This window comes from Oreochromis aureus, linkage group 1, assembly GCF_013358895.1.
Source record: "Oreochromis aureus strain Israel breed Guangdong linkage group 1, ZZ_aureus, whole genome shotgun sequence".
Taxonomy (NCBI): Eukaryota; Metazoa; Chordata; class Actinopteri; order Cichliformes; family Cichlidae; genus Oreochromis; species Oreochromis aureus.
This window is the reverse complement of record NC_052942.1, coordinates 3909337-4414352: the sequence shown is the minus strand read 5'-3', so window position 1 is coordinate 4414352 and position 505016 is coordinate 3909337. Positions and strand designations below refer to the sequence as shown.

General features: G+C 40.6%; 11 protein-coding genes and 1 pseudogene across 21 annotated transcripts; 5 read left to right on the top strand and 7 right to left on the bottom strand.

Annotated features, from left to right (window-relative positions):
- The first annotated feature begins 21183 nt into the window (after window positions 1-21183).
- Window positions 21184-57705, top strand: abhd17c (abhydrolase domain containing 17C, depalmitoylase). The gene is made up of 3 exons (XM_031755963.2): window positions 21184-22019; window positions 39658-39837; window positions 54201-57705. Exons 1-3 carry the CDS (start codon window positions 21535-21537, stop codon window positions 54418-54420), a joined length of 885 nt encoding a protein of 294 aa, XP_031611823.1. The 5' UTR covers window positions 21184-21534; the 3' UTR covers window positions 54421-57705.
- A 28895-nt stretch (window positions 57706-86600) lies between these two features.
- Window positions 86601-282001, top strand: LOC116323724 (cell migration inducing hyaluronidase 1). Of its 4 annotated transcripts, none has more exons than XM_039622636.1 (29): window positions 86601-86722; window positions 156868-157057; window positions 163970-164107; window positions 165655-165793; window positions 167610-167846; window positions 170953-171132; window positions 183096-183166; window positions 183303-183398; window positions 187264-187385; window positions 199088-199235; window positions 204352-204543; window positions 212670-212839; window positions 219413-219622; window positions 220784-220989; window positions 235249-235318; window positions 235804-235932; window positions 243256-243341; window positions 253660-253791; window positions 254121-254156; window positions 256462-256617; window positions 260514-260694; window positions 261057-261272; window positions 263412-263623; window positions 269881-270066; window positions 270498-270702; window positions 271343-271429; window positions 276052-276209; window positions 276430-276530; window positions 278609-282001. In XM_039622636.1, the coding sequence occupies exons 2-29, from the start codon at window positions 157003-157005 to the stop codon at window positions 278734-278736; spliced, it is 4047 nt and encodes a 1348-aa protein (XP_039478570.1). In that variant the 5' UTR covers window positions 86601-86722; window positions 156868-157002; the 3' UTR covers window positions 278737-282001. The 4 variants fall into 4 exon arrangements, with proteins under 4 accessions (XP_039478570.1, XP_039478513.1, XP_039478656.1 ...); XM_039622579.1 differs by having other exon boundaries at window positions 86629-86718; XM_039622679.1 differs by lacking the exon at window positions 86601-86722 and adding an exon at window positions 87298-87411.
- LOC120443647 (uncharacterized protein KIAA0754-like) lies at window positions 150635-152642 on the bottom strand. 2 transcript variants are annotated; one of them, XR_005615572.1, is made up of 2 exons: window positions 152511-152642; window positions 150635-150743 (listed from the first exon to the last, which is right to left on the bottom strand). XR_005615572.1 is itself a non-coding variant. In XM_039622803.1 (2 exons), exon 1 carries the CDS (start codon window positions 151932-151934, stop codon window positions 151188-151190), a length of 747 nt encoding a protein of 248 aa, XP_039478737.1. In that variant the 5' UTR covers window positions 151935-152130; the 3' UTR covers window positions 150635-150743; window positions 151097-151187. The 2 variants fall into 2 exon arrangements, 1 of the variants encoding a protein (XP_039478737.1); XM_039622803.1 differs by lacking the exon at window positions 152511-152642 and adding an exon at window positions 151097-152130.
- Window positions 282002-282586: 585 nt separating the features above from the next.
- mesd (mesoderm development LRP chaperone) lies at window positions 282587-286761 on the bottom strand. Its single transcript, XM_031744137.2, has 3 exons — window positions 286573-286761; window positions 285186-285418; window positions 282587-283321 (listed from the first exon to the last, which is right to left on the bottom strand). Exons 1-3 carry the CDS (start codon window positions 286726-286728, stop codon window positions 283054-283056), a joined length of 657 nt encoding a protein of 218 aa, XP_031599997.1. The 5' UTR covers window positions 286729-286761; the 3' UTR covers window positions 282587-283053.
- Window positions 286762-288998: 2237 nt separating this feature from the next.
- Window positions 288999-295352, bottom strand: znf414 (zinc finger protein 414). 3 transcript variants are annotated; one of them, XM_039622429.1, is made up of 6 exons: window positions 295174-295352; window positions 294386-294443; window positions 291256-291366; window positions 290255-290360; window positions 289643-290166; window positions 288999-289382 (listed from the first exon to the last, which is right to left on the bottom strand). In XM_039622429.1, exons 1-6 carry the CDS (start codon window positions 295204-295206, stop codon window positions 289213-289215), a joined length of 1002 nt encoding a protein of 333 aa, XP_039478363.1. In that variant the 5' UTR covers window positions 295207-295352; the 3' UTR covers window positions 288999-289212. The 3 variants fall into 3 exon arrangements, with proteins under 3 accessions (XP_039478363.1, XP_039478331.1, XP_031599999.1); XM_039622397.1 differs by lacking the exon at window positions 295174-295352 and adding an exon at window positions 292944-293061 and having other exon boundaries at window positions 294386-294648; XM_031744139.2 differs by lacking the exons at window positions 294386-294443; window positions 295174-295352 and adding an exon at window positions 292944-293195.
- Window positions 295353-296344: 992 nt separating this feature from the next.
- plekho2 (pleckstrin homology domain containing, family O member 2) lies at window positions 296345-313249 on the top strand. Its single transcript, XM_031744134.2, has 7 exons — window positions 296345-296560; window positions 302024-302170; window positions 302401-302523; window positions 305166-305270; window positions 305373-305471; window positions 308460-308732; window positions 308839-313249. Exons 1-7 carry the CDS (start codon window positions 296552-296554, stop codon window positions 310138-310140), a joined length of 2058 nt encoding a protein of 685 aa, XP_031599994.1. The 5' UTR covers window positions 296345-296551; the 3' UTR covers window positions 310141-313249.
- Window positions 313250-314899: 1650 nt separating this feature from the next.
- On the top strand, window positions 314900-344248 carry ankdd1a (ankyrin repeat and death domain containing 1A). 4 transcript variants are annotated; one of them, XM_039622207.1, is made up of 16 exons: window positions 314944-315041; window positions 315216-315264; window positions 321748-321851; window positions 324118-324216; window positions 325697-325795; window positions 325922-326026; window positions 327986-328084; window positions 331473-331571; window positions 339101-339199; window positions 339284-339382; window positions 339568-339666; window positions 339766-339864; window positions 341393-341488; window positions 341904-342096; window positions 343744-343875; window positions 344071-344248. In XM_039622207.1, coding segments are annotated over exons 2-16 (1485 nt in total). In that variant the 5' UTR covers window positions 314944-315041; window positions 315216-315263; the 3' UTR covers window positions 344133-344248. The 4 variants fall into 4 exon arrangements, with proteins under 4 accessions (XP_031599998.1, XP_039478141.1, XP_039478211.1 ...); XM_031744138.2 differs by lacking the exon at window positions 315216-315264 and having other exon boundaries at window positions 314900-315041; XM_039622243.1 differs by lacking the exons at window positions 314944-315041; window positions 315216-315264 and adding an exon at window positions 324323-324470 and having other exon boundaries at window positions 321830-321851.
- Window positions 344249-346246: 1998 nt separating this feature from the next.
- On the bottom strand, window positions 346247-348636 carry LOC116323723 (annotated as a pseudogene).
- A 1989-nt stretch (window positions 348637-350625) lies between these two features.
- LOC116323722 (low choriolytic enzyme-like) lies at window positions 350626-364716 on the bottom strand. Of its 2 annotated transcripts, none has more exons than XM_031744135.2 (10): window positions 364578-364716; window positions 364289-364319; window positions 364025-364090; window positions 363716-363868; window positions 357855-357972; window positions 357538-357716; window positions 356106-356187; window positions 355218-355342; window positions 351171-351223; window positions 350626-350848 (listed from the first exon to the last, which is right to left on the bottom strand). In XM_031744135.2, the coding sequence occupies exons 1-9, from the start codon at window positions 364638-364640 to the stop codon at window positions 351180-351182; spliced, it is 861 nt and encodes a 286-aa protein (XP_031599995.1). In that variant the 5' UTR covers window positions 364641-364716; the 3' UTR covers window positions 350626-350848; window positions 351171-351179. The 2 variants fall into 2 exon arrangements, with proteins under 2 accessions (XP_031599995.1, XP_039478028.1); XM_039622094.1 differs by having other exon boundaries at window positions 351175-351223.
- A 62862-nt stretch (window positions 364717-427578) lies between these two features.
- On the top strand, window positions 427579-442430 carry il16 (interleukin 16). The gene is made up of 8 exons (XM_031757704.2): window positions 427579-427678; window positions 433224-434351; window positions 435772-435917; window positions 436153-436318; window positions 439162-439263; window positions 440375-440606; window positions 440943-441071; window positions 441227-442430. Exons 2-8 carry the CDS (start codon window positions 433422-433424, stop codon window positions 441391-441393), a joined length of 1872 nt encoding a protein of 623 aa, XP_031613564.1. The 5' UTR covers window positions 427579-427678; window positions 433224-433421; the 3' UTR covers window positions 441394-442430.
- A 492-nt stretch (window positions 442431-442922) lies between these two features.
- stard5 (StAR-related lipid transfer (START) domain containing 5) lies at window positions 442923-459602 on the bottom strand. The gene is made up of 6 exons (XM_031757717.2): window positions 459145-459602; window positions 455978-456027; window positions 454117-454249; window positions 450691-450808; window positions 446706-446799; window positions 442923-446592 (listed from the first exon to the last, which is right to left on the bottom strand). The coding sequence occupies exons 1-6, from the start codon at window positions 459232-459234 to the stop codon at window positions 446442-446444; spliced, it is 636 nt and encodes a 211-aa protein (XP_031613577.1). The 5' UTR covers window positions 459235-459602; the 3' UTR covers window positions 442923-446441.
- A 412-nt stretch (window positions 459603-460014) lies between these two features.
- Window positions 460015-494069, bottom strand: LOC116334299 (transmembrane channel-like protein 3). The gene is made up of 22 exons (XM_039612223.1): window positions 493859-494069; window positions 491252-491398; window positions 487593-487668; window positions 486697-486778; window positions 485033-485139; window positions 481823-481921; window positions 481542-481684; window positions 480960-481107; window positions 480810-480853; window positions 479379-479526; window positions 478110-478219; window positions 477235-477313; window positions 473184-473438; window positions 472470-472598; window positions 470153-470220; window positions 469682-469810; window positions 467809-467919; window positions 466540-466665; window positions 466287-466365; window positions 464167-464209; window positions 462780-463053; window positions 460015-461207 (listed from the first exon to the last, which is right to left on the bottom strand). The coding sequence occupies exons 1-22, from the start codon at window positions 493978-493980 to the stop codon at window positions 460205-460207; spliced, it is 3522 nt and encodes a 1173-aa protein (XP_039468157.1). The 5' UTR covers window positions 493981-494069; the 3' UTR covers window positions 460015-460204.
- Between the last annotated feature and the right edge of the window lie 10947 nt (window positions 494070-505016).

Genomic DNA, 505016 nt, shown 5'->3' with positions numbered 1-505016 from the left:
TGCCTGTTGCAACTTCAATCATGAAACTGATCAATGATCGGCTTTTCGCTCTTGTTTGTTTATCGCGCTAAACAACAGCAGCACGTTTAAGCTTGATCAGCTGTTGTTAGAATTCATTTGATTTTAATTTCTAGTATCAGCTGATGTTTGCTGGAGCCACAGCTGTAGAAGCGGCTGGTCGAAACCAGGAGATGACCTTACTGAATCATCAGAGCTGAACTGGTGATGGAGAAACAGGTTTAGCTTTTTTTTAGGTGACATGAATGAGTTGAAGGGAAGTTATAAACTGTTTCTGAGAGAAATAAACACCAAGCTCCTTTTTTTTATTTAGCTGACAGCTGGTAACTGTGCAGGAGCGGATCTAGCAAAGCTTTTGCCAGGGGGCCAGGTAGGGCATCTTACAACCAAAGTTTGTATAATAATACACAAGATTGGCTGTAGACCATTGTTAATCATTCAGAACACTGTGTAAAAATAACAAAAACAAAAAGTGAATGCAAAAGTGCATAAATATTTATTTTACGTGATTGATGTGTGTGGCGGGCGTGGTCTGCAGTGCTGCTGCAGGGGAGGTGGACCCACCTGAGCGGCATCTGCAATCACGCCTCTCTGGCGTAGTCTGTGCTCTCTCGGCTGTTTTTGGGTGTGTGTCGGGCTGTGAGTTGAAAAGCTACAGCCGGCTGTGTGGGTACACCAACCATGTGTGAAAAGTGGTCCATAACATAATGCTTCAAAGCGTGTTCATGCAAACATTGTCGGGTCTGCCGTGGTACAATGGGACTTCTGCTCATGAACCTGTGTGCACAGCGTCTGCAAATCGGGGCTGTACAAAGTCACTTCATCTTTACCCAAAACTGTAAGCTGTCATCTGTGAGGCGCGAGCGGTGTTTGTTTTTACCATAGTTCATGGTGGAGAATGGCTGCTCTGCTGAGTTTTGCTCTCTGTAGCTGTATGAATGGCAAACTACACTGATTACCAGCGGCATAGGCACACATAAAATTTCTTCTGAAATTTTCGCTTTCTAGTATATTTATATCATGCTAACATAGCTGTGTAGCTAGCCACCACGTAGCACACCATTATATGGAAGCTAGCCCAACTTCAGTAACCCTACAAACGTCACTGCTGTTTCGTTTTCTGTCTTCATTTATGTTGGAAGTGATAGCAGAGCTGTACGTTTGAATTTTTTCAGAAATCCCTCACTCAGAACATGGTATTCCATCTTTAGATGGAAACTAGCGAGCTAACATCCTGCTAACTTCTAATGCTGTCAAATTTCATAAATTCTGTTTTCATGGATACCTGGATGTTAAACTTAATTGTTACACCTGACAGAGCAGCCACACTGATTGTTTTATTAAAGATGAAAGAATTTAGAGAGTTTGTAACTCTCAGTGATGCCACATTGTTCGTTTGACATTGGGACCTCAAGCTGAGTTTACACCAACACACATTCTGACCAGTGTTGCCAACTCCTCAATAAGGAAAATCGCTATTGGCTGTCCTAAAAGTCGCTAGAAGTCGCTAAATGATGTCATCGCCTAATTTGTATAATTGGTCATTCTAATGTAATTGCAACCTAAAAAGTTGTAGGAGAGAAAAATAACATTGTGGAAGAGACATAAAGTGAGTAAAAAACGTCCTAAATGCATTTAGAATTTATTTAGAACTACAAATTAAATTTCTTTTAGCAATTATTGTTTTTTAAAATGTCACAATTCCAACCCTGCTCCTTTATCCGGGCTTGGACCGGCAAAAGTGGCCCGAAATAGGCACTCTAGTGGAGTTACTTTGTCTGTGTGCGTTTATAAGTAGTTTTAAACCTTGTGATCCACAAAACAACATAACAGTAAAAGAAGAACTGACTGCGTTACGGTCAGTGCGGGTATGGCTTGCCATACTTTCACATCAAACAGTCGTCATAAATAAGTCTCTAATAACACCAGAAAAAGTCGCCAGATTTGTCACTAGTTGCTTTTTAGAAAAAAAGTCACTAAGGGGGTCTGAAAGCTCACTAAATATAGCGACAAAGTTGCTAAGTTGGCAACACTGATTCTGACAGCGTGGTGTTCTATGCTAGCTGCAAATAGTGCTTAGCTAGCTGATATCAGTATCCCAAGAATACAGTTAAACATAAATCATCTAAGCATCCCTAGTTGGTTTAACCTGTTTTACATTATATCTCTTTTTAATTTGACTTTTTTTTTTTTACCTTTATTTATACATTTACATTTGACTTGACATTAACATTTCACGTTTGACCAAGACTGTTTTACTTTACACTGAACTAACAGTCCATCTATCACTGGTACTGAGGAAATGGTACATACAAAATTGTAGTGTGGTTGGTACTCTACACAAGCAGTGCATGATAGTGCAAATATTGACATAAATAAAAAAATGCACGTCCTAAAGTCCTAAACATACTGTGGCTAATATATTTTAAATGCCTGTAGTGTGCTCCCACTTAGCATTTCAGCTCAACATAAGCAAAGAAAATTTTATCTGTCAGGTACGTATGGAATGCCAAAGCTTAGATGTGTTTTTCTAAACACAAAGTAGCATCTCTTGGCACCTCTCTTTCCTGGCACTTCAACACTTTTTTCTGTCTGTTCTCTTCAACTGGAAGGTGATTTGAAGAGAAATACTTTCTCACATTCCTTTCTGACACAGCATGTACTCCGATTAGCTTCTTAGATTACTATGCTCTGCAGCATTTGTGATGGACTGACAGGGCAGAGGTAGGGAGACAAATTTAATCTCAAGATGTCTTCATTTTGCATGTACATGCTGCCGTCACCTGGCACCATTCCATCAGCTCCACTGTCATTAGCTGATAACAGGTGAGATGGCGTTTATTTAAAAAAAGTCCCAACTCAAGTGTTGTCAATAGCATTTGCATGGCATCTGGCTTCTTTATACTGCCTCGCCTTGGGCGCTGAAATCATTACTGAGACACTCTGCTGTGCTGCATGCATCCAAGTGTGTGTGTTTGAGATAGTGTTCAATTTGCATAAGCCACTGAAATGTTATGCAGCAAGTGGTTGTGTGTGTGCACTGTGGTTGGTGGAGCGTAGCTGCATTCTTGTCTGCAGTCAGTATGTCTCCATGCTGACAGGTCTATCTTAAATCACCCTGCTGTGAATCTCATCCAAATATACTGACAACAATATTCGCACTACAGTGAAATAGAGAGATAGAAATCCACTTTGCCCACCAACACTGCATCGTATTTACCTGGTGTCTCCATTTTCCACCTACCCGCATCCTCCCTTTGTATTATCCTCATATTAGAATTATCAAGTGGACTATCAAAGCTCAGTGGAACCTGACCAGAGGGTCTCTGTGAACAGAGATACATCATTTTGCCAAAAGTATTTGCTCGTCTGCCTTCGCACACATATGAACTTGAGTGACATGTGATTCTTAATCCTAAAGGTTTAATATGATTTCAGTCCACCCTTTGCCGCTATAGCAGCTTTAACCCTTCTGGGAAGCCTTTCCAAAAGATTTAGGAGTGTATTTATGGGATATTTTTTTGACCATGCTTCCATAAGCACATATGTGAGGTCAGACACTTGGATGAGAAAGCCTGGCTCACAGTCTCTCCTCCTCAGTCATCCCAAAGGTATTCTATTGGGTGGAGGTCAGGACTCTGTGCTGGCCAGTCATGTTCTTCCACACCAAAGTTGCTTGTCTTTATGGACCTTGCTTTGTGCACTGGTGCCCAGTCATGATGTCTTGGTGTGCTAAAGCACTATGAGTTCTTTTAACTAGAACTAAGGTGCAGAACCCAACTCTAGAAAATATGATATATTTGCATTCTGCTTGTTAATTTAATCCTTGGATGCAGCTGCTCCAAGCATGAAGCTCTCTTTGCACTGTTTATAGGCTAATCTGAAGTCCACATGAAGTTTGGAGGTCTGTGGTGACTGACTCTGCAGAAAGCTGAAAATCTCTGTACACCATGTGCCTCGGCATCTGTGCCCTATCACTTCATGAATCAATTGCTGTCATTCCTAATTGCTTTCACTTTGTTATAATACCACTAACAGTTGAATTTGTAATACTTAGTAGCAGGGAAACTGCTCACAACTAGACTTGTTGTTCAGGTAGAATCCTATCACAGCACCATCATAAATGTTTGTAGAAACAGTCTACATGACTAGGTACTTGTTTTTGTGCACCTGAATACTTTAGGCAACAGCGTGTACTCCAGATTAGTTAACACATGGCAGAACAGTCCTAGTGTACTAAATCATCCTACTACCAGCCAATTACCTGGCTCAACATGGAGACTGTTCTCATGCATCATATCAACTAACCTTTAGATGAAGTAAAGGTTAAGACCAGGCAGACCAACCAAGATTGACAACAAGAATGCCTATGACTCAGTGCCCCACACATGGATACTGGAGTGCTTGGCACCCTGTTACTGGGCATCCTACAGTCATATTTTATCAATTATTCACATCTAATATATTAAGTAAAATAATGTGAACAATAAAAAAGTATTAACAACTGCAAACACAAATTGAATTAAAAAAAAGAAGAAGAAACGTTTCACAGGAAAACAATTGAGAATAAAACTGTCATTTTGTTCATATATTTATGTATTCTTTTTCCATCTGCTTCCTGTATTTCTTCTTTCTGCAATTCACTGCTTGTTATAGCTCTGGTCTTATGTGTCTATTGTGTCTGAACTTCTTTTGTATCTGAGAGTCTCTGGAGGTCCCTCTCCTCATTGGTTGAGCTACTAAAGCTGGGCATACACTGTGTGATTTTTTCAGTCGCATTTTTCAGCTTCTGCTCAAACTATACGACTGAATCGCAGGGGTTAGAAATTCATAGGTTTGATTTTCTTGTGACCATACGATTGCTGATCGGGAGCTGGTCATGAGGTGTTAATCATTTCTCATTACCCCATGTATACTACACGATGCACGACACACGATTAAGGCGAAACTCAGGTCCATCCCCAAAATGGTCACAATTAAGAATCGTCCCAAAATGGGCCAAAAATCACACCATGTATGCCCAGCTTTAGGCTGGTCTTGATGTGCCAACTGCTGATTGGTCCTTCTCATCAAGTCGCCATTTCAGAAATGCTGGCTCCAATTGTTGCATACATGATTATTTCGTTATACTTTGTAAGAGACTTTATGAGATCCTGTGTCAAAAATAATTAGAACACTTCATAACATAACTTAACTTTATAACAGCCTTTTAACCGGAACCTCCAACAGCAATATACTGAGGGAGCCAGTCTGACTTGCCCCCCCACACACACAAAAAAAGAAAAGAAAAAAAGAAAAAGACATAGCAATAAAAAAGGACTTACAAATGAGACACGGACAAAAACACCAACTATGGTAGAGCGAAGACTAAATTTAATGGCTTGCGGTATAGAATATAAACGCATGGGCAATAAAAAGAGGGGAGTGGTGAAATGCTACATGCATTAAGGGAAGTACCCCAACAGACTGAATCTATAGCAGCATAACTCAAGGATGGCTCAGGGTCACGTGATCCAGCCCTAATTATAATTAGTGAAATTAAATCTTTACAATTATTAAAACCTTAATAAACTCAAAAGAAAGTGCTACAGCTGCTGTTTCCAAAAGGTTGATTCTGTTCATCTGTACATAGCGTGGGAGAAATGTTTCGTTACTCACTTTCGAAACGTTTCTCCCATTGAAAACGCCACGTCCAGACGAACAGAATCTGGATAATTGAGCATGCATCATCTGACCTTTTGTCAGACCCTCTCTTACAGAGAGGCCTGTGTGGCCCTCCAACAACTTAAGCATGTAAACTGTGTGTTTTACTTTTGGATTTTTAACTGGTAGGCAGTCAGTATCAGAATGGATTTGAACTTGATGCCTCATGACTTCGGTCTTAGTTTCAGGGTGTTGGTCACTGTTCCTCCTCATAGGCTCTTGTTAAACTTACAAATCTGTATATGACCCAAGCTATGTACAAAAATGTATTCATACTAACATTAATTTATAGGAAGGGGGATAGTTTGATATTATTTTGAATATCAGTAACCAGCTTTCTTACATAGAGTTTCTGCAATCTGTACTAACCGAATATGAAATGCGATTTGCTTATAGAAGGAATTACATTTGGAAGTTTTGGGTTCTTTGACATACTCCCCAGGTCTTCCTATGAACTATTTAGTATTTCTTTTACCTTCAGCAGCAATTAGACTTCGGTGATAGCTGTGATTAACCATGAAAAGCCTGTGATCCCTGTGTGACAGCACATGGAAGGCTGGACATGCCTCGACTTACTGATCGCAATTATGCTATTACAAAGTGTAGCTGATGTCATGAAGCAGCCTGCAGACTGGGGCCTTTTCATAACACCATCAGTTTTTTGTTTTGCTCTGCGTCCTTGAAGCTTTAAGAGCTAATTGACTCTGATTAACAGGCCTCCTGTCAGCAGACTGATAGTTTTGGGGGGAAAAGTCAACAAAGGCTGGTCTTGCTCACTTTGTTCTGATGCCTGCTTTTAAGCTCTATGACTCTTTTGTTAAGATGACTGCTCCTCAGGCATCCAATTATACCCAGTGTTACTGACTCCAGTCATTATGTTCATTATACCGTTGGTGGCTTCTAGAACATAAAAGTTGTCTGTCATAAGAAAATTGTTAAGCCTTTGACTTTGCTGTGACATTGGTCACTGTCACACAAGGGATCAGAAAAATTCTGATTAACTTGTTCTGTATTTCCGGTCTCGACAGGTGATGCATCAGCTTTGACACAAGCAAGAGGCAACTTGGGTCTGGCCAGTCAGACTGCCTGGCAACAGGTGTGCCTGGGTTATAGCCCAGTCTCTTTGGTGAACCGTCATGAAGGCACAAAAACATTTTATGTAGGTATTGTCTGTTTCTTTTAATATAAGTCAAACTCTAGTTTTCTAGTTTATTTCAGCATAATTTACACTGATGAGTAATGGATTTTGTTCTGAATTATACAGACCAAAAAAGGCAACATTATAGAAGGATAAAGCTGGACATACAGTCAGGGAAAGATGATTTGAACCCCAGCTGATTTTGTAAGTTTGCCCACTAACAAGGAAATTATTTGAACAGTGAGAGACAGAACAATCACCAAAAAATAAAAATCTGAAAAAATGCATTTCAAAAATATAAATTAATTTGCACTTTCATGAATGAAGTAAGTATTCGATCTCCTATCAGTCAACAAGATTTCTGGCTCCCAGGTGTATTGTCTACAGGTAACAAGCTGATATTGGGCGCCTTCTGTATAAAAGACAGCTGTCCATGGAGGCAATCAGTCTATCCAGATTCCAAACTCTGCACCATGGCCAAGACCAAAGACCTTTCCAAGGATGTCAGGGACAAGATTCTAGACCTTCACAAGGCTGGAATGGGCTGCAAGGCCACCACCAAGCAGCTGGGTGAGAACGTGAAAACAGTAAGATTATTTGCAAATGGAAGAACCATAAAATAACGACTAATCTCCCTTGGTCTGCAGCTCCATGCAAGATCTCACATCATGGAGTTTCAATCATAATGAAACCAGCCCAGAACTACTCAGGAGGAACTTGTCAGTGATTTCAAGGCAGCTGGGACCATAGTCACCAAGAAAACAGTTGGTAACACACTACGCTATGAAGGATTGAAATCCTGTAAGTGCCTGCAAGCCCCCCCTGCTCAAGAAAGCACATGTACAGACCCATCTGAAGTTTGCCACTGAGCATCTCAATGATTCAGAGGAGGACTGGGTGAAAGTGTTGTGGGCAGATGAGACCAAAATCGAGCTATTTGGCATCATCTTAACTCGCCGAGTTTGGAGGAGGAAGAATGCTGCTGCCTATGACTCCAAGAACACAGTTCCCACTGTCAAACATAGAGGCAGAAACATTACGCTTTGGTGGGGTTTTTCTGCCAAGGGGACAGGACAACTGCACCGCGTCAAAGGGAGGATGGATGGGGTCATGTACCATCAAATCTTGGGTGAGATCCTCCTTCCCTCAGCCAAGGTATTGAAAATGGGTTGTGGGTGGGTATGCCAGTATGACAATGATCCAAAACACACGGCATAGTCAACAAAGGATTGGCTCAAGAAGAAGCATATTAAGGTCTCAGGGTGGCCTAGTCAGTCTCCACATCTGCCCTACCTCCTCACCAGGAGGCCCACAATCAAGAGACAGAGACACAGGCTCATAGCAATGTCAGACAGAAATGCTTCTTCAACTTGAGGTACCAGCCAGTGACCTATGATGTCAGTAACCTTGATGATCCAATGTACAGTCTTATTTCACCACAAACTTCCCACCCGTGTTAATGGGCCCCCTCTGGACAACATAGAAGCTCAGGATGGTCACCCATATTTACTTATTTATTTATTCATGTTTTTTAAATACCCTGTCCTGTCACGCAGTTTTACCAAGCAAAATTATGGTCCAAAGCCAAAGGGCAGGAGTGCCAGAGAATCACAGGCAGCAGGTAGCTGACCCCGGGAGAGACAAGCAACCCTCGCACAAGCTGAGGAGTACAAGCAAGACTTTTAAAATAAATTTTTTTTATATATAAATATGAAGAATTTCCTTTAATACTCAGACTCAAATGCACAAATGTCAGGTTTACAAGTGTCACAGTTCAGGCCTGCAACTTTTCTATTGTCTGTGCTGTGACATACCAATACCCTGTGCTATAGTGTTACCATTGCCTGAATGCACTGGATCATTAGGGTAGGAAACAGACTCCAGAGTGAGAAAATAATGGAATATAATTCGTCTACTGAAACCTTCGCTTGTTAGAAAGTGTAAGATGAATGTCAAATAGGTTATGTCATGAAGATCAGCATTAATTTCATTGCGGAACTATTTTTTTTAAAAAGATAAGACATTGAGTGTCAGCCTATTCTGACTCTAGTCTTAGAGAAATACTGCTTTAGTTGGGAGGAAATCCCTCCATTGGGCCTCTTTGGATGTAAACACTGCCACAATTAACAATGAAAAAACAAAGTAATTGCGCAACACCTGGTGACAGTTTTCTCAGGCTTTTAGGCATCAAGGTAAGCACAAACACATGCAGGATGGGCCATCCAGCTGACACACTCCTTCCCCCTGACAGTAATCCACCTGTCACAACCTATAATATAACACAAACATCATGAATGTCCAATGAGTTTACATTAGCTGAAATAAAGTCACTACTACTGTATGTGCTTTCTGCCAGTAACTCAGAGAAAAAGATTTCTTATTTATCAGCCTCCAAAGTTAGGTGATTACTCTCACACCCTTCATTCTTCCTTTAATTTGCTTTGAAAGGACAAGGTAATTCAGTGACCTATTAATTAACCAATCAACAGAAAACTTCAGCTTACACATTTGAAAACATGTGCTGACTTTATATGAATGAATGGTATTATTGTTTTAAGGTAAGAGTCACACTGACAGTCATATTGACTTACCTTAACCTTCAGTCTGGATGTTGATCGTGGTGGATCAGCCCAAAACTACATGAGGGAGGGAAATCTAAAGGAAATCTAAAGGAAATCTTGCAGCGCCTGCAAGGTTCCCTGCTCAAGAAGGCACATGTACAGGCCCGTCTTCACTTTGCCAGTGAGCATCTGAATGATTCAGAGAAGGCTTGGGAGAATTAAACTCCTTGGCATCAACTTGATCTGTTGTGTTTAGAGGAGGAGAAATGCTGAGTGTGACTCAAAGAATACTTTAACGACATTCAAGACTGAGGTGGAAACATTATTCTTTGGGGTTGTTTTTCCGCTGAGATTACAGGAGGACTACACTAAGGGGCCAATGAATGGGGCAATGTACCATAAACTCTTGAACAAGAGCCTTCTTCTTTCAGCCAGAACACTGAAGATGAGTTTTGGATGGGTCCTCCAGCTCGGCAATGGTGTAAAAATTACCACCAAAGCAACAAAGGAGAACTACATTAAGGCTACGTCCACACTAATGCGTTTTCGTTTGAAAACACATCGTTTTCTCTCCGTTTTGGCCTCCCATCCACACTGAGATGACGTTTTCGCTGAAGGAATATGCAGCGTTTTGAAAACACTCTCGAAAACGCATACATTTGAAAACGGTGCTTTTGCATCACAGTGTGGACAGCAAAAACAGAGACTTTTTGAAAACGATGACACATTTTAGTCATGTGATGCGGTCAAGTGATCAATTAAATTAAGGTAGCGGAGTGCATTATACAGCAGTTGTTTTGTTTGCTCTCAATTTTGACAGCCCTAGTAAAGATTAATATCAGTTTGTACATGCTTCGGATAGCTTTTCTTCAAATTCTTTAATTCTGACTCGCTTTTGCAACTTTGTACTTTTGTGTTACTCGCAGCAACAACTCCACCTCATTGTTAGTCCATTTAAAAAACTCGGTGCTTTTCCTCCACATTTTGCCGCGGCGTTTCAAAGAGCTGGAAAGTAAATAAGCGGGAGACAGAAATGAGGCAGGTCGAATCGTCTTGCGTTTCACGCATGTGCAGTACTGGAATGTAAGTGTTTTCGGCCGTTTCAATGTGGACGCACAACTCTGTGAAAAATGCCTGAAAACGCTTGTGTGGACGCGGAGCGTTTTCACACGAAAACGCCGTTTTTAAATCTATCTGGGGTAGTGTGGACGTAGTCTAAGGTCATGGAGTGACCTAGCCAGTCTCCAGACCTCAATACTATGGGAAATTTGTGGAGGGAGCTGACTTGCCAAGTGGCAGCCAAGAAACCTAAATGATTTGGGGAGTTCCTGTTAAGAGGAGTGGGCCAAAATGCATCCTGAGATGTCTATAAACCTGGTGACCAACTACAAGAAATGTCTTACCGCTGTACTTACTAACAAGGGTTTCTCCACCAAGTGCTAAGTCATGTTGGGGATCAAATACGTTTTTAAGTTATGTGCAATGCAGTGTAATGAGTTTTTCTCTGGATTTTTGGTTGATATTCTGTTTTGCTCCATTAAAATGAAACTATGATAAATATTAGAGACTGTTAATTTCTTTGTAAGTGCAAGGGAAACTCAGCAAAGGACTCAAATCATGGACCCTGTTGTAAGCAGTGCATGGAGAACAGGCCCGAGGAGGCATGCAATATCATCATCACCACACTCACACGCTGTGAGTTCATGCTGTGAATTCTTCAGACACTTATCTTCTCTGTTCAAACAAGGGCTCAGTCCAACTTGTAGTGTCTTGTAGTTCTGTGTGGGCAGGGTAAAGTGCATATGGTAGTGAGTTGTGATTTTGAGCTGTATTAGGTGGAAGTGATTGGCACAGCTGCTGCACTTCACCTAATCAGTTTCTCTCTTGCTTAAGTTGGCTCTCTTAGGTTGGCTGACATATGCACACTTTGATCACACCAGTGGCCACTAACATACCAGCTGGTAATTTCAAAGTTGTTCTTGTGTGCCTACAAATAAGAAAACTGCTTGCTGTGCTACACTAATCTGAGGTTACATTTGTGCTAGGGAGAACCCACAGTAACCCACACCTGATTCAGATATTTGTTTTTCCACGTGCTCCTCAAGGAAATCCCAAGTAAATTTCAGGGCTGTAGTAAACTAGTGAACACTTAGGTTGACAGTTTGGTTGCAGGTGTTCTTATTTCACCTCTACTGAAGTTTTAGTTCTTAATTTAGTTGCTCTAACTTGATTATTTTATCTAAGATAAAAAAACAATACATTTTAAAGTGTCACTGTAAGATGAGTTTTGCTGCTCGACATCCATATATCCAAATCTGCAGCTCTTGTCTGGTGGTCATGGTATGCAGTGGTCATTATCTGTCAAAAGTGGTCCAAGGAACCGTGGTCAACCAGCAACAGGGTCATGGATGGCCAAGGCTCACTGATGCATGTGGGCAGTGAAGACTGGCCCTTGTGGCCTAACCCAACAGATGAGCTACTATAGCGCATTCTAGTTCTGACAGAAAGGTGTCAGAATACACAGTGTATCACAGTCTGTTGCACACAGGACTGCAGAGCTGCAGACCAGTCAGGGTGCCCATGTTGACCTCTGCCCACCACTGAAAGACAATATGAAAGACAATAATATATATATATGTAAGACAATGATATATATCCAGGGCCAGCTTATCAAACAGTGACCTCAGCATCCTGCTCCCTGTGAGTCCTCCTGGAAAAAATCCCCAAGCAAATCTAATCTCTAAAAAGTTCTTTTAAGATATTTTCCCCTCAGGCACTGCCTGTCTCAGTGTAAGCAAAACATCCCAAAAAAGACATTAAACAGGCCTGAGATCTGTCAGGGGATTGATATAATAAGCCAAAGTTAACACAGTCATAACCTCTTCTGCTGCAAGTGGAGCAGTCAGCATGGTTCAGCAGCAAATCGCTCTCCCACACGCCACCCAGCTGTTGGACACAGTTTCATAAATACATTCTTATGTAACACACTGGAAGCAACAAACTGTTTTTATAAATTAATTTTATGAAGAAATGCATTTGCACAATGATTCTGTCATTGGGTAAGACAGATTGTGTTACTTGAGCTGACATCAATGAGCTATATTTATTTTCAGACATTCATCCTTTGTGTAATTTAATATGTTATTCATGTTTTAATATTTACACTGGTTCCTCTAATGTGAAAATGGAGCAGTCTCCATCTCCCTTTTCAATTTACTTCTTGAACTGAATATAAATGTAAAAAAAAACCTTCAGCAGCACAGCATACAAAATGTAGAAGCAGAACATTGAAATGAAACTTTGAAATGACAGTTATTCATTTGTCAGATTTATGACTACAACTACACTCAATTTCTCAATATAACTAGAATTTTTTTTTCACAACGTGACATTTCAAGTCATGTTCCTGATGGCCTGTCAGAATCATTAATAACAGCTCAGTTAAACACTGCACTGATAAGGTGTACAGGCATATATGCTATTACTACTTTGTTACTACCATAACATAAAGTCATGTGGTGTAAAGTTGGTAAAGTTAGGAAGCACTAAGTCCTGCCTCATCTTACCTATGGTGGGGTTTTTAAATGTAAAATGAGTGCTTAACACACCTCTGTGCACCAAGATAGAAGTTAAATGTAGAGCTGCCACGATTCATCGACTAGTGGCAATTATGTCGACTATCAAAATCGTCAACGACTAATTTAATAGTCATTGCGTCGTTTGAAGCTTTGTAAGATCCCGAAAGATGCAGGAATAAGTAGTAGGATTTAAGAGTGTAATAACGGACTGAAATAGAAGATGGCATGTACAAGGATGCCAGCTGCCGTTAAACCCCAAAGAAGAAGAAGCAGTCTCCGGTACTGTAGCTGTGTCCAAATTCAGGGGCCGCATCCTTCAGAGGCTGCATTTGTAGGCCGATTACATTACAGTGACGGGACGAAGGCTGTCCAAATTCGAAGACTCCTCCTACAAATGTGGCCGACAAATGCGGCCTTAATTTCCCCAGATTTGAAAGATGGGTTGGGTGTATCCTCGTTGCCCAACCAATCCCAGAATTCATAGCCCAGCCAATTCCGGTTTCCAACAATGCTACTTAGTTTTAATATTACTTTTAAATATCTGCTTGGTTTATCAAGACATCACATTTTTGCAAAAGTTCTCCGATTTTTGCAGAGACGTCTGTTATCCACCAGCTCGATCGCTAGCCCGTGGTTCAAGCCTCACTAGAGCCGGCGAGAACACAGATGTGAAGACTGACACATCGCTCGGTCACATCGTTTTCAGATCCCCGCGGTCTTTGGCTACTGACATAAACGGTAGTAACCACACCGAAAAGCAGCGCACATTTCGGTGCTTTTTTTTCCTGAGATGTCATACACTTTGGATTCTAGCCAATCATTTTACCTTTGCAAGCATAGTAGGCGGGCCCAGGTACGTACATTCTTTTAGAGCAGAGCTACAGATTAAAAACGCCCAAGGCGAAGCGGTCAAAGTCTGGCTGTACTTCACAGCAAAAGATGCAAACTCAGCAGTCTGCAACAAGTGCTTTAAGGTGATACTGTGCAAAAGAGGTAACTCCTCGAATCTGATGAAACACCTGGCGACGTATAGCATTTTGTTAAAAGCCGAGAAATGCGCCGTATTTGATAGCTTGCTGCGAGACCTCACACCGAGCACATCTACTGCGGGTGGGTTGCCTGTTATCGGACCCGGAGTTAGCAACATCCCCCAAAAACCCGAAGAGTAGAGTCCTGGCCCCTAGCCCTGCCAGTGTAGCAGAAATGATGACGGATAATGATGGCAGCAGCAGCCGTTCTCCTCTGCGTGAGTAGCTTAATGTTGTCCGTGTGTAATTTACATTGAGTACGCTAACCACGTTATTAAATTAATGCATGTAAGGTGAACTAGCAAACACCGTCGTAGTTACATGCGGCTGTCTTCTTGTTTGATGGCAGATACTCCTTCACCCTGGCCAAAAAGGCTAAAATGACCAAAGAAAAAGTGGGAAACAGCTAAACATGAGAGGTTTTTGGACAAAGTTTGTGTTTTTTCCATTGATTAAGCACTGCTTCCAGCCAAGAGTGATGCCATAAATCCCCTATAGCTGCAGAAAAGGCTAACATTATTATCTTTTTACAAAAAAACAGCTGAACATGAGAGGTTTTTGGACCAATTTTGTGTTCTCCATTCTTTAAGCACTGGTTCGAGCACCGTTTAAGCACCGGCACTGTTTCAAAAGTACCGGTTTGGTACTGGTATCAGATAAAACCTAAACGATACCCATCCCTAAGCACAACACAAGAAAATAACAAAAAAATAAAAAAGGGGAAGAATGCCCACACTCCCTGCTCCCAAGGAAAAAAACAATAACACTGCCACGGCTTTACAACAACCAGTTATTTTATTAAAAGGGTAGCGAATGTCAGGGTGGGCACACCAAAACAACAAACAAAACACTCTAGAAATGAAACAGAACTGAAAATACAGGCCTCTTACCGGTCTCCCTAACCAAAACAGGAGAAAAAGGTACTAAAAGAAAATGGCTTCCCATCCCCACAGCTACCAGATCAAAAAAGGAGGCGTATTTACACTGTTTACAATATTTACAATGTGGCAATGCTCTTTTCATCACAGTAACACGTTCACACACAGGGATAAATGCACAGCTCATTGGAAGCAGGAAGTAGGCGGGGAGTCGGGCTCATTCAGTCTTCCGCCAATGGTCAGCCTCCCCCTGGAAACACAAGCAAAAACAGTGCAGAGAAGAAACAACGCCACCCTCAGGTGTGGTGAGCAACAACAACACACAAAACCCAAGACCTGGGTCATAACACTCGGCCACATTAAAACTTTCTACTACCTTAGGCCAAAAGTGAGGATGCTGTAAATACACACTGCTATGACTCTTCTTGACCAGAGGCAAACATATATATGGGTGCTGTTGTCACGGTTCTGGGTCATTTTGACCCAGCATTTTGAGTTTCTTATGTTTTGGTTTGATTTTGTATTTTTGGTTATTTTCCTTGATCTCTTGTCAGGCTTTGATGATTATTATTATTATTAAGTTGAGGCACACAACGATGTGTGCTGCTGGTAAAGTTTCTGGGCTGCTTTTCCTCATAACAGCCATCCCTCAAGATTTTCTCCATTAAAAGCAATGCAATGTTAGGGATTGTAACATCTAGTCCTTTACTGAATCATTATTATTTAGTATGTTTCAGTTATTCTTGGTGAGGGATTAGTTCTTAGGTTTTGTGTCTTGTGCCCTCGTATTTAGTGTGGGTTTAGTTCTGTGTCAAGTCTGCGTCTTTGTGAATTGTTTCCTGTTTTATTTGGAAGGTTTATGTCTTATGTCAATGTTTCTAGTTTCGCTTCCTCTGTCTTGTTAGGTCTCATTTCTCCCAGCTGTATTCTCCTTCTGTCTCTAATTCCTTGATGACTTCCTCAATGTATTTAAGCCCCGTGTTTCTTTGTGCCAGTGTTGCGTCGTACCCTCAGATTTTGCCTGTGTGTTCCAGTTAGTGTTTCATGGTTTGGTTTTCTGTTTTGTTCATGGCCAGCAATAAAGCTGTGGTTTTTTAGTTGCAATTCAGTTTCCACGAGTCCTGCATTTGGACCCTCACCTCCTGATGTTCCTTCAGAGCCAGGAGTTGTTAAGACTGTTTCATCTGGGACTGTTTATTCTGGGGCTATGTTTTTTCAGTCAGCTGCCCCACAGCCATCAGCTCAATCAGTTGCCCTGCAGCCATCAGCTCAATCAGCTGCCCCGCAGCCATCAGCTCAGCCTTCCACTCCACCACCTGCTTTACAACCATCATTACTGCTTTCAGCTAAGCCGCCCGGCCTGTAGCCCAGTCAGCCGCCCCGCTACCTGTAGCCCAGTCAGCCGCAGTTAGCTGGGGGTTCAGGAGAACCCAGCCAGCATCAAGCTACGTCAGCTGGGGGTTCTGGTGAGCCCGTCCAGCATCACGCCTCGTCAGCTGGAGGGTCCAGTGAAACCGGCCAGCATCTCGCCTTGTTAGCTGGGGGTCCTGGAGGACCCAGCCAGCGCATCCTCGTGTCCTCTGACGGCTCTGGGGAGTCTGTTCAGCCACCACCTGCTCCACCACCTGCAACTTCCACACCGTCGCCTGCAGCGTCATCACTTGCAACTTCCACCCCGTCGCCTGCAGCGTCATCACTTGCAACTTCCACCCCGTCGTCTGCAGCGTTACCACTTGCAACTTCCAAACGGTCGCCTGCTGCATCACCATCTGCAGCTGCCACGCTGCCGTCTGGTTCCGCAGCTGCCACGCTGCCGTCTGGTCCCGCCTCGTCTGGTTCCGCCTTGTCTGGTTCCGCCTTGTCTGGTTCCGCCTTGTCTGGTCCCGTGGTTGCTACACCGTCGTCGGATCTAGCTCGACCTGTACCACCTCGCCTTCGCCTGCCGCTCTCCAGGCCCCTAGCTGGACATCATCACCGTCGGGCGCGGCCTCCTGAACGAGTTCGTCGCCGCCGTTGGTTTCGCAGCCAACCTTGTCGCTGCCACTGCCTTCCGTGTGGTCAACCCCCGGATTGGTTTCGCCTGTGTAGCGGCCACCACTGCTGTCCACATGGTCGGCGGTCCACGCCGCTGCTGCTTTCGCACAGTCGGCCTGGAACTGGATTTTGATTTTTTGGACTGTTTTCCTGGACTCCAGTGTTTTTTGTTGTGAACTGTTCTTGTATTTCTGAACTCATGCTTGTCTTTTGTCATTACTTTTTGTCATGCTTTTTAAAACTACATGAATGTAGCAATCACATCCTACAAATTCTTGTTTGCTTTTCTCTACCAATTGGCTGTTAAGCTCAAATCTCCCTGAATAGACAGCATATTTACTGTAGAGGAGCAAAGACTTATGTTAACATAAGTTGACATAAGATGTTAACATAAGAAAAGATGTTAGCTTGGTGGTGAGTAGGCTTCATTAACAGTAATAAATCACACAGCAATAAGACATCGAAGTTATTGAAGTGGCACATAAGGGTTGAGTCTTTTGACACTGAGAGCAGCTTGGTTGCCGGCAAACAGAGGTTGCATTGCACGGTCTGATTTGACCCATGCCTTTCTTAATTAAATGTGAAGTGGTGTCGGAATTTCCAAGTAAGAAATGCATTCCTGCCCGTGCATTGCAGGCTCTGTTGTGCTGGTCCATTGTGTAACTGACGCCACCAACATTAACGGGACACTTACATTAGAACCTTTTATTGCATGTTTTGTTTGGGTTTCCGGCAATGTGTGGAATTACCAAAATTAGAGAGAGGATAGAGGGGGGATAGCCTAACCTATGAAACAGGAAAAGACCACCGTGTAACCCATTTATTTTAACGAAGTAACTGTATTCTAATGATCACCTTTTTAAATGGTAACTGTAACAGAATACAGTTACTCATATTTTGAATGGTAAATACACGCTATGTAGAAAAGCGCTATGTAAGAACCAGTCCATTTACTATTTACACCTGCTTAAGCTTGACTTTGAGCACAAGAGGACCACAAGGCAGTGTGCTTAGCCCCACCTTCTACGCCACCCACATAGCAAAATTGGTATGGCCCGGATCTGGCCCACACAATGTGCTTACACATTGCCCACATACCGCAAAGAATGACGGCCCTTTGGTGGCCCAGATCTGGTTTGCCAGAGGTGGCCCACACATGGGCCAACACAAGGCCAGTTGCAGACACACTGGTGGTCCTGTGCTGGCCCAGAACAGTTTCAGCTCTGGCCCCAGATGTCAGCCTAATGTGTACCATAATCAAGCCATGTAATAACAACATGTGCCGTATTTAGCACAGATTAAAAATGTCTCAACAAAGGTATTGCAGCAAATATATTTTGAATGGAATAATTTATATACTTTATAATTAATAATATATCAAATAATACTGCTGCTGGAACATAATAGTGCAAAAGTAACATGACAAAACTCTGTTCAGACAGTGAATGGACGGATTCTTATATTGCGCTCTTCTACTCTCCCAGAGTACTCAAAGCGCTCTATACAACATTCACACACTTTCTCTAAACTGAGTGCTTTCTAACTACATTCATACACATTGCATTGGAGAGCAACTTGGGTTAGTATCTTGCCCAAGGATACTTGGCATACAGACTGGAGGAGCCAGGGATCGAACCACTAACCTTCCGATCAGTAGCTGACCTGCTCTACCTCCTGAGCTACAGCCACCCAGAAGTAAACATGAGTAAACCCTCACTTGGTTTTGGATAAAGTGTACACTCACAAACCTGTCAAACCTGCTTTTGAAACATTGGCTACCATAGCAGTATAGTATTGCAACATGGCATTTGGGTCTTCTAACTAAACTAGGAAAATAGGAACATAAATAGTGCTATCATTGCCAGACCTGGCCCACATCTGGTTGACATACACCCTGCCATGACACCAGTTAGTCAAAAGCAACAGCTTGATGCCAGATCTGGGGCAGACCCATTTTCTATGAGCCTGGGCCACATAAACCAAACCACAATCGAGCCAGATGTGGCATGCCATCACATAAACAGTGCCATCTATGCCAGGCCTGGCCCATATCTAGATGACATAACACTTACCATGCCAGAAGTCAGCCAGTAGTGCTGGCTTGACACCAGACCTGTGTGCTATGTGGGCATCTGCACTTACGACTCTACACCTATGCAGCCACTGTCATAAAATTTGCAGATGACACAACTATTGCAGGACTCATCGCTGATGACTGAATGATGAGCCTGGCTATAGAGAGATCTACAGGTTAACAGAGTGGTATGCAGCCAACAATCTCTCACTAGATATTAAAAAACAAAAGAATTACTAATGAGAGCATCCCTATTTTTAGATTTCTCTGCACTAACATCACTACTGCCATGAAAAAAAAGCCCATCAGAGACTGTACTTCTGTTAGTCATTCTATGAGTGTTTTAATATATGTATTACAGCATGGTGTGGGAACTGTTTGACAGCAGACAAGGCTGCTCATTAGAGGCTTGTCAATACAGCACAAACAATCATAGGTGCCCCCAGGAACATACCAGGACGCCCCGACCCCAAAATAAAAACAAACAAACAAATAAACATAATAGAATACATTCGGTTTTCTTTTTGTACATGTATTCATCTTATTTATTTAAATGGTTAGAACCTGGTACCAAAATGTACATAACATTCATAATAAAATTAATCAAGTTTACTCAGAAAGTATACCATGTTCTTGTCACTCTGAAAGCCTATTTTAATATTAAATAGCTCTATATAGCAACATTTTGACCTTCATTTCGATTTATTGACATTGACGGAGAGGTAAGAGATCAACTGTGACAAGGTATTTTTATTATTATAAATATTTTTACAGGGCTTTCTATATGTTGACAATACCCAACACAGTAATAAGAATCACATTTTCTACATGATAAGGTTTTTTTTTGTTAATTTTTGACCAATATATAATTGAAATGATTTTGAGGACCCTGGTTGATTAAGTCAAATTTTAATGGATTGTTAACATAACCTCACTCTTCATTCTTAAAAAGTTTATCAGAATTAATTCTAAACTTAGAGCTGTTGTATTTACAGACAGACAGGATGACATATGTGTAAACACTACCAAAAACATAACCTCTGTGGCAGAGGCAATAACTTGTTAATGATATTGGTAGTCGTTAGCCATTTCTGAGTCCGTGGCAGTCTCTGGATTGTGAGTCTTACCCTACAGCTGTGGGAATTATTCAGCAGTCTTAGAGCAGGGTTCCTATTTGGAAAAGGGTGATGTGGGTACTATGGGTCCAGAACAAATGGAGAACTTTAAGTGTAGTATTTAGTATTAGTGACTGACTGATTTTAGTCTTCAACTTCTGTGGGCATCTGACTAGGATCCAGGCCCCACTGCAGACCGAGGACACATTAGAGAGATTATATCTGTCGACTGGTCTGAGAACGCTTCAGTGTCTCCCCCACATGAACTGGAGGAGGTGGCTAGGAAGAGGAAGGTGCATGTCAAAGTATAAACCCAGTCACAGTGTTGACAGAACTGCCAGTAGACCCATGAGAAGGGAGTTGTTTTGTTTTGTTTTTTTTAATAAAAAGAATCTTGTTTCTGGTTTTGACAGATTCTCTTTTTTTTTCTGGGCACCATCACAGCTCAGATCACGGGTCAGGTGGAGTGTTTGTTTAAGTTTGTACCTAAACAAGGTTTTACAGTATTAATAAATACCATACTATACGCATCTATTTTGAAGATATTTAATTAAATTCCATTTTATTTTATTTATATAGCGCCAAATCACAAGAAAAATCAAACGGGTATATATTCTACAATAATAAAGCAAAATATAAAGGTAACAACAGTGATTTTAGTGATGGACAGAAAAACACAACTTTATCAGTCACCATGCAGAGCCCGAACCTAAACATTACAGTGTGGGATCAGCCCAAGTCTTTAAAAAACTAGATCTTTGGAATTGAACAGACTGTTTTACCTTAAAGCCCAAAATGTGTGAATGTGTGTGTGAATGGGTGGATGACTGAATGTGGTGTAAAGCGCTTTGGGGTCCTTAGGGACTAAATACAATATACAGGCCATTTACCATTTAAAGCGCAAAATATAAATAAATGAAGGGCGGCTGAGGATTTTTGGATGTGTGTGTGTGAATATTTTTTTTCAATGAAGAAAAGAATGAAGTTTGTTTTTTTCTTAAAATATCTTACGGCTTTTTGTTTTTGTTAAGGCAGGATATCCGGTTGTACCGGAAAACCGGCTTGCCACCATTCAAGAGAAATGGCTGCTTTCTTTATTACAATATATTAGCAACAAAGCTACAGCAAGTAATGTTTTCAAAGGGTAGAACTGTGGTATTGAGACCAGTAGTGGCACAGTTTAGTGGTGTAAAGTAATATAAACCTAAATGTTGTGTCGCAATTTCCGTGAGTTTTGCTGTGAGCCACCTGTATGCCGGCTAGCGAGTAGCTGCAAAGCCGAGACGTCGCTGAGCCCATCTTCCAGCGCTGCTACGGTCTGTTAATGGTACACCGAATCTCGAAACAGATACGAACCGTGTGTTTTGTTTTAGCTGAAGTTAGTAAATCAGGTAACCCAGGGCCTAAATGCCAGAACAAGGCCCCAGGATGAATGGGTTTTCTATTGGTGAGCTGTGCTGGCTGTTCTGCTGTCCACCCTGTCCGAGTCGCATCGCGGCCAAACTAGCTTTCCTTCCACCGGAGCCCACGTATTCCTTGCACACCGACGCTAACGGGGTGACTAGCTTACATTTAACCGAACGGGCGGACTGGCAGTACTCTCAGCGAGAGCTCGATGCAGTGGAAGTGTTCACCACTAGAAGCAGCCGGGGTAACCGGGTAGCATGCATGTTTGTGCGCTGCGCTCCGAACAGTCGCTACACGCTGCTGTTTTCCCACGGTAACGCTGTGGACCTGGGACAGATGTGCAGTTTTTACATCGGCCTGGGCTCCAGGATAAACTGCAACGTGTTCTCCTACGACTATTCAGGCTACGGAGTCAGCACCGGCAAGCCTTCCGAGAAGAACCTGTATGCGGACATCGAGGCGGCCTGGCAGATGCTGAGGAACAAGTGAGTATAATACATGAGTGTTGTGGATCAGACAATGCCTACAAGTGTGTGCTGAGATTGCGCCCACCAGACAAATACTTTGGGCTCAAATTGTGGTCATAAATATTTTGTACTTGTAAATCAGACTGCATAGTTGTGGACTGAGTTTTGTAACCTTGTAAACCAAAATATCTGAAAATGTTATGTGTGCATGTTATGTGTTATCGGTGCATCCACAGATGAGAATTTATGTGTGTGTAAAAAAGATTTACACAAGTTACAGTTTTTTTTGTTTATTTGTTAAGGTCTGCTTACAGATGCAAAGCAAAAAAACATGTGTAAAACTCTGCGCTCAAGTTCCCTGGCTGTGTGTGACTTTCAACTTGCAAGTACGAATTTTCTTCCTTTCCTTTCCTTTATCCTTTCAACAGCTACTGAAAGTTAAGGGACCTAGCTTGTGTAAGTGTTCTGGGATATTTATATAGAGATCCACCAGCTTCAAACTGTATTACCATTCCAGGACCTGAAGCTCAGTAAAGCGCCCTCTGCCAGCCAAACCCATCTGTTCTCTGATTGGATAATTAAATTTGTGATGGACATGACACTGACCAATCAGCTGAAAGGAAGAAAAATCGGGTCAAAAATCGTACTTGCAAGTTGAAACTCACACACAGCTAAAGAACTTGAGCGCAGTTTTACATGTAGGTTTTTACTTTGTATCTGTAACCTGACCTGAACAAAAAAGATTTCTAACTTGTTTAATTATATTTTTTTCAAACACAAATCTTTTTAACACACAAAAATTCTCATCTATAGATGTGCAAACATAAAATTTTCAGATATTTTGGTTTACAAGGTTACAAAACTCAGTTCACAACTACGTAGTCTGATTTACAAGTACAAAATATTTATGACCACAATTTGAGCCCATAAAATGTGGCTAAAGTGAAACAGAGAAGTTGCTGGAAGATTAGATGGCACAAAATTAGTCTTTGCTATAAAGTGACTTGTTGCAGAATCTCAGCATTTTGCTTTTTAGCCAGTGGCTGTTAAAAACGTCATTTCCTACGCTGTTTAGGTGCTAATAAAGCTGCCTGCCCCCAGTACATGCTCAGGGCTAAAGAAAGGTTTGGCAGGTTGAACCACTGGAAATGTGACTCACCTGTTTTCTGCTTTGTAATCAACTGATCTTCCTCCGGTTTCCTGCTCATCGTGGTTTCTATAAATACAGTACAGTATGTTACATGCAGAGGTTTACTTTCATGGATAATTCTAACACCCAAACATGATACATACAGAAGGAAAATCACAAAGAGCTTCTGCGCCCTACTTTAGAAGCAGATACATTTAAAAATCACTGACATTAAAAAGGATCCAAGTTGAATTTTATTTAAATATTGTTCAGTGTGATGTGGACTTTATGTATGAAGGTACAGTAAACAATTTTTTGAATTATTCAGGATTCACGGTCATGCACATTATCACAGAAATGTAGCCAACATGCTCATTTAGTTGATGCTTCAAAAATCAGTTTGTGTGTTTGGTGAAATTTCTTGAGTTCAATTTGAAATAAGCCGACACTGTAAAGCGACTTTGTTCATGCTTGCTCAGTTTGTGTGTTAATAGTTACTTTATCTCAGGGGCGGTCATTTTTATGTAGAGCTCTCCTATCATGCACCACCATCCTGAGTTATTTGGTCCAGCTTTGCTTATCCAGCCCATTGCTGGACAAGCAACTTCACGATCAACCATTTCAGAGGGTCAAAGTCCCTCTCTGCACACACTGACAGCGGTAGCTAAAAGGTTCATTTTATTCTGTCTCTGGATGAAAGTGATGCTGGTCGCTATGCTGTGTTGGAAGACGTTTGCCCAGTGATGCTGCTGCTTCTTCTCGGTCTGCATGAGTCTGCAGACCGAGCTGGTAGCTCAAACATTTTCCTTATAACTAGGGCTGGTTGATTATGGCAAAAATGATAATCACGATTATTTTCACTGAAATTGAGATCTCGATTATTTGACGATATTTATTTAACAATAACAATGTATTGAATAATGCCTTTAAAGATTGTCAAAAAATAATATAAAATAGTGTGCAAATAATGATTACAGTGGAAATGTTTGCAATATAAAAAATAAATGACAAATGTAAACATCTATGTTTAGTGAACTTCAAAATACTGCACAATATTTGATCCACGTCTGACTCCACGAACCCATAATGTTTCCACACCACTGAAGTCGTTTTATCTCTCTTTTCAACCAACGGCATTCTTTCTTCAGCAGCCATTATCCTCTCCTCTACAAATAACTTCTGCTTAGCTTTCCGAGCTTCCCTCGGGTCCTCTTAATTGTTTTTTTTTTTGTTTTTGTTTTTTTTGTCTGTCCCATTTGGTTCTTAAGCCGTCAGAATTGTTGTCTGAAGACCAACAAGGATACCAAATGGATTTATTTTGCCAAATGGATCATCATGGCATTGCCGCATTGGTCCATTTGATCAAACTTTGTTGTTATTATTTATTTTATTTTCAGTTGTTACAGATGGGACAGACATGACGGGGGGATAGGAAAGGGAGAAAGAAAGAGAGGAAGGAAAAGAAAAACAGAAGGGAAAAGGGACAGTGAGAAAGGGCACTTACAAAGACAAAGAGAAAGAAAAAATCAAAAATCAAAAATCTCCTGGATCACCTGTTGAGAGAAAAAGAAGAAAAGACAAGCAAAAAAAACCAAACAAAAACAAAGCAACATACTAAACACAACACCATCACGTTAATCTAGCTGAGTGTGAACAGCAGTAAATACTAAATATTGAAAGTTGTTGTGCAGCACGCAGGACAGACAGCGCACAATGTGCTTTGAAGTAGCAGCTAAGAAAGGTGTAGTTTATGTCTACGAACAGTGAACACCCGTGTGCACACCTGTATGGATCAACGCGCTTGTATACAAAAGGTTTCCCCATGTAACGGTCTGCTAGAGGGTGTGGAGGCCCATAGCCCCGTCCCCCAGGGCATGAAGCAGGCATGGAGGAGATCCAGGCTCCAGACATCCAGAGGCCCCAGAGTGCGAGAGCCCAAGGAGTACCACCGGAGGGGCATCCGTGCCACCTTCCTGGGAAGGGCTGAGGGGATCCCCAGACGAGGGGGTCACCCAGTAGCCACGGAGCAGAAGCCAGAGGGGGCTGCACCGGCGTGCCCGCCGGCTCTGCCAGCGGCCAGCTGGGTCCTCTTAATTGTTGTGAGGCGTGTTCAAAACGCAGAGAGGTGCGCTCGATTTGCCACACGGAGCAGTGTGAGAGTAAAGCACGAGGGAGGTGCTAATAATCGGCTCAGTCATTTTTAATGATCATTGAAAACCCAGACCGTAATCGAGATTAAAATTCGATTAATTGAGCAGCCCTACTTTGAAACCATCTCCAATGAACAGATTTTATTTTTATTTTTATTTTTTTTTTAACTCTCCAGCTCCTCATCGATAGCTTGCCTCATGCCTATGTCCATCTATATGCTGTCTCTGCCTGCAGGACTTGACTAATAATTGAGTTCTTTACTTTTTAACAGTAAAAATAACTGATAGAAGATATTAGATAACTTAATTGTGGTAGGAGAGTGCTGATTGATGTTGGTCAAAGTTACACTGTTTTGTGTGTGTGTGTGTGTGTGTGTGTGTGTGTGCACGCGCGGCGCATTCTGACAGTACACATAATGTGCTTGGTGTGTTGCATGTGCTTCATTTATAATACTTGTGTGTACATATGAGACTTTCTCATCTTGTAAACTCTACCTTGTACCATGCTGGTTATGTTTGCAGGCATGTGCAAAATTATGCTATGTAAAACAGACAGAGAAAGGTATTTGTCATTTTATGTAGTTAATTTAATGAATTACTGCCTTGACATAAAAAAAATAACGTACAATCTGCAATTCAAAGCATGTGCCTGAGCACTTGAGCTTGGAGCTGGGTCGTGTTTTTCACATTCTTGCTGCTCTGACTAAATGATGGGGTGTGTCTGCTGTACAATCCATTGGTGCTTAAAAGCTGCATCAATTCATAAATCATAAGTTATGCTCACTGTTTTTCATTTCAGAAAGTAGTGCACACATAGCAAATGAAATCTGTGAAATTACATTTTGTTTGTCAATTCAAACTATTTAACAGATCAGATTGCTTAGTTATTAACAGTTACTTTTTCATATTAAAATCTTTTAAAAAGTTTAAAAAAAGGTGCCCAACCTTTGTTTTTGCACACACAGCTTGGTGAATATGTGAGTGCTTTACGATTGTTGAGCTCAAAGTGGAAAACTGGGAAGTTCTGACCCATTACCCAACTCTGTATCCAAGTTGCCACTCTCCACTGTGTTATACAATAAACGATCTGTGAGGCATGTTGAACTCATATACAGCAAGAGGTAATATACATTTTACATTAACCTAAAGTACTTATAACTTTCCAGTGTTATTATGAGAGTTCAGTGGATTAAGTATTTAATTGTGCGAAAACTGCCAATCACAATCTTCCAACACGTTTTTGTTTTAATTTTATATTGAAATGAACAGTGATTTGTCCCATTTCTGATGATGAAACAAGAGAATCATAAACCACTTACATTAATTAATTATCACAAAAATTAGGCAGCTAATCCATTTATCAACATCCAATTCCGGACTAAAGTTTTTGCATTTTGTGTCTCTTCATATTTAATGCTCACACTTGTTTCATATACTTAATCAGCACATAAGTGAAAATTACTGTATGTCAAGAAACAGCAGATTTCAACAAACATCAGTGCTTTCATGACTTGCAGTGCAACATTGACATCAAAGAATACAGTTCCTGAATTTATTGTGAACTACTGAATAACATTAGGATTAAAATGACTAAAAACTAAAAAAAGTAAATCAGCAAAATTATTTGCTCTTCTCTTATTTTCGCTCAGTCTGAAGCTGGTGTTATAGTGGACTGGAGAGAGCATGTTCGTTCCCTGCTCCAGGGACTACCCGTCTGCCTGCAGTGAGCTCAGCTGTCAGATGGAGACGGTATACAAGAGTAAGAGTGTATGTGTTGCAGCCACTCTTGCTTGTGCTGTTGATCACAACAGAGCATGCCATTACAACATACAAAGAGCTGAAGTGAAACAGAGTGTGAAAAGTGTCATTGGAACAACTATGTGCTTTTCATTCTTTATTTCATGGTCTTTGAAGTTTTTTTTCACAGTCCTCCGGTTCCTGGTAAACTGCGCTATCCCTCCTGACTCTATTCCCACCTGCCCACCTGTAAACCAATCAGCATTCGGCAGTTGCATATGCCGTATGCCGTGCGCTTCCCATTTGCAGTCAGGATCTCGGAGCCCTGCACAGTAGCGCATCTCACGTGGGTGAAAATCCTTCTCCCCTCTGTCCGACTGAAGAGTGTATGCGGATGGACACATTTGCAGGGCTACAAATCCTGCGTAAGAGTCCTTACTGATGTGTAGTGTAACACAGAACAACATATAATTGGAATGAGCAGATTGGCCCAGTAAGGATCAGAAAATATTTTATTCAAATATCAGATCAGCTTAACAATAGAAAGTCAGTTCAATGTCTGTCTCCTTCATGTTGAATTATATCATAGGCTTGAGGGGGATCATTACGTAAATAAACAAATCAATAATGAACACGTCTGAGGTTAATGTGCCATTTGACACATAGTATTAATGCCACTTAATGGAAACTGAGAGCATCTAATCACATCTAGCATTTAAATGAAACATTTTATCATTCCCCAACACTTTCGGGAGTAGCCTGCATGAGCATAAAACTGGATTAATCATCAGACTGCCTTAGGGAACCTAAGCACCTGAGGAGCAGCTGTATGTTTATTCAATATCTTTTTAATCATATTTTGAGGAAAATCATTACGTGTATGGGCCTTAACACTGGAATTTGATTAAAGTGTCCTTTTACTTGGCCTCTAGGGACTTGGGTTGTTTTGTGCAGCAGTAAGATTTTGAAGATAACGATTTGCTTTAACAAAGATCGGTTGCCTTGGCATTCTGATAATTACTAAATGGTGTTATTGTTCTTTTTCTTTGATGTTACATGTCCATTCACTAGACTTTAAAAATTCAGTTCCTTGTGTTAAATAAACAGCAGCATGTCCCAACAACTCTTGCTTTTTACTTATGTTGACTTGAAATAATTTAAGAAATAACAGAGTAGCTCTTAAAATTAGGCTTGATGGTCACATTAATCATCATGTTCACATCATGTGGATTGTAGTTTAGGGATGGGTATTGATAAGATTTTCACGATTCCGATTCCATTTTCGATTCTGTTTAACCATTCGATTCTTTATCGATTCTCTTATCGATTCTTATTTTTAAAAAAGGAGAACACTAAGGTCGATTAGCTTAGAACTTTGTTTTATATCTTCTCTTTGAACAAGATAGAAATTTAGGAGTAACATGGCCTTACAAACCCAACAGTGAGATCTTAAGAGATCCACAGCCTACGGCTCTTCAATGGGGTGTCACAGGGTCCCCAGGAAAAAAAATTGTAAATGTAAAATAAATATTCTTAACATAACATAAATTTTTCTGTAGCAATTACACAAGAATATCCAGTAATGTCCCTGCCTACAATTAAACACATTCACTTACCGAAAATCGGGGCATCTGCTGTGGCAAATGGGTGCAAGCCTTTGACCACAAACTTAGTCACTGCTCGGTGACATTCGTCTATCCTGGCCTGAAAGGAGACGCTAACGGTAGACTGCAGCGAGAACTGCCAGCATCTGAGCCAGCCAGACTCTGTCTGTCTCATCATGGTCACCTAAATGCACAGTAATGGCAGGTTTTGTAATAAGGCCGATCGCGCTAACATAATATGCACTGTTAGCTGATTATTTACCTGCCGTATTAACGGGAGAGGACGTGCAAACGTTACCGCTGCTGCTGGGTTGAGATTCACGAGTCCAGAGCAGAATTAAAAACACGACATTCATTTAAGTTCATCGCGTGTTTTGTGAGCAAATGCTTTTGCATATTCGTAGTGTTTCCTCCTTTAAATGAAATATCTACTTTGCAAGTATTGCAAGTTGCCCTGTTGTCATCCGTTCTCGTAAAGTATAACCAAACTTTTGAGCGTTGGAGCCGCTTAGGCGCCCTGCCAGGTAAATGCCGCTCCGCAACGTGGTGACATCATTCGGGGCGACTGGAATCGATAAGGGAATCGTTTGCAAAAATGGTAAACAATTCCAAGGAATTGAAACAGTGGGAACCGGTTCTCAACAAGAACCGGGTTTCGATACCCATCCCTATTGTAGTTGATAACATGCTAGCCAATATTCATTGCCAGACTCTTGCACTGTACTAGAAGTAGGAGTGTTCTTCTGTAAGCACCCCATTGTTTATGAAACTAGCTTTTGGCCTATAGTTACATAATGATCTTTAACAGTTGTAGATGTAAAATCTCCTTTAGATAAAGCAGAACCTGGTCACTCTGGTAACTCAGAAAATCAACGATCTAACGAACCGGCAGCTTCTGAGGCCAACGTGGAAAAACTCCTCTAATTTATCTAATGTTGCAAGTGGAAATGTTTTAAGTCGTTCTTTAATCTAGTTCCAAAAGCAAGTCAGTCACCAAATAGAGATGATAATTGATAAGAATTTAGTGATTTTGATTCCATTATTAATATCACTTATTGATTGGATTCCTTATTGATACTCTTATCGATTCTTATTGGGTTTTCACCTGCTCTGCTTTGAGAGTCACCATCATTGCTACGTACATTTGTAAAAGGCCCATAACTGATATTTATTTGAGATTATTAATTTATGGTGTTACAGACTTGCATGTTTCACCCATTCAGAGCCTTTCTATATATAGACATTTTACATGTTCTTCCTGGTGCTCCAGTTTTTCGCCTCATCAGAAAACATGCTGGAGTAAAGTTGGCCATGAGCAGGGCCGTGCAGAGATGATGCTGAAAGTTAAATAGGGGCACATAAAACCAGGCTGAATAACAACAACCCACATTCATCAAGATTCTAATATGAAATTGCATCATACTATATCACTGTCATCTGGCAGGGACGATGCAAAGCAAACGTAGCCTATGTTTTACCTGATGGGTACAATGTTGCTGTTGAGGGGTTGCTGCTGCTCCTGCTGCTGATAGTGCTGGAGGGCAGGGCTGTGTTGATCTGAGACTGTAGACATTAAAAAGTCCATAGGAGATATGGTAGCTGATTAAGCAATTGTTATGAGATAATAATAAAATGCAAAGATCGGTGACAGCGCTTGGAACCGTAAGGCAGCTAAACTGTCAGAGATAAACTAGGCTCTGCCTGTGACTCACTCTTTGCCTCTCTTCCTCCTTCCATCTCCTCATCTAAACTATCACTCTCCACTTGCTGTCCATCTGAGAACAAGGCACAGTCTGCTATTGCATTAATCTATTTTTAATTATCCACACTTAAAAACTCATGCACCATTAATCCATAATAAAGTAATAATAGAAAAATGTTATAGAACCAAAACATTGTGCTTATTATTATTTTTATACTTGAATACCTCTGCAATGCAACAACTGGTACATGTGTCATTGTTACCGGTGCTCTTTGTAATCCAGCTGGTGAGAGATCCACTGCCTCACACAGCTCCTTTTGTCACCGTTTCCTCCTCATGTTCTTACAAGGCATGTGTGGACAATGTTATGTCATGATTAATTTTTTTTTTTTTTTAATCTATACATATAAAATACACACATGGACATACAGTGATATTTTATACCTTCTCCAGAATACTGTATATACTATGGCCACAAGTTTACATCATGGTGCTGATCCAGAATCCTTCCCTTATTATTTATTCCCAGTGCTATAATAATAAAGTAATGGGGATAAAAAAATTAAGTAATAAATATAAAATAATGTAATTATGAGGATTCAGTTTGTTTGACTATCCAGTTTGTGCTGGCAGAAAGCCTATTAAATGTTTAAACTGTAGAGCTACAATAATTTTGCTGCTGTAAAATCAGCAGTTGGTCATATTTGAAATATAAATCTAATATATTCTATTAATGTATTTCTTTAAAATAGTGTTTTTTCATAATATCGTAATTATAATAATCCATAATTATGTGCATATGCATATTAGATTTTAGTGAAGTATAAGTCGTGCAGAAAGGCAGGGAAAAGCCCTGTAACTTACTTTAAAACTAAATATGTTCCCTAAAACAGTGGTCAGAGCTACAGAGCCATGACACCCTTACCCAGTTAGCTAGCAGCTAATGACCAGCACTACTTGTGTATTTAATAAAAGGAAAGGTAATGCTTTGTCATGCTGTTGCACACACAGGACGCTCATTTGTTTCAAATCGTCAGTTGTCACAAAACAGTTTGCCAATTGTACATAATAGGCTAAAACTCCTGTGTTACAGACTACAGTGTATGCTGTACACCCTACGTACTGGTTTTTGTTGCAAGGGGGGAGCATTGGTCAATGGTAGTCATGTGACTGATGCAAGCCAGATCTTTTTATTTAGCAAAACTGTGATTAATAGTTAAATATCATTGTTGAGGGGCACAGGCAGGACTCCACACTAGCACACAAATTAACAAAATAAATAAAAATTTGCTTCAAGAAAAGGGCACTTGGGGCACCCATTAGGAAAGAGGCATGTACTCTAGGGCTGCCACAAACGATTATTTTGATAGTCGACTAGTCACCGATTATTTTTGCGATTAGTCGACTAATCAGATCATGCATCCATTGGACGTAAAATGTACAGCTTATTGCACCAGCATGCATCTGCTCTTATATAACTATCATTAGCTTACAGCTTTAAGTGTTTAAGGTATGTGCTAACTAAAAATAAAGACAAGATGATAGTTTATTACACTTTTAATGAAATTTGCAGATTGTTTCAGTGAAGTTTAATAAACTCAGCTGTCTGCTCCTTGCTATCTAAAATATAACGGGACACCGGAGTATATTCTCGAGCATCTCACACTTCTGATAATCAGTTGTCTGCTTGACGTTTATTCATCTGTGCAAAAACTATAACTTTATTTCTCAGCCAAACTAATTTACTCAGGAACAAATAAAATACTAAAAAAAAAGCCAAACAATAACATTTTTAAGTTATCTAAGTGACTTATATTACATGTTTAACCTGAGTAGCGAAAAGACGGCGGGGTTTGAAAACGATTTGCCGGGAGTCCGTGTTCTCACAGGCTCTAGTGAGCCTTGCCCCGGCTCGCTATCGAGCTAGTGGGTAACAGACGTCTCCAAAAACGTCGGAGCGCTTTTTGAAAATATGTGGTGTCTTGATAAACTGAGCAGATATTTGAGGTTTACACAGCTACATTCTCACCTGAAAATATGTTAAACGTTTATTTTGTGACCCAGAAAGAATAATAAGAGTAATATTAAAACTAACTAGCTTCCGCCATTGTTGACAACTGCGCTGGGCAGCGCTATGAATTCTGGGACACAGTTTCTTCTTCTTCGGGTTTAACGGCAGCTGGCATCCTTGTACATGCAGTGCTGCCATCTTCTGTTTCAGTCCGTTATTACACTCTTAAATACTACTACTTATTCCTGCGTCTTTTGAGATCTTACAAAGCTTCAAACGACGCGTCGACTATTAAATTAGTCATCGACGATTGTAATAGTCGACGTAATCATGACTAGTCGACTAATCGTGGCAGCCCTAATGTACTCAAGGACATATGTCAGTATATCGGCCGCATCGCCAGTAACATCAAATCCTCTGCTAAAAACTTTGGTATCACTTTTGATCAGCACCAGAATTTTGAAACTCATATCTCAAAGATTACCCCGTCTTGTTTCCTTCATCTGAGAAATATTACGAAAATCAAAACTTTACTGTCAGTCAATCATTTTGAGCTTTTAGTAGACACTTTAATTTTCTTCCACTCTGATTATTGCATTTCACTTTTGACAAGTGTCTCTTAGTCCTCCATAGCTCCTCTACAATTAGTTCAGAACCCACCAGCAAGGCTGCTAACAAAAACTAGCCAGCGGTCACATATTATAGTTGTCCTTGCATCCCTTCACTGACTTCCAGTGAAATTCAGAATCCACTTTAAAATTAAGTTACTGATAAAGGCTCTACATTCACAGGCCCCTGCTTATTTAGCTGAGATTTCTAGGACCTTATCAATGCAGCCCGCCTCTCCGATCGTCTAAACACGGCTTCGCTCTGATTTTGAAACCAGAGATGATCATGCTTTTGAGGTTGTACTGCCCAAACAGCCTTCTTCAGTCAGTCAGGTTGACTGTTATTTGTTTTAAATGAATGCTAAAAAACATATTTTTATAGGTTGGCGTTTCCTTAATCCGTTCCCCTTCATTCGTTGCCATAGTTTGAAAACACGCGTGCATGGTGTGTGTATGTTGGAATGAATGTATGTCAGTATGGCTGATTATGTGTGTGTTTGTGTCTGTGTGTATACTTCTTCTCTTCAATTGTGTGTGTGTGGATCGAAATTGAGAAGAATTTTGCGATTTGATTCCATTGTTTTTATCACTTATTGAGTCTCATTCGCTCCATTTTTAGAGTCACCACTGTCTCAAAGTAATTATCTTGCATTCATGCAAGACAGTTACATGCTGAATAACCAGAGTTCAGGCATACCAGGTGAGGGTAGCTCTAAAGAGTGTAAAAAGTCAGTTATTGTGTGTTTGGTAGTCTTTGCTTGCTGGGAATAAAGGGATCTGCAGGTGTCAGTGAGTAGTATTTTCTGCTTATTTTTGCCTTAATCTCCAATCTTGGTCCAAGCCCCACAGAGGACTCTCGTTGACTGCTTATTGGAAGAAGCGGACCATCAAGGAGTGGGGAGGTGCGCCCAGAGGTGGCTTTAGTACATGGGCACGTTGCACTTGCTCTATTCCCAGGTCACACTCTTGGTTTAGTCCCGTATTTTCAGCCAGCTCTGACTTTATCAGGTTTTCTATAAAATTTACAGCAGAGTTGCCTTCTACATCTGTTAGAATACCATAAATTCTGATATTAAGATGGGAGAGCTGTCAGGCACTTTTTTTCTCCAGTGCCCTTTGGCTTCTATGTAGCTGTGAAAGAGTGTCCTTTACGCCAGTTCACAGTAGTTCAGTTCCTTGGAATTGTTAGTCTGCCACTTATTGGTTCCACTGCACTGGAGTCTGCGCTACGGTCACTTGATTTCAGTTTGTGTACCGGTGGATGAAATTTGTGGCGCAGTCTATAGTCTACAGCGTTGATATGGAGAATATTTTTATGTTTATTGGCCAAAAGGACAAGGTTGAAAAGTGGAAACTGCATTCAGGACAGAAACAACTGCATTATGCTGCTTCCACAACTTTGGCTCTTTGCAAGCGCCTGCACAGACGCTGAGTAAATGCTGACCCGCAGCCCAGCATTTGGACCCTGAATATCCACGGCGCCAAAAGGAGTGATGAGCAGTCAGCTGGAGCCTCCGTTTTTACCTTTTCATGTTTCTACAGTAGACTCACTGTAATGATCACTTTGAAGTCAACTTGTGCTGGTTTTCATCTTTGATTTGTGCTGATGGCTTTTTTTCATACCTAAAATACTAAGAGAAATATCATATATCTGTGCTCTTTTAGGATAGGGATTTGTGTTGGTGTGTGGGACTGTATATGCCTATAGGTTTATATTGTAAAATGGTAATTATGATTTCATTTTTTACAGAGAAATTTAAAAGTAATGTGTAGAGGTAGTGTAACAAGTTACCTTCTCCTTGGAGTATTTAAGTAACGCAGTGGATTTGTGTAATATGTGTAGTACATGTAGAGCTGCCACGATTAGTCGACTAGTCACGATTACGTCGACTATCAAAATCGTCGACGACTGATTTAATAGTCGACGCGTCGTTTGAAGCTTTGTAAGATCACAAAAGACGCAGGAATAAGTAGTAGGATTTAAAAGTGTAATAACGGACTGAAACAGAAGATGGCAGCAGTGCATGTAAAGGATGCCAGCTGCCGTTAAACCCCGAAGAAGAAGAAGCTGTGTCCCAGAATTCATAGTGCGGCCCAGCGCAGTTGTCAACAATGGCGGCAGCTAGTTAGTTTTAATATTACTCTTATTATTCTTTCTGGGTCACAAAATAAACGTTTAACATATTTTCAAGCTGTAAGTTTTACGTCCAATCGATGCATGATCTGATTAGTCGACTAATCGCAAAAATAATCGGTGACTAGTCGACTATCAAAATAATCGTTTGTGGCAGCCCTAAGTACATGACTCGTTTTTTAATAATCACCCCAAGTATAATCACAACAAAGAGGGGAAATGCCTCCAACACGCACAAATATTTGACCACATATCAGGCAATTAATTTGCACAAATATAATGTCTTTGATATTCTGCTCAACGATGGTGGTAGCTCTCAAAGCAGAGCCAATGACAAACAATGAGACTCAATAATGGAACTGGTAAGGAGTCAAATTGATAGAGATAATGGAATTGGGATCACTAAATTCTTATCAGTTTGCAATATAATGTTCCACTGTTCTGTACTGCGTCCCTCTGTTTCTCCAAATTGTTTTTTAATTCCTTCAATATGAAGCAGTTTCTTGTATTTTTCAGTTGTTCTGCTGTCAGGTTTTCCTATTTGTTTTCTTAAACTAACTGCAGAATTGAACTAGGTGTTTTTAAATTCAGAACACACGATGCCACGGCTTCCTTTAGTCTCTCTCGAATTATTTAGTAGGTTGTCAATTTCTTTACAATTGCCATGTTGGGCCTCCATGGACCACCTTGAAAGTAGAGGCGCTGTACAAGGCATTGTCCCTATGGTGACAAATGTTGCCTTAAAACTTGTATTTTGTTGACAAATGTGCAAGTTTCAAATGACATGCACACTAATGACTCAATCTTGGTCATTGTTGAACTGGACTCCACGGCAGCCGTCGTGGTCCTGCACATAATTGCATCGATCACAGTGTTGAAGAACAGAGGGGATACCGCATCACCTTTGCTGAAGCTGGGTCTGCATTATCTTCTCCAGAGATTATGGCTCTTAAGCATTCCACCACTGTTTTTCAGTGTTGACTGACTCCTGATATTTCACCCTGACAAACAGGTAATATCCGTAAATTTCTCTATTTTCAAGATGTTCCACTGGGTGTTTTAAAATGTATCTGTAACTTTTGGCCATTTTTTAAAAACACATTTATAGATTTTGATGGTCTGTTTTGGGCTCATGAAAGTCACTTGATAATGTCCAGGTCCTTGGTCTTCTTCTTCTTTTTTTTTTTTTTCTCATTTTTTAGTAGCCATGATATACAGTTGCATTCATTCTCAACAATGAGTCTCTTTTCCTTACAATGTGCTGTCTGGTGCTCCAAAGTCCAGTGATTTGTGAGTCAGATGGCACCCAGTGGGGACTTTGTCCATCCATGTGTCAGGTCATAATCAGCTGTCAAGATGACTGCGCAGTTCAGTAGCTGCTTATCAGAGGAAGTACTTGTCTAGGCTAAAAGATTAGTCACACCCAAGCTGTTATCTGAAGAGCTGTTACAATGACATCTCTTCATAGGGGACGTACAACACAGCACCTCTACTCCAAATCCTTTGTAAAGCTGGATTTGGAAACAGAAAGGTTTTTAAAAAAAAAACTTCTTTGTGTGTTTGCTGTGGTATAGTTTCTGTTTTCTGTTTCCCAGCACTGTAAGGGAATGGGAGGGTTTGTTTTAAGCTTCCTTTCCAGATTGTGAGTGAAGGCAAGAGAACACGCCATCCAGAATCTCCTCTGCTTGATAGACTAACTGGCCTGTTTTCTGTCAGAACTGCAGTACTTTAGAAGAGAAGCTGGGAAACGCTATGCCAGTTTCCAGGTCACGTCTAATGGTTGTCTACTCTTTACCACCCAGTGTGTGTTGACACTGGGCAATCCCTCGACTTGTAGAATGTTTCTTCAGAAGCACTCTTGGTTCTGCATGTTGATCCACTGTCATACTGTTACTGAAAGAATTTGTCACTAATTAAATTATAGGGCCACAACAATTCATCAATTAATTCAAATAATTTGATAATAAAAAAATCCTTCACACAAATTCTTTGCTTCGATGCTTCTTTTAATACTCTGCTCAAGTGTTTCACACACATTTGCGACTAAAGATAGACCTGCAATACAAACGTACTTAGGAGCAACATATGAATAAAAGGTTTGACCACATTAAGCCCACTCAACTGAGATGGTGAGCTCAGGTTCAGTGAAAGAAAACATGTTTCTAGCGTTGAGAACAGCAGAAACTACAGCAAGGCAGGTTCAGTTTGTTATGAATCTCATAATTATTTTAATACACCAGTAGGGTGATAACATAAAGATCAATTTCATTGTCATCTAGATTTATACTAGATGATAAAAGCAGTGCAGCTCCAATAACACAAGAAATGAGTTTATGCTTGAGAAAAAGAATTGTTGGTACTCACAAAGCAGGAGATGAATATAAAAAGTTACTATAGTGTTATGAAATGCCAAGAAATGGAGTGGGAATCAAGAAATTCAAAGAGAGCCACAGAGTACAGAACGGGCCTGGCAGAGGCAGGAAGCAAAAGATTCCAAAGACACTGGGAACAAACTAGCAAGAATTGTCTTCCAAGACAGAAGTTGAATGACTTGGCCAACTTGGGAATTCTAGTCTCAAAGAAGACAACCACTAGAACACTGAATAAGAATGGACAGCGAGGTCGTAGACCAAGAAAATCACCACTTCTGCAGGCGAGACACCTTCAAGACAGAGGACAATGTGGACAAAGATTATGCATACTGGAACTGCATCCTTTTGTTTGATGAAACTAGAGCTCTTTGGACATAGAGACGCTGCTTATTTTTGGAGAAAGAGGGGAGAGGCGTGCATCCCAAAGAAACATTCTTCAAGTATATCTGGAACCAGGAATCCAATCAAATTCAAAGGAATCATGAATCCCTTTCAACATCTGTGGGGTGAACTGAAGGTCCAGAGAGACTCACTCTTTCACAAAAACACTTATTTCTATGCTTAAGTGCTTTTTATCTAATATTCACTCTAATATCATTAAATATCTTGCACAAGGGTATTTGGCATGAAGACCCAGGCAGCACCCAGGGATCGAAATGCCAACCTTATGATTAGTAGATGACTGTTGGCACCAGGGTCTATCAGGTCTAATAATTTTGAACGTGGTAAAGTCTTTCTTTTTCTATGTGCAAAGTAGGTATTTTAAAATTAACTATTCAATTTAGAAAACTGCTGAACGTTAAACTGAATGTTAAATGTACAAACATAGGCTAAACTCAAATGACAATAATATAATATAAATATTTTGATGACTAGGTTGAAAAAAAAAAATATTATACTCAAAAAAAAAAGAGAACACAAACATAAGACATCCCAGATCTGAATGAATGAAATATTCGTATTAAATACTTTGTTCTTTACACAGTTGCACTAGAGTGTAACACAAAGATGACCTCCGTGGTCCCTGCTGCCAAGGATGGACCAATGCTAGAGCAGGGCTTGTAGCTTCAGCACAGAATAGTTTATTTTCCTGCTGAGGTAGAATCGTCAAGGTGGGCACAACCAAAACAAAACAAAGCATTCTGTAAAGGAAACACAACTAATTTACCTAACTTACCTGCCCCCACCCCCACTGCCCCACAGCCCCACAGCTACCAGGTCTATTCTTTTTAATAGTAATTATTTAAAATATTTACAGTATGTACAAAAATAATATAGTTTTTCATTTTTTATAGAAAATTGATTACACTGATACACAACTAAACACGCACACAGCCTTGTTGGAAGCAGGAAGTAGGTGGGGTGCAGCCAGTCTTGACAGGTCCTAAGTTATACTTATTTATAAGATGATCAGCTTCAACCTGGAACTTACAAAAGCGAAAACACAGCAGAGAATACGAACGCCGAGGTGTGGAGGAGCAATAAACACGTATTAAAATTAAATTAACTTTTATAAATACATTATATAATTTCATTACAGATTGTAAAATTAAAATACACATCCATGTATTTTTCCCACAGAAAAATGAATGGATCTCAGGATTCCTGACTGTTTGGATGTTCTTGGGAACAGAGACTATTTTATTGCATAAAATATCACTGATCACATTTTGCAGACATGAGCTGATTGCACTGCTTGGTACGTCCGACTGGATGAGGAAAAAATCACCTGACTCAAAGTGATTCTCCACCAAACAGTCCTCATTCATAAAGTGCTCTACAAACTTGAACGTTACAGCTAACAGCTGGACTTCCCTGTTTCACTTTGGTCTCTTGTTGTCGGCTGGCTAGAGTACAGAAAAACCTTCATCTTATTTATTTTTTAGCAAAAACCCATTGTTGCAGCCAGGGGCAGCACAAATGTGACCCTTTCAGACTGCTTTTTAGTTTTAGTATTCTTGTAATGTAAGTCTCTTAGCAGCAACCAGCTAACCAGCCTAGTGACATCAGGCTTTGTACTGGCAGCAGGCGCTGCTAAACATGTTCTAAAACTTCTAATTTAAGCACTTAGTACTTAAACCCGGCTTCACAGATGGTTTAAATTAGCCTGTAGTCGTGCATGTAGTTTTTCATGTGTGAAGTTTCCTTATGTATGCTAAGTAACATCATAGTATAAATTAATGTGGCTTTTCTGTGTGTCTTTGTAAAGGTATGGTGTAACTCCTGAGAATATCATCTTGTATGGTCAGAGCATCGGCACGGTGCCCACCATTGATCTGGCTGCTCGCTATGAATGTGCTGCCGTCATCCTACACTCACCACTAATGTCGGGTTTACGGGTGGCCTTCCCTGACACACGCAAGACTTACTGCTTCGATGCCTTTCCCAGGTATGTGTTAAAGACACAATCACACACACATACATGTCACAACATTTTACAGTTTTATTGTAACACTGATGCGTTAAAGCTCTCTGATACAAAGGTAAAAATGTAACTTTCTGTCAGGCAACTGTTTCACGGTTAGTAGGAGGGAAAAGAGTAAAATTAATAGAAGAAGAAAAAACTCTGAGCTCAAGTACTTTCTGTTTCTGGAACTGAAAAGTCTCTTTGTCATATTTGTGTAAGCACTTTTTGATGTATGTATGTATAAAAAACCAAACAAACTTAGAAACTTAAAAATCTTAGTTTTTATTGCACCCATAATATAAGGAAATAGCGGATGCATTTATTCATTACCAAAAGTAAATTTCATATATGCTCATATATTTGAAGGAGCAAAAGTCAACATGAAGACAAAACATAAAACACAACAATAAAAGGAAGCACAGAGATATTTGCTCTGGAGTCGTGCAGCAACAGATGTGGCCGCAAGGTCACATGTGGTTGCCTCTGAAGCAGAGGTTGGAACCAATGTTCCCTCTAAGCTGCGCACGTGCGCACTTGCGCACTGCTGGCACGGTCTCTGCGCACAGAAAATCTGCGTTGCGCACAAAAAAAATTAACCTGACTTGAAATTAAAAGTAATACTTTAACAATTCTGTTTTGCAGTGTTAGTCAGTGAGTGACTGGCTGCTCCTGTGTGGGATTAGAACGATGCCACTTTATCCTATAGTCCAGCCAATAATGCGATTCACATTCGTATATACGCAGCCAATCAACGTCGCTGACAGGCTATGACAGCGTCCTTATGTGCCGACACCGGTGTTTTAGCTAGCAAAGCGGTGTGGCTGATGTGGAGTGAAGCCACATTAATGACAACGTGTCCAACCATTGGAGATGTGAGCAGGACAGACGGAACAACTGACGGAAAAAGTGTGGACTTTATACCAGTTTTTAAATTGTGTTGATAGGCCACGTAAAACCAGAGTTGTGATTAAAAAAAAAATATATGCAGTGTTTGGTTTTCTTCCTGAATACTATCGTTGTTTATATTTACTGCGGGAAGAAACGGTAAAAACGGCGTTTTATAAGAAAAAAGGCTCGAAAGCCTGTGAGCAAAAACAAACTCCGCCACCCTCTCCCTTTGCTATTCGTCCAAAAAAGTACCGTGTCGACCAATCAAAAAATGATATGGCAACGTGGCATCTAGTTGTTAAGAAACGGGGGGAAGTTTTAGGAGTGACGGCGGTGTTCTGAGATGTGAGAGATTTGCGACGTTTAGCGCAAATCTTGTGTAGTTAGTGTGTAGTTAGTGTGTAGTGTAGTTTTGCTGTGTGTGTCAGAACAATGAGGCGGCTGCTGAATGTTACAGGTGTTACAGCAGTGATACAGCTCCTGTTGTCAGGCCTGCAGGTATCAGGCTGTTGTTCTCCTTTATCTCATAGTGGACAGAAATGATTTTTTGGAGTGGCACAAATAATTTGTGTGGCATCAGATTTGATGCAGAACAGCTGATTGTTCTGTAAATAGTTTGAAATGTTTATTTAAAAATGCCTTGTCTGCATTTAAAAAAAAAAATAGCTGCAAAAAACTTTGTTGTTTGCCAAACTGAGTTACTTTTTTGAAGAAGTAACTATATAATTAATTGCCCAACATTGGTCATTATATGCTGTATTTTGCAGACAGAGTTACAGACTCTCTCCCAGACCACAGACTCATAATACAAGTCAGAGCTTTTTTTAAAAAAAGAAAGAAAGTTGTGTTTTCAAAATTGGAGTTCAAGTTATTTTTACTTCCAATAGTGTTAACATACTACACAGGTCAATGACTAGATTCTTTTTACATTTTCATTGTAAGTGGGCTAAAGCAGTTAATTAAAAGTAGTCTAACATAAATGTAAATGCTGTAATTTGATTATTTTAATAAACCATGTAACTTGGATGGATTAGATGCTGGCGTGACCACAGTGCACACGTCTGATGTCGCTCACAGTGGTCCAAGTGTCCGCTCAGGGAGTTTGTGTGTTCGCTCAGACACATGAAATATTAGAGGGAACATTGGTTGGAACGTAAACAAAATTCAAGTTGGCATGTAAAAACTTGGTGTTGGTCTATGGGAAATGGCATTTGTAAAAAGTGGCAGCAACAAATTAAATATTCATTATGTTTTTGGGTTTTTTTTTTTTGCTTGTCCTGTCTGGACTGTAGCAATGAGAATGATTGTCTGAAGCCCACGAAAGATGCCCAACAGATTGACTTTCCCAAGTGGATCGTTACAGCGTTTACCATACTGGTCCACTTGATTGTTGTGGTTTGTTCGATGTTTATTATTTATTTATTTTTACTTTTAAGTAGTGCTGTCAATAGATTAAAAAAAAAAATTAACTAATTAATCTCACAGTTTTCTGTAATTAATTGCGATTAATCGCAATTACTTGATCAACAGCCTGGCTGCAATTACACTTTTTCAACTTTATATTTAAGCTTGTAACAGACATTTATGCAATATAATGAAGTAAATGCAGAATAAACACAAAGAATGTTAAATGCTTAAATTCAAAGCGAATTTGAATAGTTTTCTTCAGTCTTTTAACACAGGGTCTCTCCTGTGATATACAACTTTTTTAAAAAAAATACCTATATACTAATAGGTAAGTATACACTAATATATAATATATATTAGTGCTCTCAAACAATTACAATGTTTAATCAGATTCATCACAGGGTTACTGTGGATTAATTTTGATTAATCACGATTAAATATCATTCATTTTTATTCTATATTAATCGCATTTCATTTTGCATGAGCAAACAGACTCGAGAAAAAAGGGAAAATATATGCACTTAACATGTTTATTGGACACCTTGAACATTCATGTTAACAAAAAACTCTGTAAACATTTATCCTCACTCTCTCTGTCACTCTTGGGGAGGCTTCAAGTCCTTGAAACGAGGAACCAAAGCGATGTAAAGCGCCTGTTCTCAACGATATTAACAGGTCTGCAGTTTGTTGCAATCCACTTGGCAACTGTGTAGATCAGTATGTCTGAGGTAGACGTACTGAGCCCCCGATGCTCCGTGAGTGGTTTGTCGCAAGCTGGGTGACACGTTAGCCAAAGTGCTAGCAGCATCCCCGACTACCGTATGCTTTGCTTCAATGTGATATTTTAAGCTGGAAGTGCTTTGGTGAAAATAAAATTCCTTCTTGCACAATGTGCATAATACTTTATGTCGGTCGACTGTTCCGTCTTGTTATTTTTTTAATACTCAAATTTCCCATCAAGAGGGCAAATGTGCGTTTATCATCTTCCATATTGAGTTGATTGGTTCAGCTGCCCGTCACTACCAGATCAACTGCACATTGGCGCATGTGTGACGGTAACTCTACTTGGACAAACTGCCCGAAATCCATTAACAGAAACGTTTCAGGGATTTTGAGTCATTCTGCACTCCAGATGCGTTAATAGCGTTACATTTTTTGTATCGCGTTAATCGTGATGACGGCGTAATCTGCGTTAACACGTTAATTTTAACAGCACTACTTTTAAGTTATTAGATTCATACTAAAGGACTAAAAGGACTAGGGATAGGAAAGAGAAAGACAAGGAAAAGAGAAGTTGGGAAGAGAAACAGAAAGACAGAGGAGAAGAGAGACGGAGAGAAAAGACACTAAAAATGCATTTGATCACCTGCTGGGAAACCCCCCCCCCCCAAAAAAAACAAGCACAAGGAAAACAACACAGTAGGGAAACCACAGCAACAACCAACATAAGCATAAATAGCAGTAAATAATAAATATTGAACGTTACTGAGCAGCAACACAAGACCGACAACCCACGATATGTTTAGAAGCAGCAGCCAACCAAGATGGTGTGTGTCTGTGAACCCCAGTTAGTACTCAGGTGTGTGAGGAATCAAAACAGTGCAGACTGCAAAGTGTGTCAAAAGCATGTTGCCACAAAGGCAACTAACATTATCTGAAGCAGTGCCATCCCTGCACAGCTGACTGTTAACCTGCACAGTGCAAGACTTTACACTCCTGCCTTACGCCAAAAGAGACAGTAATATCACAAGCACAACAGGCTGCTTTACTGTAAAAACCATGCCAGCAACCACAGTCATAAATGTCAGAGTTCCGTGGCTGATTAAAGTAATTGGCCCTCATTGGCTGTAGGGTAGGGGTGGCTGTAGCTCAGGAGGTAGAGCAGGTCACCTACTGATCAGAAGGTTGGTGGTTCGATCCCTGGCTCCTCCAGTCTGCATGTCAAGTATCCTTGGGCAAGATACTAACCCCAACTTGCTCTCCGATGCGTCCATCGGAGTATGAATGTGTGTGAATGTACTTAGTAAGCACTACGTGTAGATAAAGTGCTTGTGAGAATGGGTGTGATTGGGTGAATGCGATATGTTGTATAGAGCGCTTTGAGTACTCTGTGAGAGTAGAAAAGCGCTATATAAGAATCAGTCCATTTACCATTTACCATTTACCATTACTAATTCTTTAGCCGTGAACATTTCTGTAAGCTAGCACAAAGATTATAGACCAGGGATGTCAAGTTTAGGGCTCAGAATCATCCAGGCAAAGAAGCTAATCTGCTGGACTGCAGTGGACAAAGGTCATAAATTTGGGGCATTTAACTGTTTCACAAGTTTTACAGCTTTTCCTGCGGGTAAAGACCTCTCCCGTGGCAGTTCATACTACACTACAGTAGTTAAGTAATAAATAAACAGTTAAATGACAAAGAACACAATAAAAAATAAAAATATAGCATTTTTTGTTAAGTTTTAAAGTTTAAGTTTTATAATTAAAGAACAGTTTGAGCAACGAGTTTAACTTTTCTGTAGTTTGATACATTTATTTCTTCCGATTTAAGGCCGTTAATCGTGTTGCCAATGTAGAAAAATGACAGACTGTTGCTGCTGCACTTCTTTTTGTATTTTTGGACATTATAATATCTCCTGGATTAAAAGTGCAGTTAAACGTCGATACACTTACAGGAAGAGGAGTTTCCCTGATCTGGCCCACTTGGGATTAAAGTGGGCTGTATGTGGACCACCATGTAAAATGAGTTTGAACCACAACTTTGTCATACTTTACAATGACATTAGATGTGTGCATAACTGCCCACATGTACTATAGAAATAAGTGCTTAAATTTTTTCGAGCATGTTTAGTGATACCTTGTGTCAGTATAGAACATGACATCAGTGGTTTGGTTTATGCTAATAGATTTACATTAGTTTATGTTAGCTAACTAATAACAGAACCAATAACTTTTGTGCTGCCCCAGGCTCCAACACAAAGATACTGTCCATTTTCACTGTCTGGCTCCTAAGCAGTCAGTGGTTTTACTTTGTTTGGCTGGCTGACATGAGAAAATCCAGATTTTAGCTATAATGTTTAGGTTTGTTAAGCGAGAACAGTGTGAAGGAGCTTATTCAAGCTTATTTTTAGTCATTTGATTTATGATATATACTGGTTATATTGGTTGTATATTGGTGGATAGTTGTTGAAAGATTTTCTCCTGCCATTGGCTGCCCCAGCAAACTTCGTTCCTTGCAGCACAGTCTAGTGGATATATATCAGGTTGAGATGATAAAGCCTCTGTGTAGTAGATTAGTGTGCTTATTCCTAATGTTTAGAAATGTTATTCATCCATTCATCTATTTTAATCATTTATTCATTTGTAACTTGTCAATGGTTTGCAGGCTAAGCGGGGAAGTATATATATGTTATATGTATGTTCTTCTACTCAAAACCTAGTTCCTCTGAGGGACTCTCACGGCACTCCTTGGCCAGATGGAATATGTAATGCCATCATTTGGGAGGCGTCCTTGTCAAATACTTGAACCAGTAGAATTGACTCTTTCTGACATGTGAAAGGAACATTTATTCTGCTTTGCTTTTCACCCTGTCTTTAAGGGTGAGCCCAGACACACCCTGCCAGAGAAACTCATTCTTGTATTCTCTAGAGTGTGCTGTGATTGGACTGGTAAACTGAAAACTGTAGATTTGTTCAAAACACGCTTGAAGGTTTCTTTTTCTCTGATGTTAATGGTGACATGGAAAGTCTTTTCCTGCTTACTGATCCCATCTTAAAATAGATGGTATCAGTAACATCCACTATATAGACAAAAGTATATATAACCAACCACCTAGCCTTGCAGTCTGCCTTTACAAACATTTGCAAATGAATGCGTCATCCTAAAGAGGTCACTAAATTCAAATGTAGTGCTGCAAAGGGATACCGACACAGCAACTGCAATTGACGTAATGAAATTTCTTTCCTCCTAGGTGTTCCATTATAAACTGTAAGTTAGATTAAATCAAAGTGGAAGAATTTAGGAATGGCAAGTGGCAGAACATGTAGCGTTACAGAGCCGGGTTGCTGAGTTGCCACCGCTATGCCGACTCGATGACTGCAGGCTTTCAAACCTCCTTTGGCAGTGGTTCTCACACTGTGGTACACGTGAAGACAGAAAACTAAACATCAGTGGGTTACTGAAGTTGGACTAGCTGGTATATAATGATGTGCTACGTGGTGGCTAGCTACACAGGTGTGGTTAGCATGATATAAACACATTAGCACAATGAAGCTGGAGGATAAACATTAACTTTTTTTCCACTCAATAAAAGTTAACGTGAGGGTTCCTGATGGTTAGGGACAAATGCAGTTGCATGGCAGGATGCTGTAAACGGACCAAACTTCAGTCAGGAGAACAACTGAGATAATCCATCCACAATATGAGGTTAGTCATTAATATACTGCTGCATGGGCTGGGCTGGAGTTACATCGGAAGGTTTTAAAAACGGAGCTTTAAAATGATTAGCGGTAATAAAAACTGAGAGAGGCCGACAGTGATCACTGACTGTTTTTAGGGGCTTGTTCAGATTAAACAGAACAAGATACAAAGCATTAAAACATGTTAAAAACGCAGAGTAGTTTTTAACCCGGAAGCAGGGTTCATACGTCATCACAAGACCGGATCCCACCTGCTGTGAATGTTTTAATACAGTACAGTTGTTATTATCATCACTCGTCACATCCTGTTTATGTTAAAATAAATAACATTCAGGCCTATACTACTGTACTTTAATGTTGGTCATAAGGGTGGCACTTTAAGAGCCATATATTTTATGAGGTGGTACTCACTGTGAAAAGTTTGAGAACCACTGTCCTATGGCATTACCATCTGCACAAAAATAGGAACTGGGACACACATGCATACTAAATGCAGTCACTACATTTTGTGAAATGGTTCATAAAAGAAACAAAATGATCAAAACACCTTTACCTGTTTTGAGTTTGTCTCATCCTGTTTAAGATCTTCAAGTACATCCAGTTAGCTTCCAGCAAACTAGCTGAACCTAGTATGTTTGTTTGTTTGTTTCCTGGAAGTCTGGGATTTAACACAGACCACGAAACCAAAAAGATATCAGCCATCCACTTCTGTTGCATGCGAAGGATCATTGCTGGTGTTGAGTTGAGTCTCTGGCTGTGACTGAACAGCTTAGAGTGGTTTTCAGCCCTAAAGCAGTCAGGTCAGGAGGAGGAAGATGGGTACAAGTACAACTGGACACAACAGGACTTTTCACACGGTCAAATGATCCATTTGTAAATTATTATTAGGTTGGTGGGGTTTTTTTTTTTTTAAAAATCTTTTTTTGTCCATTTAAGCATGAGCGATTTTAGCAAGTGAAGATGAACCATCTGTCAAAGTATTACTAATATAAATGACTAAAGCCTTCAACAAAGTACAAGAGTACATGGAAATGTTTAATGGCTTAGTTTAGATTGCATATTGATCTTATTTTATTTGACTTTGACTCTACTTGAGAGTATTTATATATTTTTACTACAGATGGTTTGTTTTGGGGGTTTTTGTTGACAAATGAAACAAAAAGTGTTGCAATTTCTAAAATGGAAACCAATGAGCAGTTAATTTTAAAGACCTGTATTTTTTCTCTTTTGAACATTTATTATTGGTCGATTGCTTGATTAGTCGATGGAATAATCTATAGATTGATTGTCTGGTGCAGCTCTAGTTCAAACTTTAAAAAACGTTTCCATACTGCCATATTTTGTGATACTACTTAAAGGAAATGTGTTCCACCAACTTGATTACAACCTTCTGTAGGACCCTGCATATTGGGAGTAGTCAGGCATTCATTAAGAGAGATTTTGGAAGTGCTTCATGGCCATTGGCTGTAAAAGTGAGTTATTTTTGTTACTGACTTTGTACGAGATACAGAAAAGACCTCACATTGTGTCAGCAAAAAACATTTTCCCACGCCAGTAAAATACTAAAAACTGCTGCTTAACAGTCTTCCTTCTCAGCCAACAATTTATTTAGGCATACATCAGTCGTCATTTGTTATCATTGTTAAAATTTCTTGAAATGTTAGTATAAAAGCCCTCAAAAATGGTTTTGGAACGGTTTGCAGCCGTGTGTGAAGTGGTGGGAATGAGAATCAGCACCTCCAAATCTGAGGCCATGGTCCTCAGCCGGAAAAGGGTGGAGTGCCCACTCCGGCTCAGGGACGAGTTCCTGTCCCGAGTGGAGGAATTTAAGTATCTCAGGGTCTTGTTCACGAGTGACGGGAGAAGGGAGCATGAGATCGACAGACGGACTGGTGCTGCGGCTGCAATGATGCGGATGCTGTACTGGTCTGTTGTTGTGAAGAGAGAGCTAAGTGTAAAAGCCAGGTTCTCAATTTACCGTTTGATCTACGTCCCTACCCTCACCCATGGTCATGAGCTGTGGGTAGTGACCGAAAGGACGACATCGCGAATACAAGCAGCGGAAATGGGCTTCCTCCAAAGGGTAGCTGGCGTCTCCCTTTCCATTCGGGAGGAGCTCAGAGTAGAGCCGCTGTTCCTCCACATCGAAAGGAGCCAGTTGAGGTGGTTCGGGTATCTGACAAGGATGCCTCCTGGGCGCCTCCTGGGTGAGTGTTCTGGTCATGTCCCACCGGAAGGAGGCACTGGGGCAGACCCAGGAAACGCTGGAGAGATTATATCTCTCGGCTGGCCGGCAAACGCCTGGGTGTTCCCTGGACAAGCTGGAGGAGGTGGCTGGGGAAGAGGGAGGATTGGAGCTTCTCTGTTTCTCTGCCCCGTGACCCGGCCCTGAGTAAGCGGACGAAGATGGATGGATGTTAATCTAAAATTTAAAGAGTTAAATTTAGCAAAAGTATTTTTTTTTTCTTTGAGCGAGATAGGGAGAGATAAATACATCACTGCAAAACACAGCAAAGAAGTTAGTTATTTTGAGATTCAATTCTCTTCTCTTCTATTTTTTTTGTGTTTTAACTAATCACAGGAAAATGTTTCACAACAGTTGTTCACTTCTGACCAAAATGTGAAAGAGTCTATGCCACAGCCAGGGACAGGCATTATTATTGGTTCCTTTTTAAAATATCGAACAGCCTCACAAGATTCATAATTTAGAATAACAAGAGATACTTATCTGACCAAATTATAAAAAGCCAGACAATATTTAAATGTAGCAGTCTGCTGTGTCCGTAGATTTATGATGTGCAGTGCGGAACTGTGAGCAATATTAAGTGTAACTTTCAAGGAAGTGTTGCATAACTGGATATGTTTGAATATGTGTGTTCTACGTGTGTAATCTCAGGCATTCCTCACATCCTTAAAGAGTAGAGAGTGTGGTGATGACTCTCAAATATTTAAATTGTCATCAAGTTGTCAAAAAAGTATTCTTATAACAGCAGTTTCTTGTCTCCCCATTTTGTTTTGCTTATCAAAAGTCATGTGATGCTGGCAATGGGCTAAACAGACATATGTTTTTCCAGTTTCCTCTTTAAAAAGGTTTGTGCAAATATAAATTCTAAATTTTAAAAACCTATACACAAGTGTTGCAAACAACAAAGTTAAATGCAGCTATTTACCTAAAAATGCACCCAAGGAATTTTTTAAAATAACCACTTCAAGCTATTTACAGAACAATCAGGTGTTCTGCATCAAATAAGATGCCACTGAAATTATTTGTGCCACTCCAAAAAATAATTTCTGTCCACTATAAAATGAAGGAGATCATCACAAGCGTGATACCTGCAGGCCTGACAGCAGGAGGTGTATCACTCCTCCTGTTTTCCACGTGGAGACACTATTTACACTGTAATCTGCCTTTGGTGGCTTTTTGGCAGCAACTGTGACATTCAGCAGTCGCCTCATTGTTCTGACACACAACACAAAACATTTTGCTACACTACACAGTAACTACACAAGACAACACACTAACTACACACTCCAAACACGCTAAACGTCACAAATCTCTCACGTCTCAAAACTCACTCCCCCCCTCTTCCTCTTTTGCTCACTCGCCGCCATCACTCCTAAAACCTCCCCCTCTTCCTAAACAACCAAATGCCATCTTCCCAGTAATTTTTAGATTGGTCGACATGGTACATCCAGGTCAGGAAAGGGGGTTTTTTTGTTTTTGATTTTGGTCGCAAGCGGAGACTGCTTTCGAGCGCTTTCCTTTTTTATTGTTTCTTCCCACAGTAAACATCACAATGTATTCAGAAAAAAAACATTGAGTATAGTTTTTATCATGACTCTGGTTTTTACTGGCCTATTAACACAATTTAAAAAGTGGTATATGGTTTGAAGTCGCCACTTTGAACACAACAATTGAGAGGTAGGGTTCTTGGGCTGATATAAAGTCTTAAATTGGTCATGTGATTGGTTTACCACGACTACTTTAGCTCCCAGTAAGCTGACAGCCGACAGTTTCAATTGTCTGTGTGTTTAAAAAAAAGAAAAAAAAGTAACGGGTCCGCACTGCATTTTCTTGTTAGTAACGGTAACAATGTTGTAACAATAGAAATGGTAATTAGTTCGATTACTCTTTACTGAAAACTCTGTTATTCCAATCACTGTTCCTGAACAACTACATCCCCCAGTGTGCTTTCTTTGCTTGTTTACATATAAATACATTACATGCCAGTCTACATATGTGTACAGTGTCGTTGCTGCTTTTTTGTTTTTCTATGCATGTTAATTTGCTTGAATCTGCATGGCACCCAGAAAATCTCTTTCTATCATTTTAGTGTCAGTGAGATTTACAGGAAAATACAAAAACAATTTGAACTTTTTTAAAAAGGAGCGACTGGTCAGTTGATCTGAGAGACCTCTGTGGAGCCAGGCCATTTAAAACTTTAAGAGCAAACAATAACATTTTAAAATTAATTCTAAAATGGATAGGAAACCAGTGTAAAGAGGCAAGAATAGGGGTAATGTGCTCACGTTTGCGTGTCCCTGTTAGCAGGTGAGCAGCAGCATTCTGGACCATTTGTAAGCGTGATCATGAGGGCTGATCAATACAATACTTAAAGTGCATTACAATCATCAAGGTGGTCACAAATGCATGTAAAACACTCTCCAAGTCACAAAAAGAGAAAAAAGGTTAGATATTTTTTCAGCTAAAGTCAGTTTCTCCCTACTGTATTTATCTGTCACATATGTTAATTGCATATGAGAAACTAATAACCTGTTTACTCCCATGAATCAGTGTTGCCAGTTGAGTTCATGTTACACATATCATGCAGTTTCAATGCAGTCTTGACCTTGTGTGGTACTTTTACCATCACTTTTTGAATTGAACTTGTTTCCTTGGAATGAAGAAGAACTAAAGTAAGTTCTTCTTCATTCTAAGGAAACAAAGTAAGTTCTTCCACCTTGAGATTTGAGCACCTTTTACGACATGTTTACAAAAGGCTTTACTGTTTAAAATAGACTGAGGCAGGCTTTACTTCAGCTTTTATACAGTATAATACAGAGTAAAGTAATTTTAAAGACTTGGGCTTGTTTTTGTTAATGAGAGAATTGCTATGTTATGTTATTTGCTTGGCATTCAGTGGTTCATACTTCTTCTTATTTCTCTATATGTACTAGATTATTTACATTTTTCCTTGAGTTAACCTGACAGATTTAGAGGAGAGGATGCCAGACATCGCTGTACTTGGCTCTATTTTTGTTAGAATTGTGGTTTGGTCCTTTGGATCCCCCATTACTCTATAAGTACGGTGATTTCACTGGAATATTCTGGAGCCATGACTCAAAAATGTCTATTTTTATAGATAATTCTATTGTATTGAGTCTACAGTCTTTTAGTACGCACTCCTCTGAGGTCTGACATTTGAAAAAGAAATAACAGTAGCACCAATAAATGTCATTTTTTTAAAAGTAATGTGTTTAAATATGTGACCTTGATCCTATTTCCAAGAGGATGAAAGGTTTGCCTGTGCAAATATATTGAAAAGCCTCCAAATTTCCGTGGCAATTTGCATGGCGTGCTAAAGCAGCTCAGTAGTGATCTGTCTGGAAATCAAATGTTTGCTAGTGTTACAGAGGTAATATATTTCCACCAGGGTTTGCTCTGTGTAGCTGTGCACTTACAGTCATATAAATGTTGGCAAAACTCATTTTTAAAAGCCATGTCTGCCATAATTCAGTTTTTATACCTCAGCTGTGAAGTGAACATGATAATAGTTTTATTCTATCAGGAATGAAATTAGTTCCCAGTAATTCCCCGGCATTAATATTCTGACTAACTGCACAAGCTGAGGCCCTACCCCTAGTTATCGTGATGATTAGAGCGGAATTTGTATTCATAGCAGTTCCGTCCAATGAACAAGACAGAGTTGATCACCATTCACCTAAGCTGCTGTCAGTGTGACACACACACACACACACACACACACACACACACACACACGGCATTCACCAGTTTTTCTATGCATTTTAAATTTGTGACAAAAAGCATCTTAACACAACCCGTTCTCCACTGATGCGTTGCTGCTTCAGAGCCAGTTTTTCCTGGATATCTCATGAAAACCAAACTTTATGTATCAAAAAATTAAGTAATTTATGTAGCAAGAAAAACATAGCAGAAAAAAACTGAAGGCTAACTTGGCAGATAGAACTAGAACTTTGAGACATTTGTGTTGCTACCCTGTGGCACCAGCCCTGTTGTAATGTTATACTGAATGAGTAGCTAACATTTTTATTTCTTAACATCCTTGTAGCTTTACACTTTCTGCATCTCGTGTGTGTCTCGGTTGTGTTATCATCACTCTGCAGACTCACACAGTAACGAGCTCCTGAAAGCCATGGCTGACACTGAGAAGAATCATGGCGATCACGTCTCAAGTTGGCCTAGTTTAAATTTATTTTGAGGTCTCCTGATAGCCAATTACGACAAATTTTATAGTGCTTGTGGTTGTAAATATTTTCAACTGCAACAAGGTTACCACAGCACTTAGGGCTGCACGATTTTGCATAAAATGAGAATCACGATTTTTTTGCTTAGAATTGAGATTACGATTCTCTCACGATTTTCTTTAACAGTATAAATATTTATTGCACTTATTAACTGCACATCAACTTCGTAGCAGTTGAGACTGAACCTAAAAACAATAAATGAACATAAAAACAATAAATGTCTCACATTTTGTCGTTGCCGCAAAATGTTGTACTGCTTGTAATTCCGTCTCCACCGTTGCTCGACACTGCGTGTATAGAGCAGGTAGTGCAACATTTGAAAAATAGTTGCGGGACGGCACTGTGTAGCGTTTGTCTAGGGTGTTGATTATTTTCCTAAATCCCTCGTTTCACAGTGTTGATGGGAGCCATATCTTTAGCCAGGTGATAAGTGATAGCCTCCGTAATTTCTTTGTACCTGCGGGAGTTCGACGGGTATGGGGAAGCGCTGTATAAGGTTCCCATTATTGATGTTTGGGTGGTTGACCGGGATGGATTTTCTCCTGTCACTTTCTTGGCCTTTACAGCTTCGTCATCTCTCACGTGCGCTCCGTTGTTTTATCCCTGCCAATTTTAGCAACCAGCTGGCTTCTGTATCACGTGGTATAAGGCTCCGCCCTTGTCATTTGTTGCGCAGGAAGAGTGAGCGCTTGTTTTCATGCAGATTATGTCCCGGATCAAAATGCGGTACAATCGTCATCTTTTTTTTTTTTTTCTTTTTTTTTTAAAATCGTTGTCATTTGGAAATGAGATCGCACATAAGTATGAATTGAGATCGCGATTTTCTAACGATTAATTGTGCAACCCTAACAGCACTTGACCTTGGGGTATTTTTATTGAACACCTGTTTAGTATCGAGTTAAGGTGAAAACCATTTTGGCTATTTTGCCAGAGCCTTGAGATCTGTGAGTGGTACCTCTTAATTTAACGTGTTTTTCAACACACTGGCTCCAGTCAAGATTTTATGCCAGTTTTCACTATCAGGTGTTTGCCACTGTTTGCAAAGATTTCATCAGTTTGACCCACTCTGTTCTTTACTGTCTGTCATTTCCTCATACTGTTAATGTCTTTTTCTTTCTCCGCAGTATCGACAAGGTGTCCAAGGTGGCGTCCCCGGTGCTTGTAATCCATGGCACAGAGGACGAGGTCATTGACTTCTCCCATGGCTTGGCGATGTATGAGCGCTGTCCCCGTGCAGTTGAGCCTCTTTGGGTGGAGGGAGCTGGCCACAATGACATTGAGCTATATGCTCAGTACCTGGAGAGGCTCAAACAGTTCATCTCTTTCGAGCTTTCCACTTCTTGAGGACCTTGGAATTCGGGTCCGGGTTCATTTCAAGACACTCAAGAATTATCCTCATCATTTCCTCTGGAGGGACACAACAGGAGTAAAATGATGACACCATCAATGGTTAGCCCAAATATGGAGTTCTTGAAGACCTGGCTGGTGCTCCTACAAGACACAAGAACCTGCTTTGCTAATGAGCCCGGGCCTTGACAGTGTTTCTAACTGCTGCTCAGTCTTGATTCATTATCCACTCCAAATCTCTGCTTCCTTCCCACTCTCTACTTAATCTGTCTCCCCTATGTCATGTATGTCAGTCTTTCACTGTGAACTTCTGTTGCTCACACTTTCATATCCTTCATTCTGTTTGGTCCACAATTCCCCTTTTTTCTTTTGACTGAGTATTTGCAATGTTGAGTTTTGTATTCTTTTATACAAGGTAAAGAAGTATCAGTTTTGCCTTGCACCTCAAGATACTGTGGATGAAGATTTTCCTTTTTCATTTCTTTAACTTTACGTTACCATTCAGGGTTGATTACAGGGTTGCACTGTAATGTTGCATTTTGTTAGCTGACATTCCATTATGTTTTTGTTTTTATTTGAAGTAAAACTGTGATATTTTTTTTATTTTTTATTTTTTGCTGGCCAGACTGCATCCCAGCTTGTTTAGGCTCTGTACTCTCTGTAGTGTTGATGCACGCTGCTCTCTCATGTAGGGAGATGATGATGGCAAACTTCAACTGGCACATTACACATCTACAGCACTTTTGCTCCTTTAGATGTTGTACAAATTTCAAGCAGAGAGGTTTGAACCATAACTGCTGGAAATATATTGTGGTGAGAGGATCATGTACACCAGCTGGCCTCACCAGTTAATCATTGATCATCTCATCACAATGCAGTGTTTTACTGGGAAACCTTTGGTCCTGCAATACATATTTTACCTTGAGACATGGCAAAAGCTCACCATGGCAGTGGCACTCCCCGATCACTACAGCCTCCGGTTACACAGAAAAGTGTGTGTGTTATTTGTAAAATGGAACTGGTTATAATGACTTGGTCAGTCACAGTCAGCTGGTCTCCGTGGATATTACATAAGGATTGTGGGCAGCAAATTAAAGATGTGGCATCATTTTGTTAGGCTCTTTGATAACTCATAGAAGGTTGCAACCAAACATGGCTTAATTTTTGAAATCCATTTGTAGCCTAACCATAGCATTTAGCCTCAACCTTAAATATCGATAGTCTTCCTGCTGTTTGTTGCAACACATTCAACATTTGCTAGTGTTTTTAACAGCTGTCTTAGTATGTGTGTGCACTTACAAAATTCACATTTGTAAATTTTGTAATCACAGTTGTTTCCCTGTAATCTTACACACTCCTAATTTTACTTGTGACATTCTATGTTTCTCAGGAAACTGAATAATCTTTTGAGTCTTTTTTGAAACACAAAATCCAGAATATATAACACTTAGGTCACTAATGGTTTGATGTAAAAACAACTCATTGACTAGGAAAATGTTTGGTCAGGAACATCCCTAATGATAACTGTTTAAGCACAGTCTAATATTCGGGGTGATTTCATTTATGTATAAGGAGTACATGAGTGCTCCTGCTGCTTAAAATTATCCAAATTTCATGTTGAGGATCAACACTGAGTTTTCTCACCCAAACAGAGACACTCAGGGTCAAGTTCTACTTGTTCTAGCCGTCCAGCGGTGAAGATTCAGTGCAAGCCAACAGGACAGTGCATTTTGCTTCTCACACCACACAGGAAACACAAACATCTATTTTGGCCCAAACAGTCCTACTTGCCAGATTTGGCCTGGAACATGAAAGTCAGATGGTCAGAGTAAGACTATCGGGGAGCAATCTAAGTACTAGGAGCTCCAGGAGGTTTGCTGCACAAAGAAAAGAGAACTGTCAGAAATTTTGATTGCACCTGGTACGTATCGAAAATTCTCATTGTCATCTCATATGCAGCACTCTCACACCATGTGTGCACCTTGGCCTTTAAGCAACACAAAAGGGAAACATCCCAAATAGGAAAACCTACCTCTGTGGAAGAGAGAGCAGCGGGTATCAGAGCTGTGTTAACTGTAGATTGGCTGGTAAGACAGCTGATTCACATGAAAACAAGTCTTGCAAGCTGCCAGGCAGCATAGTGGGTTTGCTTGCCGTCTGAAGACACTGAATTCTGATGTGTTTAGGTTATTCAAAGTGAACATACATTTACTGGTTTGGGGGTTGGGCTTAATTATCTGTGATTCCTCACTAAGAACAAAGCCTTATGTTTGTATTTCAGTCAGACATTCCTGTGAACTGCAAGAAACTTGTGGTCTTCAGGGGGACTGACTGCTGCTATTTATCGCAGGAATCAATCACTGTGAAAGCCAGACAGTTTGGGGAATACTGAAATGAGAGCAAGGTACAAAAATCAACTTCAGCCCGACTAGTAATCCTCTGACTCGTGTTCCTGCCTGTAGAATGATAGAAATCGGCCTACAAAGCAGGTGTCTGCTGAAGCCTTTGATAATTTTAACTTTGAAAGACATGACAAAACCACAAAGGGGAAATGGAATGCTGTGAAAATGACCGACGCATGCATATGATCACTCCTGGTTTTGGATGTTGCATCAGTTGTGTTTGAATAATTTATTTTTTGTTGCCTGCAAGTGGACAAAAAAAATGAAGCTATATGACACTAAGATCAGATTTAAAAACAAAACAAAAAAACAACCTAACACTTTGAAGTAAATACTAAATCTTTTCAGGATTGTGTTTGGGGAATATTTGCATAGCAACTTGTAATGATGATTTGGTGCACTGCTGTAATTTGTCAGTTGGGTATTCGTGTTTTCTGATCATAGCTAATGTTGGACTTTTGAGTAAAAAGTCCTCAATCATCTCCAGTATATTTCCTTTAGTTTCTCTTCTAAAAGTAAATGAAGATCCTCTTAGGACCCGATTCTTCTTTTGATACTGACATTTTTACACATTTGTCCAATCTAAATGTTGAAAGATTTACACCGTTTCTGAAAATGGTTTGTACAATAATCCTCTGTAATGGTATACTTCAGTACTCAGTACATATTAGGCCTTTCATAAGGCTGGCTAGTTTTTATTGATTTTAATATGCAAATGAAAGACAGCTAGTAGAATCGTATATTGATCATGGTGTGTAAAACAATGAAATAAGCCTTAAATATGCTGTGAAATGGATACATCATACATGTAGTGGTTGCAAGAAGCAGCACAATGGATGTTTCATTGGTTATAGTGGAATAAAGGACACGTGGAATTGTATTTCTGATCTTTTCTTTGTCTCACCACCATGTTAGAGTGATGAAATACCAATATTGTAGTAATACAACCATATTTTGATCCCATGCCATGACTTCCACTCCACAATCTGCAGTGAACATAACAGCCATTCAGTAGTGGTTTTCTCTTTTCTACAGAAATTTGTCAAAAGTAAGTATCATTGATAAAATCTCCTAATATTTTGCTTTTCTATTGATAAACTGTATTCATACATTTCAGCTGTATCCCTAGTTAAACTTTTCCTCATCTACAAGAGAGACCTCCCAGTCATTGCGTAATTCTTTTTGTTTGGTTGGTACTTTATTTTTTTCTTGGCATCACACAACAATTTCAGCCTTAAATTTCAATATGTCTAATTAACTGTATGCTTTAAATGAGCTATTAATTTTATATTGTTCTAACTTTTTCAATTTGGATTGTAGTCTGTGTCTGTATGTGACAATACATAAACCAGTAAAACAAAATCTTGTATTGACTTTTGAGTTCATCAGTTTCCGCCGACACCATGTCTCTCTATTTTTTGAGTCACTTTTCTACTTTTACTTTTCTGAAGGCTTTTAATATATTTAATTTGTGCGACTCTACCTGTACTTGATAATAGTTTTGTAGAGGGACTGGTCCCTTCTTGGGATCTTTTGGGATAGGCGCTGCCTGGCCTTCCATTAGCCATTCTGGGTATTGATTCACAGGTGCTGCCAGACACTCATGCAGTGCAGTTAGCTTCTTTAGTCAGTAGATGTGAATCATGTCTGGGCCTGGTGCTGTCCAATTCTTCGTGCTTGAGACCCTTTCTCAGTGGATGTCTGCCACTGTGGTGGTTACTGGATCCTATTCAGGGAGGTTGCTGTGGTCTCCTCTTAGATCGACTTGCCACTGAGCATTATTGTCATGGGTTGTGTCCATGTCCCATACGCTCTTCCAATATTGCTTCATCTCCAGCCTTGGTTGGGCTGTTCTCATGTTGTTCTGCTGCCACTGAGAGTACACCTTGGATGGTTCATTGAAATATAGCTTGTTTATTCTCCTGCCCTCTATCTCTCTGGTGTAACTCTTTAAGTGGCTGGCAAAAAGCTTTGAGTCTTTGCCTGGCAGTTTCCGAGGCCTCATATATAGACAGCAAAGACATACTGATGGCATTGGTTACAAAAGAACGTAAACTTTTTTTTTCAATCCTTTCTGTCTGGATAATTCTTTATTATCAGGATGTCCTAAAAACTCCCTGAAAAGTCTTCAGCTAATCCAAAATGCTGCAGCAAGAGTACTGACAGGGACTAGGAAGAGAGAACATATTTCTCCTGTTTTGGCTTCCCTTCATTGGCTTCCTGTTAAATCCAGAATTGAATTCAAAATCCTGCTCCTCACATACAAGGTCTTAAATAATCAGGCCCCATCTTATCTTAATGACCTTGTGGTACCATATCACCCTATTAGAGCACTTCGCTCTCGCTCTGCAGGCCTACTTGTTGTTCCTAGAGTATTTAAAAGTAGAATGGGAGGGAGAGCCTTCAGTTTTCAGGCCCCTCTTCTGTGGAACCAGCTTCCAGTTTGGATTCAGGAGACAGACACTATCTCTACTTTCAAGATTAGGCTTCAAACTTTCCTTTTGCTAAAGCATATAGTTAGGGCTGGACCAGGTGACCCTGAATCCTCCCTTAGTTATGCTGCAATAGACGTGGCTGCCGGGATTCCCATGATGCATTGAGTTTTTCCTTTCCAGCCACTCACTATGTGTTAATAGACCTCTCTGCATCGAATCATATCTGTTATTAATCTCTGTCTCTCTTCCACAGCATGTCTTTCATCCTGTTTTCCTTCTTCACCCCAACCGGTCGCAGCAGATGGCCGCCCCTCCTGAGCCTGGTTCTGCCGGAGGTTTCTTCCTGTTAAAGGGAGTTTTTCCTTCCCACTGTCACCAAAGTGCTTGCTCATAGGGGTCATATGATATGATTGTTGGGGTTTTCTCTGTATTTATTATTGTGCGATCTATCGTACAATATAAAGCGCCTTGAGGCGACTTTTGTTGTGATTTGGCGCTATATAAATAAAATTGAATTGAAATTGAATTGAATTGGCAGCTTTTGCCATTAGAATTATTATCTGAATGGACTGTTGTGCCAAACACATTTTTCTTTTCCAAAATCGGCTCTAAGGAAGGTGGGAGAAAATAACAGAAAATATAACAAGGAAGAGCTCCTAGTCAAACCAGACCACCAAGGAAGGGTGTCAACAACCACACCAGAACATCCAGCTCCATTCCAAGGAGGGGCAGCAGGGAGAGGTAGAGAGAGGAAACCCCTCCCTCCACGACAATGTCCCATGGGAGCCAAGGCTGTGTTAAACTTACAACAGTTTAACAATATTTAGACAAGCCTGTGAAATACCAGGAGAATATAGTCAGGTCAGGTAGGACGAAACTTGAACTCCAAACCATAATACACACCATGTTTGGAGGTTCAAACTTCACTGTTAGTGTCGTGTTGTCTTAGGTTGTTACACAGTGCTTTTTGAGTTGGAAATATCAAGTTGTGGGCCTGTTCTTGATACATTCTTGATAAAAATCTGCTGCTGTCAACCAAAATAATGAAGGTGGTGGACAAACGAGGGTAGACATTCAGGAAGACCATGATTCCAAACACAAGCCAAGAAAACTCAAAAAAGAAAAGAAAGCTACTAGAATCGCCAAGCCAATCACCTGAACTGAATCTAATTGAAAATCTGTGGTAAGAAGTAAAGCTGATAGACGTTTGAGTTCATAGAAGGGGCCCACAAAACCTTCAGAATTTGAACTGTTTTTGTGGAAGAATGGGCCACACCCGAGTAATGCATGATTCTAGGTTCTCCATACAGGAGGTGTCTTGAAGCTGTCATCACCAACAAAGTCTGTTGTAATTAATATGCAAACTGTCATGACCATTGATCAACAACCATTGATCATAGACCACTGATCAATGGCCATAAATACCATTCACAGAGAGTTGGGGAATGGCTGCAATCACAGCATTGTAAGATGGCGAAAGATGTACCCTGAGGCCACCTCCTTGATTCAGAGATGGTCTTTCCCTTTTTACGTAAATGGCCTCCTTGACTCCGTGCTCAAACCAGCGTTCCTCCCTGTCCAGGATGTGTACATCCTCATCATTGAAAGAGTGTCCACTGGCCTGTAGGTGTAAATAGACTGCAGAGTCCTGGCCTGACGAGGTAGCTCTTCTGTGTTGTGCCATCCTCTTCGCCAGAGGTTGTTTGGTTTCCCCGATGTATAAATCCTGGCAATCCTCCTGGCACTTAACAGTGTACACTATACACTTCTGTTTGTGTCGGGGGACCCGATCCTTGGGGTGGAGCAATTTTTGGTGCAGCATGTTTTGGGGTTTAAAAGCCACAGAGACTCGGTGTTTAGAGAAAATGCGTCTCAACTGTTCCAATACTCCTGACACATACAGGATCACTAAAGGTTTTCGCTTAGGCAGCGGTTGTCCTTTTCTCCTGGATCAGCTGGAGCTGTCTTTTGGCGTCTTCCCAGCTTTGACAAATGTCCGGCTGGGATAACCACACTTACTCAGGGCCTTCTTGATGTGATGTTTTTCTGCTTCCGTGGCCCCTGTGTCTGTGGGGATGGTGTTCGCTCAATGTTATAGTGTCCTGATGAAGCTCAGTTTGTGGTCTAGTGGATGATGAGAGTCAAACCTTAAATACTGACCCGTATGCGTAGGTTTCCGGTAAGTAAGTAAGTAAGTAAGTAAAATTTTATTTATATAGCACATTTCTAGATAGAAATCACAAAGTGCTTTACAAGATATAACAGATTAAAAAGACAAAATACAAACAAAGTTAGCAAAAGCAATTTTAAAAGATGTGTTTTCAGCTGTTTTTAAAAGTAATCAATGAATCAGCGGATCGTAAGTCCTGAGGAAGGGAATTCCAGAGTCTGGCGGCCACAGTAGCAAAAGCTCTATCACCCCTAGTTTTCAGTCTCGTATACGGAGTGACAAGTAGGCCCTGACTACTCGACCTCAGAGACCTACTAGGGCATAGGGCTGTAAAAGCTCAATAATATAAGGTGGTGCTTGTTGTTGAAGAGCCTTAAAAGTTAAAACCAAAATCTTAAAATGGACTCTAAATTCGACGGGAAGCCAATGTAACTGCATAAGCAACGGTGTTATATGTGAATATTTTGAAGCTTTCGTCAAAAGTCTTGCTGCAGCATTCTGAACGATCTGCAGGCGCTCCAAAGAACCTTTGTTTAGACAAGTAAACAGGGAATTGCAATAGTCCAGTCGTGAAGAGATAAAAGCATGAATAACAATCTCCAGTTCGGTATAGGATATTATAGAGCTCAATTTAGAAATATTTCTTAAATGATAAAAGCAAGACCGAACAAGAGATACACATCAGCTTTTAGATGTCCCCCATCACTGATAGAAATCCCACAGTCTAAGAAGATGAACCTGCCACTTTTCATATCCTCCCTGGTGAATTTGATGTGTTGGTCCGCCGAGTTAATGTGATCTGTGAATTGTGGTACGTCCTGAGATTTGATTTTCACCCAGGTGTCATCCACATACCTGAACCAATGACTTGGTGGTCTTTAAGGGGAGGATAACAGAGCCACAAAACAGGGCCAAAATGGGTGAAACTGGGGAACCCATGGAGTACCCATGTTTCTGTCTGTAGAACTGACCCTTGTATTTGAAATAGGTCGAATTAAAACACAGTTCCAAAAGCAAACACACTTGGTCGGTGCTGAGAGTGGTCCTGCTGCTGAGGTTGGGGTAATCTCTTATGAACTACCTCCAACGCTTCAGTGACTGGAACACAAGTGAAAAGAGATGTAACATCATACAAGACCATCTAAATGTTTTACACAATTTATCACTCTCTTCCTGTAACCACTTCCTGGGCTCGTTTCAGAGGCTCATAAGTATTTTTGTCACTGAGCAGTGACAAAACAGTGTGACCAGCAAACCACCCCCACATGGTGGGAACCATGCATGTACAGACCATTCATTTACCTTTTCTGCATTGCACAAAGACACGATGGGTGGAACCAAAGATCTCAAATTTGGACTCATCAGACCAAAGCACAGATTTCCACTGGTCTAATGTCCATTCCTCGTGTTTCTTGGCTCAAACAAATCTCCTCTGCTTGTTGCTTGTCCTTATTTGTGTTTTCTTAGCAGTTACTTGTGCATAAAGGCCTGATTCACGCAGTCTCTTCTGAACAGTTGATGTAGAGATGTGAATGCTACTGGAACTCTGTGTGGCATTTATCTATGCTCTAATCTGTAAACTTTCATTTTCTGAGCCTGGTGACTCAGATTAATTTATTCTCAGCAGCAGAGGTGACTCTTGGTCTTCCTTTCCTGAGGCGGTCCTCATGTGAGCCAGTTTCATCTTAGAGCTTGATGGTTTTTGCGACTCCACTTGGGGACACACTCAAAGTTTTAGATATTGTCCGGACTGACTGACCTTCACTTCTTAAAGTAATCATGAACTGTCATTTCTCTTTACTTAGCTGGTTGGTTCTTGCCATAATATGAATTCTAACAGTTGTCAAATAGAGCTGTCAGCTGTGTACAAACCTGACTTCTGCACAACACATGTGATGGTTCCAACTCCATTAATAAGGCAAGAAATTCCACCAATGAACCCTGACAAGGCACACCTGCGAAGTGAAACCATTTCATGCGACTCCATCATGAAGCTCAATGAGAGACCGCCAAGGGTTTGCAGCACTGTCAACAAAACAAAGGGAGGCTACTTTGAGGAGTGTCACAAACAGTTTATGTCTATGGCAATCTTCCTTGCCCATCTCAGGGTCCTAGAGGTAAGGCAGAGTGTAGCCAATCATCTTTTCTGCAGAGCCAATGACATGATATAGATATATATATATATATATATATATATATATAGGTGCAACGGATCAAAAGACTCACGGTTCAGATCAGATCACGGTTTTAAGTAACGGATCGGATCAATTTTCGGATCAGCAAAAAAAGAAAAAAGACAAGAAAAATCTAACTCGCCATTTAAGTATTTTTTTTCCCATTAAAAAACATTCAATTCAGACTCATTCCACGCAATTATATAAAAACAAATCAAGGTGCAGTATAGGGCAGTACACGGCTTTGTATCTACCACTCTGCTGTGATATAATGAGCGGTCACGGTCACGTAGCTTTTCGTTGTCCTGGAGGTCCTCCCTACTGTAGTTAGGGCAACAGAAGATGCCTGGGATAGTTCAGCCATAACTTTAGACCTTTCCTGCTCATACATGCTTGGAGCGATCTTGTCACCGAAGTGGACGTGCAACGGGATGTCATAGCGTGGTTCAAGCACATCCATTTTATGTTTAAACCCCTTGTATTGCACAACGGAATATGGCCTCATGTCTGCAGCTAAACACCTCAATAACGTTTGTAATAGCTTTAGCCCAGTTGGATTGGGCAGCAAAGGGCTGCTTAAATGCCACGAACTCCTCTGCTCCTCCACTTGGACCGCTAGCGCTGGCCATGACTATTGCTTGACAGACTCACCATGTGCACCATACACACACTTTTTTTTTCTTTTTCGAATCTTTGGATCACGTGCGTGCCACACCGTGGAGTGGGATCAGTTTGGATCATGGATCAACAGTGATCCGTTGCACCACTATGATATAGTTTGCCTTAGTCCTTGGAAATAGCAGCAGCATACCAGAGGATGAAGGAGGAGCTGAGACTCGAGTAAGGAGTAAAACTGCACTATCATTGACTTCAGCAGGTTCTCCTTTTACAGGTGGAGGTACATACTCTGCTGTGCTATCTTGATGATGGAGCTGATATTTTGCTCCTACCTTGGGTCCTGGAAGGTGACTGTTTCCAGAAAGTGGAAGGACTTTGTTGCCTCCACTGGCCAGGCATGGAGGAAAGTGGGATCTAGAGGGGCTAGTTTCAGCCTGAAGTCCACTATCATATTTTTTTTTTTAACTTTTTATTTATTTTCAAAAACTGTTTTACACAAACATATACAGTCGTCCATCCTTGCCCCGTTTCACTTTAAACAGCTTTATTAGCTTTTTTACCCCTTACGATCATCCATTATAATCATTAGTCTTGGTAGTTAAATGGTATGTGGTCGTACCTTTTAATTGTCAATCCGGTGTTCTGGAAACTACCAATAAACATAATAAGAAAACAGAGCGAACAGCTACACTTCCCCAAAATAAACCATAACCTTATGATGTAAAAAATAATATTGAAATAACTACACACATAAACAATGAAACAAAAAACAATTACTATAAAAATAATGACTGAGATGGGTGCCGGTTTAGGGATGAGCGGTCCTTTGCTGCATGTCTTCCCCTTTCTCTCCCTCTGCTTTCCTGTCACTCTTTACGGCTCTGTCCAATAAAGCCGAAAAGGCCAAAAATAAAATATACAAAATGACTAAGATAAACACAGGGGAAATGTAATAAATCTTTTTTATACATATAATACATAGAGGTGTCATAAATTTTACTATTGGTTCCCATGTTGCTTTTGCCATAATGTAGACCTTTTTAATTCTATCTCATCATTGCGTGATACTGAGAGAATCTGATGCAGATGTAATACATTCCTTCACAATCACAAGCAGAACTCTCAGTACATATTTACAGTCTTTGTCCACTACATCCCTGGGGACTATTCCCAAAATGTACATGGATGGGTCCAGGTATAAATCAATCCCTAGAATACTTTTTATATCTATTTGCACATATGTCCAAAACTCAACAATTCTAGGTCAATCCCAAAATATATGAATAAAGTCACCTAACTCTCTACAATTCCTCCAACAACACTGAGATGTCTTACCAAATTTTGGTGTGATGAATGGAGTGTTAAAACTCTGTGAATAGCCGCACACAGAGCCAAAGTTTTAGCACCACGCTCACAGCTTTGAGGTATGTGAGGTATTTGTGTAGATATTTGTGAATGAGTGAGTGTATGACCTGTGTGTGTGTGTGTGTAAATGTCTTTGTCAAGAAACATACTTTATAATGAGGGTGAGAAGCCACAACAACGCCCTCCCCCAGGAGCCAGAGGCAGAAAGACAGAGCTGTGCAGTCCACAGCCACCCAAGAGTACTGAAGACCTGAGGCTATGCACCTCGATGATGACTGACTGCCTGCCCCAGCAGATGAAGGAAAGAACTAGAACTGAACTCTTTCAGCCAAAGGGCAAGAGCCCCAAAGAAATGGAGGACTGGGCAGCCTACCCCGCCGGCTAGGCAAGCCAAGCCAACTTTACCGATAAAGCGCTTTAACCCTTTCAGGCTCAAATTAAGCTTTTTGTTGCTAATGCACAACCAAGTCCTGCAGTGGTACTTCTGAGTAAAAAAACCTCATAAAATATGTATGTGGGGTAATCAGGTTGTTAGTTTTTAACTGTTGCAAATCGGCAACGCCTGCCTCGAGAGGGTTAAAACAACAAGTGCTCATCAAAGTGATTAACATTAACAGAATAAAACAAAAAAACCCAAATTTCAAATTCAAATTCAAATTCAAATTTTTATTTGTCACATACATAGTCATACACAGTACGATATGCAGTGAAATGCTTACACAACTGCTCGTGACCTAAAGAAAAAACAGAAAAGGCTATGAATAAGATAGGAAATAAATATGAAAATTAAAAAGGGGTAAATTTAACTAGGAAGGAATAAAATAAAATATATATATGAATTTGTTGAAAAATAAAATAACTGTACAACACAAATTAGAATGAAGGTTAAATTTAGCTGGGAAGGAATAAGATAAAATATATATGAATTGAAGTTTAAAATAAAATAACTGAAATAACTGTACAGCAAAATACACAATACAATACAAATTAGAATGAAGGGTAAATTTAACTGGGAAAGAATAAGATAACTATATATGAATTAAAGTTGAAAATAAAGTAGCTGTACAACAAAATACACAATACACAGTATAGAAATATATAAGAATGTATGAAGAAATATAAATATACATACAATAACAGCAGCATTTTACAAGTATTAAATGGAGATGGAGAAATATAATGTCCATTGTTGTGCAAACCACATTGTAGGTGTCTTGTGCAGTGTAAATATGCTTAAAGTGATTAAGTGTAAACAAAGTCCAGACTGACCAGTATGTGTGTGTAAGAATCATATGTGTGGGTCCGTTCTATGTGGTGGTGTGATGATTGAGAGACCGTATCGCCTGCGGGAAGAAGCTCCTCCTCAGTCTCTCTCAAATAAATAAATAAAAACAACAACAATAATAATAAGCGGGCCAGGATATAAAATGATATTCAACAGGGTTAACCTCAGGAAAGCATTTCAACCTGGCGATGTTCCCGGAAACTTGCTCAGGACCTGCGCTCTCCAGCTGTCGCAGATTTTACCAGAAATTTTAACCTCTCCCAGACAGGCTTTCACCCCAACCTGCCTGACGTCAATCCATTGACTCAGCTAAAGCCTCATCGGAGGGCCCAAAAGCCATCACCATCTAATCTGTGCTGAGCCACCTGGAACACTGGGAGAGCTACATTAGAATGCTCTTCACTGACTACAGCTCAGTCCTTAACATCCTGGTCAGGAAACTGGGACTCTCCTCACTCACTTACTCCTGGATCCTCAACTTCCTTACTGCCCACAGACTGTTAAATTTAGTCCCCACCTTTCCTCCATTTGAACACTGAGGACTGGGTCCCCACAGGGGTGTGTTGAGCCCACTGCTCTACAGCTACACCCCAGTGATCCCACAGTGTGGAGCTGATTACAAGGGGAGATGAATCTGCCTACAGCAATGAGGTGCTGAATCTGTCTGTGTGGTGTTCAGTAAACCATCTGGCTCTGAACAGCACCAAGACAAAGTAGATGATCCTGGACTTCAGGAGGCATTGAGTAAACTCTCCTCCTCTCTACATAAATCGTGACATGTGGAAAGAGTTCATGATTTCACATTCTTAGGCACCGTGATCTCTGCTTACCTCTCCTGGACTGCAAACACCTCCACCATCATCAGGAAGTCACAGCAGCATCTGCACTACCTCAGAGGGCTCAGAAGGAATAACATCCATTAGATACCTCTGGTTACCCTCTACTGCTCAGCCATTGTGAGCATCCTCACATACTGCATCACAGTGCACTTCACACACTGCACCTAGGCTGAGCACAAGAGGTTTCAGAGAGGGATCAAGAGTGGTGGTCAACCCTGCAGATCCTCGGCTGCCCCCTCCCCTCTGTTGCAGTAATCTGCACAGAGTTGCAGATAGCAGCGAAGGGGTGAGTGGGCCCACTTTAGCAGTCCCACCCACCAATCGCTAGGTAATACACCTGCCCACCAAGGCCCTATGTGTATAGTGATGGGTCACTACAGACCCAACATGTATGAGTAATGTGTTGTTTTAGGGCACAGGTGTCAAACTCCAGGCCTCAAGGACCGGTGTCCTGCAGGTTTTAGATGTGTCCTTGATCCAACACAGCTGATTTAAATGGCTAAATTACCTCCTCAACATATCTTGAAGTTCTCCAGAGGCCTGGTAATGAATTAATTATTTGATTCAGGTGTGTTAACCCAGGGTGAGATCTAAAACCTGGCAGGACACCGGCCCTCGAGGCCTGGAGTTCGACACCCCTGTTTTAGGGTATGGGGAGGTCAGAATACATAAGACCTGCAATGACAATGCCTTGGAGACTCACAGACATGGAAAGTATACACTTGCTTAGACTGCTGCCCCATCAACCTAGACCCATGCCATATACTTAGACTAGCATAGTAGGCTTGATTTTGAAAAATGAACAAATGATACTGTTGGTAGCATATCAATCAGACAGAAGCAACTAGACAAAAAGAAGCTAGTTCATGGACATCTGATCAGTGCCTTATCATATCTTTTGACAACATAATTACTGTCCAAGTCACAGTATGTATGACCCTATTGAATGAATGACAGTGTGTGTAGTGATGTGTTTTTGTAGGAAGTTGATCTGTGGAACAACAAACCCCTCCAGGAGTGTGTGGGAGCTGAGTGGAGCACAGTGTGAGTACACAGCCACTCTCAGAGTTTGTCTCCTTCTACACTTACAGCTGATGCTGCTGCTCTAAGCTGCTTTCTGAGCCTTGCTAGAGGTTACATACTGTTTCAAATTCCATGGCCAGTATAATAACCATCTGAATGCACTTGGCCACATGAATGGTAAACTGCATTCATAGAGAGAATCATCATAATCCAGTAAAGGTAATCAAATAAATAAAGTACAAATCTAGTATCTATCTAGTGTGGGATTAAAGAAATCATTTTACTGCTACAATATAATCTACAGCATTGATATTACATTAAGATGGTTATTAAACATGCTGGCCTCACATTAACCTTTATTACAGATGCAGTTATAACCATTTTATACACACATTGCAGTTCTGTGCTTATTAAGAGTTGAAGCTCAGCCAAATTAATTAAAGGTCAGAAGCTTTGCGATGTCCAGGCAATCTATTGTGTAAGGGCTTTGAGCTGGAAAAGGTAAAATTGCAGTACATGCTTACAAAACACACATATAACATATATAACCTAGAAACAGGCCTGAATGTATTCAGCAACATGTTGCACTAGAGTTTACTTGACAACAGGTGACAGAAGAAGAGGACAAGTCCATGGGGACCTCAATGGCCTGAGACCATCGCCTTATCTGGAAGAAGATGCCAGAAAGGGGAACTTCTGTGTCTGCATTTAGCTCTTAAAATTGCTCATGTCTGTAAAAGAGGCAAATAATGTTCTCAAGATGCAAATTATGTGCTTGTAAACGCAAGAGGGGGCATTATAATACCCTGATGATATAAAAGCAATCTGAAGTGTATTTCTGATGGAGATCCATGCTGATTGTGTGCAGTAATTATCTCCCCGCGCATGTGTTCAAATAAAATCATTGTTTTGACCCAACCCTTCTGGACTTGTATTGTTTTGTACTCTTCCTCAATATTTGAACCCGTAACATTTTGGGGGCTCGTCCGGTTATTGAGGGAAGATTGTCGGAGGTTTTGGACGGAGAAATCCATCCGCGGGGGGTCAGACGGACAGACACGATCCGGTGATCGAAGTGAGTGGACAAAGGGCAGCCCATCTAAAAAGGTAAGGCACTACCTGTTGAATTATTTCCAAAGTGTGCCAAATTGGACATTGAAATTAAAAATCTACTCATTAGATTACTGGCAAATGTTTGTGTTGTGATTTTAATAGATTCTGAAAAGTGTTGAAAGTAATGAGAATGAAGCGTTGAGAATAATATTACTGTGTTAAAGACATGAAGAAATGAAAGAAAGAGATGTTTAAGAGAATATAAGATAATAGGTAATTGGTCATTTGTTTGTGAGACTGAGGTGTCAATTGAACATAAAGCCGGGCTTGGACACCAACATAATTGCTTGTGTGATTTTATGGGGTGTTTCCAAATTAATTAAATTTTTGTAGAACGGGACTCTGGGAGTTCTGAGAAGTGCATTGTTCGGAGGTGACGCTCCAAATCTCCTGGGGACGCTCAGGATTTTCCTTTGGAAGGGATAGTCCGATTTGGCAACCGTGGACAACTGGGGACGGTCCAAAATATGCTACTGATTGGATCAGTTTACCGTTTGGAACGGTATTTGCACTTTTGGGTATTTTGGGTAGCAAAGGTTGGACCTTGGGCCTTGGAGGCTTTTAAATTGAGTTAGGGATTTTAGAGATCCGGCCAGAGACAGTTTGGAACTGATACTGGTTAATTGATCGCAAAAAACTTGGAGTTTATCCCTTGGAGGGTTAATTTAAATTTGTCGAAATTGTATAGGTGTTAATAGGCCTGATAATCTCTGCAGTTGTAATTATAAGACGTCTTTGTAATATAAAGTAAGAGGTTTGGTGTGAAAGGAGTCTGACCCAGCACTGAGTTGAAGTGTGGATGCTATTTTTAGACTGTGTGTGTGTGTAAATGCAAATGAGGAAGCTGTGAACTGATTAAACTACAGTTGGTTTCACAAATACTGCTGCGAACATGGTGGGATGCGTGTATTTAAGATGCTGTTTATGTTTATTAGAGGGCTATAAATAAAGTGTTGAGTTGTTGCAGTTGATGTATAGTCATTGACTGAGTTTTGATATACAGGGAGTGCAGAATTATTAGGCAAGTTGTATTTTTGAGGAATAATTTTATTATTGAACAACAACCATGTTCTCAATGAACCCAAAAACTCATTAATATCAAAGCTGAATGTTTTTGGAAGTAGTTTTTAGTTTGTTTTAGTTTTAGCTATTTTAGGGGGATATCTGTGTGTGCAGGTGACTATTACTGTGCATAATTATTAGGGAACTTAACAAAAACAAATATATACCCATTTCAATTATTTATTTTACCAGTGAAACCAATATAACATCTCCACATTCACAAATATACATTTCTGACATTCAAAAACAAAACAAAAACAAATCAGCGACCAATATAGCCACCTTTCTTTGCAAGGACACTCAAAAGCCTGCCATCCATGGATTCTGTCAGTGTTTTGATCTGTTCACCATCAACATTGCGTGCAGCAGCAACCACAGCCTCCCAGACACTGTTCAGAGAGGTGTACTGTTTTCCCTCCTTGTAAATCTCACATTTGATGATGGACCACAGGTTCTCAATGGGGTTCAGATCAGGTGAACAAGGAGGCCATGTCATTAGTTTTTCTTCTTTTATACCCTTTCTTGCCAGCCACGCTGTGTGAGTACTTGGACGTGTGTGATGGAGCATTGTCCTGCATGAAAATCATGTTTTTCTTGAAGGATGCAGACTTCTTCCTGTACCACTGCTTGAAGAAGGTGTCTTCCAGAAACTGGCAGTAGGACTGGGAGTTGAGCTTGACTCCATCCTCAACCCGAAAAGGCCCCACAAGCTCATCTTTGATGATACCAGCCCAAACCAGTACTCCACCTCCACCTTGCTGGCGTCTGAGTCGGACTGGAGCTCTCTGCCCTTTACCAATCCAGCCACGGGCCCATCCATCTGGCCCATCAAGACTCACTCTCATTTCATCAGTCCATAAAACCTTGGAAAAATCAGTCTTGAGATATTTCTTGGCCCAGTCTTGACGTTTCAGCTTGTGTGTCTTGTTCAGTGGTGGTCGTCTTTCTACCTTTCTTACCTTGGCCATGTCTCTGAGTATTGCACACCTTGTGCTTTTGGGCACTCCAGTGATGTTGCAGCTCTGAATATGGCCAAACTGGTGGCAAGTGGCATCTTGGCAGCTGCACGCTTGACCTTTCTCAGTTCATGGGCAGTTATTTTGCGCCTTGGTTTTTCCACACGCTTCTTGCGACCCTGTTGACTATTTTGAATGAAACGCTTGATTGTTCGATGATCACGCTTCAGAAGCTTTGCAGTTTTAAGACTGCTGCATCCCTCTGCAAGATATCTCACTATTTTTGACTTTTCTGAGCCTGTCAAGTCCTTCTTTTGACCCATTTTGCCAAAGGAAAGGAAGTTGCCTAATAATTATGCACACCTGATATAGGGTGTTGATGTCATTAGACCACACCCCTTCTCATTACAGAGATGCACATCACCTAATATGCTTAATTGGTAGTAGGCTTTCGAGCCTATACAGCTTGGAGTAAGACAACATGCATGAAGAGGATGATGTGGACAAAATACTCATTTGCCTAATAATTCTGCACTCCCTGTATATATATTGAGTGCATTGTATATACCTAAGACTAACATATTACTTTCGGTAGGAATCTCTCTTCAGCACTAAATGCTGGTGTGTTTTATTTTTTCCATTTTATGTGTGTGGTGTGAGAATTAGTAGAGGTGTCAATTGTTTTTCTTTGACTTGCTCTTTCTGATTATGAAAGGCATGTCTGATAAAATACTCTCAGGAAAGCGTATTTTGAGTGATTCTGTGCGAGTTGTATTAAATAATAAATAACTAATAATCACACTACACGGGTTCATAGGAGAGTGCGTGAACAGAGGAAGTCTGAGAGAAAAGTGTGTGCGTGGAATAAGGGTGTATTGTTTTTAGATCAAGACTCAGTAGACCTAAAGTGGGTTTGTAGACTGTAAATACAAAGAAACAAGAGCTTGATTAGCCTGTAAAAACAGGAAAGATAGAAACAGAAAATATGGCTCTGAGTAGCTGTGTGTGTGACAGGAAGTGGTGTGTGTGTGACAGGAACTTTACATGCCCATAAAAGGAACTGACTGTGTCAAGGGAGCACCCAGAGAGAAAAACAGAGGAGTTAAACTCTAGGCATATGAAGCAAATGGAGGTTTTAAGAAAAGAAATGAAAAGGATATTAATTACATGTTTTAGTGTGTTAATACTAGAGATGGCACGATACCACTTTTTTATGTCCGATACCGATACCGATATCATAAATTTGGATATCTCCCGATACCGATATGAATCCAATATAGTGTGTTTTTTAATCAATAAAACTGTTTTTTTAATATCTTGCTGCATTTTGTATAAGTTCATACTCAAGTTTAAATAAACAATAACACTAAAGCTATTCTGTTATACCTGTATGTAAAAAATACACTGCACCCAAAATATTTTATAGTTCAGCAACACTGATCAATCTAATAAACTTAAACCTACTCCAGCCTCCCTATTCTGGTATTTTTAAAGAGTACTTAGCAGAAATATTAAGCAACCTAACTAATAGGGTTGCAAACTCCCAACAAAAAAAAAATAGGGAACCACCCCCACCCTCCACCTCATGATGCTTAATCGATGTAATCAACTTTAATTTGATGCAGGGTGAAAAAAAATGCACAGAATTAAATTATTTTTCAAGAATAATTAAATAGATTCAACATCTTTCTTCAACAGAATTGCAGACTGCACAGATGGTATCTTCCCAAAGGAAAAAGTACTATAGCTTACTAGGGTATATTAGACTTAACAGTTACTATATACAGTAATGGACTTCTATACATTTTACATCAGATTAAAACTTTAGGTGTAAGATTCAGATAATTATTTATTAAAAGCTAGACATTTTAAATGAGAATAAGAAAGAAAAGTATGTCTTTGTGCCCCTTTTCCTGTTAATGCCCTATCGGCCCCCCTGGCTAAACTTTGCTAGATCCGCCCCTGCACAGTTACCAGCAGTCAGCTACAGAAAAGGATCCTGGTGTAGAAAGTAATATTAAATACATTCTAACAACAGCTTATCAAGCTTAAACGTGCTGCTGTTGTTCCGCCGCTGGTTTCCTCTTTCTGGTGCAAAGTGGGCCAAAAACAAAGAAGAGAGACGGACTCACGACAGAAAAGCCGATCAGCTGATCATTAAGCAGTTTCACGATTGAAGTAGCTGCAGGAAGGTGAGGGAGAGAGAGAGAGAGAGGCAGTCGCTCCATATATCGGTTGTTAAGCTTAACATGGGAACGCTTCACAAACACTCAGAGATGAACTTACACACTTGCTTTACTTCTCTCTGGGATAACTTCCTTGGAGATGAAATGCTGGTTTGGTAGCAAGGCTCTATCACGTGAGCACACTGCTCCGACGTGCTACGGTTATGAGCCGAGTTACACCATGTCGCAAGTTTTGTGAGGTGTTTTTTTTTATATTTAATGTATCGGATTACATTTTTAATTTCTCACCGATATCCGATCCAGTAATTTACGTCAGTATCGGACCGATACCGATACGTAATATCGGATCGGTCCATCTCTAGTTAACCCTAGAACACTATCGCCGGGTGATTTATACCCGAGAAAATACATTTACATGATTTCTCCCTCCTCCAGCTGTAAACGTGTGGAGGAGCATGTGCCTTCACCATGGAAGTCTCAAATGTCCCAGGAATGGGTGGACCAAAGACCAGCTTTCCAGAGTCATTATTTTGTTTTAGGAGGTTTATTTTTCAGTTTGTTAGACATGGCACAGTTGAAAGTAAAAGAAGACCACTCTAATTTGTCATGTGTTGTCATATTTTGATATATTTGATTACTTTTCATTGGTTATATTATATCGGGTAAAAATCACCCGGCACTAGTGATCGTGTTACTATTTATAGCGATAGTGTTCTAGGGTTAATACAGGTGGACTTCCCTCAACCTGAAAACTTGAGTACAGCGGCAAAAGGATAGATTAACAGAATTGGGAGAAAAACAGGCCAGGTTTTGGCTTAAATTTTACAGCTTGACCTCTCACTTGGTCCCCAGCCTGAGAAGAAGCTTAAAGGACAGTTAATCTCCTGATGAAGACAGACAGAACATCGTGGACTTGAAGAGTTAACAGCAGGCAAAAGACAGTGCAACTGACCTATAACACTGAAGGGTCAAGCAGCAGCATGTATGAACACCACTGATTCAATTCAATTCAATTTTATTTATATAGCGCCAAATCACAACAAAAGTCGCCTCAAGGCGCTTTATATTGTACAGTAGATAGCACAATAATAAATACAGAGAAAAACCCAACAATCATATGACCCCTATGAGCAAGCACTTTGGCGACAGTGGGAAGGAAAACTCCCTTTAACAGGAAGAAACCTCCGGCAGAACCAGGCTCAGGGAGGGGCGGGGCCATCTGCTGCGACCGGTTGGGGTGAAAGAAGGAAAACAGGATGAAAGACATGCTGTGGAAGAGAGACAGAGATTAATAACAGATATGATTCGATGCAGAGAGGTGATGGAACATGAGCGTTGAATCTCAAGCTGGAAACCTGACAAGTGACATGACTGGTTGAAGGCACTGGATGTGATATTTGCCATGCTGGGAGTAACCTAAAAGAAAAGACTGAAAAGATCAACGGAGAAGAAAAAGAGAAGAAGAAACTGTGTTTGGTGGAGATTTCAAGACAACACAGGACACTGTGAGAAGAGCGGGACAGGGACCAGTCAGAGGTCAAGCCCGGACGAGTTCGAGTGCAAGAGTACAGGATATAATTGGATTGAAATTGAAGGCTGAACTCATGGAGGTTTAGGGATGTCCACCACATCACAACAAAGAGGTAAAGAAAAAGAAGGTAAACTAAAGAGAGAAAATAACTAACACTTACATTAATGAGTAGAAAACACACATACACAAATTGTTACATGTGAAATTATTTTTGGAGAGAATCAGAAGTGAGAGAGTTTGAATCCAGAGCTCAGTGAAAAGATGCATGAATTACACCTGATTATAAAATACATATGCAATGAAGAAGCATGCTTACACTCAATTAACATGACGACACAACATGAACGCAAGGAAGAAGACGCTTACATTTATCAAGGTGCATACATGAAATAAATTGGTATGTTTGACGGGAAAGAGAGGGAAGTGGGTCGTTTAAGCACTGATGATAATAATGAAAATGTCTCAGTTGTGTTATTTTCAGGGGCAAAGCAGACCTGGATCAATTTTCCACATGCAGCGGTCGGAAGAAAGTTATAGGGTAACATTACTGGGCGATGTGTCCCTGAACATCAAAAGGAAGCTCTGACTCCTGGCTGAGGACAAGGAATGGTGTTATTTAAGGTGGGAAATTAAACTTTGGGTTAGCAAATCGGGGAAAGAGAAAACTGACTGTTTAAGTGGAGAATTGTGAAGGGGTCTGAAACACTGCAAAAAGAAACATATACAAGATTACACACAAACAGAAAATGCATTAACCCTACAAAGACAAGAGAGCTCATGAAGATTAATGCATAGACATTGATTAAACCTGGCTAAGAACACAAACATAGGCAATGAAAATCAGCTTGCTAATTTTATGAGTGATAGAATGGTGTGAATGTTTAATAAAATACACTTAAAGTTTGAAGTTGAGGAATAACTCAGGGAGTGATTTATGTGAAAAGGGAAAAAGCGATTAAAGTAGTTTTAAAAGAGTGAATTAGAAGTGCTCTTGTACAGATTGATCAAAACAAGTGATTAGTATAGAAAGAAAATGAAAATAATTCAATAAGGTGGTAATGTTTAACCCTAGAACACTATCGCTATAAATAGTAACACGATCACTAGTGCCGGGTGATTTTTACCCGATATAATATAACCAATGAAAAGTAATCAAATATATCAAAATATGACAACACATGACAAATTAGAGTGGTCTTCTTTTACTTTCAACTGTGCCATGTCTAACAAACTGAAAAATAAACCTCCTAAAACAAAATAATGACTCTGGAAAGCTGGTCTTTGGTCCACCCATTCCTGGGACATTTGAGACTTCCATGGTGAAGGCACATGCTCCTCCACACGTTTACAGCTGGAGGAGGGAGAAATCATGTAAATGTATTTTCTCGGGTATAAATCACCCGGCGATAGTGTTCTAGGGTTAAACATGCATTTCTCTTGTCACGGTAACTTGTTGAGATATGACTCAGTATGCAAATTAGCTGAAATGAGTGGTGACGAAGAAGTTTCCTGTGTGTTTGTGTGACTGAGGCTTTCAATTGAGGAAACAGAGCAGTGACTGAGGAGGATTACTTGGTGAAATATATAATGGTAAAGTAACAGGATAATTAAATCTAGTGGTCAGGTTTGTTCAGAGGGGCAGATTTGGACAAGAAATTTATAATTTAGTGATGACACATTGTTATAATGGGTTTATATCTTATGCTAAATATAAGTATGTTAAAGTGCTTAAAGGGGAACATTATTGTGTGCAAAACTGTGCAGCTTTTGACGAGATTTTCGGTGTATTGAACGGGTCAGTGGACCTGGGAGTGTCAGGACCCTGAAGAACTTGTGGCAAAACTTTTATGTGTTTAAGATTTTTGGGGTTGTTGTTTTAGGGATGGGTTGATATTGTCAGTTAGGTTTGGGTTGTTTTCTTATTTTAATAGAGGGAGTTTTATTAAACATGGACATGTATTAGAGGGGCCCATTATTTGGTGACAGTGCACTTAGAGAAAACCTGTCAGGTGATTTTGTTTTGTGCTTTGATGAGCTAATAACCAGCTCTCTTTTTCTCATTTTTGTTCTAAGCAGGCCTGGAAGAGAGTGAATTAACAGCGCTGTAAAATTTCCGGGAGAACAAATATAAGGTGACTTTTCCAGATTACAATGGGCGGAGGAGAAGGCTACCTCAATCCAGTCGAAGAGAATAAAGAACTGTTTACAAAAAACAAATCGAAATAAAACAAATGAATGAGCTCACGTTGCTGAGGGTGGAGAATCTGATTATTTGCGCGGGAGTCTCCACTATCAGCAATATCTGGTGTGAATGTGTGTGAGTGAATGTGTGTGATTGGACTGTGACTGGACCAAGGTTAGGATGAATAAATGTGGACAAACAATTTACCATGCCAGGAAGAGAAAGGGGATGCTTTGCTTTGCTTTGCTTTGCTTTTGGCCGGAGCAGGAGGTGGAGAGAGAACAGAGGGGAGACTGAAGGTTTACATAAGAGTGTGGAGCTGAAGAGTTAATGTTTTGGCTGCTAATTTTGGGTTGCTGATGTTTGCTTTAAAGAGAAAATTTCTGTTTTATTGACTGGGGTTAGATTATGGTATTACACTATATTGTTGGGAAAATGCCAAATGCTAAAGGGGACACATTTTTGATATAACTCATGTTACTATTAACTGAAGAAACACATGACTGATAACTGTTCTGTTTTAAGTTTTCTTTCCTATAACACGGATTGGATCATAAGTGGGGAAAACTGAGTATGAAATGTGAAGTTCAGGTTACACACAGGTTTTGTTTCTAGGAAGTTCCAAGGATGCAGGCTCTGGACGGAGCCACGAGTTTGAAAAGATTGGACATGATGATTAAATTGATTTCATTCCTTAAACACAGGTTTGCAGGGCCGGAGCAGATATACCTGAGAGGAAGATTGCTGAGGTCTTTTGAGAAATGATATGACTAACCTTTTTCTTTTAATTTCCTAAGCTTGGGTGAAGCATTTTGAGTTTGACACATAAGATATGTCAAAAAGGGGGGATTTAAGGTTTAATTGGGGATTTAAGGTTTAATTTGAAATAACGGGTTTAGGATCATTTTCTGACTTGTTAGGTGTCTGATAATTTAAGTACGGTAAAACTTATGCATAAGTGATTGGTTATATGCTTAAGCTTAACTGATTGAAAATCTCTGATTTGGGTTGGATGTGTTTTAGTAGAATAAGCGTTTATAATTATTTCATACACACATTGCCTTGTGCTCATAAAGAGCTGTTAAGCACTCAGCCTTAAGAAGGTCTTAAGCTTCGTTCAGCGTGACTGTCTGAACTGGTATATTGCAGGGATGGCGTGGAGTGTAATGAAGGAATGCACAACATGCTTACATACACAAACATCACATAGATTTATTTTCTAGGGTAAAGGTGGAAGACATCTTGCTTTATTTCTGCTTAGCAACTAGTGATGCAGAATGTGTTAAAGATAAGTATGCAATAAGTGAACAGGAAACGTGTGGGGGTGAGACGGGTGAAACAAAAATGTTGTAGATAATGGAAACTTGTCTAACTGTCATTAACGGTAACTTTTGCATGTTATGCTTGAAGCAAAAAGAGGCGTAAATCCTGATAGAAAATCTTGGAGTGTGCTTTCTAGCGGAGATTTAGGCTGACATGGGGATGGTGTATATCTTACCCTGGGTGTGTTTAATAGAACTAAAAGTGTTGCACACACACATAAAGAGCATTGACATTAAGTAAATTAAGATTAAGTAAAGTTAATATAAAGGATAGAGCCCAGAACATGATATTGTGAACCAACTTTGAATGATTAAAGGACCTTAGATGAACACAGTAGATTAGTGAGGTGTAGCAGAGAGAGGCGTTTTGTTTTCTATCCTTTACAGGGGAAGATTTCCACGAGAGAGGGACCCAGAAGAGGAGCACAGACTACTTAAGCATGAAGTGTTCTCAAGTGGGAGCTGGCGTTTTATTACTTGATTACCTAGAAGACATGAGGTTGTTGTCTCACTCGCTGAGCCAGAGGACGGCGAGAGAGGGTCAGAGCGAGGGCAGGGGACCTGGGAACGGTGTTGCGGTGCCTATGATGCCATTAATGGGGTTAGAGGCGGCTGAATGGACTAAGGAGTGACACAACAAACGGTGGGGTGACGTATCTGGAAGAGACGTCAAGAGAGGGAATTGTGGGATTAAAGAAATCATTTTACTGCTACAATATAATCTACAGCATTGATATTGTGTTAAGATGGTTATTAAACATGCTGGCCTCAGATTAACCTTTATTACAGATGCAGTTATAACCATTTTATACACACATTGCAGTTCTGTGCTCATTAAAAGAGTTGAAGCTCAGCCAAATTAATTAAAGGTCAGAAGCTTTGCGTGGCGCAACGTCCAGGCAATCTATTGTGTAAGGGCTTTGAGCTGGAAAAGGTAAAATTGCAATACATGCTTACAAAACACACATATAACATATATAACCTAGAAACAGGCCTGAATGTATTCAGCAACATGTTGCACTAGAGTTTACTTGACAACAGGTGACAGAAGAAGAGGACAAGTCCATGGGGACCTCAATGGCCTGAGACCATCGCCTTATTTGGAAGAAGATGCCAGAAAGGGGAACTTCTGTGTCTGCATTTAGCTCTTAAAATTGCTCATGTCTGTAAAAGAGGCAAATAATGTTCTCAAGATGCAAATTATGTGCTTGTAAACGCAAGAGGGGGCATTATAATACCCTGATGATATAAAAGCAATCTGAAGTGTATTTCTGATGGAGATCCATGCTGATTGTGTGCAGTAATTATCTCCCCGCGCGTGTGTTCAAATAAAATCATTGTTTTGTATTGTTTTGTACTCTTCCTCAATATTTGAACCCGTAACACTAGTTTCATTTCATTAAGAGAGACATTTGCAGCAACAGTACTGAAGCCATACTGGGTTCTCTGCATTGGCTCCCTGTTAAATCCAGAATCTAATTTCAAAGCCTGCTCCTCACTTACTGTACAAGGTCCTGAATAATCAAGCCCCATCTTATCTTAATGACCTTATAGTACTGTATTACCCCAATAGAGCACTGCCTCCCATTCTAGTACTAGTACCCTAGGAACCACAAGTAAGCCCGCAGTCTGAGAGCAAAGAGCCTTTAGTTTTCAGGTCCATTTTCTGTAGAAGCAGCTCTAACTTTGGATTCAGGAGACAGACATTTTCTGTACTTTTAAGATTAGGCTTAAACTTTCCTTATTCATTAGGCATATTGTTAGGGATGGATCAGTTGAACCTGACTCCTTCCTTGGATGTACTGCAATACGCCTAGGCTGCTGGGGGCTTCCCATCATTCACTGAGCATTTCTCCTTCATTCACCTCTTTTAACTCTGTGTTTGTTTATACACCATTTTGCATTTAACTATTAGTTATTATTAATCTCTGGCTCTCTTATAGTGTGTATTTTATACTGTCAACCTCTGCTCTCAGCTGTTGTGGAAGATGTACCAACTTAAATGCACTGACTGAGTCCATGACAAATTAAATAGCTGATGCTATCGGATGGCTGACCACTGCATCCACTGGGATTGTTCTTTCCATTCATCCACCTTTTTAAACACTTGGGTTCCAGGGGGGCTGGAGCCTCTCCCAGTTGTCAGGTACATTCTGTACAGGGTAGACTCTGTACAGGTTGCCAGTCCATCACAGAGCAACAGATAACAACAGATGATCACCAATTAGCCTAACATGCATGCCTTTGTCCATGGGAGGAAATGGGAGAGAACCCACACAATCACAAGAAGAAAAATGCAAAGTCCACACAGAAAGGTCCTTGCCCTGCCCTGATTTCACATCCTTTGGCCCAGGGAAGAAATGACAGTGTAACATCATCAAAAGACTGTGGGACCACTGTTTCCTCTAAGCTGTGCGCGTGCTGACGTGATCTCTGAACACAGAAAATCTGCACTGCGCACAAAAAAAAATCCAGGCTGAAAAATAAAAAAACACATAACAATTCATTCTGTGCCATTTTGTTAGTCAGTGAGTGAGTGGTGACTGGCTGCTCTGGCCAGTAATGCAATTCACATACATATTTTCGCAGCTAATCAAAGCCATTAACCGGCGTTAGCAAGCAAAACAGTGTGGCCGATGTGGAGTGAAGACGATGTGTACAACCATTGGAGATGTGAGAAGGACAGACAGAAAAAATAAGGTGAAATTTAAGTTCTCAATCAGCTTTGTGCTTTTTCTAGTGTAATTTATTAGGAATGTTCATCTATAATAGTTAATAATTATTAAATGCTATTACTATGAGTAGTAGAAATGCTAATAAAAACAGTGTAATTATATATTTTACAGCGTTAAGGGAATTTTCACATTATCACATGCTTGTGCTACAGCACACATGTAATTATGCAAAATGTGAAAGTTTTAATGAGAACAAAATGTTATCTCTAATAGGGGTACATGTCTCAAGTCTTCCAGAACAGGAGCCCCACCCTGACCCCGGAAGGAGGACCTTCACACCCAATGTGAAAGAAGCAGAGGGGGTTCAGCTGGGACAAAGTGTGCAACACAGGAAAAATAAGATGAAATTTAAGTTCTCAATTAGAATTCTGCTCATCTCATGTCATTTATTTACAATTTTTATCTATGGATATTTATCATTAAATGCTGTCACTAGTTTATGAGTAGTAGAAATGCATATAATCATATATATACTGTATTTTGCAGACAAAGAGTTACAGGACTCTCTCCCAGACAACAGTAGGACAGTCTCACCCAGTGCATAGCAGGAGCTTCAGACTCTGGCTCATACTCATAATACAAGTCAGAGCTTTATAATAAAAATCCTAAGTATGTTTTCAATATTGGAGTTTATAGTCAGCTTGGTTTGGTTAGCAGTTTATGTTTTGCCATAGCTAAAAATAAATATGTATACATCCAAATATGTGAACATACTACACAGGCCATGAACAAGACTTTTGTCATTTTCATTGTAAGTGGGCTAAAGCCTTTAATTAAAAGCATTCTAACAGGAATGTAAATGCTGTAATTTGATTCTTTTAATAAACCATGTAACTTGGATGGATGCGTTGCTGGCATGACCACAGTGCAACGTCTGATGTTGCTCACAGTGGTCCAAGGGACCACTCAGGCAGTTAGCGTGCTTGCACAGTTTGCACCATATACTTTTTTGGAGTCCCTAATAATAACTGGAGGGAATTGCCACATATTGCAGAGTAGTTGCTCCCTAGCACAAGAAGCTCTGAATGGTATCCATGTGTGCATTGTTTGGTCTGGAAGTAAGCATGTGTACATTTCTGCATATGGTCCTGGATCTTTGACCCAGTGTTTTGAGTTTTGAACCGGTAAGTTTAGTTAATGCTTAATTGCATTGATCTTGATTCTTTACTTGTTTGCTGTTTAGTTTTTCTCCTTTGATTGTTTCTTTTGTAATTATCTGGTTGAAGTTGTTGTTTACTTTTTGTCATCTCTCCAGAGTATTTTGAGTTCTTGGTTTCTGCTTTTACCTTGTCCTTAGCTGAGGTTGTGTTTCCTTTGTATAGTGTTTTGAATTTTGTTTAAATTTTTTTTTTTTTTTTTAGATCTCCTTGGTTTTACACTCAGATCAGTCAGTAGAGTTTTGACTGTATTTTCAACTTCCCTAATGTTTTTTGTATCTTCTTTCTTTGCTAAATTGCTGCCGGTGTTATTTGATTGTCGTGTTTACTGATTTACTTTACCTGTGAGTTTTTTCCCCAGTTGTGTTCAGTCTTTCTAATTACCCTTTTTTAAGCCCTCAGTTTTCCTGTCTTTTATTGTGTCCCAGCCTGAGTTTTTCCTGAATAGATTGGTGGTTTTGCCAGTAAAATTGAACAGATTGCCCATTTCAGAGAAAGAAAGTCCAAATGATGCACTGGACAGTTTAGCTGAGAGTGTCAGAAGGTCCTGCTGGCAAATGCCACTGGTCTGGCAATCTTTCCATCAGGCGGAAACTGTAGGAGGACGGCTCCAAGGCCATCAAAAGAAACAAGAGCTGCAAGGATGAAGCCCATCTGCATTAAAATGGGCTAATGTGACACTACGGACAAGTTCTTGTTTCAAAGCCCTGAATGCTTGTCTCCACTGCACATGAGAAAACCATCTGTTGATGCTCAAGTTCTACCTGTTCAAATGACGTATAGACCATAAGGTTGTCCAGGTAGCATAATACACTTAGATCATCCTGTTGTACTCATTAAGGCCAAATGGGGAGGAGAATGCTTGTGTTTTCTTTTATCATCCTCATGGAGTTTGACATTGTACAACCCTGTGAGGTCCATTGTACAGAAGGCATTTCCACCGAGTGCAGCAAAGTGCATCCGACTCATGAGGCAATGCATGTGTGTCTTTAACTGTTCTTACATTCAACCATCTGAAGTCATTAGAAATGTGTAGGTAACCATTCAGCTTGACAACCAAGACAAGCGGGGATGAGGATTCACTTTGAGACTTTTGGATCCCTGACTCCTCTATTTCAGTCAGAGCAGCATTCCAGTATTATTGCTGTAGATCCTACTGGTGTGGATCAGTAAATGAATGTCTTGTTCACTCCTGGCAGATGTCATCTGTGTGGATAAGGTGGCTCTGTAGTTGATATCTGTGACCAGTTTTGTTGATGATCTGGCTGAGAGGATTCAGGCTTATGCAGAACAGCAGTGGGGACAGACCATCTCCTTTGTAATGCCCACACTTGATGACATGTGGACTCTAGTGTTTTCACCACATCCCCATCAAATTAAAGATGATGGCTCTTTAGGGTCCTGTTGATCTAGTTCCAGGCATTCTAGGATCCATGTGTGAGGCAAATGTGGGGGCCAATCAGTGGTATCAATTCCTTCATCCTTCAGTAACTGCCTGCATATGCTTGCCACACAAGGCTGGATGTTGTTGTTCACCAGGAGGAACCCAGGACCCACTGCACAAGCGTAGGGTCTGACAATGGGTCCAAGGTTTTCATCCCAAAACCTAATGGCAGTCAGGGTGCTGTTGCCTAACCCGTAGAGGTTTGATTGTCCCTCCATTGATATGCCTCCACAAACCATCACTGATCTACCACCAAACTGGTCATGCTGAAAAATATTACAGGCAACATAACAGCGGTAAGAAGGACCCAAGGCACCCAGCGTTGAAGGTACGTGGATGCTTTATTTACAATACTCTCTTTGATTGTGCAGCTTTCCAGCTATCTTCTAAGTGACACTGCGGAACCTATTGAAGTAGTGAGGCATGAACAGCTGATGGAGAATAGCTGTGTGGGCCAACCTCCCCTGTCACCAGACCCTGAACCCTCTGCTCCACCCCTCCCCTGCAGCTGAGCCACAAACCACACCCCACCACAGTAACATTGTCTTGAGTTGCATGTGCACAGTGTGAACCTGTTCTCATCTGTGAAAACCACAGGATGACAGTGGTAGACCTACCAATTCTGGTATTCTGTGGCAAATGCCAGTTGGGCTCCATGGTGCTGAACAGTGAGCACAGGGCCCACTAGAGGATGTTAGGCCCTCAGACCACCCTTGGGAAGTCTGTTTCTGATTGTTTGGTCAGAGATATTTACACTGGGAGCCTGCTGGAGGTCGTTTTGTATGCTCATCTTGTTCCTCCTTGCACAACGGAGCATCACCTCATGCGGCCAGCTGCGACACTGACCCTAGCAAAATGCAAAATGCAAAAACAAAAAATGGTGGGGAAAAAAACTAGTGGAAAAAACCAGCAACAACAACATCAGAACAAATGTCAGTGGCCTCCACCAGTAAACTTTCCGTTCACAAGCCAATGCATGCATCAGGTGCAATCAGCATGCAGTTTGAGGGAGTCAGTCATCAAACCACTGCCCCTTTGATTAGTGTGCAACCTGCTCTACCTTCAGCACACAGCCCACTAGCTAACCTTGTGACCTTGCACCTCTGAGTATTTCCAAGAAAAGACTTGAAGAAATTCTTCACTGATGTTCTGTGTGTCATGTTCATGATAATAGGACAGATGGAAAGATCAGCAAGTCCAGACCTGTTTGCAATAGCTTCTTTCACTTAATAACTAAAACTTGCCTTAAATTATGTGAAATACCAAATAGAACTTTTTAAAAGGCGAATTCTAAAGTAAAAAAAAAAAAAAAAATTATTATGAAAATGAATGGTGATATTAAACCAGTCAGCAACAAACATAAACCCACCTTTCCATCTTGTGCCAGTTAATCCTTTTGGTCCTGTTGGTTGCGGGGTGGGGTCTCTGTGCCTCAGCTTGTTCCCGTGCATCATACAGATGCGCAGATAGACTAGGATATGGGAAGTTTGGTCAGGTCATCGCCTTGGGCTCTTTGTTGTTTTCTTTTGACTGTTCCTCAGCAGTTTTACAAATGTGGATGGGTGAATTCAGTGCTTATATTATATATCATATTATTATATTATATTATGACTTTTATTTTGATACTATGTGAAGTTATTTCAGTCAGCTGATTTATTTTCTCATTTTTATTAATATTTAAAGATCTTTACACAGCTTTTCTTGGACGTGTTTTCTCAATAACTTGGAGGAAGTGTTCTGAAGTTTGTAGATAGACCTAATCATGCAAGTCCTCTCTGTGGTGTCGTGAAGCACAGTTATGAACATTTTATTACTTTTTACTGCGGTCTTAAAACCACCTAAACGGACAGACAGTATCTCCCGATGATGATTTCTGGCAGTACGGAGAAGGCTTTCAAACAAATTGACATCTTACAACAAATAAATTTACGAGTTCGTGGCCTGTGCGTTTTATTATACATGTTTTCATTTATTTATAGACTTATTTGTTTTTCCTAATACTTTTTTTTCCACATCAGTTTAAAAATCCTGGCAACACCCATGCACAGCACTTCCAAACAGCCAAAAAATGTAAACATGGTTCCAAATTTCTTTCTCTCTCTCTCTCTCTCTCTCTCTCTGTCACCCACCCACACGCACAGTGGGCGTGTCGTTCTTCCAGCTGGAGTAAATAGAGGCGGCGCTGCAGCATGCGCTCGGACAGGGACACCGGCTGACACATGAGCGCTCCCTTCATCACTGCTCTGCTCCGCCCTGCGCCTTTGCGGACTCTGGGACGAGACACGGATTGTATGAGGTCGGTAGGTGTCTGCGGATTCTAACACCTCTCTCTCTGGGCGTGGGCGAGCTGTACATGGTGAGGTTGTGGTGAGGGGTTATGTGTTTGTTGGTCACGGCGATCTACAGGTGTGCAGGGAAAAGATGCGTGTGAATGTGTTTTAAGTGCGCTTATCGCGTGTTACTGAGGAGATCGCAGTTCACCAGGTGGACTCAGCAGCGGGTCCGGGCAGGTTTGCTGAACGCACGTCGCCCGTCCTGCCACGACTTGCGGGCAAAGCTAAGCGCTCCCGAACACTTGGTGCTGATTGGACCGTGCAGCATTCGGCACACGCCTGATAACTTGCCCACCAAACAGCCCGCATCAGCTGCGTGCAGCTGCAAACCGCAGGCTGAAACTGTGAGAGTACAAATGTGGCGAGTACCTTTCTGAACGCAGCCGGGCTTAGAGCGGTCCTCTGTGGCGGCTGCGCCTTCAGATGCTGCCAGGGGCAGCTTTTCATTTGTGGGCAGCATCTATAAAATATAACCTGAGCTCAAGAGTGTGACAGTACATCTCTCTGAGGATGTTACAAGCTCAGCCACAAATAGAGCAAAAAGCAACAACAACAACAACAACAACAACAAAAACCTTGAGCAACGTTTTATTCCCGCGCTGCTGTTCACCACCAGAGGAAGCAAGTGGAGTCTGCTCTCCACTCTGCTCCAACAGGTTAGTGACCATCATCCTACATAATCTCCGGGCGGTAGCTGAGTAGTAGTTCAAAGTTTAAAATTCTCAAACACACCACCCCAAGCTTCTGTCTATGCATCCGACTCAACAACTGTTTGTAACATTCTCTGTCAGACCACATTAATGGGTGAGACAAAAGAATGTGAGACAAATTGATGGGATGGTTGGATGCAATATTCCGCTACCACCTGCAGGTGGTGGTCATGCACATTTGCTAGCCATCATTGAGAAAACAAAACAAAACAAAAAAAGGGAGAAAAAAATTAGAGAAAAAATGTACTACCATCGACCAAACTGATGTGTAACACTAAGATTTTCTGCTGCTGGATTAGCAGGAGAAACGTGCAAAAGCCTTTCATGTGTGGAACTCCACAGCCAGCGCCAGCTGTAGTATAACTATAGTGAGTATAGCTAACCAGTTCTGAGTATTAAATTGAGTTTTTGTTTAACATAGAATGTATTGCATTAAGAAGTTAGATGACTTGGGTAAGTGTTTGATGTTATGGATATACACAAACGGCTTACAGAGATGGTGCACAGGTCAACACAAATTTGAGACAAATGGAGTCATCTAAGCCAGGTGGTGCATAATTTCAGAGTAAGCTCAGATCTCAAAACCTAATGCAAATATCAATATGTAACTTTGTTTTTTAGTTGTTCCTAGTTAGCTCACAGTTGTTTAAAGCCTGTAACAAAATGAGATTAAACTAATTTCAGTTTAATACCATGTTAATGACACCACACTATTGCACTGTCTTCATGTCAGCATTTTGACATACAGATAATTATTACTTGAGCATGTGTCTGTACTGCCTTCTTTAAATCTTGATAAATGTTTCTGCTACAAAATGTGCAAGTCATTTGGAACCTGTGCTTGGCCTGATGGAGTGATGATGCTGCAGAGATGTCTGTGGCTCACTGCTGTCTTATCGTGGTGCTGTTCAACTTGCCATCATCATGGCATCCTCTCTGGACAACAATGAATTTGATATGGGACCACAATACATATACAAAACCACAGTTTACGTTCATATGTACAATGTGTAGCATTCTTGTCAAAATTATTTGGTTCTGAGTGGCCTGCTCTTACAAAAATGGTTATGCAACTAACTCAGACTGACTAAAGTGCTAGCAAGAAGAGACTCAGCCTGGGGAGGTTGTCAGAATATCAGCAAGGCGTGTAGAAAATCTTGAACATAAATGAGCTGAGTGGGAGAGATGAGTGCTGGGCTGTGCAGCTGGAGTTAGGAGTAAGGGTTACATGAGTGAAGGTGTAAGCCAGTGGAATTTCCTTTCATCTATAGCTGACTTGCAAATGTACAAGCTGTTGCAAGATCTGGTGTTTGTGTGTGTGTGTGTGTGTGTGTCAGTAAGAAGCTGTCAGAGAGCTCTTCTTATTATAGACTTGCATCACTTCTGAATCGGCAGCTGCTCTGATGTGTCTGATCCTCAGGGACTGGTCTGGGATCAGCTGCTGTGGCTTGGTCTATCAAAGACTAATATGTCATTGCATTGACGTTCTGTTGGGAATGAGGAAGAAGTAATTTGGTTTAATCCACTGTTTTGTTTATTCCCACCACCAACTCACTTCTAACAGATACTTTGTGGTTTTGTACTATCTGACCAGCTTCTTTACTTTTGTTGTGATTATTGTGTTAAACTAGAGGTGTTTGTCACTTACATCAAAATGTAATTTAAGCCTCAAAGAACTGATACAGTTGTTCTTTGTTCAAGAAATGCTACTGCTTCTAGTCAAGGGGACACAGTGTGTGATGTATTGAACTTAGGAGCATTGTCTGATAACTGTAGTGTTGCGTTGTTGGTACACTGTCATGGGTTAAAAAAAAAAGGTTTTCTAAAGGGTCGTATTTACCCCAAACCACAGGTGAAAACATCTATAGGGTGAATCAAAAAGAATCATCTGTTTTCTTAAAGTAATGTACATGGAAACCTGTGGTAAATTTTAAAATACAAAACTTGAAATGTTTACAAGTGCTCAGTGTCTTCCCCTCTGGACACTATTTGTTCCATACTGTGAGCATGTCTCGAGCCAGTGCTGTTGTTATGCTACCTGCTGCCAGCCACGTGAAACTTGCAAATCTCCCTCTCTAACAATACATGTTTTGATCATTACCAGTGAATGGCAGTAAATAACACATTGAAATCAATTTATTCTTTTTCATACACCCTGAATTTTTTTTGTTTTTTATTTTTGTTGTTCTTTTTCAGTATCACATCATTGTTATGTTGGAAAAACGAAGCCACTGCCAATCAGACACACGGTGGACTGAAACCTGACAGTACTTTTTCTGCCATCGATTCTGACAAGACCCCCCACACTGTGTAAAATGTAGCACCAGCTGTGACTGACCATTCTTTACAGATTGCTGTTGACACTCACTGTACCTCTTTCCTGACCTCCTCTATACATACTGACAAAGATTTGAGCCAAGAATCTTAAGATTGGATTTGTCACTCCATCAAACATTTTGCATTTTCCGCTGGCACCATTTCTGTTGTGGCGTCGGCAAACAGTTGATGGATCAACTCAGTCAGGTGTTGTGTCAGGTATTTGCTGCATTGTTTTTCCTGCCCTGTTTCTTAAGAAGATGAATTTTGAATACTGTTCATTTGCTGTAGATCCTTGCCAACACGTGCCAAGTTTGTAGGTAGTAGTTCTTTGGGAATCACCTTCTTAGTGCAACAGTACAATTTTAATGGCTGTCAAACTGCATTACTTTGGCATTTTTTCATAGATTCAGCTGAAGAATTTTAAACAAATTGTGTTTTTTGTGACAGGCTGCTAGCGACAAAGTGCTTAAAAATACAATTTAAAATTGGTTCTTTGCTAAATTGTTATGTGCCTTTTGTATTCTTCAGAGGTCAGTAATAAGTAGCAAAGGAACAACAAAAGACATTCCTCTGAAAATGTTTATGTACAAGGACTGGACTAAATATGAGTGAAGAGGCAGATTATGTTTAGAAAGACCTTCTGAAAGCCTACAGAACTTTTGTTAAAGATGACACTTAAAAAAGTACAAGACATTCAGGCTGAAATGAGGGGTAGCTCAAGTTCCTTTCCTAAACTACCATTAGTTTGTCAGTATTACCTGTATACAGCACACTGCTACAGTCGACATACTCAAATGTCAAATTTGGCTTTGTCAGCTCACAATTCATCCACCAAAAATATTCTTTCCTACTTTCATTCTCTTCTGCTTTTCTGAGAAAAACAATCTTGTCTTTGAAAAAGTTTGCTTTTCTCTCTTAGTTCATGGCTATTCCTGACTAAACTCTTGTTTGTGTTCAGAGGAAATTGCAAGCTTGGTGGTATAACCTGTACTTGACTTATAATGTATATAATGTAATGTTAAAGCATGTTTTCACCTTGCTCATGACGACACTTGTAGAAATGCAAATCCCACAGTGAGTTACAGATGTAGAGCTTAGGGACCTTTAAAAATGTTCATAGAGTTGTACTTGAACTAGTCTTAAGATCTCAGAATCTCATTTCTCATAGCAAGTGAGTAAGAAAACTTTAAATACACACACACACATAATATGTCTGAAATCTCTGGCTTTTCTTGTATTATGTCTACTGTAAGCATTCCATTCCCAAAGTGAGGAACACAACTGTTGGCAGAGGAAAAAAAACATTTACTTTCCACACACACAGTCAACGACGTATAGTCAGTGGGAAGAACTGGCAAAGCGCTACTGCCGTGCATGACTGGGCCGGCAGCCAAAGGCCACAGTTTACTTGAGGAAACCATCAGCTTTTTAGCCTCAAGTGAAAGAGGAAAATTTTTCTCCCTTCCAGTCAGGCCTGTCAGCTGTACTTCTCTCTGCTTTCTCCTCTGGTATATTTTTAAGAAGAACGTTGTATTCATAAATGAAATGGCCAAGACAAAAGCTTTTGATGCTTTTTGTCTTTCTTTTTTTACCCTTGACCCTTCCATCATTTCTTAATTTGATGTGAAATTGTTTGGATTGGCTGCTTTCTTGTCTGGACTTTGTAGTCTGCAACAGAAGCTGGGTCAACCTGACTTAAAGCACCTCCACCCAGTCCATGTTCTTAATGATATGCAATGAGAAGCTTGCATGAACAACTGGGTATAAATTGATTCCAGGCATTGCCCTGGCATTGAAACAGACAGCTATTTTGGCTTTGTGTGCAAGCCTGTTATTTTTGTGGATGATGTGATCGAGACAGACAGAATACAGAGAGAGATCCACCTCAGCCTGCATGTGCATGCGCCTCTGCTGCTTAAAACGCACATACAGCAGCTACTTAAAAGCTCATGCTGAAATTACACAACACACACACACGTATGCCACACCCTTTTTGTTTGGATCCCAGGAGCCCAATTTAGATCAAAGTACTGAGAAAAGGGTGTAGTGTAGCATACACCCAATGAAATTTTTGTTTATCCACTTTTTGAGTTGCAATATTCAATTTACCTTTGTTGACTACGAAAGGACTTCCAGGAGTTTCCAGAATATATCGGATACATATTGCCAGCATGTTGATAAAAGGCTGACAAGCAGATTATGTTGAACAACAAAGACTGTCCTGCTACAAACTAACACCTGCTCACCAGATGTGCACAGAACTATTATTTTAGCCATGAATTTATTAATGGCCCATTCAAGCTCTTTGCTATCCTTGGTGCTTTGCTATCTTGTGGAAATTAAATTTTGCGTTGTAATTAACACCAATTTATTCTGTTGCTCTCATGTAGTTATTGTGATTTTTCATTTACAGTCTAAATTCACTGAACTGAACGAGCTGCAACAGAACAAGGTGAAACATGCAGCGAGTGAGAGAGAAAGAAATGTACTGCCTGCTAGATCAATAATTTATGCTCCCTCACACTGAAGCTTTAAAGATGGTCATTAAAGCTTCAATGATAAAACCTTCAAATCCATCCGTGTATAAAAAAGAAAGGTCTCCCTCCACCCTGGGTGGTGGTTTGTTTGCCTTCCTCAGACTTTTGCCTTAGGGCTCTGTGCAGATTCTTAGCAATATCTGTGCATTCCTCCTAAAAGAGACCTGGGATGTTGAGCATAGAATCTGCTGGGGTGGGGTGGGATGGGTGTGGGGGTTACAGCTCCTGTTACCAGTGGGAGCACTTTGAACTTAACCATCCATCTGATTCAGGTGTTCCTTCAACCCTTGGTACTTGTCAGTTTTTCTTGTGTCCCTTCGTTCTGATATATCTGTCAGCTGTGATTTTCACATGTATAACAACTGTAGTCTTTTGTTCCTTGTCAGCCGACACTGGGTTTGATTGGTTAACCAGCAGGTACTTGTCAGTCTTCCTGATGGCTGCTCACTCACTCACTAACTCTCACCTTCCTTCTTTCCATTGCTCTCAGAGTTTTGCGTGGAACTGCCTGTGTTGTGATGATTATGGTTTGGATTGGGTTTTTCTCTGTATTTATTATTGTGCTATCTACTGTACAATATAAAGCGCCTTGAGGCGACTTTTGTTGTGATTTGGCGCTATATAAATAAAATTGAATTGAATTGAATTGAATTGATTTTATTTCTGACTTCAAGCGCATGTCTTTTCTTCTTCTGATTTTTCACTGTGGTTGACGTCCTACCATCCTTGTCACGATTCCCCTTAGAGTGTATATAAAAATAAAACGCCTCACTAGACATAAAACTTAGTGGAAAATCGTGATTATGATTATTCTGCAGAAAAATGTTCTTCATCTGTGTCAAATTGATTAATATAACTGCTGCGTGAGATGAGAGTCATTTTAAATACTTTATATTTCATTCAATGTTCAGCATCATGTTAATAAATCATGTTTGCAGTGGCTTTCCTGTGAGGACTACATGTCTCTAAAAAATCTGCTTATGAGCTCAGAAGTATAGTATGAAAGTTTATATTAAAATATATTAACAAAAAATCAGCTAATTTAAAAGGCTTGAGGAAAGTGTGATACGGTTCTGTCAGTTTCTTCGGATGGGTTTAAAATATGAATGAAATTTGAAGGTGGCGTGTTGGTAAAACGGCTGGTTAAAAGTGCTGCATTCAGACATTCTCTTACATGCTAACTTAAACGTACCGCTGAGCCTGAACTTGGTCAACTTGCCTATTTTATGGACGTGGTCAGAAGTGCCATCCCCTTTCAGAGCGTTCCTTGTTAGTGTACTAAAGGAGTTATTAACATGTGTAGAGAAGCAAGATGAAACTAATCTGTTATGATGCTAAATCTCTGAAGTTTTTGTACTTGCTAATTACTTGACGTGTATGAAGCACAGGCCATAACTTTGAACAAGCTGCTGGCCTCTCAGCTTGCCCATCTTCAGTCATTGTTAATTGGAGACAGACACACCCGTATAATAGAGAGAGCTACAGTCTTCAATGAGCACAAAATAAGCTGAGCTTTCAGTGACAATAGACAATTGTAGCCACAAAATAGCTATAATGTAAAGGATGAATTCAAACGGGCGAGGAGCTTCATGACAGTGCCTGTCTGAGATTAAAGGAAAGAGAGATTGCTTTACTTTAGTACGTTTTAATTTATTCCTATTTTTAGATTCCTCCCAACGGCTCACCACTGCCAGATTCACGGATGCATTATGATCTCTTACATCTTTTGATGTACTTACTCTATCTAAAACAGCTTTGACATAGACCTGAGAGACTCCCGCATTTTCATATTAGAGGATGCCTCCCTGCACCTGATGATGTGATTGTTTATCATAAAAGAATATCACCTTCACATCATCACCACCACATAAACGCTAATCCTGTTTGTCTTTTCCAGCTGGTCCAGGCTTTAATTAATTAACTTTAATCTCCTCATATTCACCAGCAGCACCAACAGATTTAACTTCCTATGCTTTGTATTGCAAGAATTGATTAAAAATCTTTGTCTCATTTGTTGGTAGATTGTCATGTTGAAGGGACAGTAGGAATGTTTCACCCCAACCGGTCGCAGCAGATGGCCCCGCCCCTCCCTGAGCCTGGTTCTGCCGGAGGTTTCTTCCTGTTAAAAGGGAGTTTTTCCTTCCCACTGTCGCCAAAGTGCTTGCTCATAGGGGGTCATATGATTGTTGGGTTTTTCTCTGTACCTATGAAGCGCCTTGAGGCGACTTTTGTTGTGATTTGGCGCTATATAAATAAAATTGAATTGAATGTTTGCAGTATATTTGTGGAAGATTTTGTTGCAACCAATCCATTATTAAAACTTTAGCCAATAAACAAAAACAGGTTTATTCAGCTCTCCATCTTTGCCATGACCCAAAGCTGGCTAATCTACATGCGTATGTGTGCATGGCAGTGGACTAGTATGATTGAGGCAGTTGATTTTCACTCAACAACCTTTGTGATATTAAAAAAAATGTAATAATTAGTTATTATTAATCTCTGCCTTTTGCCCAGTGGCAGCTGGGATAGGCTCCTGCAAACCTGATTTGGATGGAGAGATGGTTGGATCCATCTGTACCAAATATAAGCATGCAGTAGTTAATTAGCTACCCTATATCTTACACATTATTAACATCTTATGGACAGTGACAGTGTTGTCTTTTCATAGCTATTAGTAATTCATATTCCCTTATTGACCAAGCAAGGTCTCCGATCTCAAACTTGTGGTAGAGTGAGGACAATATTTACAGCCATTTGTTTGGACATTTGTTTGTGGCTGCTAGTGGAGCTGGCTAGCTTGCGTTTATTGATGATGTGACTGCTGGCAGAAGTAATAAGATGAGTTCTAAAGTGTACAGGGCTATGTTTTCTGCTCACATTCAGAAAATTGGGCAGTTGGGAGCCACTTCATATACTTTTCTATCTCACAAAGACCCACACACAAGAAGAAACTGAATGTATGGGCAGTAAAAGCTTGAGAGTATTTAATGGGAGAAAATGCAGCATTTATAATGTAATGAATTCCAGACTTCAGCTAGTCATTGACTGCAAAAGATTTTTATCCAAGTATTAACAATATTCTTTACAATTTAAATTATGCTAGTTTGTCCATTTAATGTTGAGGCTTTGAAAATGGAGGTCTATTTGTAAAACTTGCTGTATTGCAAAACAGGTAATTCAGTACTTAAACTTCCTAAACTAAAGCTGAAAGTTTTGTGGTGCATAGAGGCTAAATTACAAAATTACACATAAAATGATAATTTGAGGAATGATACAGAGTTTAAAAATCTAATTTTAAATGAACAATCCAGATTGAAAGGAATGTTTTCCAAATATTATTAGATTTTATTGGCAATGTAGATCTGAATTACTCAACTCAGCTACAAGTCCTAATATGGGTCAGATATCAGGTGAGTTGTGCTTTGACCCATATGGAACCTGGCTCATGATTTTTGAGCTGTGCCCAGCCCACACAATATTCTAGTGCTGCAACTGTGTTACAGCAATGTTAATTAAATTTTTTTGTACTAATGTGATTTTATCAAATTTTATCAAGAAATATATGGGACTATTAAAGGTAATTTGTTCTCTACATTTTTGTGTTTTAAACACAGAAATGTCGATTCTGCAGTTTCAGGAAAAAGGAGATGTTGAGAAACAGACGCTTCCCACATTGTATCTCAAAAACTGGGCAAATAGATGCTCAGCGAGCAGCGAGGCATAGTAGAGATATTTCTGAGGGTACTGAGAGAATCTATTTTCTTTACTGTTGTGTGAATTGTTAGTTCAAACATGCTCTTAGTCACAGCAGTAGTATTTTGTATTCATAAGACCCACCAGATGTTGGAAGACGAACTGAAAATCTTCCTCTGTCTACAGGTCGTCCACACAGTGTGTGTCTGTGTGTGTATGATTTCCCTCCTAGGGTGAAGGGAATGACAGGGACAGATTTTTTTTTTTTTTAGATTGCGGCACAAAAAGTGCAGCATGTATCTACCTCTGCAATTTCCTGTCAAAGTACCAGTATTACAGTTGGAACATGCTGAAGTTTAGCCCAGAAATACATACTGGTAGATCTAAATAACAAATATGTGAAAAGGGCATCAGGGTTTGTCGATACCAGGAATATAATGGTGTCATTGTTTAATTCCACTGCAGATGGGAGGTAAAAAGCATATTATTTTCTTTTCACGTCTTTCTGTGGTAGATTTTAATTACCTTCTATTTTTCTGATGAAAGCATCTGCTTATTTAAAAGCCAATAGACGACCAGAAGATAATGCCTGGCTAATGACAACCTGCCACGTACAGATTTTCATCAATAATCTGATGCAGTTAAATGGAAACCTGTACGTTTCAAGCTCATAATTCACTGTGATGTCAAATCGATGGCTCTAATGTATGCAGTCTGACATGGGTGGTTATGTGTGAAATTGAAAGTGTCTATCTGTCTTGAAAAGAATTCAGGGATTGGCTATAATACTGCTATGTGTGAAAGCAGCGGCAACACCTCATGTCATCATAGCCCCAACTCAGGGCTCAAAAAGGAAGGAGGATAGATGGATGGATGTGTGATTGCAGTTATAACTGCAATCACACATCCATCCATCTATCTTCTTCTGGGGCCGGATTGTGGGTTGCTTAGGCATTAGTCTGGGCTGGTCTGGGCCTCTCTGCTCAGACTGCTGCATAAGCAGAGAGGCCCAGACCTCCCTCTCCCCGACCACCTCCTCCACCTTATCCAGGGGAAAACCAAGCGCTACCAGGCCAGCCAAGAGATATAATCTCTTGAGCGTGTCCTGGGTCTGCCCCGGGGACTCATCCCGGTGGGACATGGCTATTTTTGATGTGGAGGAGAAGCAGCTCAACTTGGAGCCCCACATCCAATTACTGAATGTTACATCTCCTCGAGATCCCGGACGAGCCCCCACTTGTATTACATCTCCTCGAGGGCAGGAGGGGATAACACAACAACTTTGGAAACCCAGTACAGGTGTTATAAAAAAGTTTAATGGCAGCATTCTCACAAAATAAATAACCCAAATTCAAACGACAAATGTGGGGGAGAAACACTGAACTCCTCACCATATCTCTGAAAGGCCAGCCACCCTACGGAGAAAGCTTATTTCCACTGCTTGTATCCACGATCTCGTTCTTTCAGACACTACCCAAAGATCATGACCATAGGTGAGGGTGTGGACGTAGATCAGCTGGTAAATTGGGAGCTCCATTTTTTTCTCAGCTCTCTTTTCACCAAGATGGACCGGTACAGTGTCCAGATCACAGTATATGCAGCACCAACCCGCTGTCGATCTTCACGCAACATTGTAGAGGTGTGTCATCCAAGACAGCCCTATAACATCTAAAGCCTTCAGGAATTCAGGGTAAACCTCATCCACCCCAATGTCCCTGCCATAAAGGAGTATTTGTTTAACTGCCTCGTTTACCTCAACCCCGGTGATTGACGAGTCGTCCCCTCATGCCCAGACTCTGCTTTCTCTATGAAAGACGTGTCAGTGGGATTAGGAAGGTTCTCAAAGTTTTCCTTCCACCACTAAACAATATCTGCGCTCAAAGTCACAGTGGAGGTAGAGCACCACTTTCTCCCCCAAGTCCCCTGACGGTTTACCAGAATCTCTTCGAGGCAGTCTTCAAGTCTTTTCCATGGCCTCTCCGAGCTCCTCCCATACTGAGTTTTTGCTTCAGCCACTGCCCGAGCCACTTCCGCTTGGCCTGTCAGTACCTATCAGCTGCTTCCGAAGTCCCACAACCTAACCAAGGCTTCTAGGACTCCTTCTTTAGCCTGATGGTTCCCTTTACCTCCGGTGTCCACCATCTGGTTCGGGGATACCAACACAACAGGCACCAACCACCTTGCAGTCGCAGCCCAGTGCAGCAGCGTCAGCATTGGAAGTGCTGAACATGGTCCATTCAAACTCAGTGTCCTCAATCTCCCTCGGAATGCTGTTGAAGCTCTGTCCAAGGTGGGAGTTGAAGATCTCGTGCACTTTTATTTCCAGTGCTCATATACTTTTAGGCGCCCCAAGTCGTCCAGCATTCTCCCTCACCAACTTATCCAATTCACCACCAGGTGGTGATCAGTTGGGAAATGGTAAATGGACTGATAATAATAATAGATTGCATTTATATAGCGCTTTTCAAGGCACCCAAAGCGCTTTACAATTCCACTATTCATTCACTCTCACATTCACACACTGGTGTAGGCAAGCTACAGTCGTAACCACAGCTGCCCTGGGGCAGACTGACAGAAGCGAGGCTGCCATATCGCGCCATCGGCCCCTCTGGCCAACACCAGTAGGCGGTAGGGTAAAGTGTCTTGCCCAGGGATACAACGACCAGGACAGAGAGCCCAGGGATCGAACCGGCGACCTTCCAGTTACAGATGCGCTTCCCAACTCCCTGAGCGACTGATAGCACCTTTCTACTCTCCCGGCATACAACATGCCACATTCACCAAATCCCACCTGTTCTCACAAGTACTTTCTCTAAACTGTGTGCTTTCTAACTACATTCACACACATTCACACTCTGATGGATGCATCAGAGAGCAACTTGGGGTTAGTACTTTGCCCAAGGATACTTGACATGCAGACTGGAGGAGCCAGGGATCGAACCACCAACCCTCCGATCAGTAGGTGAGCTACAGCGACCCCCAACTGATCAGCACCTTTCTTCACCCGAGTGTCCAGAACATACAGCTGCAGATCTGATGATACGATTACAAAATCGATCAGGGTGTCCTGGCGCCACGTGGACTTTTGGACACAATAGGCTGAAGATGGCTCTTCAACATCCAGTGAATTTAGAAAGGGGACCTGCCACCAAGGACTTGTTTAACTACATTAGTGAGCTCACTCAATAGATGCACGAGTCAATTTCCCTTGTCTCCAGAGTCTGCTTCTTCTACAGAAGAGTTGAGAAAGGGAGTGAGGAGATCCTCAAAGTAGTCCTTCCATCCCCTGGCTATATCTTCGGTTAAAGTACGCAGCACCCTGACACTATACACCATGTGAGTAAAGCACCCCCTTCCCCTCCTGAGTTGGCTGATGGTTTGCCTTTAAGCCGTTTGCTTAAAGGACAACCAGAAAGTCTTCCATGTTCCATGGCTACATCAAACTTCTCCCACACCCGAGGTTTTGTTTCGCTACTGCCAGAGCTACACTCTGCTTGATCTGCCGTTGCATGTCAGCTGCTACGGAGTCTCACAAGCTAATCAACCCCGACAGGACTCAGCTTGATGGCTTCCTTTACCTCCAGTGTCCATCATCTGATTTAGGTATTACCAACTCGGGTGTCCTGTTACCATGTGTACATATGAACACGCTTATGTTCAAATATAAGTTTGTTATGGACAGACTGTGATTAGCATAGAAGTCTAATAACAGAACACTACTTGGGTTCAGACCGGGCACTCCATTCCTCCCAATTGTTTTTTACTATTTTTACTAATTTTTAGTATCAGGCTAGGGGTAGCAGTATTTTGATATACTATCACATTCAAAGAAAATTAAACATGTATTGGCATTCATTACCAACCCGTGATTACCACAAATATGCAAGATTTCCGTAAAATTAAAAAGAGAAATACTGAGAAAGAGGAAGGTGCTGGAAGTGTTGGCAACATAATGTATAGGCGCTGTACTACTGTGCTGTGATGCTGCATGTGAATTCACTAATACTTTCTACTGCCTATGATAGCACTGGTGAACACTGTACAGTAAAGCAAATCAGAAATGGGGGGTGCAGCTATCAATGATTTTAGTAATCGAGTGATCTATCAAAGGGCAGCATGGTGGCATGGTGCTTAGCACTGTTGCTTCACAGCAAGAAGGTCCTGAATTCAATTCCACCTTTCTGTATGGAGTTTGCATGTTCTCTCATTGTTTGGGTGGGTCCTCTCCAGGTGCTCTGGCTTCCTCCCACAGTGCAAAGACATGCAGTTAGTGGGGATAGGTTAATTGAAAACTCTGGTTGTCTGTGTTAATGTGTTAGCAGTGAGGCAGACTGGCGATCTGTCCAGGGTGTACCCTGCCTCTCGCCCTAAGACAGCTGGGATAGGCTCCAGCCCACCCGCGGCCCTGAAAAAGGATAAGCGGAAGTGGATGGAGTAATCTATCAATTATGCCACTGATTAATCAAGTAATTAGATAAGAAATATTTTTGTCTTATTAATGAGCAATAATAAATATTCAAAACAGAAAAAACTTTCCTGTCTTTGAGAATGAACTGCTAATTGGTTTCCATTTTAGAAATTGCAATTTTTAAAATTTGAACTGCATACTGTGTCTGTCAGAAAAACCAAGTAATCCCTTTGATTTTATGCATATGGCATATTGAAATGTACATTTTTAAAGGAATCATTTTCTTAAATGCAAAAACATATACATAATGTCAAGTACAGTCAAAGTCAAATAAAATAAGATATATATACAATCTAAAGTGAGGCATAAAAAAATTACCTTTACTGTTCTTCATTTAGTCTTCTTGGAAGGACTTCTGACATTATAGGAGGCAAATTTCTGTGCTGTTTTAAAAGAACTTATGATGGTGTAGATGTTACTTAATATTAATAATAATTCAATGTCCAACCTAACAATCCTTAGGTCAGTGGCTTTAATGGCCCATTTATATTTTTACTGGCTTGTGAAAAAAGTAGTGCTGTCAGTGTTAACGCATTAACGCCCGTGTTAACTCGTTAAAACGGGCTAATCAATCCATGTAATGGGGTTACTGTGCGTTAATGCGGCTTAACCGCGTTAACGACTAACGCGGTTAACAATTTTCCCATTGGGAGCACAGACTGACTCAAAATCCCTGAAATGTTTCTGTCAGCGCATTTTGGGCAGTTTGTCCAAAGTTTGTCCATTCTGCGCTCCAGATGGGTTGAGTGCGTTAAAAATTTTAATTGCGTTAATCGTGATGGCTGCATTAATGCGTTTAAGCTGCTTTAATGCCGCATTAACGTGTTAATGCTGACAGTCCTAGAAAAAAGCTTTTATTTTTTATAGTTTTTAAGTATTAATGAAATTTAATTGAGACAGTATTTTATATTATTTCCCTTTCAATCTGAAAAATGTTACGAAAGCCTTGAAATATGGTCTAACATGGTCTAATACACTTAGTTTACAGCAGTTATGCATGTAAAATAGGATGGCTGCCGTCAACTTTAACACAGTATCTGAGTAAGTTAACAGTTCATCTGCCTTTGTTTGAACGTTCTCAGTCATCCAATCTAAGGAGCTTGAAAATATGCATTCATCTGCATATTTTACAATTTCTGAAGACTTACTGCAGATTTCACTGTGTCAAACAAACAGCTGTAGATGGAGCAGCTATAAAGTTTGGTTTTCTTCACGCCTGAGTTTGTTGATCTGGTGGTTTGATGAAGGACACCCACTCGCTTTTTCCCAACATAGGATTTAACGGTGATTACAGGAACATTGCTGTTGTTTGGACACTAGAAACATGTTTTCTTTCACTCAGCCTGGTCTCTCGGTAACCACTTCACCTCTTTGCTCTTCGCAATGTATAAAAGAGTCTGGCTCTGCGTTAAACTGTGCCAGCATCATCATTCCTGCTACTGTTATCAGTGTTTTAATGTAAAAACATAGGGGCTGTGTGGCCTTAATGTTGTCAGACCTTTTATTGATATCTTGCTCCTAAATATGTTTGTATTGCAGGTTGCCTTTTAGTCACAAAAGTGGGTGTGGGTGTTTACATCATTTAACACTTGGTCGTGCTACAGATCGTGCATTGAATGAAGTATTGAAGAGAAGAATCTGTGACAAAAATTTTGTATAATCAAATTATTTAAATGACTTGATGAACCGTTGCAGCCCTACAGCTCTTATCTCTATGGACAAAGGACTCTGACATGTCCCAAGTCCCATACTAATGGTTATTATCAACACTTTACATCAGGTGTTGATAGCTCGGTTCTTGTTCTTACCATTCAGTTGACTCCTCAGGACTTGCCTGACCCTCTGCAGGTACTTGGTGGTTGCAGCTTTCCTAGTGGCCTCTTTGTGGTTCTCATTTGCCTGTGGGATTCCCAGGTACTTTTCTGTCCTTGATGTCTGCAGTGTTGCCTTGTGGTAATTTGATCTCCTCAGTTCTGGCTACCATACCTCTCCTCCAATCTGAATGACATACCAGTGTCATTGCTGTATATCCTGGTGGAGTGGGTCAGTGAATCGATGTCTCGTTGGCTCTTAGCATACAGTTTGATGTCATCCATGTAAAAGGGGGTGGCTGACGATTGCTGTGTTCCATTGTCATTCTTGTCAATGATCTCACTGAGGGTGTTCAACCTATGCAGAAAAGCAGTGGAGACAGAGCATCTGCTTGGTAGATCCTGCACTTGATGGTAACCAGTGCTATGGGCTTGAAGCTGACCTGTGATGTTGGCCGCCACATCCCCATTGAGTTCTGGATGAAGGGTCCTGTTAATCTTCTACAGTTCTAGGCATTTCACGATCTAGGGATCGAGTCATAGTCATTTTTATAATCAATCAAGGCAGTGCACAGGTTGGTCAGCCTAGTCTTGCAGTGTTTCGCTCTTCTGGTATTCTTTCCAATTCCTTTCTGTGCACCCCTCATGTATTGAGTCATGTGCCTGTTGCTCTTAGCCACTGATATGATGTCTGACAGGAATTTCCATGTGGTATTGAAACAGGTTATTGAGGCTGGTAGTTGGATTCTGGGGGTCCTTGGGGATCAGGATTTTCTGGCCTTCAGTTAGCCATTCTGGGTGTCTCTCATTGACTAGCAGCTGGTTCATTTGTACTGCCAGGCGCTCGTGGAGTACAGTCGGCTTCTTCAGCCAGTAGGCATGAACCATGTCGGGGCCTGGTGCTGTCCAACTCTTCATATTGGAGACCCTTTCTTGGATGTCTGCCACTGTGATGGTTACTGGACCCTGTTCAGGGAGGTTGCTGAGGTTGCTGTGGAGGTTGCTACCCTGATCTTGGCCTCTAGTCTCCTTCTTCATGGAGGGTACTGCATCTCAGTGATCACTGCTGCCGTAGTGTGGATCAGCTTGTTAGTCTCGGTAATGGTCGCAGTAGGTATTGTCCTCTGCATTCTCATCATCTAGTAGATCCTCAGAGATCCAGGTTTCAAGCTCACCGTGATCTTTCAGGTCTGTTCCTCTCGCACTTAATGATCCTTCTTAAATCAGTAATGATGGTATCTCCCCCCTGACCTGTCGTTCTGGCTCCCCCTTGCTGTGGCATTTGTGTTGCACCTCCTCAATCTCTAGCTGTGAGAGCAGTTCCATCTTCCGAATGTTAGAACACTGAGTTACTAGTTGTTTCGCAGTCAATCTGGATGTTTGGTATCAAAGATTCCATCCATCCTATTAATGTAACCAATTTCGCTGGGGTTACTGCGTAGTAGCATTTCAGCAGCACCCTATTTTCATCTCTTACTCACTTATACCGCCTTGTTTGTCAGTGTGTCCTGGTTCCTCAACACCTGACGTGGACCTTGTTAATCTGGGCGACATCCTATCCGGTATGGCTTATTTTTATGTCTCTCACTCATGTCCAAGGGGCTTGTTAGCATGTGGGGTCTAGCCTAGCAGCCCTTAAGAGTCAAACCCATGTTCAAACAACCCATGAAATAGCTTAGTAACAAATCCATCTCTCTCCCTCTGTCAGACCTGATGGATTTGGCATGGAGTACTAGGACTGCAGGAATATGCAGCTTGCAGCCTTTATATCAGTAACTGAAAGTGAATTTCTTCAATTGTGATGATTCACATTAGGTGATTGGATGAAACAGCACTTCGTGCCTCTGTTTTTGTCTTGCTCTCTTTTGGATACTTTTTTAAATTCATCATCTGTACTTTCACTTCCAATGTAGCTACTTTGTTAATCTGGCATCTTAACAAAGATAAATATGAGGCTGAGTTTAAAAAAAAAATGCATTGATTCCACCACAGAAGAGTAATAATTAAATAAACCAGATTAGGTATTTGCTAATATTTGCTACACTTTCTGGTGCATTAAGCAAGATTTGTGTTCTATACACTTATAACCTTTAGGTTTATATGAGTGTATGTGAGAAGCGGGTGAAATCACTCAAGTTCTTTATACATCCATAGATTTTAATCCCATCTGTTTTGATTGTAATAATCTTAGATTTTGGAAATCTTGCTACTGGGTAAATTGATAAGTAATTGGGTGATTGGGAAAACCACTTGGGGATCCCAAAGCAAAAAATAACTCTACAGCTCCTTTTGACTCAAGAGCAAATGTGTGTATTTCTTCACACTGACCTTCACATGATTTTTCTCTCTTATTCAGCCTGGTTGCTCTCAGATCTTACATGTTTTTGATGCAGCACAGCTGCAGCTGTCTGCCTTAACTATCTCACAGACTTCAGTCTATTACTCCCTGTTATAAAATAGCCAGGTTACAGCTTTATTCTTATTGTAAAACTTGCCTTGCTATTTGTCATGGATGTTTTTTGACTTACTTTGTCCTTCTGGGCTAATTTGGATTTAATTTCTTATAATAAGAATACTCGTCGAATAACATATTCAGTGTCATATTTACTTAGCCTTTCAGAGTAATCTGTCACAGTACTTGAGGTAGTTGAACCATGGTTCTGTTGCACTCTTGTCTTTCTGTCTCTCACAGATAATTTCTTTCTCTGCTGTCACCTAAGAGTGCAGGGGATTACCAAACCAGACAGTCGATATTTGTAGGTGTGCACAGCTGCACCTCTGTGTGTGCGTGTGTGTGTGTGTGTGTGTGTGTTTGTGTGGGTACAATTGCATAACAGTAACCACACAAGTGTCCAGACACTAAATCTCAGGGTGGCTGTAGCTCAGGAGGTAGAGCAGGTCATCCACTGATTAGAAGGTTGGCGGTGATCCCTCGCTGCTCCAGCATGACAAAGTATCCTTGGGCAAGATAATGATCCTCAAATTGCTCTCTAATGCAGCCATTAAATGTGTATAAATGTTATATAGAAAGCACTGTTAACACTTCGATCTGTGACAGTTATAATGGGCTCTGATGTCATTCTTTTTGGTCATCAGCACTGCTCTGCCTTTTTGTCCAGTGTTTGTAATGCCATATAAAAATGCAGAGCAAGCTACCAAGTCTCAACAAGTTGCGGGTGTGTCCATCTCCCATTAACAGTGACTGGGCAAGCTGACAGGCCAGCAGCTTTTTTTCTGGTGATTTGCACATGTGCATTGTAGAAAACTGCTGGTTTTGACAGTAAACTGATGGGAGATGAGTGTATGAGGTAAGCACTGGCTCTACCTTCACTGTTTTGAGATCAGTTATCACCTGTGTTTTGAATGGAAGCTCAGCTAGTATTTGCAAGTAAACGAGCTTCAGTGACTTATCAGGTAACAGATGAGATTCAATTTGCTAACTATCTTGCCCAACTTGTGATGTAGAGAAGATGGAATCTGAAAATGTTCATACCTCCTTTAGTATGTTAACAATAAAAGCTCTGATGGTGATGGGAACCACCTAGGAACCAGTTCTCTAGAAGAACCATCCCTAGTGGTCAGGTATTTTATTGGTTCTTTCCTTAAAGGAAAGGTTTCAAAAATTCCTCCACTTCTTGTTAGTGTTGGCTAATAAATCACTTTTGGTAAGATATTAGATATTTAACTATAGAATTAAGAATACTTTACAATTCTTAAGGCAGGAAGTACAGAAAGGTGAAGTATTGGGTTCAGACAGACGGTACAAACGGTTTGTTGTAATCTGATGCAGTTTATCTGGTTAAATGGTGGAGGAAGATTTTTTAGTTTGTCCATAAGGGGATGGGGGATTGTCTCTGCTTGCCAAGAGTCACCGCACGGCACTGAGTTCTAGTAAATGTGTAATGATTATTAAGGCCTTAAAACTGTACACAAATGATGATGAATTGTGGTTTCCCTCTCTGACCTGTTTTACACAAACATGCTGACGATGGCTGTGGGAACAGAGGCTGATCTTCACACTGACTGGAATAACTGCACCTGTGATTTGTTCTTGGCCTGGGGAGAAATGCTTCACTTTGAGGACTGCCTGTTATGCGCTCACACATTTATCTTCTGCCTATTGTTTGCTGTATGCTGTCTGTTGTTTGCTCTCTGAATTGTGGCAGGATGCCAGAATACATCCCAGAGGATGCTGAGTTGTTGCTTCTAGCAGCTAAAACCAAGAATCTGTCAGCTGCTTTGCTATAAAAGGAAACTGGTCTGCCATTACTGTGTCATGTGTGGATCTGTCCTAGTTGTTGTTATTTTTGTGATTTTTTTGCATCCATTTAAGTTTTGCAACATGTTTTGTACTGAAACAACCAAATGCTGGATTGGGGAATGTGCTGCGTATTTCACTCAGTCTTAAGCAGGGATTATACTTTCCACATCGGCAAGTCTACTCGGGTCCCCGTGATGTAAATGGTGTCAACTGAAGGTTAGCGCAAGGGTCCACGTGGATGTCCGGAATCCTGCCTGTTTTTTGTGACTGCACAGACTCATTATAAAGAATTTACAATGCACCAACCACACTTGCTCCTCATGCAGCAGATGTCAAAGCAATATAACAGGATTGACTATCTGGCTGTTTGGTCTCCAGGTGTGCGTGTCTGTGTTCACAACAGAGTATAATGTAGGCTTTACTGATAGTCACATAATTAAAAACACCAAGAGGTCAGTATTAATCACATTGATCATCTTGTAACTTGTCAAGGGAATGGATATATTAGGCACCAAAGTGGGACTGCGTGAAGTCATAGGTCTTCTTGGATGTTTTTGATAGGCTGTGGTTGGTACAACCAAAAGAGTTCAAAGGAAGGAAAACCAGTGAACAAACAAAAGGATAATGGGATCAAAGACCTGGCTCCTCGTGGTGAACCTTCAGAAGAGCTATCATCTATGATACACACACAGTACATCATAGTTTTTTGAATATAGTGATACTTAGCCTCCTATTAAATAAATCAGATTGTTGTACTTTTATGGATCCATAATCTGTATGGGTGCAGCACAGGTAAGTTGTTCTTAGTAACGGACTAATATGTCACTCACCAGAAGAAACTTCTTGGATGGTCAGTGCCACACACAAACCATAATATTAGATAATCCATTACAAATGCTAAAGGCCCTAACAGCACACAAACAGTAAATAGATCACTTTTAATGACTTAAAGTAGTAGATGAGGTTAGCAAATGCTTATTGGCTACAGATGCCTGTGTTAGGGTACCTGTCAGTTAATGCAGCCATGCACCTAACTTAATTATCCTTAATGTATCATTTGAAACACTGGATTCCCAATATGTGTTCTTTTTATAATGTACACAGACGGCTGCAGGTCTTTTCAAGAGTGCAGTTTTTTGGTGATAGTGCACTGGTGTCTTTCCTTCAGAGTTCACAGTCTGATCATGGTGGGGCCTTGTCTTCATTTACGAAATTGGGTGGTGATAAACTAAACTGGGGTGGCTAAAATTAAAGTAATTAAAGTAAATTAAATTACTTAGTGACTAATTTCTGGTAATACAAAAGTCATTATAACACACAATGAAAAATTGATAGGCTTAGTATGGGGGTTGCTGTAGCTCAGGAGGTCGTCTACTGATCGGAAGGTTGGTGGATTCGAACTGAATCGGAGTATGAATGTGTGTGAATATTAGCTAGAAAGCTCTTAAAGCATAGAAGAAAGTGCTTGTGTGAATGTGGCATGTTGTTTAAAGTGCTTTGAGTGCTCTGGCAGAGTAGAAAAGCGCTATATAAGAATCAGTCCATTTAATTTATGGGAACTGTTTTTGAGTCAATGAGTGGTTAAACAAGGACAACGAAGAATTTACTTGTTGCACAAGTGAAACTATTTCAGTGTTTCTAAAAATATATACATTTTTAAATTTCTTTTGTTCAAAGCTCTTCAACATTTTCTTTCATATGCTGGTTTAGTGCATTGTCTGAAGGATAAAAACAGTCCTAACAGCAGGTTAAAAGACCTTTTTATTGCTTGTCAACCTGAACATGTTCTCTCAAGTGAATTTATTTCATTGCCCTCGGGTCATGTTACCATGCACCCTTTAGAAAAACAAAACACTACTAAATGCTTTCACACCTTCATCTATTAAGGTGTTAAATGTCAGTAGTAGTACTTTGTTCTTATTTTCATTGTGGACTGTCAAATTAAATTGCCTATTGTGGCATAAATAGTTATCTCAATCTAAATAAGTGCTCTGTTGTGGATTTGCTGCTCTCTAAACTTTAAACTTTAATCCCTTCTTGTTAGGGATTCATATATTTAAGCACAAAAATTGTACCTAGTTTTTTCTTTAGTTTAGAATGAAGCGGTTTCAGGTATTTGTAAAGTCCACCCACCTACACCTCTGTGAGATCAAACTAGTACATGTCCAGTTTCAAATTTGCTCTAATCCTTTCAGTTCTATCACAAATTAATACCAAGTTGTATCATAATAAAGATGATTTAAAAATTCCCAAGTTCTAATGGTTTTCATTATCAAGGAGATCCTGCCATCCCATTACATGTAAATTATACATCTGTATCAGGTCTACACCCTAACTTACACCATAACTGGAACCCCATTTGAACACCTCACTGCAACCTTCTACATAACCTGATGTTCACCTCCCAAGAAATGTAACTACACGTCCGGTCGACACATAGCTTTAGTGGTGTGAAATGTTGTGGTGTAGGGATAAAAGCAGTTTCCTATTACTACACAAGATTTCCCACAGCAGTCTAAAGCAAGCTTCAGTGATGTCTTTCTTGTTATGTTTGTATTTGAGTGTTTGGTCTATGAAAGTAAAGAAAATCTGTCCTACTGTGAAAAGAGCAGCGGATTTGGAGCAGGTTGAGGTGATATACCTGTGTGGCTCCTCCCCTGTCCAACTGGACCACTTCATAGTCAAAATCCCCTACTCACTATATGACCACAAAGCCGCTTGGCGAGTAACTGTGAACTAGAAAAAGGGACTAATACTAGCAGTTTGGTCCAGAACGTATTGAATTTCATCTTTAGCTGGGCTCGTACCTATGACCAGGAAGTCAGTGTACAGGTTATAGACAAATGTAATTTGTTCTGTTTTTCTAGTGTGTAAGACATGACCAACATGCCACGTGAAAGAGGTGACCCTGGTCGGTCAGTGTCTCTTTCAAGATACAGACTTGGGAGATGACCTGAAATTACACCTGTGCCACATGCTATGCAGAAATGGCGTGCACTGGCACTGCTTTGGAATATTGCGTCCATCCACTAGCACTAATGCAAAGCGATATCCTTGAGCCGATGCACTCAAAAGGCACCTCCATTGATTAGCACGATGGGTCTAGGCCCACTACTTCACCCCTCCACTGGAGCCGAGCCACAAACCACACCCTGCCACAGTATGACAAAGTGCGGAATGCAGACACAATTCAGACTACTGAGGCATGTTTTAGCAGCAAAAGACAAACCTTTATTCAGATAGAGTAGTAGTTCAAATCGCACCAGAAAAAGTCCATAAGTACAAAACACCCAAGGAATGGCAATCAGGAACACCATATGACACCACATCAAACACCACTGAACTCAGGGTTTAAATAGATATAGAGAGTAATTGGGTAGATGGGAAACACCATGTTGATTATTACAGGTGAAAAAAATCAAGATGATGAGTCAGGGGTATTAAAACTAGAGACATAAACTAACAAAGTAAAACAGGGAGTACCTACATACAGACAGGCATACGTGGCAACTTAACACAGAAATACTGGTAGCTGGTTAAAGAATCAAACCTAAATAGATTTCCAAAGAGGCGACAAAACTAAAGGCTAAGGACCACCAAAGAATAAACTGGGAACATCATACACCAACTAGGAAACTCTTCCACAGTGTACTTTTCATCCTGTCTTCCTTCCCTCACCCACAGCCTGTTTTTCCTTTCCACTGTTACCAAATGCTTGCTCAGTTGTAGCTGGGGGTTTCCCAGTATTATTGTAGGGTCTTTACCTTACAATATAAAGCAGCTTGAGTTGACTCATGTTATGATTGGGACTATATAAATAAAATTTAATTGAAATTCCAAATACAGAAAGATTCAGAATTCAGAAGAAACTCAAAACCCTGAAAGGTATTTAAAAAACACCAGTCTAAACTAAAAATAAGCTAGAATTAAATAACTAGGAACACTATTTTAACTCAGCCCAAAATCCACATAAGAACACTGGCCTTAAACCTCAGAGAAGAAACCCAGGAGTCATGACACTGTGGGTTTTGTCTCTGGCAGCAGCAATATGTCACAAATGAAGAAACAGACTTCCTGGAAAAAAAGCTGGTGTTTTGCTCTGAGACACACTTGGTGGTGTCTGTCAGAGCAGAGTAGGTCTCAAAGTAAGAGTGATGGTAGTAACATCATGTCTTCTTTGTACTGTAATTTAATATAACACAGAATGTTGTGCTCCATTATTTAGTGCTGACAAGCCCTTCAAGAAATGCACGCAAAGACGCAGAAACACATACTTTACTGCCAAATACTTTGTTCAACCTTTTTTAATATATATTTTTTAGCATGCCCTAGCTTGTTCAGATCTAAATTAGGGTTTGAATATTGTTGTTGTGATCATGTTGAAACTCATGTGAGTGCTGCGTGTGTGTGACTGCTTACCAGTACGAGTGTTGACAGGTCAGTGAATTGAGGATTAGGTATGTGAAATGCTAACAATGCAGTGGAAGGTATTCAGAACATGAATGTATTCCAGAGCACTGGTGCATGGGGAGACGGTGCATATTAACAAAGCCCAGGATCTGCAGGAACATAATTACAAGTTTGTAAGGGGAAATGGTTATTAAGGAACGTCATATGGAGAACAGTAGGTGTATGCTGGAGAAGCTTATAGAGCTGCGTGTTACACATATTTGTGCTTTCTGCTTTAAAATGTCTGCAGTGATGAGCTGATGTGTTAGCACACGGGTACAGTGCAGTTGGCTCATAAAAGATAAGAAAGGGAATAAACTGGCTGGCCACTCCTACCACATCAAATCAGTGTAATTTAGCTGGATAGCTCTAGGTGGGCATGGAAGTAAGAACAAAACACACATTTGCAGGGTAGCATTCTGGCTTTCACAGTATATTTAATGTTTAATATATATTTAATATAAGTGTTTGATATTTTGAGTCATGCTAATTATCTGTGTCCTCAGCATGACTCAGTATAATTCCGACACTTCGTTGACATTCAACTCTTCTGGTCAATAATAAAATTTCTTGAATCTGAACAAGTTTTAAACACAACAATTTGTTTGGTTACACGCAGGCTTTCCTTTTTTTTGCTTTATCCACTATTTTTTAGTAACTTATAAATCTTTCTGATAATTGTGTTTTCAAAAAAGGGTAACACAACAAAAACAATGTTTTGGGGTGTTTCCAGCATGAAAATGGTTTGTTTGACAGCACACATTGAACTGCAGGAGAACTACAGACTCAAACAAGTTGGTAAGTTTTCCTGGAGCAATTTCTAAACAACTGCAGATTCCAAGCTCAGTTCAAACAACTGTATGTAAATACGAGTTATTTGGATGTGTCACCACTCTGTCAAGGTCTGGAAGATAATCCAAAATGTATCCCTTAGATGAGGAAATTGGTTAGGATGTTCAGGATGTTATTCAGCAAAATTACAAGAGGTATTTATGGACAATGCTTAAAAGCGATGTCCATGCCAGGAAAGAAACAGATTGGAATGAACTCTCCTAATTCTGCCAAGAACAGTTTTCTGACATGCAGCCAGAATTATGCTGGGAGCTTGTTGAAGGGTACCAAAAGCCTCTGGTCAATGTGCCACACATTCACATTGACCAGATGTTTAGCCAAATATTACTGGAAGTGTAAATACGTTTCTTTGATTAGTTTTGACCCTGTGTGAATCAGAGATGATCCCCAAAAAATCAAAATAAATTCAATTATTCCAAAAAGGAACAGTTCAGAGACATCAATAAAATCCAAAATTAGAATGACATTAAAATGCATGTAAAGCTATGTTATTGTTTTCAAATCTTTGTTGCATCCTAAGAAGGTATGAAGCTGTATAGTAAACACCAATGACTGTGTACCAAACCCTATGGCAGTTTCCCTACAGTTCAAAATATTAACCATAAGCAAAAGAAAATTGGCTCTTCTGGCTGTCAGCTATGCTAAAAAACAAAGGTATGGGGGTATCTCTGTGTTTGACTGAGACGTTTTCAGTTTAACATCTGCATCACACCCCAGAAAATACAAACATACTGCACCGCTACATGTTTAAAGAAGACTACGTTTGTGAGTCTTAAGTGGAAACCTTTATCATTCAGTATATTGCGTTTAGCTTTGTTCAAAGTTGCAGGGAAGACCCTCACATGTGAACATCACATGTGACCCTCTAACCACAATCACATAACCCAGATGGTAAACATCAAATGTCAGTCACTCTTCCTCATTATTAGAGCAAATTTCTAACAGCTATGTTTGAATAAAATAAGGTTTCACAAATACCTAACAGAACCATTGTGCTTAACTCATGAAACTTAGACTATTGTCAAGTCATTGCATTGCTATACTGTATTGACATAAACATCCAGTCACTGGGCTTAAAGAATCTGTTCTGCAGAAAGGGCAAGCTGAACCAAAAGCCTGTATTTAACATTCTAATACCATTTTAGAGGCTGGCATTATGTGGCCAACTGTGACGGCACAGTGTTTTTAATATGGTGTGATTCATTTCTCTTATTGGCTTCTTCTCCATAGCAATTGTGACTGAGGCTTGTGGTTGGCATGGTATTAAAAAAACCCTTAAGAATAGTGTTTAAAAAACAATATATTCTTAATTATCTGGATATATGTAAAGCTCATGAGAAGATAAAACTATGACTTCTATAAATGATCCATGTTCAGTGAGTTCAATTGGGAACACTTAAAATTTGAATATATAATTCTGAAATTCTGTTTAATCTGGAGGTCTTTTTTTTATTGCTCTACCCCATGTAGTTTGTGTGTAGAGAGCACAACATAAAAAGAGTGTGATATATTGAAACAAAACACACATAGTTAGTCAGTCCTGAATACAGTGGAATGTAACAAAGTAGATTTTACTCAATTGCTATACTCAACAGATTTCAGGCACTTCCACACTTGACATTTCAAACTTAGCCTTGTCTTTTATTTTCAGTTAAGGCTTGAACTCATGACCAAATCAGACTTGTTTTAATAGGACTGCAATGCTACAAAGAGAGTACATTAGTGGTAGTGACAATTAATACACAGCCTTAAATATTTGCAGCAGTAAAATGCAACATCATATTTATGCACTCTTTCTGTATGAAGAAGTTATTTAATTCAGGGGCTAGGTATGTGGTAAGAGTATCCAGGCAGTTCCTGGAGGATGAAGGAATTGATACCACTTACTGACGCCCACATTCACCTGACATAAATCCAATGGAATACCTCTGAGACATTGTGTTTCAGGTTGTATGTCAGACTGTCGTAGACCTCAGTAATGTCCTGGTCCAAATCAGGGACGACACCATCCGTTGTCTCAGCATTGGGAGCATGCCTCAACTAGCCTGTTGGATAATTTTTTTACTTTGATTCTTGGGGTGTCCTTGAATTCATCCCTCTGTTGGTTGATATTTTTAATTTTCATCAAACAATACAGTATGGCATCCTTTTATTCCTAATACATTACCCAGTACATATCAGTATAGATATCCAGCATGATTTTTTTCCCTATTGATTTGATGTGTTTTTAAAGTGTTCCTTTAATTTTTTGGGGCAGTGAACACATTTCAAGAACATACAAAAAATATCACAGGCACATGCACACACATTCACTTACTCGCATATATGTGCATCGTTTACCATTATAGTCTACCTAGAACCCACACTGGTTGCTGTTGCTGTCCCTTCGGTCTGTTGGGGTGTGTGTGTCCAAAGAGAACTGTCACTGATCCACGTAAGATACTGGAAAGAAAAACCTGATTTTAACATGCTCCTTCACTGATCAAAACCTACTTTCATATGAATCGTGTCCTAGAGTGCTAGGGCTACACCACACAGAAACAAACACACGTTTGAAGACCTAGATTTAGAATAACTACCTATCTAATTCATTGCTGTTTCGATTGAAATTTATAAAGGGATAATAGTTCAAATCAAATTTCATCCTGATAGTTTCACACACAATTAAGAATTCTCTTGCTTCTATTGATAATGGGAAAGATAATCATCTCGTTATAGAAAGTGAAAAGAAAAACATGGAGAAAATCCTAAAGAGCCTTTGCAGGGCAACACTGTCTGAATAACTAACAATATTACAGCACCAGTTGCTATTTCAAAAGTCTAAAATTAATAGTACTTGTTGCTGGGAGGGGGTTGGATCTACTGAGTATGTGCTTGTTACATTGTGAAGGAACCTGCAGGATGTCTGCTTTTCAAACATTTTCAGAAATTTCTGCCCTTAAAATCCTATGTTTCTAACAAACCAGGGCAATGATGGCTACGGGAACATCATCAATAACTGTCAGTTTTCTGGGAGAAATGTAATTGTGCTGACCTCTTCCAGAATAATGAGCACCACAAATAAAAATAAATGATTTTTTACAGTGTTAGGTTTGGTTACGTTATCCTAGTCTACAAAGAAAGTCAGGGCTATAGCTCCCCACACCCACTATTAGACATTTAGATGGAGAAACCTTATGAACACAAGCGTGCACACAAACACAGGTTTGCACACCTAGGTGTACACACAAATGTTCACACAGGTGTACGAATAGGTACTATCAGACACACTCTGTCTTGGTTGGCTGCTGCCACTGTATTTATTTTTTTATATAATGTTGTTTTCTTGTGCGTCAGAGTTTCCTTTTATTTCCAGTCTCATCATTAGTTTATCTGCATATTTAGTTATCACTTTTTTAGATACCATTTCGTCATACCAATCGTCTTCCCATGTCTGTCTGCTCTCCCTGTTTCCTTTCTCGTTGTTTTCTGTTGATCCTGTTTGCTCTGTCAAGCTTATAGGTCTTAGTCCTGGTGTCAGTGTTCGTTACTTCCCGTGTTCATTTTGACAGTCCCTCGTCTCATGTGTCATGTTAAGCTTTGCTGTCTGTCAGTTTTGTTCAGCTGTGTTCCTCCGGTGTGTCCACTGACCAAAATCCCACTCTTGTGGGGGTTTTTTTTGCCTGTGTTTTCCTCACTGTTGCACCTTCCCTCATGGTATGCTAGTTTCCATCTGTTTGTTTTTTGTCTGTCCTACCCTGCTCAGTTACTGCTTTGCTTTTTGTTTTCCTCACTTATTTGCCGGCATTAATAAAAACTGCTTATCAAGTCCTGCATTCTGGGTGCCACACGCCCTGGTCCGGTCATTTAGTCATAAACTGGGACACTCATGACCATTTTTAATATAAAATATATAGTTTATTTTTAACTAGTTAGAGTAGCATATCCAAAATGAATATGCTAATGCAGGCATCATATTTTTTGTTGAAATGCCAAACATTGGTGGAATTTTTGATATCTGAAATGGGAAATAACATTCCCAATAGTAAGAAAGTAATTTCCATTTGGGAAAACTAAGTTGTAGATATCTGTAGTAAATATAGATTATTGTACTTAGTTGTGGAAAAGGAATTATAGATATGTCTAATTAAATTAGAGATATCTGTAAAATGCTTTAGATTGTTTTACATAAATCTATTTTTCAACATTATTGTCATTTATATTGCAGATTATATGTTCATAGGTTACTTCTGTTGAGTTCTGTACACTTTTCAGGGTCACAGTAAGTAATGATGGTTACTACCAAGATTTTTCTTACTTTAGCTTTTTAAGTGCATCTTGTCAGCTGATTGTATTTAATGTGACGCCTCTGAGGGAGGTATGTAGTTTACAGCAAGAAAATTAATTATCAGACCTTAGAGTCATGACTTGGCTGTCTTGAACTTATTTTCTGAGGACCCCTGTTGGTGTCTGCTTTGAACTTTCATATACAGAAGGGTGAATGAGTCTTTAGAGAGAGAGAGAGAACATTTATCTCAGTGTGGAGTTTTGAGGCTGATATTTTTTGCTTAAAAATCAACAATACACAGCAACCTAATTGATCGCAGCTGTTCTAAAACATTATATGCAATCCCTACTGTGACCTTAACCAAAACAAACCAGGTGATCTAGACCACAGCAGCAGTGATCACATGCTTGGCTACAAGATGAACAGCAATACCCTCCATACAGACCGAGGCTAGAGGCCAAGACCAAGGTAGCGTGCAGGGAAGTTAGCCAACTATCAGAGCTGCAGAAAGGTGCATTGAAGAAAGTGGTGCCTAAGAAGTAAAGCAAGCTGTCCATATCTGAAGCATTGGAAACTGCCGAGCAGGAATAGCAGTGGTGGACAAGCATAGGAAGATGGCCATAGTGGTAGATGAAGCTATACCAAATGACATCAGGAAAAAGGTCACAAGAAGCTTTAAGTACCAAACGCTGACAGAAGAGCTCCAGAAGATGTGGAGGGTGAAGACAACAGTGCTCCCATTGGTCCTTGGAGCACTCAGTGCAGTGATCCAAGCTGAACGAAGCAGATTCCAGGAACAACATCTGATATCTCTGTCCAGAAGAGAGTAGTCCTTGCAGGACCCTCAAGTTCCCAATCCTCTGGTAGCTTACCTAAGCTTGAATGATAAAAATGACCTGCAGGTTGGTCTTTTTTTTGTTTTTCAGAGGCTTTTTGGCTTTTCTTACAATTTGTCAATACAGTTATGGCTAGGCAGGATCCAATTGCAAGACTTGGAAACAGAGGGGTGAGCTAAAAGAGGCAGCTTTATTGCTTTTACAAAGGAACTGTTCCTTTGTAAATGAAGGAACTGGGAAACTGCCTGGATGCAGACTGGACACAAAGGGAACAAACATGAACAGACCAGAAATCAAGAACAATAAATAACCAACAAGTAACATAATCAGGAACTATACTTATACTTAAATAGATAACTAGTCCAAAAACAAACTCAAAAACTGGGTCAAAAAACAGGACAATATGATATGATATGATAAATGATATGATATACCTTTATTAGTCCCACAAGGGGAAATTTCATAAGGCTGCCGACCTATTGCACGCAATGGCGGCGCCATCTTACCCTCCGACCATACATACATTACACAAAAACATCACATGGGGTAGACAGGTCAGAGAGTTATAACAATGGAAAATGCACCACATGAGGAAAGATAAGGAGAAAAAAAAAATAACTCCCCCCAGACTGAGCTCCAACAGGGAGATCAGTTTGAGAACAGAAAAAAAACACCTCTGTGCATAGCACATGAAAAAAACTCTTAATACACCAAAGAAACACATGACAAGCAACAGGGGTGGGTAAAGGGTGAGAGACAGCCAGTGTAGACAGTACATCCGGGCCTGCAGCCTATGGACTGGTCTCCTTGATCCACCGTCAGCATCCGAAGGGAATAAGCGTCGAAGGCATTTGGAGGGGGGAGGGGGGATGAGTGTATGTCTGCATGTGTATATATGTCTGTGTGCATGTGTGTGTATGTGTCCAGAGTTCAGCTGAGACAGTGTCCTTCGCCCTGCCAGGCTAAGTAAACAGTCTTCCAGCCAACCCAGGTGGCCTTGCATAGAAAGGGAAGAACAGTCAAAACACAGTTGTTATCAGGGTGTTGTTGTTCAGCTCCAGCCTTGCAACCGCAGCTGGCGCCGAAGGGGTATCCACATGAAGTGATGGTGCTTTTTACTTTAGTGCGAACAGCTCATATGAATTTCCAAGCAGTTCTACAGTCCAACACTGGTCTCTCAATCTCCTGTTGGAGAGCCGCGAGCTTCGCCATACTTGCGCTCTGATGTTGTCATTCTTGTGCCCAAAGAGCCGATTCTGAGAACTCACGACAGTGTGCCTCCCCGAGATGTCATCCAGTTTACGCTCAGAGATGTTATGCCGAGCGAGTCCTTCCGAGATGTAATCCAGTCTGCACTCAGAGATCTTATTCTGAGTATTCACGGCAGCCGTAAGCCTTTCTAAGATCTTATCCGTGCTGCACTCAATGAGCCCATTTTGAGAAACTCACGCCTCTTCCCATCGTTTCATTCCCAGCGGGCAGCCTTGTGGGGGTTTGAACAGCCGGTTCCACTTCCTTAGTTCTCCAGTAAGTCAGGGCCAAGCCAGCTCCGATCAGCCAGAACCCTGTTACCATGGTTCCGAATAGGTAGATATCTGCCGAGATGGTTCCGAATAGGTAGATATCTTCAGCACTCAGGCTCACCCAAGCCCAAACTTCTCGTTGAGAAAGGGGTGTCAATTGCATTCAGAGACCAGTTGATCAAATCCATAATTCTCTTTTAGGTTTTAGAGAACAGACTGTGAGAGAGTGTTCCAGGGAAAAGTAATACAAAAAACACGAGACTAGACAAGGACACAAGAGGCTAAGCAGCGAAGCTAAGGGAGAGGAGGAGGAGGAGAGGAGAAAAGTGCGACCGCCTTCGTCAAGAGCAAGAGCAAGACCAATAACACAATGGGTAAAGAGAAAGAAACTTTATAGTTGCATGGCATTAATGCAAACATTAAAAAGGAATTAAAATACATGATTCTCACAGTTGTATCTATTTTATGTGGCTGTTCTTTGAGTGATCATGAGTAACTCTGATTATCTCCTAGCAGGCATTCCACAAAGGAAGAGGTGGCATTTAAATGGTCCTGACTAGCCATTCATTCTGCTAAACACATGGCCAGTTGCTGCAGGCTATTTCTTTCTTTACAGTGGATGAATTGCTTAATGCAGATTTATATGAAGAAGGAAAGGGACAATGACTAATATTTCAAAAGAGAGGCGAAGAATCTCTTATGTTTGTTTCTGTGCCCCTTTCGTTTTCCTGTGATTGTTTCATTGTCTGCGATTGAAGGAACATTTTAGAAAGACGAACCCATCAATGGAGTCTGTTCTCCAGTTTCCTTTGCTCTCTCACTTCTCAAGATTCAGAGAAAATGCTAACAGTCAGTAAAGTGCAGATATTCAGTTAGTTCTGGCAGCTTTAGCATGCACAGGAAACGCTCTCCAATCCTTGCCTTTGCCCTCTGGCATCTGTGTTCACTGGCATTAGAATTTCACTGCTTCTACACTTGCAATGATATGCATGCACAGAGTACTGATTCCAAGTGTTCTTGGAAACAAGTATTCTGATGTTTATTCCTCCTCGCTGTCTGTAATAAATGAATGTATTTGGGAAATGTTGAAATAACACCTCTTCATTTTTGCTTGCTATCAATACTGCAAAGCAGGTCACCTCATTGTGCCACCTTTGCTAACCTTGGTTTTTTCACACCAATCAAAGCCAGCTTAAATATGCAACAGTGCCTCTTCATTCTGTCTCAGTACCATTCACACAGAAAGATTAGGACTCAAAGCACAACAGTCCTGCATGAGTAGATTGTGCGATAGGGCTACTGTTAAGCAACCACCATAGTGGTACATTGGTGTACTGAACAGCTTTGTTGACCTACATCTAGATGTTTGTATTGTTACAAAGGGGCAGTTTTGCAAATATGTGTAACAGCCAGTATTGTGGGCTACTCTCATTTATGATTGTGCTGTTGCTTGTCCTTTTTCCCTGTTCTGGAGCCGACAAACGTCATAACAAGAACCTCTTTGTAGTAAAGTGATACAGATTGTTGAAAACAGTGTTGTTTTTGCTTCTCATTCATATTCTTTCTAACTAACTTTGCTGTGGGTTATTTTCCTCGTCCAGCCAACCATTTACAGGAAAAAAAAAGCACTATGTAAGTAGCAGTCCATTTTAGCCTACTAGAATCTTATCTAAGTAGAGCATTATCACGACTGGGATGTTCTGTTGGCTTTTTCTAGGAATGCATGCAAGTGCATCTCCATAGTCTCTGCATTGGTTAAACTCTCACAATACCTCACTATGCTTAAGCAACAGGGCACCAGCACTGAATGTTATATATCATAAAAATTTAAGAGTGGAACTGGATAAAATGTAGATACTCTATACTCTATCTCATGTATATTAATAAAGCCTGATAGAACAATGCTCTGTTAGGTCAGCATGCTTTGAAAACACAGGAACTGTGACCAAGTTTTGAAGGCTGCTTCGTAAAAAAATATGGAACCCAAATTCCAACTGAAGAACCCATAAAAAGGGCAATCTGACTTTACAGATTGGAATTATTTTTTATTTAAAAAAAAAGAAAAAAACCCCACTCAGCTCGGAGTAGTCTAACACTGCTCCGAAGGTAGTGCACTTTTCTGTGCGGTAATTACCTTTGATCGGCAGAGAGTGCGATGTAGCACATGGAACAATGAACATGTTGACCTTCAAACTGTTTTAAGATAGCAGACTATTACATTTGAAGTGTCTTTGTGGAACTCTCCAACATTTTAACAGCCATCCATTTCTGGGTGTCCCTGTAAGGGTTTGGATGAGTATGTTTAAAAAAAAATGTGAAAAGAAAATGCAGGTACAAAAGTTGAGCTGCATATTTCAAGTCTTCCATTTTCAGATAAGGTTCATGTTGTAATACAATGTTTAGCAAATATAAAAATAAGAATTTGCAATAACTGAATGTAGCATAGAATAGAATAGAATTTGTTTAATCCCTTGGGGAGGTCCCCTCAGGGAAATTATGATTCCAGCCAATACCGGTTCATATCACATACAAATAAGAAAAAATGCCAAGCAGGTACAAATAATTAATTAAAAAAATATCAGTAGCAGTGAAGATTTAAAAGGTAATAATTAAAGGAAGTCCAGCAATTAAAAAATGTGTGAAGCTGATTAAAGAGTCTGATTTAAGCAGATACGTAAACTCTGAAAATGTGATGATTTCCAGTTTTACTTTTTGATTATTGGAGTTCTGGTAGAATGGCATATATAAGACATCAGAGACTTGAAATTTGCAAAGGTTCGGTTGGATCTCTCTCTGGTGACACACTTGTCGGTCAAAGCAGACACACTGTAGTATTTTGCTTGATTTTTCAGTCACTGAGGTTGCAGTTTTGTTAAGGTACTATATTCTTTCCTTTCTGTGTACCATCTTATTAGGGTATATTCCACACATAGTGACAGACCCAACATTTTGAGGTTATAGTCTTTTTTTGAATTCTTTGTGCATAAAATGGTTTAGTTTTCTGTTAGTTTTAAGTTATCCTTTGCTTTGGCTGTATGTTTAGCTATTTTTGTTTCCATGTTGTCTGGGCAAGGTGTCTCGTCTCCCCTTCCGGTTTACACGTCTCCTCCCTGGGCTATGTTTCATGTCTTCCCTGTCTGTCATGTGTATCCATGTATGTTTCTTCAGCCCATTGTGTCTCGTTCGCTCTTTCCAGTGCAGACTTTGACACATAGTCCAGTCAAGAAATGCATGCACTAGTTTCCAGCACCACTCTGAGACAGGATGTTTCTAATTTTAGTGATATTATAATACAAATAGAAGAAATAGAAGAAAGCATTCCTACAACATTTTTTAATATGTGCACTGAATTACATGTCCTGGTCAAAAATGACTCCAAGGTTCCTCACAGTGCTACTGGAGGCCAAGGTAATGCCATGCAGAGTAAGAATCTGGTTAGATACCATATTTCTAAGATTTTTAGAGCTGAATTCAATAACCTCAGTTTTATCTGAATTTAAAAGCAGAAAATTAGATGTCATCCAGGTCTTTATGTCTTTAAGACATTCCTGCAGTTTCATTGGTGTGTGTTATCTGGCTTCATGGATAGATAATGTTGTGTTTTATCTGCATAGGAGGAAAAATGTATACTATGTCTTCTAATGATGCTGCCTAAGGGAAGCATGTATAATGTAAACAGAATTGGTCCTAGCACTGAACCCTGTGGAACACCATAACTGACCTTAGTGTGTGAAGAGGACTCTCCATTTACATGTACAAATTAGAGTCTATTAGATAGATATGATACAAACCACTGCAGTGCAGTACCTGTAATACCTACAGCATGTTCTAATGTTCTAATCGCTCTGATAGGATATTATGGTCGACAGTATCAAACGCTGCACTGACATCTAGTAGGACAAGCACAGAGATGAGTCCACTGTCAGAGGCCATAAGAAGATCATTTGTAACCTTCACTAAAGCTGTTTCTGTGCTGTGATGAGCTCTGAAACCTGCAGATGATCTGTTAGCTGTTTGACAACTACTCTTTCAAGGATTTTTGATATGAAAGGAAGGTTGGAGATTGGCCTATAATTGGCTAAGACAGCTGTTTCAAGTGATGTGTTTTTAAGAAAAGGTTTAACTACTGCCAACTTGAAGGCCTGTGGTCCGTAGCCAATACATAGAGATAGACTGATCATATTTAAAACTGAAGCAATAGTTAATGGTAAGACTTCTTTGAGCAGTCTATTAGGAATGGGGTCTAAAAGACATGTTGATGGTTGGGAGGATATAATATGTGATGTGACATATGACTCTGTGCACCTTAGCATATGCTACGTCCGGTGGGGAAACTCCTGCATAGTGCTTCGTTTCCGGTGTGATATTCGCTCCTTGTTTACGGTCGGGTTTTCCAAAACAAGTCAACCAAATGGATAAATCAAGTGGCCATTTACATTTCTCAAGATGTCTTGGGCATTTACCGAATATATCTGTAGATGATGTTCATCGTCTTGTCGATATTTTTTCCCCCGCGCCTCAGAGCAAAAGAGAGAAAGGATTCAAATTTTAGATTTCTCAGTATTTGTATACAGCGGTTCCTCGTTTATCACGGGTGTTAGTTTCTAATAATAACCAGCGATAGGTGAAATCCGCGAAGTAGCTAACTTTATTTTTTACAGTTATTTTAGATGTTTTAAGGCTGTAAAAACCCCTTACTACACACTGTATACACTTTTCTCAGACAGGCACAAACATTTTCACACTTTTCTCTTGTTTAAACACTCTCGAAGTTCAAACCTTTGTAGAAAAATAAGTCCAGTATTATAGAATGAAACCAAAGATCAAACCCTGTTTTCAGGTCCAGAACACGGGAATAGAGCAGCTTCGAGAGAATTCAACATCAATGAATCAGAAGTCCAACTTTTTGTGATGGTTATCTTCCTCTGCCTTTTGGGTGCTACTGCAGCTGCCTTTGACGGTGCAAAATGTTTCGTCGACCTTGTGTTTGTTGGGGAAAAAACTTACAAACATACAGTACAGCACTTCAGAGTCACACTGCTATCGATAGATCTAGCGATTCTGTACTATACAGGAGAGAGGGTATGGAGGAGATCAACAATGGTCTACAGCCGATCAGGACGCAGAACACTATGCGCTGTAAAAAAAAAAAAGAAAAAAAAAAAGCATGCAAAATTGCACAAAAAAAATCTGCAAAACAGCGAGGCTGCGAAAAGTTAACCGCGCCATAGCGAGGGACCACTGTAATTTTGAAGGTAAGTCACAACATACCCATAAATACTAATATATAGAGACCCTTACCAGCAATCATTCATTTATTTTTTTCTGTGGCTTTTTTTTCATGGTTTGTTGACATGCTGTGTAGGTGTGTACTTGACTAGCTGATATCGACATAATGGGGAAAACATCTGGCTTTGACTATTGTCCACCTGTAGTTTAAATGCTGAACATTTGCCTGTTTAAATCATAAGAACTGTCACTATACAGAGATGTGCTTTTGAGTGTGGACGATGTGTCTTCTGATTTTGTTATGCTTGTGTTGAGTGATGTGTTGAGTGATGTAAACAACCAATCGATCTACACTCTTCAAACGTCAAAATTGATCATTCAATTTTTTTATGACACAGCAGTGGTGAGTGTTCCCACCTTCTGCTCTTTGTACCTTAACGTGATCTTTCCGTTTTTGTGTTTTGGACATGATTTTGGAGTCCATCTTCGCAGTAGCGATTGACCGCAAAATAAAGCTACCGGAAATGTACAACTCTACATCCAGTCTTAAAACTGGAAGTTAGCATTTTCTCGTGCACGGGGTCTATACCTGAAGTTAACTCAGAAAGTCTAAATAAATATCAATAATCAGTAAGTGAGTCCTGCTGCAGCGGTTCAAACAGCAGGCATATGTGGAGTGGGTTAAAGGTTATAACACACTACAAGGGGAAGAGCTACATCATGGAGGAAGAGACGGCTTCTCTACCTGAGGAGCTGAACACCTTCTAAGCATGCTTTGAGAGGCCAAAGCAGTAAGTCAGTGTTTCTGTCAGAGGAGCACAGCTGTCCTTTTCAGATCCCTCAGGCAGACACGTGTAAGTACTTCTTAAAAGTAAACACCCAGAAATCTCCTTGATTGGACAGGTTTCGCTCTCAAAAATATGCGCTCACGAACTGGCAGATGTCTTCATTTTCAACCTCTCCCTGCTTTTGTCTGTAGTCCCCTCATCCTTCGAGAGAACCACCATCACCCCCAAAACAATGACACATAACGTGAGCTTTCTCAATGACAGTTGCCCACAGGCACTCACCTCCATTGTTATGAAGTGCTTTGAGAGTATAGTCAAAGCTCAGATCACATCTTCACTGCCTGCTATGCTTGATCCTTTTCAGTTTGCCTACAGGCCTGCAGATAGCAAAAGCACTGGCTCTGCACACCGTCATCACCCACCTGGACCATAACAACACATATATGTGGATGCTGTTTGCTGACTGCAGCTCCATTTTTAACACTATAATTCTATCCAGGCTTATAATGAAGTTTTGGGATCTGCCTATTACCATGTCTTCATCAGTTGCATTATAGATAGAGATGAATTTTCTTACACAGCAGAGGTGAGAGCCCTGATATCATGGTGTCGGGAGAAGAATCTGCTGCTCAACATCAGCAAGACCAAGGAGCTTACTATAGAGCATGAATTTAGCCTTATCTAGCCTTATTTCCTTAATTACAGTTTGTCTTGCACTGATTTGCAGGAACCCAGAACTGTTCACATTCTCGGCCTCAATTCCCAGACATAAATGAGGGTGTATGTTATTGACAGACAATTAACTTTTGATTTGCTTCTTTTTACTGTTAGAGAGAGTCAGATGCTTTAGGTTCCTGGGAATTAACATCAGTAAGGATCTGAGTTGGTCACATGTATTATTATTATTATTTATTATTCATTTATTTATTTATTTTAAAAAGGAAAAAAACATTGACATTAAAAATCTCTTTTCCAAGAGTATCCTGGCACAGGTTAATAGCACATATACATACAATTTAGTTCAATTTTATTTATACAGCACCAAATCGCAACAACAGTTGACTCAAGGTGCTTTATATTGTAAAGTGGACCCTACAATAATACATAGAGAGAAAACCTCAACAATCATATGACCCCCTATGAGCAAGCACTTTGGCGACAGTGGGAAGGAAAAACTCCCTTTTAACAGGAAGAAACCTCCGGCAGAACCAGGCTCAGCGAGGCTGCAGCGACCGGTTGGGGTGAGAGAAGGTAGATGGGATAAAAGACATGCTGTGGAAGAGAGACAGAGATTAATAACACGTTTGATTCAGTGGAGAGAGGTCTATTAACACATAGTGAGTGAGAAAGGTGACAGAAGAAGAAATACTCAATGCATAATGGGAATCCCCCAGCAGCCTACACCTATTGCAGAAAAACTAAGGGAGGATTCCTTAGTTATTCCTGAATCCATAAACTGAACAGAGAAAAACAAGATTATATGCTTCAGTATCAATAAAAAAAATGAATACCTTGGTAAAAGTACTTGTCTAATGCCAGAAATAAAGGACTAATATTCAGCCATTTCAGACATTCAAACAGGTGCAGCCTGAATTAGCTGCATCTAAGTCATTTGACATTGCTTAAAATCATTAAGTGAGGTCAGTGCCTTAAGTTTTAGTTGATTCATGTGGACGTGATCACAATCGTAGCTAAACAGCCGTTCTTCTTTCTGCTGACGCTAAAGAGGCGGCATGGACTCCAAAATACTCACAAACTTCTATTGACGCACCATCAAGAGTATTCTGTCTAGCTGTATCACGACCTGGTACAGCAGTTATAATGATCTGTATTGCAAAGCACTGGAGGGCGGTCAGATCAGCACATCTTATCACCAGGTCTGAACTGCCAGTCATCCATGACCTGTACAGACATCGCTGTAGGAAATTGTTATACCTTACCTTATAGAGTTTTTTTGTTTGTTTGTTTATTGTTTTGTTTTTCCCTGAATGTGAGGTCTTCACATGTAAAACATTTTTGTGTAAGATTCCTAAGGAATCTTAAGGAAGGATTCCTTAGGAAGTTGATACAATAGATAACATGTCATATGCTGCATGTAGAAAAATTACCATTAATTCTACCTACACTGTGAACGACTGAGTGTGACGTCCCTGATATACTGTAATGTCCATTAAGGTAAGAAATGTACATAAATAAAACATTTACATACATTAGCACAAAAAAAGCCAAGTAAAAAAAGAACTTTTAAAAACTTGGAATTACCAAGTAATGCCAATTAACTACTCATTAAAATACGATGTGATCTGTGTCTAAGTCAGAAGTATAGATACATTAATTAATAACACACCAGTAAGTAATACTGTTAATTACCTTTCATCTATTTTATGACATTCACACGGCCTTAAATAAACGAGTGAACACTTGAATTGTTGGCTGAAATTGTAAGAGTTTTTTTTGGAAGAAGGAGCAATTTTGGACCATCATGCTTCCAAAAGTCTTTCAGTGCATCAGTATTTCTGGGATGTCTTGAATGAACAGCGCTACAGATTAGACCAATGAGTTAAGAGACCATTGTAAATCTTCTTCCTGATTTACTTGGGTGCTCTGGCTAATCTCTTCTAAGCTTCAGGTCATGGACTGCTGCCCTGGTGTGCTCCGGTAAAATGTCTTAGTGTCATTTTTGAATTAATTGTTCTTTGGTTGAAAGACCATGAGGCATCAAACAAAGTTTACTCAGTGTATGTTGTCCATAACAATGATAATGTCAAACTCCATTTTTATAAGTATTGCAACTAGAAATCTACAAACTGTTTTCTTTAAAGTTTATACCCCATGCAGAGAAATGAGAATTGCTAAAAGTATTAACATACTTGTCATTTTCCATGCTTTTAAAAAAAAGACCAGGTACTGTAGTTTTTCCCCAGCACTGTGCTGGTTGTTTCTAAGTGAAAGTGAAATCTAATGTTCATTACCATGAAAACACACTTGTATTGTATATCGCTCTTTCATCAGTAGCTTGACTTTTAGTGCTTACTGGACAAAATTTCCATGCAGCTGTTCTATTTTTATTTCCACAAAATGATTGGAAGTTTGTCAGCACTCAGCAATAATACTACAGATAATTGTGCGAGGCCAATCTCTCTAAATATCTAGAAAGAACTTAATCGGTTTGAATTAGAATCAGAATACTTTATTCATCTCTAAGAAAATGATGTGGTTACAGTTGCTCCAAGAGAGTAAGAATAGTAACAGACTGAACTAAATTAAATAACAGAATATATTACAAAGTTACAAAATATAAGAAATAACTCCAATATATACAAATAGCTCAACTGTAAATATCCCAGAATATTAAGGGGGTGGCACTATTGCAATGCACATATTAAACAAATATGTAAGACTGCTTTCTTCCATTTGCGCAACATCTCTAAAATTAGAAATATCCTGTCTCAGAGTGATGCTGAAAAACTAGTTCATGCATTTATTACTTCCAGGCTGGACTACTGTAACTCATTATTATCAGGATGTCCTAAAAACTCGCTGAAAAGCCTTCAGCTGATCCAAAATGCAGCAGCAAGAGTCCGGACACGGACTAGAAAGAGAGAGCAGATTTCTCCTGTTTTGGCTTCCCTTCATTGGCTTCCTGTTAAATCCAGAATTGAATTCAAAATCTTGCTCCTCACATACAAGGTCTTAAATAATCAGGCCCCATCTTATCTTAATGACCTTGTAGTACCATATCACCTTATTAGAGCACTTCGCTCTCACACTGCAGGCCTACTTGTTGTTCCTAGAGTATTTAAAAGTAGAATGGGAGGCAGAGCCTTCAGTTTTCAGGCCCCTCTTCTGTGGAACCAGCTTCCAGTTTGGATTCAGGAGACAGACACTATCTCTACTTTCAAGATTAGGCTTCAAACTTTCCTTTTTGCTAAAGCATATAGTTAGGGCTGGACCAGGTGACCCTGAATCCTCCCTTAGTTATGCTGCAATAGACGGAGGCTGCCGGGGATTCCCATGATGCATTGAGTTTTTCCTTTCCAGTCACCTTTCTCACTCACTATGTGTTAATAGGCCTCTCTGCATCGAATCATATCTGTTATTAATCTCTGTCTCTCTTCCACAGCATGTCTTTATCCTGTTTTCCTTCTCTCACCCCAACCGGTCGCAGCAGATAGCCCCGCCCCTCCCTGAGCCTGGTTCTGCCGGAGGTTTCTTCCTGTTAAAAGGGAGTTTTTCCTTCCCACTGTCGCCAAAGTGCTTGCTCATAGGGGGTCATATGATTGTTGGGTTTTTCTCTGTATGTATTATTGTGCAATCTCCTGTACAAAATAAAGCGCTTTGAGGCGACTTCTGTTGTGATTTGGCGCTATATAAATAAAATTGAATTGAATTGAATTGAATGATTTCCAGTGTCGTTCTGTGGTGCAGTCAGTCTTTCACTGAATGTGGTCCTGTGACTAGGTGGAGGTATCTTCCAGAAATGTCACAGGTTTCCTCGTCCTCCTTAAGTCCTCAATCCATTCTTTGGTCTTTGACACATTGAGCTGATAATCCTGCTCGCACCATGTGACACAGGAGTCAGCGACAGCCCGGTACTCCGTGTCATCACCCTGTTGCATCCAACCACGACAGTCATCAAAAAACTTCTGAACATGGCAGATCTCTGTCCAGTGGCTGAAGTCTGTGGTCTAGAGGGTGATGAGGAAAGGGGACCTGTGTTGGCCCTATGTTACTGGTCACGCAAATGTGACAAAGACGCACATTTTGTGGTCTTTCTGTCAGGTAATAAACAATTCAGGACACAAGAGGCATCCACCTGAATTGCTGTCAGCTTATTACCCAGGAGGGCTGGTCTGATAGTGTTGAATACACTGGAAAAGTCAAAAAACATGACCCTCACAGTGCTCACCAGCTGGTCCAGATGGGTGTAGACAGGATTGAGAAGGTAGATCATGGTGTCCTCAGCTCCGAGACAGGGCTGGTAAGCAAACTGAAGGGCATTCTGATGTGGCCTGACAATAGGTCGTAGCTGATCAAGGATGGGTCTTTCCACGGTCTTCATGATGTGGGAGGTCAGTGTCACAGGTCTTTCATCCTGGTGGCCACTGGGACGTGGCGTCTTTGGTACAAGGACGAGGTATGACATCTTCCACGTAAGGCTGTAGGGGGGTGAGCATTCACTGCACTGTCGATTCTGTTGAAGAACAAATTCAGCTCGTTAGCTCTATCCTCACTGTCCTCAGTTCCTCTGTTGTTGGATGGCCTGGATCCAGTGATGGTCTTGCTGCCACTCCACACCACTCTTATGCTGCTCTGCTGGAGTTTCCACCCCAGCTTTCTCCTTTAATTGTGCTTAGCCTCTCTGATCTTGCCCTTCAATAATGCCTGAACCATTTTCACCATTTTCATCATTCATTGAGGAGGACTTTGATGTCCTTAGTCACCCACATGATAATAGTTTAATGTGTTTAATAGTGATATACTGTCTTCCTATACCACTCCAAATAGGTTTGTAACTACCAGAGCACCTAGATTAGAGCTTGTACTCCAGATTGACTCTGTTTGATCCAGCAGTGCTTTGCTCTCCTTAACGGCCAGCTGAAGTTTATCAGATTATAGCCCAGCTTCACCCTGCATTTAAGGGTAGTGAACTTTATTTAATTTAAACCATTACACATTAATAAGACATGAAGGCTAAATGAGATTAAATTCTTCTTCTTCTAAGTATCATCATGGGCATTTACACTGAGTCTCAGAAGGTATTGTGCAAAAAAAGCTGCTAAGTACAGACCAAAAAAGGTAAAAGAACAAGAAATATAGTCATGTCCAGAAAATGATCCTGCTGTTTAAATCACTGTGTTCCTATGTGCTGTCAAGGTTGTCCTTGTGGATTTAGATGTCCCTGTACTGTCAGTTACACTCATGTGTATCTGTAGCTCTGGTATCATCTTACCTCTGTAAGGTTAGATATAAGCATCAGATGTGATATACATTATGGATGTATGATGCGTTGGGGCAGCCAGGTATTACAGGTAAACATGTCAGGTGGGAGAGATGTAGTCAGATTAATAGGAAAGGTGAATGTTCTATGTTCTGTCAGCTCAGCTTGATGTTGCAAACATTTTATTCCCCACCGTCATGCAATGGACTTGCTAATAAAGTCTGGTTTGGCTTTCTGTGTGTGTGTGTGTGTGTGCGTGTTTGGCTTTCTGTGTGTGTGTGCGTGTGTGTGTGTGTGTGCGTGTGTGTGTGTGTGTGTGTGTGTGTGTCTTTCTCTCATCTGACTTTCAAATGCTGGACCATTTGGCAATGATCCCATTGAGATGAGATGATCTTATTTAAAACCATCGGTGATGTTTCCAGGGAGGATATCAAAGAAGCTCTGTGCCGTGTCAGGAGTCATTTATCAGGAAATTGAGATTTGCTAGTGGTTTAGTCAAGCTTCTTATCAAGCATGGTTGAAGGAATGTTGCTGATGCGCATGCAGAATGTGATAAGAGTGAAACGGACAAGGAGTGAGTTTGTTAAATGCTTTGGTTTAGTTCTGCGACACCTCCACAAAGATCAGTAGCCATTTCCTTTCTTCTTTCCACACTCCTTTCTCACCTCTCCAGTGTTTCCCTGCCTCCACACAGCCAATATCACATTGAAGCACATCTTAATGCTTCTTTCTCTGGCAGTTTCTTTCTCTGGTGGATGTTGAGAAAGCACTTATTAATATGAAGGAGGTCCATTGCACCTGGGTCCTAGACAGTTTTATATCTGTAGCACGCATGTTAGCGTGACTTCTGTATCGCCTGTTCAACTCAGCAATTCAGTCAGTCTTAATTTAATTACCCCGGGGGTTTCATCTGGCCTGATGTCTATAGGTTGAAAGCATTGAGAAGCCCTAACATAAACTGACTGCTGGCCTTATGCCGATGGGTAAAAAAGAAATATCAAAAAAATATAAGAACTCCGGTCACTCCATGGTATACATCCAGCATGAAAAGAACAAAGGAAATATACATTGTCTGAGAGAGAGAAACAAGAGTCAAGAATTCATCTCAAGAAAACATTCAACCTTGACTCTGCATCTATCATGGTAAAAGAGCAGAGCAGACAGAAAGTACATACTGATCAAGTGCTAAAATGAAATGAAATCTGCAGACATGTTTTTGGTGATGTAATTGTGGTTGGACATATAGTTCCAGCATTCAAAACCTCCCTAGAATCGCTGAGAACAGTGTCAAATATATAGTTTCTTGAAGCTGTTGTTAATTTTAATCTAATTTTATATTTAGATTAAAATATATCTTGGTGTTCCCCCGGATGAGCTGGAGGAGGTGGCTGGGGAGAGGGAGGTCTGGGCTTCTCTGCTTAGGCTGCTGCCCCCGCGACCCGACTTCGGATAAAGCGGATGAGGATGGATGGATGGATGGATATATCTAAATATAAAATAAGTGCTTATCTAGATATTTGGCAAAAATATCTAGATAAGCACTTATTTTTAGTTCAGACTACTTCATTAGACATCATTGATTGAACCAGCCTTTGCTATATTATAAAACTAGTCAAACACAAATAAGGGCAACATTTTAATACCATATTTTCCGCACTATAAGCCCCACTTAAAATCCTTTATTTTACTCAAAAATTGACAGCGTGCCTTATAATCCGGTGCACCTTATGTATGACCTCGAACTGATTTTATGTGGTACACGGCGCTCAAAAATCTGTCAAAAAAATGTTTTAGTATGACTTTGCTAAGCTACGAAGCCGCACCGCTTGATGGATTGTCAGAGCATTACGGCTACAGTAGTCAGGAGCCTCGCGGAGTAATCTGAGTCCAAAACTCCGTCCACTTCAGGTCTCAAAGTCAAACGAACACTGCGGCATCACTGAGAGTTACAAACTGTCTAAACTCTTTCATCTTTAATAAAATGAGCAGCGTTGCTGCTTTACCAGGTGTAACAATTAAGTTTAACATCCAGGCATCCATGAAAACAGAATTTTAAATTTAACTGAGTTAGAAGTTAACAGGAAGTTAGCTCGCTAGCTTCCACCTAAGCATGATATAGCATGTTCTGACTGAGAGATTTCTGAAAAAATTCAAACGTACAGCTCTGCTATCACTTCCAACATAAATGAAGACAGGAAACTAAACAGCAGTGACGTTTGTAGGGTTACTGAAGTTGGGCTAGCTGGTATATAATGATGTGCTACGTGATCGCTAGCGACACAGCCATGTTAGCATAACATAAACAGTAAAGCTGGAGGATGAATGCTAACTTTTTTCCACTCGATAAAAGTTAACGTGAGGGTTCCCGATGGTTAGGGACAAATGCAATCGCATGGCAGGATGCTGTAAACGGACCAAACTTCAGTCAGGAGAACAACTGAGATAATCCATCCACAATACAAGGTTAGTCATTAATATACTGCAACAACATGGGAATAGAGCAGCTGCGAGAGAATTCAACATTAATGAATCAATGGTACGGAAGTGGAGGAAGCAAGAAGAATGAGTTGAGTAAAGTCTGACTTATCTGACTGTTTTGTTTCACTTAATGCGCCTTATAATCTGGTGTGCCTTATGTATGAAAACAGACCTGTTCATCGACAGTGTGTTTATAATCCGGTGCGCCTTATGGTCCGAAACATACAGTAAAAATATAATTATAAATGTGAAAACAGTGAAAGAATAAATGATCAAAGAATCAGTTTGCCCAGCATCTCCCAGGATTACTGGTGCTCCACACTGGAATCAGGCCTCAGGACGGAGCTTGTGGCTGGGCCTTTTCTCACAAGACCTGGACAGATTCAGCCCAAACCTTTCCATTTGTAGATAAGTCGCTTTGCTCTCTGAGCTACACCCACCCACAGCCTTACATAAATCAGGTTAAGATACCCATTTAGGTAATTGATGGGATAGTCTTGTAGCTTTCTGTCAGCTTAAAAGAAAGCTTTGTTATCGTCATATTACACTGTGTCTGTGCCAGGCAGAGTTGCAGGATACAGCAGGATTTAAAAATAAGAACTTGAACTAGGAAGATAAAGAATTTGCTAAACAGGACACAACAGGAGGAAATGTAAGATGACGATGTGACCAAGAACAGTGGGTGAAACAGACAATATATACACAAGAGGGAATGAGGGTAGAAAGGACCTAATCAAACTTATGACACAGGAGAAGCAAAACTAAACATGACACTCACGAGATCAGGACGTTACACACCCATACTGAGACTCAGACAAGGACACGTGAAATTGACTCTGGGACTGGCGATAAACAGACATGGAGATGTGACAGACTGGAGACAAAAGGGGAAACAGAGAATAACATGGAGCAGGACTACAGATGGATTGTCACGGCAAGAGTGGGAACACATACAGCAACTGAGAAAGAACACGGAGAGAATGACAGACACCTGGAGACAGTGATCTAACAACCAAGGAACAGAACTAAAAACATGGTTAACAAACTCAGAAATACGAAAAAATAATACTATACTCAGGGATGAAACACTATAGAACTAGAATACCATATCACTTCATAAACCCACAAAACTAAAAAGACTGGGTTGTCAACCAAGGAACCATGATAACCAGAAATTACACTCTGAAAGAGACAACCCTGTAGGCACCTATCCCAAGAAAATCAGCTCGTCAGGGGTAAAGCAGCACTGATATAAGTGTTTGCACTGATGAGCATGTGTTCTGCTAATAAAAATTGAGTTATATGATAGACACCGTGACACAATCTTTGTTTCTAAATAAAACATATGTTAGCTGTAAGTTAATCTTGATAGATATGGTATGTTTGGTAGTTTTTACTGTCAGTGCTTTGTTTAAAGATGGATCATTCTATTTGTCCAACTTAGCTCAAGGGTGTTTAATTTCATTCCAATAAAGCACAGTGAATTGAAGCAAATAGACCCAGAGAGGATTTGGGAGACATTTATATTATAGCAGGATGAATACGGATGTGCAGTGAAGGCAGATTCTGGTGGTTTCCAGGTCATTGAAATGGGAATTTGTCATTCCAGCAGAGAGAAATCATTGTGACAGAGGGCAGGGCAGGATGCTCAGCAGTTTGGATAATGACATATGTGCTGAGTGAACATGCTGAATTATAGCAACATCTGCCATAGATTCTGTCCTGTCAGCACTGCACTTGTGTGACTTTTTCCTGCTATAATCTTTTCATTTTGATTAGAATAGAATAGAATAGAATTCAACTTTATTGTCATTGCACATGTCACAGGTACAGGGCAACGAAATGCAGTTTGCATCCATCCAGAAGTGCTTTAGCCATGATATAGATATATTACAATATATATTAGCAATAATATAGATATGTAAGTATATTACAGAAATGGGTATGGTATGTTATAATGTACACGGTATGAAGTATGTTATGAATATGCTATAACTATAACTATAAGTATGTACAGGCTGTAGTGAGTACAAGCTATGTACAGGATATGAACAGGATATAAATATGAAAAAACTATACAGAAATATAAGATGTACAGTTATACAGAAATGTGAACTATGCAAGTTATAAACAGTTGTAGGATTAAAACTTATTGTATGTACAGAATGATTATTTACACAGAATTATACAGTAGTGCAGTTAAGATAAGTGAGATATGTGGATAATTTCTACAGAGGCTGTATAAAGTGCTAGTGGTTGTGAGTGGTGGTTCAGTCCATGTTATTATTGTGTGTATGAGGGTACAGTTGTCCATTGTGTGTGTGTGTAGGTGGTTGTGGGTGTGTGTATGTTCAGTCCATGAGTTTAACGTGGGTCAGATGTCAGGAGGCAGAGTTCAGGAGTCTGACAGCTGTGGGGAAGAAGCTGTTCCGGTACCTGGTGGTCTTAGTCCGGAGGCTCCTGTAGCGCCTCCCAGAGGGCAGGAGGGTGAAGAGTCCATGTGTTGGGTGACTGGGGTCTTTGATGATTTTCCCAGCCCTTTTCAGACACCGCTTCCTGTAGATGTCCTTTATGGCAGGAAGTGGTGCTCCGGCGATGCGCTGGGCAGTTGTAACGACCCTCTGCAACGCCTTCCAGTCCGAGGCAGAGCAGTTCCCGTACCAGACTGTTATACAGTTGGTCAGGATGCTCTCGATGGTGCAGCGATAGAAGTTCACCAGGATGTCTGAGGACAGGTGGTTCTTCCTCAGAGTCCTCAAGAAGAAGAGGCGCTGGTCAGCCTTCTTGACCAGCTTGGAGCAGTTGGTCGTCCAGATGAGATCCTCGGAGATGTGGACTCCCAGGAACTTGAAGCTGCTCACACGCCTCCCACAGCCGTCCCCTTAATGTGGATGGGTGGATGTGGGTCAGCATTCCTCCTGTAGTCCACGATGAGCTCCTTAGTCTTCTCGGTGTTAAGCAGCAGGTTGTTTGTGTTGCACCACTCAGCCAGACGATCCACCTCCTCCCTGTAGGCGGTCTCATCGTTGTCACTGATGAGGCCAATCACTGTGGTGTCATCTGCAAACTTAATGATGGTGTTGGAACCATCAGCAGGTCTGCAGTCGTGGGTGAAGAGGGAGTAGAGGAAAGGGCTCATCACACAGCCTTGTGGTACACCGGTGTTCATTGTGATTGTTGATGAGCAGCGGTTATCCAGCTGGACATGTTGGGGGCGGTTGGTCAGGAAGTCCAGTAACCATTTGCAGATGAGGGAACTGATGCCCAGGTCTGTCAGTTTCCTGATGAGTTGTGAGGGGTGGATTGTATTGAACGCTGAACTGAAGTCTATAAACAGCATTCTGGCGTAGGTGTTGTTGTTGTCCAGGTGTGAGAGGACAGAGTGCAGTGCGATGGAGACTGCATCCTCTGTGCTCCTGTTCTGGCGGTATGCGAATTGGTGGGGGTCTAGGGTGGGGGGGAGACAGGATTTGAAGTGTGCTAAGACCAGCTGCTCTAAGCACTTAGTGATGATGGGGGTGAGTGCTACTGGGCGGTAGTCATTGAGGCTAGATGGGTTGGAGTTTTTGGGTATTGGGACGATGGAGGTGGATTTGAAGCAGGCCGGTACCACAGTGTGGGCCAAGGACAGATTGAATATGTCTGTGAGCACTCCTGCAAGCTCCCCAGAACACGCTCTGAGAACACGCCCGGGGATGCCATCAGGACCTGCAGCCTTGTGGACATTAAAAGATTAAAAGAAAAACCAAATGTATATTTGTTATGACTTCCTGGAGCTGATACAGCACTGCTTTATGATACTTTTATGATTTCGTACTTTAGGTGATTTAGGATGTGCCGGAGGTTCAGTGCCACAGATGGGGAAGATTTTCAGTAGTTGGTGATTTGGTGATATCTGATGCTACTGGTTAAAGCTGTATCTGCAAGCCATTTTGCTACCCCTTTTCACGCTACACCTGATTTAATCAATGTTGTACCTTTTATTCTCTATTGTATGCTGATTTCTTGGTACTGTTTGTACAAGGTGCATCTTTTCATGTATTCACATGTTATGGAGGGCCCGGGAGATCCCTATACAGTGGTCCCTTGCTATAATGTATTCACCTTTTGTAGCCTTGCTGTTTCGCAGATATTTTTTTTGTGCAATTTTGCATGTTTTTTTTTTAAACAGCGCATTGTGTTCTGCGTCCTGATTGGGAAATCAGGACATAAATCTTCGATCCTAGCAGTGTGAATCTAAAGTGCTGTACTGTATGTTTGTAAGTTTGCTCCCCAACAAACACAACAATGTCGACGAAACGTTTTCCACCGTCAAAGGCACCTGCGGTAGCACCCAAAAGGCAGAGGAAGATGCTAACCATCGCACAAAAAGTTGGACTTCTTGACATGCTAAAGGAAGATAGAAGTTACTGTATTTTTTGGACTTTAAGGCGCATTAAGCGAAACAAAACAGATAGGTCAAACTTTACTCAACTCATTCTTCTTGCTTCCTCCACTTCCGTACCACTGATTCATTAATGCTGAATTCTCTCGCAGCTGCTCTATTCCCATGTTCTGGACCTGAAAACAAGGTTTGAACTTTGGTTTCATTTTATAATACTGGACTTATTTTTCTACGAAGGTTTGAACTTTGAGAATGTTTAAACAAGAGAGAAAAGTGTTAAAGTGTTCATGCCTGTCTGAGAAATGTGTATAACGTGTGTAGTGAGGGGTTTTACAGCCTTAAAACATCTACAATAATTGGAAAAAAAAAAGCTGGCTACTTCGCTGATTTCACCTATCATGGGTTATTTTTAGAACGTAACTCCCGCAATAAACAAGGGACCACTGCACCACTATACTACCATATAAATTACTGGAGATGGAAATAATCTTCTGTTGACTATAGTGGTGCCGAATATGGCCAATGTTAAAACCTTTTTATGTGTGAATGTGTCACTGCTTGAGGCTATTGATTGGTTTCTGTAGTCTGCTCTTTGGGAACTCTGTCATGGTTAACAAAGTCGTGGACCACTTGTATATCTATATGACCGCCTGTCTTGGTGCACCAGGTCTTTTTTTGAAACCATGAGTAGGAACTCCATCAGTGGTCTCTCACTTCCCCTTTCATGAAGTCAATCAATCAATCAAATTTTATTTATATAGCACATTTTAAAAACCGAAGTACACCAAAGTGCTTTCCAGTAAAATCATGATACAGATAAAAATCACAATATAAAATATAAATTACAGATATAAATAAAATAAATAGAATATAAAATAATTACATAATCTAAATGCAAAGCCAGATGTAAATTACCCTAATTAGCCTTGAATGCCAGGTTAAACAAATACGTTTTTAGACGTGATTTAAAAGACTGAATGGAATGTGATGCGCGAATATAAAGAGGAAGAGTATTCCATAACCTGGGTGCGGCAACGGCAAAGGCACCGTCTCCTCTGGTCTTCAGCCGAGACCTAGGTTACACTAAGAGCAGTTGGCCCGATGATCTTAGTGCTCTCTTAGGGCTATACAGACAGAGGAGATCAGCTAGATAGTCAGGTGCCATATTGTTTAGGATTTTATAAGTAAACAATAAAATTTTAAAATCAATTCGATATTTAATAGGAAGCCAATGTAAGTTGGCCAGAACAGGGGTGATAGAATCATAGTTTCTAGTGCCGGTCAAGAGACATGCTGCGGCAAGAAAGGGTATAAAAGAAGAAAAACTAATGACATGGCCTCCTTGTTCACCTGATCTGAACCCCATTGAGAACCTGTGGTCCATCATCAAATGTGAGATTTACAAGGAGGGAAAACAGTACACCTCTCTGAACAGTGTCTGGGAGGCTGTGGTTGCTGCTGCACGCAATGTTGATGGTGAACAGATCAAAACACTGACAGAATCCATGGATGGCAGGCTTTTGAGTGTCCTTGCAAAGAAAGGTGGCTATATTGGTCGCTGATTTGTTTTTGTTTTGTTTTTGAATGTCAGAAATGTATATTTGTGAATGTGGAGATGTTATATTGGTTTCACTGGTAAAAATAAATCATTGAAATGGGTATATATTTGTTTTTTGTTAAGTTGCCTAATAATTATGCACAGTAATAGTCACCTGCACACACAGATATCCCCCTAAAATAGCTCAAACTAAAAACAAACTAAAAACTACTTCCAAAAACATTCAGCTTTGATATTAACGAGTTTTTTGGGTTCATTGAGAACATGGTTGTTGTTCAATAATAAAATTATTCCTCAAAAATACAACTTGCCTAATAATTCTGCACTCCCTGTAGTTTGAAGGAACTATCCATGAAAACTCTAAGATTCCTAGCAGCTTCAGTAAGGTGATTAGCAACAGGCCCGAGTGTGCCAGTCAGTTGTCCCAGAGGCATATTTCTATCAAAAACGATAATTTCTGTCTTCTTTTCATTTAAAGTAAGAAAGTTACGTGATAACCAGTCTTTAACATCCCTCAGACAATCAAACAGAGGATGTAGTGAAGATGAAACATCCCCAGTCAGGTGGAGGTAGATTTGAATATCATCAGCATAGCAGTGAAACGAGACATTATGTTTTTCAAAGATGGAGCCCAAGGGCAGCATGTACAGAGAAAACAACACAGGACCCAATACCGAGCCCTGGGGCACACCACAGCAAAAAGGGGCAGAAGAAGAGGAATATTTTCCCATCATGACAGAGAACGACCTCTCAGAGAAATATGATTTAAACCATGATAGAACATTTCCTTTAAGGCCTACTACTTGTTCCAACCTTGCCAAAAGGATATCATGGTCAACCGTGTCAAAGGCTGAAGTCAAATCCAATACAACTAAGACCGCAGAGCGCCCAGAGTCAGCGATTAGAAGAAGGTCATTGAAAACTCTTAGTAGGGCAGTTTCGGTGCTGTGACGCGGTCTAAATCCAGACTGGAATTTATCACTTATACCATTTCTCTCTAAGTGGGTCTGTAGTTGCTGAAGCACTATTTTCTCTAAAATTTTTGACATGAAAGGGAGTTTAGAAATCGGCCTGTAATTTGCTAGAATGTTACGATCAAGGCTGCTTTTCTTGATAACAGGTTGCACGACTGCATATTTAAAGACAGTCGGAACACAGCCAGATAACAGTGATGAGTTCATTAAAAATAAGATACAGGACCCGATTGTATTCAATGCATCCTTAATGATACGAGAAGGAATAATGTCATGCAGAGAATTTGAGCTTCTCTGGTTATTAATTATTTTGAGAATGACACAGGTTCAAACTGTTGAAAGACCGTTGAACATTCGGAAACTGGGGCTTGATTTACTACCAGAGAATGTGGGGCCCTTAACACTGAGATTTTATCTATAAAATAATTTAGAAATTTCTCGCAGAGGGCCGGGGAGGCACCCATCCAAACATCAGAGCAGGGGTTAACCACTGAGTTAAAGATTTTAAACAGAACTCGAGGACTATTAGTTGCAATAATGTTCGACAAAAAAGAAGTTTTTGCCATTTTGGCAGCCTTCTGAAATTTAGACCGGCTCATATGCAGGATGTCAAGGGACACCTGAAGTTGATCTTTTTTCCATCTCCTCTCAGCTTGACGACATTCACGCCTAAGAGCAAGGGTGGATTCATTTAGCCAGGGTTGGCGAGAGGTTTTACGGCGTTTAGTCTTTACTGGAGCCACAGTGTCCAAAATAGAAGAGCATGTAGAAATAAAAGAGTTGACTATGCCATCAACCGAGAGAGGTGCATTACTAATGTCATCGTAACAGGCAGAGAAAGGCCGCAGAGAAAAGGGCAACAGCCTCAGAATTAATCAGACGCGATAGGCTCAGTGGACCCTCAGAGTTCAGTTCCATATTGCATAACTGAACATCAAACATAACTGGGAAATGGTCCGAAATCCCAGCATCATTAATGTCCGTGATGCAAATATCCAGTCCATATGACAATACCAAGTCCAGCATATGCCCTTTAGTGTGGGTTGATTTTCTCACCCACTGAGTGATATTAAAAGAGTCAATAAGGGCAAGAAAGTCCTTAGCCAATAAGTCCGCCTCACAGCATATATGAATGTTACAATCACCACAAATAAGAACACGATCATAATTTAAAAAGATAAATCCTAAAAGATCAGCAAATTCACGGATAAATTCCTTGTTGCGCTTCGGAGGTCGATACACCATGGCTCAGAGAGTCCGGGGGGAGCCGGACAGCTCCAGTAGTTGTACTTCAAAGCTGGAATACGAGGCAGGAGGCAGTTGCCGCACTCGGAATTTACTTCTAAAAACCGAGGCTAGCCCTCCACCCCTGCCCACGGTCCTAGGAGAGTTAAAGAAAGCACAATCCAGAGGAAGAAGTTCCGAATAGGAAGAGGACTCACCGGGGCGAATCCAGGTCTCCGTTAGAAACAGGACGTCCAGCCTTGACGCTAGAAAAAAGTCGTTTACAACGAAGGATTTGTTCACCAGTGATCTAGTGTTTAGCAGAGCCATTCGGAGCGTAGCCACATTAACGCTACTAGGAGCGCGTCCCAGCCGGCGAAGATTGCTGTGATCCACACCTCCTCCAGAGACCCGCTTCCAGCTCCATACAGGTGGGCACTCAACTGGTAGGACCGAGTGGGCTTGCTGGCCAGCATAGCGAATCCATCGATGGCGACACAGTCTGAAAGTATACTGGGAGGGCTGCAAGATGTCTATGATGGAGCGGTGATTAACCACCCCATGTGATTTTAAATAGGCTTTAATATGAACGCGAAAACCACTCCGTTTACCCCGTTTCCTATGTCGTTTCTTGTGTGGTGGAAAAAAAGGCAGGTAGTATGTGCAGGCAGAAGTACCCGTTCGAGACTGGGAAAAATTCCCTAAGTTCCAATATAGATCCGGCTTTTGATGATTGAAGGGTCGAAGATTTAAAAGAGTTTGTCGATCATAGGCAATTAGAGCAGTAACATCTGGAAAGCATATAGAAAATAGTAAGGCAAAGAGTAAACAACACTCAGGAAGACGGATCCAGAGACGGCTCGCCGTACACACTGGCGCCATCTTGGACTTGGATCAAACTGTGTGAGAGACTTTCTCCTTAATGGCAAAAAGTGATTAAAACAAGTGTCTTATATATTTATTTATCGCATCAGCAATGACCTGCTGGTCACGTGCAATGCCAGCCAGGACTGATAACTGCAACTGCTAGTCTGGTTGCATATAAGCCATTTCTCTGATTTCCCAGTCAGCCAAACGTCCTGTCATATTAGACTGGCTGTCTTAATTAGATTAGGTTTAGTTTCTGTGCCACCTCCAACCACAGCATTGTGTTTCATTCTAAACTGAAAACATTACTTAATGCTGACAGCAGAGTAACTGAAAGTAGGGAGGCAGAACTAAACATAGTGTAGGTTTCACAAACAAGAAGAAATATTAATGAGAGCTGGAATTGATTTCATGAATGTTTTCAAAGGAAATAGAATCTTTGTTTCTCATGTTGCTCTTTCTGACTTTTCAAAATAAAACAGGAAAATGATGGATAATGCAATAAAACATGCAGATATAAAAACAAAAAGCACAAAGAAGCCCAAGTGTTTCATGGTAAGAAAAGCAAAACCTGCACAGGTGCGTAGAATGCCTGGCAGTATACACCACTTCACTGTACCAGGCTGAAAATACAGGCTCCAAAGTATACAAACAGAAATGATTAGAATTAAGCCATGTGCAACAGAAGTCACTTAGCCTCTCACTACCGAAACAAAGTGATTGCTTATCTTATCTCCAGTAAAGAATAAATGGTAATATAAAACTACCTGTGAGCACCAGAGGTCTCTCAGCTTTGTATCTGCACTCCATGTGATAAAGAAATGCCTGAACAAGTAAGAAAGATATCAATTCTTTGTAGAAATAATGCTCAGTACTGGTAAATCACATCCGGCATAAGAAAAACAGTAAAAGTGTGACAACCCTAAGTCAGATTCTGAACTTTCTACTTCACAGAATTTTTTTTAATAATTGTTTTAAAATCCATGATTTTAGTCACGAACAGTTTGTTTTGCCTAGGGGCTTTTTAAAAACTGTGTGCAGGTTACCAAGGATAAGGTGTTGAAACTTTTCAGAGGTCTGAAGGACAGGAAAGGTTCTGGCCCTGATGTTACTGGAAGGCAAATCCTTAGTGTGCTTAACAGTTAGCAGATATAATATTTTCTTTGTTGTCATGTGGGATGCTGCTCATGTTGTCACAACAGGATTCCTTGTATTTGGAAAAAGTCCATTATTGTGCAGTTGACAAAAAAACCCCAAAGTCACTCATTGGCCACAGCCCTTTGGCTCTGATGAAATCACTGAGAAGTGATGGCAAATGCCTAAAGATTAAAGATTAAATAAGGGTGTTTAGGGTTATGTTGATCTTGGTCTAGGCCTAGGCATTCCAGGATCCACGTGTAGGGCATCAAGTCATAGGCCTTCTTGTAATCAATCCAGGGAGTGCAGGTTCCTCAGCCTAGTCTTGCAGTCTCAGCTGACTGCTCGGTCTACCAGTAGCTGGTGTTTTGCACCTCTGGTATTCTTGCCAATTCCTTTCTGTGCTCCGCTCATGTATTGAGAGGAACAGCCAACCCGATCTGAAAAGATGAGCTGAGTTGGCAACTGTAGGAACATCATATGTTGCTAGTTTGCTTTACGATAACAAACATAACCCAAGGTTCCCATTTGAAACCATCAGCAGACTCCCTGATCCTCCTCAATCTGCTTTCCCTCCCATGTCCTCTAATTACTCCAAAAACATTTCTGATTTCTTCACTGGAAAGATAAACAGCATCAGATCACAGTTCAAGTCTGTACTTCTTCAACAAGTGTCTCACCTAGTTCTGTTGTCCAAGTTCAAACTAATTTCATCAAAGCTTTTTGACAGTCTCATACATGCACACTTAATCCTGCCCAGTGGACATAATCCCTCCTAAATTCATTAAAGTCATCTCCCCCCAGCTTCTCTCTATTATAAATCAGTCCCTTCCATTCAAGATTACTGTAAAGCAGCCAGTGTCTGTCCTCTGCTGAACCCGCTGCTCCACCCTTGCCCTGCAGCTGAGCAGCAAACCACACCCTGCTACACAATGGTTACGCTAACAAGAAATGTTTAAGTTCAAGTACTGATTGGACATTATTCTATAGCACTGAATATGTATTAATTAATACTATTTCACATAACGCCATATTTATCATATTACTCATGTTGTGAAGACCAATATCTGCTTGCACAGATCACATTGTAGGCATGGGTATTCCTTATATGGGGAAATAAGTTCTTATAATATAAATCATTATATTTTAATGTGTAGACCCTTTAGTATTTAGTGATGATTGGTTTGTGGTGACAGGAAATTACTGTCAGTCAGTGTAAGGTCCTGAAGTTAAGGATAACTGTGTGCGTGTTTGTTTGCACTGTACATTTAATATGCGACTTATTTTCCTGCAAACGAATTCAGTCTTAACTCACTCACACACACACCAATACCTGCTCCACCCCCTCATGCCTGTTAGAATGTGTGTTGAGGCAGGTCTGTTATCAAAACTGGCTGACTGCTGAGTGAATCATATTACCCATTGTCACTGCAGACCTCAGGATGTTGCTAATGATATACATATTTTTAGCACCGAGTTAGGCTCTCCATGTGCCCCAAGCGAAATATGATCCATTCGTCCCCACAAATATGTTAATGTCTGCAGTTTACAGTAACCAGATTTATGGTTTCTCATATAAAAAAGTAGGGAGAAAAAGCTAACATTTCCTTTTAGATTTTCACTCCAGGAAATGCATTGTTACACTATATTACCAAACGTATTCAATTACCCATGCAGGTCAATGAATTCAGCTGCTCCAACTTCCATGGTCACTGGTGTATAAAGTCAAGCACCTAGGCATGCAGACTGCTTCTACGCATATTAGTGAAAGAATGGATGACTCCCAGAAGTTCAGTGAATTCCAGCGTGGTACCATGATAGGATGGCACCTGTAAAACAAGTCTAGTCATTAACTTTATTTCCTACTAAATATTTCACATTCAACTGTTTTTCAACCTTTAGTGGTATTGTAACAAAGTGGAAGTGATTGGTAACAGCAGCAATTTAGCCACAAAGTGGTAGGCCACAACAACAATCTGGATGCTGGGTATCGAAGATTCCATAGTTCCCTCATCCTATTCATGTAACCCTGTCTGCTGGGGTTACTTGCGTAGTAGCATTCCAACATCCTATTTTTATTTCTTCCCACTTGTGCCTTCTTGTTCCAGTAGCTTACATATACACCATATAAACACAGTATATTTTGTTAACTGTGTGTCAACAATCAGGTACATACATTCTTGAATTTGCATTGTGACAAAGTGGGTGACAACACCATTTGCCCAGGCTTGCTTTTTTTAGTTACCATTGTTGTTTTGATTTACATTTACTATACCAGGTTTGTTTATGTTTTGCACTTTTACAGATTACCTAATATAACATCTTGGTTTAAATTAACTTGGACAAGTTGGTTAAGTTAACATTTTATTTATTTCAACTGTTAGTTTGTCCACTTTACTTTGTTTGAGCTCCCCTTACTTACCTGTGTTCCAGGACCAAAAGGAGGACGTGCTACCTCACTTCCTGTATTTATAGCTTCCTGTTTAGTGCTGATGTCACAGGAAGGTACCACGTGAAGATCGGGGAGAAAACTGTTGTAATTTAATAAAATCAATTTTAGGGGTTTGTTTGCTTGGGAGTTATATGTATTGTTGTAAAATGTAATGGCTACACCTTTGAATTGTGTTTTATTGCTGGTAAAGAGTAGCATCATAAGTGTTGGATTGTGATTGTAATGTTTAGTAACACACATTGAATGGAATATTCCATAGGAGAACATTGTGGGCGTTTCTCAATATGCGTACTTGTGCGTACTTGCGTTCTCGTGTACTCGTGATACGTCATCAGTCGGAGACCAAGTACTGTTCCAATTCGAAGTATGCATCAAGCCGAGAACGCGAAAAAGTCCCGGATGTGTTCTCGATCCGCCCGTTTTATCGAGCATGCATTGGTGTGGACTTGGGACAGCTAAATATCCCAGAATGCATTTCGTCCAAAACTCAACAGCGGACTCCCGGCACATCGTTTTCAACCCCCCCCCCGCTCGCGGTCTTCTCACTACTCAGGTTAAAGAAACTCCAGCAGCTGTCTATAGTATTGAGTGTCCACTAGAATAGAAATAAAAGCGTTCTAACATCTCACCTGCTTGTTTTTATTAAGGTATGTACACGTATGTACATGTACACTATTTTTATTAATAGAGGTTTCACTACTGAGGTTAAAAATGATATATAAGTCACTTAGATCACTTCTAAATGTTAATGTTTGGTTTATTTCAGTATTTTATTTGTTCCTGAGTAAACCGGTTTGGCTGTGATTACAGTTAAGCTTCATAACATGTTACTCACAGTTAAATTAGGAGGGGCGGCAGTAAAACTCGGACCTGTGACATCATCACGCACGCAGGTGTTCCAATTGTACATATCGCGAGTCCGTGCTCGCGTTCTCGGCGGGTACGTACTCCCGTGCGTTCTCGGCGAGTACGTACTCACCGAGAACGCGAGTACGTACTCGCGTACTTGGGCATTGATAAACGGCCTGTGTTTTGGTAGCTTTGGATAGAGTATTTAAGCAGAAGAACTCAGGTGTTTGAGAGAGGAGGACTAGGTTAGTGTAGCTGAGTGCATGTGGCATTCATTTTGGTTGGTTTAAGTTCAGTTATGTTTATTTGTACCAAGTTAACGTTGGAGTTATTAAGCTTTTTTTAATTTTTGTAAATAATTTTGGTCAGAATGATGATAAATAAATCACCTGCTACACTGAACAGCATCTGTCTCCTGCCCTTCTTTGGCCAATTTGTCATGCATGGAAATAAAAACCTCAGATTGTTTATAAGGAATCATAATAATTGCAGAGTGACAGAGCGTCTCCCTGTAACCATGGTTACTCATTCTTGTGAACAAATGTATGCTCACAGTTTGAGAGGAGAAAAGGAGAGCGGCCGTGCTGTTGTTCAAGCTTGACATGACTCTGAGCAGGATGCATGATTTTAGAGTTACATTATGATCGATTTGTGGGTATTTCTCATTGTCCCCCTGATGGTAATAACTTGTGATGCTAAGGAAAAATAAAATGACTCTAAAAATGAAAAATATTTACATATATTTTTCATGGAATTTTGAAAATGTTCCCAGCATTCAGGCCTAGCATACATTTCTGAATGTGCATCAGAAAATTGAAATCTATGAAAAACATATTAAATGCAAGGCTTTAAAAATGTTGGATGCCTATATGTCTTCCTAATTTTTGCTCTATTGCCTGACTCATAACTGTCAAGTTTTGTTTTTTAGATTATTTTTCTTCACCTTACAAGAATTTCCACATAACTCTGTGTACATATCCAGGCCAGCCACAGATCCATTCCTTCATGTGAAAACACCTGTGATCTGTGTTTGCAAAACTTCTCTTTCTGACCTGGATGACTGAGAACCTTCACAGACGATAACTCCTCTTTCTGTTTTTTCAAGTCTGGAATTTCCTCACACACATTGTGATGAAACCCTGCAGGACAACCAGAGACGTGGCACTCAGAAAATCCTGAATTGTAATCTATTGGAGAATTCCACAAAAATAAAGATGGTGGTAGATATACTGGACAAAGTCCATATATTTTTAAGATTTTTCTTTTCTTTTTCTTTATTTAAAAGAGTTGGTGATGCTACATTTATTGTAATTTAAAAATTGTTTTAAAACAACTCCTAAATAACTAAACCAGATATGCTTCAAAATGCCTGCCAAGTGTGGCTGGTTGAAAAGAATTATGGATCCTGCTCATGTTCGTCAAATTTAATAATTATCTGCCACTGATACCTGTTGTGATGCATCTTTTTGCCCTTATTTTGACTCTCCCTTGATGAGCACATGAATAAGAACGTTTTGTTAATATTCTGAAGTTATATAACTACCCATCTGTCTTCCTTATCAGACAGCAATAGAGAGAGGTTGCATAGAAAATATTTGTTTGCTTAAAAACTCTCCAGCATCAGGGCACATTTTCTATTCTTTCAATAGACTGTTTAATGACAGGCTCTTTTCCCTTGTGGCTTTCCTCCTTTATGTTCATGTCTTCAGCACAAAAGGCTGTAAGTGATGAGTGTGTGAGTCACTTTCTCTCAGCCAACACAAAGCTGTGCAATAATAAGGCCTTTGCAAAGGCTGACTGCTGTTTGGAGAGGAATACAACAGCAGGAGTCAACCCTGGAGAAACAATACCACTGCATTTAAAACCACCGTCATTTTCGTCACCTCCATATTGCTGCCTTTCGTTTCCTGTTTTCTTTTTTTTGTTCTACAAGCAGTATCATGATCTGAATCCATTTCCACTTGAGCCTTTATTCTTTTAAAACAGTTTTGCTCAGCTAGAATATGGATGTCATCCGAATAGGAGGTCAACTGTAATTACTAACCTTTTAAAAGCTGAGCAGCGCATGAGCAAATAGCTTTCCCACTTAGCTGTATGTCACAATTCACGACAATATGCTTTAACCCAGCGGTCCCCAACCTTCTTTGCGCCACGGACCGGTTTATGCCCGACAATATTTTCACAGACCGGCCTTTAAGGTGTCGCGGATAAATACAACAAAATAAAACTAGTACCGGTACCGAAAAAAAGAAGATTTATTCATAACACACGTGAAAAGACCCAGGAAAACCGAGTTAACGATAAAAACGATAACAAAATAACGCTGAAAACCGATAAAAACCCTGAAAACAATACATTTCACACCCGAGCCTCAATTCTCGCGGCCCGGTACCAAACGACTCACGGACCGGTACCGGTCCGAGGCCCGGGGGTTGGGGACCGCTGCTTTAACCCTTTCACGCATAGGGGTCACTACAGTGGACAGCTATTCAAAAGCTGTTTTCTTGTATTTGTGTCAGTGTTGATGGTATACTTGTACATAAAACACTACACTGGGCACTGATGTGTCACTCCATACCATGCCACCCACTGGTCAGCCAGTGGACATGTGTAAGTGAACAAAATGAAGTTCAAAAATCTTTTTTTTAATACTTGAGAAAAAAATCCCATTTGAGGTTGTCATAATTTATGCATGAAAGGGTTAATAGTGTCACTAAAGCTGCTCTGAGAACAAGAGAAACAATTATTTATGATTATTTTTGATTATTATATATTAGCACGGTCAGATCATTTACTGCCATGGTCTTTTTCCATTCCTGTGCTAAAATCACAAAACTTTATCTCATTACCAAACCCTCTCCCCCTGCAGTCTTTTGTCAACTGTCCGTGAACACATAATAGGGGTGAGTAGGGATGAAGGGTGTGTTGCAGGTACAAGGGAAATGGGGTATAACATTATTTTCGTATTCCTGAGCAAGTAACTTTAAGCTCTCAGGTGGAAGCAGTGGCAGATATATGAAAAATTAGCTCTGTACAGTATTGTTAATAAGTCTTTCTGTCAGATTTACTGTATTTTTCGGACCATAAGGCGCATTAAGTGAAACAAAACAGTCAGATAAGTCAAACTTTACTCAATTCATTCTTCTTGCTTCCTCCACTTCCGTACCATTGATTCATTAATGCTGAATTCTCTCGCAGCTGCTCTATTCCCATATTGTTGCAGTATATTAATGACTAACCTGGTATTGTGGATGGATTATCTCAGTTGTTCTCCTGACGGAAGTTTGGTCCGTTTACAGCATCCTGCCATGCGATTGCATTTGTCCCTAACCATCAGGAACCCTCACGTTAACTTTTATCGAGTGGAAAAAAGTTAGCGTTCATCCTCCAGCTTCTCTGTGTTTATGTTATGCTAACATAGCTGTGTCGCTAGCGATCACGTAGCACATCATTATATACCAGCTAGCCCAACTTCAGTAACCCTACAAACGTCACTGCTGTTTAGTTTTCTGTCTTCATTTATGTTGGAAGTGATAGCAGAGCTGTACGTTTGAATTTTTTCAGAAATCTCTCAGTCAGAACATGCTATATCATGTTTAGTTGGAAACTAGCGAGCTAACTTCCTGCTAACTTCTAACTCCATTAAATTTAATAAATTCTGTTTTCATGGATGCCTGGATGTTAAACTTAATTGTTACAGCTGGTAAAGCAGCAACTCTGATCATTTTATTAAAGATGAAAGAATTTAGATAGTTTTTAACTCTCAGTCATGCCGCAGTTTTTGTTTGACTTTGGGACCTGAAGGAGACAGAGTTTGGGACCCAGATTACTCCGCGAGGCTCCTGACTATGGTAGCCATAATGCTCCAACAATCCATCAAGCGGTGCGGCTTCGTAGCTTACCAAAGTCGTACTAAAACATTTTTTGATAGATTTTTGAGCACCATGTATCACATAAAATCAGTTCGAGGTCAGTAAGCACAACCAGAATTCATACAGCTGGTGCACCAGATTGTAAGGTGCACTGTTTTAAGTGTGCCTTATAGTGCAGAAAATACGATAATTGTTAATTAAATGAAAGTGTCAGAACACTGTTCTAAGTTGTTCTTTGTAGACCCTTGGGTATAAATGACAATAGTGTATAGCTGTCACGGTTTGCCCTGGCAAACCGTGGGGATGTGGGGAAAGGAGGACCCAGAACGCAGGACTCTTCACTGCAAGCGGTGTGTTTATTTACAGTGCGAAAAAAGGCAATAAATCCCCGTGCTCTCCCTTTACTCCCGTGTCGTGTCTTCTTCCAAAAAAGTCCCCGTTAAGTGCTCTCTGCTTCTGTGTCTTCTGCACTCCCCGTGCTTACTGCTCTCTCTCATCCCACACTCCTCCTGAGGGAAACAATTGAGGGAGCCGTTAAAACACTTGATCCCAGCAGGCATACACTCACTGACTTTTCAACTGAACTAGAAAACTGACGTGAAGTCTAACGCAATAATCGGGACCAAACACCAAATGACCAGCCCGTCAAGTTAAAAAGTCCCAGAGGCTCAACCGCGACTCCAGCGGAGGCAACAAAACAGTTTAATAACCCCCCTAGTTACTGTGGTAGAAGCAAAACAGTTCAGGCGGCCGACCCGGTGGCCGGCAACGCAGGCGAGAACAGTCAGGCATACTGTTCGACAGCAGCAGTAACACAGTTTAGGTGACCTGAGACTATAACCAAAGAGTTCAGGCGGCCTACCTTGGGTCCAGTGGTGGCAGCGCTGCAGCTCCGGCGGGCGGCCACGGATCCGGCAGCAGCACCGAAATAGTTCCAGGGGTCTGCCACGAATCTAGTGGCAGTGTAGCATGGCACACGATCCATGATGTGCTGGACGTGCAGGACGCGGACGTGGCGGCCGTGCTGGACGTGGGCGCGCTGGACGTAGACGTGGCGGCCGTGCCGGACGTGGTCGGCGTGCAGGTCCCTCTGGCTCACTGACCTCCTCCCCAGGCAACACGGGCCCCTCTGGCACGCTGAGCTCCCCCGGCTCTCTGACCTCCTCCTCGGACAGCATGGGCTCCTCTGGCACGCTGAGCTCCCCCGGCTCGCTGACCTCCTCGGGCAGCACGGGCTCCTCTGGCACGCTGAGCTCCCCCGGCTCGCTGACCTCCTCCACAGGCAGCACGGGCCCCTCTGGCACGCTGACCTCCTCCTCGGGCAGCACGGGCCCCTCCGGCACGCTGAGCTCCTCCGCGGGCATCGCGGGCTCCTCCGGCTCGCTGAGCTCCTCCGCGGGGATCGCGAGCTCCTCCGGCTCGCTGAGCTCCTTCAGCTCGCTGAGGTCCTCCGCGGGCAGCGCGGGCTCCTTCGGCTCGCTGAGCTCCTCCAGCTCGCTGAGCTCCTCCTCGGGCTCGTCCGGCTGCGTAACAACCGCAGACATTCGAGCCGATGGTGACGATGGAGTGGCAGCTGCAGGTGGTGGAGGTGATGATGGTGTGGCAGCTACTTGCGGTAGATTGGGCAGTGACGCAGTAGCAAAAGGCAGGTGAAATGACAGTGGTGTGGGTACAGCAGACAGATGAGAAGATAGCAGCATTGCAGATGCAGATGGTGAAACAGATGACAGCTGAAGCGGCCCCTCGGACCCTTCAGCTGCAACTGATGAGGGACCGGCAGGTGTAGAGACCTCCTGCCGAGGTGAAGCTGGTTGCGACTGCACAGGGCTCACAGCCGGCTCGTGATGCTGCGGCTAGGGCTGTGCGGGGCAGACAGTTTGTTCCAGCCCAGGTAAACAGTCCTCTATAGGCAGACTGAGCTCCTCTGAGCATCCAGCAGAGGACGGAAGCGGCTGGGGTGCCGGTTGAGCTACCAGCTGAGATGCTGATTGGACTACAGCGGCTGGCCGAGTGACTAGCTGGGCAGCTGACCGAGCTACAAGCTGGGCAGCTGACGGGGCTACAAGCTGGGCAGCTGACTGGGCTACAAGCTGGGCAGCTGACTGGGCTACAAGCTGGGCAGCTGACCAGGCTACAAGCTGGGCAGCTGACCGGGCTACAGGCTGTGCTACGGCTACAGGCTGTGCTGTCGGCTGGGCTACAGTGTTAGCACTCACACAGTCCGTGGTCGAATACAGAGATGAGTTGTGTAAAGAAAAATTGTCTATATTACTCACCACAGCCGGCTGTTGGAAAGTCTGGGAATCCGGCTGCGGTGAGGCGCGCCGGCGGCACGAGCGTCGCTTCTTAGACGATGCCGGGGCCGGCGTGTCAGGCTGAGGATCCACCAGGTGGCCAGGCTGGAGAGCAGCCTGAGAATGAGAGTGGAGGTGGAGCGTGTTAACTAGAAAGTCCGCGACGATTGGGTAGAGTGTATCCAATACCCAGGGGAAACAAGACAGCGTCTCTTTCAGCCGCTTTTCCACAGCGCGACGAAATTCCTCCCCGTGCACCTCCAGCCATAGGTTGCAGAGTCTTGCCTGTTACTTTCCTCCTAAACCTCTCCTCTGAGTCCGCTGGGCCCATGTTGTGGCTTATGTTGTGGGATTATTCTGTATTCTGTGGGGATGTGGGGAAAGGAGGACCCAGAACGCAGGACTCTTCACTGCAAGTGGTGCGTTTATTTACAGTGCGAAAAAAGGCAATAAATCCCCGTGCTCTCCCTTTACTCCCGTGTCGTGTCTTCTTCCAAAAAAGTCCCCGTTAAGTGCTCTCTGCTTCTGTGTCTTCTGCACTCCCCGTGCTTACTGCTCTCTCTCGTCCCACACTCCTCCTGAGGGAAACAATAGAGGGAGCCGTTAAAACACTTGATCCCAGCAGGCATACACTCACTGACTTTTCAACTAAACTATAAGACTGACGTGAAGTCTAACGCAATAATCCCGCGTCAGTGGAAGCTCCATCGCTCTCCTAAATAGCTCCCCCGACGAGCCCTGATCAGCAGCAGGTGTGTTTCAAGGACTTGAGGTGTGGCCAGTCCTCTAGCAGGGCCACACCCACCAGGCCTGAAGGTGCCTGTAACTTGGCCACAGAAAACAGCTGCACACACACACCTGCCTACATACAAATGAGGACACAGAACAGTAGCAGTGCAGAAGACACACACATCAAATAGTGATAATAATGATAATAATAATAATAGTCCACACTGCTCACGGACCCCTAGTCCCCGGAGCCGGGTCCATGACAATAGTGTGTTCTGTACAATATTGTTTGCTAAAAGATGCATACGAATATAACATACATTACTTGTAACCTGGCAAAAATGCTGTACCTTTCCATCCAAATGGCCAAAAAAAGAGTGCCATCTGTTATATCAGATGTGCTAGAGTTGCAGCTGAGAATTTTAATTGTGTCAGTGGTTACTGACCGCTTACTGTCATAAGGTTTTCATTTTGATAAAGTGGAGGTAGAAATTTAAATCACAGTTTTCAGAGTTTTTCATATCTTTTGGGCTTGGTAATAGCCAAACCAGCTCTATTGTATTTGAAAGTCTCTTATCCCTAGAGACCACAGCTGTTCATTTTGGCCTTACCATTGGACTGACTTTTAATTGGTTCTATTTGATATTTTTTTAGGAGAAATAAATTGTGAAAGTAGCTTTAGGTTTAAATGACTGATAATTGCTTCTGTAATAGTTATCAGAAAAATCATCTCCCATGGGAGGTTGTAACTGTTTTTGACCTAGGCTGAAAACATGCATATTAACATGAGAGTCTACTTGTTTTTTTGTCTACTCATGGTACTGCAGTACTTCTTTCAGTGCCCCCCACCCCCGCCCGCCCGTTTGATTCTAGAGTACTATCTCTGTTGTTATCTAGTTTTTTCTAGGTTAGGGAAATAGAAACACATGCATTGAACCTGTTTTCACTGCCAAGTCAGGAGCCTTTTAGTCTTTAGAGCACTCACACTCATAATGCATCAACGAGAACACAAACTAAAGGGTGATTTGAACGGCTTTGCAATCTTATTTATATGAACTTCTACACCGTTGTATGTGTGCATCGGTCCAGCTCCTCGAGGAGTATTTATATTCCACAGTCACAATAATAAATGCAGTTTAACAACTGCTGCACATACAGGGTCTCACGTATGCACTAAATCATTATTTTAAACAGCTGGTTTTGATTTACTTCCATAAATCCCCTTGTCTACCAAGCGACTTTACTACAATGCATTGCATTGGATTTGACAACTTGCACAATTTATTATGCTATAACACATCTTACAGATTTCAGTCTCTAAATGTGCAAAGCTGGTAGAGACATAACCTAAAAGACTGGCAGCTGTAATTGCAACAAAAGGTGGTTCTACAAAGTATTGACTCAGGGGGCTGAATAATTACGCACACCCCACTTTTCAGTTATTTATTTGTAAAAAATGTTTGGAATCATGTATGATTTTCGTTCCACTTCTCACGTGTGCACCACTTTGTATTGGTCTTTCACCTGGAATTCCAATAAAATTGATTCATGTTTGTGGCTGTAATGTGACAAAATGTGGAAAAGTTCAAGGGAGCCGAATGGTATTGCACTGCTGATGATAATGTTTCCAAAATATACTATACCCTCAGCTGCAAATAAAATAATTGTTTGTGCATTCAGATTGTTCGGCAGGCAGTGGTGTCTTTTTAGTGGAATAAAAAAAAAATGTTCTGATATGATTTTTGCACGCTTATCTTTTCAACAACTGAAAAGCAAGATTTGAGTTACGTATGACTTACATTTAAAACAAAAGATTTTAAGACAAATCAGTTAATATGAAGACAAGCCTTTCATTTCTAAAAATAAAACTGTGCAGTGATGTCACTAGGAAACGAAACAGTCCCGTAGGTTAGACATACTGACAGCACATGTATTTGCCAAAGTAAACATTGCATCTGTTCTGGCACAAGGCTGAACCACTGCTCACAGATCAACACCTCCCTTCTTAACCTAGCTTTAGCAAGTCTTTCCCGTAGCATAACAGTAGGGCTCCTCAGTTTTATCCCTTTGTAGTTGATGCAGTTCTACACATCACCCTTATACTTGAAAATTAGCGGTACCTCATCTCTAAGGAAAAAGCTAGCCACCCTTCTGAAAAAGCTCATTCCTGCCACTTTATCAACAGCAAGATTAGAGGCCAGATTAAATAAACACAGTGATTTCCACATGGAAATTTGTTGTTAAACTATGACATCCACAAACCTCATATTTGCTTAAATGGGCTCCTTGCAAGAAAGAAAAACAGTCTTTCATTTTCCTTTTGTTGCAACTGGCTCGTCAGGAATTAATCTGCTGCCAGACAAGATAAACATATTACACTAATACGCAGAGGAGAAAACCTGGGAGAAATGTTTGCTGTGACCGCACACATGAATACAGCTAAGACAAATGGCAGAGCGTATTCACAATCTTTCATTCATACTCAGAAGTATCTGGACACTGATAAAGTATATTTGCAAAAGCAGAAGCAAATAAGTAGCATTAACAGCATAAAGTCTAGCAAACAGAGTCTAGTTCATTAAGTTAGTACTATTGTGAACAGTGATTCAGAGCTCTTGGTAAATCGGCCAGTGTACCATAGCTGACTGCACCGAGAAAGTCACGCTAACTGTGTCACCCTTAGACAAACAGCAAGCTAATTACAAGATAAAATAAATGATGATTAATTATTGTAGCACTCTTTTATGCTCACAGCCTCTTGCTGAGCTTCCCACATGGCAGCATGAACTAATTAAATCTAATCAAAGCCAGCATCAGGATACTGCGTGCTTTGCTATTTAGTGATTTTTTTTCAACAACAGAACACACTTTCCATTAATTAATCTGCAGTGAACATTGCAAAGATATTAAATAAGTAACTGAAAATGCAAACTGTTGCAGCGTGTTTTTAGGATTTGGTTGTATTCCTGTGCAGCAGCTATGGTCAGTAACAGCCTCACTCACGGTTTCCAGCTGGGCCTCTTTATGGATGGGGAAAATGTGGATGTTGGGACCACTTTTAGTACACCTGCTTGCCACGGTGAATTTGATGGCAAATTGGCAGATTCTCCCACAGTGTACTTGTGCTGTCTGTGTCTGTCCAAACATTTCTGAAGAAAACAGAACAGTATTTTTCATTCACAGTGTAGAATCTTTTCTACAAAAGATTTGTAAAAATGAGCAAGTGAATGAGTACAGAACATCTAGTGTTGAGTTGAGCAACAATGGAAATGCACTGATCAAAGAGAGCTGGATTTAAAGTAGCACTATAGCATAGTGTGAGACGGTGGCTGGTGCAGTTCTCTGTAGTCAGTAATGAAAACTCAAGTAAAGATAGCAGTAACAGTGAATGTGGGTTTTATTTCTAGTTTACGAAACCATCCAGTGTATCCTTAACAGAGCTATATGAAGTTACATAACCCTGTAAAAAATATCAAATGTTCTGAAATACTGAATAAAGTGTATGACAAAGCTATCCTGAAATATGATTAGCGTGTGATGTTCCATTACAAGTTCGTTCATTCAATCTTTGTCTATTTTTACATTTCTGACTGACTCCTTTGCATTTCAGTGTGATATTGTAGGTGCTTTTGGTGGCCGAACTCGGCACTTGGTACTCCGAAACCACCTCTGAAGCCCACCGAGAGGTCTGATACAGCCTGTGAAAGCCTCAGGTGCAAAGTTGGTCAGTGGCAGGCTGAAAGAGATGAAGACGTTCGTCGTGTTCCTGGCAGCTCTGCTGCTCCCAACTATCCACGCAGGTAAGTAAAGGCAATTTACTCTGTGTCTGAGTGTGTGTGTATGTATGTAACACCCACAGTGGTAAGAACAGAAAAGGCCAGTGCCAAATTAAGGTACATTTGCATAAGCACGTGTTTTCTGTCACGGCCCGTGGCTCGGCATCCAGGGAGCCATGGGAGGCTGCGGTGGCCACACCCTCCGGCTGGGCCGCCTTCAAACCACCTGCGTCCCATTTGAGGCAATCACCAGAGGACTGCTTCAACCAGCACTGACGGCTACTCCTCGCCAGTCTATAAGTCTCCTCCCAGTGTGACCAGCGTTCGGCGTGGAAGCCTGTGGCCTGCCTGTCCTTCTGCCTGATTGCCTCCCTCCCCAGGATTCCCTTCACGGACTCCTCTCCCCTCCAAGCTCCACGATCCTGCTCTACCTTTTCCCCACGGTCCCGACTACGGCGCTCCTGGGCTCCACGCTCCTCGTTTCCCCCCCACGGCATGAGCCTTAGTTTTTCGTTCCCTGAGCTTTGTTAAAAGATTCCTCAGTTAAATAATAAACCTGTATATAGTTCTGAGCTTTGGTGTTTTGAGTCTGCTTTTGGGGTCCAGTTACCTGTACACTCCGTGTTTCGTGACATTTTCTGTATAGGGTAAGAATGTTTTCACACAAATTTCATTGAACGAGGCCACTTGTTTCAGAAGTCTTTTGATATTGAAGAGGTTTTCATCACTTGACAACTTTTCTAACCAAGCCATATTTGTTTTCATGTTGGAACAGACATATGAAGTATCATGAAATGAGTTAGAACATAGTGTTAGTGCTGACTCTGCAACCCATTTCCATCCCAGTTCCCAGTGCTTTTTCTGCTTTGTTGTTGAATCTTCCCTGCCTTTTGGCTTTTTGACTACAGTGGGTCTTACATAGTGGTCTGTGGGCTAATGTCCCCAGGACCACATATTGCCATGAAGACCTCCCCACATATACACATAGACTGACATGGTGGAAAGAAGACCAGCTGCTCTGTCGCAGACAGAATACTAATGTTGCTCTCTTCGAGCTGGATTTGGAAATAGCATGCTGTTTTCATTTAAAGAAAAATCTTTTCTACTTGTGAGTCTGCCTGACTGTGACTGTAACGACCAGAAAGATGTATTGGCAGTTCCCTTAATGGGGTGCCCAAATGAAATACATCAACAGAAAAAAATATTTCATTCTTGAAAAAAATAGTTTAACCCAATTTCTCTTTTTATTTTCCTAACAATTGAACATAGTTGACAAATTCAATTTCGGGGATACTACTGAAGCTATTTCAGTCAGCATGGACTTGCTATACCTCATCTCCACCCCAGTTCTTTTCAGTTCATGCTATTTATAGTTCTGACTTAATCAGTATAAAGGATATTGACACTTTTTCCTGCACTATTCTGTTCCTCCCTCCCATACTAATGGATGTAAATACATGCTTAAAGAAAAAATAACAGATGTGCAGAACATAGATAAAATAACAAGTGCTGGCTATAGTGAAATCAATCAGCAGAAAGTACTGTGATCTATGATGTGCAAGAATATTATTATCAACTTATGGATTTACAGCTAAAGAGGTTTGATGGATGCTAATGTTTTTTATCAGATTGATTTCCCAGAATGGGAGAGAAGGAACTCTGGCAGAGAGGCAGTGTGAGAGGAGAGCTGTTGTTTGGCTTGACTGGACTGGGCAACAAGATTGGATGATTTAGGGATGCTGAATTCAATAACCAAAGATTTGCACAAACCCCTTCCTTACACATAGTAAGATACAGTGCATGCACATGTATGACATAATCATATGTATACGCATACACTCTGCATAGGTGCCTGTGGACTGAAAGAAAAGACATTCAGTCTTTGCCTCTCTCTCTCTCTCATTCACACACACACACACACACACACACACACACACACACACACACACACACACACACACACACACACACACACACACACACACACTCACACACACACACACACACACACACACACTCTCACACACACACACACACACCACAGGCTTGTGTTTACCTGGATTTTGTGCGGGAAAGTAGAATTCTTTATCTCTAAGGCATTGGGCCAAGCAAGGCCACAACTGATCCTGGCCCTACACTGTGTGTGTGATTGTGCCTAAGGCATTACAAAAGTTCTTCCACTTTAAACTTAGCACACGTATCTACATCTTTCTTCATGGCTCTTTTTTAATGCCGCTTTAGTCAGACTGCAAACGGAGAAATCTTTCTCATCACAACCACAAGAGCTCCCCAATCTGATGCAGATCTACTTTTTATTAGAGGCTTAATAATGGTGCTGCATATCAATGAGAGGCTCAAACTCTGAGGAATTTGGTGACATCATGATAAGTGAGCATAACTGGAAGTAATCGGAATGGTTTTTGTTGTTGTTGTTGTTTTGTCTTCTATGAATTAATGGGCAGGCAAAGAATGACTTTTACCTCTTCAGTTAAATTGGATTACACATTCTATTATAAATTCAAAAAACTGTCTCCCCCTTTTCTTTTTTTCATATGTATTTTTAAATTAGCCATGAATTTGACATTGAGTGGTCAGTAAAATGACAAAAATGTTGTATAAATGCAAGATTGTTTGCGTTTTGTTTCTTTGGGGGGGGAGGGGGGAGGGGGGTTTGTTCTTTTGGATTCAACGGCCAGTATTGCTGTTTGCAGTCAGTTTTATAACTAGTATGGCCTGAAAAATATGTGGAGATGGACTTTCATGATTCAGAATGTGAATGAGAATGAGATATCGTGTAGTAGAGGAAGCTAATGCCAGAGTGGCCTTCTGCCATATAGTACACAACAGGATATATTTCAGAAGCATTCGTATTACTGGACATACTCAGTGTCTGAGCGTCTTTAAAAGAGGGAGCTGCTTGGAAAGCGTATGTAGGAGGTCACACAGCCCTAACCCTAATTGTAACAGATTATTGTTACTCTGTGGCTGTGTAGTGAAATATGAGTAATGTTAATGTCTATATTTCCAGCAATGTCACTGGGGTTGCTGCCTGTTACAAAAGATTATTTTCATGGCTATGAATAATTTACTTCATAATAACTCCACAGCAGGTAAGATTTTTCAACTTACCTGTGTGGATTTTTTTAATGCTTATAGTTAGAGGCCACTTTAAAAGACAGGCTTGTTGAGAAATTGGAAGCTGTACCAGATTGATTTCTGCTTGGCTTTACCTCATATTTATGACTATCTGACAAACAATGTGGCTGCCTGTGAGTGTGAGGGTCCTGGTGTTCTTAGGACTGCACTCTTCTGGACAGAAATCTTGGATATTGTTTTTTGGATCAGCTGGAGCCGCTGTTACATTCAACCTTCACATCTTCTCAAGCTCATCTCAGCACTTGGTACTTCTCGATCTTCACGTGTTCCTTTTTCCTGATAATACTATCACTAAGTATAGCTATATCTATCACTACAGCCATCTGCCTATGGATTTCCACAACTACCATGTTGCTGGTTGTTAGCCATCACCAGTTTGTCTATTTGTATCTTGAAGTCCCACAGGATCTTAGCTTGGTCATTCTCAAGCTAAGATCCCACCCTATTGAGTATGTCCTATTCTGACCCCGGGACTTCCAAGCTATTCTCATCACGAATATTCCTGTATATTATGCTGTCCTGCCATGATTAGTGCCTATGTGTGCTGTCCTTTTAGTCTAGTTTTGTCCAGCCAGTGGTAGGATTTCTGGATGTCAGCCACGTCTTTTATCTGCCTGTGGTACATACTATCTTGGCCTCTAGGCTCCTTCTCATGGGGTGGGTGGGGATTGGTAGTGTAGATCAGCTGGTTGGTTTCAGCAATGGTCACAGTAGGGATTTTTCATAATGCTGCATTCACATCTTCTAATAGACATCTTCTAATGCTGAAGGTGCATTGAGCGCGAGAGCAGCTGTCCTGACAGATAGGATCATGGCAAAGGTAGAAACCTGGACCCTGGGCGACTACCAAGACTATGTGAAGTACCCTAGAATTACAAGAGTTAAGACCCTGTGCCACTTACAGATAAAAACAGGCAAACTGGTGATGGCTAACCAACCGGAGGAAGAAGGCCATGTAAGTCTGTCTTATATTGTAAGGTCAACTCATTAGAGGGTCTACCTTACAACATAAAGCGCCTTGAGGCGACTGTTGTTTTGATTTGGTGCTGTATAAATAAAACTGACTTGAATTGAATCAAAGATGATGTCATAGTTTAACATGCAGTTTCAAACAGTGAAGAGCAAAGAGGTGTAGCTGTTACTGAGAGGGTGAGCTCAGGTTGAGTGAAAGAAAACCTTTTCATTGCTTCCTGTAGTCACCATTAAAACCTACTGGGAAAATTCTAGCGGGAGTCCTTCATCACACCACTTGATCAACAAACACCAACATGAAGAAAAATGAACTTTGTAGCTGCTCCATCTACATATACATGGAAAATCTACGGGTAAGCTACAGATATTACGTTAAAATACGCAGATGAACTGTTAACTTTGTCTTACACGATTTTTGAAATTGGCAGCTCACTGAAGGCTGACAGCAGCTGTCCCGCTTTCTATCGTAGTGATATCAGCAGCAAGCATGGGGGAGTCTAAAGGAGGCATGGGGTGTGCTAGATCATATTGGAAGTTTTATTTTTCAGATTTAAAGTGTAACAAATATAATAATAATAACTGCATTCATATTTAAAAATACAAATATAAAAGTTTTTTTGTAGGCCAATGAAAATGTCCACGGACTATAAGTGTCATGAATCGCTGTGTGGCAGGCAGGAGTTGGACCTAAGATGCAGGCACTCAGACTCGAGGGATGAACTCAAAAATCTCAGCTTTATTTGCTGACAGGGGAAAAGCATACTACACTACACTACACTACACTACACTACACTACACTACACTACACTACACTACACTACACTACACTACACTACACTACACTACACTACACTACACTACACTACGAGAATATAAACTTACACTCTGCAGAGAGGCACACGAGGAAACACACAGCTTGAGGGACGAGACCACACTGACTCAGAGAAACACAGGGTTTAAATACACTGGGAAGTAACGAGGGGAATGAGACACAGAAGGAGGGCACAGCTGGGAGAAATCAAGACTGACGAGACAAAGAAGCAAAGCAGGACACATTCACATAAGACACGGACCTTCAAAGTAAAACAGGAAGTATGACACAGAGACGTGAACTTGGCACAGTGGAGACAGCAACTAAGAAACACAGACATAAACCATAAGGCAGAGGACTCTAAGAACCAAAATACACAGAGGGAAATACTAAGCTTGGAACACAAGAAACTAGACTCGAGAGAGTAACAAAAGACCAACCATGAGAACATAATTCACAATACAGAGTGACAGAAAACAAGAAACTCAAACATGCAAAGACACAGACTTACACAGAACTGAGGGGACACAGAAACATGAAGGGCAAGGGATCAAAACTAGAAACCATAGAATAACTCACAAGTACAATAATACAAAAACCACGAAGAACTAAACACGCTGGGTCAGGAGACCCAGGACCCTGACAATAAGACTGAGACACTGACCTGGGGCTGTCTCTTAATCCACTTACGTAAAATTAAATTAAATTGCATTTCTTAAATTAGAGTGGTGTCCTATTTGATTGCATTTTTAAGAACTTGTCCTAGCTTGGCTCTTTTAGTATACAACCTTTTCATTCTTTTTTGACTTCCAATGGGTGTTATCACATGGACAGACCAATTTAATTAAGAAAGCATTGTGAATATGACAGACACATATTTCTTTTGAACAAGAATGTATTTATGAACACTGAAACAGTGATGGGCAGAAAATCTGATCATCTTAAATAACTTAAAAAATATTATTTAAAAGGATCCGTTTTTTAGAGTCCTTCTCTTACCATGTCTTGTAAAGTCCAGATGTGTGCCATGCCTCTTGTATCCAATGAAGGTAAAAAAAAACCCCTAAAGGATACACTTGTGCGTCTACAGTTGAAGCTCCACCTTCAGCCCCATCTTTCCTTGCACTTCACTTTCACTTGGTGAATTTTAGGAGCTGAGACATCCTTCATTTAAGCAGCAACATAGAGTAGTGAGTCACAGACAGGAGGATGAAGAGGATACGCGGTCACACAAAACAGAAAAACCTTATGACCTAATAACACCTGCGGTCCTCTTAGAAAACCTAAAAAAGGATAAGTTACAAAATATAAGAAAGAAATGTAGTAATGTAGTGTATGTATTATAGTGTAAACTTCACCCATGTAATAACACTCTCAAAAAATATGCAGTTTTATTTGTTTTGGCATGAAATAACCTGCTTTTAGTGACCAACACACAGGGGAAAAGACAGAATGGGGCACAGCATGCATTGATTTAAAAGATCACCAGCTTTGTAGTCTTTTTGTGAAATGATCCCACAGATTCAGAGTTGGATAAAAAAACAAGGTGCAATCAACAAAGTTCTCAGATTTGATATTTATCTGTAAATTAATGAAAGTCTGTGATCCACATATGTGAGGGCACAACAATATTTGTTCTACCAGCTGTGACTAGCATCATCACTTCTTTCTGCTGCAGGGAAGTCAGTCTGGGCTTCACCAAAGAAGGAGAAGGACAATCAATGCTAGGGAGCATTGTACTAAGAGACTCTATATTTCATTTTCCTTTGCTTTGTTGGTCATCTGTATATTTTAAACGTCTGTATTTTTTGATGTCTATAAAATGTAACTGAAAAATATTCACCATGTAACAGTGTATAATATTTGTCCCTAAAACATGGATGTAAAAATTATGCTGAACCAAGTGTTCTGAAGTCTTTTCATGAGTAAAATGTACACATGTTGGTCTCATTCCAAGACTGATCAAAGTTAACTGTGTTTTTTTCTGTGTCATTCAGTATGCCCAGATAAGGAGCCAGGACTGCAACCATGGATGCCAGGACACAGTGAAGACCACCGTGTGACGATCAGTTATGGCAGGAAGGTCCTTCTCACAACTTCAGCTACTGTCCACTCTATTGAGATTCTCAGCGGAGGTAAACTGAATGAATCTATCATGTCTTTATCCTTCTCTAAAGTGATATTTCAGGAGACCGGTGAAGAAAAGCTTCAGTATAGGAAAAAACTAGCAAGAGAGAGGAAGAAGAAAGAGACCATGATTGGTAGAATTCTTATATGCTTCAGAGGTAACAAAAAGTGTCACATAGTTGCAGTGGTTTGAATTTAGCTGAACCCAACAAAGACCCACCAGAGAAAAGTAGTGGATTGTGTAATATCAGCAGTAGGGATGTCATTTCGAAAAGGGTTAAGGGTTAGGGTCAGGGACAGTTCACTGTATAGCATTGCGAGAGCCAACCTGAGGAGGGGCATCAAACAGGCCAAGGAGGCCTACAGGAGGAGGATAGAGGGCTTCCTTACTGATAACAACCCCACCAGGTGTGGAGAGGCATCCAAGTCCTGGGCACAACCCCCCAACCCCCAACAGCAGCCTCAATCTCAGAGGAGCTTAACAAATTTTGCCACTCTGCCAGTTGGTCCAAGTCTGTGTAGACCAACTGGCAGAGATTCTCAGCAGGCCTCCTCAACCTCTCTCCGACTCATGCCATCGTTCCCACCTATCTGAAGGCCTCCACCATCATTTCCATCCCCCAAAAGACTGGTATAAACAGCCTCAAAGACTACAGACCTCTAGTCTGTCATGAAGTGTTTCGAGTGGATAGCATCCCAGCACATCAGAGACTGTCTACCCCGCTCCCTTGACCCCTACCAGTTTTCTTACATAGCAAATTTATCCACAGAGGATGCCATCACATCACCATTCACAGAGCGCTGAGCCATCTGGAGAACAGGAAGTGGAGCAAACCTAACTGGACCACCTTCAGATACCCTCTGCCACCTGCTCCTGGATCAAAGGCTTCCTCACCAACCAGCATCAATCAGTCTGAACCCCTTCCCGTCTCTCGGCACGGTATCCCTGCAGAGCTGCGTTCTCAACCCCCTACTATACACCCTGTACATCTATGACTGCTCACTAGTATAATGATAAGGAGCTTCCTTGTCTTGATGTCAGTGGCTTGTTTCTGCTCCGTTGGCCAGCTGATTGTTCCAGCAGGGTATCTGATGACTGGCAGAGTGTAGGTGCTGATTGTCCCTCACTCTGCAGGCATTTGATGGTTGCAGTTTCTTAGCGGCTTCTTCATTGTTCCCAATTCCCTGTAGGATTCCTTGATGGTCTGCGATTAATTTAAAAGTGAAAAGTATATAGAGTATATTGTGCAAAAGAAATCATTTTAATTAATGACAAAAATGTGATGGACAAAGGGCTATGGTCATTGTGAGAGAAGTAATACATGCAGAATGTATCACTGAATGCTTATCATTGAATACTACTGAGCTGAAATCATTGAATTAGAGACAAAGTAAAAGAGATAGCTGGCAAGCTACATCCATCTATGTGTTTGTGTGGAAAGCCTGAGTTCAGGGCCATAAATGGTAGGAAGACAGAAGGAGTATGTGGGCACAGGGGCATGAAAGACCTGCCAGGAGGCTTCATCACTCACCCACCCTTCTCTCTTCCCCACAGGAAAGCTGGTGATTGCTGACACCAACCGGCATATACTACTTCGGACAAAACACATTCTGATTGGGAACAAGGGGGAGCTGCACATTGGAAGCCCAGACTGTCCTTATAAAGGCAACCTCACCATCTCGCTATTTGGAAGGTGAGGGTTTATAAAATGTAGCAGAATGAAAACACTATTTGCTTTTAAGAAAATACTTAAGTGTAAGATTTGTACAAGGTTTACTAATTGGTGGATACACCGTGTTTAAAAAACAGTGATTATACTTGTTTGAAAGAAGGTATAAGTAGGAAGGTGTGGTGGCAATAGTGTGAATCACAAGACTAAAAGTAAACTGAGTGGTAAAGAAAGGATTGTGGTTTGGCTAAAATGGAGCGACTTGGTCCTGAGACCCATCCGAGAATTCTTGTGACACATACATCAGGGGACTGACTCCAAAGAACGCTGAGGTTTGTGTGACACCACAGACAGAATGGTAGAATGAGACAAGAGAAGAATAAGATCAGTAATGAAACAGAACAACCTCAATATACGGTAGTGTTACGGCCCTAGCAGGGCCTCCTCCTGAAGGTGCCTGTGTGGGCGTGTCCTTCAATCTCTTTTGCCTGAGGTGCCACCTTTTCTCCTTTACACAGCTGACTCTCGTCAGTAATTAAAAGTATTTAAGCCCAGGGAAAGGTGAGCTCTGGGCCTGAGTGCCATGTGAGTGGTTACAGCTAGTGAGCTGAGTGTTTACGGTGTTTGCAGCTAGTGAGCTGCTCTCTTTCTTTTTGGCTTATGTTTTACTTTATTGACCAACGCCTGAGTTTTGTTTGTTTTCTTAAATGGTGATAGCGGCTTGTCCGTCTCTTTTAGTTGAGCTACTTTAATAAAACTCTTTAATTTAACCCTTATGCCTTCTTGTCTCCTTTTCTGACCCGGACACTTTTTGTTACTTCCCCCTCACCGCCTAGACCCCTCAGGGGAACGTAACAGGTAGTAATAAACAAATATGTTTTATATCCCAATGTGTTGTCTTTTCTTATCAGTTATGATAGTGTATTAAATAGTGAATTTGTTGTTGCACACAAACTAATAACAAACATTATTATATTAGACTACTCGTGATTATTTTAAAAAAATTATTATAATTTTGCTGTTAGTAAACAGTAAAAGAACTTTTTACTAGTTTATGTAATAATTGCTTTTTCTTTTGTTATGGTTATTAAAAAGTGTTAAATGATGCCATCTTTGTTGTCTTCATCATGTTTCATAAATTTGACTGCATACTTTTTACCTAATCAGACACAAACTCTAAAATATATATTTTTTTTAATTTAACAAAAGACTAATTTTTAAGTAAAGTAATCATGAGAATCAGGAGCCTGGCTTGTTGTACAGGACTTGTACTCTATCACTCTCTTGTTGTCAGGAGTTTTCCTGTATTGCAACTCAGGTCAGAATAAAGACACTCAGACAGACAGGGTAGCGTGTGCACGGGTGAGACTCATGGAGACTCGCACCCTGGAACAGTTGTCAGGCTTTATTTATACCCCAAGCATATTCGTGTAGCATGTACAGGAAGAGATAAAATAGAACTGTGCTGCATGCAGGCTTCCTGTTGAACAGAGCGTAACTTCTCTATTTAAGCTGAACACTGAAAGAGCAAACACATCTAGATGAAATGTACTTTTAAGCATAACATAATAAAATTCCTAAAGTCCTAAAAAATCCCTTAACATTTGTTATTTGATTCTTCTGTCTCTCCTTAAGACCAACTATGTAACAACACTGACATAAAAGTTTTTGGGGGGGGTTTATTCTTGGAAGAGAAAAAAAACCTCTTAAAAATTATTCTGCAAGTAATTTGTTTGTATAAACCAACATCAAGGCTAACTAAAGTGCACTCCGTGTCTCAAAGCCACGTGAAAACAGGCATACTGTCAAAACATTTCTCATTCTCCATTCTTGTCCATAGACTGGATGACAGCGATGAGGAGCACAGCTACTTTGGGAGAAAGTACATTGGCGTGGGGACAGGGGGGACACTAGAGATTCACGGAGAAAGGAAGCTGTCCTGGACATTCCTCAACAAGACCCTCCATCCCAGAGAGAGCAGTCAAAACAACTATCTGTTCCAAAGAAGCTGGGGGAATCGAGGCATCATAATCCACATAATTGACCCCAAGACAGGAGAGGTGCTGCATGATGACAGGTGAAGTTCCTCTTGAACATAAGGGTTGCATCAGAGCTGCAGTAAAATCTGGAGACTTAATTAGAGAAGTAATGATCTAGTAACTGGCACATCATAAGCTTCTAATTAAGGGTTGTAATGAAGTAGACAAATGTGCTCTTAATAAATCTAATGGTGTTTTACAGACGGATATTACATTCAGAAATCTGTGACATGCTTAATATCCTTTCATAAATAATAAAATCTATTCAGCCATTAGGCCACTAGGTCCAGTAAACTGACATAAATATATTATTGAGCAATATTAGTGTAAGCCCTCTTTTGAAGAGAGATTGTTACCAGTGAATGTCAGTTGTTCAAAAGTAAACTGGTACCAAAGGGTCATTTATCATGACCCTTTAGTAACATTTATTTCAAAAGTGAGCGTGTCATTTACAATGGACATTTTATGGTAAAACATAACAATGCATCAAAAAATTCTCATTTCATGAATGAAGTCTTACCAACTGCCACTACTGTCACAAAGATGCACCTTGGCAGTCATGTCAGAAAGGGATTCTGAAACCGTGTTCCCTTTCCTATACAGTGACAATGATTTTCACGTTTGGTGGTAACGCTGAGGAATAAAGACCACAGTTACTGTCCAGATTGTGATCTTGAATTCAGTTTGATTCAGTTTTATTTATATAGCTCCAAATCACAACTACAGTCAACCTACAGAGAACAATGAAACAATTCAAGCACTTGGTGACAGTGGGAAACAAAAACTCCCTTTTAACAGGATATAACCTCCAGCAGAATAAGGCTCAGGGAGGGGCGGCCATCTCCCATGAGTGATTGAGGGTGAAGTGAGGAAGGCAGGAAAAAGACATGTTGTGAAAGAAAGCCAGAGATGAATAAAGAAGAAACCAGGGCCAGGGTTTCATGTCACTGATCCATCCCTAACCATGGGCTTCATCAAAAAGGACATTTTCAAGCCGATTCTTAAAAGTAGAGAGGATGTCTGTCTTCTTAAACTGGGAGCTGGCTCCACAAACGAGGGGCCAGAAACCTAAATTCTCCTAAAGCTAAAGTCTAAACTTTTAAATACCCTAAGAAGTAAGCCTGCAGAGTGAGAGCAAAGTATGGTATTGAAGTGGTACTATGAGTTCATTAAGATAAGATGGGGCCTGATTATTCAAGACCTTGTATGTAGGAGCAGGATTTTGAATTCAGTTCTGGATTTGACAGGGAGCCAATGAAGGGAAGCCAATATACGAGAAATCTGCTCTCTCTTTGTCAGTACTTTTGCTGCAGTATTTTGGATCAGGGAGTTTTTGGACATCCTGATAATAATGAATGACAGTAGTCCAGCCTAGAAGTAATAAGTGCATGGACTAGTTTTTCAGTGTGACTCTGAGACTCCTGTATATTTGTTTAATATGCATATTAAACATGATATCCTGGTTGAAAATGACACTGCCTAAGGCAGTGGTTCCCAAACTTTTTTTTGCTAGGCCTCCCATTTGGCACAAACACATCCTCAAACCACACACACCCATATTTTGTTTCCAAACTCCACTGCAGTTTATTTCACACCTAAAACTTTCTGTAAACAATTAAACAAATAAACGTAAACTGCAATAAATTACAGTTTGCAATAAAATAAACTGCTACCTCTTTAAATAACAGAAAAACAAACCATCGTTATGGTGTAATTATTTTATGTGCAGTTGTTGTTGGTTTTTTTTTTTTTTTTACTGTGTATGAATATTCAACATTGCTATCAATACATTTTTCAAAAAATGCCTCTCTATGCAAAGTGAATTTCCCACAACTGTGGGATACTGTTTGTCCGTGATTTGGACAGCCCAGCGCGCACTGCAGATGCAGGGGAAGCTAATTCTGTCGGGGATACCTACCTTGGCACCACCGTTGTGCAGGTGAAGCCAAAGACAAGATATGCTCCATCGTATTTTCTAGTCTTTGGCTTGGAAGGAAGTTAGTTTGGAAACATATTTGGTGATGCTCCATCTTCTGCTTTGCGTTTATGTGGGAGCACCGTCAAAAATCCCTCCATTATGCCAGCAGTGTCCAAGCATTCTTTGCATTCTTTTTTTAAATTCATTTTTATTTTTATCAGTCTGGTTACAGTGCTGAAAAGAAACCAGAGAAGATATCTTTGTTCTTTGCTCTTTTATTATTGTTACATTCACTTTTAATTATTTATATAGTTGCACTCTGCAAAAAGGTGATTGGAAACCACACCACAACCAGATTTAATGTGACCATGTGCAATGAATTTGCAATCTTATTGATTTCTGAAATGGTTGCTTTGATGGTGGGGACCAGGTCTGTCAGCACTTGCAGTCAACTGCCCTCTTCAAAGCGACTTTGGCACATCAAGACGACTATAAAACAGCAATAAGATGGAGCCAGTCTGCTGTCAGTCTGTAGGTGGTTGAAACATGCAATTACATTTGGTGATAAATGGTGATTAACTGTAATAAATTGAGGAAAATTGCTAATCCTTTAGTGTCACAAAGCTGTTGGTGTATAGTCACAGAAATTCGTATAGGCAGAAGTTCCCAGTAACCACATGTATTCAGAATCCAGCCAGAACCTCATAGATTTGAAATAGAAATTAAGAAATTCCTTCACAAATGGTCACATAATTGCTGCAGGACAGCGATTTTACTGCAAAATGACAGAGGAGCTCGGCAGACTTACTTATACATAGGGATATAAAATCAGTTGTCAAAAGTAAAAAACTGAAATGCAGTCATAACTGTCTTAGTTTTTTCTAGTCACAAGGAGAATGCCAATTCAACTTTTTACTCAAGCGTGACTGAACCATTTCTGGTTAGGTTTTGGTTGGTTAGCTTTTTAAACTCTGTTTTACACCATTAAATTACAAATAAAAATGCTAGCGTCAGAGATTCATTCAAGCTGTGAAATCCATCTGAAGCAAAAAATGCAAGGTGGGAAGTGTGCAAAATAACTTTTCCATCTCTTTTTGATGTCATTTCATGATGGCAGACTGTTTGCAGGGGACAGCTTTCAAAAGTCCCCTGAACACAAGACATAAGAATTTGGTGCTTTTCTTCTTTTATCTATCTCTCTTTTAATCTCTGTATCATTCTCACAGGTTTGACACGTACCGCAGCAAAAATGAGAGTTATCGCCTTGCAAAATATGTCGATGGCATAAAGCCTGGGCTCATACTGGCGATGATGGTCAATGACGAGGGCTCTAACAACTTGGAGGACTCCGCTAAGAAGAGTATATCCAAGCTTGGCAGCAAATACATCAGGAGTCTCGGCTTTCGGTAGGCTATTGAAACACAATTTTTCATTAACCTCTGTAACCGAACCTGTGATTTTGCCTTTCTGAAATAAAAGATATCGCTCGTGGTCATTTTGGGGCTTTTGATGATATCTTTGAATTGTTATTATTGCAGGGTGGACTGATTCTACAGTACACAAGTCTTTAATGACTTTACACATTCAAAAGTATACATATAGGATCAAATATATACAAACATTCACTTAAAGCGTTGCTGGAGTTCTACGGTGTCTTATAACTTGACAAGACCAAGGCCTATTAGCTTCTCGTTACTAAACATAAATGACCACAACTGGTAGCTCCTCTGTGTGAACACTAAAAGGATTTGTTTGATGGGGCTCAATGGATTTAATTTTGTGTGCAAACTCATTTTAGCTCAGGGTAAGAATATTTCCATGCAAATATAAGCTTTTTTGCTGCAACTCGTCCTGTCAAACCTGCAGCTCAAAGTCTTCTCTTCACAGTTGAAACTGCCACTTGCTTACTACAACTATTAAGCTGCTTGAAGCTGTTGTCCTGTGAGCCGCCTATCACACAAGCTGTTAACTCTCTGAAACCTGTCCTCTGATTCAGTTGTGGCTTTGGGTCTGCAGACCTCTTCCTGTCACAGTTTGTTTCTGAGTGCCTTTTGATGGTGAAGGAAACTGTACTCACTGACAGCTTGACTTTCTTTGAAATTTCTCTGTAGGACAGACCTACATTTTTAAGTGTTATGATCATCTATTATCAAGCAGTTCCATTGTTAATCGCCTTTGTCTCGCTATTTTTGTAGCAACACACTACTTTCTGCAGTACAATACGCTTCAAGTGATGCTGACGAGCGTATGTTACCACAGTGTATTCCAACACTGCTTTTATGCAGACAGAGGGGGTTGTAAGTAATCCAGAAAAGTTGGAACACCTGTAGGAATTAGTAGCACCAGCTTTCAAGGCTTGATGAACCGCCATTGCTGCAGAACAGCTTTAAATTGTTAACCCATGTTTTGTTCCCTGGAGAAGGTCTTTTTGTATAATTCTGAAATGTATATTATTTTCAGTTTGGGGTAACCTTAACTTTTTTTTTTAAAGCTCATTGGACTTGAACGACATGAATTGCAATAAAAAAAATGGAAAAACTGGGGTGTTCTAAAACGTTTGACTGGTAGTGTATTTAGATTTACATTAAACTAAATGGCTGCGACCATTTTTAGCTGTGTTTCAAGTCTACCTGCTGACAATAGCAAAATATTATTTGTTAAGTTACATTATGGTTTATAAGTAGCATCATGACAAGTTCAGTTCAGTTTGCTATTTGACAAAATGTGCTTTGACTCAAATGTTATGCAGTTATCTAAGATCGGTGGCTGTGCCTCAGGTGGTGGAAGGTGAAAGGTTGTTGATTTTAAAAAACTGAAACAACACATTTAGAATAAAAGTACCACGAGCACCTGGTAAGGACCATGTACTATGAGATACTGTAGGAATTTATACATTCATAAAAAAAATGGAGAAAGTAAAAATGAAGTTGGTTAAAAACAGTTAAAGTAAGACTGGCAGTGTTTAAGAGAGAAGTGCAAATGGCAGTAATAAGTAATATGTAGACTATAAACGTCAGACCTGAAAGGTGTGTTCACCTGTGAAAGAATGAAGAGTTATTATATAGCTTTAAAGAGAACGGTTCTTTATGGTTGAATTAGTCTGAGGGAGAAGGACCTGTGCTTCTTCAGTAGTGTGGAGTGGAGTGGGTGTGTTGTCCATGATAGAAAGGAGTTTGTTCAGTGACCCCTGACCCTCACTGAAAAATGCCTCTAAATTCGGACCACTGATGCTTCCAGCCTTGTGGATTAGTTTTTTGATCCTGCTCCTGCAGAGTAAACAGCACTTACTAACACAGCTCGGTAGAAGATCTCCAACATGATGCTGGACACATTAAAGGATCTGAGTGTCCTTAGAAAGACGTGTCTGCTCATCTCCTTCCTGTACACAGCATCACTGTTGGTCCTCCAGTCCAGTCTGTCATTCAGGTAAAGTGGGCTTGACATACCTACTACAAACACTAAATGTGCATACGTGTGCTTATTAAAAGACACACACTTACATATTATGGAATGCTGTGGAAACTAAGAGCACTGTGTGAACTTAAGTTATGCTGCACCTCACTGTGTTTAGGGGAAAAAATCAGTGTCTATTATGCATGGGAAATGGAAACTGAATCATGAATCACGACTAAATGAGTGTTGAGGTCTCCGATTTTCTAACATTAGTGTTCATACTTGTAAACTGAGACATTTTTCAAACAACACTACTGTGCTCTTCTGTTTTTGAGAAAAAGAAAGGAAAGGTGACTTTGCATAGTAAAATACAGGCTTGTGTGATTGTGCTTTGCACCGTGTTTGTTAGTTGTAATGTCAGCTCCCTTGTTGTGGGCTGAGAGGAGATGTTGGTTAATGTTGGCAGTGCAGGCCCTGTGGTTAGTCTCTGAGCCGTGCAGCGTTATGAAAATGAATGAGAGCCGGGAAACACTGAGAGGGTTTTATAAATGACTTGAGGACAGAGGCACAAGTTAACATTCCTTTGCCAATTTGCACTTTCTTCCACAGTTGTGGATGCTGTGGAGGACGGGCTAAATGGATTGGAGCAGTGTTGAGGCGACAGAGGGATTCCTGCCTAACAACTCTTGTCGCCGGCTCTCCTTACACTATTGCCAAACAGGCAGACACTGGTGTCATCAGGAGAGAGAGGCTGTGTAATTTGTGGTGCACCCAGAGACATTTAAATAAGCTGGAATTTATGAGACTCTGCAATACATTTTCAGTTATGTAATTTGCATATCTTTACTGCAGCTGTCACAGCAGTACTTGTGGCAGCATGCAGAAATACAGCAACACACTTTGTGAATGCTTATTTGCTCCATAAAAATCAATTTAAGTAAATCAGCATGGACAGATGGGCTTTAAGGTAAATTTCTATTTGCAACTTTACATAAATTTGGTTTTGGATCTTCTTTCATCAACTGGTTAAAAATATTATATAATTCCCCAACAGCTTGTATCAGAACAAATGACCAGACATCCTCCAGCTTCTGTCTCCTGAGGGGCACCAGGCAGGGATGCCCACTCTCCCCTTCACTGTTTGCAATTTTTATCGAACCACTAGCAGCAGCAATTAGACAGAATTCAGTAATTAAGGGCATAAAATGCAAGAACGTGGAACATAAAATCAGCCTTTATGCGGATGATGTGTTACTCTTTCTCCAAAATTCACAAACCAATATCTCTGGGGTGATTGAACTGATAAACTCTTTTGCAAGAATATCAGATTACTCAATTAACTGGTCAAAATCTACAGTCCTTCCGATTAATTGCTCCTTCCATAATTCCTCTTCTACTCCACTGCAATCGGGAAATATAAAATATTTAGGTATTAATGTTTCTCCCAAGCTTGCAGATCTAACTAAATTAAACCATATCCCACTTTTAAAGAAAGTAGAAGGTGATCTGGCTAGGTGGAAATATCTACCCATATCACTCATGGGAAGGGTTGCCGCTATAAAAATGATGGTATTACCAAAAATAAATTATTTATTCTCAATGATCCCAACTAAACCGCCGCAAGATTGGTTCAGATCTCTAGATTCATATATGTCCAAATTCCTTTGGAAAAATAAGCCCCACGTATAAGCTTAAAAACACTACAAAAGACCAAGGATAAAGGAGGATTAGAACTACCTAACTTTCAGCACTACTTCTTAGCCAACAGGCTTCAGTTTATCTCAGGATGGCAAAAACATACCCTCTTAGATGAACCTTGGCTAGATGTAGAACAAGCACTTTGCAATAATCTAGAGATTTCAGATCTACCATTTATCAGCTCAAACATCCAATGACATGAATGCTTCAAAAGCATCAACATCAGCTTCTCTCTGACAGCATGGTGGGGAGTTTCTGAAGCTGACTGAGTCTTCATTAATCCCATGCAAACGTACACCTATCTGGAACAACCCTGACATATTACAAAACAATAATATGATAAACTTTTCAGATTGGAGTAGTAAAGGGATCAAATATTTAGAACATATACTAGAAGGAACAGAATTTATTTCATTTGACAGACTAGTTACACAATATGGGATCAACAAGAAAAGATTTTAGAATATCAACAAATTAAATCCATAGTAAAAAGAGATTTAAACCGGGTCAAGTTGAACTACAAACACCACCAAGTGTGGTTCAATTTCTTACTCTTAAAACCCCAAATTACTATCCAAAATATACAGAATGCTTTCTAAAACAGATGAATCAATATCACTTCCTATTGCAAAATGGGAAGCGGATTTATCAGTTAACTTAGACCAAAACTTCTGGTCTCAGATTTGCTTAAAAACTTTTCATCTAATTAGAAATCCCAGTCTTCAATTAATTCAATACAAAATACTACATAGAGTGCACTATACAGGTCATCGGATGTTCAAGATGGGCTTTACGTCTACCAACAACTGCTCACACTGCCAAACCAATTCACCGGACAATTATATCCACGCACTTTGGTTCTGTCCACCAGTTCAGAAGTTTTGGCGTGAGATATGTGAAGACTTATCAAAGTGTCTGAAATGTAACATTCCAACTTCTCCTTTAGTATGTTTGTTGGGCAGCTTAGATAATGTCACTCCGGAAAAGAATATAGCCCATATGGTTTTCACTGCCCTATGCATAGCCAAGAAAACAGTCCTCATGAACTGGAAAAATAAAAATAATCTTAATTCTAACCAATATAGAAATTATCTATTAGATTACATTAGTCTTGATACAGCCTCTGCCACCACATCAGATCAATTGCTCTGGGCTCCTTTGATCAGCTCCATCACCTAGTGGGGGTGGGGGGGTCATAGTTTGGTCCCACCTTCACTGTTGTGATAGGTGTGGGGGTAGGGACAGGCTTAGGGCATCGGGGGGTTCTCCGGGAGCATCTTCCTTGGGGGGCTCAACCCGGGGTAGCGGTCATGGCCAATTAGGGGCTCTGTTGGCTCTTAGGTGACGGTTTCCTCGTGGCTGCATGCAGCAAGGCTAGGGAGGTCTGTGCTGACGGACGGGGTTACTGACCTGGTAGCCTGGCTGCCCCTGGGTGGGTCCGGGATGGGCGTGAGGTTCTGGGGGCACTCCGTCTCTGGGCTGGGGCCCTGGCCAAGCCTCAGGGGCTTGTTGCCGGGGTTGTGGGCGGGTGGGTGTATGGGGGCCCAGGCCTGGCGCAGGGTGCCGCCTGTGCATCGAACCACCTGGGGGGCTCTTCAACTGGTGGGGAGGTTGTCACATCCTGCAGGAGCCTTCCTCTCTTCAGGAACTCTCTCTGCAGGAGGGGAGATACAGGAGAGGTGGAGGAAGAGCTCAGCCTGGGCGTCTATTGTCTTGTGTAGTCTGGAAGATGAGTGGATGATGGGGTGGGTGCAGTTTTCTCTGTGGTGGGGTCGGGTGAGCTGTCCCGGGCTCTGTGGGGCCGGGAGGCGCTGCTCCACTGGGCCCCGGTCTGGATGGGCCTGGGTCCCCTTTCCTGGCGGGTTGCAGAGTATGGGGTGCCTACTGGGGTCAGCGGGGAGCTGACCCCAGGAGGGGTCACTGCCCCTCCCTTCCTTCCCTCCCCATCTCCAGCTGCCTCCTCCTCCCGCTCCACCACAATCACCCACACATGCAGGGCCTTGGGGTAGGGTGTGTGTCACCAGGGTGCAGAGGAGACATCCCCCTCTGTCCCCTTCTGGCTGCCTCTGCCTCAATTTTATCCCACACCTTAGACATTCACATTACTCACACTTTCATTACACATACATATAGGATCTTGGGGGTGGGTATGCTACATGGATTCCAATCACCATCAGGGTGTACGACCTCACCCCTGGCGTCGCTGCCCACCTCTCAATTTTAAATACACGTAGACATTGAGGGCTAGCAGGAGGGGCTATACGCTTACCTGCTGCTCTGGCAGGTAGCTCCATGCCCTCCTGGGTTTTAAATGCACCTTAGAACACACATACATCAACACTACATATGAGCGGGTGGAGGGAGGTTTGGGTCTTCCCACACCCCGTTCTCTGCGACCTGCTGGAGCGGGGGGCTAGGAGGAGGAGTTGGCCGTCCGACTGGGGTCTGGAATGTGGGGCCTCCCTGCTGCTGCGGAGTCGGGGCGGTCTGCTTCTCCCCACCGCAGGGAAAAGGGTAACACCACCTGGGTCTGGGCGCAGGTTCCCCCTCCAGGGGCAAGGCAACTAGACCCGGTTCTTAGAGTACGCTCTCTATGTCTGTCTCCACGTTGGTTGAGTGTGGAGTAATTGCATATGAGAGCATGAGGGTGGGAATAGATGTTTGTATCTGTGTGTGCCTGTATGTCTGTGTCTATATGTCAGGTTGGGTATCAGACCCCACCTCTCTGGGGACATCTCAGGTCCTCCAAGGTTTGAGGCCCATCTCCCCCACCACTTCCCCTGCCGGTGGCAGACGCCCTCAGACATCGGTGCATTGGTGGTTCTTTGTGTCCGGGGGTGGGCGCCCAGGTACCCACCGGCTCACTCCTTGGCGGCTGCTTATCGGGGCCTGGAGCCTGGGGCTCGCTCGGGCCACTTCGGGATGGGGTGCCTCGGCCTCTCGGCCCGGGGCTCGGTCACTCAGGCGCAGCTGGCTGCCGGCGGAGCTCACGGGCACGTCACTGCAACCCCCGGCTTCTGCTCCGCGCTGCTGAGTGACCCCTCATCTGGGACTCTCCTCAGCTCTTTCTGGGATAGTGGCGCGGCTGCCCCTCTGTTGGTCTTCCTTGGTCTCTTGTGTTCTGGGGCCTCTGGATGTCTGGAGTTTTGATCTCCTCCATACCTGCTTCATGCCCTGGAGGACGGGGCAGTGGCCCCCACCCTCTAGCAGATCATTACATGAAGGAACCTTTAAAAAACAAGCGCGTTCATGCTCACAGGTGTACACACGGGTGATCACACACACAAACTACACCCTTTTGAGCTCCTACCTCAAAGCACACTGTGCGCTGTCGATCTCACGTGCTGCACCATAATGTTTAATATTTAGTATTTACTGTCATATTCCCATATATCATTGTGATCTTGTTTATTACTCTTGTCTTCTTCTGCTTGCTTTCTTTTTCTTTCTCAACAGGCGATCCAGGTGATCGATATGTATTTTGTTTTTTTTGTCTGCTTATTCTGTTGGTTTTGTTTTTTGCCCTTTTCCCCGTCCCTCTTCTCAGGTTTTTTTTTTTTCCCTCTTTCTTTCTCCCTTTCTTTTCACCAGTCAAGTCTGTCCCGTATTCAGCAAGTGAAAATAAAATAAACAATAAAGGTGAATCAGATGGACCATTACGGCAAGGCTGGGATGGTCCATTTGGTAAAGTAAATCCGTTGGGCATCTTTCTTCGCCTTTAGACAATAATTCTGATGGCAAAAGAACCAAACGGGACAGGTTAAAAAAGAAAAAAAAAAAAAAAAGGTGTAAATACCAACCCAATTGTTTTCTTAAAAAATGTCCACTTTTAATTTGTCCGAAGTAATTTGACTTTTTAAAAATATACTCCACAGCTTGTGGGGATAGGTTAATTGGATAATCGAAATTGTCACTAGGTGTGAATGTGTGAGTGTGAATGGTTGTCTGTCCCTGTGTGTTGGCCCTGCGACAGACTGGCGACCTGTCCAGGGTGTACCCCGCCTCTCGCCCTATGACAGCTGGGATAGGCTCCAGCGCCCCCCGCGACCCTGAAAAGGATAAGCGGAAGCGAATGGATGGAAAAATATACTCATTTTATATGTATAAAAAGTGCACCGAACAAATGGTACAACCATACTAACAAATGTCTGTGAAGGTTCTCAGTCAAAGCTCCTTAGACATACTAACAAACGAACAATAATTACCCAAATGCCCTCCAGAATTTGTAAGTTTGCTCACTTCCACAGAATTAAACAGGAATTTTCTATTGTAGTTTCATTGAGACAGAATATCAGCAAGAAATCCAGAAAAATACAAAAGTTATAAATTGATTTGGATGTCATTGAGTAAAATAAATATTTGATCCCCTACAACCCAGCCAAACCTCAGGCTCCCACAGGTTGGCTGCATATCACAGATTACTGTTAATCAATTACAGATACTCCTGATCTCAACTTATTAAGTGTATAAAGTACCACCATCCACAAAATCAGTTTCTTCTATTCCAACCTCTACATCACTATGGGCAAGACCAAAGAGCTGTCAAAGGATGTCAGGGGTGAGATTGTAGGTCTGCACAAAACTGGAATGGGCTAAAAGACCAGTGCAACGAGCAACTGCTCGTTTGATTATTTGGAAACTGAAGAAATACAAAAATAAACATCAATTGGCCTCAGCTTGTATGGGGTGAGGTAGGGAGTCATTGTGTTTTTGTTTTTTGGGATTGCCCACAGTAGTTCATCGCCATATGATAACTGTTTTTATTGTATAAATCATTCTGTTCAAGTCAAATAGAAGGATCCTGGGAGAAAAAGTACATGATTTCAAATGGTTAAATAAATAAACAGTGTTTACGAGCTGTTACAGCTCAAATTGCTGAAAAATTTCATGCTGGTTCTTGGTGAAAGGTGTCAGAATGCACAGTTTGTTGGATATGGCATTACATAGCTGCAGACCAGACAAAGTGCCCATGCTCACCTCTGTCCACCACTGAAAACACTAACAATTTGCAAGCGAGCATCAGAACTGGACCGGGTGCATGAGTATCACTTACCTAGGGAACACCCAGCATCAGGATGCACTATAGGAAGAAGGCAAACCAGCGAAGACAGTGTGATGCTTTGGACAATCTTCTACTGGGAAACTTTGGGTCCTGCCCCACCTCCCAACTTATAGGACCTCAAGAGTCTCTATAAACCATCTAAAAAAGTGTCACCTTCTTATTCATCAATGACTGAAGAAAATAAAGACAACCCTAGAGTTCTCTTCAACTGTCGGAGCTCTGTTTACCCAACCATTCCTTTAACGTTCACTAATAATGACTTCATGATTTTCTTCCCAAATACAATTTTAACTATTAGAGAAAAAATTGCTCATAACTATCTAACAGATGGAGCATTACGTACAGCTGCTTTCAATATTATTGATATTTACTTGGTCTTTTTTCCAATTGATCTTTCTGACTTAACTTCAGTAATTAATTCCTCCAAACCATCAATGTGTCTTTCAGACCCCATTCCTACAAGACTGCTCAAAAAAGTCCTGCCATTAATTAGTGCTTTAATCTTAAATATGATCAACCTATCTCTAATAATCGGCTATGTACCACAGGCCTTCAAGCTGGCTGTAGTTAAAACTTTACTCAAAAAACCATCTCTAGACCCAGCAGTCTTAGCTAATTATAGGCCAATCTCCAACCTTCCTTTCATATCAAACATCCTTGAAAGAGTAGTTGTCAAACAGCTAACAGATCATCTGCAGAGGAATGGCTTATTTGAAGAGTTTCAGTCAGGTTTCAGAGCTCATCACAGCACAGAAACAGCTTTAGTGAAGGTTACAAATGATTAGAGAGTCCACCATCAGAGGTCATAACCTCTGATGGTGGACTCTCTGTGCTTCTCCAGGTACACCTTTGTGCAGCGTTCAATACTCCTGACCATAACATTTTATTACAGTGATTAGAGCACGCTGTAGGTATTACCTATACTGCACTGCAGTGGTTTATATCATATCTATCTAATACACTCCAATTTGTTCATGTAAATGGAGAGTCCTCTTCACACACTGAGGTTAATTATAGAGTTCCACAGGGTTCAGTGCTAGGACCAATTCTGTTTACATTATACATGCTTCCCTTAGGCGGTATCATTGGAAGGCGTAGCATATATTTTCACTGCTACTCAGATGATACCCACCTTTATCAATCCATGAAGTCATTAAAACACACCAATTAGTTAAACTGCAGGAATGTCCTAAAGACATAAAGCCCTGGATAACCTCTAATTTTCTGCTTCTAAATTCAGATAAAACTGGTTATTGTTATTGTACGCGACTATGAAAATCTTGGTATCTAACCATATACTTACTTTGGATAGAAAAACCTTGGCCTGCACTAACACCATGAGGGATCTTGGAGTCATTTTTGACCAGGATATGTCCTTCAATGTGCATATTGAACAAATTCTAAAATCTCTAAAATTAGAAACATCCTGTCTCAACATCATATCTCATGGATTTATTCTAGGCTGGACTACTGTGATTCATTATTATCAGGAAGTCCTAAAAACTCCCTGAAAAGCCTTCAGTTAATCCAAAATGCTGCAGCAAGAGTACTGACAGGGACTAGAAAGAGAGAGCAGATTTCTCCTGTTTTGGCTTCCCTTCATTGGCTCCCTGTTAAATCCAGAAACGAATTCAAAATCCTGCTCCTCACATTCAAGGTTTTAAATAATAAGGCGCCATCTTATATTAATGACCTTATAGTACCATATCACCCTATTAGAGCACTTCATTGTCGTACTGCAGGCTTACTTGTTGTTCCTAGAGTATTTTAAAATAGAAAAGGAGGCAGAGCCTTCAGCTTTCAGGCCCCCTTCTATTAAACCAGCTATTACCCTTTTTTCACTCACCGAGTGTTTATACACCACTCTACATTTAATTATGAATTATAATTATCTTCTGGTTCTCTTCTACAGCCTGTCTTTTGTCTTGTTTCCATCCCCTCACCCCCAACCAGTCACGGCAGATGTCCGCCCCTCCCTGAGCCTGGTTTTGCTGGAAGTTTCTTCCTGTTAAAATGAGTTTTTCGTTCTCACTGTCGCCAAAGCACTTGCTCATAGGGGGTCATCTGACTGTTGGGGTTTTCTCTGTATGTATTATTGTGGGGTCTTTACCTTACAGTATAAAACTTCTTAGGGCGACTGTTGTTGTGATTTGGTGCTATATAAATAAATTTCAATTTAATTCTTCTCAGAAAGAGCTCACTGTGCTTAAAGGAAGCAGACAGGACCATGATTGCGTTCTTTATTAATGACCTGTAGTTACAAGAGAGAGATCAACATGTTTTAGTTTCAGAAGTCATTCCCTTGCTGTCACTACTTCTGAGAGAACCTCATCTTGTGAATGCAAATGCAGCAAGTTGAGGTGAGCTATCAGCACAATGGCAGCGTTATTTCAGCAATGTTGGTCTTGTTGAATCTTGAAACAAGATTTGAAAACTTTGAGTTCTGCAACATGGCACATGCTGAACCTGTGAAAAGAAAAATCATTATTGGCAGTTTTTAGTCCAGACAGTTTATGGTCCCTTCAGTATCAGCTCTTACCTAACCAAGCTCAAGTGTGCCTCCAGCTGAGCCTCCAGCTATGCCTCAGCAGTGGCTCCTGTGACTACCTCACGCCCTCCTGCAGGTGAGGCTGCATCACCTCCTGCAGCAGGTGGGCTATAAACAGAGTTTGACTCGCAAGTCCTTGCAACCCAGCTACATTGCACAACTGACAGTAATGCCTTAATTGACATGCACCAATACTCAGAAGAGAAGCCAATTCCACAGGACAAAGACACGTCTTTAGTCCAAAGAAACAAAAAAACCATCATGCACAATAACACAGAGCTGCCCTTTGTTTGCCCCTGGCAGGATATGGTATTGTGAAGGATGTATTCTGGGAACCTCTCACTCTTGCCAGTCACTTTTTATTTTTGACACTTAGAAATATGTCAATCCTTTTCCCATGTGTGTATGTGTGAGAGAGTGTGTGTGTGTGAGATCACTTTTCCGATCACTTTTCACTTGTTATTCTGCTCTTGATGTCCTTTTCTTGTTTTGCTTCTGGCTCAGCTTCATTTCTTATTCATTTCATCTCTCTCTTCTGTTCTGTCTTCTATGCCTCGTGTACATTTTTTCATTCTATTCTCTGACCTTGTTCTACTGCTTTTATCTGTCTGATTTACTACCATTTTCTAGCTTCTTTCTTCATATGCTTTTGTTTTTGTTATCTACAGGCATCCCTGGACCTTTATAGTGGCAAAAGGTGATGTGGCTTCTGTTGTGGAGGACACTGCTGTCTATCAAGGTAGGAATCTTTTTTAAAAAAAACCTAACCCTGCCACTAGCATGATTTTAATGGGATATGACGTGATCAAAGCATTTTTCATCCAGAAAACCCAGCAAGTTTTATGTTACAGCACTAACAGCATTTGTTGTAACAGGGACTAAGGAATCTTCAGAGGCCCGGAGCGCTCGAGTTTTTCAGTCAAGTTTTGGGGAGCATTTCACCGTCACTGTCAGCAGCCAGTGGGTCCAAGGTAACTCTGCTGACACATAGCCACAACAGATCAATGTGTATCATGGAGGTTCCTATTTTCGAAATGTTTCTTTCTGAAAAGAATGGGAGAACAGATACACAGACAAAAGTATGCAGCGCCCCAGTGTCTCTCAAGATGTTAAACACCACTTAGTTTTTATCAGGGACACACTGCCATCCAAAATAAATGCAGCAGAAGTCACCGTTGCTTCTGGATTTAACCACAATGGTACCCAAAGAAACAGGAGGACGCTCAAAAGCACAAGTGAAGCTGAAGCTATAGGGGCAGCCAAAGCAACAGGTTTTACTGGTGCACTAATATGAACATAACTTTTTCCTTTAAAGAGCAGGGCATTCCTGTTTCCAGTGCTCTTTACCTTGCCAGTTATACCATATACATATATATCTCCCAAAACTTGCACTAGTGACCACAAACTTTTGTTACAGTCACCCACAAGGGTAGCCCAAACAGTTCCCATTATTACCAACTAAGCATTAAACTCCCTAAAGTAGTCCATTTTATCAGTTTTTTTGAATAATGAAGTGGTCTGGGGGGCATGAGTTCATATCCCAGATGAGACACCATTTTGCCAAGAACCGTCTCAAAGTTCAGACCAAACAGTTGAGTTTTGAAGAACAGAAATGTATTCCATTAAATTAAACTGACAAAAAATGTACAGTGGTTAAACCTTCAAAAGTGAGAGAATTAAACTCCAAACCTAAATAAACCTTGAATGCTTGAGAAAAAAGAGAGAATGTTAGCTAACGGGTAGTTAGACACACATTCAATGGCAACAAGTTTGTTATTGTTATATAGAGTGGCTTGCAAAAGTATTCGGCCCCCTTGAAGTTTTCCACATTTTGTCACATTACAGCCACAAACATGAATCAATGTTATTGGAATTCCAGGTGAAAGACCAATACAAAGTGGTGCACACGTGAGAAGTGGAACGAAAATCATACATGATTCCAAACATTTTTTACAAATAAATAACTGAAAAGTGGGGTGTGCGTAATTATTCAGCCCCCTGAGTCAATACTTTGTAGAACCACCTTTTGCTGCAATTACAGCTGCCAGTCTTTTAGGGTATGTCTCTACCAGCTTTGCACATCTACAGACTGAAATCCTTGCCCATTCTTCTTTGCAAAACAGCTCCACAACTGCCCTGTGATGGCCTCAGAGGTTGTCTAAGAGAATATTGGGAGCAACAACACCATGAAATCCAAAGAACACAGCAGACAGGTCAGGGATAAAGTTATTGAGAAATTTAAAGCAGGCTTAGGCTACAAAAAGATTTCCCAAGCCTTGAACATCCCACGGAGCACTGTTCAAGCGACCATTCAGAAATGGAAGGAGTATGGCACAACTGTAAACCTACCAAGACAAGGCCGTCCACCTAAACTCACAGGCCGAACAAGGAGAGCGCTGATCAGAAATGCAGCCAAGAGGCCCATGGTGACTCTGGACGAGCTGCAGAGATCTACAGCTCAGGTGGGGAATCTGTCCATAGGACAACTATTAGTCGTGCACTGCACAAAGTTGGCCTTTATGGAAGAGTGGCAAGAAGAAAGCCATTGTTAACAGAAAACCATAAGAAGTCCCGTTTGCAGTTTGCCACAAGCCATGTGGGGGACACAGCAAACATGTGGAAGAAGGTGCTCTGGTCAGATGAGACCAAAATGGAACTTTTTGGCCAAAATCCAAAACGCTATGTGTGGCGGAAAACTAACACTGCACATCACTCTGAACACACCATCCCCACTGTCAAATATGGTGGTGGCAGCATCATGCTCTGGGGGTGCTTCTCTTCAGCAGGGACAGGGAAGCTGGTCAGAGTTGATGGGAAGATGGATGGAGCCAAATACAGGGCAAAACTTGGAAGAAAACCTCTTGGAGTCTGCAAAAGACTTGAGACTGGGGCGGAGGTTCACCTTCCAGCAGGACAACGACCCTAAACAGAAAGCCAGGGCAACAATGGAATGGTTTAAAACAAAACATACCCATGTGTTATAATGGCCCAGTCAAAGTCTAGATCTAAATCCAATCGAGAATCTGTGGCAAGATCTGAAAACTGCTGTTCACAAACGCTGTCCATCTAATCTGACTGAGCTGGAGCTGTTTTGCAAAGAAGAATGGGCAAGGATTTCAGTCTGTAGATGTGCAAAGCTGGTAGAGACATACCCTAAAAGACTGGCAGCTGTAATTGCAGCAAAAGGTGGTTCTACAAAGTATTGACTCAGGGGGCTGAATAATTACGCACACCCCACTTTGCAGTTATTTATTTGTAAAAAATGTTTGGAATCATGTATGATTTTCGTTCCACTTCTCACGTGTACACCACTTTGTATTGGTCTTTCACCTGGAATTCCAATAACATTGATTCATGTTTGTGGCTGTAATGTGACAAAATGTGGAAAACTTCAAGGGGGCCGAATACTTTTGCAAGCCACTGTAGCTACTATCAGCTTACAGTCTGGTCGCTTTGCTAATTAGCTGTTCACCTCATCAACAGGCAGTAACATTTTCTGCTGTCAAAAGCATTTTGTAGGGACAAATATACAAATAAACAGCAGCATTAGCAATAAGATTGGTGGCTAACTCCGCATTTCTAGTTTTAGCTGTCTATTAGTTGCCATTTCTTCTTTTTATCAGTGCATTCACTTTCTTTTATCGTAAGCTATGCCCGCTCAAGCCAGTACTCAAACTGCACCTTCCTGCATGGAACAGGCTGTGTTCTGAAGAAGATGCTGGTAGAAATATTGATAATCGGCTTCTAATGGAGGTTTATTGATGTTTACCAAAAAATCCCCACCTGCTTGGAGTATAGACTCAGTACCCCGACTCAAACCTCTGTCGCTGCAACATCGGTGTTACAGAGGAATGTAGTCAGTAAATTGTGTTCCATCAAACACAGTGCAGCAAAGTGTTGCTGGTGTAGACTATATTTGCTGTGTCAATAAGCTATGTTAATGCCTCATCAGTGCTACATCTTTTCAGTGGGAAAACAATATTTGTGCTATCTAATGTCTCTCCAGTCAGATGGTGCAGACAAAGGCATTTGTGAAACAGAGGTATGTGACATTATCCCGAGGTCTTGCTCAGGAAAAAGCTACATTAAATCTGTGTGGGTAGCGCTAAGCAACAGAGAAACAATCGTAACTTTAAGAAGAGGGAGGAACATAGGAGTTAAGAAGGACACTAGTGAGCACACTGCACGGCAGCACCTGCAGAATATGGTGGTTCTTCAGCTGTTGCCAGAGAAATCCTGGGGATCCCCACGCCGCTTTGTTTTGACTTAAAGCAGCAAATATTTTTAACATTCACACACCAATGAATGCACTGGAGAGCAACATGGGGTTAGTATCGTGCCCAAGGATATTTGGTATGTAGAACGGAGCAGCCAGGGATCGAACCACCAACCTTCTGATTAGTAGGTGACCTGTTCTAACACCTGAGCTACACCATGCACCAAAACTTGTGTTTTAGCTTTTCTGTTCTTAATCATATGATCTGATCTGATACAAATATCAGTCTGGGTGGAGTTCTTTTTTCTCCTCGTCTTTCCTCATATTGTGTATTTCCATTGTTCTACCTCTCCGACCTGTCTTCCCATGTGATGTTTGTGTAATGCATGTACGCTCAGAAGGGTAAGATGGCGCTGGTTGCCGGCAGCCTTAACCCAATTTCTTTCAGGATCAGTAAAGTATTATCAATCAATCAGTATATCGTTATGTCAGCACAGCTCTCCAGTATTTCATTTGGGCACCAGGTATTCTGTCTGAGCAGTAATTGATTGGTGATATCATCACCACATCATCTTCCCACCAATATAGAAGTGTGTGTTTGTGTTTCTTTGTGTCTACAGAGGCAGAGTGGTCAAATTGGTTTGACAGGGATGATGAAAGGGGATCTGGAGACTGGGAGAAATTGTCTGATCTGCATAAGGCCTATCCAGACCACCTATGTAACAGCCCGTTGGACATTCAGGTAAAGATATTCTTAGAGAACAACATGACCTAACTTACAATAAGGGACACTTTCATTAGGAATTAAGACAATGCAACAAAACAATAATATGCTCAAGAAAAACAGGAATCTGTCACGATGAGTTGTGTGGCTGTCAGTGGCTGGACCCACGTGCAGGACTCGGAGACAAAACATTAACTTAAACGGCAGCTTTATTGCTCGTGTGACACGCTTGGCAATACATAAACAACAACTTAACCCAACTAGACTGCAGATGCATATGACTTTAACCTGAAGGTAGACGACAATGAATACACACACAACAAACGTGGAGGACGCAACAACTGGCAGGGAAAAACACAGGGCTTAAATACATACTGAGGTAATTAGGGAATGTGAAACAGGAGGAGAGCACAGCTGGGACTCATCAGACATGACAAGACAAGGGGAGGCAAAACTCAACACACTGACATAGTACACAGACTTTCAAAGTAAAACAGGAAACTGAACAGAAGTAACACTGAACCACAACCTAAGAACTAGAACACAAGAAATGCCAAGGAACTAGGGAGCTAGGAATACTAGCGACAGAAATCAAAACACATCATGAAATCAAGGAAAACTAATACAAACAGAAAAACACTGAGTCCACAGACTCAGGACCGTAACAGAATCTAAATGAAATGAGTTTATCTTTCACAGAAAATACTAAGAAATGAATTCACTGTGTATTTTATAATCCAACGTTGGTTCCTAAAAGTTTAAGGTAAAAGGTTACTATTATCCCTAATTAAAAGTTCTCACTATTAATGTGTTAATGAGTCCATCCTTGCATCTATGCTTGGATGTATGCGTTAATGTTACCTTGCTGAACTTTACTGCAATGCATCTGGAAAGTATTCACTTGTTCCACAATTTTTCATGTTAAAACCTCCAAAGTGGATTAAAATAATATTTCATGTCAAAATTCTACATATAATATGTGACATAATAAACCACTGGTGATCGGTTGTAGCCATCTGATCATCTGTCAGATGTCTGCAAAGTGACTGGAGTCCACCTGTGGTCAGTTCAGTTGGTTGGCCATGATTTAGAAAGGCACTCACAAAAGTTAAACTTTTTGGAAGGTTTGATTGCTTCTAGTCACTGAACAAACTGCTCTCCATCATGGACAACCATTCAAACCTGCTCCACACCACACTTCTAAAGCAGCACAGCGGCTTCTCCCTCAGACTGATTCAACCGTGCTGCCGTAGAGAATCCCTCAGGAAATCATTCCTACCATTGTCTGTAAAGCTGTATAATAACTCTTTATTCTGTGACAGGTGAACACACCTGTCAGGCAGAAGATCCTAAACATATTCTTATATTATAACTTCATGCAGCTGTTTTTCTTACATTTATTGTGTACACATTATTCATTAATGCAATTTACCCTTCTTTCTTACACAATCACAGTCTTACTTTTACTGTTTTAACCAAATTCAATTTTACTTTCTTAGTTTTTTATCACAGTTGTAAATTTATAAATTCCTGCACTTTCTCATAGTATAAGCCCTTACTGGGCACCTGTGCCACACATTTTACTGTGTTGTTTATTGTTGTGTATTTTAGGCTGTACTATTTTTACCCTTTATCATGCTGCTGTAACACAGTAATTTCCTCTGTGGAAAAAATGATCTATCTACCTACCGAGCTACGCTTGCAACACCTCACCTAGGAAGCACCCAGGAGGCATACTTGCCATTCTCCATACTTGTCTTGTCTATTACTGAGTCTCAGAAAAAGAATGGTTCAAAGAATGGAGGATATAACAAATTCACTCTCCAAGCCACAGAGATCGGACCTGCTGATGTTGGCAGTATTAACTTCTGTAGCAACTAGAAAACCCACTGGTCAGAAACTCTAAATCTTTAATACTACACCAAATAAGTTTCAGTAAGGTTTGAGCGCCTTGTCTGTAAATGTTACACTAAGTGAGAAGATGTTCCTTTCCAGAAAAATGCAAAGACTGAACACTGGAGAAACAGTTTGGGTTTCTCTTCAAGTAGTTCAGAAGCTGGAACTTTAAGTGACATTCAAACATTTACAAAGAGTCCATCATCTTGTTGGACCAGATGAAGATTACATAGCTGATGTCAGAGAAATTAGAATGAGACGACACACTTTCACAAACACACAAAAGTGGAAGTCTAAAAAAGGTCCGTAATGTCAAACTCACACAAAGAGCCAGTCATAACACCCAGCTGTGCAAGTATCACACCAATCATATTAAGGCATATTATGTGGTTATTATTGAAAATCACTGGTCTGCCTTCACATGCATACTTGAGTGACATCCCATTCTTAATCCATAGAGATTAACATTATATCTGCACATAAAGCTTTAACAGCTTCAACTCTTCTGCGAGGCTTTCCACAAGGTCTAGGAGTTCAATTCAATTCAATTCAATTTTATTTATATAGCGCCAAATCACAACAAAAGTCGCCTCAAGGCGCTTTATATTGTACAGTAGATAGCACAATAATAAATACAGAGAAAAACCCAACAATCATATGACCCCTATGAGCAAGCACTTTGGCGACAGTGGGAAGGAAAAACTCCCTTTAACAGGAAGAAACCTCCGGCAGAACCAGGCTCAGGGAGGGCAGGGCCATCTGCTGCGACCGGTTGGGGTGAAAGAAAAAAACAGGATAAAGACATGCTGTGGAAGAGACAGAGATTAATAACAGATATGATTCGATGCAGAGAGGTCTATTAACACATAGTGAGTGAGAAAGGTGACTGGAAGGAAAAACTCAATGCATCATGGGAATCCCCGGCAGCCTCGTCTATTGCAGCATAACTAAGGGAGGATTCAGGGTCACCTGGTCCAGCCCTAACTATATGCTTTAGCAAAAGGAAAGTTTTAAGCCTAATCTTGAAAGTAGAGATAGTGTCTGTCTCCCGAATCCAAACTGGAAGCTGGTTCCACAGAAGAGGGGCCTGAAAACTGAAGGCTCTGCCTCCCATTCTACTTTTAAATACTCTAGGAACAACAAGTAAGCCTGCAGAGCGAGGCGAAGTGCTCTAATAGGGTGATATGGTACGACAAGGTCATTAAGATAAGATGGGGCCTGATTATTTAAGACCTTGTATGTGAGGAGCAGGATTTTGAATTCAATTCTGGATTTAACAGGAAGCCAATGAAGGAAGCCAAAACAGGAGAAATATGCTCTCTTTTCTAGTCCCTGTCAGTACCCTTGCTGCAGCATTTTGGATCAGCTGAAGGCTTTTCAGTGAGTTTTAGGACATCCTGATAATAAAGAATTACAGTAGTCCAGCCTGGAAGTAATAAATGCATGAACTAGTTTTTCAGCATCACTCTGAGACAGGATATTTCTAATTTTAGAGATGTTGCGCAAATGGAAGAAAGCAGTCTTACATATTTGTTTAATATGTGCGTTGAAGGACATGTCCTGGTCAAAAATGACTCAAGGTTCCTCACAGCATCACTGGAGGCCAAGGTAATGCCATCCAGAGTAAGAATCTGCTTAGATACCATATTTCTAAGATTTTCAGGGCCGAGTACAATAACCTCAGTTTTATCTGAATTAAGAAGCAGAAAGTTAGCGGCCATCCAGGTCTTTATGTCTTTAAGACATTCCTGCAGTTTAACTAATTGGTGTGTGTTACCTGGCTTCATGGATAGATAGAGCTGCGTGTCATCTGCATAGCACTGAAAATTTATGCTATGTCTTCTAATGATGCTGCCTAAGGGAAGCATGTATAATGTAAATAGAATTGGTCCTAGCACTGAACCCTGTGGAACACCATAATTGACCTTAGTGTGTGAAGAGGACTCTCCATTTACTTGAACAAATTGGAGTCTATTAGATAGATATGATACAAACCACTGCAGTGCAGTACCTGTAATACCTACAGCATGTTCTAATCGCTCTAATAGGATATTATGGTCAACAGTATCGAACGCAGCACTGAGGTCTAGCAGGACAAGCACAGAGATGAGTCCACTGTCAGAGGCCATAAGAAGATCATTTGTAACCTTCACTAAAGCTGTTTCTGTGCTGTGATGAGCTCTGAAACCTGACTGAAATGCTTCAAATAAGCCATTCCTCTGCAGATGATCTGTTAGCTGTTTGACAACTACTCTTTCAAGGATGTTTGATATGAAAGGAAGGTTGGAGATTGGCCTATAATTAGCTAAGACAGCTGGGTCTAGAGATGGCTTTTTAAGTAAAGGTTTAACTACAGCCACCTTGAAGGCCTGTGGTACATAGCCGATTATTAGAGATAGGTTGATCATATTTAAGATCGAAGAATTAATTAATGGCAGGACTTCTTTGAGCAGTTTTGTAGGAATGGGGTCTAAAAGACACGTTGATGGTTTGGAGGAAGTAATTATTGAAGTTAACTCAGAAAGATCAATTGGAGAAAAAGAGTTTAACTTAACATCGATGGTACTAAAAGTAGCTGTAGATAATATTACATCTGTGGGATGATTATTGGTAATTTTTCTCTAATGATAAAAATTTTATTTGTGAAGAAGTTCATGAAGTTATTACTAGTTAACGTTAAAGGGATTGTTGGCTCAGTAGAGCTCTGACTGTTTGTCAGCCTGGCTACAGTGCTGAAGAGAAACCTGGGGTTGTTCTTATTTTCTTCAATCAGTGACGAATAGTAAGATGTTCTGGCTTTGCGGAGGGCTTTCTTATAAAGTAGCAAACTATTTCTCCAGGCTAAATGATGATCCTCTAAATTTGTGACACGCCATTTCCTCTCCAGCTTACGAGTTATCTGCTTTAGGCTACGTGTTTGAGAATTATACCACGGAGTCAGGTACTTGATTTGAGGCCTTAGTTTTCACAGGGAGCTACAGTATCCAGAGTCGTGCGTAGTGAGGAGGTAAAATTATTAACAAGATGATCGACCTCTGTTGGAGTAGCGTTCAGATAGCTGCTCTGCTCTATGTTGGTACAGGGCATTGAAGATGATAACAGTGGGTGGATTATATTCTTAAACTTAGTTACAGCACTTTCAGAAAGACATCTACTTTGATAAAGTCTACTCTCCGCTGCTGTGTAATCAATTATTGTAAATGTAAATGTTATCAGGAAATGATCAGACAGCAGAGGGTTTTCAGGAAACACTGTTAAATGTGCAGTTTCTATGCCATATGTTAAAACAAGATCTAGAGTGTGATTAAAGTGGTGGGTGGGTTCTTTTACATTTTGAGAGAAGCCAATTGAGTCTAATAACAGATTAAATGCGATGTTGAGGCTGTCATTTTTAGCATCTACATGGATGTTAAAATCACCCACAATAATTATTTTATCTGAGCTGAGCACTAAATCAGATAAAAAGTCTGAGAAATCAGAGAGAAACTCTGTGTAAGGCCCAGGTGGACGATAGATGATAACAAGTAAGACTGGTTTCTGAGTTTTACAGCTGGGGTGGACAAGGCTAAGCATCAGGCTTTCAAATGAATTAACCTCTTAAGCTCCAACGCCCCCTGATACGGGGGCAAAAGGCAGGAGATCAGGTAGGCTTGGGGCTTAAGAGGTTAAAAGTCTGTCTTGGTCTTTCGTTAATTGATAGACTGATGTGAAAAATTGCTGCCACACCGCCCCCTCGGCCTGTGCTTCGGGATTTCTGGTAGTTAGAATGACTCGGGGGTGTTGATTCATTTAAACTAACATACTCATCCTGCTGCAACCAGGTTTCTGTAAGGCAGAGTAAATCGATTTGTTGATCAATTATTAAGTCATGTACTAACAGAGACTTGGAGGAGAGAGACCTAATATTTAATAATCCACATTTCACTGTTTTACTCTTTGGTTCAGATGTGGATACTGTATTGTTCTTTCTTTGTGATTTTTATGTTTAAGTTGTTTGTTGCTGGTTTTGGTTTGTTTTTTTGTCTTTTGGGAGCTGACACAGTCTCAATGGAGATGGGTTTTGGGGGGTAGCAGGAGGAGAGAAGCTGCAGAGAGGCGTGTAAGACTGCAACTCTGCTTCCTGGTCCCAACTCTGGATAGTCATATTTTGGGGGTTTAATAAATTTGTCCATATTTCTAGAAATGAGAGCTGCTCCATCCAAAGTGGGATGGATGCCGTCTCTCCTAACAAGACCAGGTTTCCTCCAGAAGGTTTGCCAATTATCTATGAAGCCCACATCGTTTCTGGGACACCACTCAGACAGCCAGCAATTTAAGGAGAACATGCGGCTAAACATGTCACTCCTGGTCTGATTGGGAGGGACCAGAGAAAACTACAGAGTCCGACATTGTTTTGGCAAAGTTACACACCGATTCAATATTGATTTTAGTGACCTCCGATTGGCGTAACGGGTGTCATTACTGCCGACGTGAATTATGATCTTACTGTATTTACGTTTACCCTTAGCCAGCAGTTTTAAATTTCCTTCAATGTCGCCTGCTCTGGCCCCTGGAAGACAATTGACTATGGTTGCCGGTGTCTCTAGCGTCACATGTCTGAGAACAGAATCACCAATTACCAGAGTTTGACCCCGGCGGTGTGTCGCCGAGTGGGGAAAAACGGTTAGACACATGAACAGGTTGGTGGTGTACCTGGGGCTTCAGTTTAAGACTATGCTTCCTCCTCACCGTCACCCAGCCGCCTCTTTCCCCAGCTGCTTGGGGTCTGCCGGGGAACAGCTAGCGGGGCCTCACGCTATCTTCGGCTGCACCAGCTACAGGGGCCTGGCTAGCTACGGGTGAATGAAGGGTGCGGCCGAGTCTCCAATTCGGTAATCCTGGCCTCCAGAGCTGCAAATATGCTACATTTGTTACAGGTATCATTACTGCTAAAGGAGGCCGAGGAGTAACTAAACATCTGACACAATGAGCAGGAAAGTGCAGGAGGGACAGGTGAAGTAGCCATGGTGCTAACGAGTCGGCTACGAGCTAAGCTAAGCTAGCGAAACAGTAAAGAGACAGTGAGTGAATACTTTGGCTATAAATTAGGTAGTGAGTACACAGAAAGGGTGATTCAGATGAAGCACGTTAAGATTATACTATGAAAAAGGGATGTATCAAAAGATTTAAATTAAATTGCTAAGTAGAAAAGCTACTCAGAAACACCACTGTGTTTGAGCAGGAACAGGAAGTGATACTCTACCACAAAGCGAGCGAACACCAAGTGACAGCGCCACCAAGAGTCAGGGATGATTGTAGTTGGGGAATTTTCAATCATTCTTCCAAAAGTGCATTTGTGAGGTCAGACTGATGTTGGTCTGGCTCACAGTCACCGTTAATTCATCCCAATGCTCTTGATTCTGAACTGAGCTCAGCCAGGTAAAGAAATCCCCAAAATCAGATTCTGTTGGATGTGGTGTTTTTTCATGTCCACATGAAGACAATCAACTTTCTGGGCCATCCAAATGTGTTCTATCAGGTCGAGGTCAGAACTTTGTGCAGGCCAGTCAAGGTCTTCCACACCAAACTCACTCATCCATGTATTTATGGACCTTGCTTTTTACACTGGTATCCGGTCATGTTGGAACAGGAAGAGGCCATCCCTAAAACTGTTCCCACAAATTTGGGAGCATGAAATTGGCCAAAATGTCTTGTTACGCTAAATCGTTTAGAGTTCCTTTCATTGGATCTACGTTTGGATGTCTGTAGCTACTGACTCTGCAGAAAGTTGGTGACCTCTTTGCACTATGCACCTCAGCATCCGCTGACTCCACTCTGTGATTTTACGGGTTCTACCACTTTGTTTCTGAGTTGCTGTTCTTCCTAATTGATTCCATTCCATTAACAACTGACTATTACCTAGGGAGGACATTCCAGAAAAATTTAGGAAAACCTGAATTCAGTTTATAGTGTAACTGTCTATTTCATTAAATGTGCTTAGCTGTTTAACATTAATGTATACGTTTGCCCATTGTGTACATGAGTATTGTTAAAAAACAACATTAATGTGCAAAGACTTCACTGATTTGATTTAATGAATATCTTCCACATAACCAAGTTATACTTAGATCGTAGTTCTACAAGAAAGAAAATGAACTTGACAAGTGAAAAGAAAAAAGGAATAACAGTCACAGGAGTGACAGTTTCTTAATTGTTGAGGAGTCCTTGAGAGGAATCAGTCCTGTTAATCATACACTGCCAGTGGTGCCATGGTGAATCACCTTTAAACAAATACTAGGCTGAGCTATCACAAAGCAGCTTTTATTTAGTTGTCTGGTAATAGTTTGTGATTTGTTTAGCCTTTTAGTTTGAATTAGGGATGGTCTTTAATTGCATTGCTCATGGCTCTAAAACTGGAGCAAAGAGCTGGCCACAGGAAACAGAATGAAACAAACAAATGTGCTGTCCTATTCTGCAGTTTTTAAATTCCCTAATAAGTGTAGAAATCTCCGTGCAACCTTCATAAATTTTGTACAGTCAGGTTGCTGTTGATATAATTCCACCAATAATACTAGATCACGACTGCCTGAAAGTGCATTTTATGCATCTCGTTGTAACCATCTTCCTCTTTCACGTTTACAAGGTCACAAGCTTAGAACTGTCACTGAACAGTCGATTTTCTTTAATAGAAGTAATTCTGCTTATATATTGGTTCATTGTCAGCTTGTACTAGGCTTTAGATGATTTACAGTAACCCTGACATTATCTTGTACCATATCTTGATCTTCTTCTTCTTTTAGCTTCTCCCTTTAGGGGACACCACAGCATATCATCAGCATCTGTCTCATCCAGTCCCTGACATTCTCTGTCATGCCAACCCTCTTCATCCCCTCCTTCACTACAACGATTAAACTTCTCTGAAGTGTTCCTCTTTTCTTGCTGCCTGGCAGCTCCATCTTCAATGTCCTTTGCCCATTATGTCCACTATCCCGCTGCAAAAGTCCAAACCATCACAGTCTTGTCTCTAACTTTGTCTCCAAACCGCTGAATTTGAGCTGTCCCTCTTGCTTTTAATCTTGTCGATCCTGGTCACTCTCAAAGGAATTGTTTGCAAATTCAAGTCTGCCACCACCAGCTCAGTCTCCAGTCTTGTTGTCAGTGCTACTGTCTCCAAACCAGACATCATAGCAAGGCTACCATCTTTCACTCTTGCTGCTATCCGTCTGTCACAAATCACCCCTGACACTCATCTCGACCCACTCCACCCTCCCTGCACTCTTGTGCACAGTCCATTGCTTTGGATGGTTGAGCCCATATATTTAAACTCATCTACCTTCACTACCTCTTACTCCTTGCATGTCCACTGTTACACCTCACTCTCTCATTCACACACACACATGTATCTGTCTCGCTTCTGCTGAGTTTCATTCCTCTTCTCCCTAGAGCATATCTCAACCTCTCCACTTGCTCCCTAGTCTCACTACACATCACAATATCATCTGCAAACACTGCAACCTATGGAGACTCCAGCCTGACCTCATCTGTCAGCCTCTCCATCAGTATTGCAAACAGGAAGGGGATCGCAGCTGATCCCTGATATGATCCCATCCCCACCTTGAAGCCATCTGTCACTCATTTTGCACGCCTTACAAGTGTCTCACTGTCCTGCACCACCCTCACATACTTCTCTGCCACTTCTGACTCCCTTATGCAGTACAAAAGTTTCTCTTTTAGCACAATACCATATGCTTTCTCTCGATCCACAAGACACAGTGCAACTCCTTTAACTCCTTCTGACCTCCTCTACACTTCTGCATCAGCACACTCAAAGTAAACGTCATGTCTAGTAGTAGTAATAGCCTGAAGCCATACTGCTGCTTGCTGATCTTTACATGTATCCTTAACCTAGCTTTAGTAGCATATAATATTAAAAACTGACTAACTGTAATATCTATCTATCTATCTATCTATCTATCTATCTATCTATCTATCTATCTATCTATCTATCTATCTATCTATCTATCTATCTATCTATCTATCTATCTATCTATCTATCTATCTATCTATCTATCTATCTATATGCATATATATATATATATATATATATATATATATATATATATATATATATATATATATATATATATATATATATATATATATATATATATATATATATATATATATATATATATATGTCCTGGGTCCTTGGGCAAGACACTTCACCCGTTGCCTACTGGTGGTGGCCAGAGGGCCCGGTGGCGCCAGTGTTCGGCAGCCTCGCCTCTGTCAGTGCGCCCCAGGGTGGCTGTGGCTACATGTAGCTTGCCATCACCAGTGTGTGAATGTGTGCGTGAATGGGTGGATGACTGGATGTGTAAAGCGCTTTGGGGTCCTTAGGGACTAGTAAAGCGCTATACAAATACAGGCCATTTACCATTTACCATCTAAAGTCAAGTTAAAAGTGTCTCAGTGAAGAGTCACTACACTGGGGTCAGCTGAGGCTGCTCCTGTGAGCAGTTGTCTTTGGCCAGTTGGATGAACAGATCTGTCCTCAGTCAAACATGCCTGTAACATGAGTGAACTGCTGGGACATGTCACAGCCACATCCAGCATGGAATCATGAAGTAGCAGCTGTTCCATGTGATGCCAGGCCTGTAGTTCTGGCACGCTGCTTCCGACACCCATACCACCAGTTCCCTTAGAATATGTCTCTTCTGTTCCTTTGCTGAACTGAACATGTTCTTCAAAAAAAATCCCTTTCTTAGTTTTAGGTTTTCTGGCTTTTTTTTTCTTATAAGGGCTTTAAATTATGAAGATTTAGAGAGCTCGCGTGCCTGTGACAACTCTGAACAGGTTCACTGGAAAAAATGACAAAGTCTGTTTTCCTAAGTTTGCCGTTCTCATTCTAAAAATTCAGACAGCGGGATATCTAGGTTTAGCAGCCAAGTGGTGTTCTTCCAGTATGTTATGTAATTTGGGTCAAATTTGTTTTGGATTATCTGACACATCCTGAAGGTATGTGAAGAGGCTCAGTGCCAGATGCTAAATGTCTATACTTTCCTTTTGCTTTGGCTTTCACTTTAGTGGTCACAGTACAGTTTGCTGAGTTTAAGAGGTCACAGTTTTATTATTGCCCCTGTTGGAAAGTTTCATCAGGCAGGGATTTACAGCAATTGAAACGGTCAAGAAAAGGTTACCACATAAATTTATAGAATATCATTAAATAACTGAAACCACATATGAAAACAAGGAGAGTTGGCAATTTGTGCTACGCTGGCCTTTCCACTGTGTTGTTCCATGCTGCTGTACCACTTTCCCCAGCATAAGACAAAGAAAGTCCCTTGCTGTTAGGCCCCAGGACCTTATCAGTAGACTAAAATAATTAAGTAAGGTGCATGCTATTCTTTCTGTGACAGCTGTTTGAAAATGAATGAGGTTAGAGTTCCAAAAAATGTGTGTGTGTAGGACTCTGCCCAAGTAAGTTTTTGTGTCTAGACGGATTGGGAAGCCATGGAACACTGAGGACTAACCCTGTATGCTGGAGGCCTTTATGAAATTCCTGCTGTTTGCCAATAACATAAGCCAGCCAGTAGACAAATTTCAGATGTAGTTTATGAAAACAAACAATTTTAGAAGACAGCCCCCCCCCAAAAAATGTCCTATTGCCAAGTCACCAGACATTTCTCTGTCTTTTTCTCTCAAGCTGTGAGCAAGCATATTGCCCAACATTTTGAGACGGTCCTCTTGAGGACAGTTGACAGCTGGAATAAAACCAATGGTGTGTCGCAAAATGTGAAAATAGCACTTTTTATCCATGTGTCTTTCATGTTTCCACTGTCCAGGCTGAAACCCATGACGGCATTCCATCCAACCAGACGGGAGATGTGATCCACAAGAAAGACAAGGACTATGGCTTTGTCTGTCTCAACAAAGACCAGACTCATGGCCTGTGTCACAACTACAGGGTCCGCTTCCTCTGTGGAAAACTAGGTATAATCATTTGACCGTGTATATTGTGTTTATACCTTTAAGCATAGCACGAGTATATATTTTCCACTCGTAGACTTTTTCTCACAGTGCACCATACCCCTGCATTTTTTTCCTGTTTCCCTTCCTTAAGAATGGCTTCTTGACAGCCACTGACATCATTTCTGATGAGGCTTTGATAAACTGCTGGTCCAGACATATCTCTTGGGTCCTGCATCAGGTCTTTTCTTATTTCTTAAGAACACGAATTTCAGGTATTGTTCATCTGTAGGTAGTTTTAGGCCTGCGTTGTCTTTTGTTTTGTTTTTCATTTTCCTTCATTTAAATGATGCACGGCAGAGCAGGCTGAGATATGCCACGTTTTTGGGTAATAGCTCTTTGGAATCATGTTGTTGGTATAAAAATACTTTATTCCTGTCAGACTACATTGTCTTTGCATCTTTTGTAGGTTCAACAAAATACATTCGAACAAATTATATATTTTTGTGACAGACGTCTAGTTACAAAGTCCCTTAAGATACAGTTTAAAATTGTTTATGTCATGTTCAAGAAACCAGTTTAAGGTGATTTAAATTTTGTGACATGACACATCATCATTCTGGAAGCAGCAATCAGAAGATGGGTATACTGTTGTCGTAAGGGGAGGGTGAGAAACAATATCCAGGTAGGCTTTGGCACTGATGATGGTACTAAGGGGTCCAAAGTGTGCCAAGAAAATATTCCCTATACCATTACACCACCATCAGCTCTTCGAACTTGTAATAAGCTTGCTTTCATGTGGATTATGCTAAGTTCTGAACATGCCTTCTGAATATGGCAACAGAAATTTAAACTCACAATGTCATGTTGTTCAATTTTGCTACCCATGCAAGCTGTAGCCCCAGTTTCCCCTTCTTTGTTTACAGGGGTAGCACCCAGTGCGGTCAGTAAAGAGAACATCAACATATTGTGTTTAGAGCCCTTGTGCATACCTTGGTTGTAACAAGTGGTCATTTGAGCTAAAGTTTTGTTGCTAACAGCTTGAATCATTCTGGCCATTCTGCTCAGACCTCTGCAATGTCTCATTTCACTGAGACAACTGTGGCTAACTGCATATTTTTTATTGTTTTAGACCATTCTTTATCACAAGAGAAGTATTTGTGCAGGAAAATCCCAGCAGATCAACAGATTCTGAAATACTCAGGCCAGCCCAGCTGGCACCAACAAACATGCCACATTTAAAGTCATCTACATCACCTTTCATCCCCATTCTGATGGTCTATTTGAACTTCAACAGGGCTCCTGACCACGTCTACATATCACATTGAGTTGCAGTCATGTGATTGGCTGATCACATGTTTGTGTTAATGAGCAGCTGAATACAGTGGCACTGAGTCTATATAGACATACAATCTTGTTGTGCTTCAGAGAACATGTTCTGTGGGGGTGGGCTGATATGGTTGGAATGCATGGACCTCCATCTGCGCAGAGATTTACAGTCCTTTGTCTGGACTTGTCCCTATATTTTAGTTATATAGAGATAAGCTTTCAAGTGTTGTCTTTTCTCAAGGTTGACAATGGCTACAAGCACTCTATACACTCTATAATTTGCCCCCCAAACACACTCCCACAACACATTAAACTGCAATCGTAGGCTAGCTGTCATTCTACGAAAGCTTCTGCTTGCTTTTACTCTGAGCTGAGGATGTGATTTCAGCTTTCATAACTTGCTGACAAAATGCAAAGACAGAACAGAACTTCAAAAATAATGAATCACATCTTCTTAATGTTTCACGAAGAACTGCAGTCAGTCATGAAAAATGAACTGTTCTTGTTCTGTGACAGGTTGCGTGAGGCCAGCTTCATGATACCGTTGCAACATAGAGAGCGAGATAGGGAGGGAGGAAGGACAAAGAAGGAACATATACATACAGAAAGAGTAAAGCAAAGTTGAACCATAACTGTATTTGGATACCTTAGAATGTAATTTACACCCTGTTTAGGCTATTAACACCTCAAGCACTGCGCTTTTCTGTTGTGGTGACAGGAGTGAGAGACAGTTTAGGAGATAGGAGATATTTTAATGTCTGTAGATAGCATCTTTGCATCTTATTGCCCAGTTACTGTATGATTCATAGCACAGCGACTATGAGTAATTTCACTCTTAACATGGCTTGTCATGCTTCACTAGAAATCCTCCTCTGCTTAGTGTGCATGAATCCAGTTAACAAACACATTGTGATAAGCTTGAATAAAATAAATGTGGTAGAATACTGAATGGAGTCACCCAGAAATGTAGTTATTGTTGGAAGCAACTATTTGGTGAATACCTTTAAAATGCAAATGTAAAAGATGTGAGTTAAAGAAAAGACTGAGTTGTTGCTCAGCTAAAAATCACAATATTAGAACCAGTCCATTCACCATTCACCCATTACAAGCAGTGAAGTGCAGGGCTGGAAAAGCTAACACAGAAGGTCCAAAATCTGTAGTTCCTCTAATGGCCTCTTAAGCTTAGTTAAGAAAGTGTTTTAGTCCTCACAGACTCCTTTTTCAAAATGCCCAAACTTATACCACTAAAAGGCATGTTTACAGCCTGCTGCAAAAAGCATTTTTGACCTCCGTCACTTCTTCCATCATACCTGGTGTGCCAGTGGCGGCGTGTGGTTTGTGGCTCAGCTGCAGGGAAGGAGTGGAGCAGTATGTTCAGGGGGCAGTGCCAGGGGAGGCCGACTGGCACTGCTGTCAGTCATTACACCAGCCATGCCTTCCCTGTTTAGGTAGCTGCCAGGTCCTGGTGGAGAGAGCTGTGTGGTGTGTGTGAGTTGAAGAGGGCAGCGGAAAAGCTGCGTGTAAATCAAAACACTGTTCTCCAACTGCCGAGTGCCGGGTCCTTCCTATCACAGCCTCACTTCCATCAACTTTTTGAGTTATTTGACAAAAGATCTGGATAAAGATTACTGCTGAATTTGCACTTTCTACCATCAGTTTTACTTTGGCTGTAAAACCATATCATCAGCCTTCAGGAACATTTATAAGGTGTCTATACAGGGTGCCTTTTCCATGTGTGACCATAAGTGTTATAATCAGAATCAGAAAGGGTTTTATTGCCAAATGTTGAGAAGGTTAACAACATTAGGAAATTGCTTCGGTACTTGCAACGTGTGAAACATACTGTAAAACAAACACTTAAATAAACATAAAATTTAAATTAAAAGTGCTAAGCAGATAGATATATACATAAATGCAGGTGATGATGAGTGCATCACCTGCAAGCAGCAGTATGGCTTCAGGCTATTACTACTACTAGACATGACAGAGAACACAGTATAGGGTCATGTGTTTGTGGTGGGAACAATCATATGGTTATTGTTCATGAGTCCAACAGCAGAGGGGAAGAAACTGTTCTTATGGCGAGAGGTTCTTGTCCGAATGGACTGAAGCCAGGAGGCATTTTTTGCCTGAGGGGAGCAGGTCAAACAGACTGTGTCCAGTGTGAGAAGGGACAGCTGTGATCTGAGTTGCACGCCCCAGTGTTCTGGAGGTGTACCGGTCCTGCAGAGATTGGAGTCTGCAGCCAATCACCTTCTCAGCAGAGCGCACAACACGCTGCAGTCTCTAGTTAGTTTGTTCATCAGGAAATAGGCACTGACTCTGTGTAGGAGTAATTTGTTACACTGCTCATGGCATTGTGTTACTCGTTGACATCCCCTGAGATGTATTGTGAATTAATTGCCAAGTGGCAGTATAATGTGAAATATTTAATGTTGCTACCTATCAGAACAACTCCCTGTCCTAACAAGAGCCCAGCTGTAGACCTCCAGTGTGAGAACACTTCATTCTCAAAGTGTGAGGACAGGGAATGATGATTAAATTGGTAGTGGGAAAAGTATTTCTGAGGGGTTTCAGAATTCAAGGAGTTATATAAGAGCCTCAGCTTCACCTTCACATATACAGTTTTTAGCAGCTAAAGGCTGATGGGGTTTTGTCATCATCCTGCTGAGCAGGCAGAGAGGCGGTGTGGATGCCCAAGTTTGTGAATGCGATAACTCGAGAACGGAGCAACACAGGACTTTCAAACTGATACCACAGGTGTATCTGCTAGAAACCTCAGCTTAGTTCTAATCTCAGTGACTGTTCAGTGAGAGCCTGTGATTACCAAGAAGCACCACTGAATGACACAGGAGGTCATTCCTGCCCGTGGCCATCTATCTGTACAACTCCATCCATTCGCTTATCCAAATTCGCACTGGAGCCTATCCTAGCTGTCATAGGGCAAGAGGCAGGGTACACCCTGGACAGGTCGCCAGTCTGTCGCAGGGCCAACACACAGGGACAGACAACCATTCGCACTCACATTCACACCCAGTGGCAATTTGGATTATTCAATTAAATCTTCCCCACATGTTGCATGTCTTTGGATGGTGGGAGGAAGCCGGAGTACCTGGAGGGAACCTACGCAAACACGCAAACTCCACACAGAAAGACCCCGGCCTGATGGTGGAATTGAACTCAGGATCTTCTTACTGTGCAGCAACGGTGCTAACCACAGTGCCACCGTGCTGCCTATCTGTACAACTCCTCCATCTAATACACTGTAAACACTGCAATAGTTACACCCTTTTTGCACACAATCTTTTCTACTCTGTAATATTCCTGTCAATATTATAATCACCTCTGTCAATCCTTGATATTTATTATTGAGTGATTTTTTTTATATTGTGCTATTTCTTAAATTTATAAATCTGTAACATATTGTATTGCTAAATAGTCTAGTCTGTTTCTGTTACTGTATTGGAGGAACTGTAACCCACATAATTTCCTCAGGGATTTATAAAGTATGCTGATTCTGATTCTGAAGGTCAGAGTTCAAGTTTTATGAAAGTCTTTTGAATGCGGTAACTCTATAAGAAATCTCAGTAACCTCGACCTCAAGGCTAGAGATCAGACGTCAAGTTTTCTGAAGGTCTTGAATATAAACGTGAATGTGAATCTCACTACCTCTTTTTTTTCTGATTGCCCTGATGATTGACAAACTTGGCTAGCACAATTGTTGTGATGACTATATTTATTGCATAACAGTATGGGTGTGTCAGCGTTGCTGCATTTTTTGTGTCCTGACTCTTTCCATCTCACCCTGTAGTTCGTCCACAGGCCTCTGTTTCCATCGACATGATGTCAAACAGCAGCATCCTGGAGCTGGCTGACCAACCTGCAGGCTGGGGGCCTGGGGATCGGGTGGTGGTGGCCAGTACAGACTACTCAATGCACCAGGCTGAAGAGTTTACACTGTTGCCCTGTCCGACCTGCGCATCCAACCAGTTGAAGGTCAGAGGTAAGAGTGCGGCAGCTGACAGTGTGCTGCAGTTCTAGGCTGTAAGGACAGGAATTTATGCTGCTGGTAATTCTGCACCGCAGTCAAATGTCAGCTTTCACTCAGAGTTGTGGCACATAGTGTCCTAGCCAGGTCTTTGAAAAAGAGTTGTAGCTGTTACTAGTACTGTTCTTGCTTTCAGAATTTGAAGTACCACTGACTGAAAAAGTATGTCATGACTAGAGTCCCACCGCCTTGAAAAGGCTGAAACTAATTTTTAAAATGTAAGCTGTCATTACCTCTGAAGATCACAAACTGGAATGCCATTCTTTGATTGTATCCAGAGTCAGATTAGTTTAGCGGTGAACACTGAATATTTTTCATTTTTCTGAATGACAACTCTGCTTCAGTTTCATTAAATGATTAACTAAAAGTGTATTAGAACAGACCCCTGTATTAATAGAGTATGTGTCCAAGGCTTTTTATGATTATAATGTTGCCCTCACAAAATCTAAAAATCCTTCTAGAAGCATCTACATGAAATTTAATCTTAAGGGCTTGTAAGAAGGCAGCAGGACTTCTTTAAATTATCTGAAGATGTTTCACCTCTCATCCAAGAGACACGTTCAGTTCTAAAACCAAATGCTGGAGAGTCCCAGGTATTTTAACTAGTGGGGCTTGTCCCTTAGGAAGTAGTCACTGACCCACTAAGATTAAGACTAAGCTATTATGACTGAGACTCACACAAAAACATTTTTAATCATTCAGATTTGATTGAATTAGACATAAAAACATTAACATATAACAAGGCAGTTCAAAGACACTGACATAGAGTGCAAGGAAATTTGACCCAATACTACACTGTTAAAAAAAAAAATCCTAAAAAAACAGTAATATTCTGGCAGCTGGGGCGCCAAAATAATACCAGAAAATAACAGAAAATTACTTTCTCATAAAAATACGGTTATTTTCAGTAATGACAATACAGTTTGTTGCCCTAATTTTACATGGGATTTTGCCTTTTTCGAGTGCTTTTAAACATTACATTAGGAACATGTTAATGTGATTAAACAATGAAATTACCTATAAACAAGGTCAATGAATGTGGCAATATGAATAATAATACTTAAATGTACAGAAATATACAGTTAACAGTTGGTTTAAATAATAATGGATTGCATGCCCTGGGACAGACTGACAGAGGCGAGGCTGCCATATCGCACCATCGGCCCCTCTGGCCATCACCAGTAGATGAAGTGTTTTGACCAAGGACACAATGACCGAGAGTGTCTGAGCCGGGGCTCGAACCGGCAACTTTCTGATTACAAGGCGAACTGCCAACTCTTGAGCCATGATCGCCCAAAAAAGCAATAATAATTACTATTATTTGATGTAAAAACAGTTTATAAGAATCATTTTATATATTTTTCCATAGCATTACATTTGAATTTAACAGTTCAATCTTTCAAATAACGGACACATATTTGTGAAATCATGATACATTTGTGAATGTATTTTAACAATCTAAATATGCATATGTACAGACAAATACATTTAAAAAACAAGAAAATTATGTTTTATTACATTACAGTGATTTTACGTTAATTTACATTTGAAATGTGAAATCACAGTCTATTTATGTAAATTTAATGATATTCTAGAAGAACAGAACAGAACTGTAAAATACTTTTATATTAGGAATTTTTTTTACAGTGTAAGTTACTGGGTAATATTCATTTGTCAGATATCCAGTATACACTATCTGATTCACATGAAGTTATGTTTCCACTTTGTCTTTGGATATGAAGTCACAGATTCTTCCATGGTCACAGTCAGTGTTCATCATCTGTTCAGTCAATATTTTTAGTGTTTGAGTTTCAGAATTTTTCCAAAAACTGAGAATCAGTCTGGTACAAGTCACTAAACCAACCATCAGTTCTCCCATTACATACTTCCTCAGCTGCGGTAGGACACCACTGTTCCCAAGGAGGCAAGGAGGAGTCTTGATGACCTGGGCAAATCATTCTTTAGCCATTGGCTCATATAATCCAAAACATCTCTCCAGAAAAGAAAAACTTTGGAAGACTCACATACTGCATGCACATAGGTGCCTCTTTCTATCTTAAATTTGCAGCATTAAGCATAATTAATTAAACCCATTTTGTGTAATCTAGAAGGAAACCCCCGTGGAAATTGTACTTTGAACAATTCAGACATTCACCTGAAATGTCTGAATTCAGGAACAGTAATGTGTTACAGGAGAATCCCTGGGCACTGACGCTGAGTTGCTCCTGATGTGTTTATCAGAGTGTGGATGTTTGTGTGAATGGCTGAAAGAGGTTTGTACCAAGTAAACATTCAACATTAGTCATAAACCCACATTCTCTTTTTATTTGACAGAACTGATTCTACATTGAAAAATAAAACCAAGTGTGTTGCTAACTCTCCAAAAGTTGATTCTGTTCATCTGGACATAGTGTTTTCAGATGAACAGAATCAACTTTTGGAGATTTACTTACCTGGATTGATTGAGAATGCATCAAGACAAGTGTGTTGCTAAGTTACTAAGTTTACTTTTATGGCACTAAAAGACTTAAAAAACTCCAAAATGTACCACAAGGTGAAAAGTGAGAGCTGTAGCCACAAGAAAGAAGCTAACCTAATGAAAAAAGGCTGAGCCCAGTGGAAACTTATCACTGAAGGATAAGGTGAGGGACCCTCAATCAATTTCTTGCAACTGCAATGCAATCTGGTCAGCTTTAACACACTGAGGCAGTTTGTTTCACACTTTAGATGCACACACACTTTGTGCCTGGTGTGTGCATTAATGCAGGTTTATCTGAAAGCAAAAGCAACTGGAGAGTGCAATGTGAACATTTTGAACATTTTACCATCAGAAGGTGTTTCTTTTGAAGTGACTTAGCACAACAGATTTAGGTGTGGTCTGAGAACCCAGTGGCATTATGGCAGGTGTGATCCTGTGGCATAATTTCCTTTACTAATAAATATTTTTGGTGCTCTAAAGTGTTTGCCTTACAATATAAAGCTTTTAGGTACTGTTGTTGTCACTTGTCACATTTAACTGATGGCGTAACAACAGCACAAGCAAGAGTGACCCACAGATTAGTTTGTTCACTACACACCCTGAGTTGGCAACGAATGCATTCAGACTGCCAAGTGCATGGCCAGTTTACTGTTCCCACTGAACCATAATTTAGCATAATTCATGTCACACCTAGTCATTAGGTAAACTGCAGTCAGCATTCTGTTTCTATTTTTTCATCCACTGTCCACAAAAACAAAATGAAAACGATAAGATGTGCACGAGTCTGTCCTGCATTATTGTTCTTCACTTGCAACAATAATGTTGACTTGCACACAAGATTCTTGCACTGTAGCTAAGTTACAGCTAGCTGGCTAATTTATCTCCATATTGACTATTACTGTAGAGGTAAATGTAAGGTATTTCCTGATGACTAAGTTATTATCGTGAAGTCATATTAGATTTTAGCATTTGGTAGCAGTAACACTAACAGTCAATCTAGGATTAGCCAACTAACTGTTACTGTTAAAATGTCTCGATGCATGTTCAATCATCCAGGTAAGGAAATTCCAAAAAGCTAATTCTGTTCATCTGGACTTCTTCACAAAGTCACTTGGATGATGTAACTGTTAGGTATAACTCTATGTGGTTTATATTCTGTGAATCTTCTGATGATAAGTTCAGACAGAGAGCCAAGTTACAACATCATCATGCAGAATATGGACAATTTAGCCAACCTTGATAGATTAGCTGGCCTGTAATCCATCAGGCTAACGTTAGCCAGAGGATGTTTGCTTCACGAATTAAATGTCCTGTCTCGCTGATGCACATCACAATAGTTTTAACCTAATGCACAAATTTCCATTTGGTCACACAGGCTTCATTAGATAGAATTGTTTTTCTCTGATGTTAACTTGCCTGCTAGCGCAGATCAACAGTTTTTTGCCCACAGCATATAAAGACATTTTATTGATGCACTGAAGTTGCTATTTATTCTATTTATTAATTTTATTGTATTTATTTATTTATCTAGGACTCCTGTCATGAGAATTAGATGTTTTCCACACTGTGAGGACTTGCCTCCTTTATAGGGAACCGTTCCATATCGCTTAAATCATTAACTTCCCAGAGGATAGTTCATCATTAGGGAAGTAGTTTTTTATTACTAGATTTAGAAAAAGATATCAGGAAATGAATGTAAGTCAAGCGAAAGGATGGTAACACATCCTCTGTGGATATGTATATTTGTGTATTTCTAAATATGCAGTGTGAGAGAGGCCAGGTGGAAACAGCCTATAGCAGTGTGTGGGAGTTGGTGGAAGGTGTTTGGTCTGACTCAGGGCCAAGGAAAAGTCTTAGCCTGTATCCTGGAGGACTGTATGTTCTTGACTGAGCCCATTCATGTTGGCACACACACACTTGGACACCATCACGCATACTGATATGAAAACATTCGCTTCCAGAAACTATTTTTTTTTCTGTCTCACTGCATTCACATGCTATAGCTCTTCAGGTCAGCTTTGTCAGCCCTCCTGTTTGTCCCTCAGAAAAGCCCTTGGTGCTTGCAGAAGCTAAAACTGGCATGGCATTTTCTCTCCCACCTGTCGATTCCTGACACTAATTCACACACCAAAAAATGAAGTTCGCATTTCAGTAGTAACAGATTTATTTTCAAGTCTCCACTGAAGTTACTGCAATTTCTTTTCTGCCTGGCTGCATAAAAATATCAGACCTAGTAGCGTCCTCTTTTTTCCTTAGGTCTCTGACATCACTTGTTATTTTGCCAACCAACCAACCAAAGTGAAAGCCCTGCTTTTATCAGCCCGAGGCTTTTCCTCAGAGCTCTTGTCACTCTGAGCACGACTATAATCTGTTTCATTAATTCCTGCTCACGTGCCACTTTGCAGCACTATTTTTGAACACATGCTGATAATCGAGTTTGTCCTCCACCCTTGAGGTTATACACAAACAGGGAGAGTGTTGTTTTTGTTGTTAGCAGCAGAGAGCTGGGAGATAGATGAGAAAGAGAGCAAGACAGCCTGAGGCTATTTATCAGTTTGAGCTCAATGATTTGAACATTTGACAGTTCTAACAGGGCTAAATGATTATGCCTCCTTGAGTCATGGTGGAAGGGTTTGCGTGTCCCAGTGATCCCAGGAGATATGTTGTAGGGGGCTTTTGCCCCTGGTAGGTTGAATTCAGTTCATGACCACAACATAGTGTCCAGGACAAGATTAACAGGGTCCCACCGTAGAGCCAGTTCTGAGCTCACAGGCCTAAGTCTATGAGGTGCAGCCCTCTCATTGGCTCATCACCTGGAGGACATGTTTTATGAGTCAGGTCCAGTGTGCAGTCAGTCAAATCTACAATTCACCTCTCTGGCGACATAAGAGCTCGAGTTGGTGTCTGATGTTGAAAGATACAGATTAACGTTGTGTTCACTTCAGTAGATGGCTTAGACTCAAAAACCAGTCTCCTGGAGAAGGACTGGACTTTTACCAGCGTGGAATTCCCTCGGTGAGAGACGGGGCGATTGACCTGCACACTGGGGTTTCTCCCAGTGGGGTGAGAGGCTTGTTTTCCTTCAGGGGAACAGTTCGTGACTGTCCTAACTGCAAACGATTAATTGTGAGTAGTCACTGAATGCTGCTGGCAGATGCTGTGAAATCGACTGCTAACGCCCAAAGAACGGTCAGTGACCCCTAGCAATCACCAGTCACTAGGCTAAAGTGTGCAAAGTGCTATCTGGGAGTCAACAGCGTCAAAGGGATCGCAAAGAAGTATACGGTACTGCTTCAAGTAACCAACTTAAAACAATGTATTGCTTTTTATTGAGCAAATACAAGTGAAACCACTTTAGTGCATCCCTTTTTAATGCAGAAGAATTTACAGCAGTCAGTAACTCTTGTTTTGTTTGCATTGTAAAGAACAGGGATCTAAAACCTTTAAGTCTGGGCTGTTGATGTTTTATATCAGAATGAAAGCAGAATGAAAATGTTCTTTTGTACTTTTTAAGCTCTGGCTGCTCTGGTGGAGGGAGTAGGTGGAGAAAAGAGATTAAGCATGTGTGGGTGTATGATCCTCAGTCTCTCAGATTTCACACTTGAATATTTCTTTGATACAGTTTTTCTTTCCTGGCTTGGCTTTAGTTTTTCTAATCAGCACATTTGTGTTGTTGAGGATATGTATGTGGAGGAGGGCAGACAAGAACTGTTATTGTTTCTAAGAGCCATCTTCCACTTACTCTGATTTTGTTGTCCTTTCTACTTCTCACTGCTTTTCATGGGATAATCTTTGCTTTTTCCTTCACTGTTTTTTTTACTGAGATATAAATGGTCCTTCCAAGGCTTTATTATAATTACAAAAAATCATAATACTGTAGCTTGCCTATGAGGCCCAGTGTGACTGTTTATGGGGTTTTTTGCTCGCTACAGATTTTTAGAATGATTACAGAATCCAGAAACACTTTGCTTTTTTTTTTTCTTTTTTTTTTTTACCTGCCGTTGGTGCCTTTGGAGCATTTTTCATGAAAGTATCTGACAAATAATATTACAGTGTGATTCAGAGCATTTCAAGACATCTGCTCAATTGGGCTTCCAAATAAAATTTTGACTCAAAAACACTATCATGGTGGCATTGATCGAAAATGCCCCAAACTCATGGATGATGTCACAGTGAGTCCATCTTTGATATGCAGAATGTTGTCCTACCCTTTCCCCCAAAGAACCAGTCAACATAGCCACTTGTGCTGGTATTCCCAAAGCCTTAATCAGAGAATTTTCTTCTTGAATGTTGGGAAACTGGTCAAGGTGTAACTTGCAGACAAAGTTTTTTAACCTTGTTGCTGAACAAAATTCAGAGAGAGGCCATAAAAGCAAACACCTGGGTTTGTGCAGAACTGCCTGTATGGTTGTAAGACTTACCTGTAAAAGGGCTTTTATTTTATCCTGCCTTTAACTTATAAGAACTACTGCAGACACAGGATTAACTAATTGCTGTTTTTCTACATTCTAGTCTTTTTAAATGTTTTAACACTTACTTTGTTGATGCTGTTATTGTTATTTTGAATTCCAAATAAACACTGTAAATGGTAAATGGCCTGTATTTATATAGCGCTTTACTAGTCCCTAAGGACCCCAAAGCGCTTTACATATCCAGTCATCCACCCATTCACACACTGGTGATGGCAAGCTACGTTGTAGCCACAGCCACCCTGGGGCGCACTGACAGAGGCGGTCACAAACTTAAGGATAATTCTTATTTAATGCTTTCTTTTTTTCTTTTTTTTCCTTTTTTCTTTTTTTTTTACATCTATAGATATTATGATGCTATTGATTTCTTTTGGTGGCTTTGTAGGAAAAAACTGATACTGTAATGGATTGGAATTGCACTGACTCTATCCCTTTTCCAACTCCCTGATTCTCCTGCATTAAATAGTTAGATTTGATGTTTGCACAAATTGTTTTGTGCTTTTTGACTTGATTAAGCACCTCCCTCTGTGTTATGGGATCTGCACTGGTCATCAAAAAACGATGGGCAAGATCAGACTGAAAGTTAGGAAAATACCACATTGCTGAAGTAGTTGCATTTCCACAGAAATAGGCCCCTAAACCTTGCAACTGCTCAAGGAGCAAAAGGGCACGCTGCCTTTTGTAGCAGCAGGCTGTCTGAGGAAGGTTGTCCTTGCTGGCCAACAAGGTTATCAGCAAGTGCAGCGTGGATGTTAAATAAGTTCAGTTTTATCTCATGTGATGCACCGCAAGTCTGAATGTGGGTAAGGCAGAGGTAAAGAAGTGCTCTGCTTTCTATGGTTGACTCAGAGTTGAACTCGTCTTCTTTGTCTCTGACACTGACGTTTTGTAGGTCAGTGTGTTTTCACACCAACAGTTCTTTTTTAAAACTCTCCTTAAAAGTGAAACACGCGACTCTGACTCAGCTTCTCCAGCATGTCCTCGGTTGTAATTATCTGAAACATCTGCTCAGCCACACACACAGCAAGCAAACAACACTTTTCTCTGTACTTGTGTTCATTTTTAAACATTAAGCTGAAGTGTGGTGTGTGTCTTTGAACTTGTGTTACTGTGCATGTTATCTGTATATGCAGGTAAAGCCAAGTTTATCCACATGGGAGAGGAGGTGGATGGGGTAGATATGAGGGCTGAGGTCGGCCTGCTGAGTCGTAATATCCTGCTTCGTGGTGAGATGGAGCCCAGCTGCTATGGCAATGAGGCCTGCAAGTTCTTCAACTTTGACACTTTCGGGGGACATTTGAAGGTATACTCTTCTCTTAGCTGTCATTTATGTTCACTAGGCAACGCCTTGTGAACAGGCAATCAAGGATGGAAAAACAATCCCTTTAAAGAGAACCTGTTGTAGCCATTTATTCCCAGCTTCATACTTTTATTCTTGGGCTATACTATAGAATAGTGTTCTGTCATCTGCTTAATAATAATAATGATAATCCTTTTATAAGATTTTAAAAGCAGATATGCGGGGCTTCTGACTCAGCTGTCTGAGGTGACATTAGGGATATGACCACATTTGACATCATATGGACCCAAGACTAGAAAAAAACATGTTAAAAAGAAGGCTATGACCTGTGAATCAAGCAACAAAAACTTTTTATTCCAGACGAATGACAACTACTTTTCTCAGGAACTGCAGAGTTCCACAGAGTGGGAGTGATTACTGCACACACACACAGGAAAATGGTATAAAGCTGCCAAGCTTCAGTGCATTCTTGTTCGCGTGCTCTGCCAAAACTCCTCGTCCCGCAGCCTCATAGCTACTATACAGAGTAATTAGTAAATGCACTCCAGGTGTGCCACACCCTCAGCCATTCTGCTGTTCCATTCCCTCCTACAACCAATCCACAGGCTATACCCTGCCATCACATCCACCCACTGCCTAACTTAGGCCTGGGATCTATCCAGCCTGATCTACTCCTCGCCATAGGAAATCAGCCACCAGATTGCCAAACACTGTTTTACCGTCTATCATACTTTAGCGAATTTCAGGTTCCGACTGATGTAAAGCACTGGATGGTCAATCCCACGTATGTGTATCCCATGTATCCCGGTGCTTAGGGGTGTGAAGCAGATGCTTCACATAGAGGGCTAATTCCACACTCTCAGACACCACCTGGCACCACCACGTCCAGTGGAACAGACCTGGAGCACATTCAGGGGCTGTTCAGTTGGAGGCTTCCTGCACCGTGGGCACATTGCCCAGGTGTGCTGTGGATGATAACATTGCATGTGCAGCATGCCAGTGTCACTGCTCCCTCCCTGGGCAGCAGCCTCTGCAGCACCTGAGTCTGCCTGCCCACATCTGTTCCAAAGTATTTGCCTTCTGTGCTGGCTGTGATCCCGACGGTTTGCTGTTACTGAGGTACGTTGGAACCAGTGAAGCATGTTTGCCTCAGTAACCCCAGAGATGGAGTGATTAGTGCACGCACAATTCTTTTCTAAGACACATGCCCAGGCCAGAGCTTTACAGCTGCCCAGCTTGAAAGTGTTTCTGCTCCCTCAGACATCCTGTCCCACCTCTACCTCCACAAACCATACCAAACACCACCGCTGTGTGTTTGACCAGGACTCTAGCCAATCACAGCATTTTTCATCATTTACTTTGGAAACCTGATTATTTAGTAACACAAACTTTAATAAAATACATTTTTCATCGAAGATAACAGATACATTAGCTTTTGTCAACATTTGAAAAACTGTCAGATGGTTGGAAAGGTCTTGGTCCCATCTGTAGATCCTACAGCTAGATGAACATAGGGTTCCAATTTGAACCCAAGCATACGATGATGAAAACATAAAAGACATTACTCATACTGTATACCAACAAGAAAAAAGTCCAGTACACCAACTCTTCCTCAGAGACACAGAGGAAGAATATTTGTCCTTGACTTGCACACATTTGCTGGGCACTGTATTGTGACACCTAGTGTGTCTTTATCCATCTGAGTACCTGGACCAGTCTAAGTTAGATCACACTGAACACTTACAAACTGCTGAGGTGACTGAACTGGACTGAACTCTACTGCTCCTCCAAACTCTTACTTGGGGGAGGAGCTTCATGAGACTGTTTTTTGAGCCCTTTCCTCTACTGTCAGTACACATATGACTGTTGATCATCTCATAACTCAGACAGCGTCATTACATTTGAAGAAAATGCAGCACTGATCATCTGATGGAGATGAGTGTGCATACAGAGAAGAGGTTATTTTATTTTTTATGTTATGTTCAGAGAAATAATAATCTGGCTCTGAACACCAAAAAGACCAAAAAGAGAATGTGGAGAGTCTCTTGTTTCGGGTTTCTGGGTACACACATCACAGAAGACCTTACATGGACACTGTGTCTCTCTAAAACAGTACAACATGGTCTGTACTTCCTGCTCACCCTGAGTCAAATTAATGTGGCTTAAAACTTTCTGGTGTTTTTGTACTGCTGCACCATTCAAAGCATCCTCACTCACGACATGCTGACATGATATGGAAACAACTCTGCAGCAGATAAGAACACTGCAGAGAGTCATAAACCTTCACAAAAGATAAACAACACACAGCTGCCTGCCCTTGAAGGCATGTACATGCCTGCAGAAAGTACACTGCATCCTAAAGGACTTGTTTCACCAGCTGTTTGAACGTCTGCACTCAAGCAAATGTTATAGGTGCATCAGAGCATGCTCTACGTAATTAAGAAACAGTTTTTATCCTAGATCCCTCATGCCAAGGCCAGAAGGTAGAGCAGGTCATCTATGAATTTAAAGGTTGGTGGTTCAATCCCCGTCTGCTCCATTCTGCATGCCAAACATCCTTGGGCAAGACACTAACCCCAAGTTGCTCTTCGATCGGAGTGTGAATGTGTGTGAATGGTAGCTAGAAAGAGCCTAAGCATAGAAGAAAGTGGTTGTATGAATGGGTTTAAAAAGGTGAATGAGGCATGTTGTATGAAGCACTGTGAAAAGCACTACAGAAGAATCCGTTTATTAATGAACTCTGCTCGGAAACTGCACACGGTGATTTCCACTGTAAATCAGTGACAATCATTTTTTACACAAGTGCAGAATCTGGTATTTGTCACTGTTTGTAACCTGCAACATCTTTGAGCTTTTTTAAACGCGTCAAATAAATTGGGAGAAAAGTGCAAAGGACACAGCAGCAGCTCTTTAGGAAACTGACTTTTCAAAAGTCGTGTTCCTGCTCTTTCATTTTTTCTGCGTAGCCTTCACAGCCTACACTTGTCTTTTTTTCTCTCTGCCAGAAATTACAACCAAATGCAGCTCAGTGGCACTCAAAGTATGTTTTTACACTAAAAACTCTGGGTCATTAGAAATATCAGTTTTGTAACAACAGCTCTGAATTGCACCCAGAGTGCTCTGCACATTATAGATCTAAAAAAGGCAATAAGTTAAAAAGATCCTTAAAAAACACATTTTTAAGCATTGTTGTTATACAGAAGCAATTTATAGTCCTTTGTTTCTTGTGACTTACTGCACATTAATGCACCGCTACAGCAAATAATCCAATTAAAGTGCATTAACATCTAAAATCTTAATTTAGTTTAAGGCTCATTAAGACTCTCGGGCCTCTGTATCTGTTCATCGCTGAAACATCAGAAAAAGGCAACAGAGACACTGAAGCAGGAAGGAGAGGGGGGAGTGTGTGGTTGTCTTCCTGCTGCCTCAATGCCTCCCTTTCCCCAGGGCAAGCTATCATATTCCATTATAAATTTCCGTCACAGCCTCATGTCACATATTTCTCATGCATGGGTGTGTGTACAACATGAAATAGCATAACACACACATACAGAGGGTGAGAAACGCTAAATGCCTCAGGACAAGTCCTGTCGTGTGAAAACCTCCTATTTCCAGAATTATTAGCTGGTTGCAAGCTGAATGTAGGTGACTGTGATCCGGGTGAAATTTCTTTCATTTTTTAGCCTTTTCACAAACACTATGATGTAATGAAAACCAGTGTGACTGCAAGAAGTGTTGGTTCTCATGATTCTCTGGGCTTTTTTGGGACATAGCTGCATGGCGTCACAGAGCCTCTTGGTATGTCCATCTCTCATTCTGCTTCATTCTCCACATCAGCCCATACCTGTCTGTAACAAGAATCTTCATCTTTTTTATTTCTTCCCTTCCAAAATTCAGCGTTTTCATTATTTTTACATCCTGTTCTGTTCCTCTCTCTTATTAGGATTGTTGCTGCTTTTATAGCAAGTTATATCATTTATCATATAACTCCATTAAAAATACTTCAATGAAATGGAAAGAAATCTGGTGACTCAAATTAGCAGAGGTGAGGCCTAGCAGACACTGATGTCAACCTGCCAAATATCAGGATTTATCAGGATCCAAATTGTGACTAATTAATACAGACATGTTGCTGAGAAGGAAACGATCCATGGTGTCGAAACTATTTGTGGTTTGTTTGTTTGTGTTTGTGGTTTGTTATGTACCAGGCTGTAAAGATCCGTCTTTAATTCTGCAGACATGCGTATTTCAACGCAGTAGTCTATGGGATTTGTCTTGTTCCAGTTTTTTTTACATTGATTTAAATTTTTCACTAAACAGTGGCTGTTGTCATAGTGATGACCAGTGTTGGGGTCATTACTCAACAAGAGTCATGAATTACACATCACTTGTTACTTTTAAAAGTAATTCAGTAGCTCCCACTTTATCATTACACTCTTGTCCTTCTCTGCAGTTAAAATAAAAGTAATGTCCATACTCGCTACTCAAAATCTGCATCTCTGTACCACTTTCTACCTCCCACACATGCATGGAAATCCGCTGATTGTAGCCGGGAGAGTGTCCAGGAAGAAAAAAACATGTTTCTTTCTGTTCGGCTGGCTGGCAGAGAACTGAAGAATGACATCATTGTAACCGTGATGTAATTATTGAGTTTAGTACTGTAATGAGTTACATTACACTACATTACAAGACATACTTGATTCAGTTCAATTTTATTTATAGCACCAGCACCAGTTACCTCGAGGTGCTTTCTATTAAAAGATAAAGATCCTATATTAATAGAGAATAATAGAGAGAGAGCTGGAGATTAATAATAATTAATGGTTAAATTCAGAGAGGTGTATAAACACATAGTGAGTGAAAAACAAACACTCAATGCATCAAGGGAAGCTCCCAGCAATGTAGACTTATTGCAGCATAACTAGGGGCCTGTAAACTGAAGGGTCTGCCTCCCATTCTACTTTTAAATACTCTAGGAACAACAAGTAGGCCTGCCGTGCGAGAGTGAACTGCTCTAATGGGGTGATATGGTACTACAAGGTCATTGAGATAAGATGGAGCCCGATTATTCCAGACCTTCTATGTGAGGAGCAGGATTTTAAATTCAATTCTGGATTTAACAGGAAGCCAATGAAGGGAAGCCAATATACGAGAAATAGGCTCTCTCTTTCTAGTCCCTGTCAGTACTTTTGCTGCAGCATTTTGGATTAACTGAAGGGAGGGAGGCAGGGAGTGTCCAAATCGAAGAAAGCAGTATTACATATGTGTTTAATATGTGCGTTGAAGGACATATCTGGGTCAAAAATGACTTCAAGTTTCCTCACAGTGTTACTGAAGACCAAGGTAATGCCATCCACAGTAAGAATCTGGTTAGATAACATATTTCTAAGATTTTCAGGGCCGAGTACAATAACCTCAGTTTGATCTGAATTAAGAAGCAGGAAGTTAGAGGTCGTCCAGGTCGTTATGTCTTTAAGACATTCCTGCAGTTTAACTAATTGGTGTGTGTTACCTGGCTTCATGGATAGATAGAGCTGAGTATCATCTTCATAGCAGTGAAAATGTATACTATGCCTTCTAATGATGCTGCCTAAAGGAAGCATGTCCTAGCACTGAACCCTGTGGAACTCCATTTGTGTTTGAAGAGGACTCTCCATTTACATCAGAGGTCTCAAACTTAAATGAGCTGTGGGCCACTGCTGGCACCGTCTTGGCTACGGTGTGACACCGTCACATCTCATGTGAGGGCCACTGTAGTGTTCAAGTAGTACAAAAACACAATATGTGAAAACTCAGAAATATTTCCTAAAATGTAGCATTTTGTTTGTTTCTTTTAATTTCAAATATTGTATAACAAGACAAAACCGCAAACGTGAACACATTTGTTTTCCTCACTCTTAACTGAAGCCTTTCATTGAACTACCAAATAAACACATTGGTCCTCTCTTTGTGGCCAGGCACGTGGCAGCACTTCTGCTATCATTTTGTTCGTATTTAACAAAATCAAAATGAAGACCTAAGTGTACACTTTAGTTTTTGACTCTCTCACTGAACTCAGTCACAACACGTTTCTGCTCTCTGCTCATGTTGCCTTCATGTTAAATCATTTTTTTCTTTTTAAAGAACTTATCCTAACATGGTCAACAACAAACAACAAAAAAGTCACTTCAAGGGACAAATTGCATTATATTTCTTAACATTAATATTCGGGCTGCAAGTAGGGGTGACGTGGACCGCAAGTGGCCCCTGGGCCACAGGTTTGAGACCCCTGATTTACATGAACAAACTGGAGTCCCATTATTGCATTAATCAACAATGTCTTGTGATTACAGTAAAAAAGTACAAAGAAATAAATTACACCCAACACTGGTGGCTACATTTATCTTTTATTTACAGTCTATGTGCAAAACAAAGAAATAGAACATTAAATTAAAAAGCTCTTTAAAATAATTATTTAAAAATCTGACACTAGTGTTGCTCGTAATGCTTTTCATGTACTTTTTTTATTCTTGCTTGTGTCTGATTGATGCAGTAACTGGAGCTCTCTGACTGTAATTTATCCACTGTCATCACCAGGTGGAGCATGGTTTTAGGGCAGTTCATATATCTGGGATGGAGCTGCAGCACATGGGCCAGCAGACCATGGGACACTATCCTGTCCATTTTCACATGAATGGAGATGTGGATGAGAGGGGAGGCTATGACCCTCCAACGTCTGTCAGCGATTTATCCATTCACCACTCTTTCTCCCGCTGCGTCACTATCCATGGCTCCAATGGACTGATGGTCAGTTAGGAAGTTGTATAATTTATTTCTGTATTTTTTGTATGTATTTATGCATATATTAGAATGCATACATAAAAATGTGTAATTTATTGCTAAGAGTCATTATTGCAACTCTTAACCTTCACTAGAGCAGAAGCAACCTGGTAATGTTAGGGACAGTGTTAGTGACTCTTACTAAGGCAGATACAATGACCTAATTTAAAGGGTTTTACATTATGTTTAGTCTCCAGTTATGTCTCATATTCTAAAAAATCATTATTATAGTGATGGGCATATAATTTTAAATCTCTTAAAGAAACAGTTTGTATGAAGATGTATATGAAATATATGAATAAAAATGAAGGAAACTGAGCACTGTGTGACATGGATAATAGGGGGATTAAAGCTATTAAAGACAAGTGCAAGTATCTTGGGGTCTTATTCATGAGTCAAAGATGAGTGGAGCAGGAGGTTAATATCTGCAGATCTGTTGTGGTGAAGAGAGCTGAGCATGAAATTGAAGCAGTTAATTAATGTTCTTACCGTCACCTATGGTCACAGAATCTGGGTAGACCACAGACATCTCCAAAGAGTGTCTGGGCTCTCGCTTAGTGATAGGCTGAGGAGTTCAGTCATTCATGTTGGACTCAGAGTGGCTACTCCTCCAAATTGAAAGGGTCCAGCTAAAGTAGTTTTCAGGTTCATATCAAGCAGGTTGCTTCTTTGGTCATCATATTCCAAGATTCCCTGCTGTCGCCTGCGCAGCATTAGTCCTACTCTGTCCTGCGCCGGCTGCCCATGCGTGTTGCTGTCTGCCTAAATTTGTTCAGCCTTTCACAGACTTTAAACAGATTTATCCTAAATGTGGCTGAAAAGTGAAAGCAAATAACAAGCACAAATTCAACCTAACTTCAACCACTCAGCAGTTTCCATTTATCCATTAAACCATTTTTCTTGACTAGAGTTCAAGGCTGAAGTCGGGTTAAATTTGGTGCAAGAATTTACTTTCTAAGCCAGAAAGGAAACCCATGTGATAAATAATGGAGCTTCTGATGAGGAATTACTCTGTAGAAAGTTCACACTTTTGTTATAGACATTTTTTTCTACAGTTAGATTTGAAATGGACCCCATGCAGTATTGTGACCTATTCTACAATCAGTAATGTACTCTGTTGCCTCCCAGGTAAAGGATGTGGTGGGATATGACACACTAGGCCACTGTTTTTTCACCGAGGATGGTCCAGAAGAAAGGAATACATTTGAGCACTGTTTGGGTCTGATGGTTCGAGCAGGGACCCTGCTGCCTTCAGACAGAGATAGCAAAATGTGTCGTGACATCACTGATGGAGCATATCCAGGATATGTGCCCAATCCACGTCAAGATTGCAGGTACACAAAGAAAGTTTGATTGTACATGAACTTCATGTATTTCAATTGATTTTTTAGACTTTCTTGTTTAGTTGTAACTGTCTACTTACATTGCCTACATTGTCTTCTTTTTTTAAAAAGGTCATTGTGCATGACACCTACTATAAAAAAGTTACAGTATTTAGTTTTTTAACAAGTGTGCCACCATCTTGTCCAAGTATGACTTATGACTTATTCATTTGGTTGTTTGGCTGCAGTTACTAGCTGTATCTTGTGTTGGCTGAGTAATGACTGAACCAAGTGAAACTAAAACTGAAAAGCAGTCCAAGGGGCTCATTGTTAGATGCCTCCAGCTACTGTAATGTGTTTGACAGTATAAAAACGAGGATAGATGGTCCACTGGAGAATCCAGAATCACTTATTTTGTAAAGCACTTTAGATTTAATACCACATTTACAGGTAACATTTGTGCTGGTGCTACAATGCTGAGCTTGTTTGTGTGTGTCAAACAATGACATGTAAACCTCCAGAGATGATAAATATTAAGTAGCAGCTATTTTTAGTAAAATTATGACAAGATGTTGGTATTTCTGTGGACTGGCGGGACTATAAAAATACAAGCAGGATGTCTTCATGTCACTCCATTTCCATTATGAACATGAAAGATACAGTACGGTTTATGACTGTAGATTCTGTTTAAAACTACATGCTCATCCTATCATTCAATTTAGTGCAGTTTTATTTATTCAGCGCTAAATCACAACAAGGTGCTTTATATTGTAAGGTAGACCCACTCAGAATATAAAGCAGTTTAGCCCAGGTCACATGACTTTCTATCTCACCACACTGCCTCTGCATGAAGGGGATGAAAACAGTTACTTAAAACAGTCATTTAGGGCTCAAGTGCTTTTCCTTTTTTTTGAGCATGTTTGTTTTTATGTGCATGTGTGTGAGTATGCATCTGGAAAAATAATCCATCCAAATCATCCCCTTTAGATTAAAAAGCAAGATATGGCACTTAGTTATATAAGCATCAGTGAAGATGCTTCAAGCTTCCTTTTTTGGTTTTTTGATTTTTTCAGTTCCCAACAGACCTGTTTTAGCACATCAACACACATGAGTGAATACAAAGCAATTACCTTTTGCTACTAAGGTTTTTATTCCTAACTCTACAGTGTACGGATATGTTTCAGCATGCAGTTCAAAAATTGACAATTATGCAAAATCATGAAATGTAATCAACATGAGTCCATGGCTAGTGACAGTGTTCTGTCAATATCAGCCATTTTGCTTTCAGATTGTCTGCAGAACAACACTCAAAAAAATAATTCTTTGGATGAACGTAATTTTATCTTGCCACTTATATTCCATCTAAACAAATCATGTTATATTAATCCATCTTGGTTGTGTTGTGTCAACACGATATATGTGTGTAGGTTTAACATAATATTAACATTAACATTCAATTAATTTGACTTTTGTTCAACCAACATGTTTGTACCACGTTAGTCTAATTAGATTTATTTAAATTCATCTTATATTGTTCAAACACTTTGGCACATCAAAAGTCTGTCTTGTTACATGAACTAGTAAAATATTTGTTTGTTACACCAATGATAATCTTGTTGAATGAATGAAATGTAACTTATGTCTGTAGTACATGTTGTATTCATATTACATAATGTTCAACAAAAAAAATTCAACGGATTTACAGCAACTTCCAATCCATCCATCTTCTTATCTTTATCTGGGCTGCAATGGGGTAACAGGGGCAGGGTACAGACTGGACAGGTTGCTAGTCTATCATACAGAGACAAACAACCATTTGCACTTCAACACCTTTGGGTAATTTAGAATAACCAGTTACTCTTACAACTGCATGACTTTTAACTGTGGAGGAAACCAGAGTACGCACTGAGAACCCACTGCAAACTTCGCCACATTGTGGATTCGAACCCAGGACCTTCTTGCTCTGAGGCAACAGCACGAACCACCATGGCATTAATCTGTCAATGCAGACTTAACAAAAGGAGGAAAGCTATGCTTGATGATGCTTTATGTTGTTGTCCTTGACAAGTTAAACCATAAGAAATAGTAACAGAATACACGTGGTGTGGTTGTCTGCCTCTTGTAACCCCAGTGATTTTCCTGTGGTTTGACATCTAATGTGATCTTGTGAATTTCGTGAGTCGACTCAAAAAAATGAAATTGGGTGGTTGTTACAACTTAATTTGTTCTTGTTGAGATGACATCATACAATCTAGTAAGAGTGGCTGGAACCAGGCAACTAACCACTCTTACTAGATTGTATGATGTCATCTCAACAAGAACAAATTAAGTTGCTGAATTTCAAGCAGATGTTACATGATTTAATTATGTTCGCCATAGAAACATGGAATTATTTAGTTCAAATTACAAGTTTAGATCTTGTGCATGTAACAACCACCCAATTTCATTTTTTTGAGTGAAGTATCCTAGTAATCTAGTTGTATATTACCTGCTGCTTTAACACTGCAGTGGATGTTTTTTTTCTTTTCTTTTTCCATATTTGGCATTTGGCATACCTAAATTGACTGGGTTGCTGTTACTTGGATTTAATGAGGTTGAAAGTGAATTGAAAAAGTTGCCTAATGGTATTGGTCTATTTTTTTAAATTATGTGTTCAGATTATTCCAAGGGATTCTGTTAATGCTAAAACCCAAAAAAGTGGTGTTCCACTGCTGACTCCCACACACTATCTGACTCTTTTTATTTGCTTAGTTTTGATACGAGACCTTCATCAGTTAATAGTTGAGGATAAAACAGCCAGCAACCTTACACGGCGGAAATGCTGAATAAATTCAAGAACATAACAACACAAAAAAATCATCTGACTTACTAAATATACATTGAGCCTTGCATGTGTCTTTTTTTGTCTTGTCTTGTCATCTTTTGTTAATATTCATATTTACCAGTCCTGCCTTATAAACTGGTATACTGAGATGTTTTGACGTGACTTTAAAGAGGCCGTTCATGCTGAAAAACCCTTTCAGTTGAAGCAATTCTGCATATTATAGTGAGCGGAAATCCCTCCACAGTGATGTGAAAGACTCATTGCCTGTTATTGAAACCACTTGATTATTTTAATGATGGCATAATAAGTTATTAGGTTCAGGGAATATTTGACTTTTCATAGAGGGGTAAGTTTGGATTTTTCCCTTTGTTAAGTCACTATTTAAAAATTGCATTTTGTGTATACTTGAGTTATTTGATATATGATAAATGGGTAAAATTATTTTAAAAAACAACTTTTGTGTAAATTTTATATAAAACTTAACAAAACATTCTTTGCAAGCAGTAAGATATTATTTAACAATGCACTGACAGGGAGTGAGTCACTTACAGTCCTGACAGATGTGAGTTGAAATCCGCTTCCGTCTTTGAAGTAGAGCGTGCACAATTGGCCAAAAATGAAACCCTGAACTGAAAGCTTAATTCTACAGTAAAAAGATAAACATATATTATAGTGAGGCTATTAGACAGAAACAGGAGTGAGCAAGCTGATGAATAAGCTACTCTGAGAACCTATGGCTATTATGACTTAGTCACTGGGTAACAGCCAGTGTTGTGGGCTTTCAGATGGTTCAAGTGGATATCCATAGAGCTGACATGACTGAATAGTAAAGCCACTATAGCATGTTAGTAACTTTTGCCTATTCTCACATCTAGTTTGTATTTTTTCCTTTTTTTTATGGTCATGGTCTTTCTGTCCTTCACTTTTGCTCCTGCTGATATATTTACTCTTTCCTTTTATTTTGAATAGCTTCAACATAGAGTTTGAAGAAAAGTAACTCCTCTAATGTTTGTGGATAAGGCTGAAATTCACACTCATTGAGAAAGTGGTTACTTTGCACCAAGTCAAGAACATGATCATTTGACATGCTAGAAAGTTGGTTTGGGGTCCTGTTAAAGTAACTTTTGGTCTGCCTGAGCCAATAGAGTGCTCCACTAAATATCTCATTCATTTGTTTATTACTATTTTCAGCATGACTGAGGTGAATTTCTTCTTAACTCTGCTCTGTGGTAAAATAAGCACCAGGACTTTATGGTGGGAAGTGATAATGCTTTTCAGTAATTTGGTGATGTTTTTAATGCACTGTTAATGTGTATTATGAAAAAAAACCCATAATCATTTAAACAAAATCCCAGTTTTGCCATTAAACCTGGACATGATTTCCCTTGATAGGAGCTAAATTGGTTGAAGAATATAGTTTGCTCTCCCTTGAATGATGTTACTGTGCCTATAGTAAAAGTGTTTTTTGTTTTTTTTGGGCAGACTTCATATGTAAATGATTCTTTTGCATTACATTGTTGTATTCATCATTTTAAGACTAACTACAAGTTCCCGTAATGGAGCTGTGCAAGTCACATCATTGTCACATAATTGAGCATGGTGACTTTTAGCTTAGCTCTCAGACCTTCCTCCCTCCCATCACTTGTGACAGAAATCACATCAAGGAGGCTGGAGGGGGCCTAAACCTTGATTGGGACTGGTTGAGACCTTGATTACATTGAGCTAACATCTTTCTCATCTCAATTGAGCTGCGGCAGGGGGTGATGGTTTGATGAGCGTAAATCATTGTTAAGGCTGCATAATGGAGAAGAGATGTTAACAGATAGGTCAAGTTGAGAACTGTGAAAGAAAGCAAACACACTCTGTTCTTCTGCAAAAGGCAAAAGCAGAGGTGGAGGTCTGTGATCAGTGCCATTTGTACATCATGAAACTTGGTGGAAAGGTAGAGCGTGGATAAAGAGAGAGCTTTCGTTCATTGATAAAGACGGTGGTTAAAAGCTCTGTGATCATGATATGAGGTGGTGACACAATCTCTGTCCCAATCATTACATATACCTGCATACATATACTGGGTACTTCATGAGGATTATTTTTTGCTAAATAAGGATGAATGACAAGCAAAACTTTACAAGACTTGTTGAATTCTAACTGTCTAGCATGGATATTGAACTAGTGGACAAAAGGGGAACCCTGTGAATGTAATGTATTTTTAATGCATCTATTATTCCTCCTTCACCTACTTCATGCCGGTGCTGTTCTGGAGCCACTTCCATCTTATGAGAGTCGTGGGTTTGAATCCCGATACAACTGGGGCATCTGTATCCAGTAAGGGTCCCTAGGACCCCCCATACCGGCTCGGAAGTCAGCTGCATTAACCAATCAAGACACAGTGGTAAGAAGTGGCATAGCCGGTTACCAAGATCTAGTACGGCAGCAGTGATCAGTGAGATGCTTGGCTACAAGTTGAACAGCCACAAGGAGCACTACCCTCCGTGGAGAAGGAGACTAGAGGTAGCATGGAGGAAGATAGCCAACAGAAGGAAGTTAGCTGCAGAAAGGTGAGATGAAGAAGGTGCCTAAGAAGTACAGCAAGCTGTCCATACCTGAGGCTTGGAAACTGCCAAGCAAAGACACACAGCCTTGGCCAGCCGCTTAAAGAGATATACCAGAGAGATAGAAGGCAGGAGAATAAATCAGCTGTTCTCAACAGAACCATCCAAGGTATACTCTTAGTGGAACAGCACCACCAAATGACTGGAAGAGCATATGGGAGAAGGATGCAACACATAACGGCAATGCTCAGTGGCTGTTGGATCTTAAAGCACATCACTGCAACCTCCCTGAACAGGATTTAGTAAGAATTGGGGCAAAACACCAGCTACTGGTAGACAGAACAGTCACCTGAGACTGTAAGACTGCAGGCCCACCAGACCGTGCACTGTCTGGATTGATGACTTGTTGTCCCATAGGCAAATGGGAACCAAGAAGAGGCTGCTAGAAAAGTTGCAACCACCTAAGTCCTTAGGAACGGTAAAAAAAAGATCCGGGCTTTCAACACCTACTCCTTGTCAGTCATCAGATAGCCCGCTGGGATAATAAGCTGGACAAAGGAGGAGATAGAAGCCACTGACATCAAGACGAGGGAGCTCCTCACCATGCATGGAGGGTTTCACCCCAAGTCCAGCACCCTGAGACTGTACGCTAAGCGGGAGGAAGGAGGCCGACATCCACGAGTACATCAGAAAGATGGCCACAACCGACCGGATGCTCAGTGACTACCTCAGGCAGCAGAAACCCAAGAAAGAGGAGGAATAGGAGGAACCATCATGGAAGGACAGGCCCCTACTACTGGCAGATACAGGAAGTGGCTGACATCTAGAAGTCGTACCAGTGGCTGGACAAAGCTGGACTGAAAGACAGCACAGATGGCAGTAACAAGCTCTAAGATCCAAGGAACACCATAACCAAGATTCTGTGGGACTTGCAGATAAATATAGACAAAATGGCAAACAAATAGTGGTGGACAAGGAGAGGAAGACGGGCGTAGTGATAGATGTAACTATACCAAATGACAGCAACATCAGGAAGAAGGAACACAAGAAGCTGAAGAAGTACCAAGGGCTGAACGAAGAACTTGAGAAAATAAGGTAATCGGAGCACTCGGTGCAGTGACCCTAAACTAGGTGAGTGGCTCCAGCAAATCGCAGGATGAACATCTGAGATCTCTCTCCAGAAGAGCGCAGTCCTAGGAACAGAAAAGATACTGCACAGGACCCTCAAGTTCCAGGCCCCTCTGGTAGACGACCCGAGCTTGAACGATAGACCACCCGCAGGGGTGAGAGGAGAATCTTTAAACAAATAAATTCAAAAGTCAAATTTGTACACTCATTTCTTGTCTGTTAAAGTTGTTAAAGATGTATGTGGGAAGATTTTACAGATGTATGCCCTGGAAAAAACTGCTCAGAGAAACAAGAAGTCCAAATGGTAGAGAGTCCCAGATTTAAGCCCTGTGGGAGCGTCCCCCCAAGAGGGACACTCCGACTTCCACATAAGTCCTTACTCGTGTAGAGTTTCCTTCATGTTCTAGCACCCTGCAGGACTGATTTCAGATCCAGACATAGATGTAAATTATAAACAAACATTGTCCATTTTTGCACATGATCACTGGTCTTTGATCAATGGTCATGAGAATTTGCATTCACAGAGAGTTGGGGAATGGCTGCAATCACAGCGTTGTAAGATGGCGAAAGATGTACCCTTAGGCCCCCTCCTCGATTCAGAGATGGTCTTTCCCTTTTCACGTAAATGGCCTCCTTGACTCCGCACTCAAACTAGCGTTCCTCCCTGTCCAGGATGTGTACATCCTCATCATTGAAAGAGTGTCCACTGGCCTGTAGGTGTAAATAGACTGCAGAGTCCTGGCCTGACGAGGTAGCTCTTCTGTGTTGTGCCATCTGCTTTGCCAGAGGTTGTTTGGTTTCCCCGATGTATAAATCCTGGCAATCCTCCTGGCACTTAACAGCGTACACTATGTTACTCTGTTTGTGTCAGGGGACCCGATCCTTGGGGTGGACCAGCTTTTGGCGCAGCGTGTTTTGGGGTTTAAAAGCCACAGAGACCCGGTGTTTAGAAAAAATGCGTCTCAACTGCTCCGATACTCCTGACACATAACGGATTACTACAGGTTTTCGATTGGGCAGCGGTTGTCCTTCTCTCCTGGATCTGCTGGAGCTTTCTTTAGGAGCCTTCTCAGCTTTGACAAAAGTCCAGCTGGGATTACCACATTTACTCAGGGCCTTCTTGATGTGCTGTTCTTCTGCCTCCCTGGCCGCTGTGTCTGTGGGGATGGTGTTTGCTCTGTGTTGTAGCGTCCTGATGACACCCAGTTTGTGCTCCAGTTGATGATGAGAGTCAAACCTTAAATACTGATCCGTATGCATAGGTTTCCGGTACACATCACCGTTTAGATGTCCCCCAATACTGATGGAAATCTCACAGTCTAAGAAGGCTAACCTGCCACTTTTCATATCCTCCCTGGTGAATTTGATGTGTTGGTCCACCGAGTTAATGTGATCCATGAAATGTGGTACGTCCTGAGATTTGATTTTCACCCAGGTGTCATCCACATATCTGAACCAATGCCTTGGTGGTGTTCCAGGGTAGGATAGCAAAGCCCTCTTTTCCACTTCTTCCATGTACAGGGAGTGCAGAATTATTAGGCAAGTTGTATTTTTGAGGAACAATTTTATTATTGAACAACAACCATGTTCTCAATGAACCCAAAAAACTCAAAGTATTAATACTTTGTAATTAATATCAAAGCTGAATGTTTTTGGAAGTAGTTTTTAGTTTGTTTTTAGTTTTAGCTATTTTAGGGGGATATCTGTGTGTGCAGGTGACTATTACTGTGCATAATTATTAGGCAACTTAACAAAAAACAAATATATATACATTTCAATTATTTATTTTTACCAGTGAAACCAATATAACATCTCCACATTCACAAATATACATTTCTGACATTCAAAAACAAAACAAAAACAAATCAGCGACCAATATAGCCACCTTTCTTTGCAAGGACACTCAAAAGCCTGCCATCCATGGATTCTGTCAGTGTTTTGATCTGTTCACCATCAACATTGCGTGCAGCAGCAACCACAGCCTCCCAGACACTGTTCAGAGAGGTGTACTGTTTTCCCTCCTTGTAAATCTCACATTTGATGATGGACCACAGGTTCTCAATGGGGTTCAGATCAGGTGAACAAGGAGGCCATGTCATTAGTTTTTCTTCTTTTATACCCTTTCTTGCCAGCCACGCTGTGGAGTACTTGGACGTGTGTGATGGAGCATTGTCCTGCATGAAAATCATGTTTTTCTTGAAGGATGCAGACTTCAAATCAAATCAAATCAAAATCAAATCACCTTTATTGTCACATCACATGTGCAGGTACACTGGTACAGTACATGCGAGTGAAATTCTTGTGTGCAAGCTTCACAAGCAACAGAGTTGTGCAAAATACAATAACGCAACAACAAGCAAAATATAAAAATGGTTAATCTAAAAAGTAATAAATATATGTACCATATATAAAGGTATATACATTACTGAATGTGTGTACTAAATATGTTTTTCTACGTGTGTGTGTGTGTGTGTGTGTGTGTGTGTGAGTGTGTGTATACATGTTTTACAAATGAAATAGAGTAAACAATAAAATAAGATATATAAAATATAAAATATACAGAGGTAGGTATGTGCAAAACAGTGGCATTAATGTACAGTATGGAGTGCATAATGTTGAAGTTCCAGTAGTGAGGGTGAGGTGTCTATGACGTGTTCAGCAGTCTGATGGCCTGGTGGAAAAAGCTGTCTCTCAGTCTGCTGGTACGGGACCGGATGCTGCAGAACCTCCTTCCTGATGGAAGTAGTCTGAAGAGTTTATGGCTGGGGTGACTGGAGTCCTGATGATCCTCCCGCTTTCCTCAGGCACCGCTTCCTGTAGATGTCTTGGAGGAGGGAAGCTCACCTCCAATTATCCGTTCAGCACACCGCACTACTCTCTGGAGAGCTTTGCGGTTGTAAGCGGTGGTGTTGCCATACCAGGTGGTGATGCATCCAGTGAGGATGCTCTCAATGGCACAGCGATAGAAGGTCCTGAGGATGCGGGGGCTCATGCCAAATCTTTTCAGTCTCCTGAGAAAGAAGAGGCGCTGCTGCGCCTTCTTCACTGTCTTGTTTATGTGTACTGACCACGTAAGATCCTCAGCCAGATGTACACCAAGGAAGCGGAAGCTGCTCACTCTCTCCACAGCGGCGCCGTTGATGGTGATGGGGGTGTGTACTCCTCTGCACCTCCGGAAGTCCACTATCAGCTCCTTTGTCTTTGCGACGTTGAGGGTGAGATGGTTGTCTTGACACCAGTGGGTCAGGGCGCTGACCTCCTCCCTGTAGGCTGTCTCATCACCGTTGGTGATAAGACCCACCACTGTAGTGTCGTCCGCAAACTTCACAATGATGTTGGAGTTGTTAGTGGCCGTGCAGTCGTAGGTGTAGAGTGAGTACAGGAGAGGGCTCAGTACACACCCCTGTGGAGCACCAGTGTTCAGTGTGATGGGGATGAGGTGGTGCTGCCCAGTCTGACCACTTGGCGTCTGTCAGACAGGAAGTTAAGGATCCAGCTGCAGAGGGAGCTGCTCAGTCCTAGATCCTGCAGTTTCCTGTCCAGCTTCGAGGAACGATGGTGTTGAATGCTGAGCTGTAATCTACAAACAGCATTCTCACATACGTGTCTCTCTCTCTCCAGGTGTGACAGGGCAGCATGGAGTGTCAGGGCTATGGCATCATCAGTGGACCTGTTGTGGCGGTATGCGAACTGTAGAGGGTCCAGTGAGTCGGGTAGTGCGGAGCAGATGAAGTCCCTGACCAGCTTCTCGAGCATTTGCTCACGATGGGGTCAGGGCTACAGGTCGCCAGTCGCTCAATGATGAGATGGTGGAGGATTTGGGTACAGGGACGATGGTGGCCATTTTGAAGCAGGCTGGGACTACAGACAGAGAGAGGGAAAGGTTGAAGATATGTGTGAACACTCCAGCCAGCTGAGCCGCGCATGACTTGAGGACGCGGCCGGAATCCCGTCCGGACCAGTAGCTTTATGTGGGTTCACTCTCCTGAAGTACCTCCGCACATCCTCCTCAGACACAGTGTGCGCACTGACGTCATCCGCGGTGCGCACACTGTCCGGTCTCCTGGTGTTCGCTGTGTCGAATCTAGCGTAGAATACGCTTAGATCCTCACACAGAGGGCCGTGGTCTGCGGTGTGCTGGTTTTCCCTCTAAAGTCTGTGATCGTGTTTAGTCCCTGCCACATACTCCGAGGGTTGTCAAACTGTTGCTCCACCCTGTCCCTGTACTCACGCTTTGGCTGCTTTGATCGCCTTCCGGAGTTGGTAATGTGCGTGTTTGTAGTCCGATGTGTTCGCGGAGGCAAAAGCGGTGCTCCGTGCCGCTAGCGCCGTCGCGAACATCTCCGTTAATCCAGGGTTTTGATTTGGGAAGGATTTAACTGTTCCGGATGGGACGACATCTTCCACGCATTTTCTGATAAATCCACAGACTGAGTCTGTGTATTCATCGATGTCTTTAGCAGCCACGTGAAACATTTCCCAGTCCGCGTGATCAAAACAGTCCCGCAGCGTAGACTCCGATTGGTCCGACCAACCATGCACCGCCCTCAGGGTTGGAGCTTCCTGTTTCAGCTTCTGCCTGTAGGCGGGTAGAAGCAGGATGGAGCGGTGATCTGATTGGCCGAATGGGGCGCGGGGAGGGCTTTGTACGCATCCCGGAAAGAGGTGTAGCAGTGGTCAAGAAGCCGGTCTCCACGAGTGTTGAAATGGATGTGTTGGTGGAGTTTTGGTGAGACTTTCTTCAGGTTACCCTTATTAAAGTCCCCGTCGTGATAAACGCCGCCTCTGGGTGTGAGGTTTCCTCACTGCTGATCGCTGCTGTACAGTTCCCTGAGTGCTCGGTCAGTGTCGGCTTGTGGGGAATGTAAACAGCCGTAATAATCACTGCTGTAAATTCCCTCGGTAGCCAGAATGGCCGGCACTTAACCATCAGGTACTCCAGGTCCGGTGAGCAGAAGGATTTGACCGGTGCACGTTCGCATAATCACACCAGCTGTTGTTGATCATGAAACACACACCACCGCCTCTGCTTTTCCCAGTAAGCTCCTGTGACCTGTCCGCGCGGTGCACAGAGAACCCCGGTAGTTGTACTGCGGAGTCCGGTACCTTGTCCGATAGCCAGGTTTCTGTGAGGCAGATCACGCAGCAGTCCCGCATCTCTCGCTGGAATGAGATCCGTGCCCGAAGCTCGCACAGCTTGTTCTCCAGAGACTGCACATTAGCCAGTAATAAGCTGGGTAACGGTGGTCTGTTAGTGCGCCGTCTCAGTCGAACCAGAACGCCAGATCTTCTTCCTCTGCGTCGGCGTTTGCGGCCTCCACGGGCCCAGAACAAAGGCGTCTCTTCCTGTACCACTGCTTGAAGAAGGTGTCTTCCAGAAACTGGCAGTAGGACTGGGAGTTGAGCTTGACTCCATCTGTTGGAGGAAATCTCCCAAATAGAAGGCTGCCAAAGTAAAACAGAGACACAGTGAGACAATATAATCAATCACATGTACATGGGGTGAGCGTCTCAAGAGACAGTCACCCAGTACTCTTCTTTATTGCAGGTTATATAGGCATGTAGGTTACACAGCAGACGGAGGCAGTCTCCGCCTGTTCTCAGAATATAGATTGCTTAACTGACAAATGCATATCTTACTAAACATTCTGTCCGTACTATACTAAACGTCTGCTTAAGTGGCATTTTCCGTTCTTCTTTACACAGGAACTTGTCTTCACAGGCATTTGATAAGCATAGGCAAGGCTTCATGTTTATCAGGGTGAATCGTCATTCAGAGTTTACACAATCACAAGCAAAGCATATTTGAATAATAAACAAAATCTTTTCACACCATCCTCAACCCGAAAAGGCCCCACAAGCTCATCTTTGATGATACCAGCCCAAACCAGTACTCCACCTCCACCTTGCTGGCGTCTGAGTCGGACTGGAGCTCTCTGCCCTTTACCAATCCAGCCACGGGCCCATCCATCTGGCCCATCAAGACTCACTCTCATTTCATCAGTCCATAAAACCTTAGAAAAATCAGTCTTGAGATATTTCTTGGCCCAGTCTTGACGTTTCAGCTTGTGTGTCTTGTTCAGTGGTGGTCGTCTTTCAGCCTTTCTTACCTTGGCCATGTCTCTGAGTATTGCACACCTTGTGCTTTTGGGCACTCCAGTGATGTTGCAGCTCTGAAATATGGCCAAACTGGTGGCAAGTGGCATCTTGGCAGCTGCACGCTCGACTTTTCTCAGTTCATGGGCAGTTATTTTGCGCCTTGGTTTTTCCACACGCTTCTTGCGACCCTGTTGACTGTTTTGAATGAAACGCTTGATTGTTCGATGATCACGCTTCAGAAGCTTTGCAATTTTAAGACTGCTGCATCCCTCTGCAAGATAGCTCACTATTTTTGACTTTTCTGAGCCTGTCAAGTCCTTCTTTTGACCCATTTTGCCAAAGGAAAGGAAGTTGCCTAATAATTATGCACACCTGATATAGGGTGTTGATGTCATTAGACCACACCCCTTCTCATTACAGAGATGCACATCACCTAATATGCTTAATTGGTAGTAGGCTTTCGAGCCTATATAGCTTGGAGTAAGACAACATGCATGAAGAGGATGATGTGGACAAAATACTCATTTGCCTAATAATTCTGCACTCCCTGTACAAATTGGCCACGATGGGTGAAACTGGGGAACCCATGGCCCACTCATGTTTCTGCCTGTAGAAATGACTTTTGTATGTGAAATCGGTGGAATAAGGACACAGTTCCAAAAGCAAACACACTTGGTCCATGCTGAGAGTGGTCCTGTTGCTGAGGTTGAGGTCATCCTGTAATCTCTTACGAACTACCTTCAACGCTTCCGTGACTGGGATGCAAGTGAAGAGAGATGTAACGTCGTACGAGACCATGGTTTCATCTGCCTCCATAATGACATCTCTTACCTTCTCAACAAAATCCAACGTGTTCTGGATGTGGTGTTCAGAGCTGGCTACCAGCGGGTTGAGGATCGAAGCCAGAAACTTAGAAATGTTATAGGTGACCGAGTTGATCATACAGACAATCGGTTTTAAAGGTGCGCCCTGTTTACGTATCTTTGGTAAACCATACAGACTTGGTGTAGATTCCCCTGTGGTATGAGGTCCGGTCGATAGCCTTGTCTTGTTCTAACTGCTTCAGGCAGTCTATCATCCTCTTCCTGTAGCCACTTCCTGGGTCTCGTTTCAGGAGCTCATAAGTATTTTCGTCACTGAGCAGTGACAAAATTTTCTCATGATAGTCTTTCTGGTTTAGCAAAACTGTGCACCTGCCCTTGTCTGCCGGAAGGATGATAATGTTGTTGTCATCACTAAGTGAAGTGAGTGCCTTCCTCTCCTCCATGGTGATGTTGGATGCTGGGGGCTTTGCATTGCTGAGACAGGCAGAAACTTTTGTCCGTAGTTGCTCTGCTTCCACTTCTGCAATATTGTTGTTTCGAATTGCTGTTTCTGTGGCTGTGATCAGTTCCACTAGCGGGATTTGTCTAGGCGTGACAGCAAAATTCAACCCTTTAGCAAGGATGTTTTTCTCTGTTTGGGTGAGCTGTCTGTCAGACAAATTCTTCACCCACTTGTCCACATCCTCTGTGTCGCACCCTTCTCTCTTCTGGCTGCTGAGGACACTCTCCGTTTTTTGAAAATTTAGAAGCTATTTTCTCTCCTTCTTCTCCTCTGCATTACTGATTTAAACTATTTATGTGAAATCCAACATTTTTTTTCTTTTACAACACTCTTCCTCTATAGTGCAACTTCCACTTTCTGGATTGCCAACCCTAATAACAACCTCATCAACTGTGCTGCTGCAGGCTCAGAGGTGAGTTGTCACTTTCTCATCTCTCAACCCTTCCCCACCCCTCCTATATCCCCATTTCTCCAGGTGGAGCTCTTTCTCATTACCACATTGCCAGGTCAGATTAATGGCTGTATACTTCTATTACCTTCTGAAAGAAGCAGACAACAGAGGCACTGCCACACTTTCACTATGATAGAGTGCCAATTATGATCATACTTTGAGGATTTTACCAGGATCCATTGGGAGGAAGTATCATTTATCCTCACCAGTATAAGAACTTTTCTCATTTACATACTTGTAAAGAACAATAGCAAAACAGAGGCTGACATGCAAAGTGCAAAACGGATTCTGTGGTTATGTTTATGTATAGGAGTGTGCACATGTTTATGTATGAACAGAAATACAGATAGTTTTGTTTTACAGATAAAGTAGTTACTGTAAACTAAAACATTTTATCCTAACAGCTCTGTTTGTAACTATATGTCTATTTGTGTGTAAACCCTCAGGAAACAGGCTTCTGGTTCATTTTCCACCATGTGCCCACAGGCCCCTCAGAGGGGTTATACTCCCCTGGATATACAGAGCACACACCTATGGGCCAGTTCACCAACAACAGAGCCCATTCTAACTTCAGGGTGAGTCTGAAGATGAACTGCTGTGGGGAGATAAAGAATGCTGTGATAAGGAATTATCAGGGTGACTGATAAGTTATAGAAAGTAAACTGATCTCCATTTAAGTCACAAGTGTAGACTATTACAATTTGACTAAACAACAAATAAAAAGTTGGAATGTGTCTCTATTTGTTCAACACATTAAGTAATAAGTTAGTTACTGTTGGAAAGAGCAAGAATGAAGTGAGCTAACAATTTCTCCAACAGGAGTTCAGTCTTCTGCTTGGAGATAAGGTTGAAGTTACTGTGTACTGGCAAAGTCTTTTCTTTCTATGACAGACATGATTTTGTAAACTGTGCCTCTATCACAACAACTTCCACAAATCTGGAAGGCTATAAAAGGATTATTAAAGACTTGAGTGTTCATCAGTCTACAATAAGGTGATAAGCAATATTGAAAAAGGGGAAGTAGAAACCAACTGTCATTTCAAGTGATCTGATTGCTTGGATAATTATTTTGTTTACTCCTACTATTATGTACTTAATTTGCTCACTTCACAATCCAGATACACAGTATTGCCAAAAGTATGCCCTCACCCATCCAGATAATTGAAATGAGATGTTCCTCATTTGACTCATTTGGTGTTTGACTCTCAAAGCGGAGCCAATGGCTCTCATTGGCTCCTTTAGTCTGCGTGCCAAATATCTTTGGGCAAGATTCTAACGCCATGTTACTCTCCAATGCATCAATCGGAGCACAAATGTGTCTAAATGTTAGATAGGAAGCATAGAAAAAAGTGCTTGTATGAATGGGAAGTGCTTTGAGTGCTCCAGTAGAGTAGAAAACCACTGTATAAGAACCAATCCATTTATGAAAATTGTTTTCTTACTTAAGACTCCACCATGGTAAAAAACAAACTCCCACTTAATGATGGCAGTCACCTCTGAATCAAACCTGTGACACATGCACAGACTTATTTTATTAGGTGTTTCAAAGTAAGAGTGGAGAGGAGCTTTGGGCTTAGGACTTATACCTACCCTAGCTTTAACAGAGTGTTTTGTGGGCCTGCTTGATATAAAGTTTTATATGATGAATAATAAAGAACATCAGACTAAAGAAAGAAAATTGCTGATCCTATAAAAATGTCAGCTTCACCTTTTTCTGTTTTTCCTACTCCTCCATCCTCCTGCCTGTGACCCAGAAAGCAATCTCAGTAAACCATGCTGAATGATTCAGTTCTTTGAGGACAGAGGAAGGTTCCTGGGAAATTATAACTGACAGAGATTTCCCTCCTTCCTTTGCACAAGAGTTTTTAATTGTCATATAGTGTATATTTAACTTACTTTGGAATATTGTCTTTCACTTGTCATTTATATTCCTGTGTGTAGACCATTTTAAAGAACACAGTCCCTAAGGATATCATATATAGTGCTGAATTCACAGTTTACCAAACATGAGGACTTAATGTCTATCCATGAAGCCAGGTAACACACACCAATTAGTTAAACTGCAGGAATGTCTTAAAGACATAAAGACCTGGATGGCCGCTAACTTTCTGCTTCTTAATTCAGATCAAACTGAGGTTATTGTACTCGGCCCTGAAAATCTTAGAAATATGGTATCTAAGCAGATTCTTACTCTGGATGGCATTACCTTGGCCTCCAGTAACGCTGTGAGGAACCTTGGAGTCATTTTTGACCAGGACATGTCCTTCAACGCACATATTAAACAAATATGTAAGACTGCTTTCTTCCATTTGTGCAACATCTCTAAAATTAGAAATATCCTGTCTCAGAGTGATGCTGAAAAACTAGTTCATGCATTTATTACTTCCAGACTGGACTACTGTAATTCTTTATTATCAGGATGTCCTAAAAAAACTCGCTGAAAAGTCTTCAGCTGATCCAAAATGCTGCAGCAAGGGTACTAGCCATCGATCAATCCATTTTTAGACAGCAGGCCTTTGTAGCAATCAGTCTCTGATTGTAATCAATCAACCATGTATTCGCCCAGTATTGATTATAACTGGTAACTTTGTCATTTCAGTAACCGTCAGCCGTCAGTTCTTCCAGGCCTGCTTAGGGACTAGAAAGAGAGAGCAGATTTCTCCTGTTTTGGCTTCCTTCATTGGCTTCCTGTTAAATCCAGAATTGAATTCAAAATCCTGCTCCTCACATACAAGGTCTTAAATAATCAGGCCCCATCTTATCTTAATGACCTTGTAGTACCATATCACCCTATTAGAGCACTTCGCTCTCACACTGCAGGCCTACTTGTTGTTCCTAGAGTATTTAAAAGTAGAATGGGAGGCAGAGCCTTCAGTTTTCAGGCCCCTCTTCTGTGGAACCAACTTCCAGTTTGGATTCGGAGACAGACACTATCTCTACTTTCAAGATTAGGCTTCAAACTTTCCTTTTTTAGGTTCGAGCACAAAGTGACTGCTAAAGCATATAGTTAGGGCTGGACCAGGTGACCCTGAATCCTCCCTTAGTTATGCTGCAATAGACGTAGGCTGCCGGGATTCCCATGATGCATTGAGTTTTCCTTTCCAGTCACCTTTCTCACTCACTACTTAATGTGTTAATAGACCTCTGCATCGAATCATATCTGTTATTAATCTCTGTCTCTCTTCCACAGCATGTCTTTATCCTGTTTTCCTTCTTTCACCCCAACCGGTTGCAGCAGATGGCCCGCCCTCCTGAGCCTGGTTCTGCGGAGGTTTCTTCCTGTTAAAGGGAGTTTTTCTTCCCACTGTCGCCAAAGTGCTTGCTCATAGGGGTCATATGATTGTTGGGTTTTTCTCTTTATGTATTATTGTGTGATCTCCTGTACAATATAAAGCGCCTTGAGCGCCTTGAGGCGACTTCTGTTGTGATTTGGCGCTATATAAATAAAATTGAATTGAATTGAATTGAATTGAATGTTAAAACTGCAATTCCCTGCAATTCGTTAGTTAACACGGGTGTCGTCATGAGTGCCGATGACCTGTCCTGCCTTAAATGGTGGAATTGGATTGGATCCATTTTTCCACAAAGCCAGCAAAGATAATGATGATTATGCAGTGGTCCCCACTTCAATTCAGTTTTATTTATACAGCACCAAATCACAACATCAGTCACCTCAAGGCACTTTATATTGTACGGTAGACCCTACAATAATATATACAGAGAAAAATCCAACAATCATATGACCCCCTATGAGCAAGCACTCTGGCGACAGTGGGAAGGAAAAACTCCCTTTTAACAGGAAGAAACCTCCGGCAGAACCAGGCTCAGGTAGGGGCGGGGCCATCTGCCGCGACTGGTAACTTAGGCTACGTTCACACTGCAGGCGAAAGCGCATCAAATCCGACTTTTTTGACCCTATGCGACCCGTATCCGATCATGGTATGACAGTGTGAACAGCACAAATCCGATATTTTCAAATCCGATCTGGGTCACTTTCGTATGTGGTACTGAATCCGATACATATCTGATGTTTTAGAAAGCGACTGCTGTTTGAATGGTCATGTCGCATTAAATCCATCTTTTACGTCACTGACACAAGACAGACGCCAATTATCAGCGCCGGAGAAGCACCCGATAACTTTATAACTTCAAGCAAAATTGGGAAACGTAAAGTCCAAAACAAGTCTTTATATTAAGGGCCATCAGTCAAACAATGCTGTTTGGTCTGGGTCTAAACAGAGCGCGTTGTGTGTGACGTCTTCTTTTGCGCATGCAGGCCGCTTTGAGCGTTCACACTAGAGCGCGTTTGCTGTCACACTTTATTTGTAGTGTGAACAAGCAGACAAAAAAACCGGATTTGATCAAAAAATCGGAATTGAGCATTAAGACCTGCAGTGTGAACGTAGCCTTAGTCACAGTGATAGTGTGAACATACTTTTGTGCAAGAACTGAGAAATGGTCAAACTGTCAGATGGCAAAGAAAAAAAGAGAGATAGTTGGAAAAAGTCAAGATGGATGGATGGATAACAGAAATGGAGGAAAGCAAACCAAATCAGTGGAATGAGACTGATGGTGAGATAGGACCGAGTTTGGAGTTACCTGTGGCTCCTAACACAGCACAGCTGGAGCAGAGAGAGATTTATGAGGCACCACTGAAAAGGGAAGCGCAGTTGTTATTGCCTTACTTTCTCAAGCCCTACAGTGATTTCTTTCCTATTCCATCTCACTCACATGTTCCCTTTTGCACTTTTAATTTGGATCATCCTAATAGGAGCATAACTCATGTCAGGTTGGTGTGAGAGAAGAGGTTGTTTCAAGTCTGCTGGTGGAGTGTTCAACAGCAACACAATGGCAGTTTCATTGTTTAGAAGCAGCAAACTAGCATTCCAAGGCTTTTATTGTTGTGATGCTACAGAAGGCTGGATTAGAAATTGGGAAGCATCTAGGGTTATTCTTTGCTAGATTTAGGAAGGTTCCAATAAGTTTTTCTAATCTGATGATTGGATTTAAAGCTTCGTTAAGTGAGATATGGGAACATTTTATGCAGTGTATTTATCTTTTATTTAAATGTTTCCCAGTTCTCTGTACCTGTATTTTTTCATAATTCTACTTGCCTCCTAAATCTATTGTGATTGATTTCAAAATCTGTAGCTCTTTTCAGGCTTTAGGGGCATGGCTGTGTTGATGACTGGTCTTTTATTAGCAGAGACAGATGTGTGCCAACCAAAAGCAAGTCCCAACAGTTTTAACAGTGTAATGTTACTTCAGCAAAGCAAACAGGAGCCAGTCAGCTGAGGCTTCACCTTGAAATTTGATAAACTAGTGTTATAAAACAGAAGGAATTATAAATAACACCTTGCTTCACTTTTTTCAGTCCAATAGAAACCTTTGTCACTGTTTGAGATAATATGACACTGTATTGCCTCACACCACCAGTCTTACTTTATACCTTCACCCCTATTTTCTTCCTGTATGTTATGTCTAAAACAATTTATAAAGTAAAATTTATTTCATTTATTTATTTATTTTTATCTCTGCACCCCTCATATATATACCCAGTTTGCTGCTGCTCACAAAATTTAAACAATGTCAAGGTAAGCAGAGTTTATGAAGAGTAGACTAGCAGGTGATGCTGTTATAAGAGTGGCTTGATTAACAGGAAGAGATGTTTTATTATATTTTAGACACATCCAAAAATATGGATGTAGTCAGTGGCATGTTGAGGAGCTAAGACTTATCATCCTGATGCTAGCAAACCAAATGTTCCAAAAGGGAACAAGTACACAAATATGGGCAAAACCAAGCACACAGCTACAGGCTAGTAGGCACACTCCTAAGCTAAGACTGATCACAACCCAGAGTTGTGATCAGTCTGGGTTGTGATCAGTCAGCCGTCAGCTAGGGACAAACGAAGAAAAGAAAAGATGCAGTTGAAATGAAAGACTAAAGTGTTTTTTGTAGCATGCTATAAAATATTTTAACTCTACTATAAAGTCGAGCGTTTTAATGAAAACCTAAATGTTCCAGAACCGGCAGTTCCTTAAGGTTCGAAAGGGAATCCCCATAGACTCCCTTTTGGATCCAGCCTCAAGGAACTGCAGGTTTTTGGAACATTTGGGTTTTCATTGAGATTGCCACATGACATCTACAATTATTAAATGCCATGGAAAGTAATGTAGGTCAAGTTAATGGTCAGCTTTTTGAAAAACCTATGATACATCTTGGGGCCAAAAGAGTTAACAGAGTTTTCGCTAAAAGGGATTATACGAGCTAGCAGCTGTTGCTGGTTTACTGCGAATTACGACCTGATGCTGGGCTGCTCAACATGTGTCTGGAAAAGGGTGCAAAAGAGAAGTCTTCTGCTACTGAGCCTGATTTATTGCTTGAAGAAGCCAATAAAAATGTTTCATAACATTCATTCATTTCTCCTGCAACTAAGGGAGGGAAACAGGACGAAGGTAGTGATTTCAGCTCAACTCAAAATTCAGTTGTTGAATAAAAATTGTACCTTCAGTTGGAAACTTGTTGACAGTATATATATTTTTATTTATTATACATTTGACATTTTTTCCAAATAATGACAAGAGTTAGATGCAAAATTAACCACAAACCATTTGTTAAATCAGCGCTAGACAATTAATTTACCCAGGGGGCTGTTGTGGAGAAATTTGTTGGCCACACCAATAAGCCGAACTCAATTCTTCTCAATATTAATTTGATCTCTTTATAAACTGCTACTGGCAAGAGTTGATATTACAATTATGCAAAATGTGAAATAGGTGTAGTACCAGAATTTTATCACTGTTTAATCAATATTTCAAAAAATGTTTTTGCAATATTTTAAAGAGGTAGAACTTTTATACTAAGTGCTGTTGCTTTTTTACTTGTAGTTTAATTATATCTGCAGTTTGATGCATTCTCAATCATCCAGGAAAGTAAAACTCCAAAAGTTGATTCTGTTCATCTGGACGTAGCGTTCTCCCACAAAACGCTACGTCCAGATGAACAGAATCAACTTTTGGAGTTATATCTGCAGTTCTAAGTTCTTTTTTCTTTTTCACTGAGAGAAATCTGGTCTGTATTGGGCTTGAACAGGCAGATTAAAGTCACGTTCATCTGAGGTGGAAATGCATGAGACAGTGGACATCGTCACTGAGACAGGATCTGCACCCGGATTTGTTAAACTTCATCCCTGAGAATGCTTGTTCGCTTATGAAGGTAGCTCCAAAGAGAGCCAACATCTTTCGAGCATGTCTACTCATGTGTGGAAACTTCTCCCCTTTTAGAGAAAATAAAAATCCAACTGTAATATTGACTTAAAGTGCTGCCAGTACCTCTTTTGTATAAAGATGAGTAACCGTGCTGCTCTGGTCCATGATTAAGTAGACAAACATGAAAATTGTCCTCTTTGTTTTTAAACTGAAGCTCCAGATTTCCCATAATGTCCACAGTCCATCTTGGTTTACCTGGAGAGGAGCATTTTCAAATGCTCCATTTTTTTCGGGCGTGTTAGAGCACCACCTAATACTCTTTAATAAACTCTAAATCAGTGAATGGCTTATTGGTTTTTGTAATGTTGTGGGAAATCACAAAGCTGGTCTTGACTGCTCCATCCTGGATGTGGTAAAAAAAAACAAAAGCCCTTGTTGCTGCTGCAGCTTTGCTAGCAAAAGTTCAAGTCTATTCCTGCTCTGCATCAGTCAGGTTCTTGGATATCTTTGTGTGTTTAGTCTCATAATGGTGATAATCTCTGAATAATCCTTGAACACAGTGGTCTGCTCTCCAAGCACACGCCTTTACCTCTCACATAAATAAATAAAGTCCATGTCTTGTTAAAAATTCTACATTTTTCTTACAGGGAAAACAAACTCACAATTTCTATTGTCTTTTTATTTTAGGCTGGAATGATCCTTGATAATGGAGTTAAGACGACCCAGGCAAACAACAAGGACAAGAGACCCTTCCTGTCTCTGATAGGAGCCAGGTCAGACCCTGTAACAAACACCCTGTATGAGAAGCTGAAATCACATCCCACCCAGTGTGATTCAGTGTGATGAGTTTAGTCTGTAATGATGACATTTCCTGTCAATGTTTTCGTGAGCACTGGGTGTGCTCTTTTTCATATTGTCAGTGCACAAGCCAATGGCGAGAAGGGATGGACGTTTTTCTTAAATGAGCAGAAAAACCTTTTACTGGAGAAAGAAAGTGTAGATCTGTCAGTGCAATGAAGGTTTTTGTGTTATTAATCATTAATAAGATAAAGATGCTGTCAAGTAATAAAAGATACTAGTCACACACATGTATGGCTATCTGGTAAAAATAAATAAATAAAATAAAAATTATTAATTTACTCGAAGACTGGTTTGATCCCAGTGTGCTCCAGTCTGCATGCCTTGGGCAAGATACTAACCCCATGTTGCTCTCCGATGAATGCATGTGATTATTGGACAGGAAGCACTTAGAAACAGCATAGAAAAAAAGTGCTTGTGTAAATGGGAGAATGTACAAGTTGTGTAAAGTGCTTTGAGTGCTCAGATAGAGCAGAAATGTGCTACATAAGAACCAGTCCGTTTACTATTTACCATTCCATTTGCTGAACTGCTCTTTTACTCTTGTGGATTAAAATGGCGCTTATGTGCCAAATGATAGTTTAAATTACCCAGCATTCTTGGAGTCCATAGGTAGGGTTTCTCGAGGGTGCTCCACCTGGAGACTCAGTCGTCCTACTGGGACACTCATGTGGGATGACTCATCCATCACTGGGGGTGAGGTCTCTACACTGTCACATAGAGATCTGGGACGGTGCCTCTGGATTGTGTTAGGGTTCAATGTTGAGAGAAGAATCCATAAAAACCACAGATCCAGGCGTGTGCAATTTAGACGGCATTTTAATGAACACATGTGTGAGTTCAACAACCCAATCAGTGTTGAACTGTCTTTCTCATATTCAGACAACTGTTTTATGGGGTTAAGAATTGTACAGCCCCCTTTTCTGTTACTAGGCAGATTTACGTCACACCAAAACCACAATGACTTTTAACATAGAACATCATCTTCGTGTCGACGGCTGATGCTTCCTGTCTCCATTCTCGCTGTCGCTATCTCCCGGAACATCAGTTGCACTTCCTCTAAGTACTTCGGCACACTTCTGCATTTCTGCCCTACCAAAATAGACCTGTTATGGTGTGTGTGTGAGTGCGTACACGTGCGAGGGCGCGTGCATGTTGTGTACTGCGTACGTGTCATGACCTCTCACTATTTGTCTGTCTGTGCGTGCAGAGTTTGCATCTGCTTTTCTGATCCTTAGTTGACCTTAAACTGAACTTTCCCCTATCAGTGATTCCTCTAACTAAGTGTGTGTTAATCAACGATACATGCATAACACCCTGCTCTTTGGCTTGCAGTCACTCTGCTTTCGGTTTCACTTCTGCAAAACATGCTCTGCAGACGCTGCTTTCGTTTCCTGTCTCATTTTAGCACAGGAGTATTTTCCTGTCTCTGCCCTCTACACAGAGATCATAAAAGCATTAATAACATTTAAATTATAGATTCAACAGAACCATTTAAAATGGTTCTTCTTTGGACCTGTAATAAAGACTAATATAATACCAATATATTTGAACATCTGAATGCATCTGAATGCAACATCACATGAAATGGTAATGATGATTATAAAATAGCAGCAACTAATAGCAGGACAATATTTCTATTCCTGACACTCCCTCTCTTGACCTCTTGACCACAAGAGGTCACCATACTGTGTGTTGGGTCACTCCTTGGCCCATTCAGCTGCTCCCCTGTCCATCCCAGACATCATGGACATTTAGGATCACTGTTCTTAGCTCTGACCCTCTCTTGGCATCCTGTGACTTAACAAATCAGACAACCTCATGTCATCTAGGTGGTCTTAGTTATAAAATGCCCGCTCCCACTTGAGAACACTTCATGCTTAAGTGGTCTCTGCTCCTCTTCTGGGTCCCACTCTAGTGGAAATCTGGCCACCTGCAAAGGAAACAAAACACTTTCTCCCTACTATGCTCTAAGTTACTCTGTTCCTCGATTGTTCTCAAAACATGAACCTAATTTCGTATTTGGTTTTGACTTTTATTCCTATATAATCTTAAACATCACTCATCTCAATCTACAGCTTTCTAACAGTCTTACAGCACTGCTGTCATACGTTCCTGTTTTTCCTTATCTGATCATCAACATCCTGTGCACAAAACTGTCCCTGCTGCTGCAAGTGCCTCTCATCTAAAGTCACCTCTCACCAGCAAAATCATCATAAAATCATTATAAGGGCTTATTCTACTAAAAGGATCAAAGAAAAAAACGACCACTTTAATCACTAAGTGTAAGCACATAGTTAATTGCTCCTAGATAAACTTCATCATAGCTAAAAACTGAACTCTAACAGTATTTTGAACTCCCATTTTCTGGGTAATAACCTGTTTGAATCTATCATTTTATTTCATTTTGCTGCTTTTAATGTAATGCCTCCTCTAACTTAAACTTTATCAGACTTAACCAACATATATAAGCTTTCTCCCTTTGCTTCTGTTTTCTGTATTTCTGTATTCTGTAACTGCTTTTTATATAAGAGGACTAAGTTAGAGCTGCATCTGTTATCTCAATATTTTATATGTCACTCAGTTTAGTTACAAGCAAAACTCCTATTCAGTTCCTCTTTCTGTCATTTGTTATTGGGCCAACTCAAATTCAGTTAAAAGCTAAAGGAATTTCAGGCCCTAGGCCTCAAATCAATACTGTCCTGTGTGTTGATGAACTCTGTATGTCTGTAAGCGTGTGCAATCCTTCAAAACTCAGGTCATTCTCACAGTAGATTGGCTAATCATAACGTTAACCAAAAGTTTATGACCCTCAAGAGACGACTCTCTGAGCCACAACTCCGTTAAAGGCACCAAAATGCAATGTGTATGAAAAATCATTTCTACATATATAATCTCCAATATTATTCATTTGAGTCAGCGAGACTTTTAACATCCTCATAAAAAGCTCTCCACTACCCTAAAAATAACAACATTCTAACATTATGTCACTGTTACCACTTATCCTAAAAATCAAAAGAAAAATCCCACATTTTCTACTCATAAAATGTTCACTATTTTCCCCAAAGCATATCCTTTATTCCCACAATTTCCCCTTTAATTTGGTGTACAACTTCTTTTTAACCCCAGCAATTTATCTTCTAAACAGAATTCAGTTCATTTTACTCCTTTCTTTAGAATTAACAATCTCTGCCTCAGTTTTACCATATCTAAATTATCAAACAACCCCAATCGTTATAAAATCCTAGTAAAACCCTTTCAAATTAAACACATTAAATCTTAAACCCCTCTCTTTTTGACACATCTCATGTGGCAAAAACTCAACATGCTCCACCCAAGCTTAACAAATTAAAAGGAAAAAGGTTAGTCATTTCATTGCCCAGAACCGCTCAGCAATTCTCCTCTCCGTGTGTTTTGCTTCAGCCCTGAAAACCTGTGTTTAAGGAACAAAATCAATTTAATCATCATGTCAAATCTCCTCCAACTCGTTGCTCCATTGAACTCTGGATCCTTGGAATTTCCTGAAAACAAAACCTGTAGTTTACATTTCATACTCAACTCTCCCTTTATGATCCCGTCTATGTCATAACAAAAATAAACTTGAACAGAACAGTTATTAATCCTGAGTTACCTCAGTTAATGGTAACTTGAATCTCATCAAACAATGTTTCCCTTTAGCATTTAGCATTCTCCCAACAATATAATGTAATCCCATAATCTAACCCCGTAAAAGAAATTTTCTCAAAGCAAACATCAGCATCCCAAAATCAGCCTCCCCAGATTTAAGTCTCCCACTTGTCCTGCCTATGGCAAAAGCAAAACAAAGCATCCCCTTTCTTTTCCTCACATGATAAATCTGTCCACATTTATTCATTCCCACCTTAGTCCAGTCACTCACATTCACTCACATGCATTCACACATGATATTTTTGCTGATCTGCAGCCTCCTGTGCACGTCATCAGATGCTCCACATCAGCAAAATGAGCTCTATCATTCGTTTTATTTCGTTTTCCTGTTTAGGAAAATAGTTCTCTATACTTTTGACTGGATTGAATCGATACAATCCATTTTTAGACAGAGACTTGCCGCCAATCAGTCTCTGATTGTAATCAATTATAATTCTGTAATGCCCACCTGATTTTCGTACTTGGTAATTTTGTCAACGCCGTCCGTTCACTGTCTTCCAGGCCTGCTTAGAACAAAAATGAAAAAAGAGAGCTGATTATTAGCTCATCAAAGTACCAAACAAAATCACCTGACAGGTTTTTTCTGAGTGCACTACTACAAAAATTTTTGGGGCCCCTCTCAGAGATATTCATGTCTTAATCAACCACCCTCTCTGGAAATAAAACAACAGCCTCAAAAATCTGAAACAATCTTAAATTTCACCCGTTCAACACACGAAAAACCTCGCCAAAAGCTACACCGTTTCAGTACACAACCATAACCCCCATTAAGCACTTTACCAAACTCACATTCAACCTTAACATATAAGCACGTTCTCACAATATGTCAACACTAATTTAAAACCTCCTAACCAAATTTGCACCTCTGAACAATCTACCCCTCCTTTAAGGCCTCAATCACACACACACAGCAAGCTCCTCTGTCCACATTCACACAAGCTCTCAAACTTTTTCCATACTCAGCCATATCTCAACAATTTAACTTGGCAAAATAAATACATGTTTAAACTTTATCACATTATTGAATTATTTTCATTTTCTTTCTATACTAATCACTTGTTTTAATCACTCAGTGCAAAAGCACTGCTGAGTCACTCTTATAAACACTCTTCTTTTGTTTTTTCCATCTATTTTAAATCTTTCCATCAATTGTATTAACCATTCACACCATTCGCTCACTCATACAAGCAGCAAGCAGATCTTCATTGCATATGCTTGTGTTCTTAGCCAGGTTTTTAATATCTATTCATTAATCTTCATGAGCTTGTCTCTGTAAGATTAATGCATTCTCTGTCTATATGTGTGTGTGTACGTGTTATTTTGCATCTATGGCTTCACAGTCTCCCAAACTCCTTCCCAATTCTCCAGTTAAGCAGTCAGTTTTCTTTTTTCCCCCAGTTACTAACCCACATTTTGATTTCCCACCTTAAATAAAGCACTCCTAGTCTTCAGCCAGGAGCTAGGGCCTGTTTTCCAGGTTCATGGACACATGATTCTGTGAACAATTCAACCAGAAACTTGCCTTAACTTATCTACAATTTCCTTCCGACTGGTGCATCTGGAGAACTGGTCCAGGTCTGCTTTACCCTGAAAATAACAAAACTAAGACATTTCCATTATTATCACAAGTGCTTAAATAACCCATTTCTCTGTCTCTGGTCAGAAACACCAATTATGCCATGCATGTAAGCGTGTTCTTCCCTGCATTTTATGTTAATTGGGTGTAAACTGCTTCTTCATTAAATTAATTCATTGAGTTCTTCGTTGCCTTGCGATGTATTCATGTTAATGTACACTACGTGTAAGCTGTTTCTTCATTGCATCCGATATATTCATATTTAATTTATGCATTTCACCACTGAGCTTTAGATTCAAACTATCTCACTTCTGATTCATTTCAAAAATAATCTCACATGTAACAATTTGTATGTGTGTTTTCTATTCATTAAGGTAATGACAATTATTTTCGTTCATTATTCTTACCTTTTCTAATGTTTACCTCTTTGTTATGCTGTAGTGGACATCCCTAAACAATTCATGAGTTCAGGTTTCAATTTTCAATCCAATTATATCCTATATTCTCGCAGTCAAACTCGTCCAGCTTCATCTCTCACTGGTCCTCTCTGCACAATGTCCTGTTCGGGCTTCAAAGCTCCAGCAAACACAGTCTCAACTCAGCTGTTGTCTTCTTCTCTGTTTCTTTACAGTCTTTCTTTCAGATTAAGTCCCAGCATGGCAAAATATCACTCCATGTCCAGTGCTCTTCCACAATTCTTTATCCCACTGTTCAACTGCCCAGCCTGTATTTTCACAGTACATGTTACATTACTCTTACATGCTGCTGCTGGTCGTCAGTCGTCATCAGTGTTAATGGATCAGTGGCACTGCCGTTTGCCTGCTGTATTCAAGTCCACAATGTTCTATCGGTCTTCATCAGGCGATTGACTGTCCTTTGAACTTCTTCTCTGCTTCAGGGACAAAGTGAGAGATCCAGCCGCCCAATTTCGAGCCAAAAACTGGCTTATTCTCCCAATTCTTTTAATCTACTTTTCTGCTGCTGAACTCAAGGTTGCAAAGTTGAAAGACGCCCACCTGTATTGACACACTAAACCATATAATTAGTATTATATTCATTTTTCTTAAAGGCTTCATTTGCTTCATGTGCCTAGAGTTAAATCTCTCTCTCTGTTCTTTCTGTACACACTCAGTTCCCATATATGGGCATGCACAGTTCCTGTTCACTATTTCCTGTTGCTGCAGCCCCGATACACAGAGCAATATTTCCTGTTCCTCAAACTAATCTAACTCCTTTGTTTTTTGTTTTCTTGAATTAAAACACTTTCAAACTTTAGCACATCCTACTTTTTCATCACCCAAGAAATATATTTCACACTCCTTTATTCCATACACACCTTTAAAAGTTCTCACCTCTTTCAGACGCCATAAATCGTCTCACACGCACTGCCTTTCTCTCACTCAGAGAACTCACGCAGAGTCACTCAAATCAAATACTGACAGCACTCACACAGTTAAAATCACTCGAAATACGCTTTCATACGAGTATTTTGGACATGCCTTCCATGATCAGAAAGAGCAAGTCAAAAGAAAAAGAAAAAGAAAACTGAAACCTCTCATCATCCTCACGGCTTCTCCCCACACACATAACTGAAAAAATAAAACACACCAACATTTATGGCTCACGAAATATACATCTATCAAAATTCAGTCATTTACTATGCATCCACACTAATATATTCACACTGTATTTACACTCTCATAATAAGCAAAACCAACCTCTTATATACAGGCATTTAGCAAAAGCTCAGTCCTCTCGAAAACTGAAACCACCCTCTCTGCGCGTCACTGCTGCTCATTTGCATTTACACACACAATCAGTGCACATCCGGCTGTGCATCACTGACACAGAGACTGATCCTACTCATAGATCTCATATTTTATATTACAGACGTCTTAAATTACAACTGCACAGATTTTTTTAGGCCTTTTCAACTCCTATGTAATTTCGATAATAGAACATAACGGCTCCAACCGATCAGTCCCAGACTTTTTGTGCTCAATTCACCAGGGCGGTCCCAGACTGTCCTGTCCAGATCTCTAAACCTAACTTAATTTGCCAGCATACCCAATAAGCGCAAAAATAGGAGACTCTAACTCCTAGCAATTTCAGAGGTTCCCAAGTTCTCTCCGCTGTCGACGGTACTATCCCTACTCTTCAGGGTAGGCCAAGGGTCAGCGTCCTGCCCAGGTGCAAGCGTTACCAAGGAGAAAATGCGCTTCTTAACAGACGCCGCTGTCGTCCTAGAAAAATTTATAATAATTTGAAACAACAATCTACACCGGATCAGGATTAAGATTGAGGCAGATCTCCGTTGTGGACATAAAGGGACTTGAACCCACGAACTGACCATCACACGTAGATCAAATGACCAACGGGCTTCACCCCACACAATGACCAAATTCCCTATCCTTCTAAGTTCACTTCGCAGTCCAACTGCTTTAATTCTCTTTTCATTCCTTTATTCTCATTACTCAGTACTGTCACTTATAAACTTCCATTTCATTATCATTACTTCAACCGGTAAACTTCATGAAAACTTCACCAAAATTAAAAAACAGACATTTACCAGTAATTTTCAGTGAGTAGACTTTAATTTGACATGCCCAATGTGACACCTTTTGGAAATATATTTCAACAGGCAGTGTCTTACCTTTAAATGCCCCGGGAATGCCTGCTCACTTTCACCACTGATTACCGTCTGCCCGTCCAATTACCACGGACCCCGGATCTCACCAAAACCCCAACATTCCCTCTCTCTCACCGGAACGAGCCCCCAAATGTTAGGGTTCAATGTTGAGAGAAGAATCCATAAAAACCACAGATCCAGGCGTGTGCAATTTAGACGGCATTTTAATGAACACATGTGTGAGTTCAACAACCCAATCAGTGTTGAACTGTCTTTCTCATATTCAGACAACTGTTTTATGGGGTTAAGAATTGTACAGCCCCTTTTTCTGTTACTAGGCAGATTTACGTCACACCAAAACCACAATGACTTTTAACATAGAACATCATCTTCGTGTCGACGGCTGATGCTTCCTGTCTCCATTCTCGCTGTCGCTATCTCCCGGAACATCAGTTGCACTTCCTCTAAGTACTTGCACACACTTCTGCATTTCTGCCCTACCAAAATAGACCTGTTATGGTGTGTGTGTGAGTGCGTACGTCGTGCGAGGGCGCGTGCATGTTGTGTACTGCGTGCGTGTCATGACCTCTCACTATTTGTCTGTCTGTGCGTGCAGAGTTTGCATCTGCTTTTCTGATCCTTAGTTGACCTTAAACTGAACTTTCCCTATCAGTGATTCCTCTAACTAAGTGTGTGTTAATCAACGATACATGCATAACACCCTGCTCTTTGGCTTGCAGTCACTCTGCTTTCGGTTTCACTTCTGCAAAACATGCTCTGCAGACGCGTTTCGTTTCCTGTCTCATTTTAGCACAGAGAGTATTTTCCTGTCTCTGCCCTCTACACAGAGATCATAAAAGCATTAATAACATTTAAATTATAGATTCAACAGAACCATTTAAAATGGTTCTTCTTTGGACCTGTAATAAAGACTAATATAATACCAATATATTTGAACATCTGAATGCATCTGAATGCAACATCACATGAAATGGTAATGATGATTATAAAATAGCAGCAAATAATAGCAAGACAATATTTCTATTCCTGACAATTGGCAGACTGGGGTGGTGGTTCCCATGTTTAAGAAGTAGGACCGGAGAGTGTGCTCCAACTGTAGGAAGATCACACTCCTCATCCTCCCCGGCAAAGTCTTCGCCAAGGTGCTGGAAATAAGACTCTTACCATTAGTCGAAGCTTGGATGCAGGAGGAACACTTTTCATCCTGGTCATGGAACACTGGACCAGCTCTTTATCTTCTCAAGAATATTTGATGGTGGGTGGGAGTTTGCCTAACTAGTCTACATGTGTTTTGTGGACTTGGAGAAGATATTTGACCACGTCCCTCTGGGTATTCTGTGTGAGGTGTTTTGGGAGTATGGGGTATCTGGGCTGTTGCTATGAGCGTTTAGTCCTTGAACAAGCATTGCGAGAGTTGGTCCACATCGACGGCAATCAGGCTGACTAATTCCCAGTAGGTGTTGACCATGCCGGGACTGCCCTTTGTCAGCGATTCTGAGCATAATTTTTAGAATTTTTTTGATTCAGTGATGACAAAGGGCGTAGTCAAGTGGCAGAAGGCTTCCACTTTGGTGGTCTCAGAATGTTGTCTCAGCTTTTTGCAGATGATGTGGTTCTGCTGGTTTCACCAGGTGGAGGCCTCCAGCTCACATTAGAGCGGTTCACATCAGAGTGTAAAGCAATGGTAATGAGACTTAACACTTCCAAGTCTGAGGCCATGTTCCTTAGCCGGAAACGGCTGGAGCACCCAGGTCAGGAACAAGTTGCTGCCCCAAGTGGAGGAGTTTAAGTGTCTCGGTGTCTTGTTCACAAGTGCGGGGACAGGGGAGCGGTCGGACGGATTGGTGCTGCAGCTGTAGTGATGCAGGCGCTGTACTGGTCTGTCATGGTGAAGAGAGAGCTGAGTATTTAAACGAAGCTCTCAATTTACCAGTTGATCGATGTCCCTACCCTCACCTATGATCACGAGCTACTCCTCCACATCGATGCATCTTGGGCGCCTCCTGAGTCCGGTCTTCCGGCCATGTCCCACCAGGAGGAGGCCCCAGGGCAAACCCAGGACACGTTGGAGAAACTATATCTCTCAACTGGCCTGGGAATACCTCAGTAAGATGTTGGAGGTGACTAGGGAGAGGGAGGTCTGGGCTTCAATGCTGTAGCTGCTGCTCAAGCAACCTGGCCCCAGATAAGCAAAAGAAAATGGATGGATGGATGAATGACCATTTAAAATGTTACAACATTACAGTTTATATAAATAGCTCCTTTGCAGCCTTGAAAAATATTGTTAATTATTAGCACTATATGTCCTTCTGTTGTTTAGGTATGGCCCCCATCAGGATTCTGACCCGTTCAAACCTAGAGTCCCAGCTCTCATCCACCACTTCATTGCCTATAAGAACCAGGACCATGGAGCTTGGCTGAGAGGAGGGGATGTGTGGCTAGATGACTGCCAGTGAGTAATACACACACCGAGTGATTTTACTTATTTATTTTACTTGTTACCCGAGTAAAATGAACCAGTGAATAAGTAAAGTTTGTCAACTTTAGTGCAAGTGAATGTCACTGAAAATTATGCATGTCACACAAAACAAGTGTTTTTTTCTGCACGTTTAGTGACAGCGGAGAAAGAGAAATTCATTCCCATCTAACAATAACTTGCTATTTGCTTTAGTCTCTTAGTGTGTGTGTGTGTGCATGTGTGTGTGTGTGTGTATCCATGGGAACATCACATTGTTTCTGTGTTTCTGTGCCTCTAATGATAATATTCCCTTTTTTCTGTAGATTTGCTGATAATGGCATTGGCCTCACTTTAGCAAGGTAAGACTCCCCCTTTATTAAATCATGTTAGAAAAAAAGGGCTGTTGTATGCGTTTATTGTTCTCCTGCTCACTTGCTCTCTCTCTGCCTAATTGGAAAATGCCTTATATGGAGTCTTCTTAGGATCCAGTTAGAAAAGCAGTGCTTTGATGCAGCGTGAAAAGTAATTTAGGAGTGTGATGGCAAGAATTGACAAAAAGTTTTCTCCTGACAGGAGACTTTATCAACACTTTGCCACCTAAATTTGTAAATACCTTAGGTTCAGCCTTCTATCCATATCTGTGTTTTTAAAATTCAGTCAGATTAATCATCTTAATGCAACTAGCTGGTTCATCGTTTATTTACAAAGGTGGTTCAGATTTCCTTTTTTATGTGCAGCTGTAAAAATTACTTGTCTATAGTCAATGTATTAACTACAGTAGTGGGTAGTAATTTAACCAAACAGCAAGCCCTAACCACATACAGTCCAATTGAAAGTTTAAAATCATGTGAAAAATGGCAAAAAAAAATCATATTTTGCATGGTTGGATCTTAACAAGGTTCCAAATTGGGCTTCAACATGCAACAAGAAGAAATTAGAGGGAGACAAAACATTTTTTTGAGCATGCAATTTATTGAAAACAACTTAAGATGTGAAAACCACCACCATGAGTACCACTGAATGGTACTCATGAGTACCATTCACAGAGATTTGGGGAATGGCTGCAATCACAGCATTGTATGATGGTGAAAGATGTATCCTTAGGCCCCCTCCTCACACTCTCCACTTTTCACATAAATTGACCATTGATCAGTCCTTGTGCAAATGTACTGTTTCTAAGGCCGGGGAAGCCTGCCGTCAGCTGAAACTGAAGATGTCACTTGGATGAGTGACGAAACATTTTTCCCACTGAAAACACTACGTCCAGATAAACAGAATCAGCTTTTTGGGGAGACTTAAATATAACCTAAAACGAAACTAAAAACTCCATACTTAATCCAGAAACATAACTACAACAATACAGAAATCAGAACGCTCTTAACCAAAGACTAAGGACAACAAACTCAAAACACTCAGAGGTGTTGACAGGCTTTGACCCTTTGATGATATCTTGAGAAACATGCCCAGTTTTGATCATCATGATGTCTGGAAATTATCTAGAAGTTTTCCTAACTGATAAAGATAAGCATATGAAGCTTAGCTGGTGCCGTTATTGTCATTCTACATAGGAATAATTTGAAGAGTCAACACCCAACCAACGAACACTTCACAAATGGATCTGGATACCTATACAGTTGGTGTTTTCCCAAACAATATCTACCACAATCCATAGCAAAAATCAGTCATGGAAAAAGCTTATGTAACTGTTTTGAATTAAAGTAATTAAAGGTAGAGCCAGTTAGAAACAAGTCAGGCAAATACTTTTTCAGCAGTATACTGAAGTTGAAGTTGTGTTTGCAGTATGTACATATTTCTCCACTGTCTACAGTGAAGCATGCTTTACATTGCCACGGACTGAGAGGGTGCTGACCAGGAGAGATGCTTCCGCTCCAAATTCAGCATTTTTAAGCTCAACAGGAAAGTGATTTTAAATATACATCAAAACTGGTTTTGGAGTAGATAAAGCAGGCTAACATTAAGCTTTCCGGAAGTCCTTCCCAAATCCCCAACATCAGCCATCTTGGAAATTTGTGGGCTATACTTGGAATCCAGCTCTATGATCATTCGACCCTTGAAAAGGAACAGTTCAAACCAGAAATCCTAAAATTATCCTGGCATGCTTACTCATAATGAGTGTATGTGATCTTCTGACCACAACTATAGGCAAATGATGGAGCCCTTGAGACATGCTGTTTGCTAATAATTTCTTCTGTTTCTGGTGAACATATTGCTATATATTACCTTGGTTGTCCATTAGCTTGTGTATAGCAGCTACGCGGAAATCTGTGGAGAAGCACACACTGTTACATTTTGATTTGTTAGGACTGAGTTATTAGTAACAATTGTTCTTTTTATCTTTTGTGAACCAACTCATATATTCTTACTGTGCTGCACTAAGACAATACACCCAGTCTTTGAGGAACACAAGGATTGCTTAATAACCAACACAGACACTCTGCAATTATAACTGCAGAGTGTAGCCAAGATGTTACTGTGGAGCTTTTGCCACACATTTAAATCATAATGATGTACTTTTCCATTGTATTTTAGCTTTGGCATGTTGTATTATATATTTTGATGTCCTTAGATGTTTAAACTTTACATAATCAACAACAGAAAAACAGATTTTAACTGCCTGAATTTACTCACACTGTCTGTGTGCAGTGGAGGGACATTTCCAGATGATGACGGCTCTCGTCAGCAGGTGAAGAACTCACTTTTTGTGGGTGAAAGTGATAATCATGGTATGCCCTTGCCAGACAAGAGGATTTGGGGCCCTGGGGGTTCTGATCTTACTGACAGGACCCTGCCACGTGGCATGTAAGTGGCAATTATACCTAATTTTATTTTTGTTTTTAAGCTCACAAGCTCACAAGCTCCATGTTTATTTTGAGGATTTAAGCCTTCACTCACAGAGCAAAATGCTATATTAAAATCCTAATAACATATGAGGTCTTCAAGATAGCATGGAGCCATATCATTTAAGACTTTATTTCTGAAAAGTATTTTAATTCCATGTTTCTATTTAACACGGAACCAATGACAAGAAACTAATGTGGGAGAAAGTGGTCTCTCTTTGTATTTCTAGTCAGTACAGTTGCTGTAGCATTTGAAGCCTTTTCAGGTAGTTTTTAACTACATGATAATATTAGGGATCATAAAAATTTGCAGTAGTCCAGACTGAAAGTGACAAATGCATTGACTAGTTTTTCTGCATCAGTAATAATTATGGAACTACTTGGTTCATAAGAACCTAAATTTGCAAAAACAAAGAATGTGTGGCCGTTGCAGTTAACACCTCATTGGACTGCACTTTCAGCCTGTGTCAGATAACAGTTTAATCGAGGCTGGTATGCATAAGAGCCAGATTTGGTATGCTCAGAAATCAGTCCCATGCTCTGGCCATCTGGGCAGTGTACAAAAAGAACGTGTCGCCAGTGGTATTATTAGAGATCCCTTTATAGTGGGTTTTCACGGTGTGTCATCAAACCGGAAGTCGCCATATTAGAGATACTGGAGGTAAACAAACAGATTCCAAACGTCGAACGAAAGTAAATGGTGAATTATTGCCGTGTTTTTGGCTGTACCGATCAGTCAGAGCATGAAAAACATTTGCAGTTTTATAGACTGCCAAAAGTTATTACAAATCAGGGAGAACAATGTCGAAGGTTATCAGAAGAAAGGAGGCGGTTGTGGTTAGCGAAGCTAGACCAGGATTTACAAGGCAAAAATCTGAACAACATCCGAATTTGTTTGGCTCATTTCTTTTCTATAGTTAACCATCCATCCATCCATCCATCCATCCTCATCCGCTTTATCCGAGATCGGGTCGCGGGGGCAGCAGTCTAAGCAGAGAAGCCCAGACCTCCCTCTCCCCAGCCACCTCCTCCAGCTCATCCGGGGGAACACCAAGGCGTTCCCAGGCCAGCCGAGAGATGTAATCTCTCCAGCGCGTCCTGGGTCTGCCCCGGGGCCTCCTCCCGGTGGGACATGCCCGGAACACCTCACCCAGGAGGCGCCCAGGGGGCATCCTTGTCAGATGCCCGAACCACCTCAACTGGCTCCTTTCAATGTGGAGGAGCAGCGGCTCTACTCTGAGCCCCTCCCGGATAGCCGAACCTCTCACCCTATCTCTAAGGGAGAGGCCAGCCACCCTTCGGAGGAAGCTCATTTCTGTCGCTTGTATCCGCGATCTCGTTCTTTCGGTCACTACCCACAGCTCGTGGCCATAGGTGAGGGTCGGGACGTAGATCGACCGGTAAATTGAGAGCTTCGCTTTTACACTCAGCTCCCTCTTCACCACGACGGACCGGTGCAGCGTCCGCATCACTGCAGCCGCAGCACCAATCCGTCTGTCGATCTCCGGCTCCCTTCTCCCATCACTCGCGAACAAGACCCCGAGATACTTAAACTCCTCCACTTGGGGCAGGAACTCATCCCGACCGGAGTGGGCACTCTACCCTTTTCCGGCTGAGAACCATGGCCTCAGATTTGGAGGTGCTGATTCTCATTCCCGCTGCTTCACACTCGGCTGCGAACCGTTCCAGTGCGAGCTGGAGGCCCTCACCCGATGAAGCCAACAGAACCACATCATCCGCAAAAAGCAGAGATGAGATTCTGAGGCCACCGAAGTGAAAGCCCTCCGCCACTTGGCTGCGCCTAGAAATCCTGTCCATAAAAATTATGAACAGAATCAGTGACAAAGGGCAGTCCTGGCGGAGCCCATCACCCACCGGAAACGAGTCCGACTTATTGCCGGCAATGCGAACCAAACTCTTACAACGGTTGTATAGGGATCGAATGGCCCGTAGCAATGGGCCAGACACCCCATACTCCCATAACACCTCCCACAGGACACCCCGAGGGACACGGTCGAATGCCTTCTCCAAGTCCACAAAACACATGTAGACTGGTTGGGCAAACTCCCATGCACCCTCAAGTATCCTTGAGAGGATAAAGAGCTGGTCCAGTGTTCCGCGACCAGGACGAAAACCGCATTGTTCCTCCTGTATCCGAGGTTCGACTAACGGACGAACTCTCCTTTCCAGCACCCTGGCATAGACTTTCCCAGGGAGGCTGAGGAGTGTGATCCCCCTGTAGTTGGAACACACCCTCCGGTCTCCCTTCTTAAAGATGGGGACCACCACCCCGGTCTGCCAGTCCAGGGGTACTGCCCCTGATCTCCACGCAACATTGTAGAGGCGTGTCAACCAGGACAGCCCTACAACGTCCAGAGCCTTCAGGAACTCGGGGCGGACCTCATCAACACCAGGGGCTCTGCCACCGAGGAGTTGTTTAACTGCCTCAGTGACCTCGACCCCAGAAACTGGCGGGTCATTCCCCTCATCCCCAGACTCTGCTTCCTCCTCGGAAGACGTGTCAGTGGGATTAAGGAGGTCCTCGAAGTATTCCTTCCACCGTCTGACAATTTTCTCAGTCGACGTCAGCAGCGCACCGCCAGCACTATACACAGTGCAGGTAGAGCACCGCTTTCCCCTCCTGAGACGCCTGACGGTTTGCCAGAATCTTAACCATACTTAATAAAATATACTCGAAGTATGCTACTTTTTAGTGAGGGATGATATCATACAGTTAAGGTTTGGTTGATTAAAGATGTTATTGCATTACTTACTTTGGCATTCACAACACATCTGTCACTGATGACTTGATACTGCATCTCCCTCACCCATCCACACACCATCTGGTTATAGGCCTCCAAACTTTTATAAGATTTAAGGTCTTCTCCTGTGTATGGGCGTGGCGAGAAAACCAGGTAGTTGACGATATCAGGATATGCAATAGACAGAGGACTCTCCGGGTCGTCACTGATCCAAGATGTAGGAGCCAACTCGTATGGATCTGCACCACCAATAAACCTTAACTTTTCCAAATATCGTGTCCTTTCCTGCGGACCAAGTCCTTCCCTCTATGCCTTTGCATCTATAACACATTTTGAGGAGCTTTTCTGTGGTTTCGGACATTGATCCATTGCAGTGTTTACCTCCGAGTGCCTCCAATATGGCCGCGCATGCAGGTTACCGCCCAGAACGTGACGTAGGTGAAAACCCTCTATTGTGTGAGGAAAAATTAATATCATTTAAACCACTTCTGCCTTAATCTGCAGTTTAGACTAACATTCTTTGACACTATTGTGCTCTCATGTTGTGTATTGCTGACCATTTCTTGAGAGCTGCTCTAAAGAAAAGCTTTTCAGTGACACCCACAGTAGGGAGTCATTTGTGGACATTTTCTTTCATCAAAATGCATATTTGATGCATCCTTTTTACATGCAATTCAACAACGGAAAGTCCTCAAAAAATCTACAACAACAAGAATTAGTATAGCAAAAGAATACATTCTGATTAAAGTTCTCCAACAGAGCTACCAGTTAATAACATGTTTCACAAGCCTGAATTTTATTAATAAAGAAATGCTGGTTACTCTTTATTTTTGTGTAGTACTTTCTCTTGTAGTTAACTAACACACAACATTTTTGATGATGTTGACTACATGTGTCATTTAGTCTTCTGCCATGCATCTTGCTGCACGTGAAAATAAAACTTGCCTTTATAGCTCCTTGAAGACATGTCTCAAAGAAACACATTGTGCTGTAATTGCACGTCTCTTTTCAGTTCAATGACTTTCTGAAGCTTCTGTTCCAGTGTATGTAGAGCCAAACATCAATGACAACGTTTGTGCATCCGTGTTTTGAGCAGTGATTTTCCAATCCGGGGCATGCAGATCTACGATGGGCCGATCAATGTACAGAACTGTACATTTAGGAAATACACGGCACTAGACGGAAGGCACACCAGTGCCTTTGGCTTCAGGCTCAACAATTCATGGCAGAGCTGCCCCAACAATAATGTCACCAACATCACCTTTGATCACGTACCTGTGAGTCAACTTCTGTGTGAAATCCACAAAAGCAGAGACACTGGTTTAACGCATTTTTTTCATTTGGAAAAAAAATGATAACTGTAACTTTACACAAAAGCATTTTAAAATACTATTGTTATTTGAAAACTGTATCCCAATTCCATTGTCCTGTATCTTCCACTTTTGTAGAATTTCAGATGGATTGAGTAATTCTGGATATTTCTCAGCTAAATTTTCTTTTAATTCAAATATAGAGCCACGTTTTAAATGTTGAAAATAAAGAAACACTGAACACATTTGGAATATTGGATGTGAGTGATGTGCTGTACCACAAAAAGCCACAGTAAATGGCTCTAGACTAATGCATCCCTCTCTTACAGATTACATCTCGGGTGTTTTTTGGGGAGCCAGGTCCCTGGTTCAGTAAAATGCAGATGGACGGGGACAAGACGACCATATTCCATGATATTGATGGATCAGTCAGTGAGTATCCCGGAGCTTTCCTGGTTAAAGAAGACAACTGGCTGCTTCGTCACCCTGACTGCATTGATGTGCCTGACTGGAAGGGTGCTATCTGCAGTGGGCACTATGCACAGGTGGGTCAGCAGGTGTCACACTCGATTTCTCATTCATTCATCTTCATATATCAGTCTTTAAAAACACAAATGTAATTTCTGGTTGATTGTGTGCATTTTCATATTCCAAGTGCACTTTCGAGTGGTTCATACACAACACGTTCTCACTCCCAAAGCGTAACATTTTACGCTAGGTGACAAATCGTCAACATATTACGTTTTCAGGCACCCAACGCGTTCCTACGTGACGACATCGGAAAACTGCGGACACGTGAGAACCGTTTGGACTCAATCTACACATCTTCGCTTTCTCCCTTAAAATCGCTTGAGAAAACACTATTTCACGTCACTAAAGTGCTGGTTAAGGTTAGGAATAAGGTCATGGTTAGGTTTAGGGATAAGGTTAGGTTTAGGCTTAGGGATAAGGTTAGGTTTGGGGCTGCAATACAGGGCTGGAACCCGCCGCGTACCATAACAACGTGAAAGGTCACCTTTCGCGTTCCTCAGGAACGCCGCGGGACGTGACAAAACGTCGGGATGTTATGCCTCGGGAGTGAGAACGGGCTCTTCATACATCAGCCCATGAAACTTGTTTGTTGGGGTATCCGAAAACTCTTGAAAAAGAAGAGCCAGAAGGGATAAGAAAAAAGTCCACTTTAAAGTCTTTCTTAACACCAGTTATTTTCTGGTGTTCTGAATATGTTTAAGGAAATGTCTGCTTCTTTGTGCTATAAAGCCAACAAATCACACAATGGATTTTTTAGGATTGTTTTTGCATTACCTCACAATGAGCCTCAATCACAAACAGTCTTTATGTGGAAAGCTGTATTTGTTTATACTCCACAAAACAAATAGTCAAGTATTGTCTTCTCATAATTATAATTAAACGCTAGCTTGTTTTGCAAGACAGCTCAAATAGATGAAAAAGAGTCGAGGACATAAGTTGACCCCACTTTGTATGCACAGGCAGAACATCTGGGATCCTGGAGCATGTTGGAGGCCAAAAGGTGTTCCAAACAGTACCCACTAGCATGCATATACTTCCCAGTTCACACCAATGCCCCAAATGTGAAGGAGTCCAGTAACCTTGGGATCTGGCTAGAAAAAGGACAGTCCAACATAAAATGTTTTCTTAACCTAGGTGGGAGGTCATGTTAGGCAGGCCACCTAGGTTAAAGGAAACATAGTACTTAAACTGACAAACCTCCCAAACTGCACATGGGTTGGACATAAAGCCAGCAACCTCATTGTGTAAAGAAAGAAGCCAAGCCACAGAAAGTTTTACCCATACATTAAACTGTGGCCAAGAAGGGAATGTACGCCAGCCACCAGCCCGGACCAACAAGGAGCAGGACCAACAGCTGTTGAAGGAGCAGCTTCGACAGCTGGACAGTTGCCTGGTGGCAGACCTTCTTACACTAAAATGCACCACGACTATACTCTAGCACCTGTCTCCCTTTTTAGTGACTAATGACAACTGTTGTAGAAAGGTTGTCATTAGAACTCTAAAAACCAGAACTTCAGTTCTTAGCCAAGATTCAAATGTACGTATTACTTCAGTGGGTGTGTGCCTGATGTCGTGGTATGTTTCCTGGTGGGATCATCATAGCAACAACAACTAATGACTCACACCATTGCACACCACCAAGATCAACTTCCTTCATTTTAATTCGAACCAACCAGCTGCACAGGCGGCAACCTCGTGCTTCTGGGTATTTTAAGTAAATGCGATTCAATTAGCTGACACCTATATTGCAGTAGCACAAGCAAAGTGAACAAATGCATCCATAGTTGATTTTTTGAAGTTCATGACTTCACCTCTTTCAAAGTGAATTAGAGGCTAGAGTGTTGAATCGGGATCCATATATGTGTGCATCATGTACAGGTATTCAGTGTATGAACAAACGTGGTGACCTATGCCAATTCACAACAGTCACCTCACGGCACGTTATATTGTAAGGTAAAGACCCGACAACCTCGTTGTCGGGTCTTTACCTTACAATATAGAGCACCGAAGATATGAACAAAGTGGTTTGAATGAAAAGAGTGGATTGTCATAGACTGAAGTCAGAGTGGCTATATTAATTGAATAACTAAAATGTGATACTTCTACTTCTATGATATTATATATTATGATATGGAATGCATTCTTTTTTTCAGATCTATATTCAAACACGAAACCCTGCCAACCTTAACATGCAGATAGTGAGGGATGAATATCCTGATCGACCCCTAACACTTGAAGGTGCCCTGGAGAAGAGGAAACATTACCAGCAGTTCCAGCCAGTGGTCACCCTGGCCAAAGGCTATACCATCCACTGGGATCAGGCGGCACCTGCTGAGGTCACCATCTGGCTCATCAACTTCAACAAGTCAGTGACTAAACTTAGAAAATTTTGTAATGTACTGTCTGTACTGTTGGACCATTTTACTGCTTTATATATATTGGACAGCACACTTCAGTGTGTGAGGTTGTGTTACGCCCCTCTGCAGCCCCTAATCTCCTCAGTGTGTTCAGCTGGTACTAATTGACCACACCTAGTCAGGTGTGGATATAAAAGCATACCTGAAGCAGGCTCACTAGCCCTTGCCTTGGTAGTACCAGCTATTTTAGCCAACTTGCGATGCATTTTAAGATAAAACCTCTTCTCACTGAAATTCTGGTGTTTGTCTCCTTATTTATGTTGCGACTTTTGAGCTGGGTCATAACATAAGTGGGGGCTCGTCTGGGATTGTTTGGACATGTTTGTGGAGACTGAATATCAGTTTTTTGTGTTACTTTTAAGTGGGTGAGTGATAGTGTTCACTGTAATTGAGCAAACTCTTTAGTTAGTGTGTTTCTGCTGGTGGTTGTGCTGCCCTTCTATCAGAGCACTTGTTGTTTTGCTTTGTTGTTTTGATTTATTGTGTTTGGTGGTTATCCCGGGTGGGGGTACGCTTCAGAGTTTGGTAGGAGACTGCATCAATGGTCTGCTGCCTGCTCTCGAGCTTGTGTTTAAAGTTGCCTGGAGCCTGGTACACCACTGAAGACTAGGAATGAGAAGTTAGTGTTTCGTTGTTAGCATTTTAGGCTGGGAGTTGCTCATAGTAAACCAGTGGCACCAAACTCTGCATAAAGTTGAAATGAGGTTTAGACCATTCATTAGCTATGGTCTTATGGCTGAGGCCGGTAGGCTTTGTGAGTTGGCATTGTGTTTGCATCTAATATATCAGTGTTGATGGATGCAAAATGAGGAGGTGAGTGTTTTGTGCTGTGAGCTTTAGTGCTGTGGAGAATTTGGCTACTTTAGTTGGGTTACTTGTGAGTGTTGTGATCATTGTGTGGCCATAGCTCTCCATTTGTGGTTGGTCACTAGCATGCTTGCTTTACTGAACTTTGGAGATTAAAGTAACTTGTTGTGGTATAGGGCCACTTGTATGTGACCATTTGTGTGGTGGAGACAACAGATCTCTTGGTTGTAGTTATTTGTTGCTACTTCTGGTTTTGTGTTGTAGCAGGTCAAGTAATCATTTTGGGTTTGACTGTTGTGCTCCTTTGTGTTGGGTCACGTGTTACTTTTTGTGTGTTCAGTGTGGCAACTTCAAATCCTCATGTAGGGGCATCCATGCTTAAAGATGCCAACAATAGTAATGTGAACCCTGTGCTTCTGCTAGCTTTTACTCTTCTTTTAGTTTTGGGGATCAAGGACCAGAAAGCTTCAGAGTAGCTTTTAATTCATTTTAGGGGTCCTAGAGGAACCCTTTTGAGGGAGGTGTTACGCCCCTTTGCAGCCCCTAATCTTCTCAACGTGTTCAGGTGGTACTAATTGACCACACCTAGTCAGGTGTGGATAAAAGCATACCTGAAGCAGGCTTTCAGGAAGGCTTACTAGCCCTTGCCTTGATGGTACCAGCTATTTTAGCCAACTTGCTATGCATTTTAAGATAAAACCTCTTCTCACTAAAAATTCTGGTGTTCGTCTCCTTATTTGTTGTGGCTTTTGAGCCGGGTTGTAACAGGTTGTTCATTAAACACTTTGTATATAAATACAAAGATTTAATATTCTATCCTGGATTTAGAAGGGAGCCAATTAAAAGAAGCTAACATGGGAGAAACATAAAAGAAATCTAAGTTCTTCAGTGTTTCTAGTTTCGTTTGAATACTTACCCCTGTGCTATTTGGTGTCCTGGTCAGATGGAAGTATAATGGTAGGTGATTCCCCCCCCCCCCCTCCCACAGGTGTCTAATCCAATGACTTTAGTCGTAGTTTAGAAGTACAAAGTTAAATTTCATCCAGGTCTGTAGGTGCAATGTACATAAGGTAAAATGTATTCTGATTGTTGGGGTTTTCACTGTATTATTGTAGGATCTTTACCTTAATTCAATAAAAGCACTAGATGTTACAATCCCTGATAATGCATTGATTCAAATTGAGAAAGTCTTGAGGGATGGCTACTACGAGAAAGCAGCCTGGAAGCTTTACCAGTGGGACACATCATCAGTTGTGTGCCTCAGCTTCACAGGGTATTTCAGCCTTTTATCACAAATTATTCTACCAATTTTTATTCTATTTTCCAGTTTACTTCCTTGGCTATGTTTAGTGATTAGAAATTTGATCTAGAGTATAAAATTTACAGTATAAATATTTTTCAGACACATCATCAGAAATATAAGGTGCCTTCAGGTGACCTGTGTTGTGATTTTGCACTATATAAATTGAATTGAATTGAAAGCACTTGTCCAAACACAGAACCCTGGGAAACTTTTGTGTGTGAGGAAGACTCTGGATTATAAACAAATTTTATCATTAAATTGACTGATAGATCAAAAAGAAATGTGATCATCTGCAATGTAGTGGGTCCAAGAGTCTATTGTCCCAGGTTATGACATGATTGTTAGTGATTTCAGCAGTGCTGTTTCTGTTAAATGATGAAATCTAAATCCTGACTGAAACTCTACAATGCATAACACATTGTATCTGTTATGTATTATTATTATTTTCGTTTAACTGGTTAGTTCTGATTTCATTCTTATGTCTCTGAGTTTACTTATGACCAGTTTAGTTATTTGTTTTTTAGGTTCCCCTTGTGTCTTTGTCCTCTGTGTGCCTCTGTGTGTTTGATCCTCATGTCTGAGTTTTCCACATTTAGTTCCCATGTTCCCCCCCTCATGTTTATTCCATGCCTCCCCTGTCTGTCATGTTTGCATTTGGGTCCTCACATAAAAAGAATCCACACAATCTGCGTCTGCATATCGTGGCACAAGTCAAGCATAGTTGTTATAACTAGACTTTAAATAAAGATAAATTGATCAAATCTTTGTCTGAAGCTGGAAGAAAGAGTTTGGAGAACTATGTAAGACTTTCTGAAGGAGCATGGATGTCCTCTCTAATAAGACCAGAATTTCATGGTTTTCTGGACACCACTGTAAGGCACAGCAAGGACTGTATGTGCCATCAGTTCTTCTGCACATTGTACAGCTCAGCTGTTCCACACACATTTCAGGTTTATACGGTCGAATAGTTTGTAATAATGCAGCTCTCCTCTAGATAAATCCTGAGCTCCACCTGACTCCTAATCCTCAGAACCCTTTGCACAGGTGCTTAGTGATTTCTATCATAAGAGATATTTCTTATATCAAAAGTATATTGATTCTCATTCAGCCTCCTCTTATTTATTTTCCCTCGCTGTTTTCAGAGAGAAACACTTGTGTGAAACTTGAGCTCACACTGGATTTTTGAGCCACTGAATCTCGGCAGAATGCTGGTTTTTACTGAAGTGAACTAGCTGCCTCTTTTTATATAAATTACAGTGCATTGTTAGATCATCCTGCAATTGTGACATGACAATAAATTTCCTCACTTACTAAATCTGTCCCATAACATATAAATTAGATCCATCTTACTTTCTTATATTTTACTGTTGTGATCAAAACGTTCCTCCTCCCTGTTTAGGATTTCTATGACTGCAGTAACACTTATCCCAGCTGAGCTGAAGTAAGAATTAATCTTAAACACAAGGATGATGAACACTGATGCTGATGAACACTGAATATACAGAACATTAACATTAACAGTTAATGTAGATCATAATCTTGAGCTCATATAGTGTTCTTCAGTTTTTATTACAACAGTGTGATTTTCAGAGTTCAGCTGTGAGTTTAACAAACTGTTGTTAAATACATCAGGAAGTTATGGATGAAAATGCAGTTACAGTGAACATTTCCATGATTTGTTTATTATGTCAGTTGTTTTCATAATTGGTGGACTGTCCATCACGATGACTTATTGGACAGAATTTTTTTCCTCCCTTTTCATAAATGATGGTCCAGTGTATCCTATGATAAAGGAAGCAATAAAGGAAGCACTGAAGCCCCCTTTCCTTTCCTGTTTCCAGTTCAAAGGGGGTTTATTGTCATTTCCTGTTCCAGTTCTTCAAATGTTCAAACAAATTTGGAGAATTGGCAGAGCTTTGATCATGGCCACCACACAGATAATTCCGGGTCATGTCTCTCAGTTAGGAAACTTCCTAAGCAAAATGGACTGTTGGAATGTAGGTAGGTCCCAGGCTACTGTGGTGAGTCGACCCTTAACCTTAGCTGGGTTCTTTGAAAGAGCACAGAAAGATGAAACAGTTAAAGTAATGAAACTGGGAACGTGATGGGAGTTTATTGAACACATCGATTTTGCTTTGAATCCCATTTAGAGGATTTCTGTTATTAATTTGAATGAAACTAATGGAGACCATCAGCCCCTTCAACTCTCAACATTCTTTCCAACGATTCACTGCAAAAATAGGAAAAGTTTTTTTTTGTGGTTTGGCCTCTCTTTAGCTGGCTTTCATGGTGTGGCCCTGAGCTATTTAAATTGCATGAAGGCTGTTTGTTATTTCAAGCTTGTCAGTTAATCCCTGATGGCCTGAATCAAAACATGACAGAACTAAGACGACTCATTTTCACTGATTGTGCAAAGAACTATGGCTCCATCTACAGGTCATTGTGGTATTTAGCAAGTAAGGTGAATTTCTGTAAAAAGAAGTGAACGACATCTTGTTCCTTTTTTGACTCAAAACATCTGTTTTGAGAGTAAACTGACAAGTTTAATGATGTTTTTTGTCTGGCTTTCATATAATGACACAGTTTTTGTTTGTTTGTTTGTTTGTTTGTTTGTTTTGTTTTTTAAAAATACTGACAATGAATCTTGTAGAAGATTCATTTTGAAGAAGCTTTTGAGTTAAAGAGATCCGAGTTCTTAACTTGGAGTCAGTTTGTATGGCAGGTTTTATTTCACGTAATATTTGACCTTATTTAGTGGGTTTTTTTCATGTATTTAGTCATTAAGCAGAGCTGGCACCTTTCAGTAGACCAGAAGGGGGAATTGATGATTGATAAACAGCATGCGTGGCTTTGTGAAGTCAGATCCTGAATAGTTAAGCTGAGCATTTGACAGAGCAGTCATTAAGGTAATCAGAATGTTTTGTTTTTTAGCTAACATTCACACACATTCATACTCCGATGGATGCATCGGAGAGCAATTTGGGGTTAGTATCTTGCCCAAGGATATTTGGCATGTAGACTAGGCAAAGCCAGGAATCGAGCCACCAACCTTCCGATCAGTAGGTGACCTGCTCTACCACCTGAGCTACAGCCATCCCGAGTCTGTTTATCTGGACGTAGCGTTTTCAGTGGGAGAAATGTTTCGTCACTCGAGACTTCTTCAGTCTCAGCTGACCGCAGGTTTCCCCAACCTGTGACAGGTTGTGACAGTACATTTGGTCTTTGATCACTGATCAATAGGCTTTGATCGGTTGTTGTTAATTAATGGTCATGACAATTTGAATATTAATGATCAAGGAACTGACCTCACAGCCCATTTTACTAGTTTTAGTCATTATGCAACTGGCAACATTTTATTCTCACTCCCTACATTTTAACAGGAATACATCTATGTTCTACTCCTTACATTTTCAAAGCAGGCTTGTTACTTTGCATTTAGTTCATTTGAAGTGACTTGTTCACATCACTGATTTTCTTTTCAGTGTTGAACCAATTTTAACCTAAGAGGAAGGTCAGAGATTGGTTTTGAAATGTCAGGACTGCTCACTGACATCTGATAAACAGTCAATATAAGGACTGCATTTAAATCACTTTAGAGTTTTTTAAATCAGATATTGCATCAGTATAAGATGTGAATGGTTTTTCATATAATGAAATGTGTTTGACAGCAAGTTGAACTTTTCATTATTTGAAGGTTGCATGAAAATACTTGGCAGTTCATGCAGTCTAAACAGCATTCTGGTGAAGTTTATGGTAATGCATTATGTTGGACAGGTTGGTAAGCTGTGGTGCTTACAGTTTTAGATTACATCAAGGTACCAGTCAATTTGAATTTAAGCTGATATTAAAGGTAATACTCTTTAGAGTCCCTCGCTGAATTCCACCTTTAAACCTGCTTCATAGTGTCTACAGGCTAGAAATCAGCCACAGTAGCCCATTTAACATCAGCTTCTATCCTGTTGACTTCAATTCTGTACATATGCTGTTGTGTAAATCATGAGGTTCAGTTTCATTTACACAAAAATACCTGACAGTTTGAAATGAAATCAGATTATATTGGATTTGGATTAGTTTGGGGTTTTCCTTGTGTTTCAGGAATGACTGGATCAATGTGGGCCTCTGCTATCCACAAGGTACCACCTTCACAATCCTGTCTGACATCCACAATCGGCTGACCAAACAAACCCGCAAGACTGGCGTCTTCATGAGGACGACTCAGAAGGAGAAGATCAACCACTCGCACTTGGCCAGAGGATATTACTACTGGGAAGAAGACACTGGGTCCGACCCATGCACAGACCACTACATTACACTCATTACCAGAAGTAGGACAACTAGGAAAAATATACAGGGCTTTGGCTTAGACACACACAAAACATAACTCTTACAGTAAAATATGTAAGAGCTACATCAGCCAAATGAAATGTGATATTCCTACAATAAAAGATGCAAAGGTGTGAGCTACATTTTTGGGTGACCTTTGTGACTAAGCACACATAAAGCTGGGCATACCCTGGATATATACCGATATACTGTTAAGAGGATGGATGCATGGATGGATGGATGGATGGATGCCACTGTAAGATTTCACAAAAAACTTTACCTGTAGGTACTACTGATCACTTAACTGCTCAGGGTTAGATGACATGAGTGTTTTGGTTGCTAAGTGTCAGGGAAAGCATATGATGCCTGTCATTTATTGTGTCTTGCAGCCTCCTCTTCCTGAAGGTGAAAGCCCACAATCACAGAGAGACCTTTGCCTTCTGCTCTGTGAAGGGTTGTGAGAGGGTGAAGATCACAGCAATCATACCAAAAGGCAGTCCACCCAGCAACTGCTTGGCTAAGGCGTACCCCAAACATGCTGAGCTGCCCATTGTCGATGTTCCAATGCCCAGAAAAATTCCCACTGTCAGGCTGGTAAGCAATCACATTGAAATGATTCCAACTACCCACTATTTTCCTGTGGAATTGGCATTATTCATGTCATTGGAGGTATAGAAAGAATAAATGTCCTGGCTAGATGGAAGATTAAAAAAAAGGCTTATTTTCTTCGCTTGGTGTTCATTAAAATGTTAAAATCCACTCTGAAACACACAGTAAAGAGGGAGGGATTTAAGACAGTGAGTGGAGAGATTCAGTAGAGGTGCAATATACAGTAACCAGGTATAACACTGTGACAATTATACCACTTGACTCCCTGGTATAACTCTCAAACACACACCTTAAAGCACATAACTTGTAAGCTGGAGATAAAATGACATATCACAAATTTAGAAGATCATCATTTATAATATTTGTTTTTCAGAAGCAGTTCATCTACTCACTTTTTTTGCTGCCGTCTGTAGCTTGCTGTGTGATTGATATTTTAAATTCTGTTGGCATGTATGTCTAAAATATATATTCTATGCTCCATCTGATACACACCGTTTTCCTCTTATTTTTCCCTGCTGCTGGTTTCCCCTCAACATTCACAATGTCATATTTTCACCATGTTAAAATTATTTTTGCTGCTGTGATTATACTATCCATCACTGTTTCTTTGTGGACTTTCTCCTAGCACTCATCAGAGCACTTCCTGGAGATCAAACTGGAGTCCTACAACACCCGCTTCTTCCACATCAAGGAGGACTTTGCCTTTACTGAGGTAACCTCTCTCTCAGACACACCGGAAGGATGGCTCTAATTATCTAGTTACTGAGAGTTTGATTGAACCTGTATCTACTTTTGTTAAACTTCATTAATCAGAACTTTTTTATATAAAGATACAAATAAAGACAACAAACATCCTCTGAGCTTATGTGTGGAAAGTTCCAGCAGTGATGCTGACTTGAAGTGCCGCATGTAGTGAGTCAGTTCAAGCCGAACATCCCTGGATTATTTATCTACACTGAAAGTAAAGTGAGATAAACCATGTGCATTTCACCTCGAATGTTTGAAGGCAAATCACCTTGAAACTCATCATGCAGGGTTACTAATGTGGATGAGGAGGAGCTGAGACGATCAGCTGATGAGACAGAGGGAGAATGTTGCTCTCCAGTTGGCTGCAACTTTCTCATGAAAGCCTTCACCAGGCTGTATGTTTCGTGTGCAAATAGGCCCTTGCATTGCAGTTTGGTTTTAAGTTCATTTGTTAGTACAGTCACATCAACAGCAAGCATGATCAGCCTTCCGTTCTGCACCTGAGAGCTTCGTCTGGAGTGTCTTTGCCTTTCTTTTCACAAAACTCTTGAACTGGTGCGCTCAGGTCCCAGACTCTTTTCAGTACTCTGCCTCAGCCATCTGACAGCTGTGTGCTAGACTGTCACCATGTTCTGCCTCCTGCTCCTCCAAAGTGCAACAAACTGTGTGAGATTCAGAGCATATGGCCTGATGAAGTAACTATTTAAATTCATATCTAACTGAAGTAGAATTACATACAGACAGAGAGAGGATGATTAGGTGTGGGTCCACATCAGGTGATTAGGCGCTAATAATGTGATTGGATGTCCCTGTGTGTGGTTAGATGTCATCTCAGAAGATCCAGTGTGAGAGTGGGGAGAAAGGGTGAGCAGGTACAAAAGGATATGAGCTTTTTCCCTTTTGTCTTCTGTGAGATGAGCGGTTTTAAAGATTGGATCTAAAGTGTTCACAGCTACACAAAAGAGTGAATGTTTTCCTATAAACCCAGCTGCACAACAGCTTAGACAAACCCATTTGATTTCCACCTAGCTTCTTCAGGCTTCAGATATCTAGGAGTACATATTACCAGTTCATCTGCAGATTTTAATCCTTTGCTAAACTATGTATGGTTGGCTTTTCAAAGGTGGGCAAACCTTCCTGTATCACTTCTTGGTAGGATTAATATTATAAAAATGAATAATCTCCCAAATTTCTCTGTCGTTTTCAGTGTATCCCTCTGTTTTTAATCCTTTTTCAAATCTGTGAATCGAATGATTTCATCATTTACAAACAAAACCCCCAGGATTAGTATGACCTCACTACAAGAGGGTAGGCTCTGTGGTGGTCTCGCTCTGCCCAATATGATGTTTTATTATTTGGTAGCCAACATTCAAAAGTTTACTTATTGGCTGAATGAGCCTCAAGCCACTTGGTGTTGCCCTGAGGCTTAATCATGTCTCTCTAACTCACTTTCAGCACTATTATTTTCCCTGTTACAATTTACATATAACCCTGTTGTAATACCCTCTCTAAAAATATGGTATCAATTCCAGCGTCACTTCAATTTAGTCTCTGCCTCTGCTCTGCCCCCAATCTGTAACAAACACCTCCTCCCCCCATCCCTGGTGGACTCCTCCTTCTGTATATGGGCAAGAAAAGGTATTAAATGTTTTTATGATTTTTTTTAAAGATAACACTTTTCTCAGCTTTAGTGACCTGTCTTCTTTGTACGATTTGCCCTCGTGCCATTTGTTCCGCTAATTTCAAATAAGACACTGTGCATCTTCTATCTGGCCCGAGTTTCCAAGTCATCCCCCCAAGCATTGGAGGGAAGACTTATTTGAGCTGAAGCCTCACGATAAGGCTCTTAAATCACAAATATATATACTTTAATTACGGCATCAGGCAATTATTCAACCAAAAAAATAGCTTCCAGTTGGGAACAGGAACTGGGTCTTAAGTTTGTGGAAGATTATGGACTGGACTGGTTCTTATATAGCACTTTTCTACTCTGTCTGAGCACTCAAAGCGCTTATACAACTAATTCATTCACCTAATCACACCCATTCACACAAGCACTTCTTCTAAGCTTAGTGCTAATTATCTAACATTCATACACATTCACACTCTGATAGATGCATCGGAGAGCCACATGGGGTTAGTATCTTGCCCAAGGATATTTGGCATGCAGACTGGAGCAGCCTGGGATCGAACCACCTGGTTAGTGGCTGACCTGCTCTGCCACCTGAGCTACAGACACCACAAAGTAACAGACATAATTCATACCTCATCCTCATGTGCAAGACTCTCTTATTCAGTTTAAGACAATATACAGATTACACTTCTCAAGATCTAGACTATCTAAAATATATCCCGGTATTCCTGACCTGTGCAACAGATGCAACACCTCCCCTGTGATTTAACTCATAAGTTTTTTACCTGCCCAACACTTCAGTTATACTGGACTTTTTATGCTGAAGTGCTCTCTCATGTTTTGAGTCTTACACTCAAACCTTGACCACGAGTTGCCATTTTTGGTGTTTCTGAAGATTCCACCCTAAACCTTAGTCGTAAGCAGCTGGATGTTATCGCTTTCACTTCATTGCTGGCACGACGCAGAATTTTGTTGTCTTGGAAAACTCCTCACCCTTCTGCCCGATCACATTGGCTGTAAGATGTTGTGGGGATCAAGGAAATTATTTTACTGCTATTGTTCATATTACTATGGCATTAATAATTAATATTGATATTGCATTCAGATGTTCAAACATACTGGTATCATATTAGCCTTTATTACAGGTCCAGTGAGAACCACTTTAAACTGTTGAGTTGAATCTATAATCTTAAATGCTTTTGAATGCTTATATAATCTTAAATGTTTATATCCAGATTGCATTGTAAAAGAAAGGCTTAACGCTGAGTATAGCCTGTGCCAAAATAAGACAGGAAACTGCATGCTTTGCAAAAGTGAAACCGAAAGCAGAGTCTAAGTGCAAGTTATTTTGAGGAGCTGTTTGGATGATGCTATTTGAATAACCAGGTTATTCTTTATTATCTTTTATTCATTTATATCGTTTGATTAAGCTTTTAGTAGAGGTTCTTGATTAAAACATTTATTCAGTAGATTACATATACATAGTTTCAGTTCGGTTATTACATATATGAGAGCGGCTTCTGTCTCTCTGTCTGGTGAGAGGTCAGGAGCTAGTCGGCGAGGTGAAATAGGGTGCAATTGGGGTTAGCACACACACACACACACACACACGTAGACACCCACACACACACTCAGTTAGAGAGAATCATTTATAGGTGAAAGTTTAATCATATTTTGCTTGTGACTTCAAAATTGTGCCTGCAAAAGAATAGTTTGTTGCAGAACTACGCCTGATGTTCCAGACGATAAGCGGGCGTCCGGTGGGGACAGGAAGCACCTTTGATGGAGACGAGGCGATGATCTTTTCAACTGTGTTAAAAGTCATTGTGGTTTTGATTTGACGTATGCATGTATTGCATGTGATGACGCAGAGGGGGCGTCAGTAAACATACCCTGATGCATAAAACTATTGTTGTGTAGCTTTTGGGGCGGAGATCTACAGCTGATGTTGTGCAGTGTACATCTCCCCACGCGTGTGTTCATTAAAATCAATTGTTTGACCAAGCTCTTCTGGACCATGGTTGTTTTTACACTCCTCCTCAATATTGAACCTTAACAATGTTATGTTCTGATATGTCAAATTACATGTAAAAATTCTATAAATAAAGAGGGGAAAAAATGTTCACGGCTCCGTTCCAGCAGGGACGACAGAGGAATCATTTATTTACGTTTCTGTAAAAAAGCAGCATAGATTGTACAGCTCCGCTTTGTAAGAGTTTAATTTCTTTTTACTTTTTCTGATAGGCTGTACAGCTCTTGTGCTCTTTGATGTCACATCCTTAAAGTGATCACTTGAATAAAGCGCCAAATCACAACTACAGTCACCTCAAGGTGTTTTATATTGTAAGGTAGACCATACAGTAATACAGAGAAGCCCCAACAATCAGACAACCCCCTCATGGGGGGGGCAGATCCAGGCTCAGGGAGGGACAGACATGTTCTGCGATGGCTTGGGGGTGAGGGAAAAAAAGAGCAGAGAAACAAAGACAGCCACAGATTAATGACTAGTAATGTAATATACAGAGCGGTATATGCTTATGGAGTCAAAAGAGATGGGCGAAAAAGAAATTATTATTGACTTGACACACCTCGGGGTGACTGTGGTTCAGGGGGTCGGAAGCTCATCTTTTAACTGGAAGGTTGCCGGTTCGATCCCCATCTCTGTCTGTCCTGGTCGTTGTGTCTTTGGGCAAGACACTTCACCTACCGCCTACTTGTGATGGCCAGAGGGGCCGATGGTGCGATATGGCAGCCTCGCTTCTGTCAGTCTGCCCCAGGGCAGCTGTGGCTACAACTGTAGCTTGCTTCCACCAGTGTGTGAATGTGAGAGTGAATGAATAATGGAATTGTAAAGCGCTTTGAGGGTCTTGAAAAGCGCTATATAAATGCAATCCATTACTATCATTATTATTATTATTAAGCAGCAGTGTGATTGGCTGCCTCTGTTGTGACAGGTAAATGGCAAGAAGTTGTACCAACCTGAAGATGGAGTGCACCTGACAGTAATTGATGGGCATGATGGGAAGGTGGTGGACACGAAAGGCTTCAGGAATTCCATCCTCCAGGGAATTCCTGCAGAGATAGACAACTACATCAGTGGACTGAGAGACAAGTAAGAAAACTGCTCCTCTCTCCACCTACACTGAAAAACACCCTGAGGTACATTGCTGTTTCATGTTATGATAGACTGTGTCCTTTGTGGACATAAAAGGGACCTCCAGAAATTGATTTACATTGACATGGTGTGTTAAACTCATCTAAATGTTTTTCAGATCAAAAAATGTCATTTGCTCCATTAAAATATCAATCAATCAGTGTGTCTCTTTCACTAGTTCCATTGTCCTCATGACATCCAAGGGTCGCCTGGTTACCAGAGGATCCTGGACCAAAGTCCTGGGGAAACTTGGCGTAGAGAAAAGCGTCAATTTGAAAGGTAACTGTTATGTGCTTATTCTATTATCCTGTCTTTTTACCCCTGTAAAGGCTGATGGAGTATTATCATCACCCAATTTTGCGAATGCAATAACTCGAGAACGAGCCAACGTAGGAGTTTCAAATTGATACTAAAAGTGCATCAACTAAAAATCTTGGATGGATTTGTATCTCGGTGACCTTGACATCAAGGTCAGAGTAAGTGTTCCAGAAATCTTGTGAATGTGATAACTTGAGAACAAGGCGATGTAAGATTTTGAATGTGATACTGTAGGTGTGTCTGCTCAGAGGCTGAGGGGTAGCGCTGGCAGTTGGCAGGAGATTATAAAATTGGTAAAATTGTATTTATATAGACTGTTCTTTCTTGGAGCACGGAAAAAGTGTGGCTGCCTAATCTATTTTTATGAATTCCTTACAGTTCAAAACTATCATTAATGTCACAAATAAAAGTAACAGAATGGAAAACTTATATTGCATGGCATGAGTAGTTAATTGTTTCCTTACCCATCAGGTACAGTTGTGTTTGGAAGTGTAACTTTTAAGCATCCGAAGAGTATAGAAAGTAAATGAAAACACACACTTGAAGGTGGAAGCCATTGATAGACTAGACTCTCTTATATTGAGTAATGATCATGGCTGCATGGAGAAAGCTCTGCTATTCAAAAACAAAAAACTGTTCGCTAAAGATCACATCAGGCGAAACGGCTTCAATTTACCATCAGAACTCTTTGTGAAACATGGAAATCGTAGTAAGGATTTTACCAGACCTACTAGATTTTATCCAGGACAGCACTCTATCACAGACTTAACAGTGAATACTGAATTATGCCGGAAGTTGTTCTATCAAAGAACCATAAAATTCGTCCTTTTCAATGGAAGGAGAGCATGAAGTGAGCAGTTGTAGGGAAAATGTAAACCTAAGCACCTGCTACAAGTTTAAATTACTAATACTATTCTCTTTTTCTCTGAGGGATGAGGAAATACTACTCATTTTAAAAAAACTGCTCTAGATGGTTACGTTAATAAAAGCAGAAATTGTAAAACTATAGGAACTGTTAGATTAGATTAGATGAAACTTTATTTATCCCTCGGGTGGGGTCCTCCGGGAAATTCAGTTTTTTGTTGTTGGTTTTTTAGATTAGATGAAACTTTATTTAATGTTATGTTTTAAAAACTTGGGCGTGTGGTTCGACATGGTGCTCTCTTTCGAGTCTCATGTAAAAGAGATAACAAAGACCACCTTTTATCATTTGAGGAACATAGCCAGAATCAGACAAGTTTTGTCAAGCGACATTGCAGAGGTTCTTATCCATGCATTTGTGTCTTCACGTATTGATTATTGTAACGCTCTTCTTTCTGGGCTACCAAAGAAAAGTTTTAGAGGTTTACAGATGGTGCAAAATGCAGCTGCTCGCATTTTAACAAGGACTGGGAAATGTAAGCACATTACCCCTGTACTGAACTCTCTGCATTGGCTACCTTGTCAGGTTCGAGCAGATTTTAAGGTCCTGCTGCTCACCTACAAGGCTTTAAACGGATTGGCACCTACATACCTCTCCGACCTTTTACATCTTTATGTTCCATCCCGTGCTCTCCGATCCCAGGACTCTGGCCTTCTAAAGGTTCCTAGAGCCAGAAAAAAGACAATTGGAGAGCGTGCTTTTTCTTTTCGTGCCCCGTTTCTGTGGAACAACCTCCCTCAAGATATTCGGCAGGCATGCTCTGTGGAGGTTTTTAAAACTAAGCTGAAGACACATTTGTTCACCCTATCTTACATGTCTTAATTCTATTGCTTTTAGTTTTTCAATTTTTACTGTTTTTAACTTGTATTGTGTCTTTTACCTGTATTGCTATGTATCGCTTTTATTTTACTTATCTTTTTAGTTTTAAATAGTTGTACAGCACTTTGTTTGAAAGCGCTTTATAAATAAAGTTATCATTATCATTATTATTATTATTATGTTAGAAACAGTAATCAGCTTTAGGACGTCCTGTGGAGGTGTAAATGCTAAAAAAAAAAAAAACATCCTTGTACTCCAATTATATCTCTTTTATTGGTGTCATCTGGCTTTTCTGCAGATAAGCTGGCATTTGTGGGCTTTAAGGGCTCCTACCACCCTGACTGGGTGTATCTGGAGGTGGACAGCGAACGAGCTAAGATCCATCAAGTTTTGCCCGTGCCTGTGATCCACAAGATGAAGCTATGAGTGGCAGTCAGAGTGGGGAGGACGAGCCAAGTGACTATTTGGCCCTGAGATACTGACACACACACACAACACCCCCACAAAAATAACATAAATGCAAAGTCACACACACACGCACACTACAGTCAGTTGCTCCAAGCCACTGATCCAGGATCATGTGGTGTTTATTCTGCGTTTGATTATGAGAAAGTATGATGTGAAAGTATGTGAAAGGTGGAGGCACCCCTCACAAAGCTAGCACTGCCCGTGATGAACTGTCAGGTGATAACACCCGCTCTGGCAGCCATGTTAGCGGTCAGCTCATGGCGGCAGTGGTTCAGAACAGCCAGTGGTGTCTACGCAAATGTGGCTGTCTGTAGAAACTATTAATAGGTGATGATAGATGATGATGGTCACTATTGAATCTTTTTTCTGACAGAACACTGCCAACAACATTGATTTGTTTACATAATGCTAGCTTGCTGGCTAAAGTCACCATTGGATTTTGCAAACCTGATAGTTGTTAAGAGACCAACTGAAGTTAACCTCTAACATTCACTCCTTTTTTAGGACATTTTCCTGTACAAGAGGAAAAGCTCGTAACAGAGGCCAAAGTGCATGTATAAGATTTCATTGGAACAGCAACAGCTAACTATTTCTGAAAACCTGCTTGTTCCATACGGCTAAAGCACAACCAGACCCCAACTTTAATCCTTAAAAGGTTTTTGGCACTTACCAATTTTAAGACTAACAATCAGTGTTTTGATATGTTTGCTCCCAGCAGCTGGGATTGGCCCCTTTAACTAAAGGTCATCAGGTCTTTGACACAACCAAAAATCTTAAATAAATCTTTCACAGATTTGAGCTTTAGCACAGAAATCAGTGTTCAACCTGTAGTGAAAAAAAGTCTTATTATTTGCACTTGACATTGAAATGTTTAAAAAACAGCACAAATTGTAGATCACTGCTAAAACTAGCCACACCTGTGAGCGTTATTTGGGCATTGTGCTCACATGTTATTTCACCCAGCTAAAATCTTTAAATCTGACCCAACTGCATGGATTTAATCGAATATGGCTGTGAGCTGCTAGAATTGCTGTTCTAGGAGTCGTTTGGAACACAAACGCTATGAACAAGTTCTTCTTTCACCAAATGATTGTTTCCCATTTCAAAGACAGGACAACACGGGATTCAATACTAGTTTAAATCACAACAGCAGCCACACTGACAGCACATTGTCATTAGACTAACAGACAAGCCAGTTTTTGATTGGCACATTTTGGTCTAGCAGCTGAACAGCATGTTCCTTCCGAGGTTCGTGACTGCTTGCAAAATAACTGGAACTCATTTCATACTTGTTTGTATGTGTCACTGGGACAGTTAATGGTTGGATAAGGAGAGCAGTATACAATTAACTGGTTACAAAGTTTTTCACAGAGTACTGAGACAGCACTCTGATATATATGGGCCAATATGGAAGTCTGTAATAGAGCTATACATACATCTGAATGAGGAAAACATGGTGCCATCCAGATTAAGTTGTAATTAACAAAGCTGCAAAATATGTAATGCTGATGCTTTTCAGTTAGATCATTTCTAATATATGCACATGGCAACTAAAGCCAGATTACAAACAACACAACTGTCCTTCTATTAACAGGACAGGAGGTACTGAGGTACTCGGATACAGTTCAGCGCTTTGTAGCCTGGTTGATATGTGTACATTATGAACTACTGGACAATTCTCCAGCAGACCTTCATGTCAGCCACGGTTACTAGGCAGTTTCTGGAGCAAATACTAAGTTTGAGTTGTCTTTTCAAGCACATGTGTGATGTATGTGCATCATTAATCATCCTGTGATGTGTAACAGTTGAGTGATTCTAATGTTCTGCTCCGTTTAATTAAACTGGTGAATGACAGAAAAGAAGAGAAGAAACAAAAACATTCCTGGTTTGCATCCCAGCTGGTGGTTAACTTGCTTTGTTGCATTCCGAGCACTCGCTCACTTGATATTGTGATGTCGTCTTCTAATGATGGTTTGGGTTTTTTTTTGTTTTTGTCAGTGTTTGCGATCCATCTGCCTGTCAGTTGGAATGAACCAGCAAGAAGCCCATAAAGATATAAAAGATGAAATTGAGCAGTCCACTGAATGTTTAATCAGGTTGTTTTTAAATGTGTCGTTCCCCCCTCTTCAAAATGATTCCAATGTGACCAGAAAAAACGATTCTTCTCCCTTTACCGAAATAGCTGGTCTTTTTTCGGAGGTTGTAGCAGTAATTTAGCGTTTTGTATGTATGTATGTGTTTTTAAAGATCCACAGGTTGCTAAGAGATATATTTTATACTTATTTATTGTACAGACACTCTTGATGTAAATCTACGAGGGACTTGTTTTGAGTTGTAATGTTATTACTGTCCTGTATGTATACTGGATGTAGGAAAAGAAACCATCATAGGTCCACTTATTGCATACATGCATATGACTCCTGGTATAGTTGCCTTGTTTTAACTGTACACCAAATGGATGTGTTGTATAAGTGGCTTAGGCTTGTAAAGTGATGAAACTCCATGATTTGAATTTGTTTGAGGATTTTTGTACATAAATAAAGACAATTTGTCTTCATATCTCGGTGTCCCTGATTAAACCAACAGCAACACGGTGGCCCCCGGCGTGACTAGCAACCACAGCGTGGACGTTAACTGGGATCCAAGTGAATGAACAAAATATAATTTTATTGCTTAAAAAAAAAAACCAAAAAAAAAAAAAAAAACCACCAAATCAGACTGATTGCACATTTTAAGATCAAGGCCACAATAATGGTACTGAAGAGTAATATGTAATAGCTGAGTTGCAGCTGCACCATCCACATGACATCCCCACAGTTCTGCTAATTTTAGCCTGTTTTGTGAATAAAGTCTCTACTGATATATACACAACCTGCCTCTCACCCAGTGACAGCTTTATGCCTTTTAGGATCCATTTCATGTATACCGACACAAAAAGCTTGTGTGCCCTCTGTTGGCCAAAGCTTTAATTACAATGTACTGTCAGTAGCTTTTACTTAAACTTTGGTTTCAAGTCCTGCTCAGTTTGTTTATGCTGGTATCAGCAGCATCATCACGTGGCTGTACTGTACATCAGCAGTCCCCAACCGTTTTTGCACCAAAGACCAGTTTAATGTCAGACAATATTTTAACATTTGACAATATTTTATCCTATTGTATATTTTATTCTATTTATTCTACTGTATATAGTATTTTATTTTATTCTATTCTGTACAGTTGTGTACAGTATTTTATTCTTATTGTATTCTAATTTTGCTATATAACTTTTGCACTGTCCACTTCCTGCTGTGACAAAACAAATTTCCCACGTGTGGGACTAATAAAGGTTATCTTATCTTAACAGGTATGAAAAAGGTGTCGCGGATAAATACAACAAAATAAAATGATACACCCAAGACAGAAACTGTGGTATTTTGTAAACGCATATAAATAATATAACACAATATCACTGTGTAATTGTGTAACTTTATTAGCAGCATCCTCCTGAAATGCGCCCACAACATTGAGAGTAACATCGTCCTCTCTGCCCCTTAATGCTATCTGGTCGCTATGGCAATGCATAAATATTTCTTTCAAAATAAGATACACAACTACAACACGGGAAAAGACCCAGGGAAACCGAATTAATGATAAAATCCCTGAAAACCATAAATTTCACACCCGAGCCTCAAACCTCGCAGCCCGGTACCAAACAACTCACGGATCAGTACCGGTCCGGGGGTTGGGGACCGCTGCTGTACATATCTGCACGTATGCCTCTCAATCGAAAGCAAGTCTGCACTTCTTACTGAATGCAATGTTTTCACAGTGGAAGTCAAAGATATCAAAAGTTTATTTTCTCATCAAATCAAATAGAAAATGTGGATGCTACAAACACATGAGGACAGGACAGTGTGATCTGTGCCTCCATGCCTGCACCACACAAAAATAATTCCACAGCCAATCATGGATACAAAAGATTAAATGTTTGACAGTGCTCATGTGGAGTACCTTTTTAACAATAAATGTATGTGCTCCTTTTGATCTGGTGATGATTTAACAGAAATCAATATGGCTTCCATTAAAAATGATCTGAAAGTTTGTTACCACTCAGACAAAGAGTGACAATTCCAGCTGAGCAGTGAAGGTGATGTTACCCATCAGAATTCATTGGTCCACTCATCTCTCCACATCTCCAGGTGGTCCAGAGGGCCCTCACCAGTTCACTGCTCACAGAGTGGATGTGGGAAGCATCATTTATGAGACCACAAGGTTAATTACTAACTCACAACCTCATCAGAGCTCCTGTTTCAGAGAGTTTGCACGGTTTCCCTCCAAATCAGGCTTCTTCCTCTCCGTTTTCTTCTTGCTCTTTCTCTTAGTGTTGACCTCATTCTGCTGCTTGTATTTGGCATCATCCTTGTTGGCAGCCTTCCCTGGAAACACCTGTCCCTCTACAGTAACATCTACACAGCGCTCTTGAGCCACAAGGAAGTCTTTCACCTCCCAGGCCAAACTACCGTCTCGCAGCATGAAGATCACCCTGTTGGAGCCGACCACGAACCTGCAAGAGGAAACATTCAGTTTTATTTATATAGCACCAAATCACAACAGCAGTTGCCTCAAGGCCCTTTGTATTGTAAGGTAGGCCCTACAATAATGCAAAGAAAACCCCAACTATTGGACGACCCACTCTGAGCAAGCACTTTGACGACAGTGGGAAGGAAAAACTCCCTTTTAACAGAAAGAAACCTCCAGCAGAACCAGGCTCAGGGAGGGGCGGGGCCATCTGCTGCGACCATTTGGGGGAGAGGTGTGAGGGAAGAAGAAACACTGAATGCATCATGGGAAGCCCCATCCCCAGTGTTATTGCAGTGTAACTAAAGGAGGATTCAGGCTCACCTGGTCCAGCCCTAACTATATGCTTTAGCAAAAAGGAAAGTTTGAAGCCTAATCTTAAAAGTAGAGATAGTGTCTGTCTCCCGAATCCAAACTGGAAGCTGGTTCCACAGAAGAGGGGCCTGAAAACTGAAGGCTCTGCCTCCCATTCTACTTTTAAATACTTTAGGAACAACAAGTAGGCCTGCAGTGTGAGAGCGAAGTGCTCTAATAGGGTGATATGGTACTACAAGGTCATTAAGATAAGATGGGGTCTGATTACAGAAGATATGTTAATTAAGGAGAAGGATTATAAATTCAATTCTGGATTTAACAGGAAGCCAGAGAAAAGAAGAATACATGCATTTACTAGTTTTTCAGCATCACTCTGAGACAGGATATTTCTAATTTTACAGATACTGCGCAGATGGAAGAAAGCAGTCCTACATATTTGTTTAATATGTGCATTGAAAGACATATCCTGGTCAAAAATGACTCCAAGGTTCCTCACAGTGTTACTGGAGGCCAAGGTAATGCCATCCAGAGTAAGAATCTGGTTAGATACCATATTTCTGAGATTTTTAAGACTGAGTACAATAACCTCTTTTTTTATCTGGTCCTACCACTGAACCCTGTAGAACTCCATAATTGACCTTAGTGTGTGAAGAGGACTCCCCATTTACATGTACAAATTGGAGTCTATTAGATAGATAAGATACAAACCACTGCAGTGCAGTACCTGTAATACCTACAGCATGTTCTAATCGCTCTAATAGGATATTATGGTCGACAGTATCGAACGCAGCACTGAGGTCTAGCAGGACAAGCACAGAGATGAGTCCACTGTCAGAGGCCATAAGAAGATCATTTGTAACCTTCACTAAAGCTGTTTCTGTGCTGTGATGAGCTCTGAAACCTGACTGAAACTCTTCAAATAAGCCATTCCTCTGCAGATGATCTGTTAGCTGTTTGACAACTACTCTTTCAAGGATGTTTGATATGAAAGGAAGGTTGGAGATTGGCCTATAATTAGCTAAGACAGCTGGGTCTAGAGATGCTTTTTAAGTAAAGGTTTAACTACAGCCAGCTTGAAGGCCTGTGGTACATAGCTGATTATTAGAGATAGGTTGATCATATTTAAGATTGAAGAATTAATTAATGGCAGGACTTCTTTGAGCAGTTTTGTAGGAATGGGGTCTAAAAGACACGTTGATGGTTTGGAGGAATTAATTATTGAAGTTAACTCAGAAAGATCAATTGGAGAAAAACACTAAATGAGTATCAATGGTACTGAAAGTAGCTGTAGATAATGTTAGATCTGTGAGATGAATTAGGCAGGGTGATGATAATTCTGGAATATAAATAAATAAATAAATGCTTCAGTATTGATCAGTATCACCGAATGGGCTTTCGAACTGTTCTGAAAATGACTGTCAGTGAACACAGTTTGTTTGTTACTGCTCTACAAATAGAAATCACTCCCACACAAACGACAAGAACAAAAAACAAAACAAGAAACAAAAAACGAAACAAGGTTAGAAAGGAAATACCTCTGAACATCAAAGTTGGCATTGAAAAGGCTGCCCTGCCACAGCCCTGTGATCTCCTCCGTCTCTTTCTCCGTAGGATCTCCTGAAACTGTGGCAAAAACCATCAGAGTTCGGCCTTTCTTGGACATCTTAAGAAGCTCCTCTGGTTTGGAGGGGTTCACCTTAGAGAAGTCGATGGGAGGAGGAGACCTTTTGTGCTCTGGAAGGTCACCTTCCTCAATGTCATCGTCTGCCTATTAAACCACACAGAGAGAAAAAAAAACAAAAAAACAAATGACAACAGCGGCTAATACTGGAAAATATTTTATACTTTCCACTCTCACACTATAGCAGGTGTGGACCAGGCCTCAAGAGCTGAGGTGTCCTTGATCCAACACAGCTTATTTAAATGGCTAAATTACCTCCTCAACATGCCATGAAGCTCTCCAAAGGCCTGGTAATGAACTAATAATTTGATCCGGGTGTGTTGAACCAGGGTGATATCTAAACCCTGCAGGGTACCTTGAGGCCTGGACATCCCCCACCCCTGCACTACAGGCACAAATATTTAGATGATGTTGAGTTTTGTTTTGTTTTTTAAACAAGTGGTACTCTTATTTTTTTAGTCATAGGTTTTTTTCCCTAAAATAACTGGTTTAAATGAGGCCGAACGGAATATTCGGAAATAGGATGACTCATTCTATCATTTAGTGATCATTTCAGACGGAAAGTAGGAGGTACCTCCTACTGAAAAGTAGGATGACTGACACTAACATCAAGCTAAGCAAAAGGGACAATCATATATTTAAGCTAACCTATATCTATACACTCAGTCTTTTACAATGTGGATAACTTCATATTACTCAATAGAGCACTTTGCTATCAGACTGCTGGCTTACTTTCAATTCAGTTTGATTTATTTAACACCAAAGCACAACAGCAGTCGCCTCAAGGTGCTTAATACAGTAAGGTAAAGGTACAATAACAGAAAACCCCAACAATCAAATGACCCCTATGAGCAAGCACTTGGCGACAGTGAAAAGGAAAAACTGCTATTGAAAAATAAATAAACATTTTAAAAGGATCACCGGGACCAAAAAAAACTGTATGTATTGAATAACCAGTGAAATTATAATAACCTCTTGTGGAGTTTACCCTAAAATAACTTCCTCTGGAAAGAATACCCCCATCTCTCCCACTGTGGAATGTGTGCCACGTCTCTTTCTTATAGTAACTGTGGTGTTTAGTCTTTCTGTAGCGACGAAAGAGTGCAGCATCTAAAAGTAATCCCTAGCACTTCCACCAATATATCAGTTAAACACTCAGCTGGGCTAATGTTCTCTCATGACACCTAGCCAGCGGCTAACAGCTGCTAACATCTGAAGGTTGTCCGAATGGGAAAACTTGCCTCCCACTGTTCCAGGAGCCGTGCCATGTCAGCATCATTGTAGTCTCGGATGTCCTTCTTTTTCTTGGCCTTTTCTTTAGTCTCGGTCTCTACAACACAAAGGATGTGTGTACAGAGCAGAAGCACCGCACATCTCCACAGAAAGCCAGACGCCATGTTTCCAGATGGTACCCTGTGATTCGCTGTGAAGTCTGCCGGTCACAAGACGGGAGGGGCGTGTCAAAAGAGTCCGGCCGGCATCGCAGACCGGTGGAGAATTTCAAAGTAAATCCAGGATGACTACTACAGTCTACTATTATTACCCCACGAGCACTGCTCCCTTTATCGTTGTTATTGTTTTTCAGGCAAATTAATCGACTTTCTGGGGCCTAAACGTGCTTAAATACACAGATACGTCATTGTTTGGGACATGGGCGTTTCAAAATGGCTCTAGAGCGCCACCTATGCAGGCTATAATGAAGTACTACGGACACGTAGTTTGAGCTACATGAATGAAACATGGTACACATGTAACAAGCAAAGAGGGACACAAAAGCCTCTGGGCTCCTTGATCAAACCAAACAGGAAGTCCAATATTTTGAAATGAAGATAAAACTCTGGTGCCAATTTTACTATTTCCAAACTTTTCATCCGATAAACGTTATAATTATATTATAATTATACTATACTATATTTGCACATTTTGCGTCTTTGTCATGTCTCGTCTATAATATCCTGATAATAACTTGAACGTGGTATTCAATACCTTCTGCACAATCCACTTTGTATTGTATCTGTCCTGTCTTTGTTTATCGTACAGTTAGATTTGTATAGTGTTGTATAGTTAGTAATTAGTATCTTTTTATCCCTTAATTTTACCGAAATTGAGCATGTAATTTATTTATTATTAATTTATTTATTTGTAATTCCTAGTTTTATATCTCTTGGAGATATATCTTTTATATACTTATAAATGCACCACGGGGTCGTTGAGGTGAAACAGCATTTCAGTACACTGTATACTTTGTATACTGCTTTACTGACAATAAAGCTCTTGAATCTTGAATAATTGTTCAGTGTACACTACAGACCTGGGCCATAGGGTGAATCTGTGGCGCCACAACAAATTTCGATCATATGCGATGACATTTTTATTTTAATACCTTGCCCCTGAACACATTTTTTATTTGGAGTATTTAACAATCATCACATCTCCACTTAGTAGGAACAGAAAATATCATGTTTTACACTTTAAGGTATAGCTTCAAGGTGGTTACACTTCAGCAACCTAAACTTTGGACATGAAAAGCCTTAAGGAGGTGTTTAGTTTATGTTTAGTTTATGTACATCGGGTTTTAATGATGCTTTGACATGAAAATTGTTTTCATGTAATGGTGCACCCTGGTGACATGATAATTAAGGGGTTTGGAAAGCTTAAAAGGTCAGGAAATTTAGCACATACCTTGAATGTGATGTGAACTTTTCAGGTTAACACTTTTCATTGGATGTTGCAAATTTGCCCAACAGTGCCACCTACAAAATTTCAAAAAAGCTTAAGTGTCCACACCACCCACCCTTCTGGCAGCTGGACATTTATTAAAAAGGAGCAGTTCTGGGACTTGTGTTAAACACCTGTTGGCGATGGGAGTGTGACACATGTGCAGTGCACAGCTATTACTGTAGAATATTCGATCCGCTCTTGGATTTGTAATCAAGTTGACTGTTTTTTTTTTTTATAAGGAGCTTTACTACTCTACCTGTAGACTAAAAGCACTTTATACAACTTGCCTCATTTACCCATTCATACAAGCACTTTTTCTATTCACAAGTGCTTTTGGATGCATCAAAGAGCAACTTGGGTTCCCTATATTGTCAAAGGATATTTGGCATGCAGACTGGAGCAGCCAAGGATCGAACAAATTCAATTCAAGTTTATTTATACAGCACCAAATCACAAGAACAGTGAGCTCAAGGTGTTTGATATTGTAAGGTAAAAACCCTACAACAATAGAGATAACCCCTTATGAGAAAGCACTTGGCGAGAGTGGGAAGGAAAAACTCCCTTTAAACAGTAAGAAGTGGCTGGGGGTGAGAGACAAGACAAACAACACTATGGTAGAGAGCCAAAGATTAATAATAACTAATGATTACATGCAGATAGGTGTATAAACACACAGTCTTGCATGAATGGAGTTTAAAAGACAAGCTGATGGTTTGGAGGAAGTAACTACTGAAGTTAACTCAGGTTCATTCGCTGCACAGGGTTTAGTGATTTAAAACTATTGCACTCCTCTTCTTCTTTCAGCTTTTCTTTAGGGTTTGCCACATCTGCCTGTCATGGCACGCCAACCCTCTGCATGTCCTCCTTCACTACATCCATCAGTCTTCTCTGTGGTCTTCTTGTTTGTACTAGAAGTGACCCAAAAGTCAGATATTTAAACAAAAACTTTCACAAAAACTTCTGAACCTTTTATTCAAGAGGTGAAGATGTTAGATGCTCTACAGAAACAGTAATATACAATTTTCTTAGCATCATTACCCAAGCAAATACATGCACATTACTCCTGTGGGTGTTTCGCTCTGAGTCAATCCTGCTGTGCACAGCCAGCGCTCAGAATCTGGCTAAAACCTCGACACATACAGACAACTAGAGTTGCCACACTAAGTGTTAGTAGTAGAGCTCCCTGTATCTTCTACAGCTTTGACGCTGCTGTGTTTACTGCTGATGTGCAGGGTCATTTCCTTGCGGTTGGTTACCACGTGGCCACACTGTACACATGTGTAACGTCCCCTGGTGTGCTCCCAAAGGATGCGTCTGCTGCAGGCCAAACCTAATGCACAAAACAAATAACTGAGTTTTTTTATTTGTTCACTGATTAAACTTACAAAAAAGCAGTCAAAAGCATGCTAACGTCACAGGATAACTTTGAGGCTTTGCAAAAGTTGATGGGTTTCATCTGCGACCATTTTTAATCATCCTTTCAAAAACAATAATCATCCAGGAAACAACTTTATTTAACTACTGCTGCACTTGCGCTGGGCTGGGCGTAACTGTTCCCATGCTGCTAGTCTGCAGTGAACCCAAACTCACCAGGACTCTTCTTCCAGATAGCTGATGACCCAGGAGGAGAATGAGGTGCTGATCCTGGAGCAGGATGGATGGTCTCAGGTGACCTGGTCTGTGGCTGGTGCTGAACCTGGAACTCAGGAGGGTCAGCGCTTGCTTTTGGACCATCCATCTTTAGACATGAGGGCATGTTAGGGGCTTTTTCCTTAGGCAAAGTATGAGCTTCATTAATGTTTTGAAGATAGGAGGTTTCTTGGAGAGGCAAGATAGGGGAACTTAGCAGAGGTGGGGGTGAGGAGTGCGCCTGATGATCAGCAGGGTGGATGGCTCCATCTGGGTTTGGGATTTGAGGCGGCAGTTGCTGGGGTGCGGACACCGACTCCAGCCGTGGGAGGTGCTGGTCTGTGGGTTTTGGGTTGGTAACAGCAGCAGGCTGAGGGAGTGTCTGTTCAGCAGGCTTCGTTTTACCCCGTGTGACTTTAGAACAGGTGTGCAGGTGAGTCAGCAGGCCACGGTATGAGCGCAACTTAGTGCGACAGCTTTCACACCTGCAGAAAGAGAAGCCAGACGATTGTAAACATGTTTACCGCTCACTGACAGCACATCGGCACATCAGGAGAACACAGGCCAACTCACTGGAAGAAAATGTTGGGTTTGTGATGATGCCTCATGTGCTCCATCAGTTTCTGCATGTTGGAGAAAGAACCACCGCAGCCAACAGTAGAGCACAGCAGCACTTTACCTGAGGAGATCAAAAATAGTGTTTGTCATCTGATACAACCTTTGTCATAATCTTATTAAACATCTTCACAGGAGATGTTTAATAAGATTAATAAGATTAAGGAACATGCAAAAACTGTAAGGCAAGATTTGTGGTGTTCAGCTATGATCTGACATTTAGAATATAACTATCAGGGTACTGGGTGAAAACCCCTCCCCCCTCTGTCCGACACATTTGCAGAACCATGAGTCAGCAGGTTATCTGATGGGTTCCTTACTTCTCTTATTACATCACCATTGTTAGTTTCTGCTTATTCCCTATGCTCTTTTTTTATCACTATGGTTTAAATAACATTTGAGTATCTATCATTTAATAGCACCAGCATTTATTAGAGGAATAACTTCGGACTACAGTGGTGTACGTCTGAACAGGAAAAACATTGTCAAACACTTGAACATTATTTGAGTGTTTTCAGGGTTCGGTTACACTTTATTCTACAGCAACATAACAAATAGAAAACAACACGGAGAGGGTGCGAAAAGTCTCACTGAAAAAAACCACAGCCGTGAACAACAACAAAACTCAGACTGTTAACTATTAATGATGACCAGTTACTTTAAGAGTCCCAGTAATCCATGACATGTGAATTACAGCAGACAACAGCACGTCCACAGTACAGCCATCACCGCCACACGTGTTACAGCAAACAACAGGCTTCAGTCACACTGTCTGAAGAAATGATACCAAGTTTCATATCATGAACACAAAAACATGTTTTGATGGAAAGCACCTTTCAGGACTGGAGACTGATAGCAATAAACCATGTTTGCTTTTATTATGCGCCATAATCAATACTGGGTTTTTTCCAGCCACAACCTTATTTGTTTATGTCCACAGATGGAGTGCAGGACCTCACCAGGTAGAGACTGAGCCGGGATGTCATGATCTTTGATGTGGCTCTCCAGAGCACTTGTGTCGCTGTACACTCTCTTACAGGCGTGCAATGGACACGGTATCCTCTTGTTTCCTGAAACGGACAAAGATGACTTTAAAAACTGACACAAACAGAAGTATTCATGGAACGCAACATCATGTAAATCACATCAAGAATTTAGTAACTTGTCTGTACCTGCTTAGCTAGCTGGGCTATTGTGAGGCATTCCTATACAGTATAAAATGCCAGACTTCATTAGATGTTTGAATGAAAGAAGCAGGCCTAAGTTTCACAGGCAAGAAGCTCAAAGTTTTTTCAGCCTTACAAGCATGTTTGATTTAGTAATCCTTCTCTAAAACTGTGCTGCAGGGATGATGCTGCCTGTCTCCATCACTGACCGGGATACCAGACTGACACTGAGCTCTCCAAATATCATTAACTACTAACGTTAAGTTAGTACTTTCACACATGTAACTACAAAACTGACTTTTTATTTAGACCTTTTCGCAAGAGTCCAATAACATTTCTTTAAAAAAAAAACCCAACTAGTCAGTCAGCGTCTTTAGCTGTTTCTAACGATTCAGTTTTTTGCTGCAGCTTTTAAACCCACAGATAGAAAGGATTTGGGTCAGAGGGTGTGAAAGCAGCTGGCCACTGCAGGGAAAGTAAAGCTCAATTTGAAATTACTTCCTAATTTCTAATTTCATTTCCTGGAAAGCCCAGTGTTTACTACACTGCAAACTTCCACGCCATACAAATTGCTGTTTGCTGCCTCCACCAAATGTGTAGTTACACTGAGGTCTGCATTGTGATAGTCCGGCCTGGGCCTCCCTCGCTCAGCTGACTGGACCGGGCCCGCGCCGCTCACCTGGTACCGTTCCCCGGTACTGGAATATGGGAAAGATCATTTGTCTCTTTATTGTACCGACACCCAACCTTACAAGGTTCAGAGGAGACAGACCTTAAGCTCTTTAAAGACAAGACTATCTGAAGCTGTGAAGACAATCTGCCATCGCATCAAGTCAATGTAACTCTCTTACAACTCTGAATGCTCTCAGTGTTTAATAACATCATAACTAATACTAAGTCATGATATAGTGAGGGGTCAGCATCACCTTAGACTGCTGTGCTGTCACAGAGGCGTCTTTACACTTCAATCATGTGTAACAACAGCTGTGTTATCACAGCAACCCAAACAACAGCAGCAGCACAAAGTCTTTGTAACCAGCCTGGTTCTTGTGTAACGCTTTTAACAGCCTGCCTCAATCAGCCATTCACACTTTCAGTTTAACAACCAAGGCAAAGCTGCCAGTCTGTATCTGCGGTTACATTATTGCAGCTGGCGTCCTCCTCGACTGTCTTTATTTTTTGCGCATTAATGGTGCGCAGCACAGCCAGACAGTAAATGATCGGTCCGCATGTGTCAGTCAAACATGGACAAGACAACAAAGCAAAGCAAACCACACGAAACGCTTAGAAATCGCTTGATTTTAGAACTTGTGACGGTTTCTTTTGTGCACAGACTGCTGGCTGCCCCCAGCAATATGGCGAACACTTTGAGAAACAGCAGAGAAAATACGGCACCTACGTACGTACAGCTATCATTAAAAAAATTACAGGAACCAAACCGAAACGATGTTGGTATCTTTAAGAATGACTTCATTACTAACCTGCGTTTGCATTTTCAGCTGTCTGTACGGGGACACTGTCTGCAGACATGCCTGCGCCTGCTCCTTCTTCGCGTTTATTGGTGTTTGGCAAGAAACAACACAGTGAATTACCGCCACCCTGTGGTGTGGAGTGTGATCCAAGTGAACAGTTACAAAGAAGCGCTGAAGAAGTGACTTCTATCCCATTCTTCCAATCAGATTTCTGGGATTTTCAGGGATTAACTTGGATGACGAGCATGCGTCAAGAAAGTTTCTCATGACCACCGATTAGTGCTGTTCACAGAGAGATGGAAAATGGCTGCAATCACAACACTGCAAAGATGTAGCCTTAGCCTTAGATTATAGCTTTCACCATCTTTCAGTGGCAATTATAATAAACCAAGTTAGTAGTTTGAGCATTCACAGATTGTAAATACAGTTTTTATAAACTGTCATGCCAATAAAGCACCATTTAAATCTGTTTTTGAGAGTGATATCCATAGTTGGTATCAGCTGGGATGTCTGTAATGCAGTTTGTTTAAAACAAAAGTACCAGTCTTTGTTTGTTTCTGTCTAGTACCACAGAGTGGATCAGGAAGCAGTACTGGGAGGAGCTGCTGTGCAGAGGAAGAAGGACTACTCGTTGGCTGTTCCCTTGTTGCCAAAAGGGGAACAAGTGAACAGGGAAGTGACCCTTTGGAACTAAACTATTGAACAGACCTGCTGTTTACAGCCTTTTTAGGATTATTTCCCCTTAATTGTTTTTTTGCTGTTGACAAATATAAAAATCACATTTCCTAGGCTATCTTTAATTGAGGGGGTGTTGGGAACTTCAAATTCGAAGGCTGTCACAGTATTACATCTGTAGTTAATCTGTCTCCCTCCCCAAGCACAGTTCTCCTATTTGGCTTCCCTTCACTGGCTCCCTGATGAATACAGAATTGAATTTAATATCCTGCTCCTTAAATAAAATATCTTTGGTAATCATCTTATCTTAATGACCTTATAGTACTGTATCACCCCAATAGAGCATTTTACTCTCAGACTGGGGGCCTACTTGTAGGGTTTGTAAAAGCAGAATGGGAGGCAGAGCATTCAGCTTTCATGCCCCTCTTCTGTGGAACCAGCATAGGGCTTTAGTTAGTGCTGGATCAGGAGCTGAGTGTTTCTTCTCCTCTCACCATTTTACTCACTATGTGTTTATGCACCATTCTGCATTTAAGCATTAGTTATTATTAATCTCTGCCTCTCTTATGAAAGGTAAAATATTCTTCATCACCTTTATATTATCAACTGTCTAGTCACTCATCTAGACAGTAGTTTTAAACCACAAAAATAATTACATTCCATGATAATCCATCTAAAAAATAAAAAAAATTGCCGTGTCTTTGTCCATATCGACGACAATGGAAACCTCAACACTGAAGTTTACTGGAAGCCCACACACACAGACCAGTACCTACCCTGGAACACAAACGTAGGGTGACAGGACTCTTCAACACCTGGCAGAAAATGTTCCCTCTAAGGCATAAGAGAAAGAAAAGGAACACAGACATGTTATCCCAACTGGGCCTTCATCAAATCAGCGAAGATGCACAGTAAAGAAGGTCAGACACCAAATAGGGAGAATCAGACTGACAAACGGAACAACACTGTCATGCCTTACATAGCAGGTTTATCAGAGAAACTTCTCCAAGAACGACATCCCAGCCACACACTCAGACAAAACCTGGTTCATTCCAAGGACAAAACTCCCAAACACAAGCTAAACAACACAGCGTATGCTGTGCAGTGAAAATCTGACTGTAGCAAGGAGGAAGAGCTGCAGCTTTCCAGTCTTTCAATGGAAGTGGTGACTGTGTACAAAAATATGAATCAATACATATGAAGGTCAACTTCCCAAGCTTGCTCTCTGCTGTGTCCCCCATCTGGATCCATGGCTGTAGTTGTCCCTGATCAGACTAGTGGCCCAGTACTTGCTCCAGCAACTTGCAGTTCACTTCACTTCTATTCAAGTTTTTGTTGTTTAAAAGTTATCCCCAATTCATCATTGTACCATCATAAGTGGTACAATGAAGCTTTCTCTTACCATGTGTCCTGACAAAGTGAATAGTTGCCACTAACCTTTGGAAGAGTTGAAACTGCCCTGCCCTTAACTACTGAGTGTGTGGCATGTGAATCTTCAAGATAGGAAATAACTAATGCGAACAAAGGCTGTATGCTACCGTGTATCTGTGCTGCAAGTGTGTACCTTCAACCTCGGGTATGAGTTCCTCTGGTTCATCAGCAGTGTTGTCCTTGTTGCGGCAAGGACAACTCTTTAACTCAGTGTCTTCTTTGATTGACTTTGATTGCACTGAAAACAGTGTAATCATAGTCACATTATGCTGTTTCTGGAGCTTCCTCTTCTTCTACCCGTGTGATTGCCAGACTCTTTAAACATGGGTCGCCTTGTAGAATTCTTTGTCAATATTCTTCTTCTCTCCCCCCACCCTCCAGAAGAAATAAAAATATATCCACTTTCTTCCACTCATCCTTATTAGCCTATCCCAGCTACCATGGGGCAAGAGGCAGTGTACACCCTGTGCAGGTCAACATTCTGTTGCAGGGGTAACAGGCAACCATTTTCCATCAGAGGGACTCATATGCATTTTTATACCAGTTCTTCTAACTGACCTGTTGCCAATTAACTTAACATTGGCTGACTTTTTTTTCTCTGTCTCTGGAATTACACACCTTTTCCAAGGATGTAGCTGGCATCAAAACTTTTTTTTTTGATCAAACTGGCCTCATTTGAGGTATTGCTCCCTGAAAACTCTTAGAATGTCTTTTAAAAGAAACATAACTAAATAAATGACTAAATCCTTTGCTTTATTAATACTTTGCTGGGGTGATACGTTGTCTATTTTCATTCTATTTCAGAACTGGATTAGAAAGATGTGTGCTACAGATTTCAAACATAACCTCAAAAACCAACAGGAACAGCCACACCTACCAGGAAGTGCTGAGTGAATGAAGTAGTGACTGTAGCGAACATGCTAGGCCACAGCACTGTTAGTTATTATGTACAACGAAAAGAAAGTAAACAAACAAACAACAAACCCCTCCCCCTCCCGCTGTCTGCCAAGCAGTGGAAAAGTTTCCTGCGGTTTCATCCACGGAGTGATGGCCGAGCTGTGAGTCTGCTTGTCAGCAGATACTGGAGATGCAGCTGCGGGTCTTGTTGGTCCGCTGCAGACGCAGACGCAGACGCGGGACCGCAGACGCAGACGCAGATGTCCACTTTAACGCGAGCGTGCTGCGAGGATGCGTGGCTGCTGCACGCGCACACACGCAGGCTGCTCGCGTTGCTCCTCCTCGCAGATTTTTCAGTTCAAGAGTGTAAAGGGACTTCAACCGGAAACTACTTTTTTTTTTCTTCGAACTTTTTCTGTCAGAAAAAAAGGAAAACGGGCCGACCCTCCGTGTCATAAACGGTCCATTTCCTTATTTTTACTCATTAACGTATGCGCTGGAAATGTGTCAGCTGCCGGCCCGCAGGCGACAACTGAAGCGTTTTTGGTGAGAAAGGGCGACGTCGAGTGATTCTGGGCTAGTCAGCAGCCACATAACGGAGCCCAGTCTTTATCATGGAAGATGTGAGTAGTCCCTTGAGTCTTACTGCGTGTGCTGCCTGCCCTTGTTGTGCTTTTGTTTCGTGACAGTTTCACCACTTTTGACAGGAGCTTTGAATCAAAGCACCCCGTGACGTTAGAATAATGTTTTTTGCAAAGGCGCGATCAGCTTCTGAGGCCCAAAGAGTGCTGGTAGTGTGAAGCTGGACCACTTTTTCATGGAAGAGTCAAGCGAAGCAACAAGTTGTTAGGTGACTTTTCCAGCAGCCGGGCTTGCCTGCTTCAGTCAACTGCAGTGAAAACGTCCTGGGGCTGGAAACACCTGTTCACCTGTCTCCATGTTACCGATCCACGGAATCTGGTCCTTCCAGCACAGAGTCAGGGTGGAAGGACCATAGCCAGGGTAGGGCGGCAATTCCACCCACAAACTGACCGCGTTAATAAAAGAGCGCAGACAGAAAATGTGGAGCCTTTTAGAGAGAAACTTTGGTAAACGCGATTAGCGGTTCATCACTGGCTGCCTGGTTAGTTCTGGCAGGACAGCAGTAGGACATGCCGAGCCTCGCACGGCCACATAAACAGGATAAAAAGGCAGAATAGAAGCAAACGGAACAAAGTTGCTGAAGTGTACGTTTGCCAATTGTTCTCAGAGTTTCAAGACTGGGTTAATGAGGGCCGCTGTTATCTTAGTACGTTATGATTTATGAAAACCTGCGCGCTGCAGTCTCAGGATCAGATAGTCTGATCATCTGCTGAAAACGCTTGACGCCTTTCACTCAAAAACATCACAGTCGTCACCCAAGTCACAGTATGCTATATATGACCTGCACGCCTCAGTTACATTTGGGCATTTTGAGGAAGCCAGTTTACCAGAATAGGGAAGTCAGAAAGAGACATACTATGTCAACTACTGTATGTAAGTAACTTGTTGTGCACACTTAATGCATGTGGTGCCACGCCCTTTGAGTGGGATTCATCAAAAGTATGCAAGTTTGTTAGCTGCTCTCTACCTTCAGTCTACAGTGTCACAATTAAAGCAGCAGGCTCTCTTTTCCACTCTGTCCAGTCTGGAATTTGCAGTGCTGTCAGTGAGATCAGTTATTACATATAACATCAATATGACATCAAATGGAACTACTGGAAGATTTAAGAATGTGTCAGAGATCAGTAAGAAGATATTTGAGTCCTACATTTTCACTGTGTGGGCTAGCTTCACAAAGGCTGTCTCTAGATCATTAGCAGGTCAGTCTGTGATCTGCATGTAAAGCAGAACTGAAACGAGTACATGGGCATGTTTATGCCTGGAGAGTCCCGCCATGTGACTGTGTTTCTGTATTTTTAATTTGCACTTCCCTGCTTACCTATTTTCTTAAACTTGCACCCAGAAAGAGTAGTAGCCCTTCTGTGATGATCAGTCGCCTTGGCTCTGAGTCATCTACACTCTCCATTCCTCTCTGACCTATTCAGAGAAAAGAAAAGAAACTCACATTGTTGTCGGGCAGAAAACAGCTCTCTCATCATCACAATCAAACTCTCTTCCCTACAATGGATGAATGTCTGCACACCATCATACTTTGGGTCCACCTTTCATAGTAAGCAATGGACAATAAGCTGTTTTCATGTCAGAGAAGGGCTTAAACTTCTTTTAAAACACCAGCACAAAACATACAAAGACATCAAGGATCTCATATTGTGTAAGTTGAATTTTAATAAAATGCAAGGAATGTTTAATACTACGAGTGGCAGTTAGCTGACACTGATGCATACAAAAAAGAGGCCTGATTCATAACTATGAGTCTCAGTGATATTTAAGTCATTAACAGTCATAAACACAGACAGTGTACTGGCAGATAAATGCTATAACAGGAGTTGTTGAACTGGTGTTTTTGGTTGTGCTAATCTTTGTTTGGAGAACAGTGAGTCCAAAGTGCATTTCAGTAGTTTTCATCCCCTGCATTCAATATGAAAAATACATTTGTAATGCTAATGAGAAGCAGTACATATTTATTTATTATTTACATTTGGGAATTCGTAATGAAGAACTGTGTGCACTAAAATAGCATACGTGAGACTTTATTATAAAAACAAGACTGTGGGTGTTAATGTGCTATGTGCGAATGTTACGGCTGCAAGAGTGTTCTAAAAAAGGTGTTGTCCCCATCATATTATACTTCTTTGGCCTATAGAATATGAGCTGTTCTGCAGAGTTTTGTGGCTCTTTACCATAGAAAGTTGACTCAGTTTTCACTAGAAATGAACAGAGACGCTGCTTTGCAAAGACTTACTAAAGAGTAAGGACCACAAAGTGGAAATTTTTGCGAGGTCAGTTGCTAGCAAAACTTTAGGACACCACTGTGGTCTGTGGTGTTATATGTAGGCCTTTTAAATGATGATTCAATCTAGAGTGGACTGCAATTTTATACAATAAGTTGACTTATTGAATAATAGTGCTACACTGATTTTTGATAACACTGATAGTGTTATTCACTCTACAGTTGTGTGTGGAACCTACTAAGGCTTAAACAGTGAAGCTGCACCTCTTTAAACTTCAGGTATTTGGTAGGTGGTAGGTACTTGTACTGACTGGCTAATTGTCAAATAGTCAAATACTATATGAGTGCCAGATACACCCTAAACTTAAAGTACCAATTCCACAAAAGCCCCTACTCTGTTTTCTAATCCTCTTCTAAGACCCAACTTGCATGAGATAACTTTGCTTAGTATCTTGTCACTTTGTAACTGTACTATAATTTATCCCTGCATGTTTTTTTAACAGAGCGATGGTAGGTAGGTGTTGATCCATTTTTGCAGCAACCACAACACCACAGATAGGAGAGGTAATAGATCACAAACATGTGTGGGCAGTTTTAGGTAAAACATTGTTTCACGTCTGACTTCCTGTTTAAGTCCAAAATTGGAACCTTGTAACTTACCATCTGATATCATAGTGCAGCGCTGTAGCAGTCAGCTCAGGCTTGAGTAATGGAAACCTTTCTGTGTTCCAAGGGTTTGAGCAGCCCTACACAGTACTTCCACCCAGGAGCACCACTGACTGTTCTAGTTATGCTATCACTTTATTTTGAAAGCTAGCTTTTCATTTTTGCCCTTTTACCCTTCATTTGCTGCTGCGGCGCTCTTCACCAAGATAAGAGATACTCTGAGTTACAGTAAATGTGCAAAACCTTAAGAGAGCTCCCACTTAGCCTAACCCATAATAAGAAATAAGGTTATTTGCAGTTGAAAGAGGATCATGGTTTAAACTGACTAAACGTTTCCATGAAGCAGTATTTAAACATTATTGCTCAAACTTTCAACATTAAATGTCATCTACCTGCACTCTGCATTCAGAAGCACCTTAAAAATTGGCTTAAAAACTAGGATCAGATTTATCACAAGGCTCGTTATTCAAAAATATTGGCATTTTCAGCATGGGATTGAGTAGGAATGGATAGGTTGGATATCATTTCCGGCTTAGAAAGCTGTACGGTATGCCAGACCACAGCTGATCCACTGAATTCTGTACCGTGTTGCTGTGTAATACCCAAAGCATGAGCAACAGCACACAGGTTTCTAAAGCCAGAACAAACCATGCATAGAGGAAGTTAACAGCAAAGTGACAGCAGCGTTGAGGTATTTCACCTTATGTACACCAGCAGGTTTTATTTTTGAGTTTGCAGTAGTTGCTAATTTAACCACAGTCTGTGGCCAAATCAGCCATCTACTTATCTACAACTCAACAAATCTATGTCTAAGTTGAGTCTGACTTTGACTTAAATATCACATAATGACCCCTAGTTTCTTCCTCACACTGGAGATTACACAGTTTTTAGTGCTGGTATTGTCTCAGCAGTCTGTATAGGAAGACACCTGACAACAGGTGTTAAAAGTCAGCACATTTGCAAGCAGTCTCACTTGAAACCAAAGGTTTGTTCTTAAGAACACAGTACACAGTAAAACGAGACAACGTTCCCTCAAGAGCTTGGTGCTATAAATGACATATAACAGACAAACAACAGAGGACTAGTAAAGTGCAATGTGCAAAAATGGCAAAAAAACAAAACAAAGACAGTGCAACAGCCGACAGAACAGAACGATACAGACACAAGACAGTGCAGGCACAACAGTGCAATAGAAATGTGCAAAAGACTGAGCATTGTGCAAAAAGTCACGTATAAAGGTGTGTGTGTGTGTGTGTGTGTGTGTGTGTGTGTGTGTGTGTGTGTGTGTGTGTGTGTGTGTGTGTGTTCAGTCCAGTCACTGAGTGTTCAGGAGTCTGACGGCTCGGGGGGAAGAAACTGTTTCGCAGTCTGGCAGTGAGGGCCTGAGCAGAGTGAAGAGTGTGTGTGAGGTTTGCGTGGGGTCCTCCACAATGCTGGTGGCTTTGAGGTGTCTGTGATGGAGGGAAGAGAAGCTCCAATGATCTTCTCAGCTGCTCTCACTATCCGTTATACACCTGTATCAATTTGAGAGAAAGGCAGATCTGAAATGTAAAAGTGAGGTCAGAGGTCAAATATGATATTGAATGCAAACTATAATGTGATTTAGAGTCCCATTTTCCAGTGTCATTCCCCAAATGTCCATACAAACAATGGCAGTAATAAACATATTTTCTATATAACTCTATATATACCTTTATTATCAGGAGAGGTCAAAGCGATCCTGTTAACATTCAGAATGACATGCAAATGCTACCAAAAACAAAACCTCCTTGGTGAGGGTGATAACCTCAGTATGACTCAGTTGCCTGGAATAATCCAAATTCGGTGCACTGCACACTATTGTTTGACGACTCTTGTGCCTTTAATAACGACTGGAGTGTCCTTTGTGACGTCACTTGTAGGAACCCATCCAGAAAGCTGCTGCAGTATTCTCCTGGATTATAGGTGTCGCCACTCAGATGATATCACCACATAGACGCTGATATATGAGGAGAGCCCTGCTCTCAAAAACCGACATAGATGTAAAAGTTGGATTTAAGAAATAAGTACATAAAGTTTTAAAAACATGTTTAGAGCCATCTTCTGTCATTATTGAACGTGATGCCATGTGATTGGTTGGTTGCAGCTGATAGACTTATATTAGTTTATGTTTACTAATTAGTGACAGAATCGATGACACAGAGGAAAATAAGGACTCTACAAAACTCCAGGAAAAACGGCACTTTAATCACATTGACACATCCAGGCTTCAGTATCTTGACAGTTTTTGTGGGCTGTGGGTGACAAATAACTATTACTAACTACTACTTGATATAACTTTTAATATGTGCTCATGCTAAAAAATCACTTTAGTTGTTCATAATTTTGGATTCCACGTTGGTGAAAATGTGCAGAAGAGAATCAACACCTCTGTTCTTTTTCTGTACAGGTATATTGTACGACCGTCGTTTAGAGCAATGATAAAATGAAAGTGAATCTAATTATCTGCATCCTGCGAGTATACTGGTGTGTATTTTGAGTGTGACTTCCTTCCTCTGTATCAATACAGGGTGCAAAAGAGGACCCAGCCCAGAAAGAGCCTAAGTTCCTGAGTAAGGCTGGCTGGTTGAAGAAGGGCTATGGCAGACTGCTGGCAAGCTATAAAGACCGCTATATCCAGGTGGAGAAGACAGAGATTGTGGTGTATGAAAATGAGGTATATAAAGTTTCAATACATTGGGTGTGAGAATATGAACTTATATCAATATTGCCATTTAATTCTTGTAGTCTTGTAGCTGTTAACTTTTATTTAACATCAGATAATCAAGTAGATGGTCTAATTTCTCTCTTGCAGGACTTGTTGATAAGATAATAAGCTAAAATGATGTTGGCTTTATCCTCAAATTATATGCACAAATTTCCAAATATCAGTCATTTGTGTTGCAGGACCTACAGAACTGCTTGGAGAGGCTTGACCTTGAAAATTATGACAAATGTCATGAATTAAAGAGCCCCTTCACGAAGAAGCAAAGACTTATACTCATACGATCGGCAAAGTCCACAAATAAGGTGAGAGAAGAGTCTATCTCTCTATCTCTTTCTGTCCCTGTCACAAACATTTGTCCTGCCTGCACAAAGAACACGTTGTAGATCGTGGTGCTGTTAAGCAGCAGCCTCAGATTAGTGGTTCTGGTTAAAGCGATGCTGGTGCAATAGCCTGCAGCCAGTGATGCGAATGCTGCTGTCACAAATGGCTCAGAATGATGTGGTGGAAGCTGCATCCAGTTCTCCAAAGGCTGATTTGATAAGTGATGAAGGAATATGACAGGAAAATTATGTGAAGGACTGCTTAGACTCTGGTAAAATGTGATAAGTGGCTGAAAATGAAGGTAGCCAGCAGATGAGAGGAATGACAGTTGAGGCTGCAGGTAGTTTTTGGTATTTCACAGTTCTCAGACATAGTGTCATGGGACGAGCATCAACAGTCATACTCCCTACAGGAAATTTGCTATTTTCTGATAAAACCTTTGGGAGTTAGAGAAGTTAGAGTTCTTTCCTGATGTACACACGTTTATTAACTCTGTTAATAGGGAGAGCAGTTATCAACTGCTAAGTAAACAAAAAGGTTTCATCTGAAGAAAATATTGGCTAAACTCAGGAAGGAAAAATGGCGGGGAGTACATGCATGATTTAATGGGTACTGCACAGAATGTGGTCTTCTCTTGGTGAGGTTTCATTGTCTTTTCTTTTTATGGTGAGATATCTTGAGCAGTAACTCAGCTGTGGTCGGTCATCAGGAGTTGATGGACTTTTACTATAAATTCTGGACTTTACTCGGGGAAGACCAACCGTATTTTTTCGGACGATAAGGCGCGCCAGATTATAAGGCGCATTAAGCGAAACAGATAAGTCAGATAAGTCAAACTTTACTCAGTCATTCTTCTTGCTTCCTCCACTTCCGTACCATTGATTCATTTATGTTGAATTCTCTTGCAGCTGCTCTATTCCCATGTTGTTGCAGTATATGAATGACTAACCTCGTATTGTGGATGGATTATCTCAGTTGTTCTCCTGACTGAAGTTTGGTCCGTTTACAGCATCCTGCCATGCGATTGCATTTGTCCCTAACCATCGGGAACCCTCACGTTAACTTTTATCGAATATAAAAAAGTTAGCGTTCATCCGCCAGCTTCACTGTGTTTGTTATGCTAACATAGCTGTGTCGCTAGCGATCAAGTAGCACATCTTTATATACCAGCTAGCCCAACTTCAGTAACCCTACAAACGTCACTGCTGTTTAGTTTTCTGTCTTCATTTATGTTGGAAGTGATAGCAGAGCTGTAGGGTTTGAATTTCTCAGAAATCTCTTAGTCAGAACATGCTATATCATGTTTAGGTGGAAAGTAGCGAGCTAACTTCCTGCTAACTTCTAACTCTGTTAAATTTAAAATTCTGTTTTCATGGATGCCTGGATGTTAAACTTAATTGTTACACCTGGTAAAGCAGCAAGGTGCACTGTCAATTTTTGAGAAAATTCAAGGATTTTAAGTGCGCCTTATAGTGTGGAAAATACGGTATAAGAAGTTTAGCGGTACTGTTTAAAAACAGGAACCTTATCACTAAGCTGTACAAGAGCAGCTTTGACATTATTACCAAAGAAAAGGGATCTGGGCCTGCTTAAAAACTGGAAACCGGTTTTACTGCTCTCTACAGGTTATAAGTGTCTTTCCAACAAATGAGGAATTCACCTCCAACAGGTCGTGGCTTGTTGACCCTCCTTGAGCCTTGTTCTGTTCTTCCTGACTTAGTTGAGTTCTTCCTTCCCACTGTCACCAAGTGCTTGCAAAGGGACCTGCAACTGATCTTTACTGGTCTTTAAATAGTCTTTATTATATAAACATCAATGTATGTAAGAAGCTCAGTTGAAATATTCCTCATCCCCTTTACATTATCAACTCGTCAGTGGTCTAGACACCGAGCTCCTTCACACGTCTGAGCACTCAAAGCACGTTTCATGACAAACCTCATTTACCTGCTTGAAGTTCTTTTTTCTATGCCTAAGAGCTTTTAATCTAACAACACTATTTGGAGTACACCCTGGACAAGTCACCAGTCCATCACAGGGTTGAATATGAATATTACTAGAGAGTTGTTGATTGACTTGAGAAGGAAGAGGATGACTATATGGCCCGTAATTATCTCTGGACAGGATGTTGATGTGGTGGAGGACAAACTGAACTGGAAGACCAACACAGAGGCTGTATATAAGAAGATTTGCAGCCAAAGCTATAGTGGAGAGGAGGTCTCTGAAAAACCTTATGGATTATTCTGACCTGCCTCTACACCACTTACTGAACACACAGTGGAGCATCTTCTCCAACATACTGATTCAGCTCCATTGCCACAAAGACAAATACAAGTCTTTCATACCCCACGCAATCAATAACTCTCTAATGTAATATACCTATCTGGCACATTTGGGAAATGTGGCCTAAATAGATTATTTCTTATTCATAAAACACACAATAATTACTCAGTCAGTTTCAGTAAACACCAGCTGTTATATTAATATACAGTCCATTCCAAGATGAGCACATTTTTTAAAAATAGAAGAGAAAAACTGCCAGTACTCCTGTTATTGTGTCGCAGATCTTCAGTTTGATTATCTACTTCAGTTTGGGTTGACTGTTGTCTGCTTCATTCATTCACAGGTCCATGATGTTAAATTCCAGGCTCAGACAGCGGAGGACAAGGAGGCTTGGATTAAAGCCCTCAGTGATGGCATTAATCGAGCAAAGAACAAAATTTTTGATGAGGTAAGAATGCGATAGAGCCATACATTTGTCTTAAATCCTGTCTTTGTCTGGGTTTTAATAAACATGTACTTTTAAAACTCAAATTATTTCTTATTTTCACAGGTGAAGGTTGATCAAAGCAGCAATTTAGAGCATGTTACTCGAACAAGACCGAAAGGGAACCGCAACCGGCGTCCACCGACCAGGATACACATGAAAGAGGTGCGTGTGAAATCGAAATAGTTTTGTTTTAATTTGCTGTTAATACAAACTTTGCTTTGCTTGCTTTGCTTTACCTGCAGCTTTGATTCATTTGTATTAACTGACATGAAACCCACATGGTAATTAATCACAGTAACTACATTACTGAATGTTCTGTTGTGTTAAGGTGCAGAGCCAGAATTTTTGATTTTATTTAAAATCAAAAATGTCAGTGCTGTATGCCACTAGATTCTATATTCTAATAGAAATGCTATTTGTTTGGGCCCAGTACATTAAAAATAAGCCGCCAATCACAGTGACTCTCACTGCAGTTTTAGATAGATTTATATTATTTAGATTTGATATCATATTGACCATTTATGGCAGTAGGGGGTTTTGACTGCAGCTGTGCCATATAATAATGCCTGTGATAATATTGTTATTGTCACAATGTCATTGCTTGTGCAACAATAACACAAGCCCAGGCATGTCTGAGAGTAAGAGCAATGTATCACCCTCTGATAATAATTTAGTACCCAAAAAGCAGCGACTCCAACAATCTCCAACAAAGCACAGTACTTATGCAAGAAAGGAAATGACTCCGAATGTCACTGAAGAACTGGCGAGTTGCATTGCATATCACAGGAAGCGCAGATAGTGGATGGAAATTACTGAGGCTTACATGGTGGGGTAGGAAAGCAGGCTCCTGTTTCTGTAAGCATGTTCTAAGTTAATTAAGTCTGACATTAGCAAAACACAGAGTTTCCTGTTCCAAAACAGCCAATCAGAGCAAGTTCGATTAGCTCTGAGTATGTTAAGCCTGAGTTAAGTGTGATTATATCATTCACCATGGCAACACGTAAACAAAAAGCGAGTTTTAAGTTTTAATGGTGTGATTTAATATGAACAGGTTTCAGTGCTTATCACGATATAAAAAGAGTCATTTTAATCAGCTTGGGCAACTTTGTCATCATCACAGACAGAATCAAGTTTGATATAATATGTATCATTTTATTATATCCACGATCGTCATTCAGCCAGCTTGAATTTTCATTACATGAAGCTGAATCCTAATTTTACATTCATTTTAAATGTATTTATTCAAAATGTGCATAATGTATATAAGAGAAAAAGTGTGGAGGAACAGATTAGACAGTTTACTGATGAACCTGTGAGATTAGTTAGCAACCCAGATAGCAACAGACAAGAGGTGGAGCCACCCTTTGCTCAGATTTATTCAGTAAAAGGTTTTTCTGCACTCATTTATGAACTTTTGGTTTCTTCTATAATTCCAATAATAAAGAATTCAGTTGTTTCTGCCATTGTTAAATAAAAATGTTTGAAATCAGAAAAACTTTAATGTTCCCAGTGTAAGTATTTATTTGATCTAATGTCAGCCTGATAGTTGCTGCTTCACATTCAACTAAAAAATCATAGTCTTTTGAATGTAAGGTTTTCTCAGAAAAGGCAAACATGTCACAAATGCCTTGGCTTTTATAGAGCTGTTTATATACTGACCATCTAGATTTGAGATATTTCAGGACTGGATGTCTACAAGACTGAGTCAAAAAGTAATTCGTGTACTGATTTTCCTAAAGCTTGCCTCTGACTTATGCCCTCATTACAATAATAATTAAAAAGGCTAAGACATTTTTTACCACAATGAATTTTAAGTGAAACAGATCCAGTTGAAGTTCAGATTTCCAGCTTTAATTCAGCAGGTTAAACAAAAAGATTACATAAAAATGTGAAGAACTAAAGCATTTTTAAGACAACCTATTCATTTCAGGGGCCCAAAAGTAATTGGAAAAATTAACTAACTGAAAATAAAATGTTCATTTCTAATACTTGGCTGAAAACCCTTTGCTGGCAATGACAGCCTGAAGTCTTGAACTCATGGACATCACCAGGTGCTGGTTTCCGCCTTTTTAATGCTCTGCCAGGCCTTTACTGCAGTGCCGTTCAGTTGCTGTTTTTTTGTGGGCCTTTCTACTTTTTCTATTCTATTCTAAATGAAAGTAAGCTCTCTGCATCTTGAAGATGATTGACCAAAACTGGGAGTTGATAATACAACTCCCAGTTTTGGTCTACATATCTCATGAGGCCATCAACAGCTATTTTTTTTTTTTTTTTTTAATAAGGTTTAATAAGGTTGAAGCAGCATGGTTTTGGTGCAGCTGTGCTGACGTCTTTTTATTATTGTGTAGTGGAGACCATTCTGACAATAGCTGTCTGGTATAGCAACTGCACTGAGGCTAACAAGAAGACGCAACAAAAAATGCTGAAATCTGCCCCCAAAATGATTAAAGTTAGACACAAATCACTGTACACATTTGTAAATCTTAGTTTATGTATGTGGATTATATTGTACGATATGGCAAATAGTTCTCAACTTGAACAACATGAGGGATCCCTTCCACCCAGCCCGTGAACTGTTCACCTCCTTCCCTCAGGCAGAAGGGTGCATAGCCTCAAAGATTGTGCAACATTCTGCAGTACAGCTTCCTCCATGAGGTGAATGTTATCTGAAACACTGGTATATTCTCCTGTTTGACACTCAGGTTCTAAACGTGTTGGCTAGCAGTACAGGTCCTTAGAATATGTGTCAGCTATCACAATCAAGCAGGGACTGTTTATCAGATAAGGGGGTGGAGTCTAATTCACAGAGTTCACATGGGGTGAAAGGGAGAATAGCAAACCCAGTGAGGGTAGTGACGGTCTGTGAAGGCAAGGGTGTGTGATGGAGGAGGCAGCAGAGGGTTGTAAACTAAATCTGTTAAAGAAACTTTTAGCTTATAGGCCCACTGCTTGTGTCTCACCTTGAACCCACTGATTTAATTTGCACTACTCCACAAATCCTTGGTACTGCTCTATTCTAGTTTGGCCTCCATCCTGCTCCCGTAGGTTCCTTAAATTTCCTGAGCTTAACCCTTAGGTCATGCTGAACTCTACTCAGTTATTTCCTGTCCATGTGCTCTGTGTCATTTAATCATGTATCTTTTCTTCTAGGTAGCCGATGTGTCATCTGATGGAATCCTGCGCTTGGATCTTGATCTTGAAGATGCCGTAATGCCTAATGGAGCACATTATGCCAATGTTGATGGCAGTGAGACCTCCAAAGAGAAACAGTTGGTGCCAATTACCGAGGAGGAAGCTCAGCCAGATCCAGACGTCAGTCCCCCCAAAAAGATCATCAAACCTCCAATGCCGCCTATCAAGGAGGCTAAACCCAGCACAGCACTTGAAGATGAACCTCAAAAGAATGATGGTTCAGAGAAAAAGGTATGTCTAATTTTTCTAAATATTGTAATTGTGAAATGTTGTAACATTTGTGCATGTCTTTGTGTTTGGATATCATGGCCTTTAAAAATTGCTATAATATTTGAAGGTACCGATGCCCCCATTGAAAGAAGCAAAACCCTCTGCTTCACCTGTTGAAGAAACTACAGAAGAGGCAAAACCTGAGAAGATTTCTGAAATCACTTCTGATGCCAGTAAAAAGGCAGCTCCACCACCAATGCCTCCCAATAAACCCAGCTCTGTGAGTAATGTTGATGCTTTACAGTCCAAGCCACACTCTCACCCTCCTATGCCTCCATCCAAGGAGAAGAAGCCCTCCCATCCTGGCTCCGAGACAGACCAGCAGGTTGAAGGGATTAGTACTGAGGATAATGAGAAGGAAGATGACAGTAGGAAGGAGACGATAGAAACAGCCGTGGAAACAGATGAGGCAGTGCAGCTGATTGCTAAAGAAACGTCACCTGATGTGAAGGATGATAAACACGAGAGTCCTAGCACAGAGGAAACAGTTAGCAGCAACACAAAGATGGTATCTGAATGTGGGGAACAAATACCAACTGAGGCACTGAGAAAGAGTCCAAGTCCCCATCCAAAATTCAAGAAAAACCCTGATGAATGTGCTGAGCCTGACACACAGCGGATAGAAAGCTCCACGGCTACGAGTTATCCTAAAGAGGGACCTGACAATACTGCCTCAGTCATTTCTGTCGATTCAAAAGATGCACTGGCCGAGAGTGAAGTCCCCTCTTTGAATGACTCAACCACTGAGAGCCTTACCCTGAGTCCACTGCTTTACCACTTGTCCGGGGAGAAAAAAAAGCAAGATGAGAAATCTGTAGACAGTGGTCAGCACTCAGATGATGAGAGTGAAGGCTCTGGAAGTCAAGACACATTGGTAGCTGCTACAGCTGCACTCAGGGGAAGCCATTCTGCTCTCGATGTGGCGGATGCTAGTGAGGACAACATTCAGATATCTGTTATTTTAAGACCAGCACAGGTCACAACAGTGCCTCAGGTTAGCTCTAAGAACATAAAACCCATTCCTCCTCTCAAGCCCTCAGCCAAGGCCAGGTCAGCCTCAATTGGAGATTTGCTGTCTGAATCTGATGCCTGTACTCAGATGAAAGAGTCTAGCAGAGGTGGAGCTGTAAGTGCTGGGGGTTCTAGTGATGATGTTATTAAACTTGAGACTGAAGTGGCTCTAGAGATGGAAAAGACAAGCAAGCTTTTGTGCAAAGTGTCCCAGGACCATGGAGGAAGTGAAGAGGAGGATGTACCGGGGGATTTGCTGGCTGAGGCCATGGAGAAGCTGAAGAAGGCAGACCACGTCCTCAGGGAGGTCAAGAAACTGAAATTTGCAACAAACGGAAGCAAGAGGAAGAGTTGGTGAACGTCAACAGACTGACTTGAAATTGACCGACTGATAAACTCTTTACCTAGACAGTGATAGTGCAGTCATATCATGGAAAACGTAAAAAGGCCCCCTCTAAATACAATTTGCCTAAAAGTGAAGGGAAAGTGGTATTCTGTATCATCAAAGACGAGCTTATTCACTCTGTATGATCACTGGTGTGCAGGCCTGACCTGGACACTGTATTGGATTCAGTTCAGTTCAATTTTGTTTACAGTACTGTGCAAAAGTTTTAGGCAGGTGAGGAAAAAATGCTATAAAGAAAGAATACTTTCAAAAATGGAAGTGTTTATCATTTATTTTCATCAATCAACAAAATGCAGTGAAGGAACAAAAGAGAAATGTGTGACCAGCCTTTGCTTTCAAAACAGCACCAATTCTTCTAGGTAGACTTGCACAAAGTTTTTGAAGGAACTCGGCTGGTAGGTTGTTTCAAACATCTTGAAGGACTAACCACAGATCTGTGGACACACTCGATGATGTTGAGATCAGGGCTCTGTTGGGGCCATAGCATCACTTCCAGTACTTCTTAATAATAATAATAATGTATACTTTATTGATCCCCTTGGGGAAATTCCTCTCTGCATTTAACCTGTTCACTCAGTGAAGCAGCTTGTTCTTCTTTACGCTGAAGATAGTTCTTAAAGACTTTGGCTGTATGTTTGGGGTCGTTGTCCTGCTGCAGAATGCATCTGGGGCAAATAAATAGTCATTTATATTTCTGAAAGCATTCTTTAAAGCAGTTTTCACACCTGCCTAACACTTTTGCACAGTACTGTATATAGAAAATCACAACAACAGTCACCTCAAAGTGCTTTTAAGGTAAAGATCAGAGAGTTTTTGAGCGTTATGCCTTTTAAATGGGCTATGGTGTGCAAAATTGGAAAGTCTGTGCAACAATATTAAACAGGGTTTAATGAATGGCTGGAATAGTCTGATGGACAAAACTGTCTTATTGTCGATGGTTTTGCTGCACTTGGAACTTTTTGTGGAATTATTTCTGATGGATGTTTTTCTGCAGCGGAAAGTAATGTGTTACTGTATATTTTCTTTACTACTGTGTTTTCTTTTGTAGATACAAAATAATGGCCCTTATTTACTAATATGTGCGTGGGAACAGTCTTACCCTATGCAAAAATTGCACTGGCTAATTTTGTTCTTGCACGTGTTTCATAAATGATTTACTTTTGGTAGTAAATCAGACTCTAAATCAACATGGTCATGCTTGCTGTGTGCAATAAGCATAAAACATACAGCCACACCTCCATTTCCCTGTATAAATAAATTAGTTTACCTGGAGGTGAAGTGAAAAACGCAGTAATGTTGTGAGAGAGCAGCCTGCACTGCTAAGGGAGAGACACACTCACTGTGACTCAAGTAAAATAAGTTTGAAACTGGTGTAAAAAGACCCGACAGAGTATAAGAAAAAGCAGCTGGAAAGTCTGTCGGCTCCACATGACAAAACTCACTCTATGAACAAACAAAAAAATTAGACTGCAAGTGAAAGAAGTCTTTTTTTTTTAATGAAGGATAAGATAATTTTAGGGAAGATAAACTGATGAAAGAAAAAAGACAAAAAAAGATAAAAGAAATACTGGAATATGTTGAAATTAAAAATGTTTCAATTTAGTATTTTGTTTTCTTTACATACAATTTTTTATTTAATTGTAACGGAGCATATGGTGTTTTGTAAAACTGTTAATATTACATGAAAGCAAAAACAACAACAATAATAACAATAATAATAATGATAACAATTCCTAATACTATTAATAGTAGCTTTAGTTGTAGTAGTAGTATTCATTTTATAGAGGTTAAATGTCCTTAGGCAGCCATTTTTGTTTGTTTGTACACATGGTCAGAGGTACTAATTAATTTGTTCCTGCAGTGCAAACAAATTCAGGTACGAAAATATCGATAAATCATGGATTTGTGCGTTAACCCTTGCTACGCACAGATTTGTCTGTGTGCCTTAACACCTTTAATGTTTCTTAAGGTAATCTTGCTATCCAAAGGGATTTATGAAAAAAAAACTGGAAGCATAGCATCTGGCTTTAGTCATCTCTTATTCTGTGAGCTCTTCTAGACGGATAAATGTTTCAAATACAGGAGAAGTGTCAATACATGGCAGGTCTTTGAAAGTTCTGCTCACCCAAGCTGTGAGGACCAACAAAGTATCGATGAATCAATACTTTAACCTCCTAAGACCCAAACTCTTTCATGGCATGCGTTTGGGCTGAATGGGACCTGATGAATGTAAAAACAAAGAATTACCAGATTTTTTTTTTTTTAACCTGATTTCTGTTTCTGAGAAAAATGAAATCCACATAAGAGGACATTCGTTTTAAATTTCGATAGAACAGTTACAGTATAATGTCCTCGTAAGTGGATATCAGGCCCTTGTAGAGCAAAATTTAGTATTTTGGTCTAGACAACTCAAAATGTGATGTCCACATTTGTGGACGCCAGGTCCTAGGAGGTTAAATATATAATATATAAATATAGGTTAAATATATAAAGCTACAAATAAGCGCTCCTGCTAATGCCTAAAAGCATTTCTAATCATTTGTGAACCTCAGAAGCTTTTTTCTCTCCTTTTTATTGGGAAGTTTTTGCTGACAAGTTGCTATTAGAGAAATTATAATTTAATCACCGCCTTTATGGTGTTTATCACTGGTGAAGGAAGATGTACGGTGTAAGTAAGGATCTATTCAGACTTTTAACATTGATAAAGCAAATAAAGGAATATTTTTACTTTACAGGGTTTTTTTTTATCATTAGTAATATAATTTCATTAATGTACTGTATATTGCACAGAAAAGCACTTAGAGCAGCTCTCACTAATGCCTATTACTATTCTCTAATACCTGTCTTTGTTTTTGTATGGGGGGTATGTGCATCATTCTCCATTGTCTGAATGTTGAACTGATTATTAATGAAGAATCTACCGTGGTTTTTTTAGTGGTAGAAATGTAATTTTTTTGTGCCCTCCAGAATATGTAGCCATATTTTCATAACATTAGATCGACTGAAGTTTTGTACTCTTTGATAAAGTTTGCTATTGCTTAAATAAAGATAAATGATTTACTTTTGTTGTTATGTCTTCAGTCTTACAAACCATTTGAAGCATTTATTAACAGTGTTACATATGCTGTACTATAGCTTCCTTCCTATTATACTGTAGTCGGATATAATCGTCCTGTTGAGGTGAGGGTTGAAATTTCTTTGTTATTTTTTTCACCTTTGTTAAAATTTGTTAACATCACAACAGCAATTTAAAAAAAAAACTTATTTTAGAAATAAAACACTGGCTAATTTGGTGTGATAGTCAACCAAAACAAACTTAAAGTATATTTGATCATTAAAAAAAATAATCAAACAATAAGTGTTTCAACAAAATTGACAACTATTGCACTGGGTGCGAGTCTCCCTGAGTCTCACCCGTGTACACGTTAAACCTGTCTTAGCGTTTTTATTCTGACCTGAGTTGCAATACAGGAAATCTCCTGACACTGCCTGTAGCTTCAAATTTACAGTTTTTATGTGATTAGCGTGTTACTTGGACTGTTGTGACTGTTGTGTGAAGTTTATCATTTTATATTAATAACAGTTTCAGAATAGAAATTAAAATAACAACAGCACTGGGTTAAATTGTTCCTCAAGGAGAGTGCTTCTACTTGGGCCGAGGACCAGTGATGAGAAATGATTGTAGTACCTTTTAGCTGTTTTCAGTGGATTAAAGACACACAAGATCATTAGATTCATTAATTTGTTCAGATTCAAATTCATTATTGGCCATTTTGTGGGATAGCCATTCAGACAGCAGACCAGATATTCAGATAGAGTTTCAACAAACATGTTATAGAATCAATATGACTAGGCAGTTACCAGCTGCCTCTTTGTGCCAAAACCATGCGAGGAAGAAAAGAGATGGTTTTATAAAATCCAAAGTAAAGGAGGAGACATGAGAAACACAGGAAGAAACAGAGAGGAGACAGCCCCATTATGACTCGGGCTTGGACACGCTTTAAAAATTGCAATATTCATTTCAGTTCAGTTTTATTTATATAACTCTAAATTTACACTGTAAAACTAATACAATAATACTGAGAGACCCAACAATCAGACGACGCTCCCCTGAGCGTGCACTTGGAGTCAGTGGGAAGGAAAAAAACCCTTCTAAAAGGAAGAAACTTGTAGCAGAACACTGTTCGGGGAGGGGCAGCCATCTGCATTACTGAATGGGTGAGGAGGGGGAGAGAGGATAAAGACACTCTGTGGTAAAGAGACAGAGATCAATAATGACTAGTTACTGAGTGCAAAGAGGTGAGTGAAGAAGAAACACTCAGAATCCCTACACCTAATGCAGCATAACTAAGGGAGGATTCAGGGTCACCTGATCCAGCCATAACTATATGCTTTATCAAAAAGGAAAGTTAACCCTGATCTAAAAGTAGAGATAGTGTCTGTCTCCCGAATCCAAATTGGGAGCTGGTTCCAAGTGAAATCTATCAGGCCAAAAATCAATTTTAGATAGATATATCTGTTTATTAAATATTTGATTTATGATGAGTTCAGTCCATAGGTCACAGCAGTTGGTGACGCGAATGTCACGTTTCGCTGTCTGCCAGAAAAAGACCGGGAAGCGTCGTTTCTTCTTTGAAGAACGGCTCGCTTTATTTTGAAGGTATAGATCGGATATGGTGTTTCTTTGGTTTTGACATGTGTAGCTTGACAAATGTACTGACGTTAGCACGCAGGATAAACTTGTGATGGAGAAGGATAAAGAGCTCGAGTGATGGAAGAGGAGACGGGCCGGTAGAAGCGGCTCTAAAGAGCAGCAGTCATGGGGGATGAGCTGCTGTCGGAGGAGGATTTCTGTAAGTATTTCTGGCCTCGCTCAGCGCAGGATGTCCGTCTGTGGCACAGGGACAACCCACCCGCACGCTCAGCCAACAGCCTAGAGGCACATTTTATGTATTAGCAGTTTGGGTAATCTGATCTGTATAATGGCTGGTATCTGAACCTATCACATTTTATTTTTCCCAATAAAGCCCCTGTGATGATTGTGTTGCTACTGGAGTTTGAAAAAGAGTGACTGAAGTAAGTTGGTAATTTTGCTTTCCACACTGCAATTAACAGGAAACGCCGCTTGGAATTAAAAGTGCAGTTTCACAGATTTCTTTGTGTGACTGTGAGTAAACTGTTGAGGATTTTAAATTCCTGTCATCAACATTTATAGTCAATATGATTTCTGAGATTTCTTTTCTGTTCTAATTGTTTTTGTATCTATTCGTTTAATTGTATAGATTTTGCACTGAAAAAGCCTGTTGGTACTTAGCATAATAAGAAACCATTCATAGCTCAGGATACGTTTGGAACAGGAGATGTAACTATACTCAGTATAAAAGATGGATGTAGATAATCACCCACAGGTTTGGCTATTCTCATGTTTCATACTATCTATTTTTGAATCATTTACTGCTGTTGAGGGTCTTTTGAATGAAAAGGGGTGGAAATAAACAAGCCATCTTGAGGACACTGCTGCCTTTCTCTACCTGAAACAGGTGTTGCATGCATTGATTCAAAACCAAAATCATCTTTATTTGGCCAAGTTTGTGCACACAAACAAGGAATTTGACTCAGGTTCACTTTGCATGCAAAAAATAAACATTTTTAAATAGGCAATATATAAATAGTCATATATACAGAAGGAGAACATAAATACGAGGAGAAGGTAAAAAGTAAGAAAAGTACAGGTTGCAGAAGGTCTTAAGAAACTATACAAACTATGACAAGTTACAACTGGGCATGAATGAATGATAGATATAAATAGGCTGAACATAGAGCAACCGGGATAAACCTTAAGTATTAATTTTTAATTGTGCAGATTGTGCATATGACCTGAGTCATGGCTGAGTGGTGGCTGGTTTTTGTAAACATAAATGGCCTGTATTTGTATAGCGCTTTACTAGTCCCTAAGGACTCCAAAGCGCTTTACACGTTCAGTCATCCACCCGTCCACACACACATTCACACACTAATGATGGCAAGCTACATCATAGAACAGTTTATGTCCAGGATCTGCAGAAATGTTTTCTGCTTGAGGATCCTCTCTGATTGTCTGTCACAGTCTGGCCCTGTCCTGCTTCGTGGCTAAGCCAAACCAGGCAATGATTGATGTACACAGGACAGACTGGATGATGGCAGTGTAGAGGATGACCATCAGCTCCTGTGGCAGGTGGAACTTCCTGAATTGCTGCAGGGAATCCAGACAGACTCTGTGTGAGGACCACTTCAAATCTGTGATCCACAGTGGGTACTCTATTGTTCAGGATGGTGAGAGGGGGGAAGGCGTGGGGGTCTCTGAAAATCCAACGTTATTGTTCTAGACCAGACCAATGAGCACCAGACCAGTTTGTCACCCTCCACAAAATTTGTAGCAGAGGGCAGCCAATGATTTTTCTGGGCAGTGTTATTACCCTCTGCATAGCCTTGCTTTTCTCAGTAGTGGCCTGTGTACCAAACACCCAGTTTGGGGGCCGAGTTGGACTGATTGAGGTCGGTTTGTGAGGAAGTCTTTGATCCAGGAGCAAGTGGTAGGGGGGATATGACGATGGTCTAGTTTGCCGATGAGAATGTCTGTTTATAGTGTTGAATGCTGAGCTGTAGTCCACAGAGACCAAACTGAGCAGTCTACCTCAAACTGAGCAAAGGTGTTGAGCTCCTTTCGCGAGTTTGAGGGTGCTTTTAGGGTTTTGGGGGGGCTCTATCCTCTGTAGTTAGTGAGGGCTTGGATACCCCTTCTCAGGTTAGCTCTGGCACTGTTGTACAAGAAACTGTCCCTCAGAGCCTGTACTCGTCATCTAAGGTTTTCGGTTAGGAAAAATGTGGATGATTTTAGTCACTGTCATGTTCTAATGTCATGTTGAGAAGTTGAAACACAGTCTTTGTTTTACCAGGTCTCGATTTTTATAACTGGGTGCATCGGGCTTTTCCTGCTCCAGCTGGGTTGAAGACACAAGTGTGCTTTGTAACGGTTTTTCGGGCAATTTCAGTGATATTCCAATACAGAAGCTAGAGACATACAGGTACACCGGGGGAGATGTTGGAACAATTTGAAAATTCAGGTTTGTGGAAAAATAGTTCTGCAGGTATCAGTACAAGTGACTGTGAGATGATGTTGTGGCAGGTATACTGGGACCTTAATTTAAACATTGTATTAAATTAAGTTAGCCCTCTGGGCTTTATGCTGGCCATTTGTGTCCAGTTAACTTTCTCTTCTTTTTCCTCCCCGTTTGACCTTTTTTGCTGTGTTAATGCATTTGGAGTAAAATGAACATTGGAAACCATGAAAACTACATTCAGCTGTAAAAAGCTGATGAGTTGTAGTTGCCAGCCAGATAGGCAAGCAGTATGGACATACAAATTTGTGATTGTGATAACTCCATAATGAGAGTTTTGAAATCGATACCATAGGTGTTTCTACTAGGAGACTGAGCAGCTGATGGTGAGTGGATGTCTCGTGATGGTGTGTCTAGTTCAGGAGGTAGACTGGGTCGTCTACTGATCGGAAGGTTTGTGGTTCCATGGCTGCGACAGTCTGCATGCCAGATATCCTCTGGCAAGACACTAAGCCCAAGTTGCTCTATGATGCATCCATTGGAGTATGAATATGTGTGAGTGTTAGATGGAAACCAATTAAGCGTTGAAAAAAGCGCTTGTATGAATGGGTGAATGAGGCATGTTGTATAAAGTGCTTTGAGTGCTCTAGAATAGTTAGTGGTTTCCCACTAATGCAGAGACCATGCACTGCAAACCACTAGTAACTGGTTTCACACCAGGATACATACTCTATTAAATTGCTCACATCAGCAGCATGAAGTCTGACTTTTACCTGTTTATAACAGAGAAGGTGATTCAGCTGCAATGAACCCAAACAAACTTGCATGGGATCCAAAGGTGCGAGGATTGGATGGACGTGGATGAAGTGAAGATGAGAGCCTACACTGAAATTCCAATTCTAGCTGCCATCTACTGCTCAAGACATTTAGTGGCAACAAGAAAGGATGGGCCATATTTAATGCTAGGATCCCCTCTATTGCTATTCTCACATCAGCGCTAATGTCCATTTTAATGACAGGCTCACCTGCCTGGGACGCTTTAGGCATGATAAGCTGACTGCATTTTGCATCCTGTGGGAAAAAGAAGTTGCTCGTCTCCCCCTGTTGTTCAATCCAGTACAGGGGTGTGTGTGTGTGTGTGTGTCGACTAGCAAGTTGTATTTTATTTATTGTTACTCACTCCATACTGGGCCATGCACATAAGCGCAGACACACAATGGATCTTGTTCTTTCATATGGTCTGCCAGATCGAAAAAAGTTAAACTGCAGCTGTCATTTCAAATTTTAACACTGCCAGTGTCACTACCACAATACTGTTAAAGAGGCAAAAAATGAATATTTTGCAAATATCATTTCTTCCAACAGCCATAACCCACATTATTCAACACCTTTGACTCTGTTTCTGTTTAGACGCTTCTCCTGATGTATGCAATGGTTTTCTGTGTGTTTTTTAAAGGTTGCCACCACAATGGCTCTTATCGCAGCCCCTGATTCGCCTCTCTGCCTCTGTCCCTTCTGCTGTTTTTACTCAGTTTGAGCCTGTGACCCTCTCACTCTTAGAGGATGTGGTTCGCTATATTAAGTCCTCAGCTCTTTTTTTTGCCTACTATAGGGCAGGCAGTCTGTTCTCGCTATTATAAACAGCAGTCTGTCCTCTGGTCCAGTTCCTGCAAATTTTAAATGTGCAGTAGTGCAGCCATTGCTTAAGAAACCTGTTCTTGAGCACACTGTACTGGCTACATAAAGGCCTCAGTCCAAGCTGCATTTTCTTACCAAAGTTTTAGAGAAAATTGTATCATGTCAACTAAAACATTTTCTAGATAAGAATGGCCTCCTGTGGGTCAGGTAAAACCCTTTATAGTACAGAATCTGTATTATTAAGGGTGTTTAACAACATCCTGATTGCATGTGACTGGTAACCTTGTTGTTCTGGTTTTGCTTCACTTAACTGCTGCCTCTGACAGAATAGACCACAACATTTTTAATATTTTGACTACATCATCTAGTGGACATTGGTGGCACGGTGCTTAAATGGTTTAGGTCTTATCTGGCAGATAGAATTTCCTCTGTAAATCTTTGCAGTTCTGAAGCATCTAATGATTATGTCATGTGGCACCCCACAGGGCTCAATTTTCACATTCAAATTTTATTTATCATACACAATCATACACAGTACAATATGCAGTGAAATGTTTATTTCTGTGCAATTCTCGACCATTAAAAATACAAGAACACACTAAAATTAAAAATTCAAATTAAAAAGGTGTGCAAATCAGCCGTGTGCAGATTGACAGTCTTGGATCAAACAGTCAAAAACAATTATTGAGGTATGTTATTGTTATTGGTAAGTGCATGTACAGTGATGTGTAGAGATTGCAGTCCTACACCTGGTTCAGGGCCCGGATAGAGTGTGGCAGCCAAGAATGAGAACATTGTCAGTCCTCTCTGTAATTCGTGTTCCATTAAAACTGAGTTAAAGCCGCATTAATGAGGTGCAAGATTTTTCTACTTTAGTGTTACTCTCCTTACAGATGTTGTTGCTGTGATGCTGTTTACACATCAGCTCTGCAGAGGAGCTGAAGAGTCCACCCTGCTACTCTTACAGTCTAACACTCATAATAAAAGTACAGTAATGTTAGTTAGTGACTGTGTGGCCCAGTGGCTTTACTGTTTCTCATATAAACCATTTCTAAACTTCTGTTTGTTATTTATGTTTCGTTAATCTGAGTTTATACACCATGAATTCGACTACTAAAAAACATAATTTTTGGATTATTTTGACTATGAGAAACAATCAGATGATCTTAGTTTACTGTTTGTCACAGACTATGTTGGGTCAAAGTTACCAGGAACAGTTTTTTTTTTAACCATTTACAATATTTTTACAGTCAAATAGAGTAACACCTGTTGTGTCAAAAGTGACTGGGAATATTTTGTATTTCATATGTTGCCCATTTCTTTATGCTGTATTTAGACTGTTTGCTTGGCATATACTGTTCAAAAGGGCAGCGTCCCCTAAAAGCCACCAGATGTTCCTCCACTGTGACATTTGGACTTGGAATATAGATCAGTGGCTGGCCTGAAAATATTGACTGACCAGACACTGCATCCCACATTCATCACTCAACATCCAAAGACTCATCTATACTTTGACCTGTTTCTGGGTTACTTCCTTCCAACTTTCTTTGTAACTCTGTTTTTGTTTCCCCTTCAGATTCCTCAGGTTTGCCACTGTGGTTTAGATAAACTCAGTCAGAAACAGTTCAAAGCAGGATTTGATGTCATCATCCAGGATACAGCAAATTTTGTAGGTGCTGATGAAATTTTCAGCAGAAAACCTAACGTGATTGTCAGGTGGGGATAAGTTCCTGAAGTTCTTGAATGTGACAGCAGCATCATCTTCATCACTGAATTCCTCCTCATCAGTTCTTGGTCTGAATTGCACAAATTATATTCTGTGCTGCCTTTAGCTTCTGACACTTCCTCCTCTAATTCATCCTCACTGTCAGTTTCATTCTCTCACTTGTCCTCACCAGTGTAGTGATCAAATATGTAATCAAGAGCCTCACTTAGGGTATATCAACCTGCCCTGGTGTTGCCACATAGTTGTCTCAATGCTTTTTGGGGGGGGGCTTTGCTTCAAAGAAAGTATTGTAAACGAAATCTACAAAAAAGTGTAATGCCTTTGAAACAATGTTGCAACTGTTTGTGAGAACTGCCAACACAGTTGGAGTTGTTCCGTGGAAGAGAGGTTCTACTAGGGAAAATGTTTCCGTAGTGGTTCCCAGGGAACCCAAGGGGTGTGTTTGCGTTTGTGTGTGTATGTGTGTCCAACTGAGCAGTATGTACCTGAACTCAGTTATTAACACTACTTTGTACACCAAGAGTGTACAAATATTAATTGAAATACACCAAATTTTTTTTGTGTACTGGACTCTTTTGTGGACAAAGTCATGGAATGTTCAGGTCAGTCTGATGAAACCTTTTTCAGTGATAAATGTTTTAAATGGGTCAGATTTGACCAGAACACAACATGAGGGTGAAAGAAAGTAGAACCAACAACCATACTAAATTAATTTCCTTTGCAGCCATACATGTCTCCACAGTTACAAATGGTAGCACAGGTCATGAATGCCGATAGAGATCAAAGACTTAGCTTTAACTTCAGGCAAAGTGGTGCTGGAACTTGAATGTCATGCTAAAGTCCCTTTATGTCAAAAGAAACTGTGGCAGAAGTGAATTGTTTTGCCACTTTTCATTTATCTGTGGCCTGAGCATCATTCAGGCTCACACATTCACATAGCTTATTTAACTCTTTCTGCACCCCCGTCTTCCTCTTGTAAACTTTTTCTTGTATTATTAACTTTTATGCAATGGGTGGGGTTAGGCTCAAAGGTGATAAATGGCATTCCAACTCCAGCACAGATTTGACGCTTAGGGTTTTTTCTTTGTCTGATTTCAGTGTTGTGGTCTGAAAAGGAGTTTCACGATGCTGCAAAAAGAAATGACACATGGAAAATGCAAGAACTCATCAAGAAGGGTGTGGACGTCAATGCCAAAAACAAAGTAAGCATGCTGAAGCACAGACTTTTCTGGATGTCAGCAGTTGATGCCTTTAAAAATCAAGGCCTTGGGTCTTATTTACTCCTCTAAATTCTCATTTTCTTTTCTTGCCTAGTCTCATTCTGTCTTAGTCTGTTGTATGGCCCAGTGTGTCAGTATGTCTGGTCTGTTGTGTATGAGTTTTTCTGCACCTTTAAGAGTCTGCTGGTCCTGCTTCTGATTGGGGGAGCTGCATCCCAAACAATTTTTCTGGCAGTTGTGGCTGAAATATTAGTTGGTCTGCTTGACTGTGGTTTTGTTTCAGCAGAACCCCTAATTTTCCCCCTAACTTCTTAATTGGAGTTTGACACTGCTGATATTTTCTTTTATCCTTTTCCTGTTTTATAGAGTTCAACTACCTTTTCCCACAGTTGTTTGACAATAAATGGCGTCAGCCAACCACTAACCATGAGTGAAAGAAACATTTTACTATTATTATTTATATGCATATACCAGGGTATGTAAACTTATGAACACAACTGTATACTAACGTCCTGTCCCAGGATGAACACGGGCTCTGATAAATATCTGTCCTCTGTTGTCTAGAGTCGGTCACTATCTTTCTGGTTTTATTCACATTCTGGAACAGATTTCTCATAAACTGCTACTGCTCTCAGTTCCTCGTCCTGCTCATCATTTAAATATCTGACCACTGCAGAATTATGACACTATTTTGTAACTGGTGTGATACACAGTTGTACTGAAAGTCTGAGGTGAACAAAGTGAACCCTTGACCAATATTCAATTTCAAACTAACCGGAGACCATATTTTCATTATATTGTCGTCTCGATGAACCAGAGTTGCTTTGAAGACTCCTGGGTTATTTATGTATGATGAAGTTAATAGTATGTACACACGGTAAACTCTGTTTTCTGTATTGCTGTAAGTCCACTCAGCCTTTGTTAAGATAATCGAGCGGTGAAGACTGTTATGATGAGAATGCTTTGAAAGTCACTTTTGCTAGATTTTTGGAAATGACACTTGTGCGTTCAATGAAAGCCTGCTACTGCATTTCAGGAAGTATGTTTTTGTAAATTTGTCAAAGAATAACTAAGCTGTCCTGGTTTTGGTCCACCTATATGCATTGATGGATAATATTTTAAAATATAATATATTATATAGTATACTAAAGTCCTTTTTGAGATAATGCCCTGGTTATTGTCTTGTGGACTATTCAGTGTTGTTGTTGTTTTTATGTAATTACTTATCAAATTTAATTATCAGTCATCCCTAAACATTTGAACCAGTGATAATCAGAGAGACATTAAGTTTGGTATTCTGACTTGTTTTTGGTATATGTATCAAATATACAGAACATGATTCACTAGAGCCTCCTGCAGTTTAAAATGATATGTGGCTATACCCAAAAACCAGGTAAATGGTATCAGTTTATAGGTTTACTGAGAAAATACTCCTTTGAATTTAAACTTCAATCTCTAATCTTTATTTTGAGTTGTTCAGACCAAACACTAAATATTCCCAGTGACTCTTTTGTATTTTCTTTAACTAAACTTCTTTAACTCTCCCTCCCAATGTTACTCAGCATCGGATCCCAGAGCTGCTTTCTTAGCCCCCTACTGTACGACCTGTACACCTATGACTGCACATCAACCCACCCAACCAACGTCATCGTCAAGTATGCCAGTGACGACACCATGATTGGGCTCATAGAGGCAGAGAACTCGTCCCGCTGGTGTTCAGAAAATAACCTGAAGCTTAATGTCCTTAAAACAAAAGAACTCATATTAGAGTTTAGGAGGCACAGACAGGTGCACTCCTCTCATTATAAACAGACCCCTGGCTCCTTTCGATGTGGAAGCATAGTGGCTCTACATTGAACCCCTGCCGGATGGCTGTACTCAGGGAGAGGCCAGCCACCCTCCGGTGGAAACTAATTTCTGCCGCATTATCTCGTCCATTCACTGCCCAAAGCTCATGACCTTCGGTGAAGGTGGCTTTTACACTCAGCTCTCTCTTCAGCACAACAGACTGGTACAGTGTTCGCATCACTGCAGCCAATCCATCTGTTGGACCCCGAGATACTTAAACTCCTCCACTTGGGGCAGTAACTTGTCCCTTACTCAGAATGGGCACTGTACCCTTTCCCAGCTAAGGACCACAGCCTCAGACTTGGATGTCCTGATTCTCATTCCCGCCGCATCACATTCGGCTGCAAATGGCACCAGTACGATTATTGTCTTGTGTGTGTGCGTGTGCGTGTGTGTGTAGGTAGGCCGAAAAGCACTGCACTGGGCAGCAGGAGCTGGGAATGAACAGGCTTTGCGTCTCCTACTGGAGTATGATGTGGACATCAATGAGACTGACAGTGTAAGTAAACTTGAACTGATACAAGAGCAATTTCTCACTTCCTTAGTTACAAAATTCCTTTATAAGTTCAAGGGGGAAGCTGAAAGTGGATTGTATTCTGTTGCAGATGTGGATAAAGACATCTGCACACACCTGTTCCTGTTACAGTTTGGGTCGGTGCATGCATAGTTGGAACATTGTGGGGTTGTCGGCAAAGGCTAGTCCGTGCATGCAGATGTTGTGCTCATGCGGACCCTACTAGTCTTGTAAACGTGGTAACAATAACACGCCCATAACACCATTCCTTGATATGGGGAATAACATACTGTGGATTTGTATTCTTGCTGAAGTTATTTTACCCTAGGTTTTGCTGTCAGTCTGACACATCTAGCACAGAAGGCTCTTTTTAAATGAACAGTAATTACATTGACATTTAGGTCATAATGGGTAGTGACATTTTTAGAATAGTTAGAATTATAGCCAGTAGCTTTGTCTGTGAATAGCCCTGCAGCGATATCCTGCTTGTAAACCCATGTGTACAGTAAGAATTCAGTAATCTAACAGTTAGCTAAAAAACATGCCTTGAGTTAAAATGGTTGAAGTAGTTCCCATACTCACCTGACAGGCTCGATTCCACTGTGTCTTCCAATGAGCAGCCACACCAATGTTTGCTAAAGTTGTTCAACTGGTAGTCATACATCAGTATCCCCCTGCACTGGTTCTGGTTTACAGGGGGTACCATCAGTTGTCTCAGTCAGTGTGCATGAGCAAATACCTTCCCTTGTTTAGGACGTTCTTGTATGCTTCAGGTTCTATTACAGCTGCTGGTCATGGTTAAAAGACTGTTCTTGTTCACAGCAGATGGCCGCCCCTCCCTGAGACTGGTTTTGCCGAAGGCTTCTTCTTGTTAAAAGGGAGTTTTTCCTTCCCACTGTTGCCATCGTACTTGCTCATTCGGGGTCATTTGGCTGTCTGTTTTCTCTGTATTATTGCAGGGTCTTTACCTTTAAATATAAAGTGACTTGCAGCAATTGTTTATGTGATTTGGCACTATATGAATAAAACTGAATTGAAAATAGAATTGCTATACCTTGTGAAAACCATCATTTAACATAATCTTGGAGAAATTTGACAATGATGGGTTTGTTATGCTGTCTGTGCATGTAAAGAGCCAAAGTTGTGTTAGCAACATAATGGAGTTGTTTCTGTCCTGGATGCAGTTTTCATCTTACTGTCACGCTCTTATCCTTTTGTGCAATAAAAATAATAATGTCCATATACAAAGTGTGGACCGTGCCACTATATTTGTCCTCCAGCACAAACTAAATTCAGGTGATTGTAGTGCAAGTACAACTGGAATCGATAGGCAGGCAGACTAAATTCCAAGGAATTTAACTACTGGGAACCAGTCTTCTAAAAGAACCGGTTTTGATTACTATTCCTATGTCAGACATTTTTCTCTGTGTGTTCTGATTCATTAGCTTGTAAATATCGTCCACAGTTTGGGATGAATGCTCTGCTTCTGGCATCCTGGTTTGGTCACCTAAACATCCTACAGATCCTGGTGTCTTGTGGAGCAAAGCTCAACTCTGAAAACAAAGTAAGAGCTACCATATTTCATTGAACTGTTAAAAAATCTGAATTTAAAGTTGTTTTTTAATTGGGTTGCAATACCACTTATTTTTAACAAGGTCATTGTCTTGACCTGATATCCTTTTTATGTTAGGATGGTCTGAATATGCTGCACTGTGCTGCTCAGCGAGGCCACATCAGAGTATTGGCGTTCATCTTGGAGCACCTAGAAGGCATCAGTCTAGATGGAGTTGAAAAGGTGACAGACTACTAGCTTTACAAAGCAATTTTGTACTAATTGAGTTATAAAAAGAACAAACACTTCCTTTCTTTTCTCATCTCCTAGCAAAAAATTATTAGCGCAAAATACACTGCCCAAAAAAAGGGAACACTTTCAAAACATAAAATCATGCTGGATATCTATACTGATATGGACTAAGTAATGTGCTACGAATAAAGGATGCCACATCATTTAATGGAGTGGAAGTGAAAGTCAAAATGAAAAAATGATGCCCTCACATATTATTTTTTCAGTGGTGTAAAACTTATTCAGAAAGTTTCAGCAGTTAAATATAATCCTACCATTATTTTGGGCCACGCCCTACTCTCTGTCAATCTTGAAACTTCACTACAAAACTGATACCTGGCCTCAATGAGATTCAGTCTGATGTTGCTATTTGCTGACAACTTTGATAAACTTATTAAATCCTCAATAGTTGACTTCATTGCATTAAACCAAACAGAGAAACAGACAATTTTATATTCCATGCTTTGGGAATCACTAAAGCCTATCTCCTTGAGGTTATCATTTCATTCTCTGCCCATTTGAATAAAACTTGTAAATCCAATCCTTTGCAGATGGACAATGCCTTAATTACTTCTTCAGAGACCTTTTTTACGTGCTTGCTCTATGCATTATGAGTATGGCGACAAGTCAAGCCAACTTCTATCTTATCAACTATATCGCAACATCTCCTCACGTTTAGTACCAAAGATAAAGACTCAACTGGACAGCTACAAAAAGATCATTATTCAAGTCTGTTTTCTTTAAATGTTCTCAGACTCTCAACTATACCAGTCAGAAACCCAGTAAGATGCTACTGGGATGTCAAAATTCTTTGACAATCGTGAGTTTATTGCTGATAATAATGATTATCAGGTGATAGATGCAGGATAACAAAGCCTCTGGCCCCAACTGATTCTTCAAAAAGTTCCATACTAAATTGGCTCCAATAATACATTCAGTCTCTCTCAAATCTTTCTGATGTGAACTCCGTCCCACCTTAAGATGAACGACTATAAGCCTGCTCCTGAAAAGGGATGAAGAACCTGAGCTATGTACCTCCCACAGACCTCTCTCTATGATTAACGCTAAAAATCTTGCCAAAGCTTTAGCCAAAAGACAAATAACATTCTCCCATCTATTATTACACAACAACAAACTGGATTTAAGGGATGTCATTTCTTCTGGTTCTTCTGTTGATGGTTTGAGGCACTACACAGGACTCTTCTGATCCTCAACAGGAGGAGAAGGCACTCTGTCTTGACATGGCTGATGCAAGGAGGACTCTGAGTAGAGTCAATACAAAGAAGGCCTCAGGCCAAGGTAACATATCTGTGAGATGTACAGATCAGCTGGTTTATGTTCTATCAGAAACACCTCACTAGATCAAGCCAAAGTTCTATCATGTTTCAAGACTGCCACTATTGTCCCAATGTGGAAAAAAACTCGGAACACATCACTACTGGCCTGTCGCACTTTCTCCTATTATGATGTAGTGCTTTGAGAGACTGAAAAAAAGAGCACATTAGCTCCAGATTCCTTCCCCTTCCAGTTTGCCTACTGGCCAACTCACTCAAATGAGGATGCTATCTCCTTGGCTCTGTACCGGAACCTTGCACACCTGGAGAAGAATACCATCATCCCACAGCATCTGGTAGGCAAACTGGGAGCCCTAAGCTTTAGCCCATCACTATTGCATCCGGTACAAAGTGCTTTACTACTTAACTGACCAGATCAACATCCCAGAAATTTAATTTAGTTGATGCTATACTCAGATGAAAGTGTTTCCTTACATTTTTTGAGCAGTGTATAAGCAGTATATCAATAAATCAAGCTGGAAATGAATGGAATGTCTTATTATATGGATATTAATAGAGTTATTATATCTTGTTTGTATACACTATATGTAACATATGTGTATGTCTTTCTGCTCAGTCAGGGAAGACAGCACTACACCTAGCTGCTGAGCATGGACAGCTTGAAGTAGTTGAATTTCTGATTGGAATGGGTTACATACATGGTTTGAAGGACAAGGTAGATATGCACACACACACACAGACACACACTTTGAATCAGCATATGTTTTTAGCCATACAAGCAGATGCTGTACAAAAAGCTTTGTTAGGCTCTCCCTCTCAGTGAAGGCATTAAAACTATGAATGAACACATAGAATTATAAAGTAAACAAAAAAGTGAGAAATAACTCAAAACATTTTTTATATTTTAGAATCTTCAAAATAGCCACCCTTTGCTTTGATTACTGCTTTGCACACTGTTCGCATTCTCTCCATGAACTTCATGAGGTCGTCACCTGAAATGGTTTTCCAACAGTCTTGAAGGAGTTCCCAGAGATGCTGAGCACTTGTTGGTCCTTCTGCCTTCACTCTGCAGTCCATCTCATCCCAAACCATCTCGATTGGGTTTAGGTCAGGTGACTGTGGAGGCCAGGCCATTTGGTGCAGCACACCATCACTCTCATTCTTGGTCAAATAGCCCTCACACAGCCTGGAGGTGTGTGAAAAATAAATGATGGTCCAACTAAACTCGAACTGGATGTGATGGCATGTCGCTGCAGGATGCTGTGTTAGCCATGCTGGTTCAATGTGCCTTCAATTTTGAATAAATCCCCAACAGTGACACCGGCAACGCACCCCCACACCATCACACCACCTCCTCAATGCTTCACGGTGGGAACCATGCATGTAGAGACCATCCGTACATCTTTTCTGCATTGCACAAAGACATGGTGGGTGGAACCAAAGATGTCAAATTTGGACTCATCAGACCAAAGCACAGATTTCCACTGGTCTATTGTCCATTCCTCGTGTTTCTTGGCTCAAACAAATCTCTTCTGGTTGTTGCTTTTCCTTAGTCGTGGTTTTTTAGCAGCTATTTGACCATAAAGGCCTGATTCACACAGTCTTCTCTGAACAGTTGATGTACAGGGTGGGCCATTTATATGGATACACCGTAATAAAATGGGAATGGTTGGTGATATTAAAGTCCTGTTTGTGGCACATTAGTATATGTGAGGGGGCAAACTCCTCAAGATGGGTGATGACCATGGTGGCCATTTAGAAGTCGGCCATCTTGGATACAACTTTTGTTTTTTCAATAGGAAGAGGGCCATGTGACACATCAAACCTATTGGTAATGTCACAAGAAAAACAATGGTGTGCTTGGTTTCAATGTAACTTTATTCTTTCATGAGTAATTTACAAGTTTCTCTTTGTTCACAGCCATTGACATGTTGAAGAGGTTAACACGTGAGGAGCGGATCGAAATTGTGTTGATATCTGTTGAACGCAGTAACCGGGTCATTGTAGCAGATTTCAATGCAAGACACCCTACGAGACCACCCATCTCCCATGCTACAGTTAGCAAACTGCTTGCTAAGTTTCGTGAAACTGGTTCAGTGTTGGATTTGCCAAAATGTCGATGCAAGAAAACTGTCACTAATGAAGAAACATCAGTGGCTGTCCTAGCTTCATTCAGCAAGGTCCCACAGCGTAGCACTCACCGCATGTCACTGGAGAGTGGCATTAGTCGAACATCCCTTCGGCGGATATTAGCTACTCACAAATGGCACCCTTACAAACTCCAGCTACTGCAGCATCTCAACGAGGATGACCCAGATCGGCGCACAGAATTTGCAGAATGGGCAAAACAAAAATTGGAACAGGACCCTCAGTTCACGCAGAAGATTTTGTTCAGTGATGAGGCAAACTTTTATGTGAATGGTGAAGTTAACAAACAAAACCACCGCTATTGGTCTGACACTAACCCACATTGGATGGATCCCTCCAAGACTGTTGGAACAACAAAAGTGATGGTTTGGTGTGGTATATGGGGTACAACGATAGTGGGTCCATTCTTCATCAATGGAAACCTCAAGGCCACTGGATATTTGAAATTGCTACATGATGATGTGTTTCCCTCTTTATGCACTGAAGCTGGCACGTTCCCTGAGTTTTTCCAGCAAGATGGTGCACCACCACATTATGGGTGCCAGGTCCGAGCATTCCTAGATGAACAGTTTCCTGGAAAGTGGATTGGTCATCGTGGGCCAGTTGAATGGCCCCCAAGGTCTCCCGATCTGACCCCCTTAGACTTTTATCTTTGGGGTCATCTGAAGGCAGTTGTCTATGATGTGAAGATATGAGATGTGCAGCACCTGAAACTACGGATACTGGATGTCTGTGCTGGCATTTCTCCTGCGGTGTTGCTATCAGTGTGTGAAGAGTGGGAGAAGAGGGTTGCATTGACAATCCAATACAATGGGCAGCACATTGAACACATTTTATAAGTGGTCAGAAACTTGTAAATAACTCATGAAAGAATAAAGTTACGTTGAAACCAAGCACACCATTGTTTTTCTTGTGACATTACCAATAAGTTTGATGTGTCACATGGCCCTCTTCCTATTGAAAAAACAAAAGTTGTATCCAAGATGGCCGACTTCTAAATGGCCACCATGGTCACCACCCATCTTGAGGAGTTTGCCCCCTCACATATACTAATGTGCCACAAACAGGACTTTAATATCACCAACCATTCCCATTTTATTACGGTGTATCCATATAAATGGCCCACCCTGTAGAAATGCTAAAACTCTGTCTGGCATTTATCTGGGCTCTAATCTGAGGTGCTGTTATCTTGCGATTTCTGAGGCTGGTGACTCACATGAATTTATTCTCAGCAGCAGAGGTGACTCTTGGTCTTCCTGTCCTGGGGCAGTTCTCATGTGAGCCAGTTTCATAGGGCTTGATGGTTGTTGGATGGTTGTTGGTTGCTGGACTGACCTTCGATTCATAAAGTAATGATGGACTGTGGTTTCTCTTTACTTAGCTGGTTGGTGCAAACTGCACCGCAAATGGCTACTTGATGATGGCTTCAGAAACTTGCCAGTCCCTGGACTTGGACTCAGATTCAATTAAATTTATTAAGGCTTAGTTACCCGTCATTGTCTTCTAGATACAGTTTGATTCACAATTATATTTGTGATGTTGGCACCTTGGGGAACAATTTTAATACATTTATCTGAAAATATCTGTGGCTTGCTGTGCTGGTCATTGTACTGGGAAATCATCCAACAATTCTCTGCTCAACTTTGGGTGAATTAAATTTTGGTATTTTGCCACATGTTACTTGCTGATTATTAACAACTATCTGTGTCTATACAATGCGCCAGTACAATCTATTTACCAAATCTGTTTACCAAACTTGTTGGTGTTAGCTGATATTTTATCACTTATGTTTTCTGGGTTACATTTGCCTCAAAAAAAAAGAAAGTGTAACCAATAATAATTGTTAATTTTATGTCAACCTACAGATGTCATCACATCACATGGCTAGGTCAGCCTTTTATATATATAATCTATCTACAGTATGGTTATTACATACTGTTATGTCTGGAATACAGGAAGAAAACACGCCTATGCATCTAGCAGCAAGCAAAGGGCACGCAGAGATCCTACAGAAGATCCTAGAGACTGGTGTCAGTGTGGATAAAAGGAATATAGTAAGTATGATGATGAGCCTGTACACTTAAAGAGGTATGTTCAGAAACCTTTAGGAATCCTTCTCTTCTGTGCATGTTTATTCATTTTAAACAGTATAAATTACATTTTCCCTATCAGCCCACAGTGAAAAACCCATTATGACAATGTTAAAACGTGTCTTTAGTAAATCTATAATATTTATTAAACACAAAACATCTCTTTTAAAACATGTCAGAAGTCTTTACATATGTTCTGTTGATACTGTTGTTGTCTGTTGTCTGTTGTTGTTGTCTGAATTCCAACCTTAAGAATATTTCCTGAAATAATGGTAGCATTGCTAGGAATTGCTTCTGCGCTTTGTAGTTTTTTAAGGTAAACTATCCTTCAGCCTCATCCCTCACAAATGCTGGTTCAGTTTTCCACAAGAAATTCTGTTTGTTTTTTTAGTTATTTCTGTTATTTCTATTAGTTAGTCAACAGACATAGTACAAGATTTACAATTATTGTAAGAAGTAGAAAATATACCCTATGCTTTTGTTAGACTCATTCCCATACACTCCCATGGAAACTCCTACACAGTTTCAAGTATAAAATGTCTTAATGCATGCTCAATCATCCAGGTAAGGAAATCCCAAACAGTTGATTCTGTTCATCTGGACGTAGCGTTTTCAGTGGAAGAAACGTTTTGTCACTCATCCAAGGCACCTAAAGAAAGCTCCAGCCGATCCAGGAGAGAAGTTGAAACTGCCGCCTAAGCGAAAACCCTTAGTGATTGCGTATGTGTCAGGAGTATCAGAACAATTGAGACTAATTTTTTTCTAAACACAGAGTTACTGTGGCTTTTAAACCCCAAAACACGCTGCACCAAAAATTGGTTCCCCCAAAACAAATAGAGTAATCTAGTGTTCGCTGTTGAGTGCCAGGAGGTTTGCCATGATTTATACATCTGGGAAACCAAACAAGGTTGGTAGTTTGATCCCCTGTCTGCTCCTGTCTGCATGCCAAATGTCTTGGGGCAAGATAGTAACCCCAAGTTGCTCTCAGATGCATCCATCACACCTTGAACAGTCTGCCAATCTGTTACAGTGCTAACACAGAGAGACAGACAACCACTTACTATGAGGTGCCGTAAGGGACATTATTACTGAAACGCTCTCACACACACTACTGAAACGCTCTCACACACACTACTGAAATTTTACCTCTCACACACACTACTGAAACGCTCTCACACACACTACTGAAACGCTCTCACGCACACTACTGAAACGCTCTCACACACTCCACTGAAACGCTCTCACTCACACAACTGAAACGCTCTCGAACACACTACTGAAATTTTACCTCTCACACACACTACTGAAACGCTCTCACACACACTACTGAAACGCTCTCACACACACTACTGAAACGCTCTCACACACACTACTGAAATTTTAGCTCTCACACACACAACTGAAACGCTCTCACACACACTACTGAAACGCTCTCACACACACAACTGAAACGCTCTCACACACTACTGAAATTTTACCTCTCACACACACAACTGAAACGCTCTCACACACACTACTGAAACGCGCTCACACACACTACTGAAATGCTCTCACACACACTACTGAAACGCTCTCACACACACTACTGAAACGCTCTCACACACACAACTGAAACGCTCTCACACACACTACTGAAACGCTCACACACACACTACTGAAATTTTAGCTCTCACTCACACTACTGAAACGCTCTCACACACACTACTGAAATTTTAGCTCTCACACACACTACTGAAACGCTCTCACACACACTACTGAAACGCTCTCACACTCCACTGAAACGCTCTCACTCACACTACTGAAATTTTAGCTCTCACACACAACTGAAACGCTCTCACACACACTACTGAAACGCTCTCACACACACTACTGAAACGCTCTCACACACTACTGAAATTTTACCTCTCACACACACTACTGAAATTTTAGCTCTCACACACACTACTGAAACGCGCTCACACACACTACTGAAATGCTCTCACACACACTACTGAAACGCTCTCACACACACTACTGAAACGCTCTCACACACACAACTGAAACGCTCTCACACACACTACTGAAATTTTAGCTCTCACACACACTACTGAAACGCTCTCACACACACTACTGAAACGCTCTCTCACACACAACTGAAATTTTAGCTCTCACACACACTACTGAAACGCTCTCACACACACTACTGAAATTTTAGCTCTCACACACACTACTGAAGCGCGCTCACACACACTACTGAAACGCTCTCACACACACAACTGAAACGCTCTCACACACACTACTGAAACGCTCTCACACACACTACTGAAATTTTAGCTCTCACACACACTACTGAAACGCTCTCTCACACACAACTGAAATTTTAGCTCTCATACACACTACTGAAACGCTCTCACACACACTACTGAAACGCTCTCACACACACTACTGAAGCGCGCTCACACACACTACTGAAACGCTCTCACACACACAACTGAAACGCTCTCACACACACTACTGAAACGCTCTCACACACACTACTGAAATTTTAGCTCTCACACACACTACTGAAACGCTGCTCACACACTACTGAAACGCTCACACACACACACTGAAACGCCTCACACACACTACTGAAACGCTCTCACACACACTACTGAAACGCTCTCACACACACACTACTGAAATTTTAGCTCTCACACACACTGACTGAAGCGCACACACACACTACTGAAACGCTCTCACACACACACAACTGAAACACTCTCACACACACTACTGAAACGCTCTCACACACACAACTGAAACGCTCTCACACACACTACTGAAACGCTCTCACACACACTATTGAAACGCTCTCACACACACTACTGAAACGCTCTCACACACACTGCTGAAATTTTACCTCTCACACACACAACTGAAACGCTCTCACTCACACTACTGAAACGCTCTCACACACACAACTGAAACGCTCTCACACACACTACTGAAATTTTACCTCTCACACACACGCAACTGAAACGCTCTCACTCACACTACTGAAACGCTCTCACACACACAACTGAAACGCTCTCACACACACTACTGAAACGCTCTCACACACACTACTGAAATTTTAGCTCTCACACACACTACTGAAACGCGCTCACACACACTACTGAAATGCTCTCACACACACTACTGAAACGCTCTCACACACACTACTGAAACGCTCTCACACACACTACTGAAATTTTAGCTGTCACACACACTACTGAAACGCGCTCACACACTACTGAAACGCTCTCACACACACTACTGAAACGCTCTCACACACACAACTGAAACGCTCTCACACACACTACTGAAATGCTCTCACACACACAACTGAAACGCTCTCACACACACTACTGAAACGCTCTCACACACACTACTGAAATTTTACCTCTCACACACACAACTGAAACGCTCTCACTCACACTACTGAAACGCTCTCACACACACAACTGAAACGCTCTCACTCACACTACTGAAACGCTCTCACACACACTACTGAAATTTTACCTCTCACACACACAACTGAAACGCTCTCACACACACTACTGAAACGCTCTCACACACAAACTACTGAAACGCTCTCACACACACTACTGAAACGTTCTCACACACACAACTGAAACGCTCTCACACACACTACTGAAATTTTAGCTCTCACACACACTACTGAAACGCTCTCACACACACTACTGAAACGCTCTCACACACACTACTGAAATTTTGCTCTCACACACACAACTGAAACGCTCTCACTCACACTACTGAAACGCTCTCACACACACAACTGAAACGCTCTCACTCACACTACTGAAACGCTCTCACACACACTACTGAAATTTTACCTCTCACACACACAACTGAAACGCTCACACACACTACTGAAACGCTCTCACACACAAAACTACTGAAACGCTCTCACACACACTACTGAAACGTTCTCACACACACAACTGAAACGCTCTCACACACACTACTGAAATTTTAGCTCACACACACTACTGAAACGCTCTCACACACACTACTGAAACGCTCTCACACACACTACTGAAATTTTGCTCTCACACACAACTGAAACGCTCTCACTCACACTACTGAAACGCTCTCACACACACTACTGAAACGCTCTCACACACACTACTGAAATTTTGCTCTCACACACACTACTGAAATTTTGCTCTCACTCACACTACTGAAACGCTCTCACACACACTACTGAAACGCTCTCACACACACTACTGAAACGCTCTCACTCACACAACTGAAACGCTCTCACTCACACTACTGAAACGCTCTCACTCACACTACTGAAACGCTCTCACTCACACAACTGAAACGCTCTCACACACTACTGAAAACGCTCTCACACACACAACTGAAACGCTCTCACACACACTACTGAAACGCTCTCACTCACACTACTGAAACGCTCTCTCACTCACACAACTGAAACGCTCTCACACACACAACTGAAACGCTCTCACACACACTACTGAAACGCTCTCACTCACACTACTGAAACGCTCTCACTCACACAACTGAAACGCTCACACACACAAACTGAAACGCTCTCACTCACACAACTGAAACGCTCTCTCTCACACTACTGAAACGCTCACTCACACTACTGAAACGCTCTCACTCACACAACTGAAACGCTCTCACACACACTACTGAAACGCTCTCACACACACAACTGAAACGCTCTCACACACACTACTGAAACGCTCTCACTCACACTACTGAAACGCTCTCACACACACAACTGAAACGCTCTCACTCACACTACTGAAACGCTCTCACTCACACTACTGAAACGCTCTCACTCACACAACTGAAACGCTCTCACACACACTACTGAAACGCTCTCACACACACAACTGAAACGCTCTCACACACACTACTGAAATTTTACCTCTCACACACACTACTGAAACGCTCTCACTCACACTACTGAAACGCTCTCACTCACACAACTGAAACGCTCTCACACACACTACTGAAATTTTGCTCTCACTCACACTACTGAAACGCTCTCACACACACAACTGAAATTCTCTCACACACACAACTGAAATGCTCTCACACACACTACTGAAACGCTCTCACACACACTACTGAAATTTTAGCTCTCACACACACTGCTGAAACGCTCTCACACACACTACTGAAACGCTCTCACACACACAACTGAAACGCTCTCACACACACTACTGAAACGCTCTCACACACACAACTGAAACGCTCTCACACACACAACTGAAACGCTCTCACACACACAACTGAAACGCTCTCACTCACACTACTGAAACGCTCTCACACACACAACTGAAACGCTCTCACACACACTACTGAAACGCTCTCACACACACAACTGAAACGCTCTCACACACACTACTGAAACGCTCTCACACACACTACTGAAATTTTAGCTCTCACACACACTGCTGAAACGCTCTCACACACACTTCTATATATATATCTATATACACTTTCTATATATCTCCTCTAAAAACATTAATAAGGCTAACACAGTTATTTTCAAATTTTTGTGGAGGAATAAAACTCATTACATTGAAACATCTCAGCTTGTGAAGGAATACAATAAAGGTGGTATCAAAACTCCAGAATTAGAATTTATGGTTGGCACCCTTAGAATTAAATGGTTAAAATCTGAGATAATGAGATATACCCACAACTTCTCCCCATAATTAAACCTTATGGAATCATAGGGTAATAACACTTGATCAAAAATCAATTTTCAAAAGCGACTGGTTTAAACAAAAAGATTATATTCATAACAGATTTGTTGGATGATAACGGTGTCATTCTAAGTTACACAGACTTTTCAGAAAAATATTGTCTAAACTGTTCTCAAAGAGAATATAACAAATTTTGTGAACTGGTCCCACTGCCTCTGCTTCATTTGATTAAAAACTTTATGATATACAATAAGTTCCCATCAGTGCTCAAAAATTTATTGCTAGGGCAATGTCAGCTGTTTGATAAAAATGCAATAATAGATTTATTAGTAGTTTCTTCAAAGACAAAATATTTCATAGTTACAACAGAATGGTTACATTGCATGGTTCTAATTTAGTTATTTCATATACAGGATAAAGCATACTAAAAATTTATGAAATAGCCTATTCTACCTAAAGTTAAAGAAACACACTTAAAGTAATAAACAAAATTAATCCTGTGGCAGAATTACTAAAAAATAGATTTGGTTTTGAGGTGGATCAGTGTTCTTTTTGTACTGATGAAAATGAAACCCTAGAACATCTTTTTTTCTATGCCCTATCACACAATGCATTTGGTGCAACTTAAAAAATTGGATTTCCCTAAATATTAATGATGTGCCACTATTTGAATTACATCATAAATTTTTTTATATGGATCATCTAGCATTGGGTGTCATCATCATACTTTTGAGTAAATATCATATCCATTGTGCTAAATGGAGGAACGCTAAGCCTTCTCTCCCTGGTTTTATAAATGATTTTAAGATATTTTTTTCTTTGCTAAAAAAGACAAAAAGCACATATGCCAAAAAAATTAACCAGGATAATGCCCGTCTGCTATTCTAAATTTTGACGTATGCTGAGGCTTATATATTGTTAAGTAATGCAGCTGTTTCACTTAGGCTACTAGCAGGTTGCTGAGTAGACATCTGTGTAGTGGTTTGTTTGAAATCTACCACTTTTTCCTTCAGTTTCCTTGTCAAGAAACAACTTCCTGTTTAACTGAAACGCCTTCCTGTTCAACTGAAACGCCTTCCTGTTCAACTGAAACGCCTTCCTGTTTAACTGAAACGCCTTCCTTTTCAACTGAAATGCCTTCCTGTTCAACTGGAATGCCTTCCTGTTCAACTGGAATGCCTTGGTTTTTCAGTAGTGTGTGTGAGAGCGTTTCAGTAGTGTGTGTGAGAGCATTTCAGTAGTGTGTGTGAGAGGTAAAATTTCAGTAGTGTGTGTGAGAGCGTTTCAGTGGTGTGTGTGTGAGAGCGTTTCAGTAATAATGTCCCTTACGGCACCTCATAATTTACACTTGGCATTGTGTAGCTGTTTACTGGAACACTTAATATGAGTTTTAGGGAGATGTTGATGAAGCAACAGAAGCCATCATTAAATTAAAAATTAAATAAACATATCAGAGAGAGATTTAAAAGCTACATGAGCAGCCAAAATAACATTTGGGACATTTTCAACCAGAAGGCATATACTAGCCAGCTCAGAATTAGGAGAATTTTCAATAATGTAAACACAGAGAGTTTACAGCAAGGTGTACACCACTGGTTACGCTCAAGAACAGGAAGACCAGATTTGAATTTGCCAAAAAATAAAAGAACTTTCCCAGTATGGGGGAAAAACTCTTAGTTAGTAATGTTAGTTTCTGTGGTTTCCCCAGTAAACTTGGTGAGGTAGCTGGCTCCTAATTGACCTTGATTGTACCTGTTGTCTTGTCTTGTGTTGTTGTAGGATGGTCTCACACCATTGCACATGGCAGCTGATGGAGGTCACTATGAATGTGTTAGACTTCTGCTGGATTCTGGCTGTAATGTCAATGCACAAACTAATGTATGCTTGTTTACTTAAATTTGCAATGCAAGAGTGGGTTGGCAGTGTTATTTTTATGAATTAATATTTATTTTCTGTCTGTAGAGAAATATGAATGCTCTCCATTATGTGGCACAGCATGGTCATGACAGAGAGGCCAGCTTGCTGCTGAAGGCAGGAATCAATGTAGATGCTATAAACAACGTAAGCAGTGTTAAAATAATTATGATAATTCTTTTAAAGTATTCTTACACAGTGGTATTTTGGTGCATAAAATGATCAAGAAATTTAAATTTAGGCAGTAAACACTTGTAAACATTTTAAAAGTAATATCACAGAGAGCAGCTTTCATGTAGCAGATTTTTAATACCTGTTTCTCTTTGAAACAGCAACACTGCACACCACACCACCTGGCTGTATTCAACAATCACACAAAAGTTGTACGATTGCTTATTGACGCTGGCAGCAACCTGAATGCCACTGACATTGTAAGTACAAAGCTCCACAGCCACACCAACATAGTGCATAATAAAATGTCCTATGATGCAGTAATTTTACTTAATGATTGTCTGTCATGTGGGCGACAGAGGCAGCAGACCGCACTACACATTGCCTCAGAACATGGCTGGCATGACCTGGCTGAGATGATGCTGATTTCTAGAGTTAGTCTCAGTTTAACTGATAAGGTACCACACGCAGCTTCACACAGAATATTATGTACACTGCTCAAAAAAATAAATGGAGCACTAAAGTCACACATCAGACTTAAAAAATATTCATTTTAATCTGAAATACATTGTGAAATTCATTGAAAACAAAAAGGGGTCACAGAGGTCAGTGAAAAGCATAATCATCAGTCTTCTGAGGGCTGGATGAGATGCTGGATGGTGGTGTGGGGGATCTCCTCCCAGATTTGGATGAGGGATTCAGGTGTGTGGAACATGAGGGCCAGGTAGTGACATCAGTGTCTTCATCATTATATAATTGCCAGGTCACATTACACTGGGTATTGCCCTGCAACACATACTCAGGACCCAGTGCATTAAGACAAGCTCTGAGGATTTCATCCCAGCAGTCGGGATATTGTTGGCTAGCATAGTTAATGATAAATGGTCTTAAGCACTCAAAGAGCTTTAGACAACATCATTTACCAATTCGAACCCGCATACGCACAATTCTATCTAGCATTCACACTACGATGAACTTTCAGCTCTCCTTGTGCAATGGCCTGTCTCCTACTATCTGCTCCTCACTCTTCAGACTGTGCTGGGAGACACAGTGTAACCTGGATGTGCTGCAGGTGCTCTCTCATCAAACCAGTACTGACGAGGATATCAAAAAGCAAATCAGTCAGGAAGGATAAGGAGAGAATAATGGTCTGTGCCCATCACCTGTCTTGGAACTGTAAGAGCAGTCTGGCGAGGAAGGAGTGGCTAGCAGGTCCAGCGAGCATGTGGTGTGGAGGTTAGCTGGAGAATTCGAAACTAGTCAGTTAAATCGAACAACAGACCTTTATTTGACGTTAGCAACATAAGACCATACAAGCCAGGTCTCCATGGCTCTACTCTGTCCGTACATACATGTGCGGGGATGGGTAGTCGCCGGTGGCAGCCCGTTACAAAGGTATGGTTTCTCTCAGAACAGACACACAAGCAACATGTAATGGCTGCCACACTATACTCACACACCCACAAGGAGACTCCCCCAACTACTACTACAATATAAGGGCAACCCCCCCCTCCAAGTAATGCTATAACATAATAAGGTTTGCCTTGGAACATCTTCAGTACACCGATTTGATTTGGACCAAAAAAAGGTGAAATTAATTGATTCACTTACACTTCCGAAGACGACAGCTTGATATCTGTGAAGTTTAACTTGGGGTTGTACTGTGATGATCAAGTGTTCCTTTACTTTGTTGAGCTGTGTATTTCACATTGTACACTAAAAAATACAAACAGTTTTCACTTGGTGCATTGATCCTTCTATATCATATTAATTAAGGTCTTTGTTACGCTAGTTTTAAGTAGAATATATATCTTTTTTTTACACCATTTAAAACCTTGATGCATAGTTCACTTTTTCTTTGTCCAGACAAAGTTAATCTTGTAGCACAGCATCATGATAACTGTTTTAGTATAGCTTCAGATCTATGACACTCATAACTGTGTCTTCTAACAAAGAAATGCTTTTCTGACCATCTAATATACACAGCAGGGGAAAACATGTCTGGAAGTGGCAGCAAGAGGAAACCATGTGGTCCTGGTAGACATGATAATTAAAGCTGACCGTTTTTATAAGTGGGAGAAGGTAAGTGTTGCTACAAGCTGTATACAAGCTGTATTAATACTAAATACACTCTCCTTATATGAAATCTGTGCTCATATTTGATAAATACATTTTCACTCTTTTCCAGAGTATCAGCACCTATGTGCTTTTGAGTTGTTCACATTGTGTACATATTAATTGTTTTGGATATTGTTAAAAAAAATCCTGGCATACAGACATAGTTATAAAGAACAAGAACAACTCAGTCTTGCATACACTATGACAAGGTCTCCAAGATGCTTAACAAACCAGCTAAGTATCTTATAAATTCTTTGTGATAGTTTTAAAAGCAACAGGTACTGACAGTTTTTTTTTCTTTGTACATCATATTCATAAAACTTGTGAACATCCTTTTAACCTTGGACGATTCACAAAACTTTCTCCATGTTGAATTCAGGATCACGGGCGCAGTGAGCAGGTAAGAAGACCTCTGAGCTTCAAACAGGACCACCAGCCGGAGACACAGCACTTCCGTTCTGTTTTATGGACCCTCGCCACAAAGCATCTGTGTTATGGGGAGTGGAAGATTCTTGCTCAGCACTGGGACTTTAGTGAAGCACATATACAAGCTATAGAACAACAGTGGACAGGTGAGCAGTGCTGAGTTCCTGACAATTTATTGATAGATATATTGCTATTTTCATTACCTTTTTTTGTACCTGTATGTTTTTGTTTTTTATATATAAATCTTTATACATGAAAACATACAAGTTTGAAAAACTGCAATATAAAGCTGCTCTTTGGCCTGTAATGTCCAGAACAACAGAAGCACTGTTTCATGGGTCCAGTGATTTTATTGAAAATAAATTCCCAAATTTGGCACTGACTGGTTCGCTCTACAGCATTCTGAGTCCCTGAGGTGATTAACTCTGGTCTAGGTCAATTATAACCCGGACCAAGAATTCTTTCTACAATTCTACTACAACAAATTTTAAACTACAAATCTATTTAGAATATATGGATAGTCTGACATGAATAAATGGATACTTAATCCTTAATATTTCAGAGAGCAGGTGGTGTATTTTTTTACAACATCACTTTTTGGAGAAAACGTCTAACGTCTATTATCATACAATATCTTGTCTTATAATGACGTACAACTACAACTGCCTATACCTGATACCTGAACCTTGGTTAACCAGAGAGATAAAAGCCAGGAGAATAAACCAGATGTTCTCCACTGAAATAACCAAAGTATAGTCTGAGTGGCAGGGGAACAGCCCCACCAATGCTGGAGACAGAGCAATACTGAAAGAGTATATGTAAGAAGGATGCAACACAACAGAAATGCTCAGTGGCTAGTGAATCTGAGCAGACTGCAGCAACCTCCCTGAAAAGGATCCAGTAACCATCACAGTGGCAGACATGTCAAGCAGAAGAATTGGACGGCACCAGTCCCTGCCATGGTTAACACCTACTGGATAGGGAAGCTAACAAGCTAACTCCAATAGCGTCTGGCAGCATGAATGAACCAGGTGCTAATGGTTGAGATGCACCCGAGATGTCTAACCGAAGGCAGTCCTGATCCCCGAGGATCCCAAGAAGGGGCCGGTCCCGTCCAACTACTGGCCAATAACTTGGCTCAACTGCCCACCAGATTGCCCTCCTCCTGAGTGGTAGATACTGTACCTCCATCCATCCAAACTCACACTTGTTTGGCTTGGCCGTGTTAGACATAGTTGGAGAAAATTGTTAATCCTTCTCTTTGAGTAGATTGGTTCTCCAACCAAGAGCAGTCTCTCCAAGATTACAGCAGTTTGCAACATGGATTATAATAAGATTTTTCAGCTTCTGTACACTGTTGCCAGAGTTATATTCTGGACACAGCTTTTTTCTTTAATTCCAATGAAATGCCAGATCTGTGACACCTTGCTTTTAAACTCTATTTGACTTTTAACTTGTTAAAGTAAGGAACATTTTTATGTGCATGCTAGACAAAGCTGAACTGTTTAAATAACTTTAAATGAAATATTAACATATATTAAATAAAATATTGTTTCATTTTGCAGGGGCACTTAAAATGTAAGATATCAGGATGTCATTCAGCTTTGCTTACTGGCCAAGAACCTCGCTTGCTGAAAACTGGTCTCTGGTTACAATACAGACCTAGTAGACTATATGAGCTAGTTAGTTACTGTAAAAATGCTCTGATGGTATAAGAACTGCTTACAGTGACTGTATTTAACTAATATTTCAAAGTTCAGATGGATAATGATTGATATAAATCTAAATTGAAGGTAAGAAAAGCTTCAAAGATCACGGTCACCGGATGCTGTTAATCTGGCTTCATGGAGTGCTCGTAGCTGGAGAAAACCCTATCAAAGGCCTCTATGAGGGGTTGGTGGAAATCTCCCGGACAGATTTGGCAGGTGAGCTAATCAGGGATTTAACTTTCTTTCACTGGTCAGACTATTCGTCAGTTTTAATAGTCATACAATATTAGTTAACAATATTTCTCCACACAGAGACCAAGAATGCCTTAAGACTGTTTTTCTGTTTGTTCACTGGAATGTGTCTATTTTTTTTTCCTTTTCTCTGTTTTCTTCTTCTTGTTTGTTATCCAGAGTTCATCCGACAGAAGGCAAACTCACAGACCAGCTCTCCTAAAATGTGCTACATAATGTGATGGCAACAAGTTTATACTTATCATCAAGCTATTGTGTTCGCTTTGTTAAAACTTTCTTTATTAAAAGAAATGCAAAGGTTATTTTTTATAAATAAAATTACATGATTTGAATTCTGAGTCGCACAATGGTTTACACTTTTTGATCAAAAACAGGTCTGTAGCAGCCTGGGGAAAGTTGCTCTAAGGAGTTTATTTACTTCTTTTTTGTCATTGTTCTTTTTTTGCCATGCAATTTTGTTAGGTTTTCTCTACTGCAGCACATGTTGTAAAATGTGTTTACCCAGCAGGGGCTGGAACAACAGCCTTGCACTGCTGCAGCTTTCCGTGTGCTGCATCCTTTTGTCCCTCTCGGGGGGACACTCCCACAGGGCTTAAATCTGGGACTCTCCACCATTTGACCCTAGAACTGAGGAAGCTTCTTGGATGAGAGGTGAAACGTCTTCAAGCAATTTAAAGAAGTCCAGACACTTTTCTTTCCAAGCTCCTTAGATCCCATGCCAGTTATCCACACACAAAGAAAGGACGAGGCAAGCTTCCCCTAACCTACCCAAAATGCCCCACACCTAAGCTGCAGCTTAGGTGTGGGGCATTTTGCTTCCCCCAAGGGTCTTTGAGGTTCCTGAGATTCCCTAAAGTACAGATCATACCTCCCAACATGGGCCAAGTCGCCCCACATGATAGTGCATCCCATCGGGATAGGGGGGTCAAGATCTCTGTCTAAATAAATTAATAAATCTGGGTAAATTCCCAGATGATTAAACATGCAACTATTTTGCTGGTAATAACTGAAATGAGTAAAGAAAATCAACAGCCTATTTATGCAAGATAATTCATAATTTTATTGGGGGGACTATATTGGTTGGGTCTGATTATTGGGGGGGGTCATAACCCCACTGGAAATTAGATGGAACGTTAGACGTTAGATGGATCTGATGTTGATGGTGAGCCTGTCCCGTTGACGGACCAGTTGACTTCTTCCCTTGCTGCACGGCAGAGGGTGGTAGGCCAGCTGCAACGAAAATCCCTTCCACACCATTTCGAACTTGCTGTCCCCCCCCTCCCACACAAACACATTGCCCTGACATTTGGGCATTTTACTTGAAACTGTTGAAGACTTTTACAGACTCTACACTTCTCCACTTAGAGGAAGTAGACTTGGTGTGGGCAAGTTAGAACCGTTCCTCCAAATAAAGGTTTTGACGAGGTCCATGCAATGTCAAATTAATTTTGCTATTTGGAATTTTGCCATTGAAGCTGTGTTTTATTTTGAGCCGCAACCTATTTACATATATATTTAGAAGGGTGCACCCAGGTAAGATTTTAAGGTAACCAATGTGGATTGTGAAACAAGGTTGTTACTGAGAAACTATTGGTACCAAAGGGAAACTTTTATTTAAAGTATTTTTATTTTGTTTGTTACAAATTTTCTTTTTCTGGGAAGAGAAAGATGTATATAAGCCAACATTTTCGAACTTTAGAACCTTTGTCTGAGTCTCATTTATTTCACTTCTTCTGTATGTAGCTGAACTTTCTGAACTAAATCATTTGAGCTCCTTTACATCACGTTTTGGTAAAGTAAGTCTTGAGTTAAGTGTTTTTTTAAGCAACTCCTCTGCCACAATCCTGTGTTAGCTGCACCTGATTTGACGCGACCATTCAAACTTGAGGTTGATGCCAGTGCTGTCGGGGCTGGGGCAGTGCTGTTGCAAGAAGACTTGCAGGGTTTGGACCACCCCGTTTGTTACTTTTCCCGCAAGTTCAATAAAAATCAGTTAAACTACTCCACCATTGAAAAGGAGACCCTGGCTTTGTTGTTGGCTCTTCAGCACTTTCACGTATACCTGGGGTCCAGCATGTTGCCCCTTGTTGTGTACACCGACCACAACCCACTCGTGTTCCTTGCTCGCATGTTTAATCATAACCAGCGCCTTATGCGCTGGGCTCTGTTGTTGCAGCTATAAAGACACATCTCCTGGATGCACTGGTACGCATCTTCAGTGATGTATCCTGGGGTCATCAGGTGTTTCGGGTCTCACAACATCATACACCCTCGCCCAGGCGACCCAGCCGGGGGTGATCAGGCCCCGACTTGCATACCAGTAGCTACCCACGGATCAGCCCTCTTGATCCACAGCCACCTTGTGGCTTTCTGGGACTAGGACTTTGGAGAGTGATCGTCCTGCAAAGCCCCTACAACCCACTTCTATGGGCTCATAGAAAGTCTTCCAGGTCCTTCCCCTGCACTCCTGCACTAGTTCCTGGTACTTTCCTCGTTTCCTTTCATTGGCCTCCTCGATCCGCTCTTCCCAGGGCACTGTGAGTTCTAGCATGATCAGCTGTTTTGAGGCCTCAGAAATAATTATCATGTCTGGCCGGAGGGATGTTTTTGCAATGTTCTGAGGGAACATTAGCTGCTTACCCAGGTCAGCCTGTAGCTGCCAATCAGAGGCTGTGTTGAGGAGGCCGGTTGTTAAATGTGGGCGCACCTGGGGTTTCTCTCCAGCCTTAATGAAAGAAATTGCCTTCCTCGGAGCATGATGATGCTTGCTGGTGCTGATTGCTGAGGCAATCTTTTCAGCAACTACTCTGAGCACCTGGTCATGCCGCCAACGATACCGACCATCAGCCAGGGCCCTTGGACAGCTGCTAAGGAGGTGTTCTAGGGTCCCTCTTCCAGAGCACAGGGGACAGACAGGTGTCTCGCTCTTCCCCCACAGATGGAGGTTTGCTGGGCTTGGCAGAGTGTCGTATACTGCCTGCACTAGGAATCGGATCCGGTGGAAGTCTGCCTGCATGATGTTTGCCCAGGTGACCTTGCGCTGCAAGGTGCTCTCCCACCTTGTCCATGCTCCCTGCTGCTTAAGGCCTACAGCTCTACTTACTCGCTCCTCCTCCACACCTGCTCGGACCTCTTCCTGGAGTAGCTGGTGTCTCTCCTTTCCCTGTGCCCTGCTGACCTGGGCCAAGCCTGCTCCCCCTGTTGCTAAGACTCCCACCAGTGTTTTCTGCCTTAGGCGTGACTCTGCCACCTCAACTGCCTTCTCAGCCTTCCACTTTCTTCCTGTCCTTACCTCAATACCTGCTGATGCCACCTTGCAGTCTTTAGAATCTCTGTACTGTAGGGCTTCTCTTGTGCGAGCCACCTTGAACTCTTCTGTGAGGCCACTGAAGGGTAACTGTAAGCTGTTGCTTGCCCCATACAAGGCAGCGCTGGTGAGACTGCGGGGAAGTCCCAGCCACTTACGAAGAAAGCCACTGATCTTCCTTTCCAGGGATTCCACAGTAGTTATTGGAACTGTATAGACAAGCAAGGGCCACAGGATTCTGGGCAGGATGGAATGCTGGTAGATCCAGGCTTTAAATCTTCCAGGCAGGCTGGACTTATCCACCTTAATGAGTCACGCTCCCAGCTCCTCATTTGCCTTCTGAATGGCAGGAATGGTTCCTGAGATTGAGATTGAGAACCGGAACTTGTCCGTCACCTTGCCCTTCTTCAGTACCATCGATCTTGACTTGGAAGGTTTAAAACTCATCCTTGCCCATGAGATGAGTCTCTCAAGACCTTGCAAGATCCACCTACACCCTGGGACTGATGATGTTGTAATGGTGAGGTCATCCATATAGGCTCTGATAGGGGGCTGACGAACACCTGACCTTGTTAGCGGCCCTCTGCACTCCACCTCCGCAGCCTTTACCACCATGTTCATTGCAAGGGCAAAGAGCGTAACTGAGATGGTACAGCCTGTTATTATACCTTTCCCGAGGCGGTGCCAGCCTGAAGTAACTGCCCCAGAAGTGACCCTGAGCCTGAAATTGGCGTAATAGTCCAGGATCGGGTCCTTGATCTTGCTGGGGACATGGTGGAGGTGTAAAGCATGCTCAACCAGTTTTTGTGGGATCGACCCATACGCATAAGTCAGGTCCAGCCACAATACAGCTAGGTTGCCTCTGTTCTCATGGGCTTCTCTTATAAGGTGTGTAACTACACCAGTGTGCTCTAGTCGCCTTGAGGCGACTTTTGTTGTGATTTGGCGGTATATAAATAAAATTGAATTGAATTGAATTGAATTGAATTGAATTGAATAGGCAACCAGGAACTCCTGGGATCCCCCCCTTCTGAACTGATGGATCAATGTAATTGTTTCTAAGGAGAAACTCGGTCAATCTCCGGGAGACAATGCTAAAAAACACCTTACCCTCCACGCTCAATAGCAAGATCCTCCGAAACTGGTTTATGTTTTTTGAGTCCTCCTCTTTGGGAATCCAGACTCCCTCTGCGTATCTCCACTGATCAGCGACTCTCCCTCTCCGCCATATCACCTTTAAGATCTTCCACAGGTGGCGAAGCAGCTCTGGGCTGGCTGGGCTGGCTACAACTTGAGTATTCACCACAAAAAGGGGTCTGAAAATGTTTTAGCTGATGGTCTGTCCCGGTTGTAAACATGTTTTGCTGTGTTTGTTCTTTGTTTTTGTTCACTCTGTAATGTCTGCTCCTGCCCAACATAGTTGGTATTTTAAGGGGAGGGATGTTACGGCCTTGGGCCTTGGAGAGAGTGAGACTACCCTTTTGTGCTTATGCAAATCTAAGTGTGCCAGGACTCGTGGATGACTGGCTGCTGGTAGTCCTGTGCCAGCCTTCTTTTATGCAGATCAGTGTGCCAGACCTCGCGGACGATTGGAGTTCTTCCTCCACACTCAATTCAATTCAATTCAATTTTATTTATATAGCACCAAATCGCAACAACAGTCGCCTCAACGCGCTTTACATTGCACAGTAGATTGTACAATAATAGATACAGAGAAAAACCCAACAATCATATGACCCCCTATGAGCAAGCACTTTGGCGACAGTGGTAAGGAAAAACTCCCTTTTAACAGGAAGAAACCTCCAGCAGAACCAGGCTCAGGGAGGGGCGGGGCCATCTGCTACGACTGGTTGGGGTGAGAGAAGGAAGACAGGATAAAGACATGCTGTGGAAGAGAGACAGAGATTAATAACAGATATGATTCGATGCAGAGAGGTCTATTAACACATAGACAAACACACTGTCCCCAGGTGCTTGTTAACAGGGGCTCATCTGAGTGTTGGGGTTTTTTATAGGGTCTTTATCTTAATATCTTAAATATAAAGCACCATGAGGCAACTGTTGTTTTGATTTGTATTTGTAAATGTATTTAGCCAGAAACACCAGAATCTCAGGTTAAAGCTCACAAAACTATTTCAACAACCACCAAACAGCAAATGAGAGCAGGTGAACTCGAACAAGAAAGCTTAATTTCTGCTGTTCAATACTGAAGAAATTTATACTTTTTAAAATTATGTAAAATTGCAGAATAATTTTAAGTTTAAGGTTTCTTTTAAGTTTTCTACTATAAAAAGCCAGGCCAGGAAAATGTCCTTCATGTTTTTCTGTGTTTTATTCTCAGTTACTTTGACACAAAGGCATCTGCTGTGATGCTCACACCTCTGATAAAGTCTCACATGTATCAGTACTGATACATGATCAGAATTATAATATTTCTGACTGTCTGAGGCAAAATTGAATTGAATCGAATCAGGACCTCGTGAATTGGAATCGAATGGATTATAGAAATCAATGATGATACCCAGCCCTAGTGAGCAGCCTAGGGCAGACAGAAGTGGATGTAGCTTTTGGTAATAAGAAAAGATGAAAAGAACTATTGATAACTTTTTTGTTAAGTTAAGGCCTGATCCATCTGAAATTCATAGCTAGTGTTCTGACATGGAGCCATCAATATCTAAACGCTGAAAAAGCACAGTGTATCCAGAAAACACATTATATGTTGCGATAAATGTACTGCCAAAGTGTCCCCTCTCCTCACTGCCTTTCAGCAGCAGGCAGCAGCAAACAGGTCGTCAGAGGAGGCCGATGTGATGATTAAGTTTAACATTTTCTACAATATTACCAAAGAGTGCCAAAGTACTTTAAGCACAAGCCCTTTTTCAGTAACTTATCTTTCTTGTAAAACTGTGCTCCAAATAAAGTACTTTGTGTTGACAAGATTGTTAGTTAATCATTTACAGATCACTATTGGCTGTATGGACAGCAATTTTCCCCCCAAAAAAGTGCACATGTAAAACTGCAGTGTTAAGCGATGTGGTTGAAAAACTTGGATGCGCCTAACTTTTGTGCTGGTGTGCCTAAGAAAAAAAGTTAGACGCACCAGTGCAACCGTGGCAAAAAGTTAGTCTAGAGCCCTGGGAGTGAAGGTGGTATGCATTTCACTTACTCTTTTTACTGGCCTTCCTCTTACTTTGAGAAGAGTAATACTGGGAAAATAATATTGCGTTTTTCTCATTGAAAACAGTTCAACTCTGACTGTTATTTAAGTAGTTTAACCTTTGGTTTTATATCTTTTTGTCAGGAAAATACTAGTACAAGACTTAGTTCATATCTTTACTTGTTAAATGTGTATTTTTAACCTGTAGACTTGTAGGATTTATGGAATAAAGAAACAAACTTACTAGAAATTAAAATGAATGTTTATTTTTTTCTGCATTTTTTAGTATTTCATAGAGCTGACTAGCAATTACACAAATGTGATTGGGATTATGTCAATGGACAGGTGAAAAGTATAGACAATGATACATTTTCATTTCTCATTTTAAAAAAGCTATTTTAGGCAAATTTGTTTAAAACAAATCAAAAAGCATAAAATTCAAGCTGCATCAGTCTCTCCCATCTCTTGGTTTTCTGTGGAAACAGAAAGAAGATGTTCAACATATAAGTACATAGATATGTAGTGTCTGCACAAAAAAATCACAAACACAGGCTGTTAATCGAGGAGATGTGTTCTTCTGGTTTTCTGGTTTATATGCCTTTCACTCATCCCAGCCACACAATTCTGACCCTGATCAGTTAAAATATACAGCATTTCATTGTTTTGTTTTTTAAACAAAATTTTCCTACTAAAGTTATCCTGCCAAAGTTTTATTTGGTAAAATAAATGCATAGGAACATGATTTTCTAGTTATAGTGAAGTACACAAAATTCGAAAACATCCAAGCTTACTTACTTACTTTTTCTAGAACAACTTGTTTCTTTGCACAGGTTTGGGCACATTCGAGCCTGTCAAACAACAAACAGAGGGAAATCTTTAAATGCTGCTGTATTTCTTTAAGAAACCACATGAACATGTGAGTTTGATGAAGAGTTTGATGTACTATATCTATGCTGGTGTTTATTAGTCTCCATGATTATTTTGTGAGACTAGTGGAGGTAGAAAAGTAAGCCAGGGGCTGACCAGATAGGTTGAAAGAATTTAAGGTCTTCAGCACACACAGCAGATAATTAAATAAGCATGCTGTCATGGTGATGATGTTCTGATGCATATTATTATCTATAGACAATAATACGAAACAGAAACTTATTCCACTTCCCTCATTTTGCATCAAACGATTTCAGTTTTTGTGTATGTATTTGATCTTTAAACACTTTTAGCCCAGTGAGGTTGTTTTTTCTGCTTGTTTGTTATAAGGATTCCAGATGTTTGTGTTTGTCCCAACTTTTTCTATTGATATAATTATTATTTGGGGAGCAGACAGCTTCATAGTACAGTTACATTTTGTTTGAATTTTGAAAACCTCTCAACTTTTAAGTTAATGAAAAAATGCACTTTTGGGATGTTTATGTGTGATTGCTTGGCATTTAAGAAAAGGGCGTAAATAAATACGCTTGATTTTACAAGTTTCTTATCTAATTGCTTATGTATGCCAAGGAGGAACAAAAGGAGAGAGAGACTAGCAAGGATGATTGAAGAGAGCAAAAATGGGTGCAGTAGTAGGTTTGAAAAGTAAAGATGGTGCAGAAAAATGGCAAATAGACTGGCACTTATACAGTGTTTTTGTGCTCTAATTGAGCACTCAAAATTCAGAAAGAGTTCAGTATCTTAATCAAGGTCACATTAAAATACTTCTTGGTGTTGTCTCACTCTGCGGTAGAGTATCACTTCCTGTTCTGTCTTACAGTGGTATTTTTGCATTGTTTATCTGTGTAACCAATTTAATTAAAGACTTATAGATAACATCTTATTTCATAGTGTAATCTTCATGCGCTTTATCCAAAGCACACTCTGTTGAATCACCCACTAATTATATTCACAGTATTCAGTCATGTGTCTTTAGGGATTCGCAAGCTTAGCTGAGCTCGTAGCCGGCTCACTAGTAGCATTACCTGTCTCTCCTACACTTTTCTGCTCAGATGTTTCGTTACCCCTTTGGCCTACTTTACTAATAACTATACTTGTTATAAATGTTGCTTGTTTATAGCTCTCAAGGCTCAGTTAGCTCTCCTCCATCGGATTGTCCCGAGCGGCTGGGAAAACAGGATTGCTGAGTGACGGTGAGGAGGAAGCGTAGTCCTAAATAGAAGCCCCCAGTACACTACCAACCCAACCATGTGTCGAAGCGTTTTTCTCCATGTGGCGACACACCTGGAAAAACTATCCATCCATCCATTTTTTTCCGATTCTCTGGGGCTGGGTCGCAGCCTAAGCAGAAAACCCCAGACCTCCCTCTCCCTAGCCGCCTCCTCCAGCTTGTCCAGGGGGACACCAAGGCGTTCCCATGCCACCCAAGAGATATTATCTCACCAGTGGGTTTACTCCAGGGCCTGTTCCAGTGGGACATGCCCAGAACACCTCACCCAGGAGGCATCCTTGTCAGATGCCCAAACAACCTCAACTGGCTCCTTCCGATGTGGAGGAGCAGCGGCTCTACTCTGAACCCCTCCCGGATGGCTGAACTCCTCACCCTATCTCTAGGGTAGAGGGCAGCCACCCTTTGGAGAAAGCTCATTTCTGATGCTTGTATCCACAATCTCACTCTTTCGGTCACTACCCAAAACTCATGACCATAGGTGAAAGCAGGGACATAAATCCACCAGTAAATCACGAGTCTCAGACTTGGATGTTCTGACTCTAATTCCTGTCAGTTCACACTCTGGTGCTAACCACTCCAGCACTACCTGATATAGCCATCAGAACCACATCATCCTCGAAAAGCAAAGACAAGATTCTAAGATCGCCCAAGTGGAAGGCTTCCACCACTTGGCTACACCTAGAAATTCTGTCCATAAAAATAATGAACAGAATCAGTGACAAAGGGCAGCCCTGGCAGAGTTCAACATTTACCAGGAGCAAGTCCGACTTTTTGCTTGCTATGCTGATTGACTACCTGAGTGAAGTTGCCCCACCCCACCTCTTTCAAATCAAACAAAATTGGTGTCAATCAGTTGTGCTACATTTCTACTGGTTTGTGCTGCAAAAAAGTTTCGATCGGGCCAGTATCATTTTAAAGATATTATTTAAAGTTTTTAGAGGTCATCCAAGGTCAACCCTCCCCCTCCACATTAATAAATTCAATCAAAATAGGAGTCAATACCCCCCATGTTCCGCTTTCCTGTCAGTTGCTTCCAAAGTCCCACAGGCTAACCAAGCCGACAGGACTCCTTCAGCCTCATGGTTCCCTTTACCCCTGTGTCCACCATCTGGTTCGGGGGTTACAACCACGACAGGTACCAACCACCTTGTGGCTGCAGCTCAGTGTAGCAACCTCAGAAATGGAGGTGATGAACACTGTACATTCAGACTCAATGTCCCCAGTCTCCCTCGGATTGCTGGTGAAGCTCTGTCGTAGGTGGGAGTTGAAGATCTCCTGGACCGGGGTCTCTGCCCATTCCCTGACTTGAAGGTGCAGGGAACAAATTCTCGTCCACCAGAAAAAAACTCCAACGTACAGGCAGCAATCCAAGGGGATACTAAGATATAGTATAGGGGGTCATATGATTGTTGGGTTTTTCTCTGTATGTATTATTGTAGGGTCTACCTTACAAAATAAAGCAGTTGAGGCAACTGTTGTTGTGATTTGGCGCTGTATGAATAAAACTGAATTGAATATTAAATTGAGGGTCCTCAGGAAATACAAACTGGACTCCAACCTGTTGCTGACCTTGTACCTCTCGTCCATTGAGAGCCTGCTGACGTACTGCATCACAGTATGGTACGGCAGCTGCACTAAGGCGGATAGAGCGAGGCTTCAGAGTGTAGCCAAGGCAGCACAGAAGATCAACGGCTGCTCTCTCCTGTCCCTGATGGACATTTATTCCTCCTGCTGCCTCAGCAGAGCAACAAACAAAGACAGTTCCCACCCTGGTTTCAGCTTGTTCACCCTGCTTCCCTTAGGGAAGTGCTACAGGTGCATCAGCACAAAGACCCACAGACTCAAGAACAGTTTCTTCACAAAAGCCATAACCACCCTGAACTCACACATGCACTGATAAACACAGCCCCACCCCAAGGATTCCAAGGATTCCCTCTATAAACCACCACTGTGCAATAATCCAAACTATTTATATGTAAATACTGTCCATATGTATATACTGCTGCAGAAACTAAAACTCACTTCCTGCAACCTCCAACCGGTCGCAGCAGATGCGACCTTTGTTTACTTATTTATAAGACAGGAGGGAGGTCTTTACCTTACAATATAAAGTGCCTTGAGGCCACTGTTGTTGTGATTTGACGCTATAAAAATAAAATTGAATTGAATTAAACAGCATGGTGGCACGGTGGTTAGCACTGTTGCCGCACAGCAAGAAGGTCCTGAGTTCAATTCCACCATCAGGCCAGGGTCTTTCTGTGTGGAGTTTGCATGTTCTCCCCGTGTTTGCGTGGGTTCCCTCCGGGTACTCCGGCTTCCTCCCACCGTCCAAAGACATGCAGTTTGAGGGGATAGGTTAATTGGATAATCCAAATTGTCACTAGGTGTGAGTGAATGTGAGCGTGAATGGTTGTCTGTCCCTGTGTGTTGGCCCTGCGACAGACTGGCGACCTGTCCAGGGTGTACCCTGCCTCTTGCCCTATGACAGCTGGGATAAGCTCCAGCGCCCCCCGCGACCCTGGAAAGGATAAGCGGAAGCGAATGGATGGATGAATTAAACTGAATTGAATTTAGATTGGAGTAGCCAAGAATTGAACCACTGACCTTCCAACTGTTAATCCAGCTTCCTTTTTTCTTTAAAAAAAAAAGAAAGAAAAAGAAAAGAAAAGAAACAAGGTACATACTGCAGTTATAAAGGCGATTCACTCGAAGGATGTCATTGCCACTCATCTCTGTAGCTCTGCCAATGGCTACATTCTCATTGGGTATGGGGATGATGGTTGGCTCCCTGTTTTTTGAGAAGGCAAACCTGGGGTGCAAACACACAGTAGTAGGGCAAATTGTGATTGCAGTCTCAAATGGCTGTCATTCTAACAACTACAAAGACAAAGCTAAAAACATGAAATTATAACATGGGCTTCAGCTTGAGCAATATAGCAGGGAAAGGTCAATCAAGAGGATTATCTACCTAATTATTACCTAACTGACTCTGCCAAACAGAGTCCTTATTGTCATTTCAAACATTTAACAGAATGGGATATAAATGTTTCAAGGTTTATCATCTGCCCAAAAAGAGCCCAAGGGCAAAATACTGCACGGCATTATTGCCCATGATGTAGTATTTGCTAGTTAGGCAACAAGCTAGCACTCTGTGACTAGCTAATGTGGCTTTTTTCTATAAATGTGGGCATTGTAGGCTTCTCGTGTGTTGAGTATCAATTATTTTATTCGCAGCTAAAATATTATTACTGATAATAAAATTATCATCATTATTATTGTTATTATTATTATTATTGTTATAGCACTCGCTGTGTAAACTGTTTCATAAGTTTACCACAGTTTTAAAATATACTGGTTTAAATTACTGGTTCTCTCAATGGCCAGTGTGGCAAGAGAAGTTGATTACATCACACATGTAGACAAGATGTAGAAAATTAAAATCTGTTTCTGGAAAATGAAAGGACTGAAAACAGATAAAACTGTGTCAAATAAAACTGTGTTATTTATGACATAATTTTTAAATAAATATTTATACATTTGAACCATGTTCAGTGAGTGAGCTGATATCTTACCTTCCATAGTGCATAACAGAGTTGTAATCATAGGAAGTATCAAGGTTCCTTGTGTCGATTTTCCTAAAGTTATGCTCCATTCCTGTGGGGGTTCAAACAACTCAGTCAATATTTGTCTTTTACTCCAGGTTGAGCGTTAAAATGTCACAAAAGTTCAGTTCACCCTACAGTTGTGTGAGAACACCTGGGTAACTTTTTTCCTTTGCACAAAAACAAAGACATCTATTGATTTGTGTCCATGGACACAAGGTGTTTCCAGCTTTAAAGAGAGAGGTCTACATATGGACATGGGAGGGCTGGGAGAGTTGTATGTAATTTCACCTTGCGGTTCCACATAGTGGTTTGTGCATTTATTATAATACTACTTTTACACTTAAGATGTGTGGCTTCTTTTCATTTTGAATACATTTTTGGCTATGTTAACCCTTTCACGCATAGTGGTTGCTACAGTTTACAGCTATTCAAAGGCTGTTTCCTTGTATTTGTGTCAGTGTTGATGGTATACTTGCACATAAATCACTACATTGGACACTGATGTGTCACACCCACTGGTCGTTTAATGTTACTATAGATGTATGAAATGTTTCATTATAATAATTATTATTTAACCCTGTCATGCATGAATTATGACAAACTCAGTCAGGATTTTTTTCTTAAGTATTTTTATTCATCTTTTTATGCCTAAAGATGAAAAAAAAAATCCTGATTGAGGTTGTCATAATTCATGCATGACAGGGTTAATATACAAAAACTACTCAGGTTTGGACAATAAAATTACTTGGTTAACTTTAATACGTTGTTTTTGTTAATATTCAATTCAATTCAATTTTATTTATACAGCACCAAATCATAACCACAGTTTCCTCAAGGTGCTTTATATTGAAAGGTAGACCCTACAATAATACATACAGAGAAAAACCCAACAACAACAACAGCACTTTGGCGACAGTGGGAAGGAAAAACTCCCTTTTAACAGGAAGAAACCTCCGGCAGAACCAGGCTCAGGGAGGGGCGGGGCCATCTGGCGTGACAGGTTGGGGGCAGTGAAGGAATGCAGGTCAAAAGACTAATATACAACACATATACATACACCTTTTTTTTTTTTTGAAAGGCGCATACCTCATTGAGGAACAAAACATTCTTCCAATTCAAATAGATTAGTCTCAAAGTTCTGTTGACAATCAAAATGAATAAATAAAAGAATTCCATAGACATATACAGACAGATTTGATTATGGTGAATGTTTCACATTTTGCCCTATATTGTTTGTGCTTTTGGTTGTTTGAAATATTCTATAAAAGCATGATTATTGCTCTACTGTTGGTGAATGGTAAATGAACTGTCATTTGTGTAGAAATTTTTTTTGTCATCCTGACCACTTAAAGATTTTTTCTGACTGGTGGGAAAGGCTGTTGCTTGTAATGTGACCCACCTGGAATGACGTTCTCTAGCAAGATGCGTACATGTTGGTCTCTGTCTGAACGAGTCTGTTCATGGTCGAAGCCCAGGGCATGGAGCACCTCGTGTTGGACTATCTGGTGGAAAACACAGCCCTGGCGACTCAGTGACACTATCTGGCCACCACCACGACGCCCAACAAAAGAGTAACACCTGGAAAGGGGCAGTAAATAACATTTTTATGACAAACCAGTAAAACGGCTTCAGCATCCTCACTCAGAACATCCTGTGTTCGATGAAAAGTTTGCCTGTAGAATTCAAGTATAAATGCCTACATTGTGTTGGACTTACCCATCACGAGACTGAATGTTCAGAAAGTCTCTTTCTCTGCTTTGGGGCCTAAAGCTGATGCACGTGGCTGCTTCAAATGACTTCAGACCTTGCTCGATGACATCACGTTCTCTGCGGGCTTCACAGAAAAAAATGTATTGTGAACTAATTTGTTGTGCCATTATATTCAACTAAGACTGAGCAAAATTCTGCTACTCCTGAGCAACTGCTTGCTACTTACACTGGCCTATAAATCAATCAAATCTATGTTACTGCCTCAAAATCAGCTGATGTTTTTGTACAACTTTAATAAATTTATAGAAAGCATAAAAATATTCTTCATTATGTTGGCTTGAAGCATGTAAAGATTGGTCATAATATTAAACCGCTTTCCCCCCCAGTATCTTTGATATTGTATAACTAACAGAAATTTTCAGGGTAAAATACATCTGTCCCATTTTATCTATATATTTTAACTATAACCAACTTTGAGTGTAATTATAATGGGATATACCATAGGTTTAATAACAAAACACCCCCAATTTAATGTCTGTGGCACTCTGGATATTTTATCAGGTAATTCCCTGGAGAAAACTTGTCAAAGTTAATCCAAAGATAATCAAAAAAAAAAATTCTTTTGATTGTGACACTGGAAGTACACTGTAAAAAAAATCCGTAAAAATACAGTACATTCTACTGTATAAACGTGAAGGAATTTTCCGTATTAGTCATTTACAGGTATTTTTCTGTATTTCTCAACTACTGCAATGCATTGTGGGAAAAAGGACCCAAAAAAGGAGGGAAAAGTCAGAGCAAGAGCAGCCATTAGACTTCTTTCAGGCTTCATCTGGATTTTGGACTCTGGAGTTGGAGAAACTGCCTTCAAATTTCCGTGGTAAGTATTAAAACTCATGTTTTCTTTTATTAAAATAATTTTTTCAAAAGACTCCGCATTTTTATGTAGAAAGAATTGTTAATTTATTTGTTAACTGGTTTCGCTGTCTCCAGACAACTCAGGAATATTTTGCTGACTCATTTTTAAATAATCCTTATTTAGGTTTAACATGACTTAAGCTTTTCATTTTAGTTAATGTTAAAAATAATTTTTAGTGTGATACCACTAGTTTTGCCCTTCAGTGGCTGAACCAGTTTTCATAAATATTATAGTTAGCTGTCTGTGTCTCTCTGGGTATTACACAGCTGTGACTACTAACTAGCTAATTAGCGAAAGTCAGCGATGTAGCTAACTGGGAAAAGTGGAACTTCATGGTATGTATAGAGAGGAAGAAATTATTTTAGGACTCTAATAAGTGTGCTATATCAATACCTGTGTTTTACAGTTGGCTCTACTGTACACTTTAAAGGGTTTCAGGCAAAGTTACACTAACCCTAGTTTAAGCCTCAGACCTTCCTGGCTGACGCTAGCAAATGCTAATGTTAGCCTCTGATTTGGGCTGCTAAAGTAAAGACTTTTAGCTAGCTGACCAGCATAGATTATTTCGGTTAACAGACTGTAGTGGTAATATTATTGAAAGTATAGTTTCACCTCATTACATTTACAATTATGTCTATTTTGTAGCACATAGAAATGTTTAGTTAATATTTGCAGACAGACACATTTTCCTGTAACTGTGTTTTTACTCCAACATTTGTTGAAAATGTAATTTATGAAATGCTGAGCAGCATTTCTAGTATGTGGAATATTTTGTCACCCCACTGTGCTAATGTGATTAAATACTAATAATTATTACTAAAAAATTCAATAATTAATCAATAATAACTATATCTTGATTGAATTATATTGTAAGCGCAGTGCTGGTGTGCAGGAGCTTTATATGCCTTGTGGGGATGCTGACATATTATAAACTGTTATGTCTATATCAAGCTTTTAGCCAAATATAAGCAGAGATATTTGTATCTTTCTTAAAAATTCAGATCCTTAGAGATTATTTGAGAAATGGATCAACAGCTATTACTACTTGAAGTACTCTAAATCCTGCAGTGGAAAAATATCCCTTATTTCACCTTTGATCACACACTTTGGTTTTCCAGTGCAGAGCAATGGCCAAGCAAAGGAAAGACTTCCCAGTGAAAAAGAAGATGAAGATACAAGCTGGTGATGATCCAGAGCAGCTGGTCTCAGGAAATGAAGAAAAACCTGATCACCTTCTCCACAGAAACAAGGTGAGTTTAATGTTGTGGTTGATTTAGTTTTTCAAGGTATGTATGTTACTTCAATTATAAACTGCTTTTGTTGCAACAGAATGTCGTTATGTGTATGCAACTCTCACGTGAATTATAATCCTTTGTGGGGCTGTGTGATATGACCAAAATCTTGCATCCCAATATAAGACATATCTCTCCTGATAACGATATATATCACAAAATAGTGCATTTTCTGTAAATTCTGTGATTCTCGGCAACTCGACTTACGTGAAGTGTTTTCAGTTGGGCGTCGTGTACCTGGAGTCGAGTGTTTTGACCGATGCATGAAACTATACATTTTTAGACATGAGTTTAAACGGCCGCCATTTTCTTTCTGAGTATTTGTTACACGGCGTGCTGCGAGGAAAAGCCTGTTCTAACGTTTGAGTCTAAGGATTATTTTGAGCACTTGACGGCTCGTTTTTTGCTTTTCATTCGTAAACTCTCTCGAAACTCTTTCATGTGATTCTTGTGTAGGTGGTTAAAGAGGTTTGTCGTGTTTGAGTGGTGGTGGGGACCAGTTTGTGTCAGACTTTTCATAACCAAACCATGTCCATGCTACAGAGGTAGCCCCTCGTTTAACAATAAGGTCCTCGATTTGTTTTGACTGGTCCATCTGCTTGGAGCTAGCTGGTTCTGCCTCATCCTTGCTGGCCATGCTGGTATTCTCTGTGCCTTCATCTGCGTGGTGACTGTAAGCGCCATTTATAGTTACTTGACGTTTTTATTTGAGGTCATTTGTTTGATGCATATTCTGAAATTTTATGTTTGAGAATAATGTATATCATTTCAGTTCATTTTGAAAAGTCTCAACAGAAACTTGAGCTTTATTGTGAAAGGTTTATGTGGAAGTCCGTCCATAGTCTGGTTATTGTAAGTATAAGAGAAGGAGAGAACTTTAAGAAATAATATAGCCACTACAGTGACCATCAAAACCATGAAAAAATATTGCCGTAAACAGTTTATTTTGCAACACCACAAAACAAATGATAGCGTATAATATGAAACGATAGACATTTTTATATCGTCATATTGCACCATCCTAATCCTTTTTTTGTTTATGTTGTTTATGTTCAAGGTAAAAAAATTATAAAAATACAAACTTTTTAAAAATGTCTTGTTGTTTCTCTTTTTTTCCTCAGAATAAATTGCGACTAGTCTCAATGGCTGAGATGGAGGAGCAACACAGCGACACGTTAACCCGACTGCTGCAGTTCCTGTATGAACTGAGCAACTCTAAAAATCCAAGGAAAAGCTGAGTGTATTTTATTTAAAGCTCAGACGGACCTTGATGGACTAACATGCAGGCTGCATTCAGGACTTTGTCACACTGGTATATGAAGAGTGGTAACAAGAGAAATTAGCACACACAACGTGTCACTTTATGCTTGCTCTTCTCCAGCCTCTGGTGTCACTTTGTAGTAATTAGTCTTACTATTGTCTTATTTGTTGTGATTTAGGGTGTGTGCGCACAAGCAGAGGTTTTGTTTGTAACCGTAACCTCGTTTTCAGAGCCTTGTCTAACATTTATATGTCAGACTTTTTCCTCTACTTAAACAGCTAAGAGCATTTGAACACAGTTGAGAAAAGGTGTGCATTAAGGATTTTGAACTATGATGTTTAAGTGTTGTCACTGCTGAGGATCCTTATTCACTACGCTGCTGTTTACAGTTTAACTTTTCATCAGAACAAGCACTTCTAATTGTACTTTGCTCCTCACTGACAAAACAAGTCCAGTAAATGCACTTTTATCTTTAAGTTTGGGACAGTAATCTGTCTTAATTTATTTTGTGCTTTAGTTATCATATGGGGAAAGGTTCTGTGGTTATCTATCCGTCCTGTTTGCATAAACCCGAAGTTCAGGAACATCTTCTTTAGATCTGTTCAGTTTTATTCATGTGGCACGACTTAAACAGTCAAGTATGTTATATTGTAAGGTAAAGACCCCAAAGAGTTAATCTCGGACAAATGTTCACACAAATGTGAATTACATTCACTTCAATGAAGTAAATGCAATTCAGTAATCAAATGTGTTTGGCTATAACTGACTACATGTGTATACTGTACCATAAGTGGACAGACATAGATGTAAACCACACCTTAACCATTTGGCTGAGGCAAAACTACCACAAGGCAGTGATTCTAACTAAAAGGTACTCTGGATATTATTAAATGTGAACATATCGTTAAATATGACTTAACTATATTTTTGTTTGTCAGGTGTCCTGTTTGAAGAAAACACTTGGTAGCCACTTGAATGAATGTAAATAAACACATTTACATGAGGGCAACCTGATTTCAAGGAAATAAATATGCTTAAATTTGAAAGCTTGTAAGTTATTTTGTTCATGTATCAGCTGTTTATTCGTTTTATGACAAGATGGATGCTGTCGTTATATTTTAGTATAGTGTTTGAGTTAAGGAGAATAAAAGAATATTTAACATTAATTGTACCAATGTTGTTGTGTATGAAGTACAAATTAATTTAAAAAGTTTTAATTTATGAATTTTTGAGCATATGGTGTACTAGGTTGTAATTGCATAGAAATGTACGTTTAAGGATATAAAGAACTATATTTAATGAGTTACAGTGAAAAGAAGTGTTTGGAAATAGTAATATAAACAGAAATTTCAATTTTTCTATTAACGGAAAATATCAGTTAATGATACAGAAAATATACTGTGAATAAACGGAATTTTCCGTTTTATAGCTGAAGGAAATGTCCGTAAATAGTACAGAGAGTATACTGTAAATCTACAGAATTTTCCGTTTTATCATTTACAGAAAAGTCCATCAAACTTCCGTAAAAAAACAGAAAATGTACTGGCAGAAAATTACCAGGACATTTTCCGTTTTTCTACGGAATCTTTTTTTACAGTGTAGGTGTAAATTTTATTTGCAGTTTCCTCTGACTAGCTCCTGCACTTTTAAATTAAAGAGCCCCTCTTGGATTGGATTGAGCTAAAAGCACAATGGAAGGAAAAAACATTTTAGAACCTTTAAGTAGTTGATTTTAAGAATACATTCAGTTCAATATACTGCAGCCAAATGAAATGCTATTGTCCTCCTTTGGTCTCACATGGGTAAATGTTGAGAAAAAAGCAATTTTATCTGCAACATTAAGGTCTTCAAGATTGGGACTGAATATCTTGTATCAGTCTCCATGTTAAGCTCTGGCAAAGCTTTATATATAATTTAATATTACATCCATCTGTAATGATACAGATTGATGTATATTTAGTTGTTTTTTTATATATCGGAGGAAATTTATATATAACTGACTAATTCCCTTTTTTTAATAAACTGTCCTTTTCAGTTTCCTTGGTTGTATTTTTAAACTCTTTGTATTCTCTGTACACCAAAACCTTTCTGTATGTCATTAAAAAACTTTTTTAGTGTTTAGTCTTTTGACCAAATAGCTGTAGTTGAAGCCCTGAGATGAGAACACATTGATTTCTCTTTGTATTTAGAAGACACTGGAATGTGGAATCTCAGAGGGAAAAGGTTTGGGAAGCATCTCTGCCCACTAATGGAAATTAAAAAAAAAAAAAAAAAAAAACCTACAGACCGAGAATATCATTCTGTCCTTGTTGAAAATGTTAATAGTTTTCAGTTAAACCTGAAAAATTAGCAGAAAGCTAAATAAAAAGTAAAATTTCTATGTATCTAGACTTACAGTACTGGTCGGAGATTCGATAAGGTACAAAGACTCTGCCATTGTTGTTTTTAGGCCACAAACAGCCTCGAGCCGTACACGGATCAGCGTTCTGTAGACCTGTTGGCACTGCTATGTCTCCAAATATGACTAGAGGTTCATCCAAGTTCTTTCCTGTAAAGTGTCACAAGAAAAACATATTTTCCGTGTACTTTTGATGGTTTCATTTCACACATCAACTCAGTTTTTAAGGTTAGCGCCTGGATGTCTTGTTATTAAAGCTGTATATTTACTACTGATGAATAGGAACTGAAGTGAAGTTGAACATACCAAGATTAGCATTAGCCTTCTCCAGCAGTGTCGAGATACTGAACTCATCATCCTCAGCTTTGTTTCCTGTTCAATATGAAGCACATATGTTTGACTCTTCTATAAGGACAGATTCACATGTTACAACATCACAAAGACAGAGGGTCAGGCAAATCTAATATGGACCCATTAAAATAAATAAATAAATGCAAATCAACATGAATAAGAGGATATCACATAGTGTGATAAATACAAGTGCTAAATGTAAAATTAGCCAAGTCTTACCGGAGTTTTCAACATGTTTTTCAAAAGATGCCTGTAATAAGATAAAAGGGTTTATAAGGACTAGTATTTGATTTGTTTGCAAGTTCAAAAATGCTTGAAGTTTAAAACTGCAAATTCCAATTTATACAATAAATTAATAAAATGAAAAACAGAAGTATTCTCTTTTTGTCCTTATTTTTTGCTTTGAAGAAAGATTGTATTCCAATTTAACATTCTTTGGAAATATAACGTCTTGGTCAAATCAGAGACAGAGGAAATCTGCGTCTACATACTTAACTACAACGCTTACCTCTATAACAAAAGTGTGGGCAGAGCACAAGAACACGCTGAGCAGAGCCGTCTGGAGGATCATGGCTGGTTGCTGAAGAAGAGCAGCCGACTAAGAAAATACCTGCTGAAAGCACAAGTGTTTGGCTTATATAGTTAGAGAGGCCAGCTGAATTCTGTCCTAATATGGCATGCTGTTCAAACAGTACTCATTACTCAACTAGAAATGACAGTTGTTACTTAAACACGTCTGTTTCAACATATTATGAAATTAGACAAAAAGGCTGTTGCTGTCTTTATATTATGACACAGTCCAAATATTATAGTTACCATCAATTTATTTAAATCGGTCAAACATGGTGGAGGAGTGTTATGGCACAGGCATGTATGTATGGCTGTTAGTGGCACTGGGTCAGTGTTTACTGATGATGTGACTGCTGATAGAAGTTATAGGATAAATACTTAAGTTTACAGCCTTATACTCTGCTAACATTTAGCCAAATGCTGCAAAACTCTCCTAGTGACTAACCCGAGAATGCTGTTCATTTTCTGAAGATGAAATTGAAGTTGTCTGCAATAAAGGCACTGACATTTTCATTGGAGTAATAAAAAAAATCAGATTTATCCTATTGCTTCTGAGTCTCTGCCCATTTTCAGAGACTCAAAAGCTGCAATTCCTAAACAGTCAATGCAAAATTTTTGTTAAACCCCTTAAATTAAAGCTGAAAGTCTTTGCTTCAGTCACATCTTGATTATTTAATTTAAACTACAAAGTGGTGATGTACTAAGGTATAATTACAAAAACTGTCCACTGATGAAATTCTTTTGAATTCAACTACTATATATGCATGTGATCATTTTCACAACCTCTGTGTAGTTAAACATCTGAGGGCCAAAGTTGCAAAAGCCAATTTTGTGTTTATATACTTCTCCAAATTGTGGACACAATTGCATTGTGTCCTGTTTACACATAGTTTTGCAAAAGCAGGAGTAGTGAATATGAAAAAACAGCGACTGCTGCAAGTATCTCAATTAAGTTGAATGAACATGACATATGTTCACCAGTTAAATTTCATTTGGTCATGTAGCTTTAATTTCTTAACCTTTCATTGAGTCCAAATATTTGGTTTTACAAAATCTGACAAGATTTGTGTTAATTTACTCGGCAAAAATGAAAAATACATCAAAGCAAAAACACTTTTTCTTGTTATATCAACTACGATGTACTTTGTGTAAGTGTCAGTCTTTTGAAATGAATTAATAAACAGAAAACATGATGAATATCAATGTTGTTTCAATTATACTCATTTATTTAGCTAACAAAGTTTACCAAAGATAAAATGGATTATTAATACATCCAAAGAAATGTAACATGTTTTCTGCAATTGGCCAACATTGTTGTTAGAAATAGTTCTTCCTCTTTTAACACCTCTTTCAACCCATTTCTTCAGTTGCTGGTACACCCCACAAACCACAGAATTAACTAAGAGTCATTTTGTGCTGACGATGTTCAGCACTGTCCTTGATTTATATAGTTGTATGTATGTTGGTAAAGCAAAACACCTGGCTGTTTCCATTACTGCTGTCTGTGGAGGGGTGAATTTAAGTGCTAAAAGGGGTGAATCAGGATTTGTTAACATGAACATTTCACAGTTCATGAGCACACAAAAACCGTGGAAAAATGTTGAGTTAGTTAAAGTCACCACATGTAGTATTTTGCTCTCCGTTTGGAAAACTTTGTTGAAGCAACCAGTTAAAATCAATCTTTGACTCAGTGTCCCATTAAATCTGTTTTAATTTGTACTGTAACAGACACTAATTTTATTTTTCCTTAACGTCTGCCTCATTGCTATACTTTTTTGAATGTTATAACAATCCCAAGTTAGCGACTTTTATACATAAGCATTTCATGCAGTACTGCAAAATGAAATACATTCATTTTTTTTACAGCCAATTAAAAAATACAGTTTAAAAATAACTGATACTTTTTATATTTTTTATAACAAATTTAATATAAATTAAAAACTAAGAGGAAAAACTGGGTTTGTGAAATCCCATTTCTAAACCTTTAGATTAGCATTTGTGGCGTTGCAGCCTTGGTGTTTTGAGTCTGGCTGTAACTGCACACTCATTTGCCAAAATCTCGTTAATCACCTGTCATTAGCCAATGATATCTCAGATTGTCCTCTTTTCTGAAACCTTTTCTGCTGCACTTAATTTCAGTCCAAGGGAGGAGCAAGTGTTGTCTTCACATGATGGACAACTTGGCAAAGAACCAATTTTTAACTGTATATGTCAGTACTTTGTTACTAACAGCCTGTTACAAAAACATCTGGTCTTAATCCTTCTGTTGAATCTATCAAAAATGCCAAAAATAACAGTTTGACAGCATAAAGTTGTTTTTTTGCTCCAACAAAGAGATTTTAGCTAAAACTTGGTACATCTCAGTGTGGAGTGTGTTCTTAAAAAAATCAGAGGAAACTGAACAAGTGGAGGATATATCTGCTACAGTTTACAGCAGATACTGTTCATCTGCTGTAAACTATCTACAGCAGATGAAAAGTATCTCAAAGTCATGTCCTTAAGAAAGAGCTGAGAGATGGCCCTTCAGCTGATCCATCGACTATTCACTGAAGCCTCATCAGAAATGGTCTCAGTGGAAGGGTGGCTATCAAGAAGCCATACTTAAGGAAGGCAAACAGGGAAAAAAGGCTGAGGTATACCACACACAAGAACTGAACTGAAAATCAGTGGCAACAGGTCTGGATTAATTAATGCAAAAAAAAAAAACAACAACAAAAAAACAGATTTTGATCCGCCATGCATCTTCAAAGCATCTGATTAGCAACAACTTCATTTTTCAGCATGACAATGATCCCAAACACACTGCCAGTACAGTAAAAAATTAGCAGGATAGAGAAACACATTATGGAATACTATCAGTCATTGACTGGCCTCCCCAGCTCCCGAAACTCATATATATTGTTTACCTTATATTTCCATGTATGCTTGCACATTTGAATAAATTTCCCTCGCAAAAACAGAAATAGGTATGGGACTTTTGCACAACACTATTTACAAAGCTAAACATGTTTTAATAACTTTAAGCAAACTGAATTAGTTTTTAAAACTATCTTAAATCTGATACTATTCATTTCAGTTTGATTTACAAAGCGCCAAATAAGTGCCAAAAAAGTTGCCTCCAGGCACTTTATATTACAGCGCCCCCAACCTTTTTTGCCCCACGGACCGGTTTATGTCCAACAATATTTTCACGGACCGGCCTTTAAGGTGTCCCGGATAAATACAACAAAATAAAACCAGCACCGGTACCAAACAAAAAAAGGAGATTTATTCATAACACACAGGAAAAGAAACCGAGTTAATGATAAAAACGATTAAAAAAATAATGCTAAAAACTGCTAAAAACCATGAAAACCATGAATTTCACACCCAAGTCTCAACTCTGGCAGCCCAGTACCAAACGACTAATACCGGTCCGTGGCCCGGGGGTTGGGGACCGCTATTGTAAGGTAAAGACCCTACAGTAATACAAGGAAAACGATGAGAAGCCCATCAATCATATGACCCCTATGAGTAAGCACTTTGGCCACAGTGGACAAAGAACAGCTAGAAACCTCTGGCAGAACCAGGCTCAGGGAGGGGGGGGGGGGTCGTCTGCCATGAGCGATTAGGGGTGAGCAGATGAAGAAAGGACAAAGATGCTGTAAAAGAGAGCCAAAAATTTATAATAACTAATAATTAAATGCAGACAGGTGTATGAACAAAAATGAATATACAGCCAATGAAGAGAAGCCAGCACAGGAGAAATATGCTCTCTCTTTCTAGTCCCTGTCAGGACTCTTGCTGCAGCATTTTGGATTAACTGAAGGCTTTTCAGGGAGTTTTAAGGACAGCCTGATAATAATGAATTACAGTAGTCCAGCCTAGAAGTAATAAATGCATGAACTAGTTTTTCAGCGTCACTAAGAGACAGGATATTTCTAATTTTAGAGATACTGAGCAAATGGAAGAAAGCAGTCCTACATATTTTACGGGCGATCGTGGCTCAAGAGTTGGCATTTCGTCTTGTAACGACCGAGACTGACAGTCTCGGTCGTTGTGTCCTTGGGCAAGACACTTCACCCGTTGCCCACTGGTGGTGGTCAGAGGGCCCGGTGGCGCCAGTGTCCGGCAGCCTCGCCTCTGTCAGTGCGCCCCAGGGTGGCTGTGGCTACAATGTAGCTTGCCATCACCAGTGTGTGTGTGAATGGGTGAATGACTGTATGAAGTGTAAAGCGCTTTGGGGTCCTTAGGGACTGAATAAAGCGCTATACAAATACAGGCCATTTACCATTTGTGTAATATGTGCATTGAAGGACATGTCCTGGTCAAAAATGACTCCAAGGTTCCTCACAGTGTTACTGGAGGCCAAGGTAATGCCATCCAGAGTAAGAATCTGCTTAGATACCATATTTCTAAGATTTTCTGGGCCGAGTACAATAACCTCAGCTTTTTAACTAAATTTAGTAGCAGAAAGTTTGAGCACTAAAGAGTGCTGACTCCCGTCAGGCTTTTTCAGTGAAGGTTCAGCTTATCCAAAAAGCTTGGTATTGTTTAAAAATCATGCAATATGATATCCTGGATTTCTTTTTTCTGTCTCTCACAGTTGAAGTATACCTATGTGTGGCACACCCAAAATGCGTGGCCACTTTTGTGTTAATCATCTAATTTAATTTATTTAATTTGTTTATTTGTTATTTTCTGTGACTATGAATATTCAAAATGACTTTGGTAACATGACCAATTTATGCAGTATATTATTTTGTCACATGGACTGTACAGAAGGAGAGAAAAAATGGAGCAACACCTCAGGTGGAACTATTATTTCAAGGCAGGTGCACTCCAGTTGCTTTAGGGGGATGGACTTCCGCCCACTATTCAGATGCAATCTGAGAGGCAAACCGAGTGCGCTGTGTCTTCATTGCTCCTGAACTTTACCTGTATTTGCAGGTTAGTAGTACTAACCTACTTGGTAAAAAAATACTACCACTGTTTGTTACATAGCAATGTTTCATCTCCGTGCTAAGTTGTAAAGAAGTAAGACAGTACCTGTAACTAGGGATGGGTACCGGTGTCCGGTGCCATGATGGCACCGGTGCTGACATAAACGGTAGTAACCAGACCGAAAAGCAGCGCACATTTCGGTGCTTTATTTCGGTGCTTTTTTTTCCCCTGAGCCAATTCTAGCCAATCATTTTACGTTTCCGAGGATAGTAGGCGGGGCCAGGTACGTACGTTCTTTTAGAGCAGAGCTACAGATTAAAAATGCCCAAGGCGAAGCGATCAAAAGTCTGGCTGTACTTCACAGCAAAAGATGCAAACTCAGCAGCCTGCAACAAGTGCTTTAAGCTGATATTGTGATACTGTGCAAAGGAGGTAACACCTCAAATCTGATGAAACACCTGGCGACGCATAGCGGTTTTTTTAAAGCCGAGAAATAAGCCGTGTTTGATAGCTTGCTGCGAGACCTCGCACTGCACATCTACTGCGGGTGTGGTGCCTGTTATCGGACCCGGAGTTAGCAACATCCCCCCAATAGAGAGTCCTGGCCCCTAGCCCTGTCAGCGTAGCAGAAATGATGACGGATGATGATGGCAGCAGCAGCCGTTCTCCTCTGCGTGAGTAGCTTCATGTTGTTCGTGTGTAATTAACGTTGAGTAGGCTAACCACATTATTACATTAATGCATGTAAGGTGAACTAGCAAACACCGTCGTAGTTACATGCAGCTGTCTTCTTGTTTGATGGCAGATACTCCCTTCACCCTGGCCAAAAAGGTAGCCCAAAGAAAAAGTGGAAAACAGTTAAACATGAGAGGTTTTTGGACAAAGTTTGTGTTTTTTCCATTGTTTAAGCACTGCTTCCAGCCAAGAGTGATGCCATATATGCCCAATAGCTGCAGAAAAGGCTAACATTGTTATCTTTTTACAAAAAAAAGCTGAACATGAGAGGTTTTTGGACAAAGTTTGTGTTTTTTCCATTGTTTAAGCACTGCTTCCAGCCAAGAGTGATACCATATATGCCCAATAGCTGCAGAAAAGGCTAACATTGTTATCTTTTACAAAAAAAAAAGCTGAACATGAGAGGTTTTGGACCAATTTTGTGTTCTCCATTCTTTAAGCACCGGTTTGAGCACCGTTTAAGCACCGGCACCGTTTCAAAAGTACCGGTTTGGCACCGGTATCGGATAAAACCTAAACGATACCCATCCCTACCTGTAACACTAATGGGCACAGCCGCGCGTTTGACCCTCATCAGTGTGAGACAGCGGGGTCAGGCTGCGCGGGCGCTAGCAGAAACGTCACGGTAATGTTTTTGTACTGTGGGTCGTAGCGCCCAGAGCATTGTCTTGCAGGAAGGTCATGCATATAGATTTATTTTCTTTTCATTATGAAGGTTGGTACTCCCGCACACTTTACTATTTTATATAAAGTTTATGATACAAAGATGTTTTATTGCTTAAGTGTCATTGATGTTTGAAAAGTATAAAGCTGTTTAATATGTGAGTGTTAATGACATGTGAAGTAGAAGGAAGTTGCCCATGTTATGCAAAAGTGAGTTTCATCTTCAGTGTGCTGTAAATGATGTGTGTTTATTTTTGCTCAATTTCAGTATTCAGAACTGGTACAGTTGTCCACTTTAACTTCAACCAGATAAGAGTGTTGTTTGCTTTAGATACAGTTGAATATTGCTGTAGATTCACTGTAGATTACAGTGACTTTCAATTGCTTAAGCAAGAACATGTGTATACTTTTGTTTTGCTTTCACTGAGCGATCACATTAAGCACATGTAAAATAGTGGAAAGTGTAGAGTGTGAATGCATTTATTTTTCTACTTGTGACTTTGGGAAATGGACAGATATGGACACTGGGACTGAAAGAGTCATGCACACATGGATGTTGTTAATGTTGTTCATGTTTATTGAAACTTGAATAAGAGATGCAATCTGAGAGGCAAACCGAGTGCGCTGTGTCTTCATTGCTCCTGAACTTTACCTGTATTTGCAGGGATTTCTTCTTTGTTATTGTGGCACCATTCCTGGGGCCCGTAACAAATTGTGGGGGCTCGTCCGGGATCCACTTCCTGTTGAATCTTCTAAGGAAGAGGGTCCAGTGATACTAGAACCATAAAGTCAACGTGAGATGGCATCGCTGTAGCCGAGACGACAGCTGGTGGGTGTCCACAAAGAGAAGTCAAGATCTGTACGAGGGTCTTCACTCCACCAACGGAACTGCACCTCTGTGTCTCATTAGTTGAAGCTCGTCATGGCAACAGCACGCAAGGAGCTGGTTTGGAGCATCAAAAAGAACTTGTATATGCTTTCAGGTGCAGAAGCCTATCAGCTCGCAAGGGACCTTGTCACAGACAGCCAGAGTAGTGAATTAGAGTCCACTGATGAAGAAGGTTGTGTGGATTGCATTATCAACTATATGCAGTCAGATGTTTTGTTAAATTCTGAGGATGAGGGAATGAGTCAGTTGCTGGTGCTAAATGATCTTGTATGCAGTATGGTTGAAAATCGTGGCCTATTGAACACTGCTAATGGGGTGGCGCAACCACTGGAGTCACCAGTTGTTAGTGCCAAGACAGTCGAGCGCACTACAGTGACGCATGCTACCTTTGGCCAGTCACCACCAGTTACTAACACTCAACAGCATACCACCCCCTTGCTTTCCATCCCCAGAGAGCCTACAACATCACAGCATACCGACTTTGGTGCACAGGCTCGCACCACCAATCTGAGTCCAGCCCAGCCTAGAATCATAAATGATGAGCGGGGTGGAGAGCCACAGCATTTTAGAAATGCAGGTAACACACACCCTAGTGGGGCACACAGTATAGGTGACCCAGTAACACATGCAGCAATATCTCACCCCTCATCACATGTAACCGCTGAGAGAATGGTTTCCTTGAAGGACCTCTCTTACCTTCAACGGAGGGAATTTAAGGTGCATGGTGGCCAGATTGGGGACCACAATGCTGACATAACTTATAGCAGCATGTGTAAACAGATAGATGAAGGCATTAGAGAGGGTTTCACAGAGACTGAGGTTATCCGGGGTGTATTGAGGATTGTAAAGCCAGGTGTCTTCAAGGATATGCTCATCAACAAAGATGAAATCACTGTGAATGAACTCAAGGGCTTTCTCAGATCACCTGGGTGAAAAGGCCAGCACTGAATTGTTCCAAGAGCTTATGTGTGCAAGACAGAGTGAACAAGAAACCCCACAACAGTTCTTGTACCGCATGATTGGACTCAAACAGAAGATCCTGTTCCAATCAAAACAGGTCAGTACAGACATTCGTTATGAAACCAAAACTATTCAGGAAGTCTTTCTTCACAGTATCTACCAAGGTCTGGGCACAAAACATACTGACATCAGACAGCAACTAAGGCCACTCCTTTCAAACAGCGACGTCACTGATGAGGAGATTCTCAGCCAGGTTATGAAGATGATTAGCGATGAAAATGAACACCAGCGTAGGTTAGGTCATGCCCCCCGTCAAAAAACAACACATACACATAGTGTCCAGGTGGAAGGAGGAGATGTGAGTGCAAACAGTGGGGATAATGATGCGATCCAACAGCTTAGTGCACAAGTGGAGGCTTTGACTAACATGGTTGCGACTTTAATGGGCCAACAAACGGCAGCTATTCAAACAACCCAATCAAAGACTGCACCTGTCCAAACGCCAGGCCAGGACCAATTCCATGGCACCCAGCCTCTTGTTAACCAGGCACCCACTCCTCCACCAAGTCAACCTTCAGCTGCAAGGAGAGGTAAAATACCCAGCTGCACCAAATGTATGCAGCAAGGGTCAGAAAACTGTAATCACTGCTTTGTGTGTGGGGATGCCGGGCATAGGGCAATTGGCTGTTTAAAACGAACCAACCAGCTGGGAAACGGGAGCCGGTCTCTGTTGAGGGACAGACAGAGACCATCCCAAATCCCCAGTCCCACTCAGTAATGCCCACTAGCAAACTGAGACATCTGAAGGGGAAGGGACAAAAACGCTGCAAAAAAGAAAGCCAGCCCTCCCCACCGAAAAGCCAAGCAGTTACTGACAGTACAGCCCGAACAGTGCCATTGATTGGTAAAAAGAGCCTTCTAAATTGTTTTGTCAACGGCTATGCTGTGACAGTACTATTTGATACTGGCTCGCAAGTGAACATCATTGATAGATCCTGGAAGGAGACGTTCATTCCCCAATATGCAGTGAGGCCCTTACAAGAACTTCTTGATCCTGGGGAAAGCCTTGACCTGTGTGCAGCAAATGGACAGCCAATCCCATATGATGGGTGGGTGGAGCTAACCGTTAATCTCCCGGGGAACACCGATCCCAATCTTACAATGGAAGTACCCTTCCTAATCAGCCAGCTCCCCCTCCCCCAGCCACTACTGGGAGCCAATGTCCTCCAAGGGATGATTAATAGTCATAAGTGTGATGCAGATGCACACACTATGATCCTCAGCCTTCTCCGCAAAGCCCTAGGAGTGGAGGAAGAACAGGCAAGGGCCATGGTCAACTTTATCAATCTGCAGAAGGAGTCAAACCACAGTATAACCACCATTAGCGTAGGGAAGGAAAATGTTTATGTTCCACCTGGTAAAACAGTAAATGTGCGATGTAAAGTACCGTCTACCTTTGACATTTCCAATCCAGTTGTCCTGTATGAGCCACTAGAGGATAACGCCATGCTAGAGCAGCTTAGTGTGGGAGAAGGCCTGCTAGAAATCAGTAACAACAAGCAACCATTTGTTAGAGTGCCAATTTCCAACCACACTAACCAAGTAATCACTCTGCCAAAGAGGTCCCAACTTGGCTCCATCCAACATGTTGCCAAAGTTCTTGAGCTAGGCGAACAGGATGTTGGAGATGGGGGTCTAACACAAGCTAGTGTATTGAAGGCTGAAGTTAATGTGGCCTCTCCTGGTACTCCCTCTGCTGACCTGTGGCAGCCACCGGTTGACCTCAGTCACCTTAGTTCGGAACAGCAGAGAATAGTCGAGAAAATGCTGAATGAGGAATCAGCTGCTTTTGCACGGGACAGCAGTGACATTGGATGTATACCCTCTCTCCAAATGTCAATTAGACTCAAAGATGACACCCCAGTGCAAAAGGCTTATGCGTCAGTCCCAAAGCCATTGTACAGGGAGGTTAAAGAATATATTCAGGAGCTGCTTGTGAATGGGTGGATTGTAAAATCACACTCGCCATATGCTGCCCCTATTGTTTGTGTGAGGAAAAAAGATGGATCATTGCGCCTGTGCATTGATTACCGGCTCCTCAACAAAAAGACTGTGCCAGATCGGCACCCCCTCCCCTGCATACAGGACCTGATTGACTCACTCGGAGGCTACAGATGGTTTTCCATCTTAGATCAGGGTAAGGCTTACCACCAAGGCTTTATCGCGGAGGGGTCCAGACACCTGACTGCATTCACCACCCCACGGGGCTTATATGAATGGGTCAGGATCCTGTTTGGCCTTTCCAGTGCTCCAGCAGCCTTCCAAAGAAGCATGGAGGAAATGCTGGACACACTCAGAGATGAGTGTTGCGTCCCTTATCTGGATGATGTGCTGTGTTTCTCCAGGTCTTTTGAGGAACACGTTGAGGTCTTGCGGCGTGTACTTAAAGCTCTGCAACGTCATGGAGTTAAACTCCGGGCTGAGAAATGTGAGCTACTCTGCAAAGAGGTCAGGTATGTAGGCCGCTTGGTGTCTGCAGATGGAGTGAGGATAGATCCAAAGGATCTTGAGGCAGTACAGGCACTAAAGCAGAAAACCCCCCAAACAGTCGGTGATGTCAGGCGGCTACTGGGTTTTCTGAGCTATTACCGGGCTTATGTGCAGGACTTCTCCCGCATAGCCAGACCACTTTACGAATTGCTCCAGACAAACCCCAGCCCACCTCTAACTAAACTTGTAAGAGGAAAAATGAAGGGGCCGCAGTTATCTTCACGGACCCCAGTAGAATGGAGCAGTCAACACCAACAGATTCTTGAGTGTCTCATAGACATTCTAACAAGCCCACCAGTGCTAGCCTACCCAGACTTTGATCGCCCTTTTATACTGCACACAGACGCGTCCCAACAGGGTCTGGGGGCGGTCCTGTACCAAAAGCAAGATGATAAGATGAGGGTGATAGGTTATGGGTCGCGCACACTGACTCCAGCAGAACAGAATTACCACCTCCATAGTGGGAAACTGGAGTTTTTGACTTTGAAATGGGCAGTACGTGACAAATTTGTCGATTACTTATACTATGCACCCCATTTCACGGTCTTCACAGACAACAACCCCCTGACCTACGTTATGAGCACAGCCAAGCTCAATGCTGTGGGTCATCGCTGGGTGGGGCAGCTTGCCAACTTCCATTTTGACATCAGGTATCGGCCAGGCAAACAGAACATTGATGCAGACACCCTTTCACGCTGTCCACTTGACATCAGTGCTGTTATGGATCAGTGCTCAGAAAGACTACCAGAAGAGGCAGTGTGTGCCACTTGGGAGGGAACTAGGACGGCCGAAAAAGGGGATGTAGCATGGGTGGCAGCCCTCAACATAACATCACAACACCAGACACATGCAGACACTGAAACATTTCCAGTCGTCAGCTGCAAAGAGCTTTCAGATGAGCAGCGGAAAGATCCTGTTATCAGGAAAATGTTAGAGTTAAAGGAGAATAACAGAGATCTAACTGATGAGGTTCGTAGAACATTTGACAAGCCCACAAGGAAATTGTCACGAGAATGGAGCAGGCTGCAGGTGGAAAATGGCCTACTCTATAGGAAGACTCCCAGCCGAAAGCAGTTAGTCCTGCCTGCCATTTACAAACAAACTGTCCTCTCACACCTACATGACAACATGGGGCATGTTGGCGTGGAAAGAGTCCTTAGCCTACTAAGAGGTCGCTTTTATTGGCCCTTTATGAAGAGAGAGGTGGAGGAATATATCACCAGACGATGTCGTTGCATTAAGCAAAAAAAGCCAGCCTTACCTGACAGAGCACCTATGAGGAGCCTTACATCGAGCTCACCCCTAGAGCTCATATGCATTGACTTTCTGCACCTTGAGACCAGCCGGGGTGGGTATGAATATATACTGGTTGTGGTCGACCACTTCACCAGATTTGCACAGGCATATCCCACTAAAAACAAGGCTGGAAAGACGGCTGCAGATCGAATTTTGGTGACTTCATCCTGCGGTTTGGGTATCCAGCTAAGCTTCACCATGATCAAGGCCGGGAGTTTGAGAATGAGTTATTTAGGGCTCTCAGACAACTGTCCGGTGTAAACCATTCTAGAACTTCCCCATACCATCCACAGGGCAACCCTGCAGAGAGGTTCAATCGAACTTTGTTACAAATGCTCAGGACGTTGGGCGAGAAAGAGAGAGAGAACTGGAAAGATCACCTGTCTCACGTTGTTCACGCATACAACTGCACCAAACATGAGTCTACTGGGTTTTCTCCATATTACCTCCTTTATGGTCGCCATCCACGTCTCCCCGTTGATCTCCTCTTTGGATTGGTAGCTGAGGACGAGGCCGACACTCCAAGTGGATATGTAAAACGATGGAAGGAGAAAATGATCGAAGCATACAAGATAGCCAGCATGAACAGCCAACATTCGAGTGCCAATTGGGGCGACTGTGGCTCAGGGGGTTGGGAAGGGCACCTCTAACCGGAAGGTCGCCTGTTCGATCCCCGGCCTCTCTGTCCTGGTCGTTGTGTCCTTGGCCAAGACACTTTACCCTACCGCCTACTGGTGTTGGCCAGAGGGGCCGATGGCGCAATATGGCAGCCTCGCTTCTGTCAGTCTGCCCCAGGGCAGCTGTGGCTACAACCGTAGCTTGCCTCCACCAGTGTGTGAATGTGAGCGTGAATGAATAATGTCATTGTAAAGCGCTTTGGGTGCCTTGAAAAGCGCTATATAAATCCAATGCATTATTATTATTATTATTAAAGGCAAGCACTATTATGACAAACGAAACAGGGGTGTAACCCTACAACCAGGTGACAGGGTTCTTGTTCGCAACCTTGCAGAAAGGGGAGGTCCATGCAAACTGAAACCCTATTGGGAGAAAAACATCTACATTGTCAGAGAGCAGGTTGGTGACAACCCAGTTTATAAAGTCAGCCCTGAGAACAGAAGTCACCACACTCGCACCCTCCACAGAAATTTGTTGCTTCAAGTTAATGATCTACCAGTAGACATTACAGATGTTTCCGTGCCTGATAGGCCACCAAGGGCAAAAGGAAAGTCAAATCAGCCCTGTGAAACGGTCGAGCAAAGAGAGGATGGTGATGTGAGTGGATCTGAAACCGATGAGGAGGCACCTTGTTACTGGCTGCGGGTACCCAGAGAGCCATCAAGGACCAATTGGGACATTTCTAATCATGTTCCAGTGAATGGGCCACTGGTTAGTCCTGAGACACCTGGCGGCACGCGGGGTGGAGATGTTCCTGTGGAATCAGAGTCTGACCGAGTGAGTGTAGGAGAGATGGAGCAAGAGGGGGAGAATGAGATTTCACCCTCTGTTGAGGAACCAGAGTATTGCAAAGAGCAGCTGGAGCCCCAGACCAATGACTGCAGTGAAAACATTCAAGGGTTTCAACCTGAACCTCAGCCCGCACTAAGGAGATCTACAAGGGAGAGAAAACCTGGCCAGATGCTGACCTATTCTTCCCTTGGTCAGCCAACGTATCAGCCACGTCTTGCTGTTAGTTCTATAGGTGTACAGCCAGTGTTTTATATGTATCAGTATCCACAATCGTACTGGCATTGAGTCCAACCCATCCATATGATGCCTGGTGTACACTCAGCTGTCACTTACCCTGTCTGCTGTTAAGTTTCAGACAGACCTTGTGCTTATATAGTGTTGGGTATTCAGAAAATGGAAAAATCGTAGCACACCCATATGTATTTGTAATATGTGTGTATATTGAGTGAAGAGTTGAAACTTGATTCAGAGTTAATGTAAGTTTGGACTGTTAATTGCAAGTGTCGGGAGCCACTTTTGTTTGTAGGGGAGTGTGTGGCACACCCAAAATGCGTGGCCACTTTTGTGTTAATCATCTAATTTAATTTATTTAATTTGTTTATTTGTTATTTTCTGTGACTATGAATATTCAAAATGACTTTGGTAACATGACCAATTTATGCAGTATATTATTTTGTCACATGGACTGTACAGAAGGAGAGAAAAAATGGAGCAACACCTCAGGTGGAACTATTATTTCAAGGCAGGTGCACCCCAGTTGCTGCTATACTTTTTTGCCCCACTGTAAAAGGATATCATGAAAGGATATAGATACATACGCATACCAAGATGGCGCCAGTGTGTACGGCGAGCCGTTTCTGGCTCCGTATACCTGTAATTTATATTTTTTTTTATATAGTGATTTTATCTGTATCATGGTATTACTGGAAAGCACTTTGATGTACTTTCAATTCAATTCAATTTCTTTATTGTCCCACAAGGGGAAATTAGTTTAGCAGCAGGATAAAAATAAACAGAACAATACTATTAAATAATAATAACAATAATAATGATAGAAAGTTCAAGGACAATTATTTGCCATTAAGAAGACAAGACGCAGTAGGGATAAAAGAGACCTGGAGTCTTTTAGTCCTCCTCGGAGGTACTCTAAAACGGCGGCCGGAAGGCAACAACTCAAACTCACTGTGAAGAGGATGGTTCACACAATTACTAATAGAATGAGCCTTTCTAAGCACATTTCTATTGTAAATGGCCAAAAGTCCATCTTGCCAACGCCCTGAAATTTTGCTAGCAGTTTTTACCAGAAGTCCCAACCGATTCTTATTCTTCACTGTCAGGCTACCAAACCAGGCAGCGATACAAACAGACATCACAGATTTGATAAAACTTCTATAAAACAAGGACAACATCTCAGATGAGACATTAAAAGATCTCATTTTCCTTAAAAAGAACAGTCTTTGTTGAACTTTTTTAGTAGTGGCATCAGCATGGGATTCAAAACACAGTTTATGGTCAAGTACCACACCTAGATATTTATAACTCTCAACTATCCCAATAGCGGCAGTTTTAATGATAGTAGGTGATGAGCTATAAGAGGACTTCCTAAAATCAATAATCATGTCTTTAGTTTTTGACACATTAAGTGAAAGGAAGGACTCATCACACCAATTCACAAAATCATCTACAACCTGTCCATGGCCTGACTCATCCCCCACTAGAAGACTGATGATTACTGTGTCGTCAGCAAACTTCAGGATGTGTCTGTTCAATGAACAGAAGGGGAGAGAGGCAACAACCATGGGGTGATCCAGTAGAGGAGGAGAGCACATCAGAAAATACATGATTCACCCTCACGCATTGTGACCTATTGGTCAGAAAGTCTGTCACCCAGCCGACCAGACTAGTGTCAAGCTTAAAATGATTGTAAAGCTTGTCAGCAAGTAAGAGGGGTTGAATTGTATTAAATGCAGATGAAAAGTCAGCAAATAATAATCTTGCATGGGTGTGGGGGGCCTCAAGATGCTTATACAAGAGATGCAGGAGTGTGACAACAGCGTCCTCCACACCTCTCCCTGCTCTATAGGCAAACTAGAAGGGGTCAAGATGGTGTTCAACTTGCATTAAAATCTCCTTCTTAATTGTCTTCCCAAATGTCTTCATCACTAAAGAAGTCAGAGCCACAGGCCTAAAATCATTCAGTGCCTTAGGAGAACTGCCCTTAGCAACTGGAACAATAATAGCATGTTTCCAAATCTTAGGTACTGTCTGTAGCTCTAAAGAAAGTGAGAAGATATAGTGAAAAATCCCACTCAGCTGATCAGCACAAGTTCTCAGTACCTGTCCACAGATGTTGTCAGGTCCAGGACTCTTGCTTTTGGTGTGTCTAAAAAGATTAGCTACCCCCCTCTCATCAATACAAATTGATGGGGGAGTGATAGTCTTTTCCCTCCAGGGCTCTAGAGTGCGACCAATTTGGTCGCAAATGCGACCAAATTTTTCAGTGGTGCGACTAAAAAAAAATATTTTCGGGTAACAAAAAAAAAAAAAAAAAATCTCTGCAACTCTCCGTGTGGTCAACAACAGACACACATTATGCCCCTATCGTGGACTAAACCAATCAGAGATAGTCAGGGGCGGGACCTCTCTGATTGGCCGTGATCCAGTTGAAAGTGCAGATGGAAGAGAAAAGGTGAGTAGCTTGAATACAGCGATATCAATTCATTAACGGATTCCACACAAAGATGTAAACACAGAGCAGACCCGACGCATCAGAATCAGCTTTGTCTTTTTCGGCTTTCTCACCCCCCGGCCTGAACACGGACACGCTGTTGGAGCTTAGCGATTCTGATGCGTCGGGTCTGCGCTGTGTTTCCGTCTTTTTTGCGCTAGATTCTGAGCTGCTGTCTCAAATCTCTGTTTTCTGCATTATTCATTCGCTTATTACCCACCAGTCTACCATTGTTTACAGCGCTGTCGGCCGCTGTCTTTTTCTTTTCTTTTTCTTTTTTTCACTTAAATGACCTCGGACAAGAAAGCCTAATTTCTGCTGTTCAATAATGAAGAAATTTAAACTTCTTAAAATTGTGCAAAATTGCAGAATATTGCAGAATATTTTTAAGGTTATCTGCTATAAAACGCCAGACCAGGAAAATCTCCTTCATGTTTTTCTGTGTTTTATTCTCAGTTACTTTGACACAAAGGCATCTGCTGTGATGTTCACAATTCTGATGAAGTCTCATGTGTATCAGTACTGATAAATGATCAGAATTATAATATTTCTGACCGTCTGAGGCTAAATTGAATCGAATCAGGACTTTGAGAACCGGAATCGAATGGATTATAGAAATCAGTGATGATACCCAGCCCTAGTGAGCAGCCTAGGCCTGACAGAAGTGGATGTAGCTGTGGGTAATAAGAAACGATGAAAAGAACTATTGATAACTTTTGTGTTAAGTTAAGGACTGATCCATCTGAAATTCATAGGCAGCTCTGACACGGTGCCATCAATCTTTGAATGCTGAAAAAACAGCAGTGTATCCAGAAAACACATTATATGCTGCAATAAATGCACTGCCCAAGTGTCCCCTCTCCTCACTGCCTTTCAGCAGCAGGCAGCAGCAAACAGGTCGTCAGAGGAGCCAAGATGATGATTAAGTTTAACATTTTCTACAATATTGACAAAGCAATTTAAGCACAAGTTTGTTAGTTAATAATTTAGAAATGAATATTGTCTGTATGGACTCCCCCCCCCAGAAGAAAGTGCACATGTAAAACTGCGGTGTTAAGCGATGCGGTTGAAAAATTTGAGTGCGCCTAACTTTTGTGCCGGTAAGCCTAAATTTTTAAAGTTAGGCGTACCGGTGCGCCCATGTCAAAAAGTTAGTCTAGAGCCCTGCCCTCAGTGTGCTGGTCTGCCTAGAACAGTTATAGTTCTCAAAACGAATGTAAAAACTGTTAAGACTGTCTGCCAGATGTTTGTCAGAGGTAAACCCCTCTAAGGTAATACTACTTTTACCTTTCGTGTGTAGCCCTGCCATTGTTTTCATACCAAGCCAAGCTCTTTTGAGGTTGTTACTGCTGAGTTCTGCCTCAATCTTATTTCTGTACCTCATCTTGGCAATCATTATTGCAGCCCTCACCTCCTTCCTCAATATTCTCACAGTGGGAACGTCTCCCTCGTTAAAAGCAATTTTCCTTTTAAGAATCAGATCCTTAATATCTTTAGAGAGCCACGGTTTGTTATTAAGATAAGATAAGATAAGATAAGATAAAACTTTATTAATCCCTCGGGTGGGTTCCTCTGGGAAATTCGGTTTCCAAAAGCACAGCACCGACAGAAGTTACAGAACGTGAGCAGAATATTATATATATACACATATATAAATACAGAGACATATATAAATAAAATATACGAAACGGATAAATAGAATAAATAGGAATAAGAATACAAGGGAATTGCACATTTCAAGTATTGAAGTCTATTGCACCGTTGACTATTAACAAAAAGTATTGCACAAAGAGTATTGCACAGTGAAGTGAAATGGCACTACAGCTTAGTTGTTCCCCCCTCCTTTGTCCTCCTGTTTCCCCTCCCTCTCCCCTCCAGAGAGGAGTTAAACAGTCTGATGGCGTGTGGGACAAAGGAGTTTTTAAGTCTGTTGGTTCTTGTCTTTGGGAGAAGCAACCTGTCACTGAACAGACTCCTCTGGTTATTTATGGCCGTGTGCAGAGGATGCCCAACATTGTCCATAATGTCCAGCAATTTCTTTAGTGTCCTTTTCTCTGCCACTGACACCAGAGTGTCCAGCTTCATGCCGACCACAGAGCTAGCCTTCCTGATCAGTTTTTCCAGCCTGGATGAGTCCTTCTTTGCTGTGCTGCTCCCCCAGCACACCACAGCATAGAAAAGTACTCCAGCAACCACTGACTGGTAAAACATCCTCAGGAGCTTCCTGCAGATGTTAAAAGACCTCAGCCTTCTGAGGAAATACAGTCTGCTTTGGCCTTTTTTATACAGGTGCTGAGTGTTGCATGACCAGTCCAGTTTGTTGTCAAGTACCCAAAGCCCGAGGTACTTGTACTTGTTGACCACCTCCACCTCCTCCCCCTCTATCTGAACCGGCAGTGGACCTTCTCTGGACCTCCCGAAGTCCACAACCAGTTCCTTGGTCTTTGAGGTGTTGAGTTGCAGGTGGTTTGTGTGACTCCATGTGACGAAGTTCCTCACCAGACTTCTGTACTCCTCTTCCTGATCATACCAGATACACCCCATGATGGCTGTGTCGTCTGCAAACTTCTGAATATGGCATAATTCAGAGTTGTAGCAGAAGTCAGAGGTGTACAGGGTGAAGAGAAGCGGGGACAGCACAGTTCCCTGTGGTGCTCCTGTGCTGCTGACCACAGTGTCAGACATGATGTCCTTCAGCCTGACATACTGTGGTCTGTCAGTGAGGTAGTCGGAGATCCAAGCGACCAGGCAGGGGTCCACCTGCATCCTGTTCAGTTTTTCCTGGAGCACATTGGGCCGGATGGTATTAAAGGCACTGGAAAAGTCAAGAAACAGGATCCTGACCATGGCTTTTCCCCCGTCCAGGTGTGAGTGGGCTCTATGTAGGAGGTACAGGATGGCATCCTCCACTCCGACAGCCGCCTTGTATGCGAACTGTAGTGGGTCCTGGGCATGTTGTACCTGTGGTCGGAGGAGGTTGAGGAAGAGCCGCTCTAGAGTCTTCATAAGATGTGACATCAGTGCCACCGGTCGGAAGTCATTCAGCTCATTGGGCCGGTTCCTTTTGGGGACCGGGACGATGCAGGATGTCTTCCATAGGGCGGGCACTCTCCCCAGTCGCAGACTGAGATTGAAGACTCGTTCTAGCGGCTCCCCAAGTTCAGCAGCACACGCCTTTAGCATCCTCGGACACACCTTGTCTGGGCCTGCTGCCTTTCTGGGGCGAAGCTTCCTCAGTTGTCTCCTGACCTGATCCACTGTGACACTGGGAGACGATTGGAAGGAGGGGGGGGAGATGTCCTGCTGTTGAGAGAGGGGTTGGAGGAGGGGGGTGTCATAGTGTCAGGAAGGGGGGGAAGCGAGGGAGGTAGGACAGTGGGGAGAGGGCTCTGTAGTAAAGGTGAGGGTGGGGGGGTTGTGGGCTGGTCAAACCTGTTGAAGAAGTTGTTGAGTTCGTTTGCCTTCTCCACAGTCCCCCCCACTGTGCTGTTCTTGGTGTTGTGGCCTGTGATGGTTTTCACACCATTCCAGACCTCCCTCATATTGTTCCTCTCCAACTTCTGCTCCACCTTCCTCCTGTAGGTGTCCTTTGCTTCCCTCAGGCAGCGTTTCACCTCCCGCTGTGCTGCTTTCATCTCCTCCTTCACTTTGCTCCTGAAAGCCTTCTTCTTCATGTTGAGGACAGCTTTGACTTCCTGTGTTACCCATGGTTTTTATTAGGGAAAATCTTAGATTCTCTGACTGGAATCACAGAGTCTTTGCAAAAAGAGATGTAGCTACACACTACATCAGTGAGTTCATCCAAATCAGAAGTGCTCTCTTGAAACAAGGACCAGTCAGTGCAATCAAAACACCCCTGAAGGGCAACACAACTGTCTTTTGTCCAGACATTAGTCCGCTTCACACAGGCCTTCTCCCTCCTAATCACAGATCTGTAAGCAGGGAGGAGGTGAATAACACTGTGATCCGAAGAACCTAGCGCAGGTCCAGCCACAGACTTATATGCCCCCTTAATTGGTCCATAACACAAATCCAGCGTTTTGTTATGCCTTGTAGGACAAGTGACATATTGAAAGAAATTGTTCAGTGATTTCTTAAGATTACAATTGTTAAAATCACCAAGAATAAAATTAGGAGCATCCGGTGAGAGAGTCTGCAGATTGTGTACCACTTTAAAAATGGCGTCAGCAGCAACTTTAACGTCAGCTTTAGGATGAATGTAAACAACAGTGACAAAAATTTGAGGGAACTCCCTCGGTAAGTAAAAAGGCCTGACAGATACTGAAAGGAGCTTGATGTCAGGAAGACCCAACCGCTCCCGCACAGTAAAATTATTACACCAGCCCTGGTTGATATACAAACATACCCCTCCTCCGTGAGATTTGCGTGTTACTCCACAGTCCAATCTGACAGGGGTCCCAAAGCCGCTGATTCGCAGTGAAGTGTCACTGTCCATATCGGTCAGCCATGTCTCGGTAAGCGCGATCAGACAAGCCTCCCTGTATTCCCGTAGATCAGGGGTGGGCAATTCCAGGCCCCGAGGGCCGGTGTCCCTGCAGGTTTTAGATCTCACCTTGGGTCAACACACCTGAATCACATGATTAGTTCGTTACCAGGCCTCTGGAGAACATCAGGACATGCTGAGGAGATAATTTAGCCATTTAAATCAGCTGTGTTGGTTCAAGGACACATGTAAAACCTGCAGGGACACCGGCCCTCGGTGCCCACCCCTGCCGTAGATGAAGCACATTTCCTTGTAATTCATCCGTTTTGTTCCTAAGAGACTGGACATTGGCCAGAATCATAGAAGGCAGAGGAACACGATTCTTCCTCCGAAGTTTTCTTACACGCTGACGCACGCCGCCTTTCTTTCCGTGTTTTCTCAAGCGGAGGGGCTTTCCAAAATTAGTCTTTGACCGGGCAAATAAATCCTCACCAAGAATCACATCTGTCCGAGCATTAGAAGAGTCGTACATAGACAAACAGGACCACCGTAATCCAAGTAGTTCCTCGCGTGTATAAGTGATTGTCAGTGAGAGTGAATGACTCCAGGTGAATATCGCCAACAACAATAAAACTAAGGTGTAGAAGATCTCCATCTCGGCAAAAAGTTAAAACCACGGTTAAGAACAGAGTTAAAACAAAGTTAAAAACAAAAAGAAAAAGAGAAAGAAAACACCAATAAACACCTGCTGCAGGTCGCCACAAGAGCAGCGCCTTTGGTCTTTAAATGTGCTATACAAAGAAATTTGATATGATATATGAACTTACACTGGCTAGTCCAAAAGAGAGGGATAAACAAAAAAAATGTCATGTCATGGTAACTAAAACAATACAAAGAAAGACTATCTAACTTAAAATCCCAAGAAAACTACAAGAAAATAATTGTTAGAGTATAATGTGTTAAATTTGCCTAGATAAGAGGGTCCAGCAGTAGATCAGAGGAATAGGAAAGGATTTGTTTGTGTTTTAGTTTGGCTTAGCTGTAGGCCTGAGTGTGTGTAATTGTTTAGAGGGAAAGGAATTTATGGACAGTGGGGGTCTGCTGTCATAAAAGGAGACAGGAAGCTACAGTTGGGGGTTGCTGATGCTGATGCTTGTACCTTTAATAAAAGTTCATAATTGTTATAACTTAGAAGTAGGTTTGCAGGAGACTCTCCACCTTATCTGTAAATGTAAGACAACAAGAGGCCAATGGCCCAGTGGATGCAGAGTGGGGGTCTCAGTGTTTGTAATATGTTAACTCTGTTTTGTATGTTGTCTAAAGGAATTTGGTGTAGATTGAGTGAGGAAGTTACTTTTATGACCGGCAGGAAGTCGCATACACAGAGACACACACACAGTGCTTTGACTGTTAAACTCACACACCTATATGCACACTCACTCACGTGCACTCACACATACACACGGGTATGCGCACAAACAGGCACTCACGTGCTCGTGCATACACACACAGACACAGAGTTTGCAGCACACCATGGGGGTTTTATGATGGGGTCACTTCTATAAAACTGCGTTTTCCAAACAAAGGAGTGGAGATTTACAGAGGGACACCGGCCTTGCACGTCTCCCCTTCTAGAAGATGCATGCTTAAATGAAGATGAATGAAGATGAATAAAGGTTTTGTGAAATGACTACTGAGTTCCGGTGCCGTCTCTGGATGCCCGAGGAATAAAAAGAACCAGGGTGAAACTGTTTCGTAACAGCACTTAGTTTGGCCCTAATAGCAAACTAATAACAGCAGGATTACATTTCTGGCTTTGACTCCAACTGTAGTTAATGCTGCGACTAATAAAGTTTAATCACTAAAAAACAATTTATTGTTTTCATTTGATCATTTTATAGATTGCACATTTTCACAACCTTGGTGTAGTTGAACATCTGAGGGCCAAAGTTGCAAAAGCCAGTTTTGCATTTATCTACTTCTCCAAATTGTGGGCAGAATTGCACTGTGTCCGGTTTACACAAAATCAAAGACCTTGCTCCATTCAGTTATTAGTGTTTATCACTCTCTGGTTCTCTTCTCTCATTTTTGTTCTGTCTCTATGCATATACATCTCCTTCTCTAAGTCCACAGAGATAAAAAAAAAAATCAGTTTTATCAAGGAGTTTTGTAAGTACGTTAGCTGGCTGTTTTTAGCATTAGGTATGCCAAGTATCCTATTTTCATCTGACGTATTTGTTATGGAGTGCCACACGAAAACACTGTAGGTGGTTGGTGTGTGAAAATCCTTGGACTCTATGACTAAACACAGATGTTTTCAATATACAAGACCTCACGGTCATTAAAAGAGTCATTAGATGGGTGAAGAGGGCCAGCTCTGTCCCCTAGACCCCACAGAGGAGGTGGGTGAGAGGAGGATGTTAGCCAAGCTAATATTCATTATGGACTACACCTCCACCCACTGCATGAGACTGTGGAGGCCCTGATTAAAATGATACTGACATACAATTCGGAGACATTCAGTAAAAAACCTGCTGGCCTTTCCACTAATTTCTCCCAATTTATGTGACAGACCAGAGTCTGCAAATGGCTTTTGTGGTTAAAAGACTTTTGTTTCCCAATATTTAATAATATTTAATGCTATAGCAACCACTAAAAGAAACAATGAAGGCAATAGTTTTTTTTCATTCAACCAGATGAACTTCCTATAATACAAATTTAATGACCAGCAACAGAAACAATATTAGAATTACCATGCCATTGTGTTTATGCTACAGCAGTGATCACTGCACAGCCTCTGCCTGCTTAAATTAGAGGAACACAATTGCAAAAGCCTGGTTTGGTTTTTGAGTACTTCTCCAAAGTGTGGAAACATATGTGCACGGTCTTGCAAAAACAGGAGCAACAAAAAGCATGCTGAGATCGAAACCTCTCGCCATGGTATTTTAAATATCTACAAAATACAATATTTTGTACATATTTTTTTTCTTTTCTTTGTTCTTTTTAAATGTTTTTAAGCAGTTTGTTGTGCCGTAAACTTTTTTTGTTTTTTGATTAAGTGGATATTAGTAACTTTAATTATGAATATATTAAAAACTTGAATTATTATTATATTTATATATTACAATTAACTAAGGTAATACAATTAATAACTGAAGTATTTTTTTAAATAACTATGCAGCTTGTATCCCTTTGTCTTGACAATACTTTACTCTTACCTATGCAACACATTTTGTGGTCACCTTAAAAGAAGGCAGATGTGAAATGTAAACGTTAGATCAGAGGTCAAATGTGACATGATTTGTGGATTCATACTATAATATTATATTTAGAATCCCCATGTACCAGTGCAAAGGCAAACGAAAACAGGCAGGAGAATTTGAAGCAAGTTTTAAAGAAAAAACAACATTTTATAAAAGTTTGATCTTATTTGATGCTGAAGAACAGGTGAGGGGCCCAAAGTAATGTGATATTAAGAATACCCATTTATCATTTCCTATTTGCTTATTTGGTGATGCCCAAACCACCCAAAGGGCTAACTTCAACATGCTGTGCTTAGCACCTTGAGGCAACTGTTGTTGTGATTTGGCGCTGTATGAGTAAAACTCTTAATCGAAAATATAATCAAAGTATAAGTCTGTTTAATGTGATGAATACAAAATGCGGTTTGAGTAATGAAATGGTCCAAATATCGGAACCCCTGACCTTTACGGTAATTTGATTTGTGTATGTGTGTGTGCACAGCCCAGATCTTAGCCGTTTCTCAGTGTGTGTACTTGCGAAATATTGCTGTTTCTGTGACACAAATTGAACGTTTGTCTTGTATCTTGTATCATGTCACTTCAGGTTTCAAATGACTCACCTTTTGTTATACTGAGTTTACTTCCCCGTGCCTGCTTTTGGGTCCGCTCCTCAAACACACATGTAGGGTAGTCCAAAGATAAAGCATTAACAGTCCAGATAAGCGGTAATGTGCTTTCATCGTTTCCTTTGCCATTTGTTTGATTTTGAGTGATGTTAAAGCGGTGAGTATGCTGTCATTGCTTTTAACATGCAGTTAACATTAACTTAATAAAAAAATGTAAAAACTATTCCTTATTTCCAAGTAAAGTTAACTTATAATGTAAGTCAGCAAAGTTATTGGAATTTACAGCAAGGTATATCATCTCCACAATCTAAAAAATTTAAAGATAATTTTACTGTTCGGACTCATTTTTAAAATTATATTATTTTCTTTTTTGATTTAAAAAGAAAAAGAGAAAGAGACTTGTAGTAGAAAGTGTTCTGAGTGCTATGCAGAAAGGGGCTCCACAAGTACCAGTCTGTTTGGACTGGCACTTTTGTAGCAGCTTTATAGTCTGTTGAGGAGCTGAGGATTGACCCATCAACCAGTCAGTTAGTAGATGGCTGAGCCACAACTGCTCTCTAACAGTTAAGGACATGTCTCCATGGTGAGAATGTCTGTCACTTGCAGTTTTATGCTGTGTGTTTATATCTAAGGCCAAGCAACTGGAACTTTGGAGTCCACATAAAACAGGGTTTGGCCTGTGATGCAGGCAAGAGAAAGAGACCACAACTCACTGTGGTGCCTCTCAGGTACCCTCTAGTGGACAAACCATAATTGCACATTTCTGGGTGTAGCAAAGTGTGTAAAAGGATAACCACATAGGCACAACACTGCTAGCTGCTCTACAAAGAAGCTTACTGTTTGGTTGCAGGTTTTTAAATAACAGCAGCAACAGGCTTAATGAGTTTACCTGAGGTGACCAAAATAAAGGAAAGTGGGAAAAGAGAGGGGCCGTAACAGATTGGTCAATCACTCATACTCAGAAATAATATTGCATCTTTCCACAGATGTCACAGAAGTATCCTCAAGTACTCAACTATATAAAGCGATTTTGAAAACGTACTTTTGTTGTTGAAGATGTATTCTCAGACTGATCCTTCATGTTGACACAGCTCAATCCAATTCAAGTCAGTTTTATTCATATAGCGCCAAATCAACACAGCCATCCACCCACTACCTCCTGGATTACTATCTACATCAGGGGTGTCAAACCTTGACACAGTTATATCCGGCCTGCAAGATAATTTCATATGTCAGTTATTAATGGTGCGTCTGTATGTGGGAGTCGAATCTTCAGCACTGCTGAGAATCCATCCAGGCAGAGGTGAGACATTATTTCGATCGGCACACCATGCGGTGAATCTCATGCAAGTAGACTTGGATCATACCATTACCATACCAGTGAAACAAGGAAGGGGGGCAGACGTTTGGAAGACAGCCAGTGTAGCGGTACAGGCCAGGTACACTCGTTTTTTTCTCCAACTTTATTAAGAACAGAAAAACATGTTATGTTTATAAATTAGCCAGATGCAAGTAGCATCTGTTTATGAAAAGATGATCATTTTAGAGAAATTTTGTTAATTTTGTAATTGCAGAGCAAAAGAAAATCAAGGCCATCTATAAAAATACATAATGTGGAATAAAATTCCATAAGGAAGTTGGGATCTTTAAGTAATTATTTATCCAGTTGATTTTGAAAGTATCATTTTGTCAATGGAAAATTGTACTTAGTAGTCAGTATAATCTTTTAATGATATAAGTTTCCATATATGCTTAGAGGTGTATAATCGATTGTGTAGTGATAGGATGTGTGATCTGTAGAAGGCTGCAAGGACTTTTATGTGCATTCCAGAGTGTTCTGGTATTCACCCCCACATCCTAGGATCATGGGAAAGGGAACACCTTCTTTTATTGTTTTATGGTAGGATAAATGTAGCTATGTCAGTTTTAGTCTAAGTGCCTTTTTTACATATAGATGAACTGTTGGATTTTCCAGACCCGCAGGTTTAGGGAAGTCGTTTATGGGGTCACACTCGGACACACACACACACACACACATACACACACACACACACACACACACACACACACACACACCTAAACATCCACATTCCAATGTAAGGAGCAAACACCCACTGATGTATAAATAAAGACCAGGGCAGTCTCAGAGCGCGAGTCTCAGAGCCCTCACTTCTGTGCAGGTGCTGTGACTGCCCTTGCTTGCAAGTAACTAACTGCAGTGTGTGTTTCTCCTCTCTGACTCTCAGCTGAAGAAGTGTTATTTAGAATAAATCTCTTGACACATTTATTTTAGTAAAATCAAGAAAATTTAGTCCAAAAATTTAGTCATCATTCGTCAAGACTGCCTCTTTCAGAAAATGAGTCCAGGTCTTTTATACAAAATCTAGCAGAGCTCTATCTGTAGTTTTACATATACGAGAGATTATGCGATGGATGCTAGTCTTGAGGTTCCTTCAGCCTTTGATAGCAAAGTCCTTCCTTTTAATTTCAAATCTCATAGAAGTCACAAGTTTAATCTTTGTTAGTTTTTTTCTAATGTGGGATTGAAGTTATTGAACGTTGCTGTGATTCATGATGTTCATTATTAATGCCTAGATAAGTAAATGAGTTTTTCACAGGGATATTTGAGACAGAATCAGCGTTACACTCCTTAACTGCTTAGAATTCACGCTTTTTAAGATTAAGGCAAAGCTTTAGAGAAGGATTCTAACAGGAGAATTGCAGAAGAAGTCTGTGAGCTATCTTTAAAAAAAAAATGTTGTGTCATCAGCAAGTTGACTAATAAGAATTGTCCTGTTAGTAATAGAAATGCCCTGTAAGCTGCTTTATTTTATATGGGAGCAAAGCAGCTGAGCAACAAGAAGAAAAAGATATGGTGCAATTGGACACTGTTCTCTGATGCCTCATTGCACATCAAATCTGGCTGAATAGAGCAGTTGGCATTCTAACATTCTAACAGCTTTGCAAAAAACTCCCCAAAGCCATATCTTTTAAGTAAATGGTGTAAAAACAAAGACAAGGGCCAAAATTGAATCATTATTAAACAAACAAATGGGATGCCAGTTGTCACTTAAAAGCAAATCTTTTTTAGGTTTGGGAATTAATCATCAGTAATCAATCCTCGAGTCATACTCCAGGGTAATGGACCAACTGATATGGAAACATTAAACAGTTGTAATAAAACAGGAGCTAACTGAAGAGCAAATAATTTAAAGAATTCAGATGACAAGCCATCTGTCCCTATTGATTTTTTTATTTTTCAGCTGTCCTTTAGGGTAATAATGAAACATCACATAGATCCTCATCTTTGTGCTCAAGTTTGGGAGTGTTCTGTAAAGAGTTTAAAAAAGCCAGATGACTAATTGTATTCAATATTCAATACTAATACTTTTCTAACTTATCAAAGTAAGAGGAATTCTAGTCTGAATTGAACTCAGGGTTCCTCTAGTCAGACCAATATGGTCAGGACATAAAGCAATATGAACAGACGGATGATCACTTAGGGACAAGGAAAAAATTTTAACAGTATAATATTTTTAGAAAGTAATAGTCTAGTCTAGAAAGTCTTTTATTGTCCTTATTACTCCGGAAATTTAGCTCTCCATATTTCTATTAAGTCAAATCTATCACTGAAAAGTAGTGCTGTCAGCGTTAAAATGACGTTAACGTCATAACCACATTAACGTGGCAGTTAGCGAGTTAGCGAGTTAGCGCCGATCGCCCCATGTGTGGGGCTGCGTCAGCACGGTTAGCTCGTTAACGCGTTAGCGCCATGCAGCCCCACGCACGGGGCGATTTGTGCCACGTTAATGCGGTTATGGTGTAAACGTCATTTTAACAAGATTAACGCTGACAGCACTACTGAAAAGTTTAAGAATCAGAATCAAAATACTTTATTAATCCCCAAGGAAATTTTGTGGTTACGCTTGCTCCAAGACAATAGTAACAGACTAAACTAAATTAAATAATAAAATCTAAAAGTTTAGAAAGGCAAAGAAATAGAAAGAAAGCGTTCCAGTACAGTTGAAGCATGTTCAAGCTCTACTTGGAACCTTGTTAAGATCCAACAATACAAAATATGGTTTTATTGCTCAAATAGCTCAATTATAAATTTCCAGAATATTACAGAGATGAAATATATATGATCGACATTTTACTCTAAACTGTAAAACTTGTTCTTTGTTATTTTCACTTTCACGTGTGCAAAAGGGTGTAACTGTTGCACTGTGTACTGTGCATTAGATGGCGGAGTTGTACAAGGAGCCACAGGCAGAAGTGATTTCCTGTGTTGCTCAGGGGTGCATTTGGGTAATCTCAGTCTCTCACTGAACGGCCAGAACGTCATGGAGAAGGTGGGAGGTATTGTCCTAGCATTGTCTTTTTCTAGGACAACATCTGCCTCTCCAACACCACCTTAAGTGAGTCCAGCTCCATCCCCAAAATATTACTGGCCTTTCAAATCAGTTTGTTCAGTCTGATGGTACCCTCAACATGCTGCCCTAGCATGCAATAGCATGGCACTGGCCACATCAGACTGAGTGTTGTCCAACAGATGTTAAAAGACCTCAGCCGTCTCAGAAAATTGAGACAACTCTGGCCCTTCCTGTAGAGTGCACTGGTGTTTTTGACCCAGCCCAGTTTGTTATCTGTGTGTACTCTGAGGTATTTAAAGTCCTCCACACTGTCCACACTAACCCCCTGGATTGAAACAGGGGACACAGGTTTCTGGTCCTCCTAAAGTCCACAGTCTTAGGTCTTTATCAGGTTGAGCTGCAGATGATCCTGCTCACACCATGTTCCAAAGAATCAACCAAAGCCCAGTACTTCATCTCATCACCCTCACATGCATCCAACAACCATGACAGCAGAGTCATCAGAAAACTGGCAGGTCTCTGTGCAGTGGCTGAAGTGTGTGGTGTAGAGGGTGAAATGGAAAGGGGAGAGGACGGTCCCTTGTGGTGCCCCTGTGTTGCTGATTACCTGTCAGGCAACTAGTGTTGAAGATGCACATATCGTGGTTTTTCTGTAAAGTAATCAACAATCCAGGACACAAGAAAGGCATCCACCTGCATTGTTGTCAGCTTATCACCCAGGAGTGTCAGCCTGATGGTACTGAGTGCACTGGAAAAGTCGAAAAACATGACCCTCACAATGCTCACCAGCTGGTCCAGATGGGCGGAGACAAGAAATGTGTTTGTACTATTGCAGATAGGTGGCAATCTATCCATCATAGCATTGAGGGTGATATTAAATTCTCCTGCAACTATGACTTAAGGTTATCTCCAGTAAAGTTTATCAGCAAATAGCTGAACAATCATAAATGACCTTTAGGATTTGTATATGAGAGCAAATTGCCAACATTAACAGTATTTTATTAACATTAAAACACCAGCTGAATGCTCTGAACCACGAGAAAACCACAGATCATTACCGCATTGAGTTCTCCAAAAGTTAACATCTTTTGAGATAGAATAAGATTCTTCACAAAAACAAAAATTGATATTTAGCTGCTTTTGAAACACAGTTACAGCCTTGTGTTTGATATATATGATGTATTTGAATATTTCTTAAACCCCTGGCATTAAATGAAACAACAGACACATTAATAAATGGAACCTTTTCCAGCAAATTACAACAAATAACAAGAATATATTTTAAATGGGTAACTTAAATGTATAACTGAGGTATGCTTATGAACTCAAGCTTTTACAGACATTTGAATCTGTGGCACCTGGGTTAGCAGGTGAGTTCCTGTCCAGTGTAATATGCAGCCCTCAACCCGTGCCTTCATGACCACTGGCCACAGCTACATCCAGGACTTTATCAGCTGCTGTGACAGATCTTGAGTTTATTCCGCTTACAGTTGGATGGTTTCCTACAGCTGAATAGCTTTCTTGTACGTCATGGTATCATGACAACACTTGGTTTAGAAGTTTGAATTTTTTCACCGGGTAGTGCAAATCTACTTTCAGTTCATCATCTTCACAGGGTCTTGTAATCTTTGTCTCATTGCAGGTTGGTTTGGGAAACCAAAACGGCATCCAGAGCTCAAACTGTAGAACGTGTCTTTGAGTGGTTCTGTTTTTGCACTTCTGTTACTTGCTTGTACAGTTCAGGTTGTGTATGTGGATCAGGCAGCTGAACTGTGATGTATTTGTTTATAAAACCCAAAACAGTCTGATCATCATCCACCTCAAACTCAAGAACACCTTAAAAGAAAGTGTATGTATATGAAATGATCTTGTGGCCTGGATATAATTGAATGTGACCCGCAACATACGTTTGACAGCCCAGATTTTAAGGCTTTTGCAGCATTTAACAGCTGTGTTAAATTATGCTGGAATTAAATTGAGGTTTTATTGTATTCAAATTTTACTAATCTCTTGTATTACTGTATTACTAATAGAAATGAACAGAATAGCTTTTTATTGTCACTGTTACAAGAACAATGAAAGGCAGTTTGGCATTTCTCCATGTGTGTGAAGTACACAACAGCGTAAGTATTTACACAATAACAGACAAATTTACATTTACACAAGAAAGATATGAACAAGTTATACATACATATACCTGCAAACATACGGATACACGCATACAAACATACACACACATACATACATATATGTATATAGACATATATGCATGCGTACATACATACACACACATATTTCCAGATACGCGTTTACATATATATACATACACATACATGCCATCTGAGGAGCAGGTGCATTGAGAGGTGCAGTGTGATCAGTGATATTGCACATTGAGTGGGGGGGGGGGGTGATGTGCAAATATACTAAATAAGGTTATAATAAATACAGTTTAAAGAGGTAGGATGTTGGTTGATTGAAGTATAAATAGAAATACGGTTTATGAACAAGGTGTAATGTCCATGAGTGTTGGCAGTGCAGTTATCCTCCAATCAGGGTGGAGGTAGGGCATGTTTGACAGCCTGTGGGTAAAAACTTCTGTTGAGTCTGTTTGTCTTTGACCTGATGGACCTGTAGCTTTTACCAGAGGGAAGGGGGGAAAAAGTGAGTGTCCAGGGTGCGAGGGGTCTTTGATGATGATGCTGGCTTCCTGCTGAAGTCTGCCAGTATAAATGTCTCTGAGGGGGGTTAGTGAAGTGCCGATTGCCCGCTCTGCTGCCCTCACCACCCGCTGCAGTTTCCTCTTGTCCTCCACAGTACAGCAGTTGAACCAGAGTGTGCAGCAGTAGGTCAGAAGGCTCTCGATGGTGGAGTGGTAGAAATTTACTAGCAGTCTTTGGGGTAATTGGGCGTGACGTAGTTTCCTGAGGAAGTAAAGCCTTTGTTGTGCTTTCCCTACCTGGTGGGAGATGTTTGTGGACCAGGTAAGGTCGGCTGAGATGTGGACTCCGAGGAACTTAAAGCTTTCTACCCTTTCTACCTGCTCCCCATCAATGTAGAGGGTAGAGTGCTCAGATCGCTTTGTTCTTCTAAAGTCTTCTGAATGAATTCCTCTGTGATGACAATCCCAGCTGTGCAAACAATCCATCTCTAACACAGATTCTGCTTCATTCTCACAGAAATATTTACAAAGTGCTCACAGCTCTCTCCAACACTCTCCACAGTTTCTTGGATGCAACAAAGCACAACAACGAGTTTCCTTCACCTTGGCGAGATAGCAAACTTACTATTGCCACTTAATGATCCAGTGTTGACTGAAGCTCAGCCACTATTTTAAATAGTGCTCTTGTGATGAGTTCAACAACAACAGGTGAGTGGGATCATCAGCAGGTGTGGCTTCAGCGCAGGATCCTTTCGGAACCTGACTCTACACAAAGAAGAGGATACAGGCACACACACACAGATAGGGGAGGGCCACACAGTGAGCTCCAGGATGGAGGAAAAGAAAAACAGAAATGGCAGGTTCAGCCAGCGAGGACAGAAGAACCATTGACCATTGTCACAACCATTATTATGGCATAGCACTGCTAGGGGGTGTCGTCCCATTACTGTAGTAGTTGGAGAGTGTCCTAGAGTGAGTGCGCCAGTAGCCATTACAGTCAAGCATGCTGCTTTCCACACATCTGTTTTAGAGAGACCTTACCATTGTAACAGGCTGGTGCAAAGGGCTACCTGGTACATGTATGTACAGATAGTGTAGAGCCATGCAGACCTGGCTTTTATGGTCTTGTTCTACTATTGCCAAATAAAGGTCTGTTGTTCTATCTAATGGACTGGCCTAGGAGTTGTCTGGCTAACCTCCACGCCGCATGGCTGCTGGACCTGCTAGCAGCTCCAGACTGCTGCTACACCATGACAGTTTATCCATCTATCAGAACAGCCTGTTCATCAGCTAGTCATTAAAATAATCTTTAAAATATATACAGGTAAAAAATGAATATATGTAGTAATACATTTTTCTGTTCCCACTGTAACTGCGTCAGCACGACTACAGTCGTGCCAAACTGACGATGGTTGAAGTAAATGGTGAGAGCTCACTGAAGTCATTTTTATCAAGTTTCCCCACTGATGCATTCAAGTGATATGATTATTATCATTATGAGATTCCTAATAAATTTAATTGCCTTACTACAGTCCCATACCCAACCCCACATATAACCGACACAGATGTGTCTTCATGTGCTCAGTTGAGGCAAAACAGATCCATCATAATCATGATCAAATGAGAGGAAACAGAATTAGGATATTTCTTACTGCTGAGCTCATTTTTACATTTTTATGTAACTGTTCATTTGCAGTGATGCATGTTTATCTGGACAGCACTGCAGAAGTGTGTGTCTAAGGCAAAAACCAGAAAATATCATGATTTAACATTCTAGCTGCTCAGCTGATATTCAGCCACTTATGTTCACTCATTAATGTTCGCTTAACAACTCACACTGTATGTCAACATGCAAACTTTTCTTCATGCTGAAAGAGAGAAAAACTCATTGTGCCTTTGTTGTGCTTGTTTGGGCCACACAGGGAATGTTACAGAGGGTGGTCAGCACTACCATAACAGAATGTTCCTCTGCAGCTACGCTCTAAAACACTTTACATTTTACACAGTCAAATTATGCTTTTCTAGTCTCCATTTTAGAGGTTGCTCCAAGTCTAACAGAGGACAGAAATATTAGTCTGTGCAATTTGGTTGTTCATATGGGCAGAAACACTGCACACAATAAACAAAAGAGAATAGTTGGTCTATTATTATGGCTGCATAAAATAATTGGATCAGTGACATTTACATCAAGCTTTAATTCAAGCTTACACCCACAGACAGTCTGCTCCTATTTTTATTTTCTATCTCAATTCAATTCAATTCAATTCAATTTTATTTATATAGCGCCAAATCACAACAAAAGTTGTACAGTAGATAGCACAATAATATCTGTGTTTATAGATTCATGTGTGTTACTGATAGGTTTGTAGCTTAAACCTATTCGCTGGAATGTTGAAGACAATGTAATTACACAGCAAAGCAAGACACAAGTAGGCAAAGTTCTTTATGTTTCTCGTGCACGGGAGAGAACTGGACAAGCGCCGTTCCTTTGCTTGACCCCAGTTGCTCTCGTCCGCTCCCCCGTAACACTGCTCTTTTATTGAGGTTACATGAATAGAGTATGAACCTGTGAAGACTCCCCAAAGCTGGTGCCAGGAGTCTAGCGGTCCATCTGAACAAAAGGCTCTTATACTTAACCAGATACAGAGTAGGTGTCCTCCTATACCATAAATCAGTAAGAGCAGATATAACCTCTCCTGACCTTAAGTTGTGTGTGCATGCCAGAGTGCTCTGGAAGGCACACAGAATCTCCACAGGCTACTAAGGATCAAACCTCAACCAACATAACATTGATTATAAAACTCGAAGCATATATGAGTAGATATTTCTAAGCATAAATGACAATCAACAATACAAATCTAACAGTTACACTTTTGTTTGTCATGTTAATCAGAATTAGATGCATAAACAAATATCTGTTACATCTTATCCAATATATAAGTTGAGTTAGCTAAATACAGTATTCCCGTGCCAAATTGCAGTTCACCTTTCGAGGACTCACTACACCACAGATTTATTTGTAAATTTATATCTGGTTTCTGTGGCCTGCAGGCATTTAATTTAAAATGTATAATATAAATACAGTCTTATCGTCAAACATCATGTCGCTGATGCAGCCTATGATCAGGGCGTTATTTGACATTTAGGCTTTATATTTGAAATGCCATGCACTACCTGGTCGAGGTTATGGGATAAATACTTTTCACTGAACACGTAAGGATGTATCTCAAAAGTGTGTGGAGGGTTTTTTATGGCTTAAAATATTTAAAAATAATAAAACAAACAAAAGGTTTCTTCTTTGAGGGGTGGCCCCAGAACGTAACCCCCGCGTTAATCGAGGGAAAAGTGTATTACTCATTACTCATATCAACTCTAGATTACACAAAGAATAATTCAATTCAGTTCATTTTTATTTACATGGCACCCAAATCACAACAACAGTCAATTCATGGTGCTTTATATTTTAGGTTAAAGACCCCACAATAATATAAAAAGACCCTACAATAATGCAAGTTATAGCAGGGTTGCTAAAACCTTTACTAGATAGAAAGATAGTGGAGAGTAGACAGGAAAGTAGGGAAAACACATGAACTGGACTTGAACCTGCTGAACTTCAGCCTTGTGTCATGATTCAGGTGTGTGGATATAAAAGAAAGAGCCCAGGACTACGGAGGATTTATTATGAAAACAGTGTGAACAGAACATGACAAACTGAACTTAACTGAGCAACTGAACTACACTTAACTGAGAAGACACGCGAGGGAATGACAAGACCAGGAAACAAAGGACTTAAATACATAGGCTAGTGATGATGACAAGAGACAGGTATTCTGTACAAAATAAGTGAATGTACCATGTTTCCTCAGCACAGAGCTGCTGGAGCTTCTGTTTACCCTCAGAATGACTGATCTGATTTAAAATTGTTTAACAGTGTTTAAAAGGAGGGACCGATGGACATAGAAACTGGCCATAAGTTTAAGGAACCAGGTAGGAATACTTTGTAGAAGGCTAATAAGTGCTCTATATATTTCAACATGGGGCATATGTCCTAGTACTTTACAGCACCTTAAGCTGATTGTCTTAAAATGGAGACAAATATGGGAAAAAATAACAACATAACTTTGCTTCATGAGGACTCTTTATTCAAGATATCGCCAGAAAGCAAAAAGGGGGGGGGCAAAACAAATGCAGAACCAGTAAAACCAACTCCTGACCAGGGTGAAGTCAATCTGGCAGAAAAGGAAACATCAGTCACATGGTAGGCCAGTTCTATAATAAAGAACAAGTGTTCTCAAAATGCTCTTACTCATTTCTCATGTTAGTCATGTGTTGGCCAAACATCCTGCACATAAATAATCTGTTGATTACAAATATTTATAGTTGTGTCCTGAAACAAAGGCCACATTAGATAACTAAAAAAAACACATTATAAGCCAACCTGTTGCTTTAACGAGCGTTTGGGCTATTTCCATTCAGTGTTCATTGATGGTCTGTTCACTAATGGGGGGGATCTACTAACTCTTGCTTCAAAATCATGACTGCCAGCTTTAAGAAGAGATTAGTTGCAGACATACAAAAACATTAAACTATTCAGAATCATCAGTAATGTGTACTGGAACTGACCAAAGATGAAGTCACTTACTTTACACATGATTACATCACATGAGGTTACATCTTCTTGATGTAGATGACATAAGGTGGCACATGACCAGTGTGACAATTTGGCACCTCGGTTTCTCTGGAAAGCCCTGTTTAATACAGAGCTTGTGGTTCTTTAAACATATCCATCTCCCTCCACCACACACAAAGACTGTGTCCAAATTCAGGGGCTGCATCTTCCAGCCTAACCAGTCTACGTAGCCTCGGTCCTTCATAGGCCGAGTCCCTCGTAGACAGTGAAGGCTGGAATAAAGAGTGAAACTGGATGCTCTAGCCTTCGATATATTCCCACCCTTACCTGAGTTTATCTCCTGTCGCCTAGCAACCATTACAGGATGAAGCACAGGCTTGTAAAAACAGAGCTCGAAATCTTGCTCAGTTTTTTTAAATCTTCAAGGAGCTAAAGTTGTTGTACTGTTGTCACCAGGATGTTTTGTACCTCAGCTAATAATCCTATCCAGTTAAAATAACTTTGTTTAATCTACAAGCTTTTAGGAATTACATGTTAACTTTAGCTAGTTTCATGGATAATTTTAGGGACTGCATTTGTATACATTTACTGTAGTATATATTACATACTACAGGGTGGGCCATTTATATGGATACACCGTAATAAATTGGGAATGGTTGGTGATATTAAAGTCCTGTTTGTGGCACATTAGTATATGTGAGGGGGCAAACTCCTCAAGATGGGTGGTGACCATGGTGGCCATTTAGAAGTCGGCCATCTTGGATACAACTTTGTTTTTCAATAGGAAGAGGGCCATGTGACACATCAAACTTATTGGTAATGTCACAAGAAAAACAATGGTGTGCTTGGTTTCAACGTAACTTTATTCTTTCATGAGTTATTTACAAGTTTCAGACCACTTATAAAATGTGTTCAATGTGCTGCCCATTGTGTTGGATTGTCAATGCAACCCTCTTCTCCCACTCTTCACACACTGATAGCAACACCGCAGGAGAAATGCCAGCACAGACATCCAGTATCCGTAGTTTCAGGCGCTGGACATCTCGTATCTTCACACCATAGACAATTGCCTTCAGATGACCCCAAAGATAAAAGTCTAAGGGGGTCAGATCGGGAGACCTTGGGGGCCATTCAACTGGCCCACGACGACCAATCCACTTTCCAGGAAACTGTTCATCTAGGAATGCTTGGACCTGGCACCCATAATGTGGTGGTGCACCATCTTGCTGGAAAAACTCAGGGAACGTGCCAGCTTCAGTGCACAAAGAGGGAAACACATCATCATGTAGCAATTTCAAATATCCAGTGGCCTTGAGGTTTCCATTGATGAAGAATGGACCCACTATCGTTGTACCCCATATACCACACCAAACCATCACTTTTGTTGTTCCAACAGTCTTGGAGGGATCCATCCAATGTGGGTTAGTGTCAGACCAATAGCGGTGGTTTTGTTTGTTAACTTCACCATTCACATAAAAGTTTGCCTCATCACTGAACAAAATCTTCTGCGTGAACTGAGGGTCCTGTTCCAATTTTTGTTTTGCCCATTCTGCAAATTCTGTGCGCCGATCTGGGTCATCCTCATTGAGATGCTGCAGTAGCTGGAGTTTGTAAGGATGCCATTTCTGAGTAGCTAATATCCGCCGAAGGGATGTTTGACTAATGCCACTCTCCAGTGACATGCGGCGAGTGCTACGCTGTGGGCTCTTGCTGAATGAAGCTAGGACAGCCACTGATGTTTCTTCATTAGTGACAGTTTTCTTGCGTCCACATTTTGGCAAATCCAACACTGAACCAGTTTCACGAAACTTAGCAAGCTGTTTGCTAACTGTAGCATGGGAGATGGGTGGTCTCGTAGGGTGTCTTGCATTGAAATCTGCTGCAATGACCCGGTTACTGCGTTCACCAGATATCAACACAATTTCGATCCGCTCCTCACGTGTTAACCGCTTCGACATGTCAATGGCTGTGAACAAAGAGAAACTTGTAAATAACTCATGAAAGAATAAAGTTGTGTTGAAACCAAGCACACCATTGTTTTTCTTGTGACATTACCAATAAGTTTGATGTGTCACATGGCCCTCTTCCTATTGGAAAAACAAAAGTTGTATCCAAGATGGCCGACTTCTAAATGGCCACCATGGTCACCACCATCTTGAGGAGTTTGCCCCTCACATATACTAATGTGCCACAAACAGGACTTTAATATCACCAACCATTCCCATGTTATTACGGTGTATCCATATAAATGGCCCTGTAGTATGTAATATATATAAAATGGATCCCAGGCCTGATTTTCAACTAAGCAGGGAGTCTCTGGCAGTGTTGTTCAATCTCCTGAACCAAGATCGGAAACATGGTTGAGGTGCCACGAATGAGACCTGTTGGGATTTAATTTTATCTGCAAGACTAATATCTTATAATTAGCACCACATATTTGTGTTTTGTCCTTTGTTGCACACAGTGTAGTTTTGGAAGCAGACTGTTACTCTGATACCAACAGACACAAGACTCCGTTTAAAAGTCCCTTTACAGGAATGTGGAATGCACTCTACAGGCCTGACAGAGGCCATGAGGTGGCTGCCATGGTGATGGGTGAAGTGGCGTAAGGAGATGCCTTGGAAGCTGCAGAAGAAGAAACCTGAGCCGAAGTGGTGGATTTCACCCAAATAAGGAGAAATGTGGCTTCCCTCCAACTTTTGGCCAATACCCTGTTTATCACACATAAGAAAAAGCATTACCTGTTTTGTGTTTTTTTAAGAGTTACAAGTATTATACTATAGTAGTAATATACTGTATTCACCATCTCCTGTTTGCATATTTCTCAGTACATCTTAGAGGTGTGGCAGGCATCTATTGAGCCAGCCCTGCAAACCCTGTTAATGGACGACGCAGTGGACAGTGGCAGGAAGGTTCCTAAAGCACTCTTTGCAGACCACCCTGTGTAACGCTCCACTCGTCAAACAGAAAAGATAAGCAAATGGTCTCAGTTGCAGCATCCCATCCATGGGTCTGATCTTGCTTCAGCAGATCCAGCAACACTGCCAGAGACTTCCTGTTTCTTCAAACTATGGAAGTTAATATAAAGAAAGAAAAGGTCCAGGAACAGGTCACTCAGGTTAATCCTGTGTCTTATAAATATTCTTGATCTATTGCTATCTATCTTTTCATTTTCTTGTCATTTATTAAATAACCATTTAAAAATGTTGCAATATAGCTTTTTGTTCATACATGTTAAAAATGTAAATAATAAAGGTGTAAATTAAATGAGTTAATGACAATTAGCGTTTGCTTTAAACAGTTAATTGATAAAACAAAACTTTCAAACCAACAAATTGTCATGTAGAGCACTGTGTCAGGCAGGAGTTGGACCCAAAGGCAGGACTCAAGAAAAACAAAGGAGTGAACTCAGTGAGGCAGCTTTAATGCTGCAGCAAAACTCAAATAATCCAAAAAGGGAAAAGGAAAACAAAACATAAAAAACTAGAAAATCGGATACTGATTTTGGTGGCGCTGTCACTTGGTGTTCGCTCGCTCTGTGGTAGAGTATCACTTACTGTTCCTGCTCAAACACAGTGGTGTTTCTGAGTAGCTTTTCTGCTTAGCAATTTAATTAAAAACTTTTAGATACATTCCTTCTTCATAGTATAATCGTCACGTGCTTCATCTGAAGCACACTTTCTGTGTGCTCACTACCTAATTTATAGCCAAAGTATTCACTCACTGTCTGTACTGTTTCGCTAGCTTAGCTTAGCTCGTAGCCGACTCGTTAGCACCATGGCTACTTCACCTGTCCCTCCTGCACTTTACTGCTCATTGTGTCAGATGTTTAGCTACTCCTCGGCCTCCTTTAGCAGTAATGATACCTGTAACAAATGTAGCATATTTGCAGCTCTGGAGGCCAGGATTACTGAATTGGAGACTCGGCTTCACATCCTTCATTCACCCATAGCTAGCCAGGCCCCTGTAGCTAGTGCAGCCGAAGATAGCGTAGGCCCCGCTAGCTGTTCCCCAGCAGACCCCAAGCAGCTGGGGAAAGAGGGCGGCTGGGTGACGGTGAGGAGGAAGCATAGTCTTAAACTGAAGCCCCAGGTACACCACCAACCTGTTCATGTGTCTAACCGTTTTTCCCCACTCGGCGACACACCCGCCGGGGGTCAAACTCTGGTAATTGGTGATTCTGTTCTCAGACACGTGAAGCTAGAGACACCGGCAACCATAGTCAATTGTCTTCCAGGGGCCAGAGCAGGCGACATTGAAGGAAATTTAAAACTGCTGGCTAAGGGTAAACGTAAATACAGTAAGATCATAATTCACGTCGGCAGTAATGACACCCGTTACGCCAATCGGAGGTCACTAAAATCAATATTGAATCGGTGTGTAACTTTGCCAAAACAATGTCGGACTCTGTAGTTTTCTCTGGTCCCCTCCCAATCAGACCAGGAGTGACATGTTTAGCCGCATGTTCTCCTTAAATTGCTGGCTGTCTGAGTGGTGTCCCAGAAACGATGTGGGCTTCATAGATAATTGGCAAACCTTCTGGAGGAAACCTGGTCTTGTTAGGAGAGACGGCATCCATCCCACTTTGGATGGAGCAGCTCTCATTTCTAGAAATATGGACCAATTTATTAAACCCCCCAAAATATGACTATCCAGAGTTGGGACCAGGAAGCAGAGTTGCAGTCTTACACGCCTCTCTGCAGCTTCTCTCCTCCTGCTACCCCCCCAAAAACCCATCTCCATAGAGACTGTGTCAGCTCCCAAAAAGACAAAAAACAAACCAAAAACCAGCAACAAACAACTTAAACATAAAAAATCACAAAGAAAGAACAATACAGTATCCACATCTGAACCAAAGAGTAAAACAATGAAATGTGGATTATTAAATATTAGGTCTCTCTCCTCCAAGTATCTGTTAGTACATGACTTAATAATTGATCAACAAATCGATTTACTCTGCCTTACAGAAACCTGGTTGCAGCAGGATGATTATGTTAGTTTAAATGAATCAACACCCCCGAGTCATTCTAACTACCAGAAACCTCGAAGCACAGGCCGAGGGGGCGGTGTGGCAGCAATTTTTCACACCAGTCTATTAATTAACAAAAGACCAAGACAGACTTTTAATTCATTTGAAAGCCTGATGCTTAGCCTTGTCCAACCCAGCTGTAAAACTCAGAAACCAGTCTTACTTGTTATTATCTATCGTCCACCTGGGCCTTACACAGAGTTTCTCTCTGATTTCTCAGACTTTTATCTGATTTAGTGCTCAGCTCAGATAAAATAATTATTGTGGGTGATTTTAACATTCATGTAGATGCTAAAAATGACAGCCTCAACATGGCATTTAATCTGTTATTAGACTCAATTGGCTTCTCTCAAAATGTAAAAGAACCCACCCACCACTTTAACCACACTCTAGATCTTGTTTTAACGTATGGCATAGAAACTGAACATTTAACAGTGTTTCCTGAAAACCCTCTGCTGTCTGATCATTTCCTGATAACATTTACATTTACAATAATTGATTACACAGCAGTGGAGAGTAGACTTTATCACAGTAGATGTCTTTCTGAAAGTGCTGTAACTAAGTTTAAGAATATAATCCACCCACTGTTATCATCTTCAATGCCCTGTACCAACATAGAGCAGAGCAGCTACCTGAACGCTACTCCAACAGAGGTCGATTATCTTGTTAAAAATTTTACCTTCTCACTACGTACGACTCTGGATACTGTAGCTCCTGTGAAAACTAAGGTCTCAAATCCGAAGTACCTGACTCCGTGGTATAATTCTCAAACACGTAGCCTAAAGCAGATAACTCGTAAGCTGGAGAGGAAATGGCGTGTCACAAATTTAGAGGATCATCATTTAGCCTGGAGAAATAGTTTGCTGCTTTATAAGAAAGCCCTCCATAAAGCCAGAACATCTTACTATTCGTCACTGATTGAAGAAAATAAGAACAACCCCAGGTTTCTCTTCAGCACTGTAGCCAGGCTGACAAACAGTCAGAGCTCTACTGAGCCAACCATCCCTTTAACGTTAACTAGTAATGACTTCATGAACTTCTTCACAAATAAAATTCTTATCATTAGAGAAAAAATTACCAATAATCATCCCACAGATGTAATATTATCTACAGCTACTTTTAGTGCCATTGATGTTAAGTTAGACTCTTTTTCTCCAATTGATCTTTCTGAGTTAACTTCAATAATTACTTCCTCCAAACCATCAACGTGTCTTTCAGACCCCATTCCTACAAAACTGCTCAAAGAAGTCCTGCCATTAATTAATTCTTCAATCTTAAATATGATCAACCTATCTCTAATAATCGGCTATGTACCACAGGCCTTCAAGCTGGCTGTAGTTAAACCTTTACTTAAAAAGCCATCTCTAGACCCAGCTGTCTTAGCTAATTATAGGCCAATCTCCAACCTTCCTTTCATATCAAACATCCTTGAAAGAGTAGTTGTCAAACAGCTAACAGATCATCTGCAGAGGAATGGCTTATTTGAAGAGTTTCAGTCAGGTTTCAGAGCTCATCACAGCACAGAAACAGCTTTAGTGAAGGTTACAAATGATCTTCTTATGGCCTCTGACAGTGGACTCATCTCTGTGCTTGTCCTGCTAGACCTCAGTGCAGCGTTCGATACTGTTGATCATAATATCCTATTAGAGCGATTAGAACACCCTGTAGGTATTACAGGTACTGCACTGCAGTGGTTTGTATCATATCTATCTAATACACTCCAATTTGTACATTTAAATGGAGATTCCTCTTCACACACTGAGGTCAATTATGGAGTTCCACAGGGTTCAGTGCTAGGACCAATTCTATTTACATTATACATGCTTCCCTTAGGCAGCATCATTAGAAGACATAGCATAAATTTTCAGTGCTATGCAGATGACACGCAGCTCTATCTATCCATGAAGCCAGGTAACACAGACCAATTAGTTAAACTGCAGGAATGTCTTAAAGACATAAAGACCTGGATGGCCGCTAACTTTCTGCTTCTTAATTCAGATAAAACTGAGGTTATTGTACTCGGCCCTGAAAATCTTAGAAATATGGTATCTAAGCAGATTCTTACTCTGGATGGCATTACCTTGGTCTCCAGTAATGCTGTGAGGAACCTTGGAGTCATTTTTGACCGGGACATGTCCTTCAACGCACATATTAAACAAATATGTAAGACTGCTTTCTTCCATTTGCGCAACATCTCTAAAATTAGAAATATCCTGTCTCAGAGTGATGCTGAAAAACTAGTTCATGCATTTATTACTTCCAGGCTGGACTACTGTAATTCTTTATTATCAGGATGTCCTAAAAGCTCTCTGAAAAGTCTTCAGTTAATCCAAAATGCTGCAGCAAGAGTACTGACAGGGACTAGAAAGAGAGAGCATATTTCTCCTGTTTTGGCTTCCCTTCATTGGCTTCCTGTTAAATCCAGAATTGAATTCAAAATCCTGCTCCTCACATACAAGGTCTTAAATAATCAGGCCCCATCTTATCTTAATGACCTTGTAGTACCATATCACCCTATTAGAGCACTTCGCTCTCGCACTGCAGGCTTACTTGTTGTTCCTAGAGTATTTAAAAGTAGAATGGGAGGGAGAGCCTTCAGTTTTCAGGCCCCTCTTCTGTGGAACCAGCTTCCAGTTTGGATTCGGAGACAGACACTATCTCTACTTTCAAGATTAGGCTTCAAACTTTCCTTTTGCTAAAGCATATAGTTAGGGCTGGACCAGGTGACCCTGAATCCTCCCTTAGTTATGCTGCAATAGACGGAGGCTGCCGGGATTCCCATGATGCATTGAGTTTTCCTTTCCAGTCACCTTTCTCACTCACTATGTGTTAATAGACCTCTCTGCATCGAATCATATCTGTTATTAATCTCTGTCTCTCTTCCACAGCATGTCTTTATCCTGTTTTCCTTCTCTCACCCCAACCGGTCGCAGCAGATGGCCCCGCCCCTCCCTGAGCCTGATTCTGCCGGCAGTTTCTTCCTGTTAAAAGGGAGTTTTTCCTTCCCACTGTCGCCAAAGTGCTTGCTCATAGGGGGTCATATGATTGTTGGGTTTTTCTCTGTATTTATTATTGTGCGATCTATTGTACAATATAAAGCGCCTTGAGGCGACTTTTGTTGTGATTTGGCGCTATATAAATAAAATTGAATTGAATTGAAACCAGGCACTGATGAGACACAGCAAGGGAAACCAGGAGCACGAAGAAACACACTGCAATGTGGGACAAGACAACAAGTAGAGGAAGATAAAGTACACAGAGGATAACGAGGGAATGAGACTTTTGCAAACAAAAGAAAATGACAATTTTGCTAAAGCTAAGTTTCAGCATTGTGTGATTTTTTTTAAATTATCTGTAACTTTATTATTTTCAATTGTAAATGAATTTTTTTCTACTTACTCAGTATACGCATCTTCAGTATTATTCTGCTATTCTATAATTCTTTTAGTTTTTAGCCTCTATATATGGAAGGTTTCTATCATTATTCTTATTCTTATCTGCCCTACCTTTAGTTACTTTTATTCACAACTTATGCGTGTCTATCTTTTAGGCTGCTTTCTGCTATACAGACATCATCCTCCTCTGTATTGGACAGGAGTCTCACCAAGGGTCAGAATCACCGACAAAGGTATCAGGCTGCTGGGAATGCGGTTCGCAGCCGGTTACAATGCTGTCATTGGAAAACTGACAAAGACCCTGATGTGGTCCCCCAGCCACCAAGGTTTATCCCTAAAAGAACTTTGGTGTATATTTTGGAAAGCCATCGGCAGGTGAAATATTTTCTCATTTTTTTGATGCTGACGTCCTTAAAATGCTGTGTACAAACACAAACATGAATGGAAGGACCTAACACAAGTAGTGATGCAAAAATACCTTGGACTGCTACTGTACATGGCTGTGATGCACTTCCCAAAGTCTTCAGACTTTTTGGAGAACAAAAACAATTTTTCAAGTTCCCTTTCCTGTTGCTTTCAAGAACCAGTTTTTTTTTGTCATTTCAGCCAATATTCACAAGAGCGATCCAGCTGAAGATGTCACGAATACTTAAGGCAGAAGATTAGTACTTCTTGTCGCTGGATAGTTATACTGCTCTTGCCAGTTTAGCCCCAGCTCATTCCTGTTTATCGTGTTTTTCTCGACTTTGACCGGTTCATGGATAATAATCATGTTTCCCTTTGTACATAGACCTTCCTGGACCTATTCCTGTTTCCCCTGGATTTCTGAGTGTGAGTGTGAAGGATCGTGAGTGTTTGGCTGAGTAGCATGTGTGACTGAGGAGGAGAGGGTTGTGTGTGACCAAAGAGGAGTGTGGTGTGACCCTTCCTTCCCCTGGAGTTCACGGAGACCTTTCCCCTCACTTTGTAAACAGCACTTGGTGATGTGTAAATAAACTGTCTTGTACTTTAAGAGCTACAGAGTCCTGCGCTTCGGTCTGTTTGTTCACAGTGACACATCCAAGGCAGAATATTTCTGTAGATGAGAGGATGGTTGCTCCAAAGGCCACATTTGCTTTGTGGACTTGGAGAAGGCATTCTGCCTTGTCCCTCTGAGTGTTTTGTGGGAGGTGCTTTGGGAGTATGAGGTGTCTTGCTTGTTGCTACGAGCAATTCAGGCCTTATACAGCCGTTGCAAGAGTTTGGACCACATAGCCGGCAATAGCTCGGACTTGTTCCCGGTGGGTGATGGACTCTGTCAGGGCTGCCCTTTATCATAGATTCTGTTCATAATTTTCATGGACAGAATTTCTAGGCATATTTTTTTTTTTGATTGATTGATTTTTATTGATTAGCATACAGAATACAAAATAAAGATTACCAAAAAGCAAAAAAAAAAATCATGAGACAAGGCTAATCAAAGGGTATTGGCTGAAGCATTTGCTTATTATGCCAACCCTTTTAACAAAAAATCTTTTGCATGCAGCTCCTGTACACAGGGCTCAAGCAAAGAATAAAAGAAAGCAAAGCAAAACAAACAAACAAACAAACAAAAAATTTTTCCACCTTAGATAATTACATCAAAGCAAAACAATCAAGAGTTTCAGAATTATTATTTTTGCTCTTTTCATTCTTGATTAATATATTTTTCTAATACTCTATTTTTAAACATGTTTTTAAACAAGGAAAATGAACTACACCTTTTCAAATCATTGTCATAACTATTCCACAGGTTAACTCCTCTAACAGAAACACATCTTTGCTTTATGTTTGTCCTTATCTTGTTTGTTTTAAAGACATCTGTTCCCCTTAAGTCATATTGACTCTCTCTGACTTTAAACAGCTTCTGAATACTGCGGCAAAGCAAGTTATTTTGTGCTTTATACATTATCTGTGCCATTTTATATTCGACTAAATCATAAAATTTCAGGGTATTCAGATTAATAAACAAAATGTTAGTTGGTTCTATATAGTTTGATTGATTTATAATTCTTATAGCTCTTTTTGTAACTTGAAAATAGGAAGAGTATTTGTTTTATATGCATTACCCCATATCTCCAGACAATAAGTCATATATGGAAGCAACAGAGAACAATAAAGTGTGTATAATGATTTTTGTTCAGGACATGCTTTGTTTTGTAGAGAATAGCAATGGTTTTTGACATTTTTGTTGTCACATGATTTATATGAGACTTCCAGCTCAGCTTATCATCAATTAGCACTCCAAGAAATTTATTTTCGAACACTCTTTCAATTTCAATTCCATTAACCCTGATTTTAGATACATTTTTCATTTGTCTAGTGCCAAAATAATCAATTTTGTTTTCTTTATATTTAATGATAACTTATTTACATCAAACCAGTTTTTTAATATATTTAACTCCTTTTCCACTGTAGTCAGAAGCTGTTCTAGGTCTTTACCTGAGCAATACAGAGTGGTATCATCAGCAAACAATACACATTTTAACAGTTTGGAAACACTACATATGTCATTTATATATAATATGAATAATTTAGGGCCCAGCACAGAGCCCTGAGGAACACCACAAGTTACCTTCAACTGATTAGATTTTACATTATTGATTTCAACATATTGATATCTGTCATCCAGGTAACTTTTCATCCACTTATATGCTATCCCTCTTATACCATATCTCTCTAGTTTATTCATTAATATAGAATGATCAATTGTATCAAACGCCTTTTTAAGTCTATAAAACACCAACGGTATATTCCTTATTATCTATTGCATTAGATATCCCTTCTACAAGTTCCATCACTGCCATCGAAGTGGACCTTTTCACTCTAAAGGCATATTGTTATCACTTAGGAGATTATGCTTCTCTATATTTTATCAAGTCTATTAACAAATAACTTTTCTAAAATTTTTGAGAACTGTGGGAGTAGTGATATTGGCCTGTAATTGGTAAACTGACATCTCTCTCGTTTTTATGGATTGGAATAACTTTTGCTGTTTTCATTTGTGAGGGAAACACACCAGTTCGAAAGGACAGATTACAAATGTATGCGAAAGGTTGCACTATATATTCTATAATACTCTTAACTAATTTCATGTCAATACCAAAACAGTCAGTGGACTTTTTATTTTTGAATGTCTTCACAATGTTAATTATTTCTCTATGAGTTACAGCACCAATAAACATGGAGGACACATTCTGAGTAATATGTTTATTTAGGTCATTATTATTTCTTGACTCTGGAATTTCTTTTGCTAAATTAAAGCCAACATTTACAAAGAAATCATTAAATTCATTTACAATGTCTTTAGTTTTATCAAGCACAATATCTTTATCTTTTTTAAAATAGTCTGGATAATTCTTATTTTTTGAGCCCTTTTTGATTATGCTATTTAATATCCTCCATGTTTCTTGTGTGTTACTTCTATTTTGCTCCAATAATGTGTGGTAATATTCTTTCTTACTTGTTCTTATAATATTTACTAATCTATTTTTATATAACTTGTACTTTATTTCAGCATCTTTTGTCCTCAGTTTTATGAATCTCTTATATAGATTATTTTTCATTTTACATGCATCTTCTATCCCCTTTGTGATCCATGGCTTATTTGATCTGTGATGCTTTCTGGTGATTTTCATTAAAGGACAATGTTTTCATATAGTGAAATTACAGTTGATAGGAATGCATCATATGCACTACTTGAATCTTCATTTGCAAAAACCTCATTCCAATTGTGTTCCTTTAAGTCCGCCTGGAGGGCAGCAATGGCTCTTGTTGTTCTATGTCGTATCATATCAAATGTTTGATTCTTTTTTTAGTTTTAATCCCAAAATAATTTTGAAAAATTGCAAAAACAGGAAGATGATCGCTTATATCAGTTATAAGAAGTCCACCTACTATTTCATGGTCAATTTTATTTGTGAATATATTATCTATCAATGTAGCTGTATCAATTGTTATTCTACTTGGTTTTATAATTACAGGAAAAGGCAGTTACTATACATTGTACTGATGAAATCTGTTGTTTTCTGATGTCCGTTTGGGTTTAGCAAATCTATATTAAAATCACCACAAATTATTTGCACTTTTTATCATTTAGGTTGCTAAACATAGCAGCAAGTTTTTCATTGAATGTGTCAAGGCATGATCCTGGTGTCCTATAGATGCAACTTATAATTATATTGCTAGCTTTTTCAACATGGATTTCAATAGTAACACATTCCAATACGTCGTCTATGGTGCTTGACATACATTCAATCAGACTACATTTCAAAACTTTATCTACATATAAAGCAACACCGCCTCCTTTTTATTCACCCTGTTCATTGTAAATAATTGTTATCCTTCCAGTCCCATTTCACTAACTTTCTCATTATCGAGCCATGTTTCTGATATTGCAATTATATTAAACTTTTTAACTTACTTAAACATTCCGTAATTTTAGAGAAATTTTTATACAGGCTTCTACTATTGAAATGTATGACTGACAATGCATTTGCCATTTTAATATTCATATTAAATTGGTCATCTGTATAGTACTCACAAGTACTATTATTGTTATTGTAGAAGTAATTATCTGGGTCAATGTTAGTTTCAGGGTCATGCATGTTGTGCTCTGCATAGTTAAACATTTTGAAGTTCATCTTCTCAGCGTGTGTGGCAAAATAACCTCCTTGACAGTCCTTCTCATAATCAAAGTCTTCCTCTTCAATATCTCTGAATGGAAACCTATAATCTGTGTCCAAACTTGTCATTTATGTGTTTTTGTTGTTGTTTTTCCCATTGTTTTTTGAGCCATAAGGCCAGAAACACTTTCCATACCCATTGTTCATTATCCAGTCGTCACTTTTCCAATAGATTCCATAGCAGATTCCTGATTATTTATATTGCTCCAAGTCTTTGAGTTCTCTTATCATCACAACTTTCGCTTCTTCTGGAGTGCCATTTAGTCTTATCATTACTTTGCAGTTCCTCGTCCATGTCGCTTGTATCTTATTTTGTTTTCTCAGGCTGCGTGCCTGTCTTGCAATTTCAGCAGTCTTTTTGTTAAATGTTCATTTAAATACACACCGGTCCCTTTTAGCTTCTTACCCTGTTTCAGTAACTCAATCTTTGTTTTATGACTCACAAACCAAGAATAATTGCTGGCTTTGTTTTACTGTCTTTTCTGGGGCGTGTGACATGCTGCGATATGATGGCTCTGAATACTTACATTCTTCGTTTGAAGGAATTTTATCACTTGCTGTTCAAGCGTTTGCAGCTCCTCAACCGGGCATCTTCACCGTCTTTACCTCCGCCAGCTGTTACTCTGGCATAGGTTCGGTGTTGCGCCTCCAGTCCACTTATGACTAAGTCATCCATTCTTGTGTACTGTTCAAGATCCTCGAGTCGCCGCTCCAAGTCGCTCTTTTTCTTGTCCTTCTCCTTTATCAAGTTTTTTAGTTGTTTTATTTCATCCATTAGGTCATGTAGCATACCTTGTTGTTTAGCCACTTTGCTCAGTTCATCAGACATGAAATTAAGTGATTTCCTAATCTCCTCCAACTCCTCTTCATATCCAAGTGGTGGAAAGCTGAGTGGTCTCAGAATCTCGTCTCGGCTTTTCAAAAATTGAAAAGCCGAAAATTGGTATGGCCCGGATCTGGCCCACACAATGTGCTTACACATGGCCCACATACCGCAAAGAATGACGGCCCTTTGGTGGCCCAGATCTGGTTTGCCAGAGGTGGCCCACACATTGGCCAGCACAAGGCCAGTTGCAGACACACTGCTGGCCCTGTGCTGGCCCAGAACAGTTTCAGCTCTGGCCCCAGATTTCAGCCTAATGTGTACCTAAATTGAGCCATGTAATAAAAGCATATGCCGGAACATAATAGTGCAAAAGTAATATGACGAAACTCTGTTCAGACAGTGAATGGACTGATTCTTATATAACATTCTTCTACTCTTGCAGATTACTCAAAGTGCTCTATACAACATGCCACATTCACCCAATTTCTCTAAAATGAGTGCTTTCTAACTACATTCACACTCTTGACATACAGACTGGAGGAGCCAGGGATCGAACCACTAACCTTCCGATCAATAGGTAACCTGCCCTCCTGAGCTACAGCCACCCAGTGGTAAACATGAGGAAATCCTCACTAAAATGTACACTCACAAACCTGTCAAACCTGCCTTTGAAACATTGGCTACCAGAGCAGTATAGTATTGCAACGAGGCATTTGGGTCTTCTAACTAAAACAGAAAAATAGAAACATAAATAGTGCCATCATTGCCCACATCTGGCCCACATCTGGTTGGCATACACCCTGCCATGGCACCAGTCAGTCAGAAGTGCCAGCTTGATGCCAGATCCGGGCCAGACCTGTTGTCTATGAGCCTGGGCCACATAAACCAAACCACAATCGGGCCAGATATGGCATGCCATCACATAAACAGTGCCATCTATGCCATCTCCAGTTTTCGCCAGCTGACCTGCCACCCGCCTGTGTTTTGTTTTGCTCCCAGTCTCCCCTTCACACTTTGTGCAATTGTGTGTGTGGGCCATGTCCTCGCCTATGTGTAAATGCGGGAACCGGGAGGAGTTTCGTGCTCTTGATTCGGCCACACTTTCTGCTGATGGATCATTACCTGGGCACCATTTAACAGTCTAGCTTCAGTTGATGCTGGATTGTTGTGTGACAACAGTCAGTGAACCTGATAGGTTTGTAGCTTAAACCTATTCGCTGGAGCATTAAAGGCAATGTAATTACACAGCAAGCAAGACACGAAGTAGGCAAAGTTCTTTGTGTTACTCATGCATGAGGGAGGCCTGCCTGGAGCCAAGTGTCGTTCCAACCACTTGACCTCCGTCAGACTCTCAGCCAGGTTCCCCATAGCACTCCTTTTATTGAGGTTACTTGAATATGCATAGGGTCATTAACATATGATGTATACATACACACAAAGAGTACCTTGCCTGTGGTTTTGTAAGTGTGTGTGTGTGTGTGTGTGTGTGTGTATGTGTGTGTGTGTGTGTGTGTGTTACCTCCTGCTGACCAAAGGGTCGTAAACGCAGGAAGCTTACATCAAAAGAAGCAGATCTTCCAGATAGGATGTATCTGCAATAAAACACTATAGCCCCTCACCCAGAACCTCGAGAATCTGGGGGACTGTGAAATTCCTTTCATCCCACAGTTAAACAATATAGGATGGATGGTAAGCATAAAAATGACAAACATTTAACAATTCACTCTGACATTTCCCTCCTGTTTTGTGATTTTTATGCTCCAAATTATTCCTGTGTAGTATATTCTTAGCCATGCACCTCTTGCTTAACATTTCAGCGCAGGCGTCATTCATACACAGACTTCTGTCATGTCATTCATTCCAGTCAATTCATATTGTTGTAAAAGTACATAATTAACAGATGTATTAGAAATCATCTTAGTTCGCATTGATCTTATACACGGTAAAATGCATCCTATACATAAGCAAATCAAATGTCAACAGTCCAAAAACAGGAGTTAATATTTTCAAAAGAAGATGCCACCAAGGACCAGACATTATCCAAGCTATCCAGCCTTGTGGTGCATCTACTCCTGTCGTGCGAGTCATTATGTATTCCTGCAAGTAAACAACTGAATGTCACAGTCAAACAAGAATAATCAACATACTCAAAAATCATGTCACTACAATCCAACTGTATACAGACATAGACATTCAAACACATCAGTTGACTTTATTTTTTGTCCATGTGGCTCTCAGCTAACTTCAAAGCTGTAGCCTGGTCAACACCCTTCTTTATGACTCCTATCAACCCCCCAAATCTTCTCACTATAGGCATCCTGTCGGGGTTAGAGTCAACTGGTAAATTATCTACATTTACAACTCTTCTCCTGTCCTGTTGTCACCACAGGAAAAGCTTTGTAAAGGAAATTGGATCAAGGTGTTTTGATCTTCTTGGCTCAAAACCTCAACCAGCTTAGAAAAGTGTTCATGATGTAAATGTAGACAAAAGGCTTCTCTGTTTGCATCCTTCTCGCAGAGGACACAAAGAATAGGCGACGTTGCACAAATTTCATGGTAAATCTCCAACTTGGACTAATCCATTGCCCTTCATACACATAGGCAACTGGCCTGCTTCCAGTTCATTTAGCTGTTCAATGTCCTGCAGCAAGTCTTGGAGTCAGACTATCAGGTCTGTCGTACCAGAGCCGTTCATCTTCCCAGCTACTGGTGAACCAACCGTCCATTCAGGTTCAGAAGTTGAAAAGTTGGCAGTGTTCCAAGTACGTTTACTCCTGGATGTGTTGCCAAGGCAACCAAACAACTGTCTCACTCTCAGTGATGCTATATGGCCACAGTCCAGAAGAATGTGTAGCCAGTGGCATCACAAGCATAACCATTGGTCTCGTTCTTGATGTGAGCAGTTGTGTTCACAAACTGCCACCAGTAGTTGTTGAAAACCCCATGCGGGTACTGGGTGTGGTTTGCTCTGTCCCAGTGCGCTCCTGTCATCCCACTCTGGGTCCACAGGCACAAGAAGGCGCACAGCACATTCCCAGCCATTCTGATGAGTACCTGTGGCTCAGTTGGTTTCTTCACCGGATTGAGACGAGGGGCCCTGGAGGCTTTCCCCCCCCTTTGTACCCGGTCTTCCTGCCATTTACCCCGAGCTGGCCTGGATGTGTGTCACCTTCTTGCAGTGCGCTTGATGTATCCAAGTGTTTCTTCCAGCAACTTCACCGCTGTGGTCGTCATCAGCATCCGATATGGACCGATATGGACCTTCCCACCGTGGACTGGACCAGCACTTCCTCTCCATGGCCTTGTCAACATCCAATCTCCAGACTTCAGACTCTGCTCATTTGTTCTCATGACTTCTTTATTTTTAAACATTTTAAGCATCTCATCTGCTAATATGCTCTCTCTTCTGCTTTTCTATCATCACTACAGAAGACTAGAACTCTAAATGCTCTACCATATATAATCTCAACGAGTCAGACCATTCTCTGTTGGAGTAATCCTCATGTACATTCATATACATCTTAACTAATTCTATACAGTTTAACCATGTCCTGCGTCTCTTCCATTGTCTTCCTAAGTCTTAGCTTTACTGTTCCATTGGTTCTCTCTACCAACCCTGCACTTTGTGGGTGATATGAACAATGATGTTTTAGTGTTATCCCTAGATGTTGTGCCATTAATCTAATCACTTCATTTACAAAATGTGGACCATTATCACTATAAATGGTCTCGGGAATCCCATGTTCCAAATGATATTCTTACATATTGCTTTGGCAACCGAAATGGCATCTGCTTCCCTAGTTGGGACGATTTCTACCCACTTTGAAAAAGAACACACTATCACTAAACAGTACTTATAGTTATTACAGTTGGACAGCTCTATAGTCCATGTGAGTAACTTGAAATGGGTGACTGGGTCTGGGGAATTTCCCTCTCTTAGGTCTCAAATTACCCCGAGAATTATGCTTGCAACATATCATACATGTCCTGCAAAAAAGTTTTTTTTTTTTTTAAGGGTATTTAATCTTAAAGTATAAACTACTCATTATCTCCCCCCTGTTGTGACATGGCAAAGCCCATGGCGCAAAATAGCAGCAGTCCTATACAAATTCTAAGGCAGTATTGGTTTATCACACAGATAATAAACACCATCCCGCAAACTCGCTCCTTCTGTAAATCACTTTTTTTTCCCTGCAGTAGTAGACATCTACCTCATGTGGAACTAACAATGTCAAAAAGGTGAAATAAACTATTTCCTGAAACATTGTACAGCGTAAGCTGCTGCACATACTGATCTCACGCATGGAGGTAAAGCACAAGCAACTAGAGCTAATCTGTTAGGATAGTAAGTTACTGGCTTCACTTGTGAAAAAGTGCTGTTAGTTATTTCACAGTCACCTGGCATTTGTGCTGTTCACAGAACCACAAGTCCATCGCTGGACCTCCTCTGCGCTGTCACTTTTTGGAGCTTGGCACGCTCCCTCAGGTTCTCATGGTTCAACGCTGCTGAAGATTTTAAAGGCAGAGCATGTCGTACACCTTAGTTGTCTTCCTCAATGTCAACGTCGAAACTCTTTCATCTTATTTAAGATTTTGCAGTGCAGAGTCTCCTCATGACGATCTCCTGGAAGCCCAGTAGCACAGCTCTCTGTGCTGAAGGCGATCTCCGATCCTTCCGAAGCCTCTCTCCTGGCCTCAGCTTCCATCTTGTGGACGATCCTCTCAGTCACTCCTTCTCGTCATGGCATCTCACGACATCTGCAAATTAAAATGACACTCCTCTCGCCACATGGCTTCCGCCATGTGTCAACCCAATGAGACATGTACAAGAATGTTGCACAGTCTCCCTAAAACAATCTCCAGGGTTTGTCCCTTGGAGCAGCTTCACTCCAAGCTGTAACCCTGTGTAAAAACATCAGTCAGCAATTAAATGTTTAGCTTGTCTAACTTTCAGCTCCACCTGGAGCCTATATCCTGGAAGACAAATCTGTTAAATCAAACTTCACATTTTCAACTGACTATAGATCATAAGATTAATAAGGTATTCAGCATAAAAGACAAATATCACGTGCAGGATTTTCTCAAGTCATTAAATCACTATTATTATCATAATTTGTCCCAAATCATGAATCATCCCAATTTATTCCACAATTTAATCGGTGACGTTCCTTAAGCAATGTCACTCCACTCATTTTTATCACTGTGAGCTCAATAGTGGCCAGCTAATGAGCCCCACATTCAACTATTCTGTAACCACTGCACATTTGTTCAATTGTCACTTGTCTGTCTGTGCTGAATCCTTTACAAGCACTCTTAAAGAAAAACAAACATTAGCCAAACACACGGTTCATCCCGGTGGTCAGGCGTCGGCCATCCAGATTCCAGAGACGCTGTAAAAAGAAGTAACACTGGTTTCAAACACAGTGTCACACTGTATTCACTTCTCCCTTGTAACATTCATATTTTCTCCACAACACAGTGTAATTTCATCATCAACACACAGCCTGTAACCACAGTTTTCTTCACACAAAATCTCAGTAATCCTGTGATAGAAAAACATCATTAAGTTGTGCCCTGCTATAAATCACATGATCGAATCACATGATTAACCATCTGTTGTAAAAAGGAATGTAAATGTTAGCGCTGCGCATTTGTATACACTCTCTCTCACAGTAATCTCTGTGAGCAACACAAAGTAGTTAATAACAAACCCATGGTAAATTCACAGACACAGAAAATTTTAAACTAAAAGGTTAAATTTGCAGAGTTCACATAGTCATGTGACCCAAGTTTCCTCCTGTGGTCTACTTCTGTTCCTGCAACAGACACACACAGAGATACATCCACACCTTTGTCAGGTGGGGGTTAACTTCACACAATGGTGTTAAGTCAGTCAGTCTTGTCAGCTTTTGTCAGTCAGTTTTTCCACTCATTCTTATTTGCTGACAGTAGAAGCTCTCATGACGCAATAAGTTTCTACTGCCAGTAATGACGTCAATTCAAAAAGGAAAAATAATTTAGAATCGGATTACGTCGCTGAATCCTTTTTGGCAGGGACTTGTTTTCTGATTGTCCCAAATAAGTGGCTTCCTCCCGAGCCCATTTTAATTTTTGGAGAAGCGCACTTTGCAACAGTTTTCTCGACGACGAGTCGTATAACGCTTCTGTTCTAATCGTGCATATCTGCTCAAACAGAGATCATCAAACGAAACCTTCAGTGCACCATGAAAGTAACAAAATAAAAAGAAAGGAAATAAAATAAAGGAAAGCAAAGGAAAGAAAGGCCTTGTTTAAGTCATGACACGTGTTCTTCATGCCAGGGGGATAAATTGTAACAACCCATTTGGCAGGCTCAACTTAGTAACAAAAGACAAATCAACAGCTAGATCAATCTCAAACATTCATCCAATCAGCCACACACAACATACAGCATAACCCTGTTGACTCATCACATAATAAGTTTCTTCTCATGTATCCAAATGTGTGCCATGTTAAAACTTCTTCACACACCAGAAACTCACAATCAGCTCACTCAGCTCACGCATTTAAAACCCCTCATCAGCATTCTGTTTTCCTCTATGATGCAGTCATCTGTCCTCCTATAATATTCAGTCCACTAGTCTATGTATCACTTTCATCTTACTAGTGACTTGGACAAGTTGACAAACAGAATCTCATGCTTAAGATGCTGTCTGGTCTTCATGAGTATCATTGTATGTGTATATGCATGTAGGGTTAGTATGGTTGATGCATTTTCTGTATGTTTTTGTGTTCCTCTCTCATCACATTTTCATTATTCTCATCACTGCTTAAAACAACACACACATCTCTCTCTTTTTAAACCATCCTTCTCTCCAAAACAGAAAGTAGCATTACAGCTGTTTCAGGCTGAGAAACACCAAACACCCTTCGTGTTATCATTCACCACACAACTATTGTATTTCTTTGTCCGCTGGGCAGGTGACCTGCAGAATCACGTCTGCCCCAGCTGGATACCTTTTCACACACACCGTGACGTCAGACATACTCACACTCACTTCTGCTTAGAGCACAATTTCACTTCATTCTTCAACGATCCACACACCACGTGCTGCCCAATAAAAACTTTGCAGTGTATTTCATCCTCTTTCAAGGCAGACTTACTCAGTTTATTCTCCATTACAAGACAACAATCAGCCACACTCACGCAGACCACGTCTGGCCCGCACACGCACAACATAAGCCTATCGCTTGCGTCTGCACGCACAGCTCTCATGGACCTGCGCCCTAAACACACAGCCCAACGCACTCCCGTGCTCGCGTGAAACCGCGCAGCTACGGAGCCGTCGCTCTCTTTTTAAATACTTTACGCTGCCAGGAGTGAAGTCCAGCATAAACGTCTGTCATGCTCAGACGCACTCTTGGTTGCTTAGGAACCCATGATAACAACAACCGCGTCACAGACCGCACCTGCTCCGCAGTCACTCACACCAACACACACAAACACAACAACAACAACAACAAGGACAATAACAAAGAATAGGCCTATTGTCCACTACAAATGGACTCCGCGGAACTTCTCAACACCCGAGTGAACGGCGGAGAATTTATTACAGGACCCCACAAAGCGGTCCCTATTTCGCCCCACTAAGACGGCGAACCAAAAAAGTTCGAACTGCGCAACTCTGCGACTTAATGCTTCTGTACAAAAAACCCCACTGAGCGGCTTTGTACATCGCCCCACTAAGACGGCGAATTTTAGCCCCACTAAGCGGCCACGGACAACGCCCCACTGAGCGGCGAAGACGTACAGTTATAGAGATGGACTCTAAACTTACTCGGTGTTGCTTAGCGTGTAATATCAGCCTCGAATCCCGCCGATCGTCATTCATCGAGGAGGAAAGACAGACAGCTAATCCACAGGAACTTCCTGGCTGACGTCGGTCTTTCAGCGTGTCTCCTCTCCCCTCGGTGAATGTCGACTCCAGGGTTCCGGCTCGAAGGACCAATTAATGATAGGTTTGTAGCTTAAACCTATTCGCTGGAACGTTAAAGGCAATGTAATTACACAGCAAGCAAGACACGAAGTAGGCAAAGTTCTTTGTGTTACTCATGCATGAGGGAGGCCTGCCTGGAGCCAAGTGTCGTTCCAACCACTTGACCTCCGTCAGACTCTCAGCCAGGTTCCCCATAGCACTCCTTTTATTGAGGTTACTTGAATATGCATAGGGTCATTAACATATGATGTATACATACACACAAAGAGTACCTTGCCTGTAGTTTTGAAAGTGTGTGTGTGTGTGTGTGTGTGTGTGTGTGTGCGTGTGTGTGTGTGTGTGTGTGTTACCTCCTGCTGACCAAAGGGTCGTAAACGCAGGAAGCTTACATCAAAAGAAGCAGATCTTCCAGATAGGATGTATCTGCAATAAAACACTATAGCCCCTCACCCAGAACCTCGAGAATCTGGGGAGGGGGACTGTGAAATTCCTTTCATCCCACAGTTAAACAATATAGGATGGATGGTAAGCATAAAAATGACAAACATTTAACAATTCACTCTGACAGAACCCCAGCTCGTGCTTTGGTGAATTATCTACCATTTTTGACAAGTAGTGAAGGGGACAGCATGTGAGGAGAGTCACGTGGTGTTTTGTAAATATTGGTGTGGGAACTGAGGAAGTTGGAATTCACTAGGAGTCACTGGGTGTCACAAAGATCACGTTTTTAGAACTGTTTTTCACTGTGCATAGATTCACTGTAAATAAATCCCCTGTCTTTGATTTGGAAGTCAAGTGTTTGGGTCCTGCTTTCCCATCTGCCTTGACAGTACCGCTGTCACCATCGTGGTGAAGCGAGAGCTGAGCATAAAAGTGAAGCTTTTGATTTACCGGTCGATCTATATCCCTACCCTCACCTATGGTCACAAGCTTTGGGTAGTGACCACAAGAACACGATCCCGGCTACAAGCAGCAGAAATGACCTTTCTCCTAATGTTGGCTAGCCTCTCCCTTAGAGATAGGGTGAGGGGCTCAGAGAAGAGCACCTACCCCTTCACATCGAAAGGAGCCAGTTGAGGTGGTTTGGGCATCTGACAAAGATGCCTCCTGGGTGAGGTGTTCCAGGCATGTCCCACTGGGAGGAGACCCCGGAGAGAGAAAGAGAATAGAGAGATTATATCTCTATGTTGGCCTGGGAAAGCCTTGGTGTTTTCCAGATAAGCTGGAGGAGATGGCTGGGGAGAGGGAGATCTGGGCTTCTCTGCTTAGGCTGCTGCCTCTGCAACCTGGCCCTGGATAAATGGAAGAAAATGCATGGATGGATGGATGGATGGATAGGTTATTGGTTATTGGTTATTGGCCGACTGCTTCTCCTCTGCTTGAGTCGGCTTGAGATGAGAGAGGGGCAACACTCATTCACCAGTCTCACCATCGGTCTGCTCTTTCCTACTGCAACCCTGCACTGCCATGCCTGCTACCAACTCACCAGCCTCCCCGGGTGCCAACTCTTCTCCATTGCTGTAGCCTACATCCTACGCCACTCAGCTTTTGACTTTTGATATCCCCAGTGAACCCTTAGTTCCCTGTATTCCCAGCGAACCCAGAGCCTTCAGTGACTTCAGTGCCAACAAACCCAGAACCTTTGAGGCCACCTGTACTAGCAAAATCCAAGGCTCTTGGTTCCTCACTATCTGAGGGTCAGAGCAAATACTCCCAGAGCTTGTGGGTCACACTCCAGCTGAACCTGAGCCAGAGTGGTCCTGCCACCTACATCACCAGACTCCAGAGGGGTCCCTGTGTCACTGGGCTCTCCAGTGCCATCCCTGCCAGCATTAGTAGGTCCCTGCTGGCATCGAGTGCCTCCTCAGCCACAGGAGGGTCTCCTAACCTCCTTGCTGGTCCTCTAAAAAGCTTTGCTGCTGGCTTGCTCTTTTGTCTCCTAGGGAGTTCCATCTCCTCAGGGATCAACAGCACTCAGCAAAGCGATGGGAGCTTGTTTTCTCTGCCTCTGGCCTCCCGGGTCAGCACCCAGATTTGCTCTGTCTCTACCACTGGCCTCTCAGCTGGACTTGTGCTAAATTTGCTGTTAGCCTAAAAGCTAGCCCTCACAAGCCCCCCAATTAGGCTGGAAGCCTAATCTTAAAAGTAGAGAGGGTGTCTGTCTCCCAAATCCATTCTGGGTACTAGTTCCACAGAAGAGGGGCCTTAAAGCTGAAGCTTTCCCATTCTACTTTTAAATATCATAGAAACCACAAGTAAAGTATAAGTCTGAGAGCGAAGTGCTCTTTTGGTGCGACATTGTACTATGAGGTTAAGATAAGATTGGCCCTGATCATGAAACACCTTGTATGGGAGGAGCAGGATTTTAAATTGGATTCTGGATTAAACAGGGAGCCAATAAAGAGAAGCCAGAAGAGAAATATGCTCTTTATTTCTAGTCCCTGTCAGGACTCTTGCTGAAGCATTTTTTATCAGCTAAAGGCTTTTCAGGGAGTTTTTAGGACATCCTGATAATAAAGAATTACAGCAGTTCAGCCTGTAAGTGATAAATGCATAAACTAGTTTTTCAGCGTCATTTTGAGACAGGATATTTCTAATTTTAGAGATATTGTATAAATGGAAAAAAGAAGTCCTACATATTTGTTTAATCTGCACATTGAAGTACCGGTCCTGGTCAAAAACAAAACCAAAGTTCCTCACAGTGTTACTGGAAGCCGAGGTAATTCCATCCATTGTAAGCATCTGGTTAGATACCATATTTCTAAAAGTTTTAGGGCTGAGCACAATAACATCAGTTTTATCCAAATTTAGAAGCAGGAAATTAAAGGTCATCCAGGTATTTATGCCTTTGAGATGTCCCTGCAGTTTAGCTAATAGGTGTGTTTTCTAGCTTAGAATAGAAGAAGAATAGAATAATCCTTTAATTGTCCCACAAGGGGAAATTTGGTTGTAACAGCAGCCAGAAAGACACATATACAAACAAACAGTACACAGGACACAGAACAGAAACATACAGTTTTTTTCTTACATATTTACATCAAGGACAATGGTTACTATAAACAGAATACTGTACAGTTATTAAATAAAATAAAATTAACTACAGATAAGAGGCAAACCCAGGTTGTAGTGCGAATCGGTTGATTAAATTATTGCAGTTACAGCGCAGATGTAAACATCGATGATTGTTGGGAGCAGTTTTGATTGCTTCATGCATAGATAAAGCTTGGTATCATCTGCATAGCAGTGAAAATGTATGCTATGCCCTCTAATAATGCTGCCTAAGGGAATTATTTATAATGTAAACAGAATTGGTCTTAGCGTGAAACTCTGTGGGTTCTATAATTAAATTTAGTATGTAAAGTGGGCTCTCCACTTAGGTGAAAAACATTTATGTGAACAAACTGGAGACTATTAGAAAGATATGATTTAATCTACTGCTGATCAATACCTTTAATACCTACAGCATGTTCTAATCGCTCTAATAGGATATTATGGTCAACAGTATCGAACGCAGCACTGAGGTCTAGCAGGACAAGCACAGAGATGAGTCCACTGTCAGAGGCCATAAAAAGATCATTTGTAACCTTCACTAAAGCTGTTTCTGTGATCTGATGGGTTTTGAAACCTTCAAGCTTAAATTGGGTGCTTTCTGTGTTTAAGAAGCAATTTGAATGATCAAAGCTGAGAAGGATACACTCATACAAAGTGTACAATAAGGTGAAAACCAGTTTCTTTTTTTTTCTTGTTGTTTTCTTGTTTTCTGTTTTCTGTATCGACCTTCTGCTATGAGACATCCTTGTCTCATCGTTCATGTTTGTTTAGCAAACAGTGTCTAAGCTTAGTGCCCATATAAGGAAGTTGAAAACTTGCATGCAAGATGAAACTGACAGATCACAATCGTTTCACTTCCACTCTAAGTTCCTACCCTGAAATGTATCAGCAGAAACGGCTGCCATCTTACCTTGCTGCCTTTTCTCAGTACGCTAAGCCTGTGTAAGTAATCACGCACTCAGTGCACTAATGATCCTACAGATGCAACAAGTAACCTACCATGTAACTCACTTCACTCCTCACGCCTCCTGCAGCTCTTTATCAGTATATAAAAACCCTGCAAAAGATTCTGGGATTACTCTTAAGAAATGTATGTGAAGAAATGCGACTTTCATTTTTTTGCTACTGAAAGCATGCTGTGTGGTTTGGCTTTGAGGTGTTTGAGAAAACCTAAGCCTATCATTTAACTCAATTATTGCGATTAATATCATTTGGCAGTAAAGTGCTTAATATCTACACTTTTAGATCTGCTTTCTAATAGAGCAGCCTTTATTTGGTTTGTTAGTTGGAACTAATTGGATTATTAAGTGAATGGGGTGGCTCTCGTTTAGAAGCTAGAGAAGGTCATCCACTAATCGGAAGGGTGGTGGTTTGATCCGTGGCTGCTCCAGTCTGTATGCCAAAGTATCCCTGGGCAAGATATCGAACCCTCAGTTCAGTTTATTGCCCACTGACAAACCTAGTGTGTTACTGAAGAGTGTGAAAGGTAAATATAATCGTGGTTGCTTTTCTACTCTACTTCAGTACTGTGCATAACAACTACAGTACAGTTATAGTTAAACAGCATTGTATTTTCCTTTTATTAATTTATTTAGTTTTTGTATTGATATTGCCACGTCTCTGCATACATATGTGTGTGAAGGTATTGACTCAAAAAGTCAAGTAACAGTTGCTCAGCTGAATGTCTGAACGGAAGTATGGTACGTTATTGCACCTCTCTGTGGTTGCTGCTAGAGAAGTTCTTGTGATACAATGCTTCCTGTTTGTGAAGCAGGAAGAAGAACGTGAACACTCAAAGACGAGCAAGGGTTTTGCTCATGCAGACATTGTGCTGTGCAGTGACAACAGTCGAGATACAGGACGGAGACAAGGTACTGTTACCTGTTATTTATCCATATAAATGCAACTATAGAACAAGCTGACAATGCAATTGTTCCAAAAATGTTACAGCAAACTCAGGCTGGTACTGCGGTGATTAGCATTTAATCAGAAAGTAAAAGACTGTTCATTTCCTTTACAAAACAGGATTTGTCTTTCTCTGTATAGTTCGTCATACAGGGTAAATACATCAAAAAGCACACAAAACATCCACACACCCATAAGCACCAAACAAAAAGAAAAAGGTGTGTCTTTATCCGGGGCAGCAGCAATGCTCCTAATAACAGGTTGGAGCTGTACTAAAATTGTCAGTGATTGTCAGCTCATTTCATTTTTCAAGGAAGAATAACGAATGAAAGGAAAAAGCTGAATCCTTGGACCCTGTAGTGAGGGGATCTGATGTTATGCTGTTATTACTATGGTCACAAGTAAGTCGTCAATAATCATAAATTCTGTTACGTCCCTAACCTAGGGGTAATCTAGAAATAACATAAGGTGTGATTGCTGACACTAACCACTGCGTTGCCTGGCCTTTTCTTGGTCAGGCAACGCAGAGCAACTGAAGATACTACACAACAGTTTATTTGCTTCAGAGCAGTGGCAAAACATGTAAGAAAAATATGCAGCATAGTAATAAATAAAAAATTGTGACAATTAAAAAAAAAATTGTGTCTAGCAACAAAGATACAAGGAATACAAATTATCTCACAATATTCACGAATGGACTCCAGTAAAATGTAACTCATGATAATAGATCATAACCACTTGTAAGACTCATGATACTATCCCACTGAGACTAGAGTCTGACAGTGAAGGCATCAGCTGGAGCTGCAAATAATGATCCTATTATAATGTATGTGATAGTTAACAAAAATAGGTACTCTGTCTTGGATATTTCATGCTCAAAAATGATGAAGGCAAGCATTCGAATTTTAATATTTTTTGACCAGTATAAACATGGGGCCCTCTTCTGTTTACTGCTTAGCTGTCAAAAACTGTAATAATGACAAAGCAAAAGAGAAATGATGATGCGTGTGTATACAGCTTGGAAAAAATTAGTCTTTTTAAAGCTTGACAGCATCATATATACTTTCCTGATGACATCACACATGTCAAAGATGTCAAGTAAGGTTGGTTGTAAACACTTATGTACTCTATCAATTCTGCCTGACACAAATCATGAGAATTTGTGAGAATCATTAGAATCACCCAATAATCACACAGTGATCATCTTATTAGACAAAACATTTCAGTAGCGCTGGGCAATATGGACAAAAATATTACCACAACATTTTTTTCTGCATTGTATAAATTCATATTAGTATTCTAAGCTAGCATCTCTCTGGTTTGATACAAACTGAAAGAACATGTTAACATAAGTTAACATAAACATTTTTAATAACTAATAAGATTTATTTTCAACAACGGACACAAACCAAATACACAATTCTCTTAAATATTGTTTAATTTGTATACATGTTTTAAAAATACACTGAAATTAACTGGCAATAAAACAATGTGCAGCACTGTTTAACAGTGCAAACTGTTTTGCATTGTTAAACAGTGCTGAGTACTGATTTGCATTGTTTTATCAAGTCAAGTCAAGTGGCTTTATTGTCATTTCAACCATGTGCAGTGGTACAAACACAGTGAATCGAGACAACGTTCCCCCACAACCATGGTGATAAAATGTGTAGCACCAGCATGGTTTTGTGCTTGTGCAAGCATAAAACAATGCAAATCAAGGAATGGCTGATTACTAGCTGCAATTTCTTTTCTACCTCTTATACTTCTTCAAATAAAAGTATGAGGTAGGGAGTTGTCCAATCTAACAAATACATTTTCTGAATACTGACTCCTGTACATCAAATGTGGAAAAACAAAAAACAGTGCAAAGTCTGCATTACTAGCTGTGTTAACTATCTACCTTTAACTCCCTCAAATCTTCAAGAAAATTTAAATTTTAAATAAAAGTAATAAAATAGACGTTTCCTTAAAAATCAGGAAGTAGTTGGGGTTTTTTCAAGTTTTTAGAGTGTTTGAGTATTTGTAGTACCAATAACATGGAAATGTAGATATGTTTTGAAAAAAACTACAGTTTAAGAGTGAAAATATGTCATAATATTAACAAAAATGTGTAATGATGTGCGCTTATTTTATCCCTGAGATAATGAAGACAGAGACTCCTGGTCAGTTTGAGATGCCATCCGTGCATTTGTTTTCATTTATATGCTCAAATGCAGAACAAAACTCTACTGTCTCATTTTATATAGTCTGTGAGTACCGTGTGTGTGTGGGTGAGGTGTGTGTTTCTGTGTGTGTGAGTATATTTCACTGCGTGTGTGGACGGGTGGGTAAGAAAACCGCCTTGGTATTTTTGAAGGTGGTGTTACAGTAGAGAAGGAGATTCTGTATCTACTGAAGTCAGACAAGGTGGATTATTGTATTTGTATGTTGATGATCTTTCTGTCAAGTTAAATGATTGTAAGACTGATTGTATGGTGGGTAACCTTCTTATTAATCATTTAATGTACGCTGGTGATCTGTCATTTTGTCCCACTACAGTGCTGATTACTTAAGAGTTTGTGCTAGTTATGGTGCCCAGTATGATATTATGTTTAACCCTAAAAAGAGCGTTATTGTGATTGCTACAACTAAGCAGCATCAGAAGCTAAATGTTCCATGTTTTTATTCAGCACACCAAGTACTGGATGTGGTGAGTGTAATAATGTGAATTGTTGTCTGCAGGATAGTTTGTGTTGCTACACGGACGTTTTAGAGTGTAACACAAGAAAGTGAGTGTTGGGCCGGAACGTTAGGCTGTATGTTGTTGTTGTACATGGCAGAGAGTCAGTCTGAGTCACATGACCTGTTAATAAATCTTACTACCCTGTTGGGTAGGAAATAGATATTCTGGAGTCTGTCGTGAATGAGACCAGAATATAACAGTGAGCAAAGTGAAATACTTATTTCATATCTTCAGAAGTGATCTTTCTGAGGATGATGTTGTGAAGTGACAGTGCTGTAAGTTGTACATGCAAGCTAATAGGTTGGCGGTGAATTTTACATGTGCACAGATGATGTCAATTGTTGCCTATTGTACCCCTTTTTATACAATTTTTTTGTGGTGTAATTACAGTCGAGCCATAATGAAAAAACTCCAGGTGTCTTTTCAGGATGCATTTAGAATTTTCCTTAGACTTCCAAGATGGACATCTGCAAGTCAAATGTTTATCAACTTTACAGGCCTTACTGAAGAACTTCATGTACATATTTATGTGCCATTTTAATGAGTAAATAAATTCAGTGGGAAGAGCTTTGACAGTTAAAACACGTGGTTACACAAGATCTATGTCAAGCTTTCATAAACGTTGGACCAAGTGTCTGTATATTTTGTGATAGTTTTTTTTTTTTCATTTAAATGACAAGGACCAGTCTTGTCTAAAATAAATAAATAAAATAAAGAAACATTTTTTTTTAAAAATTTGGCTCCATTTTGCAACAACTACTGATAAGCGCTATAGAACTGGAAAGTAAATATCACATTGAAGGTGTGTGCCAATCTCTCAACATCCATGTGAATTTTGGGAGAGACTGGACTAGATTTCTCTGAGTTATAGCAATTTCTTGCTATTCGCCATGCTGCTAGGGTCATGCCCTTTGACGAAAACTCAGTTTTCGATGTAACTTTAAGACCAACTCCCTAAGGCTTTCCAGTTTGAGGCTGTTGCATTGAAGCTGTATCCAAAAATGTAAAACATCCTGCAAAAATACAAGGTGGACAATGGGCCCAGGAGAGTTTTGTGTCCTTCTTATTATGTTACACAGGTTTACCAAATTTCATTCTTGTAGCTCATACTATTGTCAAAGGAGTTTGCAAAGAAAAGCGTCTGGACTTCTTTAAGTTGCTTGAAGACGTTTCACCTCTCATCCGAGAAGCTTCTTCAGTTCTTCAGTTCTTCAGTTCAGTTGGGTTCAGAACTGAAGAAGCTTCTCGGATGAGAGGTGAAACGTCTTCAAGCAACTTAAAGAAGTCCAGACGCTTTTCTTTGCAAACTCCTTTGACTATGATGACCTGGATGACTGAGAACCTTCACAGACATAGCTCATACTATGTTTCCTTAGGACTTTCTAAATGCATAAGGTGCCATTTTGAAACTCTTATGTATGAAACCAATAAAATATGTAATATATGGCATATCAATCTGGATTCTCATGATGTCTGTCAAGTCTGCAGTTTGCAGAATCTGTCACTGAGTTGCAGCAGTTTCATGCTTCATTTTAAATGATCGAAATTTGGCGTGCTGCCATGACAATGCCCATTCACAAAAACCTCAAAAGCTTTGCAATTTAACATTCCAGCGATTCCATTCACTGAAGATCATGTTGATCTGATGAAATCCCTACAAGGAGTTTGTTAAAGTACGAGGCCCAGAAATGGCGAGATATGTAGCCAAAATTACTCAGTAGACTCAAAATGGCCGACTTCCTGTTGGGTTCTAAGAGATTCTAGGAGATGGCTCTAAGAGACTGTTTTGATTGTGTTGATATTTTATATGAGGCTGTCAAATTTCAGATTTATAGATTAAACATAGTGCAGGGGCTGCTTTTTTGAAATTTTGTAATTATTTGTAATTTTGCAATTACGAAACTGCAGGTTTTGTCACTTTCCAACCAAAATTCACTGAACCAGCAGCAAAAGAAGACCAAGACTGCACTTCATGTCTGATAAACATTGTTATGAATTCTCTCTTACTTTGCAGTTTTGCTTCCACCAGAATAAAATCCCATTTCCTGCACAGCTCTATCTCTCAGTGTACTTTGAGACCAGTTTCCCATGGTTATTACGCACCGGTCTGTTGTGTACAGTGTTGTCGGCTGCTGTTTTTGTTTTGTTCGCTTGTTTTTTCCCTAAAAATGACCTCTGACAAGAAAACCTAATTCCTGCTGTTCAATACGGGAGAAATTTCTACTTTCACAAATTATACCAAATTGCAATTCCTTAGCTATGTCTCCAATAAAACCTCTGTAACTTTGTGAAAAACAGAAAAGTTTCTGTTTTCACTTTCTACTGTAGAAATTTCATGTTTCTAACAACAGTTAAAAAACAGAAAAAGAAGAAGTTCATTGAATCGTGCTGACAGATTTCTTTATTTACCACAGCAGCTTTTTCTTTATTATGTAGAAAAACAGTTAAATATGTAACTTCTTTAGACTGAGTTTCACTGCTCCGGCCCACTTGAGATCAAAGTGTGCTGTATGTGGCCCATGATGTAAAATTGGTTTGACACCCCTGAACTAGATATAACAATTCAAATTAAGTCTTATACAATTTGAAATTACAGTGTCTACAGAAAAATTCCTTACAAAGAAGCTGACATACCCTAACTCTGATTCTAACCCAAGAGGTCTTTCTTAAGATGGTGGATTTTAAGAGAGTCCAGCCACCTTTAAAACTATTTAGATTTTGAGTTTGTGACATGAAATGTTTCAAATGCACAATAAATTATGTTGTTTTTGTCTGTGTCTTTTGTACAGGTAGTTCATCAGCTGTGCACTGCTCACAGCCAAAGAGAAGAACTCTAAAGAGACAGGCCTGTGTTGACGACCCTATCCAAGAACAGCTGTGGGATCCCTGGGTTCGCTAGAACATCTCCTCTGAAAAGCTGCCTGAGAATCACTACCTACACGTTACAGACAGTAGTTACTGTTAATGTACACAGCCTTTCTGCCACAATGAATGACGAAGAGAATGTCCTTGAGGTCAATGACGCAGTCACAAATGTGACTTCACCTTCCACTATGACTCCTGACAATAAATCTGAAACTCCTTCAGAACTTAAAAAGGCGCCTCCAGTGGCACCCAAACCTGCCTGGTTTCGCCAGAGTCTGAGGAAAATTAAGGATGAGCAGGACCAGAAGACACAAGCAAAACCATCAGAGCAAACATCTGCTGCAGGCTTCAGCAGAAGCTTTGGTATCAGATCTGCATCATCTGCAACCAACCAATCAATCAAGCAAAGGATTCACTCTTTTGAGACTTTTTCCAGTCCAGAAGCTCCAGAGAAGGGGAGCAACAGAAGACCAATGGCTCCTTCAACAACCCTCTCTCCAGTGGAGAAGGGACCCCGAGCCCCTTGCTCTTCCTATTCTGCCTCAAATGGAGATAATGTGAAGAACAAACCTGAATTTTCCAGAGAGATCCAGTCCAGAGATCCAGCACCTATTAAGGAGGAGGACAACATACCTGCCTCTGTTGCACCCTGTGCCATTGCCTCAGCCAGCAGTGAAGCTTGTCAAGAAGCAACAGAAAAGTCCTCTGAAGATGAAACTCATTTTAATCAGTCAGCCACTGATTCCATGTATTCTCAGACTATCAACACTGATGTGGAGTCAGGGATAAATGATTATCAGTCTGCTCCAGTGCATGACAACAGCGAAGCCTTACCCACCAAACTGGAGTCTGAGCTTGAAAGAGTGGATTCTGAGTATTCTGAAACATCTATGAGATCCAATCAAACTGAAGGTCAAAATACCTCTGACTGGACAGAGGAGGAAGGAAAGCTGTCAAGGACTACTCGGAATGCTGCTCCAACCACAGAGAGTAACACCGTGAGCAGCCCAGAGAGTGAAAGCTTAGGGAAAATAATTACCTTCAGTAATCAGGTAATCTCACACATGGGGGAAACTATATATTTTGTTTATTTTATATAGTCAAGGCTGAATATTCCCAAACTTGGGAATATTCAGCCTTAACATTTATCAGTACAGTATTATTTTGTTCCTCTACCAGCTTCACTTACATGAGTTACTACATCATAACTCCCCACAATTAAATGTAGTAACCCCTCCTTTATCAGCTGGGAACAAAAACATACAACACATGGAACAGAAACGTGAAAATGCACAGACTCACAAATCAACAATCTTTTTGTGGTGTTTGTGAGTAGGAGTGAGTGTCTTTGTATCTTTGTTTGTTATGAAATGTACTTGATAATGAGGGCGGGAAGTCATTATAGCGGCCCCCAGGAGCCAGAGGCAGACAGAGAAAGATCCGGGCCATCCATAGACCCCAAGAGTACAGAAGACCTAAGGCCACACATATTGGGGATAACTGTGTGTCCATCCCAGCAGGAAAAGGAGGGAGGCCCAATATACCCACGGCCAAAGGGTGAGAGTCCCAAAGAACCACAGGCGACAGGCAGTTGACCCCACTAGAGTCCCATCACCCTGGCAGGAACCCCCTGGCACTTTCTACAGGACTGAATACAAAACCATTATGTAAAAGTCCAGAGCCTCTGGGCTTTATTTGAGGATGATGGGAAGTGACTCTACCATCACACAAAGCAAACATCAGTATAACGGTGTTCCTAAAGTGCTGGATTTGTTCATCTACAGTAGAGAAGGAGATTTCTCTCTGAGGGAGCTCCTGGTGAACACTGGTTGATCCCTGGGATGAGCTCAGATGATGTTTGTCTCCGTGGGTCAATAGAACATCTGACACAGGGCAGGTGTGATGAAAGAAAGGGAGGAAGTTTCTTCAACCTCTGCAACCAACAAACCCAGCTTGGTCCTAATGGTCTCCTTCACTCGTTTTCCTGCAGGGTGAATGTATGCTGTGTATCTGTTGTGTATGCTGTTACACCCCAGCCTAGAGGAAACCAGAGAGCAACACAAAAAGATCATGCCCCTGCTTCCTGGTCCCAAGGAAGGACCAAGGCTGCCACAGAGTTTGGAATTTTACAACAACCAAATATTTTATTAGTCTGGTGGGCATCACCAAAACAACAAACAAAAAGCTCTAGAAATAAAACAGAACTAACTTACCTATCATGAGGAATCCAAAAGAAAACACAGGCCTCGTACCTGTCTCCCTAACCTAAACAGAAGAATGGGTTTTGAAAGAAAAAGACTTCCCACCCCCCATAGCTACCACATAAATCAGAAAATCTTGATTTACAATATACAGATTCTAAATATTTGTTGGACTTCCCAGTGTAATTGTCTTTGTATGTTTACAGTTTCACCACAAAAACAACATGATTTTAAATTTGTGTCAGTCTGATTTAGTGTGTTTTTGTTACAGGTGTCACAAGCATTGATGTGCTCTTTGACCATCTGTGGAGGTAATCCTTCCTCCACAAACCTGCAGGACACCTCTTCAGTGGACTCCATTAACCAGCAGGAGTCTGATCCAGCCTTGGACACTTCAGGCAGAGGATTATCTTTCAGGTATCACTTCAGTTGAGACATCTGCAAAATGCACTTCTTTGTTATTTAACTTTTGTTCTCAAGGAATTAGGCTCAGGTTAACAAATACTCCCAGTTTAATCAGAGAAGCAGTAGTTAATTTTTCACTATCAAAAACATGTTAAATAGAGGACAGTTCTATACTTGTACCTATGCTTGCGCTCATGGGTAATTGACACTCCTCAGATCTAATGCCTTTCTGTCTCCATAAATACAGCCTATTGACTTTGAGGGAGTGCATCACTGATCGAGGGGAGGGTGGATTTCACAACGAGACTGCTTCTGTTTCTGCTTCTGCGCACTCTGTCATCTCAGCTATCCCTTCACAGGAAATACAGAAGATGATTCAGGAAGTTGAGGCTTTAGATGAAGAAACATTGAAGGTAAAAAAAAAGATAAACATGTCGTATATCACAGTTCCACTAATTCACAACATCTTTAGAGACAAGTTGTAAAAACTGTAAGATATTAACATTTTCAATTATACATCATGAAGTAACAAAATGTAACTTTAGTAACGGAGACAAAAAAAGACTGAAATAAAATATCTTCCTCCCAATTTTCTGTAATTAAATCCAACCCACCACGGCTTCCTGCTAAACAACAACCGAAAGGAACAAAATCCTGTGGAGACCGGGGACACCTCCTGCACTGCAAACAACAGAGGGTCTAACCAATTATCCCATTTGCATTCATCCTCGTGAATGAACTTGGGGAAAAATTTACTTTAAAGTGTTATTCAGTTCCTTCACCACCCTGTCAGTCTGCGGGTGGTAGATGCTGACCAGAACAGATTTAATGCCCAGAAATTCATGCAGTTCCCTGTGAGGCAGAAATGGTGCGCTCAAGTGCTTGCTCCAAGGGGGTCATTTGATTGTTGGGGTTTTCTCTGTATTGTTATAGGGTCTTTATCTTACAATATAAAGGATCTTGAGGCAACTGCTGTTGTGATGTGGCAGAATATAAATGAAACTGGATCAAATTGAAATGGATATATAAGTGAATGACTGCAAAATAAATTTCATGGCAAATGGTAGAAATCTGCCATGACGCCATGGACACGCCTTTCAACGAAAGCTCAAAAGCATCATAATTTAACATTACCCAAGTATGGGGCCAAATATTAGGTTGGTCTGATATAATCCCTAGGAGGAGTTGGAAAATGTGTGGCCACAGGAAATTATACAATTGGTACTACAATTCAGATTCAGATTCAGAAGACTTTATTTATCCCCGAGGGGCAATTGAGAGACTGACCTTGCCGACCGTACATACAATACACAAACATCACATTGGGGAGACAGGTCAGGCTAAGCAGCTGGCCGGTCAGCCACACGAGCAGCGACCCAGAACCGAACAATGGAAAATACACAACATCAGGAAAGACAAGGAGAAAAAATAACTCCCCCCAGATTGAGCTCCAAGAGGGAGATCAGAACAGAAAAAAAACACCTCTGTGCATAGCACATGAAAAACTCTTAATACACCATCGAAACACATGACAAGCAACAGGGGTGGGTAAAGGGTGAGAGACAGCCAGTGTAGACAGTACATCCGGGCCTGCAGCATAAGCGCTGGTCTCCTTGATCCACCGTCAGCATCGAAAGGGAATAAGCGTCGAAGGCGTTTGGAGGGGGGAGGGGGGGATGAGTGTATGTCTGCATGTGTGTGTGTGTGTGTGTGTGTGTGTGTGTGTGTGTGTGTGTGTGTGTGTGTGTGTGTGTGTGTGTGTGTGTGTGTCCAGAGTTCAGCTGAGACAGTGCCCTTTGTCCTGCCAGGCTAAGTAAACAGTCTTCCAGCCAACCCAGGTGGCCTTGCATAGAAAGGGAAGAACAGTCTAAACACAGTCGTTATCAGGGTGTTGTTGTTCAGCTCCAGCCTTGAGACCACAGCTGGCGCCGAAGGGGTATCCACATGAAGTGATGGTGGTTTTTACTTAAGTGCGAACAACTCATGTGAATTTCAAAGCTGTTCTAACAGTCCGACACTGATCTCTCAATCTCCTGTTGGAGAGCCGCGAGCTTCTCCATGATGTTATCAATCTTGCGCTCAAAGAGCAGATTCTGAGAACTCACGACCGCTGTGAGCTTCTCCAAGATGTAATCCAATTTTCGCTCAGAGGTCTTATTCTGAGTGTTTACGGCAGCCTCAAGCTTCTCCAAGATCTTGGCATATTACACATGTGTACCAAAATTCATTAACGTTGATCAAACTGTGCACTACATGTCTGTAGTACTTTGATAAGGATGTTGTAAGTGGCACTATTGAGCAATTTTGAAATGCCCTTATCCAAGACCAATAAAGTACACATATTTTCACCAGACATGTTGAAAGATAGGTTGAGGATTTAACATTTCTCTTGAACAATACGTTTGTCACTGTATAAATAAAAAAATATTTTATTTATATAGTGCTGTAATCACGACAACAGTCGCCTCAAGGTGCTTTGTATTGTAAGGTAGACCCTACAATAACACATACAGAGAAAAACCCACCAATCATATGACCCCCTATGAGCAAGCACTTTGGCGACAGTGGGAAGGAAAAACTCCCTTTTAACAGGAAGAAACCTCCAGCAGAACCAGGCTCAGGGAGGGGCGGGGCCATCTGCTGCGACCAGTTGGGGTGAGAGAAGGAAGACGGGATAAAGACATGCTGTGGAAGAGAGACAGAGATTAATAATATTTCATGATTAAATGCAGAGTGGTGTGGGATGAGGGATACTGAAAAATGTTAACAGATTATTGATAATTGATTTTGTTGAAGCACGCTGTGCAATTTGCCCTCTGGTAATGAATTTTCCTATATAATAAAATTGCTAGATTTTCTTTACCACACAATATCGTACATGCACTAAATATGTTTGCAGTGTCATAGTTTACTGGATTCTGCTATATTGTGTAGGATATTGTAGTTGGTGTTTGGAACAAAATGACATATTTCAAACCTGTTTTGAACCTTTTAAATTGGCCTCTGACAATATATTATATTGTACATATTTTAATATTAAACTATGCCCTACAGTGAATCTTAAAAACTGTCCTGAAATTAAATATTAAAAAAAACAACAAACCCTCAAAATTCAAATAAGGAAGTGCAACATTTCATATGTATAAATATTACATGTAAAAATATTACATTTGAAAAACATGGTCCAGAAAATAGAAAATGTGTGGATTACTGTTGAAAAACATGCCCGCTCAAGTAAACCTGCATCTTTCCACAGCAACTAGTGGACATCCATGTTGTGATTCTTCATAAAGACGAGGGAGCTGGGCTTGGCTTTAGCATTGCTGGAGGGTCTGATCTGGAGAACAAAGCTGTTACTGTAAGATACACACTACACATTTATATTACTGAATTGTAATCTATTTTTTTACAAAAATGTTTTGTCTAATGTGAAATAAGAAGCCTTGCAACCGTATTCACTGAAACGTTGGCATTAGTTTAAAATGCAATGCAAGTAATGTGCAATCGACACCTGTGAATATCCACTGAAAAGAATGTTTAAAAGAAAAAATGAAACAGTGATTGACAGCAATGACAGCAAATCAGGTCATCGAATTGCAAGCCCACATCAACTGATTGCTCAGCTGGTATTTTGCGACATATTCAGCTGGCTTCACCAACAGATAGTAAATGGTAAATGGCCTGCATTTGTATAGCGCTTCCCTAAGGGCCCCAAAGCGCTTTACACTACATTCAGTCATCCACACACTCACACACTGGCGATGGCAAGCCACATTGTAGCCACAGCTGCCCTGGGGCGCACTGACAGAGGCGAGGCTGCCGAACACTGGCGCCACCACCACCAGTAGGCAAACATGGGGTTAGTATCTTGCCCAAGGATATTTGGCATGCAGCCAGGAGGCAGCCTGGGATCAAACCACCAACCTTCTAGTTAGTGGCTGACCTGCTCTGCCACCTGAGCTAACAGATATATCCGTCACATCTGTTGGTGATAATGAACCATACCATCCATCTATTTTCTTCCGTTTATCTGGGCCCGGGTTGCGTGAGAAGCAGAGAAGCCCAGACCTCCCTCTCCCTAGCCACCTCCTCTAGCTTGTCCGGGGGAACACCAAGGCATTCCCAGGCCAGCCAAAACATATAATCTCTCCAGTGTCCTGGGTCTGCCCCTGCGCCTCCGCCCAGTGGGACATGCCGGACCACTGAACCACCTCCGCTGCCTCCTTTCAGTGTAGAAAAGTAGCAGCTCTACTCCCATAGATACTTACTCCAATCTAGTCAGGATTTGAGTTATCCACAGTGTGTTGGTCAAATCTGGCTTTATTCATTTTTATACCAATCTAACAAAACAATAAAACAAATATGAAATCAATTTCTCCCATACTGTGTTAAGGCTAGTTGTACCTGATCTTTGAATTTGCCAGTGTTTCCTACATGTGTCTGTGTCTCACTGACTATCTTGTGTTTAGGTCCACAAAGTGTTTCTCAGTGGCCTGGCAGCTCAGGAGGGCACTATTCAGAAAGGTGATGAGATATTGTCTATAAATGGACAAACACTGTGGGGTGTCACGCACACTGATGCCACCACTGCTCTGCGTCAGGCCCGGAATCTGAAGCTGGCTGTGGTTGTCATCTGCAAGAGAGTCATGGAGGAGGGAAGAGAGGAAGGAAGCTGTAGGAGTGAAGAACCAAATCCTGCTGGTCAGTCAGACAGCTGGGAATCCATTTATTATCTGCAATTTGTTGTAGCAGAAATCACACAACCATCAAGCAAAATGCAATCCTTCTAAAACATTGGGAATCTGTGCAAAATAAATAAAAACAGAATGCAAAGACTGTAAATATCATACACATATGTTTTATTCACAGCAGAACACAGAAAACATCAAATGTGTAAACCGAGGAACATTGGGGGGGGGGGATTTTTACAGAATGTATGCAGACATAGCTCTGTAGGTTTACCCAGGTCAGAATAGACATTTTTATTATCAAATACTATGCAGGCTACATATACCCTGTGTCTTTGCTGTGTCGCAGTGGAGGAATGGGGTGCTCCAATGACTGTGGAGCTGGAGAAATGTGCTGGTGGTGTTGGCTTTACTCTAGAGGGAGGAAAAGGCTCAATCCATGGAGACAGACCTTTAGTCATCAACAGGATCTTTACAGGTACACTCACGAAGCTGGCAGTATTTACAAAAAACGTTATCAATAGTGTTTCTTTCGTACTTTAGTTTGAAAAAAAAAAAAAAAACGAGTTTGCTTCCAAAAAAGAAGAGCAGTAATGTTATAATATTTGGACAAATGTCTTTTGGATATTTCAGGGGGAGCGGCAGAGCAGAGTGGTCTGCAGAGTGGAGATGAAGTGTTGCAGGTCCAGGGAATGAGTCTGCAGGACATGACTCGATTTGAGGCATGGAACATGATCAAGGCTTTGCCTGAAGGACCCATCACAGTGGTCCTCAAGAGGAGGCTGGGGGGTGCAGAATGACCGGCACAGCTTATGGGTGCTGACTGAAGTAAAAAACAAAAAAACAAAAACCCCAAGACAAACAACAACAAAAAAAACAAGAAACAAAAAAACACAGCAGCCTCAGTAGCAATCAAGGACACAGATGTTGGACTTTTTCTCTTTTTTTGTTTTTTAAAAAATCTCACCAGGTTAATAATTCTTTTAGTTTTATACCAAAGACATTGCCAAAGGGTTCATTTTTATGCAGTAATTTTGCATCTACTTACTTTGAATTTCAGAAGAAAATAGTGAAATTTCACAAGTTGTTGCTTTCCAATCTTGTGGCGAGAAAAAGGAAATGCCCCACATATGCAAATAAGACTCTCAAATAAAACTGTCAAATTGGTTAAAGAAACACAAAACAAACACAAAAGATTACTGTTCCAAAAAACAATATTTCTCAGAATTAAAGGACAACTGCACATCTCAAGAAATAATACAAAACCCAGTTAATTGGCAATGGTTTGAACACTGCAAGGTTCATTTTGCTTTAACTTGCTTGCTTAATGATATTTGTACAGATAAAAGCTTGTAATGTGGCGACAAACAAAATCAATTTGGAATCTGGAGGCAGCTCAACACCCAAACAACTGCAGGTACCTGTACCTTCCTACTGCTGCTGGAGCTTGACACTGAATCTTATTAAGAGATTAAATTAATTACAGAAATTGTTATACTGGATTGAATTTTATTTTTAAATTAATAAAAAAGTTTCTGTGCTCACAGTCTAAGTCATGTGCCTGAAATAACAATATTAATGGTAATTTTTATAGATGATTACTAGTGTCTTTGCAAGTTTGTGAAGACATTTTTTTTCTCCATGACACCTACAAAGTTGTATTTAGCCTGTGTTTGTCACCATTGTCCAATCACATATGTACCACGTGAAAACCTGAAATTAGTCACTGGACTATATTTGAAGGTATGCGATAACAAGCAGTTTCACTCCCTTTGCCACCAATCAGGTCATATGAACAACTTCCTGTATCTTCAATAAATGGCTTTAGTCACTGGGATTCAGGTGATGTCTGGTTTTTTTTCCCCTCCTCCTTGCTACCACAGCTGCCTTTGAAATTGACAATTGCTTGAGATTTTGGATGAAATTTGAAAGAGACTTAAAAAACTACAGAAAACAGCCACAACAAAAGAAACACCTTTAACAATGCAACTGAATACAGCAGTCCTCTGCTGGGATGTTATAGTGCTCTCATGAAATTTGTCATGTTTTAAGTAAAGGTGTTTTTAATGTCCCTGTATGTTTCATCTTTAACAGAATGAAAAACAAATATGCAGTCATAAGTAAGCAAGTAAGTTAAGTAAGTTTTTACTAGTTTTGCATTTTGCTAGGATCAGTGTCACTATAGTTAGTGTGAAGTGATACTTGGACCCTACAGATGTTGCACAGGTAGTCCAAATCCTCCAAGCACATCAATACGTGTCATAGGCAGAAGGTTTGCTCAAGAGCATGGAGGAGAGTCCAGGAGATAGCCAGAGAGCTGGACAGGTTCTAACGCATCAGCAGGACCATTACCTGCTTCTTTATTCAAGGAGAAACAGGATGAGCACTGGAAGAGCTCTACACAAAGATTTCTTGGATATTGACATTCTACCAGCAGGCCAATGGTGTGAATGTCTTTGACAAAACAATCAATAATGGATTAGGAAAAAAAATGTGATCTTGTATTCTGACATTTTAACTTGAAAAAGTTTTTCCACACACTTTTGTTTTAAATATACAGTTACAGAAAAAATATTCACAAATGTGTTGATTGACGTTTTCACAAATATACTGAGAGCTGCAAACGTGTCATTCAAAGTTTACTCGCATTTATTTTATTTTTTTTTTACTAATTACAACCACAACTCTGTGATTACAACCTCTCAAATCAGTGAATACAGTGGGGATTATTATACAAGTGTCATTTTGAACTTGGTAGTTTCATTATAGCATGATAATTGTGGGTAATTGATCATAATTGGATTTTATTTGTCTATGCTGTCAGTTATAGTTCTTAGAAAGAAAATCCAAATTGGCAAAAATTGGCATAATCCTAATCCATGTATTCCATCAATAGAATTTGAAGAAACAAAACATTATAAATTAATGTGAAGCTCCAGTAGCACTTTCTAGTGTCACACTATTAAACATTAACAGGGTATTATCAAGTACTTCATTTTATATATGTATTTAATCCTCCCTAGTATGTGGTTTTTTTATACTTACACCATGTACAGCAATCACTGATACTACATCTCTGCTAGCAATAATCATAATCATAATCATGATCATATTCATAATAATATAGCTGTATTATAAATGGCATAATATGGAGTAATGCAATGTAAAAGGTGAATTAAGCTCATACCTTGATAATGCTTAATAGTCTGACATTATTATGCATTATTATTAAGTGCTAGCAAAGTTTCCCACTCTGTCTTGAAAATTAAATTAGATTAAATTAAGATTAAAATCTTACTCACTCACTTCCATTCAGTTAGAAACTTACTTTTGTCTTTAGGATTTATAAACTGTAACCCCTCCCTGTAAAAAACCCCAAAACAATGCAAACAGACTACTGTAGTTTCTATAGATTAAATGGAATGTTTGCTTGTTAAAACAGAAAAAGATGAAACAAGCTATTACCCATATCCATCTTCATAAAGTACAGATACATGGGTCAGCCAATCATAACAAAACTTTGTCCAAACATTACTACGCATACAGCGTTCATTAACATCTGTCTTTTTTTATCTTTTATATTTATTTTATAAATACCAATTAACTTTTATCACTTATTATGACTTTCATTTCATCATTGTTTGTTTCACGTGTTACTTTTACCGTACATTGCCTATACTTCACCGTCACCAAAACGTTCCTTTTTCTTTTGAATTGGGGTTGTAACAGCTTGATATCTTGAGCCAGTTATACAGCAATTATTCTTATTATTCTATCTTACACATGCAATTACCTCATGTCACTTTAAATGTTTTATTTTTTAAATTTTTTTTTACATCAAATCTGTCAGTCGTAGTTTTATAAATTGATCTGAAATTGAAAAAAAAGAAAAAGAAAAAACTTTTTATGTTTTCCTAAATGAAATATACTTGATTTGGTCATACCCAAGTTCCACTGTTGTTTCAGGTACTGTTTACCAAGAAACAGAATGGAAACCGTACTTCAGAAAACACTGCCATGAAAGTCACAGGAAGACACTTCTGCTCAGGTGAATGGCATTAAAAATATCAAATTTAAAGGCATTTTAGGTACGCCAGAAGAAAAAAAACCATGAAGATTTTGCTTACAAGGGCTCCCCACGAATTCCAACAAATACTTTATCGTTTTAGTATAGCTGATAAGAGGTAGATATTCATCCTTTGCAGGTGAACAAAACCACAGGAATTCAAGTACAACACGAACAAGCAGGTAAACTAAGTATCGAAAATGTCACTCATTTTTTTAAGTAAATATTTGTAACAGTGCTACTGACATGAAATTCTAACCAGATGTCAGTAACAGCCCATCCAATCCACACATGCCAACAAATCAAACCATAGATGTCCATATATTATGTGTAAGTATTGAACATGGCTACTGAAATGTATCCAAAAGCCTTTGTTGGTGATGTCAGCTTCAAGATGAAAAACTATGCATTGCTCAGGTGGGAATTTTGGCCTAGTCTTCCTCATAAACAGTCTTCAACCAGCAGACTCTTATCAAGAATGTCTCTGTACATTTTCCCCACTCATCCTTCATTTAATTATATGAAACATGCCAGTAACGTAAGCTGAAAAAATAGCCCCACACCATGATGAGTCTATTTATACTGGTCCATGGGAGAGTAAATCAAAGATTCATAACAACACATCGCCAAACTTCACCGTTGGTATAGCGTTTCTTGGATAATATGATGATGATCTCTATTATGGCATCCAAACAGTTCAGTTTTGGTCTCATCTGAACAGTCTTTATTCTCCCAGCATTTCACAGGCTTGTATAAAAGTTCAGCAAACTTTAAACGTACTTCAACATGCTTTTTATTCAGCAATGAAGTTATGCATGGTGAACATGGATACAGGTCATGGGGGTGCAGTGCATTACTTATTTTTTTCTTTGAAATAACAGTACCTGCTGATTCCAGGTGTTTCTGTAGCTTTCTACAAGTGGTTCTTCACTGCTGGACAACTCTTCTGATTATTCTTTTCACTCCTCTGTCTGAAATGTTGCGGGAAGCACCTGGTTGTGGCTGGTTTTTGGAGAAATGGTTATGGTCAGATTATGGTCCCAACAGTGCTCACTGGAACCTTGAATAGTTTAAAAATTCTTCTGTAACCAATCCCATCAGTATCTTTAGCAACAATAAAGTTGCAAAGGTCTTGCAGAGCTCACTGGTTTAACCCATCATGACATTCTTGCATGACACCTTGGTAATGTTACTTTTTATCAGCCATCAGGTGGGACTGAACAAGCTAATATTAATTTGCACTAAGTGGCAGGATTGCGTTCTAATTACTGATAGATTTCAGTTGCTGTCATGACTTTCTTCATGTGTTTAACCTGTGTCCCTTTTTGTTATTACAAATAACTTTATGGACATCTATGGTTTGATTCCTTTGCATGTGTGGATTGACTGGGTTGTTACACACATAGTAAAAATTTGATGTCAATAGGAACTTTAGAAATATATTTACTTGAAACACTGGTGATGTGTTTCATACTTCTTTTACCTGCTGTAAATGTGAGGTATGAAGTTAAAACCAATAAACGATATCAGCATAAGTTGACTAAGAGCCGTGCAATGTGCATGTTTACTATACACACAAGAAGAGGAAATGTCTAATGCCACACTATTCTCATAAAAAAGGAATGTATTTCATGCTTTTATCACGTGTACAAATACGTCTATTTTCATGTGATCATCTGATAATCTGAGCTTGTTCATTACTGTTGACTTAGACTGTTAAAAATGGCATGAACATCTGAACTACTCGTGAGCAGCCCTCGGGCAGGAATTGAACTTTTTGTGTCAAAAGTCCTTGAGTGATTTAACAGACTTGGCCAGGTTGCTGTAGAACTCGGCCATGCTGGAGGGGAAGAATGAGTCAACCACAGAACGAGGGAGGTAGCCTCCTAGGTCTGTTTGGAAAAAAGTCAGCACCTGGGTTTTGTTGGGCTCTCTGGAAAAAACCAAGGGGGGAAAAAAGAGAGAAACTTTTAACACACACACACACACACACACACACACACACACACACACAAATGAAATGCAATGTATTGTTTAGTTACCCACCCTGAGACGGGGACACAGATGCAACCACAGGGATGGTTGAATCCTCTCACGTAGCCAGACTGGGGAGGGCAGCTCGGGTGAATTGTATTGGTAGCTTTTTGGTGTCACACAAAAGATACAAGCACATAACCATATGAGTCTATTTATACTGGTCCATGGGAGAGTAAATCAAAGATTCATAACAACACATATTTGAGAATATTAGATTGTAACAATGTAAACGTGTAGTTTAACCTCATCACAATAAAAATGCTATTGGTAAACATGTCTCAAGCATATGAACAATTTAACCAGCATATTTTGCATCAGTTCACTGCATTGGAGTTCCTGAAGCTCCACTGATCTAAAACTGATGGCATCGTCAGAACATATTTGGTACATATTTACCCTATGATTTTAAATCCATATTTTTGGGGTACATATCCCCAGACATAAAGGGTATAGATAAATACTTATTTGGTGTGCTGCTGGCTGGAAGTAAAAAGGCACTGACTAAAAAATGGTTGACACAGGATCCACCAACGTTAAACAGCTGGATTGATGTAACTTTTGAAATTTACAAGATGGAAAAGATAACTTTTTTAGTGAATCTTGAGTATGAGAAATTTGTAAAACACTGGGGAAAATGGTTTCGCTATATGAGTCCTATAAGGCCAGATATTGCTGATACTCATCATTGAAGGAAAGGCCAGGCACTTTTCTTGCTTGTTTACTTTGTTTTTGATAATAACATGTACTAATGGTATGTTACCATCTGCTACCGAAAGTGTTGGTTTTATAGCTGCTCCCTCTCTGGATGTATATAGTTACATATTATACATGTTTATGCGTATGTTTCTCTGTTTTATGTGTTTGTTTGTTTGTTTGTTTGTTTGGGGGGGTTTTTTCTTCCTTTTAAAATTTTTACCCTTATATGTGAATTTATGCTTATATGTAGAAAAAGTAATAATTTTTTTTTAATGTGATGGCGGTTATTCAGACTACGGTATATATGACTCTGAGGACAAAAGACGCCATCAACAAACACTGTGCTTTTCATTTTTGTTTCTTTGTATGACTTTAATAAACAGTTGAATAAAAAAAAAAGAACAGGCTGATTAATGGCAGCGCTGCTTTGCGGTGCAAATGCTTCTAATACTATAGTGATTTTACCTCAGTTATTTTCTTCTTTGTCTATCTATTTCTCTGATGAATGTCTTATTCATTTATTTATTATGTCTATTTTTGACTTTCAATGCACACCATAAACAACTATGTAGGACTGTTTTCTTCCATTTGCTCAGTATCTCTAAAATTAGAAATATCCTGTCTCAGAGTGATGCTGAAAAACTAGTTCATGCATTCATTACTTCCAGGCTGGACTACTGTAATTCATTATTATCAGGATGTCCTAAAAACTCGCTGAAAAGCCTTCAGTTAATCCAAAATGCTGCAGCAAGAGTCCTGACAGGGACTAGAAAGAGAGAGCAGATTTCTCCTGTTTTGGCTTCCCTTCATTGGCTTCCTGTTAAATCCAGAATTGAATTCAAAATCCTGCTCCTCACATACAAGGTCTTAAATAATCAGGCCCCATCTTATCTTAATGACCTTGTAGTACCATATCACCCCATCGCTGTCCCCAACATGTGCTTCCTGTTTTATTTTTGATAGCCCTGTTCTGTGTTCAGCTTCTGTCCCCCTAGCTGTGTTTCCCTACAGTCTCCCATTCCCTGATTTCTCCATTGTGTATTTTAGTCCTCTCTCTTCCCCCTGCTTGTTTTCGCATCGTACCCTCAATAAGCTGTTTTCTCCCTTCTGTGCTCCTTGTAGTTCCTAGCTCTGTTTCCCAGTGTCTTAGTGTTTACATTTAAGTTCGTATTTCTAGTTCCTCGTTTTCGGTTTTATTTTCTGTATGAGGAGTTTTACAGCCAAAATAAAGCTGCCTTCTTTAGTTCTCGCCTTCGTTGTCCGTGAGTCCTGCATTTGGGTCCAATCTCCTGCCTGCCACACAGCGATTCATGGCAAAAACTGAATTGACTTTATGGCCAGGGAGTAGGTCAGCTACTTTAATCAGCCAGTTAAAGCCAGTATTTTCAACTCTACTGTTATCGTGTCTTTTACAATAAAGCAGACTTCTACATTTGTGATATCAATGTCAGGGAGAAAGTGTCTGAGACTGTAAAGTCTCTCACTGTTCATGCACTGCATTGTGCAGGTAAAAGTCACAAAAGTCAACACATGGACAGCACTGCTTAAAATAATAAAAAATCATTCATAAAGTTAGTTGCCTCTGTGTATACCACTCTGCTTCTTTGTCATACATCGAGTTGCCAAAATATCTTTACATTACCAAGTTGGCTCTTGTAAGTGTTGTTATCTTTAGAACTTTGGGCTGTAGCTCAGGTGGCAGAGCAGGTCAGCCACTAATCAAAAGGTTGGTGGTTCGATCCCAGGCTGCCTCCTGGCTGCATGCCAAATATCCTTGGGCAAGATACTAACCCCATGTTTGCCTGCTGGTGGTGGTCAGAGGGCCCGGTGGCGCCAATGTCCGGCAGCCTTGCCTCTGTCAGTGCGCCCCAGGGCAGCTGTGGCTACAATGTAGCTTGCCATTGCCTGTGTGTGAATGGGTGAAAGACTGAATGTAGTGTGAAGCGCTTTGGGGTCCTTAGGGACTGAGTAAAGCGCTATACAAATGCAGGCCATTTACCATTTGGGCTGTGTCTGTCAGAGTATTGCTGCTGGCTGAGTGTTCATTACATTTTTCTGTCATTTTGTCTTTTACTGCTCTCACTTTACGAGCGCACTGGTGTATATGGCTGCAGTAGCCCAAACAGCACACACCTCCTCCTAAGGCTGTTTTTATGCTCACCGTGTCACTTTTGTCGCATGGCGATTTTCACATCACATCCTGTGTTGCAACACATCATTTTTGTGGCACGTCGCCCAGTCGTGCAACATTTTTTTTTTACCTGGTGCGTTGTGCCATGGCCATTGCAGCTGCGTTGAAGAGAAGTGTACGATCGTGCTGTTTTTTTTACCACCATTTTAACGAGAATCCTGCACAGAAGCTCAGAGATATACTGACACACAGAGGGAGATGTTGCAACCATTTAAAAATTTGAGTATGTGGAAGGAACTTTGTCAAGTGGTTGTTTTTTGCAAAGTCCTGACTTCTGGTTTTGACTTCTTCTCAACTTTATCAGCAAGTGTGATGCAATATTATCTGAGTGGCGACACCTATCATTTAGGAGAAAACTGCAGCGTCTTCTTGCGCCTTAACAGCGGGTATAAATGACTGCATCTGTGTGATGACTGTGGGGCGGCGAGTGAAGCAGCCACTGCAGAGGGTATACTGGCACCTTAAAGGCCACAGTACACCCACTGTAATGGTCGCTTTGCCCTCTGCCGAAACCTCATTTCACAGAGACTTGTATTTATACCCACCATTAGAAAGCTGCTGCAGTATATAACAATATAGGTATAACCACAAGTGTCGCTACTCAGACAATATCACCACATAAGCTTTGATATAGGATATGTTGTTGTCAAAACTGGAGGCCAAGGCTTGGGCCTCCATCTGTGTATCTGGAGGTTTCTGAGCTTCTTTGCTAAAATATAACTAAAATGGTACAAAAAACCCTTCAAGATCATACACTCGTTTCTTCAACCCATCTTACAAAAACTGAGAGGTGGATGACATGTTGAGTATAGTGGCACTGTAAACTGTGTGCCTCAAACTAACCTGACTTGGCTCTAACTCTAATCTAACCACATGATTGGGTCACCAGTCAATGCTGTTCATTTCTGTGCAAGTGAGCAAATTTACAAGTGATCAGATAATTATTTCTCCCACGATTTATCCTAATCATAATAACATCTCAAAGAGCCGTGCACTCACTTCTGGAAGTAAAAATGGTGCTTTAGTGCGCATCACAATCAACCTTAGAAAGTAAAAAAAGACAGACGTGCAAGAAGAGGAAGAGACAAAAATTGAGTCATTACGCACCATTTGAAGAAATGCTGCCATCTTCGTATTGCTTAATTAAAATAACATCTACAAAGTCTCGTGGCGCTATGATGCCCATAGCTGCTGAGGGCGTGACTGTTCGGCAGATCGAGATGTCCTGTACAAGAGCGGACGACAAGGGAATGTAGTCAATAAAGCTTAACAACAAACAAATATGATACACATTTTGATATCAGTTCATCCAGAAAGTATTTGCAGTGCTTTACTTGTTTATCATGGTACAACCTTATTCCAAAATGAATTGAAGTATTTTTTACTCCTAAACTTTACACACAACACTCTATAATGACAAAGTCAAAATGTTTGCTTGAAATTATTGCAAATTTACTCAACCCTCTGGATGCGATTCCTGCTCCATCTGAACACTTGCCAGTGTTCCTATGCTCAAGCGCTCCTATCAGTTACACCAGTTATCACCTGGTAACTAACTGGATTAGAATATAGTGGTCTGGAAAGTAGGCCCCAAAGACCTGAATAGAGCAACCTGTAAGAATTGAGCAATGTTTTAAAATTCAGAATTTCGGTGAGAGGTCTGCTATCACAATCATTTCATAGACTGCTTTCTTATTTGTTACATTCTGATCGGTATTAAGCAGTTAACTATCAGTAAAATCACATATAAGTTATGATTCTGTGTTTTAACAATTACAACATACCATTTCTCTCATTCAGAATCATATATAATGATGGGCAGGAGACATTTCTTATCTTTCACATTCCTGCAGCCAGCCTCACACTCACTAAGACACTAATCTGCCAAGGTCAAAGCTGATTCATGTCTACTGAATTTCTCATTCATCATATTAGACTTTGTGGCGTGAATGAGACACGGCGAGTGCACAGGTCAGGTTTTTGGGCCATTTTATTGATTGAAGCGGCAGCTCACAGACTGCCAGCCGTGCATACACCACACCACAACTCACAACTCTCTCTTCCCAAACCCTGATTCCCCGTGTTTAACACGGAGGGTGTGATCACGGATGCCGTGCAGGTGCGTCCGCACAGCACCACAGACCACGCCTCACCACAGACTTATACTTTACATTTCTGATTAAAATTAAAGATGATTCACTTATAGCAAACTGACACAAAGATAAACTCTGTATCACCTGTAGACATTAAGCGCTTTTACCCTCTCTCAGATGTAATGAGAGGTAAACCAGGAGGACTTCAATATCTTTCAGTTCCACCTCTCTCTTGACAGTTGACCAGGTGATGAGCGTGCCATGTTTCCTCCAGATATGACATTTAGCATTCAGACCAAAGAGTTAAATCTTTGTTTCATCAGATCAGAGAATTTTGTTTCTCTAATCCGAGTCTTTCAGGTTCCTTTTGGCAAACTCCAGCTGTCATATGCCTTTTACAAACAAGTGGCTTCCATTCTCTTCCCACATGTGAGTGGACTGGGCATCTCCTTGACTAAGGCCCTTCTAACCCAATCACTCAGATCAGATTACTCTAGGAAGATAATTGGTGGTTCCAAAGTTCTTCCATGTACAGGTGATGAAGATCACTGTGCTCACTGGGACTTTCAATGCTGCAGATTTTTCCTGTACCCTTCTCCAGATCTGGGCCTTCATACAATCCTGTCATGAAGGTCTACAGACGATTCCTTAGATTTTATGGCTTGGTTTGTGCTCTGACATAGACTGTCAGAGGATCTTAGATAGATGTGTTCCTTTCCAAATCATGTCCAATTAACTGAATATGCCACAGGCAGACTCTGTTCAAGCCTTAGAAACATCTAAAAAATGATCAGTGGAAACAGGATGCACCTGAGCTCAGCTGTAACTATCACGGGAAAGACTGTTAAGTTACTTTTGTTTTTCTATTTTTAATAAACTTGCAAGAATTTCAAGCAAGCATTTTTATTATTATTTTTATTTTTTTTACATTTCATCATTATGGGGTATTGTGTGTAGAACTTTGAGGTGAAAAATAAATTTAAGCCATTGTGGAGTAAGGCTGTAATATGACCGAATGTGGAACAAGTGAAGCGCATATGCATTTAAAACTGCACCAGATAAGAATTTCATTTTAAAATAAAGTAAATGACTTTTCCTACTTGATCCAATTCATCAGTTTTCATTAACAGACAAACACATAACCATGACAAGAGATGTGAGAAGTGCTTTCATTCATACTACTTATTCATAGATGCTGGTTAATATAAGATTTCTAAACAGTTTTGTGGAAAGCAAAAAAAAGACAAAACAAAAAAAACTGATGCAGCTTTAAATAAAATTTAAAAAATGAATGACTTGATGGAACTTAAAAGAATGTAAGGGGAAAAACTACAGTGGGGCAAATAATTATTTGATCCCAACTGAATTTCTAAATTTATTCACAAAGAAATGAACAGTTCCTAATTTTTCTGGTGGTTTCATTTTAATGAAGAGAGAGACATAATAGTTACTCAAAAATGCAGAAAAAACACATTACATGACAGTTGTAAATTGATTTGGGGGAAAAAGTATTTGATCCAAGCAAACATGACTTGGTATTGAAACTCTTCCTGGTTGCCAGGTTTGCACGCATCTCAGGACGGGCTTTGGGCCACTCCTCTAGAAACTCTCTAAAGCAATTTGAAGGTTCAATTCCCTCCATAGACGTTTTATATGAAAATAGGTCTGGGGACTGGCTAAACCAATCCATGACCTAATGTGTTTGTCTTTTTGTCGCTCCTCCTTTATTGCCATTGCAGTATGTTTTGGATCACTGTCATTCTTGTTGACCCATTGCTCACTGGGTTTTATGGTACGCAGACCTGTCCATTGGCCCCTCAATACAGTCAAATTGTCCTTTACCCTTAGCAGAAAAACAGTCCCAAAGCATAATGCTAACAATGCTGTTCTTGATGTAATGGTCCCAACTGCCTTAATCACTAAGATCATTAACAAGTTTCTCCCCTGTAGTTGTGAACTGATCCAGCACCTTTCTCATGATTCACCTTATCCCATGAGGCAAGATCTCGCATGGAGCTCCAGCCCAAGAGAGACTGGTTGTCATTTTATATTTCGCCCATTTCCAAATATTTGCACCAACAGGTGTCACATTTTCATCAATCTTATTTCATCCACACGTTGAGATCAGTAGTATATATAATTTGTTGAATGACTGTAGGAGACTGAATTCTGATTGATTTGTACAGGATCAAATACTTACCTCAATAAAATTCAATGGCATGCAAATCAATTTATAATCTTTATGTAATGTGTTTTTTCTGGATTTTTGGTTGATATTCTGTCTCTCTTTATTAAACAAAACTATTATAAAACTTTAAAAAAAAAAAAAAAAAAAAGAATTTCCCCCAGTGTACCTGAAAACTCTATGGTTAACTAAAAAATAATAATAATGATCACAAAACATTATTTGAACAGAAAGGAGACAAAAAAAATAACACACCTCTGTAATTTGTTCCAGAACCTCAAACCTTTTGACATTGTTGTCCCATTTGACTCTGAGTCCGTTGGGTAACGGTTTAAGACATTCCCACACTTTTTCAGGAGTGCCGTTGACAATCCCGTCACCCTTATAACTGCCAGTGTAATCAGATAATGGCACATAGTCAGGAGAGAAGATTATGAAGGCAAGACTACCACATTCTTGTATAAGAAAACAATTCGACCTACACACACAGATAACAGAAGCAAAACATTCTGTTATAAATGTGACTTGCAAAAACATTCACATGCAGGTGATGCACTGAGCATTATTAAAGATCTAAATTAAAGTATGTAAAGTAGACTCACTAACTTTTCTGAAAACTTCAATGGCTTCAAACTGATTCCTTTAAATAGGAGCTATGAAACTATCAGTCCAAAAACAAGACATCTAATTTGACAACAGCCCATTTTTATCCTTACACGCAACCCGTGTCTTTCCTGAGTTTTGCTGTTAAAAGGGAATTTTTCCTCCCATCTGTAACCAAATTCTGGCTTAAAGAGGATTATTGGATCATTTCGGAGGGTCTTTACTTTATGTTGTAAAGAACATTGAAACAACTGTTGTTGTGCTATACAAATAAAAGTGTACTGAACTCAGCATAATAATACACTCTGATTTATGCAATGCAGTTTAGCTATATGTCAATTTTTAGAGAAATTCTGAGGTTCATCATCAAACATTAGAATGAGTAATAATGATCTGCTGTAACTTTACAAGCTTTCATTAATGAGGCCAGTGTAATTAAATAATATATATTTCACTCATATTTAACCTCCTAAGACCCGAACTCTTTCATGGCATGCATTTTTAATTTCTCTTTGCTATTTGGGCTGATTGGGACCTGATGATTGTGAAAACAAAGAATTAGATGTTTTGGGGTTTTTTTTACCTAATATTTGTTTCTGAAAAGATGAGATCCACATATGAGGACAGTGGTAATATAATGTCCTCGTAAGTGGATATCAGGCCCTTGTAGAGCAAAATTTAGTATTTTGGTCTAGACAACTCAAAATGTGATGTCCACATGTGTGGACGCCAGGTCCTAGGAGGTTAAAGTGGACATTTCTGCTCTCAAAAACAGACACAGATGTAACACTGTCTATGTAGCTGGACTTAAGAAATAAACATGTTTTAAAAACTTGAATCACTTAATGCCATCTTGTGGCAGCACACTGGTTGCTGTCAATAGATTTCCATTGGTTTCTGTTAGCTAACCAGTAACATAACTGATAACTGGGTGGAAAATAAGAACACTAAAACTAAAAATCAGTCCAGGAGGGTCACTTTTGTGCTGCCCCTGGCAGTAACAATGAGTTAGTTTTATCTTAAGAAACTGAGAATATGCTGTCCACTGTCAGTCTGTGTCTCTTAACCAGTAAGTGGGTTCCTTATCGTTTGGCCAGCTGCACTGAAAAGGGAATTTCCACCATGAACTGGTAGATTCCCCTTGATACCTGAACTTTACAGTCAAGAACACACACTGCTCTTTTTTTTTAATCTGAGTTAAACTGGAAGTTGAATAAAATCCTCCACAGATAAATGTATGATTACAATTACTGATAAAAAGAAGTGTATTCCAAAAAAACAAAAACAATATTCCAGGAGCCCCAACAAGCACAAAAGCTTTCCTGAGGCATTTCTGGTTTGACATGTTTTAATTCCATCATTCTAGGAAGTCACCATTGTCCTTATTCCTGTTTTTATTCTTACATCTGCACAACGTTTTCTCCAGAAAAGCACTAATCTGTATATTTCATGTGCGCTTAATATTTCAGGAAACCAATAGTGCAAAAGAAGTGAAAAAAGGCAGATTTCTCACAGATTCCCCGGGAACTCAGATGAGGGTCGCCACGACACAATGACATCATTCTGCCAAAGAAAACGGTACATTAACTGTGAACAGCATTTAGTATTCTGTGTCAAACAGGCAGGGTATATGTGCACACACTATTCTCTCTGAGACATCACACATATTTCAAAACACCAACATAGGTCAAAAATTATATTCCTCAATATGCTGCATGTGTCCTAGAAAGGTCACTATCCAACACAATAATTTTGATGAGGAAAGAAAATGTATGGCTTGTTTACATCTGCCAGGAAAAAAAGCCTTGTGCTTCAAACTAATGACAAGAATGTGCTCAGGACAGAAAACCCCCGAGAAATGTTTGCCTATAATGGACCGTGTCAGGTTTGTTGAAAACCTATGGAGAGAAATTTGCATGAAGAGAGTTACAAATATATATTATAGACAAGCGTAAACTAAAATTTACAAATGTGCACAGTGATTTGTGTGTAACCTTTGGGTACTTACAAATGCGTGCTTCAATTCACATACAAAAAAATCAGACCACACATAAAATTTTTTACAAATGTGTCCATCCAAACTTGATGTGCACATTTAAATAAATAGCGATCATTTGCGTGCAACTCTTTTAATTGCAGCTGCACAACTCGAATCATTTCTTTAAAGCTTCTTGCGGATACAAAAGTCTAAAATACATAAGATCCGCAAATGTATGGTATGTTCAAGTCCCATAGGAAACATCTGTGACATCTGGGCTTCCACTCTGTTCCCATTTCTTTTTCTAAATAAACAGACCAGTTCATCAACCCTCTATTAGAAAACACAGATTTACAAGTTACAAACACTACACAGTAACCTACGAAGGTTAATGTATGGTTTAAATAAGCTGCTCTTCCGTGCTGGACGTTCTTTGGTCAGTGCATAGCTGCAGATGGGGGAACACTATGGTTGAATATCCCTGTGGATCATCCTCTGAACTAGGTATATGCTAACGAATCTCTGTATGTTTGAATATGGATAAACCAGGTAGTGTGGAACACTTTGATGCTGATCTTGCTGTTCTTGGATAACAGCAGGCTATCATATTAGCTTAATAACTAATCATGAAGTTTGTCATCTGAGTTCATCACCAAGTTAAACGGTTTCTGCTCTCAGCTAGCATCAGCTTAAATAAACCCTGGAAATGACGATGAATTCCTACCAGTAGATTTACCCACAAGAGACTGCCAGCAATCTGCCAGGTCTCTCCTAGCAGAGAGAATTACCTCAAAGTGTTACAAATGCATACATGATCTACAGGTGTAAACTAAAATTTACACATGATAAATGGACTGGTTCTTATATAGCATTTTTTCTCTTTTTTCTATGTTTAACAACTTTCTATCTAACATTCTCGCACATTCACACATGGATGTGTGACTGTGATGCATCAGAGAGCAACTTGGGGTTAGTATCTTGTCCAAGGATATTTGGCATGCAGCTTGGAGCAGCCAGGTATCGAACTGCCAAGCTTTCGATTAACAGATGACCTGCTCCTGACCTATAGTCATGTACTGTACAGTGTACAGTGATTTCTGTCTAACTTTGAGGACTCACAAAGTCCAATCCACATACAAATACAAAGCAATTTGACAGATGTGTAAATCCAAACCTGAATTGTGATCATTTAAGCTCAATTTTTAACTTTTATTTAAAAATAGAAGTAACAACTCACTTACAAAACCTTAAATGGATGTGCATGAATTGCCTGCTACTAGGAACCCATGACATCTAGACTTCCTCTGTATTCGTGTTTTTTCTTTTGAATTTTTGTTAAATAAAGTAGAATGTCACCGTCTACCAGAAAACAGAAACAAAATCCATTTTGCTTCGGCAGGCTCCTAACTAAGAGATGTGACGTGAAAGTATCTGTGTGGCAGCCTTAACAACAGCTGTTCCAATTCTCCAAATAATAAGGAAAGGAGCTTCAATGCTTCCATTAGCATAGGATACACTGGACCATCCTTTATGAAAAGGAAGGAGAGAACAGCGTCCCATAATTCATTGCAACAGACATAAACAATTGCGCAGATCACGGAAATTATAACTGTAACTGCATTTTCCATATCATAGCATAAATTCTTGATATATTTAGTTTTTAACAACAGTTTGTTAAAGTAACAGCTGAACTCTGAACATCACACTGCTGGAATAAAAACTCCTTGTTGAGTTGTTTCCACATCAGCTCAGGATTATGATCTACATTCCCTGATAAAAATGTGCTTAACGTTCTGTATAATCAGTGTTCATTGGTAATGTCATTTCCTGTAGTTGAGTCTTTAGGATTTATCTTTTTACTTCAGTACAAGTCAGCTGGGATCAGTGATGGATGGAGGAAATTTTACTGCAGTTACAGAAACTCTTAACATGGAGGAGGAAAGAAGTTCCAAAAGAAAAATATAAGAAAATAAGATCTAATTTTATAAGTATGGAACAGATTTACTAAGTGAGGCAAATTACTGTCATGTCGCAATTGCAGGATGATCTAACAATGCACTGTAATTTATATACAAAGATGCAGCTAGTTCACTTTAGTGAAACCAGCATTCTGGCGAGAGAATGTGAATTAGAGACTCAAAAATTCAATGCAAACTGAATTGCGTCTCTGAAAACAGCGAGGCAATTCAGATAAATGAGGCTGAAGGAGAATCAATATGCTTTTGATATAAGAAATAACTCTGATAAAAAAAAATCACAGAGTACAGTGCAAAGGGTTCAGAGGATTAGGACTCAGTACAGATTTATCCAGAGGAGAGCTCTAGTAGAAACTGGTCCATACTATAAACCTTCCCTACCTGTGTAAACAGCTGATCTGTGCGAGTCCGGACTCCGGACTTTCCGAGCACGAACTTGCGTACTTTGGTACTGAGAAACGACCAATATGTATTCTATGTCTACTATTCAGCTGTAGTCAGTACAGTCAGTAGTAAAACACATGTTTCACTTTTCGGTAGTGAATGAATGGGATGCAAAATGTTATTAGCAAAGCTTTCAAGTTAGAAAGCCCAAACTAACGTTTGTGAACTCTGAACTACCGACGCGGGCCACGTCAGTTAACCCACTAGACCAGAGAACAGCATGTATCTCGAAAAAGTAGGGATATGGTGTTGAGCTCATATGAGGCAGTAAGAAACATTTACCGATTTCTTGCAGACTTTCCATCCAGACTCATCCTTCCTGTAGCTCATCAAGCAGTCGGCCACTGCTTTCGCTTTATGTTGATAATCCATTTTAAGGAATAACAATTAATCTTGCTCACCTAATCCAAAGTAGACTGATTAAATAACTGACGGGAGACAGAAAACTGAAGTCACGCTGGAGCTTAACAATCCAAGTCAGGTCCAGCGGCTAAAAGTACCTAACGAAGGCTAGAAACGCAAACCCTGGTCAGGTTAGTGTGGACCACCGCTACAAAGCTAGCGTTAGCCAGAATGAATGAGACGAGCTACGCAGCGGCCACATCGCTGAGCAAAAATGTTCCATCGGATTAGGGTAGTGTGCCTTTCCGTCCCTGCCTGATTTGAGGCATTAAAATTCTAATTTTGTACAATTAATTTCCCCAAAGTACAAACAAAACACCGGAATCAGTTATTGAGATATCGCGTCATAAAAAACAATAAACTTCCGGTAGCTTTCAAAACAAAACATCTATAAACTTTATTTAATTACTTTTCATTCGTTCATTAAACGTTTACAAATAAATTTCAGTGAACTTTTTAAAAACTTAATTCCAGTATTCCCATGATAAAAAGCCCAGTGGCTTGTAATAAAGTGATATACTTTTGATTTAGGGAGAGCAAGCTCACATCTATCATATTTGAAGTCCCTCGGTCCTTATAGAAATGTCTCCAGCTTCACACACACCCGCCCTCTTCCGTGATTACAGTCACCTCGGATAGAATTTTATCTATCTATCTATCTATCTATCTATCTATCTATCTATCTATCTATCTATAATAAAAGGCAACCAAATGTAATTATTTAAGTTGTTTATGTTTTTATTGCTGATGTTACACAAGTAGACACATTCTTCTATTCTATGCACTTCCACAATAGCTAGTGCAATTATTTAACAGCATCAAAAGGATATGGAATCACACAAACACAGAAAGGAAATTACATTTTTGTGTGCTTTCAGTGCAGAGTGTCAATTAATACCTGATGCTACATATATTATTTAACAGAAAAAATTCCAACATTTCAAACATTGGAGCAGACCAGATCATTTGATTCAGTGATTTTTAGATCAAAGCTGGTTTTGGATTTCTTTTTGGCCATTTGTCCTTGCCTGGCTCCAGACTTCAGATAGCGCTCCTTGTTGTGGATAACCTGAATATACTGGTCATTGCTGCTATTCTGCTGGTCACTGCTCGAGGCCAGGGAAGCTGAGTCTGACTCAGTCTGCACATTCTCCAGCTTTTGCTTCGTCTTGGACTTCACATGAGGCTCAACATGCCTGGCCCGAGTTTGAGACAGACACTGTCTTCTCGGGGAATGAATGTGACATCTGGTTCGCAGAAGAAGAGGGTCAGCTACTCTCACATTGGCCTGTGACTCAGAGTGTGACTCTTCATCTCCACAGGCTATTTCTCCTACTCCATCCTCCTCTTCATCTACGTCTTGAGCCCCATATCTTCCTTGAGCTGGGTGGTTTTCTTTGGATATAGTTATGTAGGTTTCTAGACGGTCACCAATGTAGAAATGTGCTGGCTGTTGGAGGTTAGATGGTGAGCGGGGCCGATGAGTTTTCCCTAGTGACATCTTTCTCCTGCCTTTCCCTTGGTCTTCCTCCTCATCCTCTTCACTTGGGTGTTGCTGTGATGCGTGGGACTGGTAAGGACGTGGTTTACTGTGAGCATTGCGTGGTGTGTACCGTCTGACATTACGTGGGTACAGTTCCATGATCTCTGTGGGTTCCTCCATGAAATAATGGCGTGGGATCCGTGTGGCTGAGCGCAGCAACTTTTTCCTGGGTTCATGCTCATTGACAATCACATAGCGGGTGGTGTGACCACGGCGTCCTCTATAACTCTGTGCAGTGATGATCCCAGCAGCTTCAACTGGATGAACAGAATGTATAGTCTTCCTGCACAAGGGGTCAGAGTGAATACTGTCAGAACAGTGAGGTGGAGAATTGTATACCATGTGATGATAGGACTTGGATCTGGAGGCACCACTAGGACCACCAAGAAATGGTGGAGGCCTGTAATGAAAAAGGACAACAATAACAATCAGCTTTTGTGTTACAGCAGATTACATTTCTTTGTTTTCCATGGATTACAAATGTCAGTGCTCTCCACAGCACACTTGTGTTGTCGAACAGGGAAAAATGGTACCGTCTTTACATATCTCTGCCCCCTGATAAAATGCTGATTAAGGATTATTTAGCTACAAATTAGGGCTGAATGTTTAATCCTTGTTATATTAAAATCAAGAGGCACTTGATTGACAGCCATTTGTACTCAATGACTGACTAAAGTCTGGAACCCATGGACCAATCAGTTTGGCAGCATTTCGTTGAATCTGAGCGGTATAACTCGGTTCCCTTTGCCACAATACAAACTTTGTCTCCACCATGTTTGACAGATAATTTAGCAAATTTTGGATCATGAGCTTCTGCCACACATTTCTCTTCCCGTCATTTTGGTGATAGTAATACTTGTTCACCTGTCAAAATATTTTTTTCAGAAATATGTACACTCTGTTAGATGTTTTCTGGAGAAGTCTAATCTGGCCCTCTTGTTCTTGAGTGTAACCAATGGCTTGTACCTTGTTGTAAACCCTCTTTAATTTAGGCATCTCTTGCTTATAGGTCCTTGAGAGTGTTCTTAACTTAGCTAGATGTTCTACTTTTGTTTTTCTAAACCATGGAAATCATTTTGTCATTGTTCACTTTGATTGTCTTCCTGTGGTCTTTCAAGTTTCTTGGTGTTGCTGTGGCGAGTGCCTTCATTCTTATTAAGAATGTACCAAAGTGTTGATTTTGACCACCCCTAAAGTTTTATAATATTTGTATTTTGTTTTATCGGCCCAGTAATAGCCTCCCTCACTTGCACTGACATGTCTTTGGGCCTCATATTTAAAATACTGTTAAAAGCTTTGAAATAATTTGAAATTCACTACTGTGGTGTACAGAGGCAAAACTATAAAAATTGTGTCAATGTCCAAATACGTTGGGGCATGATATATACATATTATTAATAATATCTCTATATACTGTACATGTTAATAAGCTGACTTTAGGGGATGTGGAAGCGACAGAGACACATACTAGCAGGATGTCCTAGTCATGACTTAATGTTTTATGTCTTTGTATGACAAATTATAAACCTATTTTTTAGATTATAGTGAAATCTATACAGATTAACATAACAGGCAGCATGAGAGAAGTTTACTTCTGAAATGTCATAGGTTAGAAAAAACAGTTAATCTTTTAAATATATATAAAAAGCAACTTTTTGAATTGCCTGATCATTTTTAATTTACGTTTTTTTCATTACCAATATTTTACGGTGGACATTAGAAAAGAAACTTTCTCAATAGGCTGTATATGTTTTACCAGATTTGACCAAGTCTGAGTTCCTCCATTAGCAAACTAGACTGAGACTTTATCAAAACGTATCATTAGGCATCGCTCCTGGGTATAATTTCACAGTGAATATATGATACAGGAAATTTATAATACAGTTTCACTATATTCATCATTTAAGCGTTGATGCTGAAGTTTAAGAGGTGTAAACCTGACTGGTTAAAGCAATATGTCAGTGTGTGAGACCTGTTAGGAATGTGTTCCAGCCAATGTTTGGGCAGTACGGTTACTGCTGGACATCTGATAGATCCGGCCACACCTCCTCTGTTCAGGTCTCCTCTAGTTACTGATTTCGTGATGGTGCGGATGCAATTCCCACGATGAACAGGGGAATCAAAGTTTGTGGTGCTGCTATTCTGACAGGGAGATGGGGTGTGATTAGAGGGCTCTTGGCTGGCGATGTTGCTTTCCTCATGATCTGACTTTTTGTCTGCAGCAGCCTCTGGAATCTGTAGTCTCGCTGTAGAAAGGTAATACAGTGGTGTGAAAAAGTGTCTGCCCCTTCCTGATTTCCCTTTTTTTTTGTATGTTTGCCACACTAAAATGTTTCAGATCATCAAACAAATTTAAATATTAGACAAAGATAACACAAGTAAACACAAAATGCAGTTTCTAAATGAAGGTGTTTATTATTAAGGGTAAAAAAATCGACACCTGCATGGGCCTGTGTGAAAAAGTTCCCCCCTTACCTAATAATGGGTTGGGCCACCAGTCAGTTGGGCCTTTGTGGCTGCCTCAGGACTTGTAATATTTGCTGTGATAAACAGAACTGTGATTTCTGCTGTCTGTCAAAACATCCTGAAGGAGAATGTGCAGCCATCTGATTGTGACCTCAACCTGAACTGCACTCCTGCAGCAGGACAATAATCCAAAACACAGCAGCAAGTCCACCTCTGAATGGCGTAGAACAGGATTGTCCAACTCCAGGCCTCAAGGGCCGGTGTCCTGCAGGTTTTAGATGTGTCCTTGATCCAACGCAGCTGATTTGAATGGCTAAATTACCTCCTCAACATGTCTTTAAGTTCTCCAAAGGTAATGAACTAATCCTTTGATTCAGGTGTGTTGACCCAGGGTGATATCTAAAACCTGCAGGACACCAGCCCTTGAGGCCTGTAGTTGGACACCCCTGGCTTAGAAAAAAACAAAATGACGACTTTGGACAGGTCTAGTCAAAGTCCTGGCCTGAACATGACTGAGATGCTGTGACATGACCTTAAAAAGATGGTTCATGCTCAAAAACTCTCCAAAGTGGCTGAATTACAACAATTATGCAAAGATGAGGGGGGGAAAATTCATCCACAGTGCTGTAAAGACTCATTGTCAGTTATGGCAAACGTTTGATTGCAGTTGTTGCTGCTAAAGGTGGCCCAACTCGTTATTAGGTTTAGGCGGTAATCACTTTTTCACACATTGGATTTTTTCCCCCTTGATAATAAATACCTTTAGAACCTGTACTTTGTGTTTACTTGTGTTTTATTTTTAATATTTGTTTTATAATCTGAAACATTTAAGGGTGACAAACATACATAAAAAGGTAATCAATAAGGGGGCAAACATAGAAGACTAGAGATACCTGCAGCCATCTGGAAGACTTTCTTCTTGTCTTCAGTGCGCTCCTGAGAAGGTTTGAAAAAAATTCGACTTAAGATGCACACCATTGTACTATCATTACATAATGGCCAGTTTAAGACTCCACTATGTCATGTCACACAGTGACATGACAAAGTATTTGCTCCCTCCCTTCCTTTGCATATGTGTGAGACTTAAATGTTTTAGGTCAAACAAATTATAATACTGACAACCTGAGTAAATACAAAACACAAATGCGTACAGACAGTATTTATGTTTACAAGATTAAAAATGATAAAAATTTCCACTCCCCCTGTGTGTGGTCTTCATCCTTCTAGCTAAAGCGCTCTAACAGAGGCCTGGAAGCTTGAGGGTCCTTCACAATTTATTTGTTCCTTCCCAATTGAGGGTACTGCTCCTTGTGGCTGTTTATCTTGTAGTCAAATATCTCAACAATGATGATATGTTTACTGCCTGAATTGACACCAAAAAAGCCTGAATGCTCCACACATGGATACTAGGGTGCTAGGCACTGTACAAGGCTAACAGTGTACTTAATGCGACTTTGGAAGACAAACTCAAAGACAATCACAAAGGTCACCATCAAGTGTGGTCATACCAAGGTGATGCCCACTTCTGTATAGGCCTCAACCCTCTAAAGCAGTTTATCAGTAAGACTGGATAGGAATATATATTTAGGTCTGGAGTGACCATCAGCCATCTCCTGTACAAAGAAATTATGATGTACACCAGGAGATCCACTTCAGCATCAACTGTGAGGACATCGTGATCTTATTTGAACTGGATAAGTTTGGTTCAAAACAGAGGAAAGGTGATGCAGACTATTAAGCCAGAAGGGAGAATAGCAGATATGCAGAATAGCTACAAGTTCCTGGGTATCCCACAGGCCAGTGGGAACCATGATAAAGATGCAAAAAGGTCAGCCACAGCCAAATACCTCCAGAAGGTAAGATAGGTGCTGAGAAGCTAGCTAAACAGTAAGAATAGGATCCATGCCATCAGTAGAGATTCCCTGCCAGTTATCGGAATAAAAAGCTAGCCAAAAGAGGAGACGGATGCCGCTGATATGAAGATACAAACATTCCTCATAATGTCCATCCAATCCACATGAAGTCCAGGACCTTAAAGCTCTATGAGCAATAAAAAGAGGGAGTCAGGATTAGTGACTAATAAAGTCACCATCCAGGATATAGCATAGAACGTGCAAATAGATCAGGCCCATCAAGATGCTCCATGAATGCCTTAGGCAACTGAAGACAGACAGTGATGCAGGACAGGACCAAGAACCATTATAGATGACCAAGCCTGTGCATGGGACGTACCATTACAAGGCGGAGGAAGTGGCTGACATGAACAAATCCTACCAGTTGCTAGGAAAGGCTGGCTTAAAGGACAGCACAGAGGGATGATGGTGGCCCTAACGATCCACAGATCGTTAGTAGTAGATCCACAGAAAGAATCTACTACAGATGACAGGACCCAAGTTAGGGTCTGCAAAACGTACTTGAGAGGCAATCCAGCAGATAGTAGCAGGATCTAAGGTGCAAGCCGGGACCATGTTCACTAACAGGCACAACCAAGTCCCTGAGTCCTGATGGGAGATGCCACTTTGGATGATTGAGAATAATAGGGCTATGGTCCTGTGGTACTTCAGGTTCCAGACACACAAGCAGCTGCTGACCAACCAACCAGACATAGTAACAGTTGACAAGAAGAAGAAAGCTGCAGTTGCGATAGTTATTATAATCCAGCAACATCAGGAAGGAGAAGTGCAAGAAAATAGAGAAGTACCTGGGGGTTGAAGAAACTACTAGGGCAGATATAGAAATCCAAACTGTATTATAGGCTGTAGCTCCCAAACTGGAAGACTGCCTCCAGTAGATCCCAGGCACAACATCAGATGTCTATGTCCAGTAGAACCCAGTCACAGGAAAGATACTATATGTTTAAAAATGCTATTTGGAAAATTATTTGCTCTGTTAAATTGCACTTGGGAAATTTTTGACAAAAACTTTAAATTTCATAGAGGGGCTAATAAGTTTGTCCTCATCTGTAACCTTGCTTATTTTTATGTGAAAAATTGCTGAAAGTGATTCAACTTACAGTCTGGAGCTGCATCCTTAGCTGGTTGTTGGTGAATTTGAGGGATCTGGCAATAGACTGGAGATAGTATATCAGCATGCTGAAACACAGTTGAACAATTCACAAGTCATGTAGGATACACATGTTTGCGTATTTGCATATTGTGAGTGTGTGTGTATATGTCTGTGTGAGAGAGAATTAGAGAGAAATTCTGAGTGAGAGAGCGCGTGTATACGCGACAGATATATGAAATATGTGTCGTGTGCAGCCTCACAACAGCAGCAGCAGTGCTGGCAGTACGACGACAGGACTGGTGATATAACTTATTACTTTACTGAACCACACCGGGAAGTCAGTGGCCACTGTCTCAGAGATGATGTCGTAAATCTTCTCTTGACCACTGAAACACATTTAAGCATTTTTCTTTGTCTGAACACTGAAACACAACCACAAAAAAGGGGAAAAACAAAAGAGCTGTTCATGCACCACATTTCAAAAACCAGTATCAGTAATAATATTGGGAAGCGTTAGGGTATATAGTATCTCACTGGTAACTTCCACATCAATGAAAGCAAAAATAATGCTAAATAAAATATATACAGCTGCATGACAACATATATTGCCATCCAGGTGACAACTCCAGGAAAGGCTTTGCTTATTTCAGCAAGACAGTCCCGAACATTCTGCATCCATTTCAGTAATATAGCTCCAAACAAGAGAAGAATGGGCATCGCTTTCAAACTACAGCAACTCAGTCCAACAAGGAGATGCAACACAGAAGGAGATGGAGCTGTTTAATACTGTTTTAATGTGTAGCTGGAGTTTAATCAACATTTCATATAAACTGAATAATATTTTTCAATTTCAGTTTTTTAATATATTCTTTCTGAAGTATTTAAATATAGTCTTTAAATATTATGAAAATTTAATATTTTCATAATATTGGTTTTATTTAAATACCCTACCAGCTTTTTTGGAAACAGGATTTGACTTTGTAAACAATGCAAAGAAAGATCTTTTCCAAACTGTGATGCTACCCTCATGAATTAAAATATGTCCCATTTCGAAACACATATAAATATTTATTGTGCAGGCTGAGGATGGAAGACAGCAAAATGAGTCCCTCATTGGTACATGTGGTAAAACATCCACTTCTGTCTTCCATTTTCATCGCAGTAAATAAAAAAGGGAACATATTAGATGAAACTGTTTCATTAAAAACAAGAAACAGTCAGAGTGCACACCTCTGCCAAAGCAGCTTGCTTCCCTTGGCAGTATTTACTTTAGGGGAATAGTATTGTATTTTGCCTGCATTATCACTTTGACCTTCACATCAATTTATTGACCTTTGGGAGAGGTCAGAGGTGAAATGTGACATGATAGTCAAAATCCTTATACAATACGTTCTACTGTATATGTTAATAATACACACCAAAATTGCAAGAGTCATAGTTTCTATAGTCTTTTGTCAGTTTCTCACCAATAAATTATTAAGTTGACCTTGAAGGTCTTGATGGATATAACATCAATTTTAATTCCTTACCTGAAAGGTCCGCAGTGTTGTGATGGTCTGTATCTCACTATAGCAAAGATGGTGGGCAGCATACACAAAAACAGCATGAAAAGCAGCATAGCCAGGTAGAAATTGTTTGACCTAAAAAAGCAAAGCAACGTGAGAACATGGATGTGTTAATGTGATTCATTTTTACATTACTGTATTTCCTTCATGCTCCTGAGCAGTTCAGTAGAAAATTACAATTCATGTGAATCAACTTAGCAGAAGAATCCCAGAGTATATCTGCAAAATATGCTCTAAACAGTTTGTCATCTTCAAAAGGTAAAGATTTTTTTCTTTGTTTTTTCTGTGTATCTGACCACATATCTGTAACATCTAACTGAAAATTTACATGCTCAAAGTAACTAGATTGAGTGTTGTGACTATTCTACTTGCTTAAATACACTGCTCAATAAATAAATAAACTAAGGAAAATCTTTCATCAAAGTATAGCATCAAGTCAATTAAACTTCTGGGATCTTAATCTGGTCAGGGCTGTAGAAGGTCCTAACCCATCAGCAGAACCAGAATCTGTTCCTTTGTGCAACGAGTAACAGGATAAGCACTGTTCCCTTTTTGAGCAATATAGATCATAGAAAAAAATATTCTGACAAGTCTTGAATGAGTGGTGAATCATGAGTGGCTGCTAAGTCAAAATAATACTCAGGCAGGAAAAGTGGAAAAGGAAAAGTTTACTCATGGCAAGATCCTTTCTTAAAACACACCAAATAGTTTGTGGTGCTTAAATCTAACTAGCAAGTGAGATTGTCTAAATTTTCTCGTCATGACTTTGACTGGCCTCTCTAAAGTCTTCTGTTTTTTATACTCATTCAGAGGTGGACTGCTGCTATATTTCGGATCATTGTCCTACTGCAGAACGCAAGTGTGCTTCAGCTTGCGGTCACAAAGAGATGGTCAGATATTCTCCTTCAGGAAGTTTTGGTAGACAGCAGAATTCATGTCTCCATTTACCACAGCGAGGTCATGTAGGTTTGGATTTTTTTCCCCCTTAATAATAAACACCTTCATTTAGAAACTGCATTTTGTGTTTGCTTGTGTTGTCTTTGTCTAATATTTAAATTTGTTTGATGATCTGAAAATTTTAAATGTGACAGACATACAAAAAATAGGAAATCAGGAAGTGGACAAAAACCTTTTCACACCACTGTATTTTCAGTTGCACAGTGAACTGTCTTTGCTATCAATATGCACATGTGTCTGGTCTGATTTTCCACCACATCTGGGAGTGGCTGATAAGGACTGAAAGAGGCAATCACAGTCTTTTTTTAAACATAAATCAGAGTGGCCTGGCGGAGTCTATGTGTGTATGTCTAAGTTGCTGCACACGCTGATAAGTGAACAGGCTTGAGAAAAATACCCCCTTTGCTGATAATATACAAGATTTTGGTGGCATTTTTAAATCTTTATCAAACTGTGAAGAACCCAGGATGTAATATAAGAGAATGTCTGGACACAGACATTCTTGGTGTTTTGATGGTGGTTATGAAAAGTGCTGAGCTGCACCTCTCGCTGACTTTGATTTCTCCATAGTGTTTGTACTATTTATGCCTTTTTGCAGCATTTTTAATGGATTTATTTAACAAATTAAGTGATGTGCTGTAAGGAACAGACAGTCCAAAAGGTTTGTGCTTCAGTTTTGATGAGTGAAAATCTAATATTTTATTAGTCCATTATTCAGCAGCATCATATTTATGCCAAATTAAAAGTCATCAAAATGATTAAAAAAAAAAAAAAAAACTATACTGGAAATTTGGGCATGTTTCATCTTTGTGTGTGTGTGTGTGTGTGTGTGTGTGTGTGTGTGTGTGTGTGTGTGTGTGTGTGTGTGTGTGTGTCAAACCTGGATGCTCGAAAGACCTGCTGATGGGGAACATTACAGGTAAGAACAGCCCAGCTCCTCAGATACATCAGACCAATCAGCTTCAGCACATTAAAGGCAGGAAGACAGGGAGAAAAAAATGCCCCCATCCTGAAGGAAAGAAAGAAATAGATCAGTAACACACACACACACACACACACACACACACACACACACACACACACACACACACACACACACAGGCAATAAGGTCACACTTCATATAAAAGATATTACATTCAGTGGTTCATGATTTCACTTCATTACATTTACTGCTGCAAGGAGACGTTTCTGAAATTAGATGAGAAAATACAATCAAGAGGTGTAGTGGAAAGATTACAGAGAGCTACAGTCCGTTAAACAGGGTAATGGAGACCTGTCAGCACTAGTCAGGCCATTAGCTCTGAAATAGGTCCTGTGGTTTTGGAATTGTAAAATGTTTTTCAGACTTACCAGATCATTCCTTGGTTATAAATTAGATGCAAGACATTCTCAGCTATTTTGAATTCTCCATATTCAGGCTGAGAAAAGACAAAACAAAAGTAATTACTGCTACAATCCTGTGTCACACAAGGGTCTCTCTGGGTCTTTATTGTCTTTTCATGACACGCCAAATGTTTTCAGTTACTGCAAAGGTCTGGTTTGCAGGGATGCCCGGACTCAGTACCAGGACCCTTGTGCTATGAAGACATACTCCTGTAAAAGATTCAGCATTAGCATTTTCTTGCTGAAATATGCAAGGTCTTCCCTGAAAACGACATCTGGATCAAATCATATATTGCTCTAAAATATGCATATAGACCTTTGAGCTTTCATTGTGGTTTTGTAAGCACCAACATAGTATGACAAATCCAGCTTCTGAACCTGAACCAGCTTCCCATCCCTACTGGGTAGTGACCAACGAAAAATATTGCGGATATGCAGAAATGAGCTTTCTCCAAAGGGTGAATGGCCTCTCTCTGAGATAGGGTGAAGAGGTCAGCCATTCGGGAAGGGCTCAGAGTAGAACCACTACTCCTCCACATTGAAAGCAGCCAGTTCAGGTGGTTTGGGCATCTGAAAAGGATGCTTCCTGGGTGAAGTGTTCCAGGCATGTCCCACTGACAGGAGGCTACAGGACACCCTGGAAAGATTATATCTCTCAGTCGGTCTGGGAATGCCTTGCTGTTCCTCCGGACAAGCTAGAGGAGGTGACTGGGGACAGGGAATTCTCGAGTTCTCTAGTGAGGCTTAAGAAAACGGTGGGATATATTTAATGATAGTTTTTTCCTCTCAAACCACTTTTATTTTGAACATTTTTAAAGCAATCATATTCAGCATTTCCATTAGATTTCCCCCAATAACAAAAATATTTGTGTTATCAGCAAAAATTTGTATTTTTAATATATCACATACCCTTCAAATGTAATGTATTTAAATAGTGAATAGTTTTGGACCCAGCACAGAACTCTGGGTAATGCAAGAAGCAACGTCCAAACATTAAGAGTATTATTCTCCCATCTCCCATCTTCCTGGTCGTTGTGTCCTTGGGCAAGACACTTTACCCTACCGCCTACTGGTGTTGGCCAGAGGGGCCGATGGCGCGATATGGCAGCCTCGCCTCTGTCAGTCTGCCCCAGGGCAGCTGTGGCTACAACCGTAGCTTGCCTCCACCAGTGTATGAATGTGAGCGTGAACGAATAATGGCATTGTAAAGCGCTTTGGGTGCCTTGAAAAGCGCTATATAAATCCAATCTCACAAATTCTTTCCTGCTGGTCAAATAATTTTTCACCCAATGTACAACCCCTCTGATTAAATACCGTTCCAGTTTATTAATTAATATTTCATGATCAATTGCATCAAATATTTTAAGATATCGGAATACTCTGGCTGCATGTGGTTTCTGCTCTGTAGCATTTATAATCTGCTCGACTGATCCAATTAATGCCCGTGCAGGGGAGTTCAGTCTGAATCCATACTGACTGACAGAGAGTAATTTATGTTTATGTCCCACAAAGTCTAGAGTCTGTTTTTTCCCCTGGTTGTGGTCTCTTGTGATTACTGTCAAACTGCAAAAACTGGAAAAAATTATTGAAACTATTATCAATTAGGGTGGCACAATGAAGTGTAGTTCTGTTTGGCCTAGTGATTTTAGGATAGCCCAACTGTTGTGTTAACTCGTTAGTTTTTTTATGCTTTTTTTTACATTCAACAGGACAATGTTAAAGTCATCACATAAATATATATCTGATCTGATATAATTTTATTTGTTTTTTGATTGAATGCTAGAGCCTGGTGCTTTATATATACAGCAAATTATTACATTTTTTTATATTCCTCGCAAATTTCAATTGTTATATATTAACTAATAAGTTATCAAACACAGTTATCATAGCTTCCACCACCTTGTAATTTATTTTATTATCCATGTACACAGCCTCCCCTTTCCTGGGTTGAAAAGTCCATCCCTGTTTCTGCATTAATCCATATTTCAGATACAGCAATAATTTTGAAAGCTTTTGTGAACTGATTTAAATATTCTTTAACGTTATTGATCATTGATCATGTCTCATCCATTTTAAAGGTGTGATTAAACTGTTCATCACTGTGGCAGCAGCAGCTGATGTCTCCAATGTTGGAGAAGAAATCATTCTCTGGGTCTATTTCCTTTTTCAAGTCTGAAACATGACCTGTGTATTGTGTATGTATACAGAATTCCATTCAATAGTTTCTCATGTTTAGCATTTACTTACTAAATTTTGTAAAAGCAAAAGCTTGCAACCAACTTACAAATTTGCTCTCTAAATCCCAGCAGCAGCAGTCACTGAGGTAGCGAACCACTAGACCTCTGATGAAGTCAATGAGCAGGATGCTCGCCACTGTGAAGATCATGTCAATGATGGACAGCTTCAACATCTCCTAAAGACACAATATACACATATTCATCAGGGCAATTTACAAATACTATATACAAGTATTTTATTTTACATACACAAACGTATATATATATATATATATATATATATATATATATATATATATATATATACACCATATATACCAGGCATAACATTATGACCACTGACACGTTAAGTGAATAATACTGATAATCTCTCCTAATACTGGGTGGAATACATTACTGAGCAAGTTAACATTTTGCCCTCAAAGTTTGGCAAGTGTAAGGATTTGAGCAAGCTGGAGGACTGGTTCAGAGGAGCTCCAAAACTTTTGGGGTGTTCCCACTTTCACAGTTGGGAACCAGCGACAGAGTCATGGGCTCGTGTGGCTCATTGATGCACATGGCGATGAGAGCTTTCCTACGTGTTCCGATCTAACAGACGAGCTACTGTAGCTCAAACAATTCTGAAAAAGTGGTTCTGATAGAAACGTGTTAGAATACACAATGCATTGCTATCATTTGACAACAGGCAGGTGGTCATAATGTTTATATATATTTTTATCATTTCCACAAATATACACCGTTATCCAATCAGAAAGCAAAACCTGTCCAACATAGGTCTCCCAGCACTGATCCTGTTGTCGGGTGTTCTTTTCAAACACAGCTGTCTGGTTGTAGACGTCCCCCGAGCTGCTCCTGCTGGTTACAGCCAGCACTGTGGCGATGGTTGCTGCGGTGCTGTTGTGATTCTTAGAGAGGGAGATATCTGACACTAGGGTGGAGAGGCTGTTTCCCTCAGGGTGAGATATTGTGGCCAGAAAGGAGCTGGACTCATTCCAGTTACTGTTACTCACTTGGACCTTGAAGACAGATCACAATCCATACAGCTGTGTGCTATGCTTTACTTATATGAGTGACTTCAAAGGTATTTCTTAATTCAAGGGCTGCATCCTTAGAAGCTCCATGATGACCGAGAAGGCTGGAAGTGAGTGACTGTTCATGGTCTAGTCCAACTGTGACAGCAGCAACTACATATATGTTGGACAACATTGTTTGAAAGAAACAGAGGAACAAATCTTTATTTTATCCAAACTGCTTTACTGTTACTTGAAAAAAACTAAGATATTTAAATCGGTGTGGGGCTGAGGCTGAGTCCATTTAGACCACAGTGTTAACTTTAGCCAGTAAACAAATTTGTACAGCAGCACAAAAGTAGCAATCTATCGATTTATTTATAAGCACATTTAAAAACAACACAAGCTGACCAAAGTGCTGTACATAGTAAAAAAGTAAAAAGTAGAGCAAACACACACAAAGAACAAAGCAAAACAAACAAACAAAAAAAAAATTATAATAGATCATACATGTTTGTTTTATTATAATATATATATTTATGCACATTTTGAAAAATGATCCAGGGAGATTTGTAACTCAAATACTGCAGTCCAGTTCAAATTCATGACACAATTATTTAAATTCATATCACTTTATACATCTATGACTGACTCAGACAAATATTAATATATTATAATTACTCAAGTTGTCTGAAAGCTTAACACCTGAAAGCTTTTACTGGGAATATCCCACAGTGACACAAAATACATAAATAAAACGAAAACTTGTGATTATTTTGTTTCAGATAAAATGAAGGGTAAACTCTTTTTTCTTACCTCATCTGTATTCTCGTTATCACAGCATATTTGTGACAAAGAATACACAAACTACAGTTCCTAGTGAGTCAAGTAAGTCTAAGAAAAGATACACAAATTATAATATAGACAATTATTTTAGTTGTCAGTGATGTAGTGTATTGATTTGTTAGATAACATTTACTTGTGATTAATGGCAGTTTCCACCAATTAATGGTTTGTGTTAATAAATGAGAATAACCTAAGTTATGTGTGAACTTAGGTCAAGAAAAGATGTTTAAAATGCTTAATTTAGTTCAATTCAATTTTATTTAAACAGCGCCAAATCACAACGACAGTCACCTCAAGGTGGCTTTATATTGTAAGGCAGACCCCGATAATACATACAGAGAAAAACCCAACAATCATATGACCCGCTATGAGCAAGCACTTTGGCAACAGTGGGAAGGAAAAACTCCCTTTTAACAGGAAGAAACCTCCGGCAGAACCAGGCTCAGGGAGGGGCGGGGCCATCTGCTGTGACCGGTTGGGGTGAGAGAAGGAAGACAGGACATCCTGGGGGTTTTATTATCAGGACATCCTGATAATAATGAATTAGTGCAGCCTAGAGGTGATAAATGCATGAACTGGTTTTTCAGCTTCACTTTGAGACAGGACATTTCTAATTTTAGAGATACTGAGGAAATGCAAGAAAGCAGTCCTACATATTTGTTTAATATGTGCATTGAAGGTCATATCCTGGTCAAAAAGGACTCCAAGTATGATGAAAGAATCTGAGGAATGTTTCTATCACCTTGTTGAATATATGCTACAAAGAATTAAGTCAGTTTTGTCAGACAAAAAGGGGTCCAGCCTGGTAGTAGTGAGGTGTACCTAATGAAGAGGCAAGTGGGTGATGTAATGGCTTGTTTGCAAAGCCAAAAAAAAAAAAAAATGTAATTTCAACACTGCACTGCACAGTCTTAATATCTTTTGGGTATCCAAATCATAATCAAAGCTTTATTGTACATCATCAATTTTCTGAACTGAGGACGTTTTTGAACACTTCCCATCTAAAAGACAACTGCCAAACTAAAAAGGAGGGGAAAAGTGAATTCCGTAGTGTCAGAGTGCAAGGATAATTTTGTATTGTACTGTATTGTTAAAGCTTTTAAACATTTTCTTAAGTGTTAAGAAATTGTTTCATGTTCTTAACATGAAAACAACTCACCTTCACTTCATTATTATATGCTCTGATAAGCCTATGCCCTGCAAAGTTTGATTGAATGTATCAATGTACAATCTCAAATAATCAGGAGAAAAATTCTTATCTTTTTCATTTTTATATTTAATATAAAAGAACAGATGACTAGTGGACCATCCATTATACACAGAATTACAGGCAGTTTGTAAAATTATTTACGGTTTACTTAAATTATTTACATTATAATGAATGTCTCCTTTACTGTAAAAAACTTAACAAAAAACAAAACATAATTTGAAGTAAAGTACCTCGAAATAACATTTAATTATGTAATCACACTGTTGGTCACTGTTGGCTTTTTTCTCCCTAAAACATTGAAGCATATGGTCATATGATTGTTGGGTTTTTCTCTGTATCTATTGTTGTACGATCTATTGTGCAATATAAAGCGCCTTGGGGCGACTGTTGTTGTGATTTGGCGCTATATAAATAAAATTGAATTGAATTGAATATTAAACTTCACACCACTAAACAGACCCAGCTTTGGTATCAAAATTGAATTGTATGTGTAGGGGATTTTAAAAGTTATATACAACTGAAGGGAAATCCGGATATATTTAGTATCAATTTTCCATAGCATCTACACAAACTCTGAAACATGTAAGTTGGTTTTTTGACCTCTTAGGTTTTAATGTAAAAGCTTTAAAAGCATCACTAACTCGTTACATATCTGAAACTTTGTAGAATTTTGACATTTTTGACTCTTGTTAATATTATTACTACAGGGTATTTGAGTGAAATAAAAACAAGTAATTACATTTGAGTTTACTTCTTGACTGCATTCCTTGGACCATCCTTTTCAAAAAAAATATTCTAGAACCACCATGCACAACGAATCTTGGGATAGGGCCACCAAGGTTCCACCTCATGGATCCTTCAGATCCTGGGAGAACAGTCTTCTTCGCATTGCTGTGACATAATCAGCCTTCAAATGTGGCCTTTGAAGGATGCAACCCCTGAATTTAGACGTCTAAAATGTAGGACTGAGCATTTTAGCGTATTAGCTTATTTAGCCTACACAATTAGCATTAGCATTAGTATAAAGATAGTAGAAAATAATTCCAAACTAGTTAGTTTATGTGCATAAAAAGTAAACAGAATACCAAGACACGTTTTAAAGACATTGAAGATAGAATGAACTGTGTTTACCTTCTTAAAGTCTCAACTTTGGCTCTAAAATGTAGCAAAGTAATACCGGAATAGTGCTAGTTGTTAGCATAACAAGTTTACCAGTTATTTTCTTTGCAATGTGTTGCTCATGTCAACATTAAAATAACCTATATACTGAATTTTCACTTGAATGATATGTATCTCAGTTTAACCATTTAAAGCCAATAGTATTGTATTTGATGAGATTTTGTGAGTTAGAGACTTTTACGTCAGTGATATTTCTCCCCTTAACAATCAATTCCACACTACATTTTTAAATAATAAATTGAAACAAAAAATAACTAAAATGCCTGAGTCACAATACAAATTTAAACTCATATTAATATTCATTTACTTTTTAAATTTCATCAGAAGGTTCACTAAACACTGCATTTTCAAAACTTGAATTTTATAGCAATTTTTCCATGGTTAAATATTTGGTAACTTGTTTGTGCTATTTTCTAGTAACTGTGGCAAAATGAATGACCAGCAAATTAAATTATTAATCTTATTTTATTTTCTAAATAGTGTTCAATTTTAAAACAAAAATGTTGGGGAAACATGGCTGTACTTTCAGAGAGCTAATTCTTAACTGGGGCTAGTTAACATACTCACAGCAGAGCTCATACTGTTGACTTTATCAAGGAGAGCAATGATGAGACTGTAGAGATTCCCAAGGTATAAGACAAGGACCCTGTAAATAGATGGGCATTGTAAGACCTTTCAGTTATTATATAAATACTGCTCCAATGAGGGATCTCATTAGATCTTGAAGAATGAAATAGTCAAAGTAAAAAGTGTTACTGAAATACATTGTATAATTTGTTGAGAACAAAACAACCTAACAACCCACAAACCAACCTAACTTTGGTGGAAACTATATTATACTATATACCAACTATATATTATAGTTACCTATAAAATCACCACAAACTTTGAAGCCATAAAACCAGTTTTTGTACTACTTAGGTTTTAAATTAAAGACTTTAAAAACGTGCAGGGCCTGTTGCAACTCATATCATTATTGTCACATAACTCAGTGGTCCCCAACCCCTGGGCCTCGGACCGGTACCGGTCCGTGAGTCGTTTGGTACCGGGCCGCGAGAGTTGAGGCTCAGGTGTGAAATGTATGGTTTTCAGGGTTTTTAGCGGTTTTCAGCGTTATTTTGTTATCGTTTTTATCGTTAACTCAGTTTTCCTGGGTCTTTTCACGTGTGTTATGAATAAATCTTCTTTTTTTCGGTACCGGTACTAGTTTTATTTTGTTGTATTTATCCGCGACACCTTAAAGGCCGGTCTGTGAAAATATTGTCGGGCATAAACTGGTCCGTGGCACAAAAATGGTTGGGGACCACTGACATAACTAACCAAAGTTAAGGGAAAATTTTAACTTAGATTTTTGGCATAAAAATGTAAGGGTTCCATTCATTTTCTGAATAATATAGTATGCCATTATTGTGTCATTACAGGCTGCGGTTAGACAATGGTACCTGGCCAACTGGAATCGCAGTGAGGTTCGTGGGTGGTACATCTCCAGTTGAGCCACCAGTTCAAAAGCAGATGGAGCAATCATGGTGATGAGAGAAACTACTACACTCACCTGGAAAGAAGATGGATACATAAGTAACTGATAGGTAGTTGGTAGTTGGAGAAAAGTTTGTTATTTTAACTGAAATACATCTAACAAATATAAGTCTCATCTTTTCTAACAATTTCTGGGATTTCTGAGGGTCCTAATTAATTGATTAATTCATTCATTCATTCATTGAATGTTTATAATAACTGAACATGCTCATTAGGTGCAGTCTTCAGTTATGCGTGTGTGGCAAGAAGTTCAGCTATAAGCACCGATGTGGCAGTGGCAGTGTACATTTCACCACCACATCAAACACTTTGGTGACGTAATGCTTGGATACAGCTGCTTGCCCATGGAAACCTGTGAAGCTCTATACACTGTTCTTGAGCTCTGATGGCCACAGGAATGTTGGAGGTCTGTACAGATTGACTCTGCAGAAAGTTGGTGACCTCTGGGCACTACATTCCACAGCATCCGCTGACCCTGCTCTGCAATTTTCCATGGCCTCAGCCTAATCGTGGCTGCCTTTTTCAGTCACTTTCAGTGTGGCATAATGCCACTAGCGGTTGACTGCGGAATATTTGATGGCAAGAAAAATTCCAGACTGGACTTGTTGCACGGTACCGCAATGCCCTCTCACTGAGCTCCTGAGAAAGACCGATTATTTCACAAATGTTTGTAGAAGCAGTCTGCGTGCCTATACACCTGTGACCATGAAAGTGACTGGAACACCTGAATTCAATAATTTGGATGTAATAAGTAAATACTTTTGGCAACAATGTGTGTTACAAAAACAGGTCAGAAGATGTAGGCATGTAGCAGTTTTACAGCTTCTGTTGAGAAAAAAAAAAATTCTGTATGTGTGTATGCACACAGAGTACACATGTACATGTGTTGCACAGTTGATCAGCATAGCTTACACATTTTGTTGTGAGATTGAGCTGATATTTTGATCATCAAGCTGGAAGAACAGCAGATAAGCTGTAGGGTGACTAAAGCTCTCTAAAATGAATGAAATCATAAGCCATCATTGGCAGATGGATATATACATTTAGTAGTTGCCTTCCACTGGATCCATGTCAAGTCTCCACTTTCAGTGGTTCCTTAGAACTGTATTGTATATTGGATTATCCAATTAAAATAACCGATGATAAGGATGGTGACGTCCAGTCTGTTCCCGTACCTCATTCTTCTCCCATAGCGTCAGCTCCGGCTTCTCCTGCTCCAGTTTCTGAGAACGATCCACCACAAAGTAAATGATGTATATACTTCCTGCTAAAGACAGGAGCACCAGGATGTTGGCCAAGATCCGTAGACTGATCAGAACTGCACTGAAGAAAAATACAGTGTCATTGGCAATGATCAGTTAGAAAAGTGGATATAATTGTGATGCACTATTCTTAGTAGACATCTGAAGTGTATGTTGGATGTTCTGAACAACACACACTTCAGATAAGGTGTCACTCCAGCCTCTTTTTGTTATTGCTGACTCTTGCATTATTTACATAGACTTTCAAAAGGACCACCTTCAGTCATGAGTCTGTCTGTAGGATTTTAGCCTCCCTATACCAACACTGAACCTAGAATATAAAATGTCAAGGATTTGGACAATGTATAGCTTTTAGACATTAGAAAGTCTTTAGGTTTAATCAACGTAGACTTCTGCCTAAAGTAAAGTATTGTAGCTCAGTGTCACCAATGATTTACAAGTCACTGTCCTTTTCAGTTTCAGGAGTTGCACTTGTTTTTAAAGTGGCTACTTAAAGATTTGTATCCATCCATCCATCTCCTGCCATTTATCCTAGCACAGCAGTCTAAGCAGAATTTACCTCCCCTTCCCTTCCCGAGCCACCTCATCATTATCTTCTGAGATAATCTAAGAGACATAATCTCTTCAGCATGCCTTGAGCCTAGCCTGAGGTACCTGCCCAGTTAGACATGCCCAAAACACCAAACCTGGCAGGCATCAATCCAGTTGCTCAATCCAGTTACCCAATTCAACTTGATAATGAGGAGTAATGGTTCTCCTGTGAACCCCTCCTGAATGGCTATATCGATGCATGCTCAATCATCCAGGTAAGGAAATCCCAAAAATTGATTCTGTTCTCTGTGAAGAGAGATGTAACAGCATACTTTTAAGTGCCATTATTTATACATCAGGGAAAGCAAACAACCTCTGGCTAAGTGGATGGAGCAACTCAGAACAGCTCAGAAATGAGGAGGGGGCCTAAGGGAACGTCTTTCACCATCTTACAATGGTGTGATTGCAGCCATTCACTAAATCAATGGTTTTTGATCAATGGTCATGAATATTTGCATATTAATGATCATTAAACTGACCTCACAGCCCATTGTTCACCAGTGGTGCTAGTTTTAGTCATTATGCAAATGTACTGTTTATAAGGTTGGGGAAAGCTGCAGTCAGCTGAGACTGAAGAAGTCACTTTGCTGAGTGACGAAACGCTTCTGCATTGAACGCTACGTCGAGATGAACAGAATCAACTTTTTGGGGTAGTAAATAAACAGTCACTCACCTATAGCTTCAATAGACTGAGCTGGAGGAAGCTGGACAAACAGAAAACATACAAAACAACACTCACAAATAAGCACTTACAGACTGGTATCCTTCTTCTTTTCTTGCTCCTCGACAATGGCTTCCTGTGCAGAAAAATATTGATAGTCACATGTGCTTAGGTCATAATTTAAATATCTTTTTCTTAAAAAAATTATTAATTGCACAGTTCATGTTACATTCTTCCCTGACCCTGATGTTGTTAACAATGGCAGCTCCTTTGCTCTCTGCAGCCTCTGGGTTTCCTATCAGGTAATCCCAGGCACAGAATATTCTCCAGCAGAAAGTGAAGCTTTCATCAGAAGCACTAGCCAGGCTCAGGCGTGAATTCTTTGCCATTCTGCAGAAATATTATTTTTCAGGGAATATTATCAGACAATATATTTTGCACATCATGTTAGCATTTTAATAATAACAGCCCTTCACCATCAGTGAAGCATTAACAGCAATAGGGAGAAGAGAACCAGTAGGAGGCAATGTGATGCCTTGTGTGATGTTATGCTGGCAAACATTGGGTCCTGACATTATGTTTTTCAAGTTGCTGATTATTGAATGTTGAGAATGATGGAAATTATGCTAAACATTACTCTGACCATGTTATTGTGAAATGTTATAGATTCTATAGGGATAAGTAAAGATTAGATTAACTTTTAACTCTTTTTTCCCAGTTTTTCCTCAAATTTCAACAAACTTGAAATCATTCTAAGGCATCACATTGCTAACCCATCAGATAATTATAGCGTCAGTATAAGTTTTAAAGAGCATAATGATTACTTTCGCAACAGAATGATGAAACTGTAGGCAAAGACAGCCATTCCAACCAGGAAGTAGGCAAGGGGTAATCGGTACCCTGCACTGCCGATCTTCCTCACCCTGCCATAGTAACCATAGAATAACACAGAGTACTGGAGGTAGCCCTGTGAAGAATCAAAGACAAAACATGTTCACAAACACACATGGCAATACACACAAAGAGAAAATAATGTTTAAATAATGTTCTAGTCTATCTGTAAGTAATGTGCTATTGATAGAACAGTAAAAAGAAAGAAGCTTGCCCCAAGAGACCAGATGGTGTCCAGGTCCTGGGCTGAAGCCAGGTGTTCCTTGGGAATAGTTTTACTTCTTGTTGTTCCAAATGGTGCTCCAGCCAGCAGCTAGTGCACACAAACAGTAGTTCAGTGCACTGTAGTTGTAATAAATAAAATGCATTTCAGTCGTTATCTACAGGCAAAAGAAGACTGATATTTTTATCTGTAAGATAGGTGACCATATCTATTTGGTGGTATGACTCTTCTGGGACTTCCCCGTCCTTCATCCAGAGCCAGAGAGCAATAGCAAGACTTGTGCGATTTGTACAAGGACATCAGTTTAGTTGACAGCTGAGCTGAGCTGATATTAAGATCACCTACTGATTTGCTGCTGGACTTTGTAACATTATGCTTGATTTTTAGTCCATGCCTCCTGGTTACGGTTTTGCTAGGTTTAGTCACAAACATGGCAGCGTTAGTGTTAGGTAAAGATCAGTGCAAGGTTACAGAAACTTTGTTGTAATTTTTAAAATAAAAAAACTTGGTGTTACTATTGGATTTTTTGATAACGCTTCCATCCCTCCATCCATCTATCTGCATAACAAGATAATTTAATAGAATATAATAACCCTTTATTGCCATTGTACATGTACAACCTAACTGTGGGTGCTCCACAACAACTGTGCAGGTATGAAACATAAATAGTAAGACAGCAGGAATAAATAGACATGAGAAATAAATACAAACCAAGAGTAAGGCACACAATAGAAGAACAGGTTGCAAAGTTCTTGAAAGTAGTGCAAGGACTTGGTCTGAGTAGACTCTGTGTGTGAGTGGTCCAAGTGATGAGGGTTAAGGTTGGGGTGTGGGTGTTAACAATACAAATGGCCTAGCAATGTCAACGCATGTCAGGGACAGGAGTGTAGACCTGCCATTTGAGATGAGCTAAAAGATCATCACCAAGAAGCTTTGTGAGTATTATTAATTTCAAATAATCACACCAACTGTTGGTGTGATTATTATAAAACAACAATCAGGACGAGCATGTTAATGATTTAAAGGTAGTTGGAACTGTCGTAACAAAGAACACAATTTGAAGCACACTACGGAGGTAGAAACATTGTTACCAACGAGGGTTTCTCCACCGTGTTTTCCCTGGGGACCAAATACTTATTTCAGTTGGCCATGCAAGTCAATTTCTAACTTTTAACCAAAATGTTTTTTTCTGGGTGTTTTTTGGTTGAGATCTCTCCCTTAAAATTAAATGTTTGTTTAATTTTTTGGAGGATGTTAATTTCTTTATGACTGAGCAAACCTACAACTTCAGCATAGGCTCAAACAAGCCTGTGTTCCACTGTGTGCAGAGCATTGAACAAATACAACTGAGGAGCACTGTAAATGTTTTTGAGAGTGTGTTATTAAAAAAAGACAATGATAATTCAGGTGGACTGACCCTACATTCAAACCTTGTTGAATAATTGGTAAATGGACTGGTTCTTTAATACTCTATCTCAAACTTGCCTCATTCACCCAAATACTTTTTTTCTGTACTCTTTCTATGCTATTGATTTCTATCTAACATTAACATGCATTCATGCTCCAATGGATGCATCAGAGAGCAAAGTGGGTTTAGTGTCTTGCCCAAGGATATTTGGCAAGCAGAGCTCAAACTACCATACAGTACAATACAGGAACGTGAAAACGAGAACCTATAATGTTTGATGGTGAATTATATTACTCACTAAGCAAGGTGAGATAAAGGTGAGACGTGCAAATGGGAACAGCAGAATGGTAATTCCAACAAACCATGAAGTGAGAAAGAAGAAAAATGGAGGCTCAAGATATGCAGCGGGAATGACATTATAAGTTATGTCTGTGAAAATTGCTTGTGTCTGCATGTCAGTGTTAGATATATATCCAGGTGCCCTATCCCACTATTACTGTCCGTGCCTTGCCTTGCAAATATTCTATAATCTGTACTAAAGGACAACTCAACAATATATTTACTGGGGTAAAAATTAAATACTAAACTCATCATTGACCATTTGTGTAGGTTTTAATTATTTAAGATATTTAACATTTAAATTTAAAGGGCAGGAGATGTGCTGAGAGATTTCTGCAAGAAAATATTATCCAAAGGGACAAACAGTACAGTACAACAAATACCTGAGGAAAACTAAGAGCTTAAATACACACAAGGTAATTAGGGAGAGGGGAGGAAGCTGGGGAAGACAAGACACAGGTGGATAAAAGATCAAATCTAGCTAAAGAGACAAGGGCAAGCAAAACTAAACACAATGCACACAACATTAGCATGTTAACAAATTAAAACAGGACGTAACTAAACACCGGACACAAGAATGCAAACTTGACATGGAGAACACAGATGGGGAGAAAACATCCAACTATGAAAACAAAATACAACCTGAAAATATCATGGAAAACCAAAAAAACAGAAATTAAGGCTAGAATATGAAAATCCAAACAAGAATAAAGAAAGGATTATGCAGAGAATATAATAATGAAGAAAAATAAAATGTTAAATTCAAAGTGCAGGGTCAAAGACCCCAGATCATCTGACAGATGACAGTCGATCCAGCCCTAACTATGTGCTTTATCTTAACTGAAATAAAACTGACATCTGTAAAGAAGAGTGGAGCAAAATTATTCAACCATGATGTGAAAGACTCATTGCCAGTTAACTCAACATTTTCACTGCACTGTACGAGAAATAGGAGTTAACATGCATTTATGAAGAGAAAACTGCTATCATAGGTATCTCTAAGAGTCATATACTGCACACTTAGCCACGTGATTCTACAGACTAGTTTCCAGGAAACTATGTGTATGATTTGAATATATGATATGAATAATTTGACTGACTGTATTATTATATTTACACAAATTGAGGGTGAAGCTTAAAATTTATTTAACAAATTTTTGTTCATGGCAAAATTTTAAATTTTGCAATCAGTCTGAATCATTTGGTGCCAATGAGTGCAATTCATCTATGATATCTCTCTGTCCAACAGGGGACGTAGCTGCTGCTAACTGATTGTATTCTGATCATATTCCTGTATAACAGCAAGGTTGTCAAGTGCCTATGTAATTTTGCAGCTGGATTACCACCTAAAGAAACTAGAAAGAAATCGTCCATCCATCCATCCATCCATCCATCCATCCATCCATCCATCCATCCATCCATCCATCCATATTTGGTATCAGAGATTTGCTGACCTCTGGTAGGACAATGAAGGCTCCAGTCATGATGGTGAGAACAATGTTGATCCCAAACAACCAGCGGAGGAAGATAAAGTAGGAGGCCACGCCTGACCCAAAGTGACCTCAGCAAGTCAGAGGAAACATCAAAATAAGACTGACTAATATGTTGCACACAGTTCACACACAAACACTGCTGTAGATGTACACCACTGACAGTAATACACTTTGATGGTGCTGTTTGATCAAAAAGCTTGGTGGTTTCTGTCAAAGCCTAATCTAACTTAATATTCATGGATACCAGTGCAATGACATAGTTTTGAACATCACTTCTCACAAGCTGATACAGTTATATCACCAAAATTGAGTGTGTCACACTGTTAACATATTGGTAATAAATTCTGATATGAAAAAATAATTGTTCCAAGATTTTTGCTTATGCTGTCAAATACTTTGGTGAAGTTCTAACAAACATTTAACAAAATGTGCACACAGAAAAGGTTTTAGTAATGCACCAGATGTCATGGCAGACTTACCTTTAACATTTCTAAACACTATTATAAACATTTGATATTCAATGTTCAAAGAATATCTGTACCAGTTTTGGAATCATGTGACTAAAAATTTGAAAAAATATAAATATAAATGTTTGCTTTGTATTATATAGACTTTGTCTGGAAAATTATAGTCACCGCAGTTACTTTTAATTAGACAACTGAGTCAGGACTCCAGGTCACAAACACAGCTCACTGAATAAACTTTTCACATTCATGATTCCTTGAAGCAAACACAATTTGCAACATTAATGACAAAAAAATAAAAATCTTCGGCATTAAAGTGGAAAGTTTATGAGAAAAATATGTCAAATTAGGCAGTTGCACTGGGCCGGCTTATTATGGTGGCCTAATGCCATCACATGACCCCTCTCTAGACAACCATCCAAGCATATAACACTTTGGATATAACAGTCACCAACAACCCTTGGATTGTTATTTATGTCGATGCCTTCATCCATACAATAAAATGACTGGGCTCATCAATGCATCCATAAGGCTTTAATTTATCATAAGAGTGCATGTGCCAAATAGCATTTGTATCTTTAGTACTGTACTGCTGTCACCAAAAATGCTGCTCTCTTTGAAGCTCCACACTATTGATTCTTTAATAATCTGTTGGATTGTGTTCTGCTGTACCACGAATTTGAATAGCTTAAACATGTAACCAGCCGTATCCTTGGATCTGTTGTGCCGTAGTTCTTGATATGCATCTAAACCAGTGTGTTATTTTCTCTCGAATAGCTCCAGTTCACAACAACATCTCTTCAAAGTCCATATGCTTATGGTAATGTGTTGATTCTGAGCTAAAATCACAAGTATTGCTAAATTGCTAAATAAATATGCTAAATCCAGTTGAAAAGTATCATTGAATAAGGTCATCTAATGTTTGAACATTACACAGCAAAGATGATGCGGAAAGCAATGAATTTCCTTGACAAAAAAAAACGCTATTTTCCAATTTATTCCTAGCAAATTTCCCATTTTCTGTCCTGTTGAACATCTTGAGTGATTTCTTCCTGCCCCAAACACACACACCCTTCTCCTTTGTTTTTTTCTTTTTAGCCAGCAGATGTAGGAAATACGTTTTCATGAAAATGCAGGGAACAAAGAAAACAGATAACTCACTTTCAATTTTCTTGATCCTGACTTCCCAAGGAATGAACAGCACCACAATGTTGTAAAGCAAACGGGAAAGTTTCTTCAGCAGCTGCAGGAGAGAATCAACCTGAGAAACACTGACAGAGGTTTAACAAAAAACTACTTCTACCATTGCTTCTGTGACGAAAAGCTCTTAGTAAAGTAAACTCTAAAACTATAACAGCAATGACATTTTTTTATTTATTGTGTGTTGTTGATGAACTGTCTAATTTTCAGCATTTAATAAAGTAGCAGACACCTGGGATCTGAAACAGCGTGGCTGTATCATTTATACAGTGCTGAAAGATAAGAAACGCAACTAAGCTGTTGATTGTTAATCAAGAGAAAGTCAGCTGGGCCATTGATTCTGATTTTCAGTTAACCATGAGCCAAACTGTAGAACTGATACCTGATCATCAGACTGCTCACTGAAAGTCAATTTATTCTAATGGGTGGGAAGGAGCCCAAACATTGAATTAACTGCGCCATAACACGGGCTATAAATTCACTTGTGCTGCTGCATGGATTTTTGCAGCACAACTGTCTTTCTCACTGTCTGACTTAATCTTTTTGCAAATACGAACAAAGAGTTATACGTGTGTGTTCAGCCCACATAGGAGAAGAGCCTTGAAAGATCAAAACTCAGCAGCCTTTATACAAGAAATCCAACACAATTTACTGTTTTGGCTGTAATCATCAGGCCACTGCAGTGCAGAGAAATAAAACTGCCCTGAAATAGCACTTTGTCCTGTTGTGGACAAGATCTATAATGCACTATAAATACATTAAGCAATCTGTCTTTCCAATCTCCAGTCCAGCAGGATTAGATTGTTACTGCAAAAGAAGAAGAAAAAAGTCAGTGGATGAAAGGCTGGTGGACGTACATCAGCTCCTGCGGTCTGGTAACCTCGGGTTCTGGTTAGTCGGCCCTCATATCTCAGAACAATCTCTCTGGCCTGCCTGGGAATCACACAGATAAAGTCCACCAAGTACATTTATTTATTTAAACAGAAAAAGATCTTTCCATTCAGTTACTTGCATTTTTACAAATGAAAATTTTGTGAATACTTACTCAGTACAAATAATCAAGTGTAATCAAGTAATTAATAATCAAGTGAGCATAACTCAAAATTAAATTAAATCTTAATTAAATGTTCTTGAAGTAGCCCCAACATACTTACATCACAAAGATTTTCAGTATATAAATATTATTTCTCTGATTCAACTAATCAAACCTGTTTTGTTATGGCACAAGGAACAACTAGGAAGCCACTGAGTACTGAAAGTGTGTGAATTGTATAATAATTCACGGACTTTCAAGACTCAAAAAAGAAACTCTGCCTTTACAATAAATACATGTTCATTTACAGGGCAGAGAGTCCAAATCTGAAGAATAACTCGTGTCTGGAAATGTGGGTAAAAATCACAAATTTGTGGTGTGAAATAAATTGTTGTTGCAGTGGAAATAATTACATTCACCCTGAGTTTAAAACTGCACACTAGCATCCCATCCCTGATGATGGTAATAAAACCTCTGCGGTAATAGCAAACTGCCCATATAAAACCTGTTATTCATGGCACACACTCAGCACATCTCAGAGCTCTCTGTCTACTCCCTCTGTCTCTCTGTGGCTCAGCTTGTTCTCTGACTAATAGTCTCCTTGGATTCAGTCAGTCTGTACTATTTGTTGATACTATCAAAACATTTCTATTTCCTTATGCAAAAAGATATAATTGGTGAAGGTAAAATTAAATGTGTCCCTTTTTATCACACTGTTTATCACACTGTGTGTGTGTGTATATATACTTAACTTGTTTCAGGCAGCTTAAAACAAGCGCACCTGTTTCCTGTCACTGGCAGTACTTTCCTCTCCACTTGTCACCACATTGTTGCCCTACTCTGTGTCAAAACCTAGCTGCTGTGTCTGCTTGAGTACTTACCTGTCTGGCCTAGTCTCTCACACACACTCAGTTGCAAGCTGTTCTAGAGGCTTTGGCATTGCAAAGCTGGCCCTGTGGAAAAACTGATATCCTGACTCGTGAAAGAATTGTAGTAAACTTTTTTGCTGGAGTCATTCCTGAAATTGTTCATTAAGCCATGTAGAACCTTTCTCAGCTGCATCTGAGTCCTCTGAAACTTTGACAGTTCTGTAGCAGATTTGCTGGTGTGCTTGGGATCATTGTCCCAAGTGCACCATTACACAATTTTGGCCTAGCTTTGCTGTTCAACGGATGCCCTCATATTTGACTCTAGAATGCTTTTGTATAATTTGCTTGCTTTAATATGCACTATATTACCAAAAGTATTCACACACACATCAAAGTGACTTCAAGTGTTCCAATCCATCTTTTTAAAATCAAGCACCTAGGCTGCCTCTACTGCTTCTGTGAAAGAATGATTCACTCTCAGGAGCTCACTGAATTCCAATATGGCACCGTGATAGGATGCCACCTGTGCAACAAGTCCACTTGTGATGTCTTTGCTGGGTATTAAAACAAAGTGGGAATGATTGGGAATGATAGCAACTCAGCCACAAAGTGGTGGGGTATATAAATCACAGAGTGGGGTCAACACATGCTGAGATGCATAGTGCACAGAGGTTGCCAACTTTCTGCAGAGTCAAACGTTACAGACATCCAAACTTCATGGCCTTCAGATTAGCTCAAGAATAGTATGCAGAGAGCCTCGTGGAATGGGTTTCCATGCCCGCTACATCCAAGCCTTAGATCACCAACTAGGAGTGCAAAGCAATGGATGCATTGGACTCCAGAGGAGTGGAGACGTGTCATGCCTCTTTTTTGGACAATTTCATGCTCTCAACCTCGTGGGAATAGCTTGGGGATGGCGCCTTCCAGTTCCAAAATGATTGCACACCAGTGCACAAAGCAAGGTCCAGAGACTGGACTCTGCTGTGAGCCAAGCCTTGTCCAACATCGGTGTCTCACCTCACTAATATGCTTCTGAAAGAATGGTCAGAGTTCACACAAACACACTCCTGAACCTTGTGGAAAGCCTTCCCAGAAGAGTTCAAGTTGTTATAGCTGTAAAGGCAACATCATTTTAAACTCTATGGATTAAGAATAGGATGTCACTCACGTTCATATGCATGTGAAGATAGATGAGTGAATGTTTTTGACAATATGGTGTAGTGCTTTTCTAGTAAGAGTAACCAAACAAAAAGTGCTATACAACAAATCAGATTTCAATTATACATCTACTGATATTGACTGATTTTATACACTTCATCTACTGCAAGTTAATGGCCAATTTAAAATTACAAATAACAATTATATTGCAAAGCTAGAGTACCCAGAGTTAAATGAAATGATTCTTATATAGCACTTTTCCACTCTCCCGGAGCACTCAAGCCGTTTTATACATGCCTCATTCACCCATTCATACAAGCGTATTCTTCAATGATTAAGTGCTTTTTATCTACCAATTACACACATTCATACTCCAATGGATGCATCAGAGAGAGCTTGGAATTAGTATCTTGCCCAAGGATATTTGGAATGGAGACTGGATCAGCCAGGGATCCAACCACCAAGCTTCCGATCAGTAGATGACCTGCTCTACCTCTAGATTGTTGGATCAGCCTGGTGACGTGCTTGGCCTCAGTCTGTTCTGTCCGCCTGTTCATCTTACCCTGGAATAATCATTGTTTCTGTGCAGACCTCTCCCTGTGTCTGGAACCAGTAAAAACTTAGAGACTGTGAGTGTGTGCCCATGGACCACCTGCAAAACCTCACCATATCACCAACAGTGCCATTTATTTTCAACTTGTAAATAAACCTGTGCGGGTCTATCCTTATCCCAGCTTATGACAGAAATCTCCATATAGAAAGGTGCATTTTAGGTTTTTATATTTTTATGCACAATTTTCCAATAATACAGTTTTATTTGTGGTGAGGTGTTTTAATTATGTTTTATTGCTTCTTTTTATTAAGAAATGGTTTGAAAAATTCCTCCACAGCTTGTCGTTGTCTGCTAGTAAATAATTTTTGCAATATAGCAGATATCAATTTCACTACAGAAGAAATAATATTTTACAATTCTTCAGCCAGGAAGGAGGCCAGAAATGTGAAGATGTCCATGTAGTGTGCAGATAGGCAGCATAAATGTTTATCTTACTTACTAAACAGTGCTAGTTATCCTATAGAAGCAGTTGGGGTGTACTTAGTTTTTTACACGCTGCTTCTGAATTTTGGCTTAATTTTTCTGAAATAAATGGTGTTGTTTGTGTGCGTATGATAACGCGAGGTGGTCATCTCTGCTTGCCATTATGTAAAAGTCATAGGACACCACTGTTGTATGTAATATCAGAAACACTTTTAAATGTAATGCAGTCCTCTTCATACCATGCATATGTATGAATACATGCATATTTGTGACAGATAAAATAATATTTCATTATTGATATGTCTGCAGTATGAGCATATATCTAGGAACATACAGCTGAAAGACCATATACACAGTACACAGAGAATAAAGCAACAGAGTACCAGTCTACACAGAGATCACAATCAAAATGATGGTTACTTTAGGACTTTGAGTTTGCGCCTCATTGGCCAGGGCCTAGTCCGAATATTGGCGATGATCTCCTTCTGGTACTGAATGTTTTGGAACATCTCCTCTGGATCATTGCTGTCCACCCTCTCATCTACTTTGTCTTCTTCATCTGAGGAGCTACAGAATAGGACACATGGGCAAAGGGAAATATGGTTCTGTGTTACTCTGTTACAAAGAATGGATCTAAATGGTTTCAGTGTGAAAAAAACATGTCTGCAGTGTCTCTACTTTGAGATAATATTTTTCATTTGATGTGTCATATTAACCTATATTTCCAGTCAGGCTCACTTTATACAACCCCAGTTCCAAAAATGTTGGGAAGCTGTGTAAAATGTGAATAAAAGCAAAATGCAATAATTTGAAACTGACAACATTTTTAAATGGAGAAAATGTAACATATAAAAGAAAGTTGTGACAGGTACACATTTACAATTGTGTAGTATTTGCTCTTTTTTTAACAACATTCCCTAAACACCTGGGAACTCATGAGACCACTTGCTGGACTTTTGGGAGAGGAATGTTGTCCCATTCTTGTTTCAAACAGAATTTTAGCTGCTGAACAAAAGTTATAGCTAAGTTGTTTAAGAAACTCCCCAGACCACTGAGAACGTGTGCTCAATCCTCAAGAAGCAGGCAGACAGAGAAAATCCCACTAATTCTGACAAACTCCACACATTAATTATCCAAGAATGGGTTGCTATCGGACAGGATGTGGCTTAAAAGTTGATTGGCAGCATGTCAGGGTGAACTGCAGATGTGGAGTAGCAAATTTGATAAAACACAATATTTGTGTCACACTCAAGGTTTCCAGCCACAACTGTACTTTTCAGCACTGATGGTGGTTTTCAAGATATGCAAGCTGCCAATTCAATAAGAACTAATGAACCCCATACAATCACAAATGGTGATTTTTGGCCCAAGGAAACCAAGAACCACCTGGTAAACACCCCCCTCTCCAGCCCACACAGAAGAGGCCCGAGCCACCCCAGACCACAATCCCCAGGGGACCGGGTCAGCAGCCATGTCAAATCATCATGAAACACCAAGTAGACTACATCACTGGTGAGGCTGCCACAACCAGCAGGGAGCAGTAGGGTGGGGCAAGCGCCCTCATCCTCAACAAACATGTCCCATAGGGGCCAGGCCTCTGGCCAGACATACTGGCCACAGACAGAGACACATACACATAATGACATAATGCACAAAGACACACAAACCCACTAATGGATGTGCAGGTGAACTGAAATTTTGATCTGAGCGATGGACAATCCCGTTTTTCAATTATGAATCATTCTTTTGCCCATGTAGGTATTTCTAAGTTCAGTTGATTGGGTTAAAATCTTGCCTCTATCATGGACTGCTGATATTTAAGAAATTGCTGATTTCATATTTTGAAATATTTCTTTTAGCCATTGCTCCCATCTCTTTTTGCTTCTGCCTGTCCTTTGTGGGAAACCGTATTCCATTTATTAAAAGCTTGATGAATATGTTTGGTTCCTTTGAGCCATACGCAGCCAAGTGTGAAGCAGCGGGAATGAGAATTAGCAGCTCTAAGTCTTGGTTGTCACTGGTATTCTTGTATTTATGTTTATGTTTTCTGCATGTTGGGATCTCTAAACTTATTTTAATGTGCTTAATGAATTAAACTGAAACTGTGAAGTAGCATGCAAGTAAATTATTCTGTTGCTTTTATGAATTTTTTCCCTAAACAAAAAAACACCCTTGTCGATGGTGAATGCAGAAGCAGTGTTGTGATTTTCCACAAAGGAGGGATTTTACATGCAGAAAACTATGTGACAAAAACAATGACCAATGTGATTATCAGATGCCGTTCTTACAGCATACAAATAATGTACCTCCAGTGGTTTTCTACCATTAAGTAGCCCATTATAACAAATGCATTTGCTATGTTGTTAATTGCTGTAGTTAATTTGTAGTTCACTGTTAATAAGAAAGCATTGAAGAAGACAGCTCTTTGATGTATCTCTAAAAAGAGTGAATCTAATTGTTCTGTGTGTAAACACTTATGATAATAAATGAGTAACATAAATTATTTTAGCTGAAATATGGAATGCAAAAGTCATAATTGAATATCTCCCCATTACAGATGAACAGCTCGATGCAACCATTTCTATACACAAACAATATTCACTGTCACCAAGCTATTATGCAAATATGCATTACAATCAATAAGTGATGTCAAATGATGGTATTTTTTCCATATATCATTCGTGCAGTACATTTCTTGATAATAAAACATCAAATAAAAACTCATCTGTATGCTCTACGTATCTCTTTGTGTTTGCTTTCCAGGAGTCAGACTCTTTAATAATATTAATTAATGAGCCAAGCAAAACAAATGTATTTGTAGAGGAATGTAACAACACAGCACACATAAAAATCTTTGCAGTTTTCCCTCTTTGATTTCATTTAAAAATGTGAAATTTTGCAACTAATTGGAAATTTGAAGCTCTGAAAGAGCAGCTATAAACAGACAGACAGACAGATGCAAGCAGCAAGGAGTTCCACAAGTGCTGATAGTAGTAAGAGTGGAGAAAGAACAGAGAGTAGACTCACCCCTCCTGGTGGTCCTGGTAGGCAGAATAAATCCTCCTGGAGGTTTTCCTGATACTCTTGTGTCTCCTGGCTGCAGACAGAGACCTGCTGCTCCCATCTAGAGACTCAGACACTGTACTCATGCTGTATCTACTCAGAGAATGTGCACGATTGTGTGTGAATAATCTGTGCTTGTGTAGGTCAGGGTGAGAGCTCTACTTGAGCACCTGTGCTAGAGCTATCTGCTGCTCTGGCTCAACACTACAGCAGTACAGGCTGAAACTCACTCACTCAGCTGGCCAGTCACAGTCTGCACTGACTGCTTAAAGTGACAGTAACAAAGAGATTTGAATACTAAGACCAAACATATACCACCTTTCTGCTGATGAATAATTTTTGAAAAGTTCTTAATTTGACAGATGTTCAAAATTCTAATTCATTTGTTTTATTACTACTATAATATAATAACAAATTCACTTGGATGAGTGACGAAACGTTTCTCCCACAAAACGCTACGTCCAGATGAACAGATTCAACTTTTGGAGATTTACTTTCCTGGATGATTGAGAATGCATCAAGACATAATAACAAATATATAGTTATAATCAATCATTGCTGTAACTTATTAGTTAATTGCTGATCAACTATAAAGTTGATTGCTCATTATTTTTATTCTTGGACTCCACTAAGGTACCTTTACAATATTTACAGTTCAGGACCTTGGTGCAGATCCTCAGTTCATCCTCTGCACTGAAAAAAAGGGATTGGCCAGCTCTTGGATTTACGTAAGCATCTTGCGTGTATTTAACACAATTGCCTCATGCTTTAAAGTTAAGTGTAACTATATAGTGTAGAAACTACATGATATGCAGAGAGGCTAGATTAAATTGTTCATATCATGTTCAAGTGAAGTAAGTCAATAACTTTCAGTCCCGTAGGCTTTGGATCGTGGTTTCAGGAAGGCATCCATCTCAGTCAAATCGAGCAAATTGGGTGGTTGTTACATTAAAAAAGTCTAACTTGTAATTTAAACACAATAATATCATGTTTCTATAAACGTAATTAAATCATGAAGGATCTGTATGAAATCCAACAACTTGTTCTTGTTGAGATGACATGGTACAATCTAGTAAGAGTGGTTAGTTGCTGAACTCATGAAATTCACAAGATCGCACGAGATGTCAAACTGCAGGAAAATCACTGGAGTTATAAGAGGCAGACAATTACACACACACCACGTGTATGCTATTGCTATTTATTGTGGTTTAACCTGTCAAGGACAAAAACGTACAAAAAAATTCTGCATCAAGCCTTGAAATCATAGCTTTCCTACTTTTGTTAAGTCTGGATTGTTGGCATTGTGGTTAGTGCTGTTGCTTCACAGTAAGAAGATCCTGGGTTCAAATCCACAGTCTGGCTAGTTTGCACTGGTTTCTCTCTGGGTATTCTGGTTTCTTCCCACAGTTAAAAGCCATGCAGTTGTCAGAGTTAGGTTAACTGGTGATTCTAAATTACCTGTCAATGTAAGTGCAAATGGTTGTTTGTGATAGACTTATGAGTTGTCCAGGGTGTACCCTGCCTATCACTTCAGGGTTATTTTCCAGCCCTCCTGCAACCAGGATAAAGATAGGAGGATGGTAGTTGTTGTACATCCATTCAATTTTTATGGTAACCAGGATCTAGACTTTGTTGAACATTATATAATATGAAGAGAACATGTAGTATTTAAGTGACCAAATAGTATTGGAGTAAAAGTTATTGAATAGTGTTGAAATAAAATGACAAAATTGTGAAGGATTAAAATATTCCAAGAGCTCAACTTACTTCATCTAAACATGTTTCAATCGCGTTTTATGAACACAGAATGCACAGGTTTATTGAATATGAAAAAGTTGTGTTGATTGAACTCAACACTGGACACTGAACTCGAACACTGGACCAGCTCTGAACACTGGACCAGCTCTGAACACTGGACCAGCTCTGAACACTGGACCAGCTCTGAACACTGGACCAGCTCTTTATCCTCTCGAGGATACTTGAGGGTGCATGGGAGTTTGCCCAACCAGTCTACATGTGTTTTGTGGACTTGGAGAAGGCATTCGACCGTGTCCCTCGGGGTGTCCTGTGGGAGGTGTTGCGGGAGTATGGGGTGTCTGGCCCATTGCTACGGGCCATTCGATCCCTATACAACCGTTGTAAGAGTTTGGTTCGCATTGCCGGCAATAAGTCGGACTCGTTTCCGGTGGGTGATGGGCTCCGCCAGGGCTGCCCTTTATCACCGATTCTGTTCATAATTTTATGGACAGGATTTCTAGGCGCAGCCAAGTGGCGGAGGGCTTTCACTTGGTGGCCTCAGAATCTCATCTCTGCTTTTTGCGGATGATGTGGTTCTGATGGCTCCATCGGTGGGGGCCTCCAGCTCGCACTGGAACAGTTCGCAGCCGAGTGTGAAGCAGCGGGAATGAGGATCAGCACCTCCAAATCTGAGGCCATGGTTCTCAGCCGGAAAAGGTGGAATGCCCACTCCGGGTCGGGGATGAGTTCCTGCCCCAAGTGGAGGAGTTTAAGTATCTCGGGGTCTTGTTCGCGAGTGATGGGAGAAGGGAGCCGGAGATCGACAGACGGATTGGTGCTGCGGCTGCAGTGATGCGGACGCTGCACCGGTCCGTCGTGGTGAAGAGGGAGCTGAGTGTAAGCGAAGCTCTCAATTTACCGGTCGATCTACGTCCCGACCCTCACCTATGGCCACGAGCTGTGGGTAGTGACCGAAAGAACGAGATCGCGGATACAAGCGGCAGAAATGAGCTTCCTCCGAAGGGTGGCTGGCCTCTCCCTTAGAGATAGGGTGAGAAGTTCGGCCATCCGGGAGGGGCTCAGAGTAGAGCGCTGCTCCTCCACATCGAAAGGAGCCAGTTGAGGTGGTTCGGGCATCTGACAAGGATGCCCCTGGGCGCCTCCTGGGTGAGGTGTTCGGGCATGTCCCACGGGAGGAGGCCCAGGGCAGACCCAGGACAGCTGGAGAGATTATATCTCTCGGCTGGCCTGGGAACGCCTTGGTGTTCCCCCGGATGAGCTGGAGGAGGTGGCTGGGGAGAGGGAGGTCTGGGCTTCTCTGCTTAGGCTGCTGCCCCCGCGACCCGACTTCGGATAAAGCGGATGAGGATGGATGGATGTGTTGATTGAACTCAATTGTTTAAGTTTCTGCCAAAGCAAAACATTTGTATGCAACCGATGTCCACTATTGAATCAAGTAAATCCAACATGGCCTTTTTTTCAGTGTGTCTAAAGAAAGTTGTTTTAACTCCTCCCCTTTAAGGCAACATTCTTCTGATTGGTTGCCTTTCAGAATCTAAATGCTTGAACAGTAACCAGGTGTTGCTGCTGTGTTTGTAGCAGGACATCCTGTTCCATGGAAAAATGAGAAATGCAGACCTGTAAGCGGTTAAAAACATCTGTGTAACACAGGCCTTGAAGCTATCTGGAGTTTTGCATTACTGTAAGTTGCCAGCACAGTCTCAAGAGCACCTAGGAGATTCCAGGAGACAGGCATACTCTTGAAGGACCAGACAGGTCTGTAGATGGTTGTTAAGCCATTATCAATAAAGGCATCTGCTTCTTTGTGCAAGAAGAAACAGGATGAGGACTGCTAGAGCCCTACAAAATGACCTTGAACAGGCCTCTGGTATGAATGCCTTTGACCAAACAGAGAAACAGAAAAAACTGTGAGTGAGCCAAGCAAGAGGGTAGCCTGAGGGTCTGACATCCTATGTGTATGATTATACCGAATCCAGACCCACACCAGACAGTTGGTATTTGACATGTTTTTATAAGGATGCACTCCAATCATGATTTTGATGCATCACAGTGAGTAAGTGAAAAAAGCACACCGTCTTTAAATTTCAAGTTATTATATGAATCAGGACATCATAATAATAATCTGATCTTTAGCATGTCCTAAAATTATGCAACCTAGATGAACAAAAACACACGACATATTAGGAATACCTTCTTAGGAATTCAGAGGGTATGCAGCAGCCAGGTGCTGGTTATCAAATATACTTGATTAATTGATCATCACCAAGTGGCACTCTTCTTCTCTATACAACATGCCCCATTCACCTATTAACATCCAGTCATACAAACAGTTTTTTCAGTGCTTTCTGTCTAACATTCACACACATTCACATTTTGGATGCATCAGAGATCAACTTGACATTAGTATTTTGCCCAAGGATATTTGGCATGCAGATAGGAGGAGCCAAGGATCAAACCCTGCCCATTAGTAGATGACCTACTCCAACTTGTGAGCTACAGAACTCCCTTTAAGACATTAAACAAGGGCTGTAGTCTCAAAAACCTCTGCTTTTATAGAAGTAGTCTCAAAGTTTATTACAGTACAATAAGCAAAAGACTAAACAAATATGACTTGATTGCCAAGAGAAAGTCTCTTTTATCTAAAAAGAACATGGTAGTACCGCTTAGGTTTGCAAAAGTGCATCTGAACAAACCAAAAGACAATGGAACAATGTCATTTGGACAGACACGACCAAAGTGTAGCTGGCCGTAATGCACAGTGCCATATTTGGTGAAAAACACCTCATACCAACTATCAGTTACAGTGGTGTAAATACCTGATGGTGATGATTTGAGGCTGTTTAGCAGCTACAGCACCTTACAGTCAGTGAAGTCCTCTGTATACCAAAGTATTCTATAATCAAATGTGAGGCCATTTGTCATTCAGCTGAAGCCTGGTCAAAATTGGGTTATGCAATAGGACAATGATCTGAAGTACATCAGCAAATACACCAGCATGATAGCTGAAAAACAACAGAATCAAGATGTTACAGTGGCCCAGTCAAAGAGCCACTGTTTGACTGGGCATTCATCAGACCTTAGGACAGGGGTAGGCAACTCCAGGCCTCGAGTGCCAGTGTCCTGCAAGTTTTAGATGTGTCCTTGATCCAAAACAGCGGATTCAAATGGCTAAATTACCTCCCCAACATGTCTTGAAGTTCTCCAGAGGCCTGGGAATGAACTAATCATTTGGTGTGTGGACACAGGGTGATATCTAAAACCTGCAGGACACCGGCACTCGAGGCCTGGAGTTGCCCACCCCCGCCTTTGGAGAGCTGAGCATAAATGAACTTAAGTAAAGCTGTAAAGAAGAGTGGGTCAAAATTGATCCACAATGATTTAGAAAATTGATCATATCATACATGACTATTTAAAGTCCCTTCAACTAAACATAGTAGCAGAAAGAATATAAAATGTTACTACTAAAAAGTTAGTCGACTTTTTTTCTTTTTATCATGACTTAGTTCTTATATATCACTTTTTCATTTAGGTACTCAAAGCACTTCACAACATGCCTCATTGAAACGAGTTTGAATTGAGTTTTCTGTCTAACTTGGGGTCCTCTATCTTGCCCAAGGACACTTTGGCATGCAAACTGGGCAGTAGGGATTGAATCACAGGTGAAAGAAAAAAAAATGTGACTTAAGCATTTCTCTTGGCTTTAATTGACCCGAGCAGTGGATTAACTTTTACACTTGTATTCAATTTTTTTGAACAGCAGTAATAAAGTAATTTGCTTCATTTTCAGTTGGCTCCTCGTTCTGGCAGATGTCTTGCTTAATTACTGACTCTCTAACTAGACACTGTGGAGTATTTTAGAACAGTGTGAAACTCTCACAGAGGACAAATCGCAGTTTCTAAGCACAGAAAAAAACTTGCATATTCAACTTAATAAGATTTTGTGAAAGCAGTGAGAATGTACTATTGCACCAGCCTTTCTGCCTGTCTTAAAAAAAATGTAGTGTTTTATTACAGTGTGCAAATGTCACCATGAAGGCTCATTACACACACAGACATACACTACCAGTCAAAAGAACACCCCAATTTGTCCAACTATTTATTGCAATTCAAGTCATTCAAGTACAATAAATAGCTTGAAATTGTACAAAGGTAGGTAAACTGCTAGAGGTTAAAAAGGGGGAGGTTAACAGAAAATGAAAAATAATATACATTTCAGAATTATACAAAAAGACCTTCTCCAGGGAACAAAACATGGGTTAACAATTTAAAGCTGTTCTGCAGCAATGGCGGTTCATCAAGCCTTGAAAGCTGGTGCTACTAATTCCTACAGGTGTTCCAACTTTTCTGGATTACTTACAATTCCCTCTGTCTGCATAAAAGCAGTGTTGGAATACACTGTGGTAACATACCCTCGTCAGCATCACTTGAAGCATATTGTACTGCAGAAAGTAGTGTGTTGCTACAAAAATAGCGAGACAGAGGCGATTAACAATGGAACTGCTTGATAATAGATGATCACAACACTTAAAAATGTAGGTCTGTCCTACAGAGAAATTTCAAAGAAAGTCAAGCTGTCAGTGAGTACAGTTTCCTTCACCATCAAAAGGCACTCAGAAACAAACTGTGACAGGAAGAGGTCTGCAGACCCAAAGCCACAACTGAATCGGAGGACAGGTTTCTGTATGATGGCGGCTCACAGGACAACAGCTTCAAGCAGCTTAATAGTGGTCGTAGTAAGAAAGTCTCAGTTTCAACTGTGAAAAGAAGACTTTGAGCTGCATGTTTGACAGGACAAGTTGCAGCAAGAAAGCCATTGGTAAGACTTCAGAATAAGACAAAGAGGCTTGCCTGGGCCATGAAACACCACCACTGGACTACTGAAGACTGGAAGAAGGTATTATGGGCTCATCAATCAAAATTTGAAATCTTCAGTTCATCACGTAGGATCTTTGTACACCATCAAGTAGGTGAAAGGATGGTTCCACAGTGTGTGGCATCAACTGTCAAACACGGAGGAGGAAGTGTGATGGTCTGGGGCTGTTTGCTGGATTCAGAGTGAGAGGCACCCTGAACCAAAACAGCTACCACACCATTCTGCAGTGCCATTCAATACCCTCTGGTATACACCTATAACAAGACAACCCAAAACATAAGTCCAAGCTATGTCAGAACAACCTCAGGAAAATAGAACAAGATGGTAAGCTTGAAAACATGGAGTGTCCAGCACAGTCTCCAGACTTAAACCCCATCGAGCTGGTTTGGGATGAACTGGACAGAAGAATGAAAGGTCCACATTTATGGGAAGTTATGCAACAGATATGGGAAGAACTTTCTGAAGAATATTGGATTTCTATTTTAGAAAGAATGCCACAGGTGTGTTCAGCTGTTATATCTGCCAAAGGTGGCTACACTGATGAGTCAAAAGTTGAGAATACATTCTGGTCTATAAGTCGATTCCATGATTTCTTTTTTTAACTCCCATTGGTTATTTGGACTATGCTTTCATTTCAGAGTGCAATGAGATGTTAAACTGCATAATTTTCAACAAAAATTAGAAAAATTGGGGTGTTCTAAAACTTTTGACCGGTACAATATTGAGCTTCATGACATCGTCACCTGAAATGGTTTTCCAACAGTCTTGAAGAAGTTCCCAGAGATGCTGAGCACTTGTTGGCCCTTTCACCTTCACTCTGTCGTCTATCTCCTCCTTAACCATCCAGACTTGGTTTAGGTTAGGTGACTGTGGAGGCCAGGGCATCTGGCACAGCACTCCATCACTCTCCCTCTTGGTCAAATAGCCATTATGCAGCCTGGAGGTGTGTTTGGGGTTATTGTCCTGTTGAGAAATAAATGATGGCCAAACCTAATGCAAACTGGATGGAATGGCTTGACACTGAAGGATGCTGTGGTAGCCCTGCTGGTTCAGTGTGCCTACAATTTTGAATAAATCTCCAACAGTGTCACCAGCAAAGCACCCCCACACCATCACACCTTCTCCATGCTTCACAGTGTGGTTCGTAGCTCTTCTGTGATTAAAAAGTTAGTGGATTTGCTTCTCTTGATTTTGAGAAGGAGCTCATGACTGTATGAGCATTGTGAAAAACAAGAAAAAGAGCAAAGACGGGAACACTGTTTTGTCAGGACAGGGAGCAGCTTCTATATGTGTAGAAGGAGACTGAAGAGCCTCCGGGCCAGAACTAGCAGACTGTAAGACAGTTTCGTCCATCAGGCATTTTAGTTTATTTTATTCCTTTTGTATCTTTATATTTTTAGTGTACACTGAGGGCCATGGGAGCATTGCAATTTCAAATTCCTGTGTATGACTGTACATATGGTCTTTGACAATAAAGCTGACTTTGACTTTGACTTGACTTTGATTCCAGTAGGAAGAGTTGAGCAGCATCAGGCCCTGACATGATTCACTTCTACTGGCTAAAGAAGATGACTCCACTCCATTTGTGCATGGCAGCACACATGAACCAGCTGCTAGAGGACAAGACCCACCCAGAATGGCTAACTGAAGATCAGACAGTCCTGATCCCCCATGAGCCCCAGGAGGGACCGGTCCCATCCAACTACCGACCAATAACCTGCCTTAGTATAATATGGAAGTTCTCTGTCAGCCATCATAGCAGCAAGGATGAACAGGCACAGGGTTCAATACATGAGCAAAGCCCAGAAAGGAATTGGCAGAAACATCAGAAGGGCAAAACACAAGCTCTTCATAGACAGAGCAGTGGCCCAAGACCTTAAGACCAGCCTGACAACCTGTGAACCACCTGGATTGACTACAAGAAGGCCTAAGAAATATCTCAAACATGGATCGTGGAATGTCTAGCAATTTACATGACCAAAAGGATGATAAGAGCCATCCATCCATCCATCTTCTTCGGTTTATCCGGGGTCAGGTTGCAGAGGCGGTAGCCTAAGCAGAGAAGCCCAGACCTTCCTCTCCCCAGCCATTTCCTCTACCTTGGGAAGACCAGTGCTTTCCCAGGCCAGCCATTTCTGCCGCTTGTATTCGCGATATCGTTCTTTCGGTCACTACCCACCATTTGATTTACGTCCCTACCATAGGTGAGGGTAGGAACGTAGATCAAATGGTAAATTGAGAGCTTCACTTTTACACTCAGCTCTCTCTTCAGAACGACCAACCCCAATTGGAGGTGCTGATTCACATTCCCACTGCTTCACATAGTGGTGAAGTAGTATGCTTCGAAGCATTATCTCATGCTTTTTTTCTTATTACTTTTCTCTTCCCATCAGTCTGGTACAAATTCATCATGGTTTCATTTATCCAAAGACCATATCACCCCATTAGAGCACTTCGCTCTCGCACTGCAGGCCTACTTGTTGTTCCTAGAGTATTTAAAAGTAGAATGGGAGGCAGAGCCTTCAGCTTTCAGGCCCCTCTTCTGTGGAACCAGCTTCCAGTTCGGATTCGGGAGACAGACACTATCTCTACTTTTAAGATCATGTTTCAAACTTTCCTTTTCGCTAAAGCATATAGTTAGGGCTGGATCAGGTGAGCCTGAATCCTCCCTTAGTTATGCTGCAATAGGTGTAGGGTGCTGGGGGATTCCCATGATGCATTGAGTATTTCTTCTTCAGGCACCTTTCTCACTCAACATGTGTTAATAGACCTCTCTGAACTGAATCATACTTGTTATTAATCTCTGGCTCTCTTCCACAGCATGTCTTTTGTCCTGTCTTGCTTCTCGCCCACACCAATCGGTCGTGGCAGATGGCCCCGCCCCTCTCTGAGCCTGGTTCTGTTGGAGGTTTCTTGTTGTTAAAGAGGAGTTTTTCCTTCCCACTGTCACCAAAGTGCTTGCTCATATGATTGTTGGATTTTTCTCTGTCTGTATTATTTTAGGTTCTACCTGACAATATAAAGCGCCTTGAGGTGACTCTACTTGGCTGTAGGTGTGAATGGTTGTCTGTATCTCTGTGTTAGCTCTGTGTTTTATTTTTCAACGAAATATCACATACAGTATGAGCACAATACATGAGTCTGTTAGCTTGTGTAAAAAGGATTAACTAGGAAAGGTAAGGTGCAGCCATGTTATCGTTTAAAATAATGCCTTAGCCCTAAAAGAGTTTTTGATATCACTCCTCTAATATGGATAATGGATAAATATCATAATTCTTGATCACAAAGCTTTTTCTGTAGCAATTACCACGTCTGTATGAGATACTAACATCTGTGTCCTTTGCTGAGAATTAGAAGTCATCCATGCGATCACACTCATGAGTCCCATCAGCTGTAAATTATATGAGTTCTCCTTATTGCTATATAAGCACCCTGCATTCAGTCTTACTATTTGATGTTCTCTAGATATTTTAATATTTACCTCTGCAGAGATCGTGACCTTTTAAAGATTAAACTGATTAATCACCTCTACAGTAAACAATCCATTTTAACCTGAGCTCAGTCCTCCTGAGAGGAGAACGATCATTTCAAAGTGTATTTTCCTTGTGAAAATGATACGATGAGAGCATTGCTCACAGGTTTGTTTGAGGCTATTTTTTTCTGAATTTCTAAAATAGAACAGGAGGATCATACTGACCAATGGAAATCAGATTGAGTCAGCTGCAGTTTTTTTGTTCTGTTATGAGCTGAAAGAAAATGTTTTTATAAGAAAAACACATTTGTTTTCATTTGACAGAGGACAAAACTGATCAGAAATATTGAAAATGATAATTAATGATGAATGGAATCATTAATTGTTAATCCTTGATGTTGTGTAATGTGATTGAAGTTTAAGAGTAATTGCTTATGTTAAAGAGTAATCGCTGTCTGATATTTGCAAAGAAATTGTAAGCCCAATAATTAGCTAGAAAAAATGTGCAGGTTAAATGGTTTTTCAATTTGATTTGTATAAAACATAATAAACTATATTATTAACACCTCTGATGGAAATGGACAATTTTAAATATAATGACGCTAAAAAGGAACAAACATTAATTCATCAGAGTCAAAAAGTTCATTTCAGTGTTTTGGGGGAAAAAATGTCAAGAACTAAGATAAATGATGTCACTGGAAAAAATAACAGAGACTGCTTGACTACCACTGTACTTGCCAATGAATCAAGTACTAACCAGGTACCAACCACTAAATCACTGTTTGCTTGGGGATGAAATTAAACTACAATTAAAGTAAAACTACAATAAAAATTGGGCACTGTTCATTTCTTTGTATAAGAGTACTCTTTCTAAATGAACTCCATTGTGGTGCCAAAGTAGCGGCTCAGCTGCAGATTGAGAAAATCAATGTATGGTGGATTTTCTATACGTAAACCCAGAGAAAAACTTTTTACATTTTTCAGCTTTTATTTTGATGGTCAAATATAACTTGGCCATG

Bases quoted from the DNA above. Each gene is read 5' to 3' on its own strand.
- abhd17c (XM_031755963.2), top strand. From the start codon at position 21,535: ATGCCAGAACAAGGCCCCAGGATGAATGGGTTTTCTATTGGTGAGCTG. The intron at 22,020-39,657 runs GTGAGTATAATA...GTCTTTGTAAAG, and splicing joins TGGCAGATGCTGAGGAACAA to GTATGGTGTAACTCCTGAGA. The intron at 39,838-54,200 runs GTATGTGTTAAA...CTTTCTCCGCAG, and splicing joins TGCTTCGATGCCTTTCCCAG to TATCGACAAGGTGTCCAAGG.
- LOC120443647 (XM_039622803.1), bottom strand. From the start codon at position 151,934: ATGCTGCTATCTTCTCATCTGTCTGCTGTACCCACACCACTGTCATTT.
- LOC116323724 (XM_039622636.1), top strand. From the start codon at position 157,003: ATGAAGACGTTCGTCGTGTTCCTGGCAGCTCTGCTGCTCCCAACTATC. The intron at 157,058-163,969 runs GTAAGTAAAGGC...TGTGTCATTCAG, and splicing joins GCTCCCAACTATCCACGCAG to TATGCCCAGATAAGGAGCCA. The intron at 187,386-199,087 runs GTAAAGATATTC...TCCACTGTCCAG, and splicing joins ACAGCCCGTTGGACATTCAG to GCTGAAACCCATGACGGCAT.
- mesd (XM_031744137.2), bottom strand. From the start codon at position 286,728: ATGGCGTCTGGCTTTCTGTGGAGATGTGCGGTGCTTCTGCTCTGTACA. The intron at 285,419-286,572 runs GCAAGTTTTCCC...GTGGTTTAATAG, and splicing joins GGCTCCTGGAACAGTGGGAG to GCAGACGATGACATTGAGGA. The intron at 283,322-285,185 runs GTATTTCCTTTC...TTCCTCTTGCAG, and splicing joins GCCAACTTTGATGTTCAGAG to GTTCGTGGTCGGCTCCAACA.
- znf414 (XM_039622397.1), bottom strand. From the start codon at position 294,478: ATGTCTGTGTTCCTTTTCTTTCTCTTATGCCTTAGAGGGAACATTTTC. The intron at 293,062-294,385 runs GTAGGTACTGGT...TCCACACCACAG, and splicing joins CCCTACGTTTGTGTTCCAGG to GGTGGCGGTAATTCACTGTG. The intron at 291,367-292,943 runs GTTAGTAATGAA...TGTCCGTTTCAG, and splicing joins AGCTGAAAATGCAAACGCAG to GAAACAAGAGGATACCGTGT.
- plekho2 (XM_031744134.2), top strand. The intron at 302,524-305,165 runs GTGAGAGAAGAG...ATTCATTCACAG, and splicing joins CGGCAAAGTCCACAAATAAG to GTCCATGATGTTAAATTCCA. The intron at 305,271-305,372 runs GTAAGAATGCGA...TTATTTTCACAG, and splicing joins AGAACAAAATTTTTGATGAG to GTGAAGGTTGATCAAAGCAG.
- ankdd1a (XM_031744138.2), top strand. From the start codon at position 315,008: ATGGGGGATGAGCTGCTGTCGGAGGAGGATTTCT. The intron at 339,200-339,283 runs GTATGCTTGTTT...TTCTGTCTGTAG, and splicing joins ATGTCAATGCACAAACTAAT to AGAAATATGAATGCTCTCCA. The intron at 342,097-343,743 runs GTGAGCAGTGCT...TCTAAATTGAAG, and splicing joins TATAGAACAACAGTGGACAG to GTAAGAAAAGCTTCAAAGAT.
- LOC116323722 (XM_031744135.2), bottom strand. From the start codon at position 364,640: ATGATCCTCCAGACGGCTCTGCTCAGCGTGTTCTTGTGCTCTGCCCAC. The intron at 357,973-363,715 runs GTAAGTCTAGAT...TTTTCTGTGAAG, and splicing joins TCGAATCTCCGACCAGTACT to CCCGCAGAGAACGTGATGTC. The intron at 357,717-357,854 runs GTAAGTCCAACA...GCCCCTTTCCAG, and splicing joins AACATTCAGTCTCGTGATGG to GTGTTACTCTTTTGTTGGGC.
- il16 (XM_031757704.2), top strand. From the start codon at position 433,422: ATGAATGACGAAGAGAATGTCCTTGAGGTCAATGACGCAGTCACAAAT. The intron at 434,352-435,771 runs GTAATCTCACAC...TTTTTGTTACAG, and splicing joins TAATTACCTTCAGTAATCAG to GTGTCACAAGCATTGATGTG. The intron at 439,264-440,374 runs GTAAGATACACA...TCTTGTGTTTAG, and splicing joins TGGAGAACAAAGCTGTTACT to GTCCACAAAGTGTTTCTCAG.
- stard5 (XM_031757717.2), bottom strand. From the start codon at position 459,234: ATGGATTATCAACATAAAGCGAAAGCAGTGGCCGACTGCTTGATGAGC. The intron at 456,028-459,144 runs GTAAATGTTTCT...TTTCTTTGGCAG, and splicing joins GGAAAGTCTGCAAGAAATCG to AATGATGTCATTGTGTCGTG. The intron at 454,250-455,977 runs GTGAGAAATCTG...TTACACTGGCAG, and splicing joins TCTGAGTTCCCGGGGAATCT to TTATAAGGGTGACGGGATTG.
- LOC116334299 (XM_039612223.1), bottom strand. From the start codon at position 493,980: ATGAGTACAGTGTCTGAGTCTCTAGATGGGAGCAGCAGGTCTCTGTCT. The intron at 480,854-480,959 runs GTCAGGGAAGAA...TTTTCTGCACAG, and splicing joins CCATTGTTAACAACATCAGG to GAAGCCATTGTCGAGGAGCA. The intron at 473,439-477,234 runs GTGAGTATGTTA...TCTGTCTTCAAG, and splicing joins TCAACAGTATGAGCTCTGCT to GTCCAAGTGAGTAACAGTAA.